Raw genomic sequence first — 576,716 nt, forward strand, 5'->3', positions numbered from 1 at the left:
TTTAGCACTGTGAAACACAGCAAGATGAATAGCTATGGTGTTAATTCTCAGTGAAATAGTGTTTTTAATTCAGACAGCATCAAATAGCAGCTCAAAAGTAGTATTTAATGTACTGATCAGATTTAAAGAGTAAAGGAGGAACTAAAGGTGGCAATACATGTCCAGATTTGGTTGAGCAAGTTAGCGTACTATATGAACCTATGGCATATGTGCTCGGGTCTGGAAGCCTAACATCATACACAATAATCAATTTTTCAGCACCCCACCATCTAAATCCCAAACTTCTTGCCATAAGCAGGTTGGCAGGTCAATATATATATATAAATCAGTTGTACATTGGGAGTGTATTTGTGCATGTGCCCAATCACAGCCCACACAAGAAACATATTGGAGCTAAAGAAACATGTTGGCACTGTGCTTCCCAGCAAAGTACACTAGACTGGTAACTGTTTTTAGAAGATATGCACCAACCCAAGGCAAACTTGTGCAACCTAGTTAACCTTGCTTCTCCTTGAAAAAGGACAATAAAGGTGGCCATACACGGGCCAATAAAAGCTGCCGACAGGCCGTGTCGGCAGCTTATTGGCCCGTGTATGGTGCCCCCCGACGGGATTCACCGATCGAGATCTGGCCGAAAGTCAGCCAGATCTCGATCGGATGGGACAAAAAATCCTGTCGGATCGCGGTCGCATCTATTCGTTGATGCGGTCCTGCGATCCAACCGCCCGTTAGGATCCGATCGTTGGGCCCTAGGGGGCATATCGGAGGGAGATCTGCTCGTTTGGCGACATCGCCTTAAGAGCCTTGGTCTTCCCAACAGATTTCCAAATCCACCCATATAGTTCCAGCTACGCAGCAAAATAAGTAGTACAGGTGAAAATATATTAAAATGTACTTTTACCTCAATTGGTCATAAATGATTGATAGTTTTGGTAAGAAACTAGGAATAGTAAAAATCATATTCTGTCATGTATAACTTGTAAGATATGAAAATGTTCTTGCACCCTGTATCTATTTCAATAATAGCAAAGTTGAATTAAAAAAAAAGGACAATAAGGAAAAATTGTATCAATCACAATTGGAAGATACCTGCTTAACCATAACATATTAAGGGCTCTATACCTATTCAACCAAGAAAACTAGAAGTTCTGTGCTAGAAATACCCCAAATACTTATTGAGAATGGAACAGATAACATCAGGTGTGCAGCAAGACAGTACAACAGAAGACCCCAAATGGCAATAGGAAAGATTGCCTCAAGGAGAAAATATTGTAGGCAGAATTCTATGAGCTATGTGAGACATTCCAGAGGCCTATATGTGCTTATGCTGGCCTCTTGACCACTCACAGTGTATTATCCTGCAAGGGCCCACTACAAGGTTACTTTCACGCCAAAAGGTCATCTTACTAGAATGCCAAACTTTTGTGGGTAACCTATTTCCAGGAAGTTCCCTTATACAAGCACTGCAATATCTAGACAAGCCAATGTTTTTTTAAAACTTATAATGTGGTCCTGACCACCAGTGACTTTTTATAACTTGTGTGTGTGTGTGGGGGGGTTACTGTTTTTTGTGTGGCCTTTTTACTGTGGCGTGGGTGGGATCTAGGGTTGGGCTTGGGGGCTAGGCTGATTTGAGGACCAGGGGGCCCCCGAAAATTGTTGTACAGGGCCATGTGATTTCTGATGGCAACCTTGGAAACAAGTAACAACAGAGCATACAGTATCTCCAAGCTCCCAGTGCTATAACTTGGAAAGCTACACCTCTAGCTGATTACCTTCAGCAGAGCAAGCTCAGGTATACCCCAAATAGCCAGTAAGTTCACTACTACAACTCTATGTTGCATAAAAACATACACAGCCAGATTACTACAAGTCAGGCACATGAACAATTTCAGGCCTAATGCAGCAAATACAATCTGGCTCCAACAGCCATGAGTCTGACCCAGTGCTGTTCCCATTTTCTGGAAGTCCATTTAGAATGTATACTTATATGCAATGATGTATACATCATTATACACTCAGGCAGTGTCGGACTGGAACACCAGTGGCCCACCCAAAAACCATAGACCAAGGGCCCACCAAAGAACCATAGACCAGGGGCCCACTCTCAGTACTATTATTCTTCTTCTCCTCACTTAACCTCTATTCCTCTAGACTCTATTCTTTACACACTATAATCTATTGTTACATCTATTTAGCCTCCTTGTTCTAAAAGAAATAGAGAATGGCCATGAAATAGGCCAAATATTTAGCAGCACAAGGGCCCACTGACACCTGGGCCCACCGGGAGTTTTCCTGGTATCCCAGTGGGCCAGTCCAATACTGCACTCAGGTATGCCGTTCTCAGAGGTTACTACAAACTCTGCCCTAACTGCTATATACACTTTCAATAGTAAGAAAAAGGATTCAGTGCGTTACCCAATGCCGCAGCAAGCAGCCATAACACAGGAATGGAGCAATTCTCTGGAACGATCAGGTAGAGTGTAGCTGATCACATGATTAGGAGGGTAATCAGGTATACAACCCATTAGCCAATTCTCAGAGATTATTACAAAAGTCTGCAGTAACTGCTATAACCCTGTTCTTCAGGTAGAGACAGTGGAGAACCATACTCCTAGCTGAATACCGAATTACATTCAGTTGAAGGTGCCCAGGTATATAACAATCAGGCAACGTACCTCGTTGTAGTGCACTACACCAGCCCAAAGTTTTAAAGACTATGGGGTGGGGTGCCAGGCCTTTTTTTCTTGAATACCTCTTAATACACAACCTCAGGAAAGACTTTTTGAGGGAGGCAGTTAAATCAGAACTCTGGTTCCATTTAATAAATATCCCCACACACATGGAAACCAAACAAAAGGAATGGAGACCATCAGACTCAGGATACTAACTAAATATTTACTGAGGACTTCTAACTTCCACCTCCCTTGCCCATCTGCAAAAATACAAAGGGTGCAGGGCCACACACCATTGCCATTGGAAGCTTTACAGGCAGGCCGGGAGGGCACATGGATGGAGGGACAAGCACTTGCCAGTGGATGCTGTTGAGACAATCAGGAAGGCACATGGGATCAAGCATAGCAGAACAGCACTGAAGATCCTAGGATATGAGGTAATGTGCAGAGGAAAAGATCTTATGGATCAAAAAACCCAGTCCCTATGTGCCATTTCCGGTCACCTAATGCTTTCCCATGGTTAAAAAGCAAAAATATTGATTCCAATGGAGCAAGGAAGGCAGATGGAAATAAATGATGCCTTAATGGGAATGGGATGGCTTTTAAAGCTTCGAGGAGGGTCCTTCTGATGGGGCATGGGGGCAGGGATATCCCAGAGAGTGCTGATATGGTGTACGTCCAGGGAAATAATAAATGTCATTGCCATATTTTTGACCTTTCTGGATAATTGGTTTCTGTATGTAAATTCAATGTTAACAATCTTCATGGTACGTTTTATACTTACCCAGAATAAAACATTGTTTGGCCATCAGGATTAGTATGGACATGAATAATAAAAAATTGCAAAATTTACATTTTTTTTTTACATATAACATCATTTTCTTATCCAAGCTTCTATAATTTGCCTCAGGGGAAAAAAATTCCTTCCTGACTCCATCGTATAGGACCACTTGCTAAAAAGCCATCCATCCCCTTCTTAAAGCTTTATAATGTATTAACCAGTACAACTGATTTACAGAGACAATTCCCACAGGTCTCACTGTAAAAAAAACCTTTCAGAATATTTCAAAAGAACCTCCTTTTTTTTAATTGGAATGGGGGACCTTGTATGTGCTGGAAGGACCTACTGGTAAATAAAGCAGTGTCACTGTCCTGCAACAAGGCAACTGTGGGCAATTTTGTTTAAATGCTTTCATTGACTCTGAGGTGCCAACTCCAAGACTCCTGCATATTCTTAAACATAAATGCACTGTCCTCCTCTTAAGCATTATGCAGACAATTTGTTTAAGTGCAATTGCTAAACTGTCCTTCAAACACTTGCATCATTTAAAATCACTGAAAGAGAAGCCATTGACAAATTGCCAATCTTTTGGAAAGAGCATTTGCCAACACTTACTGATATAGGTGAATATAGTTTTGATGTTCATAGAAGAGGAACAACATGTGCAAGTTCAAGGTACAAGAGCAATTCCACATTATTATGATGTCAGGCTCATTTAAGCAATTAGCTTTGTCAGCTTCGAGAAAAGTGATGAATGCAAAAATTTGAATGGTTGCCATTAGATACTACTACCTATGTGCAAATATCCATGTAAGAGTAAAAAAAACAACCCACAGTCTATAGCCATCCAGTAAAAGCATGATGTCACTGTGTCTGCTCAGTATTTAGGAAAATCATGCCGTCACTGTGCACAAGCAGCCATCCACTGAAATAAGTTTTTTCTGTCACTTCACCTATCCGGTGAAATTATGGTGCCAATGTACCAGTTTTTCTGTAAAGTAACTCATGATGTCACTGTGGAGAGTAAGCATGCCAGTTATAAGAATGGTGCTCTGCTAGCTGAAGTTCTGTCATAACAAACTTTAAAGGGATCCTGTCATCGGAAAACATGTTTTTTTCAAAACGGATCAGTGAGTCTCAGTGAGACATGGGTTTTTACTATTGAGTGTTGTTCTTAGATCTACCAGGCAGCTGTTATCTTGTGTTAGGGAGCTGCTATCTGGTTACCTTCCCATTGTTCTTTTGTTTGGCTGCTGGGGGGGAAAAGGGAGGAGGGTGATATCACTCCAACTTGCAGTACAGCAGTAAAGAGTCATTGAAGTTTATCAGAGCACAAGTCACATGACTTGGGGCAGCTGGGAAATTGACAATATGTCTAGCCCCATGTTAGATTTCAAAATTTAATTAAAAAAAAATCTGTTTGCTCTTTTGAGAAATGGATTTCAGGGCAGAATACTGCTGGAGCAGCACTATTAACTGATTCATTTTTAAAAAAATGTTTTTTTCCCATGACAGTATCCCTTTAAGTGATATCATTGAAAGGTGAAAAATAGAGTAAAGAATGGACTAAAAGTATAAAAATTATCCTTTATTGAGACCAGCAACACACTGACTCTTGCCCATTACCGTACCTGCAAGTTCTATGTGTCACCCACAAAATATACTCTTTTATTCTGAGAAATCCAATGTAGTCATATTTATTTGTCAAGGTGTTAAATATATTATACTTTGTTGTATTAAACATTACTATCTTTCATGTTAAACTGCGCCCTAATCAGTTGTTGTGGTGCATGCCTTTCATCCGAGGAAAGTGCACCAAACGTCTCTTTTTAAGCGCAACCTTTATTGAACTTGTTGAAAATGTACAGACAAGATGTCATGCCTTAAAACATGGGGGAATGGCTGTTTTCCACTTGAATAAAACAATTAAATTTTTGTCAGGGGGCTTTGTGCTGGCCTATTCACTTACGTTAAAAAGTTTGCAGAATATTAAATAGGGGGCCTATTAATCAAGTTGCGTAAAAGATTTTTCACTGGAGTAAAAAGTGACCTAAGTTTTTTCTGTTACAGGGATATTTGCTCATAGGTAGTAGTATGGGTTACCACCATCCATCAGCATTGCTAAAAGCCAGCAAATTCATCACAACCCCAAACTGCATATTTATCAGTGTTTTATTTTATTCTACTTCTCCTAGAATTCTGGCACTGGTTCTAAATACAGCCCTGAGTGTGGCAGTAAATGCTGATCACTTCGCACATTCGGGTAGTGAAAGTTATGCCAAAGCTGTTAAATGCAAATTCATTGCACAAAGTAAAAACATCTTGGAGCTTAATCATCAATTTATCATCATTTTTTTTTAGGTTACTAATATACAGTAAGATTCCAATATCTTGTCAATATTAATACATCTTTTGTCGGAGACAGAAGTTTATTTTAAAACCATTTTTTAATTAAAAAAAACAAAACAAAAACATTTTTTAAGTATCAACAGTTTGAACCCAACAAATTGGAAAATACAAAAAATAATTTAAATCACATTTTTATTAGTATGGGTTATTGTAAGGGGAAGCATCACCAAGTAATAATGCTAGGCATTATACAATTAAAAACAATGCATAGTCTTTTATTTGGTCTCATGAAGCAAAGCAGTTTTCTTGAATAAATAATCACTTGAAGGTTAAGCATGTTTCTTAAATTATGTTGTGATCAGATGATTAATAGGCATCTCAGTTAATAGGAAAAGCTGCCTTCAGGTGGCCATAGACGTTACAATCGCGCCTGCGACCATTGGCATGCAATTGCCAACAGCTGACCGGAGAGGCAGTAATCTACAACCCCTATATACTTATGGTGATACTTCCCTTTAATAACTGGTATGACAAGGTAGGTATGGAAGATGTGATAAATATCCCCTAGTTGTGGAGGGAGAAAAATTGCAACCAAAGCCCAGATTTTTTACCGATTTGTTCTGTGCAGATATTTACTGAGGCCCCAACTCTCTGGAATGCCTGTATTCATTACTGGAAGCAGCAAAGGGGAAGAACCTGCTGCTGGTTCTATGCATTTGTGATACCGCCATAAAGCCAACACAGAAAGGATTAGATAAAATGCAGCTTTCATTGAAATTTTGCACAAAAATCAACATACTGAATACGAAATATATGCCATGTTTGGAACCGTACATAGTTTTGGACCTTAGTGGGCATTACAAAATATTACATACTTTTAAAGGGGTTATTCACTTTCCAAACACTTATTTCAGTTCAGTTGTTTTTCAGATTGTTCCCCAGAAATAAAGACATTTTTCGATTACTTTCCATTATTTATTTTTTTACTGTTTTTGCAAAATCTAATTTTAAATTTAAATGTTCCTGTCTCTGGTGTTTCAGTTTGGCAGCTCAGTAATTGAGGCGCAAACTGTTACACTTTTGCAACATTTAGTTGATACATTTCTCAGCAGCATCTTTGGAATATTACAAATAAAAAGTAATTGGAACAAGTCATTATTTCTGGTGATCCATCTGAAAACAACTAGTTGTTTGAAGGTGAACAACCCCTTTAACACAAGAATATTCACCCTAAGACTACCATTGTTGACTTTCAAGTCTCAGCATCTATGGACACTGGGAATAATATTTTTTTCTGTATGGTAGTTTTTACTTTTATTACTTATCTTTTGATTTAGTCTGTTGCCTATTCAAATTTCAATCTCTCATTCAAACCACCACCTGGGTGCTAGGGTAAATAAGATCCTAACAACCAGATTATGGTGGCATTGTGCGTGGCATCATTTGAAGGATGGCCAAACTGTATATTACATTGACCTCTTCAGAATTCTCTATGTTTTCTCATAAAAAACATGGCTTTCTACTCAGACTCACAGATTTATATACCAGTTAGGGTGGAGCAAGGGGCACAACTGAGTTGTATGGGTGCACCTAGAAATTGACTTCTGAAGTCTGAAGTCTTTGGAAATAAGACTTTGCCAACACAAGTGTTCCCTTGTAGACAGTGTTCCCTTTCTGTAGGAAATATGATTACTGAGTACTATGAGTACTTTTAACTGAAGTTGCCAAAGGGACAGTTCTCAGCATTTTTCTAAATCTCAGCAAATGTTAGATCTTTCTTTGGCTCTGGAAAAAAAAGGATTAACTGCAATTATGGTATATGAGCACAGCCTAAAGGACAATAATAATTTTGATGTCTGGTGCTAGATTCCCTCCATTCCTCAGGTTCTTTGTGGCCAGCTAAGTTCAACACATTCATTCTAATTGTTTGTAGGGAATATTCACATAAACTCACTGCTAACTCTCCTGGGAGAAATGGGCACTCCTATTAAGGAATTTAATACTCATGTGATTATATTTAAGCCCACATTGTCAGCAGTATTACGCATCCATCCTGCTCTTGTAATGCCATTACAGACACATAACTGCAAGTCTAAATGCAAAACACATCTCCCATTCTATGACCACATCATTTGAAACGCCAAGGGTGAATCCCCAAAAACACCAAGGGAATCTATTTGATTTTTTTGCCATTATACACTTCAATAGAAAAATAAATATTCTTTAGTTTAGAACTGAGATCTGGATTTACAATGATAGATGTGACAAAAATACAGTTTTAGTAATATGAAATACTAAACATAGACATGAACAGGGTTGTTGTGGGTCATTCTGCTGCTTTAAGTGTTAAAGCATGGCTGGCCCATGTTGCTGCCTGGAACTCCTTACTTCTGTCGGGACAGAGGGCAGCCTTTACTCTAGGGATGCACCGAATCGGTTCGGGATTCGGGCAGGATTCGGCCTTTTTCGGCAGGATTCGGATTCGGGCGAATCCTTCTGCCCAGCCGAACCGAATCCGAATCCTAATTTGCATATGCAAATTAGGGGTGGGGAGGGAAATCGCGTGACTTTTGTCACAAAACAAGGAAATAAAAAATCTGTTCCCCTTCCCACCCCTAATTAGCATATGCAAATTAGGGTTCGGATTCGGTTCGGTATTCGGCCGAAACTTGCGCAAAGGATTCAGTGGTTTGGCCGAATCCAAAATAGTGGATTCGGTGCATCCCTACTTTACTCTTAACTGGCAAAATGACCTCCTGCAGTAAAAGAGCCAAACTAAATATTTATAAGCAGGCTCTGAAATCTTTACATATCCTCTCCACATGGCAAAGTAATGTCACTGTTAACATTTAGAAATGGTCTAGGAAAATTAATTGTTGCATATACTGCTCTTTCTATGGATTAACTACAGCTAATAAACCATACTGTGGATGTCTGAAGATTATGGGAATTCTATTTAGCTATACCTGCTTGGGTGGGCAAAACTGTCACAATCTTGCCTCCGTGTTACCATGGTCCTACCCCTGTCTTCAGGGTCAGATTTAGACCAGATGAACCTTTTTGTCCCATTTGGGCCCTGCACTATGGTCATAACCTTCAACTGTGACAAATAAGGCATGCCCTAGGGAAGAAGAGAAGAAAAAGGATAAGGTGTTCTACCATCTGGCAACTAAAGCAATGGAGATAAAGATTACAGTATCGGACCTTTGGGGGAACGGTTAAGGTTTGTTGCCACTTGCTACTATCAGGTGCCCCATTAAATGGTCCAGATTGTACCTGCAATTGCTAAGACCATCTCTTGCTGTCTTTCACATTTCCAACCTGCTGGACAGGGTCCAGTGTAAGCTCTAACTGAAAAAATCTTTAGGGAGAAATGACCCAGCAGGCTTGCATATGGGGAATGTGGAATCTGAGAATCTACCTTCTGCTAAGGTCAAGATACAGTATTGTGGAAAAGATGATTATATTCACACAGATACAGCAATAAACGGATTAGTAATCTGGATTTGACTACCACACTCTAGCTTGGCAATTATTGCCCAGTCTGAAGTGCAGAAAAGCAGACATATAATGTCTGTTCCCATTATTATGACATATACTGCTGAGAAGCTAATGTGGGGTCAAGAATGTTGATAATGACAAGGTAATTAGCAGCCATATGGGATTTACCTTGACATGGGTATGGTAGCTTGGCATCTTTATGGACCAATCCTCTCTTGTTGTGGTTTTTTTTTTGTAATCTGCAATTACAACATCCAATTTTGCAGGCATAAAACCAGCATTTAAAGAACTGATTTTGGGGAACTCCAATCTGGCCAATATTTCTCTTCATATATTTAAAAAGGGATGAATCAATTCCTGAGCAAATTTTACTAGTAATTCAGTTTGTGCAAGTGCATACATTTATCAACAGTTTTTATTTACAAGTGAATGATCATAAAGATGCAAAATTTGATGTTGTAATTGTAGATTACATAAAAAGATTATTGGTCCATGAGGCCAGTGCTTTGGTCAGGACACACTTTTTCCAAGCTAATGCAATCAAGAAGATAATGACAGTGCAATCAGTGCCATACCAAGCAAAATACATGCCCAAGGCAAACCCCGTCCTTCACTCCATGCATGCAAGTTGCTGAGTTTAGAATGGGTAGGGTGTGTGTATGTGTGATGTCACATCCTCCCCCTGCTCAACGACTTGGATCACCTTTAGGATTAAGACAAGCCCTTTATTAGGTCACCGGTCCCTCAGGCATTTAGTACGTGTCTTATCCTAACCACATTGCTTCAAGTACATTGTAATGTGTTTATATTCTAGACTAGAAAATACCAGAACATTCTACACTTCTGTAAGAGAACCTTTTGCATTTACACAGAACTATAAACTAACTCAACATGGTTAGAATGTTTTCTGCAGGGTCAAACTTACTCCTATACCAAAAAGTTTGAACTTCCATCTTAGAGATTTCATTATTAATTGTCTAAGTGCCAACCTGACACTGCAGCAAGTGATTTCTATTCAAAGCTATCTACAAGTCTCGTTCACACTAGTGACATTGGTGGACATAGAGAGTCCCGGTGTTGCTGGTCTCCTTGGATAATGTATGACATTTTACCGTGCACCTGGGCATATGTTGGAATTGATCCTCTAGTTATATATATATAATATATATATATATAAAAATGTTTTATAGTATATAAGGTATGGTATTATGGGTATGACTGCAGTCCATCTCGTTTTGTACAATGTGCATCCAGTTGACTTTACAATACTACTATGACCTGATTACAGTTCCAATTAAAAATGAGTTTCTTGAACAACGTCCCTTTGATAACTTGGTTGGTATAATCTTTTTAAAGATAAGCAACGATTAAGATCAGATGCATTGAAGATACAATATTTTGTTGCTTTCCCTGCTTTAAGAGCTTTGATGATCCACCTACAGTTTGGCAAGTGTCCAGAAAGCAAGAGTCTACGTATACGTTTTCAACTCTATGTCATATGTACACAAGCTTTCACATGTTTTTTATGACTTATTAAAGGGATAAATCAGCAACCCCCAACACATATTTTCTCATATCTGCTGAACAAGTGTCTAATATATTTCAATCACCTTAGGTTCTATCAAGGCACAGGTACTTTACATTTATTTGTTAATATTAAAAAATGGTATTCTTAAAGAGATTGGGGAGTCTATGCTCTCAGTCCCAAAAAGGTAGCAGGGTGACAGGGATGTGCCCCAGTTCCCAAGGCACCATTAAATAATCGTTAAGTAAAATATATGTCCCATAGGCCAGAATTTAATAAAATTCAAAAGTTTATTCAATTTAACATAATGACATGTTAAAATTAGTACATACTGACCCCATATGACCCACCTTACTCGTTTTGTACCCTCTGGTACTGGTACAAAACACCTATGATTACCCAGAGGCTACGAAACTAGTAAGGTGGGTCATATGGGGTCATGGGACATATATTTTGCAAATATTAAAAAAAAATTCAAACAGTGTGTGGCAATGTGTGCTTTTCCTACAGATCAAATACTTGAATAGATATTTATCCTTTATTTATGCCGGTCTGATATATAACCACTCACCTGCTTGGCCACAGGTACTCCAGCAGCCACGGCTATTATGGATTCATTAGGTGCAATAAACCAAGAAACAACAGCTGCCTTGATAAATTTTATACACACATCAAATTCTCAATAACTGTTATGCAAAACATAGCAAATAAAATTTGTATAAAAAGAGCAACACAATAAAAAGAGTCAGGTCTTACTTTATCTTGTAACTGAGGTCCAAAAATATATGTTATTCTGCTGTAGAGTCAAAAATATTTCCTCTACATCGAGTGAATCACGACAATGGTCACTGAATTAAATATGGGGTATAATTTATTCTGCTTCCTATTATACTTTAACACTATAGTAAAAATTGTTCTTGGTGTTGCCGCTTTAAAGTGCGGGACTGAGCTCCCCTTTATTATATTCAATGTATGGGGCCTCCTTGAACTTGTTCAACACATTCTTTTTCAATTAAGTAATACCTCCTCATTGTAAATTTGTAGGTGGAGTGATTTTGTGAATATATATACCTCTGTAACCAGATCCACATTGGAAGTTTGGAGTTGGCACCCATACCACTATCAAAATGAGGTTATGCGCCAATGGTCCATCTACTTGGTATCATAATAAGACATCCTTCCAATATAATGCACATAACAGAAACACTGTATTTTAACTGTAGAATATTCAACTTTGGCAGTTTTTTTCTCGGTAAAGAGAATTTCTCCATAATATGGATATTTTTATATGAGTGCGCTCATCACATTTGTTCAGTTTTGCACCTAATACCTTTGGAATAATACACATAACTGAAGCAGCAAAAAGAGACCAAACCACAACTGATTGTCTCCCAAATTATCCTCTTGGCTCCCCTTTCTTCATGTATATATATATATAATATGTATATATGCATGTACTACATACAGTATACACACATACTATCTTTATATATAGTTATGTTTCTTTTCGATTGCAAAGAAACTGCGATAAAGTGATGACATTTTTTTGCATCAAACAAAGGATGAAAATCCAGCAATAGGAGGACGTGCTGCTGGAGCGAGGCTGCTTGGGGGACGGTAAATGGGATTTTGGGAAGGGAGACTGTGAGATTGCTGTGGTGTGGGAGTCCGGCTTGATTTTGGCCTATAAAGGCTTCCCTGTTGGCTACTGTTGCTGTTGGGGATGATACATTGATCGCTGTCCTCAGGGTCATTCTCACTGTAGTTGTAAGCATGGGAGCGTGATATGCCTTTCTGCTGACGTCTCCATGAATTGTAGTAGGTGGGGTCACTGATGTAATGGTTAACAAATGAATGGGTTTTCTGCTGATTTTGCTCCACTTCATATTCACTGTCACTCCCCTTAAAGAAGAAAGACAAAAATATATATCATTACAGAAATCACTTTAGCCATATGATCTACCATGTCTTGCCATGCCACCACTATTAACTGAAATGTTAGGGAACAGACCAGAGCAATTAGCCTTTTAAATTATTATTATGCATTCACTCTACCTTGTAAAATTTCATTTCTAACCCAACAAGTGTAATTTTGCCTGGTCATGTGCTTTCAGAAAGAGCCAGCACTTCAGGATGGAACTGCTTTCAGGCAGGCTATTGTTTCTCCTACTCAATGTTTCTGAAGGAGTCACGGTGGGACATAGATTTTTACTATTGAGTGCTGTTCTATATGTACCAGGGAGCTATTATCTGGTTACCTTCACAATGTTCTATTGTTAGGCTGCTGGGGACAAAGGGAGGGGGTGATATCACTCCAACTTACAGTGCAGCAGTAAAGAGTGACTGAAGTTTATGAAAGCACACGACTGGGGGAACCTGGTAAACTGACAATATGTCTAGCCCCATGTCAAATTTCAAAATAAAATATAAAAAATTCTGTTTGCTCTTTTGAAAAACAGATTTCAGTGCAAGTCAGCTGGAGCAGCACTATTAACTGATGCGTTTTGAAAAAAAATATTAAATATACAATATTAAATATATAATACAAATAAAATACTTTCCCATGACAGTATCCCTTTAAGAATAATCTGGTGGTGTAAACACAGATGCCATTATCCTTTCTAAGAACCGCCTATGTACACTAATCAGATCCTGAATGGTGTTGAACTGACTGCAATCCTACCTTTTTCCAAGCACACTAGGAGATTTACCCAAAACAAGGTGTGGTGTAGTATAAGTGATTGTAAAGCAATCCTAGGCATAAAGGTCCAAGAGCAACCTTCTCATGATAACAAGTCAACAACCTTGGATTACTGCTCAGTCAAATTAACAACACAGGGACAAAACAGCCGGGCAGGGACCATTGAACACTTTAGCTGATATGGCACTACAACTGGGGCATGAGAAGTAATTGTGGTTCTGTTCATACCATCCAACATCTAAAAAATTCATATCCATGCTCCTCATGTATGAGACATGGACTAACCCGCCCTTTTGCCTTTCAAATGACAGTCCCTATAATATTAATAGTAATTTGCCCAAGTCTTGCCAGGACAATTTGACACAAGCTGAACGTTCAGCTATAAAACAAATCAGGGAGTGGGATGATGTTATAATTAAACCTTCTGATAAGGGGGGGAATGTGGTCATCTGGCCAAGAGTTATGTATCTGACAGAGGCATTGAAACAGCTAAATGACACTCAATGTTATCACAAACTACATCGTGACCCGACCATCACATTCAGAGCACTGTACAATACTCTTATCACTGATAGCTATCAGACAGGTCTAATTAGCAAAAGTGAACATAAAGCTTTGCTCAATGCATCCTCCACCACCCCCACATTCTACATGCTACCGAAAGTGCATAAAAATATCTCAAAACCACCAGGCCGCCCAATTGTATCGGGCAATGGGAATATGTGTGAGAAGGCTAGCCAATACATAGATTCCAAAATGAGGAGATTTGTTTTGAATCTCCCCTCCTATATTCAAGATACGGGGGATTTACTGCATAAACTTCAATATGTCAAGGCAGAGCCAGGCACTCTCTTGGTTAGCTGTGATGTAGAGTCACTATATTCTTCCATCTCACACAAAAACGGTCTTCGTGCAGCAAGATTTTTCATGGAAACTGAAAGTGACTGGGACAGCCAATATATTGACTTTATGTCTGATTTGATAGAATTCTGCCTCAGTCACAACTTTTTTGTTTTTCATGAGAGATTCTATCTGCAAGTAAGAGGGGTTGCGATGGGGGCTGCATTTGCACCCACCTATGCGAACCTTTTTATGGGTTGGTGGGAGGCCTTCTGGGTCTTTGGCGATACGATGTCCCGCTTCACACCATTTATTTCATCTTGGTATCGCTACATTGATGATTTAGTGTTTTTATGGACGGGTGACCATGAATTGCTTAATGAATTCCTGCGAGCACTGAATGACAATAACACTAACTAACTAACGCATATCAGCAGTCGCAGTATAGATTTCTTGGACATTACCCTCACTCTTAATGATGATGGTACCATCTCTACCGATTTATTTCGGAAAACCACGGCCACCAATTCCATTTTACACTTTCAAAGTCATCATTCAGTTTCTACCAAAAGGGGTATTCCCATTGGTGAATTTATCCGTCTGAGACGTAACTGTTCGGATGTGACCACTTTCAAAAAACGGTCCAATGAACTGACTACACGTCTCACTTCAAGGGGTTACTCCCAAACGTTGATTCGGAAAGCCTATTCTAGGGCCCTCAGGACCCCAAGGGATAGTCTATTCAACAAATCTAAGGTGCTGACAAATCAAGACACACAGTCAGTACGCTTTATAAGCACTTACTGCAAACAATGGCCACATATTAATTCCATACTTAAGAAGCATTGGCATATTTTATTGACAGATCCAGCCCTATCAAGTATACTTGGACCCCGACCATTGACTTGTTGCCGTAGAGCACCTAACCTACGGGATCGATTGGTCAAGAGCCATTTTTGTAGACAAAATAAAAGAACTACAAGGGCTGGCACATTTCCATGTGGTCAATGTAGAGCTTGCCGATATATGCATAACAAACCCATGGTTGTTGATAGATTTGGTAAACGACATGATATCACTTATGGCTTTACATGTAATACTGATTGTGTAGTCTACATGCTGACCTGTCCCTGTGGGAAAATATATATCGGCAAAACGAATCGGGCCCTAAAGAAAAGGATATTAGAACATGTGTCAAGTATCGATAATGCACCTGAATGGATCAGATCGGAGAGGAAATTGCCTCCAGTTAGTAGACACTTTCTGGAATACCACAATCACACCAGTACAGGTCTCTTGGTCACTGGTTTATCCAAAATGTCTCTGGGTATCAGAGGAGGGGACCTGGATTCGTCTCTTTTGGCTAAAGAAAGTGAATGGATTTTCAATATGAATGCTATGGGTCCTGATGGCCTGAATGAAAGTATCACTATGAATATCTTCATTTGAAATATCCATAATCCATACATAATCGCTAGAATGTAGCCTGAATGGACCATGTGATTTTGGCAGTAGTATAATCTACAGCAGCCTGACTTGAATGTTAACGAATGAGGCATATACTCTGTTACTATATTTATATCATCTGATACTTTTTCAGCTCAGCCTAAGGAGCATGTCTAATAAGTTACAATGTCACCAATTTAATTTCCCTAAGCAGTATCATTGTCACAGCTACATATTCAGTATTGGCACCAATACAGTAGCTGCAAGCAATGGGACACTGGATGAGACGCTTTCGCTCCTCCCCGTATACTGTCAGATGTGTGCGCATTGGCTAAGTGGGTTGACACGTATTTGTTCCTCCCCACATGATGTTAGACGTTTGCGCATTGGTTCAGGAGCCCCAAACGCCTGCACATTGGTGCATTCAAATAATAACGGCTATTCCTCATCTATATATAGACGCACTGTTCTATGCGCCACAGATTGCCTTTGACAAAGCTCGCTGAGCGAAACGCGCGTCAGGCGCATCTTTCTAATTTTAAACTCGCAATAGGCAGGGAGCTCATTTGCTGTAATTTTGAATATACTTCACCGCCGACCACACAGTCCCACTGGGGGTGTGTCAAGGGTGGGATGGGCGATTGGCAACATAGTAGCTAATAACGAGAGTATGCTATGCCGTGAACAGAATCGCTACTGACAGGCTTTCATGATTACCTGTCACATTAGGGTATTTTCGGCAATAACTGTGGGTTAATACAAGGGATACCTACGGCTTATCCTCAATCGACCTACTTTGTGTATATATATTTTTTATCGTTTGGCACTCACGAGCAGTTTAACCCTTTGGGGAATTGAGTGCCAGCACTATTGCCATTTTGCTACAACTCTAGGAACTGTATCTAGATAAACCCCATGGTTATGCTTCTGATATGATCCTACTAAGCTGGTATACGATCAATTATCAAGCATTTGGGGCAAACTACCTAACCCAGCAAAATATGAGTTCCCCCTTTTTGTAATTTTAAATCACTTTTTGATTTTTCACCCTTGGTCTATTTTTAGTACATACCAATAAAGGTTAAGTTTTACTTCCCTGGTTCATGGGATTCATGATGTAATGAATGGGGTGGTGCAACTTTTTGGGTCATTCTTTACTCTCTACCTAATATTTAATATTAATAGTATACCATATGACTAGAAGCTTAAATATTATATTATATTTTTTGCAATGACACAGTGAATTACATATACCATTGGGGTAGGTGGGAGGGTACAATAACAGAACTATTAGGGCCCGGGTTCTGCACCCGGGCCTCCCACCCCCCTCCGGACACAAATTCTGTGCCAGATTTGCACCAGTGTGCCACGAGGGCTCTGCACTGTTGGTCAGTTAGACCACGCAAGGGTTTCCATATACAGCTTTTGGTTTGGTAACAAAATATATATTACATTTTATAATAACTGTTATACAGCATATATACAAACACTACACTAGTCCTGCGTGGGTCTATTTTCTGATACCCGTACCCGACCCATACCTGCTACCCGTTACCTGCAACCCAGACCCGCAAACCACAATTTTCCCCTGCTGATCCACTAACCGACCCAGCTTGCAATAGGCCAACTAACCTTCTGGCCCAGGGGAAACTCAAAACCGGAAGTGATGTCTCTCTGGTGCCCAATCTTCACAAAAAAGAAAAAAACTGCCAGAACCACAAGGGAGGATGGGAAGGATCAAGCCCGCACCTTTGTTTGGTAGCCAGCCGGGTTACCCATGGACTGCCCATATGGCCAGGGAATTAGGGACTTTTTGCCCGAAACCCGACCATTTTGTGGGTATTCCGCATGCGGGTACCCGACCTAATTCAGAACTCTACACTACATCTTTTTTTACTATATAAATCCTGTGATCCTTCAACTTTTAAGCTTTCAACTCTAGTCCTGATGTATGTATTTATGTATAACTTTACTTATAAAACTGCTGTAAGGAAACGTTGTGTGGAGATCTCAATAAATTGCAAATATTTAGCACAGTTGCCAGAGTGTGTGCCATCTGATTTTCTATATTCCATAACTGCTAGTTTAGTTAAGGACATATATGTTACTAGTTTGTGGCACCAAGCTTCCTTTGTGGATTTGAACATTTTTCCAGGTTGTTACCTTCGTCAGCCCGGTGCAAACTAGGAACAGCCTGAATAAACTATGACGTATTCCTTTATATTTGTGTACAATTACACAAATCATAACAAAAACCACACAGGTCTCACTAATAATAGAAGAGGTTGCTGTACTTAAGGAAGCTGTAAACACTACAAGCAGGTACTTGCACAGAGAAACCAGCAGCCAGACTACGCTGTGCACCAAGGATTCTAGCAGAGAGAATGTTTGAGTTGGCAAAGGTGCGGTCTGATCCTTTCAAGCTGAGGGAACGTGAGGTTTCCATAGTAATGTAGTTTATAGTGGGCACAGCTAATTCTGAAAGCTGGGTATCTGGAGAGTTAATGTTTTTCTATGCAAGTGGTGGTTATTTTAAGTTTGCAGGCAACAAGAAGATCACACTGGGCTGCATTTACTTCTGCTAAAGGCAAGAAAAATACAAATGAAAAGTTGTTATTTTATAAGGAAAAATGGAGAAGAAACAGAAACAGGGCCACTAAGTCATTCTACCACAGGCTAATAGAATATATTACATTAAATGCATACAAAACACTTTTACTGTTCGGTGATATATTGATCCTCTAGATCAACTAGCAGTTAGGCAGGTTAAAACAGAGTTAAAAGATTGAACTTATTATGTAGTACCTAACTGCTACTTGGTTCAGCCTCTCCAATTTGCCTCAGAAAGAGAATAAATGCATTTCTTTCTACCAGAAGGGCAAATGTGCCTAATGTGCCTGTGAATGCAACAGTCTTGGTAAAAGAGTTGCACAACTTCACAGCTCTCAGTGTAAAGGTGGCCATAGATGCAAAGATCCGCTCGTTTGGCAACCTCGCCAAACAAGCGGATCTTTCCCCGATATACCATTAACGAGCATGGCTATATCGGGGGTAATCCGATTACGATGTGCCATGGGCTCCGGCGGTATCGGTCGGGTCAAAATCAAACCTGACCGATCGACTAAACGACCGATCTCCGCCGGAAGAAAGATGTCGGCAAATGCCACACACGATCCGAAAATCCTACGAATCATCCATTCGTATGATAGGATCTGTGTGTCTATGGCCACCTTTAGGGACCCTATCTTCATCTTACAACAAAACTTTCTTCCGCCTAATTCGAATGAGTGACCGTGTGTTCGCTGGAAGGATATACTGGTGAATAAAGCATCTGACAGTTTATTATATGGTGCCCTTGCATAATTATACAAAGTAATCAAATCATCTCTTCAGTGCCTCTGTTCACGCTAGTGGTGCTTTAAGTCTCCTCTGTACTACAGTGCAAGAACAAAAGGAAGTCATTAATTTGCCTGGGAGAAAGCTCTTTCATATACAGTAACACAACTAGACTAGTTGTTCCTCCAGGAATTAATAAATGGTCTATAATAGTTTAACTAAAGGCAGTTAATCACATTTCGCCCCACCGTGTATTTAATATGACAAAAGTTTTTTTTTTGAGGGACCCAAAAAATGTATCATTCCAATATATTTGTGGCTGCCCATGAAGGCCACATTGACAAAGAGTATAACAGGAATAACTCTGGGTTAAAAATAGCATTAAATCTATTAGTAAATACTAATACGTGTTTGTAATATTCGGTAAGTGAGTGCATTGCATGGTAGCAGTAGGATGTATGCAAGTAATGCATACAATGTTACATTAGTCTTTGCTTAGCAAAGAGAAATGTCTTCATTTCTCAAATACCAACATTCCCTGGAATGCTCCTTATTTTCCCTTTGCCTTCTTTTGCATCAACTAGCAATTAGGCAGGTTTAATATACACCTAAAAGGCTGAACTTGATGGTGTGTTCTTTTTTTCGTTCTAAGTTACTACTATGTTCATATCATGAAAGGAACACTTAGAACGTGATTTATACCCTGGGATATAAGTGACACCAGTACAAAATATAAGAAAAGTGTTTAAAGGGTCACTAGCAAACTATAGCTTCAAAACTGGAAACTAGAATTTTGCGGAAAAAAATATGTGAATTGCATTTTGCTCACTGGACTTGTGGACACAACTGAGCCTTATAATAATCTTTTATTCAAATAATATAATGACATATTAAGCAATGAATAATATTTATATACTAGCATTTAAATAAAAATAAACAATAAAACAATAAAATAAATTTTTTGAAATGTTCCAAATTTAAGGTAGAACTAAAATTCAGGATGAAGCCCAGCTCTATTGTTGGTGCAGTTAGGCTGAGAGGCTGGAAGAATCATTCCATCCATGCAATCTATAGCGAGAAAATGGAAACTATCATTGGAGTGGAACCCTAATTTTTGAAGGACCTTTTTCTGTATTGTACTTAGTTTGCAGCCAAATCTTTACATGGTTTCTAAGATGTTCTGATGTGTGTGTTCCTAAATGGCACACAGACAGTATCAGTTTTCTATTCTTTCTAATCTCAAAGATTGAAATAGAAGAGGCAAAACTCAAAATGAAATAATTACTCTATGGAAGAAGCATCTCACAAATCCATTAGATTGAATAGGTGGCAGCATCCACTGTCAGTATCACACCAACGTCCTTGATATTAAATGCAGAAATATAAGAAATGCTCTGCTAAGCAAGTGTCTTCAAACTTTTCTGTATATTTTTCAGTTGCAAGAGTTGATTCTGGGACACATGGCAGGTAGTGATGGTGTTGATCTTCACTATTCAATCTCATGGATACCATTATCACAGGGAGGGTACACTGGGAGCCAGACTAATCTGCTTGCACTAGCGCCCTCCTTTCTTTTTTAGTATCACAATGTGACCCTCCACTGTTATACTCAGCACCACACTGGCTGTTGACTTATTTTGTATGTAATACCTTGTAGGGCCCTGGCACATTTAGAGATTCCTGGGAGTGGCGTTACTATAGAGGAAGCAGATCCCATGGCGGGGGTATGGGCTGCGTGGTCTTGTTTCACTGGATTCATCGGTTTCCTGGTGTTTGTCAGCCAGGATCTATGGGTGGGCTATATACCATTTAGAATCACTCACTATTTGACTGGAAATCCCCTGTGTAAGACAGATAGAAATGTTTCTAGTGAATTGTACGTGCCCTAGTGATCTACTAAAATCAATAAACATGATTATGGTAGGTGCATGTTTATTTGAGCAGGGTCCTCTTAACCTATTATATTGGTTATTGCGTATGTATTTATGCAATGTTTTGTCTGATTTTTATACACCCTTCTATTGTACAACTTGTGCAATATGTAGGCACAAATGTTAGTAACAATCATTATATGTTAACGACAGAATATAGAACAGGGAACAGCCTATATGAATGTTGACAAGTGTTCCATCTATTGGGAGACAGCATTTTGCTTTGGTATGTTTTCTGGAAGTGCAACTACTTTCCTATAAACCAGTTGAGTAGCTAACATTTAGAAGCATCTTTATTAAAATAATAGTGAAAGTTTACTAGAGGGGACTGTCCCAGCTGTCTGTTCACTTGTATAGGATTTTCAGGGGGATATTTATATAGGAGTGAAAATAGAGTATGCTCTTATTCCCCCCTTGATAATTATCCTACAGTATACACAGGGTCGCTCCACCTCTATACATGTAAATATTGAGTTGTGAAAGTAGAGGGATTTTTAGTAAAGAGTACCCATCATAATGACAGTTCAGTGTAAATATACAAGTGACTGCTGAACATGGTTCAGACCTGAAGAGGCTCCCATGCTTTTCTTTATCAAACAATTCAATTTCCAAGGCCAGTTTTTTCCTTATTGTTTTTGGTGTATCAAAGCCTCTAGTCGAGTCACGCCCTGTACACAGGAAAACTCCCTGTGACCTCAAAAGATTAGTTTTCACTGTGACAATGGCTGCTTTTGTACTGGCAGCATCGTTATTTTGCAAACTATATATCAGCCAAGTGTGAGACAGTACCACAGGGAGAATTCATGACTGCCACTGGAAAAACTATACTATCACACCCTGCAAACTTATTTCCCCTTGCATTCCAACTATTCAGAAGAGATTATGACAGTAAAAATAAATGTATATTTGACCCCTTGGCTGTATAAGGCACTCTCAGAGAGCAAGTATCATAAACTAAAGGGTAAATATACACACCATTTTTTTTAAATGTTTTGCCTTAAAAGTGACACTATACATATAAATATTGATGCAGTATATATATATATATAAAGGGAATGGTTTTTAAAAATGTAAATTGTTTTATTAAAATAGACTCTAAAGGGGAAGACCTTCGCATAATTCGGAGCTCTCTGGATAACGAGATTCTGGTTAAGGGATTTCATACCTGTACAGGTTTTTTCACTTCTTGTCATTAATCCTAATGGCTATACCAAGGGATTTTTGTGACGTTTTGTAAGTATTGTACAAAATATTTATCCATCTCTCCACATTAACTATTACTTTATACTTTATTTCGCACATGTTAATATACTGCTGTAAATAAGTTACCAAATGTGATTTTGTATTTAAATTTATTTATACTATATGCTTACCAAGGCCCTTCTGTCATTGTTTGGACCCCTGACAATACAGTATTTTCTACCTATAAGTGCTTAAGATCGGACCAGGCTTTCTGCTTTGTGTAAGAGAGATCTGCAAAATGTCCCCTTGTCTCATATATTAAGTCGGTAGGTGGTTGCCTGCACACATAAAGAGGGAATCTGCATTTATTAAGGCATTTATTAAGGCATCAGTCAGCAGAAACGCATGTGCTTTAATGAGTTTAGAGATCCGCACAGTGAAACCAAAGAGCACAGGAACTGAGAAAGCAACTCTGGCTACAAAGATACACAATGCAAGAAAAATACAATGTCTCGGAGGTATTGGTTAAAACATTACAACAATGTTCTTCTAAGCAGTTCATTGAAAGCAGCTGTTTTGAGTATGTTAAGGGACCAGAACTAAGAAAGGCATGTCAAATATAAATCCATGGTGCTCTCCAAATATTTCCCATATATATAACTTCTATGAAGTGAGAGAAAATTAATGCAGTTGTTTAATATGCTACGTCAGGGGCCAGACAAGAGAGTTTCTAATTAATTAGAAATGTTTGGTGCGGTTCCGTGTGGATGCAGCCACACAAGCAAATTAAAATGAAATAACTGTTGTGTGAATGTAGAGATGAGGTGAGCTTTTCCAAGGAATCACTTACAAATCAATAATTATTCATGCCATAGGCTAGCATTTTAGTTTGTCTAGATCTGGTCTGGTATAACACAGAAAGCATGCAGAATTATGCAGTAGCCTGGATGTTACTGCAATAATAAAGTAGACAGAATAAAAAAGAAGGACCCATTATTATTGCACCTTTCCACATAGGTTGTCATTAGTTCTCTATAATGAGATAAAACTTAACTTTTATTATAAATTAATTAAAATAAAGTGTGTCCATTGATTAAAAACTCATGGAGGGAGTAGCGTTTATGGAACAAATGAATGGGGACCACTACATAACAGCTCCTAGGTCTGCTGTTACAAATGTCGAAGTTAGGTATGACCGACCACTATATACACCGCTATAATATTCCTGCATTAAAGGGCAATGTAATTAGGAGAGCTTACGATCCTCCAACCACTCAGGTTAGATATAACGTTGCCTCCCACCACTCCGGTTCCCCATTCAGCAAAGTACTGCTATTATATGCGTAAAAGTTGATTCTGCCTGATAACATCATACACCGCTATATGGTATTAGCAGTAATGGACAGTCATACTAGGAAGTTCATCGATCAACTGACAACTCAAATAAGATATGGCGCTGCCTCTCACCACCAGTATAATGCCCACCTGACCATTAATTTCCCATTTGAGCAAAGAATTTAGAATGTGCCTGATGCACGTTTCGCTCAGTATGCCCGAGCTTTATGAAGCTTTGATAAAGCTTTCTCTTTGATAAAGCTTTTCTCTTACCTGGGAATCAGATACCTCTGAGGGTTTCTCTGTCAGACTGCCACTCTCTGTGGGTATAAGGTCATTGTATTTGGTCACATCCTCATCTGAATAATGTAGACTCCCGGGACTAGGTCGTGGAGGAGACCTGGAAGGAAATATAGGTAAAGATAAAACAGGACTACCATCACTTTGTGAAGCCTCTAGTTTAGTTAATGATGGCTAATGAACTTGAGCAGCACAGTGTGGCTAAACTAACAATGTAATCCAAAATAACACAGCAAATGCATTCAACCAGCTTATTATTTAGTAAGACTGATTAGGCCAGGGCTACACTGGAAATTAAATGTTGCCATGTGTTTAGCTTACAGCAGGGTGGAGGCTTGCAGGCCACATGTGGCCCTCTAGGGTTTTTTTTATGTCCCCCAGTTATCTCACAGACGTCTCTGTTACACCATCAACTAATCATAATCTGGCTCTTGATCATGTGGTATAATCGCCCCACTACATATTAAAAGTTGAACAGCTCTGGCTTAGGCAAATACATATCTCTCTGTGGTCATACCAATTATCATACCAATTTTGGCCTTTTCCTATTGATTGTGTCCTTGGTTATGTCATAATCCACATCCTGTGTCCCTCTGCTGGCTATGAATAAGTGGGGGTCACGTGTTAAATGTGGTAATAAGGAAAGGTATGGCAAGTCAACCTAAGTGATGGGTTAGGCAAAGATAAAGCTGTAAGCTGAATTACATCACATTCATAGAACAATGATACGAATAAGTACTATTTTAATTCCATTTGACACATTACACAGGGAAAATGAAAAATATATTAAATGAGGTTGAATAGGGACTCATTTCTATCAAATTCAAACCAAATAGTTTAAGACAAATCTGCCTAACTGTTTAATCCAGCCAAGGCATTCATTTGTCCCAAAGACAGGGAAATATATCTGTCTGAAATATATCTGTAGAGCTAGTGGAATAGGGTTTTCCAGATATCCATGGAAATCCTACTACCCTGACTGGGAGTGCACTGTATTATCTCTCATTGTAGGCCCTTACAATTCATGGAGAATGATGGTTGTGAAAGGCCGATGGACTAATTACCAATGACTAATGTTTTTCTTAACACTTTATATAAAAAAAGTCAACCACCTCAACGCCATCCGCTGACATCCCTTAAAGGCCCATAAAGGGTTTTGTATACAAGCTCTCTGAATCCTAATGCTTAACATAAATTAACAAAATAACTGTTAAAATTGAGCTGAAAAATATAAAGTTCTGAAATTTCCAGAACATTGTTTTATTAATATTTCAAAATAAAAAATAGTTTGTATTCAAGCTGTAGCGTTCCCTTTAAGATGGAATATTTTCCCACGTCAAGCTGTAAGGCTCTAGAAAGTACTATGCCTTTGCTGCCCTCCCTTTCCCAGCTCCTCATAAGAGCTCTTTTTTGTAGTGTCCCTAACAGAGCTGTCTTTGTGATCCTGCCAGCAGGAGGATGGAGCTACAGTTTGCTTGTACGAGAGGAGAATAAGGAATGGGACCCTCTGTGCCAGCCACTCAGCTGTAAAGTGGGAGCTCTCAGCTCTGTGAAACCAGACAAAGACAATTCTGTGCTTTACAAACCATATTTATGGCTCATAACGCTTTACAACGTCTAGATTTATATGGAGCAGGGCACACACAAATCATTTCATAGCCAATAAGAAAAAAGTGTGCTTTCTCAATGCTGCTTTTATACTGGCCAGAAAAACAGTTAATTTAAAAGGAACTTGATTGACTAAATGAGAGTAACAGTATAAAAAATGATAGGTAAAAGTGGTTACTATGACATCCAAGATGTGGCTTATTGGTATATAATTATTGATGAAGCAGAATAGCACACTGTACATTCTCATTTCAAAATGAATTAGCGTTTGATTTAAGGTTGCAGAGACTTCAATAAACACAGGATTAGATCATCTGACTCATCTGTGAAAAGCTACTGTCTCAAAGTGGTCCAGCCAACCCCCAGTCATTTGCACTTTCTCCTCTCACCTTGTATAAATTCCATTTTTCCTGCAGAAAGAATTTTTCACTGATAGGCGCCGGTTATTTAATTCTAGAGCAGGGAATCTGCTTTCATCTAGACTGACCATCTCGGCATGGCCTAACGTGTTGGTTTTGGGGTTGCAAGCTGTAGTACAAGAGACACAAAGCAGTTAATAATATATTGTATATCTTAGACAAAGGCCTTATTATGGATAACAATTAATGGCTCTGAATCTCACCTGAATCAGACTTTTTGGCATACTTTTTGCTCTGGCCACGGATAATCAAGGCAAAAACCAGGAGGAGAATGAAGATGAGTCCAATGAGAGCAATAACAACCAGGAACCACCACTCCTCATAGAATGGATTAGCCTTCTGTGCTGCAATGTTGTACAGGCAAATTCAATAAGAAGGGAGGTGGGGCATTTTTTGTGAAAACTTAGCTACATAGTTTATATATGTTGCCTTATTAAGCACCGTAGATATGCGACATGGCTCCCATCAACTTCTTTATCCTGCCCCCTACTATTTAGCTATATCTCTCAGAACCTCCTCTCAGATTGGCCAAGGATGCTCTAAATACTTTTGTTGCAGTCTCTGCTTTCAGTGAGTATGTGCCAGAAGGGCTGGGTTTTAATATACAGGAATAGGACCCATTATCTAGAAGCCTATTCAGAAAACTCTGAATTACAGGAAGGCCATCTCTTCAATAGACTCCATCTTAAACAAATAATTCAAATTTTTCTGTAATATAAAAATGGTACCTTGCAACTAAGATATAATGAATCCTTGTTGGATGAAACAATCTTATTGGGTTTATTTATATTTTAAATACATTTTTAAGTAAACATAAAATAAGAACCAGATTACAGAAAAATGTTAAATAGCATGTCTCATACTTGCATAGCCTCTCTTACTTTTTTATACTTTAAAGTACAAAGGACTTTATATAGCATACCATGCTTTGTACTAATTGCAATCTCTGTTTCTTTTTTGTTAACCTTCTGTTGAACAATACCTGATACAGCCGGAGATGGTGCACTTGGTGTTCCATATCCGTAATCATTAACAGCAATCACTCGGAAGTCATAGCTCACACCTTGCTTTAAGATATCAATGCTGAACGTGTAGGATGTTGCTTCTTTGGGGATGTCTTTGATAAGAATATCCCACAGTCCCTCATCTTGGAAGCAGAGAGAAAAAAAAATATTGTTGTTATTTGGTGGCTGGTTTAATAAGGAACATTTGGAGATTAAAGGGAGGTATACATAAAGTATGTCTTTGGAAGCATACCTGATGGCCGAGCCTCTATGATGTACCTGGTGATGGGACTCTTGCCTGGATCACCACTGGACCAGTGAATGGTGATGACTGAGCTGTATCTGGATATAAATGGCTCTCCTGGGGGTCCGGGGGCACCTTAAAATAGCATTTATACAGTCAAACAATAATTACTGTAAACCAGGGGCGTAACTACCGGGGGAGCAGGGGGTGCAAATGGGCCAGGGCCCGCACCCCCGCAGGGCCCCCCCGGAAGATCGTGCGTGCTGCAGCTGGCTGGAGTCGGCTGCAGGCGCAGAGAAAAATTGCGCAGACGAGGGTGGGGGCGGGCCCGTCTGCATGGCCCGCACCAGGGCCCGCCCCCACCAAGTTACGTTACTGCTATAAGCTCATTCACAATACCCCACTGTGTTCAAATAGATGCAGGCCTCTGTGTTAAGCTGGCTATAGACATGAAGATTTTATCATTGTATCCGAAGAACGATCGGATGTCCCAATCTTCCAAACTGTCACTAACCATTCAGATTAAATAATAGATGAAGATGATGTTCTGCCCGTGACAGCAATTGTACAAAAATGATGTGCTTCATCAGACAGGCAATACATTATCGTTAGCTGAAAGAAATCTTTTAACCTGCCTGATTGACTAAATGAGCCATCATCAAGAAGCAGCAAGAAGGTCCAGGGGCTGGGTATAGGACAGGGAACAAGGAGAGTCAGGAACACCCAATGTACAATGAAATGGAGTTCAATTGGTTGGGCCAAACCCAATCAATTGAGTTTCTGGTCAATTCATGTATCACTAGTCTATACTCGTTACCAATACCATCTGAGTAGCAACATCAAGTAGTGTTTTTGCTCTTGTGTGCCAAGGCACGCTATAAGGCAGCTTTTAGTCATACAGGTATGGGATCTGTTATCCAGAAACCCGTTATCCAGAAAGTTCCAAATTATGGAATGAGCATAGGCTCTATTTTATAGAAATAATCCAAATTTTTAAAAATGATTTCCTTTTGCTCTGTAATAATAAAATAGTAGCTTGTAATTGATCCCACATAAGATATAATCAATCCTTATTGGAGTCAAACTCAGCCTATTGGGGTAATTTAATGTTTACATGATTTTTTAGTAGACTTAAGATATGAAGATCCAAATTACCTAAAGATCTGTTATATGGAAACCCCCAGGTCCCGAGCATTCTGGATAATGGATCCCATGCCTGTACTAGATTTCCAGAATTGTTTGCACATACCATAACGCCTTAATGTCAAGATCTATAAATGGATTATAAACAATTCAAACTGATTTTTGCCTTTAAAAGTTTTTGGTTGAATACACATATAAATTATTTCTTATGGCAAATGATGCTGTAATGACAATATTCACAGAGTAGTTGTAAATGTATAATTGCCCTCAAAAGCCTACTGTGTGCACTATATTGCATGTACAGATGCTATCAGTTAAGTAATGTGCAGAGGAGCACTGCAAATGCCCTGGTGATAAATCAATCAGTACAGAGAAAATTTAAGAGGGTTTGCTACACATACTGAACAGCAGGCTTTATTACTAACCTTCTCCAGGCCCAGTAGTCACGTTGGCTTCAATGTCTGGCCCGTAAGTGAAAGTCTTTGCCTGGATCCGAAAGCGATAAGTAACTCCTTCTGCCAAGTCCTTCACTTTCATCCACAAGGGACTGTTACCCTTCACATCCACTGTCACAATCTTACTAATCCCTTATGCAGGAGAAGAAGGAAACAGAATGTCAGAAAGTTAAGGAGCAGACAGAAATGGAAAGTAGCAGGCTGTTTGTGTTATATTACTAGTGCAAATCACTAAAATCCACACAAAATGTGGCTTCTTTAAATAATATTTGCAAACTTAGTGCCAATGGATTTTAAGGTTATTAATCATCCAAGCTTTTGCTTTAAGGGAGAAGGAAAGTCGTTTCACACTTGGGGGTGCCAAAAGTTAGGCACCCCAAGTGAATGTATTTACTTACCTGAAACCCCGGGTCCGTGCTCCTATCAGCAGAAAACTGCACCGGCCCAGGGTTATTCCAGCAAGCACCACAGAGCAATCCTCTTCTGGCTTCTTCTTTCTTCTCGCGGCTGCGCATTAGAGTGAAAAGCCGAATGTTAACTTAAAAGCCGGCTATTTCATTCTACTGAGCATGCGTCTGCCCTGGGAAATCTGAAGAAGGAAGAAACCGGAAGAGGATCGCTCCGTGGTGCTCGTGGAAAAACCCCGGGCCAGTGAAATTTTCTGCTGATAGGAGCACCGGCCCAGGGTTTCAGGTAAGTGAATACATTCACTTGGGGGTGCCTAACATTTGGCACCCCAAGTGTGAAACAACTTTCTTTCTCCTTTAAAGGGGATGCCAAATTGTTCTATGTAACTAAATAACTATGCAATATACATTCATCATGTATTTTCTATTTTATTTGTATTTTTACATATACAACATACATATATACAAAAACATATTTGTATATGTACAAAAATCAAGACTTTTGCAACATTGTTTAAAAGGTAACAAGCAGGAGTAGCAAATGCTACTTTTCAACTATAAAAGCACTTAAAAATTTGCACAGAATTTTTCTTAGAATTATGTATTTTTATATTAGGCACATTTTCATTTTGGGGTTGACTTGCCCTTTAACTTTAAACACTTTCCTTCCAGGTTGCTAATTGCCTCTGTATTCTTTAATTTCTTGGTGCTGGTTGCCCCATACCGCATGTCAGCTTCTGTTGTTTTCTGTTGCCCAATACATACTAAATATTGAAACACTACGTGCATTATCCATCAGCAAATGTTTCTTAGGGCTCTTGCACACAGGCGTTTTTTCCTGCATTTGTATGAGTTTGATGCATGTTAAAACGCAGCTTTATATCATATTCTGCCAGGCTGTACTCATAAACGATCAGATGCGTTTTACTTAGAATGTGTTTATTTAGATGCAGCCTGCTGCATTTTGTTACGCTTGACAAACATTCAGCTATCAATACAATAGAGGGTTGCGTTTGGAACTGAAAAAAAAAGACTAGCTGCTTTATAAAAACGTGTTTAAATGCAATATATGCGTATAAGGAAACGCCCTTACTCCCAATTTCTTTCCATTACTACAGTATAAATAATTATAATGGAGTAACAGATGAGAGACTGTATGACACAAAACCCAAATATACACATGCAGACTTAAAACCCTTGTTTAGTCTTTAATTAATACTTTGAATAAAATTACATACATTTATGTATGGAACACCTCATTCACTATATTAAACCCGGGCTGCTTGGAACTGCCCCTTTCCAAGACAATGACAGGGTAAGGACCCTTACCGCTGTGGACCACAGGAACAAATGCAGCACATGTATCCTGATGGGGCTGTACTTATCAGGGCGCATGTAAGCACTACGCTTGGGGGGGGGCGGAGGAACAAACATCCATGTGTAAGGGCCCTAAAACATTTACATTGTTCTTACCATCTACAGGTGTGCACGGCTCATAAACCAGCCTGTATCCCTCCAGGATACCATTGGGGTAAACAGGTGCATCCCAGGATACATTGACAGAAGTGGTGGTTAATTCACTAAATCTGATAGATGCCGGAGCACTGGGTGCTAGGAGAAAAAACAATATGATTAATCCATTATAGAAACAGAGGTTCAACCAATTTGCATTACTGGAGACCAACCTTTTGTCCAACATTTTAAGACTCATTTTAGGACTTATGGCACTAACGCCAGAGACAGACGAGAAGATTCGGGAAGATTAGTCGCCAGACGACAAATCGCCTCTGCTTTGGGCGACTAATCTCCCTGAACTGCCTCCCCGCCGGCTAAAATCTAAATCGCCGGCGGGGTGGCACTCGGAGCGCTTCGTTTTCCGAAGTTGCCCAAAGTTTCCTTGTGAAAGCAGCCCTGGTAAGGACTAAGCTGCACCCATCAGCACTCCTAACTTGCATGTCTTAATGTTGTTGGGGGTGGGATGGGGAATGCTTACATGCTTTCCCTACCCCTCAAACATACACCGCTGATGAATCATAGTGATGAGCTAAATGTTTCACCACGATCCATAGACTCTAATGGGTGAAAAAATTTGTTGCACTTCAAAAGTTAGTTGCGCAATTTGTTGCACATCAAAAACAAACTTTTGCCCATAGACTTCAATGCATTCTGCAGAATCTACTAATACACACTTATTTAACCCTTATTTAGCCCTTCTGGAATGTTACCAGACCAGTCTAACTAAAAATGTTGTCACTATGTCTCACCACCAGCAGCACCTAAATATATTATTAAATGTCCACAGAGTCTACAACAATGTCCACAGAGTCTACAACAATCCTGGAATTGCTCAAGGGCCAACATGGACACAGGAGCTCTAAGATCCAGAAAGTAGTTTGGGTGTAAAAGGTGTCACAGCTCATGGAAACTGGCTGCACTGTGATTACACAGCAGTGACTTGAGGCAGTAAGACTAATGTCATGTGGCACTGGCAGAGCAGCTAGGTGATAGGAGCATCACCTACACTGGCACTTGCTGCTCGTAAGAAAAATCGATGGGAATGTAACCCTATGTGGATATTACAGTGGCCAATTATACATTTTAAAAGGACAAAGACCGTAGTTAAAGTTATATATAATATTTTATATTAAAGGATAAGAAATGTGATATTCATGGGGAGGGTGCGGTGTTGCCAATTTGTAAATGGTAAATCCATTCAATCGCTGAACCAGCTGGCCACTTGGGATACTATTTCAGTGGAGTCTACAGATGATGACATCTCCCTCTGGTATACAAAAACATGCAGTTACATTTTAGTTCATATTTTTAAAGCTTGTTTATAGTAAAAAAGTGTATCCTTCTTATCATGTATAGGGTATATATTCCTTTAAATGGATTGTCTACCTCCCAAACACTTTTTTTCAGTTCAGTTGTTTTCAGATTGTTCTCCAGAAATAAAGACTTTTTTTCCAATTCCTTTCCATTTTTATTTTTTAGTGTTTTTTCCAAAGTTTAAGTTTAATGACTGGTGTTCAGTCTGGCAGCTCAGTAATTCTGGTGCAAATTGCGAAGTTGTACAATTTGCAACATTAGTTGATACATTTTTTTAGCTGCATCTGTGGAATATGAGCAACTTTTGTAGCAATTCTAATAGCTGTCTTTAATGAAACTGAGCTCAGCAGGGCCAAAGATGAAAAATGTATTAATTAATGTATCATTTAGAACAGAACACAGTTGTGACCCCCACCTGCTCACAGAGCTGCTTTAGAAAGACATACGAAAGTGAAAAAAAAATCAAACTGTAAACTTCAATATTAAGAAAAATGGTCACAAAAAGAAAATACAGAGTAATGAAAAAAGTTCCATTGGAACTTGGAAAAAGGAACTGAAAAAAAAAAGCGTTGGAAGGTGAACAAATGATTGATTCTGGGTTTAGGAGAACAATTCAATGAAATATAGCCCAATGCATTAACTTCCTTCTGCTTACAAATAAAACCCATACAGTTCCTCCAGCTGGAAGTTCTGTCATAGCATCTCACCAGCTTGCAGTGTCTGGCTACGAATTGGCTGTCCCCTGGGTCCATCTCCTGCAGCATTAAAAGCAGCAACACTAATCATATATGTGGTGTAGCCAGTCAGGTTCTTCAGTTTGACTCCAGTCTCTGGTAGGAACAGCGTCCGAACCTTCTCTGTCTCATTCTTACGCAGAACTTCCCAGTAAAAAATCTGCAGGGGAGACAGAGAAGGTAGAGAGGAAATAAAGAGAGAGGTAACAAAGGATTATAAAGTTGAATGGGATACAGTAAAAGTCACACAAGTAGATTAATTATCCCCTAAATATAAGGATCTACAAGCAAAGTAATCTATCATTAGGTGAGATGTTTACACTCCAGCTGTTGCGTGACTGTAAAACATTAATCACCTTTTCAAGTTAACCAATTAAATATTTTTCAGCAGGGAGTAACTTTGCACAATCCCTTTAGCCAGGAGCAAAGACTTGTAATTGCACTTATAGGCCTTTAAATAGATAACCATATTGCTATTTTGAATAACATAGAATAGGCCTGGCTGTTAATAATGGAGCAAGTGAAAGTTTGAGGTTAGACATTCCTTATATGAATGGATTTCATTATTCACTGTTTCCATTGTGTATTTCCGTCCCACAGTCAACAATGTGTAATGTACCATAAAATCTACTATAAAACAACATCCCTTTTGTAACGTAGGGAAATATACACAAGCATTGCAGCACTGACTGATTATAGCAAGATTTGGCCTTGGCTGGGGGGCCTAACACTATAGTGAAGACTATAGTTATTCTATATTCTTTCAGCTCCCTCTTCTGTTCATTAGTAGGGATAGCAGGAATATTATTGCTCTCCATTTAATATAGTATTTCACTTTTATTTTTCATGTTAATTTGCACATCATTCTTTTTAGGTATAAAACCTTTTCATTTTCCCACCATTCTCTGGCAGTTGTTTACATGTGACTAATATGAATTTACATTACAAAGACAAATTATCAGCAGGTGCCACAGAGAACACTATTTATCGTATTTTTGCCAGATGACACAATCCATTTGGGGGTATAGCCTGGCCAGATCCATTGCTTGCAGCTTTATCCTTAATGTAAAAGGTTGCACTGAATTGGGTTACAGTAGAAAGCTGCACAAATGGGGTTAGTTCTGCTGACTTTGGCCTCTCATGGAGCACTAGCCTATAATTGCCTTTGAGAAGATTCAAATCAGTTTGAAACACTGTTATGTTTCAAAAACACTCTTATTTTTCCAGACTGAATGGATGTTTCTGTGAGTAAGCAGGACCACAGCAATTTGATGCCAAAGTACTGGATAAGTACTGACAAATAATATTTGATACACAGAAGACATGAATATTGTGTTAATGATGTCCTTTAAAACAGTGATTAGTGATGTCATCAGTTATAATCAGTGCTTAGTGATGTCATTTCTGTCACATTGTGTCACATTCACTGAAACTTGTGTATTATAATAAATAATGTATCCCCTGTTGAAAATATGAGGATGTTAAAAGTGACCTTGGTGACTTATAATATGCCTATATTTTACAACTATCCTACATAGCGTCTCCTTTACTGTGCATCTCTGTGGCATATGAATGTTATGTTGCAACAGTATATTATCGACAGTACTACCTTGTACCCCTGGATGTCTCCATTCTGAGCTTCAAGAGGTGGGGGCTCCCAGGTAACATCCAGCTGCACTGCTGTGGCGCTTGCTATGACAACATTTTGGGGTGGAGCTGTGGGCACTGAATAGGGAAAAGAAGAGAAGAATAGGGTCAAGCTATGACAACTTTAGGTTGGAGTAAGTAATAATGTATGAGGTGTAGGGTACTGCTATTAACCACACAGATGTGTTGTATCTTATTAAAGCGGCAACTCACCTGCTTCTCCCACAAACACTTCCTGAGGAACACTGGAAGGCCCCTCTCCCGCAGCATTGTACATGCTCACCCGAATCTCATATCGCTTGTGTTTGTTCAGATCTAAGGCAAGAGACATCATTTTTACATTAAAAATTGAGGCAATGCTTTTACACTACAAATTGAGAGGAGAAAAGTTGAAGGATCTTAAATCCTCAGCAAAGTCAATAGGAAAACCAGCACGTAAGACACGAGTTATGATGTACTGTCACCTATCACTGAAAAAATATCAATGCAATTTGCTTTTGAGCTTGCCAGGAAACAATTCCCAGCTGAAGTTGCCATGACCTTCCTAGAAAACTTACAGTAATAACCAGTCCCCTCTTGTTGCACCCTACTGATCTCATGGCAATATTAAGACCCAATCTACTTACTGCTTGGGGAAAATGTGCTTACACCTAGCAAAACACATATATTTATCCCACACTGTATGGTGCAGCACTTACTGTCCAGCTCGTATTGGGTGAGGGTTGGTTCGCTCAGGTTCCGCATCATGTAGGAAGCTATAAAGTTGTGGAAAAAGGTGATGGAATGGATGGAGGAGATGGGAGAAGTGATGACAGAGTAGAAGAAAATAGAGGGAGGACAAGAGCAGTAAGAGTTTGTTAGTATACATCACATACAGACAAACAAAAAGTGCAAGCCTTACCCCTGCAACTAACTGCCTAGCACCACTTATCTACCATTGCTAGCAGCACTGACCTATTTTATCAATTCAAATTATTATTATTATTGTGCTCCTGCCTAATCAACAAGCTCAATCAGAAATTTGTACCGTGCAGTTTTCAGTAGTTATATGTCCTTTTTAAGATTATTTTCCTGCAATTTAGTTGTAATATATATCTTTGCAGATAGGGCCCTGACAAGGGAATTCAGCTGTCATCCGCACAAGGCAATCAATCTATCCTTAAGGCCGTGAGCCTGTCCCCAGACACAATCTTAGCTACAGTTGGTTAGAAAAATGGCCTAAAACCTCAGTATAAATTAGCTGATAAAGTGATAATGAAAATGTGAATTTGCCTCAGAACTGTCTAGAAAACAAATTAGAACTGTAAACAGAGTAACAAAGAGGTCATATAAATTGTTGTGATCTGCTAAAAGCGTTACTGCAACACATGAATACACTGTACACGGGAAGCAAGTGATTAATTAGCAGAGCTGAAAACACACAATTCACACACAATTCACACGTATAGGAGATTTTGGAGGCGTGAAAAGCTTTTGCTAGGTCATTTCATAAAGTGATTCTGTCATGATTTTATGGTTTACTTTATATTTCTAAATTATACTGTTTACATTGCAAATAATTCACTCTACCATTTAAAATTGTATTCATGAACCAACAAATGTATTTTAATTTTACATGTAATAATGGTGTGGAGGCAAACATCTCAGTGCATTGAGCCTGATTCCCAGCTTTGAGAAGGAGCCAGCACTTCATGATGGAACTGCTTTGATGCAGCTATTGTTTCTCCCCTTCCTGTTGTATTTACCAAAACCTAGGCCATGCTTCCATGAGAATGGCACCCATGCAGGAAAAAGCAATGCAGACAAATCCTTCAGCTCAGGTGTCAGATAGCTATCTGCCTATTGTTCTGTTAGGCTGCTGGGGGGAAATAATAAGTTAAAGGGATACTGTCATGGGAAAAAAAAAATTCTAAATGAATCCATGTCCCACTGAGACACATTCAGTTACATTGAGAAGGAAAAACAGCAGCCTGCCAGAAAGCATCTCTCTCCTAAAGTGCAGGCACAAGTCACATGACTGGGGGCAGCTGGGAAATTGACAATATGTCTAGCCCCGTGTCAGATTTCAAAATTGAATATAAAAAAATCTGTTTGCTCTTTTGAGAAATGGATTTCAGTGCAGAATTCTGCTGGATCAGCACTATTAACTGATGTGTTTTGAAAAAAACATGTTTTCCGATGACAGGATCTCTTTAATAGTGCTGCTTCAGCAGGATTCTGCACTCAAATCTGTTTTTTATATTTAATTTTGAAATTTGGCATGGGGCTAGACATATTGTCAGTTTCTCATGATCCCTCAGGTCTTGTGACTTGTGCTCTAATAAACTTCAGTCACTGTTTAGGGCAGAGACACGCCCAGATTAGGTCGCCCTGCTACTACTCGCCTCTTCTTCGGGCGACTAATGTCCCCAAACTGTCTTCCACCCGGATAGAATATAAATCGTCGGCGGGTTGGCACTCTGAGCACTTCGTTTTCCGAAGTTGCCCCGAAGTTTTCGCGTGAGGCAACTTTGGGCGACTTCGGAAAACGAATTGCTCCGGCCAGCGATTTACATTCTAACTGACGTGAAGGCAGTTCGGGGAAATTAGTTGCCCGAAAAATAGAAGATTTGTCGCTGGACGACTAATCTCCCCGAATCTGAGCGTGTGTCTCTGCCCTAAACGTGTGTCTTTGCCCTAAACAGTGACTGAAGTTTATCAGAGCACAAGTCACATAACCTGAGGGATCATGGGAAACTGACAATATGTCTAGCCCCATGCCAAATTTCAAAATTAAATATAAAAAAATCTGTTTGCTCTTTTAAAAAACAGATTTGAGTGCAGAATCCTGCTGGAGCAGCACTATTAAGCACTATTATTTGGAAAAAGAAAATGTTTTCCCACTACAGTATCCATTTAAGCTGGCATACAGGGCAGATTTAGTTGGTGCTCTCTAAGTGATCCTATAAACGTAATAATCATTTAAAAGAACAATTTGTCCCTCAATGGTAAACAATATGTATCTTTGTCATATATGATTAATTGATTTAATCAGAATGATATAATATTTTGCACCCCATCAATGTAACAATTGGTAGACTTTTTTTTTCCCAGATCATCCTAACATCGATCATTTTACACAACAAAATCTGTCCTTGTATGGCCACCTTTAGTCTAATACCGTCTAGACAAGCAGTGCCTGTGCAAAAACCAACATCAGGTTTATGCTACAGTAAGGATGGCAAAAAAGTACAGAATGTACATAAACATGCAAAATGTACTTCAATAACACACAACAACCAGATGCTTCCTATCAAACAGTAAACCTACTTATTTACCTATTTGTTATGGGTTACTAGATCCTGTGCAAATTATTTTTACCCAAATGTATTTTTTTTTAATTACAGATTATATTTATCCACCTGTATAATGTACTGTAAAATTGCTCTTCTGAGCACATTTATCAGTTTACAATATATTTTCTTTTTTATTTCATAACATCAGCACCTTCTGCTGTTCTGTCCAGGTGGGGGGACCACAAAGGCAAAAGCTTAATTTACTAGTGCTGAAAGCTTCTCCTGCTGCTTCTTTGCTCAGTTCTATTGAAAAAACTCAATTTATTGATCTTGATGATCATCTCAGCGCTCAAGTTTCTGTCTGAACTGGGATCTATATACAAAGGCAACAAGTGTCTCCTCATGTCTTGGTCTGGTCACTCATTTAGCAGAAATACTTTTGGTCGCTCTGAGACAATCAGGGCATCAACTCAATTTAAATAAACAACACAATCTAAATCTGATTAGTTTGCTAAATTGTGTTTGACCTGCTATTTTTGATCATTCTCTGGGTGTATTACAAATGGATATAAGAGTTGATAAATGCAGATAACAACTGCTGTGACAATCACATACTCAAACTTGTTCTACTTAATACCCATGATTAAGTGTATAGCAGGTATATTTATACAGTGCCAGGCATATACACAGCATTGTACATTAAAGCAATAAATTGACATATAATGAACATAAATACAATTACTTTCAAGTTTCAGTGCTAAGAATTAAGCAACACAAAAGAAGGGAGGTCCCAAGGGATCTAGTTAGTGTTCAAGTTAATTCTCCAGGTATCCACAAAGCAGTATTTACTTCAGTTACGAAAACCCAACTGTTATTATCCAAAATCACATTTTGTACAGTCCCTGACCATAACAGCTTACATCGTTTAATTTGATACCTAAAGCTCTGCATATGTGTTACTAAAATTGCAGATCTTTCCCTGCGTTGACCAGCAATCGCATTATAATAGGGGCCTAAGCAGACACTTTGCGAGTTGACCAAATCAATGGGCCAATGTGTATGTCGTGTGATAGATGTCTGGCAGATTTTCAGCCAGATACCTCTTGGAGAGGTCATCAGTTTAAGCTACTGAAAAAGCAGTGTTACAGCTTATATTTGCCAGTATATGGCTAGCTTAATGTACAGGAATATTAATTGACCTACCCAAGGTGCACCAGAGGGGGTGGAACCTATGTTTTGGCTTTTAAAGAGTATTGACTGTCACTCACCAGTTAGCTCTGCCCACTTTGCACTGGGGTTATTGATGCTTTGCATAGTGAAACTCCTTAGTCCATCATAGGCGAGTTCACGGAAGCGGATACAGAACCCTAGGAGGATTCCGTTAATCTTGTCTTCAGCTGGAGCCTAAGCAAAGGGAATGATAATATATTTAATACTAAAGTCTAAATATGCAGTTTGAAAATAAAAATTCCCTTACACAATGCAAATGTTTTGCACATCTAAATTTTACGTGCAGAAATAATATAGTGTGTTCCCAATGGCAATGTAAGATGTGTGGCTCTGTAGCTGCTACTTTCTGCTGAGAGACCTACATTGTTCTGTAACTCTATTTACATGAAGGGGCTGTTTACCTGCCAGCGAATCAACACAGAGGTAGTAGTGTGAGGTGTTACGGAGAGCATTGTGGGAGCTTCATCTGGGGCTGAAAAACCAAAGTATTAAATCAGTTACATCTTTGTGTTAATCATAATATAGCTCAATATACAATAGCTAAACGATGCTGTGTTGAACATAATATATCCCAATCCCAAATCCATGCTGTTAATATTAGAACTGGTGCCAGAAATCACCCTAAAGGACACTGCCCTTAGACCAGGGGTCCCCAACCTTTTTCACCCGTGAGCAACATTCAAAGTTCCTGGGGGTACACTGCCAAATAAGGGCTGTGATTGTCTTTTGGTAGCCCCTATGTGGATTGGCAGCCTACAGAAGTCTCTGTTTAGCAGTACATCTGGTTATTATGCAAATATGCAACCAAAACTTGCCTCCAAGCCAGGAATTCAAAAATAAGCACCTGCTTTGAGGCCACTGGGAGCAACATCCAAGGGGTTGGGGAGCAACATGTGGTTCACAAGCTACTGGTTGGGGATCACTGCCTTAGACAATGAAAGCTGAATTCACACTACTGGCAAGACATAAACAACTTGGGATTTATCAGGTATTGCATTATAATGATATTGAATTTCTATGAATGTTATGGATAGATAAAGGGATGTTGAATTCACTCACCTGCCTGCAGCGTAGTCAGGGCTTCTGATTCGTCACTGTATTCACTGTCACCAATGTCATTGGTTGCTTTCACTCTGAACTTGTAAGAGGTAAATGGCTTTAAGCTGAAAGAGAATAAGAGAATAACACTCAACTTTTTCAGCAGCCATCTGTCCTCAGCCTGCATCCTGCAAACCCCACAATTCCATGCACACATGATTTCTTTAGGGAAAGGAACATCACAGTGCAATGCATTGTGGGTTATGTAGTTCCTGTAAGCTGTGGAGAAGTTGTTACAATTTGTAACATCAGTGTTTAGTCCATCCTTCCCTGCCAGGATTTGAAATGATGCAGAAAGAGAAGAACTTTTAAACAGCTGGATTTCAGCATAGAAAATTACCCTAGCAACTATGCATTGATTTGAGTAAGGACTGAATATAAATAGGAGAGGGCCTGAATAGAAAGATGAGAAGTAGCAATAACAATACATTTGTAGTCTTATCGAGCATTTGTTTTTTAAATGGGGTTAGTGACCCCTATTTGGAAGCTGAAAAGAGTCAGAATGAGATGGCAAATAATGAAAAAACTATAAAAAATAGTGAAGACCAATTGAAACGTAAAGGTGAACCACCCCTTTAAGGACACTGTTCAGTTTATCTGATGGCCAAGGAATCACCTCTGAACCTTGCATGCATAATTCCTTGCTAGGCCTCTAGTAGCATCTAACTTGATCAACAAATAGGGACATGGTAAAACATATATTTTAGAGGCAAACTTTAAATTAAATTTAAATGTAAGCACTTTTGCCATTTTCATTAGTTTTTTTTTTAAGATTCCAAGATATAAAGAAAAATTGTATACTCCTAAAATAATGAACATAACAGCAGTGCCACCTGCTGGTCAGTTTTCTGTCCACTATGCAGTCGGCATAAAAAGAAGCGTTTTATTATTCTGCAGACTGAATCACAGTAAAAAACTGACCATCAATTAAAGCCGCCATTACCAAAATCGTCCTATTAGCAGTATACATTTGGATTCCTGCAAAATACATGTAATTTGCAAAAGTTCTTAGAGTAGCACTCTAATAATTTTTACATTAATTTATTTTGAAGGTTTACATTTATTTAATAATGGTTTTGTTTTCTGGGATGCAGATCGGTACATCATTTTTGGTGCCTTATTTTCCTGTCTATGCTCACTTTCTTTGGTGAAGGTTCAGGGCATGAGCTCTTTGACCTTATATCTACTTTGGGGAGTCTACCTGTATCCAATATAAAAGATGATGTCAAACATCAATATATCCCTTGTACTGTTTGGGTACAAGCCACATGAAGCATCAGGGTTCCTAGTTAGAAAGCCCTGCTCTAAAAAAAAATATAGGCCATATCCTGCTTTAAGTGGAATGGTGAGAAAAAAATTCAAAGCAAAAACCTACCGGTCGACAATAGCAGATGTGGCATTGTGGCTAATGGTGGCCGAGTGCACCATCCACTTTCCTTTGGGCAGTTCCTGGGTCTGGATGGTGTAATATCGTACAGGGGAAAGACCATCACTTCCTGGATCCCAAGACAAAAGGACAGTGCGGGCCTTGACATCTTCCTGTAGTACTGTAGGCTTACTGGGCGGCTGAGGGCGGTCTGTAGCAACGACAAGACACATTGAAATTGGATAACATGTTACACTGCATCGAAATAATTGTACATTATTGCAAACCATTCACTTTACAACTGAACATCATGAATGCAGATGAACAGACCTCTCTTTTCTGTAGTCACTACCAGGGCTTCAGCTGCTTCCCCCCAGCCTTTGCGCGTCTGGGCCGTGATCCTGAAGAGGTAGATGGATTCAGGTCTCAGACCAGTGGCCGTGTACTGGCGCACACTTGGATTAAGCACTTCTACAGTAGCAGTGTTTGCATTTGTTGCATTAAGACGGTGAGTGATCTGATATGCTGTAGGAAAACACAAGGCAATGGTCATACCATACAGCATTGGGTTATAAAATGGGACAACGTGTACATTAGGTGTCATTTCACTTTGCACTAATTTTAGTAAGGGCAAAATGGGTAAACCAAATAGTGCTTACCCAAAATGATTCCATTGGGGGCAGCAGGTGGCTGCCAAATTAAGCGCACAGAGGTGGTTCTTACTTCTGGAAAGAGAATGCCCACTGGTGGACCTGGCACTAAAAAACAAAATATCAGTGGATGTGAGTCAGGCAAATATGGACATTAGTTACACTCTGGCATCAGAGCTGTATTGTCTAATACACTCTGGAAAATAAAACCTTTAAGTTCAATGTTTCTTGGAGGTATTGCCACCTTAAAGTAAATCTAAAAGCAAATCGTAAATCAATTTAAATTTACTCAGATACAATGAGATACTGCATTTACAGTGTATCAGTAAACGTTAGCTTATCTGGCCAAAATGTGTACCAAAAAGTTCAAGAGTAAAGTGTATCAAAGAAGCATCTAATCTACAAGAAGAAACACCTTTCTTGACATAGTTCAACAATATGCTGGGGGGGGGTAGTACTAGTCATCCACTCAAATATGTCGACTCCAACAATATGCTAGAGGAGTAGTACTAGTCATCCATTCTAATATGTCCAATTCCTCAGGCTCATCATGATAATGAGTTGGTTGTTACTGCCCCCTTGCATATTGGAGAACTAGTCAATAAACACTGTCCCTATTTCAGAGAAGATTGAATGTTATTTTCTATATTTCTTGGAAACAATTTTGTATAGATAAGCTTACTTGCATCTATCTTAGTGTTTAGTTTATATTTTGCACTTCCTCTCATTTTTTTATGCTAAAGTGACTCTGCTTATAGTCATAACATAGTCAACACAGTGGCATAAAAGCATTGTAATTTACTTGAGGCACAGACAGGCAATAAGTATTGAAACCCATCATAGAAGGTAAAAAACATGCTGACGCTGAGCTGGAACCTATAATCTGCGCCATTCAGAACTGTATAGCATTGCATTAATGCATGGTCCACTTATGTTTCAAGGCTTTAAATATTGTTATTTAATGATGCTTTCAGAAAGTTAGAACACTGAGATGGAGTCCTCTATTGGACAAAGAAAATATTGTTTCTGAAAAAGAATATTCTGTATTACAAACAATCAACCCCATAGTTATTTTGTGTATGTATCTTCTCTGTTACATGCTTTTTAAAGTCATCCATCTTCCTATGGTAGTACTCTCACCATCATCCAGCGTTCTCTCCAGAATAGCCGGTGTGCTGGCAGCTCCATCTCCTATTCTTGTGAATGCCAGAACCTGAATCTCATAGAGAACATATTTGCCAAGGCCGGAGAGCTGGACACTGCGGGAAGAGTTGCCTTCTACAAGCCAGAAATGTGTGGAAGTGTCAGAGTCCTTTTCCTTGTACAGAACCTGAAAGAAAAAAACAGAAAGTAGATCACATTCAGAAACATAGGTGTCACTGCTCAGACTTTAGATGCAAAGAAATGAGCTACATAATAAGAAGCAGTTGTTGCACAACATTGGACCAATATGATGATCAGAGTGCAGTGGAAGTTCCTCTAGTCATTTATTTATATGTAAGTAGCCAGAATTGATTCTTTTTTTTAAATTTATTATCCAGACTGGAATTGTTTCCAAATGGATTTTGAGAACCAGTATCTCACTGAACTATTTATGAATCAGATCTAGACCTGGCTTTTGTTTGGATTAAGCTTCTTACCTTATAACCCAAAATAAGGCCATTCCGTTCTGGCTCTGGAATCTCACTCCAGCGCACAAGAATGCTGCTTGATGTTGTGGCCAATGCAGAGACATTGGTAGGACCAGAAGAAGGCACTAAAATTTAGGTGATAGGGGGAAAAGAGTATAGTATGTTAGTCTGGAATGCAGCATATTTAGAGACTGATGGTAACACCATACTGAGGTGCTTAGACATCCATTTTTAGCTACCTGATTCTCTGGTCCTTGCAGTAGCCACAGGGCTCCAGGGTCCAGCACCAATAGCATTGAAGGCCTGAATCTGCACTGCATACTCTGTCCATTCCTCTAGGTCCTCAATAGTGTACTCTCTCTCAATGCGATCATAAATGGCATGGATGAGTGGTTTACTTTTTTTGTCCTGCCTGGTGTATCGGATTTTGTATCCTACAGAATCTGGGTTCCCATTGTACTCCATTTCTGGAAGTGGCTATGGGGGAAGAAAATATGTAATGAAAAATAGTTAATGGTTCACATTGTACTGGGAGAGGTTGCACAGAGGGACTAATTTGTTAGAATCACACGATCTTCCGGCATAACAGCATTTTAAGCCACTAAAGACTCTTTTGCAATAATAACTAATTAGCCTTGACCTGCTAAATGCATTTAGAATGATTAAAACTAATTTCTAATGTTAGTTATGAGTTATTATTCCTTAAATTTGCACCTATATAAGTAAATGAGAGCCAGGGCCATGTACACTACTAACAACTTTGCTGTGAACGGCCTTTTAGCAAGATGCTAACCCGACATTAAAAAATCAGCACTTGTCAGTGCAAGTGCTGAGAGAGACGATGTCTCAAGCTATTCTGCAGTGAGAACAGAACAGGTGTTTCCAGCATGCATAGTAACTAATAAAACTGATCAGACAGTAAACCTCTGCATAAAAAACAGCAACAATACTATTTGCACAGTATGTACCACTGAGCCGCATATCTTATTGTTTGGCAGACACTGATTTTTCAGGTAAGTACAAAGCACAGGGCTCATTTTCAATGCAAATAAATATTATTCCGGCTCACTTAACAAGTGTGGTCCCATGTCTTGATACTCACCACCCAGCGCACCCATAGGCTGGTCTGACTGGCAGTACGCAGTGTCACATTAGCTGGGAACATAGAGGGTGAAGACTGTAGAGTCTGGATCCTCCGAGAAGGTAGACTTGGGGGGCTAGAGCCCACAATATTTACCTGTCGCATACGGAAGCTGAAAAGAGCAAGAATTACAATCCTAAGTGAGCAAGGAAACTAGATTGGCAACCTACAATTTAATAGCTAAAGTCTAGAGTTTCTGCACCGAAATCCACTGTGTGTGCCAGCACCCAGGCCAACAATATGGTTCCGGGTGCAGGCAAGTAAGAAGGCTGTTGACAGACTGAGAATCAGCCCTTGTGGCATTAATCTTTTGGGCTGATCTCTGCTTGTGGAAAAAAGTAGACCAAGAATCAGCCCCTATGCGTACATCAGCCTTCTTCCTTGCCTGCCCCTGGAACCACTGTGTTGGCCCGGGTGCAGGCATCCAGGCAAATGCAGTGGTACAGGGTGCAGGCAAGGATAAAGACTGATGCCAGAGTATGGGCTGATATATAAGCCAGATATATGTCTATACTCTTACCTGTAGTAATTATAAGGTCTCAATTCAGGCACGTTTAGAGATCTAGCATTAGGTTCATTTGCCAGCTCATAAATAAGTACCCAGTCGTCTGACTCACTGGGACTGCCAACCTAATATAGAAATACACAATGGCGTTAACAAAATGGTGAGTATGAGTGAAAAGCAATATCAAAAACATAATTCCAGTAAATTTAAGTTCTAAGGAATTTTTTTTATAATGCTTAGTCTGGGTATCACTCAACATTTAACACACTTGAGCTGAGTAGTACAAAATTTATGGACAAATTACACTTTTAAAGGGAAAGAATATTTTCCAAAAAGATTTTACAGAACTACCATACATATGCTGTCCATTCAGAATATTTTAATGCCTATTTCCGATCTAAGAGTGCACTAATCACAGAAATATCATCTTCTTGCTCAATGGCAAGCTCAAAGTCTGCAGGAGTGATTCTACTGGCTAGCAGGCCATCCTTTAAAATTAGGAAGCTGACTACCCAACTAGTTTGCACATGAAAATCCACCAATTCAAAAGAAAACGTTTCCAATTTTACACAATATATTTTAATGTCGCTATTGCTTTATTCCCCCTTATATAAAGACTTTAATTCTCAATGAAATGTCCAATGTGTTCCTGACTGTAACAGCTATAAAAGAGGTTTTTAATAAATGGATACTTTGCTTTACTCTAAATACCAAGTCATACAAGGCTGGGATAATAATGGAGATATTTGCTGTGATTGTATAGGTAGATAATGAAGTATATGCTGGGCATTTTCCTGTCTGTCCCACCTGAGCTTCCACCAACCACTTGGAGATCGAGGTTTTTCCATCATATCCTGGTCGGAACTGAAGTGTAACTGAACGGGATCCAATGTTACTGATGCCCAGATAAGATGGAGCACCAGGCAGCTCTGAAGTGATACAGGTAGAGAGAAACCAGATGTTTAAACTTTTGTGGGCCAAAACACAGAACACAGGTAAATTGCATGTATGAAATATTCATTAAAAGAGAACCAAACCTTAAAAATGAATATGGCTAGAAATGCCATATTGTATATCATGAACTTATTGCATCAGCCTAAAGGTTCAGCTTCTCAATAGCAGCAATGATCCTGGATTTAAAACTTGTCACAGGGGGCCACCATCTTGGAAAGTGTCTGCAACACTCACATGCTCAGTGGGCTCTGAGCAGCTGTTGAGAAGCTAAGCTTAGGGTCCGTCTCAAATTATCAAGCAGAAAATTAGGCTGGCCTGTAATTTAAGCTGATGCTACCAGGTTGATCATTACATTCTGATGATAGTATCACTGATTCCTGTGCTGCCATGTAGTAATTATCTGTATTAATTGCTCATTAACTGACAGCAGCACATAGCATGTGCAGTAAATCAGTAGAAAAGAAGATGGGGAGATACTGGGGAATCTTTGGAGGGCAGCTGTGGTTGCCTTGGGTTGGTACAGAAGCCCAAAACATTATGTACAACATTTCTAGCCTACTTCTTTAGTCAATCTTCAGTTCTCCTTTAACTATGTACTGTTATGGCTGCTGCATCACTGACCTGGTGGGACTCCTGAAGAGATAGTGGAAGACGACACAGCACCCTGGCCTTTAGATGTCATCCCTGCCACCTGAATGGTATAGGTGGTAAGTGAGGTGAGGCCTGTCACTCGATACTCCAGAGTGACATTGGGCAGGTAATGGGTGACCCTAGTGTTGGTTTGGTTAAACTCCTCCCATGAGATCTTGTACCCTGAAACATACAAAATAGTCTTGGATCAGTTGAATTTTCTCAGAGGTGTTAAAGTCTGAAATGCATGGTTCAAGGATCTTTTGATTAAGGGCTGCAAGATGTATTAACATTTGCAAAGACCGGTTCACATCTAGCAACAAGTCTAGACAGTCTCATGAATGCTTATTATTGAATATTAAAACTAGCAAACTTTGTATCTTTTATTATGTTATGTCAAACATAAAATACTCTAGCACATCCAGTGGGGGATTCAATGACTATACTCCACAGAATATTTTGGAGCCAAATACCATAAAAATATATAATGCCCATAACAAAAAGAGCAATTATTGGTTACTTTGCAATATGCTCTGATGCCTCCCAGTCAGGGGTCTTTTATAAACATTGGCCTAATTGGTAGTAACCCATAGCAATCAATAAGATGCTAGCTTCCATTGTTCTACCTACAGCTGGCTGAAAAAAGCTAATCACTGATTGGTTGCTATGGCTTACTGCCCAGGTGCAAATTTCCCCAATGTTTATAAATGTGTCGGTGTTCAGTGGAAATCAATTGAAAGCACTTTCATAGAGATAGGTAAGATGATCCTCACTGCCCTGCACATTCCCTGGCACTTCCCATCACATTAGTACCCTCTTTTTGCTAAACAACTCAAAAACTAGGCTGTGTCCACTGCCCAGGGAACACCACATGTTGTCCCTTTAATACTAGCATCTCCCTTTAACTTTACAGACTTTCATATACATTTCTTCTGTCATAAGCATTTCATTCTCACATTCTTCATGTCTGGCTGATTAGGTGAGGGATGTCTTTAGCAATTGCTAAGATCCATTCCATCAACCCTATCAAAAGCCATGGAATCTGTTGTCTGGTGAAGTTGGAATGCTTTGAGTACAAAATACATCCACTATGATATTAAACACTGTATGGTTCCATAGTTTTTGCTCATCTTTGTAAATACTTCTGCAAAGTTTTCTGGAAATGGTGCTTAAAATCAATATGTTTGTGACACAGGATTATTGGCATAAATTAAGCAGTTGGCCTACTGTACCTGAAAGTAGACCATTCTTTTCATCAGGCTCCTGCCAGGTCACCCTGAGAGAAGTGTCTAGAATGTCATCAAAGCTGAGATGTCCCACAGGTCCAGGAACTGGAAACAGAGAGTAGTAAGCAAACATTTGCCATAACACATTATCTGATAATGTCTTTATTTAACTCCATGCATAGTGGGTGACTCTCTTTAATCTGGTAAACCAAGGTTATGTATTTGCATTGAACCAAGTCAACCTGAATTCTTAATTTACTAGAGCGTTGGCTCCGCTGCTCTCAGCCTGTGTATTTTTTCAGGCTAAGAGAAGTGGATCTCCTCTATGCCCCTTCTCTACTGATTTGAATGAGATCTGCTGGTGTGCAGTCACATGGAGTGAAAGTCGGGCTGAAAATGCCTGCTTTCACATACTTGGACCAAACTCCGCTCCTTGTGACTTCAGATGAAGTGGTTCAAATGAAAAAAGAACAAAGCAGATCCTCTTTTCCCAGCCTGAAAAACTATGCAGGCTGAGGGAAGAGGAGCTAACGCTCTGTCTGCCCTTGGCCTAAATGGTCACAGTAGCAGCTGATATAGCCTTAGTGCTTTTGCCTATGCATTGTCCTTAGTAGTGATGAGTGAAATTTTTCGTCAAGTTTCACTGCAAAAATGATGCCCATAGATTACAATGGGTAAAAAAATGATACGCAACAAAAAAAATTTGACACACCACATGCGCCACAAAATAATTAAATACATAATTGATACCCATAGACTTCAATGCATTTTGGCCATTTTGCAAATTTATGGCGAAGCGAAACGTGTTAGATTCACCCATAACAAGTCCTCAGTATAGTATTCATCCTAACCAATGTCTATACTGATGATGGGTTGAGTGCAGATGACTTCTTGTATTTGTCTATATGTATTTTGTGGTCACTGCCTCATTGCACCCTCGCTTAATTGTTTAAAATTTAATGGTGAGCACAACTTCTCCTTTTTTGCTTTAGTTTATACTTCTCAATCAGGCATGGATTTGTGGGCAGGAAATAAAGGCCCGGGCCTAGGACAGCAAAGATACAGGGGCGACATGTCACCCACTAATTGCATGTTAACTGGGGACTGACTGGGCAGAAGAATTTGACTGTTTGAATCTTCCACCTGCCCAGCCCCCAAGGGGGAACTCTTGTTATCATACCATCCTCATTGGTCCAGAGTAGCTGAGGTGTGCTCCGTGGACCATCCCCTGGGCTAGTGAAACATAAGATAGATGTGAAGTAGCTGGTAAACTTCTTTAAGCCAGAAATAACGCCAACATGGGTGTTTTCTTGGAACTTAGGTCGCACTGTGACCATAATGATATCATCTTCCTGATCCGGCTCCCACACCATCAGCTGCGAGAAAAGAGTGGGGTTAGAAAGTTTGACACTGCATGGGATTAACCATGTTAACTGCAAATACACATTTACATACTGCCCTGAATGTACCAGGACACTACCTAATACATACTCTTTTTTTGTGTACAACTGGCCATCGTTATGCAATATAATAAAGTCCTTATTTTAGGTGTAACTTACATTGCTTTGCTCTTTTCTCTTGAAGCTAGAAATAATTGTAAATGCCTATCCTGCACACATATTTAATTATCAGAATAACAGTCATTTGCAAAGACTGCCAAGCAATTGCACCACCAAGGCAAATCAATGTAGTTTCAATGTAACTCAAATGTTTATATTCCCAAATGAAATGTTACAGATGAAAGTATTGTGACCCATATTCTGATATTTGCTTTTGTAATATTTTCTGTATCACCAATTTGAACATGTACTTAAAAGAACAGTAACACCAAAAAATAAAAGTGTTTCAGAAAAATCAAACTATAATGTACAGTTCCACTGGTACAACTGGTGTGTTCAGAAATTATACTATAGTTTATATAAACAAGCTGCTGTATAGCCATGGGGGAAGCCATTCCAAACTGAAAAAGGAACAGGATACACAATAGATACCATATAAGGTCTGTACAAAACAACATGATTCTTCAGAAATGATCTGTTATCTACTGTGCTTGAATGGCTGCCAGCATGGCTCTACAGCAGCTTGTTTATATAAACTATAGTAGTGTTTCTACAGAAAACACACAAGTTTTACCAGTGCAGGGAAACAGTATATTATCATTCCTTTAAAGTGAAACTAACACTGAAAAACCACTCTTCAAAATATGAATGTATATTAAAACTTACCTATATGTCATGTTGATCTTTTTTAAAGGTCTGCTTTTGTAAGTGATTGTTACTTGAAGTTCCTAAGGCCTGACTGTTTTGACAACCTGACTGTCCCTTCTCAACCTGTCAGTTAGAGTTTCTAGTACTAACCAGCGCCGATTCTAACTAATGTGCCGCCTAGGGTTGCCACCCGGCCGGTATTTTACCGGCCTAGCCGGTAAAACACCTGCCAAGGCCGGGGCCGGTATTACAAATTTACCGGCAATGTAGCTGCCGGTAAATTTGTAATGCCCTTAAAAAGACCCCCTCGGCCAGCCCCCAATCCCCTGTAAACTTACCTTGTCCTTCGGTTCTTGTCCTGGCCGCGCCGTGGTCACGCCCCTTTGCGGCACAACCCGCCCCCTTTGACGTCACGCCACGCCCCCTTTGTGTACCCGCCCCCACCAGCCGGAATTTTTTTGGCAAAAGTTGGCAACCCTAGCGCCGCCTGAGGCGGTTCCTTCAAAGCCGCCCTCCCTCGCCGACAGGAACACTCTTGCGAAGAGCGCAATTGCGCTCTCTCACAATAGTAAAGCCAAATTTCCGGTTTAAAAAACGGAAATTCGGCTCTTAAAGGTACCAGGAGTGTTTTTTTGCCACCCCAGGATACCTCTCCGGCGTTGCCGCCTGAGGCAAGTTTCTCAACTCGCCTCATTGGCGGGGTGCCCCTAATACTAACAGACTACTGCTGCACAAAAATGGCAGTCCCATCATAGTGGTACATGTGGGACCAGATAGGTAATGTAAAAGCATCAAGCAAATAATTTTATGGCAAGATTATCAATAGAAAATGTTATGATAAATTTTTTTTAAAAAAGGTTTGATTTCTTGTGTCAGTATCTCTTCAAAAACACTTTTTGGTGTTACTGTTCCTTTTAAACAATGACTTTAAAACTCCTTCCCCTTGCAAACCTGGCAAATATGTAAGATAAATTGTAAATTGTATCAAAGAAAATAATTACTGCATAAGCATAAGAGAGCAGCACAATAAGAAGCTGCATATAATACTGATATTACTCCATACATTTATGGTTTCTATATCAGTAATTTTAAGAGAGTAGTATGCCTGTGTGCGTTAAATGTGTGAGCTAACAAATTAGCTGCATTAAACAGATTGTTAGATCTTATTATTACATTACAGAGACGAATGGCTGAGTTTGGCAGAAAGCCCACAATTCAATCCAAGCCCACTAGATGTCAGAACTGCAGAAGGAAAATTATGGTGAAGGTTACATCAAAGTACAAATGCCCATGCTGCTTTCTGGAAAACACCACACAATGTAGTCAGTCCTATTTTTTACAGTTTTCTTCTGCTTGTTTGTGAAGACATAGTGAAATTGGAGGTATTGATGGTGGATTCAACCCCTAAACCCCTAAGTATCTGAGATAATTTTCCTTTTTATTCCCCCCTTGCTATATGTTTGTATTTCACAAGCCCACTGTCTCTTTATTCCTATACTACAGGTTGTCCAGCCTCAATCACTCCAGCTATTGATCGATAACACCTAACATACTCCTAACAACCTTTGGGTGTCTACTAGGGATGTAGCGAACAGTTCGCCTGCGAACTTGTTCGCGCGAACTTCGACCGTTCGCGTCCGCCTAATGTTCGCGAACGGTTGGGAACGTTCGCAATTTGAGTTCGCGACCATTCGACCGCTAAAATCGAACGATTTCCATTCGTTCGAACGATTTCCATTCGTTCGAACGATTAAAATCCCTCGACCGTTCGATTCGAATGAAAATCCTTCGATCGAACGATGAAAATCCTTCAAACGTTCGAATCGAACGAAAAATCCTTCGAACGTTCGAATCGAACGATTTTGCGGGTGTTCGAAGCTCGCGAACGGTTCGCGAACCGTTCGCATTTTTTGCCGGTGTTCGCGAACGGCGTTCGCGAACACCAAAACGGCGGTTCGCTACATCCCTAGTGTCTACGAAAGCCAAGTCCATAGATTGAAAACCCTGACCCGAATTTTAAAAATATATATTTTAGAGTTACATGGTGCAGCAGTATGAAGTTTGTTCAGTTATTAGGCAAACATTATGGCAGCCCCAACTCATATGTATACATTACAAGGGAGTAGGCCACGACTATAATATCAGTGTAAATACACAGCACAGCAGCAGATAGCACCAGTGTTGCCCTAGAGTTTGTACCAGGGTGTTGATGAGACACTGTCAAACAACATTTTCAGCACTGTGGTTTAACTCTACCACCCCCAACCTCTTTACTCCTATTGGCAAGGCAGACAGCAATGAGCTCTAGTGCAGCTTTAATCTCATGATTTACAAGGAACATAAAGCTTTGTAGTTGCCAGAATTCAAACAGGCCAACAGCAGCTAATTAGTCAATCATTTTAGAATGGAATTTCCTAATCAGAAATACTAATTACAATTTAATATGGATGTTAAAATATCTTCATAGTTATCCAGTTCTTGGCCAATTAAATGCCCAGACTTCATTGTACTAGATTCATGTAAATGAGTTTAATTAATGTAAATGTAGATTAATTAAAATAGAAAGCAATCAGGGGGCCATTAGGGCATCCCTTCCATGTCTGTATTGAATAACAATAATTATTTGTTAACTGCATATAGGGATTAACTGGCACCAGGAAGTAAGGGAAGAACTGAACTTTGAATCAGTCAAAATAATTAACACCTAACTTGTAAGGTTAGTGCCATGTGACCATGACAAATCCTCCTTGTCATTAGCAGTTAGGGATCTACAGAACAGTCTAGATAAAAATACTCTTAGGAATGCAAGCTGTACTGCAGCAGGAATATCTACATTAGCACAGGTATGAAGGAGTGCAGCTTGGGTAGGGGTCCCCAAGCCCGGATTTGCGGCAAGGCCGCGTAGGCCCGGGCCTAGGGTGGCAAAAAAATAGGGGCGGCATAGGGGCCGCATTATGGGGACGCGTGCGTCCCCATTCATTTACAGCAGCTGCGCCGGCGTTTTTTCGCCGGCGCGCTGGGAAGGGGAGGTGAGCGCTAGGACCGCGTGGCCGTCTGGTCGGACCACGCGGCCTAGGGGCGCGCCTCATTGAAATCCTGGGGGTTCCTGTGGTTTTCTAGAAGTTAAAGGAATTGTTCAGTGTAAAAATAAAAACTGGGTAAATAGATAGGCTGTGCAAAATAAAAAAAATTCTAATATAGTTAGTTAGGCAAAAATGTAATGAATAAAGACTGGAGTAACTGGATGTGTAACATAATAGCCAGAACACTACTTCCTGCTTTTCAGCTTTCTTGGTTTACACTGACTGCTTACCAGGCAGTAACCAATCAGAGACTTGAGTGGGGGGCACATGGGTCATATCTGTTGCTTTTGAATCTGAGCTGCATGCTGAGGATCAATTACAAACTCACTGAACAGATATGTATCATGTGGCCCCCCTTCAAGTCGCTGACTAGCTCAGCGTTAGAGAGCTAAAAAGCAGGAAGTAGTGTTCTGGCTATTATGTTAGTCATCCAGTTAGTCATCCAGTGATATATTGTTTGTGGAAAAGAGAGAAGGGTGCTGCCCACGGTAGGGCTGAAATCCGTCAGAGATAAACTCTGTAATATTACAATGGGATTCTTCTGAGTTTATCTGTTATCTACTGTGTATCCTGTGCTTGAATGGCTGGCCCATGGCTACACAGCAGCTTATTTATATAAACTAAAGTTGTGTTTCTGAAGTAAACATGCCAGTTTTACCAGTGCAGGGCAACAGTACATTATATTGCCATCCCATTAAAACACTTTTAATTTTTTTATGTTACTGATCCTTTAAATTAGTAGTCTTATTTAACCCATGTTGAATATGCAAAATAGCATGTGCCGGGAACCTGACTGTACCTTGTAACCCTGTTTAATGCCATTCACAAACTGTGGGCTCGGTGGGTTCCAAGTGAAACGGATGGCTGTAGAATTGACTGCCTCTGCTTTTACATTCTCTGGAGGTACTGTTGGCACTAAAAAAAAAAAAAAAAAAAAAAAGATTATCAATAATTTATACTATGAAATAGATCGTGAAGATACGTTATGGGTTTTGTTTATTTTTAAATCACTGATTGTATATTATATAATCATTTAATAGCATTCATTGATATAGTTTTAACCTATCAAATAATGTAGAAATATTGATTCTGTGTTCTACCTTAAGGCAGAGAATTCGGAGAAAAGAACCAGACATCATTAAAATCAGCTTTCAGTATTCTTTTCAGTGCTCACTAGATCAACTTCATAGCTCCCAACTAGTTCTTAGGTCAGATTCTGACCTGAACGAGTTGATGGCATGAGAATGCAGATGTGAAAGACCTAGGTGCTATATTTACAGGCTAAGAAATGTACCTGAATATTATTTTGGCTAAATAAAACAAATTATGAAACTTTGATTAAGTAAGACTAAGGCTTAGTTCACAAATATTGTTTAATATTTAAGAACAAAACAGTACTTGTGTTAAATCATCAATAGACTGCAGAAATCTTTCCCCCAAAAAAGGGAAATATAGATCAATAAATGAACCCCATGCTATTCTCATATGAGGAGTTTCTCACCTCCTTGCAGGGTCCATTCAGTCACTTTCCCACTAAACACTCCCAGCCCAGCACTGTTGTATGCTGCCACCTCAATTTCATAGTTGGTCCAGATGATCAGGTCCTCCAAAAGAAGATGGCTGTTGTCTGGACTGGAAAGGTTCTGGTACTGGTAGCCCACAGGGAGGCCAGAAAGGCAGTACCTAGAAGGAGAGGGAAATTGAAATGAAAGCCAATCATGATGGATTTTGGTTGCAAAAAATATAGAGAGTAAGAATGATTATAGATGTGGAGAGTCCCAAAACAAAACACACTTTGTGGAGCCCCATTATTTATATACAGTGGAGATGTCCACTTTAACAACTCCCAGTACTTCCTGACGACCTTCCACTGTAGCTGTGGGGGTGCACCTTGGGTAACAGTGATACAAAGTTTTACTGTTTTATTGCTGTCTGTTACCATCCTGCCTTACTATAGTAATCAATACATCACTCTTTCTACCTATAACTGTTGCTGTGCAGGACCCAGGGCAGAAAGGAAACAGACCCTGGTAAGAGAAAGAAGGCATACCACAACAATATGATAATTACATTATTTAATCATGTTTGCTCTTCCACTTCAGTGTGCAATGTTCCATTCTAACTCATGTTTGTCCTTCCTGTTCAGTTCAGGACCACACATTCTAGCTCCTATCCAATCTATTCCTCATCTTCTTCTATTTACATTCAGCCATAGCCTTGACCCTTTCAAGATATACTAAGCAGTAATTAAATTTGTAAATAAATAACGACTGTTTATCATAGGAGAAGGTAAATCGTGTTCACTGTTGTGGCTAACAAAGTCCTTTATAAAACAATATCAAAACAGCCCTGTTCCCTGCTGTCTTTATGTCTAACCCCTGAGAGTCTTGGGGGCAAATTCACTAAGCGCCGAAGCGCCGAACGCTAGCGTCAATTCGCTAGCGTTGGGCATTTTCGTTACTTCACTGGCGTAGATTCGCTAGTGTTACTTCGCACCCTTACGCCTGGCGAATTTTCGCTACGGACATAACTACGCAAATTCACTAACGCGCGCAGTGTACTGAACGCTACCTTTTATGCTAGACTTCCTTCGCCACCTCAGACCAGGCGAAGCGCAATAGAGTAGATAGGGATTGCTTAAAAAAAAGTCAAAATTTTTTCTAAGTCCCAAAAAACGCTGGCGTGTTTTCTACATTATGGGTGATAGGCTGAAAAAGATCGAAAATTTACGAATCTTAGTGAATTTGCCCCTTGGAGTTACAGTTCCTTCCATCTCTAAATATGTGTCCCTGTTCTGCATGTTCTCTCTCTTTCTAATACAATCTTATTCATTCTCCCACTGCTCTGCTTATCTCATTTTTTGATTGACCCTCCTTTTCACATTCCCATTATTCTTTCTCATATTGTCTCTTTTGCTCACTATTGCCTTTAGTTCAAGGATACTTTATGAGCATGACTTTTGTACATAAGTTATACAGCTCACAGAACAATATCACGAAGAACACAGTGATGGGCACAAAACATAGGGAAAATAACAATACTCAGGGTAACTGATGGGATGATACAATAGAATGCCAGAGAATGGCGAACTTTGTTTTTTAAGGTGATGCATGTTCTTGTATTAAAGGAACAGTAACACAGAAATGAAAATATAATGTACGGTTGTGTTGCATTGGTAAAACTGATTGCTACAGAAACTCTACTATAGTTTTTATAAAGAAGCTGCTGTGTAGCCATGGGGGCCACCATTCAATGCTGATAAAGAAGAAAAGGCACAGGGTACACAGCAGATAACAGATAAGCTCTGTAGTATACATTAGGATTCTTCAGAACATATCTGTTATCTACTGTGTATCCTTTGCTTGAATGGCTGCCCCCATGGCTACACAGATGCTTGTTTAGATAAACTATAGTTGCAATTCTGAAGCCAACACCAGTGCAACACTACAGTACATTATATTGTCATTCCTTTAAAACACTTTAATTTTTTTGGTGTTACTGTTCCTAAATCCTTCTACACCTCTAGGCCTGGTGGTTTGTGATGTACCTAGCATTTCCTCCTTTTGACTCTTTAATCTAGCATAAAAAGTAAACTTTTACCCTTCACATTACTGGGAAGTTATACTGTACCAGGCAATTATGGAGGAAAAACATTAATGATTGGCTTGTTTGGCTTTTTAAAACAATAGCACTTTAATTCATGGAAATCTTTATTTTTTTTTATTTTTACAATTGTTTACAATGTCCTATGGATAACCCAACAATTACAGTAAATCACGTCTTAGAAACACTTGCATGCAGAGAGATTGCTCTACTAATAAATGTGCTAAAATGAACCAGTGCAGTTAACATTAGCAACCAATGAACTAGTTTTGCATGTCTACTCTGTCTACTCTAAGTTAGAAAGTGAATATCATACTGGTGGTTGGTATTTTACCAAATACCAATTAATGGGAAGCAAAATGGAGGCCGAGAAAAACTGTACCCCTTAAGAGAAGAGGCTAGTTGCATTTTTCCTGGATATTTAAATAAATGTGCCTGAGAATAGGGCTTTTTGTTAGCCTGACCAAACCATTGGTCACCCTACTTCAACTGTCCCACTTTTTGCCTCAACCACACCTCCCCTCCTGTCTGATTTTTGTCCTAATTGCAATTCTATTTATTTCTTATTACAAATCCTGCACATTGTTTTCATTGCAGCATGGAAATAAAACAGAATGGGCACTGTATGAGAAGAGAAAACATTGGGCAAAACAACTCATGCCCCCCTGCCATGTGTGCTTGATTTCACCCACCTTACAACATAACCCTTAAGGATGCCATTTTGATGATTCTCTGGGGGAGGCTGCCACTGGATCATAATGGACTGGTTAGTGCGGCCACTGGCTATAACATTTTGAGGTGGAGCACTTGGGGGCTCCTCAGGGAGTGTAACTCTGTGGGGAGGGAAGAAAAGAAGCAGTATAACAAGATTGTATAACAGATAAATAAGATTGTATAACAGATTTCCCAGTGTAGAGAGTATGGCAGCTATAATTTCCCATTCATTGGCATCAAGCCCCACTGCATTTGTTCATGAGCAGGACTAAATAACATTTTTAATGCTTTAAATGGCTGCTAAATGCAGTAAGAATAGTGGATGGGCACAAATAATGGATTGCTGTAATCAATGGTTAAGGAAAGGTCTCCTGTAAGAACACAGACAAGGGGTTTGATGTACTCTGCTCTGATAAATGCATCTGCACATTTCCCAGCTTGACTCTAACTGAAGTTTAATGTTGTTACACTAAATCCTGGGCTTATCCTCAGGGGCAAAGCTTCACAATCACCACATTTGGAAATCATAAAAAACCAACAGGATGGTTTCTGGTAGTCTAACTTCAAAGTGCTTATTTTTGTTATGGAACGGAGATCCTTGGCAGATTCTGTTCAAACACCTGTAGCAGTAACTGATGTTTGTATCCAACACTCTGTATCGCTTTGCCTTAACACACTTTATACTTCACAGTTTACCCTTGGCTGTTAAAACATTAATAACGTTTTACAACACATGCAAGTAATTTTCATTCTGCATCTATTTATGTCACCTTGGCTGACTAGAAGACTGCTCTATCAAGCCAGCACCTTTTTCATACTAAAGTGCCCTAACAATGGTACCGTTCTGTGTCTTTGCTGAACTGCCCCTTGCCCACATCATTGGAAGCACACAGGCGAAACTGGTAGGAACGTGCTGGAATAAGGTTTCGCACAACTAAAGCAGTTTGTTCAGGATCCACACTGCCCAGTAGGATGGTCCAAGGTGCCTCTGTGTAAAGAGTAAAACAGTTTTCTTTATAGAAAAATACAATTCTTAGGTGTCCCCCAAGCTCCATATAATTTACTTTCTTTGCAAGCATATATTATATTTGTGAGACCATTTACAAGATGTTGGGCTTCCTTACGCTGTTGTTGGATCTGATTACCTTGTTATTACTTCTTGTTGCTACACAGACATTCTTATACGCTTGTCCTTGACCTACACAACCTAAAATTCAACCAAATCTCAATACCAGATTTGGCACATTCCTATTGGAGCATCCCTCTAGTACACTGGCAGGCCTGACTGATCATGGTTACAAGCACATATATAAAGTTGTTAATTGCCCATCATCCCTAACATTTGATAATAATTTTGGAAGCAAATAAATGTATTTTTTTATTTTTTTTTCTCTAGGGTGAAACTCTATGCATTATTCCCATACTAATATACACTGGGAAATAACAAGCAGGCAATAAAAGCAGAACTTCAGATGCTGATGACACCACAACAAAGTAGGGATTCAGTTTGGGATTCGGCCTTTTTCAACAGGATTCGAAATCGCCGAATCCTTCTGGCCGGCTGAACTGAACCCGAGTCCTAATTTGCATATGCAAATTAGGGGTGAGGGCTGGAGTAAAATCGTGTGACTTTTTGTCAAAAAACAAGGAAGTAAAAAATGTTTTCCCCTTCCCACCCTAATTTGCGTACTCAAATTAAGATTCGGATTCACTTCGGTATTCGGCCAAATCTTTTGTGAAGGATCTTTTGTTTAGCGGATAAGCTAAATCCAAAACAGTGGATTCAGTGCATCCCTACTACATAGGGGGCATTTCCATTGACATCTGAGAAAACATCTTGTTGCTCTTTTTTTAATCGTGTGTGTGTATGAAGGAACACACACACGATGAAGGTAGTGTCTGCTCTAGGGGTTCAATACTTTGGGGCACTAGATGGGATATGATATCAGTAGGCAGGTGAAAGAGACGCTAAATCTTTCTGAATACTTCTCAAAAATATGGAATGCAACAAACAGTGGCAGTGGCATAATCAGACATCACAGGACCAAACAATACAATTCTTAGGTGTCCCACAAGGTCTATATAATTTTCTTTCTTTTTCCTGCAAGCATATATTAAATTTGTGAGAACCTCTACAAGATGTTGGGCTTTCGTACACTGTTTTTGGATCTGATTACTTTGTTCTTACTTCTTATTGCTACATAGACATTCTTATGCACACAACCTAATATTAAACCAAATCTCAAAAACAATTTTGGCATCCCTCTAGTACACACTGGCAGGTCTGATTGATCATGGTTATAAGCACATATATACAATTGGCAGTAGAGGCCCTGATCTGATAATCTGACAGTTGTCGGAATACTTGCTGGTAATTGTATTGGCAGAGTAAAACTATGGCTTCAGCATCAGCATAGTTTCATACCTAATATTATGTATTAAACATTATTGCAGCATATTTACCTGTCATTCCAACTACTGTAGCCTGTGAAGATGATTTTTTATTACTAATAACAGATTGCCTGCTGTCCCTAACATTTCATAATAATTTTGGAAGCAAATAAATGTATTTTTTATGTTTTTTTCCCCCCAGGGTAAAACTCTAGACATTGTTTCCATGTACTCCCAATATACACTGGGAAATGTCAGCAAGCAGGCAATAAAAGCAGAACTTCAGGTGCTGATGACACCACTACAAACCTGTCTAGCAGGGGGCATTTCCAATGACATCTGAGAAAACATCTTGTTGCTCTTTTTTTAATCGTGTGTGTGTATGAAGGAAGATTAATGAGGTGCATGGAAATGAAGGTAGTGTCTGCTCTAGGGGTTCAGTCCTTTGGGGTGTTAGATGGGATATAAGATCTGCATATGATATGAGCAGGCAGGCGAAAGAGATGCTAAATCTCTCTGAAGGCTCCTCATAAATATGGAATGCAGCTTGCCAGGCAAAGTCGCCTGCAAATAAGGCAGGGCTCCATTAACCCTTGTGTGACCACAGAAGACCAGTGTCTAGCTTGCTGTTCTAACACATACTGTTCATATTCGTTGGAATACATAAATAATTGAACTATTTTTGTTAAGAACATAAGATTATTACGTAACATATTTTCACTCTGTCCACCTGCAGTGCTTTTATGTAAAGATCTGAAAGCTGATATGATACATTTCCTGCAGGATGCTGTCATATGAAGTTCAGCAACATATAGGATATTGTTTAGTTAAGGGATGTGCTGACATCCAAAAATGTGTCCCCATGATTTAGGTAGGTTTTCATTATCCCCCTGAAAACTGGCATGCAAAAGTAACTTTGTGCATAACTGGTCCCAAACCATTATTTAGGTTGCAAATCCAATCCTCCCCAACTTAATTTGGGTTCCTTAAGAAAAGAATTTAGAAACACTGCTGTAGCATATATTTGTGGACATAGAGGTTAAATAACCCATAGCAACCAATCAACCTTAAGCTTTCATGAACATATTTCAACTTAAGGCGCCCATATGCAAACACACTGGGGATTCCAGTTCTGTCAAAAGCATTGCTCTTCCTGACCAATATCTTACAAGGGTTTGTTTAGATCAGGAAGGCTGAAAGATCCCACCAGTGGAGGCCATGGATGCAGCAGATGACTTGTCTGCATAATGTCCCATGTGGTGGTCCAAATGTTCAACCAAGGGTCGGAGTGATTGTATCAGCTCAGTCTTGGTAAAAAAAATCAAGAGGATCTTACATGTATTATGAGATTTTTGGCAATTATATCAGATTTCTCATTGGTTGCTATGTGTTAATATTATTTAAATAGCATCATAAGTCATTAAATGAGGTTTTTCAGTTTGTATCTTAAGATGGCCACAAAAAAAAGAATTAGGATAACTGTGATTTGGCTTCAGTGAAGCAGGGTAGGTTGGCCTGGGCATAGCCGGAATTATGAGGCTCTGTCATTTGTACAAACATTGTGGGTAAAACTGCGGCCTATGCCCTTCATTGCTTCCATCACCGCAGTTCTAAATGAATGTGCTTCACTGGATTTCAAATGACAAGCAGAAAGGCAGTTCAATCTTTGTAATACCTCAAAATCCAAAGAATAAAAAAAAAATCTTTTATAGAGGGAGAAAGTAATATGGCAGCCAAAGAGTTATTATTATGATCTGCTTTGCTATTCCACTCTGTGTCTAGATGCTAAGCCATCTATCTACAGGACGTGCTTATCTGCACAACACAATGTTATTGGGAGCTGTGCCTCTCATACCAAGTATGTCTGCTATAAAAATGGAAAAAATTCAATTTACAGGGGAAAGGGAGTAATGTTATAGGGTGCTAGGGTGAATAAGTATTCAAACACATACGGGATGTGTGGTGATATAAAGTTACACAGCTGCTGTGATAAAATTGTAACTATATGTATGTATTGTTTAGCTATTTTTCACCAAGTCAGCTGTAATTTTATACAATGAGTGCATTGGACGTCTCTGCGCCCATGTATGAAGGGTCGGTAAATGCTACCAAGTGGTGGCGTTGGTTACTGCCCTGTAAAACATTACAGTCTTTCACATCTAACAATTTTTTATTTTAGAATGCAAAATAATTGTCTTAATCCTTTTAACGCACATGATATGCATCAGGGAGTCAGGATTCAGAAAGGGGAGCTACTGAGCTGACCTGGGTACTGTCTCTCCATAAAACAGAATGTTTAGGGAATTAAACAGGTATCAAATTTAATAAATACAGCAATTCCTGAAAAAATGTAAATGGATAAATACTATAAATACAGATTTTTCAGTATTCCCTACTTAATATCTCATAAATCACCCCCTTGGCTTTGGGATTAACCTTTTCAGTTCTATAATCTATGATAAATACACTTGCTCTGTGCTGTGGTGTTTAGGTAGTTGTTATTGAACAACGATTTTGAACATAACAAATGGGAGTTTGCATTTCATCAAAAAGTAAAACAATGCAACTTGGACTTTCCTTGGCTCATATACTGTGGAGATGTGAATGGTACAGCTTCAAATTGTATATAATATGTACTAAAATCTGTCACACTGGTTTTAATGCAAGTGTTCACATGGACTGACAGACCTATGCTGGGTGAATGGTATTCCTTTCTGTTACTTTTCCTCTTCTCCATTAGGCTGGCCACCTAATGCACTTTCCTTTCTCTACTCTAAATCTGTCAGCACCTGTGAACCATGCATGTAATTAACTAGCTTGTGTTAAAAAAACCTAACTGCTATTGTGTTACATTTAAATGTGTAAGATAAATGCTACAATGTACACATATGCATAGGAAATGTAATTTGTGGTAACTATATTGTGAAGGATTTTAAAATACAGCATGATTGCAAATGCAGCTTTGAAGTTAAAAGTTTTACCTGTGATACAGCCTGGTGTGGTGGCTTGCACCTCTTAAGAGGCAGGCCAGCAGCACTTCCTGGAATTTAAAGGGAATGCTGCAGTGCATGTTGGGAGTTCTGACTCCTATAAAAGCCTGGAGTGATTAGAAAGCAGGGGAGTCATTTGTAAAGCACAAGTTGGAAGTGCTGGCTTAAACAAGTGGTGCTGTATGATGCAGAAATCATTTTTTTTATGTGTAACAGTCTGCTTTTTGAACTGTTAACAAAAAGTTTCTTATTGTTTTTTATGGAGGTCTGGAAAGTTAAATAAACCTCTGATTTTTTTTTCATCAAGAAGAGTATTTTTCTTTGAGAAAATGTCCCCATGCCTCACATATGGTGTCAGAAGTGGGATGGTTAATGAAGAGTATTGCTCCAAATACATCAACTTAAAATTAGAGGAATTATGTACAAGACCCGTACCTGGCGTACTGTAGCAGGCAAAGAAGCTGTGAGCCAAGGTGCCAGACCTAAAGTAAAGCAGACTAAAATGGCAAGTGGATCTGAAAAAGAAGTGGAACTAGAGGGCGCGGTTCCAAGGAAAAGTAAAACCACTATTTCTGGTGCCACAGAAAAGATTGATCCTGCACTTCCAGAAAAGACTTTATCTGAGAGTATTACTGAGTTGATGAAATGGCTGACAGTGCAGCAAGCTGAAGCTGAGAGGAGACATCATGAGGAAACAATGATGTATCGGACTGAATTGCACAAACAGGATGAACGCTGGAAAGATCTGATCCAGATGCTGAGACCAGAGCAACCTGTAGTCCCTCCTCGACAAGTAGCAGTGTCTCCTTGGAAAGACCCAAAGCTAACAAAAATGACTCAAGAAGATGACATTGAGGCCTACCTTACAACATTTGAGAGGGTAGCACTTGCTTGTATGTGGCCAAAGGAACATTGGGTAGTAAGGCTTGCTCCATACCTTACAGGCCAAGCCCAAATGGCCTACAGTAATATGGAGATCCATGAAGCAGCACAATATGATCGGGTGAAAGAGGCAATCCTAAGACGTTATAATATTAGTGAGGAGACTTACAGGCAGAGATTCCGTCAGTTAAAATACTCTGCTGCTGATAGTCCAAGGGAAGTCTTCACTCGTCTCACAGACCTGTATATAAAATGGATGAAGCCAGAACTGAAGACCCATCAACAAATTACAGAGACAATTGTAATGGAACAATTTGTTAAAATTTTGCCAGAGGATGTCGGTTCATGGGTGCAGAAACACAGACCAAAAACTGCTGAGAAAGCTATTTCATTGTCTGAGGACTACCTACTTGCCAAGAAAGATGCTGGTAGACATACCAGGAGGTTCCAGCAGCCACAAGTGCAAAGTGAAATAGCAAAGCAGGAATCTAAGGCACCAGCAAAATCTGATTTAATGGGAATGGTTTGTTTTGAATGCCAAAAAAGAGGACACGTAGCCAAGTTCTGTCCCAAGAAGATTAAAGGGCTTCAACTCACTCCTCTTTTTGTGGTTACAGTGACTACACCATGCCGGCACTACTTAATGGACACCCTGTAAATGCCTTGTTGGATACTGGAAGTAAACTCAGCTTGGTAAAGGCTGATTTGGTCACTCAAAAGAAAGTGTTTCCAAAGATTCCAATCACTTGTGTGCATGGTGACACAAAAACCTACCCAAGGTCACACATTGATTTACAAGTTCAGGAAAAGATCTTCACAGTAGAAGCTGCTGTTATTCCTAATCTTCAAGTTCCAGTTATACTTGGGAGAACCGCTCCTGGGTTTGATGACTTATTGAAAGGTGAAGAACAACTCTGTGCTGTGACAACCAGATCACAAGAGAAAAAGGAAGAAGATCCCAACGATGCCTTGGGACATATTTTTCCTTTTCATGAGGATATTGTGGTATCACCCTCCCCAAAGAGACAGACTCTCCCAGCACAGCAAGTTAATGTCCATAGGAAGAAACTTGTGATGAATCCTGCCAAGGATACAGGTGACTATATAAGTATCGGACTATGGGACACTGATATTGCTTTAGAACAAAAACAAGATGATGGTTTAAAATCTTTATATCAGCAGGGTTTAAAGAACTGTAAACCAAATGAAAAGGGACTTGTGCCACCCTATTATCTAGTCCAAGATGAAAAACTGTATAGGGTATGTGTTCACCCCAAGACAGGAGAACGTGTAGAACAGTTGGTGGTACCTAAAAATTTACAGAGCAAATAGTGAGTTTGGCTCATAATATTCCCATAGCTGGTCATTTAGGTTACAAGAAAACCTTAGCTAGAATCCTTTATCGGTTCTACTGGCCAGGGGTATATGACCATGTTATAGCTCATTGCCGTTCTTGTCCAGAATGCCAGTACACTGCTTCTGTACCCCCTAAAGCTACCTTGGTACCACTACCCATAATTGATGAGCCATTTAATACTGTTGCCATGGATATAATTGGTCCATTGGAGAAAAGCTCAAAAGGTAACCGGTTTATTCTTACAATAGTGGATTACTGCACAAGGTATCCTGAGGCAATACCAATGAGAACAGTTACAGCTAAAAGGGTTGCTGAAGAGATTTTGAATGTGTTTAGTAGAGTTGGGCTACCAAAACATATCCTTACTGATCAAGGTAGCAATTTTACATTGAAAAAATGTAAATGGATAAATACTATAAATACAGATTTTTCAGTATTCCCTATTTAATATCTCATAAATCACCCCCTTGGCTTTGGGATTAACCTTGTCAGTTCTATAATCTATGATAAATACACTTGCTCTGTGCTGTGGTGTTTAGGTAGTTGTTATTGAACAACGATTTTGAACATAACAAATGGGAGTTTGCATTTCATCAAAAAGTAAAACAATGCAACTTGGACTTTCCTTGGCTCATATACAAACAAAGCAAAGTGCTAAAATGCAGTGCTCATTGATGCCATGTATCACTCAGTTTGCCCTTCAGCAGTGTCGGACTGGGACACCAGGGGCTCACCCAAAACCTTAGACTAGGGTCCCACTCTCAGTACTATTATTCTTCCTCTCCTCAGTCAATCTCTAGTCTCCTATTCTCTTTTCTATTCTCTATTTAGCCTCTTTGTTCTCATAAAAAGGAATGACCACGAAATAGGCCAAATGTTTAGCAGCATGAGGGCCCACTGACACCTGGGCCCACTGGGAATTTTCCTGGTATCCAGGTGGGCCAGTCCAACATTGCTCTTCAGCCAATGCCCCCCTTCAACATGCTCTAAAGAATTATGCGCAATGGCGGGTTAAAACCCAGAAATTCTTAGAGTTATAAGGTGTGGCTTCTAGCTGCCCCTTGCAACTGGCCTTGCGCTGCCACCTGAGCCAAGGTTCTCTCCTTGCATCTTGGAAGAAGCGGCCCTGATACTGGCCACAGCTTTTAAAATTTCAAACAGTGGTAACACCAAATGAGTAAAATCATTTACCAAATGAGTAAAATAGCATATACCTAAAAAAGAGTCCCCTGCCAGTCTGTCCTTCTGCCAAGTGCCCATTAATGTCCTCTAGTGCAACCTCTTAGTGCAGAGGACCCACTGTAAACTGTAACCCCAATAGCCAATTTCTACTGAGCAGTCATTCCCAAGGGCCCAAACAGTATGTCTGTAATAGGCTGCCACCAAACCAACCAACACTGGTCATCCACTTGTGAGATTAAATCAATGCTCCAACGCATGCTTTATTGTGGCACATGTCACGCACCCTGCCAGATTCACAGGGGCACTGACAAGCTATGACAAAAACTTTTATGGGAACCAACTAAATTTTTCTCACTAGACCCACCTCACTATTAATGCGAGCTAATAACTGGTGTACCCACAACGCTTTGTGACAAAAAGAAAACAAAAAAACTAAAATAACAAAACCTACCCATGTCCTAGTGAGGGTGGGAGAGGACTTTTTATGCTAGTCAGCCTAAAATGGTGGGCAGCTCCTATTAACTTAAAACTTAATGGAGTCTAAATGGACTAACCTTTGCTCCTTCTACACTAAACCTAAAAAGGGTCATGTCCCCTCTTTCAAACTGCTATCCATGGCTCACAAAATGGATGTATTTGTGCATCAAGTTGCACCCAACATAGAGCGCACACAATTATAATGGCATTCTGAAAAAACACAGCATTGTGGGTGAAACACGTGCCTAATTGCATATAATCATTGCACTTCATAACGAGGCTTCCTTAATTTAGGACCCCCAATTTTCCATAGTTCTTTTTTTGTGTAATTCTACACTGGTAATGTTCCATTCTTTAGTAATACTGATTGACAATTGTCCCGGTGGAGTCTCAAATCACAAGCTACCCAATCTTGTATGCAGGAAATATAACTAACTCCTAATTGACATATCTTTAAGCTTGGTTTATAGCTAACAGCCACTATGCTTTTTTCCCACCCTTTACTAATTTGAATGCTCACAGGTTTTGTCAATGAGGAGTCAGATGACATGGAGTAAATTTAGAAAATTGGTAACGAGTTTGTAAGACACTTGTCAAACAAAATAGAGGAGCCTGCGTTAACTACACTTAATGAGAAATATGACACTGTCAGTTTCCCTGAGAAACAGTAGGAATGTGATGGATTGTTAGGCAGCCAATTAAAAAGCGTACTGTCTTTTTAGGAATGACAGGATAAATAAAATGTTGAATCTGTCAAATCTGATTTAAACTTAATGGGACTAGCTACTTAATCGTGCATTTAAAAGGCTTTGCTTCAGGCTTATGTTTTCAGTCTATTATGCCCCATAGGAAACAATAAAACCAAATTCTAAAAAGCAACAAGGAGCTACAATTAATCTCCTTGTGCAACACACCCCTTTTTGCTCAAAGGCTGGCTCATATTTTAACAATATTTTCACTCACTGATACCAATGCATGATCCTCTTTGAAATAATCAGCTTGTTTCCTTTGATGAAATCAGAAATAGTAAATTAAATATTTGCACTGATGATGTCACATGACTGATCTGTAGGGTCTCCACTAGTCTTTAATGGTAACTGAGAACCCCAACTTGGAATCCTGAAAGCCTTCTGCTAAGCATATACACAAGTACCTTGCTCCTTCTTCGTCTAAGCTTTATTCAGCCACTGATCTCCTGTAGCTAATTGCATCTAATGCCCTATCTGAATTACTGACACTCACTGAGCAATGCGGAGGTACCATCCAGAACTCAGCAAATTGATCTAATAGAAAGATGCAGAGAGACAAAAAAAAGCATTTTAATGTAATTTATGTATGAGTTTAAGGAAGTTTTTGTAACAAGTGGTGATGAGCGAAATTTTAAGCCAAGTTTCATCACAAAAATGACGCCCACAGACTCCAATAAGACAAAAAATTTGACACCCATAGACTTCAATGCATTTTGGCAAAATTTTTGCCATTTCACAAATTTTTGGCAAAGCAAAACGGTTCAGATTTGCTCATTAGATTTGCTCATCACTAGTAACAAGCATTCACTCATGTATGGATTTTCAGTAAGGCGAGGGAAGACTAAACCATCCCAAACCTGGCTGATAATAAAGAAGAGTTTAAGTCCAAGATATAAGTCCTAGTACAGCCTCAAGAGGATTGGCTAGGCTTGTGGAAGAAATTTGAAGCTTCCTGCAGCCTAGCCAATCCCCTGGCAGGACTGGGACTTGCACTTTGAGGGAAAAAACGCTGAAGTTTAGTCTGTGTCTACTGCTATGATTAACTGTGCCTGTTCCTGGGTTATGTGTGTCAGGGCCAGAACCAAGCTACTTTTTTTTTTCTTTACTCCTTTCTTTATTCTCTTCTGCCCCTTTTCCCACCAACCTGGAAACTGTAAAAAATAGTAGCGCATACATATCAAGAAAATGCATAACCACAGAAATATGGGGGGGGGGGATACAGTAGTGGCACCTGCAGATGAGAAACTAGTAAGAGAGCAACAGATTAATAAGAGGGTACATGGGACATCAGATTTGGGGGAGGGGCATCCAGAAAAAATTATGTGTCAAATCCATCTCCCCAATCACTAAAGGGATTCTGTCATGATTTTTATGATGTAGTTTTTATTTCTAAATTACACTGCACATAATTCCATATAAAATGTAATTCCTGAACCAGCAAGTGTATTTTTTAAGTTGTTATATTGGTGTGTAGGCAGCCATCTCAGGTCATTTTGCCTGGTCATGTGCTTTCAGAAAGAGCCAGCACTTTAGGATGGAACTGCTTTCTGGCAGGCTGTTGTTTCTCCTACTCAATACAACTGAATGTGTCGCAGTGGGACCTGGATTTTACTATTAAATGCTGTTCTTAGATCTACCAAGCAGCTGTTATCTTGCGCTGCGCTTGCTCTTTTAGGAAACGGATTTCAGTGCAGAATTCTGCTGGAGCATTGATTCATTTTGAAAAAAATATGTTTTCCCTTGACAGTATCCCTTGAAACACTATCTCTTTTTCTGTATAAGATGCCTAAAATGTAAGTTACCACAGCCATTCACTGTTTATTATGTGTCTGTGGCCTCTCAACCAATATCTCTCCCTATATGATGTGTTTCAGTTGTCAGTAACCCCCCCCCCCCCCCTTGCTTGGGGTGCCTATACTCAGTTGTTTTTGTTGAACAGTGTGCTAGAGAAGCTAACTGATCTCATATTGTTAAGTGGTGGGAAGGAGGATTTGCCTTTACCCATTACTCTCAGTGTGCACTAGATCCTAACCAAACCCTGAACTTTAGCTACTTCTAGGATTCATCCTGCAGCCCCAAGCTGGTGTTGAATTATACCTCTCAATATCCTTAGATAGGCAAATGCATTAAGTGGGTGTTGTCTGAGCATAATATAAGTTTAAAGGGGAAATTGAAGCTACTCTATGTCTGGTCCTTGCAAAGTAGATAATAGAATCCCCTTTGTTTTCACTGTTTCTCAAAGCAGCAGTCTATTATGCAAAAGGATAAGCACAACACATACCCATCTTGCCACTAGCGAGAGGCAAAGAAATATCTTGGCCATTTGTTTATTTATTATTGGGTATGAAAAGGGGGTCATTATAAAAATAGAACAGCATGTTGTACTCACCTACCTGTCAGAGATATTAAATTCTAGAGAGTTAGCTATCTTAGACAGTACAACACAGTAATTGCTCTTTCTTCCATGACATTCCCTGAGTTTACAGGACATAAGCAGAAAGGTAAAATCAAAGCATCCTGGTAAGGAATGCTTTAAGTAGCATTCCCAAGCATAAAAATCACCCTCCGTCTATGTACTCCGACATGGCTGTTTACCTACCTTCTTATAAGCCTGTAATGGTCAGTGATGTGAATTCACATTACAGGATCAAAGTGTAGCCAAGTAATCCTAATAATCCATTAAAAAGCAAGTACTTTCACACACTTACTGTTCTCAGACACCTCCAGGATGTAACGAAGGAGAGGACTATTCCCATCAAAAGGCTTGGCCCAAGTTAGATTTATAGCTCTGGACTCTACAGAACTTAGCATGGCCACTGTGTTCTCGGGTGCATGAGGGAGCTGCCTGGAAGTAGAAGGATATCAGGACTTGTGAGTATTGCACCTGTCCAAGATTAGCAGATACCATTTGCTACAGATGAAAACATCTGCATAGGTGAAATGTTCATTTGGTGTGGTAATACCTGACACGTAGGTGAGCACTCCTGGAATCATTCCCTCCCACAGACAAAACACGGCAAGTGTATGTCCCAATGTCTCCAGACCAAGTCTGTGAAATGTGCAAAGTTCCATTCTTGTCCAGCTGGAGCCTTGGAGAGTTTGCTACACCGACAGGGAACCCGTCCTTCTCCCACACATACCTACAGGTAGAGAATTACAAATAACTATAGGTACCCGTCAAACTATCATTATCTCTCTGTATATATTATCTATGCATCTATATATTTTTTTTTACTGCTAAAGGGCTTTGCTTGCCTGGGGCTGGTACAGAAGCCCAAAACATAATGTACAACATTTCTAGCCTACTTTCTTAGTTTAACTTTCCTTGTCCTTTAAGGCACCTATCATCCAAACTAACTTCGAATGCTTATCTTTGCCTTATCTGCAATAAAATACTCAACATTTCTGCTTGGTAGGCTGGGGGCCCCTTGTGCTGGAATCAGTCTGTTGTACCTGGGAACACACAGGGTAACCTGGGACTCCGACTGATCAGCCCATGGGTGGAATGCATGGATACATTAGGATCTGCCTTCCCCTGATTTCCGCCTGCTAAAATGCCTTTTCGAAGTTTCCTCATGAGGCAATTATGGGTGACTTCGGAAAATGAAGCGTTCCGTGTGCCTGCCCCCAGACGATTTACATTTTAGCCAGCGGAAGCCAGGGGAAGGCAGATCGGGGAGATTAGTCGCTGTGAAGAAGGGGAGATTTGTCGCCTGGCGACTAATCGCCCCAAATCTGCCTGTGTGGCCAGACCCTTACATGTGGCAACACAAATCTGAGCATGAACTAACAGCTTTACAGTTTAAAAATGACACCCTAGTTATTCCTAATATGGCTCCCGCTGTCAGTCTGGGAGGTGTGTGTGTTTGCAGCTCATTAATATCTCATAAACTATACTGGACAAGGCATACAGACTCATTTTGAAACAGGTTTATTAACCACCCAATACAGTTTGGTGGATATTGCAATCACTATGGGGCTCATTTATAGAGACTGAGCAAATTTGCAACTGAGCAGTAACCAATAGCAGTAAGTAGCTTTTTTTCAGCCAGCTGCAAGTACAATTTAGAAAAATGAAAATAAACATCTGATTGGTTACCATAGTTTTTCAACCGGGTGCAATTTTGCCCAGTGTTTATAAATGCCCAGAATCTCCTTTAACAATGGTAAAGTATGGTTATATGAATTAACTATTCGTATTAATTACTCCAGTGCAAGGTTTACCCAGAATAACCAGACATTTACTTTCAGCTCTACTAAAGCTGACTGTTTGTTATGGGTTATAGCACTGGAACAAATACTTTACGCCCTATATCACTGTAAAACTGTAAATATTTATACAGACAAATATATGCAATTTCCAAGTACATTATGTTCAACTGGCATTATAAATCACAGAGATTCAAATTAAATGCAAAACTAAGTGAGGCAACTTGCCATGCTGTTTCTATATATTGCTAAATGCAGCACTAGCCTGGCTTCTGCTTCAGACCCTTCACTCAATTAAAGAGGGTTAAATGACAATAGGAGGATAGTTTACATGATTTACGTATAACTCGATTCGGTTTCTTTTCCACTCCACATCAAATTTTTACACAACACAACTTATTGGGTGAAAAGGCCGCAGCTTATTTTATTATACAACAGCCGCTTAACTTATTATAATGTTATTCAACATAACATATTATGTTAACATATATGTAAAACACACTAGCCGCCTAAGGCTGCATATAACAATGAACCAAGATTAACAACACTTATCCTGACCACTAATCCAATCTCCAACCTAAGGCTAAACCTCCTCCACTTCCTCACTTACTGTGCCCCCTTTTTCCCAAGCCTAGCCCCAGGCCTATTCAACTCCAAACTCACCTATCTGCACCGCCCACTTTTTGGCTACCCATTAGGGCAGGCCCACTATGCCTAAAGCTGTGACAACATATATCCCCCCATCTCTTCCAGGTGGGCAGGAGGGAACACTGACTTCTATGATGCTTCCACAAGGTAAGGGTGACTTCCTGCACCTTTTCCTGCTATTTAAAGCCTAAGCCCATCCCATTTTCCTACCCCATGTCTCCATTTCTATACTGATTTCCCTAAGAAAAGCCAAATTCAATGCTATGTAGAAATCCTACCTGACACTGATGAGCCTTATTAAGGAATTTTGGCTCAACCATTGCCAGGGTGAAGCTTTAAACCAATATGCCTGGCATTAACTGATATGTAATTCACAAATAAGGAAGTTTCTTAATTAAACAAGTATATTCCAGAAAAAGGAAGGTATTTCAATAAGAATTTTTTAAATATTTTTGTAGCATAGACTAGGCCCAGCACCCAGCATGCAGGACTTCATAAATATGCCACTAGTATGTAATTATTGTTAAAAGGGCCACCATAAGTGGGCTATAGGGGGTACTGCAGTCAGAGGGCCCATGGCAGAGGGGGGCACAAAAGACATAAATGTGTGATTTGCTTGTCACAAATGTCTGGTAATAGTCTGAACATAGGGGACACCAAGGAGCCTGGAGTAAAATTGTGGTGCCTTGCTCTGCAGGAAAGTACCCTGAACCAGTATGGCTTTTAAAGAGCAGTAATGCTGGCCCGGGGTATGAGGTAAACAATTAGGGTGCATAACCAATTGGCACCCCTCAGTGAGTTGACGTTTCCTTCTTCTTTAAGGAAACAGGGTAATCATGTGAAATTGCCTTTTTCTGTCATTTTGCTAGATTACACAATTCATATGTTTTACCCATGAAGATTTCGGTTTGGCCCAATGAAGAGGTAATTACAGGCACTTTGTCAGCTGGCCTGGTTTTAGTCATAAAAAAAGACTTTAACTGAAACTTTTGGCTAGAGAGAAGGTTATTTTAAGTAGAAAGAACCATTATCTAAGGCTTTAGACAATCTCAGCAGATTCCAATTACCCTCTATGTATAAGCTGAGCACTTCTAATTGACAGCAATATGAAGATATTATTTACATCTATTGGGTTTGGAGATTTTCCCTGATGAAGATCCTTCCTAAACTTTCTCTGTGGTCTCAGAATTCACTAGAAAATTCTGCCTTAGATGATCCATAACATGTAACACAATAATGAATACTGCCCATTAAAATATTCAATAAGGGTGAAATTAAGATTCATTTTAATTGATTCATGTTATAAACTCCTATTAAATGTACTGTAGGTTTTTTCCCCTTGCTGTCAGGGGACAAATGTTAAATGACGTGCCTGGTCCTGTGATCTTTTTTGAACATGCGTCACTTCTGCTGAATAAAAGCAGGTCGCTCGCTAGGACTCTCTATATTGTACTGTTTATTGCAAAATAAACTATGAAAAAGTGCTAAGTCTTAATTGATTTGACCTTGGTTCCTGGAAATGGACTTTATGAACCTCTAATATGACTTACAGAAGGGTTTAGTGGAAAACAATGGAACCACAATCAAGTAACATCGCTCTACTTTTTGACGAAACATGGTATTACCACAAATTATTAGGCTCAAGACATACAGAAAACGAGATAATAGGGATGGAACAAAAGGCATCAGAACATTTCAATCACCTACTTTATATCCAAAGAATGTTTGGTTACAGCGACTTACCTGATAGCTACATTTACATCATGAGACACCCCACAGGACATGGAGGCTTTGGTCCCTTTTATAATGTTCTGGTCTGAAGGTGGGTTGGTGATTCTGGTTCGAGCTGTGACGTTAGAAAAAAACCAACATATTAAGTCCAATGCATCCTTGCATTCAAGGGGTGTAGTATGATGCAAAAGAGGTTTAGTATGATTCCAAAAGCAAAAAGATCATGTTTTTATGTAACCACTTGTGTGTTTCTAGAGAACACTGATACATCTGCAGCTATTGCTAGAGAACCAAATTCAAAGTGACCACAGCTGTGTATAGAGCCCCAATAGGAGCATAACAAAAACAAGCAATTAAATGGATGGGACTAGACATCAGGGTAACCTGACTGTAGCATTTATGTTATTGCTACCTGACTGTTTTATATCTGTGAGACATTACATTCCTCCCCCAACTTCTACTGGCCTGATATATATCTACTATTGTTGTAGCAATGTAGTTACTATCCATTCTATCACTAATGTAACCCCCAACCACCGACATATTTAAACTTTCCTCTTACAGAAATGCTCATATCAGTACTTCCTATGTATAATTTGTATTAATGGTCCAGCAGTGTGTTAGAGCTCAGGGCTGCTCAAAGCTTACCAAATGACATATATTTTCTGGGTCTGTGCCAGTTCATCAACACTTTCTTGACTGTATGAAAATGTTCCTGTCAGGGAAGTGTTAATAAATTGGTGAAAAACAAAATTGCTGGAGATCTTTTTGTCTTTCTCTCAAGATTGGAAAGTTCAACATTCTGGGTACCTCAGGAAAGCAGTTTCAAAAGACCATCCTGCAGACTAATCACAATCAGTCAGTTTAAACTTTAAGGGAGTTATTTACTAAAAAACAATTTTTTTCTGGTCTGGCTTTTTGGGGCAAAAACTTTTTACAGGAAAAAAATCTCGATAGAAGCCTGAATCTGAAAAATTCACCATCTCAAACCTGTCGAGATCATGGATAAGTCAATGGCAGATGTCTTTCCATGATCTGATTTATTTGAGTTATTTTAATGATAAATAAGGCAAAGTCATGGATGGGAGTTTGGTCGAGCTTTGTTTAATAAAAATTAGAAACATTTGGATTTTAGTAAATAACCGTTTAAAAGTTATCTTCCCAAGTAGTCAGACAGGGAGCTGGCAGAGGTGGTGAGACAGTAGTCATACAGTCTCCATCTGCTTCTTTTGGCTCTCCAAACAAATGCTGTTTAGCTTTTGTGGATTCCAAATGGTAAAATATCCAATCAATACTGGTTGTGGTTGGCCACATTTTATTGTGTTCTACCCCCACACTCCCCCCAGCATGCAGCTTCTTCACTGTGCTTAAGGTATTATTTTTTTCTTTTCTGCTGACAAAAAGCAAGCTATATGGCAGCAATAACCACAAATATTAATGCAGATACAAAAGACAGAGAACATTTTCTATGCGAAAAACAATCAATCTTCTCTACTGTGGATTGTACAGGGAATTTTTGCCCTTTAGAAATACTATGCATTGTAATGTTTGAACCTAGCAGAGCTATATAAGAAGAAATACATAATGTTAATATATTCCACAGTTGCCATGGTAACCAACATGGCTCCTTGACAACTGTCATATATGCACCTTTCAGTTCCATCATTAAGGCTCATTATGCTGTGTGGTATTTACAAATGCTAAAACAAGGAGTAGCGATACATAATTTCTGTCTCTTTCATCAGGAATATGATCTATAAGCTCCATCTGACCCAATAACCTGAGCTGCGCTATGAAGCGGAAAGCAGAAACGCAGGTGCCGTGGCCTTGATTTATTAAAATGAACTTAAAATGAAGTTGAATCACTACAGTATATTTTGCATCTCATTCATAAATATGCATGGTTTAAAGAAAATCATTAATTTCCAATCTATAATGAATGTAAGAAGTCAGATTTACGGGGGGGGGGGGGGGGGTTAAACAGTAAAATATCTTTGGGGTGGTGTGTATAACTAAGGTGTAGGTCCAAACCAATCCTTACCCCTCCTTGCAGCACACCCCCAATATTTTAAAAATAACAATTGCCCCCTGAGTGTGTCAGCTGTGTGGCCTATATAGTATGAGTACTGTGCACTTCAGAATTCCTGCTTTTTGACATAATGATAAATAAGTGCATCAATCTAAATTAGTGGTAAACTATCTGCCCCGAGGGATTTACAATAGCAAACAGTGCCATTGTACTGTAACAATTTCCATCTGCATTGTACTTGTGGATTTCTCAGTTGCAGCTATCCCTATATAATCAACTACCAGCAAAGTGGTGGCCTTGCCCCACTAATATGTGACAACATCCCCAATAGGGTTACCACATTTACAGTGTCGGACTGGCCCACCAGCATACTAGGAAAACTTCTGATGGGCCCAGGTGTCAGTGGGCCCTTCTGCTTCAAAGTATTTGTAACATTTTCATGTTCATTCCCTAATTCTTCATGGAAACAATTGGGCCAAATACAAATACAAAAAGCTTGGAGAAAGGTTTTCTGGTGGCTCCTGGCATCCCAGTCCAACACTGCACCTTTATGAACATTTTTTACAGGTACAGGCAAGTGAGGTTTTAAGAATGGGTCGGCATACAAATCTTAACAGTATTACAAATTTAGGCAATTTGTAATATCGGCCCCAGCCTTGACAGGTGTTTTACTGGCTAGTGGCTAGGTCACTAAAATACTGGCTGGGTGGCAACCCTAATTCCAAAGGGAATTAAGACTATACAAAGGCTATAGGAGGTTAATAACTAAACTGGAAGGAATAGTGACTGCTTGTGACTAGCTTTTTGGCAGGCACAGAGGGTAGGGTTGCCACATGTTCGGATTTCACCCTGACAGCCCATTTTTTCCTAATTTGGAAATCCGGACAGGACATTGAAGTTAATGGCATGGCGATCAACCCCTACGTCATCAGCCCCTCCCCTGCCATCACCAGCCCGCCCCTCACATCACCAGTCCGCCCCCTGATGTCACCAGCCCCCCTACATCTGAAACACTGTCGGACAGGCATGCCAGAAGCCCACCAGAAAGCTGCAGACCCACTCTCCAAACCGTTTCTTTCGATTTTCATTCAGTTTCTTTATTCTTTAGATTGCTTCTCCTTACATACTAAAATCTATCCTTTCCTCTGTGTGAGTAGTGGCCCACTAATGCGTGGGCCCATAGGTAATTTTCCTAGTATCCTGGTAGTCCAGTCCAACACTGATCTGTTAAATATTATTACACCTTCATGTTAGCTTAGGAAAAAAACGAATAGGTTGTTATTGCACAGTTTGTCTCCTGGCAAAAGAAATATCAGAAAGAGTTGGCATTGAGTAATCAAAGACTGTCTGCCTAGTATCTAGGAAATGGTACAGGAAGAGTTGGAAACTGTGCTTACCCCATACGATGATATCAGCAGAAGCATCATCAGCCCCCCGAGAGTTCGTGGCAGTGCAAGTGTAGGTGCCAGAATCAGAAATATGGGCAGGGTTTATGAGCAGACTCCCGGACTCTAGCAAAGTAAAACGCGGTAGCTGGATTGACCCACTGGCCAAAATCCGATCACCTGATAAAATAAGTTTAGTGGATGTGAAAAAAGTTATATTACAAATCTTTTTGTGTATAGTGTTCTGCCTCTCCTGAAAAATAGTGGACATTATAAAGAACATGCTGGAAATCTGCACTATAAAGGAACACTCCATAAACACCAGTCGTTGCATTTATCAAAATATATGCTTCTCACTACTATATTATCCTCTTTAAAAAATGCAAGCAAAGAGGAGTGGCGATGGCAGACATTTGATCTCAATTAATCTGTAAAGGACATAGAACAGCATTCATACAATCTGCAGGCAGAACCTATCTTTATCAAATCATCAATGATGCATAGAGGAGGGATATGATCTCCATTCATTTTTATTAAGCCACTCAGTACAGAGTACACTGTACACAGACCAATATAAGATGCCAACAAATTAAATCGGCAGCTTATTGGCCAATGTATGGGGCCCTCCCATGGACATTACTGATCTATATCTGGCTGAAAGTTGGCCAGATGTCAATCGTCAAGTTCAAAAATCCCGTTGGTTTGAGGACCGAATTGGTTCATTGATCTGACCGCCCTTATTCTCCTTGTTGTGATCCAATCATTGGGCCCTAGATCAACCTGATATTGCCCACTTTAAGATGGGCATATAAGGGATAGGCACAACTGTTATAATATTCAAAAACTTCCTTTATTAACACATCAAACAATTGTGCACAGCACAATATCCACAACTAGTGGGGGCTAGCATTTCTAATTCAGTTACATAGGAACAGTGCAGAATATACACAGTGCCACACTCAAGGCAGCTGGTATTCAGCATATACACAACCCAGCAGGGTGCAGAGAGGGTCTGCTTTGTCCTTTCAGTCAATCAGTGAATTCCCATACCATGGTTGAAAACTGTTTTGGCTTATACACCAATAATATGTGTGTATAAATAAAGGATAAGTTATCCCCTACTGTGAATACATGGATATTAAATCCATGGGCATGAATTTATACAGGACATGGAACACCAAGCTGACTTCGAATATCTTTATATTGAACAGTAGGGGTTCATTATGTCTTATAAGGTATTCTGATATAGAAATGTGCAGTATGAAGGTGAGTAGGGGAGGGTTTAAAGGACTAGAAAGATGATGAGCCAGAGGCTGTGTGCCACAAAGGTAAGGCTGATGGTATGCATAATTCTGGAGCATATTATCATGCTGATTCTAGACAGTGAATGGTGGCTAGATTTTGAGATTTGTCCAGCAATATGATTGGATGGACCCAAACAACAGGCTCCTTACATATAAACAAATAAAGGAGTATTTCAGAGGAGCCTGTATGTGGATGGCATACTTTTCAGAAAAAAGCAGAAGCAGAAAAAAGCATCAGGAATTCTTTCAGGGCACCTAATCCCATTTCTCTCTGCTTGCAGTAGGGAACATCAATTACAAGACAGGTCTGAACCATTAACAATGTTTAGAGGTGGTGAGGGTGCTGACACAAATAAAATTATTCCAGAGCTGAACGGCAATAGTATGAGACTGCTGGAAGGAGTAATTTCCCTGGCTATTTATCTCTCTAACCTCTTCCAGTCTGGGGCAATGCACTGGAATGTTTTGTCCTCCAAAAGGAACCTTATTCTTTAAAACCCAAAGCCAAGCCTGAAAAGTTTTGTGCAAATTATTTCTAAAAATCCCATGCTATTTCATTTTCACAGGCAGGATATGTGGACAATCATGCAGTATTTAGGGACCGCTCCTCTCGAGAATTTCTTCATATAACTAAAAAATGGACAAATTTAGTACGGTACTTTATGTTTGCATCCAACTTGGCTATTGGTTGAGTTACACAGATTTTTGAAGGTGCACAGTGTGATATGGTTGGGAGACACAAAATTTGCTACATGGCTAAAATATGGATGTTACTGACTGTTCATATATCATTTACACAGGATACTGGAGGTAAGAAGCTGTAATCTGCATATATTTCACATGCAAGCTAAAACCTGATAGATGTGTTCCTTTATGAATACAAAATATAAAGTACTAACATCCTATACATCATTAATACATGGACAGGGAGCCGAGAGGTCTTGAATATCTTTCCCAGCAGTAGTTTTCTTTGAATGCAGCTTCCCCCTACCCCCCATCAAATTCACATCTGTACCTTTCTGCCAGGTAATGGCTGGTCGAGGAGCTCCTGATGTCTCACACTGCAGTACCACAGCAGTCCCATCGATTACAGTGCTGTCCTGGGGGGCTCTCGTTATATTTGGGGCAATACCTATTAATGAAAGGAGAATGCAGTCAGCGGACATATCTTACTGTAATCTCTATTCGTTGTCCAAGTCTGGAGACATTTGCAACTCTGTAACTCTGCTAACTGGCACCCCATGTATAAACTGCTCTCGGCATCTGCTGGCAATGAAATAATCATCACATTGCTATTCGACAGGATTAAACACTTATCGCACCAATAAGAATAAACATCCACATCTCGCAATGTAATATTGTTTCTTAAACTGTTATTGTACTGCGAATTTTAATTGGTCATTGCGAATTTTAATTGCGCACTCTTAAGAAGCCCTTGAAGGTGTCGTAATCTTTTGGAGCTAACATAGCGACTTTTTCAGTAAGAAGTCTTATTACATTTACTGCGCATTGGCGCAAGCTATAACGGTCTTCTACTGTCAGAAGTGGTTTGCTAAACAGTTTCCGGGTTCGCAAAAGCTATATTAAATGCACACAAAGCAAAATTTGTTTGCACAAAGGCATAACTTTTTGCATTGTGAATAGTTTTTCCGTTAGCGACTTTTATTACATTCCCCCATTAGGGACCTATCTATTATGTTGTGTAAAATGAAATTTGCCAAAATAAAAACCCATGTAAAAAACGGTGCAAATTTATCAAGGTGTGTTTTATTTTACACCATGCGAATGCCAGAAATTTTACATTGCTTCAGACCTTTGTAAGAAAGTTCTGGCGGAAGTTGCTCAAAGAAATTTTTTTATGATGTTGTTTAGCTGTTTTTTTACATTACATAATAAATCTGCCCCTTATTATCAGTGAATACTCACAAAGTATCTTTTACAGCTTTTGTATATTTTTGTTCACAATGTTATGTATGGTTTAAGTGTATATAGCAAACTAGCAGTCAGCACGTTCTTCAATGGCCACTTTCCACTGACATCACAAATAGGAAAGTTTAGAACAGCACCACGGAGAATACTTCTTATTTCAAAAAGCCTTTATAGAGTATTCTTCTTATTTCAAAATAAGCCTTTATTAGTGCTTTAGGGCATCACGACAATATCTTAGGCCATGCTGTATAGAGAGAATACTCTGTGGTGCTGTTGTAAATGTTCCTATTGCTTTAAGTGTATAGACATGGGAGAAGTGATCAGATTAGCGCACCATTGTACGACCAATTATATATATATATATATATATATATATATATATATATATATATATATATATATATATATATATATATATATTGGTGAATTTTGACAATTTACACAAATGAGAATAACAACAACACACAACACATCTTGTGGCAAAAATTAATTTGAATTCAACGTGGTTAAAACTTGTCCAGGCTCTTTTCAGACTGAAAAGTGACTGTATTGTAGGTTTGAGGTGATTTACACTCAAGTGAATGCAAGGTCTGGATGAAAAGTGCCAGGTGTGTCATAGCCAACATAGCCTATTTTAATCAATATAGTACAGGTATGGGATCTGTTATCCGGAAAGTTATCCAGAAACTTTTTCTTTGTAATACTAAAACAGTATCTTGTATTTAATCCAAACTAGGATATAATTAATCCTTATTGGAAGCAAAACCAGCCTATTGGGTTTATTTAATGTTTACATGATTTTCTATTAGATTAAGGCTAAGGGCAGATGGGCAGATTCGAGGAGATTTAGTCACCTGGGGACTAATCGCCTCTTCTGCATGGCGACAATCTCCCAGAAGTGCCTTCTTCTTGCCTTCCGGCTGCTTGAATGCGAAAATGCCAGTCGGGCGATTTCAGAAATCGAAGCGCCGCGAGTGCATTGTGCTGGCGTTTTCTCATTCAAGCAGGCGAAAGGCAGTTCAGGGAGATTGTCGCCCCGCAGAAGAGGCGATTAGTCGCCAGGCAACTAAATCTCCCCAAATCTGCCTGTCTGCCCCTACCCTTAAGGTAAAGATCCAGAGTACGGAAAGATCCATTATCCGGAAAGCCCCAGGTCCCGAGCATTCTGGATAATAGGTCCCATACCGGTACCAATAATAACCATAAGAAGTAGTCAATTGTAGAAAGATGGTGACTTCTTCTTCAGCTAAACGTTTGCTTGTCTGATAAATCCATCACTGTGCTTTCCCTTGATACAGGGATATCCAGCTGGAGGTCCGCTGGCCATATGTGACTATCCAAAGAATTTTTATGGCTTCTTGTCTGGTAGGGTTCCACAGACATTTTGCATAAGATCATAAATGAAAATGAAACATGAGACATGACAAATAATTAGCCAACTGCATGCAAAAACTTTCACAACACTGCCACAAAACATTTATTTAAGACTGAAGCCATCTACTACTTCTCCTCGCTTCTACAGAATAAACTCTGGAAAAGATGGGGTGAAGGAAGTGCAAAGTAAGTCCCTTTACTGCTAAGAGGCAGCACTTCTATAAAGAAGTGGAGTGCTTTAGCTATTATAAACTGATCACAGTAGTTTTTTGTTCTTATTTCCTAGTTAGCCACTTCCTTTTTCTATTCCTATACCCAATCCACCATGTTCATTACCCTTTCTACTAAGAATACAACATATGGAGGAATAGTAATAAAAACGGATGGACGGCACTCCGGATAAAATAAAAAAAATGTTTTATTCCAACATGAAGTATCAAAGTTACCTTATGCGTTTCGGGAACCAAATCCCTTAGTCATAGGCTCATGAAGGAATAGTGTGGTGTATGTTTTCAAGTACTTACTAGTAACTGCCAGGTAAGTGGAGGTCTGCACCTCTCCTGCGTCATTGCGAGCAAAGCACTGGAACATTCCAGTGTCCTCTGGAATAAGCCCACTGATCTTCAAGCTACCTGATGAAACCAATCGGAACCTGGCATCTCTACGGATGTCTATGAGAACAGCATCTTTATACCAAGATATGACGGGCTGGGGTACCCCTAGGACAGACAAGAAATATAAAGGTAAGTTATGAAAATATGGTGTTGCTCAAATACATCTTCTGCTGGTCCAAGATGCTGGGAGTTGTAATTCTACAGATGGAGGGCAAAACACTGGATTCTCCAGAACAGCAGGAGTGTCAGCAAGAGTAAAAAAAAACTAAGCAATTTATAATTCATATAAAAATTAGATGACAAGAAATATAAAGGCAAGTTATGAAAATATGGTGTTGCTCAAATACATCTTCTGCTGGTCCAAGATGCTGGGAGTTGTAATTCTACAGATGGAGGGCAAAACACTGGATTCTCCAGAACAGCAGGAGTGTCAGCAAGAGTAAAAAAAAAACTAAGCAATTAATAATTCTTATAAAAAATAGATGACAAGGCCAGATAGGTGTGAGAAGTAAGGGAAATTAATATATTATATGGAAAGGTTGATAATAACTAGGGGACCTAACACATTGCTTACTAGTCAAGAGGCTATTAAGGGGAAAACTTGATTTTCAGTACAGATTCTGAGAAATGGGAAAAAAATTAAAAAAAAGGAATACTGCAAGGCAGGAAGAAAAATAGCATAATATATCAGAAAAAAATAAGTAAAGGAATAATGAGAGTGAAGAGAGTGAAGAGAGTGAGAGGCAAGTAACAGAGAGCGTAGGAATTACACAAGGATGGTATGAGCCCAAGCAGCATCTAACGAGTACCATCTCCTGGGTACTTAAGATAGCACAGCATATTAAATTATTCTCTGTTTCCTGTAAAAGAGTCTGTGGGGCAAGCAATCCACTCAGAGCTCTAATATATGTACAGCACAGACCTAATTGGCACAATGCTGTTTATTATTGTGGTGTTTATACAAATGGCCTGCGGGTGTCACTGTGCACACACAGGACTTTCTGTACAGCTTAAAAGTGAAAGTGAATGCTTACTGTTGTGTAATGCCTGCATGACTCTGCTAATAAAGCACTGTTATACTCTACTCATCCTCAGCTACCCAAAACATAACAATTATTACTGACTAAATTTTTGCACAGAGAACCAGGGTACAAAGTTCTAAGAGCCAAGTCCAACTTCCCACCACAGGAAACAAGTCCTGTTATAAATAGTCAAAGAATAGGTTGAGGACATACTGCATCTTTCCGTATGCTGCCAGACTTTAACACCCTGCCATCAGCTGTAAAAAAGACATATATCTTTGCAAATTGGAAAATGAATACACACCACAGATCCACTAAACCTTGTTGTACAATCAAAGATGCAATAACATGGCAAAATCAATATTGGTCCAGGCACTAACCCAAAAGCACCACAGTCCTCAAGACATACTTTTCCTATATCTTCAGTCTATGTTAAAGAGATTCTGTCACGGGAAAACCTGTTTATTAACTGCATTAGTTAATAATGCTCCTCCAGCAGAATCCTGCATTAAAATCTGTTTTTAAAAGAGCTAACTCATTAGTACTATATTTCGTTTTGAACTTTGAGTTGGGGCTAGACATTTTTACCCAGTATTTGCTATTTAAGTCAAATTACTTTTAATATAAGGCTTGACAGAGATTACATGCATTTTACAGGGTTCTAAATAAGGATAAGGAGAACTGGGACACGTTTGGTCTAGGGTTCTCAAATGCAGGTTCTGTTATTGAATTTAAGTCACACTCACCTTTGGCCTGGCAAGGGATCTCCACTACTTTCTCTATCTCAGCAGTCAGGTGTCTATCTGGCTCCTTCACAAACTGGGGAGGCTCTGAAAACATTGGAGAATTTTATTTTATTTAATAACAAAATAAACTGTGTTTTGCACCAACAGCATCAAGCATATAGTACATATGTGGTCAATTAATCAGAAAGCTAATCACATTTATTCTCCACAAACTAGTATAGGAATGAGAACCCTTAGGGTAGGGACACACTGGGCGATTTGGGGAGTTTTAGTCGCCTGGCGACTAATCGCCGCGACTTTTCTCCCCGAATGCCTCCCCTCGCTCTACGCCTGGCTAAAATGAAAAATCGCCTGCGCTAATCACACGCGGCGATTCGTTTTCCGAAATCGCCCGAAGTTGCCTCACGAGGAAACTTCGGGCGACTTCGGAAAACGAATCGCCGCGTGTGATTAGCGCAGGCGATTTTTCATTTTAGCCAGGCGCAGAGCGAGGGGAGGCATTCGGGGAGAAAAGTCGCGCCGATTAGTCGCCAGGCGACTAAAACTCCCCAAATCGCCCAGTGTGTCCCTACCCTTATCTGTACAGCCTTACATTATTATCCAAATTATGGGAAGGCAACTTCCCATAGGTTACATTTTAAGCAAATAATTCTAATTTTTAAAAATTATTTTCTCAAGTGGTATAACTATAGAGGAAGCAGACCCTATTGCCCCGGGAGGGTTCGGGGCACAGGGGGGCCAGGACTGAGAGCTCAGCTTCCTCTATAGCCACTCTACTCACAGAAAATGTGTGCGCCCACTTGAGCAGGCAGGGGCCGGGTAGCTGGCAGTATGCTCCATGCATTTTATACGGGGTAGCCCAGCTCTGTGTGTTTATGCAATTGACTTGCTTTTTCTCTGTAATGATAAAACTTGATCCTAATTACATAGCATGCATCCATATTGCTGGAAATACAGGATACAAGGATTTTTACTGCTTAAATTATTTCTAGCAGAATTAAGGTACTGTAATCCAAATACAGGTATGAGATCTGTTATCCAGAATGCTCGGCACTTGGTGTCCATACTTTAAGTCTACTAGAAAACTATTTAAACATCAATTAAACCCAATAGGATCATTTTGCCTCCAGTAAAGATTGGTTATATTATCTTAGTTGAGCTCAAGTACATGGTACAGTTTTATTATTATATAGAACAAGAAAATCATTTTTAAAAATGTCAATTATTTAATTAAAATGGAGTCTATGAAAGATGGCCTTCACATAATTCAGAGCTTTCTGAATAACTGGATTCCCGAAAATGAACTTCTACTAGAAAGATCCTGTGCCTGTATATATGTGCCTGTCGCTGTCTTAAATATATTGATAATGGGTTGAGTGCAGAGGAATCTTGTATTTGTCTATATATAGATATATATATATATATATATATATATATATATTCCTATATCAAAAGGGCTTTGAAAAACAAAGTCAATGTATCCATTTAAGGCAAACACAGGGTCTTGAAAAAAGTACTGTATGTATTCTAAATGAACTCAGATTTACTAGTTCAGTAGATTTTAGAAGAGAATGATTCATGAAACTAGGAATGTCTATCAGATTCTAGATATTGGCTATGCTACTGCTCCTGCCACCTGTAGGCACAAGACAAGACAACTCACTGATAATAAAGACTTACACAGCATGTGGCCATATGTGGCTGTCCTCTAAACCCCACTCATCTATTTTCATCTCTGTTTGATCAGAACCCATTATTATCATCTAGCTGATGGCTGAGCCATAATATATTTGGTGACAGTTATGATAGCCTGCATTCCAATGGAGGGTAATTGAGGTTTGCTTATTAGGTATGCATCTCAATTACCAGGTTGTAATCAATTACTGACCACTCTATAGTGCCATGTGTCACTGACAACACAGTGATATCATTAACTAGATTCAAATAAATGGAATGGGCTCTATTTAAAAAAAAAAGCAGTGATGAAACTTGCATAGAAAGGCGAAAGATAAAATAGCATATCTGGGTATTTGTGTACAGAAGAAGTTCAGCTATCTAGGCTGTACAGTATAAATGTTTTCATTGTAAAAATATGGTTTACTCCATTTGCCTTTAATACTACAGAAATAAGGCATTTTAAGCATATACTGTATATATTCTTAATGAAATATTTGAAATGCAGATGTACTGAAAGACTACAGCAACATGTGCTGCTCCTTCCAGGGCTTTGGGGACCCTAACAAGATATTACCGTGGGTCCAATAAATTCTAATTACTCTGTTGCTAGCTTATTTCAGTTTGCAGATTTTCAGGAAATGCATTACTTTTTGAAGTTAACATTGGGTTTTCTGCAATGCAGAAATCCTGAACAGAACAAGTTATCTCTCACCAAGCACAGTTAAGTAGGCTCCGGCAGACACAGGTGGGACGCTGCTGCTGCGCAGAGTGGCTTCACAGGAGTAATAACCAGCATCACTCAGAACGGGGTTCAAAATTGTTAGGCAACGCCCAAATTCAGTCACCCCATTGGTCAGGTGAACTCCATTTTTTTTCCAAACAATGTTTAGCTTAGTGAGTGGCCTGAAGGGAAAAAAGGTGAATCTGTTATAAGGAAGAGGGGTGGTAGATAAACAAACACAGACAATATAAAGTGTTATTAGACATATTGTATATTTGTTTTTTGTTTTTTTTGAGATATAAACATGTTTTTTTCCTACTGCAAACAACTCAAACATGCCGTTTGTCAGTAGTGTACTGCAACGTACGAAATCAGAGCAAGTGTAATCAATCAGCGACACACACAGCTTGCAAGAAAAGTTAGGTTGAGGAAATCAAAACAAAAAATTACAATGAACAAACCAATTTCCCAAACTTACCGTGCATTGGCAACACATTCCATAGACACCTCTGATGTGCCAGTCACCACGCTTGTATTGTGCGGGGGTATGATTATGATGGGAGCTATGGGATCAGCAGGACCACCCACATCTATAAATAAAACAGGTGTTACAAATATGATTCAAATCTGATTTAAGAGTTAAAAGTGTCAGCGCAGAGTGGGGCCCTGCTAGCAGGAGCTATTTTTACTGTTATACTGTTAATGACAGAGATGATGGAGAAGACAGTGGGGCTCATTTATTAAAGCAGCGCAGCGCATAAGTGGACGCAAAAGATTGTCTGCGCCATCACGAGCGTGATCGCTAATATATTTGCGTGATATTGCGCATAACAGAGAGCTTTTGCGATGGTTTTGTTTATGCGCATTGCGCAAAAGATTGGGCATTTATGTCGCAAACTATGCCGTGGTTGTTAGGGGCGTGGCTGTGGGCGTGGCTACAATGCGCTTGCACTGCGGCCGTCGCAGATTTGCGTCTGTATATGTGCAAAACTGCACCCGGGCAACAGCACCACAATTTTTACGACTGCCTCTTCGTGGCGTAATAGTAACGCTCTTCAAAATGCGCATTCCTGCCCAGCTGCGCTAGTATATTCACATTTTTGCGTTTCATGTTGCTTAAAAGAGAATTTTATATATGTTTGCAGAACCACACTGCTAAACTGGGTTCTGGCAAATACAATGGTGCTGCTGTTGGTGGGGATGTTTGTTAACTCAAAGTTTACTCAAAGATGAACAACCCCTGTAAAGTGCATATCAACCACGCCTTCCACCCAACATGTTTATATTGACCAAGGTTCCTTTAAGGGTATCAGGTAGGCTAAACACCTTTGCAACCAGACAAATATTAGCACAGAAACAAATGCAGATGCGTCTAAGTGAATGCAATATGCGCAATATGTGACGCAACTAATTAAAGCAGCGCATTCATACATGAGCACAACTAATCCTTACCTTTGCGGTATCTTCCTGTGCGCACAATTTATTATAAGCACTGCGACAGCTGATACGCAGTTTCACACGTCGCACCTGTCTGTGTCTACATTAGCGCACAAATCGCACTGTTAAGGTATCGTGCGCTACATTATTAAATACTCGCATGCGCTGGGCAAATGTCAGGCCACTGCGCTCTTTTTATCGCTGCGCTGCATTAATAAATGAGCCCCAGTGGCTTAAAAGGAACTTGAAATATTAAATAAACACAATCAACAAAAAATACTAGGACTTCTTAAAAGACCAAACAAATCTGTGTCAGTAGTCAAGAACCCCTGTAGCCCAGAACATTTTAGCAAAATCTCAACAAAGCTCAAGTCTGCTGGGCTGGCTTCATTTGCAGTAAATCATGTGCCTGTTTTCTGCTGGCTCTGCAGGGCAATGAGTGGAAGATACATTTTGATTGTATCCCACCCTTAACTCACCTCTGTAAATTGTCAGGACATATAAAAGCATTGCTGCATATCCCAATCATTCTCTCTCTCTCTTACTTCTAACATTCTGAGAGTGACAGGCACTGACAAACAGTATTAACCTGTCTGGGAGGCGCAAGGGAAGCCATGCGAAACACTGCAGGGCATCTTTAGCAGATTCACAGTCACAAATCTAATGCTTAGCAGAGAAGAGCAAATCAAGTCGTACATCCTAATCCATTCAAGTGGTAACAGTGCATATCAGTTCAATTTTTCTCATGCCAGATCACCATGATTAACTGATTTGCTTCCCTTCAGTTTACATTTAAAAAGGATATCATTCCAGTGTTACACTGTACAGTTTAACTTGTGTTTGTACAAAAGCACAGACCTATATTAAAGGAAAAAATAATCCCACAATAAAAAAAGATGAGTTTTTTTCATTATATGTGTCAGCCTTCCTTGTCCTGTCAGGGAAACTATTCAACCCCCACTTACCTTACAGTATCCACCAGTCTCAATTTTTTCAGGGAAACAAGCAGATCATACGGCAATGATGTACTTGGATGATGTACTGCACATGTGCAATGCCCTGGGCTTGGAACACAACAGGAACTGAATGGTAAATGTAGTTACCACAGCGGGCTCGAGCTACAGTTGCATAGAGTTGCAGACTTATAAATATAGGCCATATTGATTCTGGAGTTTAGTTGCTGTTTTAAAGTAGACCTATTGTCTCTGAGTTACAATGTGTTCAAATAGAAGGCATGAGCCCCCTTCGGTTGTCCCACTGACCTCTTGCTAGCCATTCAATTTGGTTTGCCATATGCTATTAAAAGACTGGTTAATAAAGAGGGGACTTCACTATTGACATTCCTGATCTATGAGGAAAATAAGAGACCATAGCATAGCCTGTGGGTCACTTGATTACAGCAAACAGTGTTCATGGTACATGATACAGCCTGGGTGCAAAACTATCCAGGCCACTTGGGTCTACTCCAATCTATGACCCTTATGCCACAGCAATATCTCCCCTGTGTTAATATTTCCTTAAAAAATCATACCCCAATATGAGAGATATACAATAGTGAATGGCAAAGGGTGAAAAATGCACAGTAACGTGAAAACTATGAAAATGTTATATAAATACCCCTTGTCAAACATGAACTCTAGAATGTGTATTTTGTATGCTCCAACAATTCTCTATTGGAAATGTTTTAGTTTATAAAAGGCCTCTCTACAAGAGAGGAAGGGACAGTAAGTAATGACTGTGGTTAGTGTTAGTGTATGAGTTCAGATAGCTTTTTTTCTTCAACTTGTCTGTCTGTGTTTTATAGCTCAACATTCAGCTAAACACACAGTTCATCCAGACTGAAATGCATGCTTTCTCTACTGGTCATTCTGGCAAGCATTCTCCTTCCCTAAATTTACTATATATGGGCTTATTGTACCATGTCCTACGGTCTCAAATATTTCTTTTCTTCTCTGTAAAAAGTGTTTGGATTTAAAACAAAACAGTGCAGTTGGATAGTTTTTCAGTACACGGAACAAAAAGCCGGCTTCCCACCAGGTTATTGTAAAATGGCCAAGCTGCACGTTTGAAGTATTGTTTCTATTTTTCTACTTTGTTCTTAACACTGGATCCAGCTACATATTTTATACCCATTTGTGAAATGTAGGGCACAGCAGTGTAGGTCACCGAAACAAGTGGATATGCAATATTTTGACACACTATAAAAAAAATCATAAGCAACATGAAACTTAAAAAATGTGGTAACAAAAGCATACTGTGACAGATCAGCAATATACTGAATTCTGTTGCAATATAGATAATTCTACTTGCCATCCACTATCGATTTGGTTTGTTAAAAAAAGTTAAACATATGTTTTCTTATTTTTGTATGCAAGAAAAGACAATTTACGTTGTCTACTTTAAAGGAGGCCATACACGGAGAGATCCGCTCGTTTGACGATGTCGCCAAATGAGCGGATCTCTCACCGATTTGCCCACCTTGAGGTGGGCAATATCGGGCTGATCTGATCGTGGGCCCTATGGCCCACGATCGGATCCTAATGAATGGGAACGGGCGGTCAGATCGCGGGGCCGCATTAACGAACAGATGCGGCCGCAATCCGACGGGATTTTTAGTCCCATCCGATCGAGATCTTTTGGCCAGATCTCAATCGGGGAAGCCCGTCGGGGGGCCCCATACACGGGCCAATAAGCTGCCAACTCGGTCTGTCGGCAGCTTTTATCGGCCACCTTTAGACTGCTAATACCATATTTAGCTGAGAAAGTCTCTTTAAAAGTCAGCAGTTAAATCACTACACAGGTGGCAAATAGTTAGCTAGTGTTGCATTTCGAATTTCAAATAGAGCTGCTGAGATGAAAAAAAAAGTATAAAACTGCAAATATCTTAGAAACCACTTATATTCAAGGTCTTACACTACTGTGCCTAAAACTCGCAAATGGGTGTAAAATGTGTAGCCAGCTCTGATGTCAGGGACAGAGCAGGATAATAGAAAAGATACAGCTAGCCAAAGCACGGTGACCATTTGAACTGACCTTTTGATTCATATAAACTTACATCATTCACTAAATCTTCACTAAACTAGCTTCACACCATAAGCAGATATTTGCCCATTTTTGCTGCCATATTGGCATAATCTGATTGTTTGAACCCTGTACAATAATGAGATTGTAAAGGAGAGACCAGTCAAGACTGAAGCAAATGGTACTTGCAAGTGAGTTATCCTATTCCTCTATTCTTCTTTCTTCAAAATCCTGCAGCCGACTCATGCACAGTAGAGCAAAAAAGATGTTTTTTTGTTAAAAACTCCGATGCAGGAAGAGCATTGCTCGTCTGCATTTACCCTGAGTGGGTGCAGTTTTTTGCTAACAGACACACCAGATATCAGGTAAGTGATTACCGTCCTTGGGGGTGCCCTAACATTTGGCAAGCCTCATCAACTGGACCTTTCCTTCTCCTTTAAATGCGAAGTCAACCATAAAAATAAAAATTTGCCAAAATTACCAACCTAACAGCAGTGGAGATAATAGCTGTTGGGAAGGAACTGTGGCTGTGGGAAACTTGGGGGCCCATTTACTTAGTTAGAGTGAAGGAATAGAGGAAAAATAGTTCGAATTTCGAATGGTCGAATATGGCTACTTCGACCATCGAATGGGCTACTTCAACTACGACCTTCGAATCGAACGATTCGAACTAAAAATCACTCGACTATTCGACCATTCGATAGTCCAAGTACTGTCTCTTTAAAAAATTATTCGACCCCCTAGTTCGCCACCTAAAACCTACTGAGGCCAATGTTAGCCTATGGGAAAGGTCCCCATAGGCTTCCTAACAATTTCCTGATCGAAGGAATATCCTTCGATCGATGGATTAAAATCCTTCAAATTGTTCGATTCAAAGGATTTAATCGTTCGATCAAACGATTATTCCTTCGATCGTAGGAATAACGGAAAATCCTTCGACTTCGACGGCCGAATATCGAGGGTTAATTAACCCCCGATATTCGACCCTTGGTAAATGTGCCTCTTGGGTATAGTGGGGAGAAATTATGCCTTTAATAACAGTGCAGATAATAGCAACTGGGAAAGGTTAGGGGCAGTGTAATAGCATTTATAGTACAAAGGGTTGGTGCCAATATTAAGTGGGTATAAAAGCTTCTTGGAAGGGACTGTGGCAGGTACAGCAGGTTGGTGTCTACAGTTGCTGTAGGGTACATTTATAGCAGGCTGTATCTATATTATTAATATTAATCTATTAATATACTGCATACAGTAGCTGTGGGGATAATATAAAAAAAAATTAGTACAGATATGGGACCTGTTATCCAGAATTCTTGGGACCTTGGGTTTTCTGGATAATGGATCTTTCATCATTTAAATCTTAATACCTTCTAGTATAAAAAAAAAATTAAACATTAAATAAACCCAGTAGTCTGGTCTTGCTTGCAATGAGGATTAATTGTATCTTAGTTTGGATCAAGCATAAAGTACTATATTATTATTACAGAGAAAAAGGAAATCATTTTTAAAATTAGGTTTATTTGAATAAAATGAATGCCCTTTCCGTATATTGCGTAATTCTCTCAATTAGGTAGCAGAGAATACGACTCACCCCACAGTAAAATGATGCTTCAAATTACATAAAATCAGCTGTTTATTGGACAGTACTATTCATTTGAACTCTGTCTAGTTACTAAAATTTCACAAGAAAATTGTGTGGCTCATGCAGTTTAATAACTGCTCCCATTTCTATTCAACTTTTCTCCATGCACCTGTTTCCTTTTTTTTCAGTGGAAATTTCCAAGTCTATAGTGGTGCATAATAATAGAGTAGTCAAGCACTCCTGTGGTGTAAAACTTAGGTGGATGGAAAAATAGAAAATCATCTGTGTTTTACCCACCGCAGGTTCATAAATATTCCATTAATTTTATGCTAAATGTTGGATTTTTTTTTAGTGTAAAATGAAACGTGCATATTAATAAATATACCCATTAGCCTTGAGTTTTTTTCCTAATCCCTCATTGCCTTTTTTCCATTTAGTACTTATATTTCCTTTTGCTTTAACAGGGACAAACTTGCCTGCTTTTCATTTAACATTCCCCATGAAACCTAAAAAGCTAGCAAACACATTCTTGCACCTGATTGCTACATAAGAAATGGAACATGGAAATATTATCAGCCATCTGGACTACTACTAAGATGCTAAGTACATTTACATTACTTTTGCATCATTGCTAAGGGCAAAGTAATGATTTAATAATAAGACAAGGAAATATGTTTAAAAGATGCCATGGAGGTTGCTGCATATGACACATAGGTATATGTTGAGTTGTCTTTCCCAAGTGCTGTGGCTAATAAAAACCCCTGCAAAGGGGCATTGGCTCATATATTATTGTTGTTTCTGAATTTGGCTTCAGTTATGTGTGCCAAATGTTTGGTATGGCAGTGTGATTATTACATTAATCCCAGGTCCTTAATTATAGAGGAAGCGGACTCTGCAACTCCTGGGGCCCAGTAAGTACAGGGGGCTTAGTGGGCAATGACTAATAAGTATTTTCAATACATGTTTAGGATGTATCTTATTCTGAAAGTTTGGGGATTATGTGGGGTAGGAATGTAGACTTTATAATTTATACAGTAAATATTTGTAAACAAACCATATTATTCTGCACTTCAGTGATATCCAATACTACATCTGACAGAAAGAATTTGGAGAGAGAAACTGCTTTATAAGCCAGGTTGCACAGAAAGTTATAGGAAGGAGGTACAATATAAGCGCTGTCAGCGTCTCTACCCTCTGCCATTCAGGACTCATTGGACTGGTAGTTTCCCAGAGGCGTCCTGCTATGGCCCATTAATTCTTTTTGTGCAACTCTCTCTTGGCCTACAATAAACCAGTCACAGTCCTGTTCTCTGTGCTGTATCAGCAGCTTTTCTGCCGGCCTGCAAAATCCATGATTAAACCACTTATATTTTTCTTTACTTGTGATGTCTTGACGTTTATCTTCTCCCATTGCTATCGATTTGCTTCTACCTTACAATGTCCTCCTCTAACAATCATCTAACTATGTTAGAGGAGCTATTAAGTTAAAATGCTCACCAGTGTGCCTTCATATAGATGAATATAACGCATCTTCAATATGGCCATTGGATTATCAAATAAACCATAATCTCTGGTAATTGTGTACAGTTGAAACCCATATGATTTAGCCCAAATCCCTCTAGAACAAACTATTTACAAACTAATTAGTGATGGGCGAATAATTTCGCCTGGGGAATAAATTTGCAAATCTCCCGCGAAAATTCACCGGCGTCAAAGTATTTTGGACACGTGTCTAAAAAGTCCCTCGTGTCAAAATCGCTGCACGTCAACATTATTTGGACGCCCATTGACTTTAACGCCAGCGTCAAAATTGACTTTTCGGATGCAGACTATACTCATTTATTAGTAATGAGCTGTAGGCTGTCAGACTATACTTATAAATGAGTGCTTATGACCATAAGTAAGGAATATGGCTCTAGCACCCAACCTATTCCCCAGGTGTACCATCTGGGCACCATCTGAGCAGATACTCAATGCTCATGTTGAAGATGCATTACTGTTTATGTTCTCATAAGTAAAGCAGCTTTTGGGCAAAAAAACTCAAATACCTTAGAGATGACAGATCTCTAGTTGGATGCTCACAGAACTGCACTGCAAGGTGATATGCCAAACAATATCTTTATGACTGATTGCTGAGTTACACAGCTTCCGACCCAGCCCTTCTCAATGCAAAAGGCAATCTTAGCTTTCCTACAAAATTTATTTTAAGCAGGCCAGAAAGAACCAAGGTCAGATAGTGATCAAAGATGTTCTGCCCTCACACTGAGCTTTTTACTTACTTTCCACAGTTAGAGTGATGGGCTGGCTAGTTTTGTTGTCACCATTCTTATCATTGACAGCCTGCACATAGTAGCGCCCGGTATCTGGAGCCACGCTGGACAAAATCACTAATGTATTGCTTTTGGTGATGGCTCTGAGAAAGAAAAAAAACATCACAAAATTACAGCTTGGAATTATTCATTGGTTTGAGAGTTACATTATTATCAGCTCCCCGACCTGTAAGCACATGAATTTAATGCTGTCAACAACAACAATACTTGAGCACTACATGAATAGGTTGTAGATTGTAATGGAGACAAATTATTATAAAGCACAGAACTCTGAAGCTGAAAGGCTTCCTTGACATAATTTAAGGTTTCTCATACTTTTTTCCAAGAGCAGAAATTGCTTTATTATATTAAAAGCGCTACTAGCCATGTAGGTCAAGCCATCTACAAGGTGGAAGATCTTCTTTCTTTAAGTGTTCCAGATCACTACACATGAGCAGTTCACTGGGCACTGATGCCAGGGTGCAGAGTACAAATTTGCGTACACAACCCTACCCTGAGGAAATGAGCTGTATCTGGACCAGGAAGAGGAGGGTTGTACTTCTTAGATGGAGACTCAGGAAATCTGCCAATATTTCTGTTTATGGGGGGGACCTAACAGAAAATTCATTGTAGAAAGCAGTTGTAGAAAATCTGCAACCCCATGGATGTAATAATTCAAAAAATTAATGAATAATAAATATCGCACTGCCATTGTTGCTGTTATTCATCATACTCAGTACAGAAGCAATGGGAGCCTGTAATTCATACCTGATTCACAGTCACTCCATACACTCATATATAATGTATGCGCTGCCCTGATATACTGCAGGGATTTTATGAGGGTTGGGATTTCTACCAAAAGAGAAATAAAACATGAAGTTCAACTGAGAATTTGCCTGCATGATCTGCCATGAACGGGCACAGGCATGACACACAGGGCTAATCATTCCAGGTTTCCTGAAATAGAATATCACTATAATGGAAGGGAATGTATTGGATGGAAATTAATATCTAAGCTTTCATGTCTCTAAGCTTGGTGCCCTCTTTCATAAACTAGCATGCTCTTTTGGCACCTCTCCTTACAGATATCTCCCGGCTCAGGCTCTCACACTGGGGACCTCCTGACAGATCATCTGGATAATAATTCTCTGCAATTAGAGAGATAAGACTGACTGTGTGACTGATTCATTAGAACCATCCAATCTGTGGATGGATTAGCTTGGTGTGTGACAGGTTGAGATATACTAGAAGGAATGCAAACTTTGCTTAGAATGTCAACTGTACCATGATGTTTATTAAAATAACAAATATGGCTTGTTTAACTTAACAGGGAGCTGGATACGATGGGTGACAGAATACAGCTTGTGCTTATTAGCAAAGTGCACATTGATTTAACCTTCTATGAAAATATTTGTTTAACCCCTTCTTGTTTACATAGTTCTATTCAAGCCACAGACTTAGAATTTGCACCTGCAGAGAAGCCTAGTAGAAGAGGTAAGGACACTGTAAGAACACTTATGTCAGTTTTAACTCCTCCTGGACCCTTGCCACAAGAGGTACAAATGGTAGGGATTATGAATTGGAGTTAGGACAGAGACACAAGGCCAGATTAGGGGAGATAAATCGCCCAACAACAAATCTTATCTTTTTCATAGCGACTAATCTTCCCAAAGCTGCCTCACAAGGAAAATGGGGCAACTTCAGAAAATGAAGAGCTCCGAGTGCCATCCCACCGGGGATTTGCATTCTAGCCGGCGGGAAGGCAGGGGAGATTAGTCTCTGCCCTAACTCTTACAACATGGTGGGAAAAACTTGGCCAACTACTATCTTAAAATGCTGCCAGCAGAGGAATAACTTGAAAGTGCCTAAGCCCCCTTTCCTCCATGCTTGGGACCCATGGTAGAATTCATAATCCCTACCATTTGTACCTCTTGTGGCAAGGGTCTCTGTCCTTAGAGCTAAAAATTAGGTTTGCCATATACAACAAAAAACATGCAGACAAAAACCCAGACCCAGTCAATATATGGAGATTTGTGTGATAAACACAGACCTAGTCAATATCTGTCCAAACCCTGATGACATTTAGATTAAAAGAGCATCATTTTGGCAAAATACAAGCTAATACGCAACAGATGTCTTCCTGGCCACCATGGAGTGTGCTAAAGCACAATATTAAGGGTTAGACACATGAGGTAGGAAGGGACCTGAGGCACAGCAGCAGCCATCAACCTCCCAGGGCTGGTTTCAGGGAGGTTTCTGACCACAGTCTCGTCTCGCCAATTTACATCCAAGCTATGTTATCCTTCACACTAGTATTATACTCGAGACAGAAGATATTGTGTCTTGTAGCTAGTCCCATTGGTGCTCTGTCTTTGGCACTGAATGATCCAACAGGTAACAAAAATGAGAGGTACTGAAGGACAAACTCAGAATCACTGCTGAAACGCAGCATAGGTGGTTCTTTGAGGACAATGAGGATGTGGAATGCCCTGCTGGATAACATTGTAATGGTTGGTTCTGTTAATGCTTTTAAGAGTGGCCTGATAATTTCTTTGACAAGAATATCAAAGGCTATTGTGAAACTAAAATCTACAATTAGTATAGATATTAGTCTTTGCAGTTTATATGAGTGTATGGGGTGGCTGGTGTGAGCATGTATATGTATGGGGGATGCTGAATTTCATTTGTAGGTAGGGGGTAGGGTAGAACTTGATGGACTTTGGTCTTTTTTTCAGCTTTACTATGTAAGTATGTAACTTTATTGCAACCCACATGACATTTTTCTTGCATCACAGGCCTTTTTTCAAGTGTGTTCTGAAAAGTCCATGCACAAAGCTTTAAAATAGAATGAAAGCTGAAATCCAATAGGAGGGGGGTCCAAATGATAGTGCACCCCAAAAATTGTAATGAATTACCTGATACCCCGGGCCAGTGCTCCTGTTAGCAGAAAACTTCACTGGCCAGGGCACTTGCAAGAGATCTCTTTCCATCCTTCTTTGTGCAGGCGCGCATGCGGACTTTAAGAAAACAGACAGCTTTTCACTATACTGTGCATGTTCTGGATGTTGAATTTTAAAGAAAGGAGAAGGGAGGAAATCAACCCTGGACTAGTGCAGTTGCTAATAGGAACACTGGCCTGGGGTACCAGATAAGTTAATAAATAAAAGACAAAATCTGGCCAATATGTCTAAGTATGGAGTACAAAATGCATCCAAGGAGTGAGAGTCTAAATATACCAAAGTCAAATTTTACAAAAGTGATTTTTTAAAAGCCCTTAAGTAGTGATGGGCGAATTTATTTGCCAGGCGCAAATTCGCAGCGAATCTGCGTGATTCGCAGCCAGCGAATAAATTTGAGATACGGCCGCAAAAATTTGCTGGCTTCAAAAAAAACAGACACCGGTGTCGAAAAAAACAGACACCGGCACCGTTACGTGAATTTTTCGCAGTTTCACGAATTTCGCAGGAAATTTGTGAAATTTTTGCCGAAGTGAAACAACGCAAATTCGCCCATCACTACCCATAAGTGCTCCTAAAAACCAAGTGAAAACATATATAAACATAAAAACATTGATGAATACATATATGGTACTGCCCACAAGGGGTCTACAAATGACCATTGATGCACCAATTACTATATACCAGCAGCTGCCTAGTCATAATTTTACAAATAGCTTTAGGATTATTTAGCTGTTATTGTGTAATTCCAAAACCAAAGGAAACAAAATGTAAATAATATTTGTATTCAAAGTAAATTTTATTTTGCTCAACTAACATGATAGATTGGGTATCAGGTCCCCTTTAACAGCAAATATTCTATTTTAAAGTAAAACTGACCCTTATTGCACATATCCTTTCGGTACTTGAAGAATAAGTTGCTTTAACAAATTTCCCTGATTTTTAATTTTCCCAGAATTTTATCCTGGTCCCCTGAAAAATGTAGAAGTGCAGGAGGTGCGATCGCACCTGGGCCTGAACTCTGAACAAAATTGTAAAAGTACACTGAAATAATAACTTTTCACTTACATACGATTGCTGGATGGGATCTTTCTACCATCCCTGAACCATGTCACCTGGGGTTGGGGAAAGCTGGCAATGTTGGGAGCATTGATTACAGCCGCATCTCCATGAGAAACAGATAGGGAAGTATCGCTGTCTTCAAAGTTGCCCATATCTGAAATATGAATACAAGACAAATATACAGTAAATATATACCCACATAAATAATATAATCCCACAGTCTTCAAAGGTCTCTGATTATTTGACATATTCCCTGTGAAATTCTACTAAACCGGCAATTGGAATGCATGACTGACTAGTCTAAAACTACTCGTTGAAAATTATGAATAAAGAAAGTTGGGGTGGGCCCAGTTGCCCAATATTTTGACTACCATTTAACTGTGACCAAACATGGCACTTGGCAGGAGCGTTTGTTAGCGAAAATAATATTAATTCCTCTGTTTGGGGAAGCAATTTTACTATCATTGGTTCTCTTTAAGAAGCTTATGGTACCGTTTATCTATGGAAGAGGGATAAAAATACAAAGAAAGCTTATTTCCATGATTTTTACAGACTTTGCAACAATAACATACTTCGTGATTCAGGTTTCATGATTTTAGCACAGAAATTTCTCTACTGTGATTTTTTCACTCCATATTCCACCTACTAACAATTCATATTAATATTTATAATTATAGGCTGTTAAAATGCTGAAATGTAACACATAGTATTGTCCTCAGTCAGTCTCAGTCATACAGGTGATTTCTGCACATTATAATCCATGCAATCAGAGAAAATAAATACAATGGAACCACCTTTCATTTTGACAATAGGGCCAAGATTCAAATCAAAATGTTCTATTAATATGCATAGATGCATTGTTTGCCCCTTTTCCATGAATTTATTTCTGGAAATCATTAAGTAAATGTGTGCTGCTTCTTTAAAGGTACACAACTAAAACAGCTAAATATCTGTAGTAATAAGTCAAATTAACTGGACTTGCTGTGTTTTTCTTGAAGACGTTTCACCAGTCATCCGACTGGCTTTCTCAATTCAGAATGACTTGTACACAAGATCTTTTTGGAATAAATATCATGGAATGTTGCTCCAATCAGCATAATCTATCATAATCAGCAAGGATGTCATGAAGTTAGGTGTTGGTTGTATTAGCATGATTGGAGATACTATGGGGCATATTTATCAAGAATTTGATTGCTTCAAAGTATTTTTTACAGCAAAAACGGCCTTGTATAAAATCATACCATCGAACGATTTAATCCTTCGAATTGAACGATACAAAGGATTTTACAAAAACAACTTTGACTTCTCAAAACTTGCCCAAAAGCCTCAGATAGGTTCTAGGAGGTCCCCCATAGGCTAAACAGTAATTCGGCAGGTTTAAGGTGGCGAAGTGGCGAAGTCAAAGTTTTTTTAAAGAGACAGTACTTCGATTTTCGAGTGGTCGAATATTCAACGTTTTTTCAATTCAAATCAAAGTCGATGGCCGAAATACCCAAAAAGTTTTTTACTTTGAAAATTAATTTCGACCCTTGATAAATCTGAACCTTGGTGTTATTAAACCTTTCAGGAAGAGCATTGTATGTGGAAGACAATAGATGTTGCAACCCCCCCCGCCTCTATTCAAACTTGGTTTTTCCATCTATAACACCTCTTTTAAACCAGTTGTTCTCCTGGTCTAGATTCTGGACTTGGCAGTCTTCAAACCTGTGTTCTTTTTCCTTTAGATGTAGGTACACGGCTGAGTCCCGACCAGAGGAGCTGGCTCTTCTTTGCTGCACCATACGTTTGTGTAACGGTTGTTTGTTTTCTCCCACATACAAATCAGAACACTCCTCACCGCACTGCATACACAATGTTACTCTTCTTGTGCTTTGGGGTTGGGTCTTTTGGGTGAACCAGTTGCTGCCTTAGTGTGTTGCTGGGTTTAAAGCAGACAGGAATGCGGTGTTCATTAAAAAATCCTTCTAAGCTTTGTTTTAAATAAACAACACATTTCTGTCTGCTTTAAACCCAGCAACACACTAAGGAAGCAAAAGACCCAAACCCAAAGCACAAGAGTCCAGTTGATTTGACTTATTACTACAGATATACTATGACCTGGATGAGTGAAAATCTTCACAAACATAAAACAGCAAAATTCATTTCAGAAAGTGAAAGGCATTTACCAGAGAACAAATCATAAAATAAGTGTGTTGCTTTTTTTTAGGTGCAGAATTAAAACAGTAAATGTATCTCAGAAAGTGAAAGGCATTTACCAGAGAACAAATCATAAAACAAGTGTGTTGCTTCTTTTAAGTGCAAAATTAAAACAGTAAATGCAGCTCAGAAAGCGAAATGCATTTACCCGAGAACAAGTCAGGAAGCACTGAAAGATTCAATAGTGCAAGTTTATTAAGCATGTACATATGAAATGAGAACATTTTCCAGTCTCATTAATGAATTAAATGCACAAAGTTCTATTATGCAAACATTCTGGTTGCAGTTAGGGCATAACCAAGTGCAGGTTCTGTTTAGCGGTAGAATACTTGTTTGATGCTCAAGAGATACTTATTTATGTGCTAATTTCACTGGCACTGGGGGTCAACTACTAATTCCTTCCAATTAGAAAAGCTAGGGAATGTTTGCCAATGTGCCATGACCACATCAATATATAATGCCTTATTTTTCAAGGCATCAATGCCTTATTTTTTGGTCTGCTAATGATTGTGCCTGTGATGATGCATGCAAGCCCTGTATTTATATATTTTTTTATATAGCGCTACATGTATACACATGTATACATGTACGTAAGGGGGGGGGTCTAGAGAGGAGTTAGAGGAACTTGTAAAGCGGGTATGGGTCCCAAAAAATGGACCCGCACAGGACTCTACTGTATGTTACAATAACCCCAAGATTTGTACTGGCACATTTAAAGGAACAGTAACTCCAAAAAAGTAAAGTGTATTAAAATAATTAAAACATAATATACTGTTTCCCTGCACCTGTAAAGCTGGTATATTTACTTCAGAAACACAACTATAGTTTATATATAAACAAGCTGCTATGTAGCCATGGGGGCAGTCTTTCAAGACTCAGGTTACTTAGCAGATAACAGACGCACTTTGCAGAATACCATTGTATTCTATTACAAAGCTTATCAGTTATCTCCAAAGTATCCTTTGTCTTTTCTCCTTTTTCAGCTTAAATGGCTGCCCGCATGGCTACAAACAGCCTAATCATATAAACTATATTAGCCTTTCTAAAGCAAACACATAACTTTTAACAAAGCAGGGCAGCAGTGCATTATATTCTAGTCAATGGGTGTTTTTTCTTATGGCGGACTTTTGTCATAACGGATTAAAGTTCATGGTAATTTTTTCTTATGGTGACTTTTTTTTGTCTAAATGCATTAAAGTCAATAGGCTTTTTTTTGGGGCGTTTTTTCTCATGGGCATTTTTTCTCTCCAAATTTTTTTGCAAAATTTGTAATTTCACTGCAAAACCATGGCTGGCAAATAAATTCGCCCACCACTAGTAAAGAGCTTTTTTTTTACAAGAGGCAACTTAAGTTAAGCCAATGAGGGACAATACAGTAGGATTTTTGTACAATTATGAATGGAGTCAACAAGATAATAAAATGTACCCAGTAATGTCTGAAATATAGATGATGAGCTTCAGATTATGAAGACTGTTTAGGCTGTATGGCATGGAAATCAGCAAAAACTCTAAACATTTCTGTGTGCCAGTGTCAGAGTCAGAGGCTCACTGCATTAATAAGAATAACAGAACGATAACGGGGGAATGTAATAAAAATCGCTAACGGAAAAACTATTCGCAATGCGAAAAGTTATGCCTTTGCGCGAACAAATTTTGCTTTGTGCGAATTTAATATAGCTTTTGCAAGCCCGGAAACTGTTTAGCGGCCACTTCCGACAGTGAAAGACCGTTTGCGAATTTTATAGTTTGCGCCAATGCGCAGTCAATGTAATTAGGGATGTCGCGGACTGTTCGCCCGCGAACTAGTTCGCGCGAACATCGGGTGTTCGCGTCCGCCGAATGTTCGCGAACGTCGCGCGACGTTCGCCAATTTGGGTTCGCCATAGCTGGCGCTTATTTTTGAACTCTCACCCCAGACCAGCAGATACATGGCAGCCAATCAGGAAGCTCTCCCTCCTGGACCACCCCCACACCCCTGGACCACTCCCCTTCCATATATAAACTGAAGCCCTGCAGCGTTTTTTCATTCTGCCTGTGTGTGCTTGGAAGAGCTAGTGTAGGGAGAGAGCTGTTAGTGATTTGAGGGACAGTTGATAGTAACTTTTCTGGCTAGTAATCGACTTGATACTGCTCTGTATTGTAGGGACAGAACTCTGCAGGGATTTGAGGGACATTTTAGGTTAGGTAGCTTTGCTGGCTAGTAATCTACCTTCTACTGCAGTGCTCTGTGTGTAGCTGCTGTGGGCACTGCTGCTGATCTCTCATCTGCTGACTGCTGCCTGTAACCCAATAGTCCTTGTAAGGACTGCTTTTATTTTCTTTTTTGTTTTTTTACTTTGCTAGTTGCTACTATAAGAGCCCAGTGCTATTAGTCTAGCTGTGTTGGGGTGGGGAGTGGGACTGGTGTGCTGCTCCTAGTAGTTCAGCACCAACCAGAGTAATTTTTTTTTAATATATATATATTTTTTTTTATTTTACTTATCTCACTGTTCTTTAACGTGTCCAGTGCTGTTTGCTGTTCTTCATAGTAGTGCACCAATAGTAGTGCACTTGCAGGCATTATTTGCCCACTGTGTTCTTCAAACAACGACCACCTAGCTGTGTGAGCTTGTTCACATTCTGTCTAAATATCAATAATAATACCGTCTCCAGAAACACCACCTGAGTGACGTTTTTCAAGCAGCAATAATATATTCCGTATCCACTGCTGTAGTGTATACGTTGACCTTGCAGGCATTGTTTCAATTTGTTTGCCCAGTGTGTTCTTCATTTTCAAACAACGGCCACCTAGCTGTGTGAGCTTGTTCACATTCTGTCTTAATATCAATAATAATACCGTCTCCAGAAACACCACCTGAGTGACGTTTTTCAAGCAGCAATAATATATTCCGTATCCACTGCTGTAGTGTATACGTTGACCTTGCAGGCATTGTTTGCCCAGTGTGTTCTTCATTTTTCAAACAACGGCCACCTAGCTGTGTGAGCTTGTTCACATTCTGTCTTAATATCAATAATAATACCGTCTCCAGAAACACCACCTGAGTGACGTTTTTCAAGCAGCAATAATATATTCCGTATTCACTGCTGTAGTGTATACGTTGACCTTGCAGGCATTGTTTCAATTTGTTTGCCCAGTGTGTTCTTCATTTTCAAACAACGGCCACCTAGCTGTGTGAGCTTGTTCACATTCTGTCTAAATATCAATAATAATACCGTCTCCAGAAACATCACCTGAGTGACGTTTTTCAAGCAGCAATAATATATTCCGTATCCACTGCTGTAGTGTATACGTTGACCTTGCAGGCATTGTTTGCCCAGTGTGTTCTTCATTTTTCAAACAACGGCCACCTAGCTGTGTGAGCTTGTTCACATTCTGTCTTAATATCAATAATAATACCGTCTCCAGAAACACCACCTGAGTGACGTTTTTCAAGCAGCAATAATATATTCCGTATCCACTGCTGTAGTGTATACGTTGACCTTGCAGGCATTGTTTGCCCAGTGTGTTCTTCATTTTTCAAACAACTGCCACCTAGCTGTGTGAGCTTGTTCACATTCTGTCTAAATATCAATAATAATACCGTCTCCAGAAACACCACCTGAGTTGTTGTTGTTGTTTAAAAAAAAATGCCAGGCAAAGGCAGGCCGCCACGCAGAGGCACTAGGGGCCGTGCTGCTATGCTATCCTGTGGCCCTAGGAAATTGCCCAGTTTTACAAAGGCAATTACCCTGAACTCCCAAAATGCTGAAGAGGTAGTTGACTGGCTTACACAGCACACCCCATCCTCTACCGTTTCTAACTTTGCCACAACATCCTCAACCTCCTCTGCTATGGGCACCCCACGTAACACTTCCTCCACCACCGGCGCCCCTTCTTCACTGGAGTCAGAGGAGTTATTTACACATGAGTTTTTTGAACTGAGTGATGCGCAACCATTATTGGCAGAAGAAGATGAAGGAGATGAGGACGTTACACCAGATATAATTCTGGCAGACAACACAACAGAGATGGACATAATGAGTGATGAGGAGGTCCCCGCTGCTGCTTCCTTCTGTGAGCTGTTAGAAGAAATTGATGCATCTGAGGAGAATGATGATGAGGAGATTGATGTTTTGTGGGTGCCCAGTAGAAGAGAGCAAGAGGAGGATAGTTCAGATGGAGAGACGGAGAGTCAGAGAGGCAGGAGGAGAATAAGACTTAGAAGAAGCAGGGAGGACAGCTCGCAGGGAACAGTAGGGCAACAACATGTATCGCCACCTGTGGTCAGCCGGCCAACGCACCCGCCATTGCCGCCAACTTCTACTGTTACCGCCAGATTGCCAGCTTCAAATAGGTCAGCAGTGTGGGATTTTTTTAATGTGTGTGCCTCTGACAAAAGCGTTGTAATTTGCAATGAGTGCAGTCAGAAACTGAGTCTTGGGAAGCCCAACACCCACATAGGTACAACTTCTATGCGAAGGCATATGAACGGCAAGCACAAAGCACTATGGGAGCAACACCTCAAAGGCAGCAGACAAACTAAAAGCCACCCTCCTTCTGGTCCAGCATCTTACTGCTCTACCTCTGCTGTCCTTGACCCGTCTGAACCACCCTCCACTCCGCCTTCCACCTTGACCACCAGTTCCCAGTCATCTGCCCCCAGCCAAGTTTCTGTGAGGGCCATGTTTGAGCGTAAGAAGCTAATGTCTGCGAGTCACCCCCTTGCCCGGCGTCTGACAGCTGGCTTGTCTGCACTCTTAGCCCGCCAGCTTTTACCATACCAGCTGGTGGACTCTGAGGCCTTCCGCAAATTTGTAGCAATTGGGACACCGCAGTGGAAGGTACCCAGCCGCAATTTTTTCTCCAAGAAGGGAATACCACACCTGTACCACCATGTGCAGAGCCAAGTCACCGTATCTCTGTCACTTAGTGTTGGGGCAAAGGTCCATATGACTACTGACGCATGGTCCTCCAAGCATGGTCAGGGCAGGTATGTCACCTACACTGCCCACTGGGTGAACTTGGTTATGGCTGGGAAGCAGGGAATGCGTGGCTCAACAACAACAGTGGAGTTGGTGTCACCGCCACGGATTGCACGCGGTTCTGCCACCACCTCTACTCCTCCTTCGCTCTCTACCTCGTCTTCTTCCTCTGCTTCCTCCTCCTCTGCTGCTGGGTCCTCCTCCTCCACACCAGTGCACCCCCAGCTCCCCCTAGGCTATTCGACGTGCCAGGTACGCCGTTGTCATGCTGTCTTGGGGATGACGTGCCTGGAAAGCAGAAACCATACCGGATCTGTACTCCTGTCATCTCTGCAGTCACAGGCCGATCGGTGGCTGACCCCACACCAACTGAAGATCGGAAAAGTGGTGTGTGACAACGGAAGCAATCTGTTGGCAGCACTGAGACTGGGCAATTTAACACATGTGCCCTGCATGGCACATGTTCTGAATTTAATAGTCCAACGTTTTAACTCGAAGTACCCAGGATTCCAGGACATTCTCAGGCAGTCCAGGAAGGTGTCGGCCCATTTCAGACGTTCCTACACAGCCATGGCACGCCTTGCTGACATTCAGCAGCGGTACAACATGCCAGTCAGGCGTTTAATTTGCGACAGCCAGACTCGCTGGAATTCAACGCTCCTCATGTTTGAACGTCTGCTGCAACAACAAAGAGCCGTCAATGAATACCTGTTTTAACTGGGTGGTAGGACTGGATCTGCAGAGCTGGGGATTTTTTTCCCCCGTTACTGGGTGCTTATGCGCGATGCCTGCAGGCTCATGCGCCCTTTTGAAGAGGTTACAAACATGGTCAGTCGCACCGAAGGCACCATCAGCGACCTAATACCCTTTGCTTTCTTCCTGGAGCGTGCCGTGCGACGAGTGACAGATGAGGCTGTAGACCAGCGTGACGAGGAGCAGGAAGCGCACGATTTCTGGTCGGAATCACCAGAACGAGCCCAGGCACCTGCTGCAACGCAGGGAGAGGTGTCAGAAGTGGAGTCAGAGGAGGAAGGTGGCTTTGTGGAGGAGGAGGACCAACAGGAGCAGGCTTCCCAGGGGGCTTGTGGTGACCGTTTGGGGACCCCTGGTCTTGTACGTGGCTGGGGGGAGGAGACCGTGGATGATGTAGTCCTTGATAACGAGGAAGCGGAGATGGATACCTCTGCATACAACCTTGTGAGAATGGGGTCTTTCATGCTGTCATGCCTGTTGAAGGACCCCCGTATCAAGAGGCTTAAGGAGAAGGACCTGTACTGGGTCGCAACGCTACTAGACCCTCGGTACAAGCATAAAGTGGCAGAAATGTTACCAACGTACCACAAGTCCGAAAGGATGCTGCATTTACAAACCAGCCTGCAAAACATGTTGTACAATGCTTTTAAGGGTGATGTCACTTCAGAAACTCATCAACATTCCAGGGGCAGAGGTGCCAGTAATCCTGCCACGAGCGCACCTGCAAGGACAATGCACTTTGGCCACTCTGTAACGTCAGACATGCAAATGTTTTTCAGTCCAAGGCAGCGCCAGAACCCTTCGGGATCCAACCTCAAAGAACGCCTCGACCGGCAGGTAGCGGACTACCTGGCATTAACTGCAGATATCGACACTCTGAGGAGCGATGAACCCCTGGACTACTGGGTGCGCAGGCTTGATCTGTGGCCAGAGCTGTCACAATTTGCCATGAACCTCTTGTCTTGCCCCGCCTCAAGTGTCCTCTCAGAAAGGACCTTCAGTGCAGCAGGAGGGATTGTAACTGAGAAGAGAACTCGCCTAGGTCACAAAAGTGTGGATTACCTGACCTTTATTAAAATGAACGAGGCATGGATCTCGGAGGGTTACTGCACGCCGGAAGACTTGTTCTGACTCCCCATGCAGCTGTCCTTCTCTGCACGCCGCATGACTCCACACACAGCTGTCCTTTAGCGTCCTCCTCCCTCCGCCACCGTTACAAACTAGGGTGCAAACCCTACTGGTTTGGTTTCATTTGAATCAAAACTTTTTGGACAGGTAAATCCTGAGTTTTTCTGGCCTCTGTGCTTCAGTGGCTGCGACAAAAAAAATTACTATTTTTAGCATCTATATGGCATATTTTTTCTGGCCTCTGTGCTTCAGTGGCTGCGACAAAAAAAATGACTATTTTTAGCATTTATATGGCATATTTTTTCTGGCCTCTGTGCTTCAGTGGCTGCGACAAAAAAAATGACTATTTTTAGCATTTATATGGCATATTGTTTCTGGCCTCTGTGCTTCAGTGGCTGCGACAAAAAAAAATACTATTTTTAGCATTTATATGGCATATTTTTCTGGCCTCTGTGCTTCAGTGGCTGCGACAAAAAAAATGACTATTTTCAGCATTTATATGGCATATTTTTTCTGGCCTCTGTGCTTCAGTGGCTGCGACAAAAAAAATGACTATTTTTAGCATTTATATGGCATATTTTTCTGGCCTCTGTGCTTCAGTGGCTACGACAAAAAAAATGACTATTTTTAGCATTTATATGGCATATTTTTCTGGCCTCTGTGCTTCAGTGGCTGCGACAAAAAAATGACTATTTTCAGCATTTATATGGCATATTTTTTCTGGCCTCTGTGCTTCAGTGGCTGCGACAAAAAAAATGACTATTTTTAGCATTTATATGGCATATTTTTTCTGGCCTCTGTGCTTCAGTGGCTGCGACAAAAAAAAGACTATTTTCAGCAATTATATGGCATATTTTTTCTGGCCTCTGTGCTTCAGTGGCTGCGACAAAAAAAAAAGACTATTTTCAGCATTTATATGGCATATTTTTTCTGGCCTCTGTGCTTCAGTGGCTGCGACAAAAAAAATGACTATTTTTAGCATTTATATGGCATATTTTTCTGGCCTCTGTGCTTCAGTGGCTGCGACAAAAAAAATGACTATTTTTAGCATTTATATGGCATATTTTTCTGGCCTCTGTGCTTCAGTGGCTGCGACAAAAAAAATGACTATTTTCAGCATTTATATGGCATATTTTTTCTGGCCTCTGTGCTTCAGTGGCTGCGACAAAAAAAATGACTATTTTTAGCATTTATATGGCATATTTTTCTGGCCTCTGTGCTTCAGTGGCTGCAACAAAAAAAATGACTATTTTTAGCATTTATATGGCATATTTTTCTGGCCTCTGTGCTTCAGTGACTGCGACAAAAAAAATGACTATTTTCAGCATTTATATGGCATATTTTTTCTGGCCTCTGTGCTTCAGTGGCTGCGACAAAAAAAATGACTATTTTTAGCATTTATATGGCATATTTTTCTGGCCTCTGTGCTTCAGTGGCTGCGACAAAAAAAATGACTATTTTCAGCATTTATATGGCATATTTTTACTGGCCTCTGTGCTTCAGTGGCTGCGACAAAAAAAATGACTATTTTTAGCATTTATATGGCATATTTTTCTGGCCTCTGTGCTTCAGTGGCTGCAACAAAAAAAATGACTATTTTTAGCATTTATATGGCATATTTTTCTGGCCTCTGTGCTTCAGTGACTGCGACAAAAAAAATGACTATTTTCAGCATTTATATGGCATATTTTTTCTGGCCTCTGTGCTTCAGTGGCTGCGACAAAAAAAATGACTATTTTCAGCATTTATATGGCATATTTTTTCTGGCCTCTGTGCTTCAGTCGCTGCGACAATTTTTTTTTATATTTTTAGCATTCATATGGCATATTTTTTCTGGCCTCTGTGCTTCAGTGGCTGCGACAAAAAAAACATAATTTTTCAGGAAAGTACACATGCCTAATTTTTCAGGGTTCTGCAACAGTGGCAAAATCGCATCTTTTATGGTCACCGCAGGTGATCAATAAAGTAGACCAAAACTGGGCCCACACTGCAGAATCAGTGTTTTTTGGTTCACTTCACTGTACATTGAATTACCTCTGCCTGACCGTGCACGTGCGCACAAGCACGGTGACTGCTAAACACACCACTACAGAAATATTGCCACCAACAGGACGAACATCCTGGAGGTGACAAGCAACTAGTAATTAAAAACTATTATTTGCTCACTTGACGGTATCATTCATGAAAGCTCTTTGCGTTTTTTTGCGTTGCAGTAAGCGCCGCGTTTTGTCTTTGCGTGTGAACAGGCTGTAACCTTTACACGACTTGATTGGCATGTAGACGCCGGACGTTTTAAAGCAGTTTATTACACAAGTTTAGAAATGTAGTGTGATTTCTGCCCTTTACAGCACAAAACGCAGCGCTGTGTCAACAATGTATTTTTTAGATACATTTTTGCCCTTGATCCCCCTCTGGCATGCCACTGTCCAGGTCGTTGCACCCTTTAAACAACTTTAAAATCATTTTTCTGGCCAGAAATGTCTTTTCTAGCTTTTAAAATTCGCCTTCCCATTGAAGTCTATTCGCATCTTTGACGCAAGTTCGCGAATATGTTCGCGAACATTTTTTCCGACGTTCACTACATCCCTAAATGTAATAAAACTTCTTACTGAAAAAGTCGTTATGTTTGCTCCAAAAGATTACGACACCTTCAAGCACTTCTTATGAGTGCGCAATTAAAATTCGCAATGCGCAATTAAAATTCGCAATGCAATAACAGTTTAACGAACAATATTACATTGCGAGATGTGGATTTTTAGTCTTATTGGTGCGAATTGTTTTGCTCTTTGCGACTTTTATTACATTCCCCTGTAAGAGCAGAACCCACTGTTTTCTCCTTAAGCTTTTCCCCCACTATCTTGCGTTCCCTTTTGGTGTTGCTCAATTATTGCAAATCTTTAACATCTTATATTAAAAGGGCCAAAACCAATTCAAACATATATATTGGAAAGGCACCCAGCCTTTATAGACTTCCACCCTACTGCTTTTCTGGAGGGCCATTATGCTGAAGAAAGTAGACTAGAGTACAAGTTACAGACTTGTTGCTGTGTCCTCTGATTCTAAAACAGCAATGACACATATAGAGCAGCCTTAGATAGGAAACTCTTTAATAAAGGGTTGTTTAATTTCCAAACACTTTTTTCAGGTCAATTGTTTTCAGATTGGTCACCAGAAATATAGACTTTTTCAGTTGCTTTTAGTTTTTTTTACAGTTTTTCCAGAATTTAAGTTTAAAATCCCTGTCTGTTAATACATTTCTCTGCAGTATCTGTGGAATATTAGCAACTATTGTATCAATTCTAACAGCCGCCTTTAATGATGGCATTCTGCTCAGCAGGGCCAAAGATAATAAATGTACCAATTAAAAGTATTAATGTAGAACAGTTTACAAAGTTAGCAAATCCCCCCTTCCCCCATTGAGCTGCTTTAGAAAGACATAAGAAAGTAAAAAATGTAACTTTACATTCACAAGTAGAAAATAATGGAAAAATCTGAAAAATGTGTTGAAAGGTGAACAACCCCTTTAACTCTCTGTAATTGTTGTAATTAAAACATGCAGTATTTTCCTTTAACATTTTCATCATTAGTGATACTCGTTAGTACGGCTGTCTTATTAAATCTTTATCAATGCTATGCTTTCTTGGCTGTATCCAAACACCGTCCCGCCTTTACCCTCCGCTTAATGACCCTAAGAGTAATTAAATGCTAACGTTTGGCAGATGAAGTTGGGATCAGCTACTCCTTTTATTAAACCATTTTATCTCTCAAGCAGAGGCTTGATGTGGCAGATAAAAGGTTTTTTTATGACTGGTTAAGTTGTAGTCGCTCGGTTAAACAATATGGTCCAGCTGTTTATACAAAAAAGGTGATAAAGAAAATTAGGGAAATGATACTCCAATAAGCTTTGTGTTTTAACTTAAAATGTAATATGTGCACTTTTGATAATCAGCTGCCCAACACAAGTGATTTATAATTCAGCACACCATAATGTTTAAGACACACATTAGACACAACAGTAGTATAACTAAAATAACTGGGACTCAAAGCAAAAATTTTTTCTGCCCCTAAGCCATAGGGAAAAGGGTTTTACAGACAGCACATACTGTACATTGTAACTGCACATTAGTTATTTCTTTTACTAGCCCCTCCTTCAGGCCCAGACTTGTGGGGAGGCCACATGCGTCTATTCGCATGTGTGCAAGGCCAGTTGGCACTGCGACCGACCAGGTTGCTTAGGGCACCTGACTGGCCTGGCCAGGCTATGACATGATGTCACCATGCCAGCGCCATCTCCCTTGAGATGATTATGTGTGCCACCATTTTGGATGTGGCACTGAAGAGGAGAGGCTACCCCAAAAACCTAACCCCAAAAAGTTTTTAATGTACAGTATATTAAAATTAAAAAGATGCTGACTGAGAGTGTGGCCCCTTAAATAATGGTACCAATATGGTTGTGACAGATACTGTACTAAATTAGTTCTTTTCTTCATTATATATAATACAGGAGTCAAAGTTCACAGACCCACCTCCGTCTAGTCAGTGGCTGACTCATGATATGTTTCATAATGCTTTACTAAAAATTAATGTGAACAAAGCACCTAGGCCAGATGGCATACACCCTCGGGTACCAAGTTCAAATTTGGATTGGCCTCTATTAATGATTTTCTCAGACAGGAAGGAATTTTTCCAATTGGAGAGGCGTCAAACTGTTTTTGTCTTCTGGATCAAGGTTATATATAGACTTAAAAGGTTGAATTCATGGGCATGTATCTTTTTTCAACCTAACTTTCTATGTTACTATATTACATTGCAAATAGTGGGTTTGTGCCAGCATGGTTTTATGTGTAACAAACTAATTCAATTGGCTTTTATTAGGAAGTGAGCGGGAGCCATGTCTCTAGGATGACAGTGGATGTGATCTACTTAAACTCTGCTAAAGCATTTGATACAGTGCCACCAGGACCGCCATTAGAAATCAGGGGGCCCCATACAACAACATTTTCGGGGGCCCCCTGGTGCTAGGCCCCGCCCCACACCCCGCCCACTGCACATCTCAGTCCACAAAAAAGACCACAGATCAGCGCTAAAAAAGTAACCCCCCCACACAAGTTATTAAAAGCTATTGATGTTCAGGGCCCCCTTATAAGTTTAAAAAAAAAAAACATTGGCGCCAGGTCCCCCATAAAAGTATTTTTTTTAAAAAAGCATTGGTGCCAGGTCCCCCCTTATAAGTTAAAAAAATTGGGGCCCCAACATTTTTTTTTTTAAAAAAACTTTGGTGCCAGGGCCACCCCCTACAAGTTAAAAAAAAAATTGGGGCCCCAAAAAATTTTTAAAAAAAACATTGGTGGCAGGGGCCTTTAGAATATTAAAATAATACATTGGTGGCCAGGGGATTAAAAAAAAAAGAAACACAAATTGGTGTTTGAGTAGAATTAAAGTCAATTAAAGAATTGAAGTCATGGCTTCATGACTTCAACTTCGCCTCCTTTTCGTGACTTTGGGTCTTTTCGCCGCTTCCGGGGCTGGTCGGCACTTCCGCATTTTTGCAAATCTTTGCGCTCGGAAGGGGGCCCGGCTCTTTCAAAAGTGCAGCACTTCCGGGCCCCCCATCATGCCCGGGCCCTGGACACTTGTCCCCCCTGTCCCCCCCTGATGGCGGCCCTGAGTGCCTCACAAACGGTTGGTGGTTATTTAAGGAATATTGGCCTGGAATATAATATTTGCACTTGTATAGAGAACTGGCTGAAGGATAGATTACAAAGAGTGTTTATAAATGGAATGTTTTCCAATTGGATCAGTGTTGTTAGTGGAGTACTGCAGGGCTCTGTAATTGGTCCTTTTTAACTTGTTTATTAATAACCTGGATGTGAGCATTGAAACAAGCATAATATCATAATATCCAAGGCTATTGTGATACTAAACTGCTCTGGTGGGGCTTTGAGTAGAACAAGATGGGAGCAATAAAACTTATGGCCATAAGATATGCCACCTATAACAGTTGTTATAGTATACTCATATCATAGGAAACACTGCTATAGCAGCAAAGGGTGTTTGGAAATGTTTCCATATGTTATCAGCCATGTTAACAAGGCCATGTGCTTCCTGCTAGATGGCCACTTATGCAAACCAGCTGCTTATTTGGAATGCCTATTATTTGTGGATCTGTCAGAAATGCAGAACTGCTCTGAAAACGCATTCTTATTGATTTGTTTTAAACTTATTTCTGAAATTTAAAGCAGAACTTTAATTAAAATGATGCCGTTGAGCCTCTTGTAGTTTAAGCATTTAGCTGTGAAACCTTGAGGAAGACTGTTGATATGTTTTATAATAGTGGTATGATACAATTGAGCAGGTCCGGACTGAGAATTAAAATAGGCCCTGGCATTTCAGGTACACAGAGGCCCAATCAGCGCACACAGAGGCCCAAACAGCCACCACCAGCCCACTAAATACTGACTTTCTATGGAGCCGTACAGCAGCCCCTCTGGCATTTGCCAGAACCCACAGATTGCCAGTCCGGGCCTGCAATTGAGTGATAAACTACCAGCATTCTCCAAGAGCCAACTGCAGCTGGAAGACACTGTGAGGCATAGATCCTCTGAATAGCCTTAGATTCTAAGACATTTTAAGTAGTAAAGGGCAACACAGATTATATAAAGCAGCATTATTTATATAAAGTAGGGATTTCAAATCAATAGCCTTTAGGTGCTGACAAACTAGGACTCCCATCAACACCCTGGAAGACTTTTTGTCTTATGCACAGTGATGGTGTAAAGATATATAAAGATAAGCAATAGTTAAAAGAGCATTAAAAATGAAGAGAATGCTTTTGTTCAATATACTTTGCTTTTCGGGGACCAGAGCAAAATACTTTGAGTATCAGCTCATAGGCAAGAGCAGGAATATGTACAACAGATTTGAATCTGGGGAGACTGTTAGGGGGTGATGTTGATGTCAATTTGTACGTTATGCACGATTTTTAATGTGATTTAATGGAGGTTTAGAAAAATTATTTTGTTAATGATTATGTGTATTTTAGGCCACGAGGTGGCAATAGCGTAGATGGAAAGAAGGTCAGGGTAAAAGCAGTGGAGTGAACACTAGGGGGCAGATTTATCAACGGTCGAATTGAAAATTCCCAAGGAAACGTCATAATAATATAACAATAAGTCTATTTAATATCCAGGTGTCCCATATTCCAGTGTATAGCTCCATCTGGTTATCCAACTGGTATTGTAGTTCTTTTCTGTGTATTTTCTTTACTTTTACAAATCAAAAGTGTTTGTGTATTTCATGTTGGCCCCAGACAATTTTTCTTTTTCCAATGTGGCCCAGGGAAGCCAAGAGGTTGGACACCCCTGGGTTAGATAGGCTATTTAGCATGGGTCGCTCCAAATGAGGAAGTAGATGACTTAGAGCAAACGGACGTGCCATAGGAAGGGGCACAAAGATAGATTAGGTCTAGTAAATCAAGGCTTCTGGCAAGGGTCATGGGAAAATTCCTGTCTTGAGGATGGACGGGTATTGCATTAATGCTGCACTGTCAAGCAGACAGGTGGGGAGTGAGCTCCCAGGAGGGTGACAAAGAAGTGAGAAGGCTAGTGTAATGATTGTGGCTATGGATAATCCATGACCGGTTGGGAATGTGGGTATGCTAAAATGTGAGTCTGAATGCACAATGTGAAAGACTGAGAATGAATGTGGTTGAATTGGAAATACCGTAAACCAGCATCACTTGGTTTGTGAAAGTCCTTGAAAGGAACAACAGTTTTCAAACTGTTTGGTAATGTTCCGCTAATTTCTGCTATGAGGTAGGAACCTAACCTAAGGTTAGGCCCCATCTAGCATATGCTGCACAGTTTTGGTCTCCAGCATTCAAACAGGACATTACTGAATTAGAGAGGGTGCAGAGAAGGGCAACTAAGCTGGTGAAAGGTATGGGAAATCTTAGCTATGGGGAAAGACTGGCCAAGTTGGGGTTGTTCACGCTGGAGAAGAGGCGCTTATGGGGTGATATGATAACTATGTATGATAATGTGCCACTGATAAACACCTTAATCATGGGCTCTGACTCTTTTGAGAGAAAAAGTTTTTTTATGCAAGGGAGCCAATCTGAAATAAAAAAAACACAGTACATTCCTGCAGCTGCCTCATCCTAATTCCACATCCTACTGAGAAAAGCCATTGATGTGATTCATTCCTGCCCAGAGAAACAAGAGTGTTGTTTGCCTTTGGCTTTGGAATTAAAAAGGAATGTTATTTTAATTTCTAATATGTTTTATGGCCATCGTATTCTCATTAAGAGCAACAGTAGGAATCTATCCACTTCCAAACCTCAACAACCAAGAAACTAGTGGTTCTAATAGCTCAGAATTCCTGGAAACGTTCACACGTTCAGAAAACTGTTAATATGTTGCAGACAGAGAAATTCTAAGACATTCTTCATTTTTCTTTGTGTCCTGTTTTGTTCTGTAACCCTTTCAGATGCTAACAGGTTGCTAGGATATCTGACTCAGCAGAGATTTGTGTAGAATGCCATAAGAATAAAAGAGGGTCTGAATAGAAATATAAAGAATAAAAATTGAATGATCACAATAAAAATCAGGCCTTAGGATAATAGTACAAAGGCCAATTCACAGTGTTTCAAATAGTAATCACCTGAACACTTTGCTACACTTGTGGATAAGGATATACATAAATTGATAGTACTTCTGATCAATAGTTGCATGATATGCAAGTGCACCAGCAAGGTCCAGTGATTACTATTCAAGTCAGCAGAGGGGCAACTCCAAGAGATCTGCCACCTGAGTGATTTTTAGCATGGCAGTTCTCCATTGCCCTTACAATGAAGTCCTACACATTGAACTGATTTTAAACTGCAGGTTAATGAGAGTATACAGGTATGGGGCCTGTTATCCAGAATGCTCAGGACATGATGTTTTCTAGGTAAAAGGTCTTTTTGTATTTTGGGTCACCATACCTTAAAGAGATTCTTTAATGGTTTTTATGGTTTAGTTTTTATTTCTTAATTACACTGCTTACACTGCAAATAATTTGCTAACATGTACTATTTCATGCCTAACCCAACAAATGTATTTTTTTAGTTGTAACATTGGTGTGTAGGCAGCAGGGCTGGAACTAGGGGTAGACAGAATAGGCACATCCTAGGGCGCAAAGTTGGGCGGCGCCAGGAACGTACCTTCTCTGCCTCCTACCCTGATTCTGGTCACCTTTCTGCACTCTGGCAGGCGCCTATTCATGCATGCGCACGTTTCACATTCATTCTCGCATACGCGAGTGCACCAATTGAGCACTGTGACCGCCCAGGTTGCCTAGGGTGCCTGGCATGCAGCTGGTAGGCAGTCATCTCAGATCCTTTTGCCTGGTCATTGCGAAAGGGCTGCTGGGGGGGGGAGAGGGGTGTGATATCACGCCAACTTACAGTAAAGAATGACTGAAGTTTATCAGAGCACAAGTCACGTGACTGGGGGCACCTGTTAAACTGATAATATGTCTAGCCCCCTGTCAGATTTCAAAATTAAATCTGTTTGCTCTTTTGAAAAATGGATTTTAGTACAGAAGTCTGCTAGAGCAGCACTATTAATTGACTCATTTTTAAAAAAAAACATGTTTTCCCATGACAGTATCCCTTTAAGTCTATAAAAAAACAATTTAAACATTATTTAAACCTAATAGCATTGTTTTGCCTTATATAAGGATTCATTTTATCTTAGCTTGGATCAAGTACAAGGTACTGTTTTATTATTATTACACAGAAAAAGGGAATCATTTCATTTTTTTTTAATTATTTCATTAAAATGGAATCTTTTGGGGGGGGGGGTGACCATTACATAATTCTGAGCTTTCCGAATAACAGGTTAACAGATAATGGATCCCATACCTGTGTTACAAATTCAGGGGTTGACATTCAACCCAGGTAATGCATTGAGTATGTTCCTTTTTCGAAGAAGTCTTCTAACGTAACAACACGTACAGTAAATGCAATACCTCTGGACTTGTCCTAAATTAGAGGGAGTCAATTAAAATACCTGACTTACCTACTTGTTATTGCCTTTGATGAAAATGGCTGTTGCAGTGGGAGTCATTTTGCCTGTTTAGACCAGTACATACTGATTTAGGGATGTTTGGTGCAGAAATGTCATACACTAGGCCACCTGTGTTTTACTTCTGTTTCAGTTCTACTTGTCAAGATTAATTTCAGGGCACTTTGAGTGCCTGGGTTGATGTTCCTCACTGCACAGAGCTGATTCATATGTATTCATATTTCTTTTTGAAAGGTGATAACAAAAAAATATCTAACAGCCGAGTGTGAGAAATAACCTCTCGAAGCTGCAACGGCCACAATGTAGCTCTCCAGCATAATTCCTTTACCGGGTCAAGTAGAAAAATAGAGGCTGTGCCATGACTGTTATTGGAAGAATATTACACCACGTCTCTTGGCTCTAGAATGGCTCTCAAGAGAACAGCAGACATGGTGCCATTGTATTTACATTTACATGATTTTTTTTTTTAATATTCCAGTCATACTCCCCTCCTGTACATCTTGTCTCTACATACCTCTAAAGAAATTCATTGTCCCTATAGAAAGGATAGCCTAATAATTTGTACTAGTACCATTACACAGGGCGCTCGTCAACAAGAACTCATTTCTTTCCATAGACTTCATTCGATTTACTCAAAAGGCAATGGTTTATCCCCTAAAGACTTCTGGCATTCTATCTGCTCGAATTGATGCTTCACTTATCTTCATAAACCAGGGATACATAAAACCAGGGTTGCCGACTCAGTAAAAAAAAGCCATACAAAGCATTTGCTTCATTTAAAAGAACAATGCATTATTGGTATGTCTTCTCTTACAGATTAAAGCAAGCTGACATCTATATCTAAAAGATGCTTAGCACAAAAGCTTCATGAACATTTGACATTGTGTGAGGATAGTTATTTGTGTGCAGCCCTATTTTTACATGTATTTTATAAGCATCTGTAATTCAATGGATGAATCAATCACACCTCAGCATTTGCTTCTCATATGATATAAACTGTACTACAGCTTGAACAGAGAAATCAGTTTTGGATAAACGGATATCAGGAGGTGTAATGGAAGAACCTGAAGTTCATTATGAAAGGAGGTTGTACAGGGGTTCAGGGGTGATGCAAGGTACATGGCATGAATTTGGGGGTGTGACCAAAGGTGTAACATGTTATCTCCAGCAAAAAAATAATTGCTAGGCCCCCTTACCTGATAACTCCCTACAGAAGTCCATGTAAACATTGCTGTTTGACATTTGACAGGCATGGGAGTTGGACTAATGATAACAGCATATAATTACATTTCTTCTTAAGGTCTTTCCCTGTACACATTAACCAGCTGGCTCCTGTTACATGGTTGACATAATTCATTCACTAACTAAGACATTAGTACATTATGCTGATACTATATGCAATTATGCAGTGGAACATGAGGGCATAGGTATCTCTTATTAACAGACAATTGATTGGGATTCTCCCTTTATTTGTTAGGTCTGGTAGACCTCCCATACTTTGTTCTTCAGTGTGACTAATTTGTGCAAAAGGTCAGAAGAGAAGGGCAGTTTTGAGTAGGTGCCTTTAAGAAATGGGTTAAAGGATTAGTTGCCTTTATATAGTAGTCAATTGTGCACACAGGGATAAAATGCTTTTTTTGCTATCCCACTTCCTATTCTACAATAACATCAGCAATATAATTCTGCGGGTCTGATATACACAGGGTTTTCCTACTAGTATCTATGAGAGGTGCATGAGTGGAGCGATCACGCTGAGAGCTTGCTGTGTAACACTGAGCTTGATGCATCTTAATGGACTCATTTAGGAGCCAATGTTGATAGTTCCCTGGTGTTGCCAACAACCGTGTAATCTGAAGAAGCGTAAGAATGGAGGTCCAGTTTAAATTGAAGGACAAGAAAGCATTCATTTCCAGATAATATCCTGCTGTCAACAGAGGAGCGTCCTGCCAATTCCACAGCCAGAGAGAAATGAGGACTATTCCCAGACCCTACATATCAGCAGATTCTGCTTGAATCCCAATGATTTCTGATTATTCTCTACAATGCTTTGGTATTTCAGCAGTGTCAGAATATTGAGATATTTATTTACTTGGTGATTTGCAAAGATTTATGCACACATGCAACATAGACATAAACGCTGTATTAGGACTGCATATTTAAGGTGAAAGTGGTTTCTACGGTTAACTGACTACAGGGGATATTGAAAGGACCGAAACTGCGCTTGCAGATGTAAATGAGCCCTATAGGTAATTTAGAATATATTTTACATTTAATGGAAAAAAAATGTAATTCAAAAGCTCTGTATATGCAAAAAATAATGCTAATATCAAATGGGGTATTCTCCCATCAGCTTTTAATCACTAGTTGCAGGGAGTTTGCCTGCATCTTCCAATCAGTGCAGACTTCCAAGGCTGTCGGTAACGATAACCCTGGAGCACCTCCTGCATTGGTTAGAATTATTGCTCAGGTAAGGAGCATACAGTAGGAATCTTGGGGTCAACAGTGGGTGCCACTGAGTCCTGAGTTTAATTTTATACTGGGCACTAGTTTATATATTCTCACTGTGTCTCTGCAGGGGTCTTTCACAAAATTGTTGTGTGATAAAGACTATAAGCTCTACTATGGTATGGTGAATAAAGAACAATCACTGTAAAAGATTCTGGTGCCTTGGGAACAGCAGAGGATGATACTTACATGATACTTGAACTTCAGTCTTCCGCTGCAGCAATGCACCCATCCGATTACGTACAATGCAGCGATAATATCCAGCGTGAGTCCTGTCCAGAGACGTGATCATGTATCTAATGAAGAAGAACAGGAAAGAACGAATGTCAAAATCCTGTTCCATTACACCACCGCTAAAAAGCAAAACTTTTAGTCGAAACTTCTGTGTTCTTTGTAGCTCTAATAAAGGCAGAGGGAGCTGGCAAAATCAGCAAAACTATTATATAATACACTGTATATCAAGATACAGTGATGTATTTCAGAAATTTGCTAAGCCTTTGGGCAATGCTGTTTTAATATCTGACCAATAAGCACGTAATAATTGCCTCTACAGTACATTATTTTTCTGCCAAAGGTTTTTTTTGAAGCTTGTACGTGGACATTACTGTTTCTTTTATTATGGCCGCCAGAAAGAGAGAGATCCTATTCTTTGACCTGATAATGGGAACTGTGGCCAACATCCAGTACATCAAACTGTACAACTAAATCATTGGATATTCTGATCCATGAGGATGCTGTAATCAAGCAGCAAGATTTTCCTAAGTTATTCCTTGAAAATAGACACTTGACGAATGATGTCATCCTTTTGGCACTAATACAATTAGAAAAGGCACATTAATTGAGTTGAAAAGGCCAAACAACCCTACGATACCTTATTTGATTATAAGCAGTAGTACATCATTTAAGACTTAAGATTTGAATGCACAGTTTATAATGCTTTTAAGGGGTGCAAGATTCTAGATGTTCAGCTGCATAGTACAATTCCAAAGTGTCATGGCGATGTCTGACAAAGAACACATTCATAAAAAATATATATATATTTGTTTACTGTGTGCCACATAGATGGACCTAAAAATGACAAATTAGAGACAATTTTACTTATTCACTGAGCCAAAAATGTCTAACACGTGTTATGCGCTTAGAAAAACATTGCAATTAGGATCATAAGCAATTTTTTGCTTTTTGTGTTTTGCCAAAAATAAGTTCAGATAAGTACATTCTGTTTCACAAATAAACGGAAGTTACAGCTTAATTTTTTTCTTCTTACTTTGGAGCTCATAGAAATATTACATGTTTAATTATGTTCCTCTTGCTTTGTTTTTCCAAGTTGTTATGAAACATGCTACAAATTGGCAGTTTCAGACAGGCTTAACACATTTTGACTCATATCAGTGTTTTTTTTGCAGTCCTCTTCTGACAGGCCTTGCCTGCATAGGTTCCCATTATCATTTGATCTGATCAGGCCCATGGGCCAGACTGACATGGTTCTGAATTCAATGACTTTTCTCCAAGACCTGTCATTTTCTCCTTGGCGTCACTGCTTGCAGTGGCATACATACCAATGTTCATTTCACAATCTTCCCCTATTCCACTTTGCTTCTTCATATGTAGAACAATTCCTATTTTTGGCATGGGCCCTAATTGTATCGGAAGCCATCTGTTTTTTTTGTTATTTTTTTTTGCAGCAACAGCAGTGGGAGGTGGTACTTTTTGGCATGAGCAAGAGAGCTGAGTTGTTCCAGCAGACTGGCAGACTCTGTAGAACTCTCGATTGTCATTCTTCCACAGCTGGGTTTCACGGGAGGCAACAGAACGCTCAATGTGTCAGCTGCTCCAGCATCTAGAGAAAATGCTCTAACCCCCTCCTCCTCAGGATGGAAAACTTTAATTTCCTTCAGAAAATGATCAAGTTCTATTAAGAGCCTGCGGCTGGCTCTAGGGAAGTGCAGGCAAGTATTACTTTATTGAGAAGGTGGCTGATTCATGCTATGAAGTGGAAGATGCTAACACTATTACAGCATTTCTGAATAGGAAACGGGATGTCGGCTTTGGAGCAATGTTTTAGTGGGAGTGAGAGTAGATGTTGTTAACACAAAGGTAAGAATGCAAAAATAAATGAGGTGCCACAAAGCTATGCTGTGCCTCTTCCTCATAAACATATCTATGTCTTTCATTATCTACCCTTCTCTACTAGAAGTGTCTTATGTCCTATGTATAAGTAAGGTGTATTGTGCTATAAACCCTCAGTAAGAGACAACCCTACATAGGGACCATTTTTTCAAATGTATAAACCATACTGATTGCTCATGCAGGGGGCACTAATATTATATTCACTCTAAATAAATATTATCAGTCTTGGTCTTGTGGCCAGATTGTCAGGAAAAAATATTAAAATGCGTATAAAACTTAAAAGGCGTTTACAAGGAAAACTTGGGGGACTGTAAGTACGGAGTCAGAAGAAAACCGAGTAGTCTTGGTGGACATAGATACCAATAACAAAGTTAGAGGGGCAGTGGAAGGGCTGAAGAATGATTTTAAATAACTAGGTGGAATGTTAAAGGTGAGGAATTGTAAGGTAACTATCTCAGAGATAAGAAGACAATGGGAGCTTAGGGAGATTAATAATAGATGGATAATTGGGCAGATTTGTCAATTGGCTAAAGGTTCTTTGCCAGAGATCGGCTGCATCTCAATGACATTGATGGTGCAGCTGATTTAGTGGAGAGGATGGCTAGAGGGTTGCAGGAGATTTGAAACTAGGCATGGGGGGGAGGGTGCAGTGAGTAATTATGTGAAACATAGTTTAGAGGTAGTAGTGATAGTAAGGGAAAGGGAGAAGGCTAAGTTGTGGTACTGATAATGACAGGGAGTAGCACAAGATGCATATGCAAACCTCTCATGCTGGTACCAGTATTAAATGTATTATTACAAATATAATGGGAGAACTGGAGTTTCTGGCAATTTAAAGAAAATATGATGTGATTGGTGTTGCTGAAACACGGCTGAGTCGCATGACTGGGAAGTAAATATAGGAGACTATACTTTGTTTTGGGAGGACAGAGGCAATAGAAAAAGAGGAGGGGTATGTTCTTTTTTTAGGCAGGATTTGGAAGACAATATAAAGGAAAAAGTGATAATGGAAAATGAGGGAGTTGAAGCTTTACAGGTGGAGCTATTCACAGATTGTAAAGTGTCCATCAAATTAATTGTACGGTTATAATATGGACCCCTTATGTAAGTGAAGATCCTAAGAGGCGGCTAGTTTAGGGCAAGTAATGATAATAGGAGATTTTAATTACCCAGATATTTGTTTTGGTGCAAACAACAAATATACATTGGGGCAACAAAGATACTGAATTTCAGAAAAGCTAATTTAAGGGCTGTCCTTCAGAACATAGACAGGATTTTCTGCTAAAAACACAGAACAACAATTGTTGTCATTTATTCCCGTAAGAAGTATATGTAGAAGCACCAAGAACCACCCTTTGGTGCTTAATTCAGAAGTAAAGGACTTAATATAACTTAATAACTATAAGTCAGTGGGGACAGAAGCTGCATTTAATGAATATAAACACCATAACAAATGTTGTAAAACAGCAACCTCAAAGGCAAAGAAATAAAATGAGGATCACATTGTGGCAGAGGCTAAGACTAACTCCCCACATTTTTTTAAATATATTAATAGTAATAACATGCGGGTTGAGAGTGTAAATAATGGTAACAATAATGGTTATAACAGATACAGAATAAGCAAATGTGTTAAATCAGTTCTTGTCTTAGTGTATACAATAGAGGAGCCAGAGCTCCAAAACCCACCCGATAGCTGCACTGTTAGCTCAATCTAGTCAGTAATTGACGCAGAACATGGTACATAGATTTACTCAAAATGAATGCGAACAAGGCAGCAGGTCACAAGGGTGGAATACCCCCGTGGGTAATTAGAGAGCTTAGCTCAGTCTTAGACAGGCCTGATTTTCTCAGAAATAGAGAATGGCATTAATCAGCATGGCTTTCTATAGGTCTATTGGTCTTAGTGCATACCTCCCAACTGTCCCTGCAGCTCAGCCTGCAGTCCCAGATTTTTAAATTAAAAAGTCCAGAGTTTTGTATAAATTTGTAAAATGCTTAAATTCATCCCCTGGCATGCCCCGATCCACTCAGAATCTAGTGGAAATGTAACTTTTTTTTGCTTTCTTTTCTCTTCCCAGATGCATCTTTGATGTCATGGTCCCAACCACTTTCATCATTGTAAAGTCCATTACATGTCACAGACCTCCCCTTTGTCACTGCCCCCCTGCTGGCCTGTAAATTAGATCTGAAAAGGTGGCACCCCTAGATACAGAGGGTGGTTTTTAATGAAGTAAGGTTCTTTGTGGGGTCCCTCAGGGTTCTATACTGGGTCCACTTTTATTTAGTTTGTTCATTAATGACTTAGGGGAGGGTATTGTCAATAATGAATCAGTGTTTGCAGATGACACTAAACTATGCAACCCAATTAATTCCTTCCAGGATGTACCATCCTTGCAGCAGGATCTTGACAAATTGGCAATCTGGGCAACTACGTGGCAGATTCAATGTTGATAAATATAAGGTCATCCACCCGGGATGTAAAAAATATGCAAGCCACTTATACCCTTACTCATACTGCAGTAGGCAAGTCCATAATGGAAAAAGAGTCCTTGAAGATAATAGATTTGACTGTAGTAAGCAATTGGAGAAGCTACAAGGGCAAACAAGGTTTTGAGCTTGAATAAAAGGGGCAGAGATTCACAGAGGAGCGGGATATTCTTCCACTTTACAGAGTGCTAGTAAAGCCTCATCTAGAATACTGTGGTCTCTAGTGCTCAACCAGGATATTACTGAATTAGAGAGGGTCCAGAGAAGGGCAACTAAGCTGGTAAAAATCTCAGTTATTAGGAAAGACTGGCGAAGTTGGCGTTGTTTATGCTGGAGAAGAGGCAGACACGAGGGCACCAATTCCAAAGAGAAGAAAGGAGGTACCACCTAAATATTCAAAAGGTTTTTTTTATAGTGTGAGCTGTGAAGTTGTGGAATTCTCTCCCTGAATCAAACATACTGGCTGATACATTAGATAGCTTCAAGAAGAGGTTGGATGGCTTTTTAGCAAGTGAGGGAATACAGGGTTATGGAAGATTGTTCATAGTACAAGTTGATCCAGGGACTGTCCGGTTATCATCTTAGGGGCAGATTTACTAAAGGGTGAAGTGGCTAACGCTAGCGACAAATCACCGATTGACTAATGGCGCCAATTCATTTGCACTCTATCGCCAGGCGACTTTTCATTCTGGCGAAAGGTTGTTACTTTGCAAATTCAATGAAGTGTAGTTTTTACTGAATGTTACCTCTTCGCCACCTCAGACCAGGCGAAGTGCATTAAAGTAGCTAGATCTTCCTCAATCTTTTGTCACATTATATTCTGTGAGACAAAAATGCATCAAAGTCCAAAAAACTCTGGCGTCTTTTCCTTTTTTCAGCCTGATTGCCTGCAAAAGACCTAACAAACTTTTTTTGGGTAACCGGTTTTCCCCATACATTTGCAAACATATGTAACATTAATTTTACAGTGGGCACATGTGTAGGGATTTAGAATAACTCTATTGTCTTTATTAAGGTTCCCTGGACATGTGTTTTAAAATGTGTAATTTGTAAGTATATGTACCAACATTTAACATAAAGACATCTATACAACTTTAAATTTTCCACCCTATGCAAATTGACCTAAGCGCAAGATCCCTAGCGAAGTTTTGCTAGGCAGAAACGAACACTAGCGCACCTTCACTAATGCTCGCATTGCCGAAGTAACGCAAGTAATTGGTCGCTGGCGACAATTTTCCCTTTAGTAAAGCTGCCCGTTGGAGTCAGGAAGGATTTTTTCCCTCAGAACAGAGAGACTAAAGATGGATTTGTTTGCCTTCCTCTGAATCACAGTTATTTAACCTTTTATTTAGATATAAAAGGTTGAACTTGATAGACATGTGCCTTTTTGCTAGGAGCACTCCATATCCAAGATGGCAGTGCCCAGGGCATGACTTCATTGCACTGAAAACATTGCAAAAATTTGAAATAAAAGAAATGCCAAGACGCCGGTTCAGTGGTCGAAACTAAGTTGCACTTCTTGGTGTTTTTGTGTACTTGGTAATTATTAATTTATTGATTCTTGGACTTTTGACCTTCTGCCTTGTGCCTGACCACGATCAATTGCTGCCTGCCCTTGAACCTTCTGTCTGAATCTTGACCACAATCCTTTCTTAACTCTTTGGCTACCACAAATTGGACTTTGTACCTAGTGCTTCCTCCTTGGTCTGGATTTGTCCACTAATTGTTGAGGCCCTGACATTTTTTTTTAACCTAACTTATGTTACTATGTCTTTCAGTCAATAACATCTGCATAAATCTTCTTTAATCCACCTAGAAACAATATACAAGAGGACTGGTTGAGTGGAGTAGTGCAGAATTTGCCATGTTTTTCACACATCAAAACATACTTTTCAAGAGTAACTGCCAATGGCATAACTAAAGACTTTCAAGTCCTGAAAGAAGAGTTGCAGTAGGCCCACCATGCCATCAGCTTATCACAGAGTGTCCCACAGAGGTGGAGCTCACAGGCTTTCAGGCCACAGAGCAATGGGTCCCAACAGGGTAGCAAGCCCCAATGCATTTGTCATATTTTTAAATTCAGTCGAAGGAACATGTCCTTTAAATTTGCAGCAATTGTATTCTCTAGCTCAAGCTATGGTCAATTATAATAGCGGCTTTTAAGAAGCTACCAGGGCCTATGGCTTCAGCATACCTCCCAACATTTTGGAAATAAAAAAAGGGACAAAAAAGTTGCTGGGCGTAGCGCAGCGAAATTTGTCTTTGACCACGCCTGTTTGATTTTACAAAATTGGCAGGTTATGAAAGTTTGAACATATTTCTGTGTTTTTTTCAGTTATTACAGTTTTGCTAATGAAGGTGAATTGCCCTTTAAGCTGTGAGTCTAACTTCTCCCAAGGACCCTGTTATCTTATATTGTTATTTGCTTATCTCAAAATTGTTACAAAAGTATCTTATGTGCAGCTGTGGCTGTTCTGGGCTCTCTGCCAAAAGCTAAATAAGTTCGAAACTCTGTTTCTTTTTCTGGCTGTTCAGTGCAGAGAAAAATGAGACTTTCCAGTACAAACGAGGGACTGTGGGTTGAGCTGTCAAATGAGGGACCGTCCCTCTGAAAACGGGACAGTTGGGAGTTATGGCTTCAGGGAGCTCTAATACTGCCATAATCAAGAAATCAATGGGACTGCATAAAGGGTTACATGTAGGAAGCATTTATACAGTATGCCCAACTGGGATTGACTGTGCCTGCTTGTCTATTGAGTGTGAAGCTCTGTTTAGCTACACAATTAATCCTGGCAATTAAATTCTTCTTTCAAAACACTATTTTTGATTAGGTTGCTGCTGACTTTTCCTATGGAACCAAGCAGCAAGCCGACTAGTGAGTAAGGCCTGTCATTTTGGGCTTTTTGGAAAAGAATGCCTCGAGATGACATCCCCAAATGGTTTTGAAATGCTTCAGTATTCCTATAATAACACATGTCACATTTGAAAAGCAAACTATAACCTTGCCCCTGACAGAACAGACAGTGGATAAATGAGGCCATGAGCCTGATGTTGCTAGATGTTTATGGCCTGAAGTCTACCTAAGGGCTCAAAAGCTTTCTTTAAATGATAGAATTTATAGTGGGTAATTAATGGCCAATACATAGGAATAGTTCAACAGTACTGTCTAGAATCTAGCTACTCTAATACTTCTATATTTTCACTTCCACAAAGACAAGTATGAGGTTGATGAAAATACCTGCAAATTAGGCCCACACACATTTTTATTGAGGTCTGTGCCTTTGGTGATCTTGAGCTGAGGAAATAATTGATATCTTAATCTGTATCCCATAATCATGCCACAAAATGAGCTGTTCCTAAATTGAAAATCATTATCATTATCTCAATGGCCCTTCAAGATCTTTCTCCTGCGTATAGACGCTGTAAGGACATCTGGGTTAATTATCAGCAAGAGGCTTGATCTGGAAAGCTTCACCTCTTATCAGCCTGTCACTGTGATATGAACCCCAAAAAGCCTCTTTTATTTGCCTGGGGACATATTAGGATTACAGGCTGCAAGGATAAGCCTATTAAACAGAACTAGTAAATAAGAGAGGCTGAGTCAAAAGGGGAGAACAGTCCTGAGGATAAAGTGAGATTATATGTTTGAAGCCGCTATTCCCCCTAAATGACCTATTTCACAAATGATGCAGTTAACACACTGGCTTCCAAAATAACTATTGCTACTTTATAGTTGAGCTTCCAGCTTGCTCTCTTTCAGCTACTTGGAACTACAGCTCCCACCAAGAATCCTAATAATTCTAGTATCTAAATATAGATGACAACAATCCCCTCTTAAAATTTGACTTCATAACATGTTGATTCTTCATTACTTGGTCCTTGGGTTTCATTAAACATGTAGATCAGATAGCATACCTCTTTATTATTCCTTATTTAGATGGGTAGTCTAAAAGCAGAATGTGTGGCATTTAGGGGTTGAGTTTCCAATTGCATATATTAAAAGGTAAGCAAATTGCAATTTCAGGGTAACTAAAGACTGACAAAGCATTAAGCTAGAATTGATGCATTCTATGCATAGGGCTGCTGTGGAATTCCTGTGTGTAAAGATTATTATCACCAACTTAAGGCTGTGGAAGATTTACATGTCCTTTACAAACAAGTGAATTATGTCAGTTACATTCTCATCTCTACCCAAGCTCTGACCTGTTAAAAAATCTGGTGCTCTATTCTTATCTTCATCGTATTTTGTTTCCCACATCAGTTTTTAGAAGTCAGCAAAACGGATAAAAAGTAAAAAAAAACAATCGAATGTCTTGATCATCTTTGTGCGGAATTAAGTATTTTTAATGACTCATTTTAGGAATAAAAAGCATACCAAAGCAGAGATTGGAATCCATTAGAAAGGTGACTCATTGTTAATTTATAGCACAATGATTTGCAATGATACATATTCACATTGTCATTATCTATGATGTGCTGCAGACCTTTCTCACAGGGAAGAGGTTCATGTACAAATGCAAACACCACTTTAATTAAAACAACCTCTATTTAAACTGCTTGGTTAACCTAATCAGCGCCAAAAGGAATAGTTATGTACTGCTGGGATGAGGTTTTCTTCCTTTTGTATAGTTGTTTACTGGTCAGTCTAAAGCTGGCCATAGACACACAGATCCTATCGTACGAATCCAGGATTCGTACGATTTTCGGATCGTGTGCCGACAGCTTTCGTCCGGCGGAGATCGGTCGTTTGGTCGATCGGTCAGGTTTGATTTTGACCCGACTGATCCCGCCGGAGCCCATTGCACATCGTAATCGAATCATTCGGCCATACGGCTGAACAATCAGATTACCCCCGATATAGCCATGCTCGTTAATGGCATATCGGGGAAAGATCCGCTCGTTTGGCGATGTTGCCAAACGAGCGGATCTTTGCGTCTATGGCCACCTTAAAAAGGTGTGGAAACCTAAGGGGGCGTTGATACATCATTGCTGGGATTGGGAAGGCCAAGGATAAGCCTATTTGGTCAGGGAGCAGAAACTTAACTCAGACCGGATGCAGGGCATGCAGCCAGGGCCCCCCTCCTGAAGCAATTGTCTTGGAGGAACCACTGGCAGGCCCCAAGGGGTTGTGGGCCCTGGTAGTTCCCCACTGTCAGGGAGAGCTGTTGGATCAGGATCATGCATTGTGGCAAACTGAGAGTGATGGGGGACTGCAAATTTTCTGGCTATTTGCATGTCAGTTTTTAATACCAACCTAGCTTCAAAGCTGGTGATTTATTGGCAACTACTGTTCAAATGGCAGCCCTAGCAGAGACATTCTTATAGTTGGTGCGGTGTGAAGCAAAATTTAATTAATTGGTTTGGAGGTAACAGCATGAGGATCAGTTAGAGAAGAAGCAAACACACGTTTTACCAATGCAGCACAACAGAACATTATATTTTCAGTACTTTAGGACACTTTCAGTTTTTGGTGTTACTGGTCATTTAAGTGTTATTAGCTAAGAGGAACAGGACTGATCAAGAACTGGATCTCAAAGAGAGACTTAAATCCAAAAAGTCAGAAAACCACTGCTATAATGGCTTTCCATAGATTTTTAGAGATAAGTCCACTTTTCTTGCATGGACTTGGAATCCTTGCTTCAAGAAATAACTTTCCTTTCTAAAGATAAATGCACCTGTTCTTCCAAAAGCAAGCACTACATAAAGATGCTGCTTTATGGCTGCACTATTTCAACAGATTTCTCAGTGGCACATGAATATAATCCTAGCCAAACACTATTCTGTTGTGTCACACAGCGGCACGGCTACCATAAAGACAACAGTATCTATTTTTCAGTAGTTATTCTAGAAAGTAAAATGGCAGAGATGCTATAGATCAATATTCTGGCAATGTCATTGCTATAAAGGGAGAAGTGTGCTTCAGAATTAACAATCTGTATTTCACTATGATGGAGACATTGATATTCTAAGGGGTTTTGAATAATTCACTTCTCTTTCTAGCCTAAATTTTAAAATATCTGTATTTGCAACCCTGTATTTCAAAGATATTTTTTGGTGTCTATTTCTTTTATCCAGGCTTTCGATCCTTTTCACCTTCCAGTCTGTATTTTGGCATCTTTGTTTACATAATAATTAAAGTTAATTTTTTAACATGAGCATTTCATAACATGAACATCTTTAACCCAAGGAATCAAAACAACAATGTAAAAGCTGGCAGCAAAAGAATAACAAATATTAAATTAATAGTTTATTAAAAGTTTATTTTTAAAAATTGATATGTCCAGAAAAAGACATATGATGATATCTACAGCAGGCGCATTATGATTGGCTGCTGTCATGAGAATTACAGGAAGCTATTCACTTATCAGAAATGTTGGGATGTTACACCTAATTGCTTTAACCTGCTGTGGACCTGCCAGTTCACCTGTATTTTTCAAAAAGCAAAAAGGTTGCTGATTCCAGTGTGTCTATTCATATAAGGTACTGCTGTAGATTCCAAGTGTAGCACTCCCAATTATTCAAAATGAATGGTAAAAGGAATAAACAGCTTCCAGGCAGTATTTTCAAATTGCAAGTGTTCTTTCTTATCAGAAATGTTGGGATGTTACACCATATTGCTTTAATCCGCTGTGGACCTGCCAGTTTACCTGTATTTTTCATCAGTCACCCATGCTCACACCCCAGAGAGCATAGTATGGGTGGGATGGAACAGGGTATGGCATGTAGATAGTGCTATAGAAGTTATGTAATATGTGCCATATAGATCTATGGTGGAAATAAGAAAGGGTTGATGGGAACTGCCCTTGGCTGGGGCCCACCTGGAGATGTTCTGATGGCCAGACCAACCCTTGGTTCACTAAAAATAGTCCGGATATATATCCATAGAGGTTGAGTATATATCAGTGGAGGCTCAGTGTTACATTGCAGGAGGTGAGTTTGGACATCACATATGGCATCTGCATAAGACAGACTATAGGCAGGTGCATATACCCTATAACTATAACACCATTACTGATATCCTTATAGACAACCCTGAGGCAGACTGAGTTAGAGACTGATACCAACATGTTGTTGGCAGCAAGTGCCCAAAATGTGAAGGCTAAACTTTCTCACTAGAGTAGCTAGCACTTCACAGCACATTTTAGCTACACTTTATATGAAAGTGTATAATAAATCTGACATGAAACAGTCCATCTGCACAGATGATTAATTTAAGGCTTGTTAAAATAGACCGTATATTTGTAATTGAAACAATTTAGGTTTGAGTCAATCACAGACACTCAAAGAAAAAGAAAACCAAAAAAAAGAGATAGAAATAAGAGTAGAAGAAATAAATGGAATCCTATTATGTCTGCACCTCAATTCTTCCTTTTTTCCTGTTGATGAGGTATTGCAGCAGTCTCTTAATAATCATCGCGCCTTACTTTCCCGGTCTTTGATGAAGACCCCCTGGGGACTTGAGCCAATTGCACACAGGAACCATCTTCAAAAAACCGACATGGAAGCAGGGGATGAAATTCAATCAAGTTCAAGCGAGACAAGCCCAGAGCGGAAACATAATGTGTGTGAAATTAGAGGCTCACAAACATACAGTGACCTCGCTGGTTTCTTTTGTAAGTTTGGTTCTATGGATTTTAGAACATACAGGATAGCAATTCTGAGTCAGCGTGAAAAAAAAAAAAAAAGATATTACGATTTATTTCGTTATTGAAAAGGTTTTTATTACAATATTTCTAAATAATGATGTTGAATTCCCAGGGGAAGTGTAGGAACTGCGACACATTTTAAAGGAAGGTTGGTAATTTTTGGAAGTTTTGATGTATAGCTGAAAATTTTATGTCAAAGTTTGTATACGGGTGCAATGTATATTAGCCATATGATTTCTTTAAATACATGCCTTTGCCGTGCCTGCCGCCTGCTATAATGACAAAATGCTAGCGCCAATGCACTCGCGGCCCTTCAATTTCCGAATTCTCTGGACCTCATTCCTACTGTGTCTCTTACTACTCTTACGTTGACAGTAATTCACAATTTGTGAGACTGTTTTGTGAATTTTCTTCACCACCAAAGTCTTGGCCTAACTCAAACGCAGAGTGTGCGTATAAATATTTGAACTATGGTATTTTGGCCATATTTCAAAAGCTCTCATGGACATTCACAGTGCGATAAAAATTGCAATTCTGTTTGCGCATTAAATACAGCCTTATAAATATAACCACTATATTTAACTATATGAAGTATTTGAGCCCTGCGCAAAGTTTATAAATGAGCCCAATTATTCCTAAGCCTTTTGTTAGAAGTAACCTACTGTATGTGCTGGACATTCTTCTTCTGTATTTAATGACAGACAAAAAGGATAGCCATATTTGAGTGAGAGGCTAGGTATCTTGAACGTGAAGCTTTGTTTCAACTTCTTGTGACCTGTTATCTCTCTATGCTCTAGGACCTAGGTAGGTACCAAACCTAAATTCCAGGCTCTTTGAGACAAGGACTTACAAGTATATGCAAAGCCTGAGGCTGCTGCCACTACTTTCTGTCCAATGTATATGTCATCTGGAAAGAATTGCAATAAAAATCCTTCATCTTACATGTGAATACCTTCTATGGCTTTTGTTTTCATGGCATTTCTTGCAATAAGATTTTGGACTCATTTTAACCCATCTCACTATTAGCTTAATGGCCTTGTCATCTGGGCATAGAGAATCTATGGACTCCCCTTAAAGCCTTTTCACCCCATCTACAAGTAAAGTGAACCCCTGTTATTTAGCACATTTACTCTGCTATCAATCAAGTCAAAGTTCAGAAACATGATTTATTGTTAACTTGCCCAAGGTCAAACCTTGCTATCAATGCATTCAGTATGCTCACGTCTGAACCACTGTCTTTATCCCACTCACAACTACAAACCCCCATTTCCAGCCTGCATTTACTTCAGTTCAAGATTTCAAAATCTTGGTTATTTCATGTTACCTTTATATTTATGCCAAAGTCAAATTCAAACCATATCAACTCTGTTTGTGCTACTCACATTTAGGTTTAAGCAGATCCAGCGAATTGGAAATTAAGTCTCACTCAATGTGAAACCCTGGCAAGAATTGAATTAACTTTTCCTACAATCAAGACAAATCCCTGTTATATAATTCAATTATGTTCAAAGCCTTACACAAATAACATATACTTTACAAACTGTCAAGGTAAAACCCTGATGTAATCAAGGTCAAAAGGCTTTATGCACAGTGTAATAAAAGCACATAGCAAGAAGTGTTTGAATTGAATGCAAGAGCTTACAGGTTTTTCTTAAGTAACAGTCAAGGTCAAATCCTGAAGTTCACGTAATTTACGCGACTCACATTCAGAGTTGCCACCATTCACTCACAGTCAAAATCAAATAATGGGGATTATGCCATTATTCGCAGTCAAGGTCAAACAATGGATATGCAGCATTCACTCACAATGAAGGGGAAATAATGGAGTGCATGTGATTTACTCAGTCAAGGTCAAGCAGTATCGACTCTATTCAAGGTTCATAGCATCACTTACAACTACCTTTCCTTGAGACAAAGCTAGTATGCGTTCACTTGATATTCGTCATTATTCTCATATTCTCTTTGTTCTCTTATGCTTTCCAAAATAAAGCTCTGTATACTGATGTTGTGGTCTTATGCACGTCAGATACATATTGTGCTGATATATAAATGGTTTACAGTGTACACGTGAGCAGAATACATGAATCAAATTACATATTAATAAACACAGAAGGCTTGGTCCAAAATTTTTCCACTGGGACAGTTTGATGACAAGGCCGCAAATCTTCAGTCTCACAGGCATGGATTTACAGCAATGTCATTTAAATCTGCTATAAATCTGCTATAGCAAACTTAATAATACCCCACAGATCAGCTGTATAATATGACACTGTATATAAAATGCAAAATATACCAGTCTGTCTCTGTTTGTAATCTAACATGTAAAAAAAGGGATCAGAAAGAACTTCAGTTAACAAAAAAAATTGATGTAGCATGCGGTTAGTTAGTGTGTATGGTTCTTCCATCCAGTATTGGACTGGCCCACAGGGATACCAGGAAAACTCCCGGTGGGCCCAGATGTCAGTGGGCCCTCCTGCTTCTAAACATTTGGCCTATTTCATTGCCAATTTCATTCCCTATGAGAACAAAGAGACAAAATAGATGGAATAATAGATTATAGCATGTAAAGAAAAGAGACTAGGAGAAAAGAGGCTAAGCGAGGAGAGACATTATAATAGTACTGAGAGTAGGCCCTGATCTAAGGTCTTTTGTTGGGCCCCTGGTCTAAGGTTTTTGGGTGGGCCCCTGGTGTTCCAGTCCAACACTGCTTCCATTGCTTTCCTCCTTTATTAAAGCCTCCTTTCTATTAACTGGGTTTAGCTTTATCAAAACATCACTTAATGAGGAGTTTTCAATAAGTTCAACTCATACACTGAAACAACAGGAGGGTTCATAGATAGCCCTCCATCAAGCAGACCAGTTCTACATATTGCCCCTCTTGCTTATTATGCTGATATATAATTAAAACATAACTTTTAATAAATATTCTTCTAACCGCCCACAAATTAAAATCGCACAATACCCCAAAATCACTGAAAAAGTGCGAGGGTGGACTGCTACTGTCCAGGCTGTGAGTCCTGTTCAATTGTACAGATTACCCACCACCACCAGTTTCCCTAACCAGCCAGACAACTTTCCACTGAGGCATCTATGTTTTTAATTTACAAATAAATTACAGTTTTACTTTGAACAAGGTGGTGCGGAATTTTTCACTTTTTTTTATTTTGGATTTTTGAGCAGAGGAGCACTGCTTCAGACTGAACAACACCCAGGAAGCCCTTATTGTTCCTCAAGCCCAGATTTGGGTTTGGAACAGGAAGGTGTATCATTGGTGTTTTTTTTCTTTTGTGATACTTCACTTGGACTTTAGCCATACCTCCCTACATTTGAAAAATGGAAAGAGGGACCAAAAAGATCTGCTGCGACTAACGCGTCAAAAATCTTTTGGCCATACCCCCTAATTAGCATGTCCATTTTACAAAATTTGGCAGGTTACGAAAGTTTGAACATATTTCTTGGAGTTTTTGGGCCATGTCTTATAATAATTTTGCTAATGAAGGTGAAATTGTCCTTTAAGCTGTGAATCACAGTTCTCCCAAGAGATTTGCCTATCTTAAATACTGTAGCTACAATTGTTTATTTGCTTATCTTAAATTGTTCTAGGCTCTCTGCCAAAAAGCCTCTTATTTTAATTGTTTAAGAAACTTTGTGTCTTTTTCTGGTTTCAGTGCAGGAGATCAAAGAGAAACTCTGGACTTTCTGATAGAAACCTGGGGCTGCGGGCTGAGTTGTCAAAATCATAACTGTCCTGCAGAAAACGGCACAGTTGGGAGTTATGATTTGCCCCCCCATCCTTGGTTGTCCCAACTCCAACACTGATCCAAGAGGTATTTATACTTGTCCCAACAACAACCCCTCTTCGGTTCAGATTCTATAGTATGACAATTGATTTGGGACAAAGTGCAATAGTACCTTCAGTATGATATAAGGGAACTGATATGTCTGGAGCATCCTACAGCAACTTTTATGGATATTGCCTCTAAAATTAATTGAAGTCAAACCTGCAACTCTTCAGCCATTGTAAAAGATTTGACTGTTGGAGGATACTGAGAGCTGCAGTTTAACAAGACCTGGAGTGCAGTGCCACAGGTTGGACATCCTTGTAGTTGATTATACATTCTTACAAAATAATATTTTACCAGTGTTTGTCTTGGTCTGCACCTGATCATCGTGTTCCAGCTTTTTTATTTTATACATAATTTATGATAACAACACTGTATGCGCTTCACAAATGAGCAAATGAACAAATCTACTGAGAAAGCTGCAAAATAAATAAATAAATAAAAAAACAGTATTTTATGAGATATTGTAGTTGCCTCTCTGGTGCTGTAGGTGCCACTGCTGCCTTCTTTTGCTGTGCTCTATATTATGCTGCAGAACTTCTCCTCTCATAAGAGAAACGGAGAGCGGCACAGCGCTTGCAGTGAGGTAAGCAAATAAGATCATGACTCCAGCTCTCTGTAGCGGAGGCAGATCTAAGCACAAAGATCTAATGGGGAATGGCAGCAAACTGCCACCATCACACACACACATCCAATATCCTGACATCTGTTTCACAGAAATAAACAATTTAATGGCACATCAGAGCAGGTTGTCACTCCTGGTCTCCCTGGCTTCTTATCCACTAAAAAGCCCTTACTTTACTCTTAGCATTTGTGTGTCCTCAACAATGATTGGATTCTCTTTAAATACGCAATGGCTACCATCTCAGCTCTAAGGCTGTGTTATGTATCTAGCAAACATTCAGTGCACACACACACACACATATCCACACACTATCTATCTATCTATCTATCTATCTATCTATCTATCTATCTATCTATCTATCTATCTATCTATCTATCTATCTATCTATCTATCTATCTATCTATCTATCTATCTATCTATCTACTGTATCTATCTATCTCCTGTATCTATCTATATATATATATATCTATATATATATATATATATAAGCAATCAGTGAATACCAGGCCCCAACTCATTATGGGTTTTGTCCATTTGTCCATTCAGGGCCATTTTGGGGGTCTTTGCCAGCCTGTGGCAAACTTTCTGATGCTGCCCCTCCCTTGCACCCGGTGCATACCATTTCCAGGCCTGGATTTGTGGCAAGGCCACAAAGGCCCAGGCCTAGGGTAGCAGAATCTCAAGGGCGGCATGCTGCCCAGCCACATCCAAATGCGAGCACTGGTGACTGGCGTGTGGGAGATTTGAAAATCTACCGCGTGTCTCCAGTGCAGTTCTTTGCGTACATGTGCGCACACGCAGGAAGTGGAGGGTAGGGGACGTAGAGGGGGAAGGGAACGGGGATGAGAAGGAGATGGGGAGGGGACAGGGAGGAGAAGGAGACGGGGAGGAGAAGAAGACGGGGAAAGGAAGGGGAGTAGAAGGAGATGGGGAAGGGAACAGGGAGAAGAAGGAGACGGGGGAAGGGGAGGAAAAGAATGCAGATAAGGGGAGGAGAAAGAGACAGGAAAGGGGACTGGGAGGAGAAGGAGACGGGGAAAGGAAGGGGAGTAGAAGGAGATGGGGAAGGGAACAGGGAGAAGAAGGAGACGGGGGAAGGGGAGGAAAAGAATGCAGATAAGGGGAGGAGAAAGAGACAGGAAAGGGGACTGGGAGGAGAAGGAGACGGGGAGGAGAAGCAGATGGGGGAGGAGAAGCAGAGCCGGCCTAGGGGCACCTGGATAGTAAAACCGGCCCTGACCATTTTCGAGCACCAACATTTTTGTCTCTTAAAGGAGAACTAAACCACGTTTTCTGGTGGGCCCCTGGAACCCCAGTCCAAGGCTGGTAAACCCCACTTGAAAAAAATATGTTTGCAAAAGTTTGGAAAGCGAGTGGATATGTGATCAAGATACACAGGATAAAAAGGCCCACTGGGTGGATATATATTTGGGCTATAACAATAGCCTTACAGTCACTCCCGAATAGTTCCACTACTGCTTGGCCCTTATACATCCTAAGCCCTCCAACAGTTGCAGGGTTTTAAGATTACCTCAACCTTCTTAACCACCTCCCCTAGCTGATTTTCATTTCATTATCCCATTCCAAGAAGCCAGCAGGAAAATAAGTGGCCTAGTGAACAATCTAACAGAATGTAGTCAGGGCCTGCTAAAGCAGACAAAAGGATGCAAGTTCTATATTTGCTTTTAGCTAGGCCAGATTTTCACAAGACTACTGCATTAACAGGTGTCCCTTCATACCTGCTGGTCCTTACCAACCATATATACGTATATATAGCATACCTGCATCGGGTCGGGTACCCGCGGGTTACCTGCAAAAACCTGCAGTACCCTGCGGGTTGTGGGTAGAAGTTCTGTGGTGCGGGCATAGACGCGGGTCGGCGGTTCTGCGGGTTTGCGGGTTGGGCCGCGGGTCTTCTCAATATCGATTTTTACTCCTTTTTTCTGATCACGCCTACTTCTGATGATGTCACTTCAATGACAGCACTTCCTGATTCTTGATGGTCATCGGGTCGCGGGTCTGGGTTGCGGATTAGGTACTTGCAGGTCTGGTAGCGGGTCCAAGCAGGTAAGAATGCGGGTTTCGGGTCCGGGTTGCGGATTGCAGGTACGGGTTGGGTACGGGTTCCAAAAAATGGACCCGCGCAGGACTCTAGCATACCTCCCAACATTTTGGAAATAAAAAGAGGGACAAAAAGAGCTGCCGTGTGTAGCACGCCAACAAATTTTGACCACTCCCATTTTTGTGGCCACATCCCCTAATTACCATGTTCATTTTATAAAATTCTGCAGTTTGTGAAAGTTTGAACACATTTCTGTGTTTTTTTTAATTATTACAGTTTTGCTAATGAAGGTGAATTGCCATTTAAGCTGGGAGTCTAAATTCTCCCAAGAGACCCGTTTATCTTAATTTTTACAATTGCTTATTTGCTTATCTCGAAATTGTTACAAAAGTATCTTTGTGCACCTGGTGGCTGGGCTTTGTGCCTTTCTGCCAAAAGCCAATTAAGTTAGAAATGTTGTATCTTTTTCTGGCTGTTCAGTGCAGAGAAAGTCGGGACATATCATTACAAATGCCGGACTGCGGATTGAGCTGTCAAAAGCGAGACTGTCCCACTCAAAACGGGACAGTTGGGAGGTATGAGATATATACATTTTTTTTTCACCTTATGGGAACATTACCCGTTTAATTCATAGCAAAGTTCTATATATAGTTTAGGCAGAATATTGATAAAATAGTAAAAGATCATGGCCCAATCCTACAACAAAATGGTTACTATAACAAATCAACAGGTGGGGAGTGGGAGCTGCAGAAGACTCAGGTTGAGCTAATGCACAGCAAGAGATCTGTAGAAATCTATAAAGTGCTTTATTGAAATAGAAAGATTTCAGAGCAATGAAGCAGGGCACCCTGAGGGCAACCAGTCGACAGGAGCTTCTAACGGGATGAAGACTAAGTGACACATTCTGTGTTCTAATACACAGCTCCAGCACCCTGTTATCATGATCACAATGCCAACCTCATCAGGCTCTGATTTATCAAGGTGTAAGGAATCAAAGAGAAAGGGATGCCGAAAGAGATAAGCTGCAGGGAACAGCTGCAATAGATGGTAGGAGAGAAAGGGAGGGAAGGTAGATGGGAAAAAAGACAAGAGTGGGAATAGGCCAAAAAGGGAAGCAGGAATGTTTAAAGAACACTGTTGGACTTGGCCTCCTAGGGCTCATCCAAGAAGCTGACACCCTGGGCTCACTCTAAAAGCAATAAGACATAGATTGTGCTAAATTATTGAGGTCCTTATAGCGAATTCCCAGAGGCTGAGGCTCTGATTGGCCAGTTTGATGCAGTTAAAGCAGCATGAACACTAAAATATCAGTTAGTTGGTAGGGCAGAAAGGGCATTTCACTTGGGTTATCAACACCAGAGGGGCCCATTAATTGTAAAAATGCTGATAAATGTGGGTGAATACAAGGGGCAAAATTTAGCTAAATTTAGTTTATACACAAGGCATTCTGTATTTGACGCTGTATTTCAAACCACTACCTACCTGGTTGCTAGGATAAGTGGAAGCCTAGCAACCAAAAAACATGTAAACCTGGAAAGCAGTAGAATTCAAAACCTTCAAAAATACAAAATATGAAAACCAACAGCAAACATTGTCCTTAATAAATATTACTGTAGTAGTTAGAGAAAGCACATTTTTATTCCATTAGTATGTTGTCAAGAGCTATAATTACTGTAATTGAGAATGTCAGTATATTAGTGAGTTAAAGTAGTTGTTCACCCTAACAGTTAACTTTTAGTATAATGTAGAGAGTGATATTCTGAGACAATTTGCATTGGTTTTCATTTTTAATTATTTGTCGTTTTAAAGTTATATAGCTTTTTATTCAGCAGCTCTCCAGTTTGCAATTTCAGCAGTCTGGTTGCTAGGGTCCAAATTACCCTACCAACCATGCACTGATTTGAATAAGAGACTACAGTATGAATAGGGGAGGGTCTGGATAGAAAGACGAATAAGAAAAAGTAGCAATAACAATACATTTGTAGCCTTATAGAGCATTTGTTTTCTAGTTGGGGACAGTGAGTGATCCCCATTTGAAAGATGGAATAAGTTAGAAGTAAAAGGCATATAAAAAACTATAAAAAAATTATATAATAAGGACCAATTGAAAAGTTGCTTATTACTGGTTATTCTATAGCACACTAAAAGTTAATTTAAAGGTCCTACCCTTTAAAGGAACAGTAACACCAAAAAATTAAAGTGTTTTAAAGTAATGAAAATGTCATGTACTGTTGCCCTGCACTGGTAAAACTGATCTGTTTGCTTCAGAAACACTACTATAGTTCATATAAACAAGGTGCTGTCTAGCAATGGCAGAAATTTTAAAAAGGCTATATGGCACAGGTTAAATAGTGGATAACAGATAACACCATTATGTTCTACAGAGCTTATCTGCTGTGTAACCTGAGCCTTTTCTCCTTTGAATGGCTGCCCCCATTGCTACACAGCAGCTTATTTATATAAACAATAGCAGTGTTTCTGAAGCAAACACAGCAGTTTTACCAGCACAGGGCAACACTGCATTATATAATGCATATTATACAGATGCAAAAGGGAAGCATGAGGAGAATAAAGGAGTGATAACCTACTCATAAAATGCACTGCTGTGCATAAAGACCTGACCACTGAGCCCAACTGGCTGCCTACACTGAGAGCGTTCCCCCCCATCTTCCTCAGCCCATCTCATCAGGGCTGCTTAAAGAAACGGTAACATCAAAAAATTAAAGTGTTTTAAAATAATAAAAATATAATGCAATATAATGTGTTGCCCTGCACTACTATTGTTTATAAATAAGCAGACCCGCTATCTGCAAATATGATCTCCAGGTAGAGGCAAAAAACATTCGCAATCACGGCAAACGAAAAAAACCCTGTATGGGCATGCATGCGCAATCTCGGCAAAGAATGACCCCAGTATGAGTGCATGCGCAATCGCTGCGCACTGTGGCGGGGCTAGGTGCCTGGAGACATCAGCCCAGATGGGCCTTAGGCCTCCCAGTCTGACCCTGTAAATAAGCTGCCGTGTAACAATTAGGGTAGCCATTCAAAGAAGAAAAGGCTCAGGTTACACAGCAGATAGCAGATAAGCTCTGTAGAACATAATGGTATCTGTTATCCACTATTTAACCTGTGCCATATAAACTTTTTTCAATTTCCGCTATTGCTACACAGCAGCTTGTTTATATGAACGATAGTAGTGTTTCTGAAGCAAACAGATCAGTTACCAGTGCAGGGCAACACTACATGATATTTTCATTACTTTAAAACACTTTCATTGGTTTTTTTTTCACTTTTCATTGTTTGCTGTTACTGTTCCTTTAATGATGCCTCTGTGGCCACGCAAGAAATTTATCATAGTACTACCTAATGTGAATGTGTCACCGTCAGTCAACGATATAGGCAATGTAGAATAGTCTTGTGGAGTACCAATAACTGCATTGAATCCAATCCTAATATATTGAAGGGGATGTAAACCTACATATTATTATTATTATTAACATGTATTTATATAGCGCCAACATATTGCGTAGCACTGTATACATATCACTGTAGTCCAACTTAGTATGGGAGGCAAAATCATGCTGGTGCAGTCAATAAAATTGTGGACTGTAAAAGAGGTGGGCCTTTATCCACATGCTTGGGAGAGCTAGCTGGGGCAGTGGGAGAATTCAATGGAAGAATTGTGTTCACTTTAATCAGCTAGGTCAGGAAATGTGAAACTTGTGACCCACCAGCTGTTATATAATGCAAGAGAATCCTTAACTGGGCAAAGAGTCCCTGAGGATACTGGGAACAACACTTCACCAGCAGCAGCCCTGACACTAATGGCTTAGACAGTTCACTGTTTCTCAGCTGTATACAGAGGACCAACAAAGGCCCCCAGTAGAGGGACATTCAGGGCTTCATTTCATTTCAAATTAATTCAATATTTTTGACTTAAGTGGGCCCCTAAGACTGCACTGTCCAGCTTTTAGTCCCACAGTCCCTGATCCTGTGTGCAGTTTGTATATTATTTATGGCAGCATTAGTCCTACTCTAGTTGTAGCCAAAAGTCTGTTAGAGCATATGGATAATTTGCTTTTGATTACTGTAATTTCTCTACAAGTGCTCTGATGGGTTTGTGTGTGTCTAGGCTAGTTATGCATACACATTTCTCTATCTAATCAGCCTAACAGTATATTCAAGTGAATGTGCCCAAACCATTTCTGCAACAAATACAACAGTATTTATCTTCACCAGTTTAGAGTATCTTGGGTACAGTAGGGCCTATCTGGTGCATGATGGGAGGATGCTAATATATATTTTTCAATGTTCAGTAATTTTTACAGGTTATTTTCTGGTGTCAGTATCTCTTTAAAACGTGAGCCCCACACAATTACTTTTTGCATAATGATTCTAAGCAAATTTCCACTGTGTATTCATTACAATGTTCAAATTATTTTTGAAACATAACAGATCTGTAGAACTGCTTAATTACATTTTCTTTTACTGCAAAAATTGATTTGGGGTGAAGTTCTCTTTTCATTGTTAACCCTGTGTGACACATTCTCGAGCTTGCCTCAAATCCTTCCTGTCTTAAATATGGCCACCAGACACTATTTGAATCAACAAAGTGCAATTTGTGTTTTAATGCTTGCACTTTCTGATTTGCTAAACATTTATGTAATGGAACATTACTTTTTAGCCTATCTGGTGGGAGCTGCCACATGGTGTTCCTAACTAGATCCCATCTAATCTTTAGCAACAACTCAGATACTGGCAGAAAATAGCCGGCATGTTCACCATCGTTTTCTTTTAAGAAGTAGAAGCTTCATAGAAGCTCCATGAACTTGTGTATTTATAAACCCTGAATTGTTCTTTCTGGCAATTCCCCAAGGCTCCACTGCATATTCAGTTTTTTGAAAGTGTAGTTGGTGCTGCACTCCCACCCTAGGTGTTTGTGTGCCTTTTTCTCAGCAGCATCTAAGCAGAAGCACAGAGAACAGTCAGTGACCCTTAAACTGAGACCATAAAATCAGTGATCCGCTTTATCTCTGATTTACACAAAGGTGACACAAAAGGATCTGTGCCTGTCAGGTTGTTGCCAGTGCCCATCAAACCTCTCTGTCAAAAACGCTCCCTCCCACACTGTGTTCTTTGTCTCTCCTACGCCTTTCTTCCTGGAGGATCATCTCTCTTACCTGCATTATCTTTATTTATCGTTATTTACTTTTTCTCCTCACCACATTCCCTTACTCTGCTCATATGGTTTGCGATAAATGCCTAAAATTGAAGTTAGGATATGTTACTGGCTTCAGCTGCTTTTGGGTACAGAATATGCTACTACTGGGTAAAGAACATCACAGAGAAGCTCTTAACATAAATGGCTTTAGGAGTGTGCAAGCAACGACTGCCCTAAGGTCCAAAATGTCTTTCCCCACAATGCAGAGTTTTTCTGGAATTAGTGCCATAACATGCCATTGCAAATTGTACACGTCCCACCAGGCCCAGATTTGTGGCAAGGCCACAAAGGCCCGGTCCTAGGGCGCCAAGTTTTTTAGGGGCAGCATGCCACCCAGACGCATTATAAGGAGCACTGGGGATGCGTAGCTAAACTCCTGTACAAGTTATTCGGTGCACTTGCAAGGGGAGGGGGAGAATGCAGGCGGGTGCAAGGACCCCTCCGGCTAAGGCGGAAATCAGGGCCAACCATAAGATTACCCATTCCGATTAGAAGAAAAGAGGTTCCGCCTAAATATTCTGAAGGGTTTTTTTTACAGTGAGAGCTGTGAAAATGTGGAATTCTCTCCCTGAATCAGTGGTACTGGCTGATACATTAGATAGCTTTAAAAAGGGGTTGGATGACTTTTTAGCAAGTGAGGGAATACAGGGTTATGGAAGATAGCTCATAGTACAAGTTGATCCAGGGACTAGTCCGATTGCCATTTTGGAGTCAGGAAGGAAATTTTTCCACCTCTGAGGCAAATTGGTGAGGCTTCAGATGGGTTTTTTTTTGCCTTCCTCTGGATAAACTGGCAGTTAGGCAGAAATAATAATAAAAAAAAAAAGAGGTTGAACTTGATAGACGTGTGTCTTTTCCCAACCTTACTTACTATGTTACTATGTTACTATGTTACTATATGCAAGTGATGCACTAATATAAGCACAATTCTTGCTCCATAAGTCACTGACATTTTACATCTAATTCATTTGTGCTTGAATATTCAATTGCCTAAAAAAATATTATCATTGGAAAACCTGTGGCCAATACCCACTTATTATGTAATTGTTACCTTCTTCCCACAATGCAGAGACTGAGCCTTGCACATTAGCTTTAATGAATATGAAAAGATATGTTAAAGATAGATACTACGATGGCAAGTCATATATGTATGACTATTTTACTATTGCAAATTTCAGCTTGTTCCTGCACTTCATCAATATTTCATCATCTAAAAGTCTCATATTGAGTTTTTTAGGACATGTCATGTATAGCTACTGACTTATATCAGTCAGTCAGTAAAAACAGATCTGACTACCGTAGGTAGAATAATTATAGCTAATATCTAATTGGTTGTTATGCAATACCGCACCGTGGCAAATGAAAGCGATACAGCAAAATAGTGTGTGTCAGTAAGCATATTAGTCCAACTACAATTCCCATCATCATCAAGAGGCCTTCAGATGAGCTCAGATTACTAAAGAAGCATTTTAGCATTGCTACCAACACAACGTAATCTACAAGTAAACTCATCCATGAAATATAAAGTGTTAAAAACAAGTCGCTCTTTTCTTTCTTCACTTAACATTTCTGAGCTTAGTCCTCTGTGTATTTCTTCTGACTGCTGTATTCAGTGTTTTTTTCCTCTTAAGACAAATTAATTTTGGCTTGTGTTCAGATGCCATGCTTGAGGTACATCCCCTCATACAAATGCAAGCTGGCTGCCAACTAATTCATCCTTCTCTTCTCTTGCTTTCTCGCATTGAGGACATTTCCGTACAGTAAAAAAGGGTAAAAGATACAAGAGAATTCCATTAGCAGAACATTTCTTATTGGCCTGTGTCTACTAAATTGTCCAGTAAGTTATTACTTCATTTCCAGCTCAGATATTTCTGTTCTGAGCTGAGCATTCTTAGTAGATTAGCTTCCACTCTTATTTTGTTGTGCCCCAAATAACAGGCTAAAGCTTCAACATTATTTAAAATTTTTCAGCTTACAGTCCGAAAGGGTATTTAGAATGTTTCTTCTGCAATTGCCTTGGTGCAATGGCATCAGGGATGTAGGCTTTGGTAAAGTTGGTAAAGCAGGTGGAACGGTGGCATAACTATTTTGTTCTAGTAAGAAGGTAAGCTGGTACCAACTAATGGGACAAGATCCCCCCTGTAAGCTATCTTTGGGTGTAGATCTAGCAATACATGGTTTTGGGGGTGATGGTATTACCTGAGCCCAGAGTGGACTTTACGGGGTTGGTTGTATGAAATGGAAATTTTGTATTTGTGTGTCAAGCACTTGACTAGCTAGCTTTGGAGGATGTTCTTCGAAGGAGGACTGTAGACATTACCTTAGCAATCTCTTTACATCCTGGCCTTCTTGTATCAACAGAAATCCCCTATAGAGCCCAACAAACAGGCATCATTTTTTTTATTAAACTCTATATTATCTACAGTTTTGGATACCAATGATCCTTCTTCAGGTACTTGCTTTACACCAGCCTAAAGCTACATGAGGAAAGTGGACCCTTAGTGGGGTGGGGCAAAGCAGTACAGCACTAGTGGACCCAGCAAATATTAGGCCAATGAATTCTAGACAGCATTGTTTTTTTATTCAGCAATAACTGGACCCCAACTCCTAATGAGGTTCTGGCTAGTAGCAAGCCACAATGGAAGCAATGGCCATTTGGGCTCTCCTACTCTTAGAAAGTCAAGGCAATATCTGGGCCCCAAAAGATGTCAAGCAATATCTGGGCCCAATATATAGATATAGCATCGTGTGCAAATAAATCTTTGCAAGGGTTTTCCCTGCTTGATCGTGTCCAGTGTGCCATTGCCTTTCTTTTTCCCAATATATAGAGCCCACTGGTCTTACACAGAGGCAGCCCAGGGGTTTGAAAGGGTCATTAATCAAGCAGCCAGTTCTAGGCCTGAAACCACATTATACAGAACAGCCACTATGGCAATTGTTGGAATTTTACAGTATTACAATTTAAAGGAACAATAACATCAAAAAATTAAAGTGTTTTTAATTTTATTAAATTTTTTTAAATTTCCGCCATTTCTAGAAAGCAGCTTTTTTTATATGAACTATAGTAGTGTTTCTGAAGCGAGTAGATCAGTTTTACCAGTGCAGGGCAACAATACATAATATTCTCATTACTTTAAAAGACTTCATTTTGTGGTGTTACTGTTCCTTTAAACTGAATTTAATATATACAAAAATTCTCATGTCTTAATGAAATTAAAAATAGAAAATATGTATCTATTGACTGTTATTTCCAAATCTATAACTCATGAACAGGGATAACAATAACAATAGAATTGTATTAGCAGCTGTCATATCAGTTGGCCAAATTATTGTGTGTGCTCAACAATACAGATATTACAAAGATAGACTACAAAGAGTGGTGGTAAATGGAACATTTTCTAATTGGACTAGTGTTGTTAGTGGAGTACCGCAGGGCTCTGTATTAGGTCCCTTGCTTTTCAACTTGTTTATTAATGACCTGGAGATTGGCATTGAAAGTACAGTTTCTTTTTTTGCAGATGATACTAAATTGTGCAGAACTATAGGTTCCATGCCGGATGTTGCCACTTTGCAGAGTGATCTGTCTAAGTTGGGAAACTGGGCAGCAAACTGGAAAATGAGATTCAATGTTGATAAATGCAAGGCTATGCACTTTGGCAAAAATAATATAAATGCAAGTTATACACTAAATGACAGTGTGTTGGGAGTTAAATGAGAAGGATCTTGGGGTTTTTGTAGATAAGTTGTCTAATTCTGGGCAGTGTCATTCTGTGGCTACTAAAGCAAATAAAGTTCTTGCATAAAAAAGGGCATTAACTCAAGGGATGAAAACATAATTATGCCTCTTTATAGGTCCCTGGTGAGGCCCCACCAGGAGTATGCAGTACAGTTTTTGGACAGTCCTTAAGAGAGATATAAATTAACTAGAGAGAGTGCAGAGATGTGCAACTAAATTGGTTAGAGGGGTGGATGACTTAAATTATGAGGGTGGACTGTCAAGGGTGGGGTTGTTTTCTCTGGAAAAAAGGCACTTGCAAGAGGGGACATGATTACACTTTACAAGTACATTAGAGGACATTATAGACAAATAGCATGGGATCTTTTTACCCACAAAGTGGATCGTACCAGAGGCCACCCCTTTAGACTAGAAGAAAAGAACTTTCATTTGAAGCAACGTAGGGGGTTCTTCACAGTCAGGACAGTGAGGTTGTGGAATGCACTGCCGGGTGATGTTGTGATGGCTGATTTAGTTAATGCCTTTAAGAATGGCTTGGATGATTTTTTGGACAGACATAATATCAAAGGCTATTGTGATACTAAACTCTATAGTTAGTATAGGTATGGGTATATATAATTTACATATGTAAAAGTATGGAGAGGTGTGTATATGCTGGTTTTTCATTTTGAGGGGTTGAACTTGATGGACGTTGTCTTTTTTCAACCCAATTTAACTATGTAACTACTCCTTTTAATCTGACCTGCTGAAGGTCACAAGAAACAGGAAACAAATCAAACCTTTTTTTTAATAGTTCAGGCAGTCACTTTCTCTGTCTTGCAACACAGAGCATCAGTAATTAAAGTAAAAATTAACCAGCTCCTAACTACTCCCACACAAGGTCAAAACAAGACCCTGAAACCAACAGCTTAAACCAAAAGTTTAACGTCCTTCATGCCAAACCTGTAAAAGCAGAAGGTTCTCCATGTTTTTCAGCAGCTAATGTGTTAAAGGATACCTATTAAGCAATAAAGACACTCTCATAGCTAGCTCATTGGGACAGTCCATAGAGTTTTGCTTCTCATATTATATTTATCTGCAATATGTTTAATTTATTACTTGACTCCCAAGATTATTGCTTGTAAGATGCAGTGCAGCCTGAACCTGAAGCAAATCCCACTCCATGCAAGTGCAGCAGGGTTTTCAATTCTTTATTTATTCCATCTTCTCCTTCCTTCTTACAGAATCCCACAAAGTATTTATTTAAGGCCACAATCCTTGGAGAGCAGAAGGCATTGAGTATATTTTATTTTCATTTGGAAACATATTAAACACCAGTGATTATTTACAGGTTTATGTTTTAGTGGTAGCTCTACCAAGTATCTTCCCCAGTATCACCCTAAGAGCAAGTTCACATGGATGACTCCATGTCACAGTAAGTTAGGACCTCTGTTCGCTATGGGACAAGCTACTCACAAAAAAGAGTTACTGAGAAAGTTTATCAAAGACCAAAGTAAAGGTTCCTTTGTTCCGAAAATCAAGATCCATGCTATGGGTAAATTCTGCCGTTATGTGGATCATTTAATTACTGCGCTCTTACCTAAAATGACTGGTTGCCTTAGGCTGAACAAGGCAACAGCCAGTGGCATAACTGAGCCTTCAGGCCAAGTTGTGAGCACAAGCAACTAAACGTCTTCATCAGAAGTTCTGTGTGCAATAAAAAACACAATACACCTCAGCATAAAAATAAATACAGTCTATTTATGCCAGTAAATATATATACTTAGGAAATCCTATATGTGCTCCCTTGTCACCCTCTGTTAACAGCATTACCAAACTGCATAACACTACACTGATTAATATAGTCCACTGCCAATGGGACCAAATCCATATAATGGTGACAATCTTGGTCCTAGAATGGTCTTTTTCGAGTAGAGGTCAGCTACCCAGTTCTTATGAGAATGTTAGAGTGAGTGGGTACAAGTGAGTCAACAATAATGAGCTTGCCTGACAATTCTCAACAGGACCTGTCTTTGGGACAGGCCAATTATACTTATAAAGCAATTTGGAGATAACACACATTATTTGTATTGTATAAGTATTGCTAGAAAACAAGAACTTTGGGTTGGATTTTAAGTGAACACATATTTGCAATTGTAGCCCAGCTAATGGAAAACTGTGTGAGTTATAGGGCAAATATAAATTGTTATCCTGGAAATGGGTTAATTTAGCATACGTACTAGAGAGGCTCAGGCCTAGAGCAGCAGGGTCAACTTGATAGATGTTGATTTAGAAGGGGTAGGTTTGTTTTGGTTCAAGCTGTTGATTAGAGGTGGGTTGAGCCCAAAAATTCTGAACTAGAGGTCATATAGAACTATGATTGAAATAGGAAAAGGCTAATGGAAATTCTCCTGGGCATGGGGGCCCACTGATAATTCTTCTGGTATTCAGACTGACCAGTACAACCCCCCCCCCCCAGATCATAGTTGTTCAAAATGTTTGGGTTTAATCCACCTCCTTGGTTGTCTTATAAAACCTATGCGAATAATGTTTCTTCTTTGGTGTCAAATGAGCTATTTACAGAGAAGTAAGAGTAAACAATGGGTGCAATACAGAAACAAGAACATCTAATGTGATCAGTTCTAGAGGAATTTAACAGCATAAGAAATGAGAAGCCATAGCTCTAACTCTGCTGCCTGCCTTCTCATCTTTCTTCTAACCTGTGATAAGTTACCCCCTGTGTTTTTCCTTTCCTAAAGCACTTCTTCTGTTCACTTCCAAACAAATTGATTATTCGGAGAGACGGACAGGAAGAAGATGGATTTTTTTTGTCTAAAACTTTGTTTCTGACCTTGGATGATAATAACCGCCTCTCCAACAGCCAAGAATCTGGACAGTGAGAAAGCATAAAGCACAGCACTCACATGCGCACTGCACAAGAAGAAATACTGCCATTTCCCTGACAGTCCTTGAGAGCGCTTGCTGATATTTAAAAGGATTCTCACTGGCACTAAATAAGATATTTCACTTGCGTCAAGCTGTCAAGGATGGTACTAGACAGTAAAGAAATGACAAACTTCTCTTTGCATTTTAGTTCTTTGTAAATCATCCATCACCTCCATTTTCTCTCACTTCCATTTCTTCTATTACCTTTTCTCTGCTCGTCACCACTTTCCAATTCTCAGTGCAAATTCTCTTGGATCCTTTCTGCCTCACACCTTTCCGTACCTTCTCACACTAAATTGAACTGAAAACCTTGATACCTTTTCCTTTATATTCCAGCCAATTCTTCTAATTCTCCAGGTTCTTTTTGTAATGTCTGTACTCTTTTTTTTAAAGAGAAGAACAAAGTTTGAGCTACCTTTCCTATTAGTTATTGCTAACATCTGATGTTATCTTACACACCAGCTGTTTGCAACAAAGTAAAGCAATGTGATTCCCAAATCACATTTCATGCATCTTCTGATGGCTTTCTGCTGCCTTTTGCCGTGGGCAAAACAGCATCACGGAAACAGTGGTACTAGTGCATATACACAAGTGGTAAAAAGGAGAGGAGCTAAGGACTAGGAAGGCAATTAACTCATGTCAATGTTGGTTATTGGTAAAGGTTCATATTAATTTGCTCAGAGCTGGTATAGAATAATGTACAAGTATTTGAGTTATAACATTGGCAGAGGAATAGAAAGCTAGATAGATAGAGCCACCGAGAGAGACAGAAAAAGAGAGATAAAACTGAGAGAGCCATGTATATAGATAGATAATTATGTTGATTAGGAAGAAGTTTATTTTTTTTAAATAGCACATGATAAAAAAGTCTCTCCTGTTCCTTAAACTGCTCCATCACATCTCCACCTATGCCACATTCATGTTGCAAGAAATTGTCTCCTAAACATAAATAAATTCTGTCTCCACCAATTATAAGGCCAAAGGCTAAACATACAAGAATCACCCAGAATCACTGAGCAGTCCTTTTTACTTTTTGACATGCCCTGAATATCTACTACAAAGTCAATAGAGATCATTGATCCTAATGCCAATACACATGTGGCAAGAAGTTATAGCTCTTTTCCTCTTCTACATGTCCCTACAGGCCCACCAGGATCAATGATCTCTATTGACCAGAGATCTGACACATTTCCAGACTAAAAGTTCTACTTTTACTATGATGGAGTATTTACTGCTGAGCCTATAGGCACAACAGTATAAAGTAATACATATTCTGCAGACGGTTTTTCTTGAATAGAATACAATCATGGCTGTCCCCCAACGTGCTATAACCAGAGTAAATTCACACAAACCAACACTAATCCATGCTTTCAAATTAAACCCTTTTACCTTTGCTACCCTTGACCCTCACTCTTCTTTATTTAATTTTAATTCCCATTTCACACTGTTCCATTGTTCTGTATCTCTGCCATGTGCTACCAGTCTCCATCTCTTCTCCTGTTCTCATTTCCTGCATCTGGATTACAAAACAGGAAAATATAGGATGTTTTCTGTCAACATGGGAAACAGAGAGCTTGTCTGTTGAGTTAGCAAGCCTACATATACTGACATATTTATATTAGGTGTACATAATAATGGAGAACAAAAAGGTATAAAGGATTAACTAAAGGGATCCTGTTATCGGAAAACATGTTTTTTTTTCAAAATGTACCAATTAATAGTGCTACTCCAGCAGACTTCTGCACTGAAATCCATTTCTCAAAAGAGCAAACAGATTTTTTTATATTCAATTTTGAGATCTGACATGGGGATAGACATTTTGTCAATTTCCCAGCTGCCCCTGGTCATGTGACTTGTGCCTGCACTTTAGGAGAGAAATGCTTTCTGCCAGGCTGCTGTGTTTCCTTCTCAATGTAACTGAAGGAGTCTCAGTGGGACATGGTTTTTATTATTGAGTGTTGTTCTTAGATCTACCAGGCAGCTGTTATCTTGTGTTAGGGAGCTGTTATCTGGTTACCTTCCCATTGCTCTTTTGTTTGGCTGCTCTTGGAAAGGGAGGGGGTGATATTAGTCCAACTTGCAGTACAGCAGTAAAGAGTGATTGAAGTTTATCAGAGCACAAGTCACATGACTTGGGGCAGCTGGGAAATTGACAATATGTCTAGCCCCATAACAGATTTCAAAATTGAATATAAAAAAATCTGTTTGCTCATATGAGAAATGGATTTCAGTGCAGAATTCTGCTGGAGCAGCACTATTAACTGTTTAATTATGAAAAATATTTTTTTCCCATGACAGTATCCCTTAACAAAGAAACAAAAGATTGGTGGTTAAATAAAATATTTTATATACAGAATGTGACCAATGAATGTAGTCTAAAAAAGATGTCATTTTAGGCACCCTTAGTGAAATAGGGGCAAATTCACTAAGTGCCGAAAATGCTCTAGCGACGACTTCGTCAAGCAAAGTGACGTTACGCTAGAGATGACTAATTTGCATATGGCGCCAATTTAAGGTACAATGGTCGTATATGTAGCAGCAAATACATTACACTACACAAGCCTGGGAAACCTTCATAAAATAAAATACAGTTGTTATTTTGCCCCATACATGTGCCCACTGTATAGTTTAGGTGCCATATGTTAGGAAATGTAGGGGGGAAGGAGGGTACCACCAAAAAAAATTACAATGTTTTTCAGCCTATCACCCTTAAAAAAGTAAAAGACGCCAGCGTTTTTTGAAGCAAGTCCTATCTACTCTATTGCACTTCGCCTGGTCTGAGGTGGCGAAGGCAAGTCTGGCGCAAGAGGTAACGTTCAGTAAAATCCGATAGTTAGTGAATTAGCGTAGTTACATCCCTTCGCCATAGCGCAACTTTGCCTGGCGTAAGGGTGCGAAGTAGCGCTAGAGTAGGTCTACTTCGAATTTACACCAGCACCCGTTAGTAAATCGGCGAAGTGGCCCTTTAGGAAATTTATAATGACTTGCACCAGAAAAAATGCAGGATTAGGTAAACTAAAGTGCAAATACTTCTGCCATTGCGAATTTTCTAGCACAGATATATATTATCACTTAGTATCACACCAACACTTTGTAAGCTATCAGGGTCAGAACTAGGGGTAGGCAGAAGAGGCATGTGCCTAGCGCACAACAGAGGGGTGCAGGTTGCCTGGAACATACCTCCGTTGCCTACCTCCTTCTCCAAGCCCTCATCCCCTCACTGCCGATTACTATCCCCAGCATGTCGGCACCGTGCATGTGTGTATGAGCGCAGGGTCAGCATGCGCCTCAAACCGCTGAACTCTCTCCCCTGATGCTCTGAAGGTAGATTTTATTTACTCACACTCAGGGGAGGAGATAGAGTGGATGGCAGCAGCCCCTGTTGGGGGGTGAGGCAGGGCCTCTTGAAGGGTGCATGGAGGCCCTGTACCCACCAGTCCAATCCTGTATAAACACCCCCTGCTCTGTTTGCACAGCGAATACGCACGTGCGCGCACTCGTTCCCAAGTTGAAATGAGAACAAAATTAATTGTTAATTCAAGACTTCAGGTTCCCACAGTACAATAGTATGGAGTATGATACTAGGGTTTGATAAGGGTTGTAAAACACTCATTGTGCAAGGATGTAGTGAAATCAGGAGGCTCTGAACAGAAGTTTCTTGATATAAAATCTTTCCACATATCACATTCTCTGCAAAACCTATGCGGTGACATAAATAGAACCCCCCTTCCAGTCTCTCTCCAGCTCCCACATGACAAGCTCAATTGCTACTCCAGATTTCTATGTCACTGTTAACAACAGAGTTTGTGAAATTAGAAGGTAATTAGAGACTTGCCAGAGACAGCTACAAAATGAACAGAGCCGAGAGAGGTATTGAGTTTACTACAATAGATGGCTAACCATCTCAATGCCACCTAATTTAAATCTACACTGACGCTAATGAATTTAGCAGTGGTGGTGTTAGGATGGCACCACATCACCTAGAGGCTGGTTGTAAAGGGAAGCATAAAAGGAAAGGGCATGACTGTAGGGATTGTGTGCGGAAAAACTTAAGAAGGATTCAGGGATGTCTCACAGGAATGGTAAAAAAAAAAAAAAATGAATAATTCAATTCAAACCTGCATGCTGCACAAAAAGATTTCTTTAGCAAAAACAGAAGTCCTGTGATCAAAGGTGGTTTGAGATTTTTAAGCTGGATGGCTTGGCCAACACCATCAAACTCAGTGGTATCCTGTTGTCTCCAGTGTTGAGCAAAAGGTGATGAAAAGAAACAACCAAGCACACTACAAAATAAATACTGAGAAAACAGAACAAAAACAGCAGGGGATTCTGACAAATGGAAGGCAATCCGACAAAGAAACCTGGTATCTTCTGCATTAAATAAGGCCAAGGGTTATAGGTTTGAGGTTCTGAAGCATAACAAATTGGTTAAATTGGTTCTAATTTCGAATTTCTATGACAAAAAGCACACATGATGAAGACTAAGGTAAGCAGCTTCTCATCAAAATAAATAAAGCATCTCCTGGAATTTTACAGTTATTTGCTGTGGATCTGGTGATGGGATCCTGAAAGGTAACCTATGCCATTGTCAAGAAAAGTATCTCTCTAGATCAATTGTTCTATAATTGTGAGTTTGGCCCTTACTCAGCCTGAGGGCTATTAATGGAACAATTCAATATAAAACTTAAACCAAGTAAATCGATAGGCTGTGCAAAATAAAAAGGTAATGTTTTCAACATAGGCAAAAATATCATTTTTAAGGGCAGAGACAAACGCGAAGATTCAGGGAGATTAATTGCCCGGCGACAAATCTTCTTCGCGCGACTAATATTCCTGAATTGCTAAGTGGCTAAATTTCCCTGAATTTTCATGTTTGTCCTCGTGAGGCAACTTTGAAAAACAAAGTGCTCTGAATGCCACTCCGCCGCGAGGCAGTTCGGAGAGATTGGTTGCCCTGAAGAAGAGGAGATTTGTCTCTGGGCGACTAATCTCCCCGAATCTGAGCGTGTGCCCTGACCCTAAAAGCTTTCCCACAGGCAATAATGTGAATAATGTGAATTGCTAGTGGTAAAACCCATGTGTTGCTTCAGTCTCCCAAAATCACTTGAAGTTGCTACATGAGGAAACTTCAAGCTATTTTGGGAGACTGGAGCTACACATGGATTTTACCACCAGCGATTCACATTATTGTCTATGGGAAAGCTTTTACTGGAGATTACAGGACATTAGTCTCCCACAGAAGCAGAAATTTATCCCTGACAATTAATCTCCTGGCGATTCGGGGAGATTCGCGAGGAAACTTCGGATGACTTCGGAAGTGCTGTGTGTGCCGTACTGCAGACCATTTTTCCTTATAGCTGGCGGAAGACAGGGGGAAGCCTTTTGGGGAGATTAGTTGCCCCAAAGAAGAGGCGATTAGTCACCAGGCGATGAAATCTCCTCGAATCGCCAGGTGTGCCCTTACCCTTAGGCTGGTGACACAGGGTAAAATTTGGGGGCAAATCTCCTCTTCTTCAGACAACTAACCTCCCCGCAATGCTTCCCGCCGGCAAGAATGTGAATCGCCAGCGGGATGGCATACGTAGTTCTTCGTTTTCTGAAATCTCCAGAAGTTGCCTCACGAGCAGGGGCGCTACACTAATGGTTGCCAGGGACGGCAAAAATGCCGCACCTAGTAACTAAGAGCCGAATTTCCGGTTTTCATCCCGGAAATTTGGCTCTTCTAGTGCAGAGAGCGCAATTGCGCTCTCTGCACTAGCGACATGCACCGCCCCCGACCCCCTCCAGCGCTGAAAAGGTGAGCGCCCTGAGGAGGGGTGGGGGCGGCAACGGAAGGCCGCCTCAGGCAGCATAAAGGCAAGGATTGCCACTGCTCACAAGGAAACTGCGGGCGACTTTGGAAAACCAGAAAAGAGCTGTTACCTAGAATGCTGGGGACAAATAGTGAATATTTCTGTAATTTGGATCTTCATACTTTGTCTACTAGAAAATCATGTAAACATTAAATAAACCCAATAGGCTGGTTTTGCTTCCAATAGTCTGTGTGTCTGTTATTTTCAGTCTGTCAGCCTATGAATGAGGATGATAAAGCCACAGTTTAAGGGATTTTAGCATACCTAATTCTGTTCTTCAGCCTGCTGTTTCTCAAAGTCCTAATGCTGCAGTGAAGAAGAAGGATGTCCTTTATCTTTCTGGAGGTCACTGATGGTGGGACCTCTGCCAAGTGAGCATTACTATAATATGCATTTATCCATTTTGGCAAGAATGCCCAATATCTGAATTATGACATCAGCCATAGTCTAAGAGCAGAAAACTGGAGGACCTCTGCGGTTGACTGAATAACATGCTCAAACGGGCAGTACATGGTAATTAAAGCAACTACTGAAAGGTGCTCCTGAATTCGATGACGGCATTCTCAGGGAATTGGATGGATAGCCTGATTTCCAAAGTTAGCCGAGTTCAAGTGGGTTAAAACTCTCAGCTGCTGCCAAATGAATACTCGCATTATCATCATCAGCAAACAGGGCAGTGCTAATAATGATGGAGAGAGCTATATTTCAGTCACAACTGGAGGGCTTTGAACCATAGTTACTTGGACCACAAATTATTTATACAATGTCTGTGTTTTTTAAGATCAAGTGGCATAGTGGTGTAACTTTGGAACCCTCCACCCCAAAAGTCCCTCTCAACAGGTATCCTTGGCTGCAGGGGGCCAGAGCAGAAACTGCAGGCCACAGGAGGTGCAGGATTATCAGGTCCTTACAACCTAACGGCAGTGGGTTCTGCTCCCCCAGTTATGCCTCACAAGGGTTAGAAGAACTAATGTTTAAATGGTGTTCTTCCCAAAGCGAAAACAGTTTTAGATTTTATGTAATTTATAGTGAAATTTTTCTCGCGACAAATCGCCCATCACTGGTAATTTATTAAAGGAGTATGCAAGGTATTAACACAAATGCACATTGACTGACCTTGGCCAGGGGCGCTCTGCCAATGAGGTGAGTTGAGAAACTCGCCTCAGACAGCAGCGCCCCCCTGGTTGCCAGGGGCGGCAAAATTGGCCCCTGACCCCCTGAAAAATATTGGCATGAAAAGTTGCCAAAAACTTTGCTCTTCAGGAGAAATTTTATTTTAATAGCCAGCACCTGGAGAAGTATGCTCTTATTAAGCAGTCTATGAAAATAGGTTAACCTTAATTCCCTATGATCTCTATTAATAATATTATTAATAGGGAAAAAAAGATAAATATATAGGAAGGCATTTTTTTCCAGAAAAGGTGGCAACGCTAGTTAGGATTATGGGTCAAGATTGAAGCCAAGGGCATCACTTCCATGAGGTGAGTTGAGCAACTTGCCTCAGGTGGAAATGCCAAACAAGTTATAAGGGGTGGCAAAAATCGTCTTCTGGTAAATTATTTCTGTTTTATTCAACCTGACATTCTGCTATTCTGGTGCAGAGAGTGCTCTCTGCCCTAGTGATATGGCTACCCTGGACCCACTTTGGCACAGGAAAGGTAAGTACTGTGGGAGGAGCAGCCTCAGGGCATTGCTGGCATAAAATCAGCCCTGATTTTAGCAATGTTTAGGCAACACTTAGTCCTAAGGATCCTTTAGAACAGGTGCAATTGCTGACTATAGGTATGGGATCTATTTTCCAGAATGTTTGGGATAATAAGTCATTCCATAATTTGGATCACTGTAACTTAAGTCGGCTAAAAATCATTTAAACATCAAATGTACCTAAAAGGATTGCTTTGTAACCAATATGGGCTCATGCAGTTTTGTTAGGGTCAAGTACAAAGTATTATTTTATAATTACAGAGAAAAGGAATATCATGTGCTTTAAATGTGTTCTATTCGAGATGGCCTTGGAGCTTTTTGGATAACCGGTTTACAGATAAGGGATCCTATGTCTGTACAAAATAATATGTTATTTGAACAACAATTAGTACGGCAGAATATATGAAATCTGAAATGGAAATCTGAAAGCGCAAAGAGTGGCTTAATAAAGATTTCCTGGCTGTGAGCAATGGAAGTTGCTCCATGAAGAGGCCAAAGGAGGCTAGGAAGAGCATACACAAATCCATAAATCCTCCCAAGAGACTCATTCATCTTACACTCCCAAACAACATTTTCTTTAAGTGTAGATCCATTAGTCAGTGGTGTAATGCACAAGCATTCCACTACAGAGCGGAACAATCTGAAGTAGCCCTGCATCCAATACTACCCTTTAATAGGACCGAGCTTTGCTGCCAGGCTCCCTCTGTCTTGTGGCACTTTTAGATTTCTCAGAGAGTTGGTAAGTGACCTTCAGACAGAGCTGAGATGGGAAATTGATTTTTTTTTGGCAGCCTCCTTTGATCTGCTCAGGTGCATGAGAGAGGGAGGGAATGGAGGCAGATAAACCACTACCTGGCTGATTCCCTCCTCAGATAAGGAAAATGTTGAAATGAGCTTTTACCTTGTTCAAAATGATCATATGTTAAAAAAAAGTATCAGCTCCTCACTGGTGATTCATTAGAAAGATATTGGGGGGGGGGGTGCATAGATTCTAAAAAGGCCACTAATATCTTCTGTTATCATATTAATGGTACTTGAGAAAACAAACATACAAAATGGATTTATTTAACGTATATTTTAGCAAGCCTTATTTTTAGCATAAGTGTAATTTTTGTATATTTTTAAAACCACAGCTGAGAGGCCATTCCATTTGTCTACCACACCTTCTGCACTGACTGAGTTATTGATTCCTAAGAAAAGCAATTTGTTCCTAGAGTCTGCAATACTTTTTTTTAGCGGATCAGCATAATAGTTGTTTAGTGAGAGAGTTCCTAAAGGGCACAGGCATTCATACAGTACTCAGTCTATGAATAACTAAGATATTGGTTCATTAAAAGCTAACACCAACTTGTTTACTCTCTCTTGATTAGTTTTACTGAAGACTATGCACTTTCTCCTTTGTAGGATTTTTCTGTTTGATTTAATTAGAATTGTCCTTCTAGGCACCTGTGATCCTGTGGGTGGAATATGAAACTTAAAGGGATACTGTTGTGGGAAAACATGTTCTTTTAAAAATGCATCAGTTAATAGTGCTGATACAGCAGAATTCTACACTGAACCCCAATTTTAATAGCAAACAGATTTTTTACATTTAATTGAAATCTGTTTCCCAGGTGCTCTACATCATGTGACTTGTGCTATGATAAAATTCAGTTACTCTTTACTGCTGCACTGCAAGTTGGAGTGAAATCAATACCCCTCCTTCCCCCCCAGCAACCTATCAACAGAACAATGGGAATAACAGCTCCCTGACACTTCTGCTGAAGGATTCAGCTACTTGACCTGATAGCAGGCCTGGATTTGTGGAAAGGCCACCAAGACCTGGGCCTAGGACGGCAGGATTTTAGGGGGGCGGCATGCAGCCCAACCACATCCACATTCGTTCACAAACACTGGGGATACGCAGGTTTTTAAATTACCTGTGCGCAAATCCCCATAGTTCTGGTCCCGATGATGAAAAATTGTGCAAATAAAGGGGAGAAGACAGGGGCGATGAACGGCAGTGGGCCTAGGGGTGCCCGTTATGTAAATCCGGCCCTGCCTGATAGTGCCTCCATGGGCTAATGCAAGTACTGCTGTCATTGTCCTAAATTTTAGCATGTGGGTGAAAAGGCAAAACTTCTTCAGGCATTTCTCTGCCAGCTAAAATGCACTATGGAAAAATGGTCCAAATGTAAGGGTACCTAGTGGTCTAGTGGGGTGGCTGGGACATCTGCCGATCCCTTCACGGGGACACGTTCACCCTTCCTAGCAGCCTCTCCAGTTCTGACATACCTGTTGCCAAACGTAGGGTGTGCTTATAGTTATGATCTGTGTTCTTTGACCCTTGTCTGTCCCTGACTACTGCTAATTCGCTGCCTGTACTGACCCTTGCCTGTTATTGACCATTGTTCGGATCTTAACTTTGTACTGCGTTCCTGATTATTTACCTCAGCCTGTAACCTACGACTACACATCTGCCTCCTGATATCATACCACACTGTCTGTTTGGCATTGACCCAGGTCTGTCCCTCGACTACGCTCCTTGTTCCCCGTCCTTCCTGCACACCTTAGGTTCCCTTGTCTGCCCAGAACTCTGTCCTTGGTCCTCTCACTTTAAGACTTGGAGGCATTCGAGTAGCTGAGGGCTCCTCCGGAAGCGAAAGGCAGTTGTTATAGGCGGAAGCGTGAGCCGTGACTGGGACATTGGTGTCTGTTCTGGGTTTTGAGATACCTTAGGTTACACCCATGTTTCATTAGTCTCAATTAGTTTTTGCAGTAAAGGAGATATAGATATTTAGACACACACATTATGCACTTATACATAGTGTTACACTGGCTTCCCAGACCCCTTTGCCCATCCAAAAAGCAGGTTTTCTGAAGGTTAAGAAGATTTGAGCAATGAATTGATCAAAATGAAGTCAGAAACTGTTTGCATTTCTAAAAGCCTACTATCTAATTACAAGATATATATATATATATATATATATATATATATATATATATATATATATATATATATATATATATATATATATATATATATATATATATATATATATATATATATATAGGTATGGGACCTATTATACAGAATGCTCGGGACTTGGGGTATTGCGGATAATGGATATTTCCATAATTTGGATCTTTATACCTTAAGTCTACTAGAAAGTCATGTAAACATTAAATAAACCCTGGATTCTGGCTGGATTCGCAAAATCCCAGAGAAAATTCACCGGTGAAAATTCATGGCGTCAAAACGCCTATTGACTTTAATGTACTTCGGAATCGTCGCTGGCGTCAGAATTGACGCCGGCGACAAATTTTGCGTTTTGCTAATATTTGCCATTTTTATGCGACGAAACGGGAGAAATTCGCCCATTACTAATATAAAGTACCCCCTATTGTAGAATATAAAGTGAATAATGTACCCCCTCTTGTAAATTATAAGGATATTATAAGTTACTGAGGAGTTTCAAGACCATATAAAAACATGAGGCAGAGAGTGATATTCTGAGACAATTTGCAATTGGCTTTCATTTTTTATTATTTTTGAGTTGTTAAGCTTATTATTATATTATTATATATTAGTATTATTATATTATTATAATATTCATATTATTATAATATTATATATTCTTATATTATTATATATTATTCAGCAGCTCTCCAGTTTGCAATTTCAGCAATCTGGTTGCTAGGGTCCAAATTAACCTAGCAACCATACACTGATTTGAATAAGAGAGTGAAATATAAAAAGGAGAGGTCCTGAATAGAAAGATTAGTAAAAAAAAGTAACAATAACAATGAATGTGTAGACCTACAGAGCATTTGCTATTTAGATAGGGTAAGTGACCCACATGCAGAAGCTGGAAAGAGTCAGAAGAAGAAGGCAAATAATCAAAAACTATAAAAAATTAAGGCCATTTGAAAAGTTGCTTAGACTTAACATAATTAAAGTTAATTTAAAGGTGAACCACCCTTTTAATATCCACAATGTCGAGTAGAATCCAGAAGTGCGGGTGGCAGTCAATGGCATTTTAATCATTGTGATGAAATGTCCTTAACGTGAATGGTATACATATAGAAAAGTTAAAAAATTATGAAATTTTGCTTCAATATAACCTTATTAACAAAAATAAAACATAGAGGTAAGTGCTGGAGCAACACCTCCCAACTTTCCAGTTCTGTTTTATGACAAAGCAAATTAGCATGCTAGAAATTATAGTTCAAAACCTGGAGTAGGGGTACAGGAACATATTGATTTACACATTTTGACATTTAAATTTGTCCCCTGAGACAATGAAATTTCCAGTGGCTCACACCGCCCTACTCATTTCCTTACATAGCCAGAAGCCTCTGCTCTACTAGGCAGATTAAATTACATACATTTCTATTGCCCAGCAGATTGCCACAGGCAGGGTTAACAAACTACTGTGTAGATTAAAGAACGCTAATTGTCAAATGCAAGGAAATCTAATTTATCCAACCGGTAAATCCCATGTGTTGTTCTTCTGTGTTCCTCCGTGTATTCTCTAATAAACGAGTTTGAGAGCTAATTACATTTGCGCGTTCCAGTAGCAGAGCATGAGAGGCAGCAGCGTCCCAGCCAGATGTGCAGTAGAGGGTGGGGGCAGCCCAAATATCGCTAGAAAGACAGAAGGTCTTTGGGAAGACACTTATCAGGATTTAAAGCAAACAGCTTAAGTGTGGCGTTATTTTAAATACCTCCCAACATTTTGGAAATAAAAAGAGGGACAAAAAAGTTGGTTCATTTTACAAAAATTTGGCAGGTTATGAAAGTTTGAACATATTTCTGTGGATTTTCCTCACTTATTACAGTTTTACTAATATATGTGAATTGCCCTTTAAGCTGTGAGTCTAACTTTTCCCAAGGGACCTGTTATCTTATATTGTTACAATTACTTATTTGCTTATCTCTAAATTGTTGCAATTACTTACTGTATTTCCTTATCTGAAAACTCAAAAAGTTGTTACTTATTTGCTTATCTTGAAATTGTTACAAAAGTATCTTATATTCAGCTGTGGATGTTCTGGGCTCTCTGCCAAAAGCCAATTAAGTTAGAAACCTTGTTTGTTTTGAATTGCCCGTCTCAGTCTGTCTAAACACTGACAACGGGGTTGACCTTCGTGCCACAGGTGAGGTGATCCACAGTCTGGAATGAAGCAACCCATAGTGTAACTCTGCTTTTCCAACATACCAAAATAAAGAATGGTTGATCCCTATCCCTAGTACTTCAACTTCAAGCACTAAACCAAAGGAGAATTAGTCCCCATTTGAATCAACGCAAATAATTAGTAATCCAATTGAAATCATATCATTAAAAAGAGCACATTTATTACATGCCCATAAAGATTAAAATAATATTAACTCTTTATGTCTGTGGCACAGGCCCCCCTTAAAGGGATACTGTCATGGGAAAAAACATTTTTTTTCAAAATGAATCAGTTAATAGTGCTGCTCCAGCAGAATTCTGCGCTGAAATCCATTTTTCAAAAGAGCAAAAAGATTTTTTTATATTCAATTTTGAAATCTGACATGGGGCTAGACATATTGTCAATTTCCCAGCTGCCCCAAGTCATGTGACTTGTGCTCTGATAAAATTTAATCACTCTTTACTGCTGTACTGCAAGTTGGAGTGATATCACCCACTCCCTTTTCCCCCACAGCAGCTAAACAAAAGAACAATGGGAAGGTAACCAGATAGCAGCTCCCTAACACAAGATAACAGCTGCCTGGTAGATCTAAGAACAACACTCAATAGTAAAAACCCATGTCCCACTGAGACACATTCAGTTACATTGAGAAGGAAAAACAGCAGCCTGCCAGAAAGCATTTCTCTCCTAAAATGCACGCACAAGTCACATGACCAGGGGCAGCTGGGAAATTGACAATATGTCTAGCCCCATGTCAGATTTCAAAATTGAATATAAAAAAATCAGTTTGCTCTTTTGAGAAATGGATTTCAGTGCAGAATTCTGCTGGAGTAGCACTATTAAGTGATGCGTTTTGAAAAAAACATGTTTCCCGATGACAGGATCCCTTTAAGTATACTAACAATCATTTAAAGGAGAACCAAACCATTGCTAATAAAAACCCCTACTCCCTACACTATATAGACCCCCTCCCTGCCTAGGTGGTTAATGCCCCTAACTCTTTACTTACCCCTCGGTGCAGATTCAGGGCATCGGAGTTCACAGGCTCCATCTTCTTTTCTTCAGGAATCTTTGGGTCTTCTTCCGGTGCTTAGGCAATTTCCTTGACTTTCGGTGCATGCGCAGTTGTTGCAAAACAGAAGATTGCTCCAACTTCGCAAGCATTGATAGTTGATACTCCACTCTATTCTCGAAGATGACCGAAGAGAAGACGTTGGCACCATTGAACTACAATGCCCTGAATCTGCACCGGGGGGTAAGTAAAGAGTTAGGGGCATTTACCAAAGGTACCATCTGGAAACCCAGTTTCCAGAAAGCTCTGAATTATAGAAAAGGCCTTCTCCCATAGGGGAAAATTCCCCAAGCACTGAAAATGCACTAGCGACACCTTCGCCAGGCATAGTTTCACCAGGGCTCAGCAAATTCACGAAGATCCGATGTTGCGCACAGGTTACCGAACGGTTGCGAAGTTGCGCAAGCGATAATATGATAAGCAGTCCGAAGTTACACTAGCGATGCCTAATTAGCATATGGCGAGCAGTTAAAGTACAATGGACGTGTATGCTGCAGCAACTGCATTACACTGCACAAGGCCAGTGAAACAATAAAATTTAATGGAGGTCTTATATTGCCCTACACATGTGTCCACTGTATAATTTAGGTGCCAAATGTAAGGGGGAAAGAGGGTACCCCAAAAAAAAATTTAGATCTTTTTCAGCCTATCACCTATCATCACAACAGCGTTTTTTGGGACAATTTTTTTTAGGAACTCCTATCTACTCTATTGCACTTCGCCTGGTCTGAGCTGGCGAAGTCAAGTCTGTCGCAAGAGGTAACGTTCAGTTATATCCGCAAGTTAGTGAATTAGCGTAGTTACCCTTCGCCAGAGTGCAACTTTGCCTAGTGTAAGAGTACGAAGTAGCGCTAGAGTATGTCTACTTCGCTAGGGAATTTACGACAGGAACTGTTAGTAAATCAGTGAAGTGACAAAATGACGTCACGCTGGCGAATTTTCGCTAGCGTTAGCCACTTTAGTAAATTTGCCCCATAGACTCCATTTTATACAAATAATGAAATTTTTTTAAATGATTTCCTTTTTCTCTGTAATAATAAAACAGTACCTCGTGCTTGATATAAACTAAGATATAATTAATGCTTATTGGATGCAAAACCAGCCTATTGGGTGTATTTAATGTTTTCATGATTTTCTAACAGACCTGTATGAGATTAGCATCAGCAGCCTCAGGGATTTCAGCAAAACAGGGGAAGCTAATATACTTAATGCCATAGTACATGTTTAAATAGTAAACTTTGATCTATCTTCCACTGAAATATAATTCAAGTGAAAATATTTTTGTTTTCATTTGGCTAATTAAGATTTAAAGAAATACTGACACCAGAACTGAAAGTTTTTTTTTAATTATCAGAATATCGTCTTTGAATGCTTTATATAATTTTGACATAAAAGTATTTGCCTGGTGCTTTTAGATTACCTATCTGATCTCTCATGTTCCCCTATGAGGGGGCTGACATAGTAGGGACAGTCAGATTGGCAAAACAGGCAGACCTATTAGCACAAAACGTTAAGCATGACCAGGGCCGGAACTTGGGGTAGGCAGAGTAGGAACGTGCCTAGGGCGCAAAGCTGAGGGGGCGCCAGGCACGTACCTGCTCTTTCACCTACCCCATGTCCGGTCCTGTGTCTCCCTGGCTGCCGCTGGAAATTTGCGGTTAAATACGCTTGCGTGATTGAGCAGACACTAAGCCGGCCGGGTTGGCGGCCAGGTTGCCTAGGGCGCCTGGCCGGGTTGGCCCGGCTCTGAGCATGACCAGGGCTGCTCCTGCCAGGTGACAACCTTGCCTCAGACGACAGCGAGCAGCCAGTTACAAGCAGGGCCGGAACTAGGAGTAGGCAGAAGAGGCACCTGCCTATGGCATAACGTAAGGGGGGCACTGGGCAGGTATCTGTCTTCTGCCTACCCCATGTCCATGTTCGCGCTCCCTCTCCATTCCCTTCCAGCTCTCCTCCCCTCCCCTCTGGCTTTTTCCCCTCTCATCTGGTGATATCCCCCCTGCACTCCCTCTCCCTTGCCGAGCTCACCTCTTCGGTTTTTCCCCTCCTCTCCGTCACTTTGCGCGTGTGTGCGCATGCTGGATGGGGTGCGCGCACAGAGAGGATCGCGCGCACGAGCACGGAGGGGAGCTTGGTGGCAAGCTGGGTCGCCTAGGGCGCCCAGTCGGCTTGGCCCGGCACTGGTTACAAGGGTTGGCAAAAAGCCAACTCTTGTAACTTTAAGAGACACATTTTTTAGGCTTTAATCTGGAAATTTGGCTACGCTAGTGCAGAGAGCTCTGTTGCACTCATTGCACTAGTGATGCGCCCACTCCCTTTTACCCGCTCCGATGCTGATGTTTTAAGCTAGGAGTGGGAGAGAGGGGTGGCATCAAGGATTGCCCCTGAGCATGACCTATAGGTAACTTTTGATGTGCATTCATATTTTGAAAAGTATTTTTTTGTGTCAGTATCACTTTAAGTACATAATGATAAAGGATTGATCATTGGCTCAGTAGGTTGGACTTTTGCCTTGGTACTGTGCTCAGTTCCATATTGGGTGCTGTCTGTAATTGATTGGGTAGGATTGTTCATTCAAAAGTACTCAAGAGCTTGTCAAGAAAATAAGAGAACATGATGCCAATAGAAGCTTAGGGAATCAGTGAATGGGGGATTACTATGTGGAACTGCACGAGATACTTTTATTGTTAATGTTTATAGAACAAAGGGTAAAAACAGAATGTGCACAAAACAAAATATTTGCTTTGGCATATCAGTTCTGCTTTTATTTGCCTTGATGATTATTTCTTATAATGGGTGGCAATAGTAGAAATTTCAGTAGAATGTAACAAAAATAAGAAAAAAGAGAAGCCAGTACCAGAGAAGAAAAATTTCAACATTACAGGATCTGTGTTTCTTTTTGTGGCAGCACAGTGAGAAAACTAAGAGGCAGAGGGAGATGATGTAAAGGGATCATTTTCAAAATTGGATTTTTCCCTCATTCAAACGTTACTGTAAGTCTCAAACAACAAACAAAGACCAAATGGAGGTCCTGATCAAACAAATGAATCAGATATTGTGCTTCTTACTGTATCGACCCACGTCTATGTATAAAGTCTTCACGCCTAGTGTAATCAATGTGTTATCACTAGAATCCTGTTTAATGGTATTCAGCTAATCAATGGAGACTGCAGTGTCTGTCTAGTAGGGTAGGAATGCTCATGGAACAGTGTAGCAGAGAATCCAGATATTTGACCCAGAGCTGCTTAATCACTTTAAAGGACCTGATAACCACCTGGTAGCACACCAAAAAACCAAACTGTTGTTGCTCACTACAGGGATATCACTCATCACTCATATATGAACAAAGCTTATGTCATATTAAGATGTAACTTAAAATCCATATGTCTTATTCTCCACTGTGGATAGTACAGCAACCCCCATAACACGAATAAATACCGTGGGGACCCCCTAACAAGTATATCCAAATGTTAATAAGACACAGACAGATCAGGCATAGTACGGCACACACAGGCAGAATTGGACAGGAATATGGTACACATAGATAGGGTGGACCAGGCACTGGCAGTGCAGGGTAAGAGACAGGGAAACATATGAAACCTATCAAGGCCACACTGTAACAAACTTGTTAAGCTGGAACCTAATATTAGGTTGCTGGTGACTCTTCTGTAAAGCAGGAGAGTCCACAGCGCCGGATTTCACTTCTGGGCTCCCCTAGGCCGCGCGGTCCGACCAGGCGGCCACGCGGTCCTAGCGCCCGCCTTCCCAGCGCGCCGGCGAAAAAACGCCGGCGCAGCTGGTGCAGTTGAACGTCGGCTGGGCGGCATGCCGCCCCTATTTCTTTGCCGCCCTAGGCCCAGGCCTATGCGGCCTTGCCGCAAATCCGGGCCTGAGAGTCCAGCTAGTCCAGGTTTTCACCGATTCCCTTATGGGGCCACGGAACTTTCTGCTGCGTTTCTAGCTGGGAACCTACCAACTTTAAAATGCAGAAATTACAAAAGCGAGGTACAGGCAAAGGTTAAGCGAAGTGGAGTCAAAAACAGGCATACGGCTGGGCAGGCGGCAAGTTTCAAGGTCAAAAGGCAGGCCAAGGTCAAAAACCAGTAACAAAATACATGCTAGGGCTTGAGCAGGATCTGAGATAACCACAAGACAGCTTGGGCAAAGAATGAATGATCAGGTTTAAATAGCGAGATTTGGCGCCAAAGGACAGGAAATAGGAAGTAAAGGCAAAATATAACATAGCCCAAAACAAAGATGGCAGCACCAGCTGAAAAATGCAGAACCGTGAATGTTATGACATCATTGTGCACGTCTGTATGCACGTGATGACTAGCATTGCATCTTTTTGCATGCACACAGAGGATCGCACCTGCCACTGCTGCTCCTACTGTATGAGGTGTGAACAGGTAAACAATATGGGTATTGACAGTCAGAGATGTGATCAGTGCAGGTCCTTACAGATGTGAACGATACATGGAATTAAAAGTATGAACAATACAGGGCTTTTACAGCCTAAATCTGAAGTGTGAACAATGCAGGGCCAGTCATTTTCAGTTCTGATACCTTTTGAATATTACACAAAGCAGCCAGACTTCAATGAAGGGCTTCACAAAGGGGGGGGGACGTAAATTGGACAGGATTGGTCTAAGTCACTTCACCATATCCACTTTGTCTCTGGCTACTCTCACTTAGGTACAAGATAAGTTATTGTACAAGGAAGGCTTCCCAACCCATAATTTACCAGATAATAATTACTCTCATACCTATGTTAAAAATGTCATATTTTTCTGACCATAATAGTTTTCATTTAGTTGTATTAGCTTTCAAAAGTTGCTCCACTCGTACATCTTTCTCACTCTTTTTCCCAACACGATAGGGCCTACTTATCATAATGTGTAGAACAATTAACATTTCCCATAGTATTTTCAAATGGCTGCTTCCATTTACAGCGGGAAAAAAAATCAATTCACAGCCTGATCAATACGCCTTGTGGTAACTGTGATAGTGGTAACTGGTGATGCGTGGTGTATTTTGTTACTGTTTTTTACACATCATGAAAAATAGGCCCCAAAGTGTCTGCACATATGTCAGCAGCACTATTTCATAACTCCAAACTGTCCTGTTTTCTGCGGCACAGTCGCGATTTGACAGCTTAGCCCGCTGTCCCCGATTTTTATTAAAAAGTCTAGAGTTTCCCTTTGCTTTCCAACCCTGATGCCAGAAAAACACATACCATTTCTGAAACTTAATTAAGTAAAAGGCTTATGGCAGGGAGCCCCTGCACTTACATACAATTGTAACAATTTAAGATAAACAAGTCTCTTGGGGGAACTGAAACTGAGAACAAGTGATGTCTTCCTTGAATGAAAAGTTTCCTGGTGCAATTGCAGGGAATATTTTGAAGACAGAGACTGACCTATTGCCGTAAATAACCCTTATAGGACTGGATCATTTAAGCATAGTTTGTCATGCAGGGAAATCTTTAACTATGAACCTGAATTGGTAGAAACATAGGACATGACAATTCTGAGCCTAGTCATTTTTTTATTTAGGAGATTTCAGTCAAAGCTTGCAATTACCCAACTTTAGAAATTGTAAGCAACACTACAAAAATACATTAGCCCATAATTTGGCAATCTGCAAGAGAGTACACTTTTAAACAAACACCAACAACCCCCAATTTGCATATTATTAATAATTTACAATTATAATGATATTGTTAATCCAGCTCCCAATACCGAGAGCAGAATGTTAATGTTCAGTAAGGCCTCAGAACTAAAGGGCTTTTTTTTTTTTTACAAGACCTGATGCTACAATTCCAATTACCCTGGTTGTTATTAGAGCTCCTTTTCTCTTGTTAATGAAATAATCTTTTATAGATTTGGAGGCACGGTATGAAGAGATGCATGAATCTGAATTACCTTTATGATATTACCTATTCTTACCCACCCAAATGTTGATGCAAACAGATAAAATGTTTTCCTGTGATGCAAAGTTGTCATACACAATTTGGTAAGATGACTAGAAACACTTTCCTTTTCAGAATTGAGTTTCTAGGGTAGCTTTACACTGTTGAATGTAATTCTGATTGCCTATGTTAATGTTCTTAAGTAAAAAAAATATCTGCCGAAATCATCAGTACCAACCCTCCCCCAGTTGCTTACAGAAGGGGCTTACAGAAGGGGCTACCATTTTAATGAAATGTTGGTTAGGCCAGATTTTTCTAAATATTTGTATGCATAGCAAATCATAAAGGTCATAAAGGTTTAGCAGATAAAGGTCAAGCATACATCTTGCCGTTGTGCACAGAATGCTCAACATTTTCAGCAAGAGCCAACATTACATGAAGGCTCCTGTGTAACATCGGCAATCAATAGAGCAAAGATGGAAAGGCATATTATTCCTAATGTAAGAAAACTAGTATCCTTCATTTTTTTCTCAGTTACATGTTTATACTAGTCAAATTAGGACAACATTAATAGATTAATAGGGGCTTTAGGAACCTCAGATTTAGTGAGATACAGCCTTTGCAAGTTAAAATCCATACTGGAACACAGAACAGTCAATCTAAGCAAAAAAAGCCTCTGTTTGAAAAATGATTGACTTCTCTGTGTTAGAAGAGGGATTTCTTTAATATCTGGCATGTTAAAGGACCTAATTTTAGGAACTATGGATTGGAGAATGACCACATTTAATGTACATGATGCTTTGCTCAAAGGGTTGATATTGGCAATAGGCTTTTTCAAATCGACCTATATGGGCTATAGTATCAATGAGAATAATAGCTGCTGGGCTTATAGTAGCAGTGTGGATAATAGTCTCTGCGAAGTGGATGTGGGATAGCAAGTATAGTCGGGAGTGATGGTGCTTATAGCAGCATTGGGATAATAGCATCTGGGAAGGAACTGTGGGATAGCAGGTATAGTAAGGAGAGATGGTGCCTTTTGTAGGAGTGGGATAATTGTCTCTGGGAAGGGAGTGTGGCTGTGGGACAGCAGATATAGTAGAGAGAGACGGTGCCTATAGTAGCAGTGGGATAATTGTCTCTGGGAAGGAACTGTGGCTGTGGGATATCAGGTATAGTAGGGAGAGATGGTGCCTACAGCAGCAGTGGGGATAATACATATAGCAAAGTGGACATTTTTTTTCCAGTTGGGTGTTATTCTATATCAATAAAAAGTTGTTGAAAAGATCTACATAAATTCCAGTGATAAATACCCAAACTAATATGTAAATATTAAACTTCAGATAGACCCTGATAACTTGTGTTCTGCATGTTTTGGTTTAATATAATAATTTCTAGAATCATAATGATATATAGATAAATGTACACCAGTGACCTGAGTAGGCGGTAGATAATCGAATGTGTATTTTACCTTGAGACAGATTTCTCACAAGTTCAGCAATTAAAAGACATTTGAATAAGCAATGTTTAATTTCATAAAATATGGAAATTCATGGCAGCACTAATAGTTTACAAAAGAAAGAAAAATAAGAAAGAAAGAAAAGATAGATGTGGCTAACTTACATGAATGAGAATATGCTCTTTCTGGAAATGTTTCTATGTTACTCATTATAGTGGTCTGCGTTCCAAAACTGGCAAGTAAACATAGATAATTTGGGCATAATGCATGTTCTTAACAATTTACCTTCTGACTTTTAGCATGAGCTTATATTAAGACAGATAATTAACTCAAATACATTATATGGATCAGAGCTAAATATACATATATTATATATAAATATAAAAATAGAATGGCTGATGATTTATTTGATGTATAATGGAAGGATGTTGTCAACCCAGATTTGCTCAGAGCAAAATTTCTAGACTCTTTGTGAAATCCGATGTGGCTAAAATGGTGCTTCAGAAACCTGGCACATAATTTCAGCAGTTGGAGTAGGTGGCTTCAATTCAACAAACACAATAGCTTGGCAAAAGCATTCAGTAACAGGAAATTATTATTGTTGAATTGCCGGAGAAAGATCAAGCTCACAGTCTGTATCATGTATAAAAAGCAGAAAGCAAAAATCTATTTTTTTTTTATAAAAGTACATGGACAAGAACAATAGGATGGCCACCTCACCAACCCCTCTCTACACAAATAAGCAGTGATGACCAGGCGGTGAAGGGCTGGGGGAGTGAAAAGTTGACGGTGGTGAATCTACACAGAACTGTAGAGCCTGGACTAGTGATTTGCAAACAAGAGGTACTGTATGATCTTAGCACCCTCCTCTCCAAGGCAAGTACCTATGTTGCCTATCCCCTAGTTCAGACCCTGTACAAGGCTAAGAAGACTTGTCTAAGTCATTTTTGGTTTGGAAAAAGAAAGTTTGTGAAGGTATGCTAAGTAAGATGCAATAAAACCTATACCTTTAGAATTGTTCCCATACATTCATTCCAGATGGATATGGCTAAATAATCAAAATGTAATCCCCTGGAGAGATGCCCCACTCTATAGTGTGCCCTAGGTGAAACAAGGAAATTCGACGCAAATTCGTGTGTGCCGAATTTATTTGCCCATCACTAATATTGGGTTCTCTGGTGGGCTCTAGGCATCCAATTCTGACATTGCATAAATGCCAGGACTATAAAAAAGCCTATATGATATGGTAAATAAAAGAAATATTAAAAAAATCCATCATGTAAAAAACAAGAATTAAACCTCAGGGTTGTATAGTAGACTCTCCTCAGTAGAAACTTTGAGTTTGAGAATCATGCTCCAAACCTACAACCAAAGGGAGCAACCAATTATGAAAAAATATGTACGCTCCAAAAAAATCCAACATGCAGGACATAAATGTAAAAGACCAATTATCCTTATGTAGTTTACATGCCCTTAAAAAATTCTTAAGAGGGCTGTGGGGGGTACTCATCTTGCGTTTAGCAATACCAAAAGAATAAAGGAAACAAGATTTGAATGATTTATATAGTCAGGGGCGTAACTACAGAAGAAGCAGACCCTGCGGCTGCAGGGGGGCCCAGGAGGTATAGGGGGCCTAACAAGGCCCTAATTCATGAGCAATTTCAATACATTTAGGTAAAACAGGAAAATCTTTAGACATGATGGGGGCCCTAAAATTAATTTGCTGTGGGGCCCAGTAACATCTAGTTACTCCACTGTATATAGTGTAAGTTTATTTTCTATAAAAAAGGATTTGGAATTATTTCTTAGTGTGACAGACCCCCTTTAATGCCTTAAATAGTCTTGGTGTAATTTTTCCAACAGGATTAAGGGGCACATTTACTAAACTCGGGTGAATGAATAGAGGGAAAAAAAACTCGAATTTCGAGGAGTCTTTTGTGCTCCTCGACTATCGAATTGGCGTAAATTCGCCTGAGTAGAGTGATTCGAATAGATCGAGCGAAAAAACACTGCGACTATTCGCCCATAGGCTTTTTTTCTACGTTTTTGATCGAATAAAAAGGCATTTGATCGATCATTCGAATTCGATCATCCGAATTCCCTATTCGATTCTATTCCCCAGTCGAATTTCAAGGGATTTAACCCCTCGAAATTCGACCCTTGATAAATCTGCCCCTTAGAGTAAGTTTGCTGAAAAGGGCTTTTCATAAGCGGTAAGAGCAGGATTCCATGGCACTAGGATTTCTGCTATTAGCAAGCAGGACAAATGCGACTGGCCCGATATTGTGGGGCTGGGACTGTGGCATCAAAGGGCAAATGTCAAAAGATATATTTGAGGGCTATGATGTCACACATCTGTGATTGGATGGAGTTTTGTCTGTAGTATTACAACTCTACATGGCACTCATTTAATGGCTCACTCCTTTCTCTGTTAGTGTGAGGGTGAACGGAATACTCTTTTTATGAATTTGCTCAAATAAAGAATGGAATCTGAAAAATAATCTATTACATTTAGGCATTAGATTTTAAGGTTCTGTAAGTAAAAATGTTTCATGATTTCAGTATGGTGGATTTGTCACAAGTTAAATATCATAATTAGAGAACAAAAAACTGGCATTCCTCTAAACATCCCAAATGGAACCCTTGTTTTCAGGGACCGATTTCTTTTGCGGTGCCCCTAGGGTCCTATCGCCAGCCCCTCCCCAAGCACTGCGCGTCTCCAATGCTCCTCAGAAAGCGGCTGGGTGGCATGCCACCCATAATATCTTGCCGCTCTAGGCCACAAATACGGGCCTGATTGTTTTGTTAAAAAAAAATAAGCCTCAATGCTGCATTTGCCAATGGCCCTAGCTACCGACTTGGCAGAAAGTGTATTATTTCAACCAAGTGGTTTCTCTCTTATGTCACCTCTGATATTTCTCTCTGCAGAATAAGAATATTAGCAGTACACCACGTCTCTGACATCCTTCTCATTTATTAGGGCAGCAGTTCAGATTTTTAATGTCAAAACACTGGCTGTCTGCTATGATAAGAGTACTAACTTTATGGGTATTTAATCATGACAATGAAGTTTTATGAAGATGCGATTAAACCAAAGAGCTATGCAAAGGCAGAAGGTCTGCAATGAGTGAATTATGGAATTCTTGCTGCAAACCAAAGTGAGCATCTGATGACTGGTTGGAGAAGTACTTTTGATAAATGACATTTATTTGGCCTTTATTGTCTCTGTCCAATTATTTCACTGGTAAAGTCATCTAAAGCACAGAATTAACTCAGCACAGCACTAACTTATGATCTGGTGAATAACCCTGCCCTTAACCTGTCTAAATATTGACTGCATATGCATTCAGCACTTATCATTTCCTGCTCTAGTTATTACAGCCTTTGACTTAACTTGTATTTTTAGAACTCTGCTGTAGGTAATCCTAAAATTATTGCCATAAAAAACCTAACTGTGAGGCAAAGCAGAATTTCACAGAAACATATAAATGGATTTATATATGCATTTAAAAATAGACATATAGAGATATATGTGTGTGTAGGTACATTATTATTTATATAGCGCTATTTGAGCTTGCATCGCTTTCTGGTATACATATATTCCTACATGCAAATTATAACTAATTATACAAGTCTTTATTCTATGAAAATCATTTCAGTTCATATGTAATGAAAATACCTAAGGCAATGAACAAATATAAATGCATAATCAAAATGTGGCACAATAGAGGCAAGTACAGGTTAGATATAGATCAGCTAAGTAAGACCCGAGTTTACTTATCTGACATGCATCTAATTTGTATCTGTTGCATACAGAGGTACCTGCTTATACCTGCTTGCTGACTGATGCAAAAAATTGCTACCATGATTTACAGTTGATGAATGACATGGTTTGAAAAATGTAGGCGACAATTACATAACCAGCCCATGCACAGGTCTTTAACTAAATCCTCCTGATCATAACCATTTAACTATATAGCATTATCAATAAAGAAGCTCCAGTCATCCATGAAATGCATTTACAGTGCCACCTGATAAGTCAGATAATCATTTTGGTGCAGAAATCCGCCACTTGTGATTGCATTCGGCTGACGAAGGAAGAATATTACTTTGCCAAATGTGAATTTTTATTATTATTTATGCAAAGTATTTTCCTCTTTGCGACATATTACATTTGGGCGTTATTTATTTAAGTCCGAATGTAGAAAACTTAAAAAATTCAAGTATTTTTTAATATAAAATTTAATTTTTTAGTGGAATTTTCTTTAAAAATTTTCAGGATCTATTAAAGCTTGTTGCTGCAAAAAGTCAGAATCTGAAAATCTGTCATCTCAGACCTGCTGAGGTTGTATATAAGTCAATGGGAGAGGTCCCTATCCTATTTGGATGTTTCTGTAGTCTGTGCAGGAATTAGCCCAAAAATCCAATTATTTCGGACTTTTCAGGCAAAAATCTGAAAAATGTGGGCGATTCGGGTAAAAACTTAAATCATGCTTTTAAAATAATAAGGTCCAATCGTGGATTCTAGTTTGGTTGTACTTTTTTTATTTAAAGCCCCTTAATCATGGGTGTAACTACAGAGGAAGCAGACCCTGTGACTGCAGGGTGAACAAGGAGGTATAGGAAGCGCATGAGGTTCTAATCAATTAAGTAATTTTAATATATTTAATATATATTAAACAGGACAACCTCTGGATTTTTGGGGGCCCTGAAATGATTTTGCTGTGGGGCCCAGTAACATCTAGTTATGCCACTGCTCTTAAAGCAGAATTCAACCATTTAACAGAAAAAACCCATACCCCCCACCCCACGTTGACCTCCCTCCCTCCTGCCTAACTGCCCCCCCATACTTTATACTTACCCCTCTACACAGATTTTGGCATTGGAGTTCCACGCAGCTATCTTCCGGGTCTTCACATCTTCTTCCGACGCTTCTGCAATTTTCTTATCTCTCACTCAGCTTGCCGAAGACCCAGAAGATGGCTGCGTGGAACTCCGATGCCAGAATCTGCGGCGAGGGGTAAGTATAATGTATGGGGCATTTCCCTGGGGGTTGGGTTGGGGTTGGGTGGATGGGTTTTTTTGTTAAAGGGTTGAATTCTCCTTTAATGTTCATGAGGCATAACTGGTAGTGCAGAGGTTAATACTCAGAATCTCTAAGTAAGTGCCAGACTCCCAGTGACCTCAGCTAAATAGAGCAGTTAAAAGGCCTGCCCCCCATTACTGTTCCATAGTGCACCCCCTTGAATAGTGACCTCTTTCCCATATGAAAGCTTTACTTCCTCCCTCTGCCACTGACAGTCCAGTAATTGCATTTCTCTACTAATTTAACTGGGGAAAAAAATATAATAGAGTTACCATGGCAACACTTCCTCTGAAAAGCCAAATATCTCCACACACACAAACGTACGCGCACACACACACACACACACACTAAACTACAAATGACTGATTAGTGGTAATGACAAAATTACAGAAGCAGCAGAAGTAAAGAGGATCAAAGTGTATCCACACCCCCGCAATAACCATATTACTGCTCACCCAGAGAAGTGCTCTGACCTCAAAAATCTTATTGACCACTAAGCGAAGCTTGCTTACAGTCAGTGGGTAGGAGAATACAAGCAGCTACATACCAGAATCCTCCAAGACCAGCTATAGTCACTTAAGGGTTACGGACAGACAACTCGACCATTTGCTGGCTTTGCTTTAAGCAACTCTTAAGGTGGCCATAGATGCACCAATAATATCATACAAAACAAATTTTAGTACCATATTCGGTGCGTTTATGGTGGGAGAAAATTTTGATCGGGCACCTTTGAAGGCATCCGAACATCACCCATTTTTAGTGCTGAATCGTCAGATACAGATAGAATTCTATTGTTTCTACCTGCAGAGTCAGACTGGGGGGCCCGGGGCCCACCGGGGCTTCTGCCTCAGGGCCCCCCCTCCGTACCCCAGGGGATGCTGCATTTAGCTGGCCATAGATGTTGAGATTTTTAAAAGATCTGATCCTCATCGTGAGACCATGATTTTCTCGGAACGATCGTACGATCGTACGAATTGACCATCAACTAAAAGACCAAATTGCCAGGAAAACAAAGGGGAGCTGCCTGCTTGTCCCTGCAAACATAGATAGATTGCACTGGGACCGACAAAGATTTTTTGACCTAGCCGATCAATTTTCTGACTGATGTCGGCCGAAAAATCTTAAGATGTACGATCGTTCGAATCCCACTAACCGCACGATAATTTCGAAGGATTGGTCAGACTTCCCTATAATCGGTTGTTCGGCAAGAAGAATCGTCGTGTCTATGGGGAGCTTTAGTGGCTCCTGTCCATCAACCCACCCGACCCGCATGTGTGCAAGCATGCACGTACGCCAGCGAGCGTCACTGCGCACTTAAGCATGCATGGCAGCAAGCATACTGGGTTTTTTTTTGCCGCAAGGAAGAAAACCGGGGTGCAGATCTGTTTTTTTTCCCGGTGTCCCGCCGGCCCAGTACGACCCTGTCTACCTGTATATCAGCTCTACAAGTGTGTATTGAAATGAACAATCTTTATTGGAAATATATTGTATCGTAATTGTAACTTCTATGGCCACAGAATGTAAGCTCTGTAAACACATTATAACGACATTCTGTTCCACTCTATCTTTTGCCAATTAGTTACATAAACCCACAGACTCTCCCTATAGGCAAGCAATAGTCACTTGACTCTTGTTCCACATTCCACCAAGTAGCAAGGTCTGCAGTATACATTAGTGAAATAGATATGAGCAAAAGGGATGAAGGCTGATCCTCTCATGATGAGGCTTAACATAGTATAGCCTGTCAACATTGATCCCACGATGAGACATATCTGCCCATTCATTCTTGTAGGAGCAAAGAACTGGACATTATAACTATTGTCTGGTCCATAGGCTGAACAGTGGTATTCAGCCTATGCATGGCCACGATACCTGCAATGCAAAACCTAGCAGTATGCTCCAGTGTGTAGCTGATTATTATTATTATGGGCTATAGCAGTAATATTCCGTCAGGTAAATATTATTGTATTTTAGCAAATGAATGCCACGGACTGGTAGGCTAATATGATGACAGCTTGTGATAATAAAAAAAAACAACAATTTATAAAGTGTCAGCTATAAATGATACACTTCTGGCTTATAGCTATTTTGGAGCAGCTTTTTGTTTAATGTAACTAAGCAACTACTTTTTGATCTAGTCTCCAATTATAAGCAAGCTGCTGCATGAGATAACACCATGGAGAGTTTCCCTATGGAATAAAGCTTAATAAGTGGCATGCTATATTACATAATGAGACAAATGGTTTAAGGAAACAGATACAGTGTGAGGCATCTATATATGGTTTAACATTACACAGTCTAATTACTGCATTCATCCAAGTCAATTAATGCTTCAAGGAATGCCTTGGTGTATAATTCATAAACAATGGACATATGACAATGGTCATAAATTCCTCCTCTGTTCTGGTTGGCTGTGACTACATAGTCACACCGTATCACTGTGAAAATACTGCAGTGTAAATATTTTTATATAGTCAATATTTTTATATAGTCATAGGCCATGGCTAACAAAAATAAACCCAAACAATTCAGGGACACTTTGCTGCTTGCTGCCATTTGATCAAAGCCTGGAACAGTGCACAATAACCCCCATAGATGACATGCCTAATGGCTATAATTATTATAGCTCTATTCTATTCAAAATACCTCCTTTCAATTACCATGGCACAGCATACACAGCTAGAGCAGGCACTGCAAATTGCTTTCCTGGCCATGGGAAAATTAAAATATTTCTGTGCAGTTTGTCAGTTTTAAAAAATGTGGACATTTCAAGGCACACTTATTCCCCGGAGCAAATATTAATAAAAGGGCTGCCCGGGAAAATTAGAAATAGTTAGCATGTAGGTTCCGGAAATCAAAGACATGGAAAGGAACTGTAGCTGTGATTCCTGTGCATCCGCATAATTGGCCTCTAATTTCACTGAAAGAAACATTAAAGCCAATATCTGGCACCTTCTTAATGTTGTCAATCTGACTTGCCAAGCAGAAGAAGGTCAGGAAATACTGTATGTCTGAAAACATGCACTATAATAATTATGCTGGGCAAGAACGATTTTAACGAATCCTCCAGTTCATTACCTGTTATTGAATCTGTCACTGTAAAATCTTTGCACAGAGGATGCTAGAAAGCACATTGCCTACAGTATCAAGGGAAGAATCACAGGCAGGAAAAACATAACACAATGAAGGAACCAGAAATAACTCAAAGGGGACCTGCCACCCAAAAAAATTATTCAAAATCCTTTTAATCAGGCAAAATGAACTTTAATTATACTATATAAATGATTTGTGTCTTGTTTCCTTCAGTCTGGGAACTCATAATTATAGCAAGCAGGCAGGAGCCATTTTGTGGACATTGTTATTAAGGCAAGCCTTGCATTATCTCAGAATCTTGTTTGTGCACCAGAATGGGGGACCCGATGTCCATCCCCATGCCCTGGTTACACAATTAAATGGTGAAGAGAACGGGGGGAATGTGTGGAGAGCTGTGACATCTAGGAAGTGCTGAATGGAAAGTTGAAGGAATTGTCTGCCCTGCCTCTATGCCTAGGCATAGAGAAGGGGCAGACAATATTTGACAGCTGACAACAGCTTACAACAGCTATGAATGCTTTAATAAAAAATAGAAATTGGATTTCATGTTTAGTTTGAAAAGGACTTTTTACTATACAGATTTTTGTGTCTGGATGACAGGTCCACTTTAAAGGAAAACTATATCTCCAAAATGAATACTTAAGCAATAGATTGTTTATATCAAATTCAGTGGCATATTAAAAATTTTTACAAAACTGGTATATATATAAGTAAATATTGCCCTTTTACATCTCTTGCCTTGCACCATCATTTTGTGATGGTTTGTGTGCTGCTCGGAGATCACCTGATCAAAAATACAGCAGCTCTAATTGTAACAGGAAGAAGTGTGGAAGCAAAAGACAGAACTCGGCTCATGCAACCTAACATGTATGGTTTGTTTGTGTGCACTGTGAATCCTAGGATCCAAGGGGGCGGCCCTAATTTTTTAAAATGGCAATTTTCTTTTAATGATTACAGTGGCACATACTACGAAAAAAGTATATCATTATGAAAATGAGTTATTTACATGAAGCAGGGTTGCACATATGAGCTGTTTTATGCAATATATTTTTATAGAGACCTACAATGTTCGAGGGGTATACTTTTCCTTTAAAAGAATAATTGTGTTCAAAAAGAATTGCATGTCAAATACAAGGCCAGAATAGTGGTGTGCATGTGCAGAAATAAGTACTCTATATATTTTGCAGGCACACTGAAAACTTTCAGGTTTTTTTTTCAATGTAAAATCCGAATTCTTATTGGGAAAAAAAACTAGAGATTTATTATACCCAGAGGATGCAAAAAATAAGAATCCGAAAATAGTGTATCTTCAACCTGTCAAGGTCCTGTAAAAGTGGCAGAGGTCCTATTTGCAATTTGAAGGTATTACGGTCTGTGCTGGGTTTGAACCATAATCTAAACATTTTGGGCTTTCCCGCTGATTTCACGATAAATTTGGGCTTTTCAGACGTCAAATCTGAAAAATTTGGATCCGGTTTTTGGGTTTTTTTTTTAAAAAAAAATAAGGGTAAATTGTGGATTCTAGATTGGTCGGACATTTTTTATTCAAAATATCACAAAAATTCGGATTTTGATAAATAGCCCCCTGAGTCTCCTGTATAGTTTACAACATTAGAAAAAAAAGTGAATAACCCCCCTGATACATACATTTGCCGAAAATTGGCAGAACTGCTAGTGTCTGCCTCCGTGACGTTTGCCTCAATGGGAAGCGTTCAGCAGAATATGGTGCCAGGAGCCAGATAGTTTTCCCAAACACCCATATAACCTGGCTGCTTCACATCCTTAGATGTTCAGTGCTTTGTGTTACACTGCAATTTTCTGATGCACCAGGCAAGGCTTAGACTGAGATTTAGTATGGGGATGAATAGGAACCATACCTTTGACTTTAAAGAGCTGCTGTGCTTGATAGAAAGTAGAGAAGGAATGTTTACCAAAGGTTATGTGTATAACTATATTCTCACTTAAACTTCAGAGAAATTGAGATTTGTAACAAATAAAGAAGGTTAAACTGTGTTAGTATGAAGGAAAAGGGTGATTCAGACAAACCCAGACACTGCTTTGTAACACTGTCAAAAGGAAAAACTATTACCAGCACAACCCCTTTGGCCCTTCATCATATTCCTGCAGCACAGGGAAATTCGAGGTCAGTGTCTGACAATGAACAAAACTCCCAAATAAAGCAGAGCACTGAAATATGTTTCCTAGTTGTACCAGTTAGAAGAAAGAAATTAACTATTCCAGTTCTCAAAAGCAGTGATATACTTTATTAAGGAATTAATCTGTACAGTCAGAGGACCCCAGACCTTTTCAGCATCCCATCATCATGCCACAGGCCACCATGTTCTGAAAAGGGGTTTGCATCTCTCCTTCTATCGGCAACAATTTAATATCCAAGCACATTTTCCCTCTTGTGGCAATTCAAAGCATATTGACAATTAAAATGGTGGTTCTATAACAATGTACAACTGTTGTACATTTGCTCTTTAAATCCACTGTTCTTTAAAATAAGCCTCAAAAAAAACCTGATGAAAATGCCAGTTTGATGGCTAGCTACAAACGTACTTGGAACTTACAGTATCTAGTAGAATTAAGTCAAAGGCAACTGGACATTTAGAGTTTTTTTATAGAACGTTTCACCACTTTCCCATAGAATTAAGTTAAAGACAACTGGACATTTTCAGTTTTTCTTGAAAACTTTTCACTACTCATCCGAGTGACTGAGACAGTTTAACTGAAGTGGTAGGCAATTCCCCAGCATTTTAATCCCTTGAGGGTAGTAAAGTAACAGACATCCAATTACAATGGTTCCATTGAACTTCAGTAAGGTGTTGGCTGAACAAGGGTTCAGTCCTTGTACCCTCAAGGGTTTAAAATAAGAAGAAGCCACTCGAATGAGTGGTGAAACGTTTTCAATAAAAACTCAAAATGTCCAGTTGCCTTTAACTTAATTCTATGGGAAAGAGGTGAAACACTCTCAAGAAAAACTCTGAATGTCAGTTGCCTTTGACTTAGTTCTATAGGAAAGTGGTAAAACTTTTTCAAGAAAACTCTAAATGTCCAGTTGCCTATGACTTAATTCTACTAGATACTGTATATCATGACCTGGATAAATCAGAATATTCATAGAAATACAGTACAGTTTGTCAGAATCCCCTAGGGTGACCCAAGCAGTGGAGGGGTAGTGTAAAGAATTGGTTGCAACAGTGGTCAATCAGCAGCCTCCAAAAAAAGGCACATTGGTTAACTTCCACTATGTGGTATTCAGCAATTGTCACCAGTTCATTGCATGTTTCTATCAACAAAGCTCAACTGATCCTGTGGGGGTGCATGCTAATTAACTCACAGGCTAATACACCACTGAAATACTTAGTAATTAATTGCTTCTGAAGTGCCATGTTTCCTTAGCAGTGGTGCATTTTAGCTGAATTTGCTTGTATTGGATGGTAGTAGCTTTTTTTCTTTTTTTAAAACATGCTGTTGTCAAGGAAAGCCCTGGAGCTATAAACGCAGGGGCTTCATGACAAGTGATCAGAATGACCAGCAGCCAGATTACACTGGTTTATGTTTAAAGATTGTCAGAATCAGATGAAGCTGTGATTGGGTGAGAAGGAATGAGTTAAAGCAGGGGAAATATGGGCTGGGGTGGAGAAATAGAGGGATGTGAGGTAAGGGGGAAGAAGCATTTCACTTCCTTTTCTTCTGAGCAGGTTGAAACATCTCCCCTATCTTGCCCTGTTTTGCATATTTTGCAATAAATTTCAATGTCACAAGTTTATTCTTTATGTTTTCATAGTATCTATTAATACGTGAATGTGGATGTTTTCCTGCATGCACTGTTATATTGTGATTTCGGTACAGTTATACAGTATAAACTTTAGTGTCTGTATGGTATTATTCATGCTAAATTAATGTCAAATGTTTGATCCAGGGAATGTTTCCAATTGCCATTGGGGTCAGGAAGGATTTTTTTTCCATCTTGAGGGATAATTGCGCAGGATATTTTAGAAAAGGAAGAAAGACGCTACTACTGCTTGTGCTAGGTGACAGCCAACTTGGATTTACTACTTACTATAAGCTGGCATTATGCCTAGACCATTAGGTATGTCATGTAATGAAAACCCCCTTTTCAATTTTCCTACACCTGTGTCCCTGGTTTGGGCACAAATATATAATGGAGACTATAATATACTCTACACACGACAGAGTGACAATGGAGTGGTAATCACTAATTCTGTTTCCTAGTCATGACAGCATTTTCTATCAACCTCTAAATTACTCATATGTACCAGAACTGCATCAATACTTTGACTTATATATACACACTAACATAAAGCCAGTGTGCTCACAATGAAACGTCACATGTATAAGAATATGCATTACCTTACAGTCTGACAGACCGTGCCATTAGTTTACTCCTGGTTAAAATATTGCCTTGGCATTAAGCCTGAAACGCTACGAGTTTAATCAGCCTTGCTTTGGATTCCTCACAGCTGTTGATCTTCTCTAAATGAAGAAGCTGTTAATTCAGATGCTGTTTTATTGGATGTAAAATTGAGCTTGTTTTAGACACTGTGTAAATTAGGTGAATCTGGCAAGCTAGTTATTATCAGAGTAGCAGGTTGTGGATGATCAGTTAAACTCAAACTCATTTTGCACACTCAATGCTCTCCTGAAAATAGACGGAGCATCTTGGGCCCGGCAGCTTTATTTTGTTCATTTTCACAGATTATTGGTTAATGGACACTTTAATTACCCAGATATTGACTGGAGCAACAGGCGTGTCGGAACATTTAATGGAAACAAGTTTATCAACTTGTTGCATAACAATTTTATGTCACAGGTTGTTGAGGAGCTAACTAGAAATCATGCTGTACTGATCTAGGGATCTCTCACGATCCAGAACGTATAGCATATGTGCAAGTAGATAAAACACTTGATAATTGTAACCACAATGTGATCTAATTTAGGGCTGAACGCCACAAACAATTCTTGTTGGATCTGTTGCGCTGCAACAAAACGCATGCGAAAAGTCAGAGGCGCTGAATCAGTAGGCAGGTACAAACTACACACAACATGACTGTCAGGTGAAGACGCTGCGAGCGGCGTTCACATTAGACCAGGGCCGCCATTACAAATCACGGGCCTTGCACAACATAATTTTCAGAGCCCCCTGGGCCCTGCCCACCCCAGCCCCCAAGTCCCATCCCAGATCCAGCACACCCCACACCACAGTTAAAAGACCATCAGTGGTAAAAACGGAAAAACCCCCACAAGTTATAAAAAGCCATTGATGGTCAGGGCCCCCCTATAAATTCTAGAAAACAAATACTTTTGTTAATTTTTATTACTGATCCTTCTATTCAGGCCCTCTTCTATTCATATTCCAGTCTCGTATTCAAATCAATGCATGGTTGCTAGGGTAATTTGGACCCTAGTTACCAGATTGCTTAAGATGCAAATTGAAGAGCTGCTGAATAAAGCTAAACTAAACTCAAAAACCTTCAATAATAAAAAATGAAAACATATTGCAAATTGTCTCAGAATATCACTCTCTACATCATACTAAAAATTATCTCAAAGGTGAACAACCCCTTTAAGGTCAGCACTTATGTTATGTTTTCCACTAAAACCACACAACATAAATGTTTGTCATTCTTAATGTTATTAAATCATTACTGCTCTCAATGTATTCCCTTAAGAAGTAGATGTTAGAGTGTCAGGGATTACCTTATGTGACTTAATTCAGAAGTAAAGAAGTTAATAACAAAGTAAAGGAAAGGCATTTAAAACTACAAGTTAGAGCAGTGCTGTCCAACTTCTGTGGTACCGAGGGCTGGAATTTCTATGGTGTACTTGGTGGAGAGCCGATAATGGAAGCCATTGTTGACCACTCCCTGTTTTAAACCACACCCACTTCAAACCACACCCATGTTACCAAAATAATTTTTAAGACTATGTCCACATTAATAGTGGTAGCACACCATAAAACCAAATGGTTGGTGCTCACTGCAGGGATATCACTCATATTGAAACAAGTTTATTAAACCATATTAAGACATACCTTTAAATCCATATATCATCCTCTCCTGTGGATAGCACAGAAACCACCAGGACATGATTAAACACCTTGGGGACAAGTATTTCCAAATGAAAAACTCCCACCAGGATCACTTCCTGCAAACAGAGCATGGCACACCCAGACAGAGTATGGCACACACAGGGAGCATAGGGCAGGCAGAGTATGGCACACACAGGGAGTCAGTGGCATATCTAGATGTTATTGGGCCACACAGCAAACTGATTTTAGGGTGCCCCAAATATGCAGATGCTATCCTGTTTTACCAATATATTCACATTAAAATGGCTTATGAATAAGGGCTTCATGGGGCCCCTTATACCTCCAGGGCCCCCTGCAGCCACAGGGTCTGTTCCTCTTCCTGCAAGGAGCATAAGGCAAGCAGAGTATGGCACACACAGCGAACATAGGGCAGACAGAGTATGGCACACACAGCGAACATAGGGCAGACAGAGTATGGCACACACAGGGAGCTTTTTAGCCCCAGCCAATTAACATACATCTGAAAGTGATTCCCTGTTTTAAAGGCTGAATTGCAACTATAGGCAATATTTGGCTAAAATCACCAGTGCTCGGTCTAACTCACGCTGTGGCGTTGACCAGTAGCTATAAATGCCATTGTACCAGATGCTTTAACCAATATTTGTACAAAAAAAAAAAGAGAAAAATTGCCAGCGCACGGTTTGCCTTTAAAAATAATTTTTACAAAAAATTAGGTGTTGCTGCCACATTGGCACAATGGTATTTATAGCAGCTTGTCAACGCCACAGTGTGAGTTAGACCAAGCGCTGGTTACTGAGAGCAGGTCTAAGCTCGTGACGGAAGCGAATGGCCAAAGGGGTAACATTATGGAAGATTTTCACTGTGAATATTTGGAGTAAAGATCATTTACCTGAGCGAAAATTCAGCTGGTGAAAGAGCGCAAAACTTCATTATCGATGTACTCTAACACTAGCGAATTGTCGTCTATGCCTGTTAGTAAATTGGCTTTCTCCATGCAAATTGGATTTCTGGCGAATTTTCACTAGCGATGGCCTCTTCACCCTTTAGTAAATCTGCCCCTTGGAGACGGGAAGGAATTTACCCCCTCTGAGGTAAATTAGAGAAGCATCATATAGTTTTTTTTGTCTTCTTCTGGATCAACTAGCAGTTAGGCAGGTTATATATAGACTTAAAAAGGTTGACCTTGATAGACTTTTTTTTCAACCTAACTTACTATATTACTATCTAAATAATGTGGTTATAAGGGCTTGTGCATATAAGTGTTTTATTGTGTGTTCACTCAATTTTAAAGTTGGTATGGTACTTATGGATTGGGTCCACTTTTGTTTTTGCCTTCCTCTGGATCAACTAGGAGTTAGGGAGGTTTTACATAAACATGGTTGAACTTGATGGACTGTGTCTTTTTTTCAAACTAACTCTCTGATGAGAAGAAGGCAAGCCCAGGTCAAGTCATATTTAGCAATATATAGTTTTAAAGATAGAACCAACCACCTGGCTGCTTCATGTATAAACAGATCACACACTAATTTAGATGAATCAGTCTTATCCCGGATTATATAAGTAGGACAAGCCTTCCAGCCACACATATGGCCTCTTACCTCTAAACCTTTATACAACATAAAATTATATGTATTGTAATTAAAATGGAATGTCATCTCCATGAATTCTCAAGTTTCAAGTGTTTCATATGTACCCTCTTTATTACATGGGACTTCAGCAGTTGGGTATCAGTTGGGGGCATAACTGGGCAATGGCATGGTAAATCACACGAAAAACAAAACCAAGAGGCTGACATCACAATAGCTGTTGTATATGTGCAGTCATACAGAGCTGTGTACAGTTTCCATACAATCCTAGACTACTTGCTTCCACAGTAAACCGAGGAAAGTATAGCCCTGATCCTGAAATAATCCTCAAACACAAATGCAGTTTAAATGAAAAGAAAAAGACACCCCCTCCCCAATAAAAATAGTTCTAAGCTGTTGCATGGTATCAGCTAATATGGTACAAGGTATTTGGTGTCCTGTTCCGAAGCAAGAATGATTTGATTTTCTTTCTTTCTTGTAATTCTAAGATTCCCAAGTCCCACACAATCTGTCACTAGATATTATTGTTCTAAATTCAAATTGCAGTGCCCGTAACAAGCTGACTTTGTCTTGTTCCACCTTCATTAATAATAAAGTAGAGCAGTTTACTTTCATTCCTCCCCTCTCACTTCACTTTAACGAGCAGGCAATTGAAAATAAAGTATCAGTACAAAATTAAATTGCTGCCCTGCCTTTTCAAGAGTGGCACATTCTGTATAGCTACTTAGCAATTCCTTCAGATACTTGGTACAGGCTGCAATGGACAGCCCATACATTATGCAGAACAAACCTACGTTATGGCTAAACTTGAATTGCTAATATGTAAATATCTGGCTTGAAAGGCGTTAGGTGGAACAAAATATTTTCCTGCATGCAATGGCAGATTAAGTCAACATAAGGTCCACAGTGGTCTTCAAAACTAGCTAGTTCTACCACATTCTAAGCCTGAGCCCTCTATATTTAATAGATTGCATGTCGGTAATCCTATTAATGCAAGAGCCTATTTCACTGAAACTAAGGACTCTGGCAGCAAACAGGTTAATCTGCATTTAGAATTATCCTAAAGTAAAGGATTAATGTGACTATTAATATAAATGTATTGTGTGTGCCATCAAATCATTGAAGGCTTATTGCATTAGCCACTTGTACAGACTTTAGAAAACCATTACTTTGCATATTGTACAAAAGTAAAAGTACATTAACCCTGCGTGTGCAGCATGACAACAGACGAATAGCAATGGAAAGTCATTTAGGCAGCAATTAAAGGGGATTAAGGTGAAAGCAACTGGAGGCAGCAGCAGAAGCTGATCTCAAGGACTTTATGAGGAGTAGCAACAGAAGCCATTTGGATAAACGTTATCGCAAGCACTTAATGGAGAAGCTACAGGAAGACATGAATGAATCACAGAGAGAATGTGCATTGCCTGAACAATATGTAGTTCTTTCGCTTTATGCTTCAACTGTTGCTAATCTTCCTGTTATAGCACTAGTGCCTCATACAGTCACTTGTATGCTTTCTAACTGGAGTCGAGTAAGCAGTCCCTTTTTCCCAATTGCATGGATAGACATAAAGAAAACCATGTAGGATTCAAATGCTGACATACATAAAACAATTTTTTGGGTTGCAAATTTACTAACCCAATAGCTGCCACCTGTCTCTTCTTTCCAGGGTTTTGAATCTTTGTCTGGTTTGTATCTGATTTTTATAATTGACCAATTTAACATAAATCAGCTTATAAATATAAATGGTTTCTAAATGGTGTCTGTTATCACAGTTAAAACCTTATGTTACTAAAAAGGATAAACTATAACACAATGTTATAAAACTATAACACAATGTTATAAAATTCATAAAAATGAGCCATGTTATATATGGTAGGCGAATCCTTACAGCACGATTCTTGTATGGAGTAATGGTCTAGTAAGAAAGTGTCCCTGGAAATCAGTTTGAGATGTCGACAGCTATGTAAATGAATGCATTATACACAGTGGTTAAACAGGCCTTTGGCACACGGGCAGATTCGGGGAGATTTAGTCGCCTGGTGACTAATCGCCTCTTCTGCGGGGCGACAATCTCCCTGAACTGCCTTCCCCCTGCCTTCCGCCTGCGAAAACACGAGTGCCTATGCACTTGCGGTGCTTCGATTTCTGAAGACGCCTGAAGTTCGGAGAGATTGTCGCCTCGCAGAAGAGGCAATAAGTCGCCAGGCGACTATATCTCCCAGAATCTGAGTGTGCTAGCTCCCTAAGCAGAAACAGAGCAAGACTGATTAAAAACAGCATAAGGAAAGGAGCCACAGTGAGAGAGTCTGGAGAAGCGGGCAAGGTCATACATGTATCTGTATGTATTCACATAAGTGTTCAAAACTTATTGATTAGTTGATTGATTTATATATATTTTAATTATCATTCCTTCACATTCCAAATATTAATAATTGACATTTTATTTAAAGCAGAAATGCATATTATTTCTTCTCAATATTTTGCTTATGGATTATTTAAACAGCAGAAACCTACTTTTATTTCTCCCCAGTTTTTGTAAAACAGAAATATTTGGATTTTGTAATGGTAAATGTTAAATCTAATATAGATACATATATGCCATATTTTGATTGTGAGGGTATATATAATATGTTACTTTGGTGTTGTCTTCCTGGATAGCTACAAACTGATTGTCTTCATTTGGCCAATACTTGTATTTACTTAATCAGTGGTGATGACGAGAATTATTTAAAACTCTATATCCAGCCTGATCAACATATTTAAAGGAACAGTAACACCAAAAAATGAAAGGAATGACAATATAATGTAGTGTTGCTTTGCAATGATAAAACTGGCTTGTTTGCTTCAGAAACACAATTATAGTTTACATAAACAAATTGCTTTGAAGCCATGGGGGCAGACATTTACTCACAGGATACACAGTAGATAACAGATAAGTTGTGAAGAATCCAATTATATACTACAGAGCTTATCTGTTATCTGCTGTGTGCCATTTATCCATTTTCAGCTTTGAATGGCGGCCCCCATGGCTACACAGCAGCTTGTGTATATAAACTATAGTAGTGTTGCTAAAGCAAACACTCCAGTTTTATCAGTGCAGAGCAACAAGACATGATATTTTCATTACTTTAAAATACTTTCTTATTCATTGTTACTGTTCCTTTAAGTATTGAGATTTATAATTTTGAGGAATAGTTTATGCATAAGGTGCATTTACATTTTTGGTAGGGATATGTTGCTGATTATTTGTTATAATATTGCCATATCTATTATGTACCCGGTATGTAGAACTGTGCTTATTATTAAATGCTGCTATATTTGTGGTTGTGACACATGCCTGACTAATTATGGAGTCAATGTGTCACCTTGTGTGATCTATTTTAAATAAATGCTTTTTGTAATTCTTTCTGCCTTGTTCGGGTATAGCTCCATTAGTACAGGGCATTTTGTCTTTTTTCTTCTTTTTCATTCATTTATTTTATTACCCCGCAAAGCTCCCATTCTAATTTTGGCTTTTTAGGTACAAGGTTTAAAATACATAGGGGCAAATTCACTAAAGGGTGATTTTTCGCATGTGAAGGCTCTGCCGCACTTCGCACCACTTCACCAGGTGCAAACTTGCTACCACTATGCTAATTCACTAAAATGCGAAGTTGCATCTCTGCATCCCAATGCTGACGAAGTTTCGGTAGTGTTAATTCGTCAGAGCGAGCATGTCATAGTGAATTTACGCTAATGTTCGTTTCCTCTACACCTGTTAGTAAAATGTCCCTGCTGATTGGATTTCTGGCAAATTTTCACTAGTGACAGCCACTTCGCCCTTTAGTAAATCTGCCCCATAGAGTGCTTCAGGGGTATTGGGTGAGTCTTTGTTTTTCATTCATATATACTGTATGAGTTATTTGGGTTTTTTTCTTCCTACCATCTATGAGTAAGCGATGTGTAGAAATGCTTTGGTATAAAAAATATTGTTTGTTTGTGCGTGTCTGTTCTTCCTGTTAAATTAATAAAACCCTGAAGACTCAACAGCAGAATGTTCCTCCCAGGGCCAATGAGTTCTTGCTGCACGTTTGGCCTTTAGTCACTTTGCTTTCCTCACTACAAATCCAGGGCATATGCACTACATCCACTGGGGTTGTCTGGTGAGTGATTATTGACATAAGGTTGTTTATTCAGTGACTGGAAGGAATAACCAATTCATAAACCATCACTACTTTATTCTGTTTGTAAGATCACTGTACTTTCATGTATTTTATCCATTCTAACAAATGTATTATTTACACTAAGCACTAATTGCACAATGGAAAGGTTAGAAGTTTCCCAGCAGACAGTAAACTGGAAATGTGTTATAGAATACAGGTCAGGTAAGCCTCAGCTTGGAGAGGTTTTCATAAGTATGGAAAAATCTGTGATGGCTTTTCCCAGAATGCTTACTGCTCTTTTGTTTTAAAAAAGCAACTGTACATGAGGTATATTAACTATAGAGGCCAAAGCGCCCAAGGCATAAAGCAGCTTAACACAAAGCAGTCATTTTGTGCACTGTGATTTTTTTTTTCCATGTTACAAACAATTGGCGATTTGCACACAACTTTCATGGGAAAACACGAACAAGCCCCCCTCCTCTTTTTTTAGTTAAGAAGAAAGTAAATAAAAATCTTGTGTTTATGTTTCCAAGCATTTTCATAGGTGGCAATCAGTGGATTGTTTGGGGGTCATGGGACAAAAGTCATTCCCTTGATAGCAACGTTCACATTTCGGATAGAGCAGACCTCCGGTGACTTTCAATTGACACCTATCTGGATAATTATACTGCACCATTGTGATTGGATTATTGGAAGAGTTTATATGACGAGGACTTCCCGTACAAGTCCCAGGAACTGCAGCTCGCATGAGAAGTGAAACATTTTCAATGATTAGTCAGCAAGGCCAGTTGCTCTGAATTTACTTCTACTAGATATACCATAACCTGGATAAATGAAAACCTTCACAGACGGGATATCTGCCAATGACTTCTACATGACCTCAGCAGGTTTGAGATAGAGTACTTTTTTATCTGGACTTTTAGCAGCCTTGGGGTTTAATAAATCATCAACAATTCCAGTTTGTGTTTTCTGTGAAAAAAAAATTGTGTTTTCCCCTTTAAAACTCCAACCAGAAAAATCGGTCTTTAATAAATAACCCCCTAGTAGTTGGCCTGGCCTCCTATCCACAATTTTAGACCCTATTGTTCATGAGCCTCTCAACTATGGGGGACTATTACAAAGTGATGTTAAGTTGATTTGTTGCACAGCTGCAATTTCCCTGTGTGCCATTGCCTTAAACTTAAATGAGTGGAAAGGGGAGGACATTCAAATGCTCAGAACAGCAGGAAAGAGAAAAATATATATGAAGTTGCGAGACCAGTAATGGCCAGAATCGTAAGAAGTGTTAAGACAATAATGAGATTTTATAGAATTCATGGAAGCCGTTACATAGACTACAATATTGATTTTTATGCCAGTGGAAAGTTAAACACACCAAATGATATTTTTTATGCTAAGAAAGGGCAGCCAGCTTGTGAAACCACCTTCATACCCTTTCTAGATAATTAAGCTGTCCTGTGAATATATTGCAGTTTCTATAACTCATTAAAACTTCTCTGTGATTTAATTATGCTACAAGTTTAAGCAGCATGTAAATGGCTACTAATGATACAGTTCTTGCCACCACCTCCTATCAAAGTAAAAAGTAGTTCAGAAAAGCATTTATATTACAATTCTTCTTCTCACATTTTCACCCATCCAAATTTTACCACTCCTTCCCCCACATTTTTCACTTCACTGTCACCTGATCCTCTCCCTCTCACTTTACCTGACACTTTCCATCTCACCTCTCCCTCAAGTTTTTCTGCTCTAGCGCCCATATTTCCCAATTTCTCTCTTCACCACTCATCTCCCCCTCTTTTATTCTTAATCAGAAACTATGGCAAGAAAGCCAATTAAACTCATGAGAACTCATGACAGAACATATTCCATAGTCGGTTTGTGGAGGCAGAAACAAACTGTTGCCTGTAACCTTATTCTCTCAATAATAAACACCCTTATTAATACCATAGAACATACCATATCAACAATCAAAACTGTTTTCAGATCAGTATAAACAAGGTCTACTAGTCAAAGTGGATTCAGGGGATGCTAGGTTTTAAAAATGAGTAGGTCCCACTCACGTTACTTTCCCTGGGGATCTGCCATCACTAAGGTCAGTCCTGCAAATTATTTGTCTCCCCTATGATTTTCTAAAAACAATGTCATACTTCTTATATAAATAGGAACTCCAAAGAGAAACACATGCATACATGTAATAATGTAGGATTTCTGAATCTTTCTCTCCAGGGGCCCTTACATTGGTATAGAATTAGTTATGTAACTATGTTTATTTACTATTGTTACTATTGAAAAACATTGTATTGGATTAAAAGGGACCATAAGTACCTGTAATAATCAACATGGGGGCCCAATTTTAAATAAAAAACCCTGTACTAACGATTCTCATGGTCTTCAGGCCGGAGTATTTGATAAAGTACCACACTAATAGTCAAGTTAAGGAATACTGCCCTGGAACATACAGTAATATTTGTACTTGCATAAAGAATTGGCAAAAGAAGTAGTTTACAAAAAGTGGTGGTAAATGGAAAACTTTCTATTTGGACCAGTGTTGTTAGTTGAATACTGCAGGGGTCTGTACTTGTTCCTTTGCTTTTTAACGTGTAAAACTATAAGTTCCATACGTGATGCTGCCACTTCGCGGACCAATTTGACAAAATTAGAAAACAGAGCAGCAAAGTAAAAAATGAGGTTCATAGTTGATTGCAAGGTTTTGCACTTTGGTATAAATAATATAAATGTGATTTATACATCTAAATCTAATTCCAGGCACTGTCATTCTACTAAAGCAAATTAAGTACAGTCTTGCATAAAAAAACAGGCATTACCTCTAGGGATGAAAACATAATTTTGTCTTTTTATAGATGCCTGGTAAAGCCTTGTGCATCCAGTGAAGTTTTGGGCTCTAGTCAGTAAGAAAGACACCGATAAGCTGTAGAGAGTACAGAGACGTGCAACTAAACTTGTTTAAAGAGAAGGAGGATTTCAATTATGAGAGTAGAATGTCAAGATTGGGGTTGTCTTCTCTGGAAAAAAAAAAGATACTTGCGAGGGGACATGATACACTCTACAAGTAGACGACAGATAGTGGAGGATCTTTGTTCCCATTAAAAGGATCAATGCACCAGAGGTGACACCTTTAGATCAGAGGAGCAGAACTTTGAAGCAGCATAGGTGGTTCTCCACTGTTGGGGCAGTGAGGGTGTGGAATGCCCTGCTGGGTAATGTAGTGATGGCAGATTCTGTTAATGCCTTTAAGAGTGAAATGGATGATTTCTTGAACAAGCATAATATCAAGGGTTATTGTGATACTATAACCTACAATCAATATAGATATTGGTATATATAGTTTATATATATATATATGAGTGTAAAGATAGGTCGGTATGAGTGTGTGTATTCATGCATTGGGGATTGACTTTGGACTTTTTCCCTAACTATGTTACTATCACCTAATCACAAGGCAATCTAAATCAACCACTGAAAGTGCCAATATGAACTTTCATGGATTTTGCACCTATAAATAATGTCACTTATCTAATTTATATACACACCAGGTTCACATTTAACATTGGAAAAAAGGGAAGCCCAATCCATAAGCAAATTTATGCTCCTGTAATGGAAGCATTTCTTTCTCCTGGCCTCCAGCCAGACCATGTAACATTAAAAAGCTTTACTTAATAGTCTGAAGTAGTTGCTAACAGCTACATATCACAATAGGCTAACAGGTGCATACAAAGGCCCTTAATAATGCAGAAATGTTGACCATTTTTCTGAAGCAGTATAGAACAGTATACAAAGTCTAGCTAATGACATATTTCTAAATTCTAGAAAACCAGGAAATAAAACTATATTTGTTGGTGGTTGATCATGAGTTGGGAAAGTTTGTGAGACATCTGGCTTTTTTGCCTTTTTGGCTCCACCCTTATGACTTTTGTTTTTTTACCCCAGAAATTCCTTCTCTTAGTATTAGTACAAGTGGCCCAAAGTTCCCATCTTCCTCCTCTTGTTTTCAATATGTATACAACCAACTTCAAAATCTTCATCCTACAGTCCATGGGTTTCTTGTGCTCCTAATCATATCAGTTCAGGCACCTTGTTGCCTAGGGAGCTTCCGAATGGGGCACATTTAAGATGCCAGTATGGGGGCAGTTCATAAGGATATTAGACACACTTCATACACACCTACAGTCTGTGCTTTTTTTATTGACTCAAAGCCACTATGACAAGGTGCACTGTATCTGAGAAATAAATACGCTGACGCTTTTACACTTCTGATAGCCCAAGTCTATTATAATGAGCCACAACAAACAGCAGGAGCTGTCACAAGAAGCAGTGTGTGCTTGGTGGTGGAAAGGAGGAGGTGGAGGGAGAGGCAAAAGCCATCCCATAAAAACATCAAACAGACAGCATTTTCAGAGCTTAATAGGGGCGTCAATTAGTCCTTTCACTACCTCTCATATCCTGAGCCTTCAGAGACTGGAAAGTGCTCTTTTATTCCTTAGTTGGAAAGATTTATAGAATGTCATTCGGAAACATCTAGAACTGTCAAAGCCACTCCACGATGTTAACTCCTCTGGTACTACTCTTCTTTTCAACTCTTTACAGCTGCAGAGTTGTCAGCAAAACAACTTACAACTTTCACATACAGTTTGTATTTAAACAAATTTAAATAAAAGGAATCCTGTAGGTGTTTATATCTTTAATTCTATGTTCCAAAATAATCTCTAGGATGGTCAACATTTGCTAAATGGTGATGTGGCTCTGATAAAGAGTTTTATAACTTACACAACATTAGCATCTCATATGTAACTGCCATGGCTTTAAAAATGTCTAAGCCTCCAGTGGGCACCATAACATTGCTTTATTAACAGACACTACTGAAAAATGCTACTACCTGGAATAAAAGGTAATCTCCCATAACTTAAAATTCATGATCCTCTGTATGGTTTAAGCCTACTCTGGGAGAAAAACATCAATCCAAATGCTAAGACCCACTCACTGCCCCATCTCATTTATCTGAACTGAGAAAAGTGCAATATTCTGCCAATTGTCCAGAATTGCTTCTAGAAAACCTGGATACCACTAAGGGCACACAAGATAAAGGGTCTAAAGGTGTCAGGATAAGCCCAGGATCGATCCCTGGTTTCTGGACACGGCACCTTGCCAGATGAGCCATCAGGGGCTCATCATGAACTCTTGTTGTTACTTATGCTATCTGCCTGTTCACAGTTTGTTCTTCTGTTCCTCCTAGATCCGGACTACTCCCCAGAGGGGGCTCCCGGCTCCCTGACATTATTTTCGGGCCATGGATCCTTCTGAGGAAGCCACACCTCATGTCGGACGAGCGCTCCGCGGACTGGCATCCCGCATGGAGGACTACGAAAACCAGCAGGTTCGCATTGGGCAAGCACTCGATGTCCTGCTAGCTCAAGTGCCTTCTGCGCCCTCCGCTGCTCCACCTACTGGAGATCCCCCCATGGCGGCAGCCTCTACGAACGCAAGCTACCCGACAGGTGAGCCTCGCATTCCACCTCCCCCTCGCTTCAGTGGGGACCCACAAGCCTGCAGGGGATTTGCCACACAATGCCAAATTCAATTTGAGTTCCAACCCACACAGTTTCCAAGTGAGCGTTCCAAGGTGGGGTATGTGATGTCTCGATTGGAAGGCAAGCCACTGGAGTGGGCAATGTCTCTTTGGGAGAAGAATTCCCCGGTGACTTATGATGTTAAAGAATTTCTCCAAGCTTTTCGCATAGTCTTTGATGCTCCAGGTCGGGTTATGAACGCCCCTGCCCGTCTCTTGCAGCTCCGGCAGGGAAGCCGCAGTGTCAATGAGTACGCTATAGACTTCCGAACGCTGATGGCGGAGACTTCCTGGTGTGATGACGCTTACAAGGCCGTATTCTACCAAGGCCTATCCATCCGCATCAAAGATGATCTCGTCTCCAGAGAGACTCCTGACACCCTGGAAGGGCTGATCGCTCTATCCATTAAGGTTGACACCCGTCTCAGAGAACACCAGGTGGAGAGAGAGCGCAGCAGACGATTTTCTCCCATGTTGGCCCCTCGCTTTCAAAGGCCGATTCTGCAAGCATCCGCTGTCCCTGTGACTCATGTGTCCACGTCTCCCCTGGAGGAACCTATGCAAGTAGGAAAGGCTCGCCTCTCCGAGCAGGAAAGACTCCGAAGACGTATGGCAGGTCTCTGTTTGTACTGTGGTGGGCATTCCCATTTTGCCAACGCCTGTCCTGCCAAAGCCAAGAGTTTTGTACCCCGAGGTATGTCTCAGGTTTCTCATGTAGGGGGCATCACTCGAGGGCCTCAGGAGAAGTATCAAGAAAATTCACGCAGACTTCTCCTTCCTTTGCAGATTCTCCTGGCAAGTAAATCTATCTTCGAAAGGGCCTTCCTCGACTCCGGAGCGGATGGCAATTTCATGGACGCCTTCTTTGCCGAACGCAATGAAGATTCCCCTGCTTCCATTGTCTTCACCCCTGCGAATTACCGCCATAGATGACAAACCCCTGGAGTTTGAATTCGTCACAATGTTCACGGCGGAACTATCCGTACAAGTTGGGGCGCTGCATCAAGAAAAACTTTCTTTCTTCATCATTCCCTGCCCTTCTACTCCAGTAATATTGGGTCTTCCGTGGTTACGTCTGCATAACCCCACCATAGACTGGTCCACTGGGCAGATCTCTCGTTGGAGTTTATTTTGCCTGCAACATTGCCTTCCGCCAAAACCCCTCGAGAAGGTGAATGTCTCCACTGCGGAACTAAAGACTTTGCCCTCCACTTACCAGGGGTTTTCTGATGTGTTTTGTAAAAAGTCTGCAGAGTTCCTTCCCCCACATCGCTCCTACGACTGTCCGGTTGAACTCCTGCCAGGAGCTATGCCCCCCAGAGGGCGCACCTACCCTCTCTCTCCTGCAGAGACTACCGCTATGAAGGAGTACATCCAAGAAAATCTCCAGCGGGGGTTTATCCGCCCTTCTACCTCTCCTGCAGGGGCTGGGTTCTTCTTCGTGGAGAAGAAGGACGGAGGCCTTCGGCCTTGTATAGACTACCGGGGTCTGAATAAGATCACCGTGAAAAACAGGTACCCCCTGCCCTTGATTGCCGAGCTCTTTGACCCTGGCGGCTCTCCAGCCTTTGACCCTGGCGGCTCTCCAGCCTTTGACCCTGGCGGCTCTCCAGCCTTTGACCCTGGCGGCTCTCCAGCCTTTGACCCTGGCGGCTCTCCAGCCTTTGACCCTGGCGGCTCTCCAGCCTTGGACCCTGGCGGCTCTCCAGCCTTGGACCCTGGCGGCTCTCCAGCCTTGGACCCTGGCGGCTCTCCAGCCTTGGACCCTGGCGGCTCTCCAGCCTTGGACCCTGGCGGCTCTCCAGCCTTGGACCCTGGCGGCTCTCCCAGCCTTGGACCCTGGCGGCTCTCCAGCCTTGGACCCTGGCGGCTCTCCAGCCTTGGACCCTGGCGGCTCTCCAGCCTTGGATCCTGATGGTCCTTCTGCCTCTGATCCTAGCAAGACTTTTTGTCCCCCATCTCCAGTCATTGGACTAAAAAGGATGGGGGTCTTTCGTTTGGGTCGCCCAGAGGTCGACCATTAAGGGGGGGGTACTGTCAGGATAAGCCCAGGATCGATCCCTGGTTTCCTGGGTTCTGGACACGGCACCTTGCCAGATGAGCCATCAGGGGCTCATCATGAACTCTTGTTGTTACTTATGCTATCTGCCTGTTCACAGTTTGTTCTTCTGTTCCTCCTAGATCCGGACTACTCCCCAGAGGGGGCTCCCGGCTCCCTGACAAAAGGTAATGAAGTAATGTGCCCAGGCCTAATTAACAATAAACACCAATTTGTCTGCTAACTGGTTGTTGTGGGTTACAAACACCTGAGCAGATTTATACCTGGTATTATAGTTACATTAAAAGTAAATTAGTACAAGGCAGAAAAGCAGTCTGGGCTATCAGGAAAGTACTGAATAAAAGCTGGTGGTAATGTGAGAATGATAACAGCATCATCTTCAGGTTATTGTAACCTGCCCACCTGCTGAAGACAAAAAGAATGATGGGGCAATATACCCCTTGGCAGTCTTTACCACCTTCATCCTAGGAAAACTGTAAAGAACGGTTTCCTGTTCAGTACGACTTTTCAAAGAAAAAAACAATATGGAAACCCGGCAGTGGCTGGCAAGTGTTTTGAGTATTTTGCCAGGGAGTGAATGAGTAATCACTGCCCGAGTTTGTCTCTTTATGCACTTTGCTTTACGCATGATGTGCACCAGCTGGTTGTAAAGTACTTCTGTTAGATGAAGTGGCACGGGCTGGGAACCACAGCCCCATAGTGTTGCTACAGCTGTATCATGGCAACTGTATCTGTCTCACTCCAGTAAGAAAACGTCAAAATTATCAAAACAGGCAAGCATGTCCATATCCTGACAATACAAGGAGCATAATTAGAATTGTGACATTGGGTTTCTGTAGAAACAAAGCTTGCTGTGAACATCCTGGATTAATATCAGCAGAGCCGTTTTTCAGCATTTCTCACATTGGACTCATAGTGCCAACAGATTTGTAAGGGCACACACTTGTTTTTACCCTATAGTTAAAAACTACATTTTTTGCCCCAGAAAATGTACTTGGTTTGTTAAAAACGACGAACTGCATAGAAGTATTTCAATGATCTTTTTTGTATTAATGAAATAATAAAATGTTTGATGGCAAAATATTTTACATGATGGCAGACTTTACAGGGATAATTAATTAATAAATTAACAAAGCATCATTCCCAGGGTTATGTGCAAAAAATGTTGGCCAGCCCAAGAACTACCATGGACAAAAGATGATAAATAACTTTATAGACCATTATTATAATAACTTTTTAAGTAAGAAGTTTTACTACATACACTGTGTACTGGTGGAAACTATACAATCTGCAGTCTTTCTCATACTGGCAGTAGCTAAACAGTCTCTGGGTCTGCAAAAGCTATATTTAATTTGCGCAAAGGATTTTTTTCCACAAAGGCATACATTTTCGCATTGCAAATATTGTTCCATCAACAACATTTATAATAATCCACCAGTGTCTAAATACATTCCCTGACTCAAAAGAGGTTACAATCTAATCTAACTCACTCCATGCAGTTGGTGTCCTATTTGGAACTAAACCCAAGTACTCAGGGAATGATTATAGTCACATGTTTGTATTAACAGAACACTTGCTCCTGTTTCTTAGGAAAAGAGGCAAAAGATACTGCTGGCATGCCTGAGGGAAAAACCTTATTGACTACAGATAATTGCAGATAAAAGTGAAAAGTCTCCAATCCTGATTTCATGCACTGATTATGAAGGAGTTGACAGCAATGTTTTTAATTGCAGTCTATCCAATCTTGCCTAAACTTGACTAAACAAATTGCTTAACTTGGGGCTGTAGTTATACAGTCCACAGGCCAACTATCAGATCATATGAGATCCTGGGTATACCTGTTAGTGTTGGACCTCATCCATGGCTCAATACAGTCCTTATCCAAAGAGAAGCTTTATTCTGGTTGGTATGATGTAGCATAAGTTGTCTTTTCCATTAAGGCAGTTAATCATAGAACAGGAACAGCAAGTTGTCTTCCACTGTGCTTCTCTTTGCATTTGAAAACGTGATATATCTTTAAATGATAGCCAGTTCTGTGACCCACTGTGGCATCAGGGAAAATGATCTGAGGTTCTAAGCTAGCCATTGAGAACCTGGTGTGTTTACTATAAATAACTTATGCCACACAAACTTGGGCCTAGTTTATGCTACCTACCTGCATGCCAACTATCAAACTCACTTCATCAAATAATTTACCACTTTCAGACAAATGGACACTAACTAAGTTTGTAAATCATGATAATTTACCAGGTGACCTTTCTTAAGACACAACAATATCATTAAATTATGCAACTCTTGTACTGTGGCATGCATCACATCACGTGTGCTTCTGTAGAAAAAATCTTAGCAGCTCATTTTTTGCTAATATTCAGCTAATTTATTTGATGTTTTTATCTTGCGAACAAAAGGATTTTGACTCTTTTTAATTTGCAACCAAGCCATTAATCCACACTTTAATGTGTACTAATCGCCTTTGTATTTATTCCCTTTGCAGCTGCCAAATCCTGTCTCGAAAAACACATTTGAGATAGTTACCCTTTCAATTTTGGGAGAAGGGGCTGTATTACAACGTCCTATGGCCACTGGTTTGCTGGACTATTCAAAGGTTAATAGGAAGTAACTGACACCTTCTTGGAAAAAAAAACTGCTGGGAAAATATGAAAGGAAATGTCTCTTTTATGTTCTACAGGCAGATAGATGTAATCTTTACCGGAGTGATAAAATGCTGTCTAAAGCCTTCCTTTTCAATGAAAATCTGCCGACGCTGCACACTATGTAACTTCCTATTCGCAATGGAATTATGTTTGGTATCATTAGCTTAGACTGGATGTGAAGGAGAAAAAAATTAAATGCTGCGCTTTATGGCAGATTAAATCCTTGTAAAGAGGATATCACATTGGTAAGTTATTTAAAATGTGTATTTTTGTGCCACTTGGTTTTTGGAAGTACAAATTCCATTCAGTGTAGGAGAAAATATGAAGTTGCTTGTGCCTGAAGATATATGTACAGTACGTGTATTGCAGGCAATAATATAGGGATCATATCAAGACTATTTCAAGCCACTGATCCAGTTATTCCCTGAGGCTGTAAAAATAAAAAATCTTTAAAAATAAATAAGGAAAGTGACATACAGACATTTTGGCAAGTGGTTACTGGTTAAATTAAGGAATGTTGGCCTGGAACATAGTATTTGTACCTGGATAGAGAACTGGCTAAAATATAGATTACAAAGACCAGTGTTGGAGTACTGCAGGACTGTACTTGGTCCTTTTATGACCTGGAGGAGGGCATTGAAAGTACTGTTTCTATTTTGGCTATATGCAGAACTATAGGTTCCATGCAGGATGCTACCATTTTTCAGAGTGATTAAAGTGACTAAATTGGAAAACTGGGCAGCAAACTGGAAAATGAGATTCAATGTTGATAAATGCAAGGTCATGCACTTTGGCAAAAATAATATAAATGCAAGTTATACAAAAAATGGCAGTGTGTTGGGAGTTTCCTTAACTGAGAAGGATCTAGGGTTTTTTGTAAATAACAAATAGTCTAATACTGACCAGTGTCATTCTGTGGCCACTAAAGAAAATAAAGTACTGTCTTGGTCAGTGTGAGTGTGTATGAATGCTGGGTTTCATTTGGAGGGGTCTGTTTTCAACCCGATCTATGTAACTATGTAAGTGATGATTGTGTACAGTAGCTGTTTTCCCATCAACTTCTTACATTTCACAAACATTAACATGTATCAGTGATGCCAATTAAACAATGGGATACTTATTGTGGATGCAGGTCTGATCATATCATATCATTTTGATGATAAAGTGGCCCTTGAAAATCCCTTAGAGGGCAGATTCTGGCCCATGGCCTTGGACAGTGGAAAAGAGAAAATTATATCATACTTACCGTAATTTTCCTTTCATGGACAACTCCATGTCATACGTAATGGGATAGCCCCCGCCCCAGTGCTCCCGTCAGAAGGACCCTCCCCAAAGCTTTAAAAGCCCAACCCCACCCCCAAATCCGGTGTCTCGTAATAAGCTTCTAGAAACTACCGAAAAAGGGATGGGAACTATGACATGGAGTTGTCCATGAAAGGAAAATTACGGTAAGTATGATATAATTTTCTCTTTTCACTGGACAACTCCATGTCATACGTAATGGGACGTAGCAAGCTAATATCCCCAATGGGAGGGTAATTGTTCCACATAAAGACACCTGGCCAAGTGTAATCTATTCCAGATAAAACTTAGAAGAGTGAAACCTCTACAGGTGAACAGAGAATACCTTGTAGAAAACCTGTGAACTCTTTCTTCAGAGGAAATGGACTGTCAGAGAAAAAGAAGAAAGAGGACTCTTTAGAGGCAGAACCCACACCAAAGTAATACTATGGAGTGTGAATCCAGTCTGACACTTCCACCTGAAAGGAGAGAACCAACTCCACTGAAAGAGAAGTTGAAGGAGAAGTGGATAGAAACCCAGAGTAACTTCTCCAGAGTCTCGCTCACACTACTTACCAGCGCAGCTGTGACAACCAAGAGTGCCCAAAAGCTCAAATAGCTCAAAAGCATGGTACCTGTAAAAGATGACTTAGTAGGGGAAAGAAAACATTCACTCGTATTCTACATGCTCCACATCTGTAGAACACTACAGATACATGGCATCACCTAGTGGAGCTCCCCCGTCTCCTCGATACTAAAATCTACAGGGCACATAAGGAACTTGTATTTGTCCTGGACCATAGCACATGCATTCTATCCATGAAGAGTCCATAGAGCGACTCATGGAGACAGACTGCCGCCCCTAAGGGCATACCTTACCTGCCAGGTGAGGTATCTAGGAGCATACAGTAGCCTAGGCAATCTTCCTATGCGGGTTTAAATTGTTCTTATCATTAGCTCATGATCCTTCACCAAACAAGTCTGGATATTAAACATTTGCATGCCCAATGGAGTGGGCATCATAACAGTAATACATGCAGATATGCATATCCTTGCAATGATACAGTATTCGAGCCTTCAAGGATGTGACCTGGACATAATTGAAGTCAGCGTATACCCTAGATTGGGCCTAGGACCAAATCTGTTTGGCATGCTCCCATGAGTCTACCAAATGGGAAGGAATTAACCGATTCCAGGAAGTATAACTAACCAATACAATACTGTTTATTAATTACCTTCTTATCCTAGTGTTCCAGCTTGGAACCTAGACAGCTCACTGAGACTATTCTTAAATATCCAAGATCAGAAATAATCTAGGTATGGGGATAAATATGTATATGGGGATAGAATTATCCACCTATTGTTCTAGATTGGAACCCCTCTACTAGGATGTCTATGTCTATGGTTAGATATGCCAGAACCAGGGCCTTACCTAAAGGCCGATACTGCAGACTTAGTCCAGAAAGCATAATTTCAATAAGACAATGTTTGTAAACATCCTGACCTGATGGTAACCTATGGAATACCAACCTCAATTAGCTAGGCCAGTCTATGGCGGTCTGAAAGGCAAGTCACAAATTAGCATAGACTTTTAAAAGAAAAACAAAAAATCCCACATGCCTTCGATCATCAATAAGGGTTATCAAGAGAGAAGAATAATTTGTTATCTTGACCCTGTGAAAAATAAACTGGATGTAAACCGTTTTTTTTTTTTTTTGTTTTTTTGTTTTTTTATACCATGGGTCTGCGACCTTGGCTACAGTCACATTGATGGTGTGTACCTAATTTTATAACCCACTCTATATGACATCCATTAATATAATATGGCCAATGAATATTCCTTCAGTAAGCCAATTGGTCCCTGGATGTACTTGAGGTAGGCTGGATAGGTCTGTGATATGGTATACCTCCTAGCAAAGCTCCAAAACCATGAGGCAGCAGTGAACCCAGTGCATACACAGTAACTAATTTTGCACTGACTGCTGTGCCCACTGTCTTCTAGACTGAGGCCAGATAATAAGTTGAACACCCGTAGCCAAAGTAAAAGATCCTGATGAATATCATACCAGATATGTGAATAGACCTTGGTTTACCCTCAGAACATACGGAGCCTTTGCCACTCCCAAGGAGTAATAAGTTATCTTCCTGAGGCTCAGGCTGTGGCAGTATTAGTATCCTTGCTGAACATTCATATATAATATAACATCATATACCTACACACGAATATCTATAGATAGATAAATATATACATGCACATAATTAGCCCAAGACCTACCCTATCGCAAAAGCAGGATACATTATATCGCTTCTTTTTCAGATAAGCAGGCATAAGTCCAGTCATAGATCACATTCTAATTAGTGACTTCCCATGGCTGATTATTGCCAGCCAACAAGTGTGAATGTAATAATATGGACCACCTGTACCTCAATGGTTGTGGTCTACAAGTCAGCTGTGTATAATACAGCAATTGTATAACTATCTGCTGCTTGGCTGCTGCATAAGCATACTTACCGTATAGCCATTTGAACCAGAACTGACCACTACTCTCAAACCGGTGTATACACATGCCTATATTGACCTTTGTCAATGCTATATCTCACATAGCCCTTGTATAAGTCAGAATTGGCCCCAGCCAATCCATTTAGACCAGATATATGTTTACATCAATTACCTCCATGTCATACGTAATGGGACCTACCTTTAATGCATCTATAATTTATATATTGGTTGGGTCATACTTACCCTGGCACTGTCCCTTAAGCCAATATTGACTGCTGTATATAAGATAATAAAATTATCCTAAGCATAGCTGCTGCATTTAAATAAGTTTATAATACTTATACCTGACTTGACTCCTGCATTTAAGCCTGTCTTAGTGCTACATTAAGCCTATGATACCCAAGTTGCTAGTTTGCAAGAGTAGTCCATGCTTTTAACTTAACTCAAAAGTTGTATAAAACAAACATGACACGGGGCCACTAGAACATTTACTTATGTTACCATGCTTACATACCAACCTGATAGCTGTATAGGCACCATCAGGAAAATGCCTTAATCCTTCCCACACCAATAACTGACCATACCTTCAGTTTGGTTGTTATATTAATTGGTGTCCACACCAGAGAAATGTATAACATGTACATTTATATTTGGCTATTGTCTTAGTCGGCCCCAAGCCACTGGAAGCATACACAATCAGTTTGGTTGTAATATTAAAAACCGTGGCAGGACCAAAGAAATGTACACCCTGTGCCTTCATATATGGTTATTACTGCCAGCCCTAGAACTACTGAAATGTTTCCCTTTGGATATTAAGCCAGCTCCAGACAGGGTCGGACTGGGGGGCCCGGGGCCCACCGGGACTGGTGTCCAGGGCCCCCCTCTGGCCCCCGCTACCTATGCGAATTGCCCAGGCAGCGCATGCGTAAACGGCGCTCGGCACGCATGCGCAAACGGCGCTGCGATACGCCGAATTTTTTTTTTAAAAAAACTGGTTGGGAGAGGGGATCTGGCCCGGCGGGGGCCCACTAGGGTCGGGGCCCACCGGGTATTTTCCCGGTATCCCGCCGGGCCAGTCCGACACTGGCTCCAGAAGTGCTCAAATGTTTCCACATATACATACCGTTTAGTAGTAGTATTGAAAAGTAGCAGGACCACAGAAATATATAACCTGTGCATTCATATCTGTTTATTACAGCCAGCCCCAGAACCACTGAATTGTCTCTCCCTAAATTCAGTTTGGTTGTAATATTAAGCAATGCCCAAACCAAAAAAAAAAAAAAAATGTCTAACATTTATATTTGGTTATTAAGCAGCTCCAGACCACTGAAATGTTACTACATATATTCATATTGGTTGTAATATTAAGCAGTGCCCAGGCCATGAAATGTAGAACATGTACATTTATATTTGGTTATTAAAGCAGCTCCAGAACCATTGAAATGTTTCTACATATACATTCAATTTGGTTGTGATCTTAAGCAGTGCCCAGACCAAAAATGTGTAACATGTACAATTATATTTGGTTATTAAGCCAGCTCTGGAACCACTGAAATGTTTCCACATATACATTCAGTTTGGTTGCAATATTAAGCAGGTCCCAGACCAAAAAATGTGTAACCTGTACATTTATATTTGGTTATTAAGCCAACTCCAGAACCGCCGAACTGTATCCACCTATACATTCAGTTTGGTTGTAATATTAAGCAGTGCCCAGACCAAAAAATGTGTAACCTGTACATTTATATTTGGTTATTAAGCCAGCTCTGGAACCACTGAAATGTTTCCACATATACATTCAGTTTGGTTGTAATAATAAACAGTAGCAGGATCAAAGAAATGTATAACCTGTGAATTTCTTTATGGTTATTACATTAAGCAGACTGAGACCACTCTGCCAAAGCCAAGAGTCATGAGGCCAGTCTCTGTCAATTCCCCACTATCTCGTGTCCACACACACACATGCATACACTGGCTGGACAGTGTTCTACTCCCCTACAGCATTGCCTTTGCTTCTAAGCTAGCTAGACTCAGAAAGCAGAATAAAAGAAGTACACGTTAATATAACTAACAAAACTTTATAACAATAGAACAGAGTTCTAACAAAGAATCTTACCTGATGCTTCTGAGAATCACTCTGATCTGCTAATGGAGGGAGTGAGAGGGGGAATACCTGTTCATTACCTGCACCTGACACTGACCTCCAAAGTAATTATCTAATTAACTACAGCTGCTGCTCCCAGAACCTGCAGATCCACATTACCATACGATCAGTATAGAACATGCAAATTAGCATTGCATTAAAATTGCTCATAGAACATACAGTTCAGTCACCATTTCCACAATGGCCAATCTGGTCCATCCATTCTTAAGAGTTAAGAGACTCCAGCATCAGGATGGCATTACCAGCTAAGCCTAAATGTTTAACTGCTAGTAGATCAAAGGCCCCTTTTTTTTTTTTTTTTTATGTAAACTACCTCAACCTTGGGAAAGACTTGTGAGGGAGGCAGCTGGCTCTGAAACCTAAAATTCCTCCAGAAAAAAGAAAAAGAAAATAATACCCCAGTATGGGGGAAAAAAGAAGGAGGACATAAGGTTTAGGCCGCTAACTAAACATTCTGTTAACCCCACTCTCCAAGACAAACCTGGGATTCCAACAGATTAACCTTAAGTAACTGCCACCTCCCTCTCCCATCCGTAAAAATCATAAGGGGTGTAGGGACCATATACCCCAATGCCGCTGGACGCTTTTCAGACATGCCCAGGTAGGCCCACGGATGGGGGGACATAGCACTTGCCATCAGACAGATTATAATCAGGCCGTGAAGGCACATGGATCAAGGACAAACCAGTGAAATAAGCCACAGTAACACTGTGCCTACCTGATCCAGATGATGAAACACTGAAGACTTCATACCTGAGGTAATGTGCTTAGGGGAAAAAGATCACAAGGACCAAAACCCCAGTCCCTAGGACGCTTTACAGCAAGCCCTAATGCTTCCCCAAGGTTAAAAAGAAAATTGCTTCTAACAGGAGCAAAAATAAACTGAAGCAGAAGGAAAAAAAGACACCGGATTTGGGGGTGGGGTTGGGCTTTTAAAGCTTTGGGGAGGGTCCTTCTGACGGGAGCACTGGGGCGGGGGCTATCCCATTACGTATGACATGGAGTTGTCCAGTGAAAGGCATATTCTGTGTGAGATCCAGAATTTATTCCATACCTGCATAGTTATGGTAGTTGCCTGGAAGAAAAACATATATAAATAGGATCATTTTTCCTTATTGTTGGTGCCATTTTATTTTCTTTTTTGTGCATCAAAAATAATGTCACTAAAGGAGGGGTTAATCTGTATGCCGTGCATTGTACTTGTCTGGATTTATACTTTCATACTTGAGAGGTGCGCAGGGATTGTAGGGCTTAAGCCAGAGAGCTAAGCGACACAGTCGAGTGCCGTCATACAATTACAGCAGCGTATTATAGACGCTTGGTGGATACGGGATGGGCCAGGCTGCTGCACTCACTATGAACACACTCTGTATTTCTTATATTCTCTTTTACAAGTAAGCCTTGTCTGTTTATCAGGGAAAAGGAATAAAAAGGAACAGAGATCAAATGTTAAATTATAATCAATAGCCAACAGAGATGTTCTTCTAATCTCCACAAATGTCCTCCTTTCTGACAGTAGTAGTATCATTCACTTGATAATCTTATTCGCTGGTGGATGTATATATATATATACTGTATATATATATGTTATGTTATTGCAACTACTGGTATTTGCAAAAAGACTCTAACCCTAAAAACTAGCAATATAAAACTAAAGAGAATAGAGTTTAAAATTAAATCTTTCTCATTTTTAGGCCACAGAATCCAGAAAAAACTGATTTCTTTCTTATTAATATTGCCCAAAAATAGTTTTCAGTAAACTTACATCTACTGGCCTCTGCATGCAAAATGCAATATAATATCTATTAGGCTTGATTCCTTATCCACAGCAGTAGCCTACTGATTTTATTATATATTAATTTATTTAATTTACTGTCTTCTATCCTATTAAAAGCACTGTAAAACAGAATGTAACATAAACTTTCAACAATAATATCCCCATGAGAATGCTTTTCTGATGTTTCCCCATTTTATAACCTGTAAACCCATATCTCCAGCCATATATGTTTTTAGACATTAGTGAGAAATGTTTCACATAACTCCCTTTGCAAATAAAATTCATAACTGCCTATTCTTCACAACATTTCTCCAACTCTATCATTGTGCACACCTGTAACATCATGCCTGGAGTCGAACCAGTGACCTTGTGTTTTCATTCTGTCTGCATTAGCTCTACTTTATATGAGCAGACAGCCAAGTTTTTGGTTCGCTGCTATTGCTGTTCCTGTAATTGCTAATTTGGTGATCAGTGTAAGCCATTAGGCTGGATAAATAACCCCCTGCTCTGCTGACTGTTTGCCCAACATAGGTCTATTCTGAGATAGTTACTGGGTGCTCTCTTGATCTGATTTACTGTTCCTGACCCTTTCCTGTCCTTGACCATTGCTGATTTGCTGCCTGAACCGACCTTGCCTGATTACTAACTACTCTTCTGGATCCTGATTCTGTACTGCGCTGTCTGATCGGTTATTTACCCCGGTCTGTTCCACTACTAGACTTTCCATGTTCCGGTTTCCTTGCCTGCCCAGAACATTCGCCTTGGTTCTTTCACTTTAAGACCTGGCACAAATCCGGTAGCGAAGGGCTCCTCCTATTATAGGCAGAAGTATGAGCCGTGACCAGAACCTTGGTGTTTGTTCTGGGTTTTAGGATAACAAATGTGACAATTAAGGCAGATAAAGTGACATATGAAGTATCCAATCCCCACTTTGTTTTCTCTCTCTGTAGTTGAGTTTCATCTACCCGAAATCTTAGTCTGGCAGTTGAGCTATAGCCTGTGTTATATATCATTTTCAACATGAATGATTTCTGAATCCAACCAAATAGAAAATAACGTATCCTTACTAAATTCTAAACTAATTCATTAGGGCTGACAGAAAACTGGAATGATGTTTCACTTAAGTGAAACATTTACCCTTTGGCTACCAGCTGATCTACCATCCTCTATTGAATATTGAATGGAACACTACTTTGCAATGTAAAATCTAGTGGTTAAATTGCTTATACACACTCATTTACTGAACTGTCTTAATTTCATGGTAATGTCTTAAAGGCTAGCTGAAAAGCATGTTGAGCTGTCCTTGTCTTTAGACAAGACTCCACTTCTCAAAATGCCTTGCAAACTTCTTTGATTCTCATCCTTTACAGGTCTCTGAAGCAGATAAGTGTGCAATGCATTCAGGGCCGGATTTATACATCAGGCGCCCCAAGGCCGGGGCCACTTGTCACCTCCCTTTTCCCCTTCATTTGCTCGCACAAAGTCTTATCTTTTTGGGCCCAAAGCATAGAGATTGGTGCACAAGGGATTTGAGGAGCTATGTCCACATGTCCCCACTGCTTCTGAACCCAATACCATGTGGCTGGGTGACAAGCCTTCCCTAAAATTCTGCTGCCCTAGGCGCGGACCTTTGTGGCCTTTCCACAAATCCAGGCCTGAATGCATGGGGGGGGGGGGTAATTGATTGCGGGCTGAAGGGGAGCTGATTATTTTTAGGGAAATGTAGCCAGAACCAGTAGTGTAGGTAGACAGATAATGATTTTATTATTATTATCATTAATATTTATTTGATTAATTGTTTACATTTGCAAAATGCAGGTATCCAATGTTTCTGTAATTTGGGTCTTGACAAAGCTTGACAAAGAGCCGTGCGAGGCTCGAAACGTTGCTGCATATGTTGCCCTGCATGTGGAAATAAAGGCAATTTTACTAAAGTACGGAGTGCTGCCCTTTTGCTGTGTGATCTGTAATTTGGGTCCCCATTCTTAAAAACCATTTAAACATTATATAAACCCAATAGAATTGTTTTGACTCCAATAAGGATCAATTACAAGATAGTGTTTTATTATTACTAAGAAAGTACTGGATCCACTATTTTTGGGATTCGGCCAAACTCCAGATTCACCTTCACACTGAACCTAATTAGCATATGTGAAAAATCACGGTTTGAATGCATCAAATCTGAAATCAGATTTTTTAATGATCTTATTGAGACTTTTCCCACACAAGTCCATGTGCATTTGGTCAGAGTGGCTTTCCAAAAAAATTGAGATAAATTTGGATTTTGATAAATAACCCAAATTTGGGCCAAATCCAAATTATTACATCAGTTTTATAAATGTGAATTAGTTGTGGCAAAGAAAAGGCACATGGGGGGGTGGTGGTGGTGTGGAAGGGATTGCAGTTGGGGTGGGGGGGCCCTGAGACAGTAGCCCCGGTGGGCCCCAAGGCCCCCAGTCTGACCCTAATGTAAAGGGATAGTTTAAATGTGTTTTTTTAAGTTATTTGGATAATGTCCCTCTAGTTTGGTCTGTTTTGTTCAATTGTTGGACTGAAAAAATTTGATTGTATTTTGGAGTTTAGCAGGATTTTGAACAGCAGAAAATATGGGAAAACCACTATTTCATTTCGAGGGTGGACTTTCAACTTAGAACGGAAAAGTACATGTTAGGTGGGTGACTTATGTTTTCAGTTTTCAAAAGCCCTAGTATCCTAAATAAAAGAAAAGGTCTGGCCTGGAAGCCAATTAGTGCTCCAACATGGCCTAGATCTAGGCTTAGGCTTGCCAGGGGCAGGTAAGACAGCAAAATGCTCATTTATTACCTAACAGTAAAGTTATGAAAGGGATAGTGCCATACTCATACTAAAGTTATTTAAGGGATAGTCCCATTTGTTAACTAAAGGTCTTTAAAATTGTCTAAAGTGCGTAGCCAATTAAAACATTTTTTTAGTACCAAGATTTACACAGCGACCAAGTTTAGTAATGTGCTTAGTTTGTCTACTGAACTGACGGTAGTTATACAAAACTAAGTTCAATTAAAGGGCCAGATTTACAAAGTGGGTACCCCTAGGCCCATTGCCAGTCGTCGCCCCTCATCTCCTCCCCTTTATTCGTGCACATGTGCAAATTTTCATTATTGGGTCCGGAGCACTGGGGATTGGCACATGGGAAGTTTAAAAAACCATTGTATCTTTCTGCATCCCCATTGTTTCTGAACCAATGTGGTTGTGCATGCTGCCCCCCTAAAATCCTGCCTCCCTGGGACCTGGCCTTAGTGGCCTTTCCACAAATCCGGGCCTGGTTACAAATGTTTTAAATTTCATGCACCAGTCTGAACAATACCTTATTACTCCCCTGCTCCCCCCCCCAATCCATGCCAAACCCCAGCAACTGTGATGCATTTTAAGTCAAGGAATCAAGATTATCCTTTCTAAATAAGAGATAGGAATCATGGGTTGCCTTCTCCACTTGTACAATATTTTTATTGAAATAACATACAGTATATTCATGTGAGCTTTCATTCTAGAGATAGGGCCATCATTACACAGTGTTGCAGATAATGCTGACAAAGCTGTAGGCTTTAGGAGGATTCTGGGAGTCACTGAGCCAACATCGGCGCCGGAGAAGGAAAGTGAATATTTCTGCTTTACACATAATGTTAATTTCTGTTCTTTCCCTTTAGTTACAATTTAAATCGTCATCTGATTATAACAGTGCTGCAATTTCTTATTGTCAAGGGTTTTGCAAGTATTTCATTCAATTTTTTAATGCTTTCTATACTAGCATATTGCTAGTTCAGAGGGGTAATTATGAGACACTCTGTCTACTGATATCTTAGCAAGACATGGTATAAAGAAAAGAAAGATGGGAGGGGATCAGACCTGTATTCCAGGGAGAATTTGGTCAGTTCCTTTTGGTTGTGCAGCCATTTAAACTCTAATGGCCAGCTCCCTTCTGCCATGCAGGTCAGGACCAGCCGGTTTCCCTCCAAATGGACTTGGCTCCGGACAGGCTCAGTCTTAAAGTATGGGGGAACATCATCTGTGTGAAAGAAGAGCAATAGAAGACAATGAATATAACAATAGATATCTCCTATTACCTTAAATAGAAAAGGATCTAGAGCAGGTATAGCTAAACTGCCTCCAAATGCTGTGAAACTATAATTCCCAGAACCCCCTAAAATATAGCAGGTTGCTATAGTATTATATAGCTAAAACCTTTTCTGTAAAGTTCATTTTCTTAAGCTTGTGTTAAGATTTGTTAAGTTTGTGTGGGGTACCCTATAAACCTAGTCACACTTTAGGGATTGTCCAGTACAAAAGGTTGGCCAATGGCTTCACTAACACATTTATGGGTTTACAGACCTAAGAGCTAGTTGTAGAGACAAAAAATGTGTTTTGACTGCAGTTGTCACCTCAAGTAGAACAGTAATTGGGTAATATAACAATAAAATTAAAAGTATACAAACACATTTGTATAATGCAACGTTATATTTTATTACACTATGAGGAGCCCATTGCTCCCTAAAAATGTCTGCCCTGGGTTCTAGCCTAACCACAAATCCAGAGCTGATGGTGCCATACAAACTCTTATTTTAACTAAAAGAAAACAGCATTGTTTATAATTATATTGTACAGTAGGGTTAAAATTTAAACCAACTTGACTAATAGTTGAGATGATATTTAAATCATACCTCCAACTTTCGATCAGAATTTTAAACATATTTTTACATTTGCAAGATACATCAAAGCTTGTATCATTGCCAGGGTAATTAATCTAATCTAATTTAATCTATTGTTCCAGAATTGGAAACTGGAATTAGAAATGTTATGTTCCATGTTTGTAAACAGAGAGCATAGTATTTTAATCAGGACTATCATGTGCATTATTTGATTAAGTATTAACACATAAAGTAAAAATTGGTAGTGAATGGATGTTGGAAGTGCCTATTTAACCTATTCCAAAAAAAAGCATGTTTGTGTAGATGCTCTTAGAAACCAATAGACACTTTGATGTCATAGTCATTTGTGAGATGCGGCAATATTTCAGTGAAGATTATGTTCAATGCAAGCAGCCAATTGGGCACAGCAGTCAGGACACTATGAACAGCAAAACACTATATAACCATATCAATTATCATTTGATCATCTCCATTACTCTATTTATCCCCTTTTCTTTCCCCCATGGCCTGGCCCTGCATTATGGCACATAAGTAGGCACTTACTCCTCCTCCATACAAATTGAATTAGGGAATATTGACAACTTCATATTTATTCATGAGTATTCAAACAATTAACAGGTATTTTCCACAATGGAGATACATGCATAAACCTTAGGCCAAAAGGTGTGCATTCAGAAATGAAAGCAATATAAAATATATAATGTATTACCAAAAAAAGGCTCTCTGTCCAACAAACTCAGCACTAAAAATTTTTTAGCACATTCTAGGCATTGTATAGCAGATGCTGACAAAATCACCAAGAAGCTTTGGTTGCCAAATTCTGAGAAGAGAAAGCCTTTTGTATGTTCACAGAAACCCATTCTAGACTTTTTTGCTCCATAGATCAGTGCCTGAGCCAATTTGTTACAGATTTCATAAGCAATCAAACAGTATGTTATCTCTTTTAGGGCTCAAAGCTAGGAGCACACAATACGCCAGGAACCATCTGTACAAAACTTAGTGGCAAATCCCATTTCCTATCTGCTTTTAACCCTCAGACACTGAGCCTTATCTTGTGTTCAAGATTCATGTTCTATCCCAAGCAGTTTTCCATTCCGTTACTGTTTAATATTTTACACAAATCCTCTAAATATGCTGCTAAAACCAATTCTTCACCCATAACCTTTGTCTATTAATCTTGGTGCCATCAGAGAAACTAAAAATACAAGCCATCAGTGGTGGAAATGGTATATTGTATGAGTCAGAAATATCTAAGAAAAGGTTTATATACCCTGACCAAATGCAGTGTTTGGCAGATTGCAATTACACTGTGCAATATTTCTCCCTACCACCTTCTGATTATTTTCTAAGTGCTGGAACTTTTTTTTTTTTTTTTTTGAAGCAATTGTATTAATGTAGAATAAAGTGTTACATAAAATGTTAAATAACTAGTTTACCAGTTTGATCAGTCTAGATCAGATCTGTGGTTTCTATAGAGTAGGGCATGTAATTCGAAGCTTGTCAGTCATCTGAATTGTAACTTTTTAGCAACCAATGTCTATTGAAAGGCATCATAGACATTTTGGATGTCACACATCAGCATACAAAGAATTTGCTGCCGTAAAAAGTAGTACATAACCACTTTAACCTTGTACATTTTCACCTTATAGTGTGCCTTGTGTTGCCATCATTGGGGGCCTAGCTCACTGCCTACCTGCTCCCTTCCCCCCAATGTCTCTATGCCTATTATCATTATAAGATAAAATACATCTCTTCTCCACCCCTGATTACACTATTTTCAGTTTCAAAAGCAATTCACCCCAACCACCAGGCACTCTTGAAAAAATAAAATCACATTGAAACTAACAGGTACAATTACAACTATTATACATTGGTTTTCTACTTACCGTAAATTCATGAACCAAGAATGCAGAGTAAGTTGTCATTGTAACACTGTTGACATCAACAATGCCTTGTTGATTAACTTTAATCGATTTTAAATGTTAATTAAGCAAATGCACCTCTTTGTTAAGTTAGTTATTATCAAATGGTTATGATGTCACCGAGCTGAAGGATAATTATTGCCTGCTTAGCTTCAAGTACCGAAAAGCTATCGCAACCATATAACAGAAAATATAAAAATGATAAAAAGATGAAAACGGTGACTCTCATTGCCAGTCCCTAAGGTGCTGTAACTCAGCCACAAAGGACTCACACAGCATTAGGATCTTTTTAAGATGATGTTTTAAAACCAATAAAATATTAGGCTCCATTCAATAGATATAAACTGTTGAAATATTTATTTGCCAGAAGTTAGAAAAACATGCTTCTTAGAGCCAGAAAGGCTACAAATAAGAGTTTTATTGTCAGCATTGTTTTATATATATATATATATATATATATATATATATATATATATATATATATATATATATATATATATATATATATATCTATATATACACACACGTATATATATATTTATATTGACAAGGCTGGGCAGGGCATCTATGATCACACACTGGGGGTCATTTATCAACACTGGGCAAATTTGCCCATGAGCAGTGACCCATGGCAACCAATCAGATTGCTGCATTCATTGTTCTACTTGCGGCTGGCTTTAAAAAGCTAATCACTGATTGGTTGCTATAGGTAACTGCCCATGGCCAAATTTGCCCAGTGTTGATAAATGAGCCCCATTGTTACATTGACTTTTCCCACAATGTACTAATTCTAGTACTACACATGTTCAACACAACTTAACAGTGCATAGCTAGCAGACCATCTTTCCTTCAGCAGAAAGCAGTATTTCATAAAATATATTGTGGACAAAATGCTAGGCTTTGAACATTTATCGCATGTTCTACAATGATGAACCTGGATATAATGTGGCATATACTGTTGGCCTATAAAAAAGAAAAAGTATGCTTAAGTCAACCCCCCCACAATACTTTTGCATCTAGTTCTGTGGGCATAACTTGAGACAAGCAGCTTTAGCTGTTCCATGTGAACACTTATATTGTTATATTTAAACATCTATTTCTTATGTAACCTTAACATAAACACAACATTTTATGGAAAGAATAAGCTTCGAAATGCCATACAAGCTCAGAAAGAAGAGACATTGCAGAGAAGCCAGTCAAACAGGTGACAGAGTTACAGGAGCAAGTTTGACACTGATTTCTCTGATGTCATAGGGTTGCTGTACTTTTGCAAGCATGTACATCATAGCCAAAAGCTCCAACCGCTAGAAGGGTTATTCAATATTTACACACTTTTCTTAGCTGATCACAGCAGGTTTATTTTCCCTAATCGCCCTGACATGGGTGTGTTAGATGTGAGCCTTGCAGACAGTTGCAGCTACAGTAGCTGTACATTAGTGAGCTGTAGATGAAGGAGTGGGTATTAGAACTCTATGTCAGTGAAAAACAGCTGTATAACACATTACTCCTGTATCTCCAGCTGGGACCCATACTAATCACTTGGTCTGTTTCCTGTTCTCAAGAATGAAACTAATGGATTTATGCTCTATGCTAAATACAGGGGTTTGCACAGAATAGATATTCTCTCGGAACTCAGTAGGGATCATCCTTATGTACCTCTCCAGCTGCTCTAAAACTACAACTCCCAAAACCCCCTGGGCCTTGGGGGACAAAATGTGAACAGCAGTTCTACATGAAGAGCCTAACTGAACGGATTCTTGACAGCCACAGATGGTTATTGCTTTACCTGTTTTGCTATTTCTGAAGGCATGTTCAGATGTTATCCCCTCTTAAAAATCATTGTTATAGCGGCCAAAAAAATCAAAACAGGATACTGTGTGATTCTGTTACAGATTATGCCAAGATTTCTTTTATCTTCAAACAAAGGGTATATTTAAAATAAAAATGTTCAAATGCCCCCCTGCACATACACTTGCATATCGAAATCTGTGAATCCAGCTCCAGACAGACATTTATAATAACCATACTGCTATAATTTCAAGACTCTAAAAGACAGAAAAAAACATTTGTAACCCAAATTAGATTTTGGGTTTAATACCCCCACCCCAACTAGCATTCCAGTAGCCAACCCCACAGTATGGGAACCTCTGTTCTATAATTTCTAATGCTGGAGCAATTTTAACAACTTTAAGTTCTCACAGAAGTACTTTAAAAAGAAATCAGAATTTCTGAAAATGCAGTTTGCACTGTTTGATATGAAATTCAAATATCAGCCCTTGGGTCTAGTAAACTTCCTTTGAAGGATGATCTAAAATTGTAAAGTATGTATCAAAGATAAAGAATAAGGTAAAACACAAATTATTACAATTACTGTAGCTGCATGCCCAGTAGAAACAAACAAATAATTATAAAAAGGTAGGGGTGCAGTAATAAACAAAATGCGGAGAGACATATCCTATATATATAAGACATCTTAAAGAAGAAGGAATACCATTTTACACTTGGGTTAGGCACCCCCAAGTGATTACTTTTACTTACCTGACTACCCCTGGCCGATGCTCCTATCAGCAGAAAACTGCACTGGCCGGTCTTTATCTAGCGAGCACCACGAGCGATTCTTTTCCTACTTCTTTGGTTTTCAAATTTCCCAGGGCAGACGCATGCACAGTAGAATGAAATAGCCAGCTTTTTAATTTAAGTTCGGCTTTTCGCTCTACTGCGCATGCGCAGCCACAAGAAGATCTGAAGAAGCAGGAAGAGGATTGATAGAAGAAGCTGGTGCGATTTCTGCTGATAGGAGCACAGGCCCGCAATGTCAGGTAAGTAAAAGTAATCAGTTCGAGGCACCCCCAAGTGTAAAATGGTATTCCTTCCCCTTTAATGTGGCCATAGACGTAACAGAGCTGGCATCGTCATATAGACAGGTAGAAGCAATAGAATTCTACCTGTATCTGACAATTCAGCACTAGTTCGGGTGCCTTCAAAGGCACCTGATAAAAATTTTCCGCCTGGGCCGATTGAGGAGCCGACCGATATCCAAGTCTTCTGTCTATATCGGTCGGCTCGACATCCGCCATACATGCACCCAATATCATATGAAAGATTTTCATACGATAATATCGGTGCATATATGCCCACATATAGAGCATAAGGGAAAAAACATACAGAACATCTGTATCTGCTGTTAGCTTCTGTTTTTCCATATTGGGTATTTAAGCTATTGGGTATGAATGCAAAATCCTTCTATTGCAGTCACAATTGTGATCTCCACACTCTGTTGAAAATCATCTGAAAAGTCATTCACAAAATATACAGAGGCCCTTTCCATAACCGACCTGCCATATGACATGATTCATACAAAGATGGTATGTATATTTGATGAGCTAAGACTGGCCTCAGAGCGCATCTCAGCCGAACAAACTCCAAATTGTCAACTTAAACGCTTTAAATGTTTGATGTTCACACTTTACACTCAGGGAAACCAATCACCCACGGCTGATACATCCCGGGCCCCACCAGGAATTATTAATCAGACACAGGATGTTTCACAGGGGCTGGGAAGGCAAGCAGAACTGTTCATAGGGATAATTCATGTTATCTCAGATGCTGTAGGAGCTAAGCTGGAAGTTAACCCCATCAAACCGCAGTAAAATAGTCTCAAAGGACAATGCATAAAATTCATTGGAATTTACTGGGCCCAACAAGTCTGCTTTTTGCTGCAAGCTCAACTCCCTTAGTATAATTTTTATTTGCAACAAAGGGTATCTTTGCTTCTCTTTCAACATGTTAAAATTCCTTTAAATTAAAAGCCTTTACAACTGGGTAAGACAGTGTGTCACATTAGGGGCAGGTCTCCCCAAAAACTAGGAAAATACAGCACAGATATTAATAAAACATATCAAAGTGACTTACAGAGAGTAAAACTTTTATAAGTACAGGTATGGGATCCATTATCCAGAAAGCTCCGAATTATGGAAAGGTCATCTCCAATAGACTATTTTATCCACATAATCCACATTTTCCTTTTTTCTCTGTAATAATAAAACAGTACCTTGTACTTGGTCCATACTAAGATTGTATTAATAGTTTTGGACGCTAAAGCAACTTATTGGGTTTATTTAATGTTTAAATGATTTTCTAGTAGACTTAAGGTATAAAGATCCAAATTATGGAAAGATCCGTTATCTGGCAAACCCTAATTCACAAGAATCTTGGAGAATTTTAGCTATACACTAATAGATCCACTTGTTTGGTGAGATAACAAGTGGATCTTTGTCCAATTAAGCTATCTCTGTGCTGTGCCAAATCAAGCTGATCTGATCATTGACCCATTGGCCAATTATTGGATCCTATTGGACCCCACAGGTGCATTGGACATGGTCCTTAACTGATAGGATTTTTAAACCATCCCAGTTGATAGCTTGTGATTTTTTGATAACAATCAGGCTTTCACACAGCAGGCTTGGTCTGGAGAAGCCAGCAGTCCATGTACAGCCACCATTATTCAACAAATAAAAATAAACCTAATTAACTAATGGAGTCTCTGATTTCCTATATTATAACATTGCAGCCTGATACTTTATTTACATGCGCAAAGCGAAGGAGATAAAACCAAAATACATGGTGATACTGGTAATTTCTCTTTGCCATATTTTTATTCTCCAAGGATGTAATCCAGTAATTACAGACTGAGGAAAGTACCACTGATTATCTTCATGCCTTTATTAAATATGGACGTGAAAACACATCCATATTTAATAAATATGAGGAAAGGCTAGTGTAAGCCTGAAACATTGCTGTGCTGTATTTCTGTCTGAAAAAGCCCTTGGAATAAAAGATTTTTTAAGAAAAATTACCTTGTTTGCTACTGTCTAATTTGAAACGTGAAAACACAGATCCAAATCTTGGATTTGTAATTTCATACAGAAAACGGACAAAACCAAGCTGTTTTACAATCCCAGGGGTGACCTGGTATGGCTTGGTATCCTTTGCTCATCTTTACTAACCATTCAGTTCATTTCAGTACTCTCACAATGTATTAGTGACTCATTGTTACTATATTATATGATACTGATATATATATCTATATATATATATAAAAAATTTGGATATTTTTTGCAACATAGGCAACACAGTATCTTGTTTTTAACCGTTATTTTTGTCTTAATTTTGTTTTTATGTCAATATAAAGTTATGTGAATTTGAAAGTGTGTTGTTTAAATGCTAGTTTCCGTCTGGTGATGTTGTGGTTATGTCATTTCCATCTTGGCCATTTCCCGCCAATTGAAGTATTTAAGGCATTTGTATGATGTACTAATTACATTGAAAAAGGTCTCGGAGGAGACCGAACGTAAATCTTTTTAATAAAACTTTCATAATATTTATAAGACCTGAGAGTGCTGGATCCTATTTGTATTCTATATATATATTTATTCTTAAGGCAGACAAATAATTTCTGTACACAGTGACACCCCTGTCTTGCAGAATATTGCAGCATTGGATTGCATTAGCTCTTTTAAATCTATTTCCAGTCATCACTGTTGTATTTAATTGGTAGAAGTAGCAATGTGTTTCCTGCACAACATAAAACATCAAGAAGCAAATGTATGTTTTGCTCCAGTAAAAGGGAACATTTAGGATTAGCAAGAGCTGCACTGCGCTGTCCTTACATGGATGTGAATATTCGCTCTGGGAACCATAAAACTGAATTATGTGTTGTGTTAGCCGGTCTCTGTAAGGAAATAAGCTGGCAGCAAACTCATTTATACCTGATGGGAGCCAACCACCATTCATTCAAGTCTATAGGAAGCAATGGACTCAAGTCTTTCTAAGCTAAACAGCATGTCTGCAAACCTTACACTCGCCTGCAGAGAAATGCTGCATGGTCAGTAATTCCTTGCTAAGAATAGCGTTAGTTACATCACTGCTAGTCCCTGTAGACATAAACTTAAGTGCAAATATATCTGTTTATAAGCTGGAGTTCTCTTGCATTTATTTTTTCCTAAATAGACAGTAAAGTATGTTAGGACAGCTTATTGTGTCTACAGAATATTCCCTCTCTCCATCTTTATTTCCCCAGATGAGATTTTCTCCTGGGATACAATGACAACACAGACTGGAGTCTAAAATAGATGCTGTATTTGCTACTGCTGTTTTCTTCAGCCAAAGCAAGTGACATGGCGGCTCCTGCTTGTATGTACAGAGCTAAATATCTATTTATAATCTGTAAATGATGAGTACTTAAATCATATGACATGAGATTTGTGTTAAAAGGCAAAACATTAGTGTGAGGGAAGCAGCCATCCCCCATAATATCACAAAAGACAGAAGGAAAAAGGTAGAATCCTAGTGAGACAAATGCAGGCATGGGTAGGTATTTAAAGGAGAACTAAAGCTTAACTAAAGAAGTAGGCTAAAAATAATGTAGCATCAGCTTGTATTACAGGCCAACCTCATTTTCTGCTTGATAATTGGTGACGACCCCTAAGCTTAGCTTCTCCACAGCTGCTCAGAGCCCACTGAGCAAGTGAGTGTCTCAAACACTTTCCAAGATGGTGACCCCCTGTGACATGTTTGACGTCCTGGATCATTGCTGCTATTGAGATGCTAAACCTTTAGGCTGGTGCAAGTTCAGTATATAAAATAATGGCATGTTTAGCCATATTAATTTTTTTGGTTTAGTTCTCCTTTAAAGGGGTTGTTCACTTTCAAACCTTTTTTTCACTTCTGATTGTTCACCAGAAATACAGACTTTTTTCAATTGCTTTCTATCTTTTATTTTTTTTTTTTTACCAAAATTCAAGATTAAAGTTGAATTTTCCTGTCTCTAGTGTCTCAGTCTGGCATCTCAGTAATTCAGGTGAAAAATTTGATACATTAAGGGGGTATTTATTAAAGTTCTAATTTTTCTCATTATATTAAAAATAAATTGACTTAACTCCCAACCATGATTTGGCTTAATTTATTAAAAAATCCAAATGAAAACTGTACGTGTGGGAAAAGTCTTGACAAAATCAAAAATATTTGAGTTTCTGGACGAAAACCAGTGACAAACCACCTAAAACCCTCGAAATGAAGGCAAAAATCATTTTCCAATTTTAATATCGACATCTGCTATTGACTTTGGGTGGGTGGGCCTGAGCTTGTAAAAGAAAGTGGCAGGCAAGAAATCAGATAGGGCTGAGTAGGGGTATGAGCAGGGAGTGATGTCACTGCAAGGAGGACACTGGACAAAATTAGTCCTACCATCTGGCCACGGCCAACTAGGTGAGTCACTGGCAAGTTTGAAACTTTAGAGTTTAACCCTGGTCTGGTGGGTTCATCACAAATGTAATAGTAGATTTCTTATGTATATCACAAAATTATCATGGGTATAACTTTATCCTGTAGTCAGAAAAGCTAATCACTAAGGTTTTAGAAAAACAACTTGTTGCATACACACGGTTGTCAATTCATCCACAACTCACTTGAGTTTATGTATTTGGCGAGAACAGGGGCTGGGTCAGGTCATAACTGGGCCCAGTTGATGCATAATGGGGCTTGTCAGAGATGTTCCATGGACATGACCAAAAGCCCTTCTGGAAGTTACCTCCAGGAGGCTGACATCCCTGCATACTAAACATTCCCTTATCAGCGATATTATGGGCTGCAAGTCAGATGGAACACTCTAAATTATATTTTTGGATGTCTATAAGTCTAGCAACTCACAGCAATTATCATTTACTAGTCACCAGGAGTGCTGCTGCCATGAGCGAGTTGAGAAACTCATCTCCGGCACAGCAACCCCAAAAGTTATCGGGCAGCAAAAAGCTATTCCTGGTAACTTCAAGAGCTGAAAATCCAATTTTTAAATCTCTCTCTCTCTGTACTAGAGATGCAGCTCCCTTCTAGCCTTGCTCTGACATTTGGAAAGGTGGGGGTGGTGGTATCAAAGGCATCCTCAGGGGCCATAAAACACACATTCTGACCAGCATTTAAATGAAAACATCTGACTGATTACTAGCAAGCTTTTTACTTTTATTACATTACTCAATGTGCCTCATTGTGACTTGTGATTGTGACTTCCAACAAATACAGAGTAACCTGGGATAGAAGAAGGTAGCAACACACTTGGCTTTTTCTCCAAAGCACCACAAGACCCAGAATAGTTCAGAAAGTGGATTTTAATTTGGTATTCAGAAGGGTTTAAGGTTACTTCAAAAGCAGAGGTAAAAACTGCATACTAAACTAATATTGTCTCAATAGGCCTTTTACTGATTAAATATTTGGAGAATTACGTGCTTCCCAGTGATGTTTTCTTTTTAATGAAGAGCTGGGAAAATGATAACTGTGCAATCTAACGTTACTTTATATTGCCATGGGATTCTCAGAAAGTAATATGTGTAATGAAGATGTCAGAACATATATACAATAATGATATTACACAAACCTTAAAGTCAGCAAACGGGTCGCTTCGAAATTACCATACAGAAAAAGAAGAGTAGCAAGAAAAGGTAGAAATAGACAGAAAAAAAGTTGAAGAAATAAATTAATCAATGTTCTTTAGACAAATTGGTCTCACGCTGTGTTTCTGGGAATGATTTACACTCATCTGACAGTTTTACTAATAAGATTGAGCTGTTTGGCCTCAAATGTGTTATATTGCCAATACTTATTTACTATACATGTTAGCTATAAATTGCACTAATCAAGACAGTACATAATTATTGACAAAGTAATTCTTAAAACTCTAATTCCCAATACACGGTATATATCAAATAATCTGATCCTTCAGATGTACAAATCTGACAATTAGGAAGGTTCATTCCCTAATACTTGCATACGCTGCTTTAGCTGAAATTGTCAATCCTTGTAGTAAGTATTTAGAAGGAGCCATTCAAGTTACAATACACAGACATTCACAGTCAGCTCAGAGGCTCTTGACTAGCTTGGTATGATACTTGCCCATGTACAAAATGATCCCCTTTCAATTCAAATTATAATCAGGCAGGTTGGAGAATTATGTTGAATAAGGACCACATGGGGTCCAGATGTGTCCTTATCTGATGGGTCTACAATTGAATGAGCCTAATTTGGTCCATCACTTGGCACCCAGATGAACAGATCTTATATGTATAACATGTTTTAAAGTTGTTATGAAAACTGCCTAGACCATCCATCCATCTAATTAACCTGGAATGCTTTTGAGTTTCATGTTGGATTAAGGTGGCCATACATTGTAAGGTATCCTCGATTGGCAAGTTCGCCGAACAATGAAGGGGATACAAAAAGTTGGAGCGAAGGTCTTTGAGCCGACAGAGGGCCCCATTCAGGGGCAGATAAGCTACCAAGTCGATCTAAAGGACCCGAATCAGCAGCTTAACAGCAGCCACCTTTAGTGAACAGACTCAACTTATTCTGCTCATTTGGTAATTTCAGATGGAAAAATACAAAATACTAATACTTAAATGAACTCCCCCCCATAAGCCCCCCCCTAAGCTTTCTGGCATTGCCTGTTTATATTTGTGTGCAAATACTGTAGGCAGCTATTTCACATAAGAAACACTGGCCTTTTCCAGCACAGTCATCTAAATATTAGTCTAAAAGAAGACCATTAAACGTAAAGCACAGCAACATAAGTCATCTAAGCCAAAAAGGGGAAGGTACTGTATTTATTCCTGATCAGATAACCACAGCTCTCTCAATATCAATAACCTAAAGTACCTTCAGTTATTAGAAACCCTCTCATAACTTGTTAACTTAGTCTACTTAATCAGCTGTTAAAACCACCCTGGGCAAGGAATTTGCACAAGGTAATGATCTTATTATAAGGAACCTATTCCATTGCTGAAATGTAAACCTCCTTTTCTCCAGTCACAATAGGTAGCCTTGTGCCAAGACTTCCTTTAAGAACTGAAAGTACTGACCTTGAATGTTAAGTGCAGGTTAATCATACTCTCCATAAGTGTATTATTTTGTATTGACAGCAAAACCTATTTTACTAAAGCTTTCCTTGAGGATGCAATCTTTGTCTTTTAATCTTCAAGGTCAGTATTTTTTTTTTTTTTACACTGGTGAGCAAAAGTGTTGATGGAAACAAATTCACTTACATATATTTCAGACAGTATATTCAGCTGTTTAATGCTAAAATTACTTTATCAAAATTTCCTACATTGGGCGGATCCCTTTTTTGTTTGCCAGCACACCAAGGGGCAAATTTACTTATGGTCGAATATCGAGGGTTAATTAACCCTCGATATTCGACTGTCGAAGTTAAATCCTTCGACTTCGAATATCGAAGACGAAGGATTTACCGCAATTCGTTCGATCGAACAAAAAATCGTTCGATCGAACGATTAAGTCTTTCGAATTGTTCGATTCGAAGGATTTTAATCCATCGATCAAACAATTTCTCTTCTACCCAAAAAAAGATTGCAAAGCCTATGGGGAACTTCCCCATAGGCTAACATTGACTTCAGTAGGTTTTAGGTGGCGAACTAGGGGGTCGAAGTTTTTTTTTTAGAGAGACAGTACTTCGACTATCGAATGGTTGAATAGTCTAACGATTTTTAGGTTTTTTTTTTATTATATTCCTTCACTCGAGCTAAGTAAATGGGCCCCCAAGTCTATCTGCCATCATAAATTCTGCCATCATAATTTTGTTATAAATTAATTGTTAATTAGCCATGAATGATTGACATTTTCTATGTGTTTCAGGAATAAACCCTACTTGACACCACTACAAACAATTCATTTGGGTTAAAGGGAGGTTAAGGGGTTTAAGAAAAATTATCAGCTAGCCATGACTTCTACTCTGGACATCCTAAACCCTTGCATCCCCTGCACTAATACCGACAGTTTCTGTATTACTGCTCCCAGCCCTGACTGTGCATCTCTGAGTTTCCCTGAGTTTCTCAAGGAAGAGGGTGTCAGGGAAATAAGAAGGAAGCTGGTGGGTTCTAGGTATCACATTTGTTGATGGAATTGTGTTTAAAGCTGATATACCTGTCTCCCCAGCAGAGTGTGGAAAGAACATAAGAAAATGGTCACAATCTATGTTTTCTGTAAAAGATTTTTCCACTGTTCATTCCCAGAGTAAATAACTTTGGAGTTCCATCAATGAAAACTCTGGATAAGTAGAGCTGTACTAATGAAGAAAAACAGTATTTAATGATCACCCAAACCTATCGACAAGTGAGATGCACTAATGAAACCCAGAAATAAGTGGAGATGTTCCAATAAAGCCTATTGTATTTAAGCATATCAACAAGCTGAATTGTACTAATCAAGCCTTTCCTGTAACTGATGTTCTAATGAAAGCTTTAAGTAGGTGAAACTTTTCCAATCAAGCCTACCACTAACCACAATAGTATCAATCACGTCTTTCAATAACTGGAGCTATACAGATGGAAGCTACCAGAATATGGAGATAACATCATAACTCTACTAGCAGAAACTATGACAAGGCATAACAATATTCAGCAGTGCTGCTCAATCATATCCTTAATGCTACACGCTCCTAGTATTTTTATTCTGTTATAGCCCATTTCACCCAAATCCCCACAAAGATTAATTTTCCAGTACGCTAGATTTTCTCCCCAAATGTGTGTCCATCTGGTATCTCACAATCCTCAGCTCTCCCTTTTTCAGACATATAGAATGTTGGTAATCTGCAAGAGCTGCAGTGTGCTGAATATAATGAACTTACTATATACCCCTTAAAAGTGAAGAGTAACAAGCTGACAAACTGACTTGCTCAAACATAGCAGTGGCTTTTCAATAGTTCCAGAAAGGTAGGGTCAGGCAGCTGAATAATGTAGTCCTGTGCAAGCTCATGACATATCAATCCTTTGTGTCTGGAAGTGGGAAATGCTCCAAGGAACACTAATGCTAAAGTATATATTACTCTTGAATAAAGAGGACATTGCATCATTGACAGTTGCAGATATTTAAAACCCTTTTGAATGTAAATGAAGCTCAAGAAAAATGGTTTTGTACATTGTGTCTCTCTTCAGGTTGAAGAAAAACATTCTGCCCATGTCTCTAATCGCTGCACGTGTCTTATACAAACCAGCAACGATTCCCCACTCTAGACAATGAGTTTTTTGGGCATATGATCCTTTTTAGGGTTTGCAAACCCAAGTTTATAGCTACCAACTCACCCCTTTATAAAAAAATATATTTTCTACATGCAAAATGGCTCTTTCTAACTTAACTGTACTTGCTCAGCTTTTCAACCATTGCTACACTATATCTAATAACATTTGAGGCTCGTAAGCTTTTTCCTGAACTACAACTGTTCTGTTGGGACTTATAGTCCAGCAGTCTGCACAACCACAGGAAAAATTTTAGTGATTCTACTTTTTTTCAAGATGCCATCTTTTGTTGTTTTTATTCCATAACATAAAAGAATGACATTTCTGAAACACACACACACACAAGTATTTTTGTTAACACTTTATAAAAAGGCAATTTGACAGAAAACAAAGATTATGGCCATTTTCCTGTCATGTTCCTTCTAGACTGTGCTGGAAATACTAAGGCAGGTAGAAAAAAATATCAGTTTTAAGCACAATTCCGCTGAAAAATGTGATACATAACAGCAAATATGTAAACAGCTCCCTCCACCCACCACCTTCCTCCTTATTTCCTTGTCTGACTCAGGGAAACCCAGAGATGCACAGTCAGGGCTGGGAACAATTTTACGGGGGCTGTAGGTATTAGAAGAGGGGATGCAAGGGATTTAGGCTCTCCAGGGAGGAGTCCCCACAAGCTGATAACTATTTTGAAACCCATAAACCTGGAGTGGTGCCAAGTAGGGTTTCTATCCTTCTGAAGCCCATAAAAAAATCCCATAAAGAAAGCAATTAATATAAATAAATGCCATGGAATGCACTAGAAATGCATGGACATTATTCTAACAAGGGCAGTGAATGGCACTACCACATTGCAGACCAGCAAGTGCATTGGCAGGGTCCGGGCAATTACTATATAGATCAAAAGGAGTAATTACAAATATTTTGCCATTCACTCAGTTGCAACTGTACTAAGGTTAGCATTTTTGGAGCAATCCAGGGGGGAGGAGGGTTCTTCACAAAGGTGGGGTAATTTAATATTGGTGTTAGAATGGAGTATAATTGTTGTGAAAGGAACCTCAAATTGATAAAATCCTTACTCATGTTTCATGAATGCTATGTTTTTTGCATGCTAGTTACTATACAAGTAGCAAACTTAAGTCCATTAGTGTTATGATCACAGGTATCTAATACACAAGTGTTATGAATATGCTGTAAATTGTATAGAAAACCCATCGCTTAAAATCTGGAGCAGTTTCCTCTCGAGTGAAAGCCTTAAATAATGCACATTAAATTATTTTCATCGCTTACCGAACCGGTGTCCTCACCCGGGTGCAGCCGCCACCGAGTCCGTCACCAAGAGAGAACAGTATTTTTAGTAACCAATCTTACAGCAGTGCACTCCGGACCACCATGGAAGACCGCCAAATCCAGGATTCAGGTTAAAAAGTTATATATTTTATTTTTACATCTGACAAACAATCGTCTGAGGTCTGACGCGTTTTGTGTCTACGTCAGACACAAAATGCGTCAGACCTCAGACACTTGTTTGTATGTCAGATGTAAAAATAAAATATATAACTTTTTAACCTGAATCCTGGATTTGGTAGTCTTTTATGGAGGTCCAGAGTGCGCTGCTCTAAAGATTGGTTACTGTCAATCACCTGCTGCACAAATACAGAAACAAAATACATATTTTGATTGTTTGGTTAATAAATGATTGATAATAATATTTAAAGTAAGTGGTAAGTTCAGTTATATAATAAAAGCCATTCTATTTTCAGATTAAATTGCTTATAGTTATACACGCAGCCACCAATGCAATGTGACAAATGTAATTTCATATTCACACTGTGCATCAACCACTAAAGTCACATTAACAATTTAGTAAAAACACATGCTATGTTGCCAAAGCAGTGAATTCCTTCCAAGGCATTTAATGGCACAAAACACAATTTGTGCAGGCCTCATTGCTTTTGCGGGATGTTTGTTTCATAATGGGCTGTTACAAAGCTACTGGCAGCAGCTCAGTGCCAGTGGATCATGGGCACTTCAAAGGGTTAAGGTTGATGGGTTTAAACTCCACTAACAACTGTTTGATATCATGTCATGTCTCCAAGTCTTAGTGGTTCTCAGGAATAAGATGATACAAACATTAAACTCTCTTGTATCAGAGTTAATCCCAACTGCGCGCGCAGAAAGAATTTCTAATCCTGTGGGTATGGGAAAGGAGAAAATGGAAAGTGAGAAAGAGAATGAATAGAGAAAAACATCTTTTATTGTGCTGGCAAAGAATCAAGTTGTTGAGCTAAAGGTTTAGTAAGCCGGGCTTATTGCTAGGTGGAGGCATGCTGCTCAGAATATTAAAGCAAAGCTTTTAAATGTATCAGTGTGTTTGAAGTGTAAATAAAATGTGTCTTAAACTGGCCATAGACGTGAAGATTTTACCCCTGCATCCGACGAACGAATGGAATTTGCAATCTTCCGACCTGTCACTAACCATTCAGATTAAATGAAGTAGTAAAAGAACAGATCAGACAATGTCTTGCCTACGACAGCAATCGTACCAATGTTATGTCCGACAAATAGCAGTGTCAGTCACCCATTGATATTGTCAGATAGGCAATACATGCAGAGATATTAGCCGACAGAAATCTTTTAACCTGTCTGATCAACTAAATGACCGATCCACATGGTACATATAATGTCAGGATGATACACACAGTCCTAAAATCGTTTGAAACTATCTTTGCGTCTATGGCCAACTTTAGTTAGTAAAGTGCAGGGGCATCGCTTCCTTCAGAATATTCTTTCTCCGCATTGTTCTATATATAGAGCTTCTCCTTCCACTTGCTGTCAAACAATATCACAATACAGCTCACACAGCATATATGTGCATAGATTTATTATATATATGTTAAAGGGCAAGGAAAGGCTTTACATTGGAGGGCACCAATGTGTTAGACAGCCTCAGGGGAATACAGTCAATAAAGTTGGTGTCATGGCACTGCGCTACCTTTTCCAATGAGGAGGAGCACAGGGCCAGGAGGAAAAAAGTTAGCAATTGCATTCACTGGGGGTGCCAGACATATTGCAAACAACGAATCAGCTTTCCGTGTACTTAACTTTATATATATATAATATATGTCATAATACTTTAAAGGAGACATAGAATATGTAAAAAAAAAAAAAACAATACAAAGTGCTAGTTTTACTTGGGGCTAAAAATTCAAATTATTATAAAAAATGTCCCCTTTAGATCTCCTATGTTCCCTGTCCGAGTTTTAATGAAAGGCGGGCATGTCTTAACAGTCCCAACCAGAAGCACAGTAGGAAAGGGACAGCCAATAACAGCCTTGCAGTGAGCCCTACCCAAGCAAAGACAGCCTTCAGTTCCCTATAAGGTCAGCCAAGCTGATAGGTCCCTATCCTAGAGTGCAGTGTGCTGAGAGCCACCAGCTCTTCTGCACAGCCTGGGAAAGGAAGCAGCAGGAATTGGAATAGATTGGAGGGATTATTAGGGTTTTGCAGGAATCTTCAACAAATCAGCCTGAAACACTACTTTTTTAAGTATGTTCCTTCTATATTTAAAAGAATATAGTACACTGGCTCATTCTGGTTTTTCACACAAAATGCCTCCTTTAAAGGAAAAGGAAAGTCATTAACAAATTGGGGGTGCCAAATGTTAGGTGAATGTATTTACTTACCTGAAACCCCGGGCTGGTGCTCCTATCACCAAAAAACTGCACTGGGCCGGGGTTATTCCAGCGAGCACCAAGAATCGATTCTCTTCCAGGCTCTTCTGTCTTCTCGTGGCTGTGCATGCGCATTAGAGTGAAAAGCCAAACTTTAACGAAAAATGTGGCTTTTTCATTCTACTGTGCATGCGTCTGCCCCCGGGGAATTTGAAGACAGTAGAAGCCGGGCTGGTGCAGTTTTCTGCTGATAGGAGCACCGGCCCGGGGGTTTCCTGGTAAGTAAATACATTCACTTGGGGGTGCCTCACATTTGGCACCCCCAAGTGATTAACGACTTTCCTTCTCCTTTAAAGGTTAGGATTTGATTAGGACTGGATAAACACTAAGGGGCACATTTATCAAAGTGTGAAATTAGCACTCACCACCAAAAACTCATCAATTTTATATTCATTCCTATAGGATTTTTAGAAGCATATTTATCAAATGGTAAAGTCTAACTTGCACTTGATAAATATAAATATAAAAATCCCAGACTGTATTCTATGGGAATGTAACTTTCATGGTCATTAAACCATTCTATAATTGCTTATGTTCTATAGATGGGAGAATTGACACATTGGCCTCTTCATAGAGCACATCTGTATTGTCCTGGCATATCAAACTGCTTTAGTTGAGGAGTACAGCCTTTCATCTTGGCTTCCACTTAGTATATCCAATACAATTAAGCATTGCAAATAAAGGTGGCCATAGACGTACAGATAATATCGTACAAAATGAATTTTCGTACGATATTCGGTGTGTGTATGGTGGGAAAAGAGTCGATATCGGCAGAAGACTTGGATATCAGTCGGCTCGCCGATCGGGCTGGGTGGAAAATTTTGATCGGGTGCCTTTGAAGGTAACCAAACATCGCCCATTGTTAGTGCTGAATCGGGAGATACAGGTAGAATTCTTTTGTTTCTACCTATAAATCTGACGATTCAGCTCTACACGTGTGTATTGAACTAACGATCTTTCTTGGAAAGATCTTTTCCAAGAAAGATTGTAATTGTTACATCTATGGTTATCTTAAGTGTTTACCTTAAATATTACTGTAACGGACCTTTATGCTGGACTTTTAGGAGTAAAATAGGAAGATTGTCTTTACTTTCCTTTAATCTGCCCTCCAGCAAAGGCTCTGACCTGTCCCAAAATTTTCAAACGAGTGCCCTTGTTGATGGTGTCTTTCACTCTTATTTGCCCACATTACCTTTGCTACCCTTCCACCTGAAAGTTAATAAAATGGTCTTCATTAGTGATGAGAGAATCTGTGCAGTATCGCTTTGCCACAAAATTAGCAAATTTACAGCAAAATTCTCGAAAAACACATTGAAGTCAATGGCCATCAAAATAATTTTGGCGCAGTGTCAATTTTTATACATGTGACTATTTGGTCCAAATGCATTAGAGTCAATGGACAATTTTGGCGTGCATCAAAATTGGATTTTTTGCTGGACAATTGTCGCGCAGTGTTGCTAATTAATTCGCTTGGTGAATTTATTCACCCATCACTAGTCTTCGTGCCTGTATTTCCTGCCCAGGGCTGGAACTAAGGGTAGGCAGAAGAGGCACATGCCTAGGGCGCAAAGCTTGGGGGGCACGTACCTTCCCTGCTGCCTACCCATAGTCTGGACAAGTCCTGCTTTACATTTTCAAAGCACATAAAAGTGCACCTGTGAGCATTTGTTTGCACTTAGGCGCATGCGCTCCGGATCTGGCCCAGCCCTGTTCCTGCCATCCTTGCAGCAACAATTACCACTCAAAGTCATTGAGAACTCTCTTTCTTTAGGGAAATCTTTTTCATTATTCCTAGTTTTTATCCAAATACTGGACAACTGTGCCCACATAGCATTTGTATGATGAGATGTTGTAACTGCATTAAATATAGTTCATGATTGCTCAGTTCAATTTTGACATGTGCAGTACCTCAGAGGTGTTTGTATGTTCTCCCATTGTCTACATGGGTTTTCTCTAGGTAATCTGGTTTCCTCAATAAGCCCAGGAACTGTAGCCCTTAGCAGCTGCTATGCTACATTTTGTTTTTCCCTGACTGCCATTTTTTCTGAAAAGTAGTAAAAGGACAAAGAGGACAAACACGTTCTTATTTAAAGTTAAACAGTATTGACGGGTTGCAACACCTTTAGCAGGAAATGGGTTAAGAGTTTGGATCTATTTAATATTTCATGACGCCATTACTGTGCTCTCAGCGGAGATGGCTTTCCTATGTTGAGGCATGCACACAGCTCTCAAACTCAAATAAAAATTTCACACCTCCTTATGTTCTCCAGGCTTTTCAGAACTGCGGTTGGACTTCAAATTTAGTAAGACTTAAAGTGATACTGACACTACAAAACTACTAACTGACATATAAATTTACATTAAAAGGTATTTGATGTTTTTTTTGCTGAGAGGTTTGTTTTTGTAAGCAATTGTTAGTTGAAGTTTCTAAACCTCACTGTTTTGCCAACGTTTGCCAAAGTTTCTAATTCTAACGGATGCCTGCTGCACAAATATGGTAGCCCCCTGATACAGGAACACGGGGTATCAGACAGGTAATGTAGAAATATGGTGCAAATAGCATTCTCAGCTGAGTGGACAATAAGGATTTTTATAAAAAAAAATGTAATTATTCATAACATAAATAAGGGTGAAATTGCTGAATTAAATTGATATTCTTTGAATTATTAGTCACCTATTGTAGAGAAGATTTATCGCAGGTGACAAGTCTCTATGTGTGTCATCACCCTAAGGGGTGCTCTAACCAAAGGTTGAACCTCCAAAGGTAACTTTGATTTAAAAATGGGGTTATTGTTTAGCATTACAGAATTGCTTATTCTTAGTGGCTTTTCAATGGGTCTTCATTTTTTAATTCCTATAGTTTTTTTTAATATTTGCCGTATTCTTCTGTTTTTTTTACAAACTTTAAATGGAGGTCACTGACCCTGACAGACAAAAACTTCGTAAGACTAAAAGGTTATTATCAATTGTATTTCTTATCTTAGTATTGAGACCTTCCCCTAGTCATATTCCAGTCATATTTCCCTAGTCATATTCCAGTCCTTATTTCAAACCACTGCCTTTTGCTAGGGTAAAGCTGACGTGCAGATTTACCTTCATATCGGATGAACGATCGATTGATCCCATCTCCCGACCAGCCACTAACCATTCAGATCAAATAAAGTAGTAAAAGAACAGATCAGACGATCTTCTGCCCCTGACAACAATCAAACTAAAGTTACGTCCGGCAAAAGCTAGTGACAGTCTCCAACTGATATCGTCAGATTGGCAATACACGCAGACCGATCACCATCTCACGAAAATGCCCTGAAAATCGTACGAAATGAACATTCGTATGATCAAGTCTATGGCTGGCTCTAATTGAATCATAGGATCCAGGCGCTAATGAAATTCCAAACTGGAGAGCTGCTGAACAAAACTCAAAATAGTTAAGAAACTACAAAAAAATAAACTACATCACACTGAAAGTCAGTTTGAAGGTAAACTACTCTTTTAAGATGTTCTTGATTAAAGGCAAAAAACACAAATTTTAACATTACACTTTCTGCCTTAAAGTTTTTCCAGGTGCTAGTTGGCCACTTACTTTCTGCTAGGAAGGTGCCAGTTGCTACAAGTAAACTTGTTGGTATGGTACAGTATTCAAGCCATGCTGCAGCTTCCTCTCTGCAGGTTAATATTGCACGTAGTGCTGACTATCCTGGTCCACATCAAGCAATGCACATTCAATCAGCACACAAAGGTCAGCTGCCCCCCCCAACCAGCTCTCACATGTGCCTCCTCTTGCAGATATTAACTTAACTGAACTGGAGGGCACATAACATTTCTGCTTATGAGAAGAAAGGCATCTCCAACCAGTCAAAACATAATGTGACTTTCACTAACAATTTAGTTCCCTAAGATTTATGTGGCAAAGTATTACCGACTGAATAAATAATACAAGGCGCAGTAATGTCAGGTTATGAATTAAAGAGGTGTTACAAGGAAGGAACCCAGGAAAATAATATATGTGCGCTAAGTACAGACATCCAATTATTGACGGGAAGATGAAGAACAGACACATTTAGAAACAAAGGTAGATATGATACACATCTCTCCTTTAATGGAAAACACGTTATTCATTGTGTGCATGTATCTTTGGCTCAAAGCCATTTAAGATTAATTCACATGGGCCATTAGTCATTTCTTTTAAGTACCAGCCCCACACATTTCAATCAGTGCATTGATAGAGCCTTACTTCTCTTACCATCAATACTGTTTTATCTACAGCTACTTATATCAACCATAATATTATAAGCCCAAGCTCTTCAGATCCCTACCATTAATGTGGTGGTTCACCTTTAAATTAACTTTTATTATGTTATAGCATCACCAATTCTAAGCAACTTTTCAATTGGTCAATTTCAATTTTAGGGCTGAGACACACATGGAGATTCAGGGAGATTTTGTCGCCGGCGACAAATTGCCTCTTCTTTGGGCCTCACGAGGAAACTTCGGGCGACTTCAGAAAACGAAGCACTCCGAGTGCCATCTCCCCGGCGATTTAGGTTCTAGCTGGCAGGAAAGCAGTTCGGGGAAATTAATCACCCGAAGAAGAGCTGATTTGTCACCGGGCGACTAATCTCCCCAAATCTCCACGTGTGTCTCTGCCTTTATAGCTAGTGATAGGCTAATTTGCGCTGTTTCGTTTTGCCTAAAAATTTGCAAATTTCCCACGAAATTCGCAAAACTGCCAAAAAAATTGCCGCGAATCGCACAGACTCACTGCAAATTCGCACCTGGCGAATAAATCCGCCCATCACTATTTATAGCTTTATTTGCCTTTTTCCCCCCAACACTTTACAATTTTCAAATAAGGGTCACTGACCCTATCTAAAAACAAATGCTCTGTAAGGCTAAACATCAAAAGTGTTTGTGTATTTCATGTGTGGCCCCAGACATTTGTTATTTTTCCAATGTGGCCCAGAGAAGCCAAAAGATTGGACAACCCTGCCCTACATCATACTAAAAGTTAATTTAAAGGTGAGCAACCCCTTTAACTGCCTATGCAAAAACTATGCAATTTTGCTATACTCACCACTGTATTTGCTTTACCTATCATCTAGATCAGTGCTGTCCAACTTATATGGTACAGAGGGTCGGAATTTTTCTAATCTACATGGTGGAGGGCCAATAATGGAAGCCGATGTTAGCAGCAACGTAACTAGAGGGGGGCGGGCCCTGGCACGGGACGCTGCTCCCCCGGTAGTTACGCCACTGGATGTTAGCCACTCCCTGTTTTTAGACCACACCACTTTAAACCACACCCATGTTACCGCAAGACCATGTCCACATTGTGCTCACTGCAGGGATCAGGGCTGGAACTAGGGGTAGGCAGAGTAGGCGGGTGTCTAGGACGCCATCATTGAGGCGCACACTTTTAATGGGGTTTTTTTTTCTTTAAAGCGTATATATTTAATAATTTGTTTCAGTAATCATGGTCACTCAGTCGGATGGAACCCCCCTCCTTCACCTTCTCCCTCCTGCCAGCAAGTAATAGCTCCTTCTGTGCGGTGCAGCAGTGCAGTGTGATGTGCGTTTACGCGTCAATGACGTCACTGATGTGGTGGGGTGGCAGAGAGAGGCAGAGAGCTGGCGGCCTGCTTGGTGCGACTCGTGCTTGCTGCTCTCAGCCTTGCACAGTTGCACTGAACAGAAGACATTCTTTCTATTACAGTGAAAGTGTGAAGCGTACTGCTGGCACAGCCAGGTACAGATTTGGGCCGGGGGCCATATGTTTGCTGTTGCTGCTGGGAACTGGCACAGGTACATAAATACTTGGGGGCAATTTGATGTGATCAGATTTTTGGCTGCTGCTGGCACAGGTAAAGATTGGGGGCAATATGATGGCTGCTGGAGGGCTGTATGATGGATGGCTGCTGAGCATGCTGGTACAGGTATGGGGGGGCAGTATAATGGATGGCTACTGGCACAGGTATGGGGGGGCAGTATGATGGATGGCTACTGACACAGGTATGGGGGCAGTATAATGGATTGCTACTGCCACAGGTACAGGATGGGCTGTATTATGGATGGCTGCTGGGCTTGCTGGTACAGGGGGCAGTAATATAAATGAAAAAGTGTTGTACATTTTCTTATGTTAAAAAAATTGTCATATTAAGACATACCCTTAAATATGCCTCCTCCTCCCCTGTGTATAATACAGTACCCCAGCATATGATTAAACACCTTAGGGGCCCCTAACAATATTTTTCAAATGCTAACAAACCCCCAGAACAAATACCAGGCTTGTGTTCCATAGGGATCATAGGTCAGGCAGAGTATGGCAAACACAGGGTGCAAAGAGTATGACACGCACAGGGAGTATAGGGAAAACAGAACAGAGCAGGAGACAGGAAAATCAGGACCACTCTGATATGTACTACATACAGTGACACAGTGCTGGTACCCCATTAGCATTTTGAATAAAGTGTGAACAATGTGGGCAGTTTCAGTCTGGATCTCAGGTGTGAACAGTACAGGTCTTTAGGATGTGAACAATAGGTGTCACAAGTGTTAACAATGCAGGGGGATCACAGGTGTGAAAAATACAGGGGATTAGACTGAATTTGATGTTTAAACAATGCAGGGGCCAGTTAATCTCTGTAGTGATACCTTTTAAAGATTACAAATGGTAAACAGACACAGCAGGCAGACTTTGATGTGGAGGGCCACATAAAGGGGGGTTGCCAGTTGGACAACCCTGATCTATATTACTGTGTCTGTCCTGCTATCCCAGTTAGAGTCCTGCACTGGGTCGGAGTTCACAGTTTTGCAGTTTTGCATAATAAAGGATTCATACAAATCAGGCAAATTGTGTATACAAGGTTTACCATCTTGAACACTCTGGCACTGACTCATCAACCAACACTGGGTAAAAATCTGCACAGTGTTAATAAACAAACACAAATTATTATATGGATTATTCTGTTCTGAATGCGCCCAAATGATACCATGTCCAACCATTGTGCAGTTCCATATTTACCTACCAGCTATTACTTCTCTGGCATGGCTACATTTATTCATATCCGCTATTTATTTTCCATCTTCCTTCCCAGTATTTCTATTAGAATAGCGTTTGACATTTTTGTTCTAAAATAGGAACCAGGGTATAGTAATAACAGGTTATAGGATGACTATTAGGCTTTACATGTAAATTAGCATTTTGCTATGATATTGAGTTTATTTCTGAACGGGTCTCCAAACCCACATACCTCTCCTGAACATATCAAGGAGATCATAAAAGTTCATGTAATTTCTTTTCGTTGAAAGTCTATGATTAAATGTCAGTGATCACAAACATAGTGATGTGTGTGTCAGTTATAACCATTTTGTTGATTCAGTGTGTGCGCTTGAAAATAATTTGAAATTCCAGTTATTTTGTTTTGACAGGAGAAATATTTCCTGTCACTGACCCCATTGCTCTTCTTTAATTCAAGGCCACTCATCCTCCCTCTTAGGTCTTTGGATAATCTTTTAGGGGTCACACAGGTTAGCAGGGAGACATGAGAGCCATATCTCTGTGTAGAACAGTTGGAGCTTGACTGGACTGAACAGGGTACATTTAATGGCAAGTGTGTATGTGTTAAAATCAAACAGAGCTAAAAAGCATAGTATGTGTGATGCTCAGCATTGATATCTACCACAAAGATTTTGGGGTTTATTTATTAAAGTCTGTTTTTTTTCTGCCTGGAGTTTTAAACCATTTTTTGTAGGAAAAAAACTCACTTTTCGTGATTTATTAAACCCTGATGTTGCTAAAAGTCTGAATAAAAAGGTATTCCATCTCAAACCTGCTGAGTTCATATAGAAGTCAAAGACAGATATCCTGTTTACAATTGATCTGCGCTGGGTTTCATGCAATAATTAGGGTGTCAAATCTGAAAAAAATCATACAATTCAGATTTTTCCGATTTTATCAAGTCGTGCACCTGATTTTTTTGAGTAGATTTATTAATATATATGGTAAAAATGTGCATGGCCGTTTGGTTTTAGGAAAATAGTGAGAATTGTTTTGCTTTTACTAAATAACCCCCTTTGTGTTGTCCTGACTTAGTACCATTAAAAAATGATGATATATATGAAGAAAAGCTTCTATGGCACAACAGATAGATAGATGATAGATGGATAGATAGATAGATAGATAGAGATAGATAGATGGATAGATAGATAGATAGATAGATAGATAGATAGATGTACTGTATATTTCACCTCTTACCCACGCTAAAGCAGTGCAAGTTTAAGGCTGCACAGCCCCCTGCCCAGACATTACAAGGACACAGAGGCCCAAATATCCACCACAAGCCCAATTAATAGTGACATTATTGATATAGTGACCACATTCATCTTTGGAAGTCAATATAACTTTATAACCCATTTGAAAGGTTAACAGTACAAATTAATGAGACCAAAAAATGCAGAATGTGTTTGTGTGTGTATAATTTATGAATGATTAGGGCATATGTATGTGTGTTTATATACTTTATATATACACACATACATATGCCCTAATGTTGCACTAAGCTTGTAGAAAGTATCCATTATCTCTCAACATGTATAAAAAAAAAGATAGGAAATCCTTTTAGAGAAAATTGGTCTCAAATTAAACCCTACCTGTATAGCCACTCTCACATGACAGAAATGGTAGTAACAGTAATAAAGATAATAAACTCGAATTATTGACTTACGTGATACTAAAAACTCAGTATCTCTGTGATTCGAATTAGGTGCGACAGACCAAGCAAGATCACGCAGTTCTCATGAGCATCTCGCTGCAGTATCAGTCAGGGGATGTGATGTTTTGTTAAATTATCCATCAAGTTGGATGTGGTTTCTGCACTGAGAATTAGTCTGACTTCAACTTGACAAATGCCTTCTGTATAAGCAATGCCTGAGGCCACATTAACACAAGACTACTGTTGTGTGACTGTGATACAGTCCAGTCAAGCTGTCTATAAGCCTATGAAAATTAAAGGGCCTCATAACCATGAGGCTCAAGGGCCCACCACCTGCTTCTGCTCCACCCCAAACCAAAGCTCAACTGGGCTACTGACTTTGCTGTTAAAAATTAAAGATAGCCATGCATTCCACAGGGGAACTCACAGCAGTGGAGTGACTTTTCATTACTTTATAAGCTGGTAGGGCTCCAGTGTTCCAAATATTCCAAAAGCAAGGCAAAGTCATCAACCAAAAGTAACCTGTTTTTCTAGACTAAATTTGTATATAAATGCTAAGGTAATGCCTGATGTGTAGGGAACTCATTTATTTGGCAAAGTAAGATGCAAACTTGTGTTTAAGTAAGATTGTGGTTGGGCGTTTGGTCGAATTTGTTTAATAAAATGACAAAATTTCGAGATTTAAAGGCATATTTTTCAAGGGTCGAATTTAGAGTTTATGGGAGTTTATAAAAACACCCATTTGAATCGAGTTTTTTCACCAAAAAAATATCTATATTTTTTAAAAATGTAATTTTCAAAAGTCCACCAAACGACTCCAAATTGATTGTAGGAGGTCCCATATAGGCTAAAACATCAATTCGGCAGGTTTTATACGGCGAATAGTCACATTCAATTCTTAAAGGGATAGTACATGATAAATTTAAATTGTTTTTTAACTCAAATCAAATTTGGACAATTCCCTAGTCGAATTACACTAATATAAACTAAACTAGATTTTAAATTTGACCCTTGATAAATTTGCCCCTTAGTAAATAACACCATGATAGTATGTTACTATTTAAGCTGTAAGGCCAAAAAGTCCACTGTATGGGTTATATAGAGTATAAGAGTTAGACTGACCAGTCACTATATTTGATATATATATATATGTGTGTATATATATATATATATATATATATATATATATATAAAATTTGATGGTTAATAAATAATATAATTATAATATATTATAAATTATAAACATATTTATAGACATATTGGGGTAGTTTAGAACTGGCAAACAGGAAAACAACTACCAATCGATGTTCAGGCAATGGGGAGACAGAGCCAGAACATATTAGGATATATAGGATATATAGGAAAAGCTTATCTTTTCCTAACACAGTAAATACAGAAAGGCTCAGTATAGGATTTGGTGGGTTCCCTTGGTGCAGAAGCCACCTGAGCTATACTCCGCTTATTTAATGCATTTGGCCGGATTCAAATAGTACGAATCGATGGAATAGCGCATTCAATCGACTTCGATTCGAAGTTTCCCCCCCCCCCAAAAATTTGATTTTTCAAAGTCCACCAATTGACTCCAAATAGGTTCTAGGAGGCCCCCCATAGGCTAAAACAGCAATTCGGCAGGTTTTAGATGGCGAATGGTAGAAGTCGACAGTACATGATAAATTTCGATATTGAAATTTTTAAATTTTTTTCAAATTCAAATGGAATTTGTACTATTCCCTAGTCGAAGTACACAAAAAATAGCTCGACATTTTAATTTTTTTCATTCGCAAATTCACCTCGACCTTTGATAAATCTGCCCCATAGTATATGGCATCGTATAGCAACCCCTCTGGCATTTGCTGGAATCTGTGGATGGCCAGTTTAGGCCTAAAGCAGCGAGACAGAGAATCAGTACCATTATGGGGACCTAGGGCACATGCTGCCTCCCCCCTTACCCGCTACTGTGGCTGTGTCTGTTCATAGCATCATACAAATACACCTGAGAATGTTAAAAAGAGCTGCAGAGTACAGTAAAGATTTGCTCATTTGGCAAGGTTGCCAAATGAGCGGATCTTAACCCGATATGCCTACTAACGGTTGGGCAATATGGGATGGATCCAAACATTCGGCCCTGGTGCCGAACAATCAGATTCCATTACTATGAATAGGCTCCGACTGGTCGCAGGACCGCATCAACTAGCCGATGCGGTCCTGGATCATACGAAAAAATCAAACTTGACCGATCGAAATCTGGCCGATTTTTGGCCTTATATCGATCGGTGGGACCCCTCTGGAGCCTCTCCAAGAAAACACTGGCACTCAAAGGCAGGTAACAGCAGGGTTATACCTTTGCGTATTTATTTTGCAAACGTGCAACGTTTCGGGGTCAGACCCCTTTGTGCGAGTGGGCTACAACACATTGCACCCCTCTGGAGCCCCCACATTTGGACAGATAAGCTGCCGAATTTGTCTAAAGGACTGATATCGGCAGTTTAAACCTGCCCGTGTATGGCCACCTTTACTTTGGTTTATCTCTCACTTTTTATGCTATACCATTGCTCTCACTGTATAATAGGCTTCCAATCTTATATAACCCCCTACTTCAGCTTCTTTTAGGTCTCTGAAGCCATACTGTCTGTTAACCAAGCTAGCGTTGAACTACAGCTTTTAAAATACTTGTATTATCAGAGTTTCCGTGAGGGCGTGTCTGTAAAACGGAGAATGATTTGGCAGGGGTTGGGATAAGTGGATGTGACTTAAGTTATCCATAGACCTTGCTCTGAAAATCTAGTAGCTATAAATTAACTCGAAACCTCTATGTAACTTTAGGGCTCTTACACACTGGCATTTTTTTTTTTGGTGTTTTTTCTGTGTTTAATGCATGTTTAAACACAGGTTTGAGAGCAAATAAAAGCATTCACTAATAGATTCCATTATATTCGGTCTGGCTGTACTCATGAGCAATCTGAGTTGCTCCATTTGCTCCTCAGTGCATTTGTTAAGATGCAGCATGCAGCATTTCCTCGTGCTTGTTGCACGTTCAGCTATCAATAGAATAGACTGTTGCACTTGGAATGGAAGTTGTATTTAAAAAAAGTTTTTTTGCGCTCAGTATGCATTTAAAAAACACAGGTGAAATGCCTATGTGTAAGAGCCCTTAGAGTACAAGCCAAAGGCAGGCAACCATTTATTTTTAAATGATGTTTTTCTATATTTTGCTCAGTTTAGCAAATTAGGGTTGACATTTGTGATGAGCTTTTCTGTCAAATTCGCAAAACAGCATAAAAGTGCAAAACGCAATGAAGTCAATGCGCTTTTTATTTTTTTTTTATGAATTGGCCAATTTTTTATCTTATACCTATTGGAAACTATGGGCGTTTTTTTTTTCTCAGCAAACCTGCCAAAAAATGTAGGTCATCAGTTGGATATTCAGAATAATCTTTTCTGGAGGATTTAATCTTTGATTTAACCCAAAAAGAAGAAGCAGAAGATCACCTGATTTTCCTGAGCTAATCTGCACAGTTCTGTGAGGGTTAACTGAAACCTTAAAAAGACTGAAAACTTTTGACAAGACCCCTGACAGCAGATCAGAAAACCAATTCCTTCATCTCCCCCTCCTCTTTCCGCTATCCAAACTCTTTGCACTTTGGAAATGACTTTCAGACTAGCATTCTCTTGATCGGTGTTGTTTTTGATGAAGGGAGGACAAGTGAGAAAAGGAGGGAGATAAAAATAAAGAAGTGTCTGCAGCCCCAACAGCAGGCGCTTTGGAAATAAATGATTCCCTTTCTCTTGGAAAGCAGGATTAAAATGGCCACTGATGCAGTCTTCCCATCAATCACACTGTGTTCTGGTTAAGTCTTAACCCGACAAGCTGTCAGTCATATCTGACAAGAACTGCAGCAATTCTAAATACTGTAACAACTACTCCACCTCCTTAACAAATTCACTGCCTAACTGTTTGTAATTCCCTTGGGTACAACCACAAACAATATGTTGAGGTCTTAAACCAAGCATAAAAAAACTGAGTGCCCTAGACAATGACTGGGCTCACAGGGGCATGCTGGGTGTTTCTGTTCCCTTCTAGCATGAGGGAGAAGAGATGGTCATGTTTAATTAATCTGAAAGCATTGCACAGAAAACATCTAAGTAAGCCAGGGGAGCTTGCTGAGAAGGTGGATAACTCCATAAGACTAGAGGGGATGGAACAGTGGCTAGGCAGCTATAACAGGGGCAAGTGGAACTTTTACAGTTGGGTCTTTGCGATGGTTGTCAGATTTCTTCTCAACTGTTGGTGAGCTTTGATTATGTTAGCATACCTCCCAACTGTCCCATTTTCAGTGAGACAGTCCCGCTTTTAACAGCTCAACCCGCAGTCCCGCATTTGTACTGAAATGTCCCGACTTTCTCTGCACTGAACAGCCAGAAAAAAGATACAACGTTTCTAATTTAGTTGGCTTTTGGCAGAGAGCCCAGAACAGCCAACAGGTGCAACAAAGATACTTTTGTAACAATTTTGATATAAGCAAATAAGGAGTTGTAACAATTTAGATAAACAGGTCTCTTGGGAGAACTTAAACTCACAGCTTAAAGGGCAATTCACCTTCATTAGCAAAACTGTAATAATGGAAAAAACACCACAGAAATATGTTCAAACTTTCATAACCTGCCAAATTTTGTAAAATAAACATGGTAATTAGGGATGTGGCCACACAAATGGACGTGGTCAAAAAAATTTGCACTACATGGGGCAACTGTTTCTGTCCCTCTTTCTATTTCCAAAATGTTGGGAGGTATGATGTTAGGAGCCTGTGGTCAGGGAGGGAGCATCCGGGGCTGTAGGGTGCATGGCAGGCCCATTTGCAGTCTCCTTTCTTCCTAACCTTTGTCCCTTTCCTTTCAGGGTGGTGTCAAAGTAGGAACCTGAGAAGTTTTGCCTCATTCACTATCTCTCCTATCCAAAGGGGGTTGCTTAATGCTGCTCCGGTTACCCCCCCCACCACAATAACATTGTCTTACATTGTGGAGGGAATCATATTGGCGGGTGTTGCAGAGGAAACCTAGAAGGAGGGATCTGGAGTGCATGATGCCAATGGCCTGATTATTTTTAAGAAGTTATTTCAAGGATTTGTTGGCATTTTGAGAATAGTTGGAACATGGTGGAGCAGGGTAGTTGTAGTTTTCGGAAGTTATTGGAAGGAGTTGTTGGCATTTTGCAGATAGTTGAGAGCGGAATAGGAAAGGTATTAATAAACAGGAGGCAAGTTAGCTGGTTTTGTGGAACAACACAAGGATTTGGAACCAGTGTATTATAGGTTTTTTAGGCTAGTTGGGGCCCATTTATGCGATAAGGCTATGTGTGTTTGTCGGCCATTAAGAATGGAGTTGAAAGGCCACTGTGGGAAGTGTTGTGGGGTGCCTGTATGCAGTGTCAGACTGGCCCACATTGATACCAGTTGAACTCCCGGTGGGCCCAGGTGTTAGTGGGACCTCATGCCGCTAAACATTTGGCCTATTTCATTGCAATTCCCTATTTATATAAGAACAAAGAGGCTAAATAGATTGAATAATAGATTATAGTATGTAAATAAGAGAGACTAGAAGAATAGTGGTTGAGTGAGGAGAGGAAGAATAATAGTACTGAAAGTGGGCCCCTGGTCTAATGTTTTTGGGTGGGCCCCTGGTGTCCCAGTCCAACACTGCCTGTATGACTTGAAGTGGTCAAGCGGGCAGGCTGTGGTGATAGGGAATGCTTGCCAGGTGGCAAGGGGCTCATATTCCCCTGTTCAGTGGAGTGTGGTTCAGTACCTCTTTGGGTATTAGTCCCAGGAGGTAGTGGTGTGGAATAAGGCTTACCTGCTTTGCTTGTCCATCAGAGTGTAACTACACCTGGTGACTGGCATGGCAGGGGGCCCATTCACTCCTGTGGAGTGTTTTGAGTTGGCAGGCATTCTGGTGTTGCTGTTATTTTTGTTATATATACATATTTTACTGTTTTTAAACACTGTTATTGTGTAAAATAAAGCTGTGGCCTTTACAATTCCACCTTGGAATCTGTGTCAATTCATTCAGGGTACCCAGGGGAGGGGAATCTGGGCCAAAGAGCGTTAATATGCCATGGGAAGACCAGGTGTATTGGCGATTGACCGAATTCGGGCAGAGAGGATTGGGAAAGCAGGGAAGAAGGGAGCAGGGGGTTCCTCTCACATCATCGGCATCACTCCCTCCCACCCTTGGTTTTGTCTGGGTTAGAGGGTTTTTGACACAGCAGTCAGGTTATAGTTATAGGGGTTGATTGTCAGAACGCAAGAGGCTCACTAAGCCACCACAGTTCTGAATTATGAGTATAAAATACATTAAAACACTTATCTTTCTAAAACTAATAAACATTCTGGTGTTTATTTTCCCTTTATATAAACAGTGCTGAAAAAAAAAACTACGTCCTTCATCTCCACTGGCTCATGACCTCAATGATGTATTTTCCTGAAAAAGATTAAAGGGTCATTGGGTAGAAATGAAAGCAAACCCTTCAGCATTCATTTTTATTCCCCCATCTTTGCAAACAGTTGGGAGATGAGATTGCTTTAAGCAGATGTGGCCCTAAAGCCAGCCGTTTCTTTTCCATATTATTGCAATAAAAAATGCAGTTTCATTCCTAAGCGTTTGCCTCCTCAAAAATCCATTTGTCCTTTGCCTGTCTTCCCTCTCTCCTTTCCTCAGCATCCAGTATCCAATCCTTAGATCTGCACTCACTTTAAATCAGATTAAATCTTCACTTAAACAAAATTAAAGATTTGCATCGCTCCTCTTTTTTTTTTCAAAAAAAGGTGATGTTCTTTCCTTGCCACCCCCTCCCCCATCCATCCCATCATCATCTGGGCAAAAATCCATGTGTGTTGTTGAGTTGATTGACTTCCAGAGGCAGAAAAGGACAAAACTAGAAATTTGAAAGGCTGACTGAGACCTCAGCTCAGTCAGTCATTAGGGCAACGAGCTGTTGCTGAACTACAACACGGAGCAGAAGGCTAATAAAGAAATTATATAGTAAGTTCCATTGAGAAATGAGTGAAAATTCTCTTCAAATATGTCAATGATATATGAAAGGATGCAAAACCAATAATTTGTAGTCGGTCGGTAACTTTTATTGAACTCTAAGCATCCTCAGTGCTGGGTCAAACCACATTAGTTTCAGAAAGGCCACTGGACCACTGTGGTCTGAATGCTCTATTATAAAGATGTCTGGAGTTTCAGCCATAAAGTATGACAGCACCTCTCCTTTGTGAAAAATGTCTAAACCATTTGATAACCCTTCACAAGAAGACAAGTAGCTTTTTAAATTAAGTAATTAAATTCTGAATTGTTTTTAAAGCTTTTACTATACGGGGGGGGGGCTTATTTATCAAAATCCGAGTATTTAAATAAAAAAAGTCAGACCAAATTAGAATCCACTACTGAAACTTATTTATTATTAAAAAAAGCACGATTTAATCGCATTGGGAACAAACTCAAGTGAAAATTTGTATCATATAATTTTTCAATCTTTTTTCCCGAAAAGTCCGAATTTTTCAGGATTTTTGCTTGAAAAGCCTGAAATATTCGCATTTTTGGGCTAATTCCAGTGCAACCACAGAAACTTTCAAATAGAATAGGAACCTCTCTCATTGACTTATATAAAAATTTGTCAGGTCTGAGCTGCTGGATTTTCAGAGTCTGAATTTTTCCATCCTTGGGGTATAAGAAATCTCAAAAATGTTGAGGGTTTTTTCCACTAAAAATTAAAAAAAAAATGTTTTTGCCACGCGGACTTTAATAAATAACCCACTCAGAAATCATCATAGTAGGCAGGTGTCAATCTACCAAGAAGTAGATTCAGAGCCCAAAAGTTTTAATAGTAAAATAGTTTTTATTTCACATGTTAAAAAACAGAAAGATTTGCGCGTTTTCGTTTCACCAATAGAAATACAATTTTTTATACTATTTAAACTTTTAGGCTCCTGAATTCTACTTCTTAGTGCTCCAGATTGATGCCTGCCTACTATTTCAGAGTGAACTCCCTGTTCTGAAGGTCTAAGGCATCAGCACCCGGAATCACTGAAAAAAGCAGTACATTTATATACATTTCTAATCGCTGTATTGCTCAATTTCTAATATTTACATTTACTTTTTAATATGTGAATTATTTGATTAAAATGGAGAATGACGACAGAATGATATAAAAAGTATAAGCAATGCTTTTGCTGTACAGTGGTTGGTTAACCAGGTTGCAGTCATAATATTAACTTGTAATTATGACTGCAACTTGGATAACCAACCACTGTACTATGCATACACTATTAGACACTGCTGTTGGTACTAATACGTTATTAAGCTTTGTATATTTATTTAAGCTAATAATGTATTATTCATAAGTAGCGGGCAATGCAGTGAAAACTCATTTGCTAGAGTAAATTCCATACAGTGGACAATATGTAGCCTGCCTAGCACCAACGTCATCCTGGAAACATGCTGAAAATCTTAGTTTCTCTTCTTCAGGGAAATCAATATCATCAGGCCACAAGACAATGTGGAAGCCTGCTGCTCTGTATCATTTTGGTACCCAGCCACCAGACTGACGGGGCGCTTACAGGATCCTCACACAGTGCAACAACCTACAGGTTTAGCTTCATGGAATTTAATGTTTAACCAGTTGTATTCTCCACTGGTCACTGCCAAAGGGGGTGTCAGGTTTCTGCAGCCTTCAACATCTGTTCACAGAGCTTCACAAAACCACAAGCACGCTTTTGTGCCAGAAACTTTCTAAAAATAGTTTTTGGCAAAGATTGCCCAACTTACATAAGCCAGGTAATATATAAGAATAAAGAAATGTTCATATTTCTTCAGAGAACAGAAACATTAACCCTTTGACCACCGAAGGCTAGCTAAATCTTTCCCGTCCCCAGCAACATTTCGAAATGGAGTGGCAGTAACCTAATAATGTTGCAGCTGTCCCTTTTATTCTCTCTTCAGCTTCAGTCTCAGTTGTTGTCACATAATGGATGAAAGTAATACTCATCCTGTAAGGAACAAGAATAACTATTGTTAAGTGTAAGGAAAATGGTGACTGTGTCCAAAACATTATAGCTAAAGCAGGGGTCAGGCACAGAGCACCAACAATTGGTTGCTATATCCATATCAAAGAATTGATGGATTGGGAGATGCTAGAATCATTTCATACTGGGCTTTTCCCAGCAGCAATTAAAGGAGAGGTTCAGATTTAAGTTAACTTTTAGTATGATATAGAATGGCCAATTATAAGAAACTTTTCAATTGGTCTTCGTTATTTTTTAAAATTATTTGCCTTCTTCTACTGACAATAGGGTGGTCACTACCCCATAAAAAAAAAAAATCAGTGCATAGTTGCTATGGTTATTTAGAACCTAGTAACCAGATTGCTGAAATTACAAAGCTGCTGAATAAATGTTAAACTCCAAAACTACAAATTATAAAACATTACAAATTGTGAATTGTCTTAGAATATCACTAGGGATGGGCAAATTTGACCCGTTTAGTTTCGCCAAAAAATTAGCCACCGGCGAAATGTTGCCGTCGCCCATATAAGTCTATGGGCGTCATTTTTTGCAGTGAAACAAGATTGAAAAATTCTGCATTTAAAACGTTAACAGTTCCATGAATCCTACGCATTTCATGCCTTAGAGGCACTTAATCATGGGCCCACACTTCTCGTTGTTAAAAACTGACATTACATCATTCCTTCTATACAGTTTTGTGGTGTTGTTTGAAATAACTCCACTTTCAAGAAGGCACTGGCAAACTATTTCTTGTGCAAGTCATTGCACTTGAATACACAAGGCAATAAACTGTTCAGTAGCAGAGGGCCAGAAAAGGAACATAAAGATTACCAATCAGTTCTATTATAAATATTACTATACTGGCCAGTAGTGAGGGGCAAATCTGACCCATTTCACTTCCCCAAAAATTCACGAAATGGCAAAGCAATTGACAAAGACATTGAAGTCAATGGTCAGTTTTTTGCACAACAATTGTCAAACCATGCAACAATTTTTAAACCACACACAGAGGGGTATATTTATCAAAGAGTGAAGTTAATAGTGAAGTTCCGCCACTAGAGTGAAATTCCGCCACTTTCCATTCATTTCTATGGGATTTTTATAGGCGTATTTATCAAAGGGTGAACTTTCACTTTCACCCATTGATAAATACACCCTTTCAAAATCCCATAGAAATTAATTGAGAGCTGCGGAATTTCACTCTAGTGGAGGAACTTCACTCTTTGATAAATTTACCCCAGGGTTGGACTGGCCCACAGGGATACCAGGAAAAGTCCCGGTGGGCCCAGGTGTCAGTTGGCCCTCATGCTGCAAAACATTTGGACTATTTTATGGTCATTCCTTATTTCTATTAGAAAAAGAGGCTAGAATAAGAGATGGAATAATAGATTATAGTATGTAAAGAAAAGAGACTAGGAGAATAGAGGTTGAGTGAGGAGAGGAAGAAAATAGTAGTGAGAGTGGACCCCTAGTCTAAAGTTTTTTTGGTGGGCCCCTGGTGTCCCAGTCCGACACTGACCACACAAGATTTTCTTACTATCCATTAGGGTCTATGGACTTTTCTTCCAGGCAAAATGTGGTGAAATGCTCATCCCTAATTGTCAGAAGTGATGGGTGAATTTGAGTACATTCACTTCGGCAAATATTCGGCAAATATTCGTGAAATAGCATTGGCAAATGCATTGAAGTCAATGGATGTATTTTGTACGGCTTTTTTTAAAACTGCAATTTTGAAACTTAATTTTTTTTACTTTACATTAGAGTCTATGGGCGATTTTTAACAGTGAAACACTGCAAAATAGTTCGCTCATCCCAACTGGCCAGTACTCTAGGGGGCAGGGTGGGCACAAGGCAGATCGTAGGCCAGGGCAGGGATAGGAACCTGCATGTGATGGAGAAGGTATTGAGCATACCTCACAACTGTCCCGTTTTTATAGGGACAATCCCTCTTTTGACAGCTCAAATTGCAGTCCCTCATTTGTACTGGAAAGTCCCATTTTTCTCTGCACTGAACAAAGTTTCTAAATTAATTGGCTTTTGGCAGAGAGCCTAGAACAGCCACAGAATCAGATAAGAAACGTTTGTAACAATTTCATGATAAGAAAATAAGTAATTGTAACAGAATAAGATAACGGGTCCCTTGGGAAAAGTTAGCACAGGAGGAGATTCGGGGAGATTTTGTCGCCTGGTGACTAATCACCTCGTCTTCTGAGCACACGTGGCAATCCGTTTTCATAGTCGCCCAAAGTTGCCTGACGACCTTTCATTATAGCCTATGGGAAAACACGCTGAGGCAGTTCGGGGAGATAGTCGCTCAGAAGACGAGGCGATTAGTCGCCAGCCGACAAAATCTCCCCAAAACACCCAGTGTGGCCTTACCCTAAAGGGCAATTCACCTTCATTAGCAAAACTGTAATAACTGGAAAAAAAAAACACAGTTCAAACTTTCATAAACAAAAATGGGCGTGGTCAAAAAAAACCTCACGCTACGCACAGCAACTTTTTTGTCCCTCTTTTTATTTCCAAAATGTTTTGAGGTATTGTATAAGGATGGAGCATAAATAGTAGAGTAGTTGTTAAAATGATATTGAAATCTCGCACCTAATCTGTTTTGTTGCTTTAACCAGTCAGCATTTAAAGCTGCAAGCTGGAAAGACCCAAAACAGGAAGGCAAATTGTTTACTATACACAATAAAAAATGAAGCCCAATTGAAAAGTGGATTAGATTTGATTTATAACATACTGAAAATATAAATATCCCTTTTAAATTAACGGTATGAATGGGGTTTGTAGAGGGTGCTAGAGAGCCCGCAAATCTGGCCTAACAATTATGCATAAATACATATAAGTTCAATGATAATTATGGCAATCTCCCTACCTGAAAATCGAAATACATAATGGATGTATATATGGTTAAATACATAGATGGTTAAATATATGATAAAATATTATAAAATACATTATAAACAGCAGTATTATTTTTATCCAATACATTTATAGAGGTTAATATTCCTAATTATATATGAAACCTTTTTATTTCTACAGCTATTGGCTTTAAGGGTCAAACTATTTTCTTCTGTACATCCTTCCTGGGTTGCCTGAAAACCCTATTAGCCAAGAACTTTCTCTTTACAGTTAATCTTTAACCTGTTGATTTTTAGATTTGTTTGTTTTGCAGCATCCCTCTCCTCTCCCCTTGCTCCCAATGATAACTCTGAATAATCTTTCAGCCGACAACGATATTCCAATTTTCTCTCCCAGCTTTGCAATTACCCGACAATTGCTACCCTGCCTTTTCACACAGGCAGCAGTAATGGAGGCCTGAATTGTTTTTGATTAACTGTACTTTTATGCCATAGCAAGTGAATAGAGAAGCTGTCTCGTTAGGTCAAAATAACAGTTTTCTTAGGAGTGGTCCTAATTGCGTCTACATAGCGAAGGGAAAGTGTTCGAGAAGGGGATTATACACTGTACAAAAAATAATATCCAGCAGCTGAAATGGAAAATATTTGTCTATACGAACATGTGAAATATCTGTCATATTGTTATATGGCAAATGATGGGCCCCTTCACACCACATCAGAAGGTCTACCTAGAAGCCAGTTTCTCTAAAACAACCCCCCCCATTAGATGTAGTGTTTAAGTAGTGCTTACATAGTTTTCATTGGCAACGTTGTCATCTAGTAACTAAGAACCCCTGCTATGCACTTGCAAAAAAAAAAATTCCTAATGAGACATGGGGGCCGCACATTCCCTGGCAGTCACCATATTATTATTGTTATGGAAAACATACACATTTTTTGAACATAGTGTCCTGGCTGGAAATCAAGGAAGCAGGGCTATCCATTGTTCCAATGTGCTGCATAGTTTGTAACAAAAAGGGGAAAGGTGTTTTTCCACACTGAAATCTAAAGTGGAGCTTGAGAGCTTTAAACCTTTTTGAATTTTCAATATTTCTTCATAAATATGACTTAAAATGTATTCTGTTATGTATGCAAGCCCTAAAACTAGATAATGAGAACCCAATTAAACCAATCAAGGGCGTGTATTTACTGAGGAAAATGATACAAAGTTACGCACAACGCCATGATTTAAAGGAACAGTAACAGCAAATAATGAAAGTGCTTTAAAGTAATTCAAACATAATTTACTGCTACCCTGCACTAGTTATGTATTTGCAGTGTTGGACTGGCCTGACGGTACACCGTGAAAAAACCCGGTGGGCCCCTACCCTCATGGGCCCCTGCTGGGCCGGACCCCCTCTCCCCACATGGGATTCCACCAAAAAAATTTCGGGGCCGCGCCACTTGCGAATTGTGCTGAGCGTGCCCTCCTGCGTGCGTGCCGAACGCGCCTTCATGTGTGCGCGCCTAGCGATGACTCATAGTAGGGGCGGGCGGGGAGGCCAAAAGGGGACCCTGGACAGTGGTCCCGGTGGGCCCCGGGCCCCCCAGTCTGCCCCTGTGTGTTTGATTTAGAAAGACTTTTGTTTATATAAACAAACTTTTCTGTAGGCATGGGAGCAGCCCTTCAATCTGAAAAAGGAGAAAAGGCACAGGTCACTTAGTAGATAACAGATAAGCTTTGTAATGGAATACAATGCTATTTTGCAGAATGCATCTGTTTTCTGCTATGTAACCTGTGGCTTGAATGGCTGCCCCCATGAATACACAGCAACTTGTTTATATAAACTATAGTAGTGTTTCTAGAGCAAACACGCCCATTTTATTAGTGCAGTACAACATACAGATGACAGATGTATTTTCATTCCTTTAAAACACTTATATGTGTTGGTGTTACTGCTCCTTTAAGATCATCTGTAGGGTAAATTAGAGTCAGGTGATTATTGGGGTGATTATCAGGGCTTATACAGATGGGCATTTCACCCTGCAGTCAGTTTTAAAGTGTTCCAGCACAGGAAGGGGTCTGTACTCACATACTCATCTGTATGGGTCCTAAGTGTAAAAAAAAGTGTAAAATGTGTAAAAAAAAAAGTGTTAGGGCTCTTATTGACGAGCGGTTGCAGCTGCACTCCCCTGCGTTCCGTTTTTTTTTTTTCGTTCAGCCGCAGGGGAGCGCAGGAATAGACGCGTTACGTTTTTTTCAATGGAGCTGTACTCTCACAGGCGCGTGTAGGCTCCGAACGCAGCATGTTGCGTCTCAACCTGCGTTCGGCGCCTACACGCGCCTGTGTGAGTACATCCCCTTTGGAAAAAACGTAATGCGTCTATTCCTGTGCTCCCCTGAGGCTGAACGCAGAAAAACGGAACGCAGCTACAACCGCTCGTCAGTAAGAGCCCTAAGACAAGTAGGTGTAAGACAAGTAAGTGTAATACAAGTAAATTCCTTCATCAGTCTGCAAACCACCATCAATCTGCAAACCACCATCAATCTGCAAATCACCATCAGTCTGCAAATGCAAATAATTTAATATAGTTTTTGCCAACCGACAAAAGTATTATGGATTTATCTGCTGGTAGAAAAACAGACCTTTTTTTGATAGTAATTGTTCACAATTAGAGGTTTCATTGGTTTTTGTAATTTTTAGCGCATCATTCAGCATTTTTTTCTGTTCTTACTTTTTATATTCAGATCTTTTAATAACTTTCATGGCTTTGGTGGTTTTAGAGAATTAAGGCAGAATGTAATTAAAAATCTTAAATGTTACTTAAATGTTTAGCGCTGCTCGCGATGTAAAATCATGATCATTTTCGCTAAGAATAGGTTTATGGAGTTTATGGAGTTTTGTTAAATATGTTGTTACAAAAAAATGTTTGCTGATTGCGAAGTGTTATTACATCGAATAGACAGAGTTTAATGGTTAAAAAAAATTAATTCAACCTCAAATAAATAGGCCTACATGATTACAAATTTCCAATAACAAGTTCAGTATTTCAGTGGCACCAGAGAATGATGTTCCCCTCTGAAAGTAAAAGAGTTAAATACCCGTAAAATCTGGTAAGAGACAACTATCCATTTTTGCAATGATTAAGACTCCCTGCCTTATACAAAACACTGGATAGATGTCTTTCACTAAAAGGCAGGGATAAATGTAATCTCTTTAATTTGAGAGGATGGTGGAATACAGGAAACAGACAGAGAGATACTGAATCCACCTTAATGGGATAAAGCTTTCACTGCTGCTTCGGTACTTTATTTACACAGCAGACATTAAAAGAGCTTGTGACTTAAATAGATTTGTGTCTATTACCTGCCTAGCAATGACAGATGGGTAGTCTGCATATCACCAAGTTAATGTTTCGTAGGTATGGTAATGGTAGGCAAAATGGGTATACGTATACTATTAACTCCTTCGTGCTAAGTGATAGACACAGTAAGCTAGATTTTAGAATAAGGGGGCCAGATTTTCCCTTTAAGGTAGGACATCTATATTACAGTTTAAACACAGTAAGCCAGATTTTGGAGTATGGGGGGCAGATTTTCCCTTTAATGCAGGACATCTGTATTACAGTTTAGACACAGTAAACTAGATTTTAGAATAAGGGGGCCAGATTTTCCCTTTAATATAGGACATCTATATTACAGATTAAACACAGTAAGACAGATTTTAGAATAAGGGGACCCAGCTTTTCCATTTAATGCAAGGCAGGCACAGCAACAATATAAATCTATCTCTAGTCTGATCACCGTATTGCAGGATAGTGGCTGCATTAAAGAGGTTATTACCCTTCCAAACACTTTTTTCATTTGAGTTATTTTCAGATTGCTCACCTAAACAAAGCCTTTTTTTCAATTGCTTTGAATCTTTGATTTTTTTACTGTTTTCTGAAAATTTAAGTTTAATGTTCCTGTCTCTAGGATTTCAATCTTGCAGTTTGGTGGTCCAGGAGCAGATTCTGAAATGTACAATTTGCTACATTTAATTGCTACCTTTAGTTACTCAGCAGTATCTGTGGAATATGAGCAACTTTTGTATCAATTCGAACAGCTGCCTTCATAATCATAATTACATGTCAGTAATTATCTACAGAATTCTTGTCTATCTGGATAGTAAGGAAAACATTGTTTCGAGCTCCCTGCTGCCCCTGGATGGCGTCTACCACCAAACAATCTGCATATGAAAATATGTTACATTTCACAAACATTAAAAAAAAATATAGATTAATAACAAGTGTCTCTATGATCCAAAGTCTTAATAAAGAAACCCAAATGCTAATCTGGGTTCAGACTGGATATACTATTTCAACTGGGTATACTTTAAATGTATTAGAATTGCTATGCAATATCTGGGATTATGCAGGTTAAAGTCTGTGGGTCAAAATGTCTCAATCTATTGTGGATTGTTCAGATTTCTATATCAATGCCAAACCAGGATGTTCTACTGTATATATTACTCGCTTTCAAAATGCCATGGGTCCCCACTTACTGTATAACATGAGATTGTCTGGAAATAATGAGAACACAAAGGAAATGAAAATCAGCAGCAAATAAAACATGGACATCCTTTGGGCTGAAAAGGGTTAACTTGGGAAACAATTAAAACCTCTGAATCGTGTAGCAAATGTAATACACTCTTTCCAGGTTATACTACCTTGTTAAAGACAGCTTGCCCTACTATCCATGAAAACTATCTCAGGATTCCTCCTCTAATATTACTTGCATGGTCTATGGGGAAATCGCTAGAGGCAGCCAATGATTTATTGAACGAATACAACTGATAGAATTCTCACAAGGTTTTTCTTGTTTTAATATTTGCCTTTTGATAAACATCTTACCCCCGGGGGAAAAACTGGGTCTTTAAAAAAAAAACATTTTACGTTTCTTATAGTTGTAAGAAATTGGGCAACGTTTGCTCTGGTGCCGTAACATAGCAACCAAATGTGGTTAAAACAATGAAAGCAAGTGTCTGAGTGGTAGCCATTGGTAAAAGATGCAGTATAATGGAAGAAGGGTGTTGCTATGAATATTGTTTAGTGTCTAGTTCACATTAAAATTAAATTTTAGGGGCACATTTACTTAGCTCGAGTGAAGGAATAGAATAAAAAATACTTTGAATTTCGTATTTTTTTGGATACTTCGACCATCGAATTGGCTACTTCGACCTTCGACTACGACTTTGAATCGAACGATTCGAACTAAAAATCGTTCGCCTATTCGACCATTAGATAGTCGAAGTACTGTCTCTTTAAAAAAACCTTCGACCACCTACTTCACCACCTAAAACCTACCGAGGACCAATGTTTCCTAGCTCTTTTTGATCGAAGGAAAATCGTTCGATTGATGGATTAAAATCCTTTGAATCGTTCAATTCAAAGGATTTAATCGTTCGATCTAGCGATTTCTCCTTCGATCGTTCAATCATACTCAATGCGGTACATCCTTCGAAGGATTTTACTTAGACGGACGAATAGCGTGGGTTAATTAACCCTCGCTATTCGACCCTAAGTAAATGTGCCCCTTAGTGTGTTACAAAATGTTTTTTTCTTAGCAACTTTTCAACTTTTTTCATGTTTTATAATTGTCTAATTAATTGCCATGCTTTTTGCCTTATTCTGCATCTTTCCACCTTTTAAAGGAGAACTAAAGCCTAACTAAAGAAGTGGGCTAGAAATGTTTTGGGCTTCCGTGCCAGCACAAGGCAACCACAGCCATTTATCAGGAAAGATCTGTCTTAAAGATGCCCCAGTAGCTCCCCATCTTCTTTTCTGCTGATTCACTGCATATACTTTGTGCTGCTGTCACATACTGAGCTTAGAGACCAACTCACAATAAACTGTATATATATAGAATAGAAATGTCACAAAATAAGGCTGATTGGTACTTAATACAGATAATTACTACAGGTCATGTCCAGGGGCAATTTTAAACCAGGAACCGCCTGATGCTCCTGAGATGCTGCCACCCCAGCACTTAACTTTCTTGCGCCGGGGGGTCTAGTAGGGGTCTGCAATTATGCTCTTTGCACTAGAACTTTAACTCTTAAAGTTACAAGGATCAGCATTTTATAAATAATTCAAAAACTACAAGAAATAAAAAATGAAGACCAACTGCAAATTGTCTTATAACATCACTGTATGTATTATAGTAATAATTTCATTTAAAGTTGAACTACACCTTTACGCTGCATCCTTGCCACTTTCTGTGAGACATGTGATGTGTAGCCCTGTCCAACTTATCAGCTTTTCCAAAAACACAGTACAAAACAGGCTTTGTAGAGAATGCTAAAATTTAAACCACACAGCCACTATTTACCAAATGGTTTGGGGATATATACCAAAAAGCAGCCAGTTGATCTGAGACTTACATGGATGGCAGCAACTATTTGAACAGTATCAACTATAATTAAAGCCAACTTTATATACTCAAGGTCTAGGAAACAACAAAAAGAGAGCATATTCTGCAAAAGCCGGGAAAAGGCACAGTACACAATAAACTATTGGCATTATTTGATAACAAAAAATATGTCCCCTTCAGCTTAATGGTCATATGATTATTCATGTTTTGAGATTTTTGATTTGGTGAATATTAACAATTCAGCCAAATGCAAATCTTGCAGAAACTGCTGGAATTCTGCCATAATCCAAATGAAATGTCGCAGCCGGCACATTGGTTAGACTCTGCTTGGCATGATTCCAAATTGCCTTGTGCAATCGTCAACGCAAATTGATTTCAGGCTAAACTACATGAGGATTCATCTTTATTCATTCCAAAGTGCATGATTAAATGAAAATCCAGATTAAAGAAAACAAAGTACGTCTCCATACGTTCAGTTAGACATCGATGTATGTTATTCATGCAGTATAATGAAGAAACTGGGTTCTTCAATGTTTGAACAATATATCATATATATACACACACAACCGGAAAAAGGGTCTGCAGTCACAGGCTTAGATAAAAATAATAAAGGTGCTTATTTAGACAAGGCAACCACTAAAGTTTCGGCCTGCAATCTAGCCTAAATGTGGCCGAAATGTTAATGGTTGCCTTATCTAAATAAACACCTTTATTATTTTTCATCTAAGTTCTGTGAGTGCAGACCCTTTTTCCAGTGGTGTCGTCTTGTTTGGCCTATGCACCCAGGCACCATTATCTATTCATACAAGGGAGTGCCGGTTTCCTGATGATCGCTTATATATATATATATATATATGTATATATATATATACATATATATATATATATGTATATATATATACATATATATATATATATATATATATATATATATATATATATGTCATTCAATGATTGTGTAATAACTGGATAAGTACAACCAGTCAATCACATTGCTACAGAAAAAATGTACCACAAAATGCAGAGAATTTGTAGAATTGTTGCATTTCCCTTCCAGGAATTAGCAATGCTCACTTAGCAGCATCTCAGTAGTTGAACTGCAACAGGTGCTCGCAAGAGTTTCCCCTGGTTGCTGTAATTATGTCCAGCATCACAGGAGCATTTTACACACACAATGCACTTGAATAAGTAGGTAACTCTATGGGAACAACACAAGCACCATATCTGTGTCAGACAACAGACGCTGCTGCAGCAATCTGAGGTCACCTTTCAGACACTATAATAATTATAACACCTGCAGCCAATACATGTTCAGATGTACACATCTATAATGGCCTTATGCTTCATTTTTGTGCCCCTGCAGCTACCACAGAGAACCTAATTCTATAATGTAGAACTGCTCTGTTCTTGAGCTAAAAACATTCAAAACTCTGCCCACTCCCCTCTAAGTTGCCATGGCAGTATGTTGTTCTGGCACACTGGTTGAGTTTGCTGCAGGTCTAACAATAGGGGAAAGAGAGTCAGGGAATAAAGTGGGGAGGAGGGGAGGATTACCAAAATCCTAGGATGATGCCCCAATTTCAGTATGTGTTTAGAAATGTAAAAGTATTTTGCCGTGGAGCTCATGTCAATAAGCCTGTTGGAAATATTTAGCAAACTAGGGTAATATTTAGCAAACTACCCCTGGCTTCATATCAGTTTCACTGATGAATTTCCTCTATGAACTGGCAAGCAAACTGCCAGCTAGTTAAACAAAGCTAATAACTAATTGGCTGCTATTTGAAATTGTCCAGGACGGGATTTGTGGAAAAGCCACAAAGGTCCGGCCCTAGGGTGGCAAGATTTTAGGGGTGGCATGCCTTCTTGCCACATCTAAAATGGGTCTGGGAACATGCAAGAGATTTGATTTGTTTTTTAAATTTCCCGCACGCCAATTTCCATAGCCGGTGAGTGAAATTTGCTCATGCACACAAAGTAGAGGGGAGTGGCCACAACGGTTAGTAACAGGGCCTATGGGTGCCTGATTGTTAAATCCTGGCCTGGTCCAGGAGCGAACTTGCACAATGTTGGTAAATGAACAGTGAGCAGTGTTACACATTACAAAAACTTTTAGTGTAAACTGAATACAGTGTGCACCACCCCAGAGTATGTGCATCAAATACCCTGAAGAGTCATACTTTGGGGCAAATTTTCTTACCTCTGAAGTTGCGCCAGCATTGGCTTCGCCGCACTTTGCCAGGTGTAGGTTCGCCAGCGTTGCTCAAATTCACGAAGATCCGAAGTTGCGCACAAGTTACCGATCGTTTGCGAAGTGGAGCTAGCGATATTACAATTCCGTGATTTGCTATCCCAATATATTACAATCAGCGGTTTGATGTTATGCTAGCTATGGCAAATTTGCATACGCCGTACACACTACACAAGGCCAGGGAACCTTAATAAATGTGTTATTGCCCTACGCATGTGCCCACAGTATAGTTTAGGTGCCATATGTTATCAAATGTAGGGGGGGAAGGAGGGTACCCTAAAAAAAAAATTTGATCTTTTTCAGCCTATCACCCTATAAAAAGTAAAAGACTTAGAAAAAAATTCAACTTTTTTTGGACCAATCCCTATCTACTCTATTGCACTTCGCCTGGTCTGAGGTGGCGAAGTAAAGTCTGGCGCAAGAGGTAACGTTCACGAAAATCTGCAATTTAGTGAATTAGCGTAGTTACGTCCCTTCGCCAGAGCGCAACTTCGTCTGGTGTAAGGGTGCAAAGTAACGCTAGAGTAGGTCTACTTCACTAGCGAATTTACGCCAGCACCCATTAGTAAATCGGCGCTGGCAAAATGACGTCACGCTGGTGAATTTTCCCTAGCCTTAGTCACTTCACCCTTTAGTAAATTTGCCCCTTTGTGTCTTGCACTGGGGCATAAACTAGGTGGCTGTGACTACTGACAAATCAGTCTTATGCCCTAAGAGTAATTAAAATTAGCAATAATTATTAAGGGCTTTAGATGCTCTTAAAAATAAACTTTATTTCTCCCCAGTCCTGCGCCTCATGCAACGTGACAATGACTGATTAGACTTTTTTTTTAATTGTGCTTAGAATAGACAGGAAGTAATCACATCAGGAGCCACTCTGTCTCCATGGACAAGGTGACTTTAGAGGCATCATAATGACATGTACGCGAGCTGCCAAAACAGGCTGCCCCACTGCATGTGATTACAGAGAGCGGCACATCAGAGGCAGAGTTACTGCAACTTAGAGATGAGACAGAGTAACAACATTAGACTAGGAGCTAAGGCTAGAAATGTGTTAGCTATCTCACAAGCTGTAAAGGAAAGCCCTGGAGTTATAAACGAAAGGGCTTCAAGGGACAAGGGATCCAAATGACCAGCAGCCAAATTACACTGGTTTATGTTTAAAAATTGGCAGAATCAGATGTAGCTGCTATTGGCTGAGAAAGAATGAGTTAAGGCAGGGGAAAGCTGGGCCGGGGGTGGAGAAAGAGAGGGAGGTGATGTCAGGGGAAGAAGCAGTTCAATTCCTAATCTTCTGAAAGGGTAGAAACATCCAACACACCCTCCCCTCTTTTTGTATATTTTGCAATAATGTCAGCAGTTTCTTTATGTTTTCATTTTATCTATTAATAACTAAATGTGAATGTTTTCACAAATTAACTGTTATATTGTGGTTTTTTTATCTTTATACAGTATAAACGTGAGAGTCAGAATTTTATTAATTCATGTTAATTCGGAACGCTGACTGTTTCCGATTGCCATTGGGGCCAGGAAGGAAGTTTTGTCCCTCTTGACATATAATTGGCACTGGCTTCAGGCTGGGTTTTTTTTTGCCTTCCTCTGGATCAAAAAACAGTGGTGGGCAAATGTGTTGAAACTTTCATAACCTGCCACATTTTGTAAAATGGATATGGTAATTAGGGGGCATGGACAAAAAATATTCACTGCAGCAAATCTTTTTTGTCCCTCTCTCTATTTCCAATATATTGGGAGGTATGCCATACTGCAATGAGCACTATAGTCCTCTCCTCCAGCTTGAAAACCAGATTCGGCTCTTAAACTTACAAGAGGCAGCTTTTTGCCGCACCTGGTAAATGGCCACTCACTGCCTCCTGAGGCTAGGTTCTCACCTTACCTCATGGCAGGAGCGTCCCTGTTGCCAGAGTACTGCATGTTGGGTTGATTGATACAGACTCTACTACTGCTTCTGCTACGTGACATCCTGCTTGGATTTACTATCACAGAGACACTGCAGATTCAGGGCTAGCAGCAGGGCTGCGGAACTTCTCTCATGGTGGCAAATTTACTAAAGGGCAAAGTGGCTAACGCTGGAGACGTCATTTCAGCACTTCGCTGATTTACTAACGGTCGCTGCCGTAATTTCGCTAGTGAAGGAGATAGACTCTGGCGCAACTTCGCACTCTAAAGCCAGGGTGAATTTTCGCTCTGGCGAAAGAGTGTTACTACGCAAATTCACTACGTTTTTATTTTACTCTATCGCCAGACTTGCCTTCCCACCTCAGACCAGACGAAGTGCAATGGAGTAGATAGGACTTACTTGAAATTTTTCTAAGTCCCAAAAAATGCTGGCGTCTTTTCCTTTTTTCAGGGTGATAGCCTGCAAAAATGCGTACATTTTTTTAGGGTTCCCGGCTTCCCCCCTACATTTCCTTACATATGGCACATAAAATATACAGTGGGCACATGTGTAGGACACTATAACACTATATTTTATTTTATGAAGGTTCCCTGGACTTGTGTAGTGTAATGTATTTGCTGCAACATATACGTCCATTGTACTTTAACTGCACGCCTTATGCAAATTAGCCAACGCTAGAGTAACTTCGAACTGCTGATTGTATTATTGCTAGCGCAACTGCTGCAGCGTTCAGTACCCTGTGTGCAACTTCGGATCTTCGTGAATTAGAGTTGTCCAGGTGAAATTACACCTGGCCGTGTTGTGATGTGTGCGAAGCCAGTGCTGGCGGATTTTCGGAGGTAAGTAAATTTACCCCATGGTGTGAGATGCTGGAAGAGTTTGGGTCCATCCTCTCTCTAGGTCAGTGATCCCCAACCAGTGACTTGTGGGCAACATGTTGCTCTCCAACCCCTTGGATGTTGCTCAAAGTGGGCTTAAAGAAGGCGCTTATTTTTGAATTCTTGGCTTGGAGGCATGGTTGCATAAAAACCATTAGTACTGTCAAACAGAGTCTCCTGTAGGCTGCCAGCTTAAATAGAGACTACCAGACTACAGACAATTACAGCCCATATTTGGCACCACAGGAACTGTTTGCATGCCTTTTTTTACACTTAATGTGGCTCACGGGTAAAAAAGTTAGGGACCCCTGCTCTAGGTAGAGGCAGCCTAATACTCAGTGGTGGATATAATGACATAGTGATGATCTCAAATGGCAACTGTATATTTGCCCGCCGAAATTGAGTGTTGTGCAACCAGTTGGCAGCCCCTGAGTCTGGCAACATCCCCTCCTCTCAAAGCTTCCACAGCTGTGATTGCCGAATTGCATATCTGGAGGAGCTTGCACATTCAAAGCCAGAAGTAGTGTGTCTCCATGTCAGCAATCACAGTACTGGCAACTCTTACAGAAGATGACATGCTGCCAGTGATGCAACAGGGTACATGCTGATCTAAGGAAAATCTGATGTAGCAACCAGCAAGCCCCCCTCTCCTTTAACAATGACTTGTACATTATTGAAATACTGTTATGTCTGGCCCATTGTAGAACGTTTGCCAACATAAAAACCAGTATCTGTATCGATTGTATTAAACACTTACATGTATAAACAAGCTGACCATAGAGTGCACTTTATACATTTATAACAGTTTTTCTAACTTGCTAAAGGAATATTATACAGTTATGAATTTAGAAAACACCACATGCTTTGAATTAGGGTTGCAGAAAATCCAGAATTCCGATCACAAGTTGGATAAACCCCAGCACTTGCAGGATTTGTACATGGCCTTATTCTTAAATTTAGTTGAAAATTGCAGCAGACAGTGCAATGTGACACATTAAGATGATTTACATTACCTCTTGTGAGCAGTACCGATGCGTAATGTTCATAAGACACTTTATGCTAATTTAAGATTAAGCAGGGTATCTTTTCTTGCTACACATGAGATGCATGGAGGAGTCCAGATTTGGAGGGGAGATGTTGCACATTATCTAAGCGGTATCACTGTACATAGCAGTATAGCGTTTGGCTGGTCAAAATAAAAAATTCTACAGAACTGACACAGTATTTGATTTGATATGTGAGTCAATTTGTTAGGTACCCCTGGTCTAGGGCTTTCCATAGTTTGGGCTAGGGCTCTTGGTTTCTGTGAAAGCAAACCTTAAACAGCACACAGCGATGTTCTTGATCTGTGCTTCCTACTTTATGGCAACAGTTTGGGGAAGGGCCTTTACTGTTTCAGTACAATAATGCCCCCATGCATGGGTTTGCTGAAATAGGAATCAAACACCAACCTAAACCATGTGAGATAAATTGCAATATCAACTGTGAGCCAGGTCTGATATACAGCCCAACCTCACTAATGCTTTTGTGGCTGAATATAGAGACATTCCACAATGTCCCAACACCTAGGGGCAGATTTATCAAAGGTCGAGGTGAATTTTCGAATGAAAAAAAATTTGAATTTCGAACTATTTTTGGTGTACTTCGACTAGGGACTAGTACAAATTCAATTTGAATTTAAAAACAATTTGAATATCAAATTTATCATGTATTGTCGCTTTTAAAATTCGACTTCGACCATTTGCCATCTAAAACCTGCCGAATTGAATTATTTGGAGTCAATTGGTAGACTTTGTAAAATCAAAGGTTTTTTTGGGAAAGACTTTGAATCGAATTCAACCGAATGCCCTATTCCTTCGATTCGTATGATTCGAATACGGACCTATTCGATTGAAAATGGACCTATTTGACCAAAAACAAAAAAACTTAGACTTGATTCTGGTTGGTCTTTTTGAATATATTTTCAAAAAAAATATGCCCCCTAGAAGCTTTACCAGAAGAAAGAGGCAGCAAAGGAAGGACCAAATTCATATTAATACAGGTAAATTGATTAGGGAATGGGAGATGTCCGACAGCAGGGCCGGAACTAGGGATAGGAAGAAGAGGCACCTGCCTAGGGTGCATAGCTGTGGGTGCGCTGGGCAGGTGCCTGTTCAAGAGTTTTGTACCTACCCATAGTCCGGGCTGTTCGCTCCCCTGCTCCTCTCCCACCTCCTTCACTCCCCTTGTCACTCTCCTCGTCATGACTCTGCCCTCCCTTTTCTTTAAGTTTCCCTATTGTGCATGCGCACTCGCGCCTGCGCGCTGTCGTAAGCGTACGAACGCATGCAAGCAAGTTTAAAAGAGTAGAAGACCGAGCGCCTAGGGCGCATTGTCAGCTTGTTCCGGCCCTGTCCGACAAACAGGTGTCCAGATACCTTACGCCATATAGTGTAACTTTAGTATATAGCTAAACATGTAGATGGAATCTTCTAAACTCTAATCTTTTAAGATCTGCCTCACACTTTAATAATCTTCAAAAATAATAATAAGGCTATGATAATATTAAATAAGGCAATTCATGCCACTAAAACATAGGATATATTTTTTTCCATTACAAAAAAGAAACTCTGCTAGCCAGCTCAGCTGGGTGTTAATGTGTCAATGCAATTTTCTTTTGTGATTTGAGTTGTTACATAAATGGCTGTTATGATGTAATAAGCGACAGCTCCTTAAACTTATGAGTGGTATAAAATTAATTCCTTTTGGAGATGAGCGTAGTGTATAATTTCATGGCCTAAAATGAAGTAACAGGATTTTCAATGTGACGTTCTTGACTGCTGCATTAAGAATAACAAGCTAATTTTATATACTTAGCATAACAATTGTCCCTATACAGTACAGGAAATATTGCCCCAGCGAGAAGCTCATCTCCAAAAGGGCTCAGGTTATGTCACTGCTGATATGTGCCCCTGGTGGTGGGCCTTGTCAAGTAAATAGCATTTGTCCACATTAGAAAAATGATTGTCTACCTAGATAAGACTTACACACATTCAGTGTCGGACTGGCCACTGGGATACCAGGTGTCAGTGGGCCTCTTGCTTCTAACCATTTGGGCTATTTCATGGTCATACCCTATTACTTTATCGAAAACATAATGTGATAATGGAAGAATATTGTAAGAAGATACAAAATGGGAATAAAGAGGTTGGGTGTGGAGAGGAGGGAAAATAGCTTAGAAAGTGGGCCCACAGTCTAAAGTTTTCTGATGGGCCCTTGGCATCCCAGTCCGACACACCATACTCTGAATATACTGTGACAGTAAACCTGCCCATTCACATAAAGTTAAAGGCGATACTATCATGGGAAAATTCGAATTTCTAAGTTTTTTCAATTCGACCCTCATAAAAGCTTGGCCCTGGGTGTTGCTTAGGTGATGGATTATTCAGTTAAATTAGAAAATACATTTAGTACAATGAAGACATTGATACTGTCAGACAATTTTATTTCTATTAAGTCTCTCTTTATATCTGGAAATTTGATAAGCTATTAGGTTTCCAGTGTCGGTAATGCCCAACAACCAGAAACCAGAATCATTTTAAGGTTGGATTTTTTTGATTTAAATTGCTTGTCTTTCTATTCACATCTTATTCCTCTTACAGTCTGGTATTCAAACCAGTACTTGCTGGCACCTAGTTTAAAAGAGGATGCAAACCCAAGGACAACGGTATAAAGTTTTGCATAATAAAAGCAATTTTGCCTTTAGTTTTACTTAAATAATGGGAACTAAATAATAATTCAACCTTATAACTTCATTCTTAAGAGCAGGGCTCTCCAACCTTTTTTTACCCAGGAGCCACATTCAAATGTAAAAAAGCATGAAACTCGTGAAAAAAGTTACTAGGGTGACAAATAAGGGATGTGATTGACTATTTGATAGCCGTTTCGATTACCCTTCAGCCAACTTTTAGGGGCAGATTTATCAAGGGTCAAAATGAAAATTGAATTCTGAAATTTGAATTTTTTAGTTTTTTAAGTGAACTTCGACTAGGGAATAGTTAAAATTCAATTTAATATGATTTTGAAATGTATCATGTACTGGCCCTTTAAGAATTCAAATTCAACTATTCGCCACCTTAAACCTGACGAAATTGCTGTTTTAGCCTATGGGGGATGTCCTGAGATCAATTTGGAGTTGTTTGCAGCCTTCCTGAAAAAAATTTTTTTTTCTGAGAATTCGACACAAATTCGTTTCGTGTTTGCTGGTCGATTCCATTCACTTGAGTTTGAAAAATTTAAATTTTTTCATAAATTGCAGTTGGTTGAAATTTTAAAATGTTTGAGTTTTTTTAAAAAAAAATCCCATGAACTCTAAATTCGACCCTTGATAAATATGCCCCTTAGTATGTTATAAACTGCCCATTTCTTAGCAACTTTTGAACTGGTCCTTCTTTTTTATTGTTTCCAAATTATTTGCTTTCCTCTTCTTACTCTTTCCAGCAACTGGAAGATGCTGAACAAATAAATAGTTCAAAAAGCACAAATAATAAAAAAGACCAATCTCTTTAAAATCCCTATAGGTGCATTTTGCTTCTCAAGGGTTAAAGAGAAATAAAGTAAAAGCTAGTTTTCTCTTTCCAGCTGTAACTAGTTTAAACTCAGCACTGTAAATTTTCACATCAAAACAGCATTTCTGCAGCAATAGGGAGAAATTGGACTAAATTTCCTGTAGCTGAGCTGGATGTGAAAACAAGATCATTCCGTTGCGGATTTATACCCATAAGTACGCTGTATATCACCCTCTCGCTGTGGCTGCCAGCTCGCAGCTCTGTGTAAAGGGGGACAAGCATCTGGAGGGGAAAACAACAGATTTTGCAGCAATTGGCTGAAATTAATAAAAAAAAGTTCTTGCAAACAGTTTATTATATCTGTAGCCCCTCCAGTTCTTGGCATGGTTCATATTTATAAGTCTGTTTAAAAACGTTGTCAGATTATAATTTCTATCATTTAATGCGAAGCTACAATTTATAAAAGCGGGCATACTTAGGAAGCTGTGCAATTATGTTTTACATGTGTGGATCCAACCATATCATGCATAAAGTTGAAAAATCTTATTTTTTAAACTGCATTTTACATGACCATCTACATTTTTCCCATTAACTAATGCAGTCCACCAGCACTAGAGTACTGTAAAATAATGGTATAATTAAGGCCTTATATGGTAAGACCACCTATAAATGAATTTAACTAAATATAACGCAGAGAGTGATATGCTGAGACAATTTGCAATTCTTTATTATTTGTGGTTTTCTAATTACCTACTGTAAATATTTGTATCCAACACTTTTCTCTGCCTTTATTTTAAGGGAGGAACATCACGCACGATTTCGGCGCGACGCGCTGCCTGTTTTTGGGCAGTGCGTCGGATCATGCCGAAATCGCCAGTGGAGTTCCTCCCTTAAAGAGGCGGAAAGAAGCGGATATGCTTGGATCAGCAGCATTCTATAGCTGCACCGCCAAACACAGTGCAACTATACTGAATAGAGTGAAAACTCTCAAACCTGAAACGGGTGCGGCAAAAAGACATGACAAAATCAAGCATCAATTTGAATAGTGCAACTTTTTCAAATTGTCACTCCGAAAACTCAACTTAATTGAATTGTAATCCTGAAACTCGCATTTATCGCATAATTGAACGAAAAACCAGCACAAAAAGCCTAAAACTATCAAGAAGGTAAAAAACATGTTAAAATTGTTAAAGGGACCATCTGCCATTACCTTCTACATGATTTTGACAGGTTTTAGCTGCAGTATTTTCGGATTCAAGTTTTTAGTTGCTTCAGAGTATAATAAATCGATTCAATAAAAGAGAATAATTTTTTTCCCCTTTACAAACTCAACCAGACAAATAGTAATAATAATAATAGGCCCCTAAATGAACATGATCTACAGTATGTAGTTATTATGCCAGATAACAGTTCTGTTACTTAATTTGCCAGCAGACTGGCAGGACATTACAAGCATTTCGACCAAATAATACAAAAACATCATTACAGTAAAGGTAATCTTTTACAATTACAACAGTATTTCAAGGCAATTTACAGTTGGTCCTTATTTTTTATTCCCTGTGAAATTCATTGTTTTGGTCTGAAATCATCTATATTGATATTAAGGGGCAGATTTATGAAGGGTTGAATTTCAAATAGAAAAAACAACTGAAATTTATTTTAAAAAAGATCGACTTTTTTTTTTTGGCCAAATAGGTCCATTTTCGATCGAATAGGTCAGTTCGATTGTGCGAATCGAAGCGCATTTGATCTATTTCGAATCTAAGTTTGTCCCAAAAAATACGGTGACTGAACTTTGATCCACCAATTGACCAATTTTTTCAAATTCTAATCGAATGTGGACTACTCCATAGTCGAAGTACACAAAAATTAGCTCGAAATTCAAATTTTTTTCATACGAATTTTCACTTCGACCTTTGATAAATCTGCCCCAAAATAATAAAAATTAATAAAAAAGGGAAGTTAGGAATAGATAATAACAGCAATCAAAATATAGCCTCAGAATGAAGTTTGCCAGGCACGGCGAACCCCAACAACCAGATATCCACATTTGGAGAATTACGGAAAAAACCCAGCATTTTGGGTTTATTTAATGTTTACATGATTTTCTAGTAGACTTAGGTTTAACGATCCAAATTTCAGAAAGATCCATTGTTAGTGATGGGTGAATTTGGGGCGTTTCGCAGAAAAATTCAAGAATTTGCAGGGAAATTCGCGAAACAGCGGAAAAAAATTTTTGGACGCCGGCGTCAGTTTTTGCCGAAATTGCACCGACAAATTTTCGCTGTGGTTTTGCGAATTTATTCGCCGCCGGTGAATTTTCGTGGGAATTCGCGCCTGTCAAATAAATTCCCCTATCACTATTCATTATCTGGAAAACTCCAGGTCCCGAGCATTCTGGATAGGTCACATACATGTATTGCATTTATATATGCATTTTTGTCAGTTCCAAACACATCCCTCCAGGGTCAGAATAGGCTGGTAGGACACCGGGAAAAAAAACCGCTCCCCCGGCTGACCAGCTGCTGTGCTGTGGTACAGCGTTTTTCGCGCATGTGTTTAGCAGTCGGAAGGTGACCCCTGGGGACTGCCAGGATAGCCCTTCATTTTGCAGTAAGTCTCCAGTTCGACCCTGCATCATTCAGTTCTATTGATTTCTGAATGAATGTGAAAAAATATATAGCATGTTGCATCTAGTAAAACACAAATCTGAATGCTCTGAGTACAACCAGGCAGGATATAATGGAATGAATTAGCTAATACATTTAGGTGCGCTCAAACTTGCGCCTGAAATGCTTAAAAAAAATACGTCAGTGTGTAAGATTTCAGTCTCTCTCATGAATGAGTTTCTTGCTGATTTAGGGACTATAAGAAAATGGCACAGTGGGAGGCTGAGAAAGTTTGAGCCACTTATCAAATACCGACTGAGGCAGTTTTCTAGCCTGATATAGTGTACATTTACTGTGAATACTTTAATCAGGTCTTATTCTGTGTTATTTAGATACAGTCTTCAATGCTGCAAGTCCATGTAATCAGAATTAACACATGGGAGACTGCATTTCTAGTATTAGCATATTCTGCATTCTTATCAAATTACTATAAATTTCTAATATAAACATCAGCGTAATTACTCTGTCATTCATAATGTGCACAGCCAAGAGGGAAGTAACATCTTTGCCCCCGAGTATTCTAATAAAGCAAAGCATGAACTGTGAAACCTTAGAGACTTCTGAAATGCAAGTGCAAGCATCATCCAACAGAAAACACACAAGGGGGAATATAATTAAAAAACGCAAGCATTGTTTAAAATGGCGTTTTTGCAAATGTTTAGCACTGCTCGCAATGTAAAATCATTGGCAGGCGAATATACATTGCTCATTTTTGCTAACAAAGGTTAGCATTAACAACTGTTTTTTTAAATATTTTGTCACAAAAAACCCATTGCGATTGCAAAATTTTATTACTTATATTGCACATAAGCGATTTGAGCGCAAACACGTTAAGGTTCGGCAAGTCATTGAGGTCTCAAGTTGGTCATAAAGGACACAAACAATGAAAATGTTGTTCACTAACATTCGCAAAGGTTTTTGCAAATGTTTTTTGCACTAACAAAACATATTACATTCCCCCAATATTATTCTTCCCTTTAGCCAATTAGCTTAGTAGTCCAGTGTTCTCTTTCTGAAATGCCCCCTAGAGCCACATCTTGACAGCATCCATCCTATACCAAACACAGAAGGTAACTAAGCTATTTCAGTGTTATACATTGGGGAAAAAAGGAATCCAATGGCACACAGAACTGATGCAAGCAAGGTAAAGCTTGTACATTTAAAGCGGTAGCGCAACGTTTTGGGGACACTCCTCAGGCCCGGATTTGTGGAAAGGTCACCAAGGCCCGGGCCTAGGGCAGAAGGATTTTAGGGGGGCGGCATGCTGCCCAACCACACCCTTATTGGTTCAAGAACACTGGGGATGTGCTATAGATACAATCATTTCTTAAATTCCCAGTACTTCAATCCCTGTTACTCTGGCCCAGGTGATGAAAATTTACACGAAAAAATGGGAGGGAACATGAGAGACGGACAGCAGTGGGCCTAGTTATGTAAATCCAGCCCTGACACTCCCCACACCATGCTTGACAAACGTGCATGTCCCTGAAACGTTGCATTTTGTGCCATTGGATTCCTTTTTTTCCTGACGTGATTTGAGGTTGCTGAACCTCTACCATTGAGCACCAGACTTATCTACTTAAAGGAGGGAAGGGTGTGCGAGAGGCAACATGTCCATTGATGTCTGAACACCAGTTGCCAGGTTGAAAGTGTGCCAGTACCGTACCACAGGGCTCTCCAACCCTTGTGAGCCACATTGCAACATAAAAAGAGCCGAGGAGCAACACCAGCATTAGAAAAGTCCTGGGGGTGCCAAATAAGGATATGATTGGCTATTTGGTAGTCTCTATGTGGACTGGCAGCCTATAAGAGGCTTCATTTGGCAGTATACCTGGTGTTTTATGCAACCAAAACTTGTCTCCAAGCTAACAATGCAAAAATAAGCACCTGATTTGAGGCCACTGAGAGCAGCATCCAAGGGGATTGGCAAGCAGCATGTTGCTCACAAGTAAGGATGGGCGAATTTGTCCCGTTTCACCAAAAAATTCCAGAATTTCCCATGAAATTTGTGAAACGGCGAAAAATTTGCAAAATTCAGCCGGCGTCTAGTTTTGGACGCCGGTGTCCGTTTTTTTTGGACGTCTGTGAATTTTCGCTGGCGAATTTTCACTGCAGTTTGTGCAGAATTTATTTATTATTTTGCAGTTTTTGCGAAACGCGGGAATTTGCCATGAATTTGCGCCTGCCAAATAAATTCGCCCATCACTACTCGCAATCCACTGGTTGGGGATAACTGACCTAATAGTTTACTATATAACCATTCTACTATTTTCTTTTGACCTTTTTTGTTCTTGTCTAACAGTACAAACCAGTCGTATTACAAATTTGAGTGGGCCCCTGGTCCCTTTCAGTTTAGAGAAAAGGGAGATGAGAGAATTAAGGGGGATGCTTCTGTGCAATAATGACTACCACGCTCTGCTCTGCAAACAACAGAAGCAAAAGGTCCAGCTGCTGCTGTGACATCCCCTTTTAGTTACAACACCATACTTTGACATGAGCAGTGTCATCATGTAGGCAATTATGAATAATTATTAACATGTATTTATATAGCGCCAACATATTGCGTAGCACTGTATATAATACTATATAGGTTCCATTACCTGATTTCAAGAGTTCCCTAAACTGGGTTGCAGCCTGGGGTCATGGAGACTGACATTTACTATGCGTGAACTTATCATACCCATCATTAAGGTAAATGTATGTAAAGTGCTTTATATTTTTTAAACTATGACTGCATGTACACCAATATTTTCCTATATCTGTTACGAACAAATACAGACCCTGACCAAAGTAGGGACCTCCAAGATTTTTCAACAACCACTTCCATAGATCTTCTCTAGTCCCTGTCTGTTTTTTATGTCCTAATGGACCTCCCCAGAAGCAGAGTAGCCAATCCTTCACAGCTCAGCCTTTATACAGGTGAAAACTGCTGATTGCCTGACATCCTTTTGTGCTAAGAATATCAGCAGCTGACAGAAGTGGAAGATCTAGGTTGTGTTAGCAAGGTTGAAGGCACTCCCGGGCTGCTTGTTCAAGGCCCCCCTCCAGCCCCTGCCGTAGCCCACCTTCAAATCCGCCCACTTTCGCCATCATCAATGCGGGCACATGCGTGCACCTGTATTTTTGTAGAGAGTACTGGAGAGGGAGGTCATCGGGAAGAACAACGGACTTAGACAGGAAGCGGGTATGGGCCTTGGAAGAGAGCCGGGCCCATCTGGTTTTTTTCCTGGTGTCCGCCTGCCCAGTCCGACACTGCATAACGCCATGTTTCTCTCTAAGGGGCAAATTCACTAACCTCCAGAAATTCGCCAGCTCACATCGCCACACTATGCTAATTCACTAAAATGCGAAGTTGCTTCCGGGGCGCCGAATGATGGCAAAGTTTCATTAGCGTTAATTCGCCAAGCAAAGCGAAGTTGCACTAGCATTGGCTAATTTGCATAAGGCGGGAAGTTAAATTTTAATGGACGTATATGTTGCAGCAAATACATTACATTACATTACACAAGCCCAGGGAACCTTAATAAAAGAAAATAGAGTTGTTATAATGCCGTACACCTGTGCCAAGTGTATAGTTTATGTGCCATATGTTAGGAAATGTAGGTAAAGGAGGGAGGGAAGCCGGGTATCCTAAAAAAAAAAATTCGATCTCTTGCAGCCTATCACCTTGAAAAATGGAAAAGTTGCCAGCGTTTTTTGGGACTTGGAAATATTTTACATTTTTTGTGAGGAATTCCTATCTACTCTACTGCACTTCATCTGGTCTGAGGTGGTGAAGGCAAATCTGGCGCAAGAGGTAACGTTCATTAAAATACGCATCTTAGTGAATTTGTGTAGTTGCGTCCATGGGCCAGAGTGAAAATTCACCTGGCATTAGAATGCGAAGTAGCGCTAGAGTCTATCTCCTTCACTAGCGAAGTTTCGCCAGCGTTAGTCACTTCGCCCTTTAGTAAATTTGCCCCTATAAGTTGCCAATAGTGATATTCTACGACTTTTTCCTCCTCGTTTGTCTGTAATTTTGTAATAATAATTACAATAAAAATACTTATGCACATCTTTATGCACCACTAACAGGAGCTAAGGCTAGTATCCCCCTCCAAAAAAATATTTGTATTTTATTCATCTGATTTTTGGAATGAAAAAAAAAATAAAAAACATTTGGTAATTTTTACTGAAAACCTGAAATTCTGTGCCAGACAGTATGTGGCAATGTTCTTTTATTAGCTGCAATATCTTTTCCATCAATGTGAATAACGCAGCTTTTATACCGAAATGAAAACACTGATTTTGCTTTTATATTATCCATAAAACGAACTTGTTATTTTTTTATATCAGTATGAAAGCAGGGTTTTTTTTAATATCAGTAAAATAGATAATATCCTATTATTTTTTACGGCCCCAGAAATGAAGCAGGAATTGAGAACATGAAGGACTTTTTGTAGTGTTTGGGTACAGGTAAGAGTTTTTTGGCATGAAAAGAGGCTGAGCTCCCACAAAAGGTGATGGTTATAGGGAGGCATATGGGATTCCACAAATTCATGAAAGGACGAAGCTCGCAAAAGCTGGAGGCCTGTGTGATATCTGAACAAACCTTATAAGTGGAATGCAATTAGTTAGGAGCATTTGTAGAGCGCTGGCTTGTGTTGGGGGATCAATCACAACTACATTAGAGAATTTTTAAAACTGGATTTATATGGCACAGTCACAGGCTGTGACCTGTCATCTCTCCCTCTGGTGATTAAAATCCGGATGTGAACTATACAATCCCAACATAACTCACCAGGGTGTTGAATATTCCTCTCTGGCATTAATGATGAGTGAATCATCTGCTTCGCTGAAAACTTTATAAAACTACAGGATAATTCACAAAACTGAAAAAATTTGTGAAACACAATTTTTTTTTTATCGCTGTGACTTTTTTTGTACCAAAATGAATTAGACTGCCGGTGTTTGTTTTGGTGCCTTTTTTCTGCTTTCGGGCTACCAAAAAAACATGTTTTCCTTACTTTCAAGTCTTGTTTACTTTGTTGAGTGAACTGCCATGTTGCCATCTTTTTGTGTCAAATTGCACAAACCGGCATCAAAATTCACTGTATTGGAGTAAATGGAAAGCAAATTCACATGCATTTTTTACTCAGTATACTACTACACATATGAACTCCTATCCACTTTGCTTTTTCAATAGAAAAAGAAGTTTTCCATGTTGACAATTTCTTGAAAACATGTCTGTGATTTTTGACATTACCGTAGCTGGACTGTTATTAGTGTACTACTACACTTATGGGCAGATTTATCAAGGGTCGAAGTGAATTCAAGGGAATTTTAGAAGTGAAAAAATTCGAAATTCAAAGTAATTTTTTGAATACTTCGACCATCGAATAGGATACTATGACTTCGAATTTACTTTGACTTCGATTCTAAGTAAAAATCCTTTGACTATTCGACCATTCGATAATCGAAGTACTGTCTCTTTAAAAAAACTTCAATACTTCGCCAACTTGAACCTGCTGAAGTGCTATGTTAGCCTATGGGGACCTTCCAGAGCAATTTTTTTGTATTCGAAGGAAAATCATACGATAAAATAGTACGATCGTACTACGATCGTACGATAAATAAAATCTTTCGACTTCGAATTCGAATGTCGGAGGATTCTATTCGATGGTCGAATTTCTAAGTATTTTCCACTTCTAAATTCGACCCCTTAGTAACTATGTACCTATAGTTTATTTATTACAAGCTTACCAAGACAGGCACAATCAATTAATCCAGCCACCAACAGATAATATCTGGGAGCTCAAATCTCAATTGCTGAAACTCCATTGATTAATGTGGAAGGAGAGAGAAAGATAATATGACAGGTGAAACTCGCGCAAAACTGTACATGTTGAATAAATACATTCATAACTACCTGGCATCTCAGGAGGTTCAAGTTCAAATTAGAGCTTACTTGAAACATTAGAAAAACATTTCATAAAATAGCTGTATGCAATCTATGGGCAATAGTTGACATTATTCGCGGGGCAAGTCGGATACAATTTTTTAAAATAAATTAATTAAAGGGGTTGTTCACCTTTTAGTATGACATATTGAGTGACATTTTGCAATTTGCATTTGGTTATAATTTTTTATTATTTGTAGTTTTTGAGTTATTTAAGTTTTTATTCAGCAGCTCTCCGGTTTGCAATTTCAGCAATCTGTTTGCTAGGGCTCAAATTACCCTAGCAACCACTGAATAAGAGACTGGAATATGATTAGGAGATACCTGGAGAGATGGAAGAGTAAGAAAAAGTAGCAATAACAATAAATGTGTAGCCTTACAGAGCATTTGGTTTTAGATGGCGTCAGTGACCCCCATTTGAAAGCTGGAAAGAGCCAGAAGAAGAAGGCAAACAATTAAAAAACTATATAAAAAAAAAATAATGAAGACCAATTGAAAAGTTGCTTAAAACTGACCATTCTATAACATATGAAAAGTTAACTTGAAGGTGAACCACCCCTTCAAGGTGCAAATGTGCTATTCATTTAAGTTGATGTTTAGCAGTGTAGTACATAGATCTTGCCTTTTTAAGGTTTTTTTGCTGAACTGTTGGGCAAACAGAGCTGTGGCTTTTGGGGTAGTGGCCTGGTTTATATAAGTGGGTTGAATATTGCAAGCACAGCTACTGTTTTCCTATTAGAAAATAAACTCTGGCCCAATATTTGATCTGGACCTGTTCCCTTCAAACTCCTGCACAAATCTATTCTCTTTAATTTGCTACAGTTTTCCCCCATTCCTCCACACGTTACTTATTATATAGCCTTTACTTTTTTCACTTTATAATCTCTTTTCCTTTTGATTTCCTTGCTATTCGCTTTAGCTTTCCCAAACTCCCCTTCTCTCTCTGTCATCTGTTCTTTAGTTTCCTCTATTGTTCTCTCATGTTCTGATTCAGCAGTAACAGGTCATGCTCACAAGAAGGACTCAAACATAAAAAGCTGGGGGTGTATTCCAGTTTGCAGAATACAATAAGCCTTCTTTATTTTCTTCAAGTGCATCTGTCAGAGAAATTTCTACTTGCTTGCCTAGCCAGAGAGAACAATAATAGAGAAGAGAGACAGTGGCTGGGCTGACCATGAACCTTAGAAAGTTGACTGCAACACAGAAGGCAGCTTGTTATCCAGAAAAGGTTGTAGGAAGGAAGATGGGGTACAAGCTGGTTGTCAAGTTTTTCATCTTACTGATACATGGTACCACTACCCATATCTCATCTCACAATCTTGTGAGCTGTCTGTTAAAAATCTGTTTTTTATGCACAAACACGCATTTTCTGGTCATGTCTGCAAACTATTCTTTCTGTTACTGAGACACAAGTTTCTGCATCTATTGGAGCTGCAGAAAGCTACACACAGAGGAGTTTAGTATTATTATTAGTATTTGCTGCCCAAAATATAATGTCCCTACTGTGCAATCAAAAGGATAAAAGGGGTGGTTCACCTTCCAAACACTTTTTTTTTAATTCAGATGTTTTTAGATTGTTCCCCATAAATAAGTACTTTCCATTATTTATTTTTTACTGTTTTTCCAAAATCTAAGTTTAAAGTTGAATGTTCCTGTCTCTGGTGTTTCGGCAATTCAGGCACAGACTCTAAACTGTTACAATTTTGCAACATTTAGTTGATACATTTCTCAGCAGCATCTCTGGAGTATTAGCAACTACAGTACTGTATCAATTCTAACAGCTGCCTGTAATGAAACCCAGAGTTTCTGCTCAGCACGGACAAATATAAGAAATGTATCAACTAAATGTATTCATTTAGAACAGTTTATAGGGTCAGCGACCCCCCCTCCCAGAGCTTCTTCAGAAGGTGAAAAATGACACTTTACACTTCAATATTAGAAAAACGGTCACACATAGAAAATAGAAAGTCGTTGGAAAAAGTCATTATTTCTGGTGATCTATCTGAAAACAACTAGTTGTTTGAAGGTGAACCACCCCTTTAACCATGTATGCCAGCGCATTCAGATCAAGACATCATTTGCCTTCTGGGTCCTCTCTTTCTCATTGCTTCCTGCAGGTGACACTATTAATATGAAATAACCAGAATGTGATTAACTCAGGTTCCTTGAGTTAGTAAAACACACAGAAGACCCATATGATGGGGTTTAAGAGTAGGGGTGAAACATATATTGTATATTGCATATAACTTATGTATATATGAAAGTGTGCAGCAGCCCTATGAGATTTGAAACTGTAAATTACTTTAGTTGCCCTTTAACTGAGGAACAAAATCCAGGGTTTGAAATCAGGGTCGGACTGGTGGGTGCAAGGACCCCCTGCGTTGGGGGAGGGAGATCAGCAGCCTGGGGGAGTGCTGGAGGGGATCAGGTCCGGATTGGAGCCCACTGCCGGCCCAGTCTGACACTGTTTGAAAGGAAGAATGAAGATCTTCAGCTTTTATCAAATGGATTTGAACACTGGTTTATTTGCAGTTGTATTATAATTAGATAAGTCTGCTACAGAAAAGCATATACAGTACACAGTTTCCAGGCGAAGCACTGAAAACCCAAAAGAAACTGTCTCAGTTTACAAAATATTAGGTTCAGACTCGTACACTCATATAGTATTCAACATCTTCCTACATATCTAAGGTAATTTGTATTTATGGCTGGGGTCTTCTATATTGTTGTTGAATTGCAACACCTATAAATTTCCTGACTCTAAAAGGCTGACATAGATGCTGCCGCTAAGAACCAGACAAAGAAGAGTCATTCTTCTCAGTGATGATTAAATTCAGAGGACAATCATAATTAAAATAACACTTGGTTTTAAATACAGTATATAAATCATATACAACAGTTTCCTAGTGAGAAGAAATATGGTTCCCTACAGAGAATAAGTTCTTTGTATTTGCACTTTGCCACCAGGAGAGGATAATCAATAAATTAGATCTATAAAGGCTCATTTACTGTGGACAGTGCACTGCAAGGGTTGTGATGGGTGTAATGCCCACAATAGGCACAAACTGTCACGGCCGGCACCCAACACCAGAACAAGTGCTCGAATCCTGGGTCTGAGCTAAGCTTCACCAGTGGTGTGACCACCTTTGAGCTTCGGGAGGAGCCCTCAGCCTAATCGGGTGCCACCTGGTCTTACGAGAGGTTCAAGCAAGTGTTCTGGCAGGCAATGGGGCACGGCTGGTAGCTAGAGTCTTTGGGACCGAGGATCACGGTAACAGACAAGGATAAGGCAGAAGGATCGTCAGACAGGCTGGGTCGTGGCAGGCAGAAAGCAAGGGTCGTCAGGCAGGCAAGGGTCAAAACCGGGTATCAAGCAGGAAGGGTACAAGCAGAAGAGTAGTCGGATATCAGGCACTGGTCAGGATACAGAATTAGGGATGGTCAAGGTACAGGCTGGGTCAAACACGGATAATCAGATTCAAACAGACAAAATAGCACAAGGCTTCAGAACAGAGCACCAGAAACAAGTTCTATCACGGGCAGTTTGCTGGGAGTGGAAGTGGCCTATTTATACCTTGTTTGGACGCAAAGGTTTTCGCGCCAAAATCGGCGCACACGCGTCAGGATCGACGCGCGCGCGTCCGCGTCAATAAAGGAAACGAGACGCGGGCGCGCGCGTCCTAAGGAGGCAAGATGGTGGAACCATGAGGCGGGCGTCCCCGCGGCCGACTTACAGCACCCCCAATCCCAGGTAAGACAGATTTCCTTACATTACCCCCCTCTCTAGGGGGGGGACACCGGACCCCCAGGCTTCCCAGGAAACTTTAAATGGAACTGCTTCCTAAGACGATCAGCCTTGATGTCATCAACTGAGACCCAGGAGTTCTCCTCAGGACCGAATCCCTTCCACCTAGTGAGGTATTGGAGTTTGTTACGTACCATTCGGGAATCAAGGAACTCCTGGATCTCAAATTCAGGCTGACCGTCAACTTGCACTGGAGGGGGAACAGAAGTAAGGCGAGTATTAGCGGCAGGTTTAAGCAAAGAAACATGAAAAGAATCAGAAATCTTGAAATTAACAGGCAATTTAAGGCGAACAGACGAAGGGTTGATAACAGTAGTGATGGGGTAAGGACCAATGAAACGGGGACCCAGCTTAAGGGAAGGAACCTTTAACTTGATGTTTTTGGTAGAGAGCCACACCAAGTCTCCCACTTTATACTGGGGTGCTTCTCTACGTCTTTTATCAGCAGCCCTTTTCTGAGCAGAAGTAGCAGTAGACAAAGAATCATGTACCTGGGACCAAATCATGGAAAATTGTTCGACAGAGGAATTAGCGGAAGGGACAGAAGAACCAGAATTAGAGAAGGAAAAAGCTTTTGGGTGTAACCCATTAACAATAAAAAACGGAGACTCCCCAGTGGAGGAGTGAGTAGCGTTATTGTAGGCAAATTCTGCCCAGGGTAGCAGTTCTGCCCAGGAAGATTGATTTTCGGACACATAACATCTTAAAAATTGCTCTAAAGACTGGTTCACTCTCTCGGTTTGCCCATTGGTTTGTGGGTGATAGGCGGTTGAAAAAGAAAGATCGATCCCCACTAACGAGCAAAATGCGCGCCAGAACTTAGAGACAAATTGAACACCTCTGTCTGAAACAATATTACTGGGAAAACCATGCAACTTAAATATATGTTGAATAAAAAGTTCGGACAAAGTTTTGGCAGATGGGAGGTGAGGAAGAGCAATAAAATGACCCATCTTACTGAATCTATCCACCACCACCCAAATTACTGTTTTCCCCTGGGACACAGGCAACTCCACAATAAAATCCATAGAAAGATGGGTCCATGGTCTTTCAGGAATAGGGAGGGAAATCAGTAACCCTTGGGACAAATTTCTAGAAGTCTTGGAGCGTTGGCAGACAGGACAAGAATCCACAAAAGATTTAACATCTTGTTTACAGGTCGGCCACCAAGCACTTCGAGTAAGTAATTAAATAGTTTTACTTACACCAGGATGTCCTGCCATCTTGGAATCATGAACCTCTCTTAGAACCTGTTCTCTAAGATCTTCAGGAACAAATAATCTCCCAACAGGAGTGTTAGAGGGAGCGTCTGTCTGAACAGGGGATAACAAAGAAGAGAGATCAGATTCCAAAGTAGCCACAATGACTTCACCCGGAATAATTGTACTACAGTCATCAGTTTCAGAATATATTGAGTCAAAGCTTCTGGAAAGAGCATCTGCCTTGACGTTCTTTGTACCAGGCCTAAACGTCAAGGTAAAATTAAACCTAGAAAAGAACAAAGCCCACCTTGCCTGTCTGGGATTTAGACGCTTTGCTGACTCAATATACAACAGATTTTTATGGTCAGTGTAGACCGTAACCTGGTGTTTAGCCCCTTCTAGTAGATGCCGCCATTCCTCAAAGGCCCACTTGACAGCTAATAGTTCTCTATTCCCTATGTCATAATTTGCCTCTGCAGGAAGAAATTTTCTAGAGAAAAATGCACAGGGGTGTAACTTATTAGTTATCGGGTGCCTTTGAGAGAGAATTGCCCCTGCTCCCACCTCAGAAGCATCTACCTCGACTATAAAAGGTAGTGTTGTATCAGGATGGCGGAGGATTGGGGCAGAACTAAACTCCCTTTTGAGGAACTCGAAAGCTTGGATAGCTTCCGGAGGCCACATACTGGGGTCAGCACCTTTCTTAGTAAGATTTGTGATAGGAGCCACAATAAGTGAAAAATTTTTAATGAATTGCCTATAATAGTTGGCAAAACCTAGGAACCTTTGGGTTGCACGTAAAGAATAAGGTTGGGTCCACTCCAGGACAGCTCTTACCTTGTCTGGATCCATTTTGAGACCCTTGGAAGAAATATTAAATCCCAAGAACTGTACGGAAGCAACCTCAAAAGTACACTTCTCCAATTTTGCATACAGGTTATTAGCTCTAAGCCTACGCAATACCTCACAAACATGAAGACGATGATCAGACAGATTGGCAGAGAAGATGAGGATGTCATCTAGGTAGACCACTACGAATATCCCCAGCAGGTCCCGAAAGATGTCATTGACAAACTCCTGAAACACTGCTGGGGCGTTACATAGACCAAACGGCATAACAAGGTACTCGTAGTGGCCATCCCTAGTATTAAAAGCCGTTTTCCACTCATCCCCCTCCCTGATCCGAATGAGGTTATAGGCACCCCTCAAGTCAAGCTTGGAGTAGATCTTAGCATCCTTGACCTGGTCAAATAGTTCGGAGATTAATGGTAAGGGGTAGCGGTTTTTTACAGTGATTTTATTAAGCCCCCTATAATCAATACAGGGGCGTAAACCACCGTCTTTCTTACCCACAAAAAAGAACCCTGCCCCCGCAGGGGAACAAGAGGGCCTAATGAAGCCCCTGTCAAGATTTTCTTGTATATACTCTTTCATTGCCTGGGCTTCGGGCAATGAAAGAGGGTAGGTTCTACCACGAGGAGGAGTTGACCCAGGAACTAAATCAATAGGGCAGTCATACTGCCGATGCGGAGGTAAGGTCTCAGCTGCTCTTTTAGAGAAAACATCAGAGAAAACAGAATATGCTGTGGGTAACCCCTCAAGAGAAGTAGTGGCTACTACAGAGGGAAAACAAACCCCACTACATCCTGTACCCCATTGAGTCACCCCCTTAGAAACCCAGTCTATCAGAGGGTTATGCCTCTGGAGCCATGGTAAACCAAGAATAAGAGGAGAGGAAGCTCCCTCAATGAGGTATAGAGCTATCTCCTCACAGTGTAGATTATTTGCACACATGGAAAGATTTGTGGTCTTTTGGGAAACCACCCCTGATCCCAAGGGTCTTTTATCGACAGCCAGAATTCTCATGGGAGGATTGAGGGCAACCAAAGGAATTTTATTTTTAGCAGCGAATGCTGCGTCCAAGAAATTACCCTCCGCCCCAGAATCAATGAAGGCTGACAATTTAACAGTGCTCGTAGGCCAGGTTAATTTAACAGATAATAGGACCTTGGAGGCAGATTGGGGAGAGGAAACGCCTGCACCCAAATGGAGCTCCCCTTCTCCATTTAGGCTAGGGCGTTTCCCGGCCTCTTGGAACACTGATTGAGGAAGTGACCCTTCTCCCCACAATACAAACACAACCCAAGAGACCGCCTCCGTGCCTTTTCCTCAGGAGTAAGGTGAAAAATGCCCAGCTGCATAGGCTCCTCCTGAGGTTGAGACACAGAGGGGTTTGACAACTTAGCACTAAAATTATGCTTATACACAGAAGAAGTACCCTGTTCCTCCCGATTTTCCCTCTGTCTCCTATCTATCTGGATAACCAGAGACATAAGGTCATCCAGACTGGTAGATAGGGGGTAATTGACCAGGCTGTCTTTGACAGATTTGGCTAGACCGATGCGAAACTGGCTCCTTAGAGCTGCATCGTTCCAACCAGTTTCCACCGCCCACCTACGAAACTCTGTGCAGTAAATCTCCACCTCCCGTTTACCCTGGCGTAGTTTGCGAATCGCGGAATCGGCCGAAGAGGCGCGATCCGGGTCATCGTAAAGAATGGCCATAGAGCGGAAGAAAATATCTAAAGAGTAACGGGTAGGGTCAGTGGCTGGCAATCTAAGTGCCCAGACTTGGGGGTCACCCACTAATAGGGTCATTACGAACCTGACCTTTTCCTCGTCAGAGGGAAATGAGTGGGGGAAAAAGCTGAGGTACAGCTTACAGGCCTCTTGAAAAACAAAAAACTGGGTTCTGTCCCCACCAAACTTGGCAGGAAATGCAATCTTGGGTTCCTGAGGTCTGAATACAGCACCCCTATCAGGCAGGGAACCCACAGAAGGAGTAGGAACAGAACTGGCTGGCTGCTGCGAGGGTTCCAGCTGGCGTGTTAGGTTATGGAACCCCTGGAGCAAATAGTTCTGCTTTTGCTCCTGCTCCTCCTACGTTGCAGTAGAGTAGTTAGCAACAGCTCGGAAGAAGATGGAAGTGGAGCAGCGGCAGCAGCTTCGGTGTGATCGTCGTCCTCCATGGCCCGTGATAATGTCACGGCTGGCACCCAACACCAGAACAAGTGCTCGAATCCTGGGTCTGAGCTAAGCTTCACCAGTGGTGTGACCACCTTTGAGCTTCGGGAGGAGCCCTCAGCCTAATCGGGTGCCACCTGGTCTTACGAGAGGTTCAAGCAAGTGTTCTGGCAGGCAATGGGGCACGGCTGGTAGCTAGAGTCTTTGGGACCGAGGATCACGGTAACAGACAAGGATAAGGCAGAAGGATCGTCAGACAGGCTGGGTCGTGGCAGGCAGAAAGCAAGGGTCGTCAGGCAGGCAAGGGTCAAAACCGGGTATCAAGCAGGAAGGGTACAAGCAGAAGAGTAGTCGGATATCAGGCACTGGTCAGGATACAGAATTCGGGATGGTCAAGGTACAGGCTGGGTCAAACACGGATAATCAGATTCAAACAGACAAAATAGCACAAGGCTTCAGAACAGAGCACCAGAAACAAGTTCTATCACGGGCAGTTTGCTGGGAGTGGAAGTGGCCTATTTATACCTTGTTTGGACGCAAAGGTTTTCGCGCCAAAATCGGCGCACACGCGTCAGGATCGACGCGCGCGCGTCCGCGTCAATAAAGGAAACGAGACGCGGGCGCGCGCGTCCTAAGGAGGCAAGATGGTGGAACCACGAGGCGGGCGTCCCCGCGGTCGGCGTGGCGGGCGTCCCCGCGGCCGACTTACAGCACCCCCAATCCCAGGTAAGACAGATTTCCTTACACAAACACAGCACCACAAGTCCTATCATCTAGTATTGAGGGATACAGTATATTGTACATTATAATGTTATTGGCAAGGGGGTAACTACAGAGGAAGCAAACTCTGCTGTTGCAGGAGGGGGGGGGCTAGAATCATAGAGGCCCAGTAAGGCCCCAATTAAAGAGTTATTTCAATATATCTTGGTAGAATAGATTAATTTACTAATATTTTGGGTCCTTAAATTGAATTGAATTTGCTGTGAAGCGCATCATTTCTTCTGTTTGACCTTGCCCCACCCTGAAACTCCAGGGACTATGACTTGTGCCAGCTCCAGGGGATAGAGAGAGCAATGTGACCCTACTGATTTGCTCTCCTTATCCTCTTCCCTGTGGTTTAATAACACAGTCTATTTAAGAAGATAATTAGCAGGTTTCCTACTCCGGTCAGTTCATACAGACGCACTCATCAAAGCAAAAAAAAAAAATGTCCCAGTATCTTGGCGGGATCAATACGCCAGTTATTCTTACACTGAACGGCTCATTTTAGGAAGTTACTAATATATCAGGACCAAAGGAGACACTGTGTCTGAGGCACAGGGGAGACGTTTATTGATTTGGCAGCCAAAGGGAGTCAATTTCAGCACTTGGATACCCACAAGGGTCTGTGACCTCGAATCAGTTTGCACAAGGCTGTGTTTATGACAAAGCTGCACGGCCTCTAAGGAATGGTACTTAGCCCTATGAATGAGAACTGGATATAGGCAAGTCATTACCTTAAAGGGCAGAAATACAAGCTTCTCTTTCAGCAAAGAGTGGCAGTGAAGTAACACCCTGAGGCATACACACAACTGTCAGTGTAACAATTTCCAAAACTTTGAAATGATGCTTTTTGATAAAATGAAGATTACGGTCTGCGAGTGCAGAATTTACAGTTGCGCCCCCTTTACATGTGGGAAAGTACTCCCATTCTCTCTTGACAAAGCTACGCTGGGTAGCAAAGAGGCTGCTGAGAAGTGAAGACCCCTATGGAAGAGGGGCCCCTCTAATCCTGTACACAGAAGCCTTCAGGAATTGTCTCTCCCCAGGCGCATACTGATTGAATCTGAGTTATATGTTGTTCGATGGATGTAATTAGACGGAAGTCTTAACGGAAGTTACATGGTGCATGGAACAGTTGGCGTTTAATATCAGTTTTATATATATCACATCTGCGATGGTGACAAAGTATTGGCACTATGTAACATGTTAACATGATCATATTCAATATGCTGGTTAGTATTGAATTATAACTCACACACTAGATATCCGTGTGCATGAGAATATACGAGCAACACACTGATCTTGTACTGAAGTATTTTGGATATTAATATAAGCGCCACAAAGGGAGTTGTTTTACAAATAGGATATATATATATTTATACAGCTGGATGCAGGCACAGCTCGTATAAGAATGGACAGTGCCTGGGTGCATATAGCAAAAAAGGATAAATGTAGGCTCTACATGGACACTACATTCCTTGACTGGTTAAACTCTCAAGTTTTCTAAGAATGTCCCAGAAGAAAGGCCTTTCAGATACCGGTACTAGCATGCATTTAACAGGTATTCTGTTCCGTTTATATTATTGCTATATAATATAATATAATTGTTATATTAAGTGAATTGATACATTTTACTACGATTATTGATTTTGTCACAAACTGTAACATTGATACACTCTCCTGTTAGCGACTTTGTACTAGAGTGCACCTTGTTTTCTGTTATTATATTTTCAATTGTGTTTGTGTATTTTTACACTTATTTTGTATGTTCTTGTCTTCGTCAATGTACAGTGACATCACCAAATTTCCCTTTCCCGCCACTGGGACTTTAAATGATTGTAGTCTATAGTTTATTTCAGCACTCTGAAACGTTAGTCGTTTTTTTTTTGTTTAATAAACACTCTTATTTGATGTATTGGTAGTAAATACTTTATTAATAATTTCAAAGTATACTATTCATAGCCTTTTGCTATATGGTCTTTAGAGTTTACCTAAATTGGTGCCCAGAGTAACTTAAAAATCAACCTTGACAATTGAACAGGCCCGGATTTGTGGAAAAACCACCAATGCCCGGGCATAGGGAGGCAGGATTTTAGGGGGCAGCATGCTGCCCAACCACACCCACATTGGTTCAGAAACACTAGAGATGAGCAGAAGATACAATTGTTTTTTTAAACTTGCCATGTGCCAATCCCCAGTGCTCCCAGACCCAATGATGAAAATTTCCACATGTGCATGAATGAAGGGGAGGGGACAGGAGCGACGTATGGCAGTGGGCCTAGGGGTGCCCACTTTGTAAATCTGGCCCTTCAATTGAACTTAGATTTGTATAACTAGTGTAAGTTCTTGCTAGACAAACTATGCACATTACTGAACTTGGTCGCTGTGTAAATCTTGGTGCTAAAAAATTTTTCATTGGCTACACACTTTAGACAATTTTAAAGACCTTTAGTTAACAAATGGCACTATCTTTTAAATAACTTTAGTCTCAGTATGGCACTATCGCTTTCATAACTTTACTGTTAGATAATAAATGAGCATTTTGCTGTCTTACCTGCAGCACCCCTGGCAAGCCTAAGCCTAGATACAGGCCATGTTGGAGCACTAATTGGCTTCCAGGCCAGAACTTTTCTTTTATTTAATATACTAGGGCTTTTGGAAACTGAAAACATGAGTCACCCACCCAACGTACTTTTCTGTTCTAAGTTGAAAGTCCACCTCAAAATGAAATAATGGTTTTTCCCCATATTTTCTGCTGCTCAGACTTCTGCTAAATTCCAAAATACAGTTTTTTTCCAGTCCAACAAAACAGACCAAACTAAAAAAGTTTTTAAACAGTAAATTAAAACTGACCTAATGATTCATTTAGTTGCAGTTTAAACAGGCTGCTAAAGATTATGCTAAGTTCACAGGCTTTAAAAGCAGAGCAACAGGTAAGCTGGTAGGTACCCAAGACCAGGCCCCGGATTTGTGGAAAGCCACTGAGGCCCGGGCCTAGGGCAGCAGGATTTTAAGAAGTGGAATTCTGCCCAACCAGACCCACATTGGTTCAGAAACATTGGGGATACGCAGGAGATATAATCGTTTTTTAAACTTCCTGTGTGCCAGTCCCCATTGCTCCGGTCCTGATGAGGAAAATTTGCACGAATAAAGGGGAGGGGACTAGGTCTGGACTGAGAATTAAAATAGGCCCTGGCATTTCAGGTACACAGAGGCCCAATCAGCCCACATAGAGGCCCAAACAGCCCCCACCAGCCCACTAAATACTGACTTTCTATGGCATCTTATAGCAGCCCCTCTGGAATTTGTCAGAACTCACAGATTGCCAGTACGGGCCTGGAGGGGACAGGGGTGATGACAGTGGCCTAGGGGCGCCCGCTATGTTAATCCAGCCCTGCAGGACATCCAAAAGTACTTGCTCCAACCCATATGTACAGTACACAATATATGTCCATAGGTAACACAACTTCCCATTCAGCTTATCTTCTAACTCTATAACAACCACAGACTGTAATGTAAAGTAAAAATATAAATAATGCATGATTTGAAAAAGTCAAACGAAAAAACGCCCATTGACTCCAATGCGTTTGCCAAGTTTTCAGCACTTTCATTAATTCTTGGTAAGGCAAAACAGGTAAGATTCAACCATCGCTACTTTCTGTTTTTTCTTTTTATTGTTATTTCTTTTTGTACTTGTCTTTCCCTTTATCTATATCTTTCTTTCTTTCTTTCTTTCTTTGTTCATGTCTTTTTTCTCTCTGCATTTGTTTTACTTATTTGATGCTCTAACTTTTGCATCCTTATTAATATTTCTCTCCTCTTTATCATCTGTTTTCTTCCACCCAGCAAATGCAACTCTTTCAGCCATGCCAATCTCTCCTACACTCCATCCTTCCCACAGAAAGGTCTGTGGGAAAAGAACAAATGTAAGGGAAAAAGGTGTCTTTGCGGCAGATTCTATGGAAGAGAGATCAAGGCCCCTCTGGCAATGAAAGGATTAATCCCAAACACTGTTCATGCTCTGCACCTATCGATCATAAACAGGCTCAATCAATCCTTCATCTCAGAGTCAGAGCCTGCAGATTCATACATCACCTCTGCATGATGAACATCACCCCTCTTGATTATTAAACATTGCTGCTAACTTCATTTAATCCCTCGGGTGGAGATGCATGTAAACAGCTCCCAAGTGGGGACAGCACAAGAGCAATGAGCATCTTGGGTATAGACTCATAGATAGAATATAGATAGATAGATATAAATATTCACAGAGAGAGAAATATAGAGACATATACACTGTTAGCTATGTGTATTCTGTTTTGTGTGTATTCAGTTATGACGTGAACCACAGCTGCTCATGTACCAGAACATTATCTTTGATATTACCTGCCTTAATCTGGGTTTAATAATGTGTTAGTCCTGTTGGTGCATGAGGTGAAATGATCTGCAGCCACAAAAGGTGGTGTTTAGATTTGAGACAGTTACTTGAGGCAGGTACATATGTCACTAGGTATCTCAAAGATGGAGCATTAAGCATTAGACACTTGTTGTGCCATTTGCACACTGAATGCCATATACATCCATACAGTCTTCTACATCAGCCTATCACCATTTATATCATCCTTATCCATAGACAAAACAGAGTGCAAAATAACCTTTAGCAGCTTGGTGTGTTTGAGTGTAAAAAATATGGCATATTTATCAGGGTAAACCAGAGAAATACTGAAGAAGGATAACGATTACTAAATTGAAGATATCCTATTGATTTTCATGAAATGTTTTCTGTTGATATCACTCACCTTCAGAATGTGCTGTGATAAATATGGGTTGTGTGTAGAATTTATGTTCACCTGAAGGAAGTCAATAATGGATGATTCTGAAAGGGTCTTTGCACTTAAAGGTAACAAAATGAAGGTTAGCTATAGACAGTCATAGGTTGATGCAAGCAGAAACTAGTTTGTAGTTCTGATAAATTCCCTGGGCAGTTTCCTTTGCAACAAAGATTACGTTTTGTGTCCTGTGCTTCTGTATGGATTATGATTTTAATAAAATTGCCTGTTAGACATTACTTCAGAAACACACCAATCTTATGTCCTAGGTTGTTTCTCATTGCCTGCTGCTGCCTTCTCCCTGCATATTTCTTTAAGTTACAATTGGGAATAAATAAAAACATTTCAATTCACGCCACTTTCTATTTTCAACTATAGCCCACTGCTTCTGATTTGATAAAGCCAGTACAGTAAAAGAGATTGGTTTCAAGTCAAATGTGGCAAATCAACAAAATACATCAGTGGTGGATTAGTGAATAGGCTACCTGAGGCTATAGTCTAGATGCCCAGAGTAATTAGGGGACAATCTAGCCTTATCTATTATTTTTATTTTATTTATAAAATTCTATCTGCGTTCCTAGGCCTGGGTCTGGTTGGGATGGGTGCATGGTACCTGCTGGGAATAGATTAGGTGGGCAGACAACGCAAGGCATGTCAGTGGGGTGCACCTGCGCTCTCTAAGACACGTTGGGTTCAGTGCATGCCTGTAAAGTCACTGGTGTGCACAATACCCATAGTACTGGGCTCCCTTTTAAAAACAAAAAAATAAACAAAATACAAATAAAAATTGTAAACTGCTAGATTATGGGCCCCTTGTGTCTCCAGATGCACCCATAACCCTGATTAATAGCATAGTTTTAAAGTTTTGGGAGTTGGAGAAGCCTAAAAGGGGGGTCTGTGGGAAGTGTAGCCTCATTAATCCACCACTAAACAACATAAATGTTTCTGGAAGTGACCCTGATACCTTCATATTTGTGGCATCATTTAAGTACATAGAAAAAAACATTTATATATTATATTAACTGTATACCAAGTTTTTAATTACAGAGCCGTTGGTCACTCTTGAGCAGGCATTTCTATGTTATGGTTAGCTAAGTAGGGTTGCCACCAATGGTGTGCAAAAAAAATATTTTAAACTGTGTGCTCAGGTCAGAATTAATGCAGGGAGGCCCATTTCTCAAAGGTCGAATTTTGAATTCATATGAATTTTTTTTTTACTCTAATAAATTCAAATATACTCGAAATTCAAATGGTAAGCTATTTAAGAAAAAAATTCAACGTCTGAAGCTCTAAAAAATATTACCAACACGAAAGCTCGAATTGAATTAATCTAAACTTGAATAAAGTTTGTTCTCCGAAAAAACTCAAATGTCAGGAAGGCCATTAACATCTTCAAATAGGTCACTGGACCTCTCCCATTAACTTCCACATGAACTCAGCAGGTTTTAGGTTTTTAATAGTTGAATTCGAATTGTTTCAAGGTTTGATAAATCTCTAATTTTAAATTCCAACCATAATTTGTGTGTGCTGACCTCAAAATTTGTTTGTGCAAACAAATGCACCTAAGAGGGTTGCAACCTTTTGATGGCAGCGAGACTGGGCAAAGAGCACGCTTGGTGACATTGGGGGATGACAGATGATGTCAGGGGACGAGCAGGTTGACTATCTGGAGGCATGTCTATAATGTCAGGGGCAGGGTTATGATGTGGCAACCGTCGCTTGGCCAATTGCCATGACATTCATTTAAAACAACTGTCGATATTTCCAAATTAGACAGTTTTCACCCAGACAGCCATCTGAAAACTGGACAGCTGGCAACCTGATAGCTAACACTTAACTGACATTAATTCATGAAGTATTAGCTAATCACAGGTTCCTAATCCTTTAATCATGGGCAGAATTAAAGCTAGATACTTACTTGATAATTGTTTAACATGCAACGTCATGACTAACAGTGACTTATGATGTAACAACAATATCATATCACATTTCATATATAGACAATATCATGTCTATATCATGTATAGACATGATACTGCTGCTTAAAGCTGAGTATCTTCTAACTTGAAACTGTTAAAATTTAATATATTTTCCTGAACCCCTTATTATCTTCCATTTTGTCAATATTTACTGTAGAAACCTGTGTCATCTTCGTGAACTTGAGGAGCAAATCTCAGTGCAAGCAATGATAGTAAGGTTGAATACTGAAAGCTTTCTTACTGCACTCCTGCTACACAGGGTTTGCAAAATACAATGGTTTTGCTTGACCACTGCTTTGCTTTGTTTGAACTACCTTTTTCTGTGTAACTATAATCCTCAAATATCCTAAATAATAACAACAGGAAGAAGCCATAGCTTACCATATCCCAATGCATACTGTAGTTGCCTGACTACTGACTATTGGCTGCAAATTAAAAAGGATGAAAATAGCCAGTGACCAGAGAAGCCTGGGATGTTTAAAATATCATACATTTTACAAAAACTCTCCTAGTTCTTTAGGTAGAGGTTGCCAATATATTGAACCCCAGTTATTATATTTAACATTTATATTGGCATGTATATCAAAACCATTCAATAGATGTTATATTTATTAAAAGTATTAAAATCACTTTTTGCTTGTGTCTCTTCTGGTGCTAAATTTCATAGGAAGTAAAATGCCTACAGGAATATTTCCCGATAGAGCACAGAAAACCAGTTTATTGAGCTGAGTGCGTATTCTATCATGCTATAAAAAGTTTTACTGGAGAACTAAACCCCCCTCCTCAAGAGTCCCCAACTAATAGTCCCTATTCTACCCTCCTGCATAGACCACTATTTAGAAAAGTGTTGCAAAAAGTCACACAGCCCTCTCCATGCAGAGTAGATCAGTGGAGCTCACGGGCACCATCTGCAGTATCTTCAGATACATTTGCTAAAGAACAGCCAACATTAAAGGGGTTGTTCACCTTCAAACACCTAGTTGTTTTCAGATAGTTCACCTGAAATAACGACTTTTTTTAATTGCTTACTATTTTCTATGTGTGACTGTTTTTCTATTATTTAAGTGTCTTGTTTCACCTTCTAAAGCAGCTCTGGGAGGGGGGTCGCCGACCCTGTAAACTGTTCTAAATGTATACATTTGTTATGTTTGTCTCTGCTGAGCAGAATCCCTGAAGTTCATTACAGGCAGCTGTTGAAATTGATACAATAGTTGCCAATACTCCAGAGATGCTGCTGAGAAATGTATCAACTAAATGTTGCAAAATTGTAACTGTTTAGAGTCTGTGCCTGAATTACTGAGCTGCCAGACTCAAACACCGGAAACAGGAACACTAAACAATAAACTTTGATTCTGAAAAAATGGTAAAAATAGAAAATGCTCTGTAATTGAAAAAAAGTCTATTTCTGGGACTGGGGAACAATCTAAAAACAATTGAACTGAAAAAAGTGTTTGGAAGGTGAACAACCCCTTTAAAGGGAGTTATTTATTAAGGTCCAAACTTTTCTGGTCCTACAAATTTTTTGGAGAAAAGAAAACTCAAATTTTTCGGTATTTATTTAAGTCAACTCAGACCTGCCGAGAACATGTAAAAGTCAATGGCAGATGTCCCATTAACAACTGGAAAAGTTGAGCTGGGTTTCCGAATAAATTGGAAAATAATTTGGAATTTTTTAAGATTTTATTGTGACTTTTTCCGCACAAGATAAATTCATGAAAATGTATTAATAAATACATTTTATTTATTGATAAATAGGGAGGAAGAGTCCGTGCGGATTTGGTCAGAGTCGTTTTCAGAAAATAGTGAGAACTTTTCAGATTTTTAAAAATAACCACCTAATTAGTTTTTTGTGCATGCACAGTTGGAGCACCTACTGCACATATACCGGAACGCTCTGTAAATAGCTGAAAGGAAGAAGAGGATCCGAAGATGGTGCCGTAAGCTCTACTATGCTACTCTGCATGGAGAGGTCTATGTGACTTTCTGCAACACTTTCGAAGGGGCTACTGGATAGAGACTCTCTATTAGGGGGGTTTAGTTCTCGTTTAAAAACTGAATATGAAAAAACACATTTCTGTAAAGTATACTCTCTCTGGTTACAGTTAGGTGTATGGGGCAAAAAGTATTTTTAATAATCTAAATCGATCTTCCCCTGTATGATACACTGTAGTTCCTTAGAACTGAGGCAGTGTCACATTCTCTGGTATAATGGGTGCCACTGGGACAGATAAGATCCAGTAGAAACACAAATGCCATTCTGCAAAAACTCGTTATACAGCAACTAGGAAGAACCTTCACTGCAGAAATATTGTCATGTTTTCTCTTTTGTACATGGAGGGGAGGGGGTTGGAGGGGATACTCCTTTACAAAAATGGTATTCACAAAACAAATTCCATCCCTATGGCAACTGCAGAGGTTTTACTGTACCAAATCCAACCCTAAGTGGCCTAAAGGTGGCCATACACTGTAAGATTTGCTTGTTTGGTGAGGTCGCCAAACAACCAAATCTTTCCTCCAACAGGCCCACCATCTGACAGAAAAACCAAGCCTGCCCAAATCGAGATTTGGACACAGGGACTGGGGAGGCCTGTTGGAGGGCCACAAACGGCAGATAAACTGCCAAATTGGACTCAAAGCAGCATCTTAAATTTGCTTGTGTATGGCCACCTTAAGAGATTCAAGGTGGTCATCTGTGTTTTTCTTTGGTCATCACATAACCCCACACTACACATCTCCCATTTCAAAGAAAACTAGAAGATGCAGGTTCTTTGTGGCTCTTGTGCAAGAATAACATCTTCATTTTGAACCTGTGCCAGGGTTTAGCTCCCATAAGACTACATAATAAAAAATAATTTACTTATATATACACCAACCAAGACAGAAAGTGAGCAATCTAGAGCAAACAACAATAGTCTAATAATAATAGACAACTGTAAACTTTGCCCCAAGACAGCTCTTAGGGACCTTTAATCTCCTGCTGTAAACTTCTTTAAGAGCAGTTCACCTTCCAAAAACATTTTTCAGCAGGGCCGGAACTAGGAGTAGGCAGATTATGCAAATTAGGGGTGGGAAGGGGAAAACATTTTTTACTTCCATGTTTTGTGACAAAAAGTCACACGATTTCCCTCCCCACCCCTAATTTGCATATGCAAATAAGGACTCAGATTCGGTTCGGCTGGGCAGAAGGATTCGGCTGAATCCGAATCCTGCTGAGAAAGCCCAAATCCTGAACCGAATCCTGGATTTGGTGCATCCCTATATAGTTTTATAATTATTTTCCTTTTTCTTCTGACTCTTTCCAGCTTTCAGATGGGTGTCGCTGACCCCATCTCAAAGCAAATGCTCTGTAATGCTAGACACTTATTATTACTGCTACTTTTTATTGCTAATAGTTCTAGTAAGGTCCTCTCCTTTTCATATTCTAGTTTCTTATTCAAATCAATGCATGGTTGTTAGAGTAATTTGGATACTAGCTACCAGATTGTTTATAATGCAAATTGAAGAGCTGCTGAATGCAAAGCTAAATATTAATAACTCAAAAATTTGAATTAAAAAAAATGAAAACCAATTACAAATTATCTCATAATATCACTCTCTACATCATAATAAAGTTAACTCAAAGGTGAACAACCCCTTTAAAGGTGAACCACACCTTAAACAGTAAATAGCTAGAAAGAGAAAAGAAAGGAAGAAAGGGTAAAGGAGATAAAACATGCATTGCTTATCACCATGAAGCTGAACAATATTTTGTTTCATACTAGTTGAATGTAAAAGTTTTACAGTATTTTACAAACAATATACATTATTGAACCAGCCTGTATGTTTTTGGAGTGTGGGAGCAAATCAAACCCATAAAATCATGGTGAGAAGATATACAACCGCAAGAACAGTGGACTACAAGCAAATGCGGCCACAATCCCCATTTTTTTACCCACAATTCAGCATTTCCCCCCATGATTCAAGTATAATTACTGTGGCCTAGGAAGCTACACCCGACCCATTTGTGATGTGTTGGACCAATCACTGTGGTGATTGACACACAGGCTCAATATATAGTGACTGTCTATTAAACCTAAGCAGCCCTGGCATTTGCTAAATACTACAGATTGCCAGTGTGGGCCTTCCAGCAAGAACCAGAGGAAGGTTCTTTTGATGCAGATGAGATAATGTGGGCAGCAGAATTAAGGATGGATTGCAGTGGGTGGAGATGAGAATCTAGGAGAACAGTAGTAGGAGCCAGTTACATATCCGGGAGAGGATAAGGGTCACTGTTGTGGCAGTAGAAATGCATAGGGAGGGTTGTGGCAGTAGAAATGCATAGGGAGGGTTGTGGCAGTAGAAATGCATAGGGAGGGATATAATTTGCAGTTATTGTTTTGGATATCTTTGCTGACTGTTGGAATATTTTATGGTTTGGTCACACGTGTTTAGTTGAAGTAAAGGGGTGGTTCACCGAACATTTAGTATGTTATGGAATGGTCAATTCTAAACAACTTTTCAATTGCTCTTTATTATTTATCTTTTACTATATTTAGATTTTTTGTCTTTTTTTTTCTGGCTCTTTCCAGCTTTCAAATGGGGGGGGGGGGTCACTGACCCCATCTAAAAAGCAAATGCTCTGTAAGGCTACAAATTTATTGTTATTGCTACGTTTTATAACTAATCTTTCTATTCCTCCCTTTCCTATTCATATTCCAGTCTCTTATTCAAATCAACGAATGGTTGCTAAGGTTAGTTGGTCGCAAAACAGAAAATTGCTCCAACTGCACATACGCTGATACGGCACATTCTTCCCGATGATTACTGAAGAGAAGAAGATGGCGTCTGTGAACTCCGCTGGAATCTTCTTCACCGAGGGGTAAGTAAAGGCTTAGGGTCATTTGCCCGGGGTAGCAGTTAGGCTGGGGGGGGTCTATGAAGGGTAGGTGGGTAGGGGTTTTTAAACTTTAGGGTTTGCTTCTCCTTTAAAGGTGAACAACCCCTTTAAAGAGTTGTAATAATTTGGCCCCTAGGAGCTGACTAAATAGACGAACAAGAAAGAAAACACATGCCTGTTACATTCATACAAAATGATACTTCTAATCTCAACTCTCCAATGGAAGCCATCAGATTTGCTGTCCAGACAGGAAAGGTAGTGCAGGTATTGGAGGGATGGGGCAACAAGTTGAAGGAGAGTGTATTACCAAGCCTGGTTTTGTGGAAAGGCCACCAAGGCCGGGGCCCAGGTAAGATTTTAGGGACGGCATGCTGCCCAACCACACCCACATTGGTTCAGAAACACTGGAGATGTACAGGAGATACGATAGTTTATTAAAATTCCTGTGCGCCAATCCCCATTGCTCCGAAAAATTTCACAAATAAAGGGGAGGGGATAGGGGCGACTATATAAATCCGGCCCTCCGCATCACAGGGAAGCACAGATTTCCACACAGCCCTGCACATTTTATTTTCTCTTCTCCTTCCACAGAAAAAATACTTTGCCATATGTTATGTATAGAAATATGAAGCCACATTTCATTAAGGTGCTGCTATGCCTTTAATGATAACTTCTCCAGTGTTTCCAGTGTATGTGGCCATCCAGACCTATCCCTGTATAATTATAGGCTGCATGTACGGAGTTGGCCCGGCTACTATTTATACTATAACAGATGCACCAATCGCCGAATGCTTTTGCCACCAGTTACAGTATGCTGAGAATATTTTGGGCCTAGGAGATGAAAAGAAGGATCAAGATTGTGGGTGGGAGGGAAAATGACCAGGCGATGGAGCTATTTTTAATTTCAGCTGCATAGGGAATTTATTTCTCCATTTTGTTTTGTGTATCATAAAGGAGAGGCTGTGCAGCATTACAATGAATACAGAGAACTATACTGTTAGAAGAGACAATACTGGGCACTGCAATAAGGCAGAAGTGGGCTTTCTTTGTTACAACGAAAGAGACAGACTTAACAGTGACAGACCTATGAGCTTTTGTGGACTGCAGGCATTTCAACTATGCCGGAGTAATATTCTAATCCTACTGAATCCACCTGTAGCTCTGCAGCCCATTAAGCATGCTAAGTTGCTAACAACTAAAATATAGGGCACTGCCTTGTAGAGCACCTCTCTGTGCAGCCTGTCCAAACTTATAAATAGAACCAGTGCCTCTTATCATCTGCCAACATTTCAAGAGGGTATCTGGAATCCCAGCTGTTCTGCAGCTGTCTGCAATTTTATAGCGCTCCTCCCCACTGTCTCTCCTAAAGCCCCCATGAACTTGCTTCTTCCTTCTCCCTCCCCTAACCTTTACACACAGCTCAGTATCATTCTGTCTATTGGTCGTATATGTCTTAACTATTTCTGTTTTTAAAACAAAGGAAAAGTAAGTAAGGAATAGCACCCTGGTGGCAAACTGGGGCAGGGGACACTAGGCACAATAAAATGAGTGGCCTTAGGAGAACCGTGTAATGATTGGAGTCAGCACTGTACCTCCCAAGACAAAAAAATAGAAATGTATTGCTATCCCCTCCATTATTGCAATCTCTAGATGTTTTAGCTAACATAACACACGAGAGGGCTACATTTACTAAAATCACCTTTTCAACATTTTCCGATAATCACTCCTGCAAACTCATTCAGGCACAAAATGTTGTGGCAGTTAGTAGCACAATGGAACCCACACCAAAACAGATGAGTTGCGGGACATGGGCATTTATTTTCACACTCTGGTCTCAACTGTGTACAGTATTCAATAAGACCTTACAGTTACTGAAGCTGTGTATAATGTGTGTGACTTCAAAATAAAAGAAATGGCTCCATTTCAAAGCAAATTACTGTGTAGCCTCAGAACACGCAAAGCCGATCTGCACAAAAACTTTCTATACACTGTGATAAAAGCCACTGTATAAGCGCAAGCTCAACATTTCTTTTGTTATTTTAGGATTCTCTTGAAGTTTGCAGTGTTGTAAAAGCTCAGTGAAAACAGATTCTTTACAGCACAGCAGAGAAAATGAATTGGTCTCTCAATCAGGGTTTTTAAATTGCCAATTACAGATATGGAACCTGTTAGCCAGAATGCTTTGGACCTGGGGTTTTCTAAATAAGGGTCTTTCCATAATTTGGACCTCTATACCTTAAAGGGATTGTTCACCGTCCAACACTTTTTCAGTTAAGTTGCTGTGAAATGTATTTACTATTGTAGAAATTGTTACAGTTCAGGATCTGCAACTGAGCTGCCAGATTGAAATACCAGAGATAGGGACATTAAAGTTTAGACTTCAGTTTTGGAATTATGGTAAAATATTTAAAAAAGCAATTTTAACAAGTCTTTATTTTTGATCAATCTGAAAACAACTGAACTAAAAAATGTGTTTGGAAGGTGAACAGTTCCTATTCAAATATTCTTTTAAAAAAATCATGTAAACATTCATTTAACATTAAAAAACAAGGATTGTTTTGCACTATATTTCTAAAAGTAGACGCGTCTCCTGCTGGCAAACTTTCTGCCAGTTCCAAACTGTCTCTGGAAGCAATGTCAGGACAAGACTATTTGTCAGTATCATGGGGTCTTTATGGACGATGTACAGAAGCTCAATGTCATCATGCATGCACAGTGCCAAATGGAGCTCACAACCACTGGACACACATTCTCTGAAAAGATGAATTGGACTTTTCCATTTGGCAGTTTAATGGATGGGTCTGCATTTGGCAGATGCCAGGGGAACACTGCCTGCCTAAATGCATACTGCCAACATACCTTTTGTGGAGGTCTGATAGCCTTATGTTGTTTTCCATGGCTTGATCTATAATCTTGGGTTTTAGTGAAAAAAATGTAGCCTGTACTATACAATGAAATTCTGAACAATTCCATACTTTCTATTTTTTGGCTAAAGCTTGGGCAAGGCTGTTTTATGTTTCAGCACAATATTGCCCCATGCAAAATACAAGCTCTGTACATAATGGTTTGTTGAAATGAGAATGGAAGAAATAGCTGGCCTGTCAAGAGCCCTCGCCTCATCCCAACTGAACACCTGTGGGATGAAGTGGAACCGGAATTGGAATTGTGAGCAAGGCCTGTTCACCCAACATCAGTGTCCAACCTCACTAATGCTCTTTTGGCTGAATGAAAGCAAATCCCACTGACAATGTTCCAACATCTGTGGCAATGTATAGACCAGAATACCCTGGCATAATAGTTCAAGAAGTGCAGGTATAGTAGCCTGCAGTGCACTATAGGCCTCCTACGAGATTCCAACCCATTTCATTACTGTACTGCATGCATCAAAATGTTTAGGAACCACTGGATCAACCTAAAGAATCAAAATGCATATAACTCTATTTACCCTGCTGTATGGATATTTAAAAAAATCAAGCATCACATCTTTAAACCATTATCTCATCTGTTCTAATGCCAAAGAATACAGTAATGAATCCCTTAAGGTCACCTCAGATATCATTTATATTATTTCACACAGAACTCCAGACTTATTCCCTTGCTTCCAATTTAGCCAAGATAATGCTGATGTTATTTACAGGAGGTTGTAGCTCTAAACCTAAGCTTTGGCTTAGCTCTCAGCAGGTGTGAAGCACAATGTCAGCATTACAGACACAAACTCAAAGATCCCCAAGGAACGATCTAAAAAATAGAAGCAAACACCTAATGGTATCTACTCAAATGATGTTTTAAAGGAGAAAGAAAGGGTAAATCACAGGGGAGGCAAAATGTTAACCACCACCAAATGATTACGACTTACTTGATACCCCTGTCTTATTCTACTGTACTGGCCCAAATGTGCAGTAGAGTAAAATGCCAGAAAATAGCTGGATTTTCACTTGCATGTGATATGCACATTGTACCCAAAGAGCATCAGAATGTATTTTAAAGGAGAACTAAACCCCCTCCTAAAAAGAAAGTCCCATCCACTAGCCCCTCATTGGCCTCCCTCCCTGCACAGCCCACTACTTAAAAAAGTGTTGCTGAATCTAGCACAGACCTCTATTCGGTATTCTCAGATGCGTTCGGTAAAGGACCACCGACACTAAGGTTTTTGGAGTTGGAGTCAGTTTGGTGTTCTGCACATGCTCCGGAAAGCTCCGTAGATAGCTGAAAGGAAAAATAGGATCTGAAGAAAAAGAACCCATATAATGGAATGATTATCAATTGTTAATGAAAACAAGTGTTATTTCTCACTTGCCTTTTGTTTCTATTTAATATACCCAGTGTCGGACTGGGCCGACGGGACACCGGGAAAAACAAACTGCTCACGAACGTTCGCGCACATACTTGCGGGGGGAGGGGGCCCAGAGGTTTGTAACCCGGTGGGCCAAACTGTGTCCAGTCTGACCCTGAATATACCTTTCAAGTCACAAAAGTGATAATGTTTAACTCACAGGGTTGGAACTAGGGGTAGGCAAAAGAGGCACTTGCCTAGGGCGCAGAGCATGAGGAGGCACCAGATATGTACCTACCCTGTTGCCTACCCTTAGTCCAGCTGAGCAAGTTCTGCTCTCCAACACCAAAAGAAGAGGATGTGCAGCTGTTCTTGCTCATTTGCTTATGCATGCAGGGTTAGAGGCCAACGCGGCCGGCCAGGTCTTGGCCCAGCCCTCACAACAAGTGATGAGCGAAAGTTTCGCCAAGAAAATTAAGCCCACTCTAATGGGTAAAAAAAATGGTTGTGTGCCAAAAATTTGGTGCCCAATTTATCACGCATCAAAAAAATTGTTGCCCATAGATATTTTGGCGACGCAAAATGGGTCAGATTGGCCCATCACTACTGGTAATGCATGTGGGTCACAGAGCATGTCAGTGCTCACTGAAACATACAGTCCAGTCCCTTAATTCACCAGATTTATTCAATCTTTAAAGGGCACCTCTTACCCGAAGATATTTACATTGGCTGGATCCAATCGAGTGGTCAGTCTGTTCAGCAAACACTCAGTTACAATTCCATGACAATACAACTTCAAATGAAATGCATCCTAAGAAATTATAATGAACCATAACTCATCTTAACTCAACAGTACTAATCATATTACAGAGGGTCTTTATATACAAGAAAGGGAAAATATATCCAATTTATAAACAGCAGTTCTCTTTCAGCAATCCTACATCAGACAGGCAGTATGAAGCAAGAACATACTGTGTGCATATAGCATTCATTTCTGAACACATTTCTACATGCTTTCATGCTGACTGTTCTGGAATGGTATCCTCTATAGATTTTAGAAGAATAGACTCAGTGCATGGCTCCTCTCTATTGATATCTATGGAGAACACAGCTGCATGGTAAGCAATCTGTCAACTTCCATTTATATGCATATGCGGTACCTACAGACACAATAAGGGATGACCTAACATTTTAGTATCTGAACAATACATACAGTACATTTATTCAAAACAGTCTTCACACCAAACACAAAGGTAATAAGAGATATTTTACAGGGGTGCTACAAAACCAATATAGAGATAAGAAAAAATAGGGGTATTCTTACTAGTCTTATGGAAGACTCATAATTTATAGTAGGAAACATGGGCAAGGTATGATGTACTCTTATTATAACATAAATATATAGAGAAACAATTGCACACGACACCAGGAACCCATTTTTTGGTTGAATGGTAGGCTGCAGCACTGTTTTATTAGCATTTTTAACACTAAAGTGTAGTTTAAACAAAAAATTATAATTTTATGGAAATACGGAAAGAACTAGCCGACCTCTGTTCATACCCAGCAGGCCGCTATATGACAATCCAAAAACGTAGCAAATTATAATATCCATGCCGTATTTATTTGTTATGGCCACAAAATGCATAAGCACAAAATTGCTACATATAATGCTGCAACAAAATTTTTTTTTTAATTAATTAATTTATTCCATTAATAAAAAATTGGGTGTCCTTCTCCTCTGCAGACTCTCGCCGAAGAACCCGATTCACCATCGCCGCAGGTATTTTATACCCCACAGGATCGTTCAGCCAATCACGACAGTGTCACCTCACCTGCCGGGCCCGCATCCGCAAACAAGTCAACGTTCGGCAGGTGAGGTTAACTCCTTACATGCCATCAACCTGCACATGCCTGTACAGGTATAATTCCCTGCGCAACACATTATATAGTGAATAAAGTACGCCCTCTTGTAAAATATAAGGATATTATAAGTTACCGAGGAGTTTCATGACCATATAAAAACACGAGGCCGAAGGCCGAGTATTTTTATACAGGTCATGGAACTCCGAGGTAACTTCTAATATCCTCATATTTTGCAACTGGGGGTACTTTATTTATTATAATACACAAATTTTAGTGAGTCATGTGACAGAAATGACATCAGAACTCACCGTTTATAACTGATGACATCAGAACTCACCGTTTATAAGGATATAATTTACAAGATATTCATGGCTTTTGTGTATTATATAAATATATAATGATCTGTCACCTTCACATATAAATATACACCAAGGGTCTTTTTGTATCAATCAATGCTTTTTCTCATAGTATGTATAACCGACTTTTTTATATATATATATATATATATATATATATATATATATATATATATATATATATATATCTATATCTATATCTATCTATCTATCTATCTATCTATCTATCTATCTATCTATCTATCTATCTATATATATGTGCAAAAGCAACCAATGAAATAGCTCTCACTGTTCAAGGACAAGTAGTTATGTGCAGTACAGAGTACTATGTTGATTTGGTAGCTTGGGGTATTCACTCACTCACTGGGCTAAGCAAAACAAGATATAACAATCCATTGCTTCTATAAGTAGAAGATATATTTTTAAATTATTTGAAATAAAATAAATTAGAATTTGAAATAAAATAAATTAGAATTTCGTATTACCAAGTGGCATTATATATAATACACTGCAAATCTCTCTCAGAGTTGTATGGATAATTAGGTAAGAAATAAATGAGTTACATAAATAGGTACAATAAACAGGGTTCCCAAATCCTTTAATGTGTTGTTAATGATTGCAATTTGCCAGGAAAGTTATTGGAAGAAGCTGCTGAATACAGGATCTGTTTAAGATAAACTAGAAACCACAAGAATGAGGAAAAATAAACGGATATTCCCTAGATGGGAAACATAAGGCAGCCAGTGGAGAGAATACGCGGAGAATATTTTTATTGTTTTTGCTTTTTAAAAGAATGCATGATTTAAAAAAAAAAAGAAAGAAAGTCTTAATTAACATAATGTAATGTTTGGTACTTTCATCAGACATTGTTTTATGGCTGTTTCAATGGTATTATAAGCAATTATTTGTTGCATTCCCAAGAGCTGTAATATTCAGGGAAAGAACAATCAGTGACATATGAATATAAATGAACAAAGCAGTAAGGGACCCTGACTCAGCCAAATTATGACAATTTTTCCATAGTGTGAATGGAACGGTCACATTCAGGTCAACCATCAGAGCTATCTTCTGCCTTTATGGGGATGCAAGCAGGCTACACATCATATGCCAGGGGAATGGGTTGAAATCATTGTGCTTCAGGCACCAAACCTAAATTACCAGCTTTCTTCATAGTAATGTTGTGTTTGGACAACTGCTCAAAGACAGGCTTAGACTTAGGAGCGTTGTATAAGAACAAAGACAAACTTAAGAAAAGTATGGGGGAATAATAAGTGCACCTAAAGGGGTAAGACTGGAATGGACAGGAGATTATCTGGAAGGGAAACCATTTTGGTGCCCATGTGACAGAAACATGACTTTTTACAATAACCAATTGTATGTGAATTAGGGCTTCCTGGGGATCTATACCTCCTGCCCCCCCCCACTGCAGCCGCAGGGTCTGCTTCCTCTGTCGTTACGCCCCTGACTTATCTTGAATATATCTCCCTTTAAAATTGGCACCTTCTATACCCTCAGTCTTTGGAACACGCACACCATTACCTATGGTAGATAGATATTGTTGCCATTCAAAAGTTTGCTGCATACATGAGTGACTATGATTTGTATTTATCAGAAAGTGCTGACACAGGTGCTTTAACACATGTATAAAACATATGGTTAGTGTAAGTGTTTCGGTAGTATATGCTGAAGATGTAGCCAGCACTTAAATGCACTTAAGGGAAAATGCTGGCTACTGCTCTTGTAGCTCACACCGAATAAGCGTGTAATTAAATTGTACTGTTGATGTTATTGGAGCAACGAGTTTATTAACTGACACAAATCCATCTCACATTAAAATGTGTCAGATCATTGTTATCTGTGACACTGCTGGTTTAGCTTTTGTTTAGAACATATTGCTCTTCTGTAATTAGAAATATTGCAAGGGAGGCTGCAATCAGCAACATGGTTGGGCCCATGAGAGAGATCCTGTGACTCATTTAACACTGTTAACTATTGCTTTTCAAGGTCCCAGAATAAATGTAGTGCCAAAATATTTTTTAAAGAGTCAGTGGGGCTCATTTATGATCTGCGCAGTGAACATATTCGCCCTGCGCTTGGTTTTATTTATAAAGCATGATAAGAGTATATTTAATGTGCAAACAGAATTGCACATTTTTATTCAGATTGCAAATGTCCATAAGAGCATTTTAAATATGGCACACACACTCTGCGTTTGAGTTACACCACAACTTTGCTGGCGGAGAAAATATTTAGAAAACACTTTTGCAAATTGTGAATTTAAATTACTGTCAACGCTATTTTTGTTCACAACCTCAGAGTGGCTGCACTCACGCAAAAACTTGTCTCATTTGGGAAAATTTATGCGCAATGTGAATTGACAAAAACGAAAGCGCAGAAGGGCAAAATTTTAGCATTAAGGAAAAACATGCCCAATGCAACCATTTGAGAATAAATACATGATGCGCCAATTTTATAAAGACCCCCACTGCCTTGATTTGAAAAATAATACACATAGTTGCAGTTAGCATTCGTTTTACTAAGCATATTAAGAAAGTTAACAGCCAGATGAAGCTTTAGGTAAAAGCTTCCATCAGTCCCTGTTTCAGGGGTACAGGCCTCATTTCAGGACCCTGGTCTCTAGGAAAATGTGCCCCTATACAGAGCTCTTGCCTGTATTTATTGGCTAGCCTGCTGTAGGCAGTTTGACAGCAGCTGTAAAATATAACATAATAACATTTATTTATTGTTTCATATTAAATGGAACTTTGTGACCACTGAGTGGGTGTGGTTAGAGGGGGGTGGTCAAAAAGTAGGTATGGCCAAAATCAAAATTTGGATGACAAGCTTTGATCACTGGACTTTTACAGGTGTCCTTGGATTTCACCTTGAAAATCTGGTAACCTTAATTTAGCTTAAATAATTGTTTATTCTCACCAACTCCTACACAAGTTTCTTTTAAATCAATCTTAGGAAGCAATCATGTACCCTACTCTTCCAGAAGGATCCTCTCATTTCTCTAGAAGGAGTTTTCCTTCTCACACAGCTGGAAGCGTAATTCTATCTTACTTCTCTTGACAGGTATATCTCACTTATCAAGAAGGGTCTTTCACTCTCCTAAAAACAGCTTTGCCTTTCACTTGTATAAGATACTTTTCTGTAGCTTTAAAAGGTCGCTCACTTGTTCCTTCTAGCTCACTCTTGGGAAATGGTCATACTAACTGCTATAGAAAGACCCTTTTCTATTTAAAAGTTATTTCTTTTATTTCTTAGCCTCAACATCTGGTTAATGTTACCTAGTTTAGGGAATGCATATAAAAGACAAACCCCCATGTAATTGAAGGCACTAAATTTGCACAGGGGGAGTTGTCTATAGCAACCGGTAAGATATTTGCTTTTAAACGGATGATCAGTAAATGTTTTTTAATGATTTGTTGCTACAAATGATCGTAAACTTTTCACCTTTTGATAATAGTTTCATATTGTGTTATTTTGTTATTCAGGTGGTTGGAAAAACTGGGTTCTTCCATTACTAGTTGCTTAATTTGTTATCACACCACCCCTCCCTTTGCAGGACCCACCACATTTTTAATCAGTGTCCCGCCGACCCAGTTCAACCCTGATTACACCGTTAAAGGAGATGTTAAGCTAAACTTTTATATCTTGTATACAGTGGGATTCCATTCCCTTCACATTGTGATATGAAATCCCTTCATCAACCTTAAATTTAATGTGCACTGCCCACTATGGAAAGCAGCAGCACTCCATCACTTCACAATGGAACAATGTGAGGGGGTGTCTAAATATGGCAAACGGGTGCTCATTTATGAACAGTGGGCAAATATGCACCTGCATGCAGTAACCCAAAGCACCCAGTGATAAGGTTTTTTTTTAGTTCAAGCAAACATTTGATTGGTTGCCGTAAATTGCTGCCCAGGTTCAAATCTGTCCACTGTTTATAAATGACCAGTCAAGGAAAGATTATAAAGGTTTTCTCTGAACTGGGAAAATCAGGAATTTGCATAAAAAATGCATTTATATTTACAGTATTTCTGGCTGCACCTTTTAATCCTCATTAGAAAGGCAGATCAAGAACAAAAATATAGAAAAAAAAACAACAGCATATTGCTTTAGAACATCAAAGCATAAATCATACTTTATTAAGATGAACTATAATTTAGATGAACTTTCCCTTTGAAATAATACACATAAGCTGTGGTCAGACCTGACTCCTCCTAACTGTTTTTGATGGCACAACTAACCAATAACTTGCTCATGTCCAATGGCCAATTCTCACTTGCATCCATATGGTTTTGCACATCAGAGTGTTTCCAGATAAATTTTCAAAGAACAAAATAAAAAGCATTTATCATTTTATAATGAGATGGGACAGTCAAACAAGCTGCTAAATGCTTTACATTTTCTACAAACCCAGCAAAAACTCCTCTGTGTTTGTAGCCTGAAACCAACAGCACATTGGAAGATGCTAAAAATGCAGTGATAATTATACAGTTTTTTAAGCCCCCAGGCTTCAAAGGGGTTAACACTGAAGGATTTCCGAGCAAAGCTACAATGAATTGAGGGCCAACAAAAAAAAATGCAGGAGAAAGAAGGTAAAAATCAGCTGAGGTTTTTCCTAGGAGAGGAATATTATTCTGTACAGTAAAATATCATCCAAGAGACGCCATGAAAAGAGATTAAAAACCAATAAATGCAGGAGAGAGAGCAGCGGTATAATTACAGGCTCTCGCCGCCAGCACCAGAAAGCACTCAAATTTTAATAGCAAGCACCACATTTAATTTAACAACAGATTTTTTCAATTACTTGAATAATTGTTTTATTCATAAAATGACTTTCAATAAGGAGGGTAATTTGGCATTGGTTTGTTTGCAGTTTTCGAGCTGGGAGGGTGGGTCTCCAGGGAACAAACAATAATGTGGCACCATCTACATGGATGCACAGTGTTTGACACAGTGAATGTTTGTGGTGAGAGAGACTGCCAGGCCCCAGTGATGTACCTGGTTTCTGTATTATTTAATGAATTTAACAGAGTGAAGGAATTGGGACTTTGGGAGCTGTTGGATGAATATCAGATTAATATCCCCATATTTAGGGGATTATTTATTAAAGTCCGAATGCCAAAGACTCTAAAAATATGAGTTTTTTAGCTATAAAATCTATAAAAACAAAATTTTTTCAAGATTTATTATACCCGAGGATGGAAAAAGTCTGAATCCACAAATTTCATCTTTGCATCTCAGACCTGTCAAGGTTGTATATAAGTCAATGGGATAGGTCCCTATCCTATTTGAAAGTTTCTGTGGTCTGTGCTGGAATTAGCCCGAAAATCCGACTATTTCGGACTTTTTGGGCAAAAATCCCAAAAATTTGTACAATTCGGGTTTTTGCTCGATTTTGTTGAGTTTGTCACCAATCCGTTTAAATTGTGCTTTTCTAATAATAAATAAGTTCACATTGTGGATTCTAGTTTGGTCAGATTTTTTATTTTCAAAAATCAGAAAAAATCGGATTTAATAAAAGACCCCCTTAATATCAAGAATTAAGAATAGAGCGTACATCTCTGCATAGTTGCTTGTGTCTCAAGCATCAACATATAAAAAAATCGTTGTCTGGCCTTTTCCGACGACATGTAAAACTAAGCTAGAAATCAATCACTGGTTTAAAGCTCACCCTTTGGTCTTAAAAAGTTTATAACATGTAGAGTCAGCAGAGGAAGTGAAAGCTGTTTTGCTATTTCTGGTATGTCCCAACTGGATTGTCAGTAAAGGGTGCCCATATGTCTATATAATAAAAAGGAGATGATGCTGAATAATCATCGTAAACAAGAAAAGGTAAGAATGTGTTTCTTCTCTATGACAGCTAGTTCCTACATCCAACCTGTTCATGATGAGTCAACTGAAGCCTCATGATAAAATATTGGCTTATGGCATATGGTTGTTGTACTGCAGCGTGTGAGGGTGGTACAGCTCCAGGATACATGGTACCAGTCCTAATGTGAACACATTCACACATTCTGGGAAGGTTCGATAACAATGCATGGCCAACTTGGCGTTTTGGAAAATGTACAGTGATACTGGAACCAGGAAAGTAAGTGGATGTGTGAATTGACACAGCGGCTAATGCAAATAATTAAATTAAAACTGCTGTTAATTCAGCTAGGCTTGAATTGCCATTTTCCCTTCAGAATTTAGTGTCAGTACAAAACAGAATACAGCTTAAGCCATAGGTAATGATAGCTTTGATCTGTAGTTCCAGGAGGGATGTACTGCACATGCTATATGACCTTGAGTAAAGGTTGCAGAATATTTCAGTCATAGTGACTGACAATATTGACTGTTACCAATTCCTGCCACTTGATTGTTCTATAAGTGTTTGTTTCATGGAAACAGATTAAAATTTTAGAATACTCATTATGAAGATGAGAGAGCGGAACTGGGATTCATAGTTCAACAACAGCTTGAAGGTAGGTAATAACAAGACATTTCATAAACCCTATAATCTTTCCAACTCTTTTACCAACATTGAAATAAACTATCTCTTGGAGAGATCAGTCTTGCTCTTTTAGTCTTTATGTTTCAGTACTGTCCCAACCAAAATCAGAATTGTGCTCTTACTGTGTACATTCATTCTGTGTCCACTACTGCTCTGTGGCCCCTTAGGGAGTGCATGGGTTAAATCTTCATACATTACTTTGTGCGTTATTCACTTCAAATGCCCAGTCCAACAGCTGCCCTCGCTAATAACATTTTTAATCAGTTAAACAAGCTGCCACCTTTGATGTTGCTTCACAGACAGCTGCCCAATCCCTGAAGTTTTCCAAAGAAATTACATCTAATTAATTAAAAAAAAAAACCCAAGAATTACCATTTTAATGAGGATTTGTCATTCAGAAAAAAAATATTTAACCCATCCTGAAATAACATCTCACAAGAAGAACAGATGTGAGCCTACAGGTGCTGGGGTCTCATGTGATGGGCAGCAGTGGGGAGCACAAAACCACTAAATTCACTGGGCTTGTTTCCCATTATTTCTTAATGATAGCCTTTTTACTGATCTCAAATTGCCCCCAAGAGGAAAGTTGCAGCCTGCAGGAGATGGGCATGCAATTATGAACCCTTCAACTGTACTGTATGTGATGCAACATCAGTTGTCTGCAGCGTTAGATTGACGGTAAGGAAACACAGTATATGGCACTTTAATGGGTGCAATTCTGTGCTCTCTTTTGCACATGGTGTAGTTCCAAGCGATATTTCAGTATTTAAAAGGAAGCTTATTCATGCTGAAACACAACGAGAGCAAATTAAATTTTCACGGATATCTGAAGGGAATCAAAACATTGTCTCAGGCTTCAGTGTTAGTAGAAGTTCACCCTACCACCAGTCCCTACCGCCAGGCCAACCCCTCTTCCCCATAAACTATTGTTTGAGCATTAATGCAATTTTAAAGGGTTTGGCCAGATCTGAGAGATTCAAAGGAAAATGTTGTATTGTGTTTAATACTGTTTGTAATGCCCATGTCTTAAATGTCATGTCACATGTCACAAATACAAGCGTTTTGATTGATTCATTCTTCTCTCCCACAAACCTTTGGGCTAATTTATATTTCCCACAAGCCACCTCCTCCACATTACTACAGTATAATGTGAGCTTCATGCATAGCGCTATACGTAATAAGACATTGTGCAATAATGAAAAGATGTCTGTAACAATGTATAATAAAGCATGTATGTTTACATCTTTAATGATTTGCATAATGACTCACACCAAATGCTTACAGTGAATTTGGGGACCTGAACAATGTGCTTTTTATATTAGTATTGCCATTAGTATTGCCATTATTTGTGCCATTATAATGGCACAAATGATGTTATGTAACAATGCAGTACAAAATTATCACATAATTTAGCAAGCATACGAATGAAAAAGGTATTTTGCCGTTTTTGGTGGAAATCAGCATGTCCAATATATTAGTGTTTTACAAGTATTACAGTGTTTTCTATAGTAATAGTAAACTTAGTAATAGTAATTTTTATGACACTTTGGAACTTTTAAAATTGTGAAATATAAACACCACATTTGATATATCCCTTATAAAGGAGAATAAATTACAGAGATTATTCGCTAACCGCACCCATCTAATACTCTCATGCAGTGATGCCTTGGACTGCGTTCTCCCCTGTTGAATGCTTTATTAGATGGCCACTTTGACTCATTAATTACATTTCAGGAGTGATTTGAAAGTTGACATGTGAAGCAGTTGAGTGGCATTAGGACCATCTTCATCAACTGCTTCTGTTTAATAAGCTGCTCAGGAGACGCTAATAGATCAGCTCTTGTTCGCTGAACATGACAGCTTCATATGATGGATGGAGCCACAAAGAGGCTTCTGGGAACCAGAGCATGCATCGTCTATTTGTCTGCAGCACCTTTTTACCTTTCCTAACAATGATAAGTAATTTGCCTAACCACAGAGGGAACTTTAATTTGACAAGTCATTTTAATAATTTTCATTAGAGATCATCCTCTGGAATATTTGTAATTTTTAGTGAGATGTGGCCTTACGTGGCCTCATAACATCCTTTTAATGTTACTTCCCAACCCAAATGCTGCCATTCTTTTTCATTGGATTCACCTTATTCTTTGGAATAAAAAAAGATTTGAAAGGGCGGAGAGAAATTTGTGGTGGTCATGGACTGTCCTATGGAAAAGTGCGGTCAACGATCTTTAATATTACAAATAAGGTTTTTGAACCATGAAATTCACCATCATATTCCCTAAATATCTGGCCATTGTAGGTCACTGTTTCATAGTTTCTAGAACAACCATGACTGCTCCCAATGGAATACATAAACACATATATGCATATGTGCACATTTATGCAGGTAATTAAGGCTTCCTGAGCAAATAACCTATGGTATTATGTTTTACATAGACTACTATAGTGAATGTAAATTCTTCTTACAAATAAGTTAAAATTACCAGATACATACAATCTATTTGCCTCTATGCAGAGTAGTTTCCTCCTCTCCCAAGGTAACTAATAAATCATCAGTAGTGATGAGCGAAATTTTTGGTCAAGTTTCGCTGTGAAAATGATGCCCATAGACTCCAATGGGCGGAAAAATTTTCATACCTCCCAATTGTCCCGTTGTTCAAGGGACAGTCCGAATTTTGACAGCTCAACCCAATCCTGGAAAACTGAAATATCTGACTCTCTCTTTGATCTCTTGCACTGAACAGCCAGAAAAAGATACAACGTTTCTAAAACAATTGACTTTTGGCAGAAAGCCCAGAATATGTGGCAGTTGCACTTAGAAACTTTTGAAACAACTTAAGATAAGCAAAGAACCCATTGTAACAATTTAAAATAAGCAGGTCTCTTGGGGAAACTGTGACTTGCAGCTTAAAGGGCAATTCATCTTTATTAGCAAAACTGTAATAACACATAAAAACCACAGAAATGTGTTGAAACTTCCATAACCTGCCCAATGTTGTAAAATAAACATGGTAATTAGGGGGTGTGGCTATAGAAACGGGTGTGCCCAAAATGTTCGGCGAGCTCCGCCCGGCAAATCTTTTTGTCCCTCTTTCTGTTTCCAAAATGTTGGTAGGTATGAAATTGTCGTGTTTCAAAAAACATTTGTGGCTCAATGCATTTCAGTAAATTTTTGGTGAAGCGAAACAGATTCCCCAATCACTAATCAGAACTAAAGCGTTTATGGGGTTTTACTAGTTTATCCAGAGTGATTTGTTGCATCTTGCTGCCTGAGGTGGCTTCTATGAGGCCGTCCCCCCGCTTACCTTTTTTGCACAGGAGTGGGTTCAGGGGTTAGTTAAAGACCGGACATTCGGGGGCTGCTGCTGCCTGAGGCGAGTTCTCAACTCACTCATGGCAGCAGCTCCCATGAGTCCATCTATGCTTAGGCTTCCAAGCATCAGAGGGGAATGACAATGACTGCACTCAGCTAGCTCTTGATGATGGATTAGACCCCTATTACCTATTCACATTCCTGTAATTACACCAGACTTCACAGGAATATTTCCATAACAGACTCCCCTTTTAACAGTCTCTTTAGTATCAATAATCGTATCAGTATAGAGGGGGGTTATAAGTCATTTCAGCCATACTTGCAGACTTCTTTTTTCTGACAGAAAAAAAAATATGGCAGAATCACCTTGAAGGGTCAACTGCATGTTGGTAAACAAGAAGAAATATAAAGCAAAAAGATGTGGTATACTGGCAAGTTATAAATTAAACAGTTTATGGGCCTTTTAAATCCTTGTTAGAACCACGGCAGGGACTTTCATGCTATCTGCATGCCTAACGAGTTTTATAACAAGTACAAAGCTCTTTTCTAGGTCTAGTAACCCGTAACCAACAATTGCAACGTCTAATTAGTTGCTGTGGGTTGCTTCACCTGAAACAAATTTTGCTGCTCTGCTATGGGACTCTGCAAGGTTTCACTATTGCCCAGTAAAGGGCAGTTCTGATAATGCAAGAAATATTTCCTAAAGGATCTCATGATTAGCCATTCAGTTTCAGACTTCCAAATATGTTTTGGAATTAAGTGATGTTCCTGCAGCAGGTGCATTGATGCATTGCAGATAATTCAAACTGTTTGGGAACCCAGTTGTATTTTAAGAAAAGTTAGGGGATGATATGGTGGACATTTCCTTGAGTAAGTGACTTGAAACAACAGTTGAATTTTCTTGGAACCTGAACATGCTCCTTCTGTAGCTGCACGAGAGAAACACAATGAGCTGTTAAATGTCAGCATGCGGTTAGAGCCCATTAGTTATTCATGATTGTTTGGTTAGGCAATCATACTGTCTACTTCACCTACAGTATGTACTTTATGTCTAACATTAAGAGGGAGGGTCATACATGAAAAAAAAAATTAAAAATAAACAGGCTATAGAAAAACAACTATTTTAAGAAACACTTGGAAAGGCTGGAGCACTTTCAGAAAATGTGCTTGTTATGGTTTATTGTTGTTTTGTAGAAATTTAAATAAATATTAATCACAGTGCTATGCAATCATAAAATGTGCCCTACTGCCTTGAAAATGGCTTCTCTGGTGTCCCCCACACACGCCTCTAAATAATCAAGTCATCGAAGTTCTTATTGGTTAAAGATGTCAACTGGTTTGCATCTATCAATAACTCTTTTAGCAAAGGGGAGTGGTGTGACAGGCTGTGGGAGTCAAACTGCAACTCTTGCTAGAGTGCCAAACCCTTTAGCTCTGCGCTGAGGCTATGCTGTTCCCCCTAACCAATATATAATCTCAAACAGGGCAGGGCCAGACACGTGCACGTATATGAGCATGTGTGCATGCACGCGGACAGGCACATCACCACGGATGCCCCCTCCACTTACGCAGAGCGTGGGATGCCAGACCGGACGGGGGTAGGCACATGCCTACTCTGCCTACCCCTAGTAACGGCCCTGCTCTCAAATCAGTAGAACATAACTATACAATGGACTTATTGTGCTGTCCTTGCTGGGGTCTGAAAAGACAAGTAGGGCAGAAATGTTGTACATTATGTTTTGGGCTCCTGTACCAGCCCAATGCAACCACAGCCCTTTAGCAGGAAATATCTGTGCCTCCAAAGATGTCCCAGTAGCTCATCATCTTCTTTTCTGCTGGTTCACTGCACATGCTCTGTGCTGCTGTCACTTACTGCGCTTAGGGACCCATTCACAATATACAGTACACATAGATTATAAATGTCACAATATAAGGCTGATTAGTAATTAATAAGGATAATTACTCCATGGCAGCACAGAAACCAGTGCAACTAGCATCAGAATTTAATAATCAGCCTTGTAGCATAAGCATTTACTACAGGCCAACCTAATTTGCTGCTTGATAATTTGCCATAACCCCTAAGCTTTGCTTCTCAACAGTTGAGCCCACGGAGCATGTGAGTGTCACAGACACATTCCAAGACGGTGACCCCCTGTGACAAGTTTGAAGTCCTGGATCATTGCTGCTATTGACAAGCTGAAACTTTAGGCTGGTGCAATAAGTGCAGTATATAAAATATGCCATGTTTAGCCATATTAATTTTTAGTTTTCCTTGAAATAATTGTGAATGAGTTGGGGAGAAAAAATGTCTAGCCCTTCTCCAATTCTTGTAATGCTCTTATCTGACAATGAGGGTTGTACAATGCTCTTACTAAGTATGGGTTTCTTTATCACTTCACCCTCCCTCCATTACAGTTTGTATATTTTTCTTAACTGTTATAAATGTAGTTTGTATAACAGATCTCTTCAGGTTAACTGGAACTAAGCTATTGTCAACCTTAAATGATCAAGATTGGTTACTTTTCCCACTTGCCTTGCAGCACTGCTTTAAACTCCTCTTCAGATACCAGAATAGCTCCTAATAACTTCTCATCTGAATCACTCGCTGTTAATTGAAAGAAAGTTAATTAATGGTTTAAAACATTGCTGTGCTCTGGGCAATTGCCTTAATGTGCAAAAAAATAAATTTTAAATGTGCTAAGAAGACTCGGTGAGCTGCCCATTTATATATATATATATATATATATATATATATAATTTTTGGTGAATCATTTCTTGTCATTATCATACAACTGGTCCTATCCCTTAATCTCTATAAGTAAATACTGTAATTATTTAAGAAAATGATCCAATGTGTAGATGCAACAAGGCTGGGTAGTATTCAGTTCACAAGAAGTGACAGGATCAGAGCCTACTTTATGATCTGATCATTCACCCCCTCCCCCATTCACATGAATGCGCAATTGCAGTTTGACCCTCCACGTGTGTTGGAATTGGCCTCTCTGTGACCATCTAAAGAAATAATCTAATGGGGAATTGTAACAAAGGGTACAAAGCTTGGTACCAAATTGAAAAGTTCACCGGTAAATGCTACCTGGTGATTGGTTGCTAGATCTGCATCAGACCTTGAAACTATTTTTAGATTATCCTCTTTTATTTACCTTAGGTCCCCTCCATTTAACTCAACATCTAATTGATTATATCAGAAAAACCACATCCCATCATTTCTTTTATAACACCCTATATCACTTGGCTCTATCTCTTCTGCTGTAATGAACTATATTCACCATGAATTAATGCTGAAACATTACAGACCTGTGCATATCTGACAATTAGATAAATTCTGCTTCACTGCTAAATTTGCCACTCAGTGCGAGGTTAAAAAATAATAATAATGAATCACGAGGGAGAGAAGAAACATGACATTTTCTGGCAGTAAAATGGATCCAGCAAGCGCCCCAAGCTGCATTAAACCTGCTCTGCTAGTGAAATATTTGTTCAGAGAAAGTTGAAAGTGCCCCTTGCATAAATGCAGCTCAGAGCGAGATGCAGGCAAGTGGATTGTGACTGAATTATGAGACTGTCGAGATCCGTGAGCTTTCAAAATATCCCATCACTACCCTCTCTGGAACACTTGCCTATATACTACCTTGTGCCCTGATTTAACCTCCTTGACTTGAGTAAGTGTGGCAAGGACAGACTATTTTTTTTTTTCCTACAGAACAGTGATTTAGGAACTGCTAAGATATGATAGAGCTGCTGTCATAAATAAGAGATTCCAATAATCAAGCTAGAATTATATATTCACATACATTAAGGCTTCAACAAGGTACAGACAGAATCCATATTTTAGACAGCAGAACACTCTGGTAAGGTCAAGCCAATTTCAAGAATGTGAGTGCAATAACAGTTGGAAAGTCATCATGATAAGCAATAGCAGATACCAGACACACCAAAAAGTAATGCAGTGCTGGTATTACCATCAAACTCACAGGCACTCCTTGAAATCCATAGTGCCACAAGTATAAAGTAAAAAAACACTATTTAATTTATTTTAATTTAAGAGTAAAGAGCTCCAATGACCATATTGGCCAATTTCTTATCCAGTACACACTGCTCTCTCATTTGCCATAGAAGGAGAAACCGGAAACGTGCTAGTGAGGAGGAAAAGGAATGGATGATGTTAATGCAGGCATGTCCCAAGTAGTGGCGGGGCTGGTGCATAATTCGCAACATGAAGCAGCTGAACAGGACAGGCCCTTAAAATCAGTACTGTCTCGCTGACAGTGGAACAGTTGGGAATTACAGTGCTGATAGTTCCCTGCAGTTTTTGCCTGCACAAATGAGCCGAGCCTGTGCAGGCCCGTTTTAATAAATTGGCAAAAGTGGCATTTGCCCAGGGCCTACAAATACTGGAGACCCACGATCAGACCTTTCATCGGTTATAACATAGGGCAGACCCCTAATTTTAGTTAGCTGGAAAAGAACACCATAACAATTTCTTTCTAACTTTAACGGTCTATAAAAATTAATTGTTCCTAAGGTATTTTATTTACAAAAAGTTGGTATTTTTGATCACAGTTTATCTAGCCCACTGTTGTTGCTCATGTGTACTTAGGTAAGCAGGGGCTGTTTTTTATTTCATGCCTTATTATATTCAGGTGCTACTGCTTGATGGTAGCACTGGTACAACTGTGCGGGCACACAGATGAAAGCATCCACCCCCACACAGGCCACTTTGCTCTGCACAAGAGAAACACGAAGCAAACAAAAAAATATAGATTAATTTTCATAATTTTATATGTCCCTTTGTAATTTATGAAGGGCTTGTTTGTTGCACAGCAAACAGAAACTACAGTGAAAGTCCCCTGTCTGATACTAGTACCAGGTGGCCCAAGTGGCTCGTTACACCCCTGGCTTTGTATCATAATGGCACCCTCCTCTTTCATGTACATATCAGCACAGCATAACCACAACTGGGAAAAACTGCATGAAAGTTTGCAGAAATTATATTTATTTTCTAAAAGCAAATATAGATATAACTTGCCATAACGGCATCTAAAAGACAATCAGACTTAAAGACAAAGAAAATTACCAAAGCCACGCTCTTAAGTTTGCACATCTTATTTAAACCTCAGAAGGCCAATCGAATTGAATTTTATACCAAATAAAGAAAGCACTGTGGTATACTATTTTCCTGTCTTTTGTCAGTGAATTCCTTATTACCATTATTTTGTTGAGACATTTCAAGATTCTCTGTTAGTGAGGCCACTCCAGGCTTTGGCATTTCAATCATCTGACCAGTTGGTTCTTTTCTCAAAGCACAGCTGAGACTGCACAGCAACTGCTGCCAGTTTATTTCACCCTCCCCCAGTTGTAAAAATGTAAAACATGGCACAGAGAACTTGCAGAGAGAGAAGGATGGCAGATGTATCAGGGCTGGTGTTAATCATGTGTTAGTAGAAACATCCTGTATAACTAAGGCCTCTAAGTACCAGTGTACCAAGGACTAGAGGAAGGGGAGGGTTCGGTGGTTTTTGTAATTCCTTTCAAACTGTAGTAAGAAATCCTTCCTGTCTATAGCAGTGAAAGAATGTGCATATTTCTATAGCAATAGGCTATCATAACGTACTCTTAATGCTTGATTCTAAACCTAGCCATAAACTGAAATATCTGCTTGTTTTGTCAGGTTGCCAAAGCTATTTCCAAAAAAAAAGAAATATTCAGGGACATAACCACACAACAACATAGATAACTCTGCACTATAATTGGACTGCTGCCATTAGGAAATGCCCAAAATGTACATGAGTGCCGTGTCTGTTTGTCAAGCAGAATGTAAAACCCAATAATAAGCGCTGGTGTAAAAACATTGTGAAAAAAGATTGTAAAGATTGTAAAACGTCAGGCAAGATAATTGTAGGGATATGCTATAGATCTCAAGTTAAAAAAAAGAGGCTCAGCTCCTGTTGCAAACTGAAAATACTGCTAGTTTGGGGGTAAGTCTTGATAATGGGGTAATTTAATTACCCAGATATTGATTTGGGCCACATTTATGCCAGGACAGTTAAAAATAACTCGCTTGCTAAATTGTTACAGGTTGTTGAGGAGCCAACCAGAAATAATGATATACTGGATCTAATGATCTCTAACACCCAAAACATATTGTTCATAAATCAGTGTATGCAACTGATACATCAGAGTTTACACAGAGGGTCACAGATGTCTTAGGCCAGTCAAGTCAGTCCTTGACACAGAATACGGCACTAAAAGTTTGCTCAAAATTAATGCAAACAATGCACCAGGGGCAGACCGAATACTGTACATCCTCGGGTAATTAGAGACCTTCGTTCAGATTTAGCCAGGCTGCTTTTCCCAATTTTCTCAGGCTCACTTTCATTTTGTATGGCATCTATGGATTGGAGGAATGCTGATGTAATTCCAATTTTTAAAAACTGAATTACAATCTCAGGCTGGCAATTATAGGCCTGTAAGTTTGATGAGGTGGACAAGTTGTTTGCAGGTTTGTTAAGAGATCACATTCAAGGTTATGTTCTGGAGAATGGCATTATAAGTAATATTCAGCATGGCTTTATAAAGAATTGGGATGGAGTGGGATCTGGTAAAGCAACCACCTAGAATATACAGTGGAGCTTTGCTCCCCATTGCTCAAGCAGGATATTACTGAATTAGATAGAGTACAAAGGACAACTATGTTTGATAAAAGGTATGGGAAATATGAAGACTGGCCAAATTTTGGTTGTTTACCCATGAGAAGAGGCTGTTAGGGGAGATATTACAACTATGTATAAATATATGAGGACCATTTAATCAACTCTATAATGCTCTATTTACCAGTAGTTCCTTTCAGCAGACACAAGGTCATCCATTCTAATTAGATTAAAGGAAGATTCATCTTAACATTTGAAAAGAGTTTTATTCAGTGAGAGCTGTGAATTCTCTCCCTGAAGTGGTTGTACTGGCTGATACATTAGATATCTTCAAGACGGGGTTGAATGGCTCTTTAGCATGTGTGAAAATACAGAGTTTTTGAAAATAGCTCTTACTACAAATTTGATCCAGGGACTGGTCTGGTTGCCATATTAGAGCAAGGAAGGCAAATTAGATCACCTCTCTAAATCAGGGGTCCCAAACTTTTTTTACCATGCTCCACATTCAAATGTAAAAAAAAGTTGCAGAGCAACATAAGCAAGAAAAAAGATCCTGGGGATGCCAAATATGGGCAAATATTGGCTGTAATTGCCTATTTGGTAGCCCCTGTGTGGACTTGAAGCCTACAGGAGACTCTGTTTGGCAGTACAGCTGTTTTTTATGCAACAAAAACTTGCCTCCAAGCCAAGAATTTAAAAATAAAGCTCCTGCTTTAAAGGATAAGTAAACCTTGAAAATAAGCGAATGCAAAATTGATGAGGGTGCTATTCTAAGTACTTTTGCAATGTACATTCATTTTTTTTTTTAATTCCAGACTCATGTACTGTTGACATGAATGATTTTTCATGAATAGCAAAGCCAACTGCTGGTTATTTTCTGACCAGTCAGACCACCAAGTAGTCAAGGATGTTGTCAGGAGAAAGAAATAGGCTGTTCTGATGTTCTTCTGGTTATGAAAGATTTGAGAAGTCAATGATTGGAGCACTGAAGACGCCAGTAAAAAGTTAAAAACGTAGAAATTGTATTTGATAGCCATTGAAAACCCAATTACAGCAGCAACACCTTCATTCAGACTGCCCGCTTGACGCGTTGTGTGGCTCCCCGCCACTTCATCAGAAGCTGCCGGCAACCAACTTCCACCTGGTTTAAAAATGGTTAAACACACCCACTACAAATGTTAACTCTCTATAGTGCAAAACTGCTACCACATTAGAACAAACAACATCTAATCTATATCAATATGTTTTTATTGTTTTACAACATTGATATAGTAAGACAATTTGTAACAATAAACATCTTGAAAACAAAATCACGTCTAGTTGCAATCTTGAGAACATATCTGTTATGATACAAACAAACGTTTTGCAACATAAATGATTGAAAAAATAAAAGGGAGACAGGACAAAAATTAAATAAGTAAATAAATAAAATTAAAATAAAATTTAGTAGCAAAACTTCAACTCTGACTTTGAAAATACCCTGGTAGACATTTACAGAGAAAAGGGAATATTAGATATATCGACCCCGTGTCGATATACCAACCAAGGACCCCATGTCAACAGAAATTTCTCATAAGAATCTAGCAAAATGCTTGTCATTTTGTCTTGAGACATTATACAGTCTACCCTATTTTTAACTGGATCTATTGGAATCTGTCTTTGTTTCCAAGCCCCAGCCAAAGTTCTCTAAGCTGCTGTCATAATGGAAGTGAAAAGACGAAACTGTGCATTGTTTAGGTTTTGGATGCTTGACAAAGGGGACCACCCCGAAATGTTGCATCGTGTGCAAATAAACTTCCGCAAGGGTTTTCCCTGCTTGATCGTGCCTGGTGTGCCATTGCCTTTTTTCCTTGACCATTGTTCTAGGGGGGTGCCGATCCCCCCAGGTATTTGAGCACCCGGCAGAGTTCCTGAAGGCCAGGGTGTGCGAGGTGAATCCCCCCTTTTTTCTGGATTAGGTTTTGGAACAACATCTAATCTAACACAACATGTTCTAGCTACGAAAAGCAGGATTCCCACCGTATATGCAACCATGAAAGATTTGAGAAAGGTTTCTATTTTTTTTCCTAAACAAAAGAACATCAAAGCAGCCTCTTTCTTTCTCCTGACAACTTCCTTGACAACTTGGTGGTCAGACTGGATGGAAAATGACCAGCAGGTGGTGCTGCTGTAACAAAATTCATTGATGATTACCGTACAGGTAACCTTAAATATCTTGAAATTAAAAAAAAAAGAATGAATGTACATTGCAAAAGTTCTTAGAATAGCACTCTCATTACATCACTAATTTTTCACTTATTTTTAAGGTTTACTTATCCTTTAAGGCCACTAGGAGCAACATCCAAGGGGTCAGAAAGCAACATGTTGATCACAAGCCACTGGTTGGAAATTATTGGTCTAGGTCTAGATCAACTAGAAGTGAGGCATAAAGGGTTGAACGTATTTTTTTACTCAGGCTTAATAACCAATGGCAACCAGCAGCCACTCTTCATGTATACTGCAGCAAACATCTCATCTAGTCGTTGGTGGTTAATATACCTAAGCAAATGCTTAGCAAAATCCTTTGAATAACCCACCTGGTGGCCTATAGAGCAGTTATCTCAAATAAACAAGATATTTCTTGCAATGGATTTGTAGCAGGAATTTATTACGAGCCTACCCAGCGATGTTATTATGCAACTAGAAACTACCAATGCCGATTATTATTGCAAATATGGTAGTACATATTTTAGCATAATCCCTAATTACATCACACAGTTCTAGATTTGTCCCAAAAGTGTTTTATACCTCATGTGCACACTCGTTTCATAGTCCCAGACACAGTACAGTAAGCAGCTATGCTGGTGTATAGAATTCAGTTCTGACCAGGTGTCTACATTGAGTTTCCATATTCACTGTGGTTGGGTAAATCTAAATATCGAGTTCAAATACATATTGGTAGATTATTTAGCTACTGATGAAACTGACCATAGCGTATGGGCATTGATATATTGAAATTAGATTGTAGGCTGCAGGGAGGCAGGGGCTGATGCAAATTTATTCTATATATTTTGGATAAACAATACATTTTTTTGATAATTGTTATCAGCAGAGCTACCCACCCTCAAGATGGATGTCATAAAGCATATCAAGAAAATGTATAGCTAAAAAATTTGAGTTTTCCTAATGCATCCTGTAGTGTCAAACAAAGAGTGTAAATTGCTCAAGAATGAATGGCTCCATTTATTCTCACTCCTCAATTACTCTGATTAGAATGATATGCACTATAAAAAGTTGGGGGATGGGTATAAAATACAAGAAAATGGCTTTTTAACAGGCAGCTGGCAAAGCAGTTGCATAAAAGTGTTCGATAGGTTAGGTATTAATGAAACTCTACCTATCATGGGTTTTGGTTCCTCTGTGTTAGAATATGCTACTTGCTGATTAGTTACTGTTACTGGAACTGGAACAAATTATTGCCCAGTCTGGGGGTTATAGGTGTTTAGAGTTGCAGGTAGGAGGCTACTAACCAAATTCCCGCACCAGGGAGGCCCATAGACTGCTAGTAATAATACTGCTGGAAATAAAAGACAACCACTAAACAGGCTTAGTATTATAAGCATATCAATATTCAGAAATGTTACAATGTAGTCAGCGATGTGAAACATACAGCATTCATTCTTGTCTGGGAGAAGGTGGTTTTATGACAAAGTCTCTGTTCAGGTACTGCAAGATCTCAGCAAGGGAACCCTTGAAGATTTCACAATGTCTCTTCCTCCCACCACCTGGTATAAAACATCTCACACAGTGCAGATCAGTTTCGCATCAAATCCCTGCCCTGCGCCTACAGCGGGGAGAGGAGCCTTGTAGCTGTCTTTCAAAGCAAGTTTCTGAACAAAATAAACAAGATATTAATAGGCATCTTTGTGTGAAACGCGTCAGGCGGATACATCCTGAGTGTGAGAAATGATCGCTGACCCAGTGTGATTAAAATCAAAGGAACATTTTAATTAGGAATAACAAGCAAACAAGAATGTTGGTTTTGTGGTTGTTATAACTAATTATATGGCTATTCTGATCTGTTCCATGTTGTGTATTGCAGGAAAAGGGGAGAACATGTTAAATTTCACTACGCCACACAAAATATTAAGATTTTATACAAGGCAGCTATTGCAATCATTTATGTAACACCATGGGATCTCAGAGTGTGCTACATTTGGATGAGGAGGGCCTACCTATTTTATGTATCCAAAATCAAAATGCAGGCATTAAGAATGTACGCTAATTGCCCCAACATTCTGCCTCAGTCAGTGGGCGTCTAAAGATGGTGAAGGCAGCTGCTCATTATTTGGAATACACAAAACAGCGTACAACCCAAAAAATGAAGTGACATTCACATTATATAATTACCATTCTTTATGGTCACTTAATTTAAAGTTTTACGTTATCTGTAGCATAAATTTAAGTGGCTGTGCTTCAGCCAAGCTTTCTTTTAGGGCAATAGCACATAGGATATCTTCTTGCTGGAGTCTACAGTAGACAAAATAGCCCTTATTAAACTTCACAGAAGATAATGAAAAGTTGTTATTGAATTTAATGAAATTCGGTTTGGAACGCACACAGAGCTGTTGTAATAACCTGCTTGTGTGGATATTTTGGACAGAAGTAGTCGCTAAACAGTTTGCAAAAGCTATATTAAAATGTATTCACACAAAAGACATACATTTTCTATACCTTTTGTGTGCACTTACTGTTACTTATTGCATTGTGGATAAATATATGTATGCGATCCATTATCTAGAAACCAGTTATTCAGAAAGATCTGAATTATGGAAAGGTTGTCTCCCTTAGACTCCAATATATCCAAATAATCCTAATTTGTAAAAAATGTTTCCTTTTTCTCTGTAATATTAAACAGTACCTTGTACTTGATCCAAACTACGATAGTATTGATCCTTATTGGATGCACTGTCAAACTGGACATTGAGCATTTCAATCCAGCAACAGTTTGAATAAAACTCTAATTAAAACTCTAATTAAATAAAAACCCTATTCTATGCAAAACAAACCACTATAATTTGATGTGATTAAAATGGATCCAAAATGCTGAAAATCCAATTGTAAATGCAAACCAAATTTTATTTTACAGTGCCATATCATCAAGATCTCAGTGGAAAACAGCATGGTTTGCTTTCCAGCATGTAGAGATAGTAGCTTATCCACAAATAATTCACAAAAGTAAAAAATTACCTTTAAAATATTCCCTTATTAACTGTCAAGTGACTCCCATAAAATTTGTATAGGAAATTATGTTCCTTTGTGTTAAAATATAAGTAAATAGGATATCACCTTTGGTTTCCATGACCTCAAACCACAGTATATGGGCACACAGCATCTCACTGACTTCTATCAAGCTTGTACTTTACACAGATTATGCATTATAGGGGTCACGTAAAACAAATGCAAAATACAAGATGAACTTTTAATAAACTTTCATGTTTTTTTACCCCTCCCCATGAAGAAATTATTTTCCCAGAATTCCAAAGTCATTGTGGGGCGCCCTCTATGTTGCAGACAGTGCAACTTCTACTGCAATTGCAATTTAGCATCTGTTTGAACTGATCCTTTATTTACTATGAACCAGTCGATGTAGTAACCTGCACAGTTGACTCTAGTGGCTTGTGTCCATGGAGGAACCCTAAAATTATGCATCCACGCTGGTGGTAGTTACAGGGTTCTCAGTTTTCCATGAGTGTGAACTTGTGTGCTACCTATCAGAGCAGTATGGATTCCCACACTGGCACTCTCTGCTAGTATAAGTATTGGATCCATTATCTCGAAACCCATTATCCAGAAAAGCTGTCTCTGATTTTTCTCTGTAATAATAACAGTACCTTGTACTTGATCCCAACTAAGATATTATTAAACTATTTGGTTTATTTAGGTTTTTTTTTTCTTTTGTGATTTATTAAATCCAGATGCTGCTAAAAGTCAGAAACAAAAACGACTTCATCTCAGACCTGCCGAGTTCATGTAGAAATTAATGGCAGATATCCCGTTTACGATTGTTGTGCGTCAAAATTATTCGGACGCCCATTGCCTTTAATGCATTTGGGCAAATATGCGTACATCAAATTGTCGCAGGTGTCAAAATTGACCTAATTTTTCTCCGTTTCATGGGAAATTCACAAATTTTTTGACGAAACAGGTCAAATTTGTTCACTAGTTTTTTTCAATGATCCAAAGATTTTGTGGTTTTGGATGTCAAATCTGAAAAAGTCGCAGATTTCAGGAGTCACATCCGACAAAGTTGATGTTTTCGCTGACAATCCCAAAACGTTTTTATGATTTAGGTTTTCACATGATTTTCTCAAGTCTTTTCCCACACAAGAAAATTTTGTGAAGGTGTATTAATAAATAGGGGGGAGTCAGTGCAGGTGTGGTCGGAGTGATTTCAGAAAATAGTGAGAAAATTTCAGATTTTGATAAATAACCCCCTTAAATTTTTCATGATTTAAGGTATGTAGAGAATAATTACAGAAAGATCCATTATCCGGAAAACCCAAGGTTCCGAGCATTCTGGATAACAGGTTCCATACTTGTAGTTGCAATTTGCTAGCAAACAACTCTTGGAAATAATGCCAGATCACACTCAATTTTCAATCCAAACTAGTGCTTTGCATTTGCCTTTATCTCTAATAATATATGACAGATATTCACGCCAATTTCACCATCTGTGTGCAATACACGTGGAGGCTTATATATTGAAGGTCAGATTTTATTGGTTTTAGAGGTTTTTGAAACCATGACTAAACTCACAAACTCTAAAACCACAATTGTCACCGAATTTATTAAAAAGATCTGACTATAAAAAATATGTATGAAATAAAGTTCTGAACAATGCAGTAAAAAATATGAATATCCTGAAAACTTTAAAGGTTTACCATGATTTTTACATTTAATAAATCTCGAATCTTGTCCCTGGAGAAGAATGGCTCTTCTTTTTTCTTCCTTGAACTCTTTGAATTGCTGGACCAAACAGCCAGTGGATGCTGAGCCATTTGGAAAAGAACACTACATTTTACCCTTCGTTGCTCCTACCCTGGAAGCTGCTGGGGGATTTCCTAGGAAGGATCTAAAATTATTTGTTTGGCCAAAGGGAAGACACAGTCTATAACATCAGATAGAAAATAACCCTTGCTGATTTCAATTTTACTCTATTTCGGGGAGATTTCGGGAGGTGTGATGAAGTGACTTCATAAAATTATATGTGGAGCATTTGCTCAATGAAAAGTGTTGAATGGCCCTTTTCAGGATTTCACAGTCTCTGATTAGTTTTAAGGACCTTTTCTTAAACAATAGATTTTAGTACTGAGGGAATTGCTTTTCCATATGTCTTGGTTGTTTTGTTCCCTTCCATACTTACACTGGAGAACAGGTTTAGTTACCTGGTTTCCCTAAGAGACACATGTTATTCCTCTCTACATAGAAAGATTGGGACTTTACGAGAATTACTTCTAGAAACCCTTCATAATTAAAAATAACTGGGTACATCACTGAACCCAGTGGTGCAGCTGAAGGTTCAAAGTGCAATATAGGACTATAATGGCTTGAGCCAAGAGAAATGCTCCCAGCCCCAAACCTATAGTCCCATATAGCCAGAGACATTTTACTAAACAGCATTCACTTCTACACGCAGTGTGCATTTTTGTCGATTATCACATCCATGCTACACAACCTGTTTCACAGGGTTTTTAAGATTTAGCTCCAAATTTGATACCAATTTCTTCTGTCAACCGAAACATGGTGTGAAGTAAAAAAGTGCCACAAAACTGTCTAGTGTTGAGATTTGATGTCAGTATTCCATATATACATTGGTGATTTTAATCTGGGCTTTAGGAAGAATACTACATTTATTATTAGTCAATTAATGGATCATGAATACAAGATCATTAATACCTGATATATAATGTCCATCATTCATTTGACAATACATTGATAAATTGGTAATATTTCATGATAATTCACATACCCAAGTGGTCTCATTTCATAATAATTATATTTAGGTGTAAAAAACACTTTATTTATTAATGCGGCACTAGTAAATTACCAAAATAGATGGTATTAATTAAATATTAATGATACATGTATTAATAAACAGATGTTGCTGTTAAATTACACTCAAGTTGCAGTACATGTTATTCCCCTCTGAACTGTTCAGGCATGCAGCCATAATAATGTCAGAGTCCAATTCAAGAGAGTATTGTCTGTTGACAGCTGAGAGGACCCTGGATTTACCTGCAGTTAGTGATTCATGAGAGCAGGATGAGTTGGAGCAGTGGGGCACACTGCAAGTTTAAAGTAACATTTATAGATAAAGCTACCTTTATATAGTACCAATGCTTGTTCAACTTTGTGTCCATTTGTGCACTTTTCAGGGGCAATCTTGGCCCCTTTGCCGCCTAAGGCGGCTTGCTGCTGCCACCCAATTCTTCACGTGCTAGCCTCATTTAGCATTGGACAGGTTCCAAGGAGGTCTGATTGTGCCACGGTGATAGTGCAGAGAAGAACAATTGTGCTCTCTGCCCTACAAAAGCCAAATTTCTGGTAACCAGTGTGGCGCTGTCGTCTGAGGTGACTTTCTCAACTCGCCTCATTTGCACAGTGCCCCTGCCATTTTGGGATCATAACTAGTGATGGGCGAATTAATTCGCCACACATGAATTTGCATTTCGCTGCAAACAAAGTAATTTGCAAAACTGCGGTGACAATTCGGCAGCGAAAAAATTATTTGGACACCCATTGACTTTAATGCATTTGGACCAAATAGTTGCACGTATAAAAATTGTCACTTGCGTCAAATTATTTTGACACCCATTTACTTCAATGCATTTTGCAAATTTTTTGCAGAATTTTTCGGCGTATCGAAACTGCACAGATTCGCCCATCACTAATCATAACTGAAGGCTGCAATACTTTTAGATTTTAGATTGTAAGATAAGGGTAGGAGCTTCTATTCTCTTGTTTCTTTAACACCTAATTCAACTGTATTTTTTATTTATTTGTACTTGTATCTATTATTGTAATGAACCCCTGTTTGTTATATTTATTTATTGTTCTGCTCTACAGTGCTGTGTACATAAGTAGTGCTATACAAATAAACATAAACATACATAAATAGATCAATGACAGTTAAAGAGCTAATATGCATTAAAATACAAAAAGATTGATTCCACTTTCCACAAAAATAATGAAACGTAAGCATACTGCTTTGCTAATTTTGCCTGAAGTTATGTCTCATAGGGAATTATTATCTGAACTTAACTGAAGATATTGTGGAACCTTTCTATTTAATACATAAGCATACCTACTGCACTATCTAATCAATAAAAACAAGTACAATATTATGCAAATTATGGTTGATTTAAAGAATATAATTTTTCAGAAAGAGGAACAACAGATTGTCACCGTAAGGAAATGAAAAATATTTATAATAGACATAAATATGTTCTGCATATAAATGAGGGCCAAGTGAAGCAGGGAACCCGCTGGGAGATACATTGTTCCATTCAGTGGAGATGCACTGTTGTTGTCTATAGATAGTTATAGTCACTGACCAAAACGCCCAATAAATAAAAACACCACAAAAAAGGAAGCAATTGAAGAATCTTTAGCAAAATTGTACATTTTCAATTGTAGTTAGTTTTGAAACATGTCATTCCCAGCACGAGTAACCTCTTAAAAATAACATTGAATACATACAGCCAAGATAAAGAAAAGAAAAATTAACGAGGGATAGAAAGAATATAATGTTACTTTTACAGTTGCCCATCTTGAAATATGATAGAAGGACCAATGTTTTGGGTACCAACTCTTGCCTTGCCTGCCTTTAAGGAACTACTGTTGAGGACTATTTGACACTAGTACAGTACTGGTACAGTAATAAACATTAAACTAGACAAGAGATATTGGCATGGGAGTCTAAGGGAAATACAGTGTCTGCTAAGGCAGAGGTTTGGTAATACTTACATAATGATCTACCAGCAGATTTTGAGCATTATTTAGATTTTATGTAAAATGAGAAAATAGGAAAAGGGTCACCAGCAAACAGAATCTACTTCACAGATTTATAGATTATAGAGTTGACCAAACTAGATGATGACTACTTTGGCCTAAAGTTTTGAGAGACAGGTTGATTGGTTTATTGATGCCATGAATACTTTAGTTTGCTTCGTATTCCAAAATTGTATGAAATTTCCTTGTGAGGCAACTTCGGAAAACAGAAGTGACGCCTATGCCATCCTACCAGCGGTTCACATTGTTGCAGGTGGGAAGGCATTTTGGGAGATTAAAAAAGATTTATCGCAGGCGACTAAATCTCCCCGTGTGTCTCCACCCTAAATATCTAAAAAGGAACTGATTTAGGTGGTGAAAAGACAGAGAACTCAATAGAGAAGGCTATTCACTTGCATAAAGTTAAAAAACAAACACAGCCACCCAAATTTAACTGTTTTCTCAAATCCCACCTAACATCTATCTGATCCAGAATGTTATAAAGACAAACTCTTAAGCTGTATCAACTCTGCTTAAATCCTGAATCCACAAAAGTAATCAAAACAGCATATACATCACAACAGAACATTAAGGCAAATACCTTTGTATTGTCTCATTTTACACCAATTTACAGTGCATTGATGTTCATTATTTTTAGTACAGGTATGGAATCTGAAAACCCATTATCCAGAAAGCTCCGAATTACTTGAAGGCCATCTCTCTTTCTATAAAAATGATTTCCTTTTTCTCTATAATAATAAAACAGTAACTTGTACTTGATCCAAATTAAGATATAATTAATCCTTAATGGAGGCAAAATAATCCTACTGGGTTTAATAAATGTTTCAATGATTTTTAAGTAAACTTAAGTTACAGAGACCCAAATTAATGAAAAGATAAATTTTCCGGAATACCCTGGGTCCTGAGCATTCTGGTTAACAGGTTTCATACCTGTAGTTATCTGCATTTTCATCCCCATTTAAAATCTACATAGCTGCCAGTGAGGGAAAAGAGTCCAACTGCAGGTCCCAGAAGCACAGTCATCATCAGAAAGAATCATGGGTGATCTTTTCATTTCTGTATGTGCCAGGCCCCTGTCTGTGTACATACCTCCCAACTGTCCCCTTTTTAGAGGGACAGTCCCTCTTTTGACAGCTCAACCCGCAGTCCCTTACTGGAAAGTCCCGTTTTTCTCTGCACTGAACAGCCACAAAAAGTTTCTAACTTTATTGGCTTTTGGCAGAGAGCCCAGAACAGCCACAGCAGCAGATAAGATACGTTTTTTTAACAATTTCCAGATAAGCAAATAAGTAATTGTAACAATATAAGATAACAGGTCCCTTGGGAGAAGTTAGACTCACAGTTTAAAGGGCATTTACCTTCATTAGCAAAACTGTTATAACTGAAAAAAAACACAGAAATATGTTCAAACTTTCATAACATGACAAATTTTGTAAAATGAACATGGTAATTAGGGGGTGTGGCCACAACAATGGGCGTAGTCAAAGATAATTTTGCCGCGCTTCATGTGTCAACTTTTATGTCCCTCTTTTTCTTTCCAAAATGTTGGGAGGTATGGTGTTATGCTGTATATGGCAAGCCCCTGCTGCTGTGAATTGCATTTTTACATGTATATCCCTATTATTCTATGTGGCATGTAAACATAATTACACAACAAATCAGGCACTAAATATATGCAGGCAGCAATGTTGAAGACTGCAAGGATAACGATCTTTAAGGCAGGGCCTCATCCCTGTGGTTGTACTGTACCATCTTTGGTTAATGACTATTGAAAGCCATTAAAGTTCACTTATCTGCAAAACACAAGTCCCTAGCACCTCATTACTTTTCCAGTTGGTAAATAAGGATGTCTCAGTTTTGTGCTCTGCTGCCCTTATTATTGAAACGCAGCCAGGCAGCAGAGCTCCCATAAAGGTGAGGTGTGAACACAGCTAGCTGGGGAGACAACTGAGGCAGAGAACCTGATATTCTGTATATTTACTTATTTGCTACCTCTTTTTTTTGTGCTTATGATTTAACCCCTTTGCTCAGGCAGAAGAAAACTGGAATAAGAATATTATCAAAATTCTATCATTAGATCAGCTCATTATACCTTTTAGGTACTTTAGATCATATACAAATTTGTCAAATGATTTCATAAGATGCTAACATGCGGGGTTGTTTCCTTTGAAAGGCTTTGGGTAGAGGGGCTCAGCCTAAAGACTAAGAGTAAAATTTGGGGACAATGTCTATTTGTTCTGTTAGATGCACCTGAATGCCCAGGTCAAAATAATATTATGTTGAGAATTTGGCTACAAATGTATCTGATGTCATAGATAATCTTGTATCTGTGGCTGAAGGACCGACATACCAATATTTTCTATATATTTGTAATGAATATTGATGAGTACATTTTTTCGCCAGGCATGGATTCCAGGCATCTGCAAATTCTTTAGCGAAACTGCTGCAAAAATCAGAGTGAGAAAAAATTGTTGCTTGATTTTTCTGTCGGATTGAGGATAGCATTGGCTTGTTGATGACCTTGCCAAATGAGCAAATCTCACTGTGTTTGGCACCTTAAAACAATGTTCTGCCATGCCACCATTCACTAAAAAAATAATTCCTGTTAGCCACACTTAGGGGCCGATGCATCAAGGGTCGAATATCGAGGGTTAATTAACCCTCGATATTCGACTGGGAATTAAAATCCTTCGACTTCGAATATCGAAGTCAAATGATTTTGCGCAAAAACTGCGAATAATCCTTAGATCGAACGATTAAATCCTTCGAATCGAACGATTCGAAGGATTTTAATCCAACGATCGAAGGATTATCCTTCGACCAAAAAAACTTAGCCAAGCCTATGGGGACCTTCCCCATAGGCTAACATTGGGTTCGGTAGCTTTTAGGTGGCGAACTAGGGGGTCAAAGTTTTTTCTTAAAGAGACAGTACTTCGACTATCGAATAGTCGAACGATTTTTAGTTCGAATAGTTCGATTCGAAGTCGTAGTCGAAGGTCTAAGTAGCCAATTCGATGGTCGAAGTAGCCCAAAAAACACTTCGAAATTCGAAGTTTTTTTACTTCGAATCCTTCACTCGAAGTTAATGAATTGGCCCCCAAGTGTTCAATGTCAGTAATACAATACTTACTGTGACTGGGCCAATAAGGTGAGAGTCGGCCCACTATTTTACTATTTTATGGGCACTTCCTAAAATTTTATTTGTATGTTTTTTAGGTAAGAGAAGGTAACTTTTTATAAGTAACAACACTGTTGTTGGCATAGAGAGTTCAATTTTGTATAAAAACACAGCAAAGCGTGACGTCTAAGAACCTTTCTATATATGAGAAAGCCGTCAGGCCAGGGGATGTTGATTTCCCCTTTCCCCGCTCATTCCTTATATCTGCTGCTCTCTTTCCTTTAATGAGAGTTGGAATTTCATTTGCATAATAATTCAGCGCTAGGAAGTGTAATAGGAAGAGAGAGAGAGTGAGGTCCCAGCCCTCACAGCCCTCGGCTCCTCTGTATCCTCCAAGCACAGAGATTTTACCATTTAAATGCAGATTTTGACTTTTAATCAGATACAGTTTTCTATATTTTTTTCCAGCAAATAGAGCTAGACTTCTAATTACCCTGAATGCCAAACTGAAGAGGTCAGATCCAAATCTCAGTTCTTTCCTCCTTAGAAGGGCAATGGGATGCAGACAGTGAGTGGTGCCTAAAGAGTTAATAGCATGCTAATAAAATGCAGGAAAAAGGACTGAAAATAACCTTAAGAATGTTGGCACCACACAACCACAGTCAAAGTACATTTGCACTCAAACCATAAGGTTGTGTGCGGACATTAAGTTACAACAAAAATATAGCAAAATAATTGAACAGGGTCTTGGAGCATTGAACTACAATCCCCATCATCCTCAGCATGTTTCTGACAATCACAAGAAAAGACATGGAGCTTTCATTTATTTTACTGCATAGCATGCCATGTACGTACAGTAACTATGTTTAAGGTACCAGACCTGTCCCATGGAGCTGTAGCAATCCACGAATAACCACATACAAGTACCAGCATGACTGTCTTCTATTCTTTATAACCTAACAGTAATGATACATGATTCATTCAGCAGAATTTTGAAGCTGGAAACTGCACAATCTTGGCCAAATTGTATTGTTTCAAAGAGCAATTACCGATTGGCTCACCTGTAACTGACAGTAGTGAGCAGTGTATAATAATAATGAGCATTAAACATTGCCTATTACATGATACGTCTTACTTTTTATTAGCAATATGAATCCAGGTGTTTTTTGGTAACCCATTCCCCTTCCTGTGGTATAAACCATAGTTGACTTCCAAAAGATACATGGAATTGGTCTGTGATGGATTTAATCCACCATAACTCTTGCCCTTTCTACTTGGTTCTGTCCCTTTTGGTTGACTCGTCTCCTGCCATACACTGAATATTGTAGAAAACGTTGTTTTGCGTGATATTATTGGTGCATCTAAGGCCTCTTTATGACAAAGGAGTATATTTATCAAAGAGTGAAATTAGCGGTCGTCACAGTCACAGTGAAATTCCGCCACTCTCCATTCATTCCTATGGGACTGTTAAAAGAGTGTGTTTACCAATGGGTGAAAGTGAAAGTTCATCATTTGATAAATACGCCTTTCAAAATCCCGGAATTTAAATGGCGGAATTTAACTCTAGTGGACTGTGGCAATCGCTAACTTCACTCTTTGATAAGACTGGGGCAGGGGATGATGTGGACGATGAACAATTTCTGCAAAGTGCTTTGTACATGTTTAAACTTTACATGAATAACAAAAATAATAGATGAGAAAAACACAGGATACCCACATTCCATAGCCTAAATAAGCAAGAGGGCTAGCATAGGTGCTAAATTGCATACGTGGATTTGCCAATAGCAACCAATCAGGTCTTGGCTTTTACTTGTAGTAGACTGTTCCAATCTAATTCTTGATTGATATTAGAAACTGCAGTTAGGTATATTTGTAAATCAGTTCCTAGCAGTTAAAACCATACTCTTCCACAGAAATCATTTGTTTTTCTTAGGATCTGACTGTGCAAGGCTGCCACACACACAAGCCAATTTCCGGACAATGACCAGCCACATTCATCACAAGCAATTATGTCTGCTTGATTTAGAGTAAATTCAAGAATGTGAGTATTAGTTGGGGTTTTTTTTTAAATTGCACATTTTTGTTAATTGACAATCTTGGTTTATACAGCAGGGACACATAACTCCACAGCACCTTCCAAAGACAGATTTGCCCCTGTTAGTTAATAAGGGCTCATAGCTCAGATATGATGTGTTCAATAGCAAAATCACAATTGGCATTTACTGGAATGCATTAATGCTGCTGTTTTTCTAATCCCTCGCAAAACCGGACAGCAGACAGAGCACAAGCTTTTATTCCATCTATACGTTTAGCAAGTTGGAAGCTAATCTTTCTAAATCCTATGTTGTCCTAGGAGGCTTAATTATTATTGGGCCAAAACTCTCTCTCTGTTTCCTAAATCAGGTATAATAGCAAGAGGTGTGTAAGTGAAAGTGCTCAGCGCTGCTTGATAAATCCAGGCTGCCATTACACTGCTAAAATTGAATATTTTACAAGCACTGGATGAAGTTAAATATTAAAATGAGATTTATTTCTATCTCTGTTATGTCAAGGCTGGTGTTTGGCAACCTGTGGATCTGTAAATGCTAATAATCATAGGGATTTAGAAACACTTACAGTAAGTATAGCTCAGCAGGCTAAATCACTGACATTTGAATGCCGGGGGTGGATGTGCCTTGGATGCTAGACATTAGACTGCAAGCTCTGTGAATAGACAGCTCTTTGGGATAGAACATAATAAAGTGATACGGTCACATTCCTTATACTTGATAGAAACACCTTAGTATTAACACTAATCAAGGGCAACAATCATCTTTTCTTTTTTCACAAAACTGTCCCTAAGCCAATTGCAGCCCATTGGCACCTACGCTTTGCCAAAACTTTGCTCATGGTTTAAGTAGCATGAGCATGCAGAGCTGGTTCGTTAATGCCTAATATAGAGATAGATGATAGATAAATAGATAGATAGATAGATAGGGTACGTAAAACACAAGTAGGTTTCATTAATAAAGACAACTAGGCACATTTGTATCTTGCGCACATCATGGTATACTTATTAAAGAAGCACATCTTGTCTGGTTCTTAATTCCAGCAGCAAAAGTCCCTGGTGTTGCTAGTTATTGTACAATAGATAATATTATTTTGGAAGGTCCTTCTCAGCCTGTCTATTCTCTTCCTAATATTCTTTCACTGCCTCCCTGTGTTTTAATAATGACATTTACCGTATAATATAGATAATAATGCTGGTTCATTAACAGAAAGGTGATCAATGATAGAGAGCTGTGTCTACAATCGTAATGTGAAACAGCTAATGTCGCCTCTTTAAGATCTTTAAGTAAATCATTATGTGGCCAATACACCACTACCTAACAGTGCACTCACTACTGCCCTCTGTCCCAATTCCACCAACATGGTGTTTTTTTGTATTTTCTGGGCTACACTCATTTTGCCCCAACTACAACCCATTCCGCCCCACTACTGTAATCCAAGTTCTCTTTGTTTCTGTTGTTTATTTGGATATTTTTGATTGCATTTCTTTTTAAAAGAGTATGACAACGACAAGTCAGGTGCAAATGTATGTAAATGTATATTGGTCTGGTGCTGACCTAGGCATCAGATCTCCAACTTCCTCTCTTCACCAATTAGTGCATGCACAATTCAGTTTGTTCATTAACCAATTTTGCAAAAGAGGGTGCCCCCTCCCCTCATATAAATATAGCCCTGGTAACTGGGCTATTAATCTTTGTGACCAGGGTTAGGGTGGGGTAATTGGACAACTCCAAAAGAATCAATGATTGTGAACTGTCATGTCTGGGTGGAGTATCACTGAAAACAGGACGGAGAACACTTTCTCCCTTCAGTGATGCAACCACTTCCTTGACTCTGCTGCTGTTCTTCTTTGCCTTTTCTGTCATACTGTCTTCTGGAGAGTGACCCAACACAAAGTATTTTGAACAAAAATGTGGGACTGGTCAAGAACAACTAGAAAAAATACATGTTTTGTAGAAATCTTTAATGTTTCCTGCAGCTTTATAGAAGATAAAAATCAAGAGAATTTTAAATGGAACTGTATTCTTCGTTACTGTAAGAAAAACAATGGTACTAGGCAACTCCTAGTATCCAGACACTTTCAGATGAGTGAGGTGGCAGGTAAAGTAAGTTAGGATGATAGGATTTGGCCCTGGGTTAGCAGCAAGGCACCTTTCTAAGTTCTGCACATTCCTCTCCTTATCAAGCTGAATGTACAAGCAGATGCCTGAGACGATTTCTGTCCAGGTGACATAATTAGGGTAATCAATAGTCATTACTAGCAGACATCTGTTGGCTGTGACACTTGGAAAGGTCCACAGGGAATCCACACTGCGAATGGAGCAGGAGCAAGGTTTCTCGAGAGAAGCCCTGACATTCAGCTCTCTGCAAGTGGCAGCAGTAAATCCGCTTGTGCTTTAGCTATCTCCTGCAACCCCAGGCTATGTGGTCTCACATGGGGGGAATGCAGTCTTTGGCAATCATAAATATGGAGGATTGAATGGCAGCATCCATATGGCTGGGAAGAACAGATCCTCTAGGTACAACACGCTCGACCACTCACAACTCGTTCCTAAATAAATTCTGCAGAAGAGAAGCCAATGTAGAGAAATGGATTTTTTTTAAGCAAAACACACACGCTGGTCACAAACGGATCTTACTGAAAAGCTTACATCTCTCCCACTGTAAAATATAATTAGGCCAACTACTGTATTTAGCATTATGCATTTTGCAGGGCTAATGCTTTTAAAGACACATTTGTGCAAAAAGAATATTTGATACATCAGTTAATGTTCCAACAGACTTGGTAGAGTATAATATTAACATTATAATACTGGGGATAGGGGAGCTAAGATTAACATCAGGAATAAAAACCTGGCAGATATAGTTTCTGTGAGAACTCTTCATGTAAGACAAGGGCCTAGAGACAAGTAATGCATCTGCAGGAATTGTTCATAGAAAAAATGGTAGACAGAGACAGAGGCATGCCAGGGTGAATTAATGGAAAGGGTATAGGCATTGCAAATTAGCTCTATTATTTATGAGGTAAAACAAGATAAAAGAATAATAAAATGATGCAGGAAAAAAGATGAACGAAAAAGATTTGAAGATACTAAAGGAAAGCAACAGATGGAAGAGTGCTTGAAAAAACATAACGTTTTAGAAACTAACAACTTGAGTTCAAATGACAGATTATGGCCAGTTTGCCCTAGGATAAGATTCTCTATGCCCTAGGTATCGATATTAAACCGCAAACACACAGCACTGGTTCACTCAGTAAGGAGCTCTGCTTTAAATGGAAGCTTTATAAAATTAGCATGATGATAATGAATTGAGACACTGAATAGATAAACAGATTATACAACTGCAGTTACAGTATAGTTTAGACCAAGCTGAATCATCAGGCGTATAAATGCCTCCACATCTCTAAGAGATTAGGGGGAAAGCAATTGCCTTAGCAAATATTGTCTGCATTGGTAGGGTTAAAGCTTCCTTTGCCAGGTGATTGTGCGTTTCAGTTAATGACAACAGGACCAGCAGCATCCGTGCTCTCTACCCCTTGTTTAAATCCCACAGTCAATATTAATTACAGCCAGCAGTGGGGGGCCATAATAAAAGCAGGTATCAGAATAATGGCTGGGAATTAAACGAGTCATTTATCTGAAGGGTAAGTCAGGCGAGCAAGAGATTCTCCCTGACAGGCAATTGGTGCTGCCTGGTAAAACAGTTCTCTAAATAAACTTTCCACCCGTGGCCAATCAAATTATGGAACTAGGATGTTATCACTTTACTGTGTCTAGTTTAACTCTTTTTCTGCTGCAGGCTACCATATCCACATGGTCTAAACTACCCTAGCAACCATGCATTGATTTGAACAAGAAACTGGAATATAATTAGGAGAGGGCCTGAATAGAAAGATGAGTAATAGCAAGTAGAAATAACAATACATTTGTAGCCTTCCGCAGCATTTATTTTTTTAGATAACCCCCTTTTTAAAACTGGAAAGAGTAAAAAGGTGGCAAATATTTTAAAAACTATAAAAAATAAACAACGACCAGTTGAAATGTTGCTTATAATTGGCCACTGTACAACATACTAAAAGTTAACCTAGGGTAGGACTACACGAACGTTTTCAGCGCGCTCTGACGCAACACGACTGCCGGATGCAGACGCTGCACGATTCGTCTGCATCCGACAGTTGTGTCGCGTCGGATCAACGCTGTGACTTTATCCGACAATGCATTCACTTACCTTATTTTTGTTGCATGCATTTAGTCGCAGCACATCGCATCGCACCGAAAACGTCTGTGTAGTCCTACCCTTAAAGGAGAAGGAAAGTCGTATAACACTTGGGGGTGCCAAATGTCACCCCAAGTGAATGTATTTACTTACCTAAAACCCCGGTGCCGGTGCCCAGGATTGTTCCAGCACCACGGAGCGCTTCTCTTCCGGCTTCTTCTTTCTTCAAATTTCCTGGGCAGACATATGCGCAGTAAAATTTGGCTTTTCACTCTAATGCGCATGTGCGGCTGCAAGAAGAAAGAAGAAGCAGGAAGAGAAGCCCTCCGTGGTGCTTGCTGGAATAACCCCAGGCTGGTGCAGTTTTCTGCTGATAGGAGCACTGGCCTGGGTTTCAGTTAAGTAAATACATTCACTTGGGGGTGCTTAACATTTGGTACCCCCCAAGTGGTAAAAACTTTCCTTTAAAGGTAAACCACCCCTTTATTACATTTGGGGTAGCTTGTGTTTACGCATAAAATGGTAAGAGAATAAATCCTATGATGAAGGTATCTGAGAATAAGTTTCAGATGGAGTTCTTGCTCACCAGCAGTCAAAACTCTTTATTTTGTAGTTGGGGGCCTAAGGCACAACAGATTAGGTCTGACTCTATTATTTCTATAAAATAGAACTGTACAAACAACAACCCTTCAGCTGCCGTTGAACTACAATTTCAGTACCTGTAACAGCCTGTTACTCCAGAGACTGTAGATATCTGTACTCTTGTTATGAGTAAGAAAGGCCCAAGCTGGAGGCAAGTTGCGTTGAGAATTAAGGTTAGTGTGTTTATTTGCTGAACTGAATAACAATGAAACAGTAGCAGGACAATTGAAAAAAATGTTTCATTGATGTGTAAACATGGGCCCCTCACAAAATGTTGAGGTATTTTTGTACAGTTTGTGCAGATTGGCATGTTGTTATGATATCTCTGAGCTGACACTGCATGTTGATGTCTGTGCCTTTGTGCAGAGGGTAAGATACCGGGACCCACAATGCAAGATTTCCTCCCTAGAATTAATGTAATTCCAGTCTATGTAAATTAAATATATATATATCAGTAGGTGCAAAGCCTGTGCTTGTCTGAAAAATTGACATTTAGTCTTTTTTGTCTATTTTTTTATTTTAAGCTAAAATGAAAAAGAAAAGCTGTAGAACACACCTTCTCAAAAAATTAAACAACTGTTTATTGGGACATTAAAAACACAAGTGGCTGTTATGAAAAAAAGCCACGTTTTGGGAACACCCCTTTATCATTATGAGATTAAGGGTTGTTCCTCCCTCCTTGTTACTGGGGAGGGAGTAACAAGCAGGTACCAGTTGCAACAATCCATAGGTGAATAGCTTCCATGTTTGATATACTGTACATAGTGCAGTGCCCTTTATTGGTATTTAAAATTCTTTTGACATTCCAGTCTTGTCTGTAGAACAACCCCATGCCGATTTCTGGGGCACCAATTGACTGCAGCCACTCTTAATTCTTAAAGGCCTGATGCATCCAACTCCATAGGAGTTCCTGTAGATATGCTGACTATTCTCCTGGTCATTCTGCCCTTGACACTGAGTGCTCTCTTGTAATATTTGTATTGCACATGTAGCAGGGGGCAGTTTGTTTGTGGGTAGATTAGAAAACGTGTGTGGGCATGTTGCCTGTAAGTGAATAGTGGATCCACAAATAAAACAGGCACACAGAACCCTAATCTATGTGAAGTCTGATGGGGACCTGGCTCTCATGTGGCTGGCCTGTAGCGCTGGTTAGTCTCACAGGAGGTGATAGAATGCAAGGGTGAGATTTGGATGCGACTCTCTAGGAACTCGTGCTAGGTGGTTTCCTTCCCCCAAGATATCAGGCTTATAGACTCCAACCCATTCTCGCAGTTTGCAAATAACTTTCATTAGAATCAGCTGGCATAAAACCTCACGGGAATTAATTGTATTACCCTGTATCCAGTTTCGTAAAGCCCTCTGTAACTTGTTCCCAAAGTGCTGGTAAGTTTCTTGTGGGGGGTGTGATGAAGTAGCTGGCTAGAAGAATCCACCACACTGCCTGCTGGGGGGGTGAAATTTCCAGGTAGGCATCTCTAGCTCTGCCTATGAGTTCACCAGCAAAGACAAGCTCCCACTTCTGAAGGACTCGGTTGTCCTCAAACAATCCTTCAAAGGAATGAAGGTAGCTATATATGACCTGCTTAGATTGATTAAATATATGAAATACAGAATGAGTTAATTTAACCACTGGCGGCCATGCAGATGGCAGCCCTACTGCAGAGCTCAAGTTCCCAGAATTATTTGCCTTTAGATTTAGGTTCTAGCTGTTCCTCTGCAGTCAGGTGGGCCAATAGCACCTACTGTAGGTACCTGTGGAACAAAGTGAGGGTACCGTCATTGCCTCCCAGAGCTGCATCTTGGTGTAAATTATATTTCTCTTTTCCCTCCTCAGGGATTTCTCTGTCACCCTGGGAATCACCTTCCTGTATAGGGTGAACATGTGGAGTTAGGAGCCTCATCAGTTAATGTCTCCCTCCCGCTGTGCCAATACCGCACATGTGGCAGAGCCACTGTAGCATGGGAAGCCATAGCAAAGCAAAATGTAAAGTCCAATTAGTTCCCTGGTGTGCCAGAATCCATTATACACACTGCTGCCGCCAGAATTGTCACACAAAGTGCGGCATTTCAGAAACTGGCACAAAGCAGGGACACAACACACTTTATTATTGGGATTCAAACAGGAATTTTCTTGCATCTTCAGGGTAGAAAGGCTTTGGGGAGGGAGTAACAAGCAGGTACCAGTTGCAACAATCCACAGGTGAACAGCCCACTCACATCAAGCAATTCCCTGGTGCACAGTAAAGCTCCCCCTAGTGGTATCCCGGAGCTCACTGTTCCATTTATACCCACCCACATGTTATGAGAACAGAGTTCTCTTTGTACAATCTGCAGATCAGCTGGGCAGATGTCCCCTTTAATCTATCCACAGAATAAAAGTACCTGAGAATATCCTAGCAGTCACCCAGCAGTATACAATCCTTCTTGGAGCAAGGGATTTTGGAGAGAGTCATTTTACCACAGCTAGAGTAGACTGAGGGGCATCCTGCCACAGTCAGGGTAAATCTCAATGTCTCTGAAGAAAATGCCCCTAGTCAGGACCTACACATGCATCATCCGCCCATACCAACAGTTCTTTATTTCAATCGAGGGAGGTATTTTAACAGACCCCCTGGGATAAACTGGTTTGCTCACTAAGTATCTTCAGTGGGGGTGAGGACAGGGTAATGTTCTGAGCTTTTTACTGTTGTCTTTTTTTGTACTGAAAACGGGGAGAAATGCTTTTTCTTCAGGACAGGGCCGTGTCACACGCCATCCCTTTGCGCAATCGCTCACATGCTGAACAGACGCATGGTCATATTCATGCACAATCGCACACACCCTAGCGTCCATGCAATTTGACTTTGGCAAACGGAACATGCTCTGGACTTTTTTTGCGAGAGGACATATGCCGGACTAGGGGTAGGCAACAGGGAAGATTCCCCCCCAAAATTTGAGCCCTAGGCATGTGCCTTTTCTGCTTACCTCTAGTTCTGGCCCTGTTTCAGAGTTACTAAGGGATTTGTAATGAATCTACCTTTTAAATGCCAAGCAACATACCATTTACATCTTAGAATGTGTGCTTAACATAAAACATAGAAACTGTTTGACCAAATGGCATCCACCGGGCACAGATTGTCTGTTTTATATTTTTTGCAGCCTCAGCATTGGACTGGACCTCCAAGGGCACACAAGAGAACCTGACCCCCAGTTGGCTCCCCCAACATTACCTGCTCCTTACATGCATGTCCTCAGCCTGCAGCAGATGGTAAGGGACAGGGGAGAATCCAATGTAGACATCTTGATCAACCAGAACCAACAGTGGTTGTGGGGGTTTGCTTTTTGGTGGCAAATGCTTTGAGGGCTCACTCTCAAAACAATGTAGACTTAATGCATACCTCCCAACATTTTGGATATAGAAAGATTTGCCAAGCGGAGCGTGGCGATTTTTTTGACCACACCCATTTTTGTGGCCATACCCCTAATTATCATGTTAATTTTACAAAAGTTGGCAGGTTATTAAAGTTTGAACTAATTTCTGTGTTTTTTACATGTTTTTACAATTTTGCTATTGAAGCTGAATTGCCCTTTAAGTGGGAAGTCACAGTGTCCCCAATTTATCTTAAATTGTTACAATTGTTTCTTTGCTAATCATAAATTTTTACAAAAGTATCCAAGTGCATCTGGGACATATTCTGGGGTCTCTGCCAAAACTTTGTATCTTTTTCTGGCTGTTTAGTGCAGGAGATCAAAGAGAAAGTCAGGACATTTCAGTAACAATCCGGGACTTCGGGTTGAGCAGTCAAAATCGTGACTGTTCCGAGAAAAATGGGACAGTTGGGAGGTATGCTAAATGTAATATATCATATAGGCCTAAAGTGGAAATAGGAAAGAGCTGACAGGGATTGTCCTTAGGTTTGGTCCACAGGTAGGTCCTCTGTTATCCTGGCAAGACAGTCCATCACTCTGTAGGCACAATTATTTTAGTAAGAAATGGATTGTGGATAATTTTGTAGCAGATTATTAAATCTACATATGAAAATGGAGGACAGATCAAGGCCTGGAATAAGCAATCAATATTGATGGTGGATCTAACTAAAAGATACTGACAGATTCAAGTGTGGCGGAAGCTAGAGCATTTACGTGTAGTTGCTGATCATTGGGCAAGCCTTTTAGGCTAAGAAACAGGCATCGGTGCCAACCATCTAAATTTAATCGGTGAGATATGCCAGATCTTTGAATATCATTCCGGTGCAATGACAAACTACAGCAGGAGCTGTACAATCGATGGTACAAGCCAGTGATGAAAGAGCTCTAGCACTAAAATTCTTGCTTTTTAACGAGACAGCAGCTACCTTGCAGTTCTATAGCATCTAAAAGGTGTACTATTTAAGAGAAAACACTTTGTTTTACAGAAAGGCCTACAGCTGAATTAGAAAACATATATTCCAAGCTATGCTTGGTACAGACCTTAGGCTATCTTATAAATGTAAGAAGGACAAGAAAAAAAATTCACGAGATGAGAGTTTTTCTAGTCAGCAAGGAAGTGCAGAAAGTCAAATGATTGTTTATTTTAAAGTCAATCGTACTCTGAGGTGGGATATTATGCACTTTTGTTGTCATGTTGCCATGTTATGAAGAAAAACATGTCAGGGGTGAGAAGCAGTGATGTTGACATGGGGACATTGTGTACCTCATAATGTAAAGCACCTATGCAACTGTCACCTGAAAATGAATAGATTTATTTATATAACATGATTAATTGTATGTGAGTATTAATGTTGCCTTAATGGTGGAAGCTCTCACTTATTCTTATATTTATATGCAAACTTGGAGATAAAATATGTCCCTTCTACACCCAAAAACTCTGCCTTATTATACTTTGCTATAAATGGGGGAAAATACGGGAAGGGGGAGGTCACAGGTTTTTTTTTGTTGCTAGAGTATATGATCTAACCATTATAATCTAAAATAAAAGATGCTTTGAAAAATATTATGGATAAGCATGATCTCTTTCTTTACTGAAATAAACTGAATTTTATGATATGAGAAAACAAGATGTACATTGTTTGCAGTGCAGTGACATTCTATGGTGCTCCTATAAATTACTAAAACTACTGAGTAATTGATTTAAGGGAATATAAATAGAAAAAGAACCTTCTTAGAAAAAGACCTTGTTTCTCTTTAAGCAGCAACCAAAACCTGGTACAATCTAGAACACATGGCACAAGCAAGCCATTTACAGCTACAGGTATGGGATCCGTTATCTGGAAACCCATGATCCAGAAAGCTCTGAATTATAGACTCCATTATAATTAAATAATCAAATTTTTTAAAAATGATTTCCCTTTTCTCTGTAATAATAAAACAGTGCCTTGTATCTGATCCAAACTAAGATATAACAAATCCTTAATGGAAGCAAAACCAGCCTATTGGTTTTATTAAATGTTTACATGATTTTCTAGCAGACTTAAGGTATGAAGATCCAAATTACAGAAAGATCCTTTATCCGGAAAACTCCAGGTCCTGTGCATTTTGGATAACAGGTCCCATACCCGTACAAACTTAATGAGGAATATAAAAACACCACTTATTTTAGTGTTGGACATCCTGTGCCCACCCCATTTCCATCATAAAAATACATTTTATCAGCAGACAATGAATTTTCTCTAGAATTTAATTTGACTCAGCTACTACTTGTGCCTGCCTCTTTCTTTCTCTCCTGAATCTTGTCAATGCCAACGCTCATGCAACCCCCTCCAGATCTGCTGCCCTCTGACCATCTGCCTCTGCCATGGGCTCTGCAGGAGAAGCCTCTGTTATTGAAACACATCCATTTATGACATGACACATCCCTACTGAGAACTATCAAACATAGATTTGCACATGAACAATAGGAGGAATAGCAAGGTTAGGGCAGGCAGCATGAAAAGACAGACCACGCAGCAGGATTCAGTTTACCTTCCATGGCCCAGCTAGCTAGAGTGAGACCAGTTCTCATTGCAAAGTCATCTCTTGCCACTGGTAGTGTAAAACAAACTAGGAAATATGAATTATTGCTAAAATAGCAGCTGCTTCTATAAAAAGGAGTAAGAACTAGGGAAATATTTGCAAATAATGTATTAACCACTGTATTATAAGAAGGCACCAAGGAACTGCATGAACGACAGTGGTAATGTGCTTTTATATTGGCCATGTAATTTTACAGTAATTTCTAATCTCCTCATAGCTCATAAAATAACTAAAAAACGACAGAGAAAGACCAGTTTTTAGGCAACCCATTAATAACCTTAGTAGACCATGGGCCAGCACTTCTCTTTGCTAAAAAAGGTATGGGACCTGTTATCTCAGAATGCTCGAGACCTGGAGTTTTTGGTCTTTCTGTAATTTGGGTCATCATATGTTACGTCTACTAAAAAAATCATTTAAACAATAAATAAACTCAAAAGGATTCTTTCTTCCACCAATAAGCATTAATTATACATTAATTGGAGTCAAGTACAAGGTACTTTTTTATTATCACAGAGAGTAAGGAAATATTTTTTTAAAATCTGAATGATTTGGAGTCTATAGGAGACGACCCTCCCATAATTCCAGTCTTTCTTAAAAACAGAATTCCAGATAACGGATCACATACCATTACTAATGATGGCCATCTTACTTCCTGATTCTTACTGTTACAATTGGGCTGTTTGCATGCAAAACTTCAGCTTTTAGCATCTAAGTTCTGATTCTACCCTGCCTGTTGATTAAAGCGTCAACTGTTTTCAGCAAGGGCCGCACTAGCCATACATGCACACATTTTCCATAGCTTTAGCTTTCCCCTTCAGGTACTAATGTAATATAATATTTAGTGTTTTTAGTGGTTATTTTAACCACTGGAATGCAAATTCTCTCCTGGAGTCATTAATAAACTGCCAGCATGTGGTAGTGAAGGTGTTAAAGATGCCTTCCTGAGCCCCAGGACATATGGCATGTTAGATCTGATCTAGTGTCTATCAAATGACAGTCTAACTGATCAGATTGTGAGCTGTTAATCGGATTGCGTTTGTCGGGTGTTAACCGGATTAAGCAGACTGTGTGCTTGGTCAGAACATTAAAGTAGCTATTAAGTCTCCTGTACCACATGATGGCTTGCTTCTGCCTTCTCCCAGCACCTGAAGGTATCATCTAAATGAATGTTTTCCCCTGAATCGAATTCCCTTCTGGGCACAGAATACATAAACTATTCCTGCTGATCCTCTACGCTCAAATGTGAAACACAGATATCGGAATAATAATGATACTGGCTTCTCTTGTTTGCAGGATGCCCACTTGAAAGACTATTTCTGAGAAAATACAAAAAAAATGTGAAATCTGCTCTGAATGCAGGAAAATGTCTATAACAAATTATTTATAGGGATACACCAAAATCATTGTAAGGTATCACTCAAGGAACAAAAACAGAAAGAACAAGTGCCACGAGCAATTATGTGCACTACCACAATCAAAAAGTTTGCAATAAGTTATACATGCAAGTGTGGGGGGGAGGGATATACGCACAGTTCACCCCAGTCCACAGGTGTATATCCATGAAATTGCAACAATAGTTGTGAGTCCCTCCACAAACGGCCCTTTTCTACTATGTCCTAATAAAATTTATGCATAGTTTTAATAATCTTGACTGTTTATTGAGGGACTCACAACTATTGCTGCTATCACACAAGCAACACTTCAACTCTTTATTCAACATGAAACACAGCAAATAGAAACTGAGCAATTGTGCCCCAATTAAAACACTATAAGGGTGATGAATTGGTGTGGAACCTGATAGAAACCTTTGTCAAATATGATTGACTGTGGATTCCAAGAGTCTGTATGAGTGTGCTGGCTCTCAGTGTGTTTGTTCATGTTTGGGATGCCCAGCGAGTTCTGTAATTAAGTCTGACTGTATATGGGTAATTGTAGACTCTACTGATTGGTCTACTGCAACAGCTTTCAGTGAACTGGCACTTGATATGCATAAAGTCAATAAAAAGCTTTCTGAATATAAAATTGATATCACAGTCTGAAAACAAGAAAGAAGACATTTGAATCCAAATCTAAGGAATTATTGGGTCAAGACATGCAAGTTACTAGATCCTGCCATGGAGAAGCACAGCATCCAAAGTACCAGTTGCTGACTGCCCCTTCCATTCTTCTAAATAAGAATAATTTTGATCACTGTTCTGGAGCAATATTTACTATGGCAATGATCCCCAGTTTGTGGCTCATGAGCAACTTGTTGCACACCAACCCCTTGGATGTTGCTCCCAGTGACCACAAAGCAGATGGTAATTTTTGAATTACTAAGTTTTGGTGGCATAACAAACAGGTGCACTGCAAAACAGAGCCTTCTGTAGACTGCCAGTCAACATAGAGCTGCCAAATGGCCAAACACAACACTTATTTTGCACCATCCAGGAACATTTTTCATGCATGTGTTGCTCTCCAACTCTTTTTACATCTGAATGCTGATCACTGGTAAAAAAAAGGCTTTTCTGCTGAATGGTCTTCCATTCAGCAGTATGGCAAGTAACTGACACTATGACATTCCTCAAAAAGTTTGCAGGCCACTCCTGCCAGAAGGAGAGAACCTTGCCTCCAGTGGAGGCAGTGCAGCACTCTGGTAAATTGAAGAGCTACATTTATTCAACCTAAAATATGGTTCTTTAATTACAGAGAAGGTACATATGAATTTAAAGTTTTATTTGGATTATATTTTTACTACAAAATTGAGACTTTTAACATATTTATTAAAAAAAAAGCCATTTTAGCCTTGTATGAGCACTGCTGGCAAGGAATGTTCTCCCTGACTTTCTTTTACCTAATCTGATTTCCATCCATACTCCAAACATACAGGCACAGACAGTAACTGACTCCTCATGTGGTTGACCATAGTGTGTATGTGTGTCTGTGTGTGAACCTTAGATTGCAAGCTCTTGTATAGGTTATTAGTTGTTTAATGTATACACCCATTTTTTATACAGCATTGCAGAATATGTTGACAATTGTGTTACTGTACACTAGGCAGGGCCGCCATCAGGGGGGGACAGGGGGGACAAGCGTACCGGGCCAGGGCATGAAGGGGGGCCCGGCAGCGCTGCATTTTTTTGAAGATCCGGGCCCCCCTTACGAGCGCCCGAGCCGTACGTCTTGCCTCTTCAGTGCCGAATGCGGAAGTGCCGAAAAGCCGAAGCCGATGCGACGAAAAGACCCGAAGTCACGGAAAAAGCCGAAGTCCCGAAGTCACGAAGCGCCGAAAAGACCCCGAAGTCACGAAAACAGCCGAAGCCGAAGTCCTGAAGCAGCGCAAAGACCCGAAGTCACGAAAACAGCCGAAGCCGAAGTCCTGAAGCGGTGAAAAGACCCGAAGTCACGAAAGGAGGCGAAGTTGAAGTACTGAAGCCATGAGTTCAATTCTACTGAACACCAGTTTGTGTTTTTTTTTTTTTTTTAATCCCCTGGCCACCAATGTATTATTTTAATATTCTATAGGCCCCTGCCACCAATCTTTTTTTTAAAACTTTTGTTTTTGGGGCCCCAATTTTTTTTTTAACTCGTAAGGGGCCCCTTGCCACCATTGTTTTTTTTTGGGTTTTTTTTTTTAAAAAAAAATTAATTTTCTTTTTGGTGGCCCCAAATTTTTTTAACTTGTAAGGGGGCCCCTGCCACCAGTTTTTTTTTTTTTTCAAAAAAAAAATATTTTTTTTTTAAATTTTTTTTAGGGCCCCAATTTGTTTTTAACTTGTAAGGGGGCCCCTGCCACCATTTTTTTTTTTTCCAAAAAATTTTTTTTTCTCCAAATTTTTTTTTTGGGGCCCCAATTTGTTTTTAACTTATAAGGGGGCCCCTGCCGCCAATGTTTTTTTTTTTTTTCAAAAAAAAATTAATTTTTTTTCAAATTTTCTTTTGGGGCCCCAATTTGTTTTTAACTTAGAAGGGGGCCCCTGCCACCAATGTTTGTTTATTTTTTAGTTTTTTTTACATTTTTTTTTGTTGGGGCCCCAAGTTTTTTTTAACAGGGGGCCCCTGCCACCAATGTTTTTAAAAAAAAAAAAATTTTAATTTTTTTTTTTTTGGGGCCCCAATTTTTTTCATAAGGGGGCCCTGACCATCAATAGCTTTTTACAACTTGTGTGGGGGGGGGGGTTACTTTTTTAGCGCTGATGTCTGTGTGGTCTTTTAACTGCGATGTGGGCGGGATATGGGGCGGAGCTTGGTCGTCAGTGTGGGCGGGGCCCAGGGGGCCCCAAAAATTTTGTTGTACGGGGCCCCGTGATTTCTAATGGCGGCCCTGACACTAGGGCACGGCAGGACTGTAAGCTATGACACAAGGCATTGCTGTGCATTGCTGCACAGTGTAATTGTGACATTAAATGTTTGTACTTTTGTTACTAGCCACAGTTTAAAGGAATGTATCACCATATATTTGTTTTACTGCACACTACTGAACTGTAACAATAAGCACTGCCAGACTGTGACTGTACATACATCGTCAGTGCAAGACTTCAATTGTGTTATTGTTTGGACTGTAAAATAGTCACTGCATAATTGTAACTGTTTATATAATACTCTCCTTAGGGTAGTGCTACATGGGGCTTGCCTATAAATGCAATCTAAGAAATCAGCCGATTCACGGATGTCCCCACTCATTCATGTGTCTGCACTCACAGGCACTGAGTTGGCCTGGGTGCAGACACACGTTGTGGCTATCAGAGCAGAAACAAGTGTATGCATTATTCTCATGTGTGTGTCTATACCCAGGCTGATGCAGAGCCTGTGAGAGCAGACACAAAAGCGTATCAGCCCCATGTGACACTGAATATCACTGTCTGCTGCAACAAAAAATTATTGCAGCTTTCATTTAGGAACACTCACGAGGTGCTCTACAGAATGTCCTGGCAAAGCCTGTCTGGCAGTGCAGCTGGAGTCCAAGCCATTCTTTTGAAGCCTGTAATGCACTAGATGAGGGAATAGCCAATAATCACTTTTTGGCAGCTTCATGCAACCCTTTATGATAGCATACAGTAAGTACCTCCCAACATTTGAGAAATGGAAGGAGGGACATAAAGACATGGTGTGTACAAAATGGCAACATTTTTGACCATTCCCGTTTTATGGCCACACCACCTAGATAGGGGGCCAGGGAATGTGCATTGATGGACAGTAGCACTTCCATTGTAAAAAAATGTTTTACTTAGCCTTGGAATGCTCCCACAACCCTGCTTGTATTTTTGTGCTGTAGCCAGAAGCAGGCTAAGCTTCCACCATGTGGTTTGTAGCACCCCACACCCGCCCCCTTCAACTAATGGTGGTCTCATGCCTTTAAAAATGGGCTTTGGTTTGGGCAGTCTCTCTCTCTCTCTTAAAAGCCGCAAAAGCTAGTGGCGGGGAAGATCTCTGAAAAAGCCCTTTGATTGAAACCAATGTTAAGGTCAGGAGACACTTTTCCCAAGGAATGCCAGTTACTATGCTGGGAGGCACAAGCCTTTTTATACTACTGTATGACCAGAGGTAAATAGTTAGGGACCACCGCATGGGGTTTATCTTGTGTTGGAATGGTGGTTACCAATTTTATGATCATAACTTTGTAACTAAAACCTCCTGTTTTTGTAAACACATGCACTTGCTTATATACTGAATTACTTATGAGACAGGGGACCAGGGAATGTGCATTGATTAATTGGACAAATCATTAGCACTTCCATTGTATTTAAACACATCTTTACTTAGCCTTGGAGTGCTCCCACAATCCCCCTTGTATTTTCACACCACTTAATTACCACATCTATTTCATAAAATTTAGCAGGTTATGAAAGTTTGATCATATTTCTGGGAGTTTTAGGGCCATGCTTTATGTATTATAACAGTTTTGCTAATGAAGGTGAAATTGCCCTTCAATCTGCAAGTCTCCATTCACCCAAGGACCTGCTTATTTTAAATAGTTCCAATTGTATATTTTATCTTAAGTTGTTACAAATGTATCAGTGCAGGTGCTGAGTATTTTGGACTCTCTGCCAAAAAGCCTCTTATTTTAATTCAGTTTTAGAAACTGTACCTTTTGGCGTCACTGCAGGAGATCAAAAATACATTTTTAACAAAAATCCGGGACTGCGGGCTGAACTGTCTCTGAGAAAACAGTAGAGAGGTATGTGATAGCTCTATCTCTGCAATATAAGTTCTATACAACACTAAGGGTCCATTTACTAAAGTGCGGTAAATCTGACTTTAAGTTTCCGCATGTTATCACTGACAATATTTTTACGCCAGAATATTCGCAGCGACTAAGTTTACTAAACAGCGATGCGCTCAGAAGTCATTGCGATCACTTGCGGTAACTACGTTAAGGAACCAGCTTACGTTAGCGGTAATTTTAGCGAGTTGCGAATTTTCTGGCGAAAAAATTACGTTTTTGCGAATATTTATGCTATAAAATAGTCTTGTTTTATGGTGGTTATTATGGCAATTTTTACTGTGACATTTATGGCCAGAAATGCATCTTCAAAACTCATAAACTTTATTGACTGATGATTAGACCATCCAACAACATCACCAGAGTAACACCAATCAAACATGTCTGCTTCATATAAACCCTTCTGCCAATAGAATCATATGAACAAGAAATGATACCAGTCAATCTCTTTGCTTCATAGAAATGCACAGTTTAATGTAGCCAATCACAATGAAACCAAAAAAGTGTAGAGGCTGACGAATCCTTGGACTGTGATGCCCGCTGCCAATAATACGACTCTGAGCTGAAACTGCTGCTGTTGCACCAGATAGAAACAGAAGCCAAAACATCCTGTCAGCAATAGCTACAGATCTCTCTCTCCTGTCAGCAAAGAATGATGGGTAAAAAAAAAAACAGTATTATGGGATATTTCCTGCCCCTTGAGTATTTTCTGGCGAAAAAATACTTTTACGCCACTACATAGGTGGCGGTAAAAGTTTGCGAATATTCTGGCGTTAATTTTGTCTTTAGCACATTTCGCTGTTTAGTAAACCATGCGTTAATGTGTACGTAGCGTTATTTTCAGCGAATGCGATAACTGGCAAACAATTATTCTTGCGCAAGAAAATTCGCAAATTTATATTTACCGCAGGTTAGTAAACTGGCGATAACATATTTGGCGAAAATTCTGTCTATATATTGTGCGAATATAGATGGAGCATATGAGCAGAGGGAAAGGGGAGGACAGGGAGCTAGAAAGGGAAAAAATAGATGGAAAAGAAGAGCAGAGATGAACGGCATAGCGGAACATATGAAAAGTGAAAGTCAATGGTTAAACTGGAAATATAGTTTAAGGGTACCTGTAGCAATATTTTTTACATTTTGCTCTTTGCATGTGTGTAATGGGAGAATTAAAATGTGAATATTTATAATTCTTTTCCACTGTCTAAGAAGGTGTTAATTCAATCTCCCTAGGCTTTTATTGTTGGCCAGACTAGAGTCATAATTAAAGAAGAGAGGGGCCCCTTGAAATGTAGGAAGACTAGGGCATTTTATTGGAGGTAGAAGAAATAAGTTCGGACTGTTTAAAATATAGGGCTCCAGCTGATAATAAACAGCAACTTTCAGCAACCCCTACCCCCACAGCCTTTGGCTTGCAGGTTGGATATCCCTAATGTATCATACTCAAAATATGTAGCATAAGTTACAAAAGCCAGGGTCGGACTAGAGCCTTGGGGGCCCTACCTGGGCTGCAAACAAAGTGCCCTCCTTGCAGTCCACGGAGGCCTCCTAGCGACCTCCAATTCCTGGGCCCACTGGACGCATGAGCGAACAAGTACTGTGCACATGTGTGCACACATTGCGCTTGACGCATATATGCATGCGCCGCATTGCCGGTTCATTTCTTTATGGGGCAGCCAGGGGAGCAGGTCTAGATCGGCCCAGGGGGGCCTATGAGGGCCAGGCCCACCTGTTTTTTTCCTGGTGTCCTGCTGGCCAAGTCCGACACTAACTAAAGTGAATACATTTTTTAACTTTGGCTCTGTACAAATGCTATCACTATCGACCCTAATGCCAGCCCAGTTGGTCAGATGAGAAAGATGAGATATGATTGTTTTTTTATTAGGCTTGACTGGTCCCCCTGTCAGGCTGCTGCCACAATGTCCCAGGGCTGAATGAATTATCTTCATAGAGGGCTAAGGGCTTCCAGGGAAAGCACAGAGCTAATTGATTTCATCTTACGTATTACAAGCTCATTTTACTAATTTTCTGTCAATGCACTGCACTGCTGAGGAATTATTCCAACCATCATGAAAACTCATTACTGGGAAATTACAGAATTTTTTTTCTCTTTTGTCTGGTAACTGCGAGGGTGCCCACAAGCTTCAGAAGTGTTAGGCCTTGCAAACAATATACTCCTAGCTGGGACCAGCAATAGCATTCCCCCTTCCTATAAGCACAACAGGTGCCCAAAGCAGTTGGTTCACAGCCTGGATCATTAGACAGAATCAGAGATTCATAACAGGAGGGAGGTGGGGGGCAACAGTGGCTGAAAGGCCAGCAGATGGGGAGAATGACAGGAGACAGTAGCCGAAAATGGGCCGATAAAGAAGCCATAGTATTTGCATGTGGGGCATTAGAAAAAACATTCCAGGTTTGGAAGGGGGGAAGTAACGGGGACATACCCAATGCTCAGCAGAGTTGTGAATGTAGAAAGGCAAAGAACTCCACTGTGCCACACAAAATTACAAAAATTAGATAATTGTCAGCAGAAGTGGTATCAACTGTAGAATAGTATGTATTAAAAGTTAAAGATGGTGTCAGTAAAACGTTTTACCAGGGCTAAGCAACACACTGCAGGACCACAAGCATTAACTTCTATGCTGGCAAATACAAACAATCCTTTTTCAGCCTGTCCCAAACAAAAAGCTATTTGTTTAAGTGCCAGGAGAGATACATCCAGACTCCTGCAGCTGCTGGAAACTACAACTCTCAGCATTTATAGGGGCACATTTACAAGTGAAAAGCTTCACGCAACTACATTAGATGTTAATTCAATACAACTTTATCAAAATGTGAAAATTCGCATTGGCAAATGAATAATGGCATAGCGTTACTTTTTTCCTAGCAAAGCTTTGTTAACATACTTACACTTACGTCAATTAAAATATGGTGCCAACGTAAAGGTCATATGTATGTATTTATTAAATACATTATTAAAAATGTCCAAGGAAGCAAACTAAAGACAAGAGAGGTCCTCTATTGTCCTAGACATGGGCCTACCCTAAACAATTGTAGTACGAGCTTCAAATGGTTAAAAAGTGTAAATAACATATATTTAACAGCAACAACTATGAACATAATCCTTCAGAAATATATATTTTTTTATGACTTTTTTTGAATACAAGATATGATGTCACTGACATAGCAAAGTTGAAAATGTAACTTCATCTTAACAATTCGACCGGTAGAATGTTTTTCCCCTCTGAGGCAAATTGGTGAGGCTTCATGGTTTTTCATGGAGCAGTTAAAAGGCCGAACTTTATCGATGTGTGTCTTTTTTCAACCTAACTTTCTATGTTACCATGTTATTATGTTACTACTAAATAGTTTTTTGGCGAATTTTCGCTAAACATTCACAATTCGCCCTTTAATGAATGTGCCCCTAAGACTGCCGTTCCTTTGTTCTGCTGTAGGGTGAGCTGTAGAGTCAGTGTATAATCCATCTCTCCTCCGCTAATCCCCTTTGAAGCTCCTTGAGTTGATATGTTTTCCTGGGTAATAGCCTCAATATACAGACCCTACCCTAGATAATAAGACCTAGGAGATCTAAGATTAAATGTAAGCAAGCAAAGCTCCCGTCTGTACACGTTCTCATTTACGCTTTTATCCCTTTTTAATTAGAGGATATCTGACAGACAGTTGTTTCAAATTTTGCATCCGAGACCCCCGGGCTGCGCTGCTAAGTAGCATTGGAGTTTGTTAATTAAAAGCAGAATGAGGCTGTAACAAACATCACATCTGCAGGCCCCCAAGTGCATGCACCCCACAGGATGAATAGAGAAGCTGCAGAGGCACAAGACTCTCCCCCTCCTACCACCTGGGTACATTCATCTCTCACATTAAATATAACCCAGCACAATTAACACTATTACCTTTAGCTGCATGTTGCTAGCGTGTGCAGTCCATTCTTGCTAAAAGCCACTGGGATCAAGGAAACAGTTAATTTGCTAAAAGCATTCGGAGAGCATTTTAGCATTAAATAGATTATATTGGATTTTGTTTATACTGTTACAATGTTAATAAATTGTTATGTAAACAAGGCCAGGGTCCGCAATAAACCCTCTATGCCAGAACTGCACCGAACAATCTTTACTACATGCTACAAAGGCTCCCAGCGGCCCCTCAGCTGAGCGTGGAGAAACTGCCAAATTTCAATTGCTGCTTGTGTTAGAGAAATGCTATAATTCTATTGCATAGAATATACTGCTTACACATGGGGACATCAAGAAGGATTGCACTGCCAGACCCAATATATTCTAGCTATGCCAATGATACCATGGCACATTGGGCCTCTATTAAGCTTACATGAACTCTTGAATGTTTGCTCAGCATTATTACTGGAGAGTTGTTATTTATCTGAAAGAGGAAGGATTTCTAATCTAAATAATTTCACTTAAATACAGCCGATATATTCTTATACTATGGCTGGCCTAGGATACATGCTTCCAACACTTTTTTTTTATACCTCGGCTGTTTGTAAATTGTCCACCAGAAATAAAGACTATTTTCAATTACTTTCTGATTTCTATTTATAGCAGGTTTTCTGATACTGAAGTTTAAAGTCTTTCTGAAGAATATTTGGGGGGGGTTACCATAATTGCGGGGGACTCTGTAAACTGTGTACGTTGATACATTTCTTATATTTGGCTCAGAGTTTCATTAAAGCAGCTGCTAGAATTGATAGTTGCTAATAATGTATTAACTAATGTAGCAAACAGGGCCGGATTTCCATAGTGGGTGCCCCTAGGCCCACTGCCGTTCGTCGGAGCAATGGGGATTGGTGGACGGGAAATTTAAAAAATGATTGTATCTCCAGCGCAACCCCAGTGGGTGTGGTTGGGCAGCATGCCGTCCCCTAAAATCCTGCTGCCCTAGGCCCAGGCCTAGGTGGCCTTTCCACAAATCTGGGCCTGGTAGCAAACTGTAACAGTTTCTAATCTGCACCTGAATCACTTATTTGCCAGACTGAAACACCAGACAGTCTTTATTTGTGGTGAACAAATAATTTCCTTTTTTATTTTATTTTTTGTTTTTCCATAGCTGCTGTTTCTATCTGGCAGCTCTGAGATCCAGGTGCAGATTCTGAACTGTTACAATTTGCTACATTAGTTGATACATTTCTCAGCAGCATCTTTGGAATATTAGCAACTATTTTAACAGGCGCCCTTAATGCACACAGATTCTGCTCAGCATTTAGAAGGTGAACAACCCCGTTAGCCAAAGCATTCTGCAAAAAGATCAATAGAAAAGTAGAATGCAATTATGATCACTAGATGGTGCTGTTCTATCAGTGTTTGTGGAAAATGTCTCCAGAAAGCAAAGTGGAAGAAGATGTATATTTATGATAAAATACATTGACTCTGCCTTGTTGAAAAAACATTTTATATTTGGCAGATAATTACTAGGTATTATTCTTAATAGTCCTCAAATCTCTCCCCTCCTCAAGCAAACTCCTCATTGCTTTTAGGGGCTGTGTAAAAAACAGATGGATACTACACGACACATCACCAGGCTTCACTGTGTAAAATGTGTAAATTGTTTACGCATTTGTTTTACGCATTTTTTCTTAGAGTGACTTCCACCACAAGTAATGTAAAATAACATTTTATAGATTTTTATTAAACTCATTTTATAAAACTATTTATTTTACACAGCTTTTTACACAGTTTTTTTTAGGCAAATTTAATTTTACACATCATAATAAATAGGCCCTTAATGTATTCATCCTGTGAGGCACTTCTTTGGACTGCCTGTAAGTGCAAGGCACATCCAGAGCTTTGGCCTTCCTTGTGCTAAGCACTGCGGCTTGTACCAGATGCACCAGCACTCTCTCTGAAAGCTATAAATTTAGTTCAAAACCAGCTTTTGAAATATCCCTATGCCTTTGCTTCTGTCCTCTGTGGATTCAGACACAAATAGTATTATGATACCTTCAAATTAAAGTAAGATTCCGTCTTTCTAATACTAAATAAACCAGGCAGCAAATGAACAACGAGGAATGCTTACTACTTTCATCACCAATTGCATCAAAGCTGCCAACATCTGCAGTTTAATTTCAGGGATAAGAACTTTGTTATTTAGGCTTTGTGCCATAAGGCAGTTGGGTTAAAGGGAACATAGTCATCATAATTTCATAATCATCTTGGGGGCACTAAATTCCTATGAGACGTTTTCAAGGACTGTGAAGGACAACTGACAACTACCGTATATGGTAACATCTGGATGGTTCCACTACTGTGTAGGTCTGGCCAGACAAGGGATGACTTTGATGCAGTCAGCCAGCTTAAATATATTGCAATATATGGACAAACAATCCCTGTTTTATTTAAAGGGTAAAGCATTTTTAGTAGCTCAAGGCACAAAAGTCTCAATGTCCCTAATATATTGACAATGGGTTGAGTGCAGAGGACCGTTTGTATATGTATTTTCCACTACTGTACAATTACTGGCAATGGGTTAATTTTCCCAGTGCCTCTGTATAGTGCCAACACATCATATATAAACATTATAGTTAGTAAGGACTACATTCATTGACTAAAGCTCTTTCCCAGCACTACAGTCCAACCAGTTTCAGGTAGCAGGCTGATTATCTGGTAGAATCAAACATTAGGGTGCTTGGTTCTATAGAAATTATGATATCATGCAATACCAGACAATGTATCTAAAAGGAAATCTGGGATTCATACTATTCCTGGAGATGGCCACTCTTGGTGCAATTGGACTATGCCCAGTAGTTGACAAGCAGCTAGGATGTAATCTATATCCTTCTTTTATCATTTTCTCAAACAGAAGACATACCAAGCTAATAATTAAGGAAGAAGATTTCTAAATTTTTGGGTTAAGATGGCTGTATATCTCCAGTTGGCCATCCTCATCCAACAGGATTTACAAATCTGCCCAACAGATATCTGTAAAATTTGCAACTAGATATTGATTGGGCAGGCCATTGAAAGGTTCCACACACAAACCAATAGCTGCCAACACACTCTGAAAGGACTAGTTGGCAGCTTATATGAACTTGTGTATGACCAGCACTACCTTTGCTGTCCAGCATTTCTTTAGCACTCCACTCACCTCGCTGGCCTACCCCATAGCTCCTAGCAAGATTACAGATACAGTATATAAATCATTGCTGCAATGGTGATCCTGCTATCACTACAGGGGTCTCCAAGACAGCAAGAAAACATTCACCACAAATTCCACCCTAGCTGGCCAGTAACAAAGATCTGGTGCAACTTAATACACAATTTCCAAGTTTCTTCCTCTTGGTGGAGCACCTAGCCATCTCAGAAAAAAGACATAAATTCACAGACTGAGAAACTGCATCATCTCCATTCATCTCCACCCCTTCCCATACAACTAAGAAATATGAGCCTTTAACACAGAGAAAACCTTTAAGCACACTGATGCTTAACTATGAAAACAGGCACAGAATTGTGTACTGGCTTAGAAAACTTAATGTTCATTTCCCAGCAGACTGTTAGCAGGATTTTCCAGAATCATGAAGGAAGCCATTGGAATCCCAAAACTGTCCAACTAAGAGGCCAATTCAGAGCTGGCATGGGTAAGGCAGGGCACCTCATGTATAACTCTATTCAGCAAGTCATTTCCAAAAACAACCTCGCCTTCTACTGGCTGCTCAAACTTGGAAAAAACAACATATTTTTGTTTAAGGACAGGGATTGCCTGTGTTGAAATTTGCACAGCCCTGCTATGTCTATGTCAGAGAGATTTAATAAGATGGACAGCATAGTTTTGCAGACCCATCCAACCCCCATCATCCATTCACAGTCCCCTATGCAGGGTGGAAGGGAAATTTTGCCTGTGGTCAGGAACAGAGCTTACACTTATGATGGTAAAAACAAATACACCACTTTTACTTAGGGCTACTAAGCTGAAAGTCTATAGTCTGATGTTTTCACATATTTCATGGATGCTCTCCTGCAAACCCCTAGCTAGCTATTATTGGACTACAATATTCCTCTATCTCATGAAAGTCCTTCAACAGCTGTAATTTAACCATAGCAGGATTACAGGAATTTCCTAGTATATCTGTATCATGTCCAGCAGGAATACATGTCCATCATTGGCATTACGGTATCTGGCTATTTAGCAATACAGCAAATATGATGCGGTTCTGCCTCTAGTAAAGGGAAAGCTTTACATTAAGCAGCCAGTATTCTCTATTCTCTAGGTACAGTCCACATTTTCCTTCTAACATATCCCTGTCGCCTGTCATTACTTCCTGAAATAAGTGCGAGGCTCACGCTTCTCCTTACAGACAGAGGGGACTGCATTAGTTTCATTGCTGACACTGCACTGCCTAGAGGTATACAATAAATATGGGCCTCAACATACCCCACTATATCTCTCATTGCATGTCCTTCCCATCTTTTATTTTTCCCTCTCTTGAAATTGCTCCCGCAAGCGATGTAGCTCAAATTTCAATAGACTGCAGCTTTGCAAATTTGCTTGTCACCCTTGATCAACATCCCATGTATCCAGCAGCTGGGTGGGCTCTGTCAACCTGTCTCCCTGTCATGACAAGGTGACACAGAAACAGAGGGCAAATGCAGAATCTTTAATAGTGTGCTGGAGAAGAGCTGTCTGTCATGCACCTTCAGCACTACTAGTAGACTGTAAGCTTTACAGCCCAGTTACAGCGTCTATGTACCTAATCAATCCTAAGTAGACAAATTGTTTCTGTATTAACTTTATAAACTTGTTTCAGTGTATAATTCTTGGATATACAGTGGTTAGTAATTAACTGGCCTGTTAACAGTCATGCCAGTGACTTAACACTGTAGCAATTAAAAATGCATTGGATAAACATAAGGGTATAATTACAGCAGATGCAAAGTGTCCGCTAATGAGTAAAATGTAACTTAATACATTACTGAACCAGGCTCATTATCTGAACTGGGAGCCAGAACCAGTTAAAAGGAATGGCAGTTACCTTTTTGATGTGGTGGGCTGGGAATTTTAGATGGGGCAAAAAATCTCACATCAAAATCCACATAATGCTACATAATGCTGATTCACTCCTTTCTCACATCCAGCAGATTGTTCGAGGGATTGAATAATCCCTGTTCTGTGCCAGACAGCAGCCACTGTGATTTAGCCACTGTTTATAGTGCAGTGGAACGACACCATTTAAAACATTTCACATATACACAATGCTCTCAGACTAACAACCATACAGCACAAGCAGAAGCAAGACACAGGGGCATAGAAATTCATATTTTCTTCTGCAATGTAGTTCTGCCTCCTACTGTAACATGTTTATACTATCTTACATTCTAACATTCATACATTTAAATCATGGGAGGCATTTTTTTAATAGGATGAATGCTCTTCATTAACCACCTTGTAAGAATATAGTTTACAGGGTATTTAGTGCTTTATATAGGAAATAATGTGCAAACAAGAAAAAAGGATATCAGAAGTGAACTGCAGCGAAGAGTAAAATGAATTACTAATTATTTTTGAAAAGTGTTTATAGTAAAAAAAAATTAAATATCAGAGAGAGGTCAGTTGGCAGATGAAATCAGGGAAATAGTAGAGATTCTAAACTGTTATTTTGCATTTGTCCATATGACTGAGGGAGTAGCTAATAAAGGCTACACCTAATTCTAACAATATAACTATTGGTGGATGGGTGACTCAAGAGTAAATTTAAAAAAACACTAGAACATGAATCCAGGATGGTATTGATCACAGAGAACTCAAGCAGTTCAATGATTGTCCAACCTCTTTACTTTTCAGGATATATAGTGATTAAGTATATAAGTTAGTGATTAAGATATAAGTGATTTATTTCATAACATCATGCTGTATCTAACGTTTTGGTCCCTTTATCATCATTGGCCGTGCACCCGTTAGAGATATCGCTAGAGTGCGAATACTTGGACTGTGTGTACGTATGTGTGTGTATATATATATATATATATATAGATATATATAAAATCATTCACGATGGACCAGCACTTCCAGTTTCATCAAGAAAGAGAGAGAGAGAGAGAGAGAGAGAGAGAGAGAGATAGAGTTTACATATAGGGGCAGATAAAGGTCGAGGTGAATTTTCGAATGAAAAAAAATTATTTCTACCTATTTTTTGTGTACGTTGAAAAGGGAATAGTCCAAATTCAATTTGAATTTGAAAATATATACATATAAAATATCAAAATGTATCATGTACTGTCTCTTTAAAAATTCGACTTCGACCATTCGCCAGCTAAAACCTTCCAAATAGCTGTTTTAGCCTATGGAGTCAATTGGTGGACTTTGAAAAATCTATGTTTTTTTCTGGGAAAAACTTCGAATCAGATTTGATTGAATGCGCTATTACTTTGATTCGTATGATTAGAATTCAGCTGAATATGGACCTATTCGATCAAAAACTGACCTATTTGTCCAAAAAAAACTTCGACTTAATTTCGCTTGGTCTTTTTGAATTCGAATTTTGAACTTTTTTTCAATTCGAAATTCGACCCTTGATAAATATGCCGCATAGTGTATCGATAGGTCTGTGTACATATGTGCACTGGGGTATATTTGTAATATAATTATGTAACTATTTACATCACCAAGGAGTTCCATAACCATATAAAGGCACAAGGCAGCAGGTAAAATTATATCCTCGTATTTTACAAGTGGTTGTACATATTTTACATGTTATGGATTTTGTTTTTAATATTTGCAATATTCTACACACTGTTACTATTATTATTCTGTTTCCACCTGTCATAAACCGGAAATAGTATATAAATTGATCAAGCCCATACCAAAGGGAGCAGAGTATGAGAGTGCTGCAAGAACTAAACTCTGGCCTAACAAATATAGAATTATCCAAAGTTTGCCCTATTCTTTTTGTTAATCCAGTATTACTATTTATTTCCAAAGTACCATTTCCTGAAACTAAAGACCACAGACTTTTTATCCCCTACAATCTGTCTTGTTTTGTTTATTCTCTGCTTGAATTCACCATTCTGTGCAGCAAGGCAGTATGATAATACCATTAATTCTGAATTCGCTGTAATTATTTGGGCGCCCTTAGTCTATTTGCATTATCTGGCCTTTATCTGGCAGATTGTTGGCCATTACTCTAATTTAGCCTGCCCCACTAATCATTCTTGTCACCCAGTGGAATGTCAGCCATGTTATAAAGATTTGTGTTGTCTCTCTGAAAAGCCATACCTCTTGCGTGCTACATTATTAATGAAGATGGTTAAATACCATGGTGTATAGTACTGATCCCTGGGGAGTGCCACTGATAACCCTTCCTTGGAATGTGCCCTGTTTACTACAGACCATTGCAGCCTACCAGTTTTTCATCTTGACTGCCAGATGAGTGCTTTCTCTGCTAGATACATTGGTTCCAGTCCTGTCAACAGAACACAACACAACAAGGATAGTTCTGCTCCTGAAATACTGTAATCATTTCTCAGAGGAGAAAGAAAAAGCCGGAATCCAATCTCTCCATGGTGCTGGCTGGAAGAACCCTGGGCCGGTGAAGTTTTCTGCTAATGGGAACACCAGCCCGGGGTGTGAGGTAAGTATATGCAATCACTTGGGATGCCTAACTTTTGGCACCCAAAAGTAAAGAGCTGCTTTCCTTATCCTTTAAGAGACTTGTTGAGCAGGGTAGGTAAGGGTGATATTTCAGCAGTCTGTTCCAATGCTTCAAATACACCAATCAGCATGATATGGGCACTTGACAAACTATCTATAAAGTGGGACATCAATTGAATTTTGTACATTTAAGAAAATCCTATGAAAAGTACTTTATGATCAACTTTTACTGTTCTAATTTTGCCTAGATTTTCTGATCACTCTACAATTAATGAACTTGAAAATTCCAAGGGGGTATATTGCCTTTTTACACCAGTCCCTGCTCCAGTGAATCTTACATTATCAGCCCCTATCAAATCCACGCACAGCAGGTTGAAGTGTATCAGGAGCAAATAACCCAATAGTATATTTTTGTAGTGTGGGTAGAAACTGTAGTAGCCGGAGGAAACCCACACAGCCATGGAGAAAACATGCAAACGCTTGCGCATAGAGCCATGGCTGGAATCAAACCTATTTATGCCTATTTATGTTTTATATAATTCTCACATGCTTAGTATGTCAAGAACAGGTATCAAAATCTATCCAGAAATTGCTTCACTGAGGCTTTGGAATGTCCGTTCTTTTCACCAGCAGAGCAAGCATGGCAACTCCAACACACATTTTTAAACATTATATATCTCTGGAGGATACCCCAGATCTGTCTCTGATGGATATCCCAGTTCATAAGTAAAAGGGGTGGGTGGTTATTGTGTCCCTGCCTTTGTGTGGCACAATAAGGATACCTCAGCAATCAACTGCAACACAAAAATAAAGCTCCTGCAAATATAAACACCACTGTACTTTATAGGGTCACTATAAAAGAATACATATAAAAAATGTAGCAATATATCAGGGGTCATTTTATACCCATGATTCAAATGTAAAAAGAGTTGGGAAACAACACAAGCATGAAAAAAGTTCCCAGGGGTACCAAATAAGGGCTGTAATTGGCTATTTAGCCCCTCTGTTTGGCAGTACATCTGGTTTTTATGCAACTAAAACTTGCCTTCAAGCCTTGAATTCAAAAAAAAAAAACCCGCTCTGAGTCCAATGGGAGAAACACCCAAGGGGTGGCAAGAGCCACTGGTTTGGGATCACCTCGCTATATCTATATATGTCTACTATAGCTTATATCTCACAAAGCAGCAGTTCTACCTTGCTCTGTGGCTAAAATTACAGATATATTTATAAAAGAGAATTGTGTTCCAGTTCTTAAAATATTTGCATAACTGCAGGATTTTTTAGTCCTACCCAGAATTAGCAAAGCAGCTGAAATAAGAATGTTAAGCATGGCAAATGAAATATCACTATAGCAGGAAATGTTATGGAAAAATGCATAATAGAAAATTAAACAAAATAGAAATGAAGATATGATATACTGCTGCCATACTGCCTTTCCTGATTTCAAATTCTGCCGTAGTAGGCATAGTTGATAATCCATTACCTGTGCAAGGAAAAAGTAAAGTCTGGACAAGAAGAAAACTACCTCCCCATAAGGCATGGGGACTGTTTTCTGATGGGTTTTAGGCAGGAGGCTGCAGATACACATAATATTATCTTAAATATGGGCCCACTCAAGAAGGAAAAGCAATTTTACAGCCCAACACAATTTCAGACTCTGTTGAACAATATTTAAAAGCACAACATTTTTTCTTGGAGCTTCCCTCTGAAACATTTTGTCTTTTCTTAACTTAAAAAAGCTTAAACCTGGCACAGCTAATGATATGGTCACCCTATTCTGCTTTAAACGGTAAAAGTCTTCATAGTTCTTCCGAGGCTGCTCAGATTTAGAAAAAAGCTGCCCACTTAGCCTTTTAGTAGACCTGCCAACTCTTTCTGCTGTTAACAACCTGCCCGATTTGTTGCCTTTTCAATTGTATTTTACCTTTTCTCAAGGTTCCATCAATCCACAGAAACTTCTCCCTTGTGAACTAAAATCACTCACATAAATTTCAATCTCCAAAAAGTCTTCCTTTCTCATTCCAAGCCATTTCTTCTGTTCTGTTCAAAACTATCTCTCAGCCTGTATAGTAAATCATACAGACTAATAATCATAGGAATCCTAAATCTTTCTAATCTACAATTAAATCTAAGCCCAAATTCCCATTAGTCACTGTCTAAAGGGCACTATCATGAAAGGGAATGAACATGTGAAGGCAAGCCGTGAGCGGCACCGGGTAATGGAACACGCCAGAAGAAATAAAAAAACACATCTTGTTTCCCAGACTATGTATTCTTTTTTTCCTGTTTGCCACAAGTTGGTCACGCATGCAGCCATCTAACATGCAGGCACAACCAACCAATACAAGGTTGGACCCGACTTCCGTATCCTGCCTCATTTACTCAATAAAAAAAGGTGTGGGGGGAGGAAGTTGTGGGGCGGGCAATAGCCGGCAGGAAAAAGGTGGGGGGGCCAAGAGGTGGGCTTTGCCGCAGGGGTAGAGGATCTGGAGGGGGGTCCCTGAGTCAGCAGTCCCGGTGGGCCCTGAGCCCACCAGTCCAACCCTGAAGCAATAAAAATATTGGTTTGTTCATTTGTATACAATATTATTTATAAAATGCTGAAACATTTGTGCAGAGCTTTATAGACATTGTTTATCATGTAGTACCTGCCTCAGCGGCACTTACAATATAATATGCCATTATTGACATACAATAGGGTCAGTTTTCATAAAAAGGTTCTCACCTTGACTAATGGCAGGCATGGCATCATTAAAATGTACAAGTTTCAATGAGTCCTGAGACATGTGACATAAGTACCAGTTATAATTGAGCCATGCTCCAGTTCCATAAGCATATAAGGTCTTCTCTAGTATCCTCAAATTTTACAACATTATCATCACTTTTTTATAAGTACGGTAACACAAAATACATCACTAAGCACCAATTATGACTGATCAATTTCTAAGGATATAATTTAAGGGAAATTCATCGATCTTGGCTATTATAGAGTAAATAACGTACCCCTACTGTAAAATATAAGGATAATATAAGTCACTGGGGGGGTGCACAACCATATAAAGGCATTAGACCGAAGGCCTGGAACACATCGCTAACTTAATATACTCATATTTTACCACAATGGTAGATTATATATTAAAAAACAAGTTTCATAGAGTGATGGAAATTACATCACAAAGCACCAAATATGACTTATGACATCACTAAGCATCATTTAGAAGGATATAATTTACAGGATATACAGGGCATTTATGTATTATATAGTAAATAAGGAACCCTTATTGTTAAATATAAGGATATTATAAGTCACCAAGGATTTCCAAGAGGCTGAAGGCCAAGTGCTTTTATACAGGTCATGGAACTTCACGATTACTTCTAATATCCTCATATTTTCAAACAAAGGGTACTTTATGTATTATTATACACAAGTTTTAGTGAGGCATGAGGCAAAATTATATTACTAAGCTCCGTTTATAACTAATGACATCACTAAGAGCCGTTTATAAGGATATAATTTAGAGAATATTCATGGCTTTTGGGTATTACGATATAATACACAAAAGCTATGAATATCTTGTAAATTATATACTTATAAACGTTGAGTTCTGATGTCATCAGTTATAAACGGTGAGTTCTGATGTCATTTCTGTCACATCACTCACTGAAACTTGTGTATTATAATAAATAAATTACCCCCAGTTGTAAAATATGAGGATATTAGAAGTTACCTCTGATTCCATGACTTGGATAAAAACACTCGGCCTTCGGCCTCGTGTTTTTATATGGTCATGAAACTCCTCTGTAACTTATAATATACTTATATTTTACAAGAGGGGGCACTTTATTCACTATATACTTTACAGTATTTTGCAATAAATTACACAGTTCCGGATTCACACTGGCCCCTGCACAATGTAGCTTACAAACTAAGCTCCCTTACCTTCTGCCGTTGTTTTTCTGCATCACCAAGAGCAGCCCCTATCTAGAAATGTAAGGATATCAACTGATTCTGGAGTAAAAATGATTTATTGCATTGCATTTCTTTTATTCTTACACTTTTTAAATGTAGGCCTGACAACCATTACATAAAGTCAAGAAAAGTCTGTATTTTTAGAAATCGTATCTTGTATTGTTTGCAGTTCTTGTTTTTTTGTAAATTCTTTATTTATTCGGTTTTGCAATAAAGAAGAAGAAATAGAGGGTAGGGGGGGGATACAGAAAGAAAGGGAGGGGGCGATTGGGAGATGTTATACATGCAATAAATACATATCAGTTATCACAACATATCAAACATAAGTATTATCATTGTGACTTCATATCTCTCAAAAAGGAGTAGGGGGGTTTGCAGTTCTTGTTAATCCAGAGCAAGGGGTTCTGAAAAGGTACCATTGACTGTATCCAAACATTAAAGAGCTCCATAAAATGGAATGGCTGGTGACAACATTAAGATGTAGCTTCAACATTCCAACACATTACAGCCCTGTGTTGTTCTGAGAGACAATTTTTCCAAAGCTCTCAATATGGCAACCTCATTTTGCATGACATTTGATTTGCCTGATGGTTTTGGACATCCCACTGGGTTATATACAATAGACCTCTAATCATCCGTTAAAGGATGAAATTCCAGAGCAGGGGAGTTACTGATACAAAGGGTAGTGGGGTCAGGAATGGAATTACCATGGTGTTAATACTAAACTGCAGCAGAAGAGAATGGGGGGGGGGGGGGTCAAAGCCAAAAAAAACCCAAAAGATAAAAGACGTTTGTTTTATCTCTACTGATTTTGTATTATTTTAAAATGATATTTCTAGTATCTGAATAATTCATTTTTTATTTTTGTTTATTTTTCGATAATTCCTAAATTATTTTGACTCCCTTATCACTAATAGGCCTTAAAGTCACATTCTCCCTACCCTCCCCCAACCCAGTGGTTTCCCCCACCTATGTGGCTATCCAGCCTGTGGGGGGCTGGAGCAGTGGCTGGGGGGGGTGTCATCCTGAAGGCAATCCGAGTGAGGTTTGATCAGAATACTTTTTTGTTCTTCTAGATAATATATGAGCCAGTACAACTGGTTCAGGGAGAGAATTCCACATCTTCACAGCTCTCACTGTAAAAAAACCCTTCCGAATGTTTAGGTGGAAACTCTTTTCTTCTAATCGGAATGGGTGACCTTGAGTCAGCTGGAAAGACCTACTGGTAAATAAAGCATTCGAGAGATTATTATATGATCCCCTTATATATTAATGTGTTTTCAAGGCATGGCTTTGATATTATGGACTGTTGATCACATGGGATATTACCTTCCCAGGAATAGAGACACAAATATATTTTTAACCCTTGTCAACTTCTTAAAATTTTGGTAAAATAAAAGTATATTAAATTGATCACGTAAAGACACAAAGCCACAGGTCTCGTGTTTTTTTTTTTACAGTAAATACAACTTAGAGGTGAAACATTTTCCAACATAATTTTTTTATTTTAACTAATTGCATCACTTACTATTCATAAGGATATAATTTACAGGTTATTTATGGCTTTTGAAGATTATATGAAAATATAATCCTCAAGAGCCAGGAAGAAGTCTATATGAAGTCAGTGAAGCCTATGGGGACCATAGGTATTCAGCTGAACAGTTGTGAAGAAGAGGACAACATGATACACATATAACACCAGGAGCCCTGGCTGCAAATACAGTTAGAAAGAAAAGGTTAGTCTGACAATCTGAATGTTAGAGCAGAACGGAAATGGCATGTGCACATTTTTTTAAAGAACACATCTTCTATCATTTTAACTTTTACTTGACACTGATATAAAGAAATCACTTTTTTAGGCTTTGCAGTTAGTAGAGGACAAGTAAAATAGCTGCAGTCCTTTAATGTCCTGTCAGACCAGCAATATACATCTCTATAACAATCACCCAAAACATACACTTTACCCCCAGTATGTAGTTAAAGTTAGCAGAAAAAAAAAAAGTCAAAATTTTTTATTGTGAGCAATTAATTTGCGAATACATCGTTCTACATAAAAATATTTAGCATTTTGTCATTTGTGCTAGTGTGCAACCAATGTAATAAAACAGCTTACTGGAAAAGGAATTATTTTGTGCTAAATTGAAGGTTCTCAAAGTGTAATTAAAGTTTGCAATGCAATAAATGACATAGTGAACATTATTACACTGCGAAATGCAAATGTATATTTTTCTCCTGTCAAGGTCTGGTTAGCCATACCTCTCTAGCTTATATTTATCAAGAGGTCCAGTGAAAATCCATTTACTGGGATCTACCTATGAGTGAGTACTTCGGTTAGTGTGAACAGAGTAACACTTTAATGCTTTATGCATCTCCTAAGAATGTTTTGCACAAAACAGTAAAAGCCACACCAATTATATTGACAAGAAAATACATTTTCCCTCTCTTCCCTTGATGGATAATAGAGAGCTTTGATATGAAACTGCCAACACATACCACTGCGGAAGATTAGTAGTACTACAGTTCTAGTTCAAAGAACTTTTAGTTTGATTAGTAATGTGCAAGCTTTATGTCAACTCTTGTACAGAAGCCTTTCAAAAGGTAGAATAACCTAGGTAGAAGTGTATTTTTTTAAACTTATTTTATCAACCCAAGTCATTTAGTACTACCTAAAAGAGGACAGCAATTGGCAAAGACATGGGAACTGAATAACTGAACAAGTTACTACATTTTTATTTGTTTGCTTTTTTAAGGTGTGTTTTATTATTTTGTTTTAAAACAAACACGACAAAACAACATATCTTAATTAAACAAAAAAATAGAAAGTAAGGAGTTTAGTTCCAGGTCACATTATACAAATACAAGTGACAGCAATGCTGAGTGCAGATGAAATTACATATATAACATATTTTCTAGGTATAACAGCGGAGAAGGTATAATAAGTTGGCTAACATATTGGGGTGCATAGATATATAGATTCAAGCGGAGGTGAGTTCCCTCTTGAAGACTGGAGAGAACTAGATTCATCATTTACCCTTCATGTAGCACCACAGACCCTAGACTTTATCAAACTTAGTAGCTGAACCTCTAGTCTAAGTTTGAACCAGGGGTGACAGTATTACCAATTTCTTCCAGGTGGCAATGGTCGACAGGGAAATGGCCATCCTTTTTTCTGCATTGAACAGTAATAGTCTGAAAGAGAGCCATGAATGATTGTGTGGAATTATACTGTCTAGGGCTCTTAGCAAGCTGGTTGCGGGAGCAATTACTGCAATAAAAGCTAGGTTGGCTGAGAGGTAGTTAATAACTGCAGTCCAAAATCGAAGGATGTGGGGGCATGACCTGATCATATGATGCTTCACATCTAGGGCACTGAACTGTTGGGGTATGGGCCATCTGATGCAGCCTTAGTGGCGTAATATAAAAATGGTGAAAGGTTTTATACTGTATTAACCTATCTTTAATAGAGCTAAGCAAATTAAGAAAAACTGGTATCAGTTACCTCTTCCCAATCGAATTGGGTAAGTTGTGGCATCTGGGAAGTTCACCATTCCCCTGCAGGTTTTAGGGCCCTTTAAGAGCAAGTTTTGGTATAGGTGTGAAGAAAGTTTAGCTGGGATGGGGGAGTGAAGGATCCATTGTGAGGCAAGTTGAAGGGGCACATTTACTATGGGTCGAATATCGAGGGTTATTTAACGAATATCGAAGTCGAAGGATTTACCGCAAATACTTCGATCGAAGGATTCAAAGGATTTTAATCCATTGCTCAAAGGATTTTCTTTCGATCAGAAAAAGCTTAGCAAACTTATGGGGAAGGTCCCCATAGGCTAACACTGTAGCTCGGTAGGTTTAAAGTGGCGAAGTAGGTGTTTTTTTTTAAAGAGACAGTACTTTGACTATCGAATGGTCGAATAGTCGAACAATTTTTAGTTCGAATCGAAGTTGTAGTCGAAGTAGCCTATTCGATGGTCAAAAAAAAAAAAAAACTTCAAAATTGGAAGTTTTTTTACTTCGAATCCTTCACTTGAGCTTAGTAAATGTGCCCTGAAGAATATGGGAGGCCAAAGCGGAAGTAGGGTTGCCATTTGGCTGGTATTTTACCGGCCTGGCCAGTAAATAAGATTATTTAATAAGAATGTTATTAATAGGGAAAAAGATAAATATATAGGAAGGTTGCCACCTTCCAGAAAAGGTGGCAACCCTAAGTGGAAGTCAGGTCGTTAGCATAGGCGTCTGATGCTTAGGAGATATGAGCGCTGTAGTTCAAGCTTTGTGTAGGATGTTGAGTGGTGCTATATCTCTGGGGTGACATTATGAGAAGTTTTGTCCTTCCAAGGAAGCAAGTACCATTGCCTTGAGTTAAGTGTTTGGGTTGTAGGGGTTGTGAACAAAGCACCAATCTGTGAGGGCTGAATGGTAAAAGTGGGGGAGGGCTAGACCTCCTTCTGTGATAGTGTTTACAATTTAGTCAAAACCACTGTAGGGGGCCAGTTATTCCATGTAAATGGCAGGAGGGTTTTGTTGATTTTTCAAGGTTTTTTTGAATATAAATTGGGGTGTTGTGAAATATGTATAGGAATTTTGGAAGGTAGATAATTTGTTTTAAGTTTATGCAACCCCTAAGAGACAAGAGGTTCTGGAAAGCTGTAAATTGTTTTTAAAAAAAACCTTAACCATAAATGAATATTGGTGAATCTCCCAGGCATGAAACAAGATTGTCAGGGTGTACAAGGTCAGGAACCACCCACAGGAGCCTCACTGCCAGGACTTTGTCCAATATTTTGGTATCTGTGTTGAGGAGAGACATAAGGTATGATTAACAAAGGAAGGTATCTTTGCTTGACTTTGGTATGACCACAATTAAAGCCTCAGCAAAGGAGGCAGGTAATGAATGGTTTTCATAAGTGTGTTGAAGATTTTCTGTTAGTTTAGAAGGAATGTGTTCTGACAGTACTGGTTACATTCTTTAATCTCATTCATACAACTGTCTTTTCATGGTGACACTAAAACTATCTATCTTCCTAAGTAGAATTCCGTAATCCCAAACCCTAAATGAAACCATCTCTCTTCTTGTCTCTTATATTCTCTGCCACCTGTACCACCTTTCTGGTAGTAGGGTAGGAAGAATCTGATAGATGGCATAAAGCATGGACCTGCTCACTGAATGGATGGATCATAATATGTGCCTAAGGAGAACACTGGGAAGGGATAAAATCAGTAGCCTGATGCGGTCCTTGTCTAATTGGATTTTACAAATCTGCCTAATAGATATCTGCTAGATAGCTGTCAGAAAAGCTGTCTCATACTAATATGCAGGCCGATTTCAGCGCCCTCTTCTTTTCACATCCAAAACTGTTGGTCTGACTTTGGGGATGAAACTTTGCATTTTCACGCCAAATCAGCTAAATTTGGCCACATATGGCACTAACCTTTCTACTGTCAGTGCCCCCATGTGACCTGATCACTGGATAAAAGGAAAAACATTTGGCTGATACTGTCCCCTCAAGTCCTTGTGTAGCCATGTCAGGCAAAGGATCTTGCATTGATCACCAGCCCAAAGGAGATGATTGTTATGTCTATCCAACTTTAGGCTGCTTCTATTTGTCTCGTAAACAACCCCTATTTGTGAAGCTCTTTATGTTGCATTACCCACTGATTTGAATCACTTAGCTTGTCAGCCCCTGAACCTTTTTATAGATGGACGAACAGATATGTTTTCTTGCTTGAAGCTGCTGCTGTTCTACTGCAATCTAAGGTTATATTCCCCTTGCAGCAGCTGTCTATAACTGAGGACCTTTCTACTATTCTTCTTAAATCATTTTGTATCTTATCTTTTCCTAAATATATTTAGTTTAATGTATAATTAGTTTGCTTGACACTGAACAGCTTTTATTTATCAACAAAAATCTCATCACATCGCCAATAAAATGTACACTTCCCTGCTGTGTGCAACTGTATTAATGGAATTAATGGGCAGGCATCTGCATTTTTTCTAGAGCAAAAAACTGGTGCAGCCTATTGCGGCTTATATTATGCCAATGAGATACCACATTTGTTTTATGGTGCACATTTTTACCTAGTCTGCAGGCAATTAAAATGCAGGAAGATGCCAAAAGAAGCAGTTCCTACGATTGTGTAATGTCATTGTGCCATCTCCAAACCCGATGGAACCCACAAGGAAAGCAGAAAGGATATCATGGGGCCTATAGCAAACATGACTTCTGTGCACAAGGAATGGGGAACAGTCCCATGCATTTACAGGGTCTTTAAAAAACAAACAAATATTGTCTGTTATTTAGTGATCAGTTTTATCAGGAGCTAAATAACTTTTTTGTAGGTTTTGGAAATATGTGAATGAGTACATGTGGTAGGAAACAGGAGTACCTGCAGGAAACACAAGCATAGAAGCTATATCAAGACAACCTTGCAGATACTTCTGGATATGGAAGTACAGAGCCATAAGCTGGGTGTAGCATAAGATAATGCGTGTTGAAGGAACAGTTCCTGGCACCAAAGGCCATTATTTATGGACCTCAGGGTTTGGGTACATGAATTCTGTTTAAGAAGGTCCCACTTATTGCTAAGTCTATATCCAATATATTTCAAGGATACGAGACAACCATGGGTGTCTCTTATAGACCAATAACTCACCACCAGAAAACACTATAGTCACTTCTACTTAAGTATTGCATTATATGAGATGGGCTGCCACCCCCCCCCCCACCTTAGTGTAAATGCACACACATTTAAAACAGCAGGTACAACAGCACACTGATTTATTCCTAGTCTAATATTAAATGTGTTTTCCAGAATTTAAATCCAATTTTACTGAACTCTGGTGCATCTCCTTAGCTGTGCCCTGCATTATGATCTTGCCTTCCTGCATTATCACCAAAAAAAGTTCATACACAAAGAAAAGAAAATAACTTTTCAGACAGTATAAGCTGGAAAAATCAGTAGCAATTCACCTTGAGTCTGAATACAAGGGCACCATTCTCAGAATGATCTCTGTAAGTAAGAGTTGGCAGGAATACACCATGTAAATCTGCTTGATGAAGCTTCAGTGTTGCATATATTTTTATTTTATAGGGAATTAATGTCATTGACTTAACTCCTCCGCAGCCAGCAAGTCTCAGATTCCTTGTAACAGCGAGCACTCATTTAATATCTCCAAATGACAGAGGCAAATGAAAGAGGACAGGAGAGAAGCATTCAAATACACTGGCAGGCTCTACAGTCAGGAGATGTTTAATGCAGGATAAAACTGTGGTTTCTCTGCACTTCAAATTTTCAACAACATGTAACAGGACTTTTAATTGAGCTGATGTGAGCCCCCCCCCACATCATATACAGACGGATCAGACTATTAATTGTGTGCACATTAATGACCATGATACTCCCATTTTTCAGAGAGAAAAGGGGAGTGCATTTACCAAACGCATCAATTGGTCTTCACTTTTTATTATTTTTAGTTTTTTTTAGTTATTTAGCTTTTATTCAGCAGCTCTCGAGTTTGCAATTTCTTGTTGCTAGGGTCCAAATCACTCTAGCAACCATGCACTGATTTGAATGAGAGACTGGAATATAAATAGGAGAGGGACCTGAATAGAAAGATAAGTTATAAAAAGCAGCAATAACAATACATGTGTAGTCTTACAGAGCATTTGTTTTTTAGATGGGGTCAGTGACCCTTATTTGAATGCTTGAAAGCGTCAGAACAAGAAGGCGGTAAATAATTTAAAAACTATAAAAAATAAATAATGAAGACCAATGGAAATGTTGCTTAGAATTAACCATTCTTTAACATACTAAATGTTAACTTAAAGGTGAACCACCCCTATTGTTATGTTTTGGGTAGCCGAGGATGAGTAGAGTAGAACAGTGCTTTATTAGCAGAGTCATGCAGGCATTACACACAATAAGCTTTCACTTTTAAGCTACCAGGAAGTATGCATAGTAACTCATGTAGACAGTGACACCTGCAGGCCATTTGTATAAACACCACATATTCCCCCTATAGTAGGAAAGCATTTGGACAACTATAATAAAACGCAACAATTAAACAGTATGCATTTTAAAACAATATTATACATTCTTCACATAACAAAGTTCTTGGTCCATGCAGGTAGTTTTCTGATTCTCTCAGTACGCCTTATAGGTTCACTTTCTTCAGGCCTATTGCAGTTGACATCAGGATAAGGAAAATGTCCTTCATCAAATGGAGCTTCTTCAAAGTCATCTCTAACAGAAGCAAGATGACTTGCATTCCATATGCGTCCATCAGACAGTTCATTTGTGTATGGTCCTCGCTGGCGTCTCACTTTAAGAGGTGTAGTAAATTTAGATTGTCCTTGTTTCAGTATTCCTAGTTTCTTAATTCTGACTGAAGATCCAGGCTGAAAGTGTACTTTTCTGGCACCACGTTTTCTGTCAGTATAAGACTTGCATTTGGCTTGTTGACGTTTCACAATGTCAGCAGTAGATGATTTTGTAGGCACAGTATTTTGTGGAAGTTTGATGTCTGCAACATGTAACTGCATCTGTCTGCCATGTAATAATTCAGCTGTAGATGATTGGGTTGTTGCACGGCACGTTGCTCTGTAGTTATGTAGGAACTCTGTTGTAAATACTCATACCTCCCAACTGTCCCTTTTTCGGAGGGACAGTCCCTCGTTTGACAGCTCAACCCGCAGTCCCTCATTTGTACTGGAAAGTCCCTCTTTGCTATGCACTGAACAGCCAGAAAAAGAAACAAAGTTTCTCACTTAATTGGCTTTTAGCAGAGAGCCCAGAACAGCTAACAGGTGCAAATAAGATACTTTGTAACAATTTTGAGACACAAAAACACAGTTTAGATAAGGAGAAATATTTTCAAACTTTCATAACCTGCCAAATTTTGTAAAACAAACATGGTAATTAGGGGGTGTGACCACAGAAAGGGGTGTGGTCAAAAAAATTGCTGCGCTACGTGCGGGAAAAATTTTTAGTCCCTCTTTTTACTTCCAAAATGTTGGGAGGTATGAATACTTTACAGCTGCTACAAATTGTTCTATGGATTTGCCATTACGTTGTCCACTTTGGCGGAATTTATATCTTTCAGCAACCACATTTTCTCTTGGCACAAAAAAGTTCTTTATAGCAGTACGAGCAGTTTCATAAGTCTCATGAGCTAATTGTAATGTATAGAATATACACTGTCCCTCTGCTCCCAGGCAGTGAATAAGTAAAGCAGACTTTCTAGCAGCAGAAATCTCCCCTTGGTCAGCAGCAATAATGTAATTTTCAAACATAAAAGTAAAAGGTATGGTAGGCTCACCAGGGTTTGGAAGAAAAGCTGCAAGCTGCTGCAGAGGTAGAAGAGCCATCCTTGTCGCCATTTGTTATGTTTTGGGTAGCCGAGGATGAGTAGAGTATAACAGTGCTTTATTAGCAGAGTCATGCAGGCTTTACACAACAGTAAACTTTCACTTTTAAGCTACCAGGAAGTATGCACAGTAACTCATGTAGACAGTGACACCTGCAGGCCATTTGTATGAACACCAAACCTATGGTGACTGTCATGCTGTAAAACAGTTCACTAAAATAAATGTATGCGTATATATATATATATATATATATATATATATACAGTTTATATATATATATATATATATATATATATATATATATATATATATATATATATATATATATATATATATATAATATCAAAACAGGGGGGTTGTGGGAGCACTCTAAAGGCTTTAAAGTATATATATAAGTATAATAAATGCTATTGCATATGTACCCAAAACAGGGGTTATTTTGTTACAAAGTTATGATCATAAAATTGACAAGCCACCATACCACGTCAAGGTAAACCCCGAATGGCGGTCCCTAACTTGTTTTATATTTTATGTGCATTTTAGCATTACCTGTAATCAATGTCCATTGAACGCTGTTTTTTCACTGAGGGCTAAATCCTCCCCAGCCAGCAATCAGGCTTTTAAAGGAGAGATATTCCCAAAACAAACGCCCAACTTCAAAAGCATAGGATCACCACTAGTCCAAAGGGGGGGCATGGGGTGCTACAACCACTGAAGCTATGCCACAGTTAGTTAGGGACCGCCATTCGGGGTTTACCTTGACGTGGTATGGTGGCTTATCAATTTTATGATCATAACTTTGTAACAAAATAACCCCTGTTTTGGGTACATATGCAATAGCATTTATTATACTTATATATACTTTAAAGCCTTTAGAGTGCTCCCACAACCCCCCTGTTTTGATATTGTATATTTCGCCAGGAGCTGTGGCATAGCTTCAGTGGTTGTAGCACCCCATACCCCCCCTTTGAATTAGTGGTGATCCTATGCTTTTAAAATTGGGCGTTTGTTTTGGGAATATCTCTCCTTTAAAAGCCTGATTGCTGGCTGGGGAGGATTTAGCCCTCAGTGAAAAAACAGCGTTCAACGGACATTGATTACAGGTAATGCTAAAATGCACATAAAATATAAAACAAGTTAGGGACCGCCATTCGGGGTTTACCTTGACGTGGTATGGTGGCTTATCAATTTTATGATCATAACTTTGTAACAAAATAACCCCTGTTTTGGGTACATATGCAATAGCATTTATTATACTTATATATACTTTAAAGCCTTTAGAGTGCTCCCACAACCCCCCTGTTTTGATATTGTATATTTCGCCAGGAGCTGTGGCATAGCTTCAGTGGTTGTAGCACCCCATACCCCCCCTTTGAATTAGTGGTGATCCTATGCTTTTAAAATTGGGCGTTTGTTTTGGGAATATCTCTCCTTTAAAAGCCTGATTGCTGGCTGGGGAGGATTTAGCCCTCAGTGAAAAAACAGCGTTCAACGGACATTGATTACAGGTAATGCTAAAATGCACATAAAATATAAAACAAGTTAGGGACCGCCATTCGGGGTTTACCTTGACGTGGTATGGTGGCTTATCAATTTTATGATCATAACTTTGTAACAAAATAACCCCTGTTTTGGGTACATATGCAATAGCATTTATTATACTTATATATACTTTAAAGCCTTTAGAGTGCTCCCACAACCGCCCTGTTTTGATATTATATATATATATATATATATATATATATATATATATATATTCAAATTGCTTGCTTCCTTTATAATACAGAAATACAACTCTGTCCATTATCAATTATTTGAATGGTTGCGCTACAGATCAGTCCTCCTCTGGCACACCTGGAAGATGGCCATATTATGCAGCTGCTGGCAAATGGGAGTTGAGGAGTAGAAGAGTAGAATGCAGAACTCAGACAGACTAAAGAACTTGGCTACTGCTAGTATTATAGCTCTGTGGCAACGCTCTGTAATTCACAGATGCCACGTACCAGGGTAGCATATGAAATCACAGGGCTGCAGTGGGCATCAATCTTTTTTGCACAGGGCTGCAGTCAGTTGCAGCCCCTGCTTTAGAAGTCAGAATGAGAGGGTAGGGGATGCCTTGCCTATCTTAAATAAATAAATACTGTATAGAAACAGGGATAAGGCAGCAATGTCACAGCTGGAAAATGGCTCAAAATGACTGGGACTGTAATGAGCAGTGTTATGTTGCGTTGTTGTTATTGCTCTGATAAAATTACACTGGCATTTCTGGATTGTTAGTCATGCTGTTTCTGTGTTGTGTACCAGATAAATCCTTAGGGCACAGTGCAGCAAACATCACAAAGATGGGACCACACCAAGTCTTTTTGGACAACAGCAGTCTGGAATGAACAAGAAGTCCTCACTTCATAACATGGGTAAGATTCCATACATTCGGGAGATGACTACTAAGCACATAACCATACACAAAGTTTTGTACTTCTTATTAAAGAAGTCCTGCCCTTTGAGCTGTTTAATTCCACTGCACAACTAAATATTCTCAAAAAATGTACTATTTTTTTCCTGCCCATTTGCCGTTTCATCAAATATTAACTGTCATTTTCTAGCCAAGCACAATTGCTGTTCCCACAAATAACTGCACATCCATGGTATACTATGTAAACAGCTAGATGTCTCTGTGGCAAATGTGACACCTAATCAGTACTGCATCTGTAATACTGTTGGCAAGCATTTATTTATAAATGAGAACTAAAGCATAATTAAAGTAGGGCAGAAATGTTGTATTTCAGGTTTCTGTACCAGCCCAAGACAGCCACAGCCCTTTAGCAGGGAAGATGTCCCTGTAGCTCAATGATGGTTGATCCCAATGTTATTAATAGGGAAAAATTATAAATATATAGGAAGGCCGGTATATTTTTCCAGAAACGGTGGCAACCCTAGAAGCGCTCCCCATCTTCTTTTCTGCTGATTCACTGCATATTCTCTTTGTGGCTGTCAACTACTAAACCAGTTATATTGTTGGGAATAAATCAAAAAAGCTATGTCCTGAAAAACATGGTAAAGGGCAGGGTCGGACTGGGCCTGCCGGACACCAGGAAAATCACAGTGGGCCCCCGGCTTTAGTGGGCCTCGCCAGCCCAGATCCGTACCATGCTTTTTTCTACCGGTCACGGCAAAACGCAGTGTGCGTGTCCCTGGGGTGGGGCCCTGAGGCAGAAGCCCCGGTGGGCCCCAGGCCCCCCAGTATAACCCTGGTAAAGGGTTAATGCAGAAAGGGACCACACAGGCTAGTCCAACACCAGCAGTAACATTCTATTAGCTACCTGGTCCCTATGATTTTGTCACATTACTGGAAATGTCTCCCATCACTGCATCTGAAACAAATGGGAATTACAGACTTGAGAGATGAAGAACAGACTGTGCTGTAGTTGCTAGATGCATTTGACAGCTTGTAACATGGAAGACTGGTGTCCCTGGTTATTTCTTTTTTTTTTTTCTTAAAGTAAACTAGTTACTGTATATTGTTGGGAATACATGAAAAAAAAGCCATGTCCTGAAAAATGTGGCAAAGGGTTAATGCAGAAAGGTGAAAGGGACCACACAGGCTAGTCCAAGACCAGCAGTAACATTCTATCAACTACCTGGTTTGTATGATTTTGTCACATTACTGCAAATGTCTCCCATCACAGCAACTGAAACAAATGGGATTTACAGACTTGAGAGATGAAGAACAGACTGTGCTATAGTTGCTAGATGCATTTGACAGCTTGTAACATGGAAGACATACAACTCACAGCATTGTTTTAAGCAAAATGCTATTTAATGCTTAATCGGGCATATTTATTGCTTAATCTGTCATATTTTGTGTGTTTTCAGCACGCTGGCAGTGCTGATTTTTTTTAGTATGTGTGCTATGAATGTCCTTTTAAAGCAGACTAGGAATTGGCCTTTAGCATGTTTGCACTGTCAGTATATATTTGTAAGAGGGTTGCCACCATGTTAGCAGTCTGTAATCAGCTAATCACCAAGTGAAGGGTGTAACTTGTCGTGGTCCTTTAAAAGCATTCCCTGCAAAGCATATAGCTGAAGTGGTAACTATCACTGACAAGAGACATACAAACAAGGATCTTTGATCCAACAAAATGTGTGACAAGCAGCTCTGTTACCAGAAGTTAACACTTGATCACTGATCCCTATCAGCACTGTGCAAGCGGATGTGCACTCCTGTGCAGTGCCGTAACTAGATGTTACTGAGCCCCACAGCTATATAATTTTAGGGCTCCCAAAATATCCAGTGGTTGCCCTGTATTAACAATATATGTTAAAATAATTAATTAGAGCCTTATGGGCCCCCTATGCCTCTTGGGCCCCCCTGCAGCCGCAGGGTCTGCTTCCTCTGTAGTTACGCCCCTGCTCCTGTGTTTGTTTATATATCAGGCCCTTATTTGCCCTGTCTGTGCTGAAGGTATGTCATTATCATTTCACAGGTCTTCTGATGTGGTACATTATTTCAGGAATCAGAACCAGCAGTGCAGACAACAGAAAGACAGAAGTACCACAAAACTGTGAATACATATACAATCACTGAAATGTTTTAATATGTGTATACTGTAAAGTTGATCAAAATCTTAGGGTGGACATACTTAATTTCCATAGCTCATTTCTCAAGTCCTTTCAGCTTTTCCCAGGGCCCCGTTTGCTCAACTCTGGCCTTGAATTTCATACGTGCGCATCAAACAGAAATATATAAATATACAGACTAAAGCCGCATTTATTGATGTCTGTATAAACACCTACACATCTCCTGGCACCGCTTGCTGTTCATTCTGATTGGGGTCACACTCCTGGGTTATTCTGGTAACGTGTGTATACAGTTCTCCCTCCCCTGCTGGTTATACTATGGTTCCCAAAGAATGGTTTAATCCCCATCCATCCCAGTCAGCTGTTTCTAGGGTCTGGCTCAATGAGTTCCCAAAAATCTCTTTCTTCCAATTCCCCACCCCTGCACCATTTGTCATGATTCATTTAACTCCATTGTCACTGGAAAGGCTGTTGCACAAAGGGTCACTAAATCTTTCATCTTATTTCAGAGGCCACTGCTTAACCCCCCTCTGCATTATTTAAACATTATAATCAGTATTTAATTGTCAAGTGTGCATAGTTAACCCATTAACTGCATGGTGGTCCTGCAGCATAACACAGCAAATGATCATCTTGGATTTAAAGCGCTTGCCAAACACTGCTGTAATTGAAGGTTACCTGAAGGGCACTTGGCACCGTACGGCTCTGGTTTTAAGTCAGTTTCCATCTTCTCAGAAAGAGAGTCGTCAATTAAACCTTCTATACCGAAAAAGAGGCTGCACAGCAGATTCCAATTCATATTTATATTCCTATTTATATAGATGCAGGAAAGAATAGGAAGCTCCTTTGAAAGTGAGCAAACAGCTTTTCATATGTATTCCAGTCTTTTACATAAGGGAGCAAGGGAAGTTCTAGTAACTACTGACTTATAAAGACAGGGTAATAAGGGTAAGATGATGATCCCTCAGGTCCTACCCCTGACCCAGAGATCTCACTTCCACATGAATTTCTTTCTTTCTTACTTTGTATCTCACCCTTTTTTTTGCCACCCCCTACTCATACATATACTTCATCATTGACTGCTCTTTCTCATCTTCTAACCTACCTCACTCTCTTAGCCTTTACCACTCACTCAGCCTCAGGGCCATTACAATACTGAAATCTATCCCAGCAGGTGCAGGAGCCCATGCCCCTTTTCAGAAAAAGATCTTTGGGGGCCCAGTAATTTTTATATGGGTATTCCTCATGCATAAATCACTACTACCAGCCTGCTTAACAGAACTCCCTTTTACTCTTAATAAAACTTAATTGATAGTTCATATTGCTAAGCGGGGCAATAACACACTGAATGTGCTCATTGGGTGTTGCTGCCAGTGACCTCAAAGCAGGTGCTTATTTTTGAATTCCTGGCTTGAAGTCAAGTTTAAATTGCATAAAAACGTGTACTGCCAAACACAGCCTTCTGATGGCTACTAGTCCACCAAGTGGCTACTAATAGCCAATCACAGCCTTTCTCCTTGCACTTACTTTAATACTCCCAACTCTCTCTCAGGTATACCCCTTACTTCCCCTTTTCCTCTGGCTCCAGCCCAAATGTGCCTTATAAAGTAACAACATAGTTGTAAAGTGAGCTTTTCTTTAGGCCAACGAACAACATAGTAAATTAGGTTGAAAAAAGACATACGTCCATCAAGTTTAACCTTTTAATCTATATATAACCTGTCTAAAGGTGGCCATACACAGGGAGATGTCAACAAAGGAGCAGATCTGTCCCTGATATGCCCACATTTAGGTGGGCGATATTGCGCTGATCCGATTGTGGGCCCTAGGGCCTAACGATCGGATCAAAATGGAAGCCATATGGGCGGTCGTATAGCGGGACTGCATCAAGGAACAGATGTGGGCGTGATCCAATGGTATTTTTTACCCTGCCTGATCGACAACTGGCCGACTCGGTCTGTCTGCAGATTTTATCGGCCTTGTTTGGGGGGCCTTATCTGCTAGTTGATCCAGAGAAATCTGGATCCTCTCCAATTTGCCTTAGAAGGGTTGTGCTTCAGAAACAACACCACCACCTTGTGTTATTGTACACATGTTGTTCAAAATATTGTGTCAGAATATATAAAACCTGTACAGAAATAGTAATAACACTACTGCTGGGGGGGCACCAGGAAGCCTGTCCAGGGCAATATTTTGGATATATTGGAGCTAATCAGAGCAAGTGCAAAGCTGGGTGCTAACATCAGTTGACTTGCAAATGCTGATTTATACACCCACTCTGCACCACAGGATTTAGTGGCACAGTACATTCTCAGAACCCTTGCAGTGACAGAAATTACATTGTTCAAATAGGTACAGAGTGTATAATAATATAGTCCAAGTGCTACACAGTGACTTATTGCATCTTTGATTGCATAACAGTAGATGAAGCAGTATTATGATGCTTGTACATGTTCAAATTTAGTCAGGCAGTTTAATGTTTGGACATGTTTGTCACCACTGTTAGCTAGACAGATTTTTTTTCCAGTCCTATCGGATCTTAGTTACCTGTCTAAACTGAAAATGTAAACCTTGCCAGTGGGTGCATGATGCCTTGGCAGATATGTGAGAGGAGCTCTGCCTTGAACAGGTAGCTATAGCATGCCACAAATAAGCCAAGTGCTTCCAACAATCATTTAAAAATAAACACATAACAAGCACTCATATTTATAGTTATTGCATAACTGGATTTTGTCATTGTTTTTCCCCTATTATTTTTCCACTAGCATTTCCAGTGCTGCTCACTAGGTTAAGTGACCTTATCAACCAAAATACATGTTTTTATAATGAAATATGGATCCTCAGAAAAAAAATATCTCCATGCCTTGCTTTCAATTTATAATATTGTATTACTTAAAACTGTTGTATATGTTGCTCTCCTCCCAAGAGATTCAGTGTGCTTCAGCTGCAATCAAACCTGAGCTTGTTGGCTATGCATAGTATATACTAGGTTACATAAGAATAAAAGAGGGCTTGCCCAAGGTTACAAAAAGGCAATAACAACAAATATGTGAGCTTTATATTGCACTTTGCTCACAAGGGACTCAAAGCACTTCACACAAGTCACAAAGTTTGTTGGGATACCAGGTGCCTTGATCAAGGTCAAGGCAGCAGAGATGTGAACTAACATTAGCAGCTCAATGAAAAGCAATCTCTGATGGATGTAAGCATTGGGCCAGTCCAACTGGTGGCCGTCTAACATTAACCTATGGTTCAGGACCCAAAATTAAGCGATGCGGTGCGCTGGGTCGCACTGCGAGGAAATGCGGCCGACCAGTCAGGTGCTGAATATATTCTAAGTTATAGAAACATTGCAGCAACATACTAAATGCATCCGACTGTCGGATGAAGATGCAATATGCAGCGTTCGCAACTGACAGTCTGATGCATGTAGTTTGTAGCTGCAATGTTTCTATAACTTACATTTTATTCTGCGCCTCTGACCGCATCGTTTCGTGGAGTTCTGCCATTATAAATTTAACATTTGAAATGATAAATTTCTAGTAATAAAAATAAAGGAACCCAATGATTCTAAGTAAAATTAATTAAGGTCCAAGCAGAAAGGTAAAGAAATACTGCCGATATTATTGGAATATATCCATCCTCACCAAAATCTTAGTATGATATGATTATTTTTATTATAGTGGTACAATATTATGTTTTACAGAAGAGCATATAGAAACTTACTCTCCAGACAAAGCTAAAATGAACAAAGGTTCATCCATTTACACGGTGACATGAGCTGCTCCACGCCAAAGCTCATAGACAATACAAGCTGCAAGTGAAAGTGGAAAAGGATCTTTGATCCAAGGCAGCTGTGTCCACTTTAGAAAGTACAAGGAATTGGGTTTCATTTTCTCAAGCAACTGCATTCTAATACCTGGCTGGTATGTGCAAAGGTCTGGGGATTTTCTGGGAAAAAAAGAGGGAACTGTCTTTGGTGGCAGGAGGTATGAGGGGGTAAGACTCGGCAGTGCCTGGTACTGATATCTGATATCAACCCATGCTTCTAATCCTTCTCACTTACAAATGGATATTCATGCAGTAGGATAAGTTATCTAACTCCCCTACATTCCACAGGTGGGAGACAGTAGAGACTGTAATGTAATCTCAGATATAGATTTTAATTCTTATTTAAGGACATCTGTTATCTTCAGAAAGAAAGAAAAACTAGCAACTCTTGGAAATACTTCTGCAGAGGAGTTAAGCATATTTAACCTGTTCACCTTCCAGACACTTTTTTTTTCAGTTCAGGTATTTTCAGAAAGTACACCAGAAAATATTTTTTTTCATTTCATTTCTATTTTTTTTATTGATAACAAAGTTTGAAATGTACATTTTAATGCAACTTAATGTAATTTCAAGCAATTTTTTTTTTTAAATTCTACCTGTGCATGTGCAACTTTAGAAAGAAAATGGAAGCAAAATAAGTGACTAAAGTTGTTATAGGCAAGAAGGTCTTGGGTCCCTAGAGCGCTAGGATGTATAGCTGTGACAGATTATACCTCAATGGAAGAGGGTTTACTGTTATAGGGGAAAGAATGGCTGAGGCTGAAGAGATGTTTAAAATAGGCAGGGGTTGAGTAAAAACAGTGCTTGGGTAGAGGGCACCCAACATACCCTCCCACAGTTGCCCCATAGACACATGCCTTTTCTGAATACCCCTAGTCCTAGGTTAAATCTTTATAAGGGAAGCAAGTGCAGACAGGACAGTGGGATTAAAATAAGGTCAAATTTGCATCACTGAGAACTGTTGAGATGAAACATGTGACTGGGCTGTGACTTGAGATGGTTACACCCTCAGAAGGATTAAAAAAGCAGAGCTGTTTGTCTTTATGTAAAGGTAGAATTAATGGATGCACTGAAGAAATTACATGGGGTAGCACTGGGGGACTGTTTTAGCACTATGGGTAGAGATATCAGCTGGACAAAGAAAATCATCCTTGGTGTATGCTACATAGAGTCCTGAACAAGTGAGGAGAATGAACCCCAGTTACTCTTACAAATGGAAGTGGCTTTACAACTTAGTCAAGTTGTTATTATGGGTGACTTCCATTATTGAGACATTGAGTAATGGAGTACCAATGTCAAAAAAGGCTAGTAGCAGGCTTGTAAATATGCTAAATTACAACTTTTTATTTCAGGTTGTTTTGGAACCTACTAGGTTTAGGAAATATTTTGGATCTGGTAATAACTAAGAATACCAAATTAATCTCTAGCATTATTGTAGATGAGTATTTAAGGAATAGTGATCATACGGCCTTTGAGATTATGTTACAGAGACAACTCTATAAGGGAATAACTGCCGAAGGGCATCTGCAATATATTAATCGTATTAATTGGGAAAGGCTTTTCACAGGGTTAAACACAAAAAAAAAACTGTCATTAAAATGCTGTTAAACCAATATACATGTCAGTATAGTCCCCTTGTAAGCAAGGAAAGACATTGAAATGCAAAACCTCTATAGCTTGTTAGAACTGTTGATGGATGGGTGACTCAGGAGGAAATTCAAAAGAGACTATAACACGTGAAAGTAAACAAGGGTCAAGGACTGAATGGCATTCATCCCAGGGAACTAAAAGAGGTTAGCTCTCTGATTGCCAAACTTTTTTAAATTTTTTGAGGTTTGGCGAATTGCTAATGTGGTCCATTACTTAAAAAGCGAACCCATTCTCAGCCTGAAAACTGTAAGCCTAATAACTTGACATCAGTGGTAGAAAAGTTTTTGGAAAGGGTAATAAGGCATATGAATCTATACATTGCAAACCGCAATACTACGAGTTTCTGCCAGCATAGTTTTATGTATAATATCAAATCGCCTTCTATTAAGAGGTGAGCAGAACCTAGACTTTGATTTTTCTCCCAAGAAATGAGAAACAACCTGACTAGGAATTGAGCTATCATTTTAACCAGCAAAGGAGGTTCTTTATGATGAATGCAATGGGGTTCTTGAATGCCCTACTGAATGATGTTGTGATCACAGATTCTATTATTATCTGTGGCTTGGATGATTTTTTGAACAGGCCTTATATCCAAGATAACTGTGATCTTAAGATGTACAGTTATTTATTACATGTATCACTATATTCAGTTTATATATGTGAGAGTATAGATATGTCTATATAGGTATGTGTTTATATGGGCACTGCCGTTTATTAGAAGGGGATGAACTTTGGTCTATTGAATTAAGCATTAAGCTCTGCAATCCAGGTGCATCCTCTAAACCAGTGACCTATCTTGTGAGCAACATTTTGCTCTCCAACCCCTTGGATGTTGCCTCAAAGCAGGAGCTTATTTTTAAATTCCAGGCTTGGGGCAAATTTTGGCTGCATAAAAACATGTATGTTGACAATCCACATAGGGGCTACTAAATAGCCAATCACAGCCCATATTTGGCACCCCAGGAACATTTTTGATGCTAGTGTTGCTCCCCAACTCCTTTTAAACTTCTGAATGTTGCTCACCGGTTCAAAAGGTTGGGGATCCCTGCTCTTTGTTATAATTTGATAAATTAGTTGATACATTTTCAGCAGAATTATGAACTTTCATGAACTATTGTATAAATTACAACAGATGTTGTACACCGTGCCAGAGCTGCTCCAAAGAGTCATTAGAAATTAAAAACAAAGGAAACTTTAAACTTCAACTTCATAAAAACAGTCAAAAATAGAAAGCAACTGAAACAAAATATCTTAAATTGATGAAGTACAACTTTACTGAAAAAAAGTGTGTTTAAGGAGAACACCCACAACAAACAGCCTTAAACTGTGAGGGAGACAGCCATATATCTCTCAATAGAACTTATATGGAAAAAATGACATTGTGGCAGGTCTTTTATAGATATGGTAACTTTCATTTGAAAGCATATTAAGTTCTGAACCTGATAGCATATACAGCAGCTGCAGGCTGTGAAGAGTTGGGACTTGCAGAGGAGTGGAAAGGATGTGGTTAGATAATGGGCATGTTCTGTGTGTAATTAGTCAGGAGTCAGTGGACTGGCAGTGTGGCCTCGCATGGACTGGGCCCACGGGACACTGGAAAAAAAACATTGGGCCCCCAGCCCTTGTGGGCCACGCTGGTCCAGATCCACTCCCCACGACTGGCAGATCTGCTTCCATCCTGGCCTCACCCGATCATAGCTGAAATAACATGCATCAGCGCACAAAGAGGGTACACTCTGGTGGGTGGGACAGAGGGGGGTTTGCTCTTGGGGCTGGGGGCCTGTGGGGGTAGCAGACGGGGAGGGCCAGGCCCATCATACAGAGTGCAGTCAACGAATAGTAAATAAACATACTACTGCTATTACTATACTAATAAACATACACAGATCTTTAGCTTATTAGAGGAAGGTCTGTGTCTCCAAAGATGCCCTAGTAGCTTCCCATCTTCTTTTCTGCCGATTCACTGCACATGCTCTGTTTTGCTGTCACTTACTGAGCTTAGGGACCCACTCACAATATACAGTACACATAGAATAGAAATGTCACAATATAAGGCTGATTAGCAATTAATACAGATAATTACTACATGACAGCACAGAAACCAGTGCAATTAGCATCAGAATTTAATAATCAGCCCTGTAGCTTCAGCTTATATTACAGACCAACCTCATTTTCTGCTTGTAAATTTGCAACGACCCCTAAGCTTAGCTTCTCAACAGCTGCTTAGAGCCCACTGAGCAAGTGAGTGCCGCTGACACTTTCCAAGTTGGTGACCCCCTCTGACAAGTTTGAAGTCCTGGATCATTGCTGCAATTGACAAGCTGAAACTTTAGTCTGGTGCAATAAATTCAGTATATAAAATATGGCATTTTTAGCCATATTCATATTTAGGGTTTAGTTTTCCTTTAAGGGCTCTTTTATAGAAGCATTTTTAGGCATGCGAGACAAAGATCTGAATGCATCTAAGCATGAGCTAATTGATATTTTCTTCAGCCTTAAGATATACACTGTAAAAAGGCTACGCTTTGCTGTATTTTTCAAATGCAACATGCTGTAAATTATTCAGGTGACATGCGCAAAAAATATTTTAAATGGAGAAATGCTTGTTGAACAAACAAAATATTGGTGTTTCAATGCATTTAGCATTCATTTAAATGTACACACCATCAAGCACTTATATGTAAGAGCCCTGTAGTGTGGTTTAATACTATTTGCAACCCTAGGCACAAGCCACATGGGATTCATGGAAGCCTGAATTCATTTAACATAAGGGTTCACACAAAAACACAGATCTGAGGATCCTTGCACTGCATAGGCGAAATAAAATGCACAGGAGGTTATATCTCGGAGCAAGAGAGTGAGAACAAGGAGTCCCATTTTGAAGCAGAGATTAAAAGCAGGGTTTGTGTAATGTGACAAAATATTGTATTTCAGAGGGACATAGAACATAGAGGCAAGACAACAGCTGAGGCAGCAGTGCCTTCTACAGTAATAAATTCAAATCTGCTTCAGACAGACAGTCTACAAAAGAAATTAATAAGTAAAGGATCTTTGATTATTTACAGCTGCTAGTATTCACAGGGCTTGAATTACTTAGCTGTGTTCCAGCAGCATACATTTCTCCCTTGTCCCTAAATGATATATGTGTTATTCTGCTGTGTAATACCAATGCATTTTTATCATTGCTGTGTTGCATTTGTCCAAGTACATAATAAGGGGACGTCTCAGAGGTCAGTGTTAGTTACAATGTTTTATTTCAGACACTGAGGGTCATTTATAAATGAGGGCTCATTTCCATCTAAATAGCAACTACAATTGCCCCTATATCCCTTTAAACCTGGGACTGTCATAAATCAACACATTGAATATTAATTCATTCATTTGGAACAATGCACAGAAACGAGTGCAGTCTGCTCTAAACATTGCCACAATGACAACTAACACAATGTCAGTAGCGTAACTAGAGGGGGACGGGCCCTGGTGGGTGACGCGCAGACGGCCCGCCCCCCTCCGTACGGCCACATTTTCAGTGGCGCACGGGCTTCCAGGGGGGGCCTGAGGGGTTGCGGGCCCTGGCCCGCTCGCACCCCCTGCTCCCCCAGTAGTTCCACCACTGCACAATGTCTTACAGAAGATCATGATGCTGTCCCTGTATAACCAGGAATGTATTGCAGTAAGGTTCTCTGCTTCTATACTCTCCAAGTCCTACCCACTCAGAAGCCATGTTCCAATATCTTCCACTGATGAGATCTCATCTAACAAAATCGAAACAGGCTGTCTGCAAGATTGGATATATGGTTCCGAACTATTAGGTTGTATCTGTGCTATAAAACCAGTGGTTTTGGATGCATTGTTGGCCACAGGGACATAAAGTAATGATTTGCATGTTTCCACCCATAATGCCTTATGTGAGAGTCAAACTCTCATTTTTGGTATTAAGGCAGTGCTATGTATATGACATGAGGCAAGTAAATACCTTCTGTTTTCAGCTCTACGCTGCATGTCTTGCAGGTGAAGGGTTTTATGGATCCTGTTAGCCTGTCTCACCTTAATAGGGTTGTCATCTTTTCTTGAAAAAAATACCGGCCTTCCTATATATTTATCTTTTTTCCCTATTAATAACATTTGGATCAGCCGGCCAGGTGGCAACCCTACACCCTAACCAGGTTAGGCTCTCTGCTACTATAGAACATGTAAGGTCTTCAAAATGCAAAGACTGCTTCCTAATGACACAGAATACTTCCCAACTTTTTGAAAACAGAAAGAGGGATAAAAAAAGATTTGCCACGTTTGACCATGCCCATTTTTTGTCCCCCTAATCCATGTCCATTTTACAAAATTATCGTGCGGTTAGTGGGATTCGAACGATCGACCATCTTACGATTTTTCGGCCAACATCTGTCAGGAAATTGATCGGCCAGGTTAAAAAATCTTTGTCGGTCCCAGTGCAATCTATCTATGTTTGCAGGGCCAAGCAGGCAGCTCCCCTTTGTTTTCCTGGCAAATTGGTGTTTTTAGTTGATGGTCAATTTGTACGATTGTACAATCGTTCCGAGAAAATCGTGGTCTCACAATGAGGATCGGATATTTTAAAAATCTGAACATCTATGGCCAGCTTAATTTAGAAACTTTGTATCTTTTTCTGGCTGTTCAGTGCAGGAGATCAAATAGAAAGTAGGGGCATTTCAGTACAAATGCAGGACTGCAGGCTGAGCTATCAAAATCGGGACGGTCTCCCTCAAAATGGGACAGTTGGGAGGTATTACACAGTGTTAGGTGACTGATAACTGTGGGTTCCTAGAGCATTGGGGCCATTACTTGCTCTGACATGCAATGGCCTCTCCCCTGTCCTGAAAACAATTGGTTGGAAATGTAATGAGATGCTCTGTGTTGGGTGCAACATACCTTTACAAACCAACATGTAATACCATTTTACCTTGTCTACAAAATTCACTATAACACAATGGTTATCAATGGTTATAGTTTTTGCCAGTGATGCATACAGAGAGGCAAAGAAATATTAATGTATACAGACACAGATGGTTCAGAGTCATTGTTTCATCTGCTCCAGCTAATTTCCTGTATTTTACGAAATCTTGTGGTCAAATCATTATGTTCTTTCAAAGGTACAGTGATGCAAATACATATAGTAGCCTTTCAAAATTCTGTTTGTAGACTATTTGATCTAGACCAGAAAAGGAATATAACTAAATAGATGCAAAGAGAAAAAAATATTGTTGAAGATATCATCCTCTGAAAATTCATGTGACATTCTGAGCTGCAACATCTTTTTCTCTTAACTCAGAAACCATTACAAGCGTTGACACAGCAGAACGTTTGCTACTCTGTGTTAAAGGCAATAAAAGCAGCCTATGTTTGGTTAGGTTTCCCTCTAGAGCCATGCTTTTTCTTAAATAAAACAGTTATGGATTTTCTCAGACATTTATCCACACAGTATGCATGGTGAAGCTAATGTACACTCCAGCAGGCTGGCTAAAAATTACATTCTGTTGGGGAGAACAAGGACAGTTTCAAGTGAAATGACATTTTGCTACAATGAAAACCAATTGCTGTGCTGGGTAATTACCTGCATTTCAGAGAAAAAGGGGAACCATAGCTTTTAATTTATGCCTTTCAGAAAGATAATAAATGGCTAGGCATGTCACAGGTAATGTGTCCCCACTTTGCCTCCTTTCAGTCCTGTATTTTGCCTTTATACTCATCTCATTAGCTAAAACTGAACTTCCTGAGATATGCTATTTTGTACCTAGTAATGGATTTGTTTAATTGGAATTGGAGTTAGTATGCATTGTAAAGCTGGCCATACATACATGCAATTGTCGCCAAACAAGTGGATCTCTCCCTGATATGCCCACCTTGAGGTGGGAGATATTAGGCTTATCTGATAGTGATGGGCGAATTTGTCCCGTCTCGTTTCACCACGAATTTCCAGTGGTATTCGTGAAACGGGCAAAAAAATAGTGAAATGCCGTTTTTGACGCTGGCGCCCATTAAAGTCAGTGGGTGTCTATTAATCGTCGCCGGCATCCAAAACTGTCGCCGGCATTGATTCACGAATTTGCAGCGAAAATTCGTTAGCATCAACGTTTTTTTGATGCTGGCGAATTGTCGCTGCAAATTCGTGAATTTATTCGTAGGTGGCAAAATCGCAAATTTGCCACAAATTTATGCCTGGCAAATAAATTCACCCATCACTATTATCCGATCGTTAGCCCTAGGATTGACTGGATCACAAGGAGGGAATACGATTAGTTGAGGACTGCATCAACTAACTGGCAGAGTTCTCAGCCTGATGGGATTTTTAAACCTGCCCGATCAACATCTACCCAACTTTCAGCCAGATATCAATCAGGGAAACCCATCAGAGGGCACCATACATTGCCCAATAAGTTGCCAACTTAATCTGTTGGCAGCTTATATCGACCCATGTATAGGGACCTTTAGTCCTAGCCTGTAGTCTTTCTCCCAGCTTTTTCCAGAGAACTGGCACAGATGGCAAAACGATGGTGCATGCCACAATAAGCCTCATTAATTCACAGAGACTGACCAAGAATAGGTGAGTCAGAAGGTACTTGCTGATCGACAAACTAAATGAGGTTGTCCCTTCCATGTTGACCCTGACATATTAAAAGGCCAGGAAAAGGAAGAAAATACATTTAGTTACAATGGCAAATTTTAAAACTGAAGTTGATTCCTAGCTGAACCCCGACCCAAATGCTGGATTCGGTGCATCTCTAATAACAAGCAAATGTGGCCAAATACTTTAAGGTGAATTTTGAAATGAAAAAAATTTGAATTTCGAGCTATTTTTTGTGTACTTCGACTAGGAAATAGTCCAAATACGATTTGAATTTGAAAAAAATTTGAAAATTCTAATATGGAAATATATCATGTCTCTTTAAAAATTTGACCGACCATTTGCAATCTAAAGCCTGCCGAATTGCCGTTTTAGTCTATCGGGGACCTCCTACAACCTATTTGGAGTCAATTGCTGGACTTTAAAAGATCAAAGTTTTTGCTGGGAAAAACTTTGAATCGAATTCAATTAAATGCGCCATTGCTTCTATTCATACGATTCGAATTTGGCCGAATATGGACCTATTTGATCGAAAACTGACCTATTCAACCAAAAAAAAAAACTTTCCTTAATTTCAGTGGGTCTGTTGAATTCGAATTTCTAAGAAACATGCCCAATATAACTGCATATTCTAACATAATGATGACACTACTACTGTAAGTATTCCTATTTATTAGGAAGACCAGTCACACATTGAGAATGGTCTCCCAAAAGGTAAAAAGACAGTGTTTGGGTTGGAATCGTGGTACTGCTAATCACAGTGGGATGTAGCTGTTGTGAATATGGCATAGTTTGCAGCCAGAAGAAATATGCGATTGCAATAGGTGAGTCATTATTGACATATTTTATATAGTAACATTTGTGAGCATACAGTAAAAAGGTTATAATTATTCACCACAGCAATACATTTTATGTATCCATATGTAAGAGAAGGGCTACTGCTAAATATTAGATGCAAAAAAAGATTTAGGCAGAAAGACGGATGACAGCTACACTGTATGTGTGGGAGTAGTAAAACTTTATCTTATGCTACAATGCCTTTGGCGAAACACCTAAAATCTGAAAGAATAATACATTTTCTTTTTATCTGAAACACAAACACGAGCATCTTTCAGGGCAGTGGAAGGGGCCACTAGATGTGTGCATAAGTAATTCTTAGCAATTCTTAATGAGAGTTCTTCTTTGAGTAAAACGTCTTTAAGAACGAGATGAATGAATTTAAAATTAGAATAACACACTTTCACCAATGAAATTGTAGGCTAGTGTAAAAATCTTCAGAACACAAAAGTAAAAACTTGTTAAGAAATGATAATGGTGGGACTCATTTGTAAATATATCCAGATTGGAGGCCTTATTTAGAAATGTATTGGCACTTTATAAATACCAGAAAGTTAATTGATACATTTGTTCATATCTATATATAGCTGTTATTAAGTTAAAATGATGCTTGATACCAATGTTATTAATAGGGGAAAAGGCAAACATATAGGTATTTTTTTCCAAAAATTGGCAACCCTATTCCCGAGTTCCTTCGCATAGACTATTAGATTCCATTTCTCCCTGCTATCCCACAGCCACAGTCCTTTCCCAGAGGCTATGATCCCACTGCTTGTAGATTCTGGCAAATACCTGAGTGGCCGCTGTAAAATATCATAGATGCCCACTATTTATTGAGCATGTGTGGTTTGGGCCTCTGTGCACCTGAAATGCCAGGGCCTATTTTGAATCTCAGTGCAAACCCAACCTGCCCCTGCTACTATAAGTACCATCTCTCCTTACTATACCTGCTATCCCATAGCCACAATCTCTTACCAGGGACTATTATACCCACTGCTACTATAGGCACCATCTCTGCCTACAATACCTGCTATCCCACAGCTGCCTTCTCTTCCAAGAGTCTATTAGCCCCACTACTACTATAGGCACCATCTCTCTCTGCTATACTTGGTATGCCATAGTCACAGTCCCTTCCCAGAGACTATTATCCTCTACTTCTACAACAGGAACCCTACCCTACCCTACTACCCCTGTTATCCAACATCCACAGTCACTTCTGGGAGTAGACAAGCATTTACGCAACAACTCAATCTCTGCATTTTGAAAGCTATTCACAATGCTAAGAATAAGTCAAATAACAGCCAGATACTCCTATCTCGATGCATTTGTTCTGCTAGAACAGAAACTACATGACAGGAGATCAGGAGTCTCTATTATTTAATTATACCACATTAACAGCTGTAGGAACATTTTGTAAATGTTCATGGAGGAGAAATGACACAACCACAGTGTTACTGTGTAGGCACTAACTGAGGGACAGAAAACCTAGTGATTGAGTTATCATGATTTTCTCCTTTTAGAAGGTCTACATACAGTATGAGCAGGTGAAAGCAGGAAAAGCAGGACACAGGAGGGGGTATAAGAAATAGAGGACAATGCACAGAGTTCCCCTCATTAATGCAATCACATCATCTTTGACAATAGGATATCTATCACCATGCCAATAGAGAGCAGTTCTCGCTCTGTGATGCACATCTGTTTAATGATTCGAGGGGACTGCTTAATGAGCGGCGTCTGTCCTCTGCCGCTCCAGTTCAGATGCCTGAAATATTCTGCCCTCTTGAGGGAAAATATCTATCATCTGTCTCTGTTAACCCCTGAAAAACAAGGTTCTAGATCACATCTGGGTTCACGTCTTAGACACCTTTCTCCAAGTTCCTGGGAACAGAAAGGTTAGCTAAAGAAAATACTAAATCTGTGCAAAAACATAAAGATCTGTACGTTTGGCATGGTTGACAAACTACATGGGGCAAATTCACGACGAAGCGCCTAGCGTAGCTCATTTTTGTTAATTCACCGATTCACTAACGGACGCTGGCATAAATTCGCTAGTGTTACTTCTCACCCTTACGCCTGGCGAATTTGCGCAACGGACGTAACTACGCAAATTCACTGACGCACAAATTATTCTGAACGCAACCTTTTACGCCAGACTTCCTTTGCCACCTCAGACCAGGTGAAATGCAATAGAGTAGATAGGGATTACTTCAAAAAAAGTTAAAAAATGTTCTAAGTCCCAAAAAACGTGGCATTTGTTCATTTTTTATGGGTGATAGGCTGTATAAGATCGAAAAACTTTTTGGGGCTACCCTCCTTCCCCCCTACATTTCCTAACTCATGGCACCTTAACTATACAGTGGGCACATATGTAGGGCAAAATAAAAATGTTATTTGCTGTTTTGAAGGTTTCCCAGGCTTGTGTAGTGATGCTACATATACCTCCATTGTAACTTCAATTTGGCGCCATATGCAAATTAACCATCGTTAGCGTAATTTCGCTTTGCTTGGCGAATTAATGCTAGCGCAACTTCGCGACCTTACGCTTCCCGTGAGCGCAACTTCGGATTTTAGTGAATTTGCGTAGCGCTGGCGAAAATACGCCTGGCAAAGTGCGGCGAAGCGCGGTGAAGCAGACGCTGGCGCAATAACGAATCTTAGTGAATGTCCCACCTGGTGTCTATAGTAATAAGTGAAATCAACTGGACTTGCAGTATTTTTTTCTCTTGAAGACATTTCACTAGTCATCTGACTGACTTTCTAAATTCAGAATGGCTTGTAAAGATTTTCTGTGGTTAAACACACTGGAATCCTGCTCCAATCAGAATAATCTGTTTAATATATCCAGCATGGGGTCAGAGACCTGATGGTGGCAAGGTGAATGATTATATTTGCATGATTGGAGCTATGAGGTGTTATTAAACAGTCCAGGGAGAGGTGTCAAAACAGCATTTTATGTGACAGACAATAGATGTCTCACCTCCCACCTCTATTTAAACTTGGTTTACGTTATAACATATATGGCTTCTTTGACTCCACTTTTGAACCAGTCCTCCTCCATGTCCAGGATGTGGATTTGGCAGCTTTCAAATGTGTGTCCTTTTTTTCTTAAGAGGTAGACACACAGCCTGAGTCCTGAGCAGAGGAGATGGCTCTTCGATGCTAGGCCTACATTTGCTGTTGTTTAATTTCTCCCACGTACAAGTCCGCGAACTCCTCACTGAACTGCATACACATACTCTTCATATGCTTTGGTATTGGGTCTTCTGGATGAACCAGTTGTTGCCTAAGTGTGTTTCTGTGTTTGAAGCAGATGCAATGTGGTGTTTATTAAATATACTTCTACGTTTTTCAGATACCCCAGAAATATATGGTAGGACCAAGTTCTTTGGTCTGTCCTGGTATCTTTGGTATTGTTGTTTGTCTTCTCCCAGTTTTTACAAAGGCGCGATCTTGATACCCACAACTTTTAAGGGCCCCCTAAGATGTTCCAACTCTTTGTTGTAGTGTTCTCATATTTCTAGATTTCCGCCCTCTCTGACTCTACCAAGAAGTCCAAAAAAGCCAGTGTATTATCTTGCAAATCTTCACCTGATGTTGTGGTCCACTGTGTTGATGTGTTCAGTGAAAGTCTGTACATCTTGCTTGTGTATCTTAACCCAGGTGTCAACCACATATCTGAATCAGTGACTATGTGTGATTCCTTTAAAAGTACCCAGGGCCTTGCTTTCCAATACCTCCAGGGACAGGTTTCCTCCATGATGCAGCCATATTTCTGCCTGTAGAATTTAGCCTTGTACTTCAAATAGGTGATACACAGGCATATGTACAATAAGGAACACAGCTGATGTGGGTTAGGTTATGTTCTATTGCCAAGGTTGTTGTCTTGTAGCAACCAGTTATTGGGTATGCATGTAAAAAAGGGAAGTAACATAGGAATAACATAGGATACCATAGTTTCTTATGTGCCCAGTACTAAACCTTTTGCTTTTATTTGTTAAGTCTTGGGAGTTCTGGATGTGATGCTCTGTATTTCCAACCATAGGAGCTAGGATGTTGGCTAAGTACATGGCCATGTCCAAGTCCATGGCCAAGTCACAAAATAAATTCTGCTGACAATTGGCCCCCTTTCTTATGTATCTTAGACAGTCTATATATACACAGAGGGGTTTCATCAGGGTAGAGGTGATGATATGTAGCCTGGTCAATAGCTTTCTGCAGCTGTTTTAAGAGATCTATGACCTTTTTCCCTGTAACTGTTGGTTGCTTCCCTTCTTAGAACTTCAAATGTGTTTTTGTCGCTTAGAAGCATGGTCACCTTTGTATGGTAGACCTAATGTATTAAGTACAACTGTTTATCTTCCAGAGCCTTCCTCTCTTGTAATTAGGGTTGCCACCTTTTCTGGAAAAAAATACCATCTTCCTATATTCTTGACGTTTTTTCCTAGTAATAACATTGGCATCAAGCATAATTTTTACGGCTAGGCCGGTAAAATACTGGCCAGGTGGCAACCCTACCTGTAATGTGAGGTTTGATGGACATGGCTTGGCACTGGCTATGGCTGCAGAAACTTTAAGGGGAATTTGTTCAACCTCATTTTGTGGCATTTTGTTGTTATGGATTGAGGCTTCATTGGCTGTGATACTACCTGGATGAACCTGGATGGTTAAATAACAACTCATAGCTCCAATCCAAATGTGCTGCTTCGAAACAAACAACAGGATCACACAAGGGCCCAGGATGAATATTCATCTTTAACCTTTTCCATGGTCTGACATGATCAGTGGGCTAAGATATTTTTCACCTGGCATGACATACAGTGAAATTCTAACGTTCCAATTTAGAGGGTGCCTCAAACGAGTAGGGTGAACTGATCCATTGATCTGTGGAGCCACTGTCCTTATGTTGCTGTTAAGTCATTAAACAAAAGGGTTGGTACAAACCTGCCTTGGTATGACATAAAACAGACAGTTTCACCTAATGACACTGACCTGACTTTTTAAGATGCTTTATTGCTATAGCTATACTTTTTACATACATTTATATTTTAGCTATTTAATACAGATATGGGACCTGTTATTCAGAATCATTGGCACCAGGGGTTTTCCGGATAGTGGATCTTTCCCTAATTTGAAGCTTCATAACATAAGTCTACTAGAAAATCATGTAAACATTAAATAAACCCAATAGGCTGGTTTTCCAATAAGGATTAATTATATCTTAGTTTGGATCAAGTACAAAGTACCGTTTTATTATTACAGAGAAAAAGGAAATGATTATTAAAAAATATGTTATTTGGATAAAATGGAGCCTATGGGAGACAGCCATCCTGTAATTTGGAGCTTTCTGTATGATGGGTTTCCAGATAACAGATTGCATACCTGGACCATTTTATGACTTTGCCTTTGAATATCAGTGTCAATCATATACTTAGTGATAGTTAGCAATAACATCTTTTTTCATTTTGATGGTTTTCTTTGTATAGCATATTCATAGTTTCTCATTGATGGCAAACATGATTATTCAGGGCTGCTTAGCAACAGTTACTTTGGATATTATTAAATCTACTGGATCATGGACCTTTAATAAGGAAGAGAAGAAGGAGAATGTGGCAAATGAGTCCTTTATGAGGCCTTTATCATGTATTGTTAAAAGTTAAATTCTGAGTTACTGTACTAGGGCATGGTTTCTCTCTTCCCAGTGTAAAATAACCAGTTTCATTTCAGTTATTTCAGTTTACAAAATACTTGATATTCAGGCCAAAGCTGGCCCCCTTAAAGCAGGTAACACGTGAATAGCTTGATGCCCATTACTGAGAATGTTGTGACCATTTATTTAAATGCATTTAAAGTGAGAAAAAAGTCCTTTCTGGTTACAAGCATGTCAATAACTTCACGGAAAGGAAGTGGTTAGTGGCCAAGCTTATACAGATATCAAGGGCACCATGAGACTTCACCCAAGCAAAGTAATCTGTAAGCCCCCAGGAAAATATGTGGTGAAGGCAAGACAGACATATGGGAACATGCAAATGTCTATGTAGCGGGTACTGCTTGCCCCAGAGATATTCCATCACATTCCTCATTAGCAAACCCAGTCAGCCCTGGGCCAGAATCTCTCCCTCTACATTATTGTAGCACTATTAATGGCAGATAAGAAACATTCAAGTCATCTACTCAGCCCATTATCTCTGCATGGGATCTTCTTAGAAACTGTGCCGTTTCTAACTTCATTCCCTCAGCATTTCCTTGTCTGAATGTTGATGTTACAGTGACAAGGAGTTCAATTTTATCCATTTAAGTAGGTTCTATTTCTTTTCTGGGGCCTATGTCCATTCTCTTCAGTATTTCAGAGCTCAAGCTCTATAAAGCAGACAAATAGGCCACATGAGAGAGAAAGGGTTTTTAGGAATTTATTAATCAATGAACAATGCAAACATTATGGTCCATTTTTTAACCCTGCCACAAGTGTGGCTGCACTGAAACTGACAATTGTTATGGTTATTGACACAGTCTCTAGACTTTGTCTAAGGAATTAGGTAAAAACACAATTTTGACAGAAAGTGCTGGAAATTATGCAATCCTGACTATGACAATTTTGACCACAACTTGCACCAGTTTCATGAAAATACATGGAACTGTCCATTTTCGTGCAATTTTAACCTGTGGAAATCCATTGTTGGCAAAAACAAGCCGAATTGCATCCAAAATTGTACTTTGTATACATAATTTGTGGTAGTAAATAGACATTCCTGCTCTACAAATGTTTTCCTTCATATTGGGGTTACTGCATCCCTTTTGCCCAATTCCGGGTCATTTAAAGATTCTACAGTTAAAACACAGTTATCAGTTATCCAGAGACTGTTCTGAATAAGCCTACTTCCCATCACAGTCTATACAAATGATCTACCATATTACCTTATACAGTAGAACCCCCATTTTACGTTTTTCATGGGGCCAGAAAAAAATGATGTACCATCCGGGAAAATGGAAAATGTGATTGGTGCAGGACTGTATAAGGGGCAGACTAATTGGAATTGACCATTTACAGAACCATGGTAAAATATACATCTGGTTAGTATTCTCTATATAATATATTATTATTTCACAATATATTTCACAATATATATTAATATTTCACAATTATAAAAATATAATATTCATAGAGGAAAAAAGCAGTTTTTGGGAACATCAGGACAAAATTTAGATGTAAAATCCGGGAAAACATTACTTAAAGTCAGGGAAATGCACCCATTGAAATGTATTATAAATTGGTGGGACCACAAATACAAAATCTAAAATGCGGGGAAACTTAAAATCCAGGGACTTAAAATCGAGGTTTCATTGTATAGTAATCTTTGGGGTTATTCAGTTTAAGCCCCGTTAGAGGTCTAACATTTTGCCCAGGGCCTGACTTAGACCATAAAAAGGTTAAAAACACAAAATCATTCTGCACCCAAAATTGACCTAATCTGGGCTTCCAGGAGTATGTAATACAGAGAAAGGCACTCTACCCAAATACTTCCCTAACTGGCTTTCAGGATGGGACCCCAGCCAAAATACAGCACCCTTATAGTGGAGCCAAGGGAAATTCTGACCCCTCTGCTACCCTTCCCTGTGCTCAACTTTTTGGCATGGGGGGCCCATGTTGCTAGTGCAGAGAGTGCAGTAGAAAAACCCCTGCTAATTTGAGAAACTTGCCTCAGGTGACAATACCCCCACTAATTACCAGGGGCACCAAAAATACATTTTGGCTCTACTAGTGTTTACTCTGCACTAGAAGAGCCCAATTTCCTCTTTGCCACCCCTTGTGGCAACTGGTAATTAATGTTTTCTCAACCTCCCTCATTGGCACAGCACTCTTGAATAGGGCAACCCCCAGTTTAGATATTCCCCAAGCACAAAGCACAATTCAGCAGGATGTTTTTAGGGTACAGTGGCTCTGAGATTGGACTGAGACAGGGATTGTCTCAGTCGATATTGTTCCTGATAGGACAAAATATGTTTTTTGGCATGATTGCTAGGGTTTTGCCTTCTCTAGAGTGTTGCATAAGTATTAAAGAACTGAGTCTTAATAACATCCAACAATGTTTGCAATTTGCCTGGTTTATATTACCCATAGGACTGAATAAAGTAATAACAAGAGATCAATGCCTGTGTCCTCTAGGGTTCTCCATTCTAATATACCTGTGTGACCTGAGAGACTGTCTCTGGTGTACCTGCCTTATCACTGCACTGTCAGACCATCTCTATATCCTACGCCAACATCTCTCAGCCAGACTCCTGTGCAGAGCTGTCAAGATAACAGATATGGCAGATTTACATTAGGAGAGTGAAAAGGAGATGCAGGCGCATAAAAATAGATACCCCTCTTGGGTTAACACTTTCACTCTCTGCTCCTTGTTGCACTTTTCATTTTCACTTCAAACACTGTGACTCTCGTGATGTATTATGTATGCAGTACAGTGGAAATTACCTGAAGCTAAGCAGCAGCACTCTCCTTTAATGCCAGATCCCCCCAGTATTCCTTTATGTTCCCCAAAATGTACTGCAGGCCTCCCACCAGCAATCTGTCCATCACTGATTTGCTCTGTATCCCGAAAAGTTACCCATAACTGGATCTGCCTATTTCCATTGCAATGGGGTTCACTGCAGCCAACATCATATTACAAGAACTATAAGGTCTCTCTCAACCACAGCAGCACTACACACACAATCAGTAATGGGTGAATATGACCCATTTCGCTTCACCAAAAAGTCTGGAAACTGCAAAAATTTGCCAAAATGCACTGAAGTCTATGGGCTTCAAATTTTTTTTCACCCATTGGAGTCTATTGGCGTCATTTTTGTGGCAAACTCTGTGAAAATTTTCACTCATCACTACACACAATATTAGATCCAGACATGTAATTATTTGCTCAGAGAAAAAGAGCTTGACATTTCACAGAAGGCAATGAGGACCACCAGAAAAGCTTTTGGGATCAGGCCCCATAGATCAAATGTTCTGCCTCTATTGATTACAGCACTTGTACAACACATTCTTTCTTTACAAGGTTTTTTGGACAGCAGTGGGTAGTATCCAGCCAAGACTATCTAGAAAGAGCCCAGGGACAGCAGTCAGTACACACACAGATGCTTCTATTCCACATGCTGCAGCATCTGGAGCCTTCTGGAACATGCTGAAGAGGAGCCAAAAAGAGTTAAAAGTACATGCAGATCTCATTTCTGTCAAGGGCACCATGAGCATTCAACCAAGCACAGTAATCTGCGTTCCCACAGGGAACATGTGGTAGTAAGGATGTGGCAGACACAGGAAAAGATGCAACCTAATCTTGCGAATTCCGCTTACTGTTTTTTGTAAAGGAGAAGAACAATATTTGAGAAAGTCCGAAACACATGCCCCTCTCAGACATACTTTTCCATAAATGCTATTTCTGTCCAGTGTTTACTGTGTTGTATAGATACCTTTAAATCCCTTCCCTGCCAGCGGCGACAACAAAGCATTGCTCTACAGAAGCTCGGTCCTTAATCCTCAGCCTCTGGCTTCTGCAACTACAAGTCTTATTAGTTATTTGGTTTACGGCATTTCTGAGTTTATTAGTTTATTGGCTACATCTTGTTCCTGCATTATAACATGAACACATTTGCTGCTGTCTTGTGATCTGAAGGTCATATGCATAGGTTTTCTTTATTGACAGATTACAATGCAGATTAACAGAGAAATATTAAACAAGTAGTTTATCGGAGGTGCTTCTCAACCCCAATTGCTGACCATGCCCATTTTATGACCACAGCCCCTAAATACCACATCCATCTTACTATGAAACATTTGAACACATTTCAGGGGGTTTTAAGGTAAAGAGTCTCAGTTCTCCCAAGAGCTCGGCTTATCTTAAAAAGGTAGCAATAGAAATGTACAGAAAGAGGCTGCAAGCATGGAATAGCCCCTCCAACCAATACCATGTTGCAAGCAAAGTTCAGTATTTACGGCCTGCTTTGACCATATTATGGCCATAAATCACAAATTCTATGATGCTAGCCCCCAGTGAATAGCGAAACATGCAGTCTGCATTTGGCCCAGTGGCTTACATGTGACAAAGAGATAGTGGAAAGGGTTAGTTCCCCTTTAGAGCTTTAAGTAAGATATAAACGTTCTGAAGATTTAATCCTTAGAATTGTAACTGATATTAGTTGCTAGGACTAAATTACCCTATCAAACAAACAGCAGTTTGAAAATCCATATGAGAGATCGAATAACAATTGTAACCTGTTGCAGTTGATCCTTTTCTGACTACTAGATAGCATGTCAGGTGCAGGTTGCAATAAGTAAAATAAGAAAGCTAATTCAAAAAGATTTTAAAGAGTTTTGAGCACAGGAGAAAAAGATGGACAAAATGTGTCATAGGCCTTAAAGCGGGATTTGATCTATGGACCATCCTGTCCAGGGTCGGACTGGTCCCAGAGCCGCTCCACACAGCAGACAGCCGGCTGATTTCCTGACCTCCCAAGGAACATAGGGGAATTCAGTTCACAGCTGGGGAGGGAGGCTCTTGTGGGGATCAGGGGTCCTGATGTGAAAGCCTGAGTGGGCTCAGATTCCGCAGTCTGATGCTGTTCCTGTCATAGTTCCAATATTATTATTATTATTATTAGGACTACCTCTATAAAAGGGCAAAATGTGCACTTATCCAAAGTCCGCCAATTCTGTCTTTGCATTAATTGTCCTCAGTCTCACACCTCCTGTCTGTCCTGTCACGTAACGTCAGCCTTGAACTTTTGCCCATCTGATATCAGAATTGCCCTTTAATCAGCTGCAGCCCAAACTCCTGCACCCACCCCAGGGCTGTGTCATGAACTGCCCCATCTGGCATCATTGTCCTCATGAGGTAACTTCGGGCGACTTCAGAAATCCGAATCGATCTTGATGGCGATTCGTATTATTGCCGGCGCTAAGGCAGTACGGGAAGATTCATCTGCAGTGGAGGAGATTTGTCGCTGGGCGACTAATATCCTCGTCTGCCACTAGCCTAAAAGTTTTTAATTTTCTCTATAAGGGTGTTGCCAAATGTGGCAATTCCGGGGAAATTAGTTGTCCAGTGAAAATCTCTTCTACCTCGGGTGACTAATCTCCCCGAAATGCCTTCCCACCGGCAAGAATGTGAATTGCCAGAGGGCTGGCACTCGGATCGCTTCGGTGTTTCCGAAGTCGCCCAAAGTTTCCTCATGAGGCAACTTCGAAGACTTCGGAAAATGAATCAACTGGCCATCCCACCGGCGATCCACGTTCTTGTCATCGGGAAGGCATTTGAGGGAGATTAGTTGCCTGAAGAAGAGGAGATTTGTCACTGGGCGAATAATCTCCCTGGATCTTCAGGTGTGCCACCACCCTAAGGCAACTTCGGTGCACAACCAGTTAGAGAGCAATGCCTTTCAGTGCATACTTGCAGCAGTCTGATCAAAGCTGATTGCCTTCTATGGACTACAACACTGGGGCAAATTTGCCCTTGTTAATAAATCATGCAGTGCTTAGCATGATATATACATATCTATCATATTACTAATGAATATACTGACCAGATTCCAGTTTCTATTTCAGCAACCCAAGTGTTACAGAGCATTTCAGATGTTCAGAGGCAAAGACAAGGTGATTGACTAATTGTACTGGTCTGGCCCTGGCGGGTTAGATTTTGACTTAGTTGAGCCAGAGCACAAACATGCTTGACAAGATGATTGAATGCCAAGTGCCGATGGGTCTAATGTCCTGCCAAAAGCTATGGCAGTGCCTGTTACCAGTGCTCATATCCCCTCATTCATATGTAGCCTCTTGCTGTGCAGGGTGCTAGGGTGCCTAGTAAGGTCACATAGGAAACCATAGTTGTGCTCTTCAGACCTAATTACAGGGCGTGGGCCTCTAGAGATGATGTAACAGCACAATATTGCTCGGAGAAGGGATAATCACAAGGGCTAAACCAGCCTTTCACCCACGCTGTAACCCAGCAGTTTAACACCTACTGTGCTGGGCATAGCAATCCAGTGTCATGATACCAAGCTCTTTTGCTATGTAGTAGTACTATATATATATATATATATATATATATATATATATATATATATATATATATATATATATTTGTGTGTATTTTAGACACAGGCATACTTACGTGCTTCATATGAAATTTTGATTATGAGGGGCATAGTGTTCTACTCCAGGCCTTTTTAAGACCTTTTTTCATGTTTATTAGTGTGAAGAGGAATTCAAGCCTTAAAAATAGGACTGGATCATTATCTCCCTGATGACATGTGGCTGACTTCTCAGATTTGATCCTCACAAAAAACACCTTTACTTGTAGGGGGACTAATGATATACTGAGGTGTGTTTGTATTTATTTATGTATGTAGTGTATGTATAACCTTGCTAGGTATATGTATCTTTGCTACTTATTTAGAATAGGCATGCTGCAGTTAATGTCCACATCCATACTGAGCGAGAGCTGTTGGCGCCACACCACATATATAATAAGGAATAGAGTCACCGCTGATTCTTATCTGTTTTACCTGTGTCCCGGTTCTGTGCTCCATATTTGGTATCTTAGCGGTTGCTCAAATAGAGATTTTCTGCTTGTGTCCCAGTGGAACATTTCTCTCGATGCCTTTGAAAAAAATTACAATTCCAACGCTCGATGTGATCATGTTCTTTCTCTCCTTACATATCCCATGGGGATGGCTCAGATCTCAAGTTCTTATGGGCTTTATGCTGTCTGTATGCCCACACATAAATTGCATATTTGTACTGCCCTGTACATCTGTCTGCAAGCATCTAACCCTCTATATAGAAATAGTTATTTCACCCTTTGCTTTAAACTAATACCTTTTGGGCTCAAATTCTTAAATATTAATGAATGATTGCATTACTTATTGGATGCACAAGAATTTACTTAGAATACCAGAAGCTGTCCTATATTGTTAATATATTCTTAAATGACTTACACAGCAAGAGCTTTATCCTATTTCCAGTGGGGGCTGCCATATTACTTCTTAAAGGAGAAACAAACCCCTTATTAAAATAAAAAACCCTACCCCCCATAGACCCCCCCTCCCCTCAGCCTAGCTGCTATCCCGGCAAATGCCCCTAACTTTCTACTTACCCCTTGGTGCAGATTCAGGGATCAGAGTTCACGGCAGCCATCTTCCGGGTCTTCAGTAATCTGAGAATGAGACCGGCGGAGTAGTGCATGCGCAGTTGGAGCAACTTCCCGGTTTGCAACAACTGCGCATGCCGAAGCGCTGAAAAAAGACACGAAGACCCAGAAGATGGCTGTTGTGAACTCTGATCCCTGAATCTGCACCGAGGGGTAAGTAAAAAGTTAGGGGCATTTGCCTGGAGTAGCAGCTAGGCTAAAGGGGAGGGGGGTCTATGTGGGGTAGGGTTTTTTGTAATAAAGGGGTTGTTTCTCCTTTAAGCATTTACTTGAGATATTTTAGGTTGTTAGTTCTTTTGGTAAGGGCCCCCTAAAAGTTATTTATCAGTTAATGGCTGCTTTGTATGCAAATCTGTATGTTCAATGTATATAACCATTTATTGCACAGCTCTGCAGTATATGTTGGTGCTTTATAAATATCTGCCGTTAATTTGTAATACCCTTGAAGGGATACTGTCATGGAAAAAATTTTTTTTTCAAAATGAATCAGTTAATAGTGCTGCTCCAGCAGAATTCTGCACTGAAATCCTTTTCTCAAAAGAGCAAACTGATTTTTTTATATTCAATTTTGAAATCTGACATGGGGCTAGACATTTTGTCAATTTCCCAGCTGCCCCTGGTCATGTGACTGAATCATTTTGAAATTTTTTTTTCCCCATGATACTTTTCAGGATTTTTATGAATGAATTGTAGTTTTTTTTAACTTGTTAATGTTTTGTGGCAATTCAGGTGGAGCCTCGGAGCCGCTGAGAGTTTTATACATGACACTGGTTTTGTGTTTGACCTACCATTTTCCCTGAGGCTATTATATGTCAGATTAGCACTTCATTTATCATAATGTATGTTCTTCTGGTATTAATAAAATTAGTACTGCATTTATCCTGTCTTTTTAAAGGGGTTATTATAATTGAAATTAGCAATTCAATTGGATACATCCGAACCCTCATTTTCCACTGCCTTTTATTACATATAATGTGCCTGTTGTGTTTGTCCAATCTCCCACTTGTGGCAGTGCCAATTATTTCATTCAATGGCCCAGTATGAGAATTTTTCCTCCCTGAGCATTTTAAGCATGAAAAAACCACCCCAGCTACAGTCTGCATGGTACCCAGTGGCGGAACTAACAAGGGTGCAACTGCAGAGATGTTTGCACACATCATGCACTCAGAGGAGATTGTGCGCATGGCCCCATTCAAAGCAAGTTACACCGTTGATGATTCCTATTGAAGTCAGTAGGTGGTACAGGAGGCAGTAGGGGGTGGTAATTTTTTATACAAATACAGAATTGTGTATGGCCATCCTTAGCCTCTCCAAACAAAAAAATCACCCCCCGCCTATGTATAAAAGTAACAGAACAGCCAAATATGGCTCTATTTTGTTTATTAAGATAGCATGGTGAAAAGTTTTTCTGTGTATAGCAAATCACACACACACAGCATTATTACAGATATATATATATATTGGCCTCTCTTATGTAACACTTCTCTGGGTGGATGTAACAGTTACTACAAGTTAAATTAGCTATATCAATTAACACAAACTTGCATAAGCAGGGTCCTCTTGACTGTTCATACTGCACAAGTGCATAGCTATAATACGTACATAAATAATATTAAAACGTTTATAAAAACAACAGATTTTCTAGGAAAGTACAGGTATAGCATCCGTTATCCAGAAGCCCCTTATCTAGAAAGCTCCGAATTACGTAAAGGCTATACAAATAATCCAAATATTTAAATAAGATTTCCTTTTTCTCTGTTATAATAAAACAGTTCATTGTACTTGATCCAAACCAAAATATAATTAATCCTTACTAGAAGCAAAACCAGCCTATTGGATTTATTTAATGTTTACATGATTTTCTATTAGACATAAGGTATGATGAATATCCAAATTAAGGAAAGATCCGTTATCCAGCAAACCCAGGTCCTGCGCATTCTGGATAACAAAAGTTGACATCCTTTTTTTTTTTTTAAAAAAAGGAAATGTCTAGACAAACACTAAAGACAGCTCATGATAATATAGATTATAAAATCTAGGAAACCATTATAAAGTATATTGTCATTAAATTGGGACTAAACCTCCACCCTGTGTATATAAGCCCCCACATAGGTACATCTTCTGTCTTCCCAGCAAACAAATTTGCTTAGTGTAAAACCTAATTGCAGTACATAACTACTCTCTAAATGCAGAGTTGCACAGTGTAGTTGGGGTCCACCATCATTGTCAGCATCACATCAGGTGTGAGGGTCCCTGATGACTAAATAGGACAATGTTTATTGGACCTTGGCAATTTCCAGTATGCATGTTCCTGCTTGGCTATGACTGCCATGTTGCCTAACAGCAGATGTGATGCAGCAAACTAAGCAGTGTAGCTGTTTTTCTGTGCTGGATATTCACTTGAACAAATAATTGAATCTGAAATAATAGCAATTAAAATGTTTCTCATTCATTTCAACAGTAATTACCAATATGTTTTTGCTATACTAGAAACCTGGAACCAGTAATTTAAAATGTGTTTCAAAAAAAGCCTGAGACAGCTAACAGCTTCTGGAAAAGGTCAAACAGTTTTAGCCCAAATTGTAGCTGTGTCAGTCACAGAAATGACAAAATTATTTAATTTGTCAAGAGAACAGTGTAGAAAAGCACCACGGTGTACAATGAACAAGCTAAAACCCTGATTCGGATAGAGGGGACACTTAACTACATAGTTGTTTAAGTCACAAAACAAAGAGTAAAAACAAATTACAAAACTGATGTTTATGGCCCTAATTTTGGATTGTAGAATATCTTCTGAACTTTATAAGACAGGGTATGTTTGAAGAGGGTCAAGAGAAGATTTTGAACCTTACAGGCTGTTCCCTCTGTTAAAAAGTCACCTGTTGACACCTGATGTTAGGCTAATCTGTCTCGTTTCACTTTGTCAAAAAGAGACGGCAAGAATGAATGAACAGATAAAATTTGCAAAACTCATTGAAGTCAATGCAGTGTCGGACTGGGACACCAGGGACCCACCCAAAAACCTTACACCAGGGGCCCACCAAAAAAAGAGGCCCACTCTCAGTACTATTATTCTTCCTTTGCTCACTCAACCTCTATTCTCCTAGTCTCTTCTCTTTATATACTATAATCGATTATTCCATCTATTTAGCATCTTTTTTTCATAGAAATAGGGAGTGACCATGAAATAAACCAAATGTTTAGCAGCACAAGGGCCCACTGACACCTGGGCCCACCGGGACTTTTCCTAGTATCCCGGTGGTCCAGTCCGACACTGAGTCAATGGGTGGTTTTGTGATTTTTTAATGCAAAATAGTATATGTCCGATAGGGGCACTCTTCCAAATTCCAAATACCAACAGGTGGTATCCACCTTTAACACCTTTAAAAGCTAAAGATGGCAATGAAACCAAATAAATTAATTTATTAGTATTAAGAATTCATGCTGTTGCTGTTATAAATTCCATTAAAAACTGGCCGGCTGGACTGTGCGAAACACTATTAATTGTGATTTTCTATTTATGAATTCCTCCTTGATTCATTTTAATACTTTTTAATATATGAAATACAGCTATTTATTGTTTTAAATTGGTGAAGTGTAAAAAGTTTTAAATGGAATGAATAACAGCATGAATTCTTAATACTTAGACATTTTTTATTTGATTTTTCACTTCCACTGAAGGCAATGAAAATAATGGCGGCAAATCTGGCGTTTTCATGAAGTAAAATTACACATACCATGAGATATTTTATAAAGCTTTTTACACAGTTTTTTTGTCGAATTTAGTTTTGCACAGCATAATAAATATGCCTCTTAACATACCGCAAAATTTGTTCAGTAGTAGAGTAAAAGTGAATCTTTTTTTTTTTTTTAAATGAGTGGCTCATCTACTAACACCAGATGTCAGCACTATGGAAACTAATAGGTGCAAAACTACGATCCTCAATATACATAATAATGCTGATTTGCACTAGTGCATAGCAGCTATGTTCTGTGTCAGTGCTTCCCAAACATTGGGACTACAGTAGTGATGGGAAGTGAGGGAGCAGACTGAAAGTCAGTTAGTGTCACATTTTGAGTGAAATCTTATTTTCTGTCCTACATGGTCTTGAAAATGTGGCTAGTGGACCCCATATACAGGCAAATTAGCTGCCAATTTGTTCAGAAGGGCCTTAATCGACAGCTTAAATCTACTCATACATGGACACCTTTATACCTTTATATGCCATACAAAGCCTACAGTAAAAGTGGCCATAGATGTAACAATTATGATTGGTTGCAGGAAAGATCATTTGTTTTCAATACAGACATTTAGAGCTGAATAGTCAGCTATACAGGAAGAAACAATAGAAACAGGTAGAAACTATTGTTTCTTCCTGTATCTGACAATTGAGCAGTAAACCCTGGCCGATGTTCAGGCTTCTTTAAAAAAAAACCTGATTGAAAATTTCAGACTTGGCCATTCAACAAGCCGACCGATATTTAAGTCTTTAGCTGGTATTGGTCGGCTTCTGCCATAAACGCACAGATATTATCATACAAAATATTATCATGCATACTGACCATAGGCCAAACGTGCCAGAAATTATTTAGGGTCAGGCTGCTGCAGTGCATCTAAAATATGAACTGATAAACGGCAGAGAAGTTACAGTCAGAGCACAACTTTTTATAGGTTTATTACATGACATCTATAGCTGACAATGGATGAAGAGTAGGATTCAGATTTCTAAAGGATTTGCTGTGCAAGAACCAAAAGCTTTCCTCTTATAGGCATGTATAAAATATTTGTCTGTCTGTTATATTGAATCCCTTTTTATTTCGAATGTATCCAAGGCCGACCTTACAAACAACATCTGTCATTAAGGGGCAGATTTATTAAGGGTCGAATTTCTAATTTGAAAAACTTTGAAATTCAAAAAGACCAACCAAAATGAAATCAAAGGTTTTTCATTCGAATTTGAATTGTACAAATCAAAGTAATAGCGCATTTCCCAAAAGAAAACTTTGATTTTTCAAAGTCCACCAATTGACTCCAAATAGGTTGTAGGAGGTCCCCCATAGGCTAAAACAGCAATTTGGCAGGTTTTAGATTTAGTTATTCCCCTGATTCTCTGTTTTAAATCAGACCCATATGGGCGCAATTCACATGCTTCCGTAGCCACCATATGAAACAAAATCAACTGAACTACAGAACTAACTGATTCATCAGAATTGGTATTTAAATTAACATGAATATACTGTACATTTGCAGGCAAATTTCTGGTAAGATATAAAAAGGGGAAGCTGTGTTACAGTATCTTTAAACTTGGAGGGAAGAAACTCCAGAAGGAAACAAATTGATAATATGTATGATTAGAAAGGATGAGTACAAATATAGAATAGTAAGTAGTAGTAAGTTCTTAGAAGTTACAATCTCATGAGATGGGCAGCAAGGTTGCTTTGTATGACCAGCTTTAATGCAAGTTAACTACTAAGCCAGATGTTTTACAAAAAACTGGATGAGGAGGAAAGGTCTAAGCAGAAGAGGTTAGTCTATGAGAGTAATGAAGTGGATAAGAAACATAACACTCTGGAACTTCTAACCTCTAAAAAATTTTATCGTCACAGTGGAACAAAAAGTCTAAATGGTTGACATGATGGATCACTGGGGCATTGTATCAGCTCTCGTTAAATATATATTTACAAAAACAAGGAGATACATCTAATTTATGAAATCTGAACTTTGTGCTAAACATGGGGTTTTCAAGGGTCTATAGAGGAGCTGTGGAGTTGAATTGGGCATATGGTGGATTCATAATTACATTGTTAAGTTGGGTTAAAAAAAGACCAGAGCTAATAAAGTTCAACCCCTCCAAAGGAAACACAGCGGCCATACATACACACACTCACACTAACCCCTCCATACACTCACATAAACTGCACATACCAATATATACTGTATACTAATTGTAAATTTTAGTATCACAATAGCCCTTGATATTATGCTTGTCCAAGAAATCATCCAAGTCACTTTTAAAAGCCTTAACAGAATCAGCCATCACAACATCATCCGGCAGTGGATTCCACAACCTCACTGCCCTCACTGTGAAGAACAACCTATGCTGCTTAAAATTAAATGTTCTTTTCCTCTAGTCTAAAAGGGTGGCCTCTGGTGTCTTCCTCTTTATGGGTAAAAAGGTCCCCTCCTATTTGTCTATAATGTCCTCTAATGTACTTGTAAAGTGTAATCATGTCCCCTCGCAAGCATCTTTTTTTTCCAGAGAAAATAACCCCAACCTTGACTACCCTCATAATTTAAGTCTTCCATCCCTGTAACCAGTTTAGTTGAGAGAAAAAGAGAAAGATTTGGCCGAATACCGAACCAAATCCTAATTTGCATATGCAAATTAGGGGTGGGGAAGGGGAAAACATTTTTTACTTCCTTGTTTTGTGACAAAAAGTCAAGCAATTTCCCTCCCTGCCCCTAATTTGCATATGCAAATTTGGATTTGGTTCGGTATGGAATAAGGAATGTTGTAGCCAAAACAATACCGAGGGGCTCAAAGTAAGGAAGGGTGAGTTATCTAATTTGTACTTAGTTTCCCCTTCCTCCCCCGGGAGACTACAGGCTGGATAGCCACAGTAGTTTCCTTTAAAATGTGAAATGTATTACAACACTGGCTATAATCCTTGCAATACTGGCACATTTACAGTACAGCCTGATCATAAAGCTTTCTGAGGACAGCAGTCCAAAAACCTTAATGATCACTTTACTGTTCCACACTTTCATCATGGATATAAACGGCTCAGTCCCATATTGAGAACATTAGGTCAGAGAAATTCTGAAATTAAATAAGTAAAGCTATAACCAATACTTGAGTGCTGTTCTTTTTCCATTCATCTAATTACAGACACATTTCTGTTTCTAAAAGTGAACACTATTAATACAATGTACATATACAGTATATATATATATATATATATATATATATATATATATATATATATATATATATATATATATATATACACACTACACAGGACTTCTAGGAAACCTCTATACACAGATGTGCTAGTACGGAGAAATAACATGGCTATAGCAAAGCCATTTCTGCTAAGCTACAATGTATTACTGGCACTCTGTGATGCTGAGACAACACCATCTATTGTATGAATATACATTCAATACAGACCTCCAGCTGCAGTAGTACCCATTTACAGCATTAGCTTTGCAGTCGATATGTTTCCTTTCACAACACATCAACTAAATTCTATTCTATTAAAGGGGTTGTTCACCTTTATACACTTTTTTTCAGTTCAGCTGGTTTCACCAGAAATAAAGACTTTTTTCCAATTTCCATTTTCTATTTGTGACCATTCTATTTCAGAGCTTATCTGTTATCTGCTATGTAACCTTTTCTCCTTTTCTTCAGCCTAAATGGCTGCCCCCATGGTAGCCTATTTATATATATTATATTTATATATTATAGTAGTGTTTCTAAAGCAACCACATAACAATACCAATGCAGGGCAACAGTGAATTACATTTATACCAATGCATGGCAACAGTTCAGAATGCTCCTGGGTTACTGAGCTGCCTGCCAGAAACACCAGAGACAGGAACATTAAACTTTAAACTTCAATTTTGGGAATACGGTAAAAAATAAGAGATGGAAAGCAATTAAAAAAACAATTTGTTTCTGGTGAACAATCTGAAAACAACTCAACTGAAGGAAGGTAACAACTAAAGCTTTATCAGAAGCAAGCAATTTGGAAGCTCCTATTTGTATCAGAATCTCTGCAATAACCTTTACCTGCATCATTCATAAAATTCATGTACAGTATCTGGTTTTGGCTTCACCTATATCAATGGCTGGTCATGGCTAGCCACTCTAGTTAATGGCGTTGTCCACATTTCAACACTTTTTCCAGTTTAGTTGTTTTCAGATTGTTCACCAGAAACATATATTTTTTTAATTGCTTCACCAGAAAATAAAGACTTTTTTCAATGACATCCTATTTCCTATTTGTAACCGTTTTTCTAATACTGAAGTTTCATTTTTCATCTTCTTAGGTATTTCTGAAGCAGCTGGGAGGGGGGAGTCACCAATTTTGTTAACTGTTCTAAATGATAAATTTAGTTGATACATTTCTTATCTTTGTCTCTGTTGAACAGTATTCTTGAGTTTCATTAAAGGCAGCTGTTAGAATTGATACAATAGTTGCTAATATTCCACAGATGCTGCTGAGAAATGTATCAACTAATGTAGCCAATTGTAACAGTTCAGAATCTGCATCTGGATAAATGAGCTGCCAGATTGGACCACCAAAGATATGAACATATACTTTAAACTTCAATTTAGAAACAAAAACACATGGAAAAGTAATTGTAAAAAGTCTGAAAATCTGAAAATAAAAGAATTGAAAAAAGTTATGCAAGGTGAACCAACCCCCTTTAATGGCTAGTTAAAAAAAAGTCACAAAACAGTTAACTGCTCGTAATTCTATACTGACTTATTGATTTCAGAATATCAGCACTCCAGTTACTCATCGGCTGGAGACTGAAGTAAGATACAACTGCTCTATTAACAGCTTTATGTCCCTGGTTTAAATCTCTCCTAAATGATCTGAAGTGAGTGATAGTTAATTTTCTACAAAACATAATAAAGAGTCTTACAAGCAAACTGCGGATTTTATTATGGAGTTGGCCAGTGAAGCAAAGAGACATAGATAATTACTGGGAGAGTTATTAGTAATGCTGGCTGCATGTCTACGGTGCCTGGGAAGGCTCGTGTTCTCTGCTGATGATGTACAGTAGTGAGATATGAGTTAATGTAGAGCAGGGGCTCAAACCATTCGAATATGTAACAAAGTACAGGTGCCTACACTCACCCATCACTATTTTGTGGTTTTAATGGATTTGCAGCTCAAGCAACCAGGAAAGAAACATTTATACCACAATTGCCAATGCACTTACACAAACATTCCCGGATGTGCTTTGCCTTGACCATCACTGGGAAATCCATTATATTAATAAATTCTTTTATACTGGAACTGTAATTGAAAGTATTTTAGTAAGGTTCATGGCATATGCAGCCTGTTCACCACTAGTGCTTTTTTTTTTTACCAGTAGAGAAGCACACACAGGGTATCACATTCCCAAAAGTACCGAAATGACATTACAGCAAACACACACACACACACACATACACAACATGGTATTACATTCCCAGGATTAGAGGAGTGACCCTACAACACACAAACATTCCCAGAAGTACAAGAGTGACCATGAATCACACAGTATTACATTCCCAGAAGTACAGGAATATCCCTACAGCTCACAGGGGGAATAACTTGTGTGTGCACTGTAAGAGTAAAGCTGGCATTCTTTTACCATAAGACAACTGTTAGAAATAAGCAGGTTTTTGTTTTCTGTATACAAGAACTATGTTCAGACTTTCTGCTTTTTCCAGTGCAAGTGGGAGACACTTGAAGAGATGCCAAGTTTGTTCATTGCATGCAGCACATCCCATTGCTATTTGCGATCACATTTTTTATGAAGGGACCACAAAACTCTCTAAAACATTAAAGATCAAATTATATAGAGGATAGTTGCTCATCTTTGTATACAGCACTGGCACTCATTACTTGCAAAGGTGAGCCATGGGACAGGACTTAAAGGTCTGCTCCTGTGCAAGGCACAGAGTTTGATTTTTACTGTTTATGAGTATAAAACAAAGATTAATGTATGAGATACTAAGGAGCATAATTGTGAACCCCACCTCCCCATTCATTTGTGTGATACACATAATAAATAAGCTCAAAAAACACCATAGGCCTCCCTCTATAGGCTTATGTCAAATTTTCTGGTCCAGGAATAATGAACTCCCAGTATCCCTTCACCATTTCAGCAATGTTGTAGACCCTAACGCCAATTAAATCCTCAGATCTGATCACATAAGACAGAACCACATGCCTACAAGCATGTAAAAGACCCCACAGAGATACACGCCTGAATGCCCTGTGTTACCTCAGCTAGTAGTTTAACAGGTGTCAGGCAACAGATTTTTCAAACACGGTTGTACATTTTGTGGGAATATGATGAGGTAGTTTGCTCTATACAGTTAGAGACAGCCTGGGTAGTCAGTTCCCAAGCTAATTTGTTGGCACTTGAGATGAATCACCTGGTATATTTTCTCTTTCAAACAAAACCAGGACTGGGTATGTGTGAAGCCAGGAGAGAAAGAACGCTGCCAGCCTGGCTTAATTGGAAAGAATTTCTCGGGCAGTTCATTATAAACACTCTAATCCCCTTCTGTATCTTTTAAAACTCACAGTTTAGCATTTTTTTCCAGCCGATTTATTTCTTGCCTAATATGCACCGAGAGTGTAACCCAGAAACATTAGCCAGTTTGACAAGCCTGTACCTCTCATAGGTTACATTAGCAATGCACATGCATCTACTGAGCTGTGTTTAGAATTTCCACAACCCTTTTATGCATCACCAAGAGCTTCGGCTTGTGCTAATTGCCCATATATAGCTGCCTGCTTTACTGTACCTCTCTCTCTGTGTACAAGGATATTACTGGAAATAATATCATTGCTGAGGATTTTATGATTCCTTCCAGAGCACTGAAGATACTGACAGTGACCTACTGGGGTATATTTAACTCCTTCCATGTCACTGCAGGCTAGCAAGATGCCTGGTACTAGGTCACAGTACAAATGCCACCCATGTTTTTAATCATAATACAGACTACAGTGTTACATAAAATGCTTTACCAAGGAAAAGGCTTCAGCAGTTGTTGGAAGATGGTGATGGGCATGAAAGGGTAATCATTTTGCCACTAACCAAAAAGTTAGTGGGTATAGGAACAGTACTACAGTCCCAGGTGTCACACCGCCTTTCTCTGGTGTTGTGCAGCACAGTGGATACTGTATAGAGTATGTGCAGAATACCAATGACCCACAGGGCCAGATACTGAAGCACTTAGCAACTGTACGACTTGCCCTGACACAGTTTGTACACTACCCAGACTGGATGAAGAGGCATCCAGCTGTGCTCTAAACTACTGAGTCGCTACATGTAACTAAAATGTGTAAAGCATGGGCAAGTGAAGCAGATCAGAGACAGGAAATTCACCAGAGCAGGACAATCCCGCTGCAGAACATCTTGATTAGGATAAAAAAGCAGAGGTCCATTAGAAATAAATATATATATATATATTTTTTTTTACAGAAGCTGGTAACAACTAGCCATTATCTTCAGGCACGGAAAATTAAAAGTCTGGAACTTGTGAACTACAACTCTGCATCAACTACTGTTGTCAGGACTTGCTGGGAGCTGTATTTCTTCAAGACCTGGAGGACTGCCATGGTTTAATGTGTGTTATGCAGGGATGCCCAACCTGCAGCACAACAGCTGGTGCAAAAACCTCAACTCCCAGCACCCCCTGAAAGACTTTGGCAGTTTACAGATTCAGAGAGCTGTAGGTCAGAAGCAGTTAAAGAGATGAAGATTGGGCATCATTACTGTTACTGATGTATAATGTGTGTGAGTGTGTGTCAGCATATACACAGAATATAGTTTTACTAAGATAAAGTAACCCCGTCAGTGGGCTCACACCCTGGCACCAGGACTAGCACCCTGCCCAGGAATAGCTCAAGACACATGGGAAGTCTGCTTGGTGCTCACACTATAAAGGGAAAGCACCTTTTACTCAGCCTATACACAACCCCCTTGCCCAGCTTGCTTTGCCAGTCGCCCACATCAGTGCCCAGTGAGAACCTCAGTGCCATTCAAATCAATAAACATTGAGTAATATCAGATCCAGCTTTGATCACTACCAGAAATGAGTTCTCCAGCAGCCATGCCACATTGTACCCACCTTGAGCCCAGCATGGGCACAGCATTTGTACAGCTGCCAGGCAGATCCAGACCCTACCCCATGCTCCAGGCATCCTTTCTTTTGTAATCCTCAACTGTAGGTGGGACGGATTCACTTGTGAGTGTTGTGGGCACGAGATCAGCCCAAATCCAGCGTCAAGAGCAGGTGAGACAGGAGACTGCAGCACATTGAAGAAGGAAAGGGGGTCCTGTTACATGTCCATCCCCTGCTAGTGAGCTCTAATGGGCACAGAGCTCTTCATGCATCCCCTTGGTATTCAGCGCCTTCAGCAGAAAGTTTATGTGCCCAGCAGCCCAAGGAGGGCAAGGCGCTGAAGGAGAGACAGAGGGCAAAGTTGCCTGCTGCTAGCCCTTGCAGGTGGTGGCTAAGGGCCTCTTGTGCGTGGCAACCACCTTGCCTGTGCCCTGGCTGCCACTCTCGCTCGGTCTTGCTGCTGCACGGATGTGAGTAAGCTGGGGAATGTGCTGTGTTGCAGCCGCTGCCGGAGCTCTGTGCCGGGAGCTAAGAGAAAGTGCAATGGGAGGGGGCGGGGAGAGCTGGAATTTGTAGCGCCTTGAAGAGCTGAGCGCCACCTCATGGACATATTGGGGAATCACTACCACTAACACACGGATTGAATTAGTTTCATTCATTTGCGTAAGTAAATTATTTTCTTATAAATAAAACCAATATGCGCAATACTTGCCTTAATAACCAGTTGGATTGGTCTCATCTATGAAGTACATGCTTGGCAGTCACAATCAAGAGTAATTTGCCACACTGCAAGAAACATATGGCTCCTAACATGTCATATGGCAAGTGTCATTAAAATCAAATCAAATGGGAATGCTCTTTTTACAGCACATCTATCAAAGTTAAAAAAAAATGCACAAGGGTCGCAGTTGCTTATAAACAGCTTTGCATTATAAATTCACTTAAAGGAGTGGTTCACCTTTGAGATAACTTTTAGTATGATGTAGAGAGATATTCTGAGACAATTTGCAATTTTTTATGATTTAAGGTTTTTTGAGTTATTTAGCTTTTTATTCAGCAGCTCTTCAATTTGCATTTTAAGCAATCGGGGTAGCTAGGGTCCAAATTACCCTAGCAACCATGCGTTGATTTGAATAAGAGACTGGGATATGAATAGGAGTGGGCCTCAATAGAAAGACGAGTAATAAAAATTAGCAATAACAACACATGTGTAGCCTTACAGAGCCGTTGCTTTTTTAGAAGGGGTCAGCGACGCCCATTTGAAAGTTGCAAAGAGTCAGAAGAAAAAGGCAAACATTTAAAAAACTATTAAAAATAAATAATGAAAACCAATTGAAAAGTTGATTAGAACTGGCCATTCTGTAAAACACTAAGGGGCAGATTTATCAAGGGTCGAAGTGAATTCGAGGGAATTTTCTAAGTAAAAAAATTCGAAATTCAAAGTAATTATATGGATACTTCGACCATCGAATAGGATACTACGACTTCGACTTCGTTTCGAAGTAAAATCGTTCGAATATTCGACCATTCGATAATCGAAGTACTGTCTCTTTAAAAGAACTTCGACTTCAATACTTCGCCAAATTAAACCTGCCGAAGTGCTACGTTAGCCTATGGGGACCTTCTACAGCATTTTTCTACGTTTTTTGAAGTCAAAGTAAAATCGTTCGATTCGAAGGATATAATCGTTCATTTTTACTTTGACTGCAGAATACCCAAATTCGATGAAAAAAGTTTGAATTCGATAATCGAAGTCAAAGTATTTAAATTCGATGGTCGAATTTCGAAGTATTTTTTACTTTGAAATTCGACCCTTGATAAATCTGCCCCATAAAGTTACCTTAAATATGAACCACCCCTTTGTAGCATTCACTGCGCCCCTTTTTCCTTGCAATCCTCCCCTTTGAGATGGCCAAGAAATACATGCACACTATATGGCCCAACGCCCGAAGTATGTAGACTCCCATTCATATTATTGGATTTGGCTATTTAAACCCCAGCTATCTTTATATTAATCTAAATATTAAGCAGAATTATCTTTCCTTGCACGCCTCCACTTTTGGATGGCCAAGAAATAAATACACACTATATGGTTCAAAGTATGTAGACACACATTCATGTTATTGGATTTGGCTATTTAAGCCCCAACTATCTTCATTTTAATTAAAATATTAAACAAAATAATTTTTCCATGCACTCTTCCACTTCAAGTAATACATGCATACTATATGGCCCAAAGTATGTAGACTCATATTCATATTACTGGATATGACAATTCCTTCCCCCAACCAAAGGCTCTCTTTATTGGTCCAGCAGAATCATGCACCCTGTACTAGTGTTCCTAAAATCAACTGTGGGTAGGTGTGATGTGGGCATGTAAAGGGTGTGATATGGGACAACAAAGTGTTCCCTAGCCTGCCACTTATAATTATAGTACTGCTAAATTAAAGTGCTATGTTTATTGGAAGGTGCAAGTTCTAAGCCTCCATTCTTTAGGACAAAGACCTGCACCTATGGTTGAAAGGGGCAGGGTGAAAAATGCAAAAAATAGGATTATTTGCATTTATTTTAGCACTTTGCACCCTGTCCTTTGCTATGTAAATGGCCACAGGAAAGGATGCAAAGTGCACACTAATGAACAATATTAGTGCTATTTGACAAATCCTTACAATTTTCGTACAGTTTTCGTGCATGTGATGATTTTTTTGTCCGACATTGTTCAGAAAATCGATCGGTCGGGTTATACAATTTTCATCTGTCACAGTGAAATGTATCAATTGCCCAATTGTTTGCAGGGCCAAGTAGTTTTCCTAGCAGTTTTCCTAGATTCAACCATACCATTTCTGTATGGGTTGCAGATATCGATTGAAACCGTCTTTTTAGTTGACAAATCGTACATTTAAACAATCGTTTCAGGATAAACTTGCTCTTAAGATAACGAAAAAATCTTTTAAAAATCTCAACATGGCCCCCTTAAGGCAATTTCATATGTGGATAAACACCGTAAAACTGAAGTATTCAAACTTCTCGGGTACAGGCTCCCTCAGTTACAAAATGTATTAAATGTTTAAGCGATAAAAAATAAGCATATCAATAAAAAGGCAGGCTCAAAATCCCTATGGTTTTGTTGCCACTGTGATTTTGTTGACAACAGGTTGCATTTTCTGTTGTAGAATGCAAATAAACAGTTCTTTTTTAACAAACACAAAAAAGAGACTAGTGGAAATTGATATAAGATTTGTAGGCACTACTCAAACATTACTTGAGATTTTGTTGCTCCTTTTAGACTGCATACTCTTGGTCTTGCAGCTTCTTTGCCCATTGGTTAAAATGGTTCTTACCATGGCAAATTCCTGCCCTGCAGTACCTTACCATAAACCGACCCTGTATATAGTAATCTCTGCCAGGTTACCCATCCATTAACTGCATTGCCTTGATCAAATTCCTTCTAACTCCCTTCAAAATCTATGAGATAATTACAACATTAACCTTGTCAGTGTCTATTATCACTCATTCTCTTCCACAAACACAGGGGGCTTACAGGAAAATCTTAAAGCAACCCATGCTTGTCCTGCTTGCGAAGGCAACTGCTTCCAACTCTTAACCTTATACAGGTATGGGATCTGTTATCTGGAAACCCGTTATCAAGAAAGCTGCAAATTATGGAAAGTCCGTCTCCTATAGTCTCCATTTTATTTAATAATCCAGATTTTTAAAAAAGGTTTCCTTTTTCTCTGTAATAACAAAACAGTACCTTGTACTTGACCCCAACTAACATCCCATTAGTCCTTATTAGAAGCAGAACCAGCCTGTTGGGTTTATTTAACGTTTACTAATTTTATTACTAAATTTATAAATTTTCTAGTAGAATATGAAGATCCAAATTACAGAAAGATCCGTTATCCAGAAAGCCCCAGGTCCCGAGCATTCTGGATAACAGGTCCCATATCTGTAGTTCCTATATAAAGTGAACGCAATACTCCAAATAGGTAGGCAGTGAAAAACTTACCACTCTTCATTAGTAACCACTTACTAAGCAACAGGAAAATCAGTGCCACTACCATTGAACAATGCAGAAGCAAGCATTCTGGATGGCAGTTAGTTTGCCATTCAAATGAATGAAATAGTCGCTGAAAGAGACAGGTATTTTAATTGCCGTGATTCTCCGTGACCACATCAATTATAAATAACTTCACACTAAGGGTTGTACATTTCAGCTTGAACAATAATGGGGTCTTAGCTTCTCGCTTTAAAACTGAACAGTTTATGATAGTGTAGATTATATTATATTAAAATAGACATTTACATAATGAATAGTCTGAATACTTCTGAATAGTCAAGCATTATATTATTTGATCAAAAATGACATGACAGGCAATTATAGCATTCACACATATGTACACCTTTAGGGAAGGGTGTGCAATCAGAAAACATAATAAAACTTTGAGGACAGGCTGTCACGGTTCGGGATGTTTTATCTAGAGAAAATGTGCTTGGCGAGGGGACATGATTACTCTTTACAAGTACATTAGAGCACATTATAGATAGAGAGCAGGAGCATTACCTAACACAGTCCCATTTAGGTTATAAGAGATCTGCAAATTTTTACATAGGTACATAACCTTACATTAGTATGTAATTGTCCAGCATCTAAAAGGGCTCTTTAAAGGGGACCTGTCACCCTAAGAAATAATTCCAAATTCTTTTCTATTTTGTTTGTCAAGTAATATAAACTTTACTTACACTTTATAAATTATTTAAATCTTGTTTCCTTCAGTCTTGGAATTCACAATAACAGAAAGCAGGCAAGCTCCATTTTGTGGGCACTGTTATTAAGGCAAGCTTTGCAATCATGCCATATCTTGTTTATGGGGTACCTTATGCCCATCCATATGCCCAGGCTATACAATTAGACGGTGAGGAGGGAAAGGGAAGCCGAGGAGTTCCGTAACATCTAGGAAGTACAGACAGGCAATATATAATTGACAGCTGAGATTTTTAAATACTTTTATAACAGGTACAATAGTTAATGAAATAATTTCATAACACAGCTTTTTATGTTTGGGTGACAGGTCCCCTTTAAATTCTGTTAAACTCCTTTGCTTCCACCACAGCACCTCCATTTGAGGAGCATGCACACTGCTCCAAGCCCAGGCCTTGCACATGTTTAGTGCTAGGCTTAAGCGATGCAAATGCATTTAACTGTCCAATGTCTCAATGTCAATGATCTGCCTCAAGTTTTTGCAGAAGGATGCAATGCAAGCTGTGATAGCTGCTGCAAGTGTTAGTGGTAGAATGTGAAAATGTGATGCATTGGTATAGCTTTATTGTCTCTTTATAATTTAACTAAAGGTACCAATTCAGGACACCACAAAGGACTATATATAGACAAACAAGTTAGTGTATAATTTTCATTCTGCTTTAATCTTCTCTGCCCAGATTGCCAGTTTGTCAAAATGCTGCTGCAAGAATGCCACATCCCGGATAGAATAAATTGGGCTGTGTAGTTTTATGTCTTCTGCAAACACTGGTTACTTAGGATTCCCTTGCCTAAATCATTCAAAACCAAATTGCAATGTAAATAAAAGTGGACACAATACAGAACCTTGCAGGACCTTACGAAAGACCCTGCTTCAAATAGATAATATAATATTATTATAATATTACATTATAATATTGACAGACCTTAGTTTAGAAAGCAATAGTTTATGCAGCAACAAGGCTGGTGCTGGAAGTGTGGAGGATTTTCAATCAAAGGATGCTGGGGCCTACAAAGTGGAGACAATTGGGGTGGAAAATAACTGCTCTGCCTAGGACCCTATTTTGGCTTAATTTGGTTCTGTTTACTAACCAAATTCCAACTTCATTAAAAACAACCAATATAGTAATATATATTACAGGTGTATAATTGCCAGGCTGATATCAAAATCATTTTTTAAATATTGAAATGACATCAGTTCAAACCATACGTACCAGGTCCGGACTGAGAATTAAAAAGAGGCCTGGATAAGCTGAAATAAGTTCCTAGGGTGTATTCCATCAGGCCCTGATTCACATTCAATTTGAGTAAATATTTAAGTACAATATCCAGTGTCAGCCAATGACTTCATTGAGCATCCATCTGTGTCCCTACATAGTGGATCTCATTTCAGGCCAACCTCATTTTCTGCTTGATAATTTGCCACAACCCCTAAGTTTAGCTTCTCAACAGCTGCTCAGAGCCCAATGAACATGTGAGTGTCATAGACACTTTCTAAGATGATGACCCCCTGTGACAAGTTTGAAGTCCTGGATCATTGCTGGGATTATGAAGCTGAAACTTTAGGCTGGTGCAATAAGTTCAGTATGTAAAATATGGCATTTTTAGTCATATTAATTTATAAGATTGAATTTTCCTTTAAAGGAGAATGACTGGTGGGAGCAATACAAAAAGTATAAATTGTGATTTGCTAGTGGGGAAGTCCATGTTATACTACCTTCATCCTCTGCTATATGTTTATATTACTATTAGGGATGCACCAAATCATCTATTTAGGGATTGGGCTCCAACCAAATCCTGCTGAAAAAGGCTGAATCCTGGACGAATATTGAACCGAATCCTGGATTTGGTGCATCCCTAATTACTATTTTGTGTACCCTTCATTTACATTTTTTAAAACAGGTCCTAAATAAACATTACTGTATTTTATTAATTTCCAGTTACTTAATACCACCTTTCCCATTTAACCTGTTACAATTTGAAGGCCACAGGGAGTGACAAAAGGTACTAAACAAAGTGGGACCCTGCACTTGCTGCCTGCCTATTGCAGGCATTAAAGTGATATAAGCACATTCTTATGTAATAGTAAATAGTAAAGTAAAGTGTCAATATTACTGAAAAAGAATGGGCTTGATCTTTTTACTTTAGAAAGTGCCCCCCAAGCCACCGTCCAGAGGGTGGGATCTGAAGCTTCGGAGCATCAGCTGCAGTAAGTATCACTGGGTTGGGAGGCAGCTTGGGGGCAGTTTTCTAGGTGAAGATCATGTAGTAACATACATACATATCTATGTAATGTGCCATCATCATCTTTACAGGGCTGTGTTCTGCCAGCAATGCTGTGCCTTGCACTAGATTCGGCACAAAGAGCAAATTGCAGGCTGCAATGAAAACCCTTGGATGCTAGTGCCAGTAACGTTATCTACCCATCTACCCATCTCCGTAGTTTCTCTACATTTATAATACTGTGTATCACAAAAGGCATTAGCCAGTAATTCTGACACTGCACTGTAAATGATCCTAAACATTAACATCACAAAATTGTCCTTAAACTAAAATATTCAGTGCTCAATGCAGCTTATAATAAGCTTTACAAAATGTTTCCAAAGCAAAACATTGCTCAGTGGTTCTTAAACTAAGCTCTGCTCAATAGTTCTCATGCAACGCATGGCTCAATGCATCTTAAAGACCATTAAACTAATTTAATGTTCAGTTATTCCTCAACTAGGTACTGTTTAATTATTCTTAAATTAAACACTGGTCAATGCCTTTTGTACAGAATTATGTTAGAAGAAAAAGCCAGTTGGGGCTTCGTAACACGTTGGTGCAGTCCACTGGTGTTCGCTGCAATTTTGCTTTTCCCTATGTCGCCACAACCACCCATTTTAGCACCACTCAGAAACATGAGCTGTTCAGGGTTTAATGTCTGCAGTGGCACAATCACTAACGGTAGTTTACTATACTGAATATAATCCTCCCTGTGATTACATCAAGGGGTGGAATACAAGGTTGAAAGGTATAATTCCCAGTTGCCTGATGGTCAGACCCTCTGTATACTTACATCTATCTATGCAAATATTGGCAAATATTGCCCCATTTAACTATGGGGATTATTTACTAAACTCCAAATGCAAAAATCCCGAAAAATTCTTTTATAAAATCTGACCTGTTGAGGTTGCATATAAGTCAATGGGAGAAGTCCCAAAGATTTTTTGATGTGCGCTGGGTTTTTGGCAATACCGCAGAGTTTTTGGCCAAAATTTTTCGGTGTGAAAAATCGGAAAAAAACGTGAAAATCGTATTTTCACTTTTTTTTCTGCAAACAAAATTTTTGGGAAAGTGTATTAATAAATAAGCCCAAAAAACTTGTGTGGATTTGGTGGGAGTTTTTTTCAGAAAATATTGAGATAAATTCGGACTTTGATAAATAACCCCCTATAATAGATGCAGGATGAGTAATGGTGTGAATGCTAATCACCTGCACAATCTACCTGAGCATGTAAAAACATATATCTATCTATCTATCTATCTATCTATCTATTTATGTATATATGTCATTTTTTTAAAAAAAATTAGTCGAAAGGGGTTATGCAGTAAAATATCCTGTATCTACACTAAACAACTAGCCAGTAGCATTTACTTGTTTCCAATTTAACGCAAATCTCTTATTGGTTGCTATGGGCTACTGCACCTTAGAAAATGGTATGCCTTTTATTACAAAAGGCAAGTGTCCTTTCTGAAACTGGAAAAGTCTCTATATCATAATATTCTTCCCAGCAGTATAACTAGCAAAAGAAGTGCCCCTCTGCAAAAAAATATTTGGAGGGGCCTGGTGCACACAGTAATCCAGAGTGCAACCCATCTCCCTCATGCTCACCTGCCCCCTCCACTCGTGTGTCTCGCCTGTGCGCTGCAGCATGTATTTTAAGACTGAAAATTTGCTGTGGAGGGGGATTTATGTGAAACAGACCCTGTGGTCTGGGCCCCCCTTTCCCCTGGGTTCCCCCATGACAATGGGCTCTGTTGCCTCTATTGTATATACTGATTATGGCTGAATACTGTTGGAGAAAATTTAATTTAACAGAGGCAACATTAAGTAACAATGCAAGATAAGTGTAACATTAGTATCATTAGTAACCCAGAAAATGTTTACATAACATTTTTTCATCTTCAATTTGTAAACAAACATCTGATTCATTTGACCACAATTCTTTTTTCCATTAGCAAATTTTCCTCATTTCACACTCTCCATTTTCTCCTCTTTCTTCATCTCCCCATATAACATTATTTCCTTCTTGCTCATCCCTTATGTGCCTTCCTTTCTATACGTTGACCAAATTTTCCTTACAAGGGCTACTGTCTGCCTCTTTTTTCCCAGTCTCCCCAAACACAATTCTATCCTAACTTTCCCTCACTTTCATAGGCCACTTTGTCTCTTTCTTCAGCATCTTACTTGTAAGACCAATGTGCTCCCTCTGCTGTAAAAGCTTTCTGTTCTTATCCATCACCACTGAAATATTCGCTTTGAACTCTGGCTCTGACACTGTTCAGTCATATAGTGGGGCAGTTTTTTTCCTCATACTGACCAAACCTTATGGTTGATCAGTATGAATCTGCTTCAGCCATACAGCCAGTAAGAGAGAAAGTAATTTGGCTCTGTGATGTCAGTTGATGATGAAGACTATGAAGTTCAAAATGTGGGGATGTGTAAGAGCTGTGTGCTCCAGCAGTAGTTTGAGCATGCTGCCATTTAAATAACAGCTGAAGAGAGAAAGAGAGGGCACTGCTGACACACCAAATTTTGGTGTTATGGTCATGAACCCAGGGTAGAATCCTTGTCTTCCTACTTCTGGTTCTGGACTTTCACAAAAGAAGTAGTTCTAAATAGCCCATATACCCTGTACTCACCAAATACCCTGTACTCATCAAATACCCTGTACTCATCAAATACCCTGTACTTACCATATATTAAATCGGGTACATACAAAGCAGTAGTGCACACGTACAAAATACGTTTATAAGTTCTTTCTTCAGCGAGCTTATTCCTTACATGGGGTGGAGGAGAAAGCATTGTCTATTCAAATGCATTTTCACTTTAAAGGGGTGATTCAGCTTTAAGTTAACTTTTAGTAAGTTATAGAATGGCTAATGCTAAGGAACTTTTCAATTTGTCTTCATTTTTTTTTTTTATAGTTTATGAATTATTTGCCTTCTTTTTCTAACTTTTCATATTTCAAATGGGGGTCACTGACCCCATCTAAAGAACAAATGCTCTGTTAGCTACAAATTATAGTTATTGCTATTTTTTTTATTATACATCTTACTATTTAGGCCCTTTCCAATTCAAATTGTAAACTCTTATTCAAATCAGTGAATGGTTGCTAGGATGATGTGGACCCTTAGCAACCAGAGTGCTGAAATTGGGAACTGGAGAGATGCTGCATAAAAAGCGAAATACCTCAAACATCAAAAATAATAAACAATGAAGACCAATTGCAAATTGTCTCAGAATATTACTCTTTACATCATACTAAATGTTAATTTAAAGGTAAACAAGCCCTTTAAGTAGGCACAGTGACATTAATTTAAGAATTTATAACAACTGGTCTAACATCTCAGTTTTCAGACCTGGTTAGATGTAATTGGCTACTATTTTGTTCTGCCATATGATTGTTCTTTATGTTTAGCTCCTGAGACCCACCCTCAAGTATATCCCTGTATCCCCTGCTCATGGTATTGCAAGATGGGTATTTGTGTTTTCACTTATTATTATTCCAGTCCTCACTGAGCATTTTCATTATGATGTGTGGATTATTGTTCCAGGAAGTCATTTAGAAATATATGATCAAAAATTCACCTTCATACCCAGTCATATACATCTATACGAATTGCTTACATTGGCAGTTTTGCCACAAATCACATTAAGTAGAGTCATAGAATTTTCTAGGCAGATGCATAGGCTGTAAGGAAAATTTCAATAACTTTATTTTTTTCCCCATGATAAGTGATCCAACAGAACAGTACAGCCACAACTGCATTCAGCTAAATCTCACAAGTATAGGGTTTTTGTATGGGCTTGTCTGGAAATCGAATGCTAAATTGAATGAATGGAACTTACATCTAATTCTTTTTTAAAAGAAAAAAAAAGTTGGAAAAACTGATATTTTCTTCTTCTAATTGCATTTGAATCCCACCCACAGTTATTGTGCCATAGAGCTAGAGCCCTACTGAAGAAGTCCTTCTGAAGAGATCTCAATGAGATTGGAAAGTCCTGTTCCACCGTGGTGGGGTCAGCTTTAATGACCTTCTGGATCAGGTTCTGGTCTTCAAATTACCAAGCTAAATGCTCCACGAGCTGCCTGCAATAAGAACCGCAAATACTCGCATAAATATATGTGTGTATGCATATCTAGCAAAATTTGTGTTTACACACATCATTATAGGCAACACTGTCGAAGGTAACTAAGCATATTGGACACACTTCTGCACATTGTAGGTGGTTACTATGCTCATCATTGTGATCTTCTGTAGAAGTACTTTCATTATGAGCAGCTAAGTTGATGATATATAGTGTAAAAGGACAAAGCAATACAATTACTCTACAGAGAAAAATTAAATTATAAAACAGAAACAGCTCAGAAAAATCAGATATTGGTCTGCACTGTGATAAAACAATAAAAAAAAAATCAAAATTATTAAACCAGTTCTTTGATACCCTGTTGTGTGATGACATTACAGTGGAGACACATCAGCAATAAGTCAATCAAAACTTTGTTTTAATTTTCACGCTTTAAATAGCTACAATGACATTACAGTGTACTAGGTATTGAAAATATGAACTAATATAATAAGAATATTAACAAAATGTATAAACTCACTTTTGTGGAGTGCTCACCTCCCCGAAAAGACACTTTTGTTGTGTCAGGTGCTGTACTGGAGGACCCACTCCTGCCACCGAGTCACAACAATATATAGAAAAAAAGTACCAGCACTCTGAAATACGCTGTAATAGTGTACAGAAAGAATTTATTGAGCCCACATACAAAAAGGCAACGTTTTGAGCCTCCCAGGACCTTTATCAAGCCCTGTGTTACACCATAGCAAGTGAGGAATGTGGTGTGAGCACATGCCCCACCCTCTCCCTGTAGTGATATCAAAGTGTTCTATACAATTAGAGATCATTTCAATCCAATCCGTTATAAAGTCCTTAAGCCAGTGGGGAAATTGGTCCAAAAAGCATTTTTAGTCAAAAGTATCCAAAGTCCATTTGTAGCCAAAAAAATAAACAAAGTAACAGGTTGATATAGTGAAGTTCATTTGTATCCAAAGAAATAACAAAAGCAACAAATTGATATTGTGAAAAATTAACATCTCTCACTATGATCTAGCATACCTGAGATGCCAGTAAAGGTGGGTATACACGGGCCGATAAACCGTGTCGGCAGCTTATTGGCCCGTGTATAGGGCCCTCCGACGGGCTTTCCCGATCGATATCTGACCAAAAGTCGGCCAGATGTCGATTGGACGGGACTAAAAATCCCGTTGGATCGCAGCTGCATCTGTTCGTTGATGAGGTCCCACAGCAGGTTAGCCATTGTTAGGATCCGATCGTTGGGCCCTAGGTGGGCATATCGGGGAGAGATCTGCTTGTTTGGCGACATTGCCAAATGAGCATATCTCTCCGTGTATGGCCACCTTAAAGAAGAAAATATTTGGTTAAAAATAATAAATATGTAACATCAATATATGTATACAGACTTGTTGCGTTTTCCAAGTTTTTGAGGGGGGATTTCTCAGCCTCCTGGCTTTACATTTACGAGTTTATTTATCAAAATCCAAATTTTTTCGGATTATTTAATTTGACCTTATTTATTATTAAAATTATCGATTTAATAGGATCGAGGAAAAACTCCATAAAATCGAACAAAAACCTGAATTGTAAGATTTTTCCAGATTTTGTTGACGAATGTTTTTTCTGGCTCGAACAGTCCAAAATTTTAGAACTTTTGCCCGAAAAGCCCCGAAATAGTTGGATTTTCAGACTAATTCCAGCACAGACCATAGAAACTTCCGAATATGATAGGGGCCTCTCACATTGACTTACATACAACCTCGGCAGGTCTAAGATGTCGATTTTTCGGATTTAGACTTTTGGAGCCTCTGGGTATAATAAATCTCGAAAATTTGAGGTTTTTTTCCAACTAAAAATTCGATTTTTATTGTAAAATTTAAACCATAACTCCCTCTGCTCCTTGAGTGGTAGACAGCACCCCGGCACCTCTGGGAGTCACTTTCAGAAGCACACAGCCTTCCTGCCCAATTTCCTGTTCTGAAAACCCTTACTTTGTTTTGCAATCCCACAGTAGAGCCATCTTTTCTCACACACCAGGAAGATCCAATCGATGTGGGAGCACACCACTTTTACCTGCAGGAGAAGCTCTGCGGAGAGAAAAAAATCATCCTTTTTCTCCTTGTTGGCATCCCTTTGCAGCCCTCATTATGCACCTTAAGTGCACACTTCTCTGTAAGTTACTAGTCTGTCCTGCCACAATATACATGTTTCCAGTTCAAATTGTTTAAATAGACAGACATTTTCTTTGTTCATGATTTGTGAATCAATGCACTATTTAATGTAGAATGTCACCCTGCCGCCAAAAGGGGTGGTTCACCTTTAAGTTAATTTTTAGTATGTTATAGAATGGCCTTCATTATTTATTTTTTTACAATTTATTTTTAATTATTTGCCTTCTTGTTCTGACACTTTCCAGCTTTCAAACAGGGGTCACTGACCCTCATCTAAAAAAAAAAATGATCTGTAAGGCTACTAAAATATTGTTATTGCTACTTTTTGTTACTCAGCTTTACATTCAGACCCTCTCCTAGTTCTCCTAGTTTCTTAAACTACTAACTGGAGAGCTGCTGAATTAACTCAAAAACCACAAATAATAAAATATGAAAACAAATTAAAATTCTCTTAGAATATCACTCTCTAAATGTTAAATCAGAGGCTGGCCCAGATTTGTGGGCAGGTCACAAAGGCCCAGGCCTAGGTCAGCAAAAGTCTGGGGGTGGCATGGCCATAGCTGCACTGTGGACAGGGCAGAAGATTTTTACAGACATTTAAATCTCCTGCCTGCCCCAGTGAAAATCGGGTGGCAGCAACTCTGGTTGGAGGGTGGTGTGAGCAGCCAAGGTCAAGTGTATGCAGGGGGGTGAGTCGAGGTACAAGTAGCATGGCATCTTAGGGCCACACAATTTTTAATTCCAGCCCTACTCAGAGGTTAACAACCCCTTCAATAGTGCAGGTTATTTTGCAATTTTATGCCATAGGTCACTGTGCCTTTTTATCTTGTTGGTTGCAGTTTCTTTTGTGACTACTGTTACATGCCTTATGTGAAAGTTCTGATACTTAATGACCCTGTAATACTTTTAATCTTATTTTGGTCAGTCTTTAGAATGCAGTTATACCACATTTTCATGATATCCTTATCATCACCTATTATTTCTTTATTTAGATGGTGCCAGCAAGTTACTCAATACTTACAATAATATTGTATGAACAGGTGACTTACAATAAATTAACAAACAAGGGTTAATAGAATGTAACGGTAGGATTAAAGACCCCTGCTTACAATAGCCTACAATCATATATATAAAGGGATGGGGAACCAATGACATATGAGGCTGCTAAAAGGAATTGGTCATTATTCTTTATTGTATTTTGATTTCTGAAGCCTTATGGTGCATGAAATCAGTTTCTTTAGATTGATCAGATGGATCTTCTAAAAGCATGAGAATGGGAGAGGAGAGTCTTACAGGTAATTGCAGGCATGTGAAGCAAAAACCTGACAGAAGTTTTGCAGTTGGAAACATAATAGAGAATTCGATTAGAAGAGAGGTAAAGGTGAGAAGTGGATGGCAAAGGATTGTCTTTTGAAATCAGATCTGAGGTGAGGGAGTCATTTTATTTTTAAGGACTTTCAGTGAGCTTGTTTATGGTTTGAACTTATTTCTAGAAAATTGGAAGCCACGAATCAATGCTATGGAAGTGAACGGGTGTGGCCTGGATATGCATACTAGAATTAAGCCGAGTTGTCTTTCCTGAAGAATTTTATCCAGTCTGCGACAGAATTTTACCCGGAGGTTGTTAAGCATGGACTTTAATTTCAAATGTCGCGCATATGGTCTATTTTTGCAGTATTGTAATTGGAAAAGTATTTTTGTTTTTGCAAGTCCTACCATGTTCTACTATGTTGAACATCCCTTTTCAGTGAAATTCCTAAAGTTAAGCTTTAGGAAAACATTATGATGATTAAGGCAAGATTTGAAGGGGCTACATTTACATACATTACTTACATTTACTGAGCAACAGCAAAAACATATTTGTAGAAAGACCACTAATAATCGCATGCTATTCATTTTGGATGAGCAACATTTTTTGACAGGTTTCGCCATGAAAAGTACACCAATAGACTTCAATGGGTGAAAATAATCGTCACTGTGTTTTCGGCGAATAGAAACTAGGGATGTAGCGAACTGCCGATTTGGTGTTCGCGAACGCCGTTCGCGAACACCGGCAAAAAATGCGAACGTTCGCGGACAGTTTGCGAACTTCGAACACCCGCTAAAATCGTTCGATTCGAACGATCGAAGGATTTTAAGCGTTCGATCGAAGGATTTTCATTCGAATCGAACGATCGAAGCCATTCGATCGAATGCTTTTCATTCGATCGAATGCTTACAATCGTTCGAACGAATGGAAATCGTTCGATTTTTAGCGGTCGAAGGAATTCGAATGGTCGAATGGTCGAACGACTTGTATTCGAATCGAACGCGAACTCAAAATGCGAACGTTCCCAAACGTTCGCGAACATTCGGCGGACGCGAACGGTCGAAGTTCGCGCGAACTAGTTCGCGGGCGAACAGTTCGCTACATCCCTAATAGAAACAGGTTAGATTTGCCCATCACTACTCTTCATATATATTAAAAAATAACAAAGCACAAAGCATAAAGCATAACAACCAAACAGTTTCAATATGACCAATAATGCAATAGTCAACATCATTTTAAAAGTTGATTTTAAGGTATTTTCTATATGACAAATAATGCAATTGTCTACATAATATTAAAAGTACCCTATTGTGAAAGTATCATTCACCAAACACCATCACAATAGTTGCCTTTTCCAACATGACTGCTGGCACAAAATTTTTAGCCAATAAGTACGACATACGATACAGGTATGGTTATCCAGAATGCTTGGGACATGTGAAGGTTTTTTGTGGATAAGGGGTCTTTCCATAATTTGATGTCCGTAACTTATGTCTGCTAAAAATAATTTCAATATTGATTAAACTCAATAGTTTGCTATGCATAAGGATGAATTATATCTTAGCTGGGATGAAGTACAAGGTACTGTCTTGTTATTACAGATACATTTTTAAATTATTTGATTAAAATGGAGTCTATGGGATTTGGCCTTCCCATAATTTCAAGCTTAATGGATAATGTTTTTTTTCAGATAACAGATCCCATACCTGTACATCTTTTCACTACTAGATAAAAGGTGGCATGAGAGTAAGACATGGGAATGCATCAAGCATTGCTCTGCACTGTGCTTTGTCTCCCATTCCCCAAACAAGGTGCAACTGACAAATTTGTTGCAAGGTCCTAGAGCAGAAAAGTACAAGTACATGCTCTATTTTGTCGGTCCAATGTTTGTCTCTTTGTAAAGCTACTGCCTCAACAGACACAGAGCAGACAATAACTCAATAAAAATAACAGCTATAAAACGTGCAGCATTAACTTTTATTCTCGGAGCAGAGCAAAGATGGAATTTTTCTACAGGATAAACTGGTTGATGGATGCATATCAGTGTCAGTCTCAGCTTTGTTCATCCAGTGTCTAGCTGGGGGCCCTGCAGTTACTAGATGTGACAGTATAAGTGTAATTTCTACCAGACTTAAAGGCTGACCCAGATTTCTAGGCACTTCATGAACTGCAGCAAGTCACCACGGAGGCTTCCTTAGAACTAAAAATGCTTGAGACATCATCATACTGTCTGTCTGTACATATATATATATATGTATATATATAGATAGATAGATAGATAGATAGATAGATAGATAGATAGATAGATAGATAGATAGATAGATAGATATAGATAGATATAGATAGATATAGATATAGATAGATATATATATATAGATAAAGATATATAGATATATAAATACAGTATGTATATAACAGATGCATACTGGGACTTAAAAACATTACTTTTATTATAATAAATTAAAATAACAGATCGATGTTTCGGTTCCCATCTATGATGAACATCAGGGAATTAACAAAAGACGCTCTTTTAGTTTAAAAACCCTAGTGTGCATCTTATTCTTATATTTCTATCTATTCTATAAGAATATTAGAACTCATCAAGGATTTTCATGACCTTATATTATACAGTAAATTATCTGTGGACACCTGCAATTACACTGGAATTATGGCAAATTTTGCACTTGATTTATGAGTATTTTTTTTTTACATTTATTTTACAAACAAATAAATCAAACAAACTTACTTTTTCAAACATATACTTACATGAGAGAGAGAGAGAGAGAGAGAGAGAGAGAGAGAGAGAGAGAGAGAGAGAGAGAGAGAGAGAATGGATATATAGTTACTTTAATGAATTGATTTGAAATACATGTGCTCCATGTACATAAATAATGTTTTTATACACTGATATTGTTTCAGCATCAATGCCTGTAATGTAATCTTTAGTGAAAACATGTAGCATATTGGGTGCTTTTATAAGGAGAATGGAAATTAAATGAACCTTTTATGTCTTTCTAGTTCCTATGATTGAAAGTTCTTAGGAAGTGTGGCTAATAAAGGCTTTGTGATTAATGTATTTTTGCAGTCCTGCAGTTACTTCCATACTTTGTAATGTCTGGCTGCTTTTAGCTTTAACCAATGTATCTTTAAATTGTCAACTACAATTCCCAGAATCCTCTAGCATACTTTTTGAAGTTAGAGGTCCACAAGATGAAGTCATAACAATATGAAACTTGAACACGGCATCTCTTAACTTTAAACTGTTGAGATTATTTACTAATGAAGTAGATGGGCCTTCATAATATAAAAATGATATTTTCCCTACCTTCCTGCTAGTTTTTTTCTTCTTCTTCCATCTCTTTTTATTCATTCATCATTTGGTGCAGCTAAACCTCTTCTAGACACGCTTTTTTCCCAAACACCGCTGTTGCTGTAATAACAAGCGCACCACCCTGCTGTGAGTAAGAATGGGTCCCTGGTGTCTTTAATTGGCTATGTCTCTGTGCTGTCATGTTCTCCTTTCTCCCTGAGATTCCCTGATCCTTCTATTATCCAAAAAAAATAAAAAAAAATAAAACAATCCACACACATACAACTGTTCACCATTCTTAAGAGAACTGACAACTCTTTTAACTCTATCTCCTCATAGAATTGGATAAAAGATGGAGATTGAGGCAATATCAGTAGGCCATTTTTAGGTCCCATTGTGACACACAAAATCAGGGCCTAGGTAAGGGGAAAGGTGGGTACAAAAGCTGTGTTTGAATGGTAAAGCCTCAAAACTGAATTAGAATGCATCTGCTGTTACTCTACAACTGCCAGCAACTCACGGCAGGCATCATTGTTGGCGGTAAAGACTTCAAGAGTTCAAATGCCTGTGCCAAAAGGTGCACCTCCAATTATGATTCATGTTATCAAACAGATTAAAAAAGCACTTCATTTACAATTCTAAAACATTTATTATTACTTGACTAGTGGCTTAGTATATTCAATGGTGTTCAATAGGTCACTTAAAGGGATACTGTCATGGGAAAACATTTTTTTAAAAAAAAAATCCATCAGTTAATAGTGATGCTCCAGTAGGCTTCTGTACTAAAATCCATTTTTTCAAATGAGCAAACTGATTTTTTTTTTTATATTTAATTTTGAAATCTGAAATTGGGCTAGACATTTTTTCTGTTTTTCAGATGCCAGAACAGTCATGTGACGTGTTCTCTGATAAACTTCAGTCACTCTTTACTGCTGCACTGCAAGTTGGAGTAATATCACCCCCCCCCCCAACAGCCCATCAGCAAAACAATGGGTAGGTAACCAGATAAAAGCTCCAGATAACAGCTCCCTGGTAAATATAAGAACAGCACTCAATAGTAAAAATCCATGTCCCACTGTAACTCCTTCAGTTACATTGAGTAGCAGAAACAATAGCCTGCTACATAGTGCAGCACTGGCTCTTTCTGAAAGCACATGACCAGGGACAATGACCTGAGAAGTCTGCCTACACACCCATATTACAACTAAAAAAAATATACACTTGTTGGGTTAGGAATTAAATTTTGCATGGCAAAGTGAATTATTTGCGTATAAACAATATAATTTAGAAATAAAAACTACACCATAAAAATCATGACAAAATCCCTTTAAGGTTTACAGTATGTAACATTTTTTTGTCCAACATAGTATTTAAGCAGACCACAGTTACACTATGACCCTCTCTCTCAGCTGGGCCCTTGCATTACTGTGTGGAGGAAGGGAGCAGTGTTGTTGTACTACACCTCTCTAGGTACAAACAGTCAGGATAGTGGATACCAGAGGTTCTTAAAAAAGAAACACATTTATTTAACACACTGAGGTAGTCCTCGAGTAGTACAGTGTTGTTATAGAGGTATATTGATTGCAGCAGTAACCATTCACAGAGCAGACCATACTAACTGCTATGGGGACAGACTTGGCAGGTTTCTAGTTCACATCTCTGTGATACTCTTTATTGGCATGTATCCTCTCTATTGGATCACTTAACTATGGGGGGCTACTTCCAATTAATCAGTCCTGTGCTTGGGCTCAGTACTGCTCTTTGTAGCTGGGTTTTCTATAGCAGTGGTATAACTATAGAAGTAGACCCTGCAGCCTGGGGGGGGGGGGGGTCTGAGATAGCTTCCACTGTAGTGGGGCAACAGGTGACACACAATGCATGCAAAGCTGCAAGTCACCCGCAACCTGGTCTACAGTGTACTACTACAGCTGATATGTATATCTCATGATATAATTGCCTAGTTAACACATTTACTGTGTCCCTGTTCCCAGATTTTTACTTAAAGGATGATTCCTTCAGGGCAATCTTCTTTACTGTGTCATGGAGCCCCAGGCTCCCCTTGTCTGTTTATATTTTCTGTAAAGTTGTGGGAGAATATAATTGTTCATGATTCTTTATTTATGGTTCCTCCAGCCTACCAGTGTAATACAAGGTTGTGCAGAACATGCCTTAGCGCAACAACCAGTATCGACCAATCAGATATCAGTTCTTTTTTTCTAGCTGCGCTAGAACTGTAGTAGCTTCAGGCAATCCAGTCCAATCAGCATTGCCCTGCTAACTGATTACTACAGGTATGGGATCCATTATCTGTAAATCCTTTATCCAGAAAGCTGGATAAATGAAAGGGCCATCTCCCCTAGACTCCATTATAATGAAATAATCCAGATTTTTAAAAATTATTTCCCTTTTCTCTGTAATAATAAAACAGTGACTTGTAATCTATCCAAACTAAGATATAATTAATACTTATTGGAAGAAAAAACAGCCTATTGGGTTTATTTAATATTTACATGATTTTCTAATGATCCAAGATATGGAAAGATCCATTATCCAAAAAAAGCCCCAAGCAATCTAGATAACAGCTCCCATACCAGTACCACTATCTGAAATGCTTCCTTTATGTTCCACATGATTTCCTAACCTTAGCCTTCATTCCCCCATATGTAATAAAAGGCCCTATATTTGCCCATGTGCAGTAACTAATAACAACCAATGAGATGTTTGCTTATAAACAGGTGACCAAGTAAATGCTTCCTTCTGATTGGTTGCTATGGGTTACTGCTCCTGGGCAAACTTAGGGTCTTTTATTACATAACCCCCATTGTGTTTTAAGCCTTTTTGCATAGCAGTAGCAACTGCCATTGTCCTCAAGCAAGATTTCTATAACTGTGATGTCAAACTCACTTGGAAAGCTTGCTTGTAAGTCTGGGCTGGGGGTGTTAGATGAAAGATCTACCACTACCAAAGAACATCAACTAAGTTATGTGGTGATTTGGCAATGTTGGCAATAGTTTAAGGAAATCAACCAGTACAGAGCTCTCAAATAGCATTTAACCTGAAATTATGTGTGACATATGGATAGAGCCCTCTTCTCTCTCTCTCTTTGAAGTCACTTTATTCATATACCCAGAGAACATTCTCTTTAGATAATGAGATTTAAAAGTGTCTGTTTTATCGTTATAAAGATTGTTTGTGATTTACCCCTTAAAACACCCTGAACCTGGAGAAATATTTATTTTGGTGAAATATTAGGTACAATGCTTTGCAGTTTGGTCATTTGGATTAGAAAGAAATTGGTACCTATTTTGCATTCATGAGAATGTGTACTTTACAAAACTATATGATTTTTGAAGGTAAGCCTACTGTTAGTGGAATTTTGGCCTTGAAATCAGAAGTACTGGAGTTTTGGAGTGGTGCCATAGGCAGAGGGTGATTTTTTTGTTTGGAGAGGCTAAGGATGGCCATGGACAATTCTGTATTTGTATAAAAAAGGACCACCCCCTTACTGCCTTCTGTACCACCTACTGACTTCAATAGGAATCATCAGCGGTGTAACTTGCTTTGAATGGGGCCATGCGCACAATCTCCTCTGAGTGCATGATGTGTGCAAACATCTCTGTAGTTGCACCCTTGTTAGTTACGCCACTGGGTACCATGCAGACTGTAGCTGGGGTGGTTTTTTCATACTTAAAATGCTCAGGGAGGAAAAATTCTCATACTGGGCCATTGAATGAAATAATTGGCACTGCTACAACTTATTAAGTGTGAGATTGGACAAACACAACAGGCACATTATATGAAATAAAAGGCAGTGGAAAATGAGGGTTCGGATGTATCCAATTGAATTGCTAATTTCAATTATAATAACCCCTTTAAAAAGACAGGATAAATGCAGTAATAATTTTATTAATACCAGCAGAACATACATTATGATAAATGAAGTGCTAATCTGACATATAATAGCCTCAGGGAAAATGGTAGGTCAAACACAAAACCAATGTCATGTATAAAACTCTCAGGGGCTCCGAGGCTCCACCTGAAAAACATTAACAAGTTAAAAAAAACTACAATTCATTCATAAAAATCCTGAAAAGAATGGGTTAAGTAATGTGCAGTACTGGCTGGCAAGAAAACTATTTTTATTCTAGTCAGTTAACCTCAGCCCCCAGAATGCATGTAGTACCTCTCCAGAATGCGTTGGATTTTGCTACAAATAGTCTCTGATAGCTTGGAGTAAATATTTCAGCTCCTTCTTGCTTGCATAACTTCTGCCGATGCCCTAGTCTGCAGTTTGCCCAGCCCTGCCTGTTTCTGTCCGATTGGTACATTTTACTGTCTGTAAAGACAGCTGTATTCTGCTTGGATAAGATGCAGGAGGAACTATCCAATCATAGTGCAGCTGATCTGTACAGCATGCAACCTGGAGGAAGAACAATTTCTTTTAGGTGCCATATAGGTTTGGAGAGGCTTAGCCTTCCCTAGCCTTAATGAAAATCCGCCCATGAGTGGTGCTATGGAAATTTGGAAGTGTACTGCTAGGCGTTTTCGACCTCCGTACTGCCCACTCACAGGCTGCCGGGGGGCCCTGAGGGGGTGCGGGCCCTAGCATGCTCGCACCCCCTGCTCCCCCGGTAGTTCCGCCACTGTATACAAGTGAGAAATCTCCATAGCCGACTGCAGACTGAGCATAGTTGCACATAAAGTAGAGCTAGTTAGAGGATTCAGGGCAGACAGTTGATGGAAGGCTGGTTTACATTCAAAGGGAGGGCAAATAGCTACTGGTTTTGTGACATCACAGCAAGGTGTTGCCACTCTCAGGCTCCTGGCTCTCAAAGAAAGGCTCCTAACAGTCTGTAATATTATTTATTTTATTTAAAAAAGTAAGCATTTTTGGTAAACAAATGTTTTTTAGAATATTACTATTATCAACATATTTATCCATCTGGACAATTTAATTTTCACGATAGTTCCCTTTTAATAAATTGGAGAAGATTCACTGAAAAACTTGGAGAAGATATGTGAATTTATAAGTGAATTGAATTCCCGGAAATGTGTTGTATTCTCATTTTTGTAAACTGGCAAAGTTGAGGGGAATATACATTTTTTGGTAAAAAATGTACTCCCTTTTGGTGATTTCCCTCCATAGCCCTGCTCTGCAACCAGTGCCAGGTATCCCATACACTACCCTGGGCTAAATGCATACACAGTATAGTACTGAGCATGTGCCCAGCGTAGACTGGTGCAAAGTTTGACTAGGAACAGTAACAAAAGTACCCTGGGCCAGTCAAATTTCTAAGAAGAGGATCACCAGCCCAGTTTAAAAGGTTATCAGTTAAAGTCAATGGTTTCTATTTTAAAGGAACAGTTTAGTATAAAAATAAAAACTGGGTAAATAGACAGGCTGTACAAAATAAAAAAATGTTTCTAATATAGTAAGTTAGCTAAAAATGTCATCTATAAATGCTGGAATGACCGGATGTCTAACATAATAGACTTTCTGCTAACCAACGGTATGGTACAAGGGTGCTTCTAGCAGCTGGTCAACGACACAGTGTGGGTTAGACTGAGCACTGTTGATTTCTTTCTGTATTTCGTGTACAAATTGAAGTCAAATAGTGCATATAGCTGCCATTCAGCCTTTACAACAGGGAATGATTTACAGGTATATGTTAATGGGCCGGGGCTCACTGGTCTCACTGTTACATACATAGTTACATAGTTACATAGTTAAATTGGGTTGAAAAAAGACAAAGTCCATCAAGTTCAACCCCTCCAAATGAAAACCCAGCATCCATACACACACCCCTCCCTACTTTTAACTAAATTCTATATACCCATACCTATACCTATACTAACTATAGAGCTTAGTATCACAATAGCCTTTGATATTACATCTGTCCAAAAAATCATCCAAGCCATTCTTAAAGGCATTAACTGAATCAGCCATCACAACATCAACCGGCAGTGTATTCATCAACCTCACTGTCCTGACTGTGAAGAACCCCCTACGTTGCTTCAAATGAAAGTTCTTTTCTTCTAGTCTAAAGGGGTGGCCTCTGGTACGGTGATCCACTTGTCTATAATGTCATCTAATGTACTTGTAAAGTGTAATCATGTCCCCTCGCAAGCGCCTTTTTTCCAGAAAACAACCCCAACCTTGACAGTCTACCCTCATAATTTAAGTCTTCCATCCCTCTAACCAATTTAGCCGCACGTCTCTGCACTCTCTCCAGCTCATTTATATCCCTCTTAAGGACTGGAGTCCAAAACTGGGACCTATGAAGAGGAATAATTGTGTTTTCATCCCTTGAGTTAATGCCCTTTTTCATGCAAGACAGAACTTTATTTTCTTTAGTAGCCACAGAATGACACTGCCCAGAATTAGACAACTTGTTATCTACAAAGACCCCTAGATCCTTCTCATTTAAGGAAACTCCAAACACACTGCCATTTAGTATACAGTATAACTTGCATATGGGGGGACATGATATTATGCACTAAATACTAATGGATAGTGTTGCACTCACGTACAATAACTTGACATGGCACGTGAGATTATTTTGGCCAAAGTGTGGTGTACCAACAGCTAATTTTTTGTAATAATTATTGTGAGGAGGCAATTTTTCTAGCTATTAAACCAGTTTTTATTTTTACAATTTCTTTAAAGCATGGGAATGTGGTGAATGTGCTGTATAGTATTGGCAGGGGCGTAACCAGGGCCGCCATCAGGGGGGGACAGGGGGGACAAGCGTACCGGGCCCGGGCATGAAGGGGGGCCCGGCAGCGCTGCATTTTTTTGAAGATCCAGGCCCCCCTTACGAGCGCCCGAGCCGTACGTCATTCCTCTTCAAGAACAATTTCTTTTAGGTGCCATATAGGTTTGGAGAGGCTTAGCCTTCCCTAGCCTTAATGAAAATCCGCCCATGAGTGGTGCTATGGAAATTTGGAAGTGTACTGCTAGGCGTTTTCGACCTCCGTACTGCCCACTCACAGGCTGCCGGGGGGCCCTGAGGGGGTGCGGGCCCTAGCATGCTCGCACCCCCTGCTCCCCCGGTAGTTCCGCCACTGTATACAAGTGAGAAATCTCCATAGCCGACTGCAGACTGAGCATAGTTGCACATAAAGTAGAGCTAGTTAGAGGATTCAGGGCAGACAGTTGATGGAAGGCTGGTTTACATTCAAAGGGAGGGCAAATAGCTACTGGTTTTGTGACATCACAGCAAGGTGTTGCCACTCTCAGGCTCCTGGCTCTCAAAGAAAGGCTCCTAACAGTCTGTAATATTATTTATTTTATTTAAAAAAGTAAGCATTTTTGGTAAACAAATGTTTTTTAGAATATTACTATTATCAACATATTTATCCATCTGGACAATTTAATTTTCACGATAGTTCCCTTTTAATAAATTGGAGAAGATTCACTGAAAAACTTGGAGAAGATATGTGAATTTATAAGTGAATTGAATTCCCGGAAATGTGTTGTATTCTCATTTTTGTAAACTGGCAAAGTTGAGGGGAATATACATTTTTTGGTAAAAAATGTACTCCCTTTTGGTGATTTCCCTCCATAGCCCTGCTCTGCAACCAGTGCCAGGTATCCCATACACTACCCTGGGCTAAATGCATACACAGTATAGTACTGAGCATGTGCCCAGCGTAGACTGGTGCAAAGTTTGACTAGGAACAGTAACAAAAGTACCCTGGGCCAGTCAAATTTCTAAGAAGAGGATCACCAGCCCAGTTTAAAAGGTTATCAGTTAAAGTCAATGGTTTCTATTTTAAAGGAACAGTTTAGTATAAAAATAAAAACTGGGTAAATAGACAGGCTGTACAAAATAAAAAAATGTTTCTAATATAGTAAGTTAGCTAAAAATGTCATCTATAAATGCTGGAATGACCGGATGTCTAACATAATAGACTTTCTGCTAACCAACGGTATGGTACAAGGGTGCTTCTAGCAGCTGGTCAACGACACAGTGTGGGTTAGACTGAGCACTGTTGATTTCTTTCTGTATTTCGTGTACAAATTGAAGTCAAATAGTGCATATAGCTGCCATTCAGCCTTTACAACAGGGAATGATTTACAGGTATATGTTAATGGGCCGGGGCTCACTGGTCTCACTGTTACATACATAGTTACATAGTTACATAGTTAAATTGGGTTGAAAAAAGACAAAGTCCATCAAGTTCAACCCCTCCAAATGAAAACCCAGCATCCATACACACACCCCTCCCTACTTTTAACTAAATTCTATATACCCATACCTATACCTATACTAACTATAGAGCTTAGTATCACAATAGCCTTTGATATTACATCTGTCCAAAAAATCATCCAAGCCATTCTTAAAGGCATTAACTGAATCAGCCATCACAACATCAACCGGCAGTGTATTCATCAACCTCACTGTCCTGACTGTGAAGAACCCCCTACGTTGCTTCAAATGAAAGTTCTTTTCTTCTAGTCTAAAGGGGTGGCCTCTGGTACGGTGATCCACTTGTCTATAATGTCATCTAATGTACTTGTAAAGTGTAATCATGTCCCCTCGCAAGCGCCTTTTTTCCAGAAAACAACCCCAACCTTGACAGTCTACCCTCATAATTTAAGTCTTCCATCCCTCTAACCAATTTAGCTGCACGTCTCTGCACTCTCTCCAGCTCATTTATATCCCTCTTAAGGACTGGAGTCCAAAACTGGGACCTATGAAGAGGAATAATTGTGTTTTCATCCCTTGAGTTAATGCCCTTTTTCATGCAAGACAGAACTTTATTTTCTTTAGTAGCCACAGAATGACACTGCCCAGAATTAGACAACTTGTTATCTACAAAGACCCCTAGATCCTTCTCATTTAAGGAAACTCCAAACACACTGCCATTTAGTATACAGTATAACTTGCATATGGGGGGACATGATATTATGCACTAAATACTAATGGATAGTGTTGCACTCACGTACAATAACTTGACATGGCACGTGAGATTATTTTGGCCAAAGTGTGGTGTACCAACAGCTAATTTTTTGTAATAATTATTGTGAGGAGGCAATTTTTCTAGCTATTAAACCAGTTTTTATTTTTACAATTTCTTTAAAGCATGGGAATGTGGTGAATGTGCTGTATAGTATTGGCAGGGGCGTAACCAGGGCCGCCATCAGGGGGGGACAGGGGGGACAAGCGTACCGGGCCCGGGCATGAAGGGGGGCCCGGCAGCGCTGCATTTTTTTGAAGATCCAGGCCCCCCTTACGAGCGCCCGAGCCGTACGTCATTCCTCTTCAGTGCCGAATGCGGAAGTGCCGAAAAGCCGAAGCCGATGCGCCGAAAAGACCCGAAGTCACGGAAAAAGCCGAAGTCCCGAAGTCACGAAGTGCCGAAAAGACCCGAAGTCACGAAAACAGCCGAAGCCGAAGTCCTGAAGCAGCGCAAAGACCCGAAGTCACGAAAACAGCCGAAATTGAAGTCCTGAAGCGGCGAAAAGACCCGAAGTCACGAAAGGAGGCGAAGTTGAAGTACTGAAGCCATGAGTTCAATTCTACTGAACACCAGTTTGTGTTTTTTTTTTTTTTTTAATCCCCTGGCCACCAATGTATTATTTTAATATTCTATAGGCCCCTGCCACCAATCTTTTTTTTAAAACTTTTGTTTTTGGGGCCCCAATTTTTTTTTTAACTCGTAAGGGGCCCCTTGCCACCATTGTTTTTTTTTGGTTTTTTTTTTTAAAAAAAAATTAATTTTCTTTTTGGTGGCCCCAAATTTTTTTAACTTTGGCCCCTGCCACCAGTTTTTTTTTTTTTTTCAAAAAAAAATTATTTTTTTTTTAAATTTTTTTTTGGGGCCCCAATTTGTTTTTAACTTGTAAGGGGGCCCCTGCCACCAGTTTTTTTTTTCAAAAAAATTTTTTTTTTCCAAATTTTTTTTTTGGGGCCCCAATTTGTTTTTAACTTATAAGGGGGCCCCTGCCGCCAATGTTTTTTTTTTTTTTCAAAAAAAAAATTAATTTTTTTCAAATTTTTTTTTGGGGCCCCAATTTGTTTTTAACTTATAAGGGGGCCCCTGCCACCAATGTTTGTTTATTTTTTAGTTTTTTTTACATTTTTTTTTGTTGGGGCCCCAAGTTTTTTTTAACTTATAAGGGGGCCCCTGCCACCAATGTTTTTTTAAAAAAAAAAAAAAATTTAAATTTTTTTTTTTTGGGGCCCCAATTTTTTTTATAAGGGGGCCCTGACCATCAATAGCTTTTTACAACTTGTGTGGGGGGGGGTTACTTTTTTAGCGCTGATGTCTGTGTGGTCTTTTAACTGCGATGTGGGCGGGATATGGGGCGGAGCTTGGTCGTCAGTGTGGGCGGGGCCCAGGGGGCCCCAAAAATTTTGTTGTACGGGGCCCCGTGATTTCTAATGGCGGCCCTGGGCGTAACTACAGAGGAAGCAGAACCTGCGGCTGCAGGGGGGCCAAGAGGTATAGGAGGCCCGTGAGGCCCTAATTTATATAAAATTTAAATAAATATTGGTAAAAAAGGTCAACTGACATTTTGGGGGCCTGAAAAATAATTTGCTGTGGGGCCTAGTAATATCTAGTTACGCCACTGGTTATTGCTTAGTGATGAAGGAAATCTTTTGACAACTTGCGCTGTAAAAATGATGGTCATAGACTCCAATTTGTTGTTCCACCTCGCATCTCAAAAAAAATGGCTGCCCTTTGACTTCAATGCATTTTGGCGAATGATCACCATATCGTGGTTTTTCACCAAATTAAAACGGGTCAGATTTGTCCATCACTAATATTAGCAAAGAAGTTCTACTAGAAAATCATGTGAACATTAAATAAACCAAATAGGCTGGTTGTGCTTCCAAAGGATTAATTATATTTTAGTTGGGATCTAGTACAAGATACTGTTTTATTATTACAGAGAAAAAGGTAATCATTTTTAAAAATGTGGATTATTTGAAAAAAAATGTAGTCTGTGGGAGATGGCCTTTCTGTAATTCAAAGCTTTGTGGACAATGGGTTTCCAGATAACAGATCCCATACCTGTACTGTGAATGCATTTGTCCAAACTAGGGATGCCTAGGACATCAGAACAATACAGCGTTGTTATGGAAGAAGAAGCGGAGCACTGGTTCAGGGTAGAGAATAAGTAACTAGAATTAATCAGGGGTGTCTAACAAAAAAAAAAGGCAAAATAGGTTTAGGTAGGAATTCTAACTTTCAAATTGTGAGTATAGTCACTGAGATTGTGAAAAGTATCTGTGACCTATAGTGTGTATAAAAATACTGTTCAAGTAAAGGCTTGATAATGCCAGGCAAAAGTGTTCTAAATTCTGTCCTAAACTTCAGCCACTTGTCATCGTAGACACCAACATATTGGATTTTAAAGACCACTGTCAATAAATCCCTGAATGATACATATAGAAATTGAAGCATTACCAACTTTTTTCACACTTCTTCTTACATTAACAAGAGAAAAACCCAAAACACTTCAGTTCATTTTAATTCCAAAAAGGGTTAAATGTTACTTTCTTTCACGGTATTCTCACTGACTGATAATTATGAGGATTGTTTCTAATTATCTCTTTTTATATATAATATATAAAAATAATTTATAAATCACTGTATGTCCCAGTGTTCGAGTGTAGGAACTCTCCAAGCAACCACAAAACGGGAGAGCACAGATTAATTGTCCTGAGCACAACTGGAGCCATCTTTGTACCAATGCTCCTGAGCATAGAACCATTTAATTTAATTTTGATTTCATTTGTAATGCTCTTAGGGCTCTTACACACAAGCGTTTGTTTCTGCATTTTGCAAACACATTCCGAGTGTGAAAAAACACAAACATTTAAGCGAGTTTTATTTATGCAGCTAAGCATGTTTTTTGCTTTCCAAATATCACCCTCTAGTCTATTGATAGCTGGAAATGCAGCATTCTACATATAAACAAATGCGATGAAGCAGAAATAGAGTAAAAAGCTCAGAACGCTCATGAGTACAGCAGAATATAATGGAATCAATTAGCGAATGCGCTTATTTGCACTCAAATCGGCTTTTTAATGTGCATGAAACACAAATGTAGCACACCCTTGAGTGTACTTTTGCTGTGTATTATGGCTGTGTGTTACCAGGCTAAACTGCTTGAGTTGTGCCCAGGAGCCCAGTGTACCTGTTCAACTCCCTGCAACTCCCAGTACCTGGTATAGTTCAATGCAGCAGGATAATCAGTCAGACACATTTCTGTGCAGCAAACATCTAGTGGCTAACTACCGGGGGAGCAGGGGGTGCGAGTGGGCCAGGGTCCTCACCTCCTCAGGGCCCCCCGGCAGCCCGCGCGCCACTGAAATGCGGGCCGTACGGAGGGGAGCAGGGCCCGGCTGCGCGTCACGTACCAGGGCCCGCCCCCCTCTAGTTACGGTACTGCAAACATCAACTGATTTATTGAACTAGACAGAATAGTAGAATACTTTGATAATCCCTCCAGTGGGATAGCATGTGCTTCAAGAAAAACAATATGTGATACAGATACACAGTGTTACTGCTACAGCTGTCTAATACTCATCTTTCTAGGATCCAGAGCCCTGGTCCTGTAACACCTCACTGGGAGGTACGGTCCCAGGGGAAACCCGCTTGAGCACATGGGCTAACCCGCTTTATATTGTTAAACAGTGCCACCTAGTGGACAAACTCAGCCTAGAGTAATCCGAGTGGAACCAGGAAGGGAGACCTAGCTGCCAGGGTATACTAAAGGACCACCTAGGTGTCCAAAATACTAAGGGGGAACTGCCTGAGTAAATTAATCCAAATCTCAGGGTCCCTACACAAAGAAAGAATTAGAAAACAGAACAGGAAAAAAAACCATTTGTATGAGCCCTTTGTAATGATCTGCAAGAAAATGCAGCATGTTGCATCTAAACAAATGAAATGCGAATGGAGTAAAACGCAACTCAGAACGCTCATAAGTGCAGCCAGGCCAAATATAATGGAATCAATTAGCAAGGGCAATTAAACGTGCATTAAACAAACAAACGCCCAGGAAAAAACACCCGTGCAAGAGCTGTTACATTTCTGATAATCACCAGTAGGTCTCAGGTTACACAGATTATTTTCATAGTGTCCTGCCATAGGTGCATGCAATAGGCAGGAAAGCCCAAACAACTGAATTCCCTGTATTAGTTAGACCTGTCACCCAGACATAAAAATCTGTATAATAAAAGTCCTTTTCAATTTAAACATGAAATCCAATTTCTATTTTTTATTAAAGCATTCATAGCTCATTTAAAAACTCATTTAAAAATCTCAGCTGTCAATCAAATAATGCCTGTCCCTCCTCTATGCCTTAGGCATAGAGGCGGGGCAAGCAATTACTTTCACTTTCCATTTAGCACTTCCTAGAAGTCTCTACACTCCCCACTTTCCCCCTGTTTTTTTTCCCCATGACAGTATCCCTTTAACCATTTAATTGTATAGCCAGGGCATGGGGATGGACATCAGGTCCGCCATTCTGGTGCACAAACAAGATTTTGAGATGATGGAAGGCTTGCCTTAAAGGGATACTGTCATAGGAAAAAAAAATTTTCAAAATGAATCAGTTAATAGTGCTGTTCCAGCAGAATTCTGTGCTGAAATCCATTTCTCAAAAGAGCAAACAGATTTTTTTATATTTGATTTTAAAATCTGACATGGGGCTAGACATTTTGTCAATTTCCCAGCTGGCCCAAGTCATGTGACGTGTGCCTGCACTTCAGGAGAGAAATGCTTTCTGGCAGGCTGCTGTTTTTCCTTCTCAATGTAACTGAATGTGTCTCAGTGGGACATGGGTTTTTACTATTTTACTATTGCTGTTCTAAGATCTACCAGGCAGCTGTTATCTTGTGTTAGGGAGCTGCTATCTGGTTACCTTCCCATTGTTCTTTTGTTTGGCTGCTGGGGGGGAAAAGGAAGGGGGGTGATATCACTCTAACTTGCAGTACAGCAGTAAAGAGTGATTGAAGTTTATCAGAGCACAAGTCACATGACTTGGGGCAGCTGGGAAATTGACAATATGTCTAGCCCCATGTCAGATTTCAAAATTGAATATAAAAAAATCTGTTTGCTCTTTTGAGAAATGGATTTCAGTGCAGAATTCTGCTGGAGCAGCACTATTAACTGGTTAATTTTGAAAAGATTTTTTTTCCCATGACAGTATCCCTTTAATAACAGTATCCACAAAATGGCTCCTGTCTGCTTGCTATAATTATGCATTCCCAGACCGAAGGAAACAAGATTCATATAATTTTTACAGTGTAATTTTTATTATTAAAATCATTTTGCTTGACAAACATTATAAAATAGGATTTTTTGGGTGACGGGTCCCCTTTAAGGAAAGGCCATGGTATACTGTGTCATTAAAGTTTACATAAAAAGATGTAAGAGTGATCTTGGATTCCTCCTTTTTGCTACATAGAGACTAAGGCATAGTTCTGAGTAACAGGACAGATCCTTTTCTCACTTCATCCTCACACCCAATTCTCCATGCCATTAAGCAGTAATTGGGCTAAATTAGAAGGAAAAAAACTGAATAAATATATAAATAAAGAAGCATCATCCTAATCAAGACAGAATGGAGGCAGCTTCCCAGATGCATAATTGAAGTCTAGTGTTTCATTAGTCAGACACCTGCTCTGCTGCTCCATATGCTGCTAGGTAAACAGTGTGTAATTGTGAATGCTGGACGCAACATGAATCTCAAGCAATGCATCCTAGGGTGCAGGTCACCTTTCTTAGCTCAGGAGTAGGGGGCAGGCAGAAGCAATGGTTCACGGAGATGGATAGTCCCATGACAAGCTAGCTATTTATTTGATTATTTTGCAACAATGGTTGCTGCATCCTCTAATATCTGAGCTTCTCTTGCAATGGTATTTTACTAAATACATGGCAAAGCATACAGACAAGCATACAGACAGCTCTCAGACAATGCCCTTTTTCATGGAAAAATAATCCAGATAAGCTTGTGCCATGCATGGGCAATTCATTTTTAAGTATACTTTTAAAGAAATGGTTCATTCACTTGTTACACTTGCCCAGGCTGATCTTTTCCAGTATGTGGTGGGGCAGGAAGCTGGGTAATGAGTAGCCTCTCTAAGTTGATAGTAAACATTATTCCTCCTGTCTATTTGTTGCCCCAGAGATATCAAGTTGATATTGAAGTTATTAGGGCTCTTACACATAGACGTTTCAAGCCATGTTTCACTGTGTTGGATCTCTCCTGTACCGTCTTGCCTTAGGGCTCTTACTCATGCGCATTTTTTTCTTGCGTTTTTTATGAGTTTAATAAACATTACTGTAAATGCAGGTTTGTAAATAAACACATTTACTAATTGATTCCATTTTATTCTGCCTGGCTGTAATCATGAGTTGAGTTTTACTCCATTCAGCGTTTGATTAGATGTTCTGTATTATGCTGCATTTTCTGGTGCTTGGTGCGTGTTCAGCTATCAATAAAATAGACAGTAGAGGGTTGAGTTTGGAACAGAAAAAAAATGCGCTTAGCTGCCTCAAAAATAACACATAAATGCAATATATGCTTTTTTTCAGCATGCGTTTAAAAAACGCAGAAACAAACACCCCTGTGTAAGAGCCCTTAGGATGAAGAAAATTAAGCTTTTTCTTTTTTTAAATGTTTTTATTTATGGAAATTTTCTGAGAAAAAGTAGCTTATACAGAACATGAAATTTTGTAAGGAATTACATCAATGAAAGTAAAACAGAGTTACAAATGTAGGAATCAGTTACACAATGGAACCATTCTTGATTCAATTACTTTGCATTGGCAGTAGTTAACAGAAAGAAATAGGGACAGATCCCTATAAAATGCACATAGAGTATAACAGAGGGGTGGACGGTGCATATTTGGGTGGCTATTGAAACGTAGCCGACACATCAAAGATGTATTGAAGGTACAACAGTAAGTAACCTGGGAATATAGAAAGTAAAGAGAAGAGGGGAAAAGAAAGAGAGAAAAAAAAAAAGGGGGGGGAAAGGGATGAGAATAGTCTAAAGGGGCTAAGAACACCTGTGAAATTGCAGCATCAGATACGTTAATGGTGTAGAGAGTACCATGGATACAGTAGTACCAGTTACATAAACAGGTTTTACAATGATGCAATACTAAGAGGTATGGAGTCACCAAACCTAAAATTAAGCTTTTTCTAATTAGAAAATATGGCAGATCAAACTCTGGTGTGACTCTGGTCCAAAAAGGAAATTTGAGTCAGCCAGTGATTCATTTTATTGTAGGTTGGGGCAGAGGAATTGACACTTGTGATTGTAGATTGTACAGATTGTTTGTTTAGATGCATTATGCTGCATTTTCTTGTGCTTGGTGCGTGTTCAGCTATCAATAAAATAGACAATAGACGGTGACTTTGGAACAGAAAAAAAAATGTGATTAGCTGCCTCAAAAATAACACGTATAAACGCAATATATGCTTTTTTTCTGCTCTCAGCAACAGATCAAACTCTGGTGTGACTCTGGGCCAAAAGGCAAATTTGAGTCAGTCAGTGATTCATTTTATTGTATGTTGGGGTCAAGGAATTTACACTTGTGATTGTAGATCGTACAGATTGTATAATCAATATGATTATGGTAGGTATGCTGCCAGCTTTATTGAAAAAATAATTTGCATAATAAATGGTAGCCTTAATGAAAATACCTGCTGCACCCACATTAGCATTTTAAAATGCATCAACCATTTAACTGCCATGTAACTACCATGTAAAAGGGGCTACCGTTTTGCTGAAATCACATTTAGACTATTACTGTGCAGCTTAGAACAGCACCTCTATTTGTCATAATTAAATGTTCAGCATCTCTGAAGAAATGGTATGGCACCTTCCACTCATCATTATACTTCCCCACCTGGCATTTTTTCTCTGCCAGCACTGCGTTACTAATGAATCTAATTTGCCCTGTCACAGCATGTAGAAAGTGGCAGACTGCTAGCATTGTGTACAAAAGCCTGATCGGATGCAGGCAATCAGGTGAGATGCTGCTACACAAACATACAGTGTTAGGTTAGAATAAGTGGAGCTTGCTTCAAGAATGCAATGAGAATTAGATATTCTAGTAAAACGGACAGTCTTTTTAGATTAGTCGGGTAGTGGCCCCACTAAGAAATCTACAGTTAGGGATGGCCGATTGCAAACCAGAAGCCTGAACATCTTTATGGTAAACAGCAGGCCCGTGTCAAGCTGGCCAGCCCCCCTAGACAACCCGACCACTTCGCCCGCCTGCACTTGCATGAAGGTGCACACTCGTGAACAATGTCATGCCACATGACATTGGGGGAGGAGTGTGCACAGAGGTGTGCCGGAGAGAAGTGCCTGTGGAGGAACAAGGATCTAGACCAAGGGTAAGTGAAAGAAGAGGTACGTGCTTGCACCCTGACAAGTGCCTTTTTTGCTTACCCCTAGTTCCGACTCTTGTAAATAGAGTTCTCCATCAGCCAAATTTCAAGCCTGCTTATTATGGAAAAAAAGGCTTTATTCAAGGCAGCAAAGTACAGTATACAAATCACAGAGCAGTACATTATCTTTCATTCGAAGGCTTTTATATGTTGAGTTGAGAACTTCGACCAGACTGACTATACACCCAAAGGTCCCAGAATGCTTTATGCCATAAATGCTGTTACAATTTAGATGGGACAATCCTGATTTATGGACCTTTGCTTTCATTAAAGATAATGAGGTTTTGGTTAGTGTAGGGGCATGTCTCGATATCACCAGGAGGTATAGGGCCCCTAGAGGCTCTAATTCATATACAATTTTAATAAATATTGTTAAAACAGGTCAACTTCTAGACAATTTGGGGGTCTGAAAAATAATAAGCTGTGGGGCCCAGTAATATCACTTTATGCCACTGGCCAATGGTCCTATTTTCTGCAATCTTACTAGAAAATGGGCTTGATTTTGGATAGGGATGCACCAAATCCAACAATTTTGGTTTGGAAAAAGGTATTTAATGCAAAGTAGAAGTTACTGTTAGAAGTAGAAGTTAGGATTTTTTGAATCTAAAATCTAAATTTCACATTGGGTAACTGCAACAAACAATAAAATTAGTCCAGTGCCTATAAAAAACCCTGTTTTTGGGGCAGACAACATTAGCAGTAATGGTTTAGAAGTTAAAAGAATTAAAAAAAGGGGACAAATTAGAAACAAGACTAGTAGTTCTAGTCACCAATGGCATTATTTCTTAAATTTGTATTTAGGGAAAAAAGGACCAGACCAGGCAGCAACCCTTGCTCTTAAAGAAAAAACATAGCCATTTTTATGTGCATATCAGCATTGTCATCATTAATTCATTGAGTGAGACCCATAATAGACAACAGCAGCACCCCTGACATAAAATGGATGACGCAAATGGAGACAGTATGCAGCATAATTGTAGAGAGACAGACCTTAGAATGACTAAACACTGCAGGGTGAGCACAAAGAAAGAACAAGGGTTTATTGATTAGTAATGCATATCAAAACAGTCACTTCTTCACATGTAAAAGACAGGTGCAACTACAAACTGCATTAAATGAATTATATTTATCTAACAATTACAGTAGCAGAAGCGCACTAGCAGGCATAGTAGTAGTCTATGTCATAAACTGGACATTTGCTTTTCAATTAATTTAGCATTTTGAGGTGAAAGTTTAAAATTATAACAAACATTGCCAGCTATATTAAAAAGTTTTTCACTTTAAAATGATGTAGGTGGCTGCTTAGATATATATTAGAGCAGTTTTTGCTAAATTTGGACAGATAATTCTATTTCTTTTCCACTACTGAACAGAATCTTCTGAGAAATCAATAATAGGATCTAGACAGAACATTTATTTCCTTTTCAACAGTATTAGGAGGCATGGGTAAATTATTTTTGTTGCCAAATAATTCCTTCCACTTCTTCCAAATACCTTTGCACTTTTTTGGAAGGTGATGGACATCTTTCTTCCCTTTCCTAGTTGACCTGGTGATTTTGATCCATGCATAGGGGCAAATTCACTAACCTCTGAAAATTCGCCAACGACGGCTTCGTTCACAGCACAACACTTTGCCAGGTGTAGTGAACAATGCTAATTCACTAAAATCCGAAGTTGCATCATGGGCCCCGAACACTGGCGAAGTTGCGCTAGCGTTACTGCGCCAAGTGAAGCGAAGTTGCGCTAGCGTTGCCTAATTTGCATATGGTGGGATGTTACATTACACTACAGAAGCCAGAGAAACCTTAATAAAATAAAGTTGTTATATTGCCCTACACATGAGCCCAGTGTATAGTTTATGTGCCATATTTTAGGAAATGTAGGGGGGAAGCCGGTTACCCCAAAAAAAAATGATGCTCTTTTGCAGCCTATCACCCTGAAAAAAGGAAAAGACGCTAGCATTTTTTAGAGACTTAGAAAAATCTTCAACTATTTTTTGAGGAAGTACTATCTACTCTATTGCACTTCCCCTGGTCTGAGGTGGTCAAGGCAAGTCGGGTAAAAGAGGTAACGTTCAGTAAAATCCGCATCTTAGTGAATTCGCGTAGTTACGTCCATACGACAGAGCGCAAATTCACCTGGCGTTAGGGAGCGAAGTTCCGCTAGAGTCTATCTCCTTCGCTAGCGAAGTTACGCAAGCGACCGTTAGTAAATCGGCAACATTCTGAAATGACGCCGCACTGGTGAATTTTCACCAGGGTTAGTCACTTCGCCCTTTAGTAAATTTGCCCCATAGAGTTGTTCCCCATTACAGCTTTTAGGAGTGCAGCCACCACAACTATCATCACTATGATCAGGGTCGTTTCTGAGGCAGGAGCCGTATGAGGTGGCTCCTGCAATGCCGCCACCCTTGTCCGATTACCTGTCCAGGTATCAATGCATTTTGGTGAATTCTAGCCATTTTTAATTTTTTGTAAAGTGAAACGGGTATGATTTACCTATCACTAATTTTGTTCATGACAATGCAGGTACCATGGTTAAGCCGTGTCTCAAGCTCAGCTTCTTGGCATTGGATGTCTTGCTCACACTCTACAACACAGTATCCATGAGTCTTTTGTCACAGCATAGTTTACTTATATGAGAGTAGTGTGCAGAAAAACAGTCTGTCATTTTAAACACTCATCAAGTGAAAAAAAATGATTTATGGAGTTGTAGTCGGAGTTAGGCCCTCCAAACCGTAACCTTATTTTAGATGTTGCTACTAAATGGAATTTGTCATGATGATGCCAGGAAAAATGGAAACTTGCATTTTTTAGAGACAGACAATATGCAGCATATTCATGCACAGCAATGGGCTCTCATAGAAACAGACATAGGTATACTACAACTGTTAGAAATCGGAAAGAGAGATTAGTGCTGTAAATGCTTGTATATCCATTATTTTGACAGCAGTGGCAAAGCTAAAGCATTATATAAGCAGACGATGGTATCAAACACATGAAAAATCTTATGCTATTATCTATTCAGTCAAGATTCCAAGGTCTAGAAGAGAATAGTCTTTTAGTTGTTGCTACAGCCTAGATATAATGTAAAACCTTGGATAGCAGAAACACAAAGGTGTAAAGCAAAATTATTCGTTCAAGAGGCTGTTGCAACTGTACTTAATGCTGATCCAGTCTTAACAATTAAAGATAACAGCGATCATAGTCAGGGGCACTCCGCAAATGAGGCAAGTTGAAAAGCAGCACCAAATCATTTACATGGGTCAGCAAAAAAGCTGCTCCTGGTGCCTTCAATAGCAGAATCTCCTGTTTTAAAACTGGAAATAATGGCGAGAGTTCTGGACAGACATGGGAACCATAATGTATGACAGTAGGAACTTGACAAGAGTAAGCATAGTCGGGAAACCAGGCTGTGGTTAAAACCAAACCGTCATCAATCAGGTTTCAGAAAAATAGTCAGTTAACAGGCAAAGGTCAGTTTAGGCAGCAATACAGCGGTGGTCAAGGACAGGCAAGAGTCAAAGAACAGAGAATCAAACTAGAAGTGCACCTAGGAACTATCAGAAATAGACCTATGTTGGACAGTGAACGAAAGCATGAGGCAGTTTTAAATATTTGAATGTCACGGCATGCATGATGACCTCACGTGGGCGCTGAAAAGAAAAGTAGCACTTGTCAAAAAATTAATGCGCACCTGGGAAGATGTGGCACTAGGATGAAGGCTGCGGGCTGCCTCCCAGGTATCTTCAGTTTACAGACTGCCAAACAGAAGGAGTATTATTTGTCGGTTTACAGCAAAACCCGCCAATGACTGGGTGGTGGCTGGAGTAACATTCAGCAAGCACATTATTTCGGTACTGTGACATTTTTTAACATGGTGACCTGCTTGTCGGATCAGTGCTGACTCCAACTAGAACTTAATAATGCACTAAGGATTCAAAAGAGTTGTTATGGGATAAACCTTTGCACTGTGCCATTTAAAATAATGACAAACATAACTTATTTGTTACCTATTTCATGTTCACACAAGATAAATCAGCTGAGCAATAGAAAAGAAGAGATTGTGGACTTTGCAGAGAGGAAGTCGCTGATGTGCATATTAGCCAAATAATGAGGCCACCCTGGATTTGCCTTTACTCCTGCACCAGCATTTCCATTCCCTAATTTGCTTTTTGCAGCAAGATTCTGGCATTAATAAACAACTTGAATCTGAAAACATCAATTCACATAATTTAATAAGGTAAAAAAAGGAGCAAGCATGTTAGTTTAGGTGCATATCCTAACCTTAAAAAAATAGATTCTTTCCTATATATGGGTATCTCCAGAGCCTGCTGGATTGGGTGAGTACCATGCTTAACTGTGAATGACTTGGCATCCTATTTCACTAATTGGCCTTACTGCATCATGCAACTATTGTCTGAATTGAGCGTTTATATAGACTATGACATTCCAGAAAAACAAAGGCCTAACAGTCCACACAGGCCCAATATAAAGCACTAGTCGATCGTATTTTACAGCCGTCCCTCTGAAATCTAATTGATGGATCAGGCCTAATGTGTCTGAATTTTATGATGAAGTGTATACTTAATAAACATTATTGGTGACATATTCTTAAGATATCCAACTTATCAACCCTTAGCCTATTCAAACTGCACAACAATGTGCCTCGGGAATGGTCTGATCCACCGCTGGAACTAGGGGTAAGCACAGAGTAGGCATGTGCCCAGGGAGCAAAGCTGGGGGATGCCAGGCATGTACCTTCTCTGCCTCCTACCCCTAGTCTGGTCCCCTTTCTCCACTCTCATGCTCACTGTAAAAGAATGTACATGTGTCAGCATGAGAGGTGACGCAACTGGCCAGCTTTCCTAGAGCACCTGGACTGTCTAGCCCAGCCAGGGGCAATTCCGAGGCTGCTATAACCTGAAACAGCAGCCCAGATGCCCCCCCCCCCACCAGCACTTAAAAATGAGAGTCTGAGCGGGTCAAAGGAGGCAGCATTGCTAGTGCATTGTGCACAATAGCGCTTTTTGTACTAGCAGAGCCATATTTCTGGGTTAAAACCCAGAAATTTGACCCTTAAAGTTACAAGAGGCTTCTTTTTGCCACCCCTTGTAACTGGCTGCTCACTGCCGCCTGAGGCAAGGTTCTCACTCATGGCAGGAACAGCCCTGCCCTGATCAGTTTCAACATTTGCTCTGTGCATAATTACATTTATATAATGACAGGATTCAGATCAGTGTTTTACAAAAAAGACCCCATACCCTTATGCATGTCTGGACTGGGATCCAAAATAGGCCATAGAATTTCCAGTATACAGAGGCCCAAAAAGCCCCTTACAGGCCTAATAATTAGTACCTTTCTATGGCATCTCACAGCAGACCCTCTGGCATTTACCCTTACATGAATTACTCTTATGCCTTTTCTTCAAAAAAGGAACTGAACTGACTCTCTGAGCACCCTGGGAGTCAGTGGCTCTAATGTGGGTGGTAGGATGAGTGCAAGGAAGGAAAGGCAAGTTTAAGTTATAGGGGATTCAATTATTAGAAAGGTAGATAGGGTGATCTACCTTAAGGACACTTCATACCGCTGCTTTCCTGGTGCTCAGGTTCAGCATGTGGTGGAACGAGTGGACAGATTATTGTGAAGGGCTGGGGAAGACCTGTCAGTTTTGGTACACATAGGACGAGGACTTCCAAGGTAATTTTCTCAGACATATTACCTGTGCCACGAGCAGTGTTAAGAAGACAGCGGGAGCTTTAGGGAAATTATTGCATGGCTGAGAGATTTGTGTAGGGAGGAGGGTTTTGGGTTTTTGGAGAACTGGGCTGATTTCTCAGTTGGCTACAGGCTCTTTGCTCAATGATTATGGTGCAACTGTTTGGGGGAGAAGATTGCTAGAGGTTGGAGGAGATTTTAAACTAGGCGTTGGGGGGCTCAGTAAAGGATGCTGTGGAGACAGGTTAGATGAGGTACTGGGCAAAGGAAGGGAAAATGGGTGAGGAGATTTTACGGCACAGGTTGTTGAGGAGCCAACTAGAAAAAATGCTTTTCTGGATCAAGTGATTTCTAATGACCCAGAACATATAGCGAATATGCAAGTTTTTGAAACCCTGGATAATAGTGACCATAATAATATATTATATAATGTCTGGTGCAAAAAACAAAAATACACTGGGGCAACAAAAAACACGAATTTCAGAAAAGCTAATTTTAGTGCCTTGGGGGCTGCCCTTCAGAGCATAGATTGGGGCATTATGTTTTAAGCTAAAACCACAGAACTGAAATGGTTGTCATTTAAAATGATATTAAATCGTTACTGTTCTTAATTTATTCCCTCAAGGAGTAAATGTAGAAGCACTAAGAATCACCCTATGTGGCTTAATATAGAAGTAAAAAAGTTAATGGAAAAGAAGAGAAAGGCATTTAAAAACTACAAGTCTGTTGGAACAGAAGCTGTATTTAATAACACAAAGTTTTTAAAAGTATTTTAATAGTAAAAAGATGCGGGTTGAGAGTGTTGCTCCTTTAAATAATGGCTATAACAGATACAGAAAAGGCAAATGTGCTAAATCAGTATGATGACTCAGTATGATAATTAATAAAGCTTTAATAAAAATGAATGTAAACAAGGCACCAGGGCCAGATGGCATACACCCCCCCCCCGGGTTCTAAGAGAGCTTAATTCAGTTTTAGCCCAGCCCCTATTTCTTATTTTCTCAGATTCACTTTAATCAGGTATGATACCTATGGATTGGCGAAAATATGATGTTATTCCACTATTTAAAAAGGGATTACGATCTCAGCCTGACAATTATAGGCCAGTAAATTTGACATCTGTGGTGGGCAAATTATTTAAAGGCTTGTTAAGGGATCACATTCAAAATTTTGTCCTAGTGAATGGCATTTTGAGCTGCAATCAGCATGGCCTTATGAAGGATTGGTTATGTCATACAAATTTGATTGGTTTTTATGAAGAGGTTTTTTTTATAAGATGCTGGACAGTGAGGGAGCAGTAGATGTAAACTATTTGGATTTTGCCAAAGCATTTGATACCGTGCCCCACAAACGACTGCTTTCTAAAATAAGGTCTGTTGGGCTTAATGAAGTCGTTTGCACATGGATAGGAAACTGGCTACAGGATCGGGTACAGATGGTGGTTGTTAATGGTACATTTTCTACTTGGAGTAAGGTTCTTAGTAGGGTCCCTCAGGGCTCGGTATTGGGTCCACTTTTATCTAACTTGTTCATTAATGACTTAGGGAGGGGTATTGTAAGTAATGTATCAGAGTTTAGCTATCTCTGTCCCTGAGCAGCTGTGGTTTTACACTTACACTGACAGTTTAAGGAAAAAATATTATAACTAGCTTCTAGCTATACATAGGGTATATTTGCCTTCATTAAAGGTGACTATTTTAATTTATAATATAAATTAAGGGCAGGCTGGTTGGTCGCAGTATTGCTTATCTACAGCTACAGGGTAGCCTTAATGCATACTTTCTAACATACATTAGAAGCCGCTCAGAGCGCACAATTTTCCATCCATCGCCTGCCTCTCTGAATATCTTACGTTCATTTCAATAAACAGGAGTAAAGATTTCTTTGCTTTTTTTTCCCTTTCAATTGCAATAGAAAGGCGGGAGAAAGGCAAAATCTCTGGACTCGTTTCTGACAGAGGAGGAATGAAGTCTGTAAGAACACGCAGCTACAAACGGAAGCAAATGAACCAATTAAGGTGAAAATAAAAAGAAATGATCAGGATAGATGACGCTTTTCGTCAGAGGGAAGTCTCAGTCTCAGACAGCGGGCGCTGGATTTCAATCTGTGCTCATTAAATCCTGTGCAGTGACACACCATGAAAGGGAAAGGGGCAAGCAGCATCCCCCTTCTTCCAAACAGGCGCTAACAAGCACTTAACCCATTCCTGCCAACTTTAAAACCAGAAAATGTGTTTCTGTGTTTTACCATAAACTACTCTTGTTTGAGTCATCAGCAGTTATTACATCTACTTCAACACTCACTTGGTGGAAACCATCTGGTGGTTTGGAGCTTAAAGGTGCTCTGGCTTAATGGTTGGCAGTGCAGATTTTAGGGTAGAGTTAAGGTGGACATTTGCCTTGGGCCCTTATCATCAAAGGGCTCTTTGGTAGAAAGTGTTGACAAAAGCATGATTGACATGTTAGTTTATTCAACAATTGTTATTTCTTCTTTAGTATATACCGTAAATGTTGGATTACCACTGTGCAGGTCACCAGAACTCACAATGACAACAAGGATGATTGGGTTTAAAGGGTACCTATTGGCAAAAAACATTTTGCCTAACCAAAGGTGTGGGCTAACAGAGCCTGCACTCCGGTTGGGGGTAAAAGTAGTTTTATTTTTTAATTACTCCTCTCCAGTGCTAGGCCACCTGCACCGGGCTCCCTGTATGAATGGCCATGTTGGGGAACACACATGCGCATAATGAGCAAAAGCTGCCACTTTCTCGTTATGCACATGCGTGTGACATCAGAAGTGTATTATGCACACTTGCTATGTTTGGCATGGCCAATTGCACTGGGACCTCCCTTCCGAGTTTGGGTTACTGTGAGACAGTTTTTAACAGGATGTTAATATTTTATTGTTAGAAAGTGAAGTGATCTACTGTATGTCTACTAGAAATCTTTTCCAGTCAAGAGCAGGAGGACCATTAATGATGGAAGCTCTCAGAACAACTGATGATTAAGTAGGGAAATGGTGCTTCTTATAAGTTACGAGATGACAATGAAGAAGCAGTAGCATATGGGGGGGGTAAGTTATAAGAGGCCAAAATGGCCTTTATAGTCTGACATTCTTTTCCATTCTTTCTATGGGTGCTATTCAACTTGCTATGCTTACTTATTTCTGAAGGCTGTTGGCTGGTCCTGGAAGTTGTAGCTGAAGAGCCACAGATTGGGAGACCCTACATTATATAAAAATTAAGCATTAAAAAGTCTGTTTTACCACTTGAGCACCAAGCCTGGCTTCAGGGTAGAGCTATTGTAAATATTTGTTCTGTCTGTTTCATTCTTATTTTTTTTTTTTAAAAATTAGAAAGCACTGCCGCTTTTGGAATTGTGCTACTTGGGAACTATCCTTTTTTAAATAGCCCATATTTCTTAAATTTACACTTCATTATACTTATTATACGATATAATGGAACTGCTACAATCATCACCTACTGAAACCTTTCAGCTCCTGGCTGATGTACAGAACTTCATCTAAACGTAAATGACATTTAATAGCAGCCATCATAAATATACAGAAACATCTACATAAAAATGCCATCATCTTGGTTATATCTCCCAGGAGACTAAACAGGCATAGTGTAACCTGTACAATATAATTTTCCTGTAATAACAGGGATTTGGTTCCTTTAGCTAAAAGGCATTGAGAAGTAAATTCCAAACATTAATGCCTTGTATAGTGCACTTCAAAGCTCTCTCAACTCATGGATTAAGATTTCAACCTTGACATTTTATTTGATTGAGGTAAATATTGTTTATTCATATAGCTTTCATTTCCTGATTATTTCTGTAGACTGTTTGTCATATGTAATCTATAAGTACAAAGATCTATTTCATATGAAGAAAGAATAGTGGAATGCACAAAAATACAGAACTTAAATAGTCTACAGTAACTTTTTCTTCCTCTAGTTTTTTAAATCCTGTAGCAACTAGTGACAACCCAAGTGAAACCCAAGCTACACTATAGGAGACCTGACTCAGTGTGGTCTAAAATCCCAGCAACAGTACTTATGACTGGGTGGATTGCAAACCTCTAAGAAATAGTAAAGGTATAAGATCTATTAATTAGTTTTCTGTATTAAAGATCTTTGAAGGGATACTGTCATGGGTAAAAAAATGTTTTCAAAATGAATCAGTTAATAGTGCTGCTCCAGCAGAATTCTGCAATGAAATCCATTTCTCAAAAGAGCAAACAGATTTTTTTTATATTCAATTTTGAAATCTGACATGGGGCTAGACATATTGTCAATTTCCCAGCTGCCCCCAGTCATGTGCTCAGATAAACTACAATCACTCTTTACTGCTGTAATGCAAATTGGAGTGATATCACCCCCCTCCCTTTTCCCCCCAGCAGCCAAACAAAAGAAAAATGGGAAGCTAGCCAGATAAGAGCTCCGTAACACAAGATAACAGTTGCCTGGTAGATCTAAGAACAACACTCAATAGTAAAAAACCATGTCTCACTGAGACACATTCAGTTACACTGAGAAGGAAAAACAGCAGCCTGCCAAAAAGCATTTCTCTCCTAAAGTGCAGGCACAAGTCACATGACCGGGGGCAGCTGGGAAATTGACAAAATGTCTAGCCCCATGTCAGATTTCAAAATTGAATATACAAAAATCTGTTTGTTCTTTTGAGAAATGGATTTCAGTGCAGAATTCTGCTGGAGTAGCACTATTAACTGATGCATTTTGAAAAAAACATGTTTTCCGATGACTAAACATTAAATAAAGCCAAAAGGATTTTTTGTCACCAATATGGATTAATTCAGCTCAGTTAATATTGATATAAAGCTATGGCTTTATTTTTACAAAGTAAAAGGAAAAGAAATAAATTGCTTAAGATGGACTCTAGAGAAGATGGCCTTCCAGAATTCCAAGTTTTCTGTATAACGGGTTTCCATATATTGCTTGTCTTGTGGAGGCATTGTTCTATGGACTTATTTCTTGATGTCTATGATCTGTATGATCACTATGGGTTCTGCATATTCATATGTCTTTCTGATAGCAATTGCAGTTTAGAGAAGTGAAAACAGGCATTATGGGTGTCTTCATGAATATACAGACGTCTTAGACAATATAATGTAATAGACCAGTAAGGAACTGCAAACCTTAAAGGAGAACTAAACCCTAAAAATAAATATAGCTAAAATGCCGTATTTTATTTGCTGAACTTGTTGCACCAGCCTAAAGTTTTAACTTCTCAATAGCAGCAATGATCCAGGACTTCAAACTTGTCACAGGGGGTCACCATCTTGGAAAGTGTCTGTGACATTCACATGCTCAGTGGGCTCTGAACAGCTGTTGAGAAGCTAAGCTTAGGGGTTGTCGCAAATTATCAAGAAGAAAATGAGGTTGGCCTGTAATATAAGCTGATATTATGAAAGCAGATTATTAAATTCTGATGCTAATTGCACTGGTTTCTGTCCTGTCATGTAGTAATTATCTGTATTAAAGGGGTGGTTCACCTTTGAAATAACTTTAAGATCTTTAGCACATGGGCAAATTCCCCCTAACTGCCTTCCCCCTGCCTTCATGAGGAAACTTCGGGTGACTTTGGAAATCCAAGTGCCTCGAGTTTTGACAAATGATCAAAACCAATTGAGTTGATTAGAATTGGCTATTCTATAACATATTAAAAGTTACCTTAAAGGTGAACCACCCCTTTAATTACTAATCAGCCTTAAATTGTGACATTTAAATTCTATGTGTACTGTATATTGTAAGTGGCCCCTAAACTCAGTAAGTGACAGCAGCACACAGCATGTGCAGTGAATCAGCAGAAAAGAAGATGGGGGGCTACTGGGGCATCTTTGGAGATCTTTACTGCTGTGATTGCCTTGGGCTGGTACAGAAGCCCAAAGCATAATATAAAACATTTGTAGCCTACTTCATAAATTAAGATGTAATTCCCCTTTAACACACACCCTCTCTCTCTCTATTAACCAGGGCCAGAACTAGGGGTAGGCAGAAAAGGCACTTGCCTGGGGCACAACAATAGGGGGAAGCTGAGCAGATACTTATTCAAGTGTCTTCTGCCTACCCCCCTTCCCTGTTGTCGGCTTGTCCTGGCCATGCTACTAACTCTATTCTTCATCCACTTCAATCTGGTTTCCACCCACTACAGTCAGTCAAAGAAGACTTCTCTAACCAAATTCTCCAATGACCTTCTGTCTGCTAAATATAAAGGCCAATTCTCCATCCAGTGGATCACCATCACCCTGTTTCTTGAATAAAACCTCCTCCAAAAAACATAAACTCTCTATCAGTGTCCCTAGAATCTCTGTATTTAGACCACTACTATTCATCAGATTCTTTGACTTCCAAAGCCAAAATGGTGATCATACTCAAATCTATCTCTCTTTTTCTCATTCAGCCATATTCAAATATAAAAGTTGGGAGCAACACAATCATGGAAATAGTTCCATGGGTGCCAAATAAAGTCTGTGGTTGGCTATTTGGTAGCCTCTATGTTGACTGGCAGCCTACAAGAGGCTCAGTTTGGCTGTAAAATTTATTTAACCAAAACTTGCTTCATCCAAGAATTCAAAAATAAGCACCAGCTTTAAGGCCACTGGGAGCAACAGCCAAGGGGCTGGTAAACATGGTACTTGTGAGCCACTGGTTGGGGAACAGTGTCCAACTGACTTACTACTAACCCAGGGTTGGACCGGGAAAAAACCCAGTGGTGCCGGGTGCGCATGTGCAGTGGTGCGCGGCGCGCCAGGTAGCTACGTCAGCTCGTGTTGCCCAGCGGCGCTGCAATAGGGGAGGTGGTGAGGAGGGGAGGCAGGGGGGCCAGAAGAGAGGCGCCAGAGGGGGCGCTGGACGGCAGGCGGGGGGGGCCCTGGGCCCCCCAGTCCGACCCTGTACTAACCTCTTGGATGTATCTCTGCTTTTTAAAACTCAACTTGTCTGTTACTATCAACAATATTATTCGTTCTAGTACCTAGTCTTGGAGTCATAATTATGTAGGGTTAAATCCCTTACTAGCTTGGGAAATCCCCTACTGGTATTATTTCTGTCTATTTTCTAAATAAAGTCTCAGTGCCTGTAAGCTGCAGCTGGGTGAAATAACAGGATGGTTGTGATTACTACTACTTGTGATTGTTTAATATTAAACTTTCTTCTGCCCTAGCACTCTTTACATGCACTTTACCAGAGCATTTCCCTACCTATAGCATTCATTACCATACAGCACCAGACACTCACCTACCCTTCAGATTTTATCTTGAGGGGCAGAGCCCTCATTACTTAATGTATCAATAGGTTTGTAAATTATGTACCCTTATATACAGAGCTGCTGAAAATGTTGTCATTATAAATAAACGTAATAATAGTAACTTCTTTGACTACTTTATCTGGTGTCTCTCAGAGAGTGTTTTACTTCAGGGGTTCCCAGGCTTTGCAGACGTGGGATTGACTTGGATTCTAGTTATTGCATCAGGACCCACAACTTCAAGTGTTACACATCCTGAAAACTGTAACTTCATAGCATTTGTTGTATTTAAACAATTCCCATTTACCAGGCCATTTTGTTTAAAATCTGAATAATAGAAAGTTTCCAACATTGTGATCTAATGGTTCTGTTGCTGTCATTTTCGAACAGTGCTGGCAGTGGAATAACAAAAATGTTTACAATCACAGAGTTCATCAGGTAGAACCCTTTATACTTCTGTGTTCCCAACAGCTGCAGGTCTGTTATCTTTTCAGTTGCTAGTCATAGGGGCAGATTTACTAAGGTTTAAATGGTAAATGCAAATTCAAATTTTTGAATTTTCTTTGGTTAAAACTAACAAATTCGAATTTAAAAACCACCAACTCAAATTTTGAATTAGAATGTGAGATGTATCACATTCCTAGAAACAGTTTTAATTTAACTATTCTCCTCCTTAAACCTGCGAAGTTCATGTAGAAATCAATGGCAGAGGTCCCTTGAAGTATTTGAAGATGTTAATAGTAGTGATGTGCCAAATTTGCCAAGTTTCACTTAGAAAATGAGGACTCAATAGGAGAAAAAAAATTACGCACATGATGATGCAAATGATTTGAGCTTTCGGGACTGGACTATTCAATCGAATTTTAGACTTTCACATTTTTTCATAAATAATATACCATTCAAATAAAATTGGATTTCATAAATAACCCCGAAAGTCTTCAACCGTACCATCTTCCAGGAACAGTACTAATGGTAAGCAAGTTAGTAATTTATTTTTCAGTTTGGTTGATGTGTGTCTGTGAGTCGTCATGGAGGTAATTGTGAGCAGAAGACAACAGGCCAAATAATATTGAAAATATTGCATATCTTCAGAACCACTTCAAACCACCACAATATTAAGATACACAGAAAATGATCAAAATACAAGACTCTTACTGGAGGAGAAGTGCAATAACCCATAGTATCTAATAAGAAATGAGCATTCACTTGTGTGCTGAAAGAGTAATGAATGCAAACCTGATCTGGTTGTTTTAGACAGTACATTCTAGTAGGGTGAGTCATGAGCTTATCAGGGTCACTAACAAAATATACCAGTTTTCCTAAGATGATAGATGAATGTTGTGTGATATGCCTTGTCTGCTGTAAATAAAGTATGGAAATTGTACAACACATTTCAACAAAACTGAAGTATTCTGGCTATATATTGGAGTGGTCAGTGAGCAAAGGAAAAGGGTCATTTTGGGTTTTGAAACTTTTCATCTGTTGCTTTTAGACTAAGTGAACAAATCTAGAATTCAGAAAGAATCTATATATTGTATTGTTTGTTCCGTTGGCCTGTCTGTTTCTACCTGCTGCAAAACTTCAATCAGTCTTTGATCCCCTTTTTTATTTAATCAGCACAATCGCCTCACACTGCATTTGGTAAAAGCTCTCTCTCTTTCCTCATCTGTAGGGGAAATATTTTCTATCTCTGAAACCCTGTGTACCTTTGATTTAACCCTGAATATTGAATGACAGTTTTACTTTGGCAATTTTAGATATTCAGTGTGCTTCACTGCTGTCCGTTTGATGCCTTTACTTATATTGTTCTTGCTTCTGTCAAAGAGGTTTTAACAATATTCTTAGACGGAAAGCACCAAAGTCTTCTAATCCACATACTAGACAACTTCCAGCTCTTATCCTGAGATCCATGCATTGCAGTAATAGTTTGTAAAAATATTCAAGCTTATTGACACCTTCTCAAACTGTCAGTCGGAGTTTCAAATGCTAACGGACTACTGCTGCACAAATATGGAAGCCCCCTTCTCTGATCACAATTTGTTCAAATTTCAAATGTCGCTAACTCCCTCCACACACACACTGCAGTTTTTCAAACATGCACATTCCATGTCCTTCAAATATTATACATGTCAAATCTCTATCCTTCTTTTTTTTGACTCTGATATCGTTGATATCTGCACCATCTCCTGTCCTATTCTCGCTACCTCTGTCTACTAGAACACTCTCACTAGTTATTGTCGAATTTGTCCCGTTTCGCTTCACCGAAAATGGCAAAAAATTTGCAAAGCGCTAATTTTAGTGCTGCGTCAGTTCTGACACTCGCTTCAATTTTATAGAAAAATTCCAGTGGCACACTGAATGTTGAAAAAGTGTAAGATTTATTTATCCCAAACACATACAGAAAAAAGGCAACGTTTCATCAAGCCTAGTGCAATAATCATGTAATGATGTGATGTGAGGAAAGGCTATGGATAAAGTCTCCTCCCTTTCCTCTTCAGTGACATCACAAACCAAAGTGAATATATTTCTTTTTTTGTAACTTATAGTTTTATTGAAATTTTTCATCAGAAAACAAAAAAAAAAGAGCATTAAAAAAAAAACAAAAAGAAGAAAATGAGTGGGTTCAGCAGTATACAAAAAACATATGAAAAGACATATGAAATACATACATACATATGTATATATAAGCGTGCGAGTCAGTGTTTACATATGAGGTACAAAAGGGTAGCCAACATAACGGGTTGATGGACCAAAATGAAGGAGCAGACCAGTTAAGAAAATGTACAGAACAGGGCTGGGGACATAGACCAGGACTCCCTCGCCTGGTTTGGTTTTCAGTAAGGAACAATTGACCCTACAACTAATTTACATTCCGCAGGTCCCATAGAGACCATATTTCCAGGAATTGTGCCATTGTGTTCCGAATGTAAGCAATCCTAGATTCGAAGTTCCTATTAGATTCCACTCTAGTAAGCACTTTAGCCAGGGTAGGTGGGTGAAACATCTTCCATTTCACTGCAATTGCCTGACGAGCTGCCGTCAATATGTGGTTAACTAATTTCTGAACTTTCCTTCGTATGTTGGGGAGCGGTTTCCCAAGTATAAAGGTAGAAATGTCCTTCATAACTGGCTGGCCTAATACCGTGCTCAATAGCTTCATCACCTCTTCCCAGAAATGCTGTAAGATAGGACATGACCAGAAAATATGTTGGAGTGAGCCTACTTCCCCACATCCTCTCCAGCAAACATCCGGATGATCAGGGAAAAATTTGTTTAGTTGTTGCGGGGTATGGTACCAGAACATTAATTTCTTGTAGATATTCTCTCTTTGCTTAACACGTTACCATACTTTTAGCATTTTGCCAGATAGCGAACCATTCTGCTTCAGTCAATGGCTGAGGTAATATATTGTCCCATTTCAGCATATAAGAGTGGCGAGTCGGGATTGTCTGTAGCATTTTATATATCCTAGATATCAAACCCTTTTGGGGGAGGCTGGCCCTAGCCACTTTCCCAAATTTGGTCAGAATGGTATGTTGTGCACTGGTACTATATGAGGCAACAAAATGTCTGACCTGGAAATATTCAAACAGATGCAAGCGAATGTGGGGAGCTCTCCTAGTGAGATCATCCAAAGGTAGAATCAGTTTAGTTTTTGAGTCCAATAAATCATTGACAGTATGTATACGAGTTTCAGACCATCTAGGACAAAAGTCCACTGATCGGCTGGGTGGAAAAAAGGCATTATTGAGATATATCGTGCCTAGGGACCTATCGGAGGAGAGTTTCAATTTCCATCTGAGCCTTTCCCATATCCGCAGAGTTAGCTTTGTAGAGGAAAGGAAGTCCTGCATGGATGGGGTAGACCCAGTCGGGTTCCATATAAATGCGTTTAAGTGTCCTTTATCATGCCACTGGTTTTCGATTTGCCCCCAGGTGGTATAAGGTACCCAATGTGACCATGCCAAGAGTTGCCTTAGTTGCGATAACTCATAGTACTTGGCAAAAGATGGAACACCCAGGCCTCCCCTATCGGTCGGCGAAAGCATTACTGATTGCGATATCCGGTGTCTATGGTAATTCCAGATATATTGGTGGCAGATAGTCTGAATTTCTTTGAGTACACTATAGGGAACCGCTACTGGCAAGGTCTCAAATAAATACAAGAATTTGGGCAAGATACTCATTTTAATAGAAGCAATTTTACCAAACCAGGATAGGGAGTGTCCAGTCCATTTTGTCAACAATTTCTTTGTCTGAAGTATCAAAGGAGCCCTAAATACGTTATGGAGGATGTCTTCCAGTTGAAATGAAAATCTGCCTTCAGAATATTTAAGCCGACTGGTGGGATATTTAAGGGCAAAGCCTTAGTTTTACTCATATTTAATTTATGACCCGAGAGTGCCCCATATTTCTCCAATATTGTGTGTAAATTTGGAACGGAAATGACATGCCGAGTCAGCGTTAGTAATACATCATCAGCGAATAACGCAATTTTATAGTCACAGTTTTTGACAGAAATTCCCAAAATATCTGGACTGTTTCTAATATAACTGTCCAACGGTTCAATGCTGATTGCATAGAGCAGGGGGGACAAAGGGCAACCCTGTCGGGTCCCATTTTTGATCGAAATTGGTTTGTCAGTCTGGCCTGGAAATTTCAGATAGGTCGTTGGGAAGCTATATAGGCTTGTAAGAGCCGTCAGAAAGGGGCCGGATAAATGAAGATGCTGCAGCAGAGAGAAAAGGTAAGGCCAACTCAGTCGATCAAACGCCTTCTCGGCATCTAAACTCAACACAAGCATTTGATCCTCACATTTATTGGCAATTTCAATAAGGTCAACCGTCCTTCGAATGTTATCTCCCGCCTGCTGACCTTGTATGAAGCCCACCTGATCATTATGAATAATTCTAGGGAGGATCGGGGCCAGTCGGTTTGCCAATAATTTTGAAAAAAGCTTCAAATCTGAATTAAGCAAAGCAATAGGTCGGTAATTAGAGCAAAACTGCCGTCTTAAAGTGGGGATTAAAGTAAGATACGAAGTAAGGTCAGTAGCGGGTATTGGCATTCCCTGCAAATAGCCATTGAACAAAGGGACTAGATATGGTAAAGTGAATATATTTCAATCATTATAAGTGCAATCAGAGTCCATGAAATTTCAAAGTCCAATATCCAGTGTATACATAAAAAAAGAAAAAGAAGGAATCCTTAGTGATTCTAAAAAATTGTTAATAAACACTCAAAATTGGTTTCCATTATTAAAATATTTCTGAGATTGTTGATACAATTGAAAAAATCTTGAAAAAATCTTGCAACATGAAGGTTTTTATATAATAGATAGTATTTACCTGAGAAGCCAGAGTGACCCATTCCACATACTGTACACAGCACCTTCCTGAGACACATGGTAGAATGTTGGTAATGATGTCAGCACTCAGTGTGTTTAATACTAGTAACCTTAAAACAAAAAATATGAATATATATACACATATGTATGTGAAGGAAAAAAAATCCTTCCTGACTCCAAAATGGCAATCTGACTAGTACCTGTCTTATCAGCTCATAGCTCATAAATACTTGGCAGAAACAGGCTTTTACTTTTCAGTAAATATGGCCTTAGCATTAATTTACTACTCTCCCCTTTCCCACCACCTCCATGTACATCAGCCACTGCCCAAGATATTGCTGAGCACTTCAAATGCAAAATTGGCGCTATCAATGACATCATTCAACAACATCTCCCAAGCCATTCATCTCCTTCCCTTCACATTACCTGTGAAGGGAAGTGTAAGAACATGGCCCTCTCGCACCTTACAAACCACCCACTCAATACCATTTTTTCCAACCATATCTGCAATGCCAATCTTTGGCTAATCAAAGCCTTAAGTCTTCTAATTAATCTTTTCTTCTAAATCGGAATCTTTCCCTCCCAAATTAAAAATGTCACTCCTATTCTGAAAAAAAACCCTCTCTTGATCCCTTCCATCCCTTGGCTTTCCTTCGTCTCTAAACTACTTAAGTGCTAAGTTAAGAATCATCCTCAACATTGCACAGAAACTGCTATAATCCAGTTAATTAACAATCTGTTATCAGCTACAGGCAAAAACCCACTTCTCGCTACTAATATTTCTAGATCTCTTAGCTCAGGAGTGCCCACACTTTACTTATGGGAGGTCTACTTTTAGTGATGTTGTCCTATTATGCTCTACATCCATAAAAGCATTGTTAGCATTTTGTTCCATGGAAAATATTACTTAAACATTGATTTATGAGAAAATGTATATAATATTGCTCTATCTAACAACAACTCTTTCTTATGCCACCTTAACATAATACATTTCTGAATGAAAAGCATGAAATAGGAGGGTGATTTAGACTGTTGAAAGTGTCTTGAGATCTACTGATCACCAGCTAAAGGTCTACTGGTAGATCCCGATCTACCTTTTGGGCATCCCTGTCTTAGCTGACAGAGTAGGAAATACCACAAATCTTTAGGAAAGCATAACAGTAAGTGGGAAGACAAATCTTAGAAGTCATATTTTAATGAACCAATTTGCCTTTTCCAGGTACCCAGGAGCAGTGATGATTTCACCATGACAAATAAGTAGTTGCAACAGTATGGAAGAACAAGGTTCACCAGATCAAGCAGAGAGGTACGTTCTGGTTGCCCAATTCTTTGCATTCCTCCAGATAGAGTATGATAAGCCTGTTCCATTTAAGGATGATTTCTTTTAGTGTAGTAAATACGCAGTTATAGCAAAGTCCTGCTCTCCACAGAGGCCAGTATGCCACTAGTAAGTCCCAGTAGTTCCACAGACAGAACACGTTGTATTGTGAGCACCATCACTTAATAAGAAATAAACTTAAGATTTGTGTCCAGTCCTGGAGATGTCCTAAGTTTAGGACAAATCCAGACAACATGTAACCATGTATCTGGGTGTACACAGCCTCAAATGCATTTGATGTCCTTTGTTTGTTTCAGCCTGTGAAAAAAACAGTTAATTGCCCAAGTGTTTGCAGGGAGACAGCCAACAGGGGTTAATCAGCCAAGGAGGCACATTTACTAAAGGGCAAAAAGTTTCATTAGTTAGAAATTGCAAAAATGACTATTCGCAGCACCATCACCAATTTACTATAAGGCGAATAAGACTAGTGAAAAATCTCAAGGCTAGAGAACTTTTGCACAGTATCTACAGGAAATTTTTCACTCAGGCAAATGATTGTTAATTCGCTTATTTATCAAATTGTCAAAAAAAAAAAAACAGCGTTTTTTCATATTTATGAAATGTGATTATGTTTGCAAGTTGAAACTGTTTAAAATATCTTTGGAGATGATCTTTGGGTTGTCTGTAATCATTCTTACAATCTTCTGCATATGCCGCTCCTGTATTTTCCTTGGCCTGCCAGACCTGGGTTTTACAGTCTCTGTGCCTGTGGCCTTCCATTTCCTGATTACATTCCTTACAGTTGAAACTGACAGTTTATACATCTGAGATAGCTTTTTGAAGCCTCCCCTAAACCTAAACCATAATACCGAACAATCTTTGTTTTCAGATCTTTTGAGAGTTGCTTTGAGGATCCCATGCTGTCACTCTTCAGAGGAGAGTCAAACAGAAGCACAGCTTGCAATTGGCCACCTTAAATACCCTTTCTCGTGATTGGACACATCTGCCTATGAAGTTCAAGGCTTAACAAGCTAATCCAACCAATTTGGTGTTGCCAGTAATCAGTATTGAACAGTTATTCACATTTGATTTAATTTCATACAACTAAATACTGGTTCACTAAAAATCTTTGTTCAGAAAACACCCGAGTACTCAGATGTTCCTGCAAAATAAAAGACATACCACTGTTATCTTTTTTGTTGAAAGTGGAGTAAATTAGTATGCAAGCTGAGAGGGGTTCCCAAACTTTTTCATATGACTATGTAGTAAGGAACCCTGAGCTGTCCCTTAAATATCATATTAGTCATAATGACTTGATGATTTCATTGTGGCATGGGGATTTTATTATGTCTCAAAAATTAACACATGCTGGTCTTCCAAAATAATGGTGTACAAATAACTACTTAAAGAAAATCATTTCAAAAGAGCAGAAGGGGGTGCCTATTGATCAATAGTTTAATTTTAGTGGTTTTAGAGGTTTTTGAAACCATGACTAAACACAAGCTTCTCTAAAACCACAAATGTCATGAAATTTGTTAAAATATCCAATCTGACTTTTTCATATTTTTGCACAAAAGACAGTATCAAAAACACAGAAGACCTCTAAAATCATGGATCAAAGATAGATCTTCCACTTATTAAAGGGACATCTGCCATTGACGTCTACGTGATTTTGACACATTTTAGCTGGAGTATTTGGAATTGTTGCAATTTTATCACATAAAAAATTTGCACTTTTTTCCCCTCCACTTTTTTGTTTTTTGTATCAAAAAAGTTGGGGTTTAATAAATCAGCCCCTAATTAAATTATACATTTGGCCTTTCAGTAAAAGTACAGTTTACTGTTACTTGAGCGCCTATATAATGTCATAGAATCATCTTGATTCAAGTATAACAAGGTGCTTTGCATGCTAGAATTATAAATTAAATATGTTCCATTAAAAATTGATGTACTCCCAACTTTCTTTTATCTAGAAACTGATGCAGAATAAAATCACAAAATGAAAGTGTTGATATATAAAAATTGCATTTAAAGTGTGCAGCTGGGTACCAGTATTCAAGGTAATACTAGTGTATGTTTGTGCATGTTAAGACAAAATCTGCTGATTTTTTCAAACCAAGTCGTACACTTTTTGAAAGATCAGAGAATTTCCCATACTTTTGTGTATTATGTAATTTGTCTAATAACCCATAGCAACCAGTCAGCAGGTAACATTTACTGATCAGCTGTTCCAAACCAAAGATCTGAATTTCCACTCTAGGTTACTAGATACAGGCAAACTTTAGACTTTTTAATTCATTAACCCATTAAGTCAAGATTGTTCATATGTATTTTGGTTTGTATTCCCCTACATCCATCCACCATAAGTCTCAAAAGTGCAAAAATGCACAATCTTCCATTTTTAGCACTTTGAATATTGATGGTGTGTGTGAGGAATGGTAGCAGGCCTCTGTGCTCCTTTTCAGACAGCAGGGACCTGTAGTGTGCCTTGTGTATTGAGTGTTAACTGCATTATTCAGCACTCAATGACTATTTGGTCCAAATGCATTAAAGTCAATGAACATCTGAATAATTTTGATATGCAACAATTTTTATGCGTGCACCAATTTTGACGCACACAATTCATCAAGCAAAATGAGGTTTGCTGATGCTACTGGCCTGTTTATTAAAGGGATACTGTCATGGGGAAAAAAACATTTTTTCAAAATGAATCAGTTAAAGGAATAGTTCAGTGTGAAAATAAAAACTGTATAAATAGATAGGCTGTGCAAAATAAAAAATGTTTCTAATATAGTTAGTTAGCCAAAAATGTAATGTATAAAGACTGGAGTGAACAGATGTCTAATAAAACAGCCAGAATCCAACTTCCTGCTTTTCAGCTCTATAACTCTGAGTTAGTCAGCGACTTGAAGGGGGGCCACATGGTACATTTCTGTTCAGTGAGTTTGCAATTGATCCTCAGCATTCAGCTCAGATTCAAAAGCAACAGAAATGACCCATGTGGCCCCCCCTCAAGTCTCTGATTGGTTACTGCCTGGTAGCCAGGGTAACCAGTCAGTGTAAACCAAGAGAGCTGAAAAGCAGGAAGTTAGGTTCTGACTGACAAGTTATACATCCAGTCACTCCAGCCTTTATACATTACATTTTTGGCTAACTAACTATATTAGAAACATTTATTTTGCACAGCCTATCTATTTACCCAGTTTTTATTTTCACACTGAACAATTCCTTTAATGGTAGATCTAAGAACAACACTCAATAGTAATAACCCATGTCCCACTGAGACACATTCAGTTACATTGAGAAGGGAAAAACAACAGCCTGCCAAAAAGCATTTCCCTCCTAAAGTGCAGGCACAAGTCATATGACCAGGGGCAGCTGGGAAATTGACAAAATGTCTAGCCCCATGTCAGATTTCAAAATTTAATATAAAAAAATCTGTTTGCTCTTTTGAGAAATGGATTTCAGTGCAGAATTCTGCTGGAGCAGCACAATTAACTGATTAGTTCTGAAAAAAGTTTTTTTCCCATGACAGTATCCATTTAAATACTGATGCTATGGAGCTACCATGTAATGATAATCTGACATTTCTATTAAGCATTGTTTGTTGTAAGTCGGCCCCTATGCTCAGAGCAGCCTAGAGCATGTGCTGTGCAGTAGAAAAGACTATGGGGAACAACTGGGACACCTTTGAAGTACAGATCTCTCCTGATAAAATGCTGTAGTTGTCTTGTGCTGGTAAAGAACCCCAAAAGATGATTTGTAGCATTTCTTTGTATAGCTTTAGAACTCCTTTAAATGAATTTAAGAATACTGTTTACTTTCACTTTATATTATATCCCTCCATTACAATTAATATCAGTTATATATGTTTTTGTCAAAACAGGAACTTCTGTCTAATACTCCAGAGATGCCGTTCTTATCAGCTGCTTTTAGCAACTTTTACAATCTGAGCTTGTAACACAAAAATTGCAGACCATGTGATGCAGGAGTTAAGGATCTCAGTAACAGGACCCTAGCAGTTGAAGATAAAATGGATGATGTGGCCACTAAAGTTAACCACCAAGAGGCTTTGCTCTCCAAACTCCAGCATCTTCCAGATCAGATGGAAGATGGAGGAACAGGGGTATAGCCCCGAAACGTTGCATTTCTGCAAATAAACACGCAAAGGGATCTCCCTGCTTGAACCAGCCGTGAGTGCCAGTGTATTCTTGAAATTGATTGGTTGGGAGGGTGCCGACCCCTCCATCAGAGATGGTGTCTGATCTTTGACCAGGTCAATTTCATAGGTCACTTGGCCCTTAACAACAGGGGCCCCTCCAAAGAACATAATAACTAGAGTCCACTACTTTAAAGCTAAAGAGGTGATCATGAGTGCATCCAGATTAGCGCCCATCAAGAATATAATGGCAATACACTGTGTGCAGACTTAGCATCTATCTAACAAACAAACCCCTGCAGTCCCAATTTGATATGGGATCAGATATAGATGGGGGTATTCATTTAAAGTTTAAGTTTTCTTACCAAAATAAGCAACAATCTGTCTTGTCAGTTCTGGATGGCTTGAACTAATGGTTTTAGATGTGATAAAAGGGTTATTTCTATAACATCTAAAATTGACAAGTTCAGCAGTTGCGGCTCCAAGTTCTCCAACTTCACGTCAAAATCCCAGTGAGAGATCCTTATCTCTGATATGGCACAAAAGCCCAAGGAGTATTTTGCAATATGAGGCTCACTTGGTTTTTTATTTTCTCTTTTCCATCTTTCACCTTGGTCCATCTGGGAGATTACACCCATTCATGACCTTTAACGGACATCCTTTATTTTTGCCAATTATAAGATACCGCTTTGTATCAAGAGGTGTTACAACCCCTTTCTTTTTCAATATAAAAAAATACAATAAAGGGGGGTTGTGGTGCACTCCTAAAGCTAAATTATAATATGTTTAAGTACAATGGAAGTGCTACTGACCTGGCCAATTAATCAATGTGCATTCCCTGGTACCCTGTCCAAGTAATTCAATAAATATGCAAGTGTATGTATTTTAAAAAACAGGGTTTTTTGTTACAGTTATGATCATAAAATTGATAAGCCACCATACCACATCAAGGTAAACCCCACACGGTGGTCCCTAACATGTTTACCTCTGGTCATAGTATAAAAGGTCTTTTACCTCTCTGCTCAATAGCATTACTTGGAGTAAATGTCTGCTGTGCCTTGGTTTTAAGAGAGAGAGACTGCCCACTGCAATCACTCTCCCTTAAAAGTCGCAAGTTAGTGGCGGGGGAGGATCTAGTCCTCAGACTGAAACCAAGGCTCAGGAGACCTTTACTTCACTTAATGCTACTAGGTTTAGTGGTTGAGAAAACATTCAGCGGGTGGAGGTTAAAATAAAACAAAAGTGACTTTATTGAGAAACTATAGGCATGATATGATATGCATCAATTACAGATGTCTACTCTATGACATATGTGGTCACCTGGTGCGTTTCATGCCTCTTTCTGGCACTTCATCAGAGGTGAGGTCACAGGATATCCTGTGCCTTATATACCTGTATTTATTAAAAATGTCAATCATTAAAGAAATAGCAAAAACACATTTTGCTTGTTACATATAATATAGGTTACAACAGTTGTTACAGTAAATTAAATTAAGAAACACTTGATGAACATATTAAGCACATTTTGAATAAGAAGTTGTTACATATTTTATGGTTGGAAGAAGCAGGTATTTCCCAATCCCAATCAATGTTAAGGCCAAGTGGGTGCCGTGTTTTTAAAGTAAATATCCACTATGTTTCTCTTTGGTCAATTATTCTTTTAATATCCCCTCCACGTGGTCCTAGTTTAACACTCTCTATGCCTTGGAATCTGATTTGGCTAAAGTCACCCCGATGGTTGTACATAATGTTTACCTATAGCCGATATTCTTTTGTTAGCTGGATTTTTTTTCCTCTATTCTATCCAGGTCTGATGGTGTGAGGTGTTTTCTAACCCTTTCTTTGAATGATCTATATGTTCTGCCTACATATTGCACGTCAAGTAACTAGATAAATAATGCCTCGAGTCACAATTAATGTAATTTTTATAGGTAAGATCTCTCCTGTTATACTGCTTTTGAAAGTATTTTGAACTAATATATGTTTATACACTTTACACCTATTTCTCCCACATCTATAGGATCCTTTCTTCACTAACGAAGTCTTTTCCTTTCCTTCTCTTTGTCTAGATATTTGGATATTCTCAAAATGGATCATTTATTGGATAATACAATGTTGGCTGAATTGAAATATGTGTTTAGGCAAGGTAGAACCATCTCCAATGTATCTCCAAATTTATACTGACCCAAAACTAGACAAACAGAAGGAAAAGAAAAGAATTGGTTAGCGAAGAAAGGATCCTATAGATGTGGGAGAAATAGAACCTCCACCTGCTGAATGTTTTCTCAACCACTAAACCCCAAGTACATGATAATCACTGGAATGGAGACCAGTAAGAGGAGATTTCAATGCGGTGTGAAGAGGGCACAACGGAGGAGTGACCTCATGGACGGGGACATGCGAGTTTCTTTTTAGTATTAGAAATATTACAACACCCTCATAGAGGATCATGGGGGACCAAATAGGAATTTAAAAGCATCATACAAATACAAAAACATGGTAATATAAATAGCATATACAGTGGTGTGAAAAACTATTTGCCCCCTTCCTGATTTCTTATTCTTTTGCATGTTTGTCACACAAAATGTTTCTGATCATCAAACACATTTAACTATTAGTCAAAGATAACACAAGTAAACACAAAATGCAGTTTTTAAATGAGGGTTTTTATTATTTAGGGAGAAAAGAAATCCAAACCTGTGTGAAAAAGTAATTGCCCCCTGAACCTAATAACTGGTTGGGCCACCCTTAGCAGCAATAACTGCAATCAAGCGTTTGCGATAACTTGCAACGAGTCTCTTACAGCGCTCTGGAGGAATTTTGGCCCACTCATCTTTGCAGAATTGTTGTAATTCAGCTTTATTTGAGGGTTTTCTAGCATGAACCGCCTTTTTAAGGTCATGCCACAACATCTCAATAGGATTCAGGTCAGGACTTTGACTAGGCCACTCCAAAGTCTTCATTTGTTTTTCTTCAGCCATTCAGAGGTGGATTTGCTGGTGTGTTTTGGGTCATTGTCCTGCTGCAGCACCCAAGATCGCTTCAGCTTGAGTTGACGAACAGATGGCCGGACATTCTCCTTCAGGATTTTTTGGTAGACAATAGAATTCATGGTTCCATCTATCACAGCAAGTCTTCCAGGTCCTGAAGCAGCAAAACAACCCCAGACCATCACACTACCACCACCATATTTCACTGTTGGTATGATGTTCTTTTTCTGAAATGCTGTGTTACTTTGGCGCCAGATGTAACGGGACGCGCACCTTCCAAAAAGTTCAACTTTTGTCTCGTCGGTCCACAAGGTATTTTCCCAAAAGTCTTGGCAATCATTGAGATGTTTTTTAGCAAAATTGAGACGAGCCTTAATGTTCTTTTTGCTTAAAAGTGGTTTGCGCCTTGGAAATCTGCCATGCAGGCCGTTTGTGCCCAGTCTCTTTCTTATGGTGGAGTCGTGAACACTGACCTTAATTGAGGCAAGTGAGGCCTGCAGTTCTTTAGATGTTGTCCTGGGGTCTTTTGTGGCCTCTCGGATGAGTTGTCTCTGCGCTCTTGGGGTAATTTTGGTCGGCCGGCCACTCCTGGGAAGGTTCACCACTGTTCCATGTTTTTGCCATTTGTGGATAATGGCTCTCACTGTGGTTCGCTGGAGTCCCAAAGCTTTAGAAATGGCTTTATAACCTTTGAAATTGAACTCAGGTGTGATAAACCACAGTTAAGTTATTTTTTAACAAGGGGGGAAATCACTTTTTCACACAGGCCCATGTAGATTTGGAGTTTTTTTTCTCCCTTAATAACGTAAACCTTCATTTAAAAACTGCATTTTGTGTTCAATTATGTTATCTTTGACTAATAGTTGAGCAGAAACATTAAAGTGTGACAAACATGCAAAAGAATAAGAAATCAGGAAGGGGGCAAATAGTTTTTCACACCACTGTAAATACAATGTAATGATAGCTGTAAAATTAAGTGCCATTTTTTTTGTCCTTTGACAGTGGCCAGATGTTAGACCTTCCAAGGCATTAAGGTGTATGGTATCTTAATGGGAAACACAAAGTTATTTATGCACACGTCAATACAATTGGTACACTTCTGCAGGACAATTCATGTTTGTATTTACAAATCTATATCCTTCAAGTTGCTCCTCACAGATATTGTCTTGGATGCAACAAGCAAAAGACCAGACAATCTAATTCCCATTGCTATCCTGGAAAACTGGTTTGACACCGCATGGTGTTACTTCTTAATGCACGTTTCCTATGGTGCGTGGGATACACTTCTGCATTTTATGCACCGTGCGTAGGGACATCATCGCATTCTGGCGCAAGATTCAAACTATAATAAGGGGATTTGGGCTACAAGTCCTTGCCCATTGTTAGGTCTAACTCGTTAGTATCTGGGTGTGATTTGTCTCGTGTGTGTTCCGGTTTTTGATCCCTGCCTTCCTGACTATTCTGAACTCTGCCGAAATTGACCCTTGCCTGCCTGACTATTATGAACTCTGCCAATTCTGACCCTTGCCTACCTGACTATTCTGTACTCTGCCAATATTAACCCTTGCCTGCCTGACTATTCTGAACTCTGCTGATTGACCCTTGCCTGCCTGACTATTCTTGAAAGCTACCTGTACCGACTGTCAGGCTCTGCTGGGATTCGAGCCAGGGACCTTTGGGTTTCTGCTTCGATGACTTGACCACTGGGCCAGGTGAGCAGCCTGCAGGGTTGCTCACTATATGTTACCTGGCCTTTGTTGCCCCAGCCCAGCAGCTGCCTGATTGGTTTGCAGTCAGCCTATTAGGGTTGACTCTGCCCTATTTAAGGCCAGCCCGCAGAACACTCCTTGCCTGAGCAGTGGCTTCCCAAACTAGCAGTGTGGCAGTGTGTAGCTAAGTGTTCCTGCTCCAGCCTCCTTTCCTTGCCTTGTCTTGTCTGAACTCTTCCCTGTAAGACGCGCCGGGAGATCTGCCTCCTCTCTTACCTCCTGGCGAGTGCACAGGCGCTCACTTTCGGGTTAAGGGTTTTCTGACGCTGGCATTTGACGCCGACGTCACTAATGAACGCCAAATTTTAATCTTTGGCACCAATTCTTCCTTAAAAGCACAGTCCACCATTCTGTTAGTGCCAAAGCTGGCTTCAATTCACTTATCCTGCCTAAACGTTTGTCTGACTTTGATATCCTGGTCTTTGACTCCTGCCTGACCCTTGACTTTGATTCCTGCCATCTGCCTTGAACCTTTTGCCTGATTCTCGACCAGTTCTTCTCTAAATCCTTGCCGGTACCTCGTTTATGGACTTGTTCTTTGTCATGCACTTTTCCTTGTTGGTTTCTGCAGCAGAAAGCCCAGGCCCCAAAAGGACATTGGTGAACACTGGATTCCACAGGGATTCCCTGTGCATTTGAGTAAAACCATCACTGTGCAAGGTTCCTGATAACGTAAACGTTACATTCCCTGTATGGTCCTGCCTGGCTCTGAACCTTGTCTTGATCTGCCTTACCTTCCCCTTCCAGTTCTGCTCCGGTCCTGCTTTAAACCTTGATCTTTCTTTGCTTTAACCTTGCCTTGACCTTGCCCTGTCCAGCTTTTATTGCTATTCCAAATTTTGTTCTGCTTATCACTCCAAACCTGACTTTACCTAGTAACTTTCCCTGCCTTGACCTTGAACCGACCTTGCCTGTTCCTGATTTCTGCTCTGCCTTGTACCTAACCTGTCTTATATCCAGTCCTCTCGCTATCCAGTCCTCTCACTTCCCTGCCCTTCTGCTCCAGTCTCCTTCTGCACTCTATCCCCAGTTTGATCCAATCTATGCCCCCACCATCCTTTCCCATCCAGTCTGTTCCTGTCCTGAACTTCGCCCTCTTCATCCTGTCTAGTCCAGTCCTGATCTTCGCCCTCCCCGTCCTGTTCCGTTCTGCACCTGCTCCAATCTGACTCGTCACCCTGTTCCTGCCCTTTTCCTATCTGTGTATCTTGGGTTCAGCCAGTGCTTGCCTAAAAGACTCGCTTTCCTCCTGTTGCCTCCACAGCACCCCCTTATGTTATCCCTTACACTGACCCCGGCCTGTCTGACCCTGCTTGAACTCTGCCTGTACCGACCCGGCGTGAACTCTTCCTGTACTGACTGCACTTGTTCTGATTTAGAGAGATGTACGAGACAACTGTGAGTAGACCATTACCAGGAATGTGCTGTTTTTACATGGAATCTAAAGCTGTTCTCAAAAATCTCTTGCAGCCTTGGATTCCAGGTTCTGTCAGCTTGAAACAAGTATAGCTCTATCATAGTGTTATTTCTATGTTTAGTTAAAAATAAAATATGCCTTGTAATGTTGTGTTAACTGTGCATCGGCACCCTTTATTGATTTGTTATAAACTTGTATATAGGAATAGTTTCTGTAAAGGAAATATAAAGCTCAAGAGCTGAATGAATATTTATCTTGCATTTCCTTTACTCCCTCAAGCTTCTGGGATCTTAATGGATTGGAGTTTTAGCCTTGCTTAAGCTGCCTTTGCCTCTCTGAATGACTGGCCATAAACTCTGTTGTGTTAAAAATATCACTACAAGATAACAGTAAGGGCATGGCCTAGCTGTACACAGGCTTGGCATGAGGTCTTCAGGGCATTACCAACCCAAAAGGCCTGAAACTCTTCATAGCCTGCATAGAGACATAATTATAAAAGTTAAGTTGTGCCAGCATAGATATTCCCCTGTTGTAAGCACATTTCTATCACAAAATGTATGTGTATAATTACCCTTTAACAGATAGCTTATAAAAGTTCAAAAGAGATAAGGAAGGCTCATCATCTCAACCAAGACTTTCCCTTTTATTAACACAACATTTGCAACCGTCCTTTACTAAACTGTTCCTCACTCGTGTATTCCTTTCCCTACCTCTCTCATTAGCTAAACTCACCCTTCTTCTCTTCACCATCAACAACTTTATTACCACTTATTTAAATAGCAACAGGAATCCCCAACAGTTCACTTATAAGATGACCAAATAAAGCTTTGCAAAATACTAGGCTTCAGTATTACTTTAAAAATTGCCAAAAGCCTGGTAAAAAGTTAATTATTTTTATTTCTGCTTAGATACACTGAAAATGCTTTTAACAAAAAAAGTGCTGCATCTTGTATTTTGTAGAAAATCTGTGTTAATTAAAAACAAGGATCAAAATAATACTCACCACTAAGCATCTGCAAACAAAAGTGTTTTAACTGTCTTGAAATTATGTTAAACCTCCGGGAACTTATTCAAGGATTGTAGTAAATAGCTACATCTATGGTATGAAAAAAGCTTTAGAATTCTGGCAAGTACCAAGAGGTGGATTTCTAGAGGTTGGTTAAGGCACAATAAAGTTGATCCAGTGCTGGTCACTCCAATAAGATGTCACTTATGGAATGTGGTTGTTCTCACTTATCTCCACAAGGGGCGGTCTGTATGCAGATATTCATCTGTCCTGATGAACTTTTGAATGCATACAGATTCCAATTCTTTTGATAAAGTTAGATTAATTAAATTTACAGGAATTAATACATTTTATCATGCCATTGCCTTTTCAAGTAAAACAAGTATCTGATTTATTCTTTAAATCAAACTATTTGTATAAATAAAAACACAAACAATCATTGGTTAGAGAGTGGGAGTTCACATTTACTTAACCATCAGTCACATTTCGTAAAACATCTGTCATGCATCAAGTGTACAGCATGTAAGTAGTCTTCATCCAATATGAATATGAACCTATGAATAACTCAAATCATTTGTCAGATTTTTAAATGAGGCCCTAAAAATGATTTTATTTTTCTTTTCCGTACCTAGACAATGTAGGCTAAACTATTTAATCCATAGACTTTTTTTTTTTCTCTCATCCTTTTTATTTGGTTTTCCAAAACATAAAAGATTTACGATTTTTGACAAATAATGTAAATAAATACAATAAATAATACAAAAGAGATGCATATACAATGCAGCTTACACAGCAAAAGGATATGAACAAATATATATACGCACAACTTCCCTAGACTAATTAATGACCTGTTGTAGATCAACCTTGTGAAGCAGCTGAAATGAACTTACTCTATGTAAACAGGAGAGTCCCTGCTGATACCACTCTTCACCAATGCCTTTTGGTGTCCTGGAGCTTTGTATGGAAGAGACCAACAGAGAACATCCATTCAATAAATGAGATATAGGCAAGGATGTGACAAAATCATGAATAAGAACAGGTAAAGACCAAGTCAGGTAGCAAATATCAAAGTTAAAACCAATCGAATTTGATTTGAGTTTGCAGGTCGATCCTATTCACCCGAATTTTTTAATACATTTCGATTGGTCATTTTGTTTTGAATTTCGAGTTATAAACTCCACTAAACTCTAAATTTGACCCTTGATAAATATGCCCCTAAATGTCATGGAACTGTACAGAAATCCCTTCTGGGTGTATTGTTCTTCTAATAGCCACTGTGAAGGTGGCATATCAGGTATTCCTCATGAGCTGATCATTTGCCTTGATCATTGGATAACAAGTAAAAACTGGCTTGTTTGTGGTCAGATGTACACTATATAGCTAAAATGTGTCTGGAAGTAGTTGTGCAACATGCCATGACTAAACTTAACTTTGCAGTTCTAACAGTATCTACTGGTCAGAAGAATTAAGGTTATCTGATCACTGGGGCAGAGCCAAATGCTCGAGCCGATAGGCAACAAGACTTGTTAGCTATATTGATTAAAAGCCTGTACAGCTCATCCTAACCCCAAAATGTTACCCCTACAGCAGGAAACTGTCACCCATATAGCAATCACATGTCTACAATGTTTTGACTTTTGTTTCCACACTTCCTACTGTTTTACAGATATAGTATTTCTGGTCAGGTGATCGATGAGGCAGCACAGAGACCACCACAAAATAATGGTTCAAGGCAAGAGATGTAAAAGGGCAGTATTTACTTATATATATATCCGTTTGGTAAGATTCTTTATCCATGTACAGTGCTTGGGGTATAGGAGGACATCCCCTCCACAAATCAATGAACATAAGTAAATGCAGAACACGTAGCTACTTAAGGGATTTCTCCCGTGTTTAATGTTGTTGGCTTGACATTAAACACGGGAGAAATCCCTTAAGCATCTACGTGTGCTGGAGTTACTTATGTTAATTGATTTGTGGAGGGCCCATCCTCCTATACCCCAAACACCGTACATGGATAAAGAATCTTACCAAACGGATATATATATTTAAGTAAATACTGCCCTTTTACATCTCTTGCCTTGAACCATTATTGTGTGATGGCCTCTGTGCTGCCTCATCGATCACCTGACCAGAAATACTATATCTGTAAAACAGTTTCCAGAGGGGTTTCCATTTGCTTCATAATTCTTCATATGTCCTTTACTATTGATCATTGTGTGAAAAGTCATAAGAGCAGACACATACAGTAATTGTGGTTACCACTTGTAATGGGAAGTGCATTACTGTCACTTACTTATATGTGCCTAAAGAGTCACTTAACCCTTTTTTTGGCAAAATATTCTGTCAGGAGACTTTCCTTAAGTTATGCAAGCTACTCAAAATAGATCTAGCTTGACCCCACACCCCTGGGAAGCATCTGCATTTATTAGGTGCATAGCTTGAGTTGTTTCCTGGAAATATATGAATCCTGCAACATCTAAGTATACCTTTTATTCTGCCCCTAGTGACTCATTTTACCATAATGACTATATTTTTGCACACTCAGATTTTACTCCAATCTTTTTTTATATTCAAATTTTAAAGATGCGGATATCATACCAGTAGGTTGGGCAGACCACAATTTATAGGTTGCCTCTCTTGTATCTAAATCAAACTTATTTAATAAGCAATAGGCATTTAAAAAGCCATAACTGCTAAATCCCCCAACGTACTCCACTTTTAAACCACTGCATAGAGGAATATTCTTTACATAGTTGTGACACCAAACCCACAGTAGTATTAGCAGCTTTTAAACCCTTCCTACGGGAACATCTGATTCAGATAGGCTCACTAGTTAAAAAGCTTAGACTTGCAAAATCCCAACAACTAATGAGACAACCATCCCAATGCTTTAACAGCTCAGGCTGGAAACGCAACCCAACGCTACTTAATGATATACACTGTACAAAAACTTAAACAACAACTTGCAGAACTGCAACCGTCTGAAGCTGAAAAACTTTTTGAATGGATTAAATACAGATTTACACTATTTTTTAAATACAGATTTACACTCTTTTTCAAATAAAGAGGCCAATTTACTAAACATTATCCTTTGCACAAAATATTTTGGTTACAATGTGTTATATTAAATCACAATTACTTTTTATTTGTTGGTTATAACCTTTTGATTTGGAGAGGTTCGGAGTCCCTCCTAAAGGAGTTTATAACTCATCTTAATTCTAATGATAGGAATATCAATTAGACCTCAACCATTAGTAGGAAGGAAGTGATTTTTTTGTATTTAGTTATTTCCAGCAGAAATTGGTGTTATTTGGGGGCGTGGTCTGCATGGCGACCAGATAGGCAGCACAGGCCGTCAGCTCCGCCGCAAGGGAGCTATATACTGCGGATAACCTGCACTTAACAGTGCATACTCTCCGCTGCCTGCTGGGTACAATACCTGGGAGCCCTGCCGGAGCCTCCGATGGTGAGGAGAAGTCGGCGCAATAACACAGCGCGCCATTCTGTGTCTCCCCGCACCATGGCTAACAAAAATGGCGGCGCAAACCACGCGGCGCGCTCCGCTTCTGATGAAATGCAGGGCCCTGGAGGCGATGCTGCAGGAAAGTTAGCACGCTTTGCCAGAGAGCAACAACCACAACCTCTACCAGCAGGTATGTCTTCCACTGCGTGTAACACCGCAGGGATTTCAGTTCTAGAGCATAAAGATACTGCATCCTCCTCCCCTGCAATTGTGTCATCCCCCTCAGAGCCTACCTTATCAGCAGTTCTGCAGGCTATTACCACAAATCACACTGCTCTGGTTGGGAAAATAGATGAACTCAGAACAGACTTTGCAATTTTGAAACATGATGTTCAGAAATTGAGGGAGAGAACAGGGGAGGTGGAAAGAAGGGACAGTGACATGGAGGATTACACAGCGCCTCTCCCCAACAGGATGTTAACCACGGAAAAGCAATTAGCATTGCTGGAAAGCAAGGCAGATGACTTGGAGAACCGTCTGAGACGGAACAATATACGGATACTGGGTCTTCCTGAGAGAGTTGAGGGAACAGCCACAGAACTCTTTGTGGAAAAATGGCTGACTGATATGTTTACCCGAACCATCTTCTCATCAGCCTTTACGGTGGAGAGGGCACACAGTGTGCCGGGTAGGCCGCCACCACCGGGGGCCCCTCCACGCCCAGTAATTGCCCGTCTTCTGAATTACCGTGACAGAGACTCGGCTCTACAAGCGGCTCGGAGAGCGGGAGAAATATTTTTTGAGAATCATCGAATATCACTCTATCCAGATTTCTCTACGGAAATTCGGAAACAGAGGGCGAAATTCAATGAAGCCAAGCAACGACTCCGACAAAGGCAAATCCCGTATGCCATGATGTTTCCGGCCAGACTGAGAGTAACAGACAACGGCAAAGCCAGCTTCTTTACTACACCGGAGGAGGTCTTTACTTGGCTGGAGGAAAGACCACGGCAGTCTCCACGGCGAGAGCAATAAGCTGCCTCACTCTGCTTCCAACTGGTGTGACGCAGCTCGGGCTTTGGGATTACAATATCAATCTGGTAGACATGGTCCGTCTGCCATTGTTTTCACACTGACTGTATCCGAAGAAACTCTCCCGGACAGGTAACAATACAACATATGTCTTTTTGCAGGACAGTTCTTACACGATCCTTTCATTCCCGGGCGGCAGTGACTGGCCTATGGACATTCAAGTGTACCTAGTAAGGACAAAATGCGTACACTAACCCCCTTTTCATAGTTTACTTTATTTTCTTAGGGGTAAGTTGGAAAACAAAACTCACTCTTCTAAAGTTATGGAGTGGGTAGGGTGGGTTTGGGTATGGGTTAAAGTTGCGGGGAATGTTAGCAGTTTTGTCTTTTACGGTGTCTTGAAATTCTTAACCTATTGTGGTTTCCTGTTCATGTGCAGTTTTGGTCTCTCTATGTCTTCACCAGGTTTCATTACTCTCTATACCCGTGATGATGGCGACCATTAGCGTAATGTCGTGGAATGTAAGAGGGTTGGGGGATGGGATAAAGCGTAGACTGGTCTTTGACTTTATAAGAAGGTACAAGCCCCAGATAATTTTTCTCCAAGAAACTCACCTAGTGGGCACTAAACTGTTATCACTGAAAAAACCCTGGATCGGATCTATGTATCACTCCACTTTTTCCAGTTATTCTAGGCGTGTGTCTATTTTATTAGCTAAAACGTGTCCTCTAAAGGTAGAAAAAGTGCTTTCTGATAAATATGGTAGATTTATCCTTCTGCATGGGAATGTTTTTGGCAAAAAATTCAATCTAGCGAATATCTACGCCCCCCCTTCCCCTACAGAGGAATTTTTTAATGAAGTGACGGAGAAAATGCTAAATCTGCCCATAGCGCCATTTCTCCTTATCGGTGATTTTAATGCCGTACCTGATGCTGTAATGGATAAATTACATCCCCCTCGAGTATCCTCGGGGTATTTCAACCGCTGGGTTTCCACCATTAATCTAGTGGATTTGTGGAGAGTTCGTAACCCTCAGATCAGACAGTACACGTGCTACTCCCCTGGTTCCAACAGCATGTCGAGAATTGATCTGGCTCTAGGGTGTATGGAGATGAATAAATGGGTAAAAAAGGTGGAGATGCTTACGAGAGGCATCTCAGATCACTCTCCCCTGCTACTTACCTTTACGTACTCGCTAGCTCCCATGGATAGAGTGTGGAGGCTGAGCCCTTACTGGGCGAAACATATTCATTTAAACGAAACCATTGCTACTAGTATCAAAAATTTTTTGGCCGTGAATGGCGACGAAACTCCACTACATGTAAAATGGGACGCTTTCAAGGCTTATATCAGGGGGGAATTTATTAGTAATATTGCTGCACTAACAAGACTAGCGCAGGCTGACCTAGCCCAAAAAATGGTAGCAGCTCAGGTGGAGGAGGCGGCATATATCAACTGCCCATCCGATCACCTGTATCAGAGGTGGCAGGCCAGCCAGAATGCCTTAAAACTTGCCCAAGTTGAGCTCACCAAAAAGCATATACTCTATCAGAAAGGTAATATATTTGAGCACGGGGACAAAAATGGGAAGTTACTTGCGATGCTAGCTAAAGAGGAAACGCCGAGTATGGCAATCCCTGCTGTCAGGTTATTGGATGGTACTGTTGTGTCCTCATTAGAAGATATTAATCTAAGATTTATGGATTTTTATGCTGACTTATACAGCCCCAAAATATGTACCACCACTGATGACATACGTGAATATTTGGAATCCATTGCTATGCCAACTCTGGAGACACAACTAGCTATGGGGCTGGCTGCTGATATCACGCTAGTAGAGGTTGAAACTGCTATTGCCTCATTCCCAGCCGGGAAAACTCCAGGAACTGATGGGTTGCCAATGGAGTGGTATAAACAACATGTTAAGTTACTTGCACCTCTCCTGACGGAACTATATAATGGGGTACAAATTGGGTCTCCGTTGCCAACCTCGATGAGAGAGTCTTTAATAATTTTATTGTTAAAACCAGGCAAAGATCAGCTGGAATGTACCTCGTACAGACCCATTGCACTCATTAATGCGGACGCAAAAATTTTAGCGAAAGTATTGGCAACGCGCTTAGCGCCCTTACTCTCTAACCTAATTTCCCCAGATCAGACGGGTTTTATGCCTGGGCGGTCCACGGACATAAACATCAGGAGACTGTTCACCAACATTTCCATTTCACACGATAATTCGGGTAGCAGGTTGATTGCCTCTTTGGATAACGAAAAGGCTTTTGACTCAGTTGAATGGGATTATTTATGGGCCACACTGAGTAGAGTAGGTATACCCCCATTGTACATTAACTGGATAAGAGCACTATACCGGCGGCCTGTAGCCAAAATCCGTACTAACACCAAATTGTCTGCTTCATTTCCGATCCTTAGGGGCACCAGGCAGGGTTGCCCTCTTTCCCCTTTATTGTTTGCACTAGCCATGGAACCTATGGCCTGCCGCATTAGGGCCTCCCGCGAAATTGAAGGGCTTAAGATTGGGGAACTGACAGAAATGATTTCAATGTATGCTGATGACACATTATTATATTTACCCAACCCCCATCAGGCACTAGCTCACGCTCTAAATATTATAAACGATCACACTAACTATTCTGGACTTAAGATCAACTGGTCCAAGTCCATCCTCTTTCCCATTGATGCTCTCCCACCGGCTACCCCCCAAAGGACTCTTGGTCTTAACTGGGTGTCCACCTTCAAGTATCTAGGGATTTGGATCCACGCTGATTTAGCCAAATATACAGAACTTAACATTCTGCCTCAAATTAAGTATATGGAACAGAAAAGAAATGCTTGGGCGAGTTTACCCCTATCTCTAATTGGTAGAATAAATCTATTTAAAATGGTGATACTACCGAAATTAACTTATATATTTAGGCAGTCCCCCACGTTGATTCCACGAGCAATCTTCTCTACACTCAAAAGTCTCACACTTACACTGTACTGGAATAACACTACTCCCAGATTAGCTCTCACCACTTTACAACTCCCCTCTCATCAGGGAGGGTTGGCAGCCCCCAACCTGTTCCTTTATTATCTGGCAACACAGATGGTGGTTGTAAGGAACTGGGCCAATTCCGATGATACAAATGCATCTGTGATACTTGAAGCTAAACTGGCAGGGTCTTTTGAAGGATTGAGAAATCTACCATACCGGGGTACCACATACAATATTGCAGTATCTCTTCTGATGAAAGAGACAATAAAGGCCTGGCAGTTGGCTCTCCAATATTATCCGAAGCTGCAACACCAGTGCTCCGGTTTTACCCCACTATGGTGTAACCCTTATCTGAAGCAGCTGGAGCTGCTCCCAGATCCCCAGCTCTGGGCAAGGTATAATATAAAATACTTGTCCAATGTCATAACAGAAGGTAAACCTGTCAGTTTTCAAGCTCTGAAAGACACTTATACTTTACCGAATACTATGTTTTTCAGGTATCTGCAGCTGAGACACGCACTTGTAACCCAATTTAAGAATGAAGTTGTGGACATCACTCCAAATGGCCTAGAGTTAGGGATACATAATCAGGAGTTACGCAAACCGCTATCGCACTTTTATGCTCTGATGCAGAATACGAGGGGTACCCCTTTACATAAATTACGAGCAAAGTGGCAGCATGACATTCCCGAGATCACGCAAGAAAATTGGGAAGAATCACTAACCTCCATCTTTGAGGGTTTGATTAGCAGTAAAGATAGGATGACACGAATTAACTACTTGCATAGAGTATACTTTACCCCACAGCGATTGCATAAAATAGACCCAGCTATTAGTTCAGAGTGCCCCAGATGTCATCACTCTCCAGCGGACTTTTTTCATATGGTGTGGGATTGTCCAGTGATAAAGATATATTGGAGGGCGGTTGTGCAACTCATTGCAGATAAGACTGACCTCTTCGTGCCACTAGAACCTAGAATAATTTTACTAAGTCAGGTAGAGGACGTCTCTCCGAGGAGGGCTCACCGCACATTACTGTCCATACTCTGTATGTATGCTAAAAAAGTGATTGCAATCAACTGGAAATCTAGCGGAGGGCCTAATGTTCAAGAATGGGTACAGATCATAGAAAAATCCTTACCGTTGTACAAACTTACGTATATGAAAAGGGGTTGTCCTGAGAAATTTGCTAAGATATGGGGCTTGTGGATTGAAGAAGACCCTGATCTGGATCCACCTTGACTCATTAACAGCACACATTGTGCTCCTGTTATCCATTGTTTGTACATTTTATATGGATGGGATGTGGGAATGTCATAGGCCTAACTATTGGTTCACTACCTCTTACACAGACTGCTCTTACTATGGTTGGGAGACAAAGGTATGCGGGACAAAGTCGGGATGGGATTAGTACTATGTGTTTAAATTGAGTCATGATGGGAAACAATGGCAGTATTCAATACTTGTTACAGTTACACTTATGGTTAACTTGATGTGCTGTGATAGAACTGCATGGGTCTAATTCTAAAGCTATGGCAAAGAAATCACAATCAAATGCAGGAATAAGGCAAGAATTTATAGAATGACAATGACACCGTGTAATTGTTTTTTAGTTTATGTTTTATTTTGTAACAAAATGCTTGCATGGAACGTGTACAAAATGGTACAAAAAATTGTATTTGTAACAGTGATGTTGGTTGCATGTACAATTGTTTCAATAAAAGAATTGTTAAAAAAAAAAAGAAATTGGTGTTATTTATACCACCACTCATTTCAAAGAGGTGGATGTAAATTCTTATTTACCACTGGATAGTTGTCACAATAAGCGGTATTTAGATGGGGTTCCTTATAGTCCATGAGGGTGAGAAGAAACTGATGGACAAGTGAGTGTTTTGAAAGAAACATTTTTGGCAAAAGGATATTCAGAGGTCAAATTAGAAACAGAAAAAAAGAATAAGGTTAGGAGAAATAAAAGACCATGTATAGTGACAAGATATAGAGGGGAGCGATGGAAGATTTTTAATGTAATTCGGAAGTATTGGCATATTTTATTATAGTTTTAGATAAAAGACCCAATATCATTTTTAGAAAAGCCCCTACAGTAAAATCCATAATCGCTCCTAGTCAATTGAAGAGAGAAAAGAAAATACAATGCTTTTTTGAGGTATAAAGGCATGTTTCCCTGTGGTCACTGTTTGAAATGTGAGTAAAGAAGGGTAGATGTTTTGAATCATGTGTGGTTTTTAAGAAATATTATTTGAATATATATTATTTTAATTGTCAGTCGACATATATAGTATCTTTAATTCAATGTTCTTGCAACTTCCAATACATACAGAAAACTATTCATCCATTCAAGATTAGGGTTGGAATATATTTAAGCAATATTAGAAGGGGAGCAGTAGGAGTGTAGGGAGAGTCTTCTTTTTTTTTTAATGAGCATTTCCAGTCTGTACATAATAAGAATGTTAATTAGTTGTGGGTTATGGCTATTGATTGGTATCCATAAATAGGAGAGGGTGGGTGGAGATAGATCACTTTGGCGCAAAGAACAGGAGTGAATCTTTCACCTAAAGACTTTGCATTCTAGTAATAGTAAATCTGTACTCTCTCTGCTTCTATGAAAAAGGAAAATGTGTTGCTATATGGGGTTTTTTGCAATTTGAATAAAGCTGAGTGTGTTTTTGTGATACTGCCTCTTTAAGAGCAGGGCATTATAGAGAGATCTCAGAGGAGGATTTCCAGATTTAATCTGCTTGAAAAAGCCTGAAGTGAAACACATCTCAGTATTTTATATAACATCTTTGGGGAGAACTTTGCAAATATCCATCTTAAGTCTAATTCATCATCAATTTTTTGTGTAAATCATTTATTTCCTGTAGGCACCATCTTACAGTGCTACAGAGGATGGTTGAACTGAGGAGAGAAAGTGGAAAGGCACTTCCCCCAAACAATCGTTGGGTGAGATCCATCCATCATAGGGGATTGAAGCACATAGAATTTGGCAGGGAGAGGGGGACTCCCCAAGTGCTAATTCCTTTCTTGAAGTGTTTTCAATCTTCCTTGCTGCCAGTTTATGGGATATTGTGCCTATTGTGGGATTATGCAGTGGGGTAACTACCGGGGGAGCAGGGGGTGTGATTGGGCCAGGGCCCGCACCCCCTCAGGGCCCCCCGGCAGTTCGCACGCCACTTATTCCGTCCAGTTCCGGGTGTACGGAGGGGGGCGGGGGGCCCAGCTGCGCGTCCTGCACCAGGGCCTGTCTCCCTCTAGTTACGTTGCTAGGATTATGAATATATTTTTGGCACTTTTATTGTAACAGAGAATGGATACTAAGTGGTAAACTTAATTATAAGGTTTTTCAGATCAAATAAGTTAACACCACTGTAGTGCTGACAATTCAAACCAAATATGTACATACAGTTAGGTCCATAAATATTTGGACAGAGACAACTTTTTTCTAATTTTGGCTCTGTACATTACCACAATTTTAAATGAAACAACTTTCAGCTTTAATTCAGTTGGTTGAACAAAAGGATTGCATAAAAATGTGAGTAACTAAAGCCTTTTTTTTTTTTTAAACACAATCACTTCATTTCAGGGGCTCAAACGCAATTGGACAATTGACTCAAATGCTATTTCATGGGCAGGTGCAGGCCCGGATTTGTGGAAAGGCCACCTAGGCCCGGGCCTATAGCGGCAGGATTTTAGGGGGGCGGCATGCTGCCCAACCACACCCACATTGGTTCAAAAACACTGGGGATGCGCTGGAGATACAATCATTTTTTTGATTTCCCATGCACCAATCCCCATTGCTCCTGTCCCCCTGGAGGGGACAGGGGCGATGAATTGTAGTGGGCCTAGGGGCACCCACTATGTAAATCCGGCCCTGGGCAGGTGTTGGCAATTCCTTTGCTTTGTCATTATCGATGACGCAGATAAAAGCCCTGGAGTTGATTTGAGGGGGGGGTGCTTCTATGTGGAAGATTTTGCTGTGAACAAACAACATGTGGTCAAATGAGCTCTCCATGCAGGTGAAACAAGCCATCCTTCAGCTGCAAAAACAGAAAAACCCATCTGAGAAATTTCTACAATATTAGGAGTGGTAAAATCTACAGTTTGGTACATCCCGAGAAAGAAAGAAAGCACTGGTGAACTCAGCAACGCAAAAAGTCCTGGACGTCCACGGAAGACAACAGTGGTGAATGATTGCAGAATCATTTCCATGGTGAAGAGAAACCACTTCACAACAGCCAAACAAGTGAACACCACTCTCCAGGAGGTAAGCATATCAATATCCAAGTATACCATAAAGAGAAGACTGCATGAAAGTAAATACAGAGGGTGCACTGCAAGCCACTCCTAAGCATCAAGAAGACTTGGACTTTGCTAAAAAAAAAATCTAAAAAAAACCCAGCATAGTTCAGAAAAAAATTATTTGGACAGATGAAACCAAGATCAACCTTTACCAGAATGATGGCATGAAAAAAAATATGGAGAAGACGTGGCACAGCTTATGATCCAAAGCATACCACATGATCTATAAAACATGGCTGAGGCAGTGTGATGGCTTGGGTGTGCATGGCTACCAGTGGCACTGGGACACTAGTGTTTATCGATGATGTGACACAGGACAGAAGCAGCCAAAATGAATTCTGAGGTGGTCAGAGACATACTGTCTGCTCAAATCCAGCTAAATGCAGTCAAATTGATTGGGAGGCATTTCATAATGACCCAAACATACAGCCAATGCAACCCAGGAGTTTATTAAAGCAAAGAAGTGGAATATTCTTGAATGGCCTGGTCAGTCACCTGATCTGAACCCAAATGAGCATGCATTTCACTTGTTGAAGACTAAACTTCAGACAGCTAAAGGCCCACAAAAAAACAGCAACTGAAAGTTGCTGCAGAGCATTAAAAAGGAGGAAACACAGAATCTGGTGATGTCCATGAGTTCAAGACTTTAGGCAAATGTCATTGCCAGCGAAGGGTTTTCAACCAAGTATTAGAAATGAGTTTTCAGTGATATTTTCAGTTTTTTATTTTGTCCAATTACTTTTGAGCCCCTGAAATGAAGTGATTGTGTTAAAAAAAGGCTTTAGTTCCTCACATTTTTATGCAATTTTTTTGTTCAACCCACTGAATTAAAGTTTAAAGTCTGCGGTTGTTTCATTTAAAATTCATTGTGGCAATGTACAGAACCAAAATTAGAAAACAGTTGTCCAAATATTTATGAACCTAACTGTATGTTTAAGAGAGTCATCTATTTTATGGATGAAGAAGTAGGCTTATGTGGTTCCAAATAAACCCCTTAGCAAAACTGTCCTGTAAATATTCATTCAAGGTTAAGATTTCAGGAACAGACAGCAGAGAGACACCTGAGGCTACTCCTGCAATGTCACCCCCAGTGCTTAGCTTTCCTGCACCGGAGGCAGTCCTAGGGCGGCAACAATGGTGCAAAATTCCTATTTAAACACTGCAGTGTAAGCCTTGTGAAAGTTATTGACATGCTTCATGAGATTTTTAAATCCCACATAAGGCGTTATGAGGGGAGACATGCAAATCACTACTTTATGTCCCTGTGGCCAACTATGCATCCAGAACGTAAACCTATGGGAAGTGCCTATTTATCAGAATTAATTTTATAGCATTAATTAGGAAAAATCCAAATTATGGAAAGATCCATTATCCGGAAAACCCCACTTCCCCAGCATTCTTGATCTACTAGAAAGCCATAGAAGCATTAAATAGACTCAATAGGCAAGATTTGCTTCCAATAAGGATTAATTATATATTAGTTTAGATCACATGCAGACTACTTTGTATTACTACAGGAAATATTTTTTAAAAATTTGGATAAAATGGAGTCTATGGGAGACTTTCCATAATTCAGAACTTTGTGAATAATGTGTTTCTGGATAAGGGATCCCATAGTAAAAATGGCACACAGAATTTAAATAGTATGCAAAGAGTAGATAGACAGGAGGGGAAGAGGAACCTAGAGTGAGGGGTATACAGTATGTATGTTGCAATATATCAAATGGATCTATTACAATAAGGGATACACTAGGTGTAGGACCTCGTACACCCTACACAATAGGTTCAAAGATGCCTGGTGTACACAGGTGGAGGTTCGGCCACCTCCTAGTGAAAGTCCAACACAAGCAAAATCCAATGGCACACAGGTCTGCTATAACACATCAAGTGTTTATTGCGGAGTGCAGTGCAACGTTTCGGGGCAAACCCCTTTGTCAAGCATGACCATTAAAGTTTGCAAAGGGGTTTGCCCGAAACGTTGCACTGCACTCCGCAATAAACACTTAATGGGTTACAGCAGACCTGTGTGCAACTGGATGTTGCTTGTGTTGTCTATTACAATAAGTACAGAACAAGAAGAATTAATTCATAAAAGTATGGTGTGCAGCGAAATGGGATTCATAGGTTTATAGTATTGGTTGTACTTGGTGTAGAATGAAGCACACAGAATAGTTGATTATTCAGTGGTAGATTTGATTCAGCAAGAAATACAGTGTGTGTGATTCAGTAAAGTATACAGCGTTAGCAAATAAGGATACTGAGATTTTACTTGAGAATAATGTGCAGTTCAACCTGAGAGTGTGCAACTGCATATACAATGCTCATTATTCTGAGTAATAAATCACTGCAGATCAGGAGCCTCTTTAACACTAGGTAAACTCTGATATTTTATTTAAGCCAAGTTCATCCTACATTCCATTGGCGGTTGCTGACCTACAGTTACCAGGATACTTGGCCTTGTTGTTCAAACGAATAATGAAAGGTGCAGACTAGGCACCACTGTTCTACAATGTAACTTTCAATAACGGATTGAAATTAAATTCATACATTATACTGTGTTAGACAAGGGTTGATGGGACCAGGAACCTAATGCCCACAAACCCACTCACCTTTCTTCCTCACACCATACTTTATTTGGTCTTTCCGCCTTCTATTTTTCTATTTACCTCCAGTCACAATTTTGTGTCAAGCTTCTCACACACAGGATGATATGCTTGTATTGCAATGTTATTAAACTAACAGATATTTGCCTAATATGGCCAAGTGCTGGAAAAGTCAGACCTTGGATCAGAAAATGGATCACCGGAGAGTGCTTTGAGCAACAGACTGCATCCATGAGCCAATGGGGCCTTTAGCCAATGAGATTATTCATCAACCTTCAACATCTTTATGTCTACCAGGCCAATGTAAACTTAGGGGCAGATTTATCAAAGGTCTAGGTGAATTTTCGAATGAAAGAAATTCGAATTTTGAGCTATTTGTGTACTTTGACTAGGGAATAGTCCAAATTTGATTCGAATTTTTGGGAGTAACTTTGAATCGAATTCGAGCGAATGCGTTATTCCTTCAATACATGTGAATACAAATTTCCTCCAATGGCCACACTGAGTATGCCTACTCGAAGACCAATTACAGAGGTAAGCATCAAACAAGTAAACTGGAATAAAAGAAAACTAATTCACAGCCAATCAACACTTACAAATTCGAGGTACAAATCACGAAAAAGAAAATTTGCAAAAAGCTTCTTTAGTAAGCATGACAAATATCAAGCAAATTGTGTAGAGCTGTGGCTACATAGTGGATTACAAAATTCCAAAGTCCATCCAGTTTAACCCCTCCAAATGAACCCCCGTGCACATACATATATTTCTACACATACATATACAGACCTATTTATACATTGACATACAGTATAAATATAACAATATACCAATACCTAATTGTAAATCATAGATCATGCTTGTTCAATAAATTATCCAAGTCATCATTCCAAAACTTCACTGCCCTCACCATGAAGAGCCACCTATGCCGATTGAAACAAAAGTTCTGATCCTCTAGTTTTGTTTTCTAGTCTAAAAGGGTGGCCTCTAACACGAGCATTCTACCATAGTTTAAATCCTCCATACCTTTTGCCAGTTTAGTTGCATGTCCTTCTTTAGGACTGAAACCCAAATCTGCTCGGCATGAAGGTTGTACCAGGGACCTATAAATAGGCAAAATGTTGAAGCCATCCCTTGAATTAATCTCTCTTTTTATATAAGACAGTACTTTATTTGCTTTAGTAACCTCTAAATGACATCACACAGAATTATGCTGGTTATCCACAAAAATCCCAAGAATATCTCCACTGCCATCCCAGAGTCTAGGTTCCCACTTACCTCCTTATAGAAAGTATATAAAATTAGTATGGCAAGATCTATTATGTATAAAACAATGCTGGCACAAACTCACTGCATTTAATATTTTGAATATTTAAATCAATTCCATGACATTCGTGGTTTTAGAGATTGTGAGTTTAGTTGCAGTTTCAAAAACATTTAAATCGATAAGCCAATCACAGAGATAGGATTGTTTAGTACCCTGGGATGAATACCATCCAGTCCTGGACCATCAATACAGTGTAGTTAGTAATAATTATTATTAGACTTGGACCTGTTAAAAAGGAAATCTTCATTAGCTGGTGTCTCCGTTGTGTAGAAAGATCAAAGAAACAATTCAGAATTTCCGTTTTTCCCCCGCTGTCATCAACCAACTGACACCCTCTGATAATAAGGGTCCCACCTCTTCCTCTTCATTTTTTTTTTACCATTTACATATTTTAAAAGTAATTGTGGATTAATTTTACTCCTCGCTGCAATACTCTTTTCCACCTTAATTTTATCCTGAATGCCTTAAAAGCATGTTTTTCTTACTAAACCCAACAACAACAGCAATTCTATAAAACTATGAAGGTTTTGCTTAGTTAAAATGTTCTTTGCTTAAAAAGGGGAATATACTGACGTATATTTATTAAGCAGCATTTTAAAGACATTCCATTTTCCTCCCGTGTTTTAACCCTGTGAAAAGTCTTTCCCAGTGAATATTGCAGACATGCCCTTATACTACCAAAGTTTGCACATCTAAAACATGTGGAGTAATGTAATAAAAGTCAGTAACGGAAAAAAATATTCCCAATGCGAAAAGTAATGCCTTTGTGCAAACAAATTTTCCTTTGTGCAAACTTAATATAGCTTTTGCGATCCGGGGCTGACCTCTACCAACACTGGAGGAGGAAAATATTGTTATCGGACCTGTATGACTGGTTTTAACAGAGGAACATGAAAAGAATTAGAGATCTTAAAATTGTCACGTAATTTTAGAGGGACAGAGGAAGGATTGATAATCTCCACAATAGGAAATGGACCAATAAACCTGGGTCCCAACTTGAGTGAGGAAACCTTGGGGTAAATTTATCAAAGAGTAAAGTTCCGCCACTAGAGTGGATTCATTTCTATGGGATTTTGAAAGGTGTATATTTCAATGGGTGAAAGTGAAAGTTCACCTTTTGATAAATACGCCTATAAAAATCCCATAGAACTGAATGGAGAGTGGCGGAATTTCACTATTAACTTCACTTTTTGATAAATATACCCCCTTAAGTCTAACATTCTTTGTGGATAACCAGACCAAGTTTCCCACCTGATATTTGGGTGCTTCCATACGGAACCTATTGGCTGCTCTCTTTTGAGCGGATGTAGCTGCAGAAAGGGAATCATGTACCCCAGACCAAATTTTAGAAAAATGGATTATAGAAGCATTAAAGCGATAGTACAGAGGATAAATGATTACAGTATGAAAATGATTTAGGATGTAAACCACTAACAATAAACTGAGACTGCCCAATAGAAGCATTATTATAAGTAAATTCTGCCCAAGGTAATAACTCAAGCCAAGAAGATTAGTTATCAGAAACATAACATCTTAAAAATTGCTCAAGGGTCTCTAACTCTTTTTGTCTGACCATTAGTTTGAGGATGATGAACAGTGGAAAATGATAAATTGATCCCAACCAAAAGGCTCACCAAAACTTAGAAACTAATTGAACTCCCCTATCACACACACACACACAATATTGACTGGAATGCAATTTGAAAATGTTAGAGATAAACAATTCAGCCAACGTTTTAGCAGAAGGCAGGTGTGGAAGAGGAATGAAATGACCCATTTTGCTGAATCTGTCAACCACCACCCTAATCACAGTTTTCCCCTGAGAGGGAGGAAGGTCCACTATAAAGTTCATCAACAGATGGGACCAGGGCCAATTAGAAATGGACAATGATCTTAACAACCCCTGAGATAGGTTACTAGATGATTTTGACCTCTGACAGAAGGGACATGAATTGACAAATTTTTGTACATTTGTTTAAATGAAGGCCATCACACAGACAATAAAGCAGAAGTTGTAGAAATACCTGGATGCCCTGCCATTTTGGAATTGTAAGCCTCATTGAATACCTGCTCCCTCAGATTTCTGGGGACAAACAGTTTCCCAGAAGGAGTGAGTGCGATCTGGAGCCAATGTCTGAGCCCGAGACAGGAGTGAGGCGAGATCTGACCCTAAAGCTGCCACAATGACCTACTTGGGAATAAAGGAAACATTATTATTAACAGTTTAGATAGATTAGATTCAAAGCTCCTAGAGAGTGCATCCTCTTTAAAGGGGAAGGAAACCTCCTCGGCGCTAACCCCCCACCCCCCCTCCCGTGTATTGCCCCCCTCCCTCCTCCCCCCTGGCCTACCCCTCCCGCTGGGCAAATGCCCCTAACTTGTTACTTACCCTTCTGCGCAGGTCCAGTCCAGAGAGTTCACAGCCGACATCTTCTTCCACGCGATCTTCTTCCTCCTTTGACCGGCGCATGCGCAGTAGGATCATTTCGCCGGTACGATCTACTGCGCATGCGCGTGACTTTTGGCGCATGCGCAGTAGATCCGTACCGGCGACATGCTCCTACTGCGCATGCGCCAAAACGCCGGTCAAAGGAGGAAGACGATCGCGTGGAAGAAGATGTCGGCTGTGAACTCCCTGGACTGGACCTGCGCAGAAGGGTAAGTAACAAGTTAGGGGCATTTGCCCAGCGGGAGGGGTAGGCCAGGGGGGAGGAGGGAGGGGGGGCAATACAAGGGAGGGGGAGGGGGGTTAGCGCAGACGAGGTTTCCTTCCCCTTTAACATTCTTAGAACCAGACCGGTAATTTAGAGAATGTCAGGATGGCCCACCATTGAGTGGCTTGCAGGTAGGAACCTAGGTGCTGTGTAAGATGGATACAGCAGGTATTTAAGGTGCTGATACACAGGAAACATGTTGTAACGTGGAAATGCAGGAAAAACAACTGGTTAGACAAGAGTGATCCAAAGAACTAGCAAAAAGGTCAGGACTGGCGGCAAACTAGGAAAGTAAACTGGCCGAGGTCAGGGGCAGGCTGAAGGCAGAGAATGGTTAAAGAGACAGACCGAGGTCAAATACCAGGAGATCCAATAGTTACTGGGAACAGGAAGAGGAGCAGGGAGCAGAGAACCAGGCAGGACAAGGACAAGGCAGGAATCAGGTACAGGAGTCACGGGGACAAGTAGTACGCTGGATCTGGCTTGGGAACTTCAATGTTCAAGCAATGGGGTATTGTTTGCAACAGGCTTATAAAGCCCCTTAATTGGCAAATTACAAACACTTGGTTTATATGATAGAGGAGGAGGTGAGCAAACTTATAAAGGTAACCGAAGTGTCTTTAATCATTCAAGTAGGATCAGCTTGCAAAGGTCTCCAGTGGCTCAATGAAGTAATGCAGGAGCTTGTAAGTGTATAGTTCAGAGTTCAATTCCATGTAGCTCCTGACAGAGAAAAAATAAATCTGGTAAAAAACAAAGCCTGTCTCCGATTCTAACGTTTTGCAGATTCAATATACAGAAGGTTTTTATGATCAGTATAAACCGTGATGGTATGTTTAGCCCCCTCCAACAAGTGTCTCCATTCCTCAAATGCCCATTTAATAGCCAACAATTCTATTACCAATTTCATAATTGGCCGCAGTAAATGAGAATTTCCTAGAAAAAAACTGCCCCATTTTCTGAGGCATCTACCTCTACAATAAATGGTAGGGTTGTATCAGGATGATGAAGAATAGGAGCAGACATAAAATCCTTTTTTAAGAACTCAAAGGCTTGAACAGCTCAGGAGGCTACATACTGGGATATGCACTCTTCTTGTCAGATCTGTAATTGGGGACAAAACCAGAGAAATTTTCTTTATGAATTACCTGTAGTAGTTCGCAAAACCTAAAAACCTTTGGGTTTCACATAATGAGAGGGGTTGAGCCCAGTCTAATACAGCCTTGACTTTACAGGATCCATCTCTAGCCCCTTTCCAGAAATATTGAACCCCAAAAACTGTACTGAAGAATAGGGATGTAGCGAACTGCCGATTTGGTGTTCGCGAACGCCGTTCGCGAACACCGGCAAAAAATGCGAACGTTCGCGAACAGTTCGCGAACTTCGAACACCCGCTAAAATCGTTCGATTCGAACGATCGAAGGATTTTAATCGTTCGATCAAACGATTTTCATTCGAATCGAACGATCGAAACATTCGATCGAATGCTTTTCATTCGATCGAATGCTTACAATCGTTCGAACGAATGGAAATCGTTCGAAGGAATTCGAATGGTCGAATGGTCGAACGATTTGTATTCGAATCGAACGCGAACTCAAAATGCGAACGTCGCGCGACGTTCGCGAACATTCGGCGGACGCGAACGGTCGAAGTTCGCCGGCGAACAGTTCGCTACATCCCTACTGAAGAAACCTCAAAAGGTAGATTTCTCTCATTTTGCGAACAAATTAAACCTCACTTCACGTACATATTATCGGTGGTAACCCAAGTTAGAAGAAAAAATCAAAATGTTTTCAAGATATACCACTACAAATAGCCCAAGTAAATCCCTGAAAATGTCATTGACAAATTCTTGAAACACTGCAGGGGCATTGCATAGGCCAAACGGCATGACTAAATACTCGTAGTGGCCATCTTTCTTGCCCACAAAAAAAATACCAGCCCCGGCAGGGGAATTGGAAGGCCTAATAAAACCTCTTTCTAGGTTTTTTTTAATATAATCTTTTCATAGCCTGAGCCTCAGGCAAGGAAAGAGGATAAGTTCTCCCTCTCAGGGGAGTAGACCCTGGGATCAGGTCAACTGGACTGTCGTAGCGCCTATGTGGGGGTAAGGTTTCAGCGACTTTTTTGGAAAACACATCCGCAAAATCAGCATAGGCCACAGGTAAACCTTCTAGGGAGGTAACTGCCACCATTTTATGGAAAAAAAAAAAAAAAAGACTTAAAACACTCACTGAATGATCTCCCCCATTACCCAATCTATGTGAGGGTTGTGTACCTGTAACCAGGGTAACTCCAAAAGGGAGAAGAAGAAGAACTAGCAATAATACGGAATTAAAACTCTTCATAATGCACTTTGTTGGTACACATAGTTAACACCATAGACTTTTTGGAGGCGTAAGAACAAAGGGGAATATTATACCTTAGACAGCATCTAAGAAATTCCCCACAGCCCCAGAAGCCACAAATGCAGTTATAATAACAGAACCCCTTGATAATTTGACAGGTACCAATATCCTAGAGGCACCCTGGGGAGAGGAAACTTCTTGACCCAAACGGAGCTCCCCTTCTCCATTTAGGCTTTGAAGTTTCCCGGCCTCTTAGGACAAGGGTTAAGGAAATGACCCTTATCCCCATAGTAAACACAGACCCTGGGATCGCCTTCGAGCCTTTTCCTCAGGGGACAGATGAGTGACCCCCAATTGCATAGGTTCCTCCTGAAGAAGAGGTAGCAATTGAGTTGGTAATTTATCAGCATTAACCACAGCAGGAAAATATGTACCCCTTTTCAGCCTGCCTCTGTCTTTGCTTCCTATCAATTTGAATGGCTAACCTCATGAGGTCATCCAGAGTGGATGGAGGAGGGTAGTTAACCAGGCTATCGATAGAATCAGTAAACCCCACCCGAAATTGGCTATGAAGATCAGTGTCATTCCACCATGTTTCGACAGACCAGCGGCGGAATTCCGTACAGTACTCTTCTATTACCCTTTTCCCCTGGCAAAGTTTACGAATGGCCGTATAAGCAGAGGTAGCACGAACATTGCCATACTTCTAGGGAAAAGCTAGGGAGTCAGAGGGGGGTAACCTTAGTGCCCAAACTTGTGGGTTACCTTATAACAAGGTCATCATGAACCTTACTTTTTCCTTTCCAGTTGGAAAGGAATAAGGGAAAAAGCTGATGTATATCCTACATGCTTCGTGAATGATGTAGAATTTACTCCTATCCCCACAAAATGTCGGGGAAGGAAATTTTTGGTTCATGGATATTACTCTTACTACGCAAAGCAACAGAAGTAGAATGCCACCAGGTCTTAAGAAGCGGGGAGCCAAGCAAGGATACAGGACAAGCGAAGGGGCACGGTCTTTATAAAGTCTTTGGACGAAAGAACTATTTTAACGGTGAATTGTGAATGCTGCATTACAAGCACATTATGGGGAAAAGGATTCTGGCACCTAAAGTACATTACATGCAGAGAATGTGAGGTACTCAAAAGACATACAAAGGAGCAGTAGGTACTGATCTCCCAAGAACATAATGCCGAGAAGGCACCACTAGTACAGAAGCAGAGGGCACTGGCACACAAATTACATATTTAGTCAGCAGTGGACAATGGCACCCACAAGCAATAAGATATAGAGAATATTGACAGGTCAAGCACAATATATAATAAAACAAAGTGGGTATAAGTACAAGAATGCATTATATAGTAAGAATCAGTTAGCACAGGCACCCCAAGCCTATTACAAGTTCTAGCACTTCTCCATGCACTGCCTCACTCTATTGCTCTGCCAAAATGCAAGGTATGAGGCACTGTAGGCTTGGAGCATTGTGTAACCTGTATTAGGGAAAGCCATGCAGTGACTGCATTAGTAATGTCAAAAATTCAAATATCTCTCACTACATGGGTCCCTTTTCTGCTTGTTAGACAGCAATGTTATATTATAACGGGACATGTGGTGACAGTTCATGTGTATAGTTCTCGCTGGCATCTCACTTCAAGTGGTGTAGTAAATTTAGATTGTCCTTGTTTCAGTATTCCTGATTTCTTAATTCTGACTAAAGATCCAGGCTGAAAGTATACTTCTCTTGCACCATGTTTTCTGTCAGTATAAGCCTTGCATTTGGCTTGTTGACGTTTCACAATGTCAGCAGTAGATGATTTTGTAGGCACAGTATTTTGTGGTGTCTGCAACTTGTAACTTAGGGGCAAATTCACTAAGATTCGAAGTTGCGCCAGGCGCAACTTCGCCGCACTTCGCCGCACTTCGCCAGGCGTAGTTTCGCCAGCGCTTCGCAAATTCACTAAAATCCGAAGTTGCTCACAGGGGTAGTATAAGGTTGCGGAGTTGCGCTAGCGTTGTTTTGCTATATAAAGCGAAGTTGCGCTAGCGAAGGCTAATTTGCATACGGCGCGAAATTCAAATTTCAATGGAGGAACACGTATCTGCACTACAAATGCCTAGAAAACCTTCAAATCTGCAAATAAAAATTTTATTTTGCCCTACACATGTGCCCACTGTCTAGGTAAGTTGCCATGAGTCAGGAAATGTAGGGGGTAGGAAGGGGAGCCCCAAAAAATTTTCGATCTTTTTCAGCCTATCAGCCATCATGTCGAAAACACGCCAGCGTTTTTTGGGACTTAGAAAAAATTTTGACTTTTTTTTAAACAATCCCTATCTACTCTATTGCGCTTCGCCAGGTCTGAGGTGGTGAAGGAAGTCTAGCGTAAAAGGTAGCGTTCACTACACTGTGCAAGTTAGTGAATTTGCGTAGTTTCGTCGCTAGCGAAGATTCGCCTGGCGTAAGGTTGCGAAGTAACACTAGCGAAACTACGCCAGCGTTCGTTAGTGAATTTGCGCAGTAGCGAAAATGCCAAACGCTAGCGAAATAACGCGCCTTAGTGAATTTGCCCCTTAGTGCGCATCTGTCTGGCATGTAATAATTCAGCAGGAGATGATTGGGTTGTTGCATGGCACATTGCTCTGTAGTTATGTAGGAACTGCTGTAAATACTTTCCAAGATTTCCCAGTAAGATTTGCTGCCTATAGTGCTTCTTTCAGACTTCTATTGAATCGCTCGATTTCTCCATTTGCTTGTGGGTAATACACTGAAGATTTCCTATGCACAATATTCCTCTCTCTCAGAAGGAATTCAAACTCAGATGAGACAAACTGTGGTCCATTGTCTGATATTAACTCCTTTGGATTACCTTCTCTGCTGAAGACTGTAGACAGAAATGTTATTACTGTAGCTTATGTCATATAAGAAACAAATGCAATTTCTGTCGATTTACTCTAATAGTCCATCAGGGTTATAGCACATCTGCAGTCTATAGGAGCATCTTCAAAAGAACCCAGGACTATGTGATGTGAATAATGTATATTATTGCTTTAAGATGCATTTGCCCATGTGGTGTTTATACAGATGTCACTTATACTATGAATACTTCCTGACAGCTTAAAAGTGAAAGTTACTGTTGTGTAATGGCTGCTTGAGAGCCTGCTAATAAAGCACTGTTATACTCTACTCATCCTCGGCTACCCAAAACATAACAGGACAGTTGTACAAATTCTCCAATCCCATTGTATCAGCAAAATAATTATATATAAACATAGTAATTTAGGTTGAAAAAAAGAGACATGTCTAGCCTTTTGGCCTTAGTAAAACCTGTCTAACTTTTAGCTGATACAAAGGAAGGAAAACAATCCCTTCTGAAGCTTTTCCAATTTGCTTCCAAACAATTCTTCCTGATTTCAAGATACAATTGGACCATTTTCTGGATTAACTTTGTACTAAGATCTTTAACCCTGTATTTTCTGTATACCCCCCACCCAGAAACACCTAGAACTCATAGCAGAATGGCAATTCCATGTATAAATACTCCCAGAACTTATATAGAAGTTGGCACAGTGGCAATTCCATGTATAAATACCCCCAGAATTCATAGTAGGATGGCAGAGTAGCAATTCCATGAATAAATACCCCCAGAAATCACATCAGATGGTAGAGTGGCAATACCCCATATAAATACCCCCAGAAATCACATCAGATGGCAGAGTGGCAATACCCCATATAAATACCACATTAATCACATCAGATGGCAGAGTTGCATAAAACTGTTTTTATGATAAAAGAGCCCATAACTCAGTGCCAGGGGACAGTGTGCCATCAGCAGAAATGGCATGACTGTGTTAGGCTATTGACTTGCCTTGTACTGTTCAGATCATCCTCACTTAGGATGAGGATATTAATCAGGGGAGATGAGTATCGGGACCAGCAGAGAAACAGGATTGGAGTGGAGTCTAACTGCCTGTTCCTGCAGTTTGCGTGCCATGGTGAATGTGGCAGGCGGGGTGGCTGCAACCACTGGTACTGTACAGGCCCGGACTGGCAAACTGTGGGTTCTTGCAAATGCCAGAGGGGCTGCTATAAGGTCCCATAGAAAGTCAGTATTTAATGTGCTGATGGGGGGCTGTTTGGGCCTCTATGTGGGCTGATTGGGCCTCTGTGTACCTGAAATGCCAGGGCCTATTTTAATTCTCAGTCCAGAGTGTACAGGTGAGGTAACGGGCGGTCCCACGTCGCGTCGCTGCGTCATCACACGGCGGCTTGGCCAATCCTCATGTGCGATGCCAGTCGACAGCAGACCAGGAAGATTTTCAAGTGCAGCAGAAACCGGCCAGCGTGGCGCCATGCTGCTTCGACTCCTCTTCCGGGCTCCCTCTCTGCGACAGACTACCTCTTCTTTGCTGGCCACTTCCACTTCACTGGCTCAAGGGGGTGGTGGTGTGAAATGGAAGTGGATAGGATGGGAGAGGGAGCCAGCCCAGACACACACCAGCAAAAAAAAAAAAAAAAACTGGAGGAGGAAAATTCTGGGGGCCGGTTCCGACGCCTATGAGAACAGCCTTGTACCCCAAGGAACCCAAACCCTTCCTTCACCAAAATGTTAGCCATGCATTTAGCTCCAAAAGGTCCCACTGTCATGGCAGGGTAAAATTTATATTTTACATTGAAATACCTTAATCTTTGCTCCTAGAACCCTGAAATCACTTGTTTAAGGTGTTCCATCTACCATTAATTTTGTTATTAGTACCAATATCCACCAAGAATGTTGGGTCATGCCCTGCCTCATCAAGTGATTTATGTATCCGGTTACAGTGCTTGCAAGTAGCCTGAACTGAGCAGGAAAATATATTTTTAATTTTTTATTATTTGCAATTACTCTTTTTCAGGATTTATTCTAAACCGAGATTAGCTTTAAATTCTATTCTTCAGTTCCAGTTTGTTTGGCACTTACCTCTAGGGATGTAGCGAACTGTTCGCCGGCGAACTAGTTCGCGCAAACTTCGACTGTTCGCGTCCGCCGCAAGTTCGCGAACGTCGCGCGACGTTCGCCAATAGGCGTTCGCGTCAAAATCGTTCGACCATGCGACCATTCGATCGCTAAAATCGAACGATTAAAATCCTTCGATCGTTCGAATCGAATGATTTTCGGATGTTCGAAGTTCGCGAACAGTTCGCGAACTGTTCGCATTTTTTGCCGGTGTTCGCGAACGGCGTTCGCGAACACATACTCGGCGGTTCGCTACATCCCTACTTACCTCTAATCATGTGGCCAAGGGTGGAAATTTGTATTCACATGCAACTCAATAACAAAACAGCCACTGTAAGACTTCTGATTGTTACAATATATGTGGTCTCATGTCTTAACAATATGGCACTCAAACCCAGATTTGAGGGTTATATTCAATATACTGTTTCATTCCATATGTCTGTGGTTCTGGCTCTCATATTCTGCCACTACTACTTGCAACCTCCTACAATTTTAAGGTGGCCATACACAGTATGATTTTGTCACTCAATTGACCAATCATTTTGTTTAATGATTGAGACAGACATTGTACATCATTCACATCAGTCCCTGCCCCAGTGGAGCTTACCAGCTAATATCCATATCAGATTCACGCATGCTATGGTCAGTTTTAAATCAGGAGCCAATTAAACTGTCTGTACATTTTCGGAGTGTGGTAGGAAACCAGAGTACCCAGTGGAAACCCACATGATGAATGTTTTAAGCACTGACTGACATATTTTTCTTACCAACATTTTAAAACCTTTCCAATCAATTTCAAGGATGACATTGTTAAAACTTTTATATCTACAATTGTTTGTCCACCATCTACTAAATGAAATTTCAAAATCTTATAGGAATATTTGGCTGTGAAATCTTACAATATATGCCCAACATAACTATTGCAAAATGTGAGAATCACTTTACAATCTTTTCCTTCTACACCTGCTTTCCCCTTTATCAAATTTCTCTCCAACATCCCAGTGAATTCTGTATACAAAACAAAAACCCTTCTCCTGTCTTTCAAAGCCCTTCACTAGTTCACGCTTAGTTACATCTCACTCTTAATCTCTTTGTATTCTTCTACATGTTCTCTATGCTCTGCTGATGCTTGTCTTGTATCCACAATCCGTGACAACACAGCTCTGTCAAGTCTGAAACCTTTATACTACAGTATGCAATGCCTTGTATTTGGGGCTTTAGCCCCTTCAAGTACCCCATTTTAACAACAAATGTAAAAGGCATTTATTTAGAACAACATTCTATTAACAATGCCACCATCTTGTGACCACTTGATGTTGGAAACTTACATCTACACCTCATATTTCCCTTTGTGAAGCACTGCCTAAATATAAAAAGTTGTCCTAAAAAACAAAGTTATAATATGCTCTTTGCAGTGAGAACTTGGAAGACTAATGTCACGGCCGGCACCCAATACCAGAACAAGTGCCAAGTACCCTGGTCTCGGCTCGGCTTCACCAGTAGTGTGACCACCGTTGGGCTTCTGGAGGAGCCCTCAGCTTACTTGGGTGCCACCTGGACTTAACGAGGGGTACAAGGCGAGATGTTCTGGCTGGCGAAGGGGCACGGCTGGTAGCAAAGTCTTTTGGGCCAAAGGTCACAGTACAAGAGGATTAGGCAGAAGGATGGTCAGACAGGCTGGGCCGAGGCAGGCGGATATCAGAATCGTCAGGCAGGCAAGGGTCAAAACCGGGTAGTCAATCAAAGGGTTAAGCAGGAGAGTTGTCGTAGGCAGGCAAGGGTCAGGATACGGAATGCAGAATAGTCAGGAACAGGCAGGGTCAAACACAGATAATCAGATCAGAATTTCAAAGACAGACACACAAGGCTCAGGAAAACCACTAGAACAAGTTCTATCACGGGCACTGGCTGGGGGTCAGAATGGGCCTTAAATACAGTCAGATTTCACGCCAAAACTTGCATCAAAGCAGGCCGCGCGCTCCCTAGGAAACAAAGATGGTGCCTAAGAACTATGCGGCGGGCGTCCCCGCCACACGGGTAATTTCATTACAACTAGTATAGGCAAAATGAGCAAATGTCTAGGCACAGGGTAGGAAAGTTCCTTGTCTGTGGCTATGAGAGAACTCCCTTGACACTGTTAGAAGAGCCTTTCCTCTGGTCATACAGAAAGCTTAAGACCCCCATATGGGGGGGTAGTGCTATTTGTGCCTTAACCCAAAACTGGTCCTATTGGGGATGTAATTGTATAAATATACTCACCACACAGTAAAGCACATTTAGAGGGAAAACAAAGGGTTGAGCAAGCCAGAGACATCAAATAACCTTGGACCTCTGTGGATATTTTCGAATCCAATTTCTCTTCACCTTAAATGTTAACATGAAATAAGATCTTAAATATGTCCTGAGTGGATAAATATCCCCTTGGATTAGTTAACATCTCTGCATTTGTTAAAGTAGAGCTTGGGGCCTACTAAAATGTTTATGTTGTCCTGTAAACCCTATCAGTTCAATATAAGAGAATACTAAATGATGTATAAATAGTGTCTAGAGGTAGGACTCTTGTTCAAAGTAAACACACTAGTGATCTTAAAGGGGTTGATCATCTTTAAAATAACGTTTAGTATGCTGTAGAGAGTGAAATTCTGAGACGATATACAATTGACTTTCAATTTTTATCTGTGGTTTTTGAGTTATATAACTTTTTATTCAGCGGCTCTCCAGTTTGTAGTTTTAGCAATTGGGTTGCATTGATTTGATTAAGAGATGTTTTATGGAGCATTTGTTTATAGATGGGGTCACTTGGTGACCCCCCATTTGAAAGCCAGAAAGGTCAAATAATTAAAAACTACAGTATATAAAAGAATATATAAAATAATTTATTGAAAAGTTGCTTAGAATTAGCCATCCTATAACTTGAACTTGCTTAGTTAACGTCTCTGCATATATTAAACCGGATCTTGGGGCCAACTAAAATTTATAGGTTGCCCTGGTAAGCCCTATCAATTCGATAGAGATAAGAGTATAGTGTATGATGTATCTGAAATCGGGAAGGCGCATTCAACATGTGGCTGGATCATAAATGCAGGGTATTCTCACACACAGGATGCCAGTTAAAAGTCCATATTTATTAAATATACTTTAAAAACATAGAGTATTGCAAAAAGTGGGTGAGCTGGGCAGGGAAATGCATGGCTCTACGCGTTTGGTGACTGCATGGGTCACTTCATCAGATAGTGTATGATGTATAGATAGTGTCTAGAAGTTCAAAGCAAACACAATAACGTTTTTTAATTAAACATATTCTAAACTTGAGAGGTTCTAAATTAGGCTCGACTATTTTTCAGGTGTATGATTGTTTTCAGACATCGTTGTGCTCATTGCATCCAGTGTGCATCTGGAAAGAATTCTGTTTATAAATCTTAAATTAGCAGCCAGCAAAGAGGGTGTTTTAGGTAGGCAACTTTGCCAGGACTGCAATCTCAATGCACCAGTACCCAGTTTGTCTGTGGAGTTCTCACCACAGCATATATAAGTGGCAAAAGTTACCAGACTGTTCCCTCAATATAAAATGTTAAGTAAATAGCCAGTACCTTTTGTGGCCCTCCACATGCCTAGGCCCTCAGAATATGCAGGGCCGGATTGCCTTATTGTCCCTGGTATTTAGATCTGCAACATAACAATATATTGAGCCCAGGCTGTGTTATGGGTGACTGGTAACTTGCTTTTGATGGGAATATCATCCCTGATCTATGGACTCATCCTAGCAGACTGAAGGGAGTAGAAAGAACAGTTCTGTAGCTAAAAAGAATCCCAACACTGGAGTTATGTGCCCGATTTGTTTATATTTAAGTGCCAAGCAGAACTTTGGAATCAAGCATTGATGGGTATTTATAAGGACAATTTTAAAGGAACAAAAAAAGATTAAAGCTTTTAAAGGAATAACACTATAATGTATTGTTGTCTGCACTGGTGTTTGTGTCAGAAACACTACTATAGGTTATTTAAACAAGGGGCAGTCATTCAAGCACAGGACACACAGACGATAACAGATTTTGAAGAATACCATTGTATACCAGAGAGCTTATCTGTTATCTGCTGTGTATCTTGTGCCCTTTCTCCCTTTTCAGCATTGAATGGCAACACATCAGCATGTTTATATAAACTATTATAGTCTTTCTGAAGCAAACACACCTATTGTAACAATGCAGCACAATCAGTACATTATATTTTCATTACTTTAATACATTATAATTTTCTGTTGTTACTGTTCTTAAAAATAGATATTCACAAAATACAAAGGGTGAACTTGAGAAATTCTATATTTTTAGAAAATTTCACAAGCAAAAGTGAAAATATCAGTGGGGGAGATGATGTAGAAAATGTGTGGCTTTGCGGTTTGAAAAGCATTTTATGTTCGATGGGTAGGTATTAAATAAAAGCCTTACTCACATGAAAGAGTAAATTTATCAGCTGCATTGGATGCCAGCTTAAAGGAAATAAAGCTTAACTAAAGAAATAGTACAGAAATATTGTACTGTACACAATGTTGGACTGGTATGCCAGGGGCCCACCAGAAAACCTTAGACCGTGGGCGCACTTTCCAAACTATTATTCCTCCTCTCCTCACTCAACCCATATTCTCCTAGTTTTTTCTCTCTACATACTATACTTTATTCTTCCATTATTAAGGAAATAGCTTAAAGGAAAACTATACCCCCCAAACAGGTCTCTATAAAAATATATTGCATAAAACAGCTCATATGTAAACCCTGCTTGATGCAAATAAACCATTTTCATTATATTATACTTTTTTAAGTAGTATGTGCTATTGGGTAATCATAAATAAAAAATAGCCATTTTAAAAACAAGGGCAGCCCCCTGGGATCGTATGATTCACGGTGCACACAAACTAACCAAACAAACTATACTTGTTGGTTCACATGAGCCAATTAACAGTCAGAGTTCTGTGTTTTGATTCCACAGTTCTTCCTGTTACAGTTAGAGTTTTCTGGTCAGGTGATCTGAGGCAGCACAGAGACCATCACAAAATGTTGTTTCAAGGCAAGAGATGTAAAAGGGCAATATTTACTTAAATATATATTCCAGTTTGGTAAGATTTAATGATATAAACTATCTGTTGCTTAAGTATTCATGTTGGGGGTATAGTTTTCCTTTAAGTGCTTCTTATCAGATGCACTGCTGCATGTAGGAGGTCAGACAAAGATTTCATAAGGATTACTTTGAATGCATAGGTCTTTATTGTGGGAAAACTGCTGTTCCTCCTAACTAGCCTAATCATTATTTATTCTTATTCCCATGAAGTTACATGGGAACAGCTACACGTATGAGTACCATGGTTATAACCACCAGGCAGCATGGAAAAGTAATACTAGAACACTCATTATCTGCTGGAACTGCAGACAGGATGGCACAGGATGTACAAGCTGATATATTTAGCAAAAGTAAAGCAGTTGTATAATACATGTCTTTGAATATTTGTGAGTGAAATACTGTGCATCAGTATGCCCTCAGCATCAAAGGGTATCTTTGAGGTTAAAAAATGGGGTGGGACAAGCTGGCTGCCCGTACATGTAGTTTTGAGGGGAAATTAGCAGAGTATCCTGGGACAAAAGACAGGGACACCAAGTCTTCAGCCAAAAGGCCTTTCCCAGCATAAATTCTTAGTTATACAGTTCATTAAATTTCAGCACCACACGTTTAAACTTTTCCCCCTCTCTGGGGTTCTCACCATTCAGAGGGACTCCTGCACTCAGGTATATTCAGGCCTCTCCCTAAGGGGCAAATTCACTAAGAATCGAAGTTGCGCCAGGCGCAACTTCGCCGCTCTTCGCCGCACTTCGCCAGGCGAATTTTCGCCAGCGCTCCGCAAATTCACTAAAATGCGAAGTTGCGCACAGGGGTAGCGTAAGTTTGCGAAGTTGCGCTAGCGTTGTTTCGCTATATAAAGCAAAGTTGCACTAGCGAAGGCTAATTTGCATACGGCGTGAAATTCAAATTTCAATGGAGGAACACGTATCTGCACTACAAATGCCTAGAAAACCTTCAAATCAGCCAATAAAAATTTTATTTTGCCCTACACATGTGCCCACTGTCTAGGTAAGTTGCCATGAGTCAGGAAATGTAGGGGGGAGGAAGGGGAGCCCCAAAAAAATTTCGATCTTTTTCAGCCTATCACCCGTCATGTAGAAAACACGCCAGCATTTTTTGGGACTTAGAAAAAATGTTGACATTTTTTTAAACAATCCCTATCTACTCTAAGGCGCTTCGCCAGGTCTGAGGTGGCGAAGGAAGTCTAGCGTAAAAGGTATCGTTCGCTGCACTGTGCAAGTTAGTGAATTTGCGTAGTTTCGTCGCTAGCGAAAATTCGCCTGGCGTAAGGTTGCGAAGTAACACTAGCGAAACTACGCCAGCGTTCGTTAGTGAATTTGCGCAGTAGCGAAAATGCCGAATGCTAGCGAAAAAACGCTAGCGTTCGGCGCTTCGCGCCTTAGTGAATTTGCCCCTAAGCCTCTCCCCTCCAGGGTTACTTATTCACCGGCTGCTGGCAGCACCATAACTTCCTCCAACATACAGAGGAGTCCACAAGGCCTCTCACCCTCCATCAGCACAAGGAGGTCTCCCAGAAAACTTACACCCTCCTCCAGCACAAGGAGGGATCCAGGGACACTTTTATCTGCAGCTCACCTGCAGCCTAATCAGATAGCTTCCTCTAGCTGGGCAACTACAAAACCCTAAATGGAGTATGGAATCACTCCAGGGACCCATTTATCCAGTTTTTCCTAATATGGCAAATTATTTTTGACCATACCCATTTTTGTGGTCACACCCACTAATTACCATTTTCATTTTACAAAATTTGGCAGATTATGAAAGTTTGAACACTTTTCTGTGTTTTTTTTCAGTTATTACAGTTTTGCCAATGAAGGTGAATTGCCCTTTAAGCTGTGAGTCTAAATATTCCCAAGGGACTTTATCTTATATTGTTACAATTACTTATTTCCTTATCTCGAAATTTTTACAATTACTTATTTGCTTAATTGTTACAAAAGTACCTTATATGCAGCTGTGGCTGTTCTGGGCTCTCTGCCAAAAGCCAATTAAGTTAGAAATTTTGTTTCTTTTTCTGGCTGTTCAGTGCAGAGAAAATGGGACTTTCCATTACAAATGAGGGACTGCAGGTTGAGCTGTCAAAAGAGGGACTGTCCCTCTAAAAATGGGACAGTTGATAGGTATGCTGTTTACTGTCTGTTAACATAATGCTTGTGACCTGGGATTATCCGGATAGAGGATCTTTCCCTAACTTGGATCTTCATACCTTAAGTCTACTAGAAAATCATGTAAACTAGTGGTGTGCAGGTAGGGTTGCCACCTTACCCCTTTAAAACTGAACACATATGAAATCCACAGCCTGCATGGCTAATTATCAATTCATTTAGATGCACGCTGCAGACTGAACTGATGCATGATACATCATGCATATATTTCTAATTAGCCATGCAGGCTGTGGATTCCATATGTGTTTGGTTTGAAAGCAGTGCGGTGGCAACCCTATGTGCAGGTCAAGACCCTAACCTGCCCCCTACCAACCTGCACCCGGCACGCCATTCCCCCTTTATTTATCGCACCACAATGATGTCACAAAAGGGGCGGGTGGACACAAGTTGGCAGTGCTAGGTCTCAGATTTTGTGCATGGGCCTGCCCGAATACGCCTGACCCACAGCTAAACCCACAGGTCCTGCAGGTTTTGGCCCGCACATCACTGATGTAAACATTAAATTAACCCAATAGGCTGATTTTGTTTCCAATAAACATTAATTATATCTTAGTTGGGATCAAGTATAATATACTGTTTTATTATTACAGAGAAAAAGGAAATCATTTTTCAAAAATTGGATTATTTGGATAAAATGGAGTCTATGGGAGACGTAATCTCCACGAAACCAATTAGGACCGCTTCGAACTCACCACCGCTTAGCTGCTCCACTATAGTGCCGGGTGCTCAGTCCGCAGTGTCTTCACTGCCAACAATAGATACACGAACAGGAGGACGGCACTCCGGTAAAAAAATACCACCTTAGTCGAAGCCTATGACTAAGGGAAGGTGTTCCCGAAACGCGTAAGGTCTATGTATTCCTACAGTACCCAGCAATAAAAACTTGGTTTTTTTACCGGAGTGCCGTCCTCCTGTTCGTGTATCTATGGGAGACGCCCTTTCCATAATTCAGAGCTTTCTGGATAACGGGTTTCAAGATAACAGATACCATACATGTACTGTGTAACATTATATATATATATATATATATAATATCAAAACAGGGGGTTGTGGGAGCACTCTAAAGGCTTTAAAGTATATATAAATAAGTATAATAAATGCTATTGCATATGTACCCAAATAGGGGTTAAACTAGTGGTGATCCTATGCTTTTAAAATTGGGCATTTGTTTTGGGAATATCTCTCCTTTAAAAGCCTGATTGCTGGCTGGGGAGGATTTAGCCCTCAGTGAAAAACAGCGTTCAACGGACATTGATTACAGGTAATGCTAAAATGCACATAAAATATAAAACAAGTTAGGGACCGCCATTCGGGGTTTACCTTGACGTGGTATGGTGGCTTATCAATTTTATGATCATAACTTTGTAACAAAATAACCCCTGTTTTGGGTACATATGCAATAGCATTTATTATACTTATATATATACTTTAAAGCCTTTAGAGTGCTCCCACAACCCCCCTGTTTTGATATTATATATATATATATATATATATATATATATATATATATATATATATATATATATATATATATATATATATGTATATGTGTGTGTGTGTTTTGTAGGGCTATTGATATATGTACTGTAGGCTCTTTACATATCTTGCCCTTCTTAAATACCCTTGTTTGCATTTGCCTTGTCATGGTTTAATATCCCCTAGTTGTACATGAATATACTCAGTAATTAATGAAAAAAAAAGATAGTCACATGACCAGTTTGATAGCGGTTTTCTTATAAACACTGACAGCCTGTGCACTACTTTTGAGATAATGACAGCAATAAATCTGCACTAAGTAAGCCTTCGCCATTATCGAAAGAAAGTGTGGGGGCCGTTTTTCACGTAACAATATCACCCCTGGCCCTTCCAATCCACACACTGGCCCATAATCCTTGCTAATTACCCAGGAGGTCTCTGGAACTCTGTGCAATCAATATTCAAGCATGCAATTTGAAGTTTTGATATTCATGATCCCTGTCACCTGATATGCACAATTGAGAACTCATTATAAGTAAGCATACATGGAAATATATCAATTTAATTATAGTCACCTTTTGAGCTGACTAGTCTCTGAAGTGGGAAGACCAGCTGTTGGCAAACTTTCTGCAAAACCTTGAGCTTGTTCACTGTTTCTCACTGTGCACAATGTCTGTGATGTAATAAAATAAATATCATGGATGCTGCCTGCATTTATCTGCTATGATAACACAGAAATTAAGGACTCTAGAGAGATGCAGGCAGCAATGGAAGTGCTGCAAAGTTATGGGTGAAAAGGATTGGTTACAGCAAGTGTTAAAAATGGAGATTCCATTGTACAGAGTCATCTGAGCATGGAGAACATTGTGTAAGGCACAGAAGCCTGCAAGGATGATAGAAAGAAGCAAACATTCTGCATGTACAGCTTGTGCACCAATGAATAATGTGTCGTGTAACAGAAATTGGTTTCATTTCTTGTATTAAAGAAGCAGAGCATTCAGAAACCGAATTAGAATATGGCACAGATTCAAAGCTTTCATACTGCAAGGATGTCAGTCCTTAAAGGAGAATTCAACCCTGAACTATAAAAAACCCTACCCCCCCTACCCTACGTAGACCCCCCTCCCTCCTCCCCCCAGCCTAGCTGCTACCCCGGGGAAATGCCCTTAACTTTTTACTTACCCCTCGGTGCAGATTCAGGGATCGCAGTATACGGCAGCCATCTTCCGGGTCTTCACATCTTCTTCCGATGTTTCTGCAATTTCTGTCGTGGCGCATGCGCAGTTGTCGCAAACCGGGAAATTGCTCCAACATGCGCATGCGCCGCTTTGTTGGTCTCAGTCTCAGATTACCGAAGACCCAGAAGTAGGCTGCCGTGAACTGCGATCCCTGAATCTGCACAGAGTGGGGTAAGTAAAAAGTTAGGGGCGTTTCCGCCAGAGTAGCAGCTAGGCTGGAGGGAGGAGGGAGGGAGGGGGGACTACGTAGGGTAGGGTTTTTTTAGTTAAGGGTTGAAGTCTCTTTTAAAGGGATTTTTTATCAGATTGTGATATTCTGAGCCAATATCCAATTGGTTTTCATTTTTATTATTTGTGGTTTTTTATTATTTGTGGTTTATTATTTGTGGTTTATTTAGCATTTTATTTAGTAGCTCTCCAGTTTGCATATTTCAGTTATCTGGTTACTAGTGTCCAAATTACCCTAGCAACCATGCATTGATTTGAATAAGAGGCTGGAATATGAATAGGAGAGGCCTGGATAGAAAGATGAGTAATAAAAAGTAGCAATAACAATAAATGTGTAGTCTTACAGGGTTTTTGTTTTTTAGATGGTTTCAGTGACCCCCATTTGAAAGCTGGAAAGAGTCAGAAGCAAAAGGAAAATAATTAGAAAACTATTAAAAAATAAGAAATAAAGACCAATTGAAACATTGCTTAGAATTGGCCATTTTATAACATACTAAAAGTTAACTGAATGGTGAACCAACCCTTTAAACCTACCTGTTGCTGTCCGGTTACAGTTCAAACCAACACCAAAACATGGAAATGGGACCCTGGGATGCTGGATGTCCAGGGCAAATGCCTAAGACTTGTGTAAATGGTTGCAGGGTATTCGTCTTCTAATGCCTTTTAGGGTAGGAATTCTCTTTGGTTATCGAGTTTTGGGCAAGGGTTGTGTTTAAGTTTAAGTATTACCTTTTTATATCACATAGCACATCATCTTGCATACTGGTCTTTGGACACAACAGTGCACAGTACATACACTGTCATTCCTAGATCACAAAATATAGATCATCTTGTCCACTTTCATTTCATATTAGCATTGCACATTTTGCACACAGTTTGCACACAGTCCTTTATTTCACGACTTGTACGTCATTCTTTTGCACTTTGTACATCAGCTTGCACCATACCCTCCATTGTACATACTACCTTACATACTTTCCATTCTACAACAAGTTGTACACCGCATTTCTCACAGTGCCCTTTTAAATAACACTGTGCATCCTTCTCCTCGCAGGAGAAAAGTCCAGTTGCTTTACAGAGAATGGTAGAGAGAATAGTAGGGGAATGCAAAACTGCAGGAAATGCCAAACTACACTCAAATAAAGTTGCTGTCCGTGGTACTAAAAACTGAAAAAAGGAAACAAGTAGCCACAGCAGCCATAAACATGTTTAGAGCTGGACAAACCTTACTGAGTTTTGGGAAAACATGTTAAGCCTGTATGAGTTTTAGAAACTGGGTACAATTACTCAACATGGCATAATGTACAGAAAACAAATGTGAGCCTTGTTGCAATAGACTGACTGCACCATTAAAACCTAGGAAACCTATGCTATCCTAACTACCAGTTCAAATGTATATAGGATGGGCCTTTGCCTATAACTGAAGAAGGAACAAACAATATATGCCCAACCTGCAACCCGTTGTTGACCAGTTCCCAACATGAACTGGATGGGTCGCTGTGATGCAGGAGATCAAGGGCAAATGGGATGTAGGATTGTCTCACATATGATACAAATGATCTATGACTACAGAGTCTTTCCAACACTTAGTACAAAATATATCATCTATTTGCCATTTATCCTACAGACATGATCTTCGGCTATGATTCCTCCTTATATAAAAAGTCTGCTCACAAACAGCATATCACTAGAACAGCTTGACTACCTACAGTATCTGTCAGTGTCTCCTCGCCTGTTATCTCACTCAATAATGTATTTTACTTTGGAATCGGGCTAGCTAGCTATTTACATAAGTAGACCTAGAGCTGAGAGAATCATTCAGCATTTAACTGGGATATTTATGTAGGGTAACTGAATAGTTTTTCTAGTTGCTTTGTCTTAGGATTCAATTAATATTGCTGGATCATTTATTAGCGTAATTGTTTCTGAACTCATGTGCTTCCTTTGATCTGATAGTAACGTTACTAAACCTGCTAGCATGCTAATTATTATGAGCAATCAAGTGATGCTGTGCCTAACAAATAAAGCCTCTGAAAAGGGACTGGCTGTGTGATAGCAGGTATAGTAGGGAGAGATGGTGCCTATAGCAGCAGTGCGATAATAGTATCTGGAAATGGGCTGTGAGTGTGGGATAGCAAGTATAGTAGGGAGAGATGATGCCTATGGTAACAGTGAGATAATAGTATCTGGGAATAGGCTGTGGCTGTGGGATAGCAGGTATAGTAGGGATAAATTGTGCCTTTAGTAGCTGTGGGATAATACACTCTGGGAAGGGACTGGGGCTGTGGGATAGCAGGTATAGTAGGGAAAGATGGTGCTATAGTAGCAATGGAATAATAGTCTCTGGGAAAATCTTCAAGGGAATTTGCAGATCAACTGACTATATCAGTACCTTAATATTTGACCCATGCAACTGTATCTCTCATGTAAGATGTAGTTTAGCTAATAGTTTAGACGACAACAGGTTTTGAAAAAGTAACTGAAAGATTCTGAAAGCTTGTTGTAATTATCACCTTTACACCAATTTTGACATGCTAGTTTATATCTCTTAGCACCCTGTTGTGAGCTACTGGGAATTATAGTTCATACATAATGTAACGGCCATCAGCAGAACAGTCCTAATTTAAATGCAAAATAAAGCCTGAAAAAGCTTGTTTAGGCCTTGGCCTTTCAAAGTGCTTTTTGCCAGAGAGGGGTACAGTGTAGTGATGCACTGCAATATCACACCAGTGGCTAGAGCAGTTTCGGGTTGAACAATTGCTCCAGAGGCAAACTGTGAGCAGGTTGTGATTGCAAAAAGCCCAGTTGGTCCCTGACCTCTCAGCGCTGTCCCAACTTCACTATTGAAGGGGATGAGCTTGTTTATATACTCGCACTTGCCCAAAGTCCCCTCCTTCCGATGACATCAGAGGGGCTGGTGTAGGTATATAAACTAGCACAGTGGGATAGGTCAGGCAAAAATTAGATTAGGTAGAGTTAAGACTTGGTCAAAAGCCCATATAAAGTAAAGCCCATATAAGAGGCACATTAAACTAAAGAGTTAGGGAAGTACATGGATTCTGTAAAAAAAAAGAAGGGTCATTACAAGAGGATTGTTGGATGAAAGATAGGGGAGAAGACGGCAAACTAAATGAAGTTCAATCACATTTGTAAGGGGTGCAATTTACAAATAGGTCACATATTGTGAAGCTGGGATTTACGGATTAACAAGTAAGACTGTCGGCTTTGTAATGAATCAGGGAACTGTGGCAACCTTGGGAAAGCAGGGAGGGAGATGGAGCCCTGTCTGAAATTGCCTTTCATTCTCTCTCTCTCTGCTGTTTTGATCTGAACAGTAAGTTAATCTGCACTTCATCTGTCCATAGAGAAGGCTTGAGTCCCTGCATTGGATTCTGTCAGCAGAAGAGTCTAGCAGACAGGACATGCTCAGTATTGCAAGAATAATAAGCAATGGATCAGATCATCTTCCTTATTATCATGAAGATATTGAGGATTTAGGAAATCCCAGTACCTACAGAAACAGATGTAAATCATAGGAGTACTTACAGGGGAAACTAAAGGAGAAAAAATTAGGACAACATAGAAACTGTTGCCCTCCACCTTTTTTAGACTCCCATCATGCTCAGTTAAGCACTATGGGAAAATGGCCTAAGGAGCATTAAAATGTAGACAACAGACCCAGCGGATGCTGGGGAGTGAAAGGAGTACAGAGATTCTGGTGAACATAATGACTGTTAGTAAGTATTTACAGACATTATAAACAGTTTTAAAGGGGATGTAAAGGCAAAAAAAGTCAAATTTTTACTTTCTTTAATGAAAAAGAGATATATCTCCAATATACTTTAATTAAAAAATGTGCACCGGTTGTATAATAAACCTGACTGTATGCAGTCATCTATAACTAACCCAGATGCATTGTTACACCACACAGAAACTGATCCACACTATGCATATTGTGCTATTTATAACTACCCCACACTGGGGCTCATTTATAAAGTTCTCACCACACAGATTGATTTGCACAGTGAACATATTCGCCCTGCACATAGTTATGTTTATAAAGCTGGATAAGAGTGCTGTATTTAATGTGCAAACAGAATTGCGAATTTTTGTTCGAACTGCGAATGTCCATAAGAGCTTTTTAAACATGGCATAATCGCAAATTGGGAAAATTTTATGTGAACACTTTGCATTTGAATTATGCTTGATTTTTGCATAACAGCTTTTGCAAGTTGCAAATCTAATTACTGTCAACATGCAAACACTCGTCTCATTTGCGAAAATTTATGCTCAATGCGAATTCGCAAGAAAGAGGGGCATAGCAGTGCAATATTTTTGCTTTCAGGAAAAAGCATGGGCAGTACAACCATTTGTGAATAAATATGCACTGTGCAAACTTTATAAATTACCCACTGTCCCAGTCTGCATTTCTCACACATCCACAGCCTGAAACTTATATACACTGTAACATTGGGTCTTTCATAGACCCTGAAACAGTAGCTCTCCCATCTATTTGCCTGCTGTACCAACTCCCATGCAAGTAATTTTAGTGGAATTGGTCAGTACACTTTTCTGTTAATGTCATTTACAATGATTGCAAACTTCATTAATATTCAACTCCATCTTCACACCCAAATGTGTCAAAATAACCAAGAAATTGTTATTTCACTCCATTTACAGCTAATAATTTGAGAAGAAGCTGAATTAGTTTTTCCTTTTGATGTCTGTTTTAAACCTAATAAAACTTTGGTGGGGTTGTTAACTAACTGACACGGTGCATGCATGTAAATCGTTTACAAAAAGCCATTTTAGAAAAAAAAGCTCTTTGACACACTCTTTGAGTTGTGTGGATGCAGGTAATTTGGAGCCTGCTGTGAGTGTTGTGTGTCTAATTGTATTACAGGATTTTTTAATGTTCAAAAGAAAAAACCCAGAATGGTATGTTTAATAAAAAGTTTAACTCTTTCATAACTAGAACAGAACGGGGCTAATTTATCAAAGGATACGTTTTATTTTTTCCCCAATTTGAGAGAAAAAACACAGTGGGAAAAAACATGAATATACCTGAGAATATTCTTTGGAACCTTGAATAGTCCGAATTTATTAAAAAATTAAACCACGTAAAGTCACCAGTAAAGATTCGGCAAGTGAAAGCCGTCCCTTTTTCCAAAGGAGTCAATGACAATTATCTATAACAGCTTCATAATTTTTCATCATCATCATTTATTTATATAGTGCGACAAGTTGCATAGTGCTTTACCTTTGTTTATAACAAACGGGGTATAAATGGTGAATAACAAACAAGGACTTACAGAGTACAATAGGATTAGAGGGCCCTACACGCAAGAGTTTACAAACTGAAAAAAAGTTAAGGTACAATTGAGACATTTGAATTTTAGAAACAATTTTGTGATTTATGATTCAGCAATGATAGATTACTTAAGGTACATTGAATAAGCTTCTTTAAACAGGTGGGTCAGAGATGCAGGGACTTCACTGTTAAGGTCCTTGAATGTAAGTGTGAGTAGTCTGAATTTGATTCTAGAGGAGATTGGGAGCCAGTGAAGGGATATTCATAGGGCAGTAGCTGATGTTGAGCGGTGAGATAAATATGTCTAGCAACAGCATTTAGAACAGATTGGGGGTGTGAATGGCGACTTGTTGTACCCGTTGTATGCGACTTGAGTACCCGTGATGAGTGCTTTCAGTAATCAAGGCGCAGATGATGAGAGACTGAATCAGTGTTTTGGACGAGTCAGTGTTTTGGATGAACTGAGATATGGTCATATTTAGGCAAGGTTGCACAGCTAAATACGACATTATTTTGCAAGTGTTTGGATATGTGATTAAAAAGACACATGCAAGTCTGGGATAACTCCTCAGCAGTGTGCCTGTGCGGTTGAATGAAAGGCGGAGTTGTATACTGTGAGTAATATCTTAGTGACAGGGTAAAATCTTGGCAGAAATATAATCATTTCATTAATTCAGTTTCAGATGACCCTGTGACATCAAGGAGGATACAGCAGAGAGGCAGTCTGTGACTTGGGAAAGGACAGAAGGAGAGGGGTCAGGAGTAGAGTTGGTCATCATCAGCATAAAGGTGACACTGAAGTCCAAACAATTGAATATATTTTTCTTGTGAAGTAGTGTAGAGTGAGAACAGCAGAGAGCCTAGAACAGAGCCTTGAGGAACTCCAACAGAGATAGGAAACATAGTAGAAGTAGCATTAGAGAAGGCAACTTTAAAGGAACAGTCAGACCAATAAGATGTAAACCATGAAAGAACAGTGTCATGAATGCCAGCTGAGTATAGAATGTCTAGCAGGAGTGGGTGGTCAATTGTATCAAAAGCTGCAGAGAGATCTAGAAGGATTAGTATGGAATAGTGACCTTTAGACTTTGCAAGTAGAAGATCATTGGTTACTTTGGTGAGTGCAGGTTCAGTTGAGTGTGTTGGGTGGAAGCCTGATTGCAGGGTGTCATACTCACCTTATGTACTAGGAATGCTGAAAATGTTGTACATTACTGTGATCACTGAATCTGCACCGAGGGGTAAGTAAATGTTAGGGGCATTTCCCCGGGTTAGCAGCTAGGCTGGGGGGGGGGAGGGAGTAGGTAGGGGGGTCTACTTAGGGTAGGGTTTTTTTTAGTTAAGGGTTGAATTCTCCTTTAAAACTGACTTTATGGGAGATTTTTCTTCCTATACTTAAGAGATTTCTCAATAGCAGATTTCTGTATAAGGGGTTTGATATCTGTACCTACATGTTGTCTAAAAAATGTTTTCTGCAGCATGAATTACATATTCTTAGTTAAAGCCCTTCCTGTGATCTGTACCATCTCATTTGTTTCCAGGACTGATCTACAATTAGCTAGTAGATCATTGCTAAAGAGAGAGGTGGGAGACTTAGAGAGTGCTGGAGAGAAAGGGAATGTGTTGGATCAAGACGGATATGTGAAAGGAAAATAAAGTAATGCTAAGTAAGAGGATAAACTGGTACTTCCGTTTCAGTGTAGTCAACAGGTTTGGTACCTTTGCTAATAGCTCTCAAAGCAAGGGCATGAGAATAGAGCAAGGACATATGACAACAAACCAAAACCTATTGTGTCAAATACAATGTTTTTATTGATGTTTCTATTATCTCTTATGACCTTGCATAGTTATATTGTGCAGTTCTAAGGAGTATGTTGATACATAAATGATTATAACCAGTTAATATTGAAATATAAAACCACGCTGAAGGGGTCTGACAGCATTTTTTTTCAAATCCAGTTTGCTGGAAAGTTTGCAAAAAATTGAAGTTAAAGGGTGTTTTTTATCTTCAAACCATGCAACTTTTTTTTTACTATACATTAGAGTCTGTGGGGATTTTTGTATGGTGAAATGTGGTGTAGCTGTTGTAACTTTCTACAAATACTTTCTTATGTGTTCAGTCATCCATTAGGGTATCAAAGTGGCTTCATAGGTACACATACTATGCATTCAATGGGATTCACCATCTGCCCATGAATGAATGCTATTAAAACAATAAAAACATTATTTTTGGAAAGTTACTTTTCACTTTGGCGGTGTGGGCAGGCAAGGCCTTCAACTGACTCCTTTTCACATGTGGAAACCCTGCAAGCTCTATTAGTATGTTGTTCCCATGTGTACTGACATCATACACATGCATGGGACACAACCAATAGGAATCATTTGTGGCCCCCAATGAACTTGAAGGAATTTAAGGGCTTGCTATACAGTAGGTGTGAGGAACCCACTGTCCTCCCCTGATGATGGCCTTGAAACTCGATCCTCTTAATCGTTTGGGAAATGTAACATTTACACCGAATACTGAATACACTCCTTGGTCCTTGGAGGTTAAAATAATCATTAGGAACATTTTCGTTAATGAAAAATAAGGATGCACTGAACCCTGTAAATCAGGATTTGGGCAAATGAATTGAATCCAACCCCTTGGCACACCTGGAATCTGTGGCTCAAGGGAGGAATTTGGCGATGAGTGCGCAGACTGCACACCAAGGTGTATTTTTTTGCTTTGTAAGGTTCAGATTCAATCTTTATACCTGTTTCACTTTTCATGTCATGCTTTGTGTTCATACTTCAACATGGCGTACATCAACATCTCACAGATACAGTAAGTGATTCAGATATAATAATAACACAGGTGGTGACTTGCCGAAACTGTAGACTTGATCTTGCTGAATCATGAGCTTTGTTGGCAAGGTTAGCTGGAGGGCTGCCAGACCCATCTGAAAGTTGGCAGCACCTGCTTCACTTTTGTTTTGGTACCCAAGAGGTTGGTGTGTTTAGCATACAGAAGAACTAGTATTCGGGTTTTTATTAGAAGAATAACAGCTCAGCAATACAGCTGAACTTTTTGACCCTCTATACCTCTTGTCTAAGTGCGTGTCCTTATTATTAACACAAATAAGGCACATAAGAACAATATGGCACCAGACCAACCAGCCTAAAAAAAGGGTTTTGTGAAGGTCAGAATTTGCTTAGCCAATTTGCATAGAATGGAGGGGTTACTTATTTATGTCTGTTTTTTTATGGAAGGTAGCACAATGAATTATAACTTACAGTACTTGTGTCTCAAGTTACACAGTGGATCATGGAAGAGTAGAATGTTAGTCTACTGTATATGGGGATGTATTAAATGATATTAAAGCAGTATATGCTTTACTATGTGATTAGTCAGTTTGTAGCCATTCAACAGTTCTCCCAATACAACTATAGTGCAAAATATGTATACATAGTGTTTTTTTTCCCAAAAATTAAAAAAGGCATATGAGTTAGTGCCTCAACAGGCACGAAACACATTAGGCCATTTTTTGTCCTAATAAATGACTCTATACTTTTAATATACTTTTGCCTTTTTAAATTTTTGGGAAAAAACCAACTATGTATACAGTACATATGTTGCAACGTGATTTACACCTTTGGATAGGGATGGATTATGGGATTCCCTCAAAATATTACTTCATATACAGACTCTTTAATATAGAAGGTGTGGTGCCCCACCTTTATTCAAACTTTATTGTGGGCTAAATTTTCACCGCTTATCAGTCTTTTTCCTGCTAATACAAACATAGTCCCACAGACACAAAGGTCCTTTTATTAGCCCTATGGAAGCACTACGCTTGCCCACAGTTACTGCTTTTTGCCTTACACATAGAAGGACTACCAGTGATTTGCTCCACCAGATGATAGAGGACACTTTTCTTGTAAAACAATTTTCAAACTGGCTCTTAAGAAACATTCATTGTTGATCTGATCAGTGATGTATAACTAAATAATCGACAAATGAAAGATTTCTCATATAAAGTTGAAGAGTGGCCAAGCCTGGGTGCAAAGGTGTGCACCTGGGCCACCCCTTCTTCCGAATTTGTGCTCCAGACGCACATGCAAAAGTTTTCCTTCTACAAAAACACTTATCACAGCTTCGGGGCCCCAAGGGGGTGCACCCCCGGTAGTTATGGCACTGAAGGTAAAGTGGCTAAACAGACAGTGCTTTCTTAACAAAATACTGTAGTGTGCCTAAGATCAACAGTGAATTCATGCTCCCTTCATGATGGTTTAATGGTGTAGTGACTTTTAGCAGTAAATGTTACAATGACATTTACAATGATGTTTGAGTTGAAAAGGATGTCAAATGGGCAAAAAAATTAAAAATTGTCTGATATTGGCTGCAATAATGAAAATGAAAGAGGTTTCCAGCTTAAACAAATTAATATTTAGTGAGACATTTAAATACAGGGATGGCACATAGCAGAAACAGCTGGGCATATTCAATTGCATTGGAAGCTTTTGGTCAATGTAAAATATAGTGATTTAACCATTTTCTCCCCTACCAGATTAATCGCACTGTGGGCAGTTGAGAAACAACTCTGAATCACACCCATTGTTTTCAAAATTCTTGCATGTGTCAGGGATGTTCCAAATAATTTATATCCAGATCAATGGGGAACAATTCCAAACCCCCTATTTATGGACAGGAAAAATTTCAGGAAAAGCTACTTATGTCATTGTCCTTAATATATATTCTTGGGATGGATTTTGACTGTTTGTAATGCAAACCAAGTGTCATCTTAAATTCATTGTCAATTTTAGCTCAGTTTCCCATGTTGATTATTTAGATTTTGTTGAAGCAATCATGTATTTACATGCACTGACTTGCTTCTGTCATTTCACACAGTTGCAGTCATCTATTCCAAAGATAGAACTCACTTGGTTACCAATGTGTGAACTTCATCAGCATGAAAGAAATCCCAAAAAGGAATATATGACAGATTCAAGCTGGTATAAGTACCATGCATCTTGAGCATCTTGTTCACATACTGGGGCAGTTGTTAGATCCATAATTTAATTATAAGTTGTAATTTATTATGTTTATTACAAAGCCAGCTTAAACTAGCAGAAAACATTAGTAAAGCAAAAGTACAAACTAGACAATGAAGATCCAATAAATGCTGTGTTAGGTGATCCCTCTTCTGCGTTACATAAGCCATTGAAAATTAATGTAACCCCAGAAACGGACAAGGAAGGAAAAGTCTACAAAGAAACTCAGTCCATGGTGTAGATGCTCTATCCCCTGAAGTCAAGCCCAGTGGTCATGAATATTTCTACTGTAACTAGATTTGTATTATTTAGTATAGGTTAGAAGAAATTAGGCTTCATATAACAATGCACCTCCCCCCCGCCGCGCAACAAATACCTTTGGAAGGGCCAAGTGCACCGCTACCTACTCATTGCCCCCCACCTGCTCCTGTCTGCCAGTTGCAGATAGTTTGCTACAAGCATGCAAATTTTAAAGGCAGTAGAGAAACTATATAGGAAGCAGACCCCAGGTTTCAGGTCTTATAGTATTAGCTGTGTTTGCTACTTATAATTTTGCCATAAAGTAGTTGCTCAAAGCTTTTACATTACCCATCTGACTCCCTGTGCTCGTCTATGAGGGGGCTGCCATATTTGTGCAGCAGAAGTCCGTTAGCATTAGAAACTTTAACTGACAGACTGTGATGGGACAGTCAGGTTGGCAAAACAGTCAAGTTAAGGAATATTAACTAAAAATTATTTACAAAAACAGAGTTCTCAGCAAAAAAGCGATTAACATGACCTATAAGTAACTTTTACATTTGTACATTTATATTTTAAAAAGTCGTTTTTAGCATCAGTATCACTTTAACCACAGAGTCTGCTTTCTCAATATGTTCTCCACTGCTTCCTTTGACAATCTGCCCCATATATAATCTATTCCAAATATATTCAAAGAATTTGCAGAGTCTGGGGTTAGTGGGGGGCAGGTTGTGAAAGAATGACTTCAATAAGGTTTGGGGTCCCTAAAAAGATTTATTTCTTTGAATCTCAGTTCTCTTTAATTACAGTACTCACAGGAACCTTTTTATAACAAAGAGTGCTTTTATATTAATTTCTTAGCCCAAGCAGCCAAACAAACTTAAACACTTCTGCACATCCCAGCCTAACTTTTGCTATGTTAAATACCTGGGTTTTTCCAGACATACTGATGCAGAAACTGATGAACAATCTATAAATTACATTTTCAGTAATTTTTGATAACAGCACCAGCCTTAGCCAGTGTTTTACACACTAGGCCATGGAAATACCATTCAGGTTATAACCTTATAAGCAAACAGTGTACTGGTACTCTGTTAGCACCTTACTAAGTGCTCTGCATGTTTACAGAAATCCTTTTTCATTGGCAGGTCATAATAGAGGCTCTTTATTACAGCCACATGGGGCCCATTGATTTAGAGCAGTGATCCCCAGCCAGGGCTCGCAAGCAGTGTTGGACTGGGGTGCCCTGGGCCGACCAGGAAACCTGATTTTAAGGGCCCACCAGGAAACCTGATCTCAAGGGCCCACACCCCGTACAATGTAGCACCTACAAATAAATATAAAATTATTTGAGAAAACAGGAATGGCAGTAACAATATTGAAATATTAGCGATAAATACAAAAACATGTTAAATATGTAGTTAGCCGTGCAACATTTCAACTTTTTTGCCAACATTTTTCATTATGAAACACATGAAGTTTCAAAACATGCTCATTACAAAACAGAGCTACAAATACACACAATGTGAGTGACAACTGGTACAGTTGCAGTTTCTAACATTTATTTTATATTGAGTTTTTTCCCAAAATGAAATTAACAAACAAGGAAAGAAAAAAAAAATGATAATACTTCAAGACAAAACAAAGTAATGTCAATAAAGCAGTTATGATCGCTTCTAGTAAGTTATTGCCAAGTAACTTAATTTACAAATGTAGATAAGAAATTTACAGAATTTGTTAATTTACACACTATGTTACACTTTGGTTGTGTTTTGTGCCAACAAGTACTTTCAATCTTCACAGTTTTTTTTTCACTGTTGTTTGCAACACTAGTCGTGCCCCCTTAACAACTTGATAACAGAAAAGAAAAGAAAATGAAATAAGTTAAATCAAATCAACCTGCTGTCATTCCTATTGACCTTTAAATAAACTTGTAGATGATGTGGGGGATCAGAAAAAGGGGGAAGTCAAGGGAAAGTACTCCATATACTGTTAATACATAAAAGTTATTCCAATGTTGGAAGGTGTTCATCTACCCAAATCTACCAAATTTTGTCTAATTTTTTGGGACATCCTCTTCTGTTGAAGTCAAGCCATTGACGAGATGTGGGTGCCATGCTGGATTTCCATTTCATGGCTATGAGCCTTTAAGCCTGTATGAACAGGTAAGTTAACAAATGTCTTTCTGCCGTAGAGGGGGCGATGTCCCCAATTTGGTTGAGGAGCAAAGATAGTGGGTCCAGTGGTATAATAAGGGCTAAAATTTGGCTTGTCTCCTCCGTTACTTTTTTCCAGTAATACATGTGGGGGCACTGCTATACCATATGGAAAAAATTAGCGGGTGTGAACCCACATCTAGGACATATGTCTGGTATGGAAGGGTTCATCAGATGAAACCTATGTAGGGTCAGGTAAGTATGGTGTAAAAATCAGAATTGTATCATCTGATCTCGAAAACTGATTAGAGGAGTATGAACTGTTTCCAGGAGCTTTTGCCATGTTTCAGTATCCATAGTGGGGATGTCAAGTAACCACTTTTCCCTTAGTTTCGGCAGGGGATCATTATTTAGTATATTGTAAAAGAGTGATAGTTGCGTATCTAAATTGGGCTGATGGAGCGTTTGTTAAATCTGATTAGGTGTTGTATCTATCTCTGCATCACCAAACTGAGTGTGCACGCATGCCTCAATTGCAGATACCTAAAAACATGTTATGCAGAAGAGTAAATTTTCCTGTAAGGCTGTAAAGGGCAAGAGTCTACCTTGGTCCATGATATCTCATTATATATTTGACTCCATGTTGGGCTTCATAAAGCTTCATATGAGCCCACCAGGGAGACCTCCAAGTTAGTAGCAGTGTTGCCCTGGGAAGATGTTGTCCATCATGCTGCATGCACCACCTTAGCTGCAAGATAATAAAGGGTTCAATTTGGGACCTCCAAACCACCTGTGTCAGTCGGAAGTTGTAGTGTGGATATGGCAACTCTGGGTGTTCTACTAGCCCAATATAAGGAGTTGTGCAGAGTTTACGGAAAAAAGTGGAGGGTACAGTTAAATGTAGTTATCTGAACAAATACAGAAACCTCGGTAACATAAGCATCTTAAACAGATTTATATGCCCCAAGACCATCATTGGGACTGCGGACCAAATTAGAATTTTGGACTCCAGATTACGTACAAGGGGAGTTGAGATCCTGACATTTTGCTAGATCTTTCTGTATTACTATTCCCAGGTATTTAAATAAAGTTACTTGTTTTATAGGGAATGGGAGTTTCTGTGGATCTACTAGGAAATCATTTGGTATCATCGGGTATTATCTGCATACATACTGCTGGATTCTGCTAAAGGAGCATTGCCAACTGCTCCATGGCTAGAGCAAATAGGAGCGGTGAGAGGGGACAACCCTGCTGAGTTCCACGAGAGAGTTCAAAGTGTAAAGAAATATTGTGGTTGGTTCTGACCCTAGCTCTAGGTTGTTAAATAGCGCATGAATCCATTTCTTGAGGTTTTCCCCTAGTCCAATTGTGTCTAACGCTGCTCTAATAAAGTGTCATTTCACAGAATCAAAGCCCTTTCATTATAGAGAGTAACTACATTCCTTAGGCCTGAGTTCTCATGTTTTATTGAGATGTTGGTGAAAAGTCTGCACAGGTTGATATCTGTGGAGCGACCTGGAATGAACCCTGTTTGGTCAGGGGATACTAGAGTGTGAATACACAAAATAAGTTGTCGGCCAAGACCTTTGATAGAATTTTTGCATCCACTTTTATTAAAGAAACGGGGTCTTTTCCCGGTTTTAGGATTAAGGATAATGTTTCCCTCATGGACTCAGGGTGACCTCATCCAGCACCCCATTGTATAGTTTGGTTAATAGGGGAGTAATGTGTTTGAGGTGTTTAACATACCACTCCTTCCCTGCTGTGAAGGAGGCTATGGCTTCAGTTACCTGTAGATCTGTAATTGGAGCATTTAGGGAGACTCAGTCCTCTGAACTCAAGCGGGGGAGGAATAGCATTCACATATTCGCGTATCTGTTCCACTGAACAAGAGATTGATGTTTTGTACAATTCTGTGTAATACTTGACAAATATCTCATTAATGTCTGAGGGGCGAGAGACCGGATGACGTAGTATAGTATATATAGTATAGAAGTAGATAGGGAGAGGTCCCTGGATAGTAGTGCAAGTAACTTGGCATTTTTATCACCATGGGCAAATATATATGCTTTCTAGTATAGTAATTGCTTATTCACTAATTTGGTTTGTGCAAGCTGGAGTGCTACTTGAGAATTCAGCCATTCCTGTTTGGAGGTATCTGAAGGGGATTTAACAAAATCTGATTCCATTTCCAGCACCACCTTATTTGTATTTCCCATTGGGCCTGTATAGTAAAATCTTTAATTTGGGAAACATAAAGGCCCCTGGAATATGCTTTGAAGGCATCCCATTCTATCTGGGGAGAGGCTGAACCAGCATTGCTTCTAATATGGGAGCCTTATTGCATTTCTATGGGTTTGGAAATGGGATCTAATTTAACCCAGAAAATGCTAAGCATCCAGATAGAATCCGATGGGTTAACGTTGGTTGTTAGGAATATCAATAGTGGGGAGTGGTTCAAGATGCCTCTCTTGGCAATATGACTGCAGATACTAGACTTTTTGTTATCTCCGGGGTACCTAGTGCCAGATGAATTCTTGACATAGTGGTATGGGATGCTGAATAACATGTGAACCATTTTTCTTCCAGGTGTTTGAGCTTCCAGAGGTCACCTAATTGAGGTAGAGGCGCAGGTGGCCAAGGGTGTGGCTCTATTAATTTTTGGCAGAGAAGGTGAAGCTTATCAAGGCCTACCTGGTCCCTCTGTTTTTGTTTGTAGCGTACGTGTATCCATTGCCAGAATCTCTCTACGCCAGGGTCCACAGTCTGTTTTTCCAATTGCTCTGGGGACACAGGCTGAACCCAGTCAAAAGGGGGATAACGTACCTGCAGCGGAAGGAGGGTGGTTTGGGCATGTTGTGCCCAGTGGCTTTCTTTGGGTCACTTTTCCTGAAGTTTAACTTTGGGGGTTTGGCCCAAGGAAATGATTCCCTGTGGGAAGTCTGTATCAGGAATTGGGTATCGCCTTTTGTAGGAACATGGTTTCAAGGCAGTAGAATGAAGAGATTTCGGATAGTACAGGGATCCCTCCCATCACACCTAGTTCTCGCTCTGAAGATTCTGAAGAGGTGGGATGTCAGGGTGGGTGAGCTGGCCACATCTTCCCGAAGGCAGTTGTATCACAGGGTGATCAGGGACTATTTTGCTGTTCCTCTCGCTTTGAGAGACTGTGTGGGTGACATCCTTCAGGAAAGCCTTCGCTATCTTAATGGCAAGAGACTCCCCCCTAAGTTCTTTGACAACTGTTGGCTTTCACTCCAAGGGAAACTTTATGTCCGGGGCAACTTAAATTATCTTAGTATTGGCAGCAAAAATTGCCCCTGGGAATGTGAAGAGGAAGAGACCCAGGATCACTTTCTGGTCAGTTGCCCTGTGACTAGAGACGTGTATGGTCAGTTAGCCGCAGCTCTTAAAGTTCCCGCCCTGAAAAACTTGACCTATACAGAGTCAGCCTATGGGGTTTCTGTCAGGCAACATCTACTGGACCATGAGACCCTCTACATTATCATTGCCTACACACGATACCAGATCTGGCAGCATAGGTGTAGGAGAACTTTTGGCTACGCTAAGGCTACTCCTGACAATATTGTAAGAGCAACTCTGGCTCAGTTGTGTTTCCTGAAGGAAAATGATATAAGGAGGTCAAACTCTAATGGAAAGCGATGGCGAGGGTTGTACCGTTCTCTTTCACGAACATGCCCTCTTGTTATGTGCTGTATGGGGGGAACTGTTGTATTTTTATCAATACTGTCTCCAGTACTCTGATACTGCTCTCCTTTTCTTCTCAGGGTGATGGTGGTAACATTGCCCAGCCTGGAATACGAGGACTGGCTATTGTTTTTGTGTTTTGGGGTGATATAAAGGCCATAAGATAAAAACAAGACTTTGCAAGTTTGGCCTTGTGAATTGGTGGGTTGGAGGGTTTTTCTTCAGACTTTTGCCTATGGACAGAGGGATGGACTCTGTAAGTGTAAGTGTATTTTTTATAATAAAAATCTCTATTAATTTGGCAGAACAACCTGTCCTGTTTTTCTGAAATTACCGTATTAAAATCACCTATTAGCAGCATTGGTAATACCGGCAAATTAGCCACCCATCCCATGATATGGGTCAGCAATTCTTCCCTGAATGGTCAACTATGGTTTACAAAAAAGTGAACAATGCATATCAATATTTCTGCCTTCTCTGTCAGTAACCAATCTATGAAAGGTATAGATACATGTTTTTGACACCAATATAGAAACACCCCTTGCGTAACTAGAATATGTAGTGTGGAACTAGAATATGTAGAATGGTAAATTCCACTGCCTTCTCAAAGAGAGTAGTTTTGAGCCATCTAGATGTGTCTCCTGCAAAAATATTATCTGGGATTTAGCATTTTTAAGAACCTGAAACACCAAAACTCTCTTAATTGGGCTGCCCAGGCCCCTGACATTCCAGGATATGAGGTCTATTGTAGCCATGATGTAAATACGAAAAGAGATGGGGGCCCTGCAAGTCAGTGTCCCGTAAAGTTGCAGATCCAGCCATTCTCGTGATGAGGGAGGCATTGGATCCATGGGTAGTGTTGGCAAGGTGAAGCCGCAAGGCTTCCTTTGAAAATATTCTAATTGAGATTTGGTTCTGTGAACTTCGGAGTTGTACACATATAGTTCCAAATAGTGGGGGAGACGAACAACAGCAACATAATAACTTTAACCAACCTTCCCTCCCTACTCGCCTTACCCCAACCTGAGCGGGTCATTCTCCCAAACTGATGAGCTCTGGATTTCAAAGGGGTTGGAATTAGAGGGCTTTCAATTCAGTTCTCTGATATAAATCTGTTATCCCCAAAGGTAAAAGTGAAAGCGTGTAGTTGAAGTAGCTCCACTTAGTAGTTGGCTTATTGGGCCGGACAGCCCCTTCTCATATTGATCAGTCCGGTGGAGGTGGTCTCTGGATTGGAGAGTGCAGCGGTTGTGGTGGTTGTCATGGTGGAGATGCTGGTATTGCCTCCATCCAAATATGTTCCTCCTCTGGACTAGTGAAGAAGTAACAGAGGTTTTTTTTGCCACCACTCTAAATTGAGCCAGTCAATCTTTAACTTGTTCAGTCTGTTAAGTACTGTGTTATAGTTCTGCCCCAGGAATTGCAGTATTTCTAGCAGGGTAGGTTCTGGTGCACTTAGTATGTCGACAGCTTGTGTCGCAGGCTCTCTGGTACATTTACTTAGATGCTGCTGTTTAGTAAAACTCACAGATTGTGCCACCAACAGGTTAGCATCAGATTCCGGAAACCTTGGTGCCATCTTGTGTGGAACATGGCTTTGGGTCCAGAGGCCTTACACGTGGCCGATTACATCTGTGTTTCCCCATTTGGAATCCCTGTTTTTGGTATCGGCAGGTTCACTATCAATTCCCCAGTCAGATTAAATAATGTATGAGAAAATTAATATAATTCAATATGAAATATCAATCTAACCGAGTTGAAGTTATTAGGAATAAACACAAGTCTCATCTCACACAATTTAGAAAAACAAAAGATATATAGGAGATTAGTTACAGTGCTACGCAATATGTTGGCGCTATATAAATACATGTTAATAATTAGTTCTTTTAATACATAGGGATTAGGGTTCCACTTAAATTCATGCAGCAAGAGCATCCTCTCATGATCGCCCCCTAGTGGGGGATTTGGTATGTGTTCAATTATCATGCACCTTAGAATGACTAAAGTATGCAGAACAGTGGTTAGCCATCCTAAAAACCTGATTAACTGCTAGTTGACCCAAAGGCAAAGTGATCATCAGTTACATCAATTACAATCAACAGAAGGGCGATCTTGTGTTTAGTTTTGTATACCAACAAACAAACACATGTTAGCATATTGCCTTCTAACACGACTTTATTTTATAAGCAAAAATCCTTACATAGTTAAATTGGGTTGAAAAAAGACAAAGTCCATTAAGTCCAACCCTTGCAAATGAAAACCCAGCATCCATACACACACCCCTTCATACTTTCACATAAATTATACAGTATATACCCTTATCTATACTAACTATAGAGTTTAGTATCACAATAGCTTTTAATATTATGTCTGTCCAAGAAATCATCCAAGCCACTCTTAAAGGCATTAACAGAATCCGCCATAACAACATCACCTACTTTGCATCAAATTAACGTTCTTTTCTTCTAGTCTGAAGGGGTGGCCTCTGGAATGGTGATCCTCTTTATGGGTAACAAGATCCCCTGCTATTTGTTTATAATCTCCTCTAATGTAAGTATAATCATGTCCCCTCGCAAGCGCCTTTTTTCCAGAGACAACCCCAACCTTGACAGTCTACCATCATAATTTAAGTCTTCCATCCCTCTAACCAGTTTAGTTGCATGTCTCTGCACTCTCTCCAGCTCATTTATATTCCTCTTAAGAACTGGAGTCCAAAACTGCATTGCATAATCTAGGTGAGGCCTTACCAAGGACCTATAAAGAGGCATAATTATGTTTTCATTCCTTGTGTTAATGCCCTTTTTTATGCAAGACAGAACATTATTTGCTTTAGTGGCCATAGAATGACACTGCCCAGAAATAGACAAATTGTTATCTACAAAATCCCCTAGATCCTTTTCATTTAAGGAAACTCCCAACACACTGCCATTTAGTGTATAACTTGCATTTGTATTATTTTTGTGTATAACCTTGCGTTTATTTATTACATTCAACCTCATTTTCCAGTTTGCTGCCCAGTTTCCCAACTTAGAAAAACCACTCTGCAAAGTGGCAGCATCCTGCATGGAACCTATAAGATTGTCAATCGACCGCAGTGTTGCAATTTTTTGCTCTAGTGCTCTAACTCGAGCCTCCAAAGTGGCAATTTGCTCAATACCATCACAGAGGTAAGCAGTTTGGATCACTTGTCCCAAATCTGCATACATACTGTGCACTGGGTCAGACCTTCAATCATGCAGGCACTCGTTATCCCAGTTACAGATGGGATAAAAAAAAAATTATTGTTTAGAATAAACTTTTGACCTAGTATGAAACTCTTGTGTTTGCAACTCCACTTACAGATCCCCCATTAAAGAGCAAACACTTAAGAGCAGCTAAACACTAGAGGAAGCTCCACTGGAGTCCCAGGGTTTCCATTTATACAGTCTGTTCAGGTACAACTAATAAAATGTAGAAAATCAGATGGAGCACACTATGGAAAGCGTGCTAAATGTTTGTTATTTATTGAGATCTATTGGCACAATTGCCATAGTGTCTGCCATCTGATTTTCTAGATTTCATGAACTATTGGAACTGGCTTATGCAGCAAGGTTTCCAGCACCACAGCAGTTTGTACACAGAAATTTTAACTAAGACATATTGCAACTAATCAAACCCCACCCCATCAAACTGAGGGAAAACTAACTGCAAAGTAAAGCAGGTTGTGACAAACTTGCTGCAAGCACAATAGCACACCAAACTTTGCTAATTAGCACCCAAAACAGAAAAAAAGCAATAAAAAATAAAACCACAGTATTTAAATATACAACCTTACTATAAAATAACAGTTAATAACAAATACTAAAGTTAATTAATAAATGCCATGAATTTGATCTCCTCATTAAGGATTCAGTAGCTCATTTTAGAATCCATCTCCTTTCTTTATGTAATAATGCACGAATTATGTGTCCCCCTTTTTCCTAAAATAACTCCATCATTAGGTAACTGCTTTTGATCTGCAGGTAAAGAAATCCCTAATGCCATACCATCTATTACCAGTAGTGTCTCTAAATCCATACATTGTTTTCATATAGACTGTCATGTTGAGCCACAGGTGAGTGGCTAGCAGATAGGAGCCTATGTGCTATATAACATGGGAAATATAAAACAGAAACTTGGAAGGCAGCTGGCATATTGTAAGAATGAAGATTTATTTAAAGAAAGAATACCAGGCCAATAATCAAAGGCAGACGGCTGACGAGGAAAGTCCAATAACTCTCCGAGGGTCTGGGCAGGCGACTGACAAGGAAAGTCCAATAGACAGGTCTAGGTCAATACCAGGAGATCCAACAAGCAATTAGAAATGGAGCAGAGGAACACAGGCACAGAGCAGGAACAGGGAAACAAGTGGGAACTCAGGAACTATGGCAGGAATTAGGAACAATGAAAGGAATCAGGTCAGAAACAAACACAGGAACAGAATAAGACTAGATCTGGCTTCAATGATCAAGCAACCAGGAGTTGCTTCCAATGGGCTTATAAAGCCCCTGAATTAAATAATTGGAAGCACATTGTAAATGTAAATGAGTTGGGAGGAGGAAGAGACCAGCAGGAAGAGCGCAACCCATGACCATCATGATAGCTGATCAAAACCCCCAGTGACTGAGAAGGTCAATGCAGCCATAGTTCATCAAGCTGACCAGGGTTCGAGAACAAGTAAGTCCTGATATAGACAAATTTGCCCAGTGTATGCACTGTTGGGGAGCAGGACAAGGCATAGTGGTGTTTATACATTATTTTTTATTACTAGGGCTTTTATTAGGGTTTTCATGCATGCTTAATATCTACCTGTCCCTCTGATAAAACAGATATGATAACATTGCACCTCCAGAGATTACATGTGGTGCTGTTTTCTTCATGAATGGAAGATTCTAGAGCAGAATAGAAAATGATGAAACTGATATACAGTACTTTGAAAGAGTCCAGAAACGAATAAATAGAGAGAAGTAAACAGAAAAAATGAATACAAAGTATAAGCCATCAATTTTCCTGTTATGATCATGTGCTTTTGCTTGATTATGCAGAAGGTAGGTTCTGCGTTGTCAGATGGAAATGTTAGGAAAGTGTATTTTGTGGGAGGATCTGCTATGTGGCACAAACATAACTCCGTTCCAAAAAATAAAAGCAAACCCAATGTCATAAATTTTTCACAAAATTGTACCTATTCCAGGTTCACACATGGCAGATAGCAGGTGCATACCTACAGTTTGTGCACTTGTTTAATTGCAGGCTGGCGGGAAATGCTGGCAACTCAAAGGAAGCATTGGAGCTGTTCATTGGCATGAAAATTGGTTACATATAACAGAAATTTATATGAATGCCATCTAAGGCTTGGACACAGTACTATAAAAAATAAATACAACCAAGATACTTGATTTTAGACTGTTATTTCTGTTAATATTTTGACAAGTGGTTTATCTAGACATAAGAGCACCTAGGAGATATGACTAAGTGTAGACATAGTAAATAGTCTGCTTATTATTGGAAGCCCTGTGCTAGGAGTTAATTTGGGGTATATCTATGTGTTCATATATGTACAGTATATCTTTATACAGTACAACATATTTATAGTCAAAGCGTGAATTGCTGATATAATCACTATCTATTCGGTGCCCATAATTTCTTTGCTCCCCCCACACTTTCAAATTGAGTACAATGAATCAATGAAGACCAACTCTCCTGCTTATCTTGCTTACATCAATGCCAAAAGCCAAGCTGAAGCCACCCGTGAGGAGGAAAGCTGCCAGAGGCAGTCGCGTATGGACAAGGGGGAGCCATACATGAGCACCCAGCCTGCTGAAGATTCTGATGGTTAGTGACTTTGCCTTCCAATAAAAACCCCATATGTAATAAAAAGTGCTAAGTTTGCCCAGGATCAGTAACCCATAACAACCAATCAGCAGGTAGGATTTACTGATTACCTGTTTAAAAGCAAACTTCTTATTGGTTGCTACAGGTTACTGCACCTGGGCTAAACTATCATGAATGTCGAGATTTTTAACAAAACCCCCTTACATATGGTTATACATGTGTACGCCTCAAGAAAGACTTGCTGAATATTATTTCCAAAACCTTTGTTTGCCTCCTTGTAGTTTAGAGCTTTAGATAATGTATTACAGAGTACAAGTTTAGTGGGTCTATTACCTGAAAACCTTATAACCTCCCATAAGGTCCATTTTAAGAAAATAATAAAAAAAAAAATTAAAATGTGTTTACTTTTTCTCTGTAATAATAAAACTTACCTGGATGATACTAAGCTGCATAAATCCATATTGGTGGCAAAATAGTCTACTGGATTTATTACATGTTTACATTTCTTTTAGCAGACTTATAGAGAACCAAATTATGGGAAAAAAAACTATCCAGAAAACCTCAGGTCCCATGCATTCTGGTTAATATACAGTATCACATACCTGTACTAGTGTATGCAAAGCATTTTCGCAATACTTTAATAGACAAATTTTGCAATTAATAAAAAATATGGTGACGTGTAAAGTAACATAGAAAAAAACGGGTACCTGTCCTGTAGAGTTTACAATGTATGTTCATATTTGGTAGCACAAAACAAAAGAATAAGACACGGAGCAGATATGAACTATCCCAGGAACAACTGCAGCATGATGCCCTCTCTTCGCTCATCCCTTTAGGGCAGATTGATCACCACGGGAAATCAGCACATTCTGCAAGCAATACATTTCCTGGAAATACAGTAGTGTTGGTGTGAGTCATATGAATATCAAACAGTGGGACAGATTTACAAAGATAGGTGCTAAATTGCCCAAGTGCCTAAAGCAACCAATCAGATTTTTGTGTCAGGTGCTCTCCAGTGGAGGTCCTGTTTAGTGCAATCTTTGACACGCTTTGGCACAGATTGTAGTTGTTCAACACCTGGGTGTGCATGTTTTGTGGTGGGCGCATGTCAGTGTTGAATACTGTGACATGGACTCATTTCCAGATTGACACTTCACACATGATTCATCTGCTTTGGTTTCTGGTTCAAATCCCAGTACTGATCTTCTGCTATAGTAAGGTTTTGCCATCTTGCTTATGCTGGGGGAGCCATAGACTTGGGCTCATTGTCCTTTGGAGCAACAGAGTCATCTGATTTATGACTTTTAAGTTTTTCACACTGCTATGGAGATTTTGTATTTTGACCCAAATGAACCGAAACTGCTGGCGTAGCCCTGAGAAATTTGCAACAATGCAAACGTGCTGTTGGAGATTATGTCTCGACTTCCAAAGGTATGCTTGTGATAACAAGTAGAACAAAGAGGTGCTCAAACATCAGTTTCTCATTGAGCTATTTTGTTCCTTGAAAAATTAATTGGCTTGGGTCTAAACCCTGATATTCTGGAGGCTATGATTCACCTTGTAAAGCAGATTGACAGACACCTGAGGAAGAGAAGTCAGGAAAAGTTGGCTACTCCTTAAACTAATTGACTGGTACCTACGACATCTTTTCCTTCTAATTCAGTGAGTCTTTCCTCTGGTTCATCTTCCCAAGAGGATTCTGAGCCTATGCAAATTTTTCTGACTCGTTCTTAACCATCTCTGGAGGAGAAGATATGAGAAGCTTATTAGAATTAGATGGATTTTTACATTTGTTTATATAACATAAATATAAATAAATATCAATAACGTTCTTTTAGGAGGTCGATTATTATTATGATCTTCAGAATATGTCAAATACAGGTATAGAATCCATTATCAAGAAAGTTCTGAATTACAGGAAGGCTAGGTACCCTAGACTCCGTTCAATTTTAAAAAATAATTCCTTTTTCCTCTGTAATAATGAGGCAAATAATAAGGCAAACAATCCTATTCGGTTTATTTAATGTTAAAATGCTGATCTAAATTATGGGAAGACCCCTTATCCAAAAAAACCCAGGTCCAAGTATTCCAAGTATTCTGGATAACATATAGCTGCAAAAGAGAGGACACATACTGTAGAATTAGTACATTGTTCATATGGCTGCTCACTGGCTCAGCTTTCAGGGCAGAAATCATAGGATTTACTTAGCAAGATAAACAGTCAATTACCTATTATAGAAATCCCAAAACACATCAAGCCTTTTACTAAAGAGTAAATTAACATGCAAATTGAATGTTGCCTGCCAATTTGTATGTTTTCTCACAAAAGACAAATCACCAGAATATGTGCAGGCTGAAAGGGGAACTATTTGCATGCAAACAATGGAAATTGTCTATTAATCAAATGCAGTTACATGAATGGCATGCCATAATGGCTGCTTTGCTCTATAAATCGGATTTGTTCGCAGGGCAGGAAAAACAGAAGGGAGCAAGTGGATCTTTGCATTATACCCATATAGAATTTGCAAATTCTGTAGTGTCACCAAATTGCATGTAATCTCATTGCACATTTATAACTAACATTTTAAAGGTCATCCCCCTCCTAGCCCCTAGCAGAAGTAGGTATATTTCCAGCTTAGATCAAAATATTGATAAATATCTTCCCATGTTTCCACCCAACTGGCATTAAGGTTAAGCTAGGATAAGCATATGGTAGGTTTACTGCAGGATCATTTTACCATACACCTTTCAAATACAAGTTGGAAGGTATGGAGCCCCCATAAGCATCTCAGTTCAGGAACACATCTATGTTCTGAGTCCTGAAACCCATGTCCCATAATTAAAGCACTTAATAATAAAATACAATTGATTGTGTTACAGAACTATTGCTTATTATCATTGCCCACAGATTTATTGAACATGTATCTGTATTTCCTATATCCTCTTTTCCTAAATAGGCAATGTACCATCTGTCTACCAGCCTATGTGACCAGGCCGGTGGGCCCTCCAGGTTTTCTCCCTGTGCCCTGTTGGACCAGACAACCCTGCTACTACATTGGCTTGGCCACTAAGCACACTGTCCATAAGAGTCAATATCTAGAGGGGCTGCATCTAGGGCAGGGGTCCCCAACATTTTTTACCTCATTTGAATATATAAAAGGTAAGTGAGCAACACAAGCATGAAAGAAGGTCATAGGGGTGTCCAATAAGGACTGAAATTTGTTATTCAGTAAACCCTGTGTGGACTGGTAGACTATAGGTAGGTCTAAGGTGTTTATGCCTCCAAAACTTGCCTTCAAGTCAGAAATCCAAAAATAAGCACCTGATTTAAAGGGGTGGTTCACCTTTAATTTAAGTTTTAGCGTGTTATTTAATGGGCAATTCTAAGCAACTTTTCAATTGGTCTTCATTATTTATTTGTCATAGTTTTTTAAATTATTTTGTCTTTTTATTCTGACTCTTTCCAGCTTTCAAAAGGGGGTCACTGACCCCATCTACAAACAAATGCTCTGTAAGGCTTCACATGTAATGTTATTGCTATTTTGTATTACTTAACTTTCTATTCAGACCTCTCCAGTCTATATTCCAATCTCTTCTTTTGATTAAATGCAAGGTTGCAAGGGCAATCTTGACCCTGGCAACCAGATAACTAATCATTGCAAACTAGAGAGCTGCTGAATAAAAACCCAAATAACTCAAAAGCCACAAATAATAAAACATCAAAACCAATTGCAAATTGTCTCAGAATATCACTCTATATCGTCCTAAACGTTATCTCAAAGGTGAACAACCCATTTAAGGCCGCTGGGAACAACATAGGCACTGATGCTGCTTCATTGATTAAAAGATTGGAATGAGACTTTTTGTATGTATGTATGTATACTGGTTTTCACTATTTCTTACATCACCTGTATATGCCAGACAAGGACAGCAGAACTACAGCTTCTGCTACTATTGATATCGATATGAGTTATAGTTCAAGAACATCTGCCGTATACTATTGCAATAATCCCTGTAATACAATATGGCTTTCTACAACAACACACACAAGGCCGATTTGTCAATGTTTACATGTGCAGAGGTGAAAAAAGTGCATATTTGATTTTTAGCATAATTTGAACAGGAAACCAATGCAGTGTTTCCTCTTCCACTCCAACCTTTATGCAAGTGGAGGTGGCTTTTAATAAACTGCTGGATCTCTGGGGAGCAGAGACCTGGTTTTCTTCCAGTGGATGGACTGCTACTATGACAGAAGCAACATCTCCTTGTCTGCTGCGAGCAAAGAAAAATGATGAGTTCCATGCAGGTGTCTCTTACCCTAGATCAGACCCCTGACAGCTGAATTGCTTTCTTGGCAGGAGATTTAGGGGCCTTGGGTTTAATTGGGAAACAGCTGTGAGACATCTAGAGGTGTCAGATAAATTTCCCAGTGGATGAATAACTACTTACCTGCCAGTGTAAGAATCTTCAACAGCATCAAGTATTTTTAAAGTCTGTAAGGTTCTATATATCAGTGGAATGAGTCCATATGGCTACCTGTGAACAAACAGCAATTTGCCATGCCATCAATAATTCAGGAACATAAAGTTAAAGGAAAATTAAAGTTTAACAAAGAAGTATGCCAGGAATGCTATACATTATTTTTTGTGATTGTGAACCAGCCCAAGGCAACCACAGTGAAGATCTGTAAATCCAAAGATACCCCAATAGCTCACCATCTTCTTTTCTGCTCATTTAAAGTACATGATTTGGGCTTCTGTCAATTACCTTAGCTTAGGGACCAACTTGCAATTTGCTGCATATAACGTATAGACTATATGAGGCTGATTAGTAATTAATTTAGATTTTCAATACATGGCAGCTCAAAAACCAGTGCAATCAGCATTAAATAATCAACTCTGTAGCACCAGCTTCTATGACAAATTAACCTTATTTTCTGCTTTATGATTCGTGATCACCCTGAAGCTTAGCTTCTGAACAGCTGCCCAACAAAATCCCCTGTGTACAACTTTGATGGCTTGGATCATTACTATTATAGAGTTTCTGAAACTTTATGTTGTTGTAGTAAGTTCCGTATATAAAATATAACATTTCTGGCATATTTGTTTTTTAGGGTTTATCTTTACTTCAATTAAAATGACCTTAATAATTATGCTTATTTTGCATGTCAATATCCCACAGTTGCTGCCCCTTCCCTGATATCAGCTTGCCTAACAATACACACTATACAACTTAGACCAACTCACACCTTACTATAGACACTATTACAATAAAACTGTCCCACATAAAAGGGAAGAGGTTCATACAGTTTCTCAACCATCCCTCTGCACAGAAACTATGCTCTCATGGCGCTTGGGGAAGGGGACCCATGCACACATTATACCGTTGTCAATAAAGAATTGAGTTGACATTTAATTATTGGCTGGAAATCTGTATTAAAAGTTATTTTCTGTGTATATTAACCCTCTATTCTATAACAAATAACTTTTTTTTCTCATTTCATACCTTCATATGCTCTATCCCAGTGCTACTTGTTTGCAGTGGATTCATCCAGCTTTACTTAAAGGCAAACTATCATAATGTCTAATCATTACAAATCTTTTCTGACAGCAGAAGACACATTTCCATTAAGTTCTCTCACAAGTTCTCTCACAAGGCCATTCAGAACCCATCCAGTGCATAAGAGCACCCATTTCTTCCCATACTTTAGTTTGCAGACTCACGCCTTCCGAGCTGGCACATCAATCATGGCACAGGAAAAAGAAAGTGGCAGTTGGTAGCAGCTATTTTCATTCAATCACTTGACAGACAGGCATTGACACTTACATGTCAGCATATTTTACCGGGATTGGTACCACCATAGGAATGTACACATTCTAAAGGCCATTACTCAGTTTAACACTTTCTTTGCTAACTAGCATTGCACAAAAAGCCCAAACTTTTCGGATTTTTACACGAAAGTCCAAAATAGTCACAGAAACTTCCAAATAGGATAGGGACCGCTCCCATTGACTTATTTACAACCTCGGCAGGTCTGAGATGCCGGATTTTTTAGATTCTGACTTTTTGCAACATCAGGCTTTAATAAGTCCTGAAAAATTCTAGTTTTTCCACAAAAAATTTGGATTTTATAGTAAAAACCTCTAATTTCTATGTGCAATAATGAATGTAGAATTGCACCAGTCAAGCCTATTGACTAAAATGCTTGCATCTTCTTACGCCAGTCTATACTCGCACCATGCTCCATTTTGCCCATTGCACTTACTTTACAGAATAGGGAACAGTGGTGTGCAAAGTACAGAACTCAGTGGAGCAGTTTACATCTGATTTAAAGTGGAATCCCAGCATATTGTTCATTTTTTCCCTATAGGTGCTACTACTTCGGCCAGCAGAATCATGCATATATCACATTATTGTGTGCTTCACATAAAAATTTGCAAAACTGCAACATTTGCTGAAATTAATTGGTGTCAATGGGAAGGCAGAATTACGCTGCAGTAGTATATGCATTGCCCTACATTGTTAGAGAAGCTCCATTCCACTTTGCTACAACTTTTCATTGTAGAAAAAAATATGATTCCCATGTTGCCAGTTTCTTACGAACATGGCAGTGACTTCTCCATCAACATCTAAGATTCTAATTTTAGATATCCTTTCTTCCAGTTGCCCACAAATTCTCTAAATAAACTTGACCAAAACCCCCTTTTAAGTTTCCATTCATTATGCACTGTAGTGAAGTTATTCTACTCTCCCAGGCATCATTGTTGTTTGTGTTGTTAGTCATAGGGTACTGGACAACATTGATGCTGAATGATATGGGACCTGAGCTAGAGGGGTATTCATCTACCGCAGGGGTCCCCAACCTTTTTTTACCTGTGAGCCACATCCAAATGTAAAAAGAATTGGAGAGCAACACAAACATTGAAAATTTCCCTTGAGATGCCAAATAACGGCTGTGATTGGCTATTTGGTAGCTCCTATATGGACTGGCAGCCTACAGGAGGCTCTATTTGACACTTTCCTTAGTTTCTATGCAATTAAAATTTGCTTTCATGTTTGGAATTCAAAAATAAGCACCTGCTTTAAGGACCCTGAGAGCAACATCCAAGGGGTTGGAGAGCAACATGTTGCTCACGAGCTACTGGTTGGGGATCACTGATCTACCGCTATAGAAGCCACAACAAATCTTTTTCCAAACAGGAAAAATAATCATTATGAGTCTGAGCATTTTATTTGGTAAGATTTTGCTGTTTGTCCAAAATGTATCATGTATAGTTTGCAATTACAAATCCTTTGGCATCAGATAATATGGTTGGTAACCTTTACAAACATTGAAATTAATGTAATTATGCAGTAAATGTATAAAAATTAGAAGTAGTTTGTATATGTTACATGACCGAGATTGAGAACGAAAAATTTAAAGGGGGTCCTCCATATAATCTTCAATCTTAGACATCTGTTGTTGTAAAATGTGCAAGTATATTTGTTGCTTTATAGTCCGCAGCATTTGGTTGTGAGCTTGTGCTATGCAAATCTATTTCAGTTTCCGTGACAGAATTTATTTGATTTTTCTTGCATCTATTATATTTTTCTTGTACATGATATAATTGTTGCAGGTGCCACCTATGGTATCCAAAACCCAGAACAAACTCCAAACTCCTGGTCTCGGCTCATCCCTCTGTCTCTAACAACTTCCTTTCTCTTCCTAAGGAGCCCCCTGCTACTCGGATGCCGCCAGAACCAAGGGGGGAGTTTTGGGCAGGCAAGGGAACTGTAACGTATACAGGAAGAACAGGGAACAGAGAGTGCATACATGGAACAGGCAGGGACAGTACTAATCAAACAGGGCAGTATAGAATCAGGAGCCAGGAGCGTAGTCAAGATAAACAGTCTGGAGTCAAAACCAGTATCATGGTACAAAGTCAGGGTCCAGAAGAGTGGTCAAACAAGGAAGTGTTGGTTCAGGCAGCATACAGTAAGGTCAAAAACAGGCAAAGATTAGGAATAGAAAATCAGACAATAATCACACCCAGAAACTATGGAACATAGACCTACATTGGGCAATCAATCAGTGTAGAGCAGGGGGTTTTATAGGCAGCTTAAAGGAGAAATCAACCTGTGGGGAAAAAACCCTGTACCCCCACCCCAGGTAGACCTCCCTCCCTCCTCCCCCCAGGCTAACTACCCCCCCGGGGAAATGCCCCATACTCCATACTTACTCCTCAGCGCAGATTCTTCCATCAAAGTTCCACAACTTCCTGCTCCTCGGTAAGCTGACTGAGAGATCAGCAATTTCTGTGTAATTCTGCACATGCGCAGCTGTCACAAACCGGCAAACTGTTCCAACTGAGCATGCTCAGAAATACCGATCTCTCAGTCAGTTTACAGAGATTGTGAAAGATAGATTCGTGCAACTCCGCTGGAAGGGGTAAGTATGCACCGTGGGGTATGTATGGAGTATGGGGCTTTTCCCTGGGGGGTAGTTAGCCTGGGGGGAGGAGGGCGGGGGGTGTACCTGGGGTGGGGGGTACGTTTTTTTTCCTGAACAGGTTGAATTCTCCTTTTAATGGCTTACACCAATCACTTGTGGCCAGATTGACATCAGGTGAAACAAGCCAAGCCTACTTGCAATTACATGGAAAGCAATAGGAGGGAACCAGGACCTTAGCTGTCTGCTCACATAGAGCAGAGGTAATGCAAACAGCATGGAAACACCAAGTCACTGGGTTGACTTCAGGCAAGATATTACAGCAGGTCTTTCAGTATCATCATTTCTAACTGCCACATTGTTATCCTCAGCTTGGAGTTGTTGAGCTGGCAAGAACATAATTTTAGTTTGTGTAATACATCGCATACATTTGCATATATACAGGTATTCATTACTAGACTGTCTTGGATACCCTTGACCCTGGATTCGCTGGGTTATACCAAACCACAGGTCTTGTGAATATAAAAAACATAAAAACACATTGCATTGTATTTTGTCAACTTTGCACACTGCTTTTACATAGACTGAGCACATGAGCAAAGCATAAAGGTCAGTCTTCATATTTTATTCTGTTACTATTGGATACCATAGGTGATTAATAGTGCCTCATGAATGGAATGTTAGCCCCATTTAGAAAATGAACTCTGCTATCTCATCCAGACAGTGATATCAATAAGGTGGGTGTGGGTAGGTGTATAACATTTTAAAATTACTGTCAGAACAATTCCATCACAAGTAATTCCGGCAGAAAAAATGACACGTGCGAAACAATTCAGCAGTTCTCCCACTTCTGCTGCACGAAGCACATACGTAGAAATTGGCTTGTCTATATAAGATCAGCAATGTAATTGATAGGCATGAGTAGTTTTCTTTTATCTGGCCAAGCATTCAGGACACAACTCAAGATTTAATCCAAGGTTATGGAAGTGTAAAGAAAAGTAACAGCAGAATAATTCAAAACTCACTTTATGATCATTATGTTGGTTATTCTTTTTTGTGGCTTTTATCTCAGAGGAAAGTCCAGTCCGTGATATATGAAACGTGGGTGTCCTATGTAACAAAGCGATATTCCATTTTATATACTACATTTTACTAGTAGAAGTAAAATGTTTCACTCTCAAAAAAAGAGTGAAGCTACAATTTGCTGTAAAAAAAGGTTTGTCAGAGATAATTATGGAAACTGGAGATGCTATAGGCCAAACTAGTGCCTGATAAATAACCCGCTGCTTGTATGTCAGTACTTTCACGAAGGGGTACTCCCCAGAAACGTTGTTACTGTGGGATTGACATTAATCCCTTGAGCATGTTACGTGTGCTGGAGTTACTTTTGTTCAGTTAATCGTGGATGGGCCTTCCTCCTATACTCTAGGCACTGTACGTAACTAATTTGAGAGGCCAGGTGTGTGTGCAACTTCTTGCCTAATAGTACTTTGCTGGGGAACATGATATGTGATAACATTTCTTATAGCTTGACATAAGCACAATGGTGCCCAAGATGGCAAAAGTCTGGATGTGGTGGTAGAAGGAGTGCTACAGCATAGATCAGGGAGGACAAGAAGTGGCCAAATTAAGGTCAGATAATTGTTGGTGGTCAAGCAAAGTCATAAGTAAAGCAAAACTCGGCTGTTGATCGACAATGTCAGGAATTCAGGCCCATATAATTAAGTCACCCATTGTCAAAGCCTTGATTAGCAGAGAAGACCTGATTCTACACATACTCGCGCCACCTACAGATGTATTTAAGAGCATCTATCGCATGGGACTTAAGGAAAGTAAGTATGTATTTCACATCCTAGTGCCTCATATAGAGCATGTGATTCCACAGGGAATGTGGACTGCTTTATTGTTTGCTGAACGCTGAAGCAGCAATCTTTAACCATGGCCATGCTAGATCTGGTAGGTTTTGGGTTGTTATTGCGTTTTCTAGTGATGTTCCTTATACAATGTACAAAATAGGGGTGTGGAAGCACTCTAAAGGCTAAGTAATAGTATATTTAAGTATAATGGAAGTGCTAGTTTTAATGCACATTCCCTGGGCCCCTGTCTCAAAAGTAAGTTTACAAAACAGGAGTTTTTAGTTACAAAGTTATGATCATAAAGTTGAAAAGCCACCATACCACGTCAAGGTAAACACCACATGGCGGTCCCTAACTTGTTTGCCTTTCGGCCATAGTATAAAAAGTCTTACTGCATAGTAGCATTCAGTGTAATCAGTGTCTGTTGAACCTTGGTTTCAGTGAAAAGGATCTATCCTCCCCCGCCAGTATGCGGCTTTTAAGGGAGAGGAATTGTCCAACCAACGCCCATTTTTAAAAGTATAGGGCCCCATTAGTTTAAGGGGGGGTATGGGGTGCTATTAAAAACCACATGAAGCTCAGCCACAGCTTCTGGCAACAATACAATGTACAAAATAGGGGTGTGGAAGCACTCTAAAGGCTAAGTAATAGTATATTTAAGTATAATGGAAGTGCTAGTTTTAATGCACATTCCCTGGGCCCCTGTCTCAAAAATAAGTTTACAAAACAGGGGTTTTTAGTTACAAAGTTATGATCATAAAGTTGAAAAGCCACCATACCACGTCAAGGTAAACCCCACATGGCGGTCCCTAACTTGTTTGCCTTTCGGCCATAGTATAAAAAGTCTTACTGCATAGTAGCATTCAGTGTAATCAGTGTCTGTTGAACCTTGGTTTCAGTGAAAAGGATCTATCCTCCCCCGCCAGTATGCGGCTTTTAAGGGAGAGGAATTGTCCAACCAACGCCCATTTTTAAAAGTATAGGGCCCCATTAGTTTAAGGGGGGGTATGGGGTGCTATTAAAAACCACATGAAGCTCAGCCACAGCTTCTGGCAACAATACAATGTACAAAATAGGGGTGTGGAAGCACTCTAAAGGCTAAGTAATAGTATATTTAAGTATAATGGAAGTGCTAGTTTTAATGCACATTCCCTGGGCCCCTGTCTCAAAAATAAGTTTACAAAACAGGGGTTTTTAGTTACAAAGTTATGATCATAAAGTTGAAAAGCCACCATACCACGTCAAGGTAAACCCCACATGGCGGTCCCTAACTTGTTTGCCTTTCGGCCATAGTACTAAAAACCCCTGTTTTGTAAACTTACTTTTGAGACAGGGGCCCAGGGAATGTGCATTAAAACTAGCACTTCCATTATACTTAAATATACTATTACTTAGCCTTTAGAGTGCTTCCACACCCCTATTTTTATACATTGTATTGTTGCCAGAAGCTGTGGCTGAGCTTCATGTGGTTTTTAATAGCACCCCATACCCCCCCTTAAACTAATGGGGTCCTATACTTTTAAAAATGGGCGTTGGTTGGACAATGCCTCTCCCTTAAAAGCCGCATACTGGCGGGGGAGGATAGATCCTTTTCACTGAAACCAAGGTTCAACAGACACTGATTACACTGAATGCTACTATGCAGTAAGACTTTTTATACTATGGCCGAAAGGCAAACAAGTTAGGGACCGCCATGTGGGGTTTACCTTGACGTGGTATGGTGGCTTTTCAACTTTATGATCATAACTTTGTAACTAAAAACCCCTGTTTTGTAAACTTACTTTTGAGACAGGGGCCCAGGGAATGTGCATTAAAACTAGCACTTCCATTATACTTAAATATACTATTACTTAGCCTTTAGAGTGCTTCCACACCCCTATTTTTATACATTGTATTGTTGCCAGAAGCTCTGGCTGAGCTTCATGTGGTTTTTAATAGCACCCCATACCCCCCCTTAAACTAATGGGGTCCTATACTTTTAAAAATGGGCGTTGGTTGGACAATGCCTCTCCCTTAAAAGCCGCATACTGGCGGGGGAGGATAGATCCTTTTCACTGAAACCAAGGTTCAACAGACACTGATTACACTGAATGCTACTATGCAGTAAGACTTTTTATACTATGGCCGAAAGGCAAACAAGTTAGGGACCGCCATGTGGGGTTTACCTTGACGTGGTATGGTGGCTTTTCAACTTTATGATCATAACTTTGTAACTAAAAACCCCTGTTTTGTAAACTTACTTTTGAGACAGGGGCCCAGGGAATGTGCATTAAAACTAGCACTTCCATTATACTTAAATATACTATTACTTAGCCTTTAGAGTGCTTCCACACCCCTATTTTTATACATTGTATTGTTGCCAGAAGCTCTGGCTGAGCTTCATGTGGTTTTTAATAGCACCCCATACCCCCCCTTAAACTAATGGGGTCCTATACTTTTAAAAATGGGCGTTGGTTGGACAATGCCTCTCCCTTAAAAGCCGCATACTGGCGGGGGAGGATAGATCCTTTTCACTGAAACCAAGGTTCAACAGACACTGATTACACTGAATGCTACTATGCAGTAAGACTTTTTATACTATGGCCGAAAGGCAAACAAGTTAGGGACCGCCATGTGGGGTTTACCTTGACGTGGTATGGTGGCTTTTCAACTTTATGATCATAACTTTGTAACTAAAAACCCCTGTTTTGTAAACTTACTTTTGAGACAGGGGCCCAGGGAATGTGCATTAAAACTAGCACTTCCATTATACTTAAATCTACTATTACTTAGCCTTTAGAGTGCTTCCACACCCCTATTTTTATACAATGTTCCTTATACAGCCACACAGTGTGTATTTTTAGGCTTGTTGCATATAGGGTGTTAGTTATAATTAATGATTTAGGAAAAACAACTGTGCTGGGAGGCTGATTGTGGATAACTGAAAGAGAATCTAAAGATACTGTATAATTACTTACAAATGATGTAGCATAATGTCATTTCTTTTTCAGCCCTATTGCCTGTACACAATGAGCATTGTGTTATTTTGTAAACTCACGCAAGCATGTTTATGGCTCAGCTGCTCTCACTGCTCATACAAAACAGACTAATTTTTCCTGCCTTTGTGCTGTTCAGAAACTGAGAAAGTGTGAGCAAAAAGGAAAGATGGAACAGGAGGGAACAAGAGAGACTGAATGTGGGAGAAAGCAAGGGAGGGAGGGGAGAATAGAAAAGAATAGAAAGAGAAAGATTTACACATGGATATGAAGCTCAATAGAAGAAGATTAAATGAGAAAAAGGGAAAAAGGGGTAACAGAGAAATATAATAAATGGACCACAGTGTGTTGCTTATATAATGAAAAGCTTTTACAGACGCATAGAGGATCCATTTTCATCATAGAAGTTAATCTAATAACATAGCTGCCGCTTTTAGCTAGCTGGAGTAAAACACTATTTATGTAGCCTGTATATTTCCTGTGGTGTTTATCTCAATATTACATTAAACCTCCTATTCAGGAAGTACAGAGTGCAAAAGAAAACAGATTCCATCTCCAGTCCCTACAAGCCTACTGAAAAATATAATATGCATTTTCACATACTGTGAGCACTATTATTCATTCTATAATTCTATAATTGGTAAAATATAGGTAGTAAATAGCAAATTGTTTTATTTTATTCAATAATGACATAAATAAAAGAAATTGTATAAAAAAAATAAAAATAAAAAAATAAAAAATAAAAAAACAGGCAGAAATATAAATATCCAGAGTTAGCATTCATGGATTGATGTGTAAAAAATATATTACTACTTATCAGCTGCATAAAAGAGCTGCCTCCTAGCACAAAAAATTAATTGAGCTGCCTCCTAGCACAAAAAATTAATTGGGGGTGGCCGGATTGAGCATGAAAACTGTTTCCTTCACAACCCCAAGCCTGTCCATGCAGTTACACATAGCTTGTTTGCAACAGCCAAGTAATTTAAAGCAATGGAAGGCTGGGGAGGGGGAACCATACAGCATACCCTGTACATGGTTACATGCTTAAGTTGGTATGACCCATTTCGCCAAAAATTCTCAATGTCAATAAAGTCACCAAACACATTGAAGTCAATAGCCAAAGGTCAAGGGCAGGCTGTGAGATGAGACAAGTCCATGTAAACAGGAAAGAGGTCTTTGGCAGGAGGCAGGCAATACAAGTCAATAGAACAGGCCAGGGGTCAAAACCAGGAGATCAGAATAAAAGCTGGGTAGCAGGAACAAAGAATTAACAGGCAAATCTTTAGCAGGGAACAAGGCAATCAGGAACGCTGGCACAAAGGGAGCTAGAACACAAATGTGAGTCAATAATCTGGGATGCAGGCACTGTCTTGTATAGGGTCTTAATATTAGCATCTGGCCTTAACAAGATTAGAGGTGGAGACTGAGAAAACAACAGAGAATGGGTATGGTTACTTAGACAATAATCAGCATAAAGCACCAAAAGCCTCTGGTGGCTTAAAAGGATAATGCACTGCCACAAAATCACACAGTTCAGCGTTCTAAAACAGGCAGTTCCTGACAAATGTTAAGGGAAAAAAAATATATACAGTTGTGTATATATCAGAAAAAATAGCAATGTGTCTACAAAAGTAAATAAAGCTCAAAATCCTTATAATAGCTTTTATTTCTGTAGGGACCCAAAGGGTTAATGTGTCCCTATGGCTTTAAAACCCTACACTTCCTGATCTCCCTAGTTGCTGGGTGCATGTCCATGTAGCTAGTTGTAACTTACATATCCCAGTTATTGGCCAGGAGGTGCTGTGACCACATCCTGTCACACTTTGGTATAGTGAGTAAGCAGGGGTGGATCTTCCTCTTTGGCTGCTGGATGCTGATCCAGCTGGTTGTACCCAGGGGAGTCTGGGTACAGCAAGGCCCAGTAGAGCCATGTGCCCTAGAGGAACCAGTACCTCTAGAGGGATAAGTCGGGGAGCAGGGACCCCATGAATGAGGCTAGTGAGTGGCAGGAATATATTTGTTATAGACTCTCTAGTAGAGTGAGACAGTGAGGGAAGAGAGAAAGGGCAGCTTTGTGCTCCAACATGGAGGTGTAGCAGGGAGTAGCTTCCCAGGCTATAAGATTGCCTACAGTGAAGGGACCACAGTGGATAGGGTGTCAGGCTTTAGGTTCTCCTCCCTGAACACTCCAATGGATGGGATCCAAACCACATGTGAGGTATTTCTGCCTGGAGGTATGCTGTACTGCCTTGACTACATCCTCAGGGCATGCACCTGCATATACCTGAAGCTGTGTACGCTGTGTGCCTATATATTCTGCAAATGCCTCTGTACTGATGTAAGTACCCTGTGGATCATTTGTCTCTGACAAATAAAAGTTTGTTCTGTTTGATTGCAATAACCTCCTGGCACCCATTTCTTTATTGGTTAAAGCAGAGTAGCATGTGAGAGTTGTAGTGCACTACACCATTAGTCCTTTACAGAGATCAAAGAAAAGTGAATATTAGGCTGTATAAAAAATAGCAGTATCTGTCTTCTTTTTTACAAACTCAAACATTCATTGTATAAACTGAAAAGTTTCAAGATTTGCTTTCCATTGAATCACTGAACTAATATTTAGTTGTATAAGCACTGTTTCTGAGAACTGCTGAACTTCTGTGTTGCATGGAGTCAACCAACTTCTGCCACCTATTACATTCAGCAATTCTTCTGCATTTCTTGTTTTTGCCTCAAAAAACAGCATTTTTGATGTCACCACACAAGTTTTCTATTGGATTAAGGTCCGGGGATGGCCACTTTGTAATGTCAATCTTGCTGAAACCAAGATGTTGCTCATTTACTGGTGTGTCTTGTTCAAGGGCATTTCCTCTTCGGTTTAAGGCAACATGACCACTTCAATTAATTTGATGTACCGAAACTGATCCATGTATGCGATAAATATGAACAATACCATAGTATCAGAAACATCAACATATCATGATGCTTGTGCCATCATGCTTCAATGTCTTCACAGTGTACTGTGGCTTGAATTCAGTGTTGGGGATCATACGACAAACTGTTTTTGGGTCTGTCCCCTAGATCCAAAAAAAGAACAACCTTCTTTCATCAGTGCACAAAATGTTGCACCATTTCTCTTTAGGCCAGTCAATGTGTTCTGGAATTTGTGGGGGCTTCTTGCCTATAGCTTGGCTTCACATAGGCATCTTCCAACTGTAACAGGTAACTTTAGACCTTCTTTGATCTTCCAGGAGCATATCATTAGCTAATCTTTGCCCTTTTGGCTATTCTTCTATCCATTTGAATGGTAGTTTTTCCATTTTCTTCCATGTCTTTAAGGTTTTGGTTGCTATTTTAAAGCATTTGAGATCATTTTAGCTGAGCAGTCTATATTAAAGCAGCATATAAAAACTGCACTCACAGGACTTTTGAAGTGGACAAAAAATTTTCGTTTTTGTAAAATAAAACTGACATTTTAGTCTCAACAGAGACCTTTGCCAACCTTGACAAAGGTTGAGACCAATAGGACTCAATGACCCCAACCTGTGTATGCACTGAACTTCTGCTTTTTTTTTTTTATTGTTTTTTTATTGGAAGTTCAGCACAATTTCACTTCTATAAAGGTATAGTCATGTAGTTAGAAATTGTATATATGTGCATAATATAAAAATAATGATTTTTATAAAGGTCTTAAGTGTTTGTTTTTTTAACATATATATTACATGAACATATGCAAAAGGAAAGTACATTAGATGAAATCTAAGATCTGTCAGGATGGGGTGGCGGTGTTCACACTTCCATATTTACCACCACACCTAAATAAAGTAAATGCTGGAGATGAATTTTCTTTTTTGAAAACATGTCCTTTATTTGTTCTAGATATAAAGATGTAGGACATCCATAATCACCCATTTGTTAGTGGACTCTGGAAGGCAGCTTTTGTCTTCGTCAGGTTGAAGTCATTGTGGCTAGTATTAATTGATTAGTGCCTCGTAGGCATTCTAAGTCATACCATGGGGTGTAACAGAAGGTAGATATCAGTTGTCTGATATCAGAAGGAAGGTTTAAAATATATGTGGTCCAGTTGTCAAGTTTGGACAGTTTTATTTAAGGAGGTTTTCAACCAGTCCATGTGGAACAGAAAATGCAATTTATTCTTAACTAGGTTCATAGATGGTGGGGTAGGGGAAAGCCACTCCTGCGATATGGCTTTTCTGGTTGCTGCAGTTAGTCTTTCTTCTAATGCTTTTTTAGCTTTAGATACTTGCTGTGTCCCTCTAATTTTGCTAAATAGAGCCAACTCTATGTTAGGCTCAAATGTTTGTTTGGTTAATGAGGGCCAGTATTTGTACACTTCCAAAATGTGTTAATAATTGGGTAAGACCATATACAGTTTACTAGTGAGGTTTCCATTTCTGAGCATCTTAGGCATCTTGAGTATGATTATATGCCCATTTTATATCTCTTTAGTGGGGTCAAATATGATTGATGTAATAGTTGTAAGGCCATGATCTGGTATTGTCTAGATGGTATTATTCTCATAGAATGGGAGTGAAATTTAATGACGTCAGCTGTGGTGATGGTTGATGTAGTTTCTGACCCTTTTCCAAAGGGAGTGTCGTTTATTGATGGGTCTGGGATTACCCTAATGAGTTTGTGAATATAAAATGCAGACCCGGGGGTCATCCCCCCCCCCAATAAAGTTTCTGAATATTTTGTTTATTCATTTTTGGTCTGATTGTTTTAAATAGTAAGGTAACATTTTGTATAATAGTTTAGGAAAGTATACCGTTTTGATAACGTATGCTCTTCCCAAAAATGATAGACCTGTTGTCTTCCAATTTACTAGGTCACTTTGGATATTGGATATGGTTTGACTTATGTTTAATTTGTAAGTATGTGTGATGGTTCTTGAATTTAATGCCTAAATAGGTAATGTGCTGTTGTGCTTTTTTGGATAGGATGTCTTGTGTCCAATCTGTTTGTGTGTATGGTGTGTTTTAACTTAATGGCTTCTGATTTTTCATAGTTTATTTTTAAACCTGAAAAGGTGTCATATCTGTTGATAGTTTCCATAAATACAGGGATGTCATGATTTGGTTTGTTTTTGAATAGTAAGATATCATCTACCAATGCTATCATTTTGTATTGTGTTTGTCCTATGGTGAGGCCTTAAAATGTGTGCTTTTGGGCCAGGTAATTGGTCTAATGCTATGTTAAAGAAAAGAGGGGACAGAGGGCAGCCTTGTCTGGTCCCTTTTCTCATAGGGAACCTATAGGAATTTATGTTGTTCACTGTGAGAAAAACTGAAGGAGAAGTGTATAGGTGATGAAAAAGTTTCAATAATTGGTGGAAATCATCCTATCAAACGCTTTTTCTGTATCTAGATTTACTAATATTCCATGTTTATGTTTTTCTATGTTATGTATATATACTGTAAATATAGAGGCTAGGATTTGGCGGGTAGCTTTTGTACCTTTTGTAAAACCTAGTTGAATTTGGGACAAGTTTTTAGGTAAGATTAGTTGTAATCTATCTGCTATGATTTTTGAGAGGAGCTTTAGATCTTGATTTAAAAGGATGATAGGTCAATAGGATTGTGGATTAGAGGTGTCTCTATCCTTTTTTGGGAGGAGAATTATTTGGGCTTCATTTGCTTCTTGCCATATTGGAAGACCTTGGAGAGTGTTGTTGAAGAGTGTATGGAGTGTTGTGAAACTACTTTTTTAAGTGCCATTAAACGATCGCCACCCCTATGTAATGGTGATATATGTTGTGTGATCCAAAATTTTAGATCATCAGCAGTGTGGGCCATCACAAGGGAATATTATGAAAATGGCAACGCACTATTGCATGTATTAACAGTAGATCTATGTTGGGAAAACCTTTCTCTAACTTTCTGGACAGTCTCCCTAACATACTGTAGATCAAACTGTATGAACATATAAGCATATACACTACCAAAATATTGGTGGTCCCAAAAAAAGTATACTTTTTTTTCTGGAAGATATACCTCTGCAGGGACCAATTTTTTACATCATACATCTTAGGTGGCTGGCTAAACATTGAACTAGTTGGATAAGCATCCTTTAACAGGCTGTGAACAATGTCGATTTCTTTTAGGGCCTTTGGCACACAGGAAGACAAATCTTCTGAAAATGCCTCTCCATTGGCTGTAATTGAAATCGCTGGTGGTATGCCCAACTGGTCCCTAAATCTCCCGAAGATGCCTCCAAAGAAAACTATATAGTGGAGAGACACTATATAGTATGCTAGCTGTTTTGACCATTAAGTGCTATGTATATATGATTTGTGATGACTCTGATGAGTTAATTTATTCGCCAGACATGGATTCACAACTAAATTCCGCACTTCGCCACCTGCAAATTATTTCACAAAACTGCAGCCAAAATTTGCAGTGTAAAATTTTGCTGCAACAAAAAATTCATTGTGATAGAATTGTCTCAGATAAAGAAGTCACCATAAGAAATAACTCCTATTGACTTTCATGCATTAGGACAAAAAAGTTGCTGGGACAAAAAAGTTGCTGGGACAAAAAAGTTGCTGCGACAAAAAAGTTGCTGGGACAAAAAAGTCACCATAAGGAAAAAAAAACAGCCATTGACTTGCATTTAGAGTGAGAAAAATTTGTTGAGCACCTAAACATTGTTGTGTAAAATTTTTTTTGATGCCCATTGACTTCAATGTGTTTTGCCAATTTTACACCATTTTATGAATTTTTCAGGTTTTAGCTAATATTTAGCAAAGAGAAACAGGACAGACTCATTCATCACTATATACGTATAATGTTAAGTTTGAGATAAATTTAAATGGGTTGCTAGAGCAACCGAAAATGTGCAGAAGTTGTCTCTGTTTCTGTGACCGATTGACACTTGCTGCGTCAGGTGGCCACGGGAATCACTGATGTCACTTGCAGCACTTACTAATTCTGATGCACCTATTTGAACCTATTTGGAGGAGCAGTAGCTCTTATAAACTTGCTGCTATCCTAATTGTTCAGACTGTTGGCCTAAATGAATCAAACAATGGAAAGGTTCTATATCATGTATGATCTCTCATACTGTATCTGTCTGCTTGGCTCTCAGGCTTATTGGTCAGCTACAGAATCATCCTATGTACTTTTGCCCTTGCAATGCTGGATGAAAATTCGCTCAGACAACGCTAATTCACTGGAATGCGGCGTTTTGTCATGGGCGCGAACGCTGGCGACATTTTGCTAGCTTTACTTTGGCAATGTGAGCAACTGAAAGCAAAGATGTGCTAGTGTTCATTTCTGCCGAGCGCAAATTCACTAGAGGCCTTGCACTCAGGTTAATTTGCATACGGTGGAAAATTTAAAGTTGAATGGACGTATATGTTGCAGCAAATACATTGCATTACACAAGTCCAGGGAACCTTAATAAAGAAAATACTCTTTTCTTCGAGGGTGAAGTAAATATAGAGTTGTTCTAATGCCTTACACATGAGCCCACTGTATAGTTATATGTTCCATATGTTAGAAGATGTATGGGGGAATCTGGTTACCCAAAAAAAAAATTTAAGGACTTTTGCAGACGCCAGTGTTTTTTGGACTTAGAAGCTTTTTCCACGAAAAAATATGATGTAAGTAAAAGAAGATTGATAAAGATCTATGCACTCCAGTGCAGTTCACCTGGTCTCAGGTGGCGAAGGCAAGTCTGTCGAAAGAAGTAACATTTAGTAAAATCTGCATTTCATTGAATTTGCAGAGTATCGTCCATTTGCCAGAGCGAATTGTCGCCTGGCGATAGAGTGCGAATGAACGTTAGCGTCCATCTCTATCGCTAGCGAAGTGACACCAGTGCCCATTAGTAAATTGGTGAACGCAGAAGTTTAAGAATAATTCCTCATTGTGGGCACTTAAGTGTTTAGGTTCAAGGAGCACATCTTGAATACACTAAGGTTGTCATCCCTGACTGGGAATTACTACAGACTCTAATACTGTGTCTGCCATTTGGCATCTTGCAACAGTCAATTTTCCAAATATCTTCTGCATTGTTTGTTGTTTTTTGTTATGAAGTGTGTGAAGCAGTGTGAAAAAGTCACAAGGGGTGTATGACCAAAGTAATATTAGGATAGCTTTTTACTGAATCATTTTAGAGTGCTATGTATGTGTAAGTTAATTTGTAAAATGTTATCAAGGAGCCTCAGTGCAGTGCAATGCATAAAAGTACAATTATAATAAAAGTACAATATATAAAAGTACACACAGGGAGTACAAGTCAGAATTAATGCAATAAATATGCACAGTACACAGACCTCATATAAGGACACAGATCTTAAGTGCTATATGGTAGGGTGGTTTACATAGAAGCACAGATTAGAGGGGAAAAAGTTCACAAGGTAAAGGCATTGTCCAATAGGTAGACTCTTAGGGGCAAATAGCAGTTCGAAGTTACGCAAGCATTGGCTAATTAGTATACGGCTTGCAGTTAAAGTACAATGGACGTATATGCTGCAGCAAATACATTACACTGCACAAGGCCAGGGAACCTTAATAAAATTATATCAAGTTGTTATAATGCCCTACACATGTGCCCACAGTATAGTTTAGGTGCCATATGTTAGCAAATGTAGGGGGGAAGGAGGGTACCCCAAAAAAAATTTACAATCTTTTTCAGTCTATCACCCTTTAAATAGGAAAAAACGGCAACATTTTTTTGAGGAAATCCCATCTACTCTATTGCACTTCACCTGGTCTGAGGTGGCGAAGGCAAGTCTGGCGATAAAGGTAAAGGTCAGTAAAATCAAAAACCTAGTGAATTTGGGTAGTAATGCTCTTTCGCCAGACCTAAAATTCGCCTGGTGTTAGAGTGCGAAGTTGCGCCAGAGTCTATCTCCTTAGCAAAATTACGCCAGAGAATTTACGCCAGCTTCCGTTAGTAAATCGGCGAAGTGCCGAAATGTCACGTCACGGTTAGCCACTTCGCCCTTTAGTAAATTTCCCCCTTAGTTTTTTCTCGAAGAGACTGAGAGAGCACTCCTTACTGAGGAATTCAGGGATGGAATTCCAGAGGTAAGGAGCAGCAAGATAGAAAGATTTGAGACAAAAGTGGGCAGTGGATGATGTGAAAAGAAGGTTGCTCTGAGAGGAGCGGCCAGGAACGTACAGTGAGACAAGTGAATGTAGTGAGGAGCAGAGGAGTGAAGGGCTTTGAATGTTGACAGAAGGATTTTATATGCTATTCTCTGCTTAAAAGGCAGCCATGCTAAAGGGTTTTAGTTGGGGTTTACAACATGTGTTTACATAAGGTGATAATTTTGAGAAGCATTTTTAAAAATTGCAGTCACTAACAAATACACCATTTCCTATTAATCCCTTTGTAAATAATGGATTATTCTGGAGATTTTAAATTCTCAAATGGACATATATTTTGTACACCAATTACACCTTAGATTGCTGTGCTACTGCAGATTAAACAATAGCTTGTTAGCACAAGTGATATTATTTGACTCCAGAATTGGCTAGAATTGGTTGAGAATCAATATTTGATTATCGGTTCAGGTTCTTTCTTGGGAAGAGATATTTCTTGCACATTATGTTAAGGTAAAATGACAGCACCAGTGGTAGCCATAGTTTAACGATGTTTCTTTAATGCCTTCAAAATTACCAATCATGCTTTGGCTTATTTTTCCTTCTATTACAAAACCACTCGGTTAAAAATTGGCTTATTTTTCCTTCTATTATAAAACCACTCAGTTAAATCTCTTGATAATAATTAACCCTTTTCTTGACCTTCTGATTTATCCTTTATAAAACAAATCCTTTTCCAGAAATGATTAGAAGCAGTTTTACAAATTACAAATTCAATTGATATCTCATCGTGTTTCAAAATGTTCAGTTGTGATGGCACTTAAGGGGCTTTGGTGAGTCAGTCTTATAAAATCAAGTATACTAGTGGGATAATTCATGGGCAATAGTTATAATCTCATAGTAATCAGTTTTTTTCTCTAGCTGCAATCATTATTGCAATGATTAAACTTATATAAGTATAATATAGCTATAGGGTGTAACATGTTGAGACTGGAAATATTCATAGTCACATGAAAAGAATACTCCAGCAACCTACACTCCATGTATGTATGTATATATATGTATGTATGTATATATATATATATGTGTATATATATATATATATATATATATATATATATATATATATATATATATATATATACACACACATACAGGGCCGCCATTAGAAATCACTGGACCCAAGCCCCACTCCACCCAAGCCCCACTTCATCTGCACAAAGACCACACAGACATCAGCGCTAAAAAAGTAACCCCCCACACACACAAGTTATAAAAAGCTATCGATGGTCAGGGCCCCCTTATAAGTTAAAAAAAAACATTGGTGCCAGGGACCCCCTTACAAGTTAAAAAAAATTGGGGCCCCAAAAAATATTTTAATATTCTTTAAAAAAAACATTGGTGCCAGGCCCCCCCTTACAAGTAAAAAAAATATTGGGGCCCCAAAAAAAATATTGGTGGCAGGGGCCTATAGAATATTAAAATTATACATTGGTGGCCAGGAGATTAAAAAAACAACACAAATTGGTGTTCAGTAGAATTGAACTTCAGGCTTCAGGACTTCAACTTCGCCTTCTTTCGAGTCTTTTCGTCACTTCAGGACTTCAATTTCGGCTGTTTTCGTGGCTTCGTCTCCTCCGGCTGTTCGGCTTTTTCGCCACTTCCGCATTTTGGCTGTTCGGGATGGCAGCACGGCTTCGGCGCTCTCAAGGGGGCGCGGCTCTTTCAAAACTGCAGCACTGCTTGGCCCCCTTCATGCCCGGGCCCGGGACGGTTTTCCCCCTTTTCCCCCCCTTGATGGCGGCCCTTTATATAGATGTGTGTATATATATATATATACACATAGACAAATACAAAATGTCCTCTGCACTCAACCCATTATCAATTTATTCAAGACAGAGACATTGTGTGCATACTGCTACTGAAAAATGCCTTACCCTTTAAACAAAACAGGGATTGTTTGTCCATATATATTTAAGATGGCCAACTACGTCAAAGTCATCCCATATCTGGCCAGTCCTACGCTTAATTTTCAACTGATTCATTAAGAATTTGATTGCTTAATTATACATTTTACAAAGGGACTAAGTTTTACCTGCAACTTACTAGCTGCTTTCAAAGTAAAACTCCCAAAATTGGCTGCCCTTTTATTAGACACCAGTGGGATCACATGACTATTGTTGGGAAGGGTGGGAGCTACAACAAGGAGCTGGTCACTGCTCCTGTTTAACTATAACAAACAAGGGAAAGTTGTGCTCGCCAGTAATTCTTAAAAACATTAGGCGGGGGTCTATGTGTATTTTTGTGGTCGCGGCCTCATTGCACCCCCGGCTACTGTTTTTAAGAATTAGTGGTGAGCACAACTTTCCCTTGTTTATATATATATATATATATATTTTCAAATGGGTTACTGGACCTCTGCCATTGACTTTTACATGAACTCTGCAAATTTTAGGTGGTGAATAGTCAATTTGAGTTGTTCCCAGGGCCCAGGTATGATAAATCTCTAATTCAAATTCGACTTTGGATTATTCCAAACTCGAATCTGTGAGTTTTGACCAAAAATCCAACTCAAAAATTTGAATTCGAATTTTCAATTCAAACCTTAAAAAATTTGCCCCACTAAGTTGCCTGCTCAGAGATCTTTAAATTTGCTGCCATTGTCATGGAAGCTATTTTTTGTTGGTTTTGGAAGAAAACTGCCTTTATTTTGCAACCTGTTGCTGCCGACTGAAATAAAATGCATTTTTGAGAATTTTGATGTCTTGACACTTACAGTAGGCCAGCGGATCTCGAACTTAAAAGGCAACGGGACCAGCAGGACAGTGAATTCTCCACCTGCAGATAATCTGCATTACTTCATCTGTAGAAACAAGACAAGTAGCTGTAGTAGTGAATGCTGTAATGCTTAAAAGGAAGGAAACTCTATTACACAGTAAAATGAAGTAGCAGAGAAAACTGAACAACATATTCAACATAAAGCTTTAAACATAAGACTCTAGTACTAGAACAATATCAACAGATTCAACAGGAAATATGTGCACAATTACTCATATTTAACAGTTCTGTTCACCTTCAAAACTCACAGCAACCACTCTCAAGTTCTGCCAGCCCAGGTAACACACAGCCTCTGGACTCCACACATAGGGGTTTCACATGAGGGGGCACAGCATCTGGGAACAAAAGATACAGGTACCGGCACACAGGGCGAATTCAAGCAGGGGACTGACTGGAATTTGCCCTGTGTGCCCGTACCTGTATCTTTTGTTCCTAGAATATGGCTTGACATATAACTCTTTATGAATTTAGGAAAGTTATAATTTTTCAAATTTCAGAAAAAATTAAAACAAATTAAAAATTTGCAAGGTCAGTTTAGATTGCCTGAATCAGATATGCATTTTGTTCAGACCACCTTATGTGAACTGGCACAAGTACTATTTCTGCCTCCATCTTTCTCAATACCCCAGTGATTCTATGCACTGTGCAAATATTGTGCATGCACAGCAAAGTAGAAATTGGTGAAGCATCAGCACAAGTTAACAGAGATGTGTGGCCCGGGTCAGTCTAAGGTTAGCAATTTTATTCCCTGGGGGATGGCTAGCCCATTGACACCCCAGTGATATAACACTTTTCTTATTATATAACTTTACTTATCCACTTATGAAAGGTACATTATAAACTTAATTGTTGTTCCACAAACTGTTCACTCCTGAGTTTGAGGGTTTTTTTTTAAGCGTGGCATCAAACCTATATGCTCTAATTTGATGAGCGAATCTGTCCCATTTTGCTTCGGAAAAAAATTTGCGACATGACAAAACATCTGCATGTCGCATTGAAGCTAGTGGGCGTCAATTTTTATACGTGCAAAAAAAAATTCTCACTCCGCTCATCGCTTGTATTTTTGTTTATTATCCTGAGCAGCCAGTGCATTTTATCCCCACTATCTTGCTTCCGGGGTGGATAGTGCTAAAAGTTCTTCATATTCTGCTATTTATTCAGTGAGTTAATTATCCAATGTTTGAATGCTAGGTTGGAACCTGAGACCTGGTACCTTGCAACTTTCTGTTCTTTTCTCTATCATACAAGTGCCCCTGGGCAGCCTGGCTACTGGTTGGGACACTTTGCAATGTTTTACTCTGTGCCCATGTGAAACCATAATGTGCTGCTTGAACTAACCTATAGCCAATAAGAGCACTGAAATAAAAAATTTAGAAGTTGCTTACTGTGTATCTATTTTTTTTTAACCTGGCAAGAGATTGCTGTTTACTATTCATATCTGTGATTGATATGTATAACCCTATTTTGCCTTAAAATAGCTAAAACCAACTAGAGAGTGGAGCACGGGTTATAATGGACTCTTTTTCATCAATATGGGCCTTCGTTATAAGGAAGGGTGAACTAGCCTTTATTCAATTAAAGCACCATAGGGTTAGAAATACTCACATACATGAGGTAGTTAAATAAATAAATGACAGGTATAATCTCAGCTGTAGCAGATAAAGCATGGAATGGCACCACTGAAGGAGTAGCAGGGGGAATTTGTAAGTATTCACCTTCCAAGTTGTCAATACCTCAAGTTGTCCGGATGTCCTATAGTAGAGATAGAACAATTACCAATTTCCCTTGTCAGTATTGCAATCCCTTCACTACAGGCCAGAAGAGCCTGGGGAGAGCTACTCTTGTCTATCCTTCTTGGTGGAGCTCAAATATGCTCTCACTATCTGATGCTCACTGACTCACTCTCTCTAGAGAGTGCTATAACAGTGGCTAACAGTGCGTATGTAAATAAGTACAAATGGCTATGTGGGTTTTAACCCAGCAACAAGGAAATGAGGCACTGGTAGGGAATGAAGCCATGGGGACCACTGATCCTATGGGTTCCTACATATGTGTTATACCTTTTACAAAAATGATCTTGATCTTTGCCTTATTGTAACATATATATATCCTTATACAACCTGCTGAAGATCTCAAGAATATTTTGGATATGGTGTTTCAAAGTTCAATGCAAAATAAAGTAGGAGAGGTACACAAACCTGGCAAGTGGTTGTGAGTAGCAACATATACTGTATTTCAGATTCTCACAGACAGAAAGCAGACCTTGCAATCCTACATTGTATAGCACCTAGCATGCATTCTGTCTCATGAAATGAGGGTTGATGAGACACAGAGAAATTATAATTTAAATTTTAACAAATTATAAATTCTGTTGCCTGCAGTTTTCAAATAAATTTATATTAAGTGTGTTAGATACATGAATAGATCTGTAATTAGCATGGCATAAGCTAATAAGTAAGACACTTATATAAAGTAAATGTATGCCTGTTTTGAAAATGAAATCAGATTATTAAATATTGCTTTGTTGACATCAGAGCTGAATGTGTGTTGCTATTTGTACAATCATAATTCAGGGATTTAACCTTCTAAATGGCTGAAAGCAGATGCATAGTGCAGCTGATGGCTATTTAATACTAATATTATGGATAGCTGTGGTCATTCCAATCACCTACCTGCTTCAGTGCCTGCTGTTCTTATTGAGACAGATGGAGCCTTCCAGATGGTAACACACAAAGACAAATAGGAAGTCTTCTAACAGTCCTGACACCTCTTGCCCTTGTAATCAAGCCATAGTCATTCAGTCAGTGCTTAGTCTCCTCCAGGGGAGTTTAGTTGTTTCAGACGCTGTGACAACCAAGGGCCTATTTATTATGTGGTGTAAAACGAAATTTGCAGGAAAAAACATGTAAAAAGCTGTGTAAAAATAAATATGAACTTATCAAAGTGTGTTATATGTTACGTCATGCAAACACCAGATTTCCTGCTTTCATTTTACACTGCTTCAGACCTTTGTAAGTTAGTTGCCGCAGAAGTTAGTCAAAGAAAACTTGTGAAAAAAAAATGAAACCATTTTTACATTTATTTTTTTACACTGTGATGCCTGGCAATGTGTGGCCACTGTTTTTTACACCACATAATAAATCTCCCACCTAGGAGGAGATAGTAGAAAGACAATCTGTAACTTGAGGAGAGAGGTAGAGAGGACTATAGTAGACAGGTAGACTTGGGCATCTATCACCAGCATTGCAGACTTTCTTACTATACCAAATTTGACATTATTATTAATATTATTAACACATTTATAAAGCCTCAGCAGAGGACACATAATACTAAAAGTAAACAGCCCCTTTTATTTCAATCTTTTTATTATTTTAAATCACAAATAACAGGACAAGACACAATACTGTAGATTACAGAATAGTATTAATCTTACAACAAAAACAAAACAAAAAAATAAAAAAAAAAATAAAAAGGGGGGGAGGGAACAGAAAAAGTGAAATACCAAGTTAACGTGACGTTACCGTATTCCCCTATCTAATGACATTATATGGGAAACAGCCCCTTTTAATATTTGTTTGCACTTCAAGCCAAGCAAGAATTCTACCATTTTTCACAATATATATTTAAACAGAGGTTACTGTTTCTTCAGAGTCTCTGGATAAAATTCTCTCATTAGAACAATCACAGTTCCTTCTTTGTTATGATGAATAAACACAAATGTTGAAACATATGTTGAAAATTAGTGATGGGCGAATTTATTCGGCAGGTGTGAATTTGCGGCGGATTTCCGCGTTTAGCTGCCGTTGAATAAATTTGCGAAATTGCCGCAAAAATTCACCGGGGAAAATTCTTTAATGGGCGTCAGAATTGTCGTCAGCATTGGAATTGTTGCCGGCGTCAGAATTGTAGCCAGCGTCAAAAATATTTGGACGCTGGCGTCATAATTCGCGTTTTGTGAATTTTTTGCCGTTTCGCGAATTTCACAGGAAATTCTCGAATTTTTAGGCAAAGCGAAATGGGAGAAATTCACCCATCACTATTGAAAATATTTTATGCCTTTTAAAGTTCACACCTAAGAAAACATCATTAATTATATAAACATATTTATCATACTCAATAGTATTATTTGAGTTTCACTTGTCAGTAACATAGTTCACATCTTCACAGACTTCTTTGTATGACGTCATTGTTTTGTGGAAAATTGCTTCTTATAATAGAAAATCTATTCCAGTAAGGATACCACCTTCAGATCTGTGGAATATCTCTCTAGGGGCATTAAACTAATTTTTGCCAGAAGGAACAGGATATGTATGTAGATTATTACTATTTTAGAACAGGCATTTTCTCTGTCTATGTGATGTGACACAGCAATTAATAATTTGCTCTTCAGTAGATATTCCCTCTAGCCAACAAAAGGGATTTCAGACTGCAAGATGGTCCTACTGTCATTGACTCAATTCCTACTAAAACATGAATACAAAAATAATCACCCTATAACTAGGGTAACTATTTAACCAGAATTTTGCTGGCCAAGATGGCAAAAGTGATGTTTGAGGATGTTTTTTTTTTCCGAAAGGTGGCAACTATACCATACGCTTAGGCAACAGAGTACACAACTACTAGAAGGTAAAAATTGCTGAGATACCTGGCTTTAAAAGTGTCTCCAATAAGTGGAATATATTTCTTTTTCAAACAGTGAAGCTATATGAAGGCTCCTCAGCTCCTTGTGAGGTGATTACAAGCAACAGCCAGAATCTTCATACTCATTCTAGAATCGGCTCCTTGTTTGTTGTTATGACAGCAGTGCTCAATCTCTTAGGGATGTACTTGCCTGGGTTATTCCTCTGTGGCCTGGGGAAGGCCCTGCCAATAAACTTGTGGTCTTTTTATTGTTATAGATGCAGTTAAGGTGTCTCGGGTCTGTGTGCTGGAAAGTGTAGGCAGGCGGACATTGGTGATGAAGTACATGCCTTGGATTTTATCTCCTGCACGGATAGCTTGGAGCTTTTTATTTTTACGAGACGTGACAAGCTAAATGGGGTTATCAGTTAGACACTGTTATGAGATCGCACAAATATCTTCGGGTTCCAAGAACAGGCAATGGAG

At 39.5% G+C, this 576,716-nt stretch overlaps 1 protein-coding gene and 1 long non-coding RNA gene across 3 annotated transcripts; one reads left to right on the forward strand and one right to left on the reverse strand.

The window, feature by feature from the left end:
- Nucleotides 1-11,477: 11,477 nt before the first annotated feature.
- sdk2.S (sidekick cell adhesion molecule 2 S homeolog) lies at nt 11,478-422,299 on the reverse strand. 2 transcript variants are annotated; one of them, XM_018238320.2, is made up of 45 exons: nt 421,809-422,299; nt 214,818-214,977; nt 121,288-121,394; nt 99,494-99,641; nt 95,439-95,572; nt 87,601-87,712; nt 87,114-87,304; nt 84,725-84,808; nt 82,867-83,061; nt 80,055-80,171; nt 77,748-77,915; nt 74,334-74,436; nt 70,697-70,873; nt 70,442-70,578; nt 58,546-58,693; nt 57,684-57,824; nt 54,890-55,071; nt 54,188-54,303; nt 49,279-49,474; nt 48,105-48,203; nt 46,864-47,055; nt 46,096-46,217; nt 45,304-45,413; nt 44,745-44,895; nt 43,882-44,119; nt 43,652-43,767; nt 43,152-43,341; nt 42,021-42,119; nt 41,692-41,886; nt 41,371-41,572; nt 39,957-40,060; nt 39,299-39,369; nt 38,936-39,071; nt 35,091-35,147; nt 34,606-34,707; nt 34,355-34,470; nt 32,719-32,905; nt 30,656-30,793; nt 28,746-28,907; nt 27,187-27,312; nt 26,912-27,076; nt 26,133-26,273; nt 25,900-26,038; nt 23,876-24,002; nt 11,478-12,733 (listed from the first exon to the last, which is right to left on the reverse strand). In XM_018238320.2, the coding sequence occupies exons 1-45, from the start codon at nt 421,879-421,881 to the stop codon at nt 12,383-12,385; spliced, it is 6,525 nt and encodes a 2,174-aa protein (XP_018093809.1). In that variant the 5' UTR covers nt 421,882-422,299; the 3' UTR covers nt 11,478-12,382. The 2 variants fall into 2 exon arrangements, with proteins under 2 accessions (XP_018093809.1, XP_041434112.1); XM_041578178.1 differs by lacking the exons at nt 70,442-70,578; nt 70,697-70,873; nt 74,334-74,436; ... (9 more) ...; nt 214,818-214,977; nt 421,809-422,299 and adding an exon at nt 63,078-63,137.
- A 42-nt stretch (nt 422,300-422,341) lies between these two features.
- LOC121398830 lies at nt 422,342-481,004 on the forward strand. Its single transcript, XR_005964536.1, has 3 exons — nt 422,342-422,465; nt 476,680-476,766; nt 480,665-481,004. It is a non-coding gene; the product is annotated as an uncharacterized LOC121398830 (long non-coding RNA).
- Nucleotides 481,005-576,716: the final 95,712 nt, after the last annotated feature.

This window comes from Xenopus laevis, chromosome 9_10S (assembly GCF_017654675.1).
Source record: "Xenopus laevis strain J_2021 chromosome 9_10S, Xenopus_laevis_v10.1, whole genome shotgun sequence".
In the NCBI taxonomy this organism is placed as follows: Eukaryota; Metazoa; Chordata; class Amphibia; order Anura; family Pipidae; genus Xenopus; species Xenopus laevis.

Excerpts from the sequence above, each read along its gene's own strand:
- sdk2.S (XM_018238320.2), bottom strand. The coding sequence starts at position 421,881 with ATGCCTGGAGCATGGGGTAGGGTCTGGATCTGCCTGGCAGCTGTACAA. Across the intron at positions 77,916-80,054 it reads AGCCATTACCTGGCAGAAAG|GTGATCGGATTTTGGCCAGT; the intron begins GTACAGATGTGA and ends TTATTTTATCAG. Across the intron at positions 26,039-26,132 it reads TGCCAAAAAGTCTGATTCAG|CTTGCAACCCCAAAACCAAC; the intron begins GTGAGATTCAGA and ends CTTGTACTACAG.